Source organism: Syzygium oleosum, unplaced genomic scaffold, assembly GCF_021117445.2.
Source record: "Syzygium oleosum isolate NSW1041296 unplaced genomic scaffold, Sole_v2.1 Sole_v2.11, whole genome shotgun sequence".
Taxonomy (NCBI): Eukaryota; Viridiplantae; Streptophyta; class Magnoliopsida; order Myrtales; family Myrtaceae; genus Syzygium; species Syzygium oleosum.
Window position 1 is genome coordinate 6325207 of NW_026607495.1, and position 576716 is coordinate 6901922.

General features: G+C 40.4%; 17 protein-coding genes, 8 long non-coding RNA genes, 1 other non-coding gene and 2 pseudogenes across 80 annotated transcripts; 24 read left to right on the forward strand and 4 right to left on the reverse strand.

Moving 5' to 3' along the window:
* Positions 1 to 546: 546 nt before the first annotated feature.
* On the forward strand, positions 547 to 30046 carry LOC115667438 (disease resistance protein L6-like). Of its 4 annotated transcripts, XM_056315895.1 has the most exons (10): positions 547 to 1643; positions 3064 to 4159; positions 7057 to 7368; positions 7471 to 9677; positions 9773 to 10969; positions 11182 to 11196; positions 11295 to 11406; positions 12656 to 12807; positions 12905 to 12985; positions 29867 to 30046. In XM_056315895.1, the coding sequence occupies exons 1-4, from the start codon at positions 946 to 948 to the stop codon at positions 9583 to 9585; spliced, it is 4221 nt and encodes a 1406-aa protein (XP_056171870.1). In that variant the 5' UTR covers positions 547 to 945; the 3' UTR covers positions 9586 to 9677; positions 9773 to 10969; positions 11182 to 11196; positions 11295 to 11406; positions 12656 to 12807; positions 12905 to 12985; positions 29867 to 30046. The 4 variants fall into 4 exon arrangements, with proteins under 4 accessions (XP_056171870.1, XP_056171868.1, XP_056171869.1 ...); XM_056315893.1 differs by lacking the exon at positions 11182 to 11196 and having other exon boundaries at positions 9773 to 11067; XM_056315894.1 differs by lacking the exon at positions 11182 to 11196.
* Positions 30047 to 31580: 1534 nt separating this feature from the next.
* Positions 31581 to 50369, forward strand: LOC130139272 (anaphase-promoting complex subunit 4-like). 4 transcript variants are annotated; one of them, XM_056315941.1, is made up of 6 exons: positions 31581 to 32271; positions 33094 to 33146; positions 48054 to 48247; positions 48319 to 48471; positions 49357 to 49438; positions 50226 to 50369. In XM_056315941.1, exons 4-6 carry the CDS (start codon positions 48334 to 48336, stop codon positions 50318 to 50320), a joined length of 315 nt encoding a protein of 104 aa, XP_056171916.1. In that variant the 5' UTR covers positions 31581 to 32271; positions 33094 to 33146; positions 48054 to 48247; positions 48319 to 48333; the 3' UTR covers positions 50321 to 50369. The 4 variants fall into 4 exon arrangements, 3 of the variants coding, with proteins under 3 accessions (XP_056171916.1, XP_056171917.1, XP_056171915.1); XM_056315942.1 differs by lacking the exons at positions 31581 to 32271; positions 33094 to 33146 and adding an exon at positions 47671 to 47951; XM_056315940.1 differs by lacking the exons at positions 31581 to 32271; positions 33094 to 33146 and adding an exon at positions 47671 to 47868.
* On the forward strand, positions 33345 to 40051 carry LOC115667736 (anaphase-promoting complex subunit 4-like). 2 transcript variants are annotated; one of them, XM_056315939.1, is made up of 4 exons: positions 33345 to 33523; positions 33595 to 33747; positions 34633 to 34714; positions 39515 to 40051. In XM_056315939.1, exons 2-4 carry the CDS (start codon positions 33610 to 33612, stop codon positions 39607 to 39609), a joined length of 315 nt encoding a protein of 104 aa, XP_056171914.1. In that variant the 5' UTR covers positions 33345 to 33523; positions 33595 to 33609; the 3' UTR covers positions 39610 to 40051. The 2 variants fall into 2 exon arrangements, with proteins under 2 accessions (XP_056171914.1, XP_056171913.1); XM_056315938.1 differs by having other exon boundaries at positions 33345 to 33747.
* Positions 41237 to 43241, reverse strand: LOC130139283 (uncharacterized). The gene is made up of 3 exons (XR_008817527.1): positions 43132 to 43241; positions 42522 to 42575; positions 41237 to 41365 (listed from the first exon to the last, which is right to left on the reverse strand). It is a non-coding gene; the product is annotated as an uncharacterized LOC130139283 (long non-coding RNA).
* A 27426-nt stretch (positions 50370 to 77795) lies between the features above and the next one.
* Positions 77796 to 151020, forward strand: LOC115663992 (disease resistance protein RPV1-like). 4 transcript variants are annotated; one of them, XM_056315903.1, is made up of 7 exons: positions 77796 to 78723; positions 79584 to 80679; positions 84974 to 85285; positions 85371 to 86867; positions 148769 to 148809; positions 149697 to 149778; positions 150483 to 151020. In XM_056315903.1, exons 1-4 carry the CDS (start codon positions 78131 to 78133, stop codon positions 86778 to 86780), a joined length of 3411 nt encoding a protein of 1136 aa, XP_056171878.1. In that variant the 5' UTR covers positions 77796 to 78130; the 3' UTR covers positions 86781 to 86867; positions 148769 to 148809; positions 149697 to 149778; positions 150483 to 151020. The 4 variants fall into 4 exon arrangements, 1 of the variants encoding a protein (XP_056171878.1); XR_008817459.1 differs by lacking the exons at positions 77796 to 78723; positions 79584 to 80679; positions 84974 to 85285; positions 85371 to 86867 and adding exons at positions 147212 to 147296; positions 148154 to 148289; positions 148392 to 148585 and having other exon boundaries at positions 148657 to 148809; XR_008817457.1 differs by lacking the exons at positions 77796 to 78723; positions 79584 to 80679; positions 84974 to 85285; positions 85371 to 86867 and adding exons at positions 147212 to 147296; positions 148154 to 148289; positions 148392 to 148585.
* LOC115663991 (anaphase-promoting complex subunit 4-like) lies at positions 92249 to 107646 on the forward strand. Of its 2 annotated transcripts, none has more exons than XM_056315945.1 (3): positions 92249 to 92532; positions 97176 to 97260; positions 107210 to 107646. In XM_056315945.1, exons 1-3 carry the CDS (start codon positions 92456 to 92458, stop codon positions 107276 to 107278), a joined length of 231 nt encoding a protein of 76 aa, XP_056171920.1. In that variant the 5' UTR covers positions 92249 to 92455; the 3' UTR covers positions 107279 to 107646. The 2 variants fall into 2 exon arrangements, with proteins under 2 accessions (XP_056171920.1, XP_056171919.1); XM_056315944.1 differs by having other exon boundaries at positions 107263 to 107641.
* On the forward strand, positions 123258 to 130941 carry LOC115665991 (disease resistance protein L6-like). The gene is made up of 4 exons (XM_056315747.1): positions 123258 to 124322; positions 125210 to 126305; positions 129392 to 129703; positions 129808 to 130941. The coding sequence occupies exons 1-4, from the start codon at positions 123592 to 123594 to the stop codon at positions 130939 to 130941; spliced, it is 3273 nt and encodes a 1090-aa protein (XP_056171722.1). The 5' UTR covers positions 123258 to 123591.
* On the forward strand, positions 132435 to 172991 carry LOC115694481 (anaphase-promoting complex subunit 4-like). Its single transcript, XM_056315950.1, has 7 exons — positions 132435 to 132757; positions 134009 to 134160; positions 134259 to 134511; positions 169677 to 170348; positions 170520 to 170560; positions 171579 to 171660; positions 172473 to 172991. The coding sequence occupies exons 4-7, from the start codon at positions 170144 to 170146 to the stop codon at positions 172565 to 172567; spliced, it is 423 nt and encodes a 140-aa protein (XP_056171925.1). The 5' UTR covers positions 132435 to 132757; positions 134009 to 134160; positions 134259 to 134511; positions 169677 to 170143; the 3' UTR covers positions 172568 to 172991.
* Positions 140992 to 141277, reverse strand: LOC130139279 (uncharacterized). Its single transcript, XR_008817522.1, has 2 exons — positions 141180 to 141277; positions 140992 to 141108 (listed from the first exon to the last, which is right to left on the reverse strand). It is a non-coding gene; the product is annotated as an uncharacterized LOC130139279 (long non-coding RNA).
* On the forward strand, positions 154278 to 157051 carry LOC130139271 (anaphase-promoting complex subunit 4-like). The gene is made up of 4 exons (XM_056315936.1): positions 154278 to 154649; positions 154759 to 154877; positions 156257 to 156340; positions 156687 to 157051. The coding sequence occupies exons 1-4, from the start codon at positions 154598 to 154600 to the stop codon at positions 156867 to 156869; spliced, it is 438 nt and encodes a 145-aa protein (XP_056171911.1). The 5' UTR covers positions 154278 to 154597; the 3' UTR covers positions 156870 to 157051.
* Positions 160358 to 290067, forward strand: LOC115694486 (uncharacterized). The gene is made up of 5 exons (XM_056315928.1): positions 160358 to 160583; positions 160694 to 160819; positions 249630 to 249718; positions 289573 to 289767; positions 289905 to 290067. The coding sequence occupies exons 1-5, from the start codon at positions 160373 to 160375 to the stop codon at positions 289908 to 289910; spliced, it is 627 nt and encodes a 208-aa protein (XP_056171903.1). The 5' UTR covers positions 160358 to 160372; the 3' UTR covers positions 289911 to 290067.
* Positions 177095 to 178995, forward strand: LOC115694482 (uncharacterized). The gene is made up of 2 exons (XR_008817525.1): positions 177095 to 178318; positions 178640 to 178995. It is a non-coding gene; the product is annotated as an uncharacterized LOC115694482 (long non-coding RNA).
* On the forward strand, positions 190510 to 231652 carry LOC115694480 (disease resistance protein L6-like; annotated as a pseudogene).
* LOC115666105 (small nucleolar RNA R71) lies at positions 253557 to 253663 on the reverse strand. The gene has a single exon (XR_004003841.1). It is a non-coding gene; the product is annotated as a small nucleolar RNA R71 (small nucleolar RNA).
* A 3468-nt stretch (positions 290068 to 293535) lies between the features above and the next one.
* LOC115669231 (uncharacterized) lies at positions 293536 to 351914 on the forward strand. 6 transcript variants are annotated; one of them, XR_008817518.1, is made up of 5 exons: positions 346419 to 346885; positions 347612 to 347764; positions 348437 to 348521; positions 350964 to 351045; positions 351369 to 351914. It is a non-coding gene; the product is annotated as an uncharacterized LOC115669231 (long non-coding RNA). The 6 variants fall into 6 exon arrangements; XR_008817519.1 differs by lacking the exons at positions 346419 to 346885; positions 347612 to 347764; positions 348437 to 348521 and adding exons at positions 293536 to 293989; positions 295103 to 295194; XR_008817516.1 differs by lacking the exons at positions 346419 to 346885; positions 347612 to 347764; positions 348437 to 348521 and adding exons at positions 298115 to 298856; positions 299563 to 299654.
* On the forward strand, positions 302541 to 302916 carry LOC130139285 (uncharacterized). The gene is made up of 2 exons (XR_008817529.1): positions 302541 to 302666; positions 302763 to 302916. It is a non-coding gene; the product is annotated as an uncharacterized LOC130139285 (long non-coding RNA).
* Positions 324364 to 331934, forward strand: LOC115664648 (disease resistance protein RUN1-like). The gene is given in 6 exon segments (XM_030586547.2): positions 324364 to 325265; positions 326675 to 327767; positions 330049 to 330360; positions 330463 to 330917; positions 330919 to 331714; positions 331811 to 331934. Coding segments are annotated over 5 exon segments (3321 nt in total). The 5' UTR covers positions 324364 to 324558; the 3' UTR covers positions 331673 to 331714; positions 331811 to 331934.
* Positions 342118 to 343798, forward strand: LOC130139276 (uncharacterized). Its single transcript, XR_008817511.1, has 2 exons — positions 342118 to 342288; positions 342912 to 343798. It is a non-coding gene; the product is annotated as an uncharacterized LOC130139276 (long non-coding RNA).
* A 29261-nt stretch (positions 351915 to 381175) lies between the features above and the next one.
* On the forward strand, positions 381176 to 395682 carry LOC115663982 (disease resistance protein RUN1-like). Of its 5 annotated transcripts, XM_056315948.1 has the most exons (11): positions 381176 to 381933; positions 383347 to 384442; positions 386982 to 387368; positions 387473 to 388998; positions 389836 to 390170; positions 390269 to 391400; positions 392028 to 392102; positions 392723 to 393001; positions 393710 to 393888; positions 393996 to 394171; positions 394793 to 395682. In XM_056315948.1, exons 1-4 carry the CDS (start codon positions 381302 to 381304, stop codon positions 388610 to 388612), a joined length of 3255 nt encoding a protein of 1084 aa, XP_056171923.1. In that variant the 5' UTR covers positions 381176 to 381301; the 3' UTR covers positions 388613 to 388998; positions 389836 to 390170; positions 390269 to 391400; positions 392028 to 392102; positions 392723 to 393001; positions 393710 to 393888; positions 393996 to 394171; positions 394793 to 395682. The 5 variants fall into 5 exon arrangements, 1 of the variants encoding a protein (XP_056171923.1); XR_008817502.1 differs by lacking the exons at positions 381176 to 381933; positions 383347 to 384442; positions 386982 to 387368 and having other exon boundaries at positions 388991 to 389077; XR_008817501.1 differs by lacking the exons at positions 381176 to 381933; positions 383347 to 384442; positions 386982 to 387368 and having other exon boundaries at positions 388996 to 389134.
* Positions 395683 to 408466: 12784 nt separating this feature from the next.
* On the forward strand, positions 408467 to 419455 carry LOC130139275 (uncharacterized). Its single transcript, XM_056315946.1, has 5 exons — positions 408467 to 408547; positions 409269 to 409360; positions 416609 to 416852; positions 418739 to 418786; positions 419186 to 419455. The coding sequence occupies exons 3-5, from the start codon at positions 416684 to 416686 to the stop codon at positions 419395 to 419397; spliced, it is 429 nt and encodes a 142-aa protein (XP_056171921.1). The 5' UTR covers positions 408467 to 408547; positions 409269 to 409360; positions 416609 to 416683; the 3' UTR covers positions 419398 to 419455.
* A 6352-nt stretch (positions 419456 to 425807) lies between these two features.
* LOC115687878 (disease resistance protein L6-like) lies at positions 425808 to 434139 on the forward strand. 4 transcript variants are annotated; one of them, XM_056315898.1, is made up of 6 exons: positions 425808 to 426565; positions 427992 to 429087; positions 430871 to 431209; positions 431316 to 433233; positions 433342 to 433464; positions 433560 to 434139. In XM_056315898.1, exons 1-4 carry the CDS (start codon positions 425871 to 425873, stop codon positions 433122 to 433124), a joined length of 3939 nt encoding a protein of 1312 aa, XP_056171873.1. In that variant the 5' UTR covers positions 425808 to 425870; the 3' UTR covers positions 433125 to 433233; positions 433342 to 433464; positions 433560 to 434139. The 4 variants fall into 4 exon arrangements, with proteins under 4 accessions (XP_056171873.1, XP_056171872.1, XP_056171875.1 ...); XM_056315897.1 differs by lacking the exon at positions 433342 to 433464; XM_056315900.1 differs by lacking the exon at positions 433342 to 433464 and having other exon boundaries at positions 428994 to 429087.
* Positions 434140 to 435704: 1565 nt separating this feature from the next.
* Positions 435705 to 441019, forward strand: LOC115687897 (anaphase-promoting complex subunit 4-like; annotated as a pseudogene).
* Positions 441020 to 443902: 2883 nt separating this feature from the next.
* Positions 443903 to 474719, forward strand: LOC115687901 (anaphase-promoting complex subunit 4-like). Of its 30 annotated transcripts, none has more exons than XR_008817465.1 (8): positions 443903 to 444373; positions 444545 to 444624; positions 452385 to 453364; positions 453997 to 454087; positions 454691 to 454968; positions 455706 to 455884; positions 455992 to 456167; positions 456796 to 457694. XR_008817465.1 is itself a non-coding variant. In XM_056315933.1 (5 exons), exons 1-5 carry the CDS (start codon positions 470118 to 470120, stop codon positions 474488 to 474490), a joined length of 348 nt encoding a protein of 115 aa, XP_056171908.1. In that variant the 5' UTR covers positions 469755 to 470117; the 3' UTR covers positions 474491 to 474719. The 30 variants fall into 30 exon arrangements, 5 of the variants coding, with proteins under 5 accessions (XP_056171905.1, XP_056171904.1, XP_056171908.1 ...); XR_008817472.1 differs by having other exon boundaries at positions 443906 to 444373; positions 444545 to 444769; positions 453192 to 453364; positions 455671 to 455768; positions 455920 to 456167; XR_008817473.1 differs by having other exon boundaries at positions 443907 to 444373; positions 444545 to 444769; positions 453192 to 453364; positions 455706 to 455768; positions 455920 to 456167.
* Positions 474720 to 487818: 13099 nt separating this feature from the next.
* LOC115687924 (disease resistance protein L6-like) lies at positions 487819 to 541992 on the forward strand. 3 transcript variants are annotated; one of them, XM_056315901.1, is made up of 9 exons: positions 487819 to 488741; positions 490158 to 491253; positions 494048 to 494359; positions 494462 to 495639; positions 495775 to 495909; positions 496042 to 496209; positions 496615 to 496784; positions 502105 to 502216; positions 541807 to 541992. In XM_056315901.1, exons 1-9 carry the CDS (start codon positions 488044 to 488046, stop codon positions 541808 to 541810), a joined length of 3873 nt encoding a protein of 1290 aa, XP_056171876.1. In that variant the 5' UTR covers positions 487819 to 488043; the 3' UTR covers positions 541811 to 541992. The 3 variants fall into 3 exon arrangements, 1 of the variants encoding a protein (XP_056171876.1); XR_008817455.1 differs by lacking the exons at positions 487819 to 488741; positions 490158 to 491253; positions 494048 to 494359; ... (3 more) ...; positions 496615 to 496784; positions 541807 to 541992 and adding exons at positions 501692 to 501822; positions 503464 to 503620; XR_008817456.1 differs by lacking the exons at positions 487819 to 488741; positions 490158 to 491253; positions 494048 to 494359; ... (3 more) ...; positions 502105 to 502216; positions 541807 to 541992 and adding an exon at positions 496234 to 496344 and having other exon boundaries at positions 496615 to 496780.
* LOC130139277 (uncharacterized) lies at positions 497210 to 501812 on the reverse strand. The gene is made up of 2 exons (XR_008817514.1): positions 501676 to 501812; positions 497210 to 497265 (listed from the first exon to the last, which is right to left on the reverse strand). It is a non-coding gene; the product is annotated as an uncharacterized LOC130139277 (long non-coding RNA).
* On the forward strand, positions 532867 to 534961 carry LOC130139281 (uncharacterized). Its single transcript, XR_008817524.1, has 2 exons — positions 532867 to 534286; positions 534636 to 534961. It is a non-coding gene; the product is annotated as an uncharacterized LOC130139281 (long non-coding RNA).
* Positions 541993 to 560351: 18359 nt separating the features above from the next.
* On the forward strand, positions 560352 to 563417 carry LOC115668815 (disease resistance protein L6-like). Its single transcript, XM_056315926.1, has 2 exons — positions 560352 to 561287; positions 562176 to 563417. The coding sequence occupies exons 1-2, from the start codon at positions 560569 to 560571 to the stop codon at positions 563299 to 563301; spliced, it is 1845 nt and encodes a 614-aa protein (XP_056171901.1). The 5' UTR covers positions 560352 to 560568; the 3' UTR covers positions 563302 to 563417.
* Positions 563418 to 564624: 1207 nt separating this feature from the next.
* LOC130134633 (disease resistance protein RPV1-like) lies at positions 564625 to 568465 on the forward strand. Its single transcript, XM_056315748.1, has 3 exons — positions 564625 to 564639; positions 566237 to 566533; positions 566643 to 568465. The coding sequence occupies exons 1-3, from the start codon at positions 564625 to 564627 to the stop codon at positions 568275 to 568277; spliced, it is 1947 nt and encodes a 648-aa protein (XP_056171723.1). The 3' UTR covers positions 568278 to 568465.
* Positions 568466 to 576716: the final 8251 nt, after the last annotated feature.

The window sequence follows — 576716 nt, forward strand, 5'->3', positions numbered from 1 at the left end:
TGCATGCTTAGTGGTCCCGGTCATTGAATTACAAATTTATATTTAGCTTGGCAAGTTTCGATTATTGGTGCATGCTAACTGATTGGATTAGATCGGATTAAAAAAACTGTGGTGGATTAGATAAATCAAACGAATAAAGAAATATATATACTAAAGTAAAAAGCAAAAAAGGCATTTTGATTTAGTTATGAGATTTGAAAGAGAAATCAAGGCAGAAATAGAGCAAAAAAGAAATTCTTTTCATTGTACTCGGGTACAAAATAAATAAATAAATATATATAAAGCACGTTGATAATTTTTTATGATCCTCGAAAATTTCAGTATTGAAATGATGTTTATCGGTTCAATAATACAATATTTAACAGGCTCAAAATGAGAGGGGTAAATTCCTAAGTGGGATTAAAAGCATAAATATATTCAACAAAAATACCTTTTCTGATGGGAAATAAATTAACAAAAGAAAAAGGAAAGTTCAACGGTGCAAGCAGTGGACTAAGCGTGCCCTCTTCATTGTCCTGACGCTTTGTTTGTTTTTATCTGTTCCGAGCACTTGTGTGGAAATTATTGGGCCGGACGAATCTCTCTCTTTCTCTCTCTCTCTCTCTCTCCCCACTTTACATCTTCTCCCGCAACCCATGTGACAGTCTCGTCCCAAGTCTCTCTCCACTTTATGTGTACTGAAATTTTGACAGACCTCGTCTATTATCTTTGGATTCTCTTGTGCATTGAGATTCCAGCCGCGTGAAGGCAACGACTCTAAGCACGTGGTTGACAAGCTTGACTTAGTGGTGCGATTCTGGTTGCCAACTGGTTCCAGTATATAAATCAAACCAAAAGAGAATGGGCAACAAGAAGGCATTTCCTGTTTCCTGAGAGGCATTCTGGCTTTCTTCTCCGTCAGACTTGAAAGCGAAAATCAAGAGGCAGAACCAGAGCAAAGCCGAAATGCATCGTCCCATTTTTGGGCATTCTTTCGCCGTGCTCGTGGCACCAATCCTTCTCTCCGTGCTTGCGTTCAATTTTCTCAATAAGAAGAAAACTAGTGCACGTAGAAATGCAGAAGATGTTGATACAAGCACATCTGGTTCGATGATTGCGCCGATAGAAATAAATTCCGATGGATCCAGTTCGTCTCTGACAGAAACTAACAACAGTGCATCTAGTTCGTCGACCGCGTCAACCGGAAAATGCTACGAGGTGTTCTTGAGCTTTAGAGGCCCAGATACTCGACAAGGCTTCACCAGTCACCTCTACAAGGGGCTTGTTGATGTTGGAATCGAAGCTTTCAGAGACGATGACGAGCTGTGCCAAGGCGAGGACATCAGACCAGAGCTTTTGGCAGCCATCACAAACAGTAAAATCCTAATCCCCATTCTCTCCGAGAATTATGCTACAAGCAGTTGGTGCCTGGATGAACTGGTTCAAATAATGGAGCGCAAGAATAATAACGGGCAGATGGTGTTGCCTATATTCTACAAAGTGAAACCAGCTGATGTGGGACATCAAATCGGGAGTTTTGGAAAGGCATTTCATGAGCGTGAGAGGCGTTTACTTGAGAGGCCTTCTTTCAACCCAGCGATTTTGGAGAAATGGAAGCAAGGACTCCTTGAAGTCAGCAACTTGAAAGGATACGAAGCTGACGGGTAAAAATTCTCACCAAGACATTCTCTACTTTCTTTTAATATGTGTGGGTGTTTACTGGTTGTTATGATGCTTCGCCTGCTTCATTTTCGTTGTTTTTTTTTATATAAAAAAACTGTAAGATCTTCTTGGGAGTAAGATCCTGTGATGCATGAGTTCTATAAGTTTTTCTTTTTTCATTTTTTTTTTCATTTTTTTGCTTTAAGTTATTCTTGTTATGATCCCATTCGCTTGAAAAATAAGATAATTTGAATGAATTTTTACTATTATATTCAAAGATTTTGTAACACTGTGCCCTTTTTTTTTCATGCTTATAGTGTACGCTACGTTAATCTTCGTCACAAACTTTTAAATTACATATTTATTTGAGATTAATAGTACAACTAATTGGTGATTTTTATTTAAAGCTCATAACATCATATACCGTGCATGGTGATTGTCAAAGCCATAATTATTTATCTTCCCAAGTTACATTTATTAAATCATTAATGACGTTGATTAGTTGCTATTCCAATTATTTTTACAAAAGAAATGTTTAATTGGTTATTTATGATGATGGGAAATATAAATTGGAAAAAAGGATTATTTTATTATATGTTTGTTTAAATAATTTTCAATGCGTTTTCCTTATCTTCAACAAGTAATATCTCTCATACACCTGCATATATTGAAGCAATGTTCTTTTGTTGGGTAAAAATTATTCTTCTACTTCCGTATAAAATCAATATTAGATCAATTAAAATCACAAAACATAGATACTCAAAAGGAAATAAAGTACAACCTGTTATCATCCCTAGAGTCGATGAAAACTGATAAGAACACCAATCCAAAATGATACTAAATTCACAAGCGAGTAGAAACTTGCAAGCAGGTAGAATTGCGCAAACAAGGAGAAATCCCCTCAATTGCATTTAGGTAGTTCACAATATCACACTCTGAACAACTTTTCAGATTGGTATTACAGGACCTGAAATCCTCTTGCATCAAAAGTTATGATCTGTTTATTAAATGATGGCTGACTCTCATACTAGGTTGGCTTATTGGATTTTTGCTTATTCAAATGCTCTAAAAAATTTTCAAAGTTGCGTCAAGGTCATCCCTAGTATCTTTAATAAACAACAAGTTTAAAATTTGGTTCAAATCTATAATATATACAATATTCAAGATTCATAAGTGATACCCCAAGTTTTTTTGGCTTAATAAATTGTGTTGGAGTAATAGTGGAATGGGCAACGCCATGTGAAGCAACCACCACAATTTCCCACTTTAATTTTAGCATAAATGATAATATATGGGGGTGTGACAAAAACGATTCTTAAAGTTTTTCAATCTATCCCAGATTTATTTATTATTGTGTTCTCAATAGCTAAACAATATAAAATTAACGTTGCCACATATTGGAACTCTTGTCACATTTGACAGGTTTGAAGCAGAATTGGTGAAATCAGTTGTCCGGAAAGTGTTGAGCGAATTGAAGAAAAAGTTTGAGTTGGTTATTTCTGAGAATTTGGTTGGCATTGATAGTCATGTGAAGAAGGTTGTGGAATTTGTGGATGATAAATCTCATGCCACCCTATTTATTGGCATCCACGGAATGGGAGGCATTGGTAAGACTACTCTTGCTAAAGCCATCTACAACAAGCTCTCCAATCAATTCGAGCATCGTAGCTTCATTGCTGATATAAGGGAATCATGGGAGCGTAATGGCGCATATTACTTACAGAATCAGTTATTCTATGATATATTGAAGCGAGAAAATGAAGTTCGTAACGAGGATGAAGGGACTCAGTTCATCTCCTCCAAGTTTAAAGGTAAAAAGGTCCTTGTTCTTCTTGATGATGTGGATAATGTCCTTCAGTTGAAACGTTTGGCTGGTAATCGTGATTGGTTTTCTTCGGGAAGTAGGATCATTATTACCACCAGAAATGAGAGTATTCTTGAAGAAATTGGGGTGGACTACACCTATGAGCATATGGAAATGGATAACAATCAATCTTTGATTCTGTTTAGCAAACATGCGTTTCGAAGGGACTCTCCTCTAACGGAGTTTAAGGACCTCACTCATGAAGTTGTGTCCATCACCGGAGGACTTCCCTTATCCCTTGAGGTTTTAGGTTCATTATTGTGCGGAAAAAAGCTACCGTTCTGGAGAGGTACAATAGACAAGTTAAAAAAAGTGCCTCCTAAGGAAGTGCGACAAAAGTTAAGGATAAGTTATGAAGCATTAGACGATGAACAAAAACAAATATTTTTGGATATCGCTTGCTTTTTGATTGGCACTGACAAGAGAATTGCATCCTATATGTGGGACGCCTGTGGCTTTTTCCCTGATGTGGGAATTGAAGTATTGAGATTCACGTCATTAATAAAAATTGGAGATAATCATGATCTCCGAATGCATGATCAACTGAGAGATCTTGGTAGGGAAATAGTTCGCGAGGAAAATCAGCGGGAGCCTCAAAACCGTAGCAGGTTATGGGACTTTGAAGAAGTCCAGAAAGTGCTAAAGGAAAATAAGGTAACCGTTTCGTTCTTTTGCTCACTCAGTCCACGTTCTACTTTTAGAGTAATGTTGGTCCACTACTTAGTGCTTGCTCTAGTGAACAGAGAACCTTCTACTATTATTGCCCTCGAATGTGTTATTGACGTGATTACAAAGTAGGGAGGTTGCTCTCTCTTAGTAAGTATAGTAGTATTATCTGAGATTTTTCTTAAAGTGTATATTACGAAATAATCTCCAAGAATGAGATACTTTGAAATGTTTTGGATAATTGATAGGGGTATTCAATGTTGGTAAGATCTAGAATTTATGTCTTCGACACATGCGATAAATAGCTTGACTATGCTACTATAAACCATAACTACTTAGGATATATAAATTATTAATATCTAGATGTTAAATTAATATTATAGGACTAAGATGCCCGCATTTCTCGTGAAATTTTAGTCATTATTCCATACCGGAGAATGAAAGGGATACTTTTTTTATGTAATATTACGTTTGGAATTACATTTACCAATATTCATAGGAAAAGGATTGATTTAAGACCTACCGAATAAGATAGGAACATAAATTCCTTATATATAACATATATGTGTGTATATAACATCAAAAGTATTTTATGCAATCACCATTAGAAAGAGAAATGTTTTATTTTTTTCTGAATAAAAATTCCAAGAGATAAATACTGTAAAATTCTATTTTGTATAATTTTTTTATTTTTTGTATAATTAAGTTTGTGAGTGTATTTGCATTTGTGAAATTAATCATAATTTTTAAACTAAAAAGGTACATTTAATATAGTTATCTCAGTATTTTTGCATGACTCCATTTCGCTCTTCATCCATGATACTATCATAAAAAGAAGCCGAGCCTTTTGCATATGGGACGAAAATAACATTACCTTTCAACCTCATCCTTCTACTCATATGATAAAAATGACACATGCCATCAATTCTTCCTATTCTCGCTTTAAATCACCCCGCGTCATCCTACATAGCTCATGGTGCGAACATGCACAATGAACCACGCTAATCGTGACCACAAATGACTTCTTCTCTTTTTACAAAAAGCCAGAAATTTCGTAAGAAAGATTATAAATAAAGTTTGTTAACAAGATCATAAAATAAAGCACAACATCTTTTTTGGTGTGGGTTGACATGGCTCATTGTGTAGGTTAGCAGAGTGAGCAATGCAGGGTACCCATGGCGATTTAACGATGATAATGGATGAAATTTGTAACAGGTGTCAGCTTTGTTCTACGGTTAAATAGTTGGGCTATTTCTATTACATTTGAAATGTTATGTTATTTTTGTCGTAAATGCCGAAGGTTAGGCTTTATAGACATTTGAAAGGTTTTGCTACTTTTATCCCAAGTACAAAAAGGTTGGGCCTATTTTCAGGATTTGACCAAACTCTAGCTACCGATTTTTTAAGATGAAAAAAGTTACACATCACACAAAGAAATCTTGAAGATAGATAGGGTATATTGATATTTTGAGAGGGAAGTTTATGGGAAAATGACTAATGTGAGTAGATTACTTCTGTTGAAGATTTCTTCCTTTTTTTTTAATATAGTTACTCTTCTCTTGGATTCCTTTTAGGTATTGAGATCTGATTCCTTTCCAAATTATTATGTCAATCACCTATGAGTATCCAGGAAATCTTGTACAGCATTGTGAATTACAATAACAAAATTTTTGGTTCAGAGAAACTGATATGGAAATCCATGAACTTTCTGTTTTTCTTCTTGACTTCTTATGCATAAGTGATTTTTTTTTCTTGTGAAAGCTTACTACACATTTGGTTCTCAGGAAGAACTATTCTATTTCCAATCTATTCCAATAAAGCAATTATTCCTTCATTTTGTTCAAAAATAGATTAGAAATTACCATTCTTTCCCAATCAGGAATAGTTATTCCTGGGGGGCCAAGGAAAAGCTATTCCATGTAGGCTTGTAGCCAAGAGTAGCTTCAATTTTCACATTGCAAAAATGCTTTGCACTTTCAACAATTAATTTTTTTAATATACATCAAAGTTATTAGGGTCTGTTTATTATATTTATTATTCTTGAGTTACTCAGTTATTTATGATTATGATTATATCAGATTGTAATCTATAGTTAAACTTAAATTAATGATAAAATAATAAGCTATAGAGAATATTAATATAACTAATAATTTATTTATGATTATGAATATATCCAAATGTAATCTATTGCTTAACTAAAATTTATGATAAAATAATAATTTGTAGAGAATATTGATATAACTAATATTATTGTCATAGTTATTTATAATTAGAAAATAATTAGTTAACAATATTTCAAGTTACTATTAGTAAAATAATAAGTACGTAATATATTAATATAACTTCTATCACAATATTCAGTTCCTTGCAATTAGTTATTACTCCGTTGGAAAATAAGAGTATATGTTTTTTTTAATTAATGGTGTAAGTAGCACAATCAAGTAATATACACGAAATTAATATGAAAATTAGACAGAGAGAAAGAAATATATATTTATGTTAAAATTGATCAAATCAAAATTTTTGTTTTGCACATTGCAATTTCATCAAATTTCGCGCACTGCACGCATGTCCCAACTAGTATGGTAATGAAGCTACAGTACCGGAAAGAAGAAGATTACAACTTGTAAAGTTTTTACTCTATATGAGCCATTACATCATAATTCTTTTTAAGACCCGAATGGTAATAGCCAAATTTATAATGGAAGTTGACATCCTTCACTTTGTTGGCCTTTATAAATATTGTTTATTGGCGTAAAGAATTGATGTCTTCACGTTCCTAGTCTCTTGAACTCATTAATGCACGTCAGTAGCAATATGAACAAATAATATTTAGATTACTTTAGCTGGATATAGCATTAATGGATGTTGATTCTTGCTTATAGGGAACAGAAAAGATTGAGGCGATTATTCTGAGTAAAGGCAGCTTAGAAGGGTCCGATGAAATGGCTGAGCGAGATGGCGACATTTACACAACAAAACAAATCAAGAATATGACGAATCTAAGATTCCTTCGTATCGAAGAGGCATATATCAGTGGAGATTTTAAGGACTCAATTGAGGAGTTAAAATGGCTCCAATGGCAATGTTGTCCCGTGAATTTTGAAGTAAAAAATTTTAACTTAAAGAAATTATATGTACTCGAATTGCCGAATAGCGAGATAAATGAGAAATGGGAAGGATGGAGTTCTTTCATGGTAAGAACAAGTCTTTTTTCTTTCTTCCTTTTATGCTTTCTTTTGAATCATAATCACTCTAAACTAATCCCTTGACAATCATTATTATTTTTATTTTACCAGACGGCAAAGAGGCTCAAATATCTCGACCTCACATCTTGTCATTGCTTGGAAAATACGATCTTCCTCTCCGCTTTTAAGCATTTGGAGGTTCTGATCCTCAATTGGTGTTACGGACTGCACCAGATCGATCCTTCAATTGGAGACATGAAGGCCCTCCTTCGCTTGGATTTGATCGGGTGTTTGTCCCTTAGAAAGCTTCCAGCAGAAATAGAGTCTCTGGAGAATATAGAGATTTTGGAGATTTCTCACACCGGTGTAGAAGAATTACCCAAGGGTATTGGGAGGTTGAGAAAGCTCCGAGAGTTAGATGCTTCACGTTGCGACAATCTGAAAGGGGAATTGCCGGAGAGCATGTGCAATCTTTCTTCCCTACAACGCCTTGATGTTCTTCGCTGCTGGGGGCTCCAATCGCTGCCGGACCCTCTTCCTTCCAACTTAACAGATTTGAGCGTCACCTGTGGAAGCCGCAAATTGCCATCACTTTCCCTCCTAACCCATCTCAAGCGACTACGAGTTGGTTGCTGCGAAGTTCTGGAGTGCATCGAAGTGCTTCCATCAACACTATTGAAGAATTCAAAATGCTCCCAACCGACAGACATTGAAGAATCAGAATTACCACAATCACTAAACACTCCCTTCGAGTTGGAACTCTTGACCGTTTGGAGATGTCGATCTATTAAAACAGTGAACGTTTCGCAGTTTATCCATCTAAGGACATTAGAGGTAGCTGAGTGCGATAATCTAGTTGAAGTTCGAGGTCTTGAACTTGACAAATTGATATATTTGGAAAGCTTGACTGTCTTCGAGTGCGATTCAATTGAGAGGCTGGTCCTTCCAAAATCCATGAGCCTGAAGAAATTAAATGCTCGAGCGTGCAAGAAATTAGTAGAAATTCAAGGCCTCGATAGGTTGGAGTTTTTGGAAAGCCTGGATATCTCTAGGTGCGATTCCATTGAGAGGCTGCTCCTTCCAAAATCCAAGAGCTTGAAGAAATTAGTTGCTCGATCGTGCATAAAATTAGCCGAAATTCAAGGCCTCGATAGGTTGGAGTTTTTGCAAAGGCTCGATATCTCTAAGTGCGCTTCAATTGAAAGGCTGGACCTTCCAAAATCCAGGAGGCTGAACAAATTAGAAGCTGCTGGCTGCAAAAACTTAGCCGAAATTCAAGCCCTCGATACGTTGGAGTTTTTGGAAAGCCTGGATATCTCTGAGAGCAATTCAATTAAAAAGCTAGATCTTTCAAAATTCGGGGGGCTGAAGAAATTAGAAGTAGCTGACTGCAAAAACTTAGCCGAAATTCAAGGCCTCGATACGTTGGAGTTTTTGGAAATCCTGGATATCTCTAGGTGCACTTCAATTGAAAAGCTAGACCTTTCAAAATTCAGGGGCCTGAAGGAATTACAAGTAGTTGACTGCAAAAACTTAGCCGAAATTCAAGGCCTCGATATGTTGGAGTTTTTGGAAAGCCTGGATATTTCTGAGTGCGCCTCCATTGAAAGGCTAGACCTTCCAAAATCCGGGAGGCTGAAGATATTAAATGCTATTGACTGCATAAGCTTAGCCGAAATTCAAGGCCTCGATATGTTGAAGTTTTTGGAAAGCCTGGATATCTCTAAGTGCACCTCCATTGAAAGGCTAGACCTTCCAAAATCCAGGAGGCTGGAGATGTTAAATGCTGTTGACTGCATAAACTTAACCGAAATTCAAGGCCTCGATACGTTGAAGTTTTTGGAAAGCCTGGATATCTCTAGGTGCACTTCAATTGAAAGGCTAGACCTTCCAAAATCCGGGAGGCTGAAGATATTAAATGCTATTGACTGCATAAGCTTAGCCGAAATTCAAGGCCTCGATATGTTGAAGTTTTTGGAAAGCCTGGATATCTCTAAGTGCGCCTCCATTGAAAGGCTAGACCTTCCAAAATCCGGGAGGCTGAAGATATTAAATGTTGTTGACTGCATAATCTTAGCCGAAATTCAAGGCCTCGATACGTTGAAGTTTTTGGAAAGCCTGGATATCTCTGGAAGCAAGTCACTCAAAACAATTCCAGAGTTATATGGAATGCGGATTTATCAAAATTACGACAACGTGCCATTTCATTATCTCAGATATGGATAAAAGAATATATTTTACGAGCGAGTCCCTCAATGTGTGGTAACGAAAATACATGAAGAGGCTTTCTAAGCGCATCATTTGTCATTAGTCTGTAGGTAGGATCCTTCATCTTATGCAGAAAAATAAATATTTTCTACGTTTGATTGATTCTGGCATGCTGGAGGTACTGAATAAAAACTGATGTATGCAGGTATTTCACTTCATGCCAAAGGTCATTGTGTAGGTCGAGAAATGCTAAATGAAGGGCCCTATATGTCGGTCCTTCTAATGTGAGGTTTTAGTTTGCTCTGCACTCATCATGCAGTTCATGACAGGATGTTTCTAAGGTACCCTTACGAGTGAATTTACGGTGCAAAAGGAGCATGTTGATAGGGCATCCCTTCGTATGCATACTCTAATGGCTTGGGATAAAATTTGTCCAACCATTGTGTTCCACACATTTTATCTCACAGAACTGTCTGCATTAGCTGATTAAGGTGATCGTATTGGTCTAGAAAAGCTAAATGCAAGAACAAGCTCTTCTCCTAGTGGTGTGGTTGTGAGTGAACTAGCAAACAGGGCAGAAGCAAAAGCATCGTGAATTTTTTGGATTAATCGAGAAAATTGCAATTCGAATTTTTCTGACTATGGATCCATGTTCATTTGGTTTGAATCCAGGATATCCCTAGTCCAAGACTAATAATAGATTATCCCAAAGAATGAATCTTGATGTTTGTAGAGTTGGCATAGCCATCTGTCATATACCTGAAGTTTTGAGCCAAGCAAGACAATTTTTTTTTGGGTCGGAACCAAGCAAGACATTAACTAGAATGTCTTTTGACATAATCAACTGTACTGTGAAATAATCCCTTACATTGTGCATAAGCTCTTGTTAGTGCATTGACTTGTTGAAAATAAAAACAGAGGAAGCAATTCCATAAGTTTCCTGAGGAAACTTTTCGGTATCCTATATGCCATTTGAAATTGTCTTGCATTAATTCTAATGCATGAATAGCTCATAATGATAACGAAAAGAATCATACTATGTCCCACAAAAGCAAGCAACATGAGTTGAATTCACTATGTTAATTTGATCAAGGCTTCTGTGGTTGATGATGTTAGATGTCCCATTAATTGGATCCAAAGAGTTCAAAAAGAATATCGAGTTTGACAAACAGAGATCCGTAAACTTTGGAGTATTATTACTAGTTCGTTGATCTTAGTTGCTGAATTGATTCCATTTGTCTCACTGGCAGGATTCACTTATCATTCCATAGCATGATGTAAATGCTGAAATATCCAAGAGAGCTTTCGCAAAGCATTTCTAAAAGGAATTGAAATCATAAAAGGATCAGGAGCTCGATGTTCCAGGAACTTCACCAAGCCCTGACAATGCATCCTTGGAATGGTAATGGTTGTTAGCATGTTGTCATCCCACATTGCCCTCATTATATTTGGCAGAAGCTTTGCGGAACTGAAACTGTCAACCTCCATTCCCGTAATCAAGTCCGTCTTTCTCTCTCTCTCTCTCTCTCTCTCTCTCTCTCTCTCTCTCTCTCTCTCTCTCTCTCTCTCTCTCACCTGTTCCTCTCCTACAATTTTCTCCGCATACTCTTGGAGTCGCTGGCTTCTCAGGTTCGGCTCCCGTTCGTCGTTCTTTTGCGACCTAATGGGCGGTCGACTCGATTCTTCCGACTCAGATTTGTGAAGTTTACTCAATTTCCAATTGGCAGGTGAAGATGGCGGAGTGACATCCGGAGAAGGATTTGCTGTCGATGGTTACGGAGGACTTGAAGGTGGTGCTTCATCGCTTCAATTGGCAGAGGCTGTGGACAGTCTCTCTTGGTAATTGCTTTGACTAGAGAAAGTTCTCTTTTTTATTCAATGTGTTCGTTTCCTCAACAATGGCTTGGTGTGCCCTTTGAGTCATTGACCTTATCTCGTTTTACTTCTTTTGCTTTTCCTAAATGTGCTACGCTCCCTTTTCGCAAGAGGAACCACTGTCATTGCCAATCTAGCTTGATTTGTGTTCGATGGTGGACAAATATAGAGGTGAAGTGCTTGAAAGTCTAATTGAGAACATGATGTCGAACTAAGGAGTTGGTGTTTTACAGAAAAGCCAAGAGTGAATGAAGGTGATACAAGTGGAAATCTAGAGATGACTTAGTTGCACTAGGATTAATGCTATTGAAGTTTTAGGTGAAACTTATGTTCTAGTTTATGTAGTGGTGATTGTACTTGATATTACGATTATGTTAGGTTGTTTATGTGCACTAATATTTGTTTCAGTGGTATCTAACTTTGTTTGGCCATAAGGAAAGTAAAACTCATATTAACTCGGGATATTATCATCATCCTTAAAAAGAAATGGACAGTTAACATGGAGCAATTTCGATGCAATTTTCTTAGAAATAACTTTAAACTTTACATGATGGATGAACTTTCCTGCTGATGATTTTAAATGCTTAAGTTGACTTTTGAGAGTCATTATAAGCTGAACAAGATGATGCCTCATACTTCGAAGCCTGAATTATGTTATTCATGCTTCCAATTTCTACCCAACCTGTAAGTATCATACTATATTTCAGTAAAAACCTCTAGAAATCTATGAAGCTCAGATGTTGAAAGTTGTGAGGCAAATTTGTTGCAAAATTTTAAGCATTGTCACATGATTCACACGTCATTTTTGTTCTCAACTGTCTAAGGCCTGCTTAGTTTTAGAGAATGCCTTTAGTTTCCGTTTTCATAGAAACTGCTTTCAAAGTTTTTTGACAAAATATTTGTTTAGTGAAAATAATAAATGTTATTAGGGATGAAAATTGTGAGAATATGCTCAGGTTACATCACTTTCAAAAAACAGGCTTAGTTATTCCAAATCTCCTTGTTTGCATGTGGAATGAGAATACTAACAAGTCATCTTCAGTTTGTGATTTTGATTTTGAGAATAGTTTTCCTTTTATGCATCAACTGCTTTCGGAGTGTTACCAAACGCATTTTCTGTTCTGTTTTAATTCTTAAATTGAAATCAGAACAGACTTTTGAGAATCTTTATCTGCCGAATGCCTCCTTAGATAATCAATCTCTCTGTCTGCAGAAAAAAAGAACTTCATCAAGTTGCCCAACAGGCTTTGAACATTGAAGATTTACTTCATGTCATCCTGACATCATTATCAGTCATGGATAAGCAGTGGGCTGATGCCATCAACATATTTCATGAGAAGTTTGATGTGCTGTCAAACCTTTTAAGTGAATGGTATTGTTAATACAGAGGAGCAGATGACGTTTCGTTTTTCTTCATTTTGCTGTTTTCATTTGCTTATCTTGGTCTTGACTCTCTCCTCAGGACGAATTTTTGAGTCTTCTCGAAGGTGTCAGGACCAGTCGTGCAGTCCATCAGTTTCTTGTTAATTCGCTGGGTGAAGTGGTAGGGCTGGTTTTTTAAGCTCCACTGCTGCTATGGGACTTTGGTTTTTTTTGGTTCGTTTTTATAATCTTAGTCTGCTAGTTTGTTCAGTGACCGGGTATTAAGGGTGTATCAAAAGTTGTTTTGTGGTGCTGGAAAAGAACTTCAGCTGGTTGTCCTCAATCATCTGCTGGTGCACGTTATTATCTTTGCCTTTGGCCTTTTCCCCTAATAAATAATTAAGTTTGACGCATCTCAGAGAACAGTCATGGAGGTGATTAGATAGAGATAGGAATTTGTTACAATAAGTTATGCTTCGCACATCTTGAGACACACCATATTTTTAAGAACATCCTGCTGTTGATTCTTCATACGAACATATTATATGCAATGATATGAATTACCAACATAAGTGGCTGGAAAGGGTGAAGTAAAATCTGATTCGAGTCTGATTCAACAAGTTGGCAATCTCTCGTATGAGCGTATAATGGAAATTGTAGGTCATTAATCATTGGTTTGAACTTGAACTTGATCTAAGTTTGTGCTTTAAGAGTACTTTACATGGAGATTTGGATATAGAATGTTTATACATTCACATTATAATTAGCAAGTGTAGAGTTATATCTCAGTTTAAAAGGAAAGAGTTTATTGCCTGCTTCGATCTTAGCATACGTCCCCTCATAATTGCGAGAGTCAATTTTGTACCAAAGAATCATATTCAACTATTTTTACCTATCGATATTACTGTTAGAGCCTAGGAGAAGTTAGACCTATTTATACTACCAAATTCCACTCATTGAACTTGATGTAGTAAGTGAAACTCTTCTTTCCTGTTTTAAGTTTATTGTCAACAAGCTAAGGATGAGAATAAAAACTCAATTAACTGAAGAAAATGAACAGAAAACTAACTGGTGGTTGCTCGAATGACAGTGAATGGATCCTTCATGGATCTAATCTGTGATGCTTGACCATGGTTATGGGAGCCTCTGTTCACAATCATTTGTTTCGTGCTTAGATGTGAGAATTGATTGTTTTATTTTATTATTTTTCATCATATCTTTAGATCGCGATTTTTGATATAACACCTCTTTTTTGGCAAAATAATGCTGAGGATGTTAAGTCCTAGTATTGAAATTGGTTCACTAAGTCGCATGCCAGATAGATTCGTGTTAGGTGTTTGTGACCTCCTTACGTATTATACTCGCATTTTTCCTCTGCAAATCAGTTTTGTATACTACTCTTAGTCCCTCGTATTGCTCCGTTTTTGGTAGTGTGTTGGTAGCCCAAGATAACATGGTGCAAGCATAGGAAACTGTCCAAACCATTCTTTTCCCAGAACAGTGAAGGAGGAGATGCCGCACGGACTCTGTCTCCTTTTGCTCTGGAAACACTTGATAACCAGTTTTTACCTTATTTCTAAAGTAAGGATTTGTTCCCCGGTTGCTTTCCAAGCAGAAAGTGAAACTCTAATTGGAATCCTGACTTTCCAAATCGCTTTTTGAGGAAAATCTGTTCTACCACGAATCTCCCTATCGAGCAGCTTGCAAGACTTTACAGAAAAAATTCCATCTCTTCCGTTGTTCCACACAAAAATCATCTTTAAAAGCAACGGAAATCTTTGAATTATGCAAGACATAAAAGAAGGCAGGCAAAAGCTTCCAACTCCTAATCTTGGGCTTGGCTCACGAACACAATATCCCATATGATCATTTCGTTGTTTAAACGATAACAATCTGCTACCAAAGCTTCCTTGTTCCTTGACATTTCGCCCAAATGCTTACACATAGAACACCAATATGTGAGAATCAATTTCCATTTCTTGGGAGTGTAAGTTTTGTAGTAAATGTGCACCAAATTGGAATAAGATTCTTACAATTGAGAATCTCAGGAAACGTAATTGATTTTTAATAGAATGGTGTTGTGTGTGAATGTTGATCATCTCTTTCGTCTTTTTGACTTTGCTCCCAAGCTTTTGCATCAAATCTTCGGCTTGTCTAAGGTAAATTGGTTCTTGCCAAAACATGCCATCTAGTTTTTTAGTTGTTGGAATGCCTAATTAGGAGGATTCTAAGAAGTCCTGAAGTGCCGCACCTTTGTCTCATGTGGGGCCTTAGGAAAAAAAGCAACAAAATGTAGGGTTTGGAATTTTTGGTTGCTTCTACGTTGTACCTTTTAACCGACTTTGAGCATCATGTTCTGATTCTGTATACTCTTCTAATGCTTCATTTTTGTTTGTTTTTCTTTTGTTTTGTTCTCATATATACCGATTTACTGGAACTTTTTCTTTCAAGTAAATCCTTTATTGTCTAGAGAAAATATATTGCCATTTTATTCCCCTGCCAGATCTCTCTCCATGCATGTGGGCATTTTTGTATGTTGTGAACATGTGCTTCGGCGTGCACATGCATGCGATCATGTGCTTGCACAGGTGTGCACACTATAGGGCTGTTGTTAACTAGATTAGATTCTGTGCTTCTCCTGGGTGCAATGACTCTCATGTACGCGCTACACATTCTTGTTGATTACTACTATAGTGAGAAATGATGTTTCTAGTTATATTCTTTAAGGTTATAGACTCTCCTGTTTTCTTTTTTAATAAGTAAGTCTATTAAAGAGGCAACAAGAGCACCAAGGGGATGCCTCTTACTTACAAATTACTACCTAGAAGTTCATATTTACCTTAAAAATTAAAGAAAGACTTGGTGTCCAAATAACTGCCACCACAATGTGAAAAAAATAAGGTGGAAAGCCAAAGATCCTTTACAGCACCTATAGAACTTTCCTCATTTTTGAAAGCCTGCCTATTTGTGCCATTCCGAAGTTTCCGCCAATTGGAAATTATGAAATAACTGAGTTTTATGAAATGTGCTTGTAGTAAATTTCTCGCCCGGAACTCATCATTCCTGGGAATGCTAACCATTAGGGAAAGGCTAATAGGAGAATTAAATTCGCGCGACTAAAGGAAATTCGATCGTGAATGGATTTCGACCATTAAATCGCGGAAGTGATATTTTGAGCCACTGTTGGCCGATCCAAGGATAGTTAGGGGTCAGTTCGCCACTGTCCTAGTAGTGGATCGCGGGTGATTCCGTTGGACCACGAAACGACTTAACGAATGATTCTGAAATTATACCGAACGATCGTACCCCTTGGATCAAGTGATTGATCTTCACGATTTTAATGACAACCGAGGTCGTCACGCACCGAACGGACTTGCACGTGACTCGATTCAGTATCAGTCATGAGTCGATTTTTGCGAATTTCCCCAGCAAGCCGCCCGTTAGCTCGAGAAACGCTCGAGTTGCGTTTAATAAAATTTAATTATTGAAATTTTGCCCAAATTGGACACCGGAAAATTAGGAAGTCATGACGGAACGTTAGGACGACGTTGCACGTGACACGTGCAAATTTTTGGGGGGCTCAAATCCTTCGGAAAAACTCGATTTGGACAAGAAACGAAGAAAGTGACCAAAATACCCCAATGATTTATTAAAGGGCAAGCTTTAAGGGTAAAGGGCATTTTGGTAATTTTTCTCTCAAATTTTGATTGGACAATTTTACCCTTGGATTTTTGGGAAATTACAAGTATGCCCTTGGATATTTTGTGCAAGAATCGATCTCGGCTGTCGGATCATAAGATCGAATCGGGACCGTCGGATTAAAAATATGAGGAAAGGGTAATATGGTCATTTTCCACTTGGTCAAATAGGCACTATTTAGTCCAAGGATCATCTTTCTCTCTCTCCATTCTCTCTTTCTTTCCCCCAAATTGCCGTGAGCTTCCCCCTCCTCCACCGCGGGCTTTCCTTGGCCGTTCTTCCTCCACCGCCGGCACCGCCGCTCGCCGCCGCACGCCGGACCGCCCTCAAGCCATCGTCCACACCGCCCTCAAGCCACCACCATCCTCAAACCTCACCATCTCTCTCTTTTCCTCTCTCTCTCTCACCATGAACCACCCCCGGCCGTGCAAGACCCACGCCGCCGCCGGACCGCCGCCGCAAGCCGATCGCCGTCGCCGAGCTTCGCCGCCGTCCCCGCCGTGTCCGTTTAAGTGCCGCCGCTTTCCGTTCTAGCCGCGATAGTCTAGAACGCGGGTAAGTCGCGCTCTAAACCTAACTTAGGACTTCGGGTATCGACGGGCGATTTTTGGGCGAAATCTGTATAAAGTTAGGTGCGGAATGGGATGAATTGGGCGTGGAAATTTTGTGGTGGGCCTTAGGTTTTAATTCGGGCAATATTTATTGGAAATTCGAAAATAACAGTGGCTGTGATCTACTGTTCATGGGGCCGTGATGGGCCGATCGGGACGCAAGTTGGATTTTTAGAACCGAGAATTTATGGCGAGAAAGTGTCGTGAAGGATCAGAATTAATCCGACGCCATTTGGTTGGAGAAAATTGGCAATTTACGTGTTTTAGGCATGTTTGAATTATTCTGGATGGGGTTGATTTAATTGAGTGCTTATTTGTGTGTTTATATAGTGGACATATGTCTGTTTGGTGCACGCGTGGGCCAGATCGAATTAATTGTTGATATTGGCCATGTGAATTGTTGAGTGAGCTGCATGCGCGTGTGACTCGATGCGTGCACGGATAGCGTGTGATGGGCCGGTTGCGTGTGGTAAATGCATATCGAGTATGTACATGAGTAAGGAGAAGTTGTGGTGTGACAAGTGATTGTGGGAAAGTATGCGAAGGTGTGATAGTACAAGAATGGGATCGAGCCGAGTATCGTAAACTCGGGCAGCGATCACGTAGGTCTGTTGCATTTGGCACAGGCTGAGGCTTGAAAAAGCAAGTATGAGAATCGGTCCGAGTCACGATCAACTCGGGTGAGACCGGGATTGGACCGAGGCATCATGAGCTCGGGTTTCAATCATGTAGGCCTGTCGCATTTGGCGCGGGCTGAGTTGGGATCGGGCCTGGGGCGTGTGATGCTCAGGTCGCGATTGGGGCCTGAGGCGTGAACGGGTACGCGGGCCGAATGTGGTGAATGATCGCAGTGTGCCTGAGGCGTGTACTTCAACGCGGGTCACTAGCGAGGAATGAGAAAGAGGAAATGAGAATGGAAGGAATAGTGGGATGAGAATGGTACATGCGCGTGTTTGCATCTGATGTAATTGTGATTGAGTGCGGGTATGCGCATGATTGAGCCTGACCATATTAATTGATGTGCCTGCTTTATGATTACTTGATGTACGTGAATGTGTGTGATTGCGTAATTGTCTGGAGGTACGTGATAGCCTAGGTGGGGTTTAGGGGTGAACTTACTGAGAAGTGTTCTCACGGTTGTTTCAACCGACAATTTCAGAAATCCGATAGGAACCATGAATCCCCCACCGCAGCCACCAGAGCGTTTTGGGGTACCCGTGCACTCCGAGTTGGATGTTGCAGAGTTTCCAATGGGAGATGGAATGACCTGGATTAGGCACACTACAACCGTTTTCCTAGATATAGGTTTGCCCCTGTGGGAGGATCAGAAGTACACTGTCTAGTTTTTCCAAGATGCAGACAGGGATGAGTTCGGGCCCGTTAGAGGCTTCGATGTCCCGTTTGATTTAGTAGGGGATTGGGACACGACGGCCGTACCCCCGATAGATAGAGATTTGACTAGTGTGGATACTAGTTTAGCTTAGTCGGGTTTGCATTCAGCGGCCGCAGCTCAGGCATCTTCAGAGGCTGAGCATGAACCCGAGCCCGAAGCATCGCAAGCTGAAGACGATCCAATGGACATTGATCTAGAACCGAACCCCGAAGAAGAACCAGAGGAAGTGGAGGCCGAGGTAGAACCCGAAGTGGAACCCGAGGACGAACCTGGCGAGTCTGAAGAGCCTGTAGGAGATCCGGAGTATATACTCCCGTTTAATCAGTATATGGATCCCAATTTCGTGCCTGAGTATAATTTCTTCGATTTTTTGGCTGAGGAGTATCAAAACGCAGCTCCAGCTGAGTCGGGCGACATCAATCACCCGATTGTGATCGAAGCAGAGTCAGAGCCCTCAGAGGAGCAGACTACTCAAGAGAGTTCGGAGTTGGGAGATGAGGAGTCAGATTCAGAATGGACGCCTAGCAAGGGGCGTTAGGGGTTAGTTCATGGGTTCATAGTAGGTTTTTGGAAAGTAACATTTTTGGGGATAGAAAGCCAGGTCATTGATCTTTTTGGTATATCGATGGTTTGTAGCACGGTGTGCAAGTGTATGCGATGGTGGTAAAATGTGGCGGTTGTAAATTGTGAATATCCTATAAGTTGATAATGGAAAGAAAAATGTATATTCTCCCCAGTTTTATTTGTCAGGGATTAATTGTTAGTATCCGCTGTGGTTGTAAATCTCTTATGGCGATTTGAGGTCGGCGACATTCCTGGGATGTCGCATAAATCGACTAGTGGCGGACGTCGAGTGCCCGTTGGGGTTCGGGGCATGACATCCCCGTTTGAATTGGTATCAGAGCAAGGTCAGCTCGATCTAAAATTGGTCGAAAGTTGGAGTGATAAGGAGCAGAGATTTGTGGGGTAGAATTGGGAAGACTATAGTGAGCTTTACGTGCCTCCAGATTGTTTGTTGTGACTGATTGAGTGGATTGTTTGCTGTGATAATTGTTTGTCTGCTAAGTGAATTATTGTGTTAATTCACTGCCTAGAACTAGACTGATCTAGTTGGCTTAGATTACTAATTCCTGAGTGGAATTATAGCAGATAGGAGAGTGGTAGAGTTGTGTCGATGAGCAGCGAAGGAAGAGGAGTAGGAAGAGTCCCAAGAAGGGGCGCTGGTAGAGGATCCAGGGGTAGAGGACGCGCTTGAGCTAGAGCCGTAGAGGATCTTGGAATGGGTGCTGGAGTGATGAAAAATTTAGGAGTTGATGCTGAAGTAGCAGCAAACCCCGGAATAGAAGTTAGACCTGTTGTGGACCCGAGAATGGAAGCTGTAATGAGAACGTTGGAACGGATTGGTGATATAATAGAACGGCAGACTCAGGAGCGAGCTGCTCCGATTGCCCAAGCTGCCGAGGCTGTTGCTGTTGCTGATAATAACGAGAACCAAGGTCAGGGGCAAGTGGTTGCTAATAGACCTATGCACCAGTTGGTAGAGCAGTTTATTAAGTTGAAACCACCTAAGTTTTCTGGGAAAGGTGATCCGGAGGCTGCACCTCGATGGGTAGAGGAGCTTGAGAAAGCTTTTGAGGTTTTGGAATGTAACGATCATGAGAAGGTGACCTTAGCAGTATATCAACTGCAGGATAATGCTAACGATTGGTGGAAAGCCACTAGGGATAGGATTTTTTCTGAAGGTACTGCCAAAACTTGGGCTGTTTTTACCGAGAGTTTTTATGAGAAATACTTTCCAGCTAGTGCTAGAGAAAGAAAACTCGCGGAATTTATGAGACTCCGCCAGGGCCAGATGACAGTAGATCAGTATGAGGCGGAATTCGCGAGATTATCTAAGTTCGTGCCGAGAATGGTGGAACATCCTGAGGATAAGGCGCGGAGATTTTTGGATGGATTGAGAGCTGACATCCGTAGCCAGTTGTTACTAGTAAATCTGGGAACGTATGAGCAGATATTTGATAGGGCCCAGATTCTAGAGCGAGATCAGATGGATAGGGCCGTCGCTTCTGGATCGAGGTTTACCCCAGGTAAGGATAATCGTAATCCTGGGAAGAGGCCGATGATAGATAGTAGACGTTTCACTCCTTCTGTTAGGAGAAATATTGGGAAGCCGGCCCGAAATCTGAATGGACCGTGTAGGATTTGTGGAGGTCGACATGGGAATGGACCTTGTCCAACCCGGGGTGGAGCTTGTTTTGGATATGGGGGATTCGGTCACCACATAAGGAATTGCCCCAATCCCAGGCAGTACCAGCCGTCTGCGTTGCCGCCACCTCGGAACGCGAATCAAACTGAAGTGGCCTAGACAGCAAATCAGAATAGGCCACCGGCACAAGGACGAGTATATGCCATGGCCAGACGAGAGGCTGAGAACGCACCAGGGGTTGTCACAGGTACGATTTCTCTATGCAACCATGCTGCGTATGCTTTATTTGATCCTGGAGCGTCGCATTCCTTTATATCGAAACAGTTTGTGGAGTTGGTTGGAATAGAACCGCAATTGCTTGATGTTGTGCTATGTGTGACAACTCCTTTAAACGATAAGATGTTGATATCTCTGGGTTGTCCAAACTGTAAGATTGTGATTGGGAATAGGGAGGAATTGATTGATTTGGTAGTTCTAGATATGTATGATTTTGACGTGATAGTAGGGATGGATTGGTTGTCTAAGCAGAGGGCTGTAATGGATTGCAATAGCAGGGTGATCCAATTTAATCCTGTTGGACATCCGGAATTTAAATTTGTAGGAAATCGAGGAGGACCCTCGATTCCGTTGATATCCTCGGGGGAAATGGCAAAATTGTTGAATGAAGGATGTCAAGGATTTCTAGCTGCAGTAATGGATTCGACGGCTGAAGAGCCCAGACTTGAGGATATAGCGGTAGTGTGTGAATATCCCGATGTGTTTCCTCAAGAATTACCGGGATTACCACCGGAAAGGAAAGTAGAGTTTGTAATCGAGTTAGCACCTGAAACTGAGCCAATCTCGAAGGCACCTTATAGAATGTCGCTATCGGAGTTAAAGGAATTAAAGGTGCAGATGCAAGAGTTGTTAGATAAGGGGTTTATTCGTCCCAGTGCGTCTCTGTGGGGAGCGCCAGTTTTATTTGTAAGGAAGAAAGATGGGTCATTGAGGTTGTGTATAGACTACAGGCAGCTGAATCAAGTGACAGTTAAAAATAAGTATCCTTTGCCAAGGATTGACGATTTGTTTGATCAGTTACAAAGGGTTCGGTATTCTCAAAAATTGATCTGAGAACAGGATACCATCAGTTGCGAATTAGAAAGGAGAATGTACCGAAGACGGCATTTAGGACAAGGTATGGACATTATGAATTCACTGTAATGCCGTTTGGATTGACGAACGCCCCTGCTGCCTTTATGGACCTGATGAACCGGGTGTTCAAAGAATTCTTAGACTAGTTTGTGATCGTTTTTATAGACGATATATTGGTGTATTCAAAAAGTCCCGAGGAACATGAATTTCATTTGAATCGAGTGTTACAGACGTTAAGGGAGAACGCACTATATGCTAAGTTTAGCAAGTGCGAGTTTTGGCTCAATCGAGTAGCGTTTTTGGGCATGTGATTTCCGGAGAAGGAATCTTAGTGGATCCATCGAAGATTGAAGCTGTGATGAAGTGGGCTAGACCAACGACGGTAACTGAAGTCAGGAGTTTTCTGGGTTTAGCGGGATACTATCGTCGCTTTGTAGAAGGATTTTCAGCAATAGCAATGCCGTTGACGCATTTGTTGAAAAAGGAAACGAGGTTTGAGTGGACTGAAAAATGTGAGAGGAGTTTCCAGGAATTGAATCATAGATTGACAACGGCACCGGTGTTGACAATTCCGTCAGGACCCGGAGGGTATGAGATATATAGCGACGCGTCGTTGAAAGGGTTAGGGTGTGTTCTCATGCAACATGGGCGAGTAGTAGCTTATGCTTCAAGGCAGTTAAGGCCGCATGAGTTGAACTATCCGACGCATGACTTGGAATTGGCCGCAGCTGTGTTCGCCCTGAAGATTTGGCGACTTTATTTATGCGGAGAGAAGTTTCAGATTTATACAGACCATCAGAGTCTCAAGTATTTGTTTTCCCAAAAAGGAGTTAAACATGAGGCAGCGACGTTGGATGGAATTGTTAAAAGATTATGATTGTGATATTCTATATCACCCTGGAAAAGCAAATCGAGTAACGGATGCGTTGAGCCGGAAATCAAGCATCGCGCATTTAATGGTCTAGGAGTGAATCTTGTTGGAGAATGTGCGAGATTCCGAGTTCAAGTTGGAAGTAAGTCGAGTCTCGAGCCTGTTAGCGACGTTAAGGATTGAGCCGGAGATCCAGGCTACTGAAAAATGTGAGAGGAGTTTCCAAGAATTGAATCATAGATTGACAACGGCACCGGTGTTGACGATTTCGTCAGGACCCAGAGGGTATGAGATATATAGCGACGCGTCGTTGAAAGGGTTAGGGTGTGTTCTCATGCAACATGGGCGAGTAGTAGCTTATGCTTCAAGGCAGTTAAGGCCGCATGAGTTGAACTATCCGACGCATGACTTGGAATTGGCCGCAGCTGTGTTCGCCCTGAAGATTTGGCGACTTTATTTATGCGGAGAGAAGTTTCAGATTTATACAGATCATCAGAGCCTCAAGTATTTGTTTTCCCAAAAAGGAATTAAACATGAGGCAGTGACGTTGGAAGGAATTGTTAAAAGATTATGATTGTGATATTCTATATCACCCTGGAAAAGTAAACCGAGTAACGGATGCGTTGAGCCGGAAATCAAGCATCGCGCATTTAATGGTCAAGGAGTGAATCCTGTTGGAGAATGTGCGAGATTCCGAGTTCAAGTTGGAAGTAAGTCGAGTCTCGAGCCTGTTAGCGACGTTAAGGATTGAGCCGGAGATCCAGGCTAAAGTTAAAGCTTTGCAGTCTACGGACCCAGAGATACAGAAGGTTATTGAGATGGACGTTATTAAGAGGAAGCCGGATTTTTAGGTATCTGAGGACGGTGTATTGAAATTTCGTGGGAGGTTATGCGTGCCAGACGATGCGGGAGTTAAGGAAGAAATTTTGTTAGAAGCGCATTGTAGTCAGTACGGTATCCACCCAGGCAGTACTAAAATGTACAGGAATTTGAGACAATTTTATTGGTGGAATGGTATGAGGTCGGATATAACTAAGCACGTGGCTAAGTGCTTGACGTGTCAGCAGGTGAAAACGCAACATTGCAAGCCTGGAGGATTGCTGCGATCTTTGGAAATCTCAGAGTGGAAATGGGAACATATAACTATGGATTTTTTGTCGGGATTGCAGAGAAGTCAAAGAGGCCATGACACTATTTGGGTGATTGTCGACAGACTAATCAAGTCGGCACACTTTTTGGCAGTGCGAGAGGATTTTGCGTTAGAACAGTATGCGGAGTTGTATGTGCAGCAGATAGTTCGCCTTCATGGGGTACCAGTGTCTATAACTTCGGATCGTGATCCTAGGTTTACCGCCAAACATGTCGCAGGTGCATAATGTGTTCCACGTATCGATGTTGAGGAAGTACGAACCGGACCCGACGCACGTGTTGAATTACGAAGAAATGATGCAACATCAGTACCCCCAATTGTTTGAGCAACAGTAAGGAATTGTAAATTCTTAGTAGTGGTAAGATTGTAAATTTCGAGGACGAAATTTTACAAGAGGGGAAGATTGTGACATTCCGAAATTTCCGCCAATTGGAAATTATGAAATAACTGAGTTTTATGAAATGTGCTTGTAGTAAATTTCTCGCCCGGAACTGATCATTCCTAGGAATGCTAACCATTAGGGAAAGGCTAATAGGAGAATTAAATTCGCGCGACTAAAGGAAATTCGATCGTAAATGGATTTCGACCATTAAATCGCGGAAGTGATATTTTGAGCCACTGTTGGCCGATCCAAGGATAGTTAGGGGTCAGTTCGCCACTGTCCTAGCAGTGGATCGGGGGTCATTCCGTTGGACCACGAAACGACTTGACGAATGATTCTGAAATTATACCGAACGATCGTACCCCTCAGATCAAGTGATTGATCTTCGCGATTTTAATGACAACCGAGGTCGTCACGCACCGAACGGACTTGCACGTGACTCGATTCAGTATCAGTCATGAGTCGATTTTTGCGAATTTCCCCAGCAAGCCGCCCGTTAGCTCGAGAAACGCTCGAGTTGCGTTTAATAAAATTTAATTATTGAAATTTTGCCCAAATTGGACACCGGAAAATTAGGAAGTCATGACGGAACGTTAGGACGACGTTGCACGTGACACGTGAGAATTTTTGGTGCGCTCAAATCCTTCGGAAAAACTCGATTTGGACAAGAAACGGAGAAAGTGACCAAAATACCCCAAGGATTTATTAAAGGGCAAGCTTTAAGGGTAAAGGGCATTTTGGTAATTTTGCCCTCAAATTTTGATTGGACAATTTTACCCTTGGATTTTTGGGAAATTACAAGTATGCCCTTGGATATTTTTGTGCAAGAATCGATCTCGACCGTCGGATCAAGATAAGATCGAATCGGGACCGTCGGATTAAAAATATGAGGAAAGGGTAATATGGTCATTTTCCACTTGGTCAAATGGGCACTATTTAGTCCAAGGCTCATCTTTCTCGGGATAAGTACAGCGCAAGTGCCATAACTTTTGTAAGGAGGACACTTAAGTGCCATAACTTTTTTTTTTTGGCTCACTTGAGTGCCATAACTTTCAAAAAAATGATCACTCAAGTGCCACTTTCGAGCTGATCGTGAGGGCCCGAAACCGCGGCTTTTCCGGTCGAACGGTGACCTTCCCGGCGAGGCGAGCACCACCAGCTTGAAGAAGGGGTGTCGGTGAATCATTCCATGGTCTCCGTTCGTCTCGAAATTTCCGTTTTAGCCTCCGTTGACGAAGGTAAAAATGCTTCGTAGTCACACAAATTGGCTCGATAAATATGTGACTACGAAGCATTTTTACCTTCGTCAACGAAGGCTAAAACGGAAATTTTGAGACGAACGGAGGCCATAGAATGATTCACCGACACCCCCTCTTCGATCTGGTGGTGCTCGCCTTGCCGGAAAGATCACCGTTTGGCTGGAAAAGCCGCGGTTTCGGGCACTCACGACCAACCCCTCTGACAAGCTGGTCGTGAAGGCCCGAAACCGCGGCTTTTCCGATCGAACGGTGACCTTCCCGGCGAGGCGAGCACCACCAGCTTGAAGAGGGGGTGTCGGTGAATCATTCCATGGCCTCCGTTCGTCTCGAAATTTCCATTTTAGCCTCCGTTGACGAAGATAAAAATGCTTCGTAGTCACACAAATCGGCTTGATAAATTGTGTGACTACGAAGCATTTTTACCTTCGTCAACGGAGACTAAAACGGAAATTTCGAGACGAACGGAGGCCATGGAATGATTCACCGACACCCCCTCTTCAAGCTGGTGGTGCTCGCTTCGCCGGGAAGGTCACCGTTCAACCGGAAAAGCCGCGGTTTAGAGCCCTCACGATCAGCTCGAAAGTGGCACTTGAGTGATCATTTTTTTGAAAGTTATGGCACTCAAGTGAGCCAAAAAAAAGTTATGGCACTTAAGTGTCCTCCGTACAAAAGTTATGGCACTTGTGCTGTACTTACCCCCATCTTTCTCTCTCTCCATTCTCTCCTTCTTTCCCCCAAATTGCCGTGAGCTTCCCCCTCCTCCACCGTGGGCTTTCCTTGGCCGTTCTTCCTCCACCGCTGGCACCGCCGCTCGCCGCCGAACGCCGGACCACCATCAAGCCGCCGTCCACGCCGCCCTCAAGCCACCACCATCCTCAAACCTCACCATCTCTCTCTTTTCCTCTCTCTCTCACCATGAACCACCCCCGGCCGTGCAAGACCCACGCCGCCGCCGGACCGCCGCCGCAAGCCGATCGCCGTCGCCGAGCTTCGCCGCCGTCCCCGCCGTGTCCGTTTAAGTGCCGTCGCTTTCCGTTCTAGCCGCGATAGTCTAGAACGCGGGTAAGTCGCGCTCTAAACCTAACTTAGGACTTCGGGTATCGACGGGCGATTTTTGGGCGAAATCTGTATAAAGTTAGGTGCGGAATGGGATGAATTGGGCGTGGAAATTTTGTGGCGGGCCTTAGGTTTTAATTCGGGCAATATTTATTGGAAATTCGAAAATAACAGTGGCTGTGATCTACTGTTCATGGGGCCGTGATGGGCCGATCAGGACGCAAGTTGGATTTTTAGAACCGAGAATTTATGGCGAGAAAGTGTTGTGAAGGATCAGAATTAATCCGACGCCATTTGGTTGGAGAAAATTGGCAATTTACGTGTTTTAGGCATGTTTGAATTATTCTGCATGGGGTTGATTTAATTGAGTGCTTATTTGTGTGTTTATATAGTGGACATATGTCTGTTTGGTGCACGCGTGGGCCAGATCGAATTAATTATTGATATTGGCCATGTGAATTGTTGAGTGAGCTTTGTCTGCGTGTGACTCGATGCGTGCACGGATAGCGTATGATGGGCCAGTTGCGTGTGGTAAATGCATATCGAGTATGTGCATGAGTAAGGAGAAGTTGTGGTGTGACAAGTGATTGTGGGAAAGTATGCGAAGGTGTGATAGTACGAGAATGGGATCGAGCCGAGTATCGTAAACTCGGGCAGCGATCACGTAGGTCTGTTGCATTTGGCACAGGCTGAGGCTTGAAAAAGCAAGTATGAGAATCGGTCCGAGGCACGATCAGCTCGGGTGAGACCGGGATTGGACCGAGGCATCATGAGCTCGGGTTCCAATCATGTAGGCCTGTAGCATTTGGCGCGGGCTGAGTTGGGATCGGGCCTGGGGCGTGTGATGCTGAGGTCGCGATTGGGGCCTGAGGCGTGAACTGGTACGCGGGCCGGATGTGGTGAATGATCGCAGTGTGCCTGAGGCATGTACTCCAACGCAGGTCACTGGCGAGGAATGAGAAAGAGGAAATGAGAATGGAAGGAACAGTGGGATGAGAATGGTACATGCGCGTGTTTGCATCTGATGTAATTGTGATTGAGTGCGGGTGTGCGCATGATTGAGCCTGACCATATTAATTGATGTGCCTGCTTTGTGATTACTTGATGTACGTGAATGTGTGTGATTGCGTAATTGTCTGGAGGTACGTGATAGCCTAGGTGGGGTTTAGGGGTGAACTTACTGAGAAGTGTTCTCACGGTTGTTTCAACCGACAATTTCAGAACCCCGACAGGAACCATGAATCCCCCACCGCAGCCACCAGAGCGTTTTGGGGTACCCGTGCACTCCGAGTTGGACGTTGCAGAGTTTCCAATGGGAGATGGAATGACCTGGATTAGGCACACTACTACCGTTTTCGTAGATATAGGTTTGCCCCTGTGGGAGGAACAGAAGTACACTGCCTGATTTTTCCGAGATGCAGACGGGGATGAGTTCGGGCCCGTTAGGGGCTTCGATGTCCCGTTTGATTTAGTAGGGGATTGGGACCCGACGGCCGTACCCCCGATAGATGGAGAGTTGACTAGTGTGGATACTAGTTTAGCTTAGTTGGGTTTGCATTCAGCGGCCGCAGCTCAGGGATCTTCAGAGGCTGAGCATGAACCCGAGCCCGAAGCGTCGCAAGCTGAAGACGATCCAATGGACATTGATCTAGAACCGATCCCCGAAGAAGAACCAGAGGAAGCAGAGGCTGAGGTAGAACCCGAAGTGGAGCCCGAAGTGGAACCCGAGGACGAACCTGGCGAGTCTGAAGAGCCTGTAGGAGATCCGGAGTATATACTCCCGTTTAATCAGTATATGGATCCCAATTTCATGCCTGAGTATAATTTCTTCGATTTTCTGGCTGAGGAGTATCAGAACGCAGCTCCAGCTGAGTCGGGCGACATCAATCACCCGATTGTGATCGAAGCAGAGTCAGAGCCCTCAGAGGAGCAGACTACTCAAGAGAGTTCGGAGTCGGGAGATGAGGAGTCAGACTCAGAATGGACGCCTAGCAAGGGGCGTTAGGGGTTAGTTCAAGGGTTCCTAGTAGGTTTTTGGAAAGTAACATTTTTGGGAATAGAAAGCCAGGTCATCGATCTTTTTGGTATATCGATGGTTTGTAACACGGTGTGCAAGTGTATGCGATGGTGGTAAAATGTGGCGGTTGTAAATTGTGAATATCCTATAAGTTGATAATGGAAAGAAAAATGTATATTCTCCCCAGTTTTATTTGTCAAGGATTAATTGTTAGTATCCGCCGTGGTTGTAAATCTCTGATGGCGATTTGAGGTCGGCGACATTCCTGGGATGTCGCATAAATCGACTAGTGGCGGACGTCGTGTGCCCGTTGGGGTTCGAGGCATGACACTATTTCTTTCTTACCATGGCTTACTCTTTTTAACTCCATGGTACTGCTGATCGATGCTTTTGGGCTCCTTTCTCCTTTTGTCTATTCAAAATGTGCATTCACGACAGTGTAGAACTTTGTGGAACAATTGCCAAGAGATAAAAAGATTAAGCTATGAAATAAAGATGTGGTTTACTATTTAAACGTCATAATACTCCGCCTCTCTTGTATGCTAGGACTTCGCCTTAGATTGAAGTGTAAAATTTGATAATCGGGGAGGTAAATAGGTAACAGGGACAGTTTTGAATGGAGTACCTCCTACTCTAGTTCCATGTGGAATTTTATGGGACTAGTGCTAAGTGATCAAAAAGCGTAAGTTGTTGGGTAGAGATGTGGTTCGATATTTGAATGTAGTAAAGAAATTACCCTTCCCACCAGAAGGGCTAGGGCTTTGTCTCCTTGAAAACACTGGCAAGTCCTGTCAATATTGTGCTTATAGCCCACAATTATCACATAAATGGCCTCTCTCTCTCTCTCTCTCTCTCTCTCTCTCTCTCTCTCTCTCTCTCTCTCTCTCTCTCTCTCTCTCTCTCTCTCTCTCTCTCTTACAGCGACTTTGGGGCAGGACTCGATAATTTCACATGAACATTCCTAACTTCTATCCTCCTTGCATGAATTGGATAGCAGACTAGGCTCCATTTCTTTAATGAATTTTCCAGTATAACTTTATTTGTCAGAGACTCTAGAGTACGTTGTTTAGTTCGAACACAGCTTGCAGAAGATGAAGATGGCTTGTAATGACCATTTACTATGTAAAACATTTTCTTTCGTAAACTTTTAACTTCGATGGTTCCAGCATGTAACTTATGTGTTCAATGTTATTTTTATCCGTCATGAGTATGTGTCAATTTCCTTAATAAGAGATGATATTTGACTTATGGGGTTAAGTAATTGAAGTATTGTTATTTACTTAGTAGCCTGCTGTAGAAATTATTGGCTTTAGAATGAGTGAGCTCAAGGGTCTTTCAAGATGGCGTTCTCATTATCTAGGTATTGGTTTGGATGAGACACTGGTGGATAATGCAGTAGAAAAGGCTGGAATGCTGCTTGTACAGGTTGAGGGATTCATGAGGGTGCTCTCATCTGTTGTGCAGCCGGTATGCCTGTTAAAATCTTTCTTATGATTTCTCTACCTTTCTTGATATCTTCTATTGGTGACTATTGTGATATCTTGCCTGTCTCTCATCATGTATGGTATCATGTCTTTAGTGACACTAAATTCCTAAATTTTAGACATGGAGTTGAACTATTTGTGGATAAGACACGATATTGGGTGCTCAGAATAACAAATAAATGTAAGTCAAATAGCATTTAATTAGTTGAAAAATGTGCTTCTTATCGACATTGTAAACGAGTCATTGTTAGACGGTGGCCCTTTACACATGACTTAAATCTGTTCAACAAGGTCCCTTTAGTTCTTGTTAAGTTCGTTACGGAATACTCGCCTTTTCACATGACTTGAACCTCTTCAACAAAGGTCCATTTAGTACATGTTAAGGTTATTACGGAATACTGACAATAACACGTTGTTTTGTTGATATTGTCATGCTTTTGAAAGAGCAAATAAGAGAAATTGCATGAATTTTTTGTATCTTTGCTTCCTATACCTCGCTCAACTTGGGGTTTGTTTGTACCTTTTCAATTCTCACATGCTACCCTAAAGAAGTGCAATCTTACTTGTTTCAAAATGAAAATAATTATTGTGCGACTGCTCAGATCTAGAGCAGGATCAGAATATTGGTAGGATCCTATGGAATTCTCGAGCCTACGGCATGCTTGTGGAATTTGCCCTAGGGGTGGAAAGCATTTTGTATTGGTTAATCATGTGCATGTTGCTGAAGCTTTTCCAAATTTCTTCAGTTGGCTTCTGAAACGTACAAAGCGACTGATGTCAAAGCCAAGTGATCAACTATTAACATACAATAGGTTTGTCTAACTTTTGTCAATCAGGGTCCTTCTTTGTGGTGAATTCCTATATACTCTTGTGAATTTCAACAGTGAACTTGTTGTCATGTTCTTGAAGGTTCTATATGATCAAGATAATGTTATGCCGCTTCTAGATCTATCTGAGGCTGATGAAGAAATTGACATTGATCCGTGAGTGATTTTCTCTTACTTGTTCTAGTTCCTAATTATATGTCCTTTAAAATATGGCACCTGGAACCCCAAAATCTTTAGTTGTTAGTTGTTTATACCCGATGGACATACCAAGTGGAATTTTTGGCATCATCAATTATAGAAAGCTTCCAGTAGAAATTCCATGTGTACTTATATCTTGAAAGTTAAACTTTTTCCTGTCATTTCAGTTCACATATACTTTTCCTTGGGCTGAGTTGTGACATGTCATTATTGTTGATAGAATGGCTAACCATTAAATTATAAATTTTCTCTTGTGAATTATCTGTGAGTTTTGCTCCTCCTTGGCTTTCTTAATGAATTTCATTCAGCTAATAAGAAAAGGTTTGCCTGGCCCTAGTTATAGAATCATATGTATCATCCAAAGACATCAAGCGAGACAGGATTCATAATTGGACATAGGATGACCTTATGATTCTACAGGTGGTGGGTCATCCCTTCGTCCTTTCTACCTGAAATTTGGTGAGGCAATGGCTTGGATACTGCGAGGTGTGATCATCTTAGTATTGCCTTCATGTACTCTAGCGGCTAATTTTGTTGGCCTTTGCTAGGTTGTGCAATCCATTTATATAGAATTAGAATATTAGGGTGTAATGCAATTTGGTCATGCGTTAAATGACAGATTGATATTGTGTCAAGCCTAGTATTATTTTCATGTGCTTCAGCGGCTGACTCATGCTTTAAGGCAATGTGACCAAATTAGTCGCCAAAACTGAGGATATGAATTAACGGACACCCGCCAAAGCCCTAAAGCTAGGATCTTTCCTGCAATAATACCTACAGGTTCTCCCAATTCTGTTTCATGACTGGAACAGGAAATACTTAAGAGCACTGCTCTTCCACTAGATGAAGTTGACTCGAGTTAGGGTGGTTTGCTGGGCTACAACTGTGGTTATTGTTGGTCCAGCACTATTTTAAGTAACCACATGATAAGAAGGATTGAAATTGACGGGTTGATTGTCGTTTCTCATTGGATTAGAAGGTCTCACATTCCAAAAGATCAAATGCAATTCCTTGCGCTTTTCTGCCTTGACATTTCTTGTCAGGTTAGTAAGATGTCTTACCCTCATTATTGTCTCGGAGAAAAAATGCAGAGAGTCAGAGAATTACTGCAGTTTGGAGGATTTGGGGACACCGAATATTTGCAGAGGACACTTGCAAAGAAATTTCAACAGATGGAACGCAGGTATTAGCAAAACAATTAGAAAGCTGAAATGTAATAGAATCTTTTTAGTGTATAGAAGTTCTTACTTGAATGTGTTGTTTATTGCTCTTTCATCATAAATTCTTCACATTAATGCTAATCTACTTTTCCATTCATAAATGTTCTTAAACATGCTACCTCAGTGGTAAAAATATGAACTATGTGATAAATCATTGCTGTTATCTGTTGTTTGAAGTGATTGCTTTTTCCCCCCTTCAAGTCTGGTCCTCATTGCTGATATGTGTACCAAATGTGAAATTCTGGACCTCTTTGTATGCATAACAGGAGTTTGAGTATGATTACCTGCGCTCAAAATTGGTTTCTGTAAACGTTGCAATCCTTTAGAAAAAGCCTTGTGCTTTTGGTTTTACTCAACTCATCAATTATTTGAGGTGAAATATTCATTTCTCGTTTGGCTGATTCAGGACTTCTGTTAATGGGGTTTGTCTGTAGATATTTCTATCCATATGCCTATTACCATAAAGTTGTACCTATATTTTTCATATCGTTGCCTGAGTGGCCAAAACCTCGAGACTATAATGAGAGAAGAGAGAAAGAAAAGGAAACCTTTGGGGTTTAGGGGTTGTCTTCTGGAGGTTGTCCTCAACAATGGTTTTTCACTTACCCTCTGTCCAATAATCTAGTTTTTCGTATTTGATCTCAGGTTTGATTACTTGACAATGTACATGGAAGCTTTAGTTGGGTGATCTTATCGGATTGGGCTCTTTGTTGAGCTTATGATCCTTGTGTATGGAAATACTGTATCTCATGTTTCCTGATTCGAATCTAATTTGATCATCACAGTTTCAAGGAAGTTGCCCAGATGCCTTTCTCTTCTATTTCAAAAAAGATACTTTGTGAGAATTCATTGCCACTATTCGCTCTTACGTCAGTTTCAGCATCCACCAGAGACATTCCCAATTCACTGTCCTTCTATGGGGTATATACCTTTAATCTGAAAATACAAATACTATCCGAGAGATCCACATGTGCGAGTACAACTACTTTTTCATGCTAATCATTTCTCGTATGGCTCTGCGAGATGACTCGAATTTGCTTGAGATCATATTTCCTTCCAAATACCTGACGAGTCTTTTTTAGATGTAACAAATTGTATAGCTATAGTGTGAGGACTTACCAATGATTTAAGCAATGTGAAGCGGGGAAGACCTTTGGAAGGATCTTGTTGTGCATCCCTCCTGGTCACTGTTGTGTGGATTTGGCTCTATATAAGGTAAAAGCTTGGAATATCATATTTTAAAGCCCAAATTTGCAAATGTGGCTAATATATTCTTTTGGAAACAGGAACATCAAATTGTTATGTTGCTAAATAAGATGAATGATACTCGCGAAAACTTGGGAGATACCGGGATGACGATCTTGCGGGCTAGTGACCTTGCATTTGTGCATATTGCGGGAACCGCTTGTGCAAATAACTGGGAGTTGTACCAATTGAAGGTAACTCGTGGATCCGGAGCTTGCATATTGATTTCTTACTGATAATATCCTGAGTTCTATTCCGATCATGTCAATTCACTATTTAAGACATTGATCACAAAAGGAAAAAACTAGCATATTGTGCTTTTCTGTCGACTCCTGTTCTTTTCAGAGTTTTAAGAAGTGGCTCTGATTGGACTGGGAACCAGACCTGTCAAGTCTGGTTTCCCAGCAGAAATGGTATTGGTCAAGAACTGGCGGTATTGACCCTGTTCAACCGGTAACCAGGTGTGCCTGTCAACTGGTACCTGGCAAATCTGTCAACTAGTCTGGACTAGTTCTTCTTTCTTCAATTTGTGGTGGATAATGACATCAAGCGTGTGTAATCTGTTTAGATTCTACGGTGCCTGCTGACTCACTGGGCTTCTTTTGTTCTGAATGTGTGTTATCTAATATATGCAGAGTATTCTATCAGATGACTTCACATGCAATCGGTTCAATCGGTCAAACCGGTAGAGCACGGTTCTACCTGTTTGACCGGTTGAACCACTGATCCCGTTTTAAAAACGTTTGTTCTTTTATTGTTCCTATTTATTATTTATCTGCTCTCCTCATCAGCATGTATACCAGCAGCTTAGTTTTTCCTCCTATGTGCATAATGCATATACATGCGAATGCATGCTTGCGATTTCAAAGGATGTTTTACTTTCTGCCTTACCGTAACTGCAAAAGTTCCAACATATCTTGACAGCTGGAGCCTTGTACTTTGTGTAGGTTAAGAAATGTGCATTTGATGGCCATAATGGGTTAGTAGTGCCATTTTTGCTTCTATTTTGTGAGGACATTTTTGCTTGGTTATATTATTCTCACTTTTGAAACACTAACCCGGTGAAACTACACATCTAGGACCCTATCTTGCGCCTGGAGATGGAGAATGAGAAGCTTCGCAGCATTCCCCATACTGTAGTTCCTCCCTTGTCAGTTAGTGGTAAGAACATTTTGACACTGTCATACTATCGAGCTAAGGATCAATTCATTGCGATGCCATCAATTGTGTAGCTCTGAAAAATTTTTCTTTGAGCTTCTTACCATGTCCATTTGCAGTTTTGGATGTCTGGAAACTTATTGTTACCCATACTCTTTCCTTTGTGCATCAATGTTTGATAAACTTGCCAGTGTCAGTAACAAATTTATCTAGTTGGCTGGGTGGTGGAACTGAATTAATCCTATCCATGCTCCTTGCTACATTTCCACTTAGAACCTACTCTTAAGTTAAAATGTGACTGGCATAGGTACATTGTGCCTCCTTAATGGACCACTTCATGTTTGTTCCTACAGATTGAAGTTGTGCAAAAGTATGCTCCAAAGAAGAACATTTTTTCAGTCTAAGAGGTAAAATACTGAAGTATTAGTTTTTCCCCTAAATTTTAAATCAATTGAGAGGACAAAGTGCGGAAAGGATGAATCTATAGTCGCCAGACAAATACAAAAAGAAAAATCATCCTATTATGGTAGTTGCATTGCAGTCTGAGTTACCGACTAAGAACCACTGTGTACTGTAACAGCCCGAATTTTGATGTAATTCCGGGATCAATAAAATTGACAATATTTCGCATTTCATTTTTGTAAGTCTCGCCCGGAGCTGATCACTCTTGGGATACTAACCAATGGGGTATGGCTAACTAGGAAACGGCGCGTGGACTAGGGACTCGATAGTGAACGGGACACCGATCTCGAGATATGATGAGGGAATATTTTGGGCCAACATGGGCCGATCTTAGGAAAGGTGATGGATTTGGTTTGGCCAAGGCCAACGATGTACAATCGGATCGCAGGTGATTCTGCAAGACCGAAAGTGCACGTGACCAACCAGTCCTGAACCTGAACCGAACGATCGCGACCTCTGGAACTAGTGATGATTTCTCATTCTCTCAATGATCGAGACCGTTGTAAGTCGAATAACCCTAGGTCGATACGCGTAGATCCTAAACAGCCGCCCATTAGTGAGAGACCCTGAAATTGAAAGTTTAGCGAGTTTTGTTCACGGAATTGGGCCCGGATTTCGATGCCGATTTTCGAAGGCTTAAGAGACTATTTTTGGGAATCTGACGTCGTATTACGTTGGCCACACACGTTTGGAGTTAGTACGAGTAAAAAGTGGAATTTCGGTCCGAGAGTGAAAAATTACGGTTTTGCCCCTGTGGGCACCGAGGCTGGATTCGGAGGCCGTTTGAGGTTATTTTTCACGGCCAAGATCATTTTGGGGTGGCCACGCACATTTAGAGTGGTTTTGGCCAAAAATTGGAATTTCGACAAAAATTGGAAAAATAATATTATTTTATTCCCGAAACTTCGCAGTCGATTTTCGAGGGCTTAGAAAGTGAATTTCACGAATCCGATGCCATATTATGTTGGCCACGCACATATGGAACACGTATGTGCGAAAATTGGAATTTCGCCCCGGGACCGGAAAAATGACGATTTTGCCCCTGGGCTATTTTCGGGTCCGAATTTTTTGGGATATTTTTGGGATAATTACCAGAGGTTATCAGCTGCATTATTGGCACCAAAGACTTAATTGCCCCTCAATTATTTAAGCCTATCTCTTTAGAACCGTTAGATTAGGGGCGTTTTGGTCAAAACCGCCGGATCGGCGACACTTGGCGCCCCTAGTCTACAATGTTTGACCAGAATTAAACCCTCTCTCTCTCTCTCCTCAGCTCCCCCATTCGGCAGAACCACCCAGAACAGCCCCCACCAGCTTTTTCTCTTCCATTTTCTCTCTTTTTCTCTCTTGTTTGGCCTTGCCGGAGCAAGCCGACGGCCACCGGAGCGCCGCCGCCGGTCGCCGTGCCTCGCCGTCGACCACCTCAGCCCCCAGCCTGAGCCTCGCCTCCGTCCGACCCCTTTCCCTCTCTCTTTCCCTCTCTTTTTCTCTCTTTTTCTCTACCGGGTTAGCACCGCCGCCGCGTCGGAGCCTCGCCGGAGCTTCGCCGGAGCTCGGATTGCCGTTCCGTCGCCACCCGGCCCGTCCGGCCCACGGCAGACGACGCCGACCGTACCCGTCCGTACAGTGTCCGTACGGACGGTACTGTAGCGCCCCCGTACGGTCGCCGTCCGTACGGCCGTCGCGCCGGCCACCGGTACCTCGCCGGCCACCGTCCTCCGACGTCCGTACGGTTCCGTACAGGTCCGTACGGTTCCGTACGCCCACCGTCCGTAAACCGCCGGCCGCCGTCCGTACCGTCCACCGGGAATTCCGCCGCCGGTTTCACTGTTCACCAGTAATCGGCCGCCGTTCCTCGTCGTCGTGATCTTGGATTAAGTGAGTAAAATTCCTAAATCCGGATTAGGACTGTTAGTGCGTTTTTCTGGACTGGTTTAGGTATTATCGGTGCATTTTGGACTGGCTTAGGTAGTATCATTGTATATTTCAGACTGGGATGAGGACTGATTGGTAGAAATTATTATTGGGAAAATTTAGTGGATTAATGAGAAATTATTGGGGAGGATAATGGGGTTTAATGACCAATTTAGGAGCTCGTTAGTGAAATTGCCGGGTATGCCCGGGTTGACTGATTGTACGTCAATTGTGCTTAATTGTGGTTGATTTCGTACTGCTATGTCGTATGTGGTGTGGCTGATTTTATGGAGTGCGATTGGCCATTGTTTGGTTTACAATGAATTACTTATTTGTGAATCGCACGTTAGGCCACACGGTATTAATTGGGCCAATTAAGCACGTGTTGTGACATTGGGTGTCTGAATTATATTGGTGCTCGTGGTGCATTGCATTGCATAACATGGACACGCATTGCGTATGTCAAGAGTGAGGCATGTGATGAAATTGTGCGAGAATGCGTGTCTGCCATGAGCATGTGATCACCTAAAATACCCTGAAGCGTTATACGCTGGGTTCAGATAATAATGAGTTGTGTGATCACCTAAGGACCTTCGGGTCGATACCGTCCTCATGCACTTTGAAGCAGGACGATGCCCGGTACGTCCGGAAGGCGACCATCCTCATGCACTTTGAAGCAGGCTCTGGTTCGCAAGGAGAACAGTGTTGCGCCTCATGCACTTTGAAGCAGGCTAGAGACACTGAGCCAGATCGGTTGCTGTGCCTCATGCACTTTGAACCAGGCTAGACGCACCGGGCCGTGAAAAATTGATGACTCGAGTCGTAATAAATAATAAATTGGGCGATTGCCAGTGTGCCAGTGTGGGCCAGTGGGCCGGGAAATACACGTGACATGTCGACGACATTTGCATGCATGAACATTCATGGACTGGCATGCGAGTGTGTGAGACTCGGTGCATGAGCATGCGATTGGCGTACGTGTGATAATGTGTGCCACGTACGTGCCGTGACTATTATATATTGAACTGCCTAACCTGCAGGGTCAGAGAATTATTTGATTGTGTTGCATTATGGTTTCAAATATTTATTTTCCGGTCAGGAGATTGCATGCTAGCCTAGCCTAGGTTTAAGGGTTGAACTCACTGAGATTCGTCTCACGGTTGTGTAAACCGAAACATTTCAGACCCCCAGCCGTAAGGATGCCGAACCCGCCACTTTTTGGAATACCTGTACAGATACACCAGTATACCAGTACATACCCCGCAGGAAATGGGGAATCCTATGTAAGATATAGATCCGTGGTGTTTGTAAACGTGGGAGAGTACTTTCATCAGACCCAGGAGTACATAGCCTGGTGCTTGCGAGATGCAGACGGAAACCTAGGGCAACCCCTGAGGACGTTTGATGCGCCAATCGGTCACAATGGATTGATGGAACCCATATATGCGAATGGCGAAGTGATCAATCCTCAGGATGTTCACGATATAGATGGCGTTGACGAGCCTATGGATGAGGAGCCACAGGAGCCACAGGTGATAGCTGATGATCAGGACCCAGATGCCGAAGAGGAGCCGGAACCCGAACCGATGGAACAAGACTCAAGCGAAGATGGAGAAGTCGCTGAGGTAGGATCTGATGAAGAGCTGGGAGTAGACGACGAGTTAGGTCTCTACCTAGATCCAGAGTTGGAACCGGACTCCGAAGATGAGCGAGCCCAAGCCGGAGATATGGATTCTGAACCGTCCGAGTCTTCAGAGAATCCTTCAGAGGAACCGTCGGACGAAACTTCTGGATCTTCCGACCATGAGTGGGAACCCTAGGTATCCGGAGCCATAGCTAGTAGTGAGGGCTGGTAATTTTTTGACTGTAGCCCTCTCTTTGAGTTAGTCTGACCTCCCTAGCCACTTCCCTTTTTGACCCCGTGGCTTGCAGATCGTATAGGTGGGGACTTATATCTTTTCCTGATTATGTATAGATGTTTGTAAAGAAGTTTTCTATAGCAATGTAAAGTGCAAGTATGTTCCCTCGTTGGTTGCTTGTTGGTTATCCTTGGCTCGTATTTTATAATTGTCAGGGTTGTTTTTAATTGCTTCCGCTTGTGCTTGTTCTCTGTTTGGCGTTGGGTCGGCGACGCTTCCTGGGACGTCGCACTGCAATCGACCAAGGTAGGGATGTTAACGCTTCGTAGGGTACGGGGCGTGACATGTACAATTTCATGATGATAGATCAAGATACTGTATTCATAGTTTACATGCATGCCAAAGCCTCTTTAGGCACGCAAGGTTTGCTTCCCGCCTGTGTTTTAGCATAATGCATGTGTTGTACTTTTACTTTTACCCAGCAAAGGTATCTAAACATCACGTTAGCTATGGCCATATATTCAAGGAACACCAGACTGAAATCAAGTTGATGTTTTTTTGGCAACAGCAAGTAGAGGTGTGGCTTGTGTTTTAGCTGCAAGAATGCAGGCCCTGGTCTACATACTGGACAAGGATGAAGATGAAATTTCTGATTCAGAATGACGGTTTGTTCAAGAATTTGTGGTGGTTATGCCTGTGTCGTTCCAGTGGGTGAACCTCTTAAGCCTTGAAGGTGCAGACATCAGTGTGAGAAGCAATGCATGTGGGCTTTCTTACCGAAGCGCTTCCACTCCACCCTTCTTGGAGAGTCTTAATTTATGCCTGCCATGTGCCTTTTCTGCTAGGCAGGCATTTGTCAAAGAGGAAGATGGAGTAAAAGGTAACTATTTATCTATCGAGTTAGATAGAATTGACCGAAAGATGCTGAGTCATGGCTTCTATCCGGTGGTAACTGTCTTCGTGGTATTGTTGCAAGCTGTGAGACCTACTCGATAGTGCCAAGCTTTTGCTTCATCTGTATATGTTTATTATTTTCATTTGTAAGAGAACCAAATGTTTGGTTTGGATTATTATACTTTGGGTTGAATGGTAAATGGTTCACGCAGTGTACTCGACTAACGAACTTTTTATTTGAATGTTGAAATCTCTCACCCGAGATTTCACGTGTCATTGTTAAGTGATGCATCCCATCCGATGCACAAAATACATTCTTGTGTGGCACATGACTAACCAGATATATATATGGTTTCAAGGTGGTAGTAAAGAATATATGCTATATTCCAATCTTAGAGATTTGGAATCCTCAAATAAATGATTGGTTTAAGATATTGATATTATGTCTACAATATCGTTAATGGATTTCACATTCTCAGTAAAGAGTATCATGTAGTCTTTTTAACTTAATGATGTATAAACATTCAGGAATCTATACTTACCAAAAAAAAAACATTCAGGAATCTAAAATTGTTTAATTGCATTATTCTTTCTCTTGGAATTATTGCCAATCTCGAGGAGAAAGAATGTGTGAATGTAACATGTGCATATGTGACAATTCTCTTCTTATTTTTATTATTTATCGTGATGATAGCTTTTTGTGAACTTTAGCTGAATGTACTCTAAAATTAAATCCTCCTTTTTTCATCACCCTCTCAATTCTTCACGTCTTAAATGAATTTACTGGGTATTTCAACATGAGCAAGCCCTCTTATCATCGTAGCCCCATGAATTTGTACAAGGATTCGAACTTGTGATCCAACGTATGGTCGCCACTCGCATTTAAAATGCACGGGAAAATTGCAGGTTGTCCCTCTAGCGGGTGACACGTGTCCCTGACCTCGTCGTCTCCCTTCCCCTGGCACGACACCCCATTCGTGGACAGCGTCTTGATCGTCTGTACGCGTCGCCTAGTGTCAGGAAGTTCTTCATCGACATTGAATTTCTCGACTATTGGACGCCTATTCTCAGCCCGTGGCTTCATTTTGCTGTCCATCGCCATCCCTGAGGATCTTTCTGTTAATGTGGATACGAGGCCGTGCGAGTGCAGTTCCACTGCTCCTTTACGGATGCTCTTCGTTGGTAAATCTGCATTTAAGGCCCTGTAGATGCTCATGTAGTGGGAGTATCACTCGGAGTAATCTTAAGTCCCTGTCCATCTGCTGCTCGGAGGTCACTGATGAGGTGATGCATGAGACCTTGAAGGGTGTTGGAAGAATGCCGCGGTTTGAAGCAAAACATCATGCTTTGTTGGAGAACTTTGAGGGAAATTGTGATCGCTTTTTGCGCTTGGTATGTGTCACACCCCGAAATCTACCAGGATGGGGGATGACACGGCCGTCCTTCCACCTGAAGGACGCAACCTCAAATCACCCAAAAGTCCCCATGACATCACTCTCGCTCTATTGGCTGCTAAATAAAGAACCTGAAAGATTGGGAAAAGAGGAGGGTGAGCAACGACAGCTCAGTAAGCAGTGCGTATCTCTTCTAAACAGATCGAGCAACTACTATGCATATATAAAAATATCGAAAACTCATAATTCAAACCCACGATATCATATACATATCATATCAAATATGAGTTATTTTTCCTTTTCACAAAACTCGATACAAACTAGAAAACACTCATTTAAATCAATAATATCAAAGCAAAAACCAATGGTCTATTCCATTGGTCAATCTCATCAAAAAACACACGCCAGTGGTCCATTTCATCGGCCAATCTCAAATCACACATCAATGATCTATTCCATTAATGAATCTCATCATAAAAGGCCTCGTTCGGGGTAGAGGCGTAACCGCACTGCCATCCCTCAACCCGACCCGATATTATCCTTTTTGAGCTGCAGCCGCACTGCCATCGCTCTCAAGGATTTGCCCCGGCATAGGAGAAAACACATCGATGGTCTATCCATCGACCAATCTATTGCTCGATATCAAACCATGATCACGTATCTCGCCACGTGATAAGGCGACCAAGATTCCCCCCTTGGCAAGGTCTCCACCTACTATAAGCCGGTGGCTCGGCCCATAAGAATATCCTAGACTAGTATGCGCATACCCACAAACCCCTCAATGGGCTCACAGCGATATTGAGTACCAACACACATCCTCAAATAATCCACAATACCAAATCCAGAAATCATTTCATAACCCATATCATAAATCACAATATGGTTCCGAAACCATTTCATAATCCAATTTATAATCAATCTCAGAAAATGGTTTCGCAAACCAAAACGTATAATCTTTCTTCGTCAAACAGAACACATTTCACAAATCAAGTATATGATATTTCACAACTCAACTCAACTCAACCACCAGAAATCCTTTTTGTAAAGTGTTTCTCAAATCATTCGAAAACTCATTTCATAAATCAATTCACAAAGGGGTACACATATATCCTTTAATAATACATTTCATACAACCGTTCTCAAATCTCTCTCAAATACAAAATGGCAGTAATTACTCGATCCAGATTTTTATGCACTAAACATGTTTATTAACTCATACGATACTCAAATACTTATCACTTTCAAAGCATGAATTTATAAACCCAAAGAAGAGATAGCACCACTCACCTGGAATGCCCCAAAACCAATAACGCGGCTAAACGCCCCGATAATCTCGTAATCCTATCAATTGAACGATAATCGACATCAAAACCAAGTAAAATACTACAATAATCACTAAACAGCTAAACGACGTTTAAACGCTGACAAGACAATTCAAAAACGCCCACAAATTGCTCATCCAAAACCATTATCCAAATCGTCCGCAACGCGGAACTTGAGCGCGAAACTTGATTGCACCATAACTTTCTCCACCGAACTCCGATCCTAGCAAACTTATAGTCAAAAGAAAGCCCGTTCCGAGTATTACAAAAGCCCCAACTTGGCCGTCCCAAAATCGAGCCGAAAACCGACTAAAATCGGCCTAAAGCCCACTGGTCGCGCACTATTCACCATGTGCGGCCAACTTCAAAAATTCATATTGGGCAAACCGTAAGTCCAAATCAAGATCCGTAAAATCCCACGGCTCCACAACACCACAAACTATCAATTCTATAAAAATACGCAACTCTACGACCCAAAAATCAGACTTCGTCGCTTGAATCTCTTATAATTCTTAATTTCAAGCCCTAAATCCGAAACTACTCCGATGGAACAAACGAGGGACATGAGTTCTTACCGAGCGTTGCGATACGAAGTCGGATCGGCTAGGCGAGGTTCGCGCGGCGCAAAACCCTCCTTTTCTTCTGCTTCTTCTTCTTCTTCTCTTCCTCTCTTTCTTTCTTTTCCGTTTCTGCTTTCTCATCTCGGCCTCCTTTTTAATTTGGCCGAAGTCCACTGTAGCTTCTGTTGACTTGTTGACTTTTTTTTTTTCACGAAAGCCCACACTCTTTGCTGAAGCTTCCATGGTTCTCCTTTTGCTTCCTCCACTATTCTCTTCTTTATTTTATTTTATTTTGACTTAGTCAAAACCCATATTTTACAGTATGCACTTGATGAGGGTTTCCCATTGGAGCGTTCGAGTCCTCTTTTGCTGCCGTTGCATTTGAGTGGGTCGTTTGGTATGATGAGGCAGCTGGTAATTGAAGCCTTATCCTTGATTAAAGCTGAGTCGAAATACTCTCTTTTTTTTTTTTTTGAGACGTGAGGATTTTGGAATGCAAATTGATTGTTCTGTTCGAAATTGGTTCGAGTCTTGCAGAGGTATTGCAGCCTGGTTGAGGGACTGCCTCAGAGGCCTCAGAATGCAACCGAGCTTTTGATTGGTAATTGGTGCTTTCAGGCGAGCAAATTGTTTTTTATTTCAAATTTAGCCCATTTGTAGTTTGAGGAAGTTCATCCTAAATTTTATTTCACCGGAATCTGGTTTACATTGTTTGCAAATCTGGTTTACATTGTGCCTTCAGAATAACTTACCAAAAGACCAAAGAAAAAGCAGCTGGTGTAGGGTCAGTCCATATCCGGCTCAGTAGGCATGGACACGGAGAGCGTTCGCCGCTCGACTAGGGAATAATTCCGTATGTTCGAGTTCGATAATAAATCATCACAAATTGGAAAATAAGAAAAAAATGGAGTGTGGTAAGGGGGTGGATTTCGGGTGGTGATGGCAAACGACATGGTCGAGTATTTTTATCCGGCTGAGTGTTTGGAGCTTGGGTGGTGACAGCAAATGGCTTGGTCGAGTTCGAGCTTTGGCCCGTCGTCTCGACATTTAAGCATGCGTGAATGTTCACTCTTGTAAGATGCCGATTTTGAATAATTCGTTAGCATATGTTTTTTTTTTAATTCAAAAGTAAATGAGGATGATCACATTGCTTTTTTTCCAAATTACATTTCAATAACTAATCCACCACCACATGAGCAGCAATGTGATGTCCCATGAGTCTGACGTGGCGGGCCTTTACGATGTTTGACAAGCGGAGGAGGAGGGCTTTGTTAGGGTGCGCAACTGGATTACCGTTGAACATATGGACCCGAATTAAACGATATCGTTTATTAGACAAACCTGAACATCATGCTGTATGACATTATTTGTAGATTGACACGAATTAAGGCTCCTTTTGTTCCGCGAAGAATGAATGACTTGGAAAATATATTTATAAAAGTGATTGCTTGTATTGCTTGAAATAATTGATCAATGAAATACGTCTCATCATCGATAATAATTTATGTCTAGATATTTTCATGCATGATGAAAATTTCTTGTGTTCTCATATATTTTGCAACCGTACGAGCGATTATTTTTTCAAAAATATTTTTCAAATTGTTCGCTTTCTGCGAAGGATTTCAGTTGGCAATTCAATACATATCACTACTTTGGAAGTGATTTCAGCTTTATCTTTTCAACTTATAGATAAAGGTGTAGCAATTTGATCCGTCGCAGAACTCATGTGATTTCAACACACAAGTGTACATATGCGGGCTATATGCAATCCGAAGATCGACACACAAATGGATGGACCACTCGATCCGCGCTCAACTTATAGATTTTCCTCTTTTCATTTTTAATCAGCAACGACGCATGTTAGCTTACAAAAGCGCATCGTTTTTGTCTATAGCAGAATCCACCGGATCAAAATTCTCGTTCGCAGCAAAAAAAAAAGTTTGTAAAAAGCAAATAGGATTTCGTAAAAGAAATGCCTAAACACTTGTTAAGCGACCATACGAATAAACTTCACGATTATCAAATGCGCTTCTTTTCTCATTCATTTTTTCATCTTCTTTTTCTTTTTCGCGCTACCGTGCTGGTCTGTTAGGAGTTTTTTTTTTCTTTTTTTCTTTTGAGAATTTTTGCGATTGTATTTCTGAATAATTTTGGAGAGCAATTATCAAACGTTCATATCAGGTATAAGCAATGCAAAAAAAAAAATGAATGAAGATAAGATAGACGATGACGTATTGGCAGCAGAACACATCCCATCTCGTCAATCTTCATTTGGCTTAGCAAAAAGGAGACAAGGGTAAAAAGAAACTTCTTGATCTCCATCGTCCTCGTAACGAATTTCAAGGAACAAACTATTAGGTACTCTCCGAAGATTACTGACCATAGATTGGAGCTTTCTTCCATTGGAATAACGAAGATTATAACAAAGTCCGGTGCTTTCGGAACCGATCGGCAGACGATCACGCACGTTCCAAAAGAATTCACGACCCATTTGGTACGGGGAAACGGAAGGTGCGAAGTTAGAAACGAAACGGAGAAATGAACGAAACGGAAAGAGGAATAGAGTCAGCGTTTGCCTTTCCGCATTTGGTGGTGATTATAAGAATTAACCTATTGTTAATTCAAAAGATTCATATTCCAATGTGAAACGAAACATGTCCTTACTTCTTAAGAGAAGATAACGGTACACTTGTTGGGAGCTCGAGAAAGCTGTGCGCTTTTTCACGAGAGATGGTGGCTGCGGTTTCCGGCTGCTTGGCGGAGCTTTCTAGCCATGGAGACCAACGAAGAAGGGTCGCCGGCGAGTGCTTCCGTTTCAGGTTCAAGTTCGACAAACCCCGCTTTCTTCCTGATGGGCGGGTCGATTCGATTGTCTTCCGATTCGGTTTTGGTGAGGCTGTTGCTCGATTTCTTCCGGTTGGCGGCGGGCGGTTGAAGATGGCGTGAGCGGAATCCGGCGAAGGATTTGATGGCCACGGTCGCACGGAGGACTCAGAAGGAAGGTGCGGGGGTGCTTCCTCGCTTCGATTGGCAAGAGGCTGAGGACCATCTCTCCTGGTAATTTGTGGGTGTCTTCAGCGATGGCTTGGTGCGTGCCCCTTTGAGTCACTGGCCTTATCTCCTTTTGCTTTTCCTAAATGTGTTACGCTCCTTTTCCCCAAATAAACCACTTCAATTGCCAATCTAGCTCAAATTGCGTTTGATGGAGAGTTGGTGAATATTGAGAGGTAAAGTGCTCGAAAGTCTGATTGAGAACACGACGTCGAACTAAGAAGTTGGTGTTTGACACACAAATGAAGAGTGAATGATATGGAAATGAGAGTGAAAATTTGGATATGACATAGTTGCAAGTAACGAATCCCAAGCTGATATTAGTTGAATGAAGGGATGTTTATTTACAGGCGCGATAGATTCTTATCAACTTCTAGACAAGATTGGTGCCTTAGGAGATTTCCATAACCTTACTGACAGTCATCTAGACCAACCGCAAGTGTACCATACTCCTGTATTGCCATCTTGTTGCTCTTTTCGGTACAGCAGTTAAAGTGTCCATGAAGATATAGAACTCAAATCGGAGGGGATGTCATTTATGATGGATAGACTAGCTATGTCAGATGCAGAAATGCTTGCTGCCCACGTGGAGTTGGCTGGTTTAACCCCTGCAGAGTACCATCACAATGTCGTCAGGCATCTATATAGTTTTCCTTCAATTTCTATTGGTGACTTTCATGATGTAATATTACATCTGGCTCCTCTTCTTGTACTGATTGAGCGTTCCTACGGGGAGAGATTTAGTACAGGCTGGAAAGTTTCTCACATTTTGTATTGCTAAAATGTAGAATCTAGTCTGGAAAGTTTCTCACATTATGTATTACTTGAAGTTAAATTTATCTTCTTCTGTTTACAGAGGGGCATTTCGTCACATCATTTTGATAAATCAAGTTCGTTGTTGGGAACTTAACTTACTTGTGTGAATAGGATATAACCCTTTTATCTCCTCCTTCCATTCTCATTTCTCCCTCAAATCAAACGTCATGGCTATCACGCTTTGCCCCTCCGATCGTCTCTCTCATGCTTTCACGACATAAAGATGAGTGCGGTCTCGAGTTCTCTGGCTTCAGTGAGAAATCCCTGAGCACAGCTCTCATCAAGAAAAGATCTCCTTTGATTTCGTCCGTCCATTTGATGTGTTTTCGTAGCTCAGGATCTGCTTGCTGTTTTACACTGATTGTTCACTTTGATTCGTGTTTGATCCTAGAAAAGCTGAATAGACAATGTTTTTGGTGGACCGTGAGATGAAGAGAAAGCAAATGCCTGTAAATCAGTGTTACTAACTCTTGTACCAGTGTGCGTGGGTCTCTACTGTTGCATTAAGTAGCCTGCAATGAGTTTATCAAGCTCGAGACTTGTGATTCACTGCAGATCATACTGAAGAACTCAAGTGTTTGTGGCCATCTGCCTTATAATCCCTTGAGACAAATGAGGCACTTTTAATCTCTTAGTAGCTTTATTATGCCATGTGAGTTCAGTGAAACATCATAGCTTATGTTTGATCTCAGGTTTGATTACTTGACAATGTACATGGAAGCTTTAGTTGGGTGATCTTATCGGATTGGGCTCTTTGTTTAGCTTATGATCCTTGTGTATGGAAATACTGTATCTCATGTTTCCTGATTCGAATCTAATTTGATCATCACAGTTTCAAGGAAGTTGCCCAGATTCCTTTCTCTTCTATTTCAAAAAAGATACTTTGTAAGAATTCATTGCCACTATTCCCTCTTACATCAGTTTCAGCATCCACCAGATACATTCCCAATTCACTGTCCTTCTATGGGGTATATACCCTTAATCTGAAAATACAAATATTATCCAGAGATCCACATGTGCAGAGTACAACTACTTTTTCATGCTAATCATTTCTCTGTATGGCTCTGCAGGATGACTCTGAATTTGCTTCAGATCATATTTCCTTCCAAATACCTGACGAGTCTTTTTTAGATGTAACAAATTGTATAGCAATAGTGTGAGGACTTACCAATGATTTAAGCAATGTGAAGCGGGGAAGACCTTTGGAAGGATCTTGTTGTGCATCCGTCCTGGTCACTGTTGTGTGGATTTGGCTCTATATAAGGTAAAAGCTCGGAATATCATATTTTAAAGCCCAAATTTGCAAATGTGACTAATATATTCTTTTGGAAACAGGAACATCAAATTGTTATGTTGCTAAATAAGATGAATGATACTCGCGAAAACTTGGGAGATACCAGGATGACGATCTTGCTGGCCAGTGACCTTGCATCTGTGCATATTGCAGGAACTGCTTGTGCAAATAACTGGGAGTTGTACCAATTGAAGGTAACTCGTGGATCCGGAGCTTGCATATTGATTTCTTACTCATAATATCCGGAGTTCTATTCCGATCATGTCAATTCACTATTTAAGACATTGATCACAAAAGGAAAAAACTAGCATCTTGTGCTTTTCTTCGACTCCTGTTCTTTTCAGAGTTTTAAGAAGTGGCTCTGGTTGGACTGGGAACCAGACCTGTCAAGTCTGGTTTCCCAGCAGAAATGGTATTGGTCAAGAACTGGTGGTATTGACCCGGTTCAACCGGTAACCAGGTGTACCTGTCAACTGGTACCCGGCAAATCTGTCAACTAGGTCTGGACCAGTTTTTCTTTCTTCAATTTGTGGTGGATAATGACATCAAGCGTGTGTAATCTGTTTAGATGCTACGGTGTCTGCCGACTCACTGGGCTTCTTTTGTTCTGAGTGTGTGTTATCTAATATATGCAGAGTATTCTATCAGATGACATCACATGCAATCGGTTCAATCAGTCAAACCGGTAGAGCACGGTTCTAACTGTTTGACCGGTTGAACCACTGGTCCCGTTTTAAAAACGTTTGTTCTTTTATTGTTCCTATTTATTATTTATCTGCTCTCCTCATCAGCATGTGTACCAGCAGCTTAGTTTTTCCTCCTTTGTGCATAATGCATATACATGCCAATGCATGCTTGCGATTTCAAAGGATGTTTTACTTTCTGCCTTACCGTAACTGCAAAAGTTCCAACATATCTTGACAGCTGGAGCCTTGTACTTTGTGTAGGTTAAGAAATGTGCATTTGATGGCCATAATGGGTTAGTAGTGCCATTTTTGCTTCTATTTTGTGAGGACATTTTTGCTTGGTTATATTATTCTCACTTTTGAAACACTAACCCGGTGAAACTACACATCTAGGACCCTATCTTGCGCCTGGAGATGGAGAATGAGAAGCTTCGCAGCATTCCCCATACTGTAGTTCCTCTCTTGTCAGTTAGTGGTAAGAACATTTTGACACTGTCATACTATCGAGCTAAGGATCAATTCATTGCGATGCCATCAATTGTGTAGCTCTGAATAATTTTTCTTTGAGCTTCTTACCATGTCCATTTGCAGTTTTGGATGTCTGGAAACTTATTGTTACCCATGCTCTTTCCTTTGTGCATCAATGTTTGATAAACTTGCCAGTGTCAGTAACAAATTTATCTAGTTGGCGGGGTGGTGGAACTGAATTAATCCTGTCCATGCTCCTTGCTACATTTCCACTTAGAACCTACTCTTAAGTTTAAATGTGACTGGCATAGGTACACTGTGCCTCCTTAATGGACCACTTCATGTTTGTTCCTACAGATTGAAGTTGTGCAAAAGTATGCTCCAAAGAAGAACATTTTTTCAGTCTAAGAGGTAAAATACTGAAGTATTAGTTTTTCCCCTAAATTTTAAATCAATTGAGAGGACAAAGTGCGGAAAGGATGAATCTATAGTCGCCAGACAAATACAAAAAGAAAAATCATCCTATTATGGTAGTTGCATTGCAGTCTGAGTTACCGACTGAGAACCACTGTGTACAATTTCATGATGATAGATCAAGATACTGTATTCATAGTTTACATGCATGCCATAGCCTCTTTAGGCACGCAAGGTTTGCTTCCCGCCTGTGTTTTAGCATAATGCATGTGTTGTACTTTTACTTTTACCCAGCAAAGGTATCTAAACATCACGTTAGCTATGACCATATATTCAAGGAACACCAGACTGAAATCAAGTTGATGTTTTTTTGGCAACAGCAAGTAGAGGTGTGGCTTGTGTTTTAGCTGCAAGAATGCAGGCCCTGGTCTACATACTGGACGAGGATGAAGATGAAATTTCTGATTCAGAATGACGGTTTGTTCAAGAATTTGTGGTGGTTATGCCCGTGTCATTCCAGTGGGTGAACCTCACGCTTTCACGACATAAAGATGAGTGCGGTCTTGAGTTCTCTGGCTTCAGTGAGAAATCCTTGAGCACAGCTCTCATCAAGAAATGATCTCCTTTGATTTCGTCCGTCCATTTGATGTGTTTTCGTAGCTCAGGATCTGCTTGCTGTTTTACACTGATTGTTCACTTTGATTCGTGTTTGATCCTAGAACAGCTGAATAGACAATGTTTTTGGTGAACCGCGAGATGAAGAGAAAGCAAATGCCTGTAAATCAGTGTTACTAACTCTTGTACCAGTGTGGGTGGGTCTCTACTGTTGCATTAAGTAGCCTGCAATGAGTTTAGCAAGCTCGAGACTCGTGATTCACTGCAGATCATACTGAAAAACTTGAGTGTTTGCAGCCGTCTGCCTTCTAATCCCTTGAGACAAATGAGGCACTTTTAAACTCTCAGTAGCTTTATTATGCCATGTGAGTTCAGTCAAACATCATAGCTTATGCTTTCCATGTCCATGATAAATGGTTGATTAGCGAATGATGCCGCTACATGTAAATGGCATTTTATGAATAGCTTTGGGAACAGTGAGAAGACTTCTATTGAGGGGAGGGATGAAATTAAGAGGCATAATTGATCTCTGTTGTACTTCTTTTCAGCTGATATCTTAGCTGGAGAATTAGGTATGTTCAGTTTATCATAACTGGGGTGGTTGATGTCCATGATGATTATTGTTCATAGTAACTATGGTTTTATCGTGTAAAATGTCTAAGCTCAGCAAGTTTCAAACAAAGGACTAAGTTTTGCTATCCATTTACAGGTCAAGTGGGACTCAGTGTTTGCGAATGTAGACGAAGAGGAACATTGCCGTCAGAAGTTGTTTGTGGGTTTGGCTCAATATCTAAAGAGGGTTGAGATTGTTGGATTAGATACTAATTGTCTAGAACCAAAATTTGTGCTTTCCCGGTAAAGTTTTTCTAGATGATGCACTCATGTTGGAAAAGTTGGTCCTTCAAGTTAAAGAAATAAAAGGCATGAGTCAAAAGAAAAGCTAGTGAATCCTGACAAATTGCTTGAACTCTCCCCCTGCAACTTCCATGCCTCCCAAGAGCTTCTAAGAATGCCGAATTGATTTTAGGAGACATTCAGCATAACAAGCAGAAAGACAAGTAGAAACAAGAAGGTGTTATTGCATGCAGCATCGAGACAAAATCTGAAAGATGATTGTTTCTTTCCTTATTTTAGGATGTCTAAAGAGGGACATGGAAGTGAAAATCAGTTGGTCTGAGAATTGGTTGAGACTGTTCGCAGACAAAATTGACTTGCTATACATCTTGGAGGGAATTATCATTTTAGCAGCGAGAATGCAAAAGCATGGGCGGAAGTTCTTTCATTTGGTTCCAAACAGATTTTATCGTGCATGTTCGGTTTTACTTTTATATTTTATTCTCTTGAACTTGAGAGTCAAATTGAATTTTCACAAAAGTTCAAAAACCTCAAATTTTTGAAACATCTATATATCTTGGCATTTAAAGTCGCTTCAAGTTTCTTCCTAGTTCATTCCAAATTACGCTACAACTTTTGTTCTGGTATATAAATTCAAATGGTGCTAATTGACTGGCTTATCTTGGTGATAAGATTTGTGCTACTATTCTCGCGGTATTCATTGTAACTCTTATTTAGAACATTATTTCCAACGAACAAGAAATTATTCGTCCATGCAATGTTTTCAATCAAGGGTGCTTTCCCTTTTACTAGCTTTATTACTATCAAGCAGATGCAACCTTTTTTTCAGGGAAAATAACATATTTCAATCAACTCGGGGGGTGGAATACAAAAAACTGTAAAGCTTGCATGTACAGCTCACGGATTTTGACAGAGGATCATCTAGTAAGCAAATCCTGCTGGCCCAACTGTACTAGTGAACACTTTGATTCGGAATCTCATGATCCATCTTCCTCTTACAGGCAGTTGCTATTATTTTGGATGAACCTGTGAATATCTACTAAAATGAGTCTCGAAGGTTCATATTCATCAGCTAATAGAAGAGCGAGGAAAAGCATAGGGCAACTAGAGAGGGCAAATGTCATCCTCCCCAGTGTGATGGGTCATAGTGGAAGGAGGTGTGCCATATCAAATTGTATCCTGTGTTGTGCAGAGGATAGTCATGCGACCTGTTTCATGAGACTACTGTATAGATCGTGTATGTTCAACAAGGAGATTGAACCAGAAATTTTGTAGTGCAAATTGTAGGAAATGATTTCATTGCAGCTTATTTCGAGAGCATTTCGTTTTTTTTAAGTGATTCTTGGGAAAGTAAAGAGAAGGAATCTGAAAATTATCATCTTACTTGGTCAACGAGGTTAGTTGAGTATCTTATGGTTCCGAAGTTTATCTCTTAAGATGGACTTTCTCATAAAAAAAATCATTAAATATTGCGCGAGCTACAGCCGAGTCATTATATTCACGTGCTAGAGACAGTCTGGCAAATCAGAAAAGACAATATCACCAACTATCCAAAAGCCAACAAGCAACAACGCCACTAGCCAATACTAACGGCCAGAAACTTCAAAAACTCCAGAATTACACAGAACAAATCAACGATCATATCAACAAGCTTACAGCAAATTGCACACCATCAAATGCATATACTCCATTTAGAGCAAAGCTGCAGATGAAGATCAATCTAATCTTCCTCGCTACACTGAAGGCTTTCAAACCGATGCTTAACCTGATATTTAATTAAGTAAAGCACCATGTCAGGAGAAAACTGCCAATCGAGAGTGCAGGGTATCATTGCTTGCCTTCCAAAAGAAGTAGGCAGAAGTATTTCAGACGAATTTAAGCAAAATATTCTGAAGATCTTGCCCTTTCCAGCAAGTTTAATCCAGGCCACGGACATTGCAAAAGCCCTAGTCTAGACTTCATAAGAAAATTTACTTTGAGGGCCAAGATGTTTGTCGAGGGAAAAGTGCCAAAAAAGTCCTAACCCTTTTGTATTAATGCCAATTTAGTCCTAAACCTTTTTTTGGTGCCAATTCAGTCCTAAACCTTTTGCATTGGTGCCAAATTAGTCCTAAACCTTTTTTTGGTGCCAATTAAGTCCTAAAACTTTTAAATTGGTGCCAATTCAGTCCTAAACCTTTTATTTTTGTGCCAATTTAGTCCTTCCGATCAATTTTGATCGGAATTTGCTGATGTGGAGGCCTGCCGGCCGACGGCCGGTCACCGGCGCCGACGTGGATAAATTTTATAATATTTTAATATTTTTTTTGAATTTTTATTTTTTCCTTTTTTTTTCTTTATTTTCCACTTTTTTTTTTGGTCCCCCCTTCTTGCTTTGGCCGGTTGCCGGACCCGCGACCGGCCAGAGGCCAGAGGCCGACGAGCTCGACCTCACTAGCCACTGGCGAGGGCGAGCCTCACCTTGGTCGGGCGAGGCTCGCCGGCGGCGAGGGCAAGCCTCGCCATGGTCGGGCGAGGCCCGACCTCGCCGAATCTGGCGAGGCTCGACCTCGCCAGATCCGGAAAGGTCAGGCCTCGCCCGACCATGGCGAGGTTCGCCCTCTCTGCGGCCTCCGGCGAGGGCTCGAGCCTCGCCATGGTCGGGCGAGGCCCAACCTCGCCGGATCCGGCGAGGTCGAGCCTCGGCTGACCAAGGCAAGGCTCGCCCTCGCCGGGCGAGGCCACCGCCCTTGCCAGTGGCTGGCGAGGTTGGGCCTCGCCCGACCATGGCGAGGCTCGCCCTCGCCGGGCGAGGCCACCGCCCTTGCCAGTGGCCGGCGAGGTCGAGCTTGCCAGCCACTGGCCTCTGGTCGGTCGCCGAACCGGCGACCGACCAGAGGAAGGAGGAGGGGGACCAAAAAAAAAAGTGGAAAAAAAAGAAAAAAAAAGGAAAAAAATAAAAATTCAAAAAAAATATTAAAATATTATTAAACTTGTCCACGCTGCAATACGGATCACGGCCAAAGCCTCCATCGCGCAAGAAATTCGGCCAAAATTGATCTAAGGGACTAAATTGGCACAAAAATAAAAGGTTTAGGATCGAATTGGCACCAATTTAAAAGTTTTAGGACTTAATTGGCACCAAAAAAAGGTTTAGGACTAAATTGGCACCAATGCAAAAGGTTTAGGACTGAATTGGCACCAAAAAAAGGTTTAGGACTAAATTGGCACTAATGCAAAAGGTTTAGGACTTTTTTGACACTTTTCCCTATTTGTCGAACTTTTGGGCAATAAGCTGTAAAAAAAAAACAAGTGTGAAAAAATGTACAACATAAATACAAACTTAAAGCAGCACTGAATAGCATGCATATAAGGAATTATCAACACGATAAACTTAAAAGCATAAAGTCATGGCATTGCTTTTTGGTTACCAAACAATATTGTGTCATATTGATTTGGCTTTGGGTTAATTAAGAAAATGCGAAATCAATAAATTTGTTCGACCAAGAAAAAAATCAATAAATTTGATTAAATGATTCATTGGTAACTTGACAATCAAGTAGTGAGAAGAGTGGTGAGCCTAGTCGCTCATTCAAAATAAGAAATGGACAAAAACTTGGTAGAGAAGAGCGGTGGCCTCAAGTTACACAAGGACTGGTGGGACCCGGCCACCGGAAGAGGGGGTAGAAATAAAATTCTTATATGCTATCTAATTACAAATCACCCTTGGACGATTAAAACAAATGAAGCTCCTCGACTTACTCTTCCCTCTTTTTATACCGTCCTAATTCCCTGAAAACCCTCAAATTGAAGGTTCAATCTTAATTTTATCCCGAACCTTTTTTTTTCTCAAAAGATCCTCATCTTTAGCCCCAATGCTAAATTTGCCCCTCATATTTATGGCTAAAAAAAATTCCAACTTTATATCCAATCTCAACTCTACCCCGAACATTTTTTTTGTTTAAAAAAATCACTATCTAGTCTCAAATCTACCCCCATGAACCCTCCGTCCAAAAACTGTAATTAGTTGTTTAACGTGGCATTTCTATGTCAATAAAAAATCAACATCAAGTGACGTGGAAAATTATCTCCAAAACTAATCTTTTTTTTTTCAGAATATTAGGAAAACTAGAGATGATTCATGATAATTTTTGGATGGAGAGCTAGCGAGGGTGAATGTAAGACTGGACCTAAAATTAAGGGGTTGTTTTAGACAAAAAGAATTTTGGGCAAATTTACGATTGGACCAAAAAGTTATGTGCTTTTTTTTTCAAGACAAAAAAATTCGAAACAAAATTGGGATTAGACCTAAAATTGAATTTTTTTTTAGAGAATTAGGCCTTTTATATTGATAGATATCGTGTTTGGCTAAGGTCACTGAACCTTCTCATTAAGAAAGTAATATCAATCTTTAGGCCTAATTTCCCTGGAAAATTGAACATATTCCCAGACAAGCATCGCCTTGACTCGAGGGCGAGGTCAAGAAGAATAATTTAATCAAAGATAAACGTACCAATATTACTTGTCCAGCTTGATCTGGAAGATGCTCTCCATTGTTTAGATCAAAATGAATGAGAGCACATCTCATCTTTTGATATCTCGAGACTTGCAATCCCATTTTTATTATTGATCAGTTAATTAATTACTACTTAAGCAAGATGTAGTTTATTCACTTTTGATTTGAGGAATTTAACTATCCCCTCTCTTACTAACCGTCACACGAAGAGTGAACAAGACCGCTTTTGGGAATATTTTTTACACCAATACTGTGTGCTATAATTACTCTATCTTATCATGTGTCAATGTTTTGAACATTTTATGAGAAGATGCTCATAAAATATATACAAGGAATCAGTCCATCTAGATCAGTTCGCTTATTCAGCTCGCTGGCATAAAAGGGCAAGCAAATATGTGCTCGAATTGGATTTGGATTATCCAAGGAAATGAATTCAATTTGTCCAAGGGTCAAAAACATTTGATCAATTTAACGAATATGTTTTTGACAGGATTTGTCACTAAAATAAACTATGGGGATTAAAATCGAACATTTACAAGAATGCGATGATCAAAAGGGTACTTTCTTAGAAGGTTTTGTGCACGTAGGCACCGTATAATCTCGTACACTCTCTCTTTCTGACTTTTACTCTAGAGTTTTCTTATACGGTGGGCCCTTCCCTCTCGAAGGCCCACAGAAGTTTTGGGTAGAGATCGTGCAAATTATTCGATGGACGATCTAACTTCATAAGACAACAACCACAATGTCATCGAAATTATCATTTTTTTTATAACTATTATTTTTCTAACTGGGTTCCAGCTACATATAAATGGATAGTAAACTTTGGATTTATGCGACTTTTATTATTAGGAGTCGGTGAAATTTTCTCTTATTTTAGGGGGAGATTTTCCGAAGGATGTCTTGGGTGGAATATGTGAAAGGGGATGGATTCCTATGCACGCTAAATCATATGTCATCAGTGACGTCTTCTCTTGACTCGCGCGGCCATTTATTCTTGGCCTTTTTTTTATTAGTTTTTAAGTGTTGATTTTTGAAAAAATTCAGATTGAAGATTGAAAACAGTAAACTCTCCTTATTTGACTATTAAGCGTGCTACGTTTATTTGTTAAGCAATTGAACCACCCCGCTCAGAAAATTGATTACTGAACCAACTAATAAGTATCGTATATGATGTATTAATGGACGAACTTAATGTACGTAATGAATAGTTTTCGCATCGCTAAATCTCTTGTAAGACCTACTTAAAATCAATCACTTTCAATGATTCAGATTCAACTTAGTATGTATACACATATTACATTCATATAATAAATTTTCGCCGAATACGGTCATTATGAGTGATCGGCCCCTGTTTTCGGCTTATGTTCGGTCTCTATTGCTACTTCCATTAGGCATTATATATTTTAAGAAGTGTCAAAGAATGCTAATTAACAAGATTCTTTAGTATTTTTTTTAAAGTGTGTTTAAGAAATTCCGGCCCAAAAAAAGGTGCGTAAAGAGATAAATAAAAAAAGAGCAAATTGACTTTTAGAGGTGGACAAGTGGCGGGCGATAACTATGAGCCTCCATCCCACGTGGGTCCCATCACCACCGCCCATTCCCCCTCTGAGAGATGCTGACACTGTCCTTTGTATTGCGGCACAGCTGGGCTGCCGGCTGGCACCGTTTGTCCGATTGCGCGCCCAAGAGGTGGTCCCACGCGCTTTCCTGTGACCTGGACCGTGGGTTAGGGTGAGCTTATTGTGAATAGATGTGAATTAATTTATTAATCGAACATAAATTTAGAAAAAGTAGGTATTTATTCGCATTTTTTTTTGTCTTTTTGGCCCAAGTTGGTGTCCATAAATTCACATTGAAGCTTCCCGAAAAACAGGGCACTCATTCTATATTCCAATAAAATAAATCAATTATTAGATGAGATTGATTATTCAAAATTGTTTTCCTGTTTTGCACCCTTAGCTGTAAAGAAAAGCAGACTACTTCTAAGATCCTCGATAAATAAGTTGAGTCGATCATAACTAGTACGCATCTTTGATAGAATCGGAAAATGGAGGATTGTATAGGATACTTTGACTATTCGATGATCATTTTAATTACCGCGAATTACGATTTTATGCATTTACACTTGCAGATTGAGATGATATACTAATGACAACATGACTTTTTTTTGGGTATTTCGGTAAAGATTTGAAGTTGGAATATTTTCAGTAGGTTTGCTTGATTGAAAATAGTTGAGGCCTGAAAACTGATTCTAATAAGCATAAGGTATGAGCATTTTCTATTTTATAGTGTTGTTGTAAATAATTGCAGTGTGAATATATGACGATGTTCCCGAATTAGTAATTATTGCAAAGCCGGATTTCTAAGAACGAGGGCATGTAATCATATTATATCATATATGTCATTAATGATTTTCCAATTTTTTTCCGCAAATTATTGATGGGAATTTTCTATTGGGGAGTAAGTATTTGAAATTAGTTTAAAATAACGCATAAGCGTGTTGGGTTTCGATCGTTCACATTGGTGGTAGCAAGTAGCCAGTTGCTTATTTTTTCTTTTTCTGTAATTTGTTGAGAAATAGTTTGACCAAAAATTAAAATTTGTGAGAAATGGCAATTTTTAGTAATTAATAACTTTTTTTCCCCACAAATTTATTAATTAATAACAAAACAGGATTTATGTGCGGTTTGACTTAGTAAGAGGGTAGTGCACCAACCTTGGGTGGGGTCCTTTTCTAACAGCGACGACAAGGAGCACGACGCCATGGGTCTCACCCCATGGAATTAAAACCTTCCTTCATGGGACGCTGTTTTGCGAACATTTATTGAGTTATAATGTATATCTCGAAAGCCGATATAAGTTGTTGGACTGTGAAAGGGTCGTAACTGCAAAGGTGTTGGAGGCCTAATCACTAATCAACAATCTAAGTATTTCACTACAACAATGGGCAGAGGCCTCGAGTGGACATAATCTTAAGTCAAGTAAGTGATGGCATTTTTCTTGTACTTGGATACGAGGTGTCGTAATTTCGATGGCTAAACCCAAACAAAGGAGGAAAATCATAGCGATCTGTTAATTATAAAAGCATTTTTTTTACATAGATTAAATTTGTTGTGTGATTTTGACATCATGGGGAGCGACAAATCGAGGCCCCGCGCATCCGTCCCTCACGAAGTCGCCGGGGATTTCGAGGAGGGTGGCTCGTCGGCCATCAAGAATGGCCGTGGGCATGGGATTTGGGTTCTGCAGGCATGTGAGGGAAGAAGTGATGACAAGGGGGAAGAAAGATCAGGGATTTGGAGCGAGGAAGGTAAGAAATGTACAAAGGTCGAGGAAGGATCTAGAGATAGAGTTGTCGCGGAGCTAAATAAGTCTTACCTGGAAAGAAATTAAACAAGAGGAAAGACAAAAACACTTTGATGTTTCTCAGAGTGGTCTCCACCTTAAAAGACGTGTAGCAAGGGCCATAAAAATATCTACCCACCGACGGATTCTTATTCAACATTGGCTGCTCTTTGATGGGTCCAAGAAATAATAAAATATATTAGTGTTCAATGATGCATTTCTTGTCCGGATGCATTGCAAGTCGCTGTCCACGTCCTTATTATATATATTTAGAGAATCGTCCCACCAGACCTGCCCACTGTATTCATTTACTAGCATGGCAGTGGGCCCCATCTATTCTCTCTTCTTCCCTGAGCTTTTGAGCCGACGATGGAAGCTCAATTTCAATCAAAACAGAAGAATGCTTAAAAAATCCGCGACGGGATTCTTAGACTCCGGATTAGTAAACAAAAGCCTTATGGAGTATAGTCGAAGCTAAAGCTATTTGGAAAACAAATCTCATCTTTTATTAATCTCCATTCAAATACGGAATAAGCGATCATTGATAATGCAATATTTCAGTAATGAAATGAAGTTTACCGATTTGATACAACAATATTTGATAGAGGGAGAGGGGTAAATTCTTAAACGGGATCAAGAGCTTAAATATACTCAACAAAAATAACTTTTCTGATGGAAAATAAATTAACAAAAGAAGAGGAAAGTTCAAAGGTGCAAGCGGGTTTTCTCTCTCTCTCTTGTCCAAGTCTCTCTCTCCACTTTTCATCTTCCACTTGTCCACGGAGACAAATACAGCAATTGTCTTTTATTTTTGGTTTTATTTTCTTTTTCATCGAAACTTGCTCACGTGTTTTCTTCTTCTTCCTGAGCAGGATCGCCTTGGATTCTCCTTGGGCATTGAAACTTCCACCACATGAAGCCAACGACCATAAACTCCATGGTTGTTGGTCCTAGTCAATGAATTACTAATTTATATCTGGCTTGGCAAGTTTCAATTATTGGTGCGTGCCTACTAATATAATATATATATTAAAACAAAAGCAAAAGTAAAAAAGCATTTTGATTTATATATGAGATTTGAAGAAGAAATTATGGCAAAATCAGAGTGAAAAAAGAAATTCTTCTCACTGTGCTTGGGTACAAAATGTGTGTGTATATATATATAGCTTGTTGGTAATTTTTTATGATCTTCCACATTAATAACATAATTCTTTAGAATAAGTGATAGTTAATAATACAACATTTCAGTATTGAAATAAAATTTATTGGTTTGACAGTACAATATCTAACGGGCTCAAAGTGAGAGGGGTACGTTCCTAAGTGGGATTGAGAGCTTAAATATATTTAATGAAAAATACATTTTTTGATGGAAAATAAATTAGCAACAGAAAAAGGAAAGTTGAACGGTGCAAGCAGTGGACTAAGTTCAACGAAGACTGGTCCCAGGTCTCTCCACTTTCATCTTCCCAACAAATCCACCGTTTTATGTCTATTATCTTGGGTTTCATTTCTTTTCGTTACTTCTTCCCGAACAGGTATTGCCTTGGATTCTCTTGTGCATTGAGATTTCAGCCACGTGAAGGCAACGACTCTAAGCACGTGGTTGACAAGCTTGACTTATTGGTGCGAATCTTGTTGCCAACTAGCCCCATTATGTAACTCAAGCCACAAGAGAATGGGCAACTAGAAGGCATTTCCAAAAGTCTGACCTGGAAAAGAAATTAAACAAGACGAAAGACAAAAATATTGAGCATTGATTTTTTCCAAAGTGGTCTCCACCTTAAACGACGCGTAGTAAGGACTATAGAAATATCTATCCACTATCACGCCCCATACACTACGAAGCGCTAACATCCCTACCTTGGTCGATTGCAGTGCGACGTCCCAGGAAATGTCGCCGACCCAACGCCCAACAGAGAACAAGCACAAGCAGAAGCAATTAAATAAATAACCCTGACAATTATAAAATACGAGCCAAGAATAGCCAAGCAATAAACACGATCACAGCAGAAAATAGGTACATACTTATATTACTATAGAAAACCTTTTTACAATACCCATCAAACAACAAAAGCGAGCAGTACAAACAGTTAACAGCCACTGGGTCAAAAGGGTAAGTGGCTAGGGTGCTCTTAGGGATCCCAGTCAGGATCTGAGGATTCCGAGGATTCATCCGACTGCTCCTCTGACTCCATATCTACTGCTCTGTCTCCACAGGGGTGCATGCTCAACGACCGCTGAATGCGATGCGGTATCCCAGAAAGAGGTGGTGACCTCGACATTCTACGGTTGGGGGTCTGAAATGTTTCGGTTTACACAACCGTGAGACAAATCTAAGTGAGTTCAACCCCTAAACCTAGGCTAGGCTAGCATGCAATCTCCTGACCGGAAAATAAATATGTGAAACCATAGTGCAACAACAATCAAATAATCCTACGACCCTGCAGGTTAGGCAGTTCAATATATAATAATCACGACACGTACGTGGCACATATTATCACACGTACGCCAATCACATGCTCATGCACCGAGGCTCACACACTCGCATGCCAGTCCATGCATGTTCATGCATGCAAATGTCGTCGACATGTCACGTGTATTTCCGCCCACCGGCCCACACTCGCACACCGGCAATCGCCCAATTTATTATTTATTACGACTCGAGTCATCAATTTTTCACGGCCTGGTGCGTCTAGCCCGCTTCAAAGTGCATGAGGCGCAAGAACCGATCTCGGCCCAGGTGTCTCTAGCCTCGCTTCAAAGTGCATGAGGCGTAACACTGTTCTCCTTGCGAACCAGAGCCTGCTTCAAAGTGCATGAGGATGGTCACCTTCCGGACGTACTGGGCATTGTCCTGCTTTAAAGTGCATGAGGACGGTATCGACTCGAAGGTCATGACCCAAAGGTCCTTAGGTGATCACACAACTCATTATTATCTGAACCCAGCGTATAACGCTTCAGGGTATTTTAGGTGATCACATGCTCATGGCAGACACGTATTCTCGCACAATTTCATCACATGTCTCACTCTTGGCATACGCAATGCGTGCGCATGTTATGCAATGCAATGCACCACGAGCACCAATATAATTCAGACACCCAATGTCACAACACGTGCTTAATTGGCCCAATTAATACCGTGTGGCCTAACGTGCGATTCACAAATCAGTAAATTATTGTAAACCAAACAATGGCCAATCGCACTCCATAAAATCAGCCATACCACATACGACATAGCAGTACGAAATCAACTACAATTAAGCACAATTGACGTACAATCAGTCAACCCGGACATACCCGGTAATTTTCCAACGGGCTTCTAAATTGATCATTTAATCCAATTAATCTCCCCAAATAATTCTCATTAATCCACTAAATTTCCCAATGATAATTTCTACCAATCCGTCCTCAACCCAGTCTGAAATACACACTGATACTATCTAAGCCAGTCCAAATTATACCGATAATACCTAAACCAGTCCAGAAAAACGCACTAACAGTCCTAATCCGGGTTTAGGAATTTTACTCACTTAATTTCTGGACCACGGCGACGGGGAACGGCGGCCGATCATTGATGAACAGTGAAATCGGCGGGCGAATTCCCGGGGCGCGTACTGTTCATGGTGGTACGGACTTGTACGAACGGGCGGAAAACGGTGGCCGGCGAAGTGGCGGTGACGGCACGGCGGCGTACGGACGCTACAGCACCCGACCGTACGGACACCGTACGGACAGTGACGGTCGCGTCGTACGGTGAGGCTGGACGGTTGGGTGGCGACGGAACGGCGATCCGAGCTCCGGCGAAGCTCCGGCGAGACAAAACCAAGAGGGAAAATGGAGAAAAAGAGAGGAAAAATGGGAGAGAAGTTGCTGGTAAGGGACTGCTGGGGGTGTTCTGCCGTGAGTGAGGGTGAGAGGAGAGAGAGAGAGTCTTATCTGGTCAAACATGGCAGCCAAGGGGCGCCACGTGTCGCCGATCCGCGCGATTTGACAAAAACGCCCCTAATCTAACGGTTCTAAAGAGATAGGCTTAAATAATTGAGGGGCAATTAGGTCTTTGGTGCCAATAATGCAGCTGATAACCACTGTTACTTATCCCAAAAATTTCCCAAAAATTCGGACCCGAAAACGGTTCAGGGGCAAAACCGTCATTTTTCCGGTCCCGGGGGGAAATTCCAATTTTCGCACATACGTGTTCCATATGTGCGTGGCCAACATAATATGGCATCGGATTCGCGAAATTCACTTTCTAAGCCCTCGAAAATCGACTGCGAAGTTTCGGGAATAAAATAATATTATTTTTTCAATTTTTGTCGAAATTCCAATTTTTGGCCAAAACCACTCTAAATGTGCGTGACCACCCTAAAATGACCTTGGCCGAGAAAAATAACCTCAAACGGCCTTCGAATCCAGCCTCGGTGCCCACAGGGGCAAAACCGTAATTTTTTATCCCCGGACTGAAATTCCATTTTTTACTCGTACTAACTCCAAACGTGTGTGGCCAGCGTAATATGACGTCAGATTCCCAAAAATAGTCTCTTAAGCCTTCGAAAATCGACATCGAAATCCGGCCAAATTTCGTGATCAAAACTCGTTGGAGTTTCAATTTCAGGGTCTCTGGCTAACGGGCGGCTGTTTAGGACATACGCGTATCGACCTAGGGTTATTCGAATTACGACGGTCCCGATCATTGAGAGAATGAGAAATTATCATTAGTTGCAAAGGTCACGATCGTTCGGTTCAGGTTCAGGACTGGTTGGCCATGTGCACTTTCGGTCTTGCAGAATCACCTGCGATCCGATTGTACATCATTGGCCTTGGCCAAACCAAATCCATCACCTTTCCTAAGATCGGCCCACGTTGGCCCAAAATATTCACTCATCGTATCTCGAGATCGGTGTCCCGTTCACTGTCGAGTCCCTGGTCCACGTACCGTTTCCTAGTTAGCCATACCCCATTGGTTAGTATCCCGAGAGTGATCAGCTCTGGGCGAGACTTACTAAAATGAAATGCGAAATATTGTCAATTTTATTGATCCCGGAATTACGTTGAAATTCGAGCTGTTACAATTCTTCCCCCCTTACAAAAATTTCGTCCTCGAAATTTGCAATCTATCGTTATTTACTCAAATAACTGGGGGTGTTGACGTCTCATAGCTTCTTCGCTTTCCCACGTGGCACCTTCTGTTCCATGGTGCTCCCATACAACTTTGACCATTGGGATCGTTTTATTCCTTAGCACACGTTCTTTCTGATCTTCGATCCTGACTGGTCTTTCCACGTACGATACCCTGTCGTCTACGTCTATCTCCTCATATCTTAGTACGTGAGTCGGATCTGGTTCATACTTTCTCAACATCGACACGTGGAAGACATTGTGCACTTGGGATAGGTTAGGCGGTAAAGCAAGTCGGTAAGCCATATCTCCAATCTTTTCCAAAATCTCAAATGGTCCGACATACCTAGGACTCAGTTTTCCCTTCTTGCCGAATCGGGATAATCCCTTCATTGGCGACACCCTGAGAAACACATGATCTCCCACTTGAAATTCCAAGGGTCGTCGTCTTCGATCGGCATAACTTTTCTGGCGACTCTGCGCTGTCCTTAGTCTGTCCCGAATGATTTCTACAGCTTCCACCGACTGCTGTACTAACTCTGGGCCTGTGATACTTCGCTCACCTACTTCATCCTAGCACAGGGGCGTCCTACACGTCCTACCATATAAGGCTTCGAACGGTGCCATCTGGATACTCTGCTGATAGCTGTTATTATAGGCAAATTCTACTAAATGCAGTTGTTCCTCCCATTTGCCCTGAAAATCCACTACACAAGCTCTTAGCATGTCTTCTAAGGTCTGAATTGTCCTTTCAGACTAACCATCTGTCTGAGGATGGTAGGCCGTACTGAATTGCAATTTGGTGCCTAAGGCCTCTTGCAGACTTTTCCAAAAATTTGCTGTGAACCTCGGATCTCGATCCGACGTGATCGTCACCGGTACCCCATGAAGACGTACTATTTGCTTTACATACAATTCGGCATATCTTTCCAGCTCAAAGTCCTTCTGCACTGCCAGGAAGTGCGCTGACTTAGTTAAGCGATCCACTATGACCCATATTGAATCATGCCCTCTCTGGCTTCGTGGCAAACCCGTCACGAAATCCATCGTGATGTGCTCCCATTTCCACTCGGGGATCTCTAACGGTCTTAATAAGCCACCTAGCTTGCAATGCTGAGCTTTTACTTGCTGGCATGTCAAACACTTAGCCACATGCTTGGCCACATCCGCCTTCATTCCATTCCACCAATAATGTTGCCGCAAATTCTGATACATTTTCGTGCTGCCCGGATGGATACTATAGTTGCTCCTATGAGCTTCTAACAAAATCTCTTCTTTGAGCTCTGCGTCATCAAGCACACACATTCTTCGCCGGAACTTCAAGATTCCATTTTCACTCACTTGGAAATCTGACTTCCTCTTAGCGGTATCCAATCCGACAATCTTTTGGAACTCCTGGTCCGTAGACTGCAGTTCCTTGATCCTAGTTTGAATCTCCGGCTCAATTCGCAATGCAGCTAACAGACTGGACATCTGGCTCACTTCGAACTTGAACTCTGAATCTCTGAGCCTTTCCAATAATGTCCACTCCTTGACCATTAGGTGCGCCATACTAGACTTGCGACTTAAGGCATCTGCAACTCGATTCGCCTTACCAGGGTGATACAAAATGTCGCAATCATAGTCCTTTAAAAGTTCCATCCATCGGCGCTGCCTCATATTCAACTCTTTCTGCGAAAATAGGTACTTGAGGCTTTGATGGTCGGTATAAATCTGGAATTTCTCTCCGCACAAATAGTGTCTCCAGATTTTGAGCGCAAAAACGATTGCAGCTAATTCCAAATCATGCGTCGGGTAATTCATCTCATGTGGTCTCAACTGACGCGATGCATACGCAACTACTTTTCCATGCTGCATCAGGACACAACCGAGTCCTCTTAGTGACGCATCGCTATAAACCTCAAATCCTCCTGGTCCAGATGGAATGGTCAACACGGGAGCTGTTGTCAATTTATGCTTCAACTCTTTAAAACTCCTCTCACATTTATCATCCCACACGAACTTAGATTCCTTCTTTAGCAATCGCGTCAATGGCATGGCTATCGACGAGAATCCTTCTACAAAACGCCGATAATAACCGGCCAATCCTAAGAAACTTCGGATCTCAGTTACCGAGGTCGGTCTAGGCCACTTCATTACCGCCTCGATCTTAGCTGGGTCTACCGAAATTCCATCACCAGAAACTATGTGTCCAAGAAATCCTACTCGGCTAAGCCAAAACTCACATTTACTGAACTTGGCATACAACGCGTGTTCCCTTAAGGTCCGTAGCACTACAGCTAAGTGCACCTCATGCTCCTCAGGGTTCTTAGAGTATACCAGAATATCATCGATAAAAACTATCACGAACTGATCTAAGAATTCTTTGAACACCCGATTCATTAAATCCATGGAAGCAGCTGGGGCGTTCGTTAGTCCAAAGGGCATAACCAAAAACTCATAATGCCCGTATCTGGTCCTAAAAGCAGTCTTAGGGATATCCTCATTTCTGATCCTCAACTGATGATACCCGGTCCTCAAATCTATCTTAGAAAACACTGAGGCTCCTTGTAACTGGTCAAACAAATCATCAATCCTCGGCAGTGGATACTTATTCTTCACTGTCACTTGGTTCAACTGCCGGTAGTCTATGCACAGTCTCAGAGTCCCATCCTTCTTTCTTACAAACAGGACTGGCGCTCCCCATGGAGACGCACTAGGGCGTATGAAACCCTTGTCCAATAATTTCTGTATCTGCACCTTCAATTCCTTCAATTCGGATAACGACATCCGATATGGGGCTTTAGAAATCGGCTTAGTTCCCGGTGCCAACTCGATCACAAATTTCACTTCTCACTCGGGCGGTAAACTGGGTAATTCCTGAGGAAACACCTCGGGAAAATCGCATACTACGGGTATATCCTCCAACTTAAGTTCCGCCTTTGTCGGATCCACAACATTTACTAAATATCCTTCACATCCATCATCCAACAACTTGCTCACCTCAAGTGAGGAAATCCAAGGGATCGAGGTTCTTCCTCGATTTCCCTGAAATACAAAACTAGGACATCCATCCGGATTAAATTGGATCGTCCTATCGCTGCAATCCAATATAGCTTTCTGTCGGACTAACCAGTCCATTCCAATGATCACATCAAAATCGAACATGGCCAATACTGCCAAGTCGATACTCTCTTCCTTACTCCCAATAACTATCTTACAGCTAGGGCATCCAAAAGAAACTAACACCCTATCATTCATAGGTGTCGACACGCAAAGCACATGCTCTAACAATACTGGTTTCAGACCAACCAACTTAATAAACTGCTCTGAAATGAAAGAGTGGGTCGCCCGCGGATCAAACAATGCATAAGCGGCATGATCACATAAGGAAATCGTACCTGTGACCACGCCCGGCGTGTTCTCAGCTTCTCTGCGCGCCATGGCATCGACCCTTCCCTGAGCTGGTGGTCGTCCTTGATTAGCCGGCGGGGGAAGTATGGCTTGATTTCCAATTCGTGGCGGCGGTAATCTAGGTGGTCCTGAGGGCTGCATCTGCGGGCAACTGCGAATTTGATGCTCTATACTCTCGCACTTAAAACATGCTCCGAACCTGCCCGACTGATTACTTGGTTTTCCAATATTCCGCCTGGCGGGTGGGACAAACTTCTTGTTCCCAGTTACAGGTTTCTTTCCCAAACGGCGGTTGTCTCTGATCTGGGCAAACCGCGATCCCGATGCGGCTGTCCTATCCACCTGGTCCCGCTCAAGAGCCTGAGCTCTATCATAAATGTCCTCATAAGTTCTCAGGTTGGACGGTATTAACAGGGTACGAATGTTAGGTCTCAATCCTTCTCGAAATTTTCGCGCCTTATCCTCGGGATGTTCCACCATCCTCGGCGCAAACTTAGACAATCTAGCGAATTCCGCCTCATACTGATCGACAGTCATCTGACCCTGGCGGAGTTGCACAAATTCTGATGTCTTCCTTTCCCTGGCACTATCCGAGAAGTATTTCCCATAAAAATTTTCAGTAAACACGGCCCAAGTCTAGGCGACACCTTCCGGAAATACTCTTCCCTTGGTGGCCTTTCACCAATCACTCGCATTGTCCTGCAACTGATAAACGGCTAGGGTCACTTTCTCCTGCTCGGTGCACCCCAACACCTCAAACGCCTTTTCCAGTTCCTCTACCCACTTCGGTGCAGCCTCGGGGTCACCTTTTCTCGTAAACTTAGGAGGTTTCAATTTCATAAATTGCTCCACTAGATGGGGCATCAGTCTAACCTCTGCTGGTTGGGCTTGCCCTGGATTGGCCTGATTCCTTTCATTACCAGCTATCGGGGCGGCCTCAGCTGCCTGAGCATAAGCTGCGGCCCTTTCCTGAGCCTGCAATCCCATAACACGCCATATCTCCCGAAGGGTTTTCATTACCTCATCAAATCTGGGATCTCTAGCCTCACGAACTCCCTCGCTAGCCTGGGCTTGGGGCTCATTTCCCCTTCTCCTACTTGGAGCTTGAATAATGTCCTCTAGTCGGCGGTCTCGGGCCTCTTGGCCTTCCGAACTAGGCTGACCCTGGGGTTCCTTACCCTTTCTTTTACTCATCTTGCTACCCCGCTATACAACTACCTGCTATAATTCCATCAAGGAATTAAAGACTTAAACCAATCTATCCCAGTCTAAGTCCTAGGCAGGTATCAAAACAACAATTAAACAACCAGCATGCGTCCTAACAAGAGCCAATCAACACATCACCCAAGGAGTTCGCGTACTCACCTCAGGTCCTACCGCACCTGCATTGTAAGGGTCACACCGAACAATCCAAACACAATCAATGCACAATGGTCAGGAGATGCATGTAGCACACGAGGTCACCCTACTGGCTACCCATGGTCTCATCGCTCCTTATCACTCCAAACTTCGACAAAAAGGAATCGAGCTGACCTTGCTCTGATACCAAATCAAACGGGGATGTCACGCCCCGTACCCTACGAAGCGCTAACATCCCTACCTTGGTCGATTGCAGTGCGACGTCCTAGGAAACGTCGCCGACCCAACCCCCAACAGAGAACAAGCACAAGCGGAAGCAATTAAATAAATAACCCTGACAATTATAAAATACGAGCCAAGGATAGCCAAGCAATAAAAACGATCACAGCAGAAAATAGGTACATACTTACATTACTATAGAAAACCTTTTTACAATACCCATCAAACAACAAAAGCGAGCAATACAAACAGTCAACAGCCACTGGGTCAAAAGGGTAAGTGGCTAGGGTGCTCTTAGGGATCCAAGTCAGGATCTGAGGATTCATCCGACTGCTCCTCTGACTCCATATCTACTACTCTGTCTCCACAGGGGTGCATGCTCAACGACCGCTGAATGCGATGCGGTATCCCAGAAAGAGGTGGTGACCTCGGCATTCTACGGTTGGGGGTCTGAAATGTTTCGGTTTACACAACCGTGAGACAAATCTCAGTGAGTTCAACTCCTAAACCTAGGCTAGGCTAGCATGCAATCTCCTGACCGGAAAATAAATATGTGAAACCATAGTGCAACAACAATCAAATAATCCTCCGACCCTGCAGGTTAGGCAGTTCAATATATAATAATCACGGCACGTACGCCAATCACATGCTCATGCACCGAGGCTCACACACTCGCATGCCATTCCATGCATGTTCATGCATGCAAATGTCGTCGACATGTCACGTGTATTTCCCGGCCCACTGGCCCACACTGGCACACTGGCAATCGCCCAATTTATTATTTATTACGACTCGAGTCATCAATTTTCAACGGCCCGGTGCGTCTAGCCTGCTTCAAAGTGCATGAGGCGCAGCAACCGATCTGGCCCAGTGTCTCTAGCCTACTTCAAAGTGCATGAGACGCAACACTGTTCTCCTTGCGAACCAGAGCCTGCTTCAAAGTGCATGAGAATGGTCGCCTTTCGAACGTACCGGGCATCGTCCTGCTTCAAAGTGCATGAGGACGGATTCGACCCGAAGGTCATGACCCAAAGGTCCTTAGGTGATCACACAACTCATTATTATCTGAACCCAGCGTATAACGCTTCAGGGTATTTTAGGTGATCACATGCTCAAGGCAGACACACATTCTCGCACAATTTCATCACATGCCTCACTCTTGGCATACGCAATGCGTGCGCATGTTATGCAATGCAATGCAATGCACCATGAGCACCAATATAATTCAGACACCCAATGTCACAACACGTGCTTAATTGGCCCAATTAATACCGTGTGGCCTAACGTGCGATTCACAAATCAGTAAATCATTGTAAACCAAACAATGGCCAATCGCACTCCATAAAATTGGCCACACCACATACGACATAGCAGTACGAAATCAACCACAATTAAGCACAATTGACGTACAATCAGTCAACCCGGACATACCCGGTAATTTTCCAACGGGCTTCTAAATTGATCATTTAATCCAATTAATCTCCCCAAATAATTCTCATTAATCAACTAAATTTCCCAATGTTAATTTCTACCAATCCGTCCTCAACCCAGTCTGAAATACACACTGATACTATCTAAGCCAGTCCAAATTGTACCGATAATACCTAAACCAGTCCAGAAAAATACACTAACAGTCCTAATCTAGGTTTAGGAATTTTACTCACTTAATTTCTGGACCATGGCGACGGGGAACGGCGGCCGATCACTGATGAACAGTGAAACCGCGCGGCGGAATTCCCGGCGCACGTATTGTTCACGGCGTACTGTTCACGGCGGTACGGACGGCGCAAAACGGTGGCCGGCGAAGTGGCGGTGACGGCACGGCGGGCCGTACGGACGGTGGCGTACGGACGCTACAGCACCCCGACCGTACGGACACCGTACGGACGGTGACGGTCGGCGTCGTACGGTGAGGCTGGACGGTTGGGTGGTGACGGAACGGCGATTCGAGCTCCGGCGAAGCTCTGGCGAGACAAAACCAAGAGGGAAAATGGAGAAAAAGAGAGGAAAAATGGGAGAGAAGTTGCTGGTGAGGGGCTGCTGGGGGTGTTCTGCCGTGAGTGAGGGTGAGAGGAGAGAGAGAGAGTCTTATCTGGTCAAACATGGCAGCCAAGGGGCGCCACGTGTCGCCGATCCGCGCGATTTGACAAAAACGCCCATAATCTAACGGTTCTAAAGAGATAGGCTTAAATAATTGAGGGGCAATTAGGTCTTTGGTGCCAATAATGCAGCTGATAACCACTGTTACTTATCCCAAAAATTCGGACCCGAAAACGGCCCAGGGGCAAAACCGTCATTTTTCCAATCCCGGGGCGAAATTCCAATTTTCGCACATACGTGTTCCATATGTGCGTGGCCAACATAATATGGCGTCGGATTCGCGAAATTCACTTTCTAAGCCCTCGAAAATCGACTGCGAAGTTTCGGGAATAAAATAATATTATTTTTCCAATTTTTGTCGAAATTCCAATTTTTGGCCAAAACCACTCTAAATGTGCGTGACCACCCCAAAATGACCTTGGCCGCGAAAAATAACCTCAAACGGCCTCCGAATCCAGCCTCGGTGCCCACAGGGGCAAAACCATAATTTTTCTTCCCCAGACTGAAATTCCACTTTTTACTCGTACTAACTCCAAACGTGTGTGGCCAGCGTAATATGACGTCAGATTCCCAAAAATAGTCTCTTAAGCCTTCGAAAATCGACATCGAAATCCGGCCAAATTTCGTGATCAAAACTCGCTGGAGTTTCAATTTCAAGGTCTCTGGCTAACGGGCGGCTGTTTAGGACATACGCGTATCGACCTAGGGTTATTCGAATTACGACGGTCCCGATCATTAAGAGAATGAGAAATTATCATTAGTTGCAAAGGTCACGATCGTTCGGTTCAAGTTCAGGACTGGTTGGCCACGTGCACTTTCGGTCTTGCAGAATCACCTGCGATCCGATTGTACATCATTGGCCTTGGCCAAACCAAATCCATCACCTTTCCTAAGATCGGCTCACGTTGGCCCAAAATATTCACTCATCGTATCTCGAGATCGGTGTCCCGTTCACTGTCGAGTCCCTGGTCCACGTACCGTTTCCTAGTTAGCCATACCCCATTGGTTAGTATCCCGAGAGTGATCAGCTCTGGGCGAGACTTACTAAAATGAAATGCAAAATATTGTCAATTTTATTGATCTCGGAATTACGTCGAAATTCGGGCTGTTACATCCACTGTAGTGATTCTTATTCAACATTGGCTGCTCGTTGGTTAGTCCAAGAAATAGCGGGCTACAGAAATGCACGGGCACTTTGACCAAAAAAATAAAAAAGAAATGCACGAGCACTCTTTCTTTTCTTTTTTTTACACTCCACAATTTCACATATTGACAATTTAGTTTAGATTGTTGATATACAAATGGCATTGATAATTCTTTTAGCTTGCATTGTTACAAGTGGATATCATAATAAAGCTTCTTTCTATTGTAAAACGAAGTAATTCATGCATTGAATTTTTAACATTTCACTTAATTCTTGATGCAAATCTTTTGACTAGAGTTGATTCAATATCTGAAGAGCATGGTTTTATTGAGTAACTAAATAAAAAGAATGCATTAAATAATATCTAAATGAATGGACTCACTATTGAACATACAAATTGCTTCGCATCTTGCACCAACCAAGTTGAATAACAATATTAACAAGTTTAAATATATTTTGAATGGAAAGTACGACCTAAAGATTGCTACCCCTCGTTATTTAATAGGAATAGATTTATATTAAATGAAGTGTTGCGTGGGAATAATACGCTTAGGTACATATTGGGTGATAAGTAAAACCTATTTAGCATTTGTATTAACATAGTTATCCCTTGTTATTTTAGAGGAACCACATGCATTTATGTTTAAGTATTATATAAAATTAAATTTAATCTAAATGAACTGACCAAGCAAAAATATTTGCCGGAAACAATTGAAAATTTTTATTTAATAATTTGGCTTTGGGTTGCTTAGGAAATTGTGAAATCACTGATTTTGATTAAGTGCTTAATTGGTAATTTGACAATTAAGCATAAAGAAGAGTAGTGGGCCCGGCCACTCATTCGAAACAAGAAATGAACAAAAGAACTTTTTCACCGCATAGGATTTGCTTGATTCACTGCCTTTCGTCTTTTGTTGCCCTGATCTAGCAAGATTTTATTTTTCCTCCTCAGCGCTCACACCCTGCACTTCCTTGTTGTCCTTCCTTACCCAGTTATCAATAGGTTCATATTAATCATCATCATCATCATAAACACCTAATTTTCACCTAAGGTTTGACCAAGATTGACCGGTTTTCATCTATCTTGGAGAGTATGCTCCTCTCAAATCCAAGGATGTTTAGCTTGAGAAATACTACGTTTGACCCCTTTTTCTTGTGTCACTTTTTTTTGGAGGGATGGGACATTTTGATACATGCTGCCTTGTGCACTTTAGAAATGTTCAAGATAAAATTAAATTCCATATCTCTACATCAATATTGATATATTTGGCTCCATCTTTTTATCAATTGGCAAATGGCTAACTTGGATATATTTTCATTAATTTATATAATTATGGAATAATTAAGCTGGTCGTCTATTGGTTTTTGTGCCTAGTGCTTAACGCTGTGGCGGACTTGAGCCAATATGTTTTTCCCAAGGCGTGTTGACCTAGAATAAAAGTAGTTTTCCAAGTAATTACGTGGTGCACGCTTATGTTGACTTGGAATTCTTCTTGCCCCAAGACAAAGAAAAATATTGGGCGGTGGATGGGGCCACGTATGTGTGAGAGATACAAGGTGATGAATTTTTCGTATTAATTATTACAATATTTTGTATTGAAAAAAAAATTAATCTCTTAAATATTTTATTCATCGTATGAATTATTTTGCAAATCAGCACTTGTCAATTGTAATTTCTTCTTCCAACTAATTTCATTTTTTTGACAAACCGGGTGTATTATAGAGTTGAGCACTCCTAAATAGTAGCTTCAATGTTTTTTGTTTTTAATGGAGATGCATTAACTACGAGGAGCACTCCTAAATAGATTCATATTAATCACCATCATATATACCTAATTCGTATAAAGGCTTGATCACTACGTAGTTGCTCTTTCAAAGGAATAGGTCCTGATCCTAGGACCGAAGACGAGATGCTATGATCATCGCTGATATCAATGCATCCATCACTCCCGAACTCGCAGGTGATTTTGAGGAGGGTGGCTCGTCGGCTGCCAAGAATGACCACGGGCATGGTTTAGCGTTCTGCAGGCAGGTGAGTGAAAGGGTGACAACAAGGGGATGATCAAGGATTTGGAGCGGGAAAGATAAGAAATGTGCAAAGGTCAAGGAAGGAACTAGAAAGACTTGTCGTGGAGTTGAAAAGTCTGACATAAAAAAGAAATTAAACAAGAGGAAAGACAAAAATACGGAGCAGTGATGTTTTTCAAAGTGATCTTCACCTTAAAAATCGTGTAGTAAGGGCCATAGAAATATTTACCCTCTTATCAGTCCTTCTGCAACATTGGCTGCTCTCAAATAATAAAATTTATCAGTGGTCGATGATGCATCAGCAGCATGTTTCTTGTCATGCATTGCAAGTCGCTGTCCATGTCCCATCATATATATTTAGTGAATCGTCCCCCTATATCTGCCCATTGTATTCATTTACTGGCACGGTAGTGGGTTCCATCTATTTTCTCTTCTTCCCCGAGCTTTTGAGCTGACGATGGAAGCTCAATTTCAATTAAAACAGAAGAATGCTTCAAAAATCTGCGACGGGACTCTTAGGCTCCGGATTAGTAAACAAAAGCCTTACGAAGTATAGTCAAAGCTAAAGCTATTGAAAAACAAATCTCATCTTTCATTAACCTTCATTCAAATATAAGATAAGCGATTGTTGATAATGTAACTGAAATGAAGTTTACCGGTTTGATACAATAATATTTGACAGAGTGAGAAGGAGTAAATTCTTAAGTGACATCAAGAGCTTAAATATACTCAACAAAAATAACTTTTCTGATGGAAAATAAATTAAAAAAAGAAGAAGAAAGTTCAACGGTGCAAGCGGTGGACTAAAGCGTGCCCAACATCACTGTGTATGTTTCTCTCTCTCGTCCAAGTCTCTCTCTCTCCACTTTTCATCTTCCACTTGTCCACGGAGACCAATACAGCAATTGTCTTTCATTTTTGGTTTTATTTTCTTTTTCATTGCTTCTGCATCGAAACTTGCTCACATGTTTTCTACTTCCTGAGCAAGATCGCCTTGGATTCTCCCGCGCATTGAAACTTCCACCAGATGAAGGCAGCGACAATAAATGCATGCTTAGTGGTCTCGGTCAATGAATTACAAATTTATATCTAGCTTGGTAAATTTTAATTATTGGTGCATGCTAACTGATTGGATTAAATTGGATTAAAAAAAACCGTTTGGATTAGATAAATCAAACCAATAAGAAATATATATAATAAAGTAAAAGCAAAAATGCATTTTTGATTTAGTTATGAGATTTGAAGGAGAAATCAAGGCAGAAATAGAGCAAAAAAGAAATTCTTTTCATTGTACTCGGGTACAAAATAAATAAATAAATAAATATAGTGCATGTTGATAATTTTTTATAATCCTCGAAAATTTCAGTATTGAAATGAAGTTTATCGGTTCAATAATACAATATTTAATAGGCTCAAAGTGAGAAGGGTAAATTTTTAAGTAGAATTAAGAGCATAAATATATTCAACAAAAATACCTTTTCTGATGGAAAATAAATTAACAAAAGAAAAAGGAAAGTTCAACGGTGCAAGCAGTGGACTAAGCGTGCCCTCTTCATTGTCCTACGCTTTGTTTGTTTTTATCTGTTCTGAGCACTTGTGTGGAAATTATTGGACCGGACGAATCTCTGTCTCTCTTTCTCTCTCTCTCTCCGCACTTTACATCTTCTCCTGCAACCCATGTGACAGTCTCGTCCCAAGTCTCTCTCCACTTTTATGTGTACTGAAATTTTGACAGACCTCGTCTATTATCTTTGGATTCTCCTGTGCATTGAGATTCCAGCCGCGTGAAGGCAACGACTCTAAGCCCGTCGTAGCTTGACAAGGTTGAATTATTGGTGCGATTCTGGTTTGCCTACTGGCTCCATTATGTAACTCAAGCTTGAATTATTGGTGTGCTTGTCAATTGTAATTTCTTCTTCCAACTAATTTCATTTTTTGACAAATCAGGTATATTATAGAGTTGAGCACTCCTAAATAGTAGCTTCAATGTGATTTTTATTTTTAATGGAGATGCATTAACTACGAGGAGCACTCCTAAATAGGTTCCTATTAATGACCACCATATACACCTAATTCGTATTAAGGCTTGACCACTACTTAGTAGCTCTTTCAGAGAAATAGGTCCTGATCCCATGACCGAAGACGAGATTCTATGATCATCGCTGATATCAATGCATCCGTCACTCCCTCGCAGGTGATTTTGAGGAGGGTGGCTCGTCGGCCACCAAGAATGACCACAGGCGTGGGGTTTGGGTTCTGCAGGCATGTGAGGGAAGAAGCGACAACAAGGGGAAGAAAGATCAGGGATTTGGAGCGAGGAAGATAAGAAATGTGCAAAGGTCAAGGAAGGAACTAGAGAGAGAGTTGTCGTCAGAATTGAAAAGTCCGACCTGGAAAAGAAATTAACAAGAGGAAAGACAAAAATATTGAGCATTGATGTTTTTCAAAGTGGTCTCCACCTTAAAAGGCATGTAGTAAGAGCTATAGAAATCAGGATATGAAGCCGCTAGGGTTTTCCTGTTAATTGTCCGAAGGCTTTATATATATGGCAGATTTTAGGATAAGCGATAGTTAATAATACAACGTCTTAGTAGTGAAATGAAGTTTAGAGATTTGATGCGACGACATTTAACATGCTCAAAGTGAGAGGGCTAAATTCCTATATGGGATCAAGGGCATAAAATTTATTCAACAAAATAACTTTTCTTATGGAAAATAAATTAATGAAAAAAGGAAAGTTCAACGGTGCAGCAACCATCCCGAGGCTTTGAATGTATTTATCAATTATGACCACTTGTCCACGGATACCAATACCAGCAATTGTTTTTTATTATTTGGTTTTATGTTTTTTTTCATTGCTTCTGCATCGAAACTTGCTCACATGTTTTCTTCTTCCTGGGCGGGGTCGTCTTAGATTCTTCTGTGCATTGAAACTTCCACCGCATGAAGCCAACGACCATAAACGCATGGTTAGTGGTCCTGGTCCAGGAATTACTTATCTAGCTTGCCAAGTTTGAATTATTGGTGCGTGCCTTAAATCAAACCCATAAATAAATAAATATAAATAATGAAGTAACAGCAAAAGCGAAAAGGCATTTTGATTTATTTCTGAGATTTGATGAGGAAATTAAGGTAGAAACAGAGTAAAAAGGAAATTCTTCTCATTATGCTCGAGTACAAAATGAATATATATATATATATGGTATGTTGATAATTTTTTATGATCCTCGACATGCGTTAACAATCTCAAAGTGAGATGGGCTAAATTTCTAAGTGGGATCAAGAGCTTAAATATATTCAACAAAAATACTTTTTCTAATGGAAAATAAATTAACATAAGAAAAAGGAAAGTTCAACGGTGCAAGCAGTGGACTGAGTTCAACTGAGACTCGCCTTGGATTCTCTTGTGCAATGAGATTTCCGCCACGTGAAGGCCACGGGGTTGACGAGCTTGACTTGTTGGTGCGATTGTGGCTGCCGACTGGTTCCCTTATATAAATCAACTATAAGAGGATGGGCAACAAGAAGGCATTTCCTGTTTCCCGAGAGGCATTCTGGCTTTTTTCTCCGTCAGACTTGAATGCCAAAATCAAGGGCAGAGTAAGAGCAAAGCCAAAATGCATAGTCCCTTTAAGAAGATGAAAACTAGTGCGTGTGGAAATGCAGAAGACGTTGATGCTGGCGCAGCTGGTTCGATGGCCACGCCAATAGAAACTAACAACAGTGCATCTAGTTCATTGACTGCGTCGACTGGAAACAGCTACGAGGTGTTCTTGAGCTTCAGAGGCATAGATACTCGGAAAGGCTTCACCGATCACCTCTACCACGGGCTCCTCAATGCCGGAATTGATGTTTTTAGAGACAATGACGAGCTCCCCCAAGGCGAGAATATCAGACCAGAGCTTTTGGCAGCCATCACGAATAGTAAAATCCTGATCCCCATTCTCTCCGTGAATTATGGTACAAGCAGTTGGTGCCTAGATGAGCTGATTCAAATAATGAAGTGCAAGAATAATAATGGGCACATAGTGTTGCCTATATTTTATAAAGTGAAACCAGCTGACGTGGGACATCAAATCGGGAGTTTTGGAGATGCATTTCATGGGCGTGAGGAGCGTTTGCTCGAGAGGCATTTCGACCCAACGATTTTAGAGAAATGGAAGCAAGCACTCCTTGAAGTCAGCGCCTTGAAAGGATACGAAACCGATGGGTAAAACATTCTCTACTTTTTTTTAATATGTTTGGGTGTTTACTGGTTGTTCTTATTCTCACCTGCTTCATTTTCGTTCTTTCTTTTATATAAAAAAAAAGTAAGATTTTGCTAGCAGTAAGATCCTGCGATGCATGCATTCTATAAGTTATTCTTTTTTTAGTTTTTGCTTTAATGATATCGACCAATCTAATTATAGATTTTATTGATATGATCCCATTCACTTGACTAAGAAGAATTTTTGAATGAATTTTTACTCTTATATCCAAAGATTTTGTAACATTGGGCCATTTCTTTTATCATGTTTATAGTGTACGTTACATTATGTAAAAGTTCACAAATAAGGAGAAACTCCCTCAGTTGTATTCAGGTAGTTCACTACATATCACTTCAAACAATTCCCTCAATTTCTCTTGCATCAGAAGTAATGTCATATTTATTGAACGATGGTTGGACCCTGGTACATGCTGGCTTATTGGACTTCTTATTCAAACGCTCTAGAAAAATTTCAAAGTCACATCCTATCATCCACGTCATCCTTGATAGCTTTAACTAACAAGAAGTTTAAATTTTGATTCAAATTTATAACATCTTCATTTCAAAATTCGTTAGTGATATCCTCAAGTTTCTTCCGGCTCGAAAATTATGTCAAAGTAATAATGGATTAGGGCACGCCATGCAGAGCAGCCACCAACATTTCTCGCTTTAGTCTTAGCATGTAAGATAATACATGGAGTTGTGACCAAAGCAATTTTTTAAGTTTTTTAATTTATCCCCAAATTTGTTTATTATTGTGTTCTCAGTAGATAAATAACATGAAATGGCTATTGCCACATGTTTGAACTTGTCACATTTGATAGGTATGAAGGAGAATTGGTGAAATCGATCGTCCAAAAAGTGTTGAGCAAGCTAAAGAAAGAGTTTGCGTTGGTTATTCCTGAAAATTTGGTCGGAACCGATGGTCATGTGAAGGAGGTTATGAAATTTGTAGATAATAATTCTAGTGCTACCCTATTTATTGGAATCCATGGAATGGGAGGCATTGGTAAGACAACTCTTGCTAAAACCATCTACAACAAGCTCTCCGATCAGTTTAAGTATCGTAGCTTCATTGCAGATATTAGGGAATCATGTCAGCGTAATGGACTTGAGTACTTGCAGAATCAACTAATCTCTGACATATTGAACCAAAAGAATCAAATTTCTAATAAGGATGACGGGACTAAGTTCATCTCATCTAAGTTCAAAGATAAGAAAGTTCTTGTTCTTCTTGATGATATGGATGATGTTGATCAGCTGAAGGCTTTGGCTGGAAATCATAATTGGTTTTCTTCCGGAAGTAGGATCCTTATAACCACTAGAAAAATTAGTGTTCTTGACAATGAACGGGTGGACTTCAAATATGAACATGAGGTAATGGATGAGAAGCATTCTATGATTTTGTTTAGTAGACATGCATTTCGAAGGAATTCTCCTCCAAGTGAATTTGAGGACCTTGCTCATGGTGTTGTAACTACCACTGGAGGCCTTCCCTTATCTCTTGAGGTTTTAGGTTCATTTTTGTGCGGAAAAAAGCCAGCATTATGGAGAGGTACAATAGACAAGTTAAAAAAAGTCCCTCATAAGAAAGTGCGAGAAAAGTTAAGGATAAGTTATGAAGAATTAGATTATGGACAAAAACAAATATTTTTGGATATTGCTTGTTGTTTTATTGGCACTGACAAACGAATCGCATCCTATATGTGGGATGCCTGTGGCTTTTACCCAGAAGAGGGAATTGAAGTATTGATATTCATGTCATTAATAAAAATTGGAGATCATCATAAGTTTATAATGCATGACCAACTGAGAGATCTTGGGAGGGAAATAGTTCGCGAGGAAAACCAACAGCAGCCTCATTACCGTAGCAGATTGTGGGATTCCAAGGAAGTCCTGAAAGTGCTAAACGAAAATAAGGTATTGTTTGTCCTCTACTTGTTGCTTGCTCTAGCGAACAGAGAACTTATACTATGATTGCCCTCGAATGTTTCATTGACATGATTAGAAAGTAGGGAAGTTTCTCTCTCTTAACAAGTATTGTAGTGTTATCTGAGACTTTTCTTAAATTGCATATTATGAAAAGATCTTGAACTTCAATAATTGCTTCATTTGCATCTTCGACACAGACATTACATAACTTGACTATGCTACTATAAACCATAAGTACTCAGGATATATAAATCATAGAATTATAATCTCTTGATGTTAAAATTAATATAATACGACTCACGATGCCCGCATTTCTCATGAAATTTTAGTATTTATTCCATAATGGAGAATGGAAGGGATACTTATTTTATGTTATATTATGTTAGGAATTCCATTTACCAATATTCATAGCTAGGACAAGGACTGATTTAAAACTTACCGAATAAGATAGGAACATAAATCCCTTATACATAATATAAATGCGCGTCTATATATATATAATATCAAGCGTATTTTATGCAACGACTATTCACTACAAAAAAAACTGGATTTTGCCACGAAAATTTACGACGAAAAAATTTTCGTCGCAAATTTGCAACAAATTTTCCAACGAAAAGTAAAATTCGTCGGAAATTAGCGACGAAAAATTTTTCGTCGCAAAATTCGTTGGAAATTTCCAACGAAAAATTTTTCGTCGCAAAATTCGTTGGAAATTAGCGACGAAAAATTTTTCGTTGGAAATTTCCAACGAATTTTGCGACGAAAATTTTTTTGTTGGAAATTTCCAACGAATTTTGCGACAAATTCAAAAAAACCCGGTATTGTTCAGCATTTTTTTAATTCGTGGGAAAATTCGTTGGGAATTTCCAATGAATTTTACAACGAAAATTGTACACACTGAAATAATTGCCCGGAAAATTGAAATTCGTGGGAAAATTTGTTGGAAATTTCCCATGAATTTTGCAACGAATTTGAAAGATGCCACATGTACTAATTTTGTCGCAAAATTCGTTGGAAATTTCCAACGAATTTTCCCACGAATTTAAAAAATGCCGAATAATACCGGGTTTTTTTGAATTCGTCGCAAAATTCGTTGTAAATTTCCAACGAAAAATTTTTCGTCGCAAAATTCGTTGGATATTAGCGACGAAAAATTTTTCGTTGGAAATTTCCAACGAATTCAAAAAAATTAGCAACGGCGAGCGTTCTAGGCGAGCTCGAGCTCGCCCATATCTAGCCAAGTTCTGGGCAACCTTGAGCTCGCCGGCCATGGCGAGCTCGGCCCTCGCCATGGCCGGCGAGGCCCAGCCTCATTGCCGGCGAGCTCGAGGTTGCCCAGATTTGGGCAAGCTAGAGCTCGCCCGCCATGGCGAAGCCCAGCCTCGTCGCCGGCGAGGGCCGAGCTCGCCGGCCATGGCGAGCTCGGCCCTCGCCGGCGACGAGTCCGGGCCTTGTCGGCCATGGCGAGGGCCGAGCTCACCATGGCCGGCCGAGCTCAAGTTCGCAAAGATCCGGGTGACCTCGAGCTCGCCGGCGGCGAGTCTGGCCCTCTCCCGCACGATTTTTGTCACGATGAAACTAATTATGCCACGATTTTTTGAAAAAAAAAAATTTTGCCACATTTTTGCAACGAATAATTAGGGACGAATTTTGCGACGAAAAAATTTCGTCAGAAATTACCAACGAAATTTATATTTTTTGTCTGAAAAATTTGCGACGACGAATTTTTGTTCGACGGAAATTTCATTGGATTTCCAAATTTTTTGTTGGAAAAAGGTTGTTTTTTGTAGTGTTTCCAACGAATTTAGCCACGAATTTTCCAACGAAAAAAATTTCGTCGCAAACTTCCAACGAAAATTGAAATTTTTCGTTGGAAAAATTTGCAATGAAGAATTACCAACGAATTTTTTTTCGTTGGAAATTCGTTTTCCAACGAATTTTTCCGAATTTTGCGTTGGAAATTTCGTTGGAAAAAAGATGTTCTTTTGTAGTGATTTAAAAGAGAAATGTTTTAATTTTTCTTCATAAAAAGTCCAAGAGATAAATATTCAAATTCTATTTTGTATAATTAAGTATGTGATTGTATTGCATTTGTGAAGTTAATCATAATTTTGACTCCACTACTTTTAATCCATCATTTGGGCTGACTCAAGTTGTTGCTCAAAAGACTAGCACTTATTTACGATCTCAACGGGCGACCCATGTATAATCTCATGATCCAATTCATATATCAACAAATTCAAAGCCAATGTCTATTTATTACGTCTTTCGTACTACATGATTAAATAAACTAAACTAACCAAAAGAAAAATGAATATGCTGTACATTTTATATACAAGTAAAATGGTATATCTAAATTTTACAACTAAAACGGTACATTTTTATATAATTATTTTAGTATTTTTGCATAACTCCATTTCGCTCTTCATCCACGGTACTATCTTACAAAGAAGCCCAGCCTTTTGCATATGGGATGAAAATAACATTACCTTTCAAACTCATCTTGTTACTCATGGGACAAAAATGACACCCGCCATCAATTCTTCCTACTCTCACTTTGAATTGCCCCACATCATCCTACATAGCTCATTGTGCGAACATAAACAATGAACCACCTTAATCATGACCACAAATGACTTCTTCTTTTTTTACAAAAAGCCGGAAATTTTGTAAGAAAGATCATAAACAAAGTTTGTTAACAGGATTATAAAATAAAACACTACGTCTTTTTTGGTGTGGGTTAACATGGCTCATTGTATCCATTAGGACCGTGACCAATGTAAGGGTATCACGGCGATTTAACCATGATAATGGATGAAATTTGTAATAGGTGTTGGTTTTGTTTTACAGTTAAATAGTTGAGCTATTTTTATTATGTTTGAAAGGTTTGTTATTTTTGTCGCGGATGCCGAAGGTTAGGCTTTATAGACTTTTGAAAGGTTTTGCTACTTTTATCCCAAGTACAAAAAGGTCGGGCTTATTTCCGGGATTTGGCCAAACTCTAGCTATCGATTTTTGAAGGTGAAAAAAGTTACAAATCACACAAAGAAATCTTGAAGATAGATAGGGTATATTGATATTTTGAGAGGGAAGTTTATGGGGGAATGACTAATGTGAGTAGATTACTTCCGTTGAAGATTTCTTCCTTTTTTTTTCTTTTTAAGTTACTCTTCTCTTGGATTCCTTTTAGGTGTTGAGATCTAATTCCTTTCCAAATTATTATGTCAATCACCTATGAGTATCCAGGAAATTTTGTACAGCATTGTGAATTACAATAACAAAATTTTTTGTTCGGAGAAACTTATATGGAAATCCATGAACTTTCTGTTTTTCTTCTTGATTTCTTATGCCTAAGTGATTTTTTTTTTCTTGTGAAAGCTTACTACACATTTGGTTCTTAGGAAGAACTATTCTATTTCCAATCTATTCCAATAAAGCAATTAGTCCTTCATTTTGTTCAAAAATAGATTAGAAACTACTAATTTTTCCCAATCAGAAATAGTTATTCCTGGGGGGCCAAGGAAAAGCTATTCCATGTAGGCTTGTAGCCAAGAGGAGCTTCAATTTTCACATTGCAAAAATGCTTTGCACTTTCAACAATTAATTATTTTGATATACATCAAAGTTGTTGGGGTCTGTTTATTATATTTATTATACTTGAGTTACTCAATTATTTATGATTATGATTATATCAGATTGTAATCTATAGTTAAACTTAAATTAATGATAAAATAATAAGCTATAGAGAGTATTAATATAACTAATAAGTTGTTTATGATTATGAATATATCAAAATGTAATCTATTGCTTAACTAAAATTTATGATAAAATAATAATTTGTAGAGAATATTAATATAACTAATATTATTGTCATAGTTATTTATATATATTTATATTAGAATTGATCAAATCAAAATTTTGGTTTTGCACATTGCAATTTGATCAAATTTCGCGCATTGCACGCATGTCCCAACTAGTATGGTAATGAAGCTACGGCACCGGAAAGAAGAAGATTACAACTTGTAAAGTTTTTACTCTATATGAGGCATTACGTCATAATTCTTTTTAAGACCCCGAATGCTAATGGCCGAATTTATAATGGAAGTTGACATCCTTCGCTTTGTTGGCCCTTATAAATATTGTTTATTGGCGTAAAGAATTGATGTCTTCACATTCCTAGTCTCTTGAACTCATTAATGCACGCCAGTAGCAATATGAACAAATAATATTTAGATTACTTTAGCTGGATATAGCATTAATGGACGCTGATTCTTGCTTATAGGGAACAGAAAAGATTGAGGCGATTATTTTGAGTAAAGGCAGCTTAGAAGGCTCCAACAAAATGGCTGAGCGAGATGGCGACATTTACACAGCAAAACAATTCAAGAATTTGACGAATCTAAAATTCCTTCACATGGAGGGGGCACAACTTAATGGAGATTTTAAAGACTCAATGGAGGAATTAAAATGGCTTCGATGGCAAAAATGTCCCATGAATTTTGAAGTAAAAAATTTTCTTGTAACGGAATTAGCTGTACTCGAATTGCAAGACACCAAGATAAATGAGAAATGGGAAGGATGGAGTTTTTTCAAGGTAAGAATAAGTCTTTTTTTTTCTTCCTTTTATGCTTTCTTTTGAATTAATCCCTTGACAATCATTATTATTTTTATTTTACCAGATGGCAGAGGGGCTCAAATATCTCAGCCTCACGGGTTGTGAATTCTTGCAAAATACGATCTTCCTCTCCGCTTTTAAGCATTTGGAGGTTCTCATCCTCAGTCAGTGTGACGGACTGCACCAGATCGATCCTTCAATTGGAGACATGAAGGCGCTCCTTCGCTTGGATTTGAAGGAGTGTCGGTTCCTTAGAAAGCTTCCAGCAGAAATAGAGTCTCTGGAGAATCTAGAGATTCTGGATATTTCTGGAACCGGCATAGAAGAATTACCCAAGGGTATTGGGAGGTTGAGAAAGCTCCGAGAGTTATGCGCTCCTTGTTGCAAAGATCTGAAAGGGGAATTGCCGGAGACCATGAGCAATCTTTCTTCCCTACAACGTCTTGATGTTCTTTACTGCGACCAGCTCCAATCGTTGCCGGACGACCTTCCTTCCAGCTTAACAGATTTGGGCGTCACCTGTGGAAGCCGCAAATTGCCCTCACTTTCCCACCTAACCCATCTCAAGCGACTACAAGTTGGTTGTTGCGAAGTTCTGGAGTGCATCAAAGTGCTTCCATCAACACTATCGAAGAATTCAGAATGCTCCCAACCGACAGACATTGAAGAATCAGAATTACCACAATCCCTAAACACTCCCTTCGACTTGGAAATCTTAAAAGTTTGGGTATGTCGATCTATTAAAACAGTGGACGTTTCACAGTTTATCCATCTAAGGACATTAGAGGTCTATGATTGCGAGAATCTAGTTGAAGTTCGAGGTCTTGAACTTGACAAATTGATATATTTGGAAAACTTGTCTGTCGCAAAGTGCAGTTCAATTGAGAGGCTAGACCTTCCAAAATCCGGGAGTTTGAAGAGATTAGATGCTAGATGGTGCAATAAATTAGCCGAAATTCAAGGCCTCGATAGGTTGGAGTTTTTGGAAAGCCTAGATATCTCTTACTGCTTTTCCATTGAGAGGCTGCTCCTTCCAAAATCCAAGAGCCTGAAGAAATTAAATGCTCCATTGTGCACGAAATTAGCCGAAATTCAAGGCCTTGATAGGTTGGAGCTTTTGGAAAGCCTGGATATCTCGATGTGCCTTTCCATTGAGAGGCTGCTCCTTCCAAAATCAGGGAGTTTGAAGAGATTATATGCTGGACGGTGTTGGAAATTAGCCGAAATTCAAGGCCTCGATAGGTTGGAGTTTTTGGAAAGCCTGGTTGTCTCTAAGAACGTTTCAATTAAAAGGCTAGACCTTCCAAAATCCGGGAGGCTGAAGATATTAGATGCTTATGCATGCAAAAACTTAGCCGAAATTCAAGGCCTCGATAGGTTGGAGTTTTTGGAAGAACTGAGGATCGGTGGATGCGGGTCACTCAAAACAATTCCAGAATTATTTGGAGTGCGGATTTATCGAAATTACGAGTGAAAGTCAATTGGATATCCATTTCGGTCAACCGTGTGAGTAATATACTGGAAATGGTCCATATTTTCTAACTAAGGGTACATAAAGCAGGTAAGTTACCTTTGCTCTTTTGAGATCTACCACCCAATTTTCATTTGTATTTCCTGGTTGACAGTGTCATGATTGTATCCTTACTTGGATTCAAGGTATTCGGGGGAGATGTTCATGGAAGTCAATGTGTGCTTTGGCAATATGATTCTGCTTATCATGCCAGCAACGAAAATAGAAGAAAAGGCTTTCTAAGCACATCATTTGTCATTAGTCTTCGGGTAGGATCCTTCATCCTATGCAGAAAAATAAAGATTCTCAACGTTTGATTGATTCTGGAATGTTGGAGGTACTGAATAAAAACTGATGTATACAGGTATCTGATAGCATGCCAAAGGTTATCGTATAGGCCGAGAAATGCTAAATGAAGGACCCTATATGGCAGTCCTTCTAATGTGAGGTTTTAGTTTGCTTTGCACTCATCATGCAGTTCGTGACTGCATGTTTCTAAGGTACCCTTACGAGTGAATTTACGGTGCAAAAGGAGCATGTTGACAGGGCATCCCTTAGTATGCATACGCTACTGACTTGGGATAAAATTTGTCCAACCATTATGTTCCACACATTTTACGCTTGCATTGTCTCTGAATCAAATCCGCCTGCAAACTGCATACGGACAGAAATGAAACAAACACCATTCTTCCAAAGAAAGCATCTTGATGTTTGTAGAGTTGGTAAAGCCATCTGTCATATACCTGAACTTTTGAGCCAAGCAAGAAATTAACTAGAATGTCTTTTGACAGAATCAACTGTACTGTGAAATAATCCATTATATTGTGCATAAGCTCTTGTTAGTGCATTTACATGCTAAAAATAAAAAAAAGGAAGCAATTCCATAAGTTTCCTCAGGAAATGTTTCGGTGTCCTATATGCCATTTGAAAACTGTCTTGCATCAATTCTAATGCATGAATAGCACATAATGATGAGAAAAGGATCATACCATGCCCCACAAAAGCAAGCAACTTGTGTTGAATTCACTATTCTAATTTGATCAAGGCTTCTGTGGTTGCTAATGGCAGATGCCCCATTAGTTGGATCCAGAGAGTTCAAAAAGGATATCGAGTTTGACAAACATAGATCCGTAAACTTCAGAGTATTATTAGTAGTTTGGTGATCTTAGTTGCTGGACTGATTTCATCTGACTCACTGGCAGAATTCGGTTATCATTCCATTGCTTGATGTAAATGCTGAAATATCCAAGAGAGCTTTCCCAAGGCTTTTCAAAAAGGAATCAAAATCATCAAAGGTTCTGGAGCTCGATGTTCCAGGAACTTGTCCAAACCCTGACAATACATCCTTGGAATGGTAAAGGTTGTCAGCATATTGTCATCCCACGTTGCCCGTATTATATCTGACAGAAGCTTTTCGGAGCTGAAACTGTCAGCCTCCACTCCTGTAATCAAGTCAGTTTGTCTGTCTCTCTTATTTTCTCTCCAACCTGTTCCTCTTCTACAATATTCTCTGCATACTCTCGGACTCGCTGGCTTCTCAGGTTAAGCTCCCATTCGACGTGCTTTTGCGACCTAATGGGCGGTTGACTTGACTGTTCGGCCTCTGTTTTATGATATTTATTTGATTTCTAATTGGCAGGTGAAGATGGCGGAGTGGAATCCGGAGAAGGATTTGCTGGCCATAGTCACGGAGGATGAGAAGGTGGTGCTTCATCGCTTCAATTGGCAGAAGCCGTGGACAATTTGAGAAAGTTCTCTTTTTTTCTATTGAGTGTGTTCTTGTCTTCAACGATGGCTTATTGTGCCCTCTAAGTCATTGGCCTTATCTTGTTTTACTTCTTTCGCTTTTCCTAAATGTGTTGCGCTTCCTTCTGGTCCAAATTGCATTCGATGGAGAATTGGTCAAACATAGAGGTAAAGTGCTCGAATGTCTGAACGAGAAGACCACGTTGAACTTAAGGAATTGGTGTTTTACACAAAAATGAAGAGTGAATGATGGTGATACAAGATGAAATTTAGAGATGAATTAGTTGCAAGTAAATAATTCCAAGCTGATATCTGTTGAATGGAGGGACTTTTATTTATAGCAGCGATACATTCCTGTCAACTTCTAGACAAGGTTGGTGCCTTAGGGGATTTTTTTCTATATCTTAACCAATGGTCATTTAGACCAACCGGAAGGGTACCATACTCCTGTTTTGCCAACTTGTTGCCCTTTTCGGTGGACTAGTTAAAGTGTCCATGAAAAATAAAGAACTCGACTTGGAGGGGATGTCATTTATGCTAGATAGTCTAGCTCTGTCAGATGCTGAAATGCTAGATGCCAACATGGAGTTGGCAGGTTTAGCCCATGCAGAATACCATCTCAATGTCGTCAGGCATCTATACAGTTTTCCTTCGATTTCTGTTGGTGACTCACGATGTAATATTACTTCCGGCTCCTCTTCTTGTACTAATTGAGCGTTCCCTACAAGCAGAGATTTAGTATAGTCTGGAAAGTTTCTCACGTTTTGTATTGCTAAAATGTAGAGTCTAGTCTTGAAAGTTTCTCACATTTTGTATTACTTGAAAATTTATCTTCTTCTGATTACAGAGGGCATTTCGTCACATCATTATGCTAGCGTCCTGATGGCAAAGTTGTTGTCTTGGGACTAGAAGACGGTACGTTTTTACTGCATGATGTTGAAGTAAGTTTTCTATGTTATTACTTTAACATTACCATCACTACTTCTCAACTAGAAATTCTTCCTGCAACAATCCTTTATTATCAGAATGTGTTCTTCTCTGATCTCTGTCGGGAAAGATTCTGAATTGCTCAAAAGCTGCACGATGCATGCGAACAGCAAACTTGCTCAACGAACATTTAGCTGCTAATAGAGATGGCAATCCATGTTTGTGGTTCATGTCTGCCAATGTCAAATTAAGTGGACTGATCGATAGGGCAATCTGAGTAGGATATGCTTAACAAATCTTATTAGAGTCCAATAGCCGGCGAGCTACAACGACCCTCGCCGGCCATAGTGATCAAATGCAAATGTTGATCAAGGTCGCTGTAAAGAGCCTTGTGAAAGTCATGATTACTATTGCTTGGAGAAGCCGTAAAGAGCCTTTTCTGATTTATAGTGGTTTAGGTCTTACGATATTATAAAGTCCTCTTACTTTCCCCATAATGAATAACGTCTTACAAGTTGTGTCTTTTGACTTTTTTCATTTACTCAATTCTGTGGACAGTGGTTTTTGTGATTGCTTCATGTTTATAGCTTATTTTAATCTGGTGTTTATTAACTGACTGTTTTTGCTTATACAGGTGACCGATATATATGGAAACTACCTTTCTACTGAAGAAGCTAATGGATCTAAATTGATCAAATAAAGGAGCTTTGCAAGTTATGTTAGATTTAAAGTTTGTTTATGATATTCTTTCTGGAGGTGATTCCACTACAGATGAGGAGTTGTCTAGAAGTTCAAAGCCGAAGTATTCGTTTAGGCAAAAGGATCAAAGACAGAAAAAGTCTGCCATCAGAATGTGAGTGATTTACAATTAAAATTGACTGGATGGACTGAATTGGTATAAATGCAAAATGTTTTATAACTCAATTGGCAAAAAAAAAGTTGATAGGCACAATTGTAATAAGTTTATGACCTTTTTGATAATTTTTTTTTTTTTTCATATATTCATATATCATGTCTTGATATGCTTTTTGTGGTGGGAAACATTATGGAAATTTAAGTGCATCATCATGAAAAAGACGACAAAACCACGTCATGTTTTTTAGAATGTCAATCTATCGATGTTTAAGTTTTTAGACATGACTAGTACCTGATTTGGTTAACAATTCTGTTTAGACTTAACAAAAATTCCATAATTTTGACGTATGGATCTTGAATATGTCTGCCCCTTGCCGCAGGCAGCTTTTGGCTCTAATTAGGTGACAAATACCAAAGAGCAACGCATATGGAGAGACGGAATAAGTTTTTGAGGCATTGGTGACACGAAAAAAAAAAGGCTCGGGATATTGGTGTCATACTAAACAAAATTAAGCTTGGTGGTGGAATTTTCTAAATCCACATAAGCTCTATTTACCTTCAGTTGTCCGCACAAGTCATCACATTGGATTTTTTAATGGCAAATTTGGACGGACCTGTGACAAAAGGCATTGGCATCAATGTGGACATGGGTGAAGATTTTTGGTGGTATTTCTCTGTTTGATAAACTTACTGGTGTCGGACACTAATTCCTCGACAAACCCATTTTGCAATTTGTACATTGAAGCCTGCCAAGCTTTTCCTCGACATCGACACTTACGGACACACAGAGTTAGAACTGTTTGGGTTGTCCTTAAGGGTTCAAGGAACGATTTTCACGAGTACATAATTTAGTTGATTATAGATCATGCGCAGGTGAATAGACACGTGGACAAGAAGTTAATTTGGATGATCGAGTTCCCTTCCGATTCATTTTAATGCAAGAGTATTGAATTGTCCATTTCCAATTCCGTCAACCGATAGACTACACGTATAGACCTCACGTGTGCTGATGAAGTCCAGAAAGTAGACATTATTTGGATAAAAGTCATCCCTGAATATGCATTGCTACGAATCAACAACTTAAGAGGGCTTCTTATGCAGTAAGGGTTCATTCGATCAGATATGACCTGGGGTACAAAGTCCGGCTTCAAACACCGAGAGAGCATATCGGCATAGAGCTCGTACCGAGCAGTCATTCCGAACCCCCACTTGTTTATCAGCTGCCTACAGAGGTTGAGATCCATGTGGGAGACCAACAATCCATCTATGCGACAAGATAGTTATGGCATGCACAAAGTGTCTGGAGCTGAAAAGTGACTGGATCCATAGAAGTGCCTGAAATCCGTGTGCTGTAGCTTACCGTCGCATGATGCGATCATGTTCGGAAAATGTTTGCGTTCCTACCTACTTGATTGATCTAGCCAAATAATGATCGGCAATGGCAGCATTTTCGGGCCCGTGAATTGATTTTACAATGAACACGGTAAAGTTAACCGAAGCAATAATTTGGTATGTTGATTTGAATTTGCAATTGTTCGATAAGCTCCACCTATTTGCAACAAGACATTATTTTTTTGTTTTTTGCTTTTGGTCGAAGCAATAAGAATTTAAGTGGTTTATTTTTTTCAATGTTTCCATTGTTTTCCATTTGGGCGAAAAAAAGTCATGCTAACCTTGGTGCCTATTCGAATAATTCATGAGGCATATTTCTTTCTGTTCAAATGGTAAATGAGGATCAATTATCACATTGGTTTCTTTACAAATTCACATTTCAACAACTAATCCACCACCGCATTCGTATCAACGTGATGTTTGATAAGTCTGGGCATTGTTTGACAAGGCTATTATATAGTTATAAAGTCCGGCCCGGCCCGGCCCATTTCGCCCGGATGCTTCTGTACACTCCCTCGCGGTTTGCTCCAGTAGGCAGAGCTTTCTAGCAATGGGAGACCGACGAAGAAGGGTCGCCGGCGCGTGCTTCTGTTTGAGCTTCAAGGTCGATTCGATTGTCTTCCGATTCGGTTTGGTGAGGCTGTTGCTCGATTTCTTCCGATGGGCATTAGGTGAAGATGGTGTGAGTTGAGTGGAATCCGGAGAAGGATTTGCTGGCGATGGTCACACGGAGGACTCGAAGGTGGGTGGTGCTTCATCGCTTCGATTGGCAAGAGGCTGTGGACAACCTCTCCTGGTAATTGCTTCGATTCGAGAAAGTTCTGTTTCTTTCTTTGTTCAGTGTGTTCGTTTCTTCAACGATGGCTTGGTGTGCCCTATGAGTCATTGCCCTTATCTCGTTCTACTTCTTTGTATTTAATTCGATGGAGAATTGGACGAATATAGAGGTATAAAGTGCTTGGAAGTCTAAATGATAAGGTGAACGTCGAACTAAGGAGTTTGGTCGTTCTACCCAGAAACGAAGGGTGAATGATGGTGGTGCGAATGGAAAATCTAGAGAACGAAGGAGTTGTTACCCTTTTCGGTACACCAGTTAATGTGTTCATGAAAATAAAGGACATGAATTGGAGGGGATGTCATTTATGCTAGATAGATTAGATATGTCAGATGCAGAAATGCTTAATGCCCCACTTGGAGTTGGCAGGTTTAGCCCCTGCAGAAGACCATCTAAATGTCATGAGGCATCTAAAAAGATCTTCTTAGATTTATGATGGTGACTCTCTCGATGTAATTTTACTGCTGGCTGCTCTTCTTTTACTGATTGTGCGTGCCCTACACGGAGAGATTTAGTGGATACTGAAATATAGACTATAGGCAGAAATTTTCTCACATTTTGTATTGCTTGAAGTTTAGTTAATCTTCTTCGCATTGCAGAGGGGCATTTCGCCACATCATTTTGATTAATCAAGGTCGCTGGTGGGAGTTTAACTTTTGAATAGGATATATCTCGAGCTATGCTGCGTACTTGTATGACAATCTGGTTGAGAGGGAAGGAGGGAGGAATTGGAGAAAGCAAAGGGACTAAGAGGGTAAGGGGAGCTGCATCCAAGTATGTTAAGATCCTATATGACTTAATCTTTCGGTAATTCAAATTAGTAAGATCTTAGGATTAGATGCCTAGCCTTGGTAATTCTTGCCGTCTATTCTCACTGGAAAACTTTAGAGAGGAGATTTTTTCTCCAGAAACACTTGAATGCTTCGTTCGTCATATTTTCTTCTCGATATGGAGAACGTTTTGAGTGCACTATAGTACTTGAGCCAATCCTGAATGATTTCTGTTAAGATGTGACATTCCGAAATTTCCGCTAATTGAAAATTATGAAATAACTGAATTTTATGAAATGTGCTCGTAGTAAATTTCTCGCCCGGAACTAATCACTCCTGGGAATGCTAACCATTAGGGAAAGGCTAATAAGGGAATTAAATTCGCGCCACTAAAGGAAATTCGATCGTGAATGGATTTCGACCATTAAATCACGAAAGTGATATTTTGAGCCACTGTTGGTCGATCCAAGGATAGTTAGGGGTCAGTTCGCCATTGTCCTAGTAGTGGATCGCGGGTGATTCCGTTGGACCACGAAACGACTTGACGAATGATTCTGAAATTATACCGAACGATCGTAAACCTCGGATCAAGTGATTGATTTTCGCGAATTTAATGACAACTGAGGTCGTCACGCACCGAACGGACTTGCACGTGACTCGATTTTGTATCAGTCATGAGTCGATTTCACGAATTTCCCCAGCAAGCCGCCCGTTAGCTCGAGAAACGCTCGAGTTGCGTTTAATAAAATTTAATTATTGAAATTTTACCCAAATTGGACACCGAAAAATTAGGAAGTCACGACGGAACATTAGGACGACGTTGCACGTGACACGTGTGAATTTTTGGTGCCCCCGAATCCTTCAGAAAAATTCGATTTGGACAAAAAACGGAGAAAGTGACCAAAATACCCCTATAAGTTAAATAAAGGGTTAGTTTTGTTAGACATGGGCATTTTGGTCATTTTAGGCCCTAAGTTGGATTTGACATAATTACCCTTGGATATTTTTAAGTAAGATTCGACCTGGGCCATTGATTTTAAGATAGGATCGAATCTCGACCGTTGGATCAAAAAGATTAGAAAATGATATTTTGGTAATTTGTCAAAAAGTGGTCAAAATTGATTTTTTTAAACCTTTGACCCTCTCTCTCCTCTCTCTCCCCCTCCCATTCGGACCCCCTTTTTTTACTTTTGCCGTGAACACCCCCTCCCCACCTTATACTCTCTCTCTCTCTCTCTCTCCCTTTGCCATCGCCGCCGCGCCGGACCGCCGATCGCTGGTCACGCCCGCAAGCCACCACCGTCCGCTCTCCGAACCGCACCACGTTGCCCCCCCCCAAGCCGCCGTTTTCTCTCTCTCCCTCTCGGTCTTTCTCTCTTGGCTGTGAGCCCCCAATCGCCGCCCAAGCCGCGTCGTCGCCACCCAAGCCGATCGCCGCCACCCGGGAGCCGTACACCGTCGCCGCCGTTCCCGATTAAGGAACGCCGCTTTCCGTTCTAGCCGTTTTAGCCTAGAACGCGGTAAGTCATACTCTAATCCCGATTTAAGATTTTGGGTATCGCCGAACAATTTGATTTGGGTGAAATTGGACTTGTGCAGGTGCGAAATGTTGGGGCTTTAGACCAGGAATGTATGGCGGGCCTTAAGGAATTAATTTGGAATTTTTGGAGGGCGATTTGAGGGAATTTTAAGCTAAGAATCACTGTTCACGAGCTGTGATTCACTGTTCACGAGCTGTGATTCACTGTTCATGAGGCTGTGATGCTCGGTTCGGGACGCAAGTTGGATTTTTAGAACCGGTATTTAATGGCGAGAAAGTCCCATGAAGGGTCGGAATTAATCCGACGCCACTAGAACGCGGGTAAATCGTGCTCTAAACCCAAATTAGGACATAGGGTATCGACAGGCGATTTTGGGCGAAATCTGTATAAAGTTAGGTGCGGAATTGTATGAATTGGTAGTGGAAATTTTATGGCGGGCCTTAGAATTTAATTCGTGCATTAATTATTGGAAATTAGAAAATAATAGTGGCTGTGATTTACTGTTCATGGGGCCGTGATGGGCCGATCGGGACGCAAGTTGGATTTTTAGAACCAAGAAATTATGATGAAAAAGTCCCGTGAAGGACCGAAATCGATTTGAGGCCATTTGCTCAGAGAAAAATAATGATTTATGTGTTATACGTGCATTTGAATTACAATTAGGTTATGGTGGTGAAATTAAATGTGCGATTGCGCAATTGGTTGATTTAATTATGTTTGTTGGGTGCACGTTTGGGTCAGATTGATTTAATTGATAAAATTGGCCATGTCAAATGTTTGATGAGCATGGATTGCGTGTATTTGTTGTGTGCGTGGGCCACGTGTGACTGGCTATTTATGTGGCAAGTGATTGTTGAATGTGTGAAAGAACGAGAAATAGTGCGTGACATGACACATGCGTGATTGAGAGAATCATGCCATCCTGAGGCGTGTACTTCAACACGGGGCGATGCTCGGTATTACCGAAAGACTGCCAACCTGAGGCGTGTACTTCAACGCGGGTTGCGCAGTAGGTGGTAGATGTTGAGCCTGAGGTGTGTACGTTTACGCGGGCAAGAAACATGGCCTGAGGCGTGTACGGGTACGCGGGCATGAAGTGTTGTGAAAAGTGGTCGCAGTGTACTTGAGGCGTGTACTTCAACGCGGGTCACTGGCGAGTGATGTGGAGAGTGATTAATGGTCGCAGTGTATCTGGGGCGTGTACGTTTACGCGGGTCACTGGCGAGGAATGTGGAAAGTGATGATGAGAACGAAAGGAACGCACGACGTGGGAAATTGTATATGCGTGTGATTGTGTGTGATATGCATGTTGTTTGAAGATTTGACGCGTGTGAATGTGCTTTGTAATTGTCTGGAGGTACGTGATAGCCTAGGTTGGGTTTAGGGGTGAACTTACTGAGAAGTGTTCTCATGGTTATTTCAACCAAAAATTTCAGAATCCCGACAGGATCCATGAATCTTCTGCCACCGCCACCAGAACCTTTTGGAGTCCTCAGTGGATGGGACGGTATAAGGGGACTCAGACTCAGAGGACAAGGAATCAGACTCAGAATGGGTTTTTGGTGAGCACCATTTTTGGAGTAGTAGTAAACCCAGGTCTTCATCCTTGGAGTATCGGTTTTTGAGAAAGGCAGTGTGCATATACATGTATGGGACAGTTTATTAATGTAAATATTATGATATAAGAAGGAAATGAAAAAGATATGTTCATTCTCCCAATTCTTCCCAGTTTTATTTGTTCGGGTATTTCATGGTTTCCGTTTGCAAAATGAAATCTCTGATGTTTATTTGAGGTCGGCGACATTCCTGGGACATCGCGAAAATAAATCGACCAGTGGAGGATGTCGCGAGCTCGATAGGGTTCGGAGCGTGACATAAGATCTTAAGTTACACTTGTAATCCTCGCCTGAAGTAAGCTTTTGTGCATCCACTCTACCTTGAAGTTCCTTAGTTGAACAACAAGATCTGTTTTTTGAATCAGATATTGGATTGGAGCCTGCCAATAAGATATAGATTCCCCCGCTTTAGATTACCTACTAACCCAAAGAAATCCCATATCAAGTGACCGATATCCTTCTCAATTATTTTGTATAGTTACGACGTTTTGCCTTACTTCACAAATTTTGATTAACATTTTGTCGGTTAATGTGCGTGCTCTATCTTTCCTCTTCTTTTGTTAATTTTATTGAGAACAAATTATTCGCTCTGTGTGTGTTCTTTTTTGTTTATAATGAGTTTACTTTCTTTGCACACATCAATACTGGCTCTTCTTAATCATTCTAATCTACTCCAGTGTAACATCATTATGCTGGCGTCCTGATGGCAAGGTTGTTGTCTTGGGACTTGAAGACGATACAGTTTTACTGCATGATTTCGAAGTAAGTTTTCTATGTTGTTACTTGAATGTTACCATCATTACTTCTCAACTAGAAATTCCTACTGGAACAGTCCTTTTTTCATCTCAACGAGTTCTTCTCTGATCTCTCTTGGGAAAGATTCTGAATTACTCAAAATCTGCATGATGCAATGCAAACAGTAAACTTGCTCAGTGAACATTTAGCTGCTAATAGAGATGGCATTCCATTTTTATTGGTCACGTCTGTCAATGTCAAGTTAACAATGGATTGCTAGATAGGTTAATCTGAGCAGGATAAGATTAACAAAAAAATTTATTAGAAAACTCTATTCAAACATGACCCTTTTGTTAAATAGGTCAACAAATTACAAAAGATGAATAACCCGTTTGACTACTTAGATTGAATTGAATGGGTCATTCGAATCCTAACATGACCGACACAGCATCTGTACAATATGCATATTGTCATCAATGTCAAATAATTTGAAAAGTAACTAGTCGTAAGCTTACAAAATCCTAGGTTTACATGAAATGTTACATTTATATGGTGTGATCAAATTGTAATTTGTAACCATTATGGAAACAAAATTCATGTATGATTTACTATTAGAGAATTTACTGAACTAAATATAAACAGGTCATGATAGTTCAGGTTGTTAATCAAGTTGGCACTATTGTTTAGTTAGATAGATTACACGAGTCAATTTGCGTTTTGCGGTTTGAACTTTGAACCCGAAACAATATTCGTTTATTAATTGTGTTTCTATTAAGTAGGTAGCCACAATTTTGATATGACATGATAACCACTTAGGGTCACCCTTAGTTGTCACATGGAAATATGAGTCATGAGTCAAAAAATTAAATCTATGGATTGTGGATCGTGAATTCCATCCATTGGAATCATAAAATCTGATATAATGTTTGAGATTGGTATACCATAACAGATGTAAATTAATTGTAAAGTATGGTCTTATTTGTAACAGTCTGAATTTTCGATCATTTTCCCGGGATTTAAGAAATGAATATTTTGGCCAATGCACTTATAGTGAGATCTCACCCGGGACCCGCGCATTCTCGGGATGCTAACCTTAGGGGTAAGGCCAGTACGGGATTGAGTTCGCACGGCCAAAGAACTCGACCTGGGTTCGATCTTCGACCATATGGATTGACGAGGGAATGTTTTGAGCCAACCGAGACCGGTCTATTTGATTGATCGTGTCCAAAGGCACTAGTGACAGACCCTCGCAATTATATGACAATCGAGGTCGCCTTGGTTCGAGCAAACTTAAACGTGATTTGACTTAGTGTCGATCACAGGTCGAGAGCGCATAATCCCAATGAGCCACCCGTTAGCCAGAGATAAGCTAAAGTCGCGATTGCTCAATTTTAGTCATTTCTTGGAATTCGGGCCCGGGAATCGAGAATTTTGAAGGTGACAATTTTGAGCGGCCGATGACGTTTTTGGCTTGGCCAACCTTGGGGCCACCCATTTCTACAAAACAAAAAAGATTTTGGTTCGGGGCCAAAAAAAATTACGGTTTTGCCCCCATGGGCACCGAGGCTGGATTCTGAGGCCGTTTGAGTTTATTTTTCGCGGCCAAGGTCATTTTGGGGTGGCCACGCACATTTAGAGTGGTTTTGGCCAAAAATTGGAATTTCGACAAAAATTAGAAAAATAATATTATTTTATTCCCGGAACTATGCAGTCAATTTTCGAGGGCTTGCGCAATGAATTTCGCGATTCCGACACCATATTAGGTTGGCCACGCATATATGGAACGCGTATGTGTGAAAATTGGAATTTCGCCCCGGGACCGGAAAAAAAACGATTTTGCCCCTGGGCCCATTTCAGTTCCGAATTTTGGGAAATTATTTGGGATTATTATTATTGGCTTTTGAGCTGCATTATTGGGCCTTGGACACTTTTACACCTCAATTATTGGATTTGGACAAACCTAGACCGTCGGATCAAGGGTAAAATGGTCAAAGTGCGTAGGATCGCGACACGTGGCACTTGGGGCTGTCATATTTGACCAGCTGACTTCCACTCTCTCTCCTCCTCCCCATTCTGGCCAGAATACCCCACGATCAGCCCCCCTCCAACAGCTCTTTCTCTCTCTTTCTCCCTTTTTCTCTCTTGGTTTGGCCTCGCCGGAGCTTGCCGGAGCTCGCCGGAGCCACGCCGGCCGCCGTCGTCGCTGCTGCTGCCTTGTCCAGCCACCACCCACCAGTAGCACTGCCCCGTCTTGTCTCTCTCTCCCTCTTTTTCCCCCGTTCAGCGAAAGGAAAGCCAAGAACCGCCGCTTGGAGGCCGACCGCCGCCGCACCGGAGCTCGAACAGCCGAGCCGCTGCCGCCATGACGTCCAGCCTCGCCGCACGTCACCGCACATCTCTGTCCGTACGGTGTCCATACGGGGTGTCCGTACGTCGGCGTCCGTATGCCGGCGACGCCGCCGCCGCCGCCGCCGCCGCCTCCGCCGCCGCTGCTGTTCTGTTCCGCGCCGTTCTAGCCCCGTTTTGTCTCGCTTTTTAGGTAAGTGTTTTCCCCAAATGTCATTTAGGACCTCGGGTATTTCTAGACTCGTTTAGGGTTCGGTTTAAGTGATTTTAGGGACTGTTTGTGGCTGTTCCGTGGCTGTCTTCGGGACTAAGTTAGGGGCTGAATGTTTGGAGGTTGGGGGCTGATTGGGTGACGAAATTCGAGGTTTAGGAATGCTGAGTTAGGGCTGTGATGTCGAGGATTGATCGGGAATTAAATGGGTCATTAATTGGAAATGTATCGGCTTGATTGGGTTTATCGGATTAATTGTGTAGTTTGCTATCGTTGGCTGGTTCTAGTTTGTGCTTGGGCCGAATGTGATGGGGTGCTATGCCGTGTGTGTGGCCGTGAGGTGTGGTGGCGTGGACATGTGAATGTGCATTGAGTTCGTGTGCCAAGTGTGGGTGATTATGTGGTGTTCGTGCGACGAGAATGCGTGTTTGTGAAGTGTATGTGAGATGTGAATTTGGTGCGTGGCTATGTATGTGTGAGGCGTGTATGTTTGGCCATGCGAGTGCTAGTTGTGTGTAAGTGTGGTTTGAGCGGAACGAGGATATGGAAATGTGAATTGGTTGGAAAGGTCCATCCTGAGGCGTGTTCGTTTACGCGGGACGATGCCGTCCCTGACGAGGTGACGATGCCCGGCCTGACGAGGTGTCGATGCCTGACATGGTCAGAAGACCGTTGGCCTGATGCGTTTTACACGGGCGCGGTAGAAGGAAAGTGTGTGTAGGACTCCGTCCTGAGGCATGTATGTTTACGCGGGACGGTGCCGTCCCTGACGAGGTGACGATGCCCGGCCCGATGGGGTGACGATGCCTGACGAGGTTAGAAGACCGTTGGCCTGATGCGTTTTACGCGGGCGCGGTAGTGGTGGAAAGGTTGAGAATGAGCAAGAATTGGCGGGACGAGTGAAATTAAAAAAGTGACGTGTGGTGTGAGTTCGTGTGCGAGTGTGTTTGTATCGCGTGATGTGATGTTTAATTATGGGATAAAAACTGCTAGGCACGGTATGGGACGTGCCCAAGTGGGTTTTATTTTATAATTGAGACACGTGCGCGTCTGTGATTCATTGCTGCAATATGTTGGCTGTGTTATTGTCTAACGTGCAGGGGCGTGTATGTTGGATTCCATGTAGGGTCGTTGTAACAGTCTGAATTTTCGATCTTTTTCCCGGGATTCATGAAATGAACATTTTGGCCAATGCACTTATAGTGAGATCTCACCCGGGACCCGCGCATTCTCGGGATGCTAACCTTAGGGGTAAGGCCAGTACGGGATTGAGTTCGCACGGCCAAAGAACTCGACCTGGGTTCGATCTTCGACCATATGGATTGACGAAGGAATGTTTTGAGCCAACCGAGACCGGTCTATTTGATTGATCGTGTCCAAAGGGCACTAGTGACAGACCCTCACAATTATATGACAATCGAGGTCGCCTTGGTTCGAGCAAACTTAAACGTGATTTGACTTAGTGTCGATCACGGGTCGAGAGCGCATAATCCCAATGAGCCACCTGTTAGCTAGAGATAAGCTAAAGTCGCGATTGCTCAATTTTAGTCATTTCTTGGAATTCGGGCCCGGGAATCGAGAATTTTGAAGGTGACAATTTTGAGTGGCCGATGACGTTTTTGGCTTGGTAAACCTTGGGGCCACCCATTTCTGCAAAAAAATGGATTTCGGTTCAGGACCGGGAAAATTACGATTTTGCCCCTCTAGACCCCGATATCGATTCTGAGGCCGTTTGAGGTTATTTTTCGAGGCCAATGCCATTTTGGGGTGGCCACGGACATTTAAAGTGGTTTTGATCAAAAATTGGAATTTCGACGAAAATTGGAAAAATAATATTATTTTATTTCCGGAACTTTGCAGTCAATTTTCGAGGGCTTACGCGATGAATTTCGCGATTCCAACACCACATTATGTTGGCCACGCACATATGGAACACGTATGTGCGAAAATTGGAATTTCGCCCCGGGACCGGAAAATTACCATTTTGCCCCTGGACCCGGTATTGGGAATTCCGAATTTTGGACAATTTTGGGCAATAATTGAGGACTAAAATAAGTGAAAAAGAAATTGGAATTATTGATTTACCGCATTGCCCTTGCATTATTGGATTGGAACAAACGAGGACCGTCGGATCAAGGGCAAAATGGGAAATCGCGTAGGATCGCGACACGTGTCCCCCACCAGCCCACTTTTTTGACTGGTCTGATCTCTCTCTCTCTCCTCACCTCTCATTTTGGCCAGAACCTCCCACGTCCAGCCCCCACTTCCATTTTCTCCCTCTTTCTCTCTCAAAATTCTCTCTTTCTCATTCTCTTCATCTTTGTTTCCTCCCATCACCGTGGCTGCCGCCGCCGCTGCTGTTCCGGTCCGTTCCAGCCTCTGTCCAGCCCAGTTTGTCTCGCCTTTTAGGGTAAGTGTCTCCCCCAAAAACTACCTAGGACCTCAGGTATTGTTAGACTAGTTTAGGGCTCGGTTTAGACGATTTAGCGGCTGTTTTGGGACTGTGATGAGGGCTGAGTATTTGGTGGTTGTGGACTGATTTGGAGACTGAAAATAGGAGGTTTGGGAGGTTCGGATAGGACCGTGATGATACGGAATGATCACGGTTTGAATTCGTGTGATTTGGTGTGATTTTCGGATTTGTGACTATTGTACCTGTCCGGTTTGCTATTTTTATGGAGAATTTTGGGGGCAGAATTTGAAAAAGTTTTCTTCATGAAAGTTGTTCCCAACATCTTGAAATATAACATATTTTAATTTGGGAATTTTTGGAAATCATTTGATGCCATTCGGAAGTCCATCTTTGGACCGAAATAAAACTGCCCGATTTACTGTTCACCAGACCTTCGGGTCTGTTCGAATTTTTATAAATTTTTCCAGACCCATTTTGAAAATACTTCCTTCACAAAATTTGTTGGGGAAATTCGTGGCTATAACATATAAAAATTTCAAAGCTTTTCAAGGTGATTTGGGTATTGAAATAAATATATTTTGAGGACAAAACGGTCTGTTGGAGCGAGTTGATTTTCGTCTGACTTCAAGTGACCAAAAGAGGTGTTTCCAGTTGGAACTGAGTTTCGAGTTCTTCACAAAAAATGTTCAGCAAGATGTTTTACGCAACGTGTCCAAATTTTAGAATATTTTGAGTTCATTTACTATTTATTTTGATGGGATTTCGGTCACTGTTTAGGGTTCGGTTTAGGGGTTTATGTGGCTGTTTTGGGGGCTGAGATGAAGTCTGGTATTTGGTTGTCGTGGGCTGATTTGGGGACTGATTTGGTGAAGAATTGGTGAGGATTTGTAGGCTCGATGATGGCTATGATGTGTGGAGCGATTGCAGTTAATTGGTATAATTGATTGGAATTACTGTGACTGTTTAGAGACCGAATTAGAGGCTGGATATTTGTTGGTTACGGACTGATTTGGCAATGAAAAATTGAGGTTTAGTAGATTTGGATAGGGCAGTGATATTGTGGATCGATCGGGATTCATTTGTGTGATTGAGTGGGATTGTTATGGCTTGATTGTGCTTAATTGATCAATTATGTTGTTTGTGATTTGTTGGCTGGATCGGGATTATGTGTTGGGCTGAATATGGCGTGGTTGTGTCCCGTGTGTATGTGGCCGTGAGGTGTGGTAGTGTGAATGCGCATTGAATTCGTGTGTTAAATGTGTATGGTCGTGTGGTGTATTCGTATGACGAGAACGTGTGTTTATGAAGTGTATGTGAGATGTGAATTGGTGCGTGGCTATGTATGTGTGTGAAGTGTGTATGTGTGGCCGTGTGTAAGGGAGGCCGTGTGTGACCGTGTGTAAGTGTGGTTTGAGTGGAACGAGGATATGGAAATGTGGTTTGGTTGGAAAGGTCCGTCTTGAGGCGTGTACGTTACGCGGGACGATGCCGTCCCTGACGAGGTGATGATGCCCGGCCTGACGAGGTATCGATGCTTGACGTGGTCAGAAGACCGTTGGGCTGATGCGTTTTACGCGGGCACGGTAGAAGGAAAGTGTGTGTAGGATTCCGTCTTGAGGCGTGTTCGTTTACATGGGACAATGACGTCCCTGACGAGGTGACAATGCCCTGCCCGACGGGATAACGATGCTTGATGAGGTCAGAAGACCATTGGCTTGATGCGTTTTACGCGGGCGCGGTAGTGGTGGAAAGGTTGAGATTGAGCAAGAATTGGCGGGACGATTGAAATTAAGAAAGTGATGTGTGGTGTGAGTTGGGGTGCGAGTGTGTTTGTATCGCATGGTGTGATGCTCGATTATGGGGTAAAAACTGTTAGGCATGGTATGGGACGTGCCCAAGTGGATTTTGCTCTATAATCGGGGCACGCGCGCAGCTGTGATGTATTTCTGTGGCATATTGGCTGTGTGGTTGACTAACGTGCAGGGACGTGCATGATGGATTCCAGATATGGTCGCGTGTGATTGTTAGTTTGGTTGATAGATTGTGTGTTATGCGTGTTTTCGTCTGGCGGTACGTGAGTGCCTACGTGGGGTTTGGGGTTGTACACTTATTGAGATTCGTCTTACGGTTGTATAACCACCACTTTCAGACCCCCAGCCTTAGACCCAGGAGGCCCGCCTTCTCTTTTTGGAGTTTTGAGGAGTCGCCCAGGGAGCCTAGTGGAATTGCAGGCGATGCCTGGGAGGTCTTCTGGAGGATCGAACCAAGCGAAGTGGGAGCATGAAGGAAGGAGGTGACCCTTAGGTTTTTCCCTAGGCCATTTTAGGGGTTGTTTGATTTGGGTTATCCGATAGTGAAGTTAAGATAACCAAACCCTGAACTTTTGTTAAAATGGTGGTGGAGGATGTTCGTTTGTATTTATGTTTGTAATTCGATATTTGTATATTTGATGTTGTATGAATATGTGGTTGCTGGATTGTTTTGTTGTTCTACCCCGTTATCGTCATTATTTGTCCGGGGTTTTGTTATTCGCTTCCGCATGTGGCTCTGATGTTTGGGTTGGGTCGGCGACGTTCCTGGGACGTTGCAACAATTCGACCGGAGCAGGGGATGTCGTGAGCTCGTTGGGGTTCGGGGCGTGACAGTCGTGTGTGGTTGTTAGTTTGATTGATGGTCGCGTGTTATTCGTGTTTTCGTCTGGCGGTACGTGAGTTCCTACGCGGGGTTTGGGGTTGTACACTTATTGAGATTCGTCTCACGGTTGTATAACCACCACTTTCAGACCCCCAGCCTTAGACCCAGGAGGCTCGCCTCCTCTTTTTGGAGTTCTGAGGAGTTGCTTAGGGAGCCCAGTGCAGTTGTAGGCAATGCCTAAGAGGTCTTCCGGAGGATCGAACCAAGCGAAGTGGGAACATGAAGGAAGGAGGCGACCCTTAGGTTTTTCCCTAGGCCATTTTAGGGGTTGTTTGACTTGGGTTATCTGATGGTGAAGTTAAGATAACCAAACCCCTGAACTTTTGTTAAAACGGTGGTTTGGGGCTTTTATATGATGTTTATCTGTATTTATGCCTGTAATATGATGTTTGTATATTTGGTGCTGTATGAATATGTTGTTGTTTGACTATTATGGAGTTCTACTTCGTTGTCGTCATGTATTATGTCCGGGGTTTTTATATCCGCTTCCGCATGTGGCTTTGATGTTTGGGTTGGGTCGGCGACGTTCCTGGGACGTCGCAACAATTCGACCTGAGCAGGGGATGTCGCGAGCTCGTTGGGGTTCGGGGCGTGACATTATTTGTATTGTTAGGTAATAAATAATTATAAAGATACTTGAAATTTGACTAATGTTATTATTTCCAGACATGAGATATTGCTACAAATTATTTTTCTTTTATCAAATAAGTACCCATTTGACTGCAAGGACACAAAGATCGTGTACTAAGTATTGTAATTGGATTCCCATTCATAGAATTTAGTATTAGACAATTAGATCATCCACTAAGCCTGATGCAGCCAACAAAATCATGCAAGATGACTACCAAGTTTTGGTGAAGATTGACTTTGAAACTCAAACAAGGATCAGGATTCTTCTCGAAGTTTAATCACTAAAATTTAAAACCCAGGATTTGAGTATTGTTAGGATTATACGAAGTTTCCCTAATTTTTTTTTTGAAGTTTGAGTAGTAGGATCTTACATATACTCCAATTTTATTTCTTGTTTATAGGTTTCCTATTTCAACAAGGAGTAGAACTTCTAGAGAATCTAATAATATAGTTGTAATTTTTACTTTTCAATAGAGTTGATAATTTATTGAACTAGGCAAGTGTTTGCTTTGCATATTGTGTGATGCAATTCCTCTTTGGTGCAATGCTTAAGAAACCCTAGGTGTGATGGTTAGGCAGTTTTGCATGTGATGCCTAAATAAATGTAACGACCTGGTCTGACGAAAGGCAGGGAGTGATCACCGAAGCCAGAGAGGGCTCAGACAAGGAGCGGCTCCCGGCAGATTTCGCGGATGGCGAGGGGATTGCATTGCTCTTGTCCCACATTGCTTAAGGAGTGAGATTTTAGTGAGTTTATAAGGCTTGGCCCCTAGCCCTTGTGTAACGCGTTTTAAAACCATGAGGACTTAGTGTCCAAAGCGGACAATATTACACAAGGAGTGGCGCAGCGGAAGTGTGGTGGGGCTGAGGTCCTTAAAATAAATATTCTTTATTGTGGGACTCATTGTCCTGCATCAAAGCCATGAAATGTTTTGGACACTACATTGTTTGATGCATAAGTTCAATTATGAATCAAGGAAATTGATTGACTCATATCTAATCGGTGAAATCAGCAGTGAATTACTTTAATCACATACCATACAAAATTAATACACTCATTCAATAGATTTTATATACTTTAGGAGTTATCTGATTGATGTGTGCAATTGCATTCTCATGTAGGACAAATAATTTTCACCTCGCTGCTAATGTTGTCATCAATGATTGAAACTATTTCAATTGTCAACAACAAATTACGGCATAGTGTTTTCTGGGGTCCAGCTCATTGTGAGAGTCTATGGTCTAAGTGGATGGTGTCATATAGAAGCATCATCTGTGACATGCTCATTTTCATCAAAATTAATAGCTTCTGTCAATTATCAGTAAAATATGTTCAGTTTAGTCAAATTAGGAAGGTAATTATTTAGGTGACTCTTAAATGATATGATTTGGATCTGCCTCAATTATTCTTGTGGGTGGAAAAGTTTGTAAATAACTGGTTATGTTTTTATTAAGCTATAGCTGCTTGGTCATGAGTAAATTGGCTGAGAACTTGACTGAGGCTGCTGGAATTCTTTTTCTTTGAGATTTCTACCGGTTTATAATCAATCGTCCACTTCTGGATTATATTTTGCTGAGAAGAGAGTTTGTTTGTACATAATGAATGTTATCTTACCCAAGTAGCTATCTTTATGGAACTATGGATATGCGGTGTGCTGCTTTTGATATACTAGTGCTTGCAGCTGTTATGCACACTGTGGTATAATCAATCTAACAGGGTATATATATTAAGCAGAATGGAAAACTGTTAAGAAGCTTGGAGTCCCATATGGTAGCTGTGGTGTCTCAACTGGGAGGAGGATGCCTAATTGAATAGAGTATGCATCTTTCAACTTAAAATTTGATATGACTTCATGATCTTTATTACCAATAGCAGATATTTTATGGCTCACGCCTTTCATAATGCTTCGTTTCCAGTTAAGTAGTTATGTTAGTCTAGTTTTCTTAAATACTTCTTTTCAAACTTGGAATCTTATGTCACAGTCCAACAGCTTTAGTATGGGTTTATGGAAGATTTTTGGAAAGCGTTTGTTTGGTGTCATCTGTAACTTGTTGATTTGTTTGGCTCCTGAGCTTTAATCTCATATTTTTTCATCTTTTAATTTTCCAACTGGAAAGTAATTATTCATTTGTTTTATAGAACGCTTATGGTAACTTTTTGGCTTTTGAAGATCGCACTACTTGATTCTTCCCTCCAGCTCCAAAGTTCCTCGCATGCCTAGACGAGTACCTAGAGAGACGATGGTCAAGATTCATTTGTAGAGCCCTCAAATTCTTCAAAGCAATGTTTCAATATCCTTTGCAGTGGAGATAAAGATTGTGTTTTGTGCTTCAGTATATTTGGTGTCTTTCTAATCAGAAATATTGTAAGCGTCCTGTCTGTTCAAATCAAATATTTGGCAGTATGGTCTATCAGATTGAGTCGATGAGTCATTTCTCTGTTCTTGCTTCTCATTCAGCAGTTTTTCTTAATAAATGGATTTGATGGTAGACTGGTAGTAAATCAATATTGCCCAGGAAGTAATGGGCTGGTTAAGTAAACAATTATACTAGGTGATGTTATGCTTGTAAAAGTGCTAGACGTTTATGCCAATTCCCAGGCTAGATTTCACTTCTGTTGGTCACTTCCGAGATGACACCCTTCCAATTTTGATATAGAACAATTATATGAAGCTTTATGTTGTTTGGCCTGAGGTTAGCCAGACCTTACATGCTTTCTGCTCTACTCCATACCATTGGGTTTCTGCTCTGTTCTAGGAAGATTGAGAGAGCTTATGAAGATCTTCCCCTTTCGAGCAAGTTTAGTCAAACTTTCGTGCAATATGATATCGTAAAAGCAAGTGTGAAAGAATGTACAAAGTAAATGCAAACTTAAAGAAACTATTACAGAACTAAATAGCACACATATAATGAATTATCAATACTATAAAATTAAAAACGTAAAGTCATGGCATCGCCTTTTGGTGACCAAACAATTTTGTGTTGAATTCGATAAGATGGTGTATTTTGTTAGCAGATGTCAACTTATTGTGTCAAACTAATGATTGACAATTGTATATATCGATAGGTTGAATATATTAGTATCGCAACAATTAACGTGGTAAATATACCTAGTACTCTCCTAGTGGTAGATATGCATAGGCTGATATATTACAGTCATGTTTGATGCCTTTTAGGGTAGATGCATTTAAGGCAAAATACTCTTAACTTAACGAGCTAAAGTTGATTTGCTTTAGAGAATAATGCAGTTAAGCTCTTGAATTTAAAGTGATAAATTAGCACTCAAAGTATTGTAATTTAATACTATACAAAAAAGTGCTCGTGAAGCACTCCTTTATTTTTTTTTACAATCCACAATTTCAAGTATTGACATTTTAGTTTGGATCGTTGGTATATAAATAGCATTGATAATTCTTTTAGCTTGCAATGTTACAAGTGGATATAAGAATAAGCTTCTTACTATTGTAAAATGAAGTAATCGATACATTGAATTTTTAACATTTAACTCAATTCTTAATACAAATATTTTGACTGGAGTTGAGTCAATGTCTGAAGAGCTTTGTTTTGTTGAGTAACTAAATAAACAAATGCATTAAATGGTATCTAAATGGATGGACTCCATATGAAACATACAAATTGCTTCACATCTTGCACCAACCAAGTTGGATAACAATATTAATATGCTTAGGTATATTTTGGGTGGTAAGTAAAACCTATTTAACATATTTAGAGAATTAGGCCTTTTATATGGATGGGTATCGAGTTTGGCTAAAGTCACCGAACCTTCTCATTAAAAAAGTAATATCAATCTTTAGGCCTAATTTCCCTGGAAAATTGAACATATTTCCAGACAAGCATCGCATTGACTCGAGGGCGAGGGGCGAGGTCGAGAAGAATAATTTAATCAAAGATAAACGTACCAATATTACTTGTCCAGCTTGATCCGAAAGATGCTCTCCATTGTTTAGATTTGTTTGTGGGAGTCTCTATAGCTCAAAATGAATGAGAGTGCATCTCATCTTTCGATATCTCGAGACTTGCAATCACATTTTTATTACCGATCAGTTAATTAATTAGTACTAGAGCAAGATGTGGTTTATCCACTTTTGATTTGAGGAATTTAACTATCCCCTTTCTTGCTAACCATCACACGAAGAGTGAACAAGACCGCTTTAGGAAATATTTTTTTACATCAATATTTTGTGCTATAGTTACTCTAATTTATTATGTATCAATGTAATGAACATTGTCTAAGAAGATGCTTACAAAATATATACGAGGAATCAGTCCACCTAGATCAATTCAATTATTCAGCTCACTAGCAAAAAGGGGCACCCAAATATGTGCTCGATTTAGATTTGGATTATCCAGGGTAATGAATTCAATTTGCTAAAGGGCCAAAAACATTTGAACAATTTTTTTTATCAACATTTGATCAATTTAACAAATATCTTTTGGACAGGATTTGTCATTAAACAAACTATAAGGATTAAAATCAAACATTTACAAGAATGCGATGATCGAAAGGGTACTTTCTTAGATGGTTTTGTGCATGTAGGCACCATATAAGCTTGTGCACTCTCTTTCTGACGTTTACTCGAAAGTTTTCTTATACGGTGGGCGCTTCCTCTTGGAGGCCCACAGCAATTTGGGTAGAGATCGTACAAATTATTCAATGGACGGTCCAACTTCAAAAGACAACAACTAGAAGGTCGTCGAAATTGTCATTTTTTAAAATTATTTTTCAAACTGGGTTCCAGCTAGATAAATGGCTGGTAAACTTTGGGTGTATGTGACTTTTATTATCAGGAGTCGGTGGAAGATGTGATGGGGATGGATTCAAATACATGCTAAATCATACGTCATCAGTGACGTCTTCTCTTGAATCGCACTACCATCTGTTCTCGGCCTTTTTTGTATTATTTTAAAAGTGTCGATTTTCGAGAAAAATCAGATTGAAGATTGAAAATAGTAAACTCTCCTTATTTGAATATTAAGCGTGCTACATGTATTTATTAACAAAACCCAATCTGACTGATATGGTTTTGCCATTTTCGTTTGGATCAAATATGTTTTTGTCATTGGCTCATGTACGTTAGCACCTAGAGCATGTGAATATTGCTTGTTAGTTTTTTTTTTCATTAATAGAAAGTGGCCTGACATTATTTTAATGAAGGGGTAGGAATTCTCTAGAAAGACATTAAAAGATTTCCTAGACATTGATAAAACAAATCAATAGCAGCTGTTTGAACTAACCCCTAAAAAACGATTTTTTTCGGCAGCCGACAAATTAGACAAGGACTTTGTTTACGCCAATCCCTGACGAATGAGCTGTAAGAAAGGCAACCCTTTTTACATTATTCTAAAGTCAATTTGCCAACTTGTATAATATAGTTTTCTACTTATTTTTGTCTGTATTTACGCTTCGCATCGAGGCATCTTCAAGCGGAATCTTCTTTCCTCCAGTAGAAACACATCGTACGTACCGCAATTGAAAGGAGTAGCTATTATTCGACCAAAAAAAATAGGAGTAGCTATTACTGAACTCCATATCAACAAAGTGTCCTGCAGACATTTATTAACTAGAACTCAGCTTTGTTCAAGCATGCACCAGAGAGTGTTCTGTGTTGGTAATCCAAATTCCATAGCGATAAGGACATAGGAAAAAAAAATGGAAGCCATAAATGAATCGCAGAAAACTGAATTTCATGGAGCCACAGTTCGTCGTCATCATCACTTGGATCCAAATTCTAATATTCTGCTCTTTTTGGGGGTGGGAAACGACGTGCAAATTTCTTTTTGGATCGTTCACAGAACATGCTGAAAGATAGCAGAAACCCATGATTGCTAATTAAAAGACACGACACACATACACACTCTCTCTAACAGAGAGAGAGAGAGAGAGAGAGAGAGAGAGAGAGAGAGAGAGAGAGAGAGAGAGAGAGAGAGAGAGAGAGAGAGAGAGAGAGGAGACAATAGGAATGAGGCATATAGAGAGTGCTTGAGAAACCATGCAGCCAGCTTGGGGAGCTATGCGACCGACAGGTGCAGCGAGTTCACATCGGATGATGCCTCACCGGGCAGCCTCCAATGCGCGGCGTGTGGCTGCCACTGCAATTTCCACGGGAAAGTGACCTACGCCACCGCCCACGCCAACAGCAGGGGGCTGATGATGTGCTGGTCGGGTGGTGGGACAATGTCGAATTGGCCGGATAGACTCAATTGGCAAAACGTAAAAATGTCAAGAACTCAATTGGTACAATTAAAAAATTTAGCACTAAATTGGTAAAAATGCAATGGGTTTATGACTTTTTTGGTAATAATCCCACAGTAAATTCATATAGGCTTATATACCACATTCGTGTTTGATGCCTCCTAGATTAGATGCATTTTAGGCATAGTTCTCTAACTTACGAGCTAGAGTTGATTAGCTTTAGAGAATAATGCAATAAGCTCTTGAATTTAAAGTGATAATTTAGCACTCATGAAGTAGTGTAAATTAATACTATAAAAAATAGTGCACGTGAAAAAGGGCACACAAATGTGTGCTTGATTTGGATCTGCATTATCCAAGGAATTGAATTCAATATGTCAAAGGGTAAAAACATTTGATCAATTCAACAAATATATCTTTGACAGGATTTGTCACTAAAATGAATTATAAGGATTCAAATCGAACACTTACAAGAATGCGATGGTCGAAAGGGTACTTTCTTAGAAGGTTTTGTGCATGTAGGCGGCACCGCATAAGCTTGTACACTTTCTTTCTGACGTTTACTCCAAAGTTTTCTTATACAGTGGGCGCTTCCTCTCGAAGGCCCACAGCAATTTTGGTAGAGATCGTGCAAATTTTTAGATGGACGGTCTAACTTCAGAAGACAACAACTACGAGGTTGTGGAAATTGTCGTTTTTTTAATCATTTTTCAAATTGGGTTCCAGCTAGATATGAATGGCTGATAAACTTTGGATTTATGCGAGTTTTATTATAAGGAGTCGGTGAAATTTTGGCTCTTATTTTAAGGGGAGATTTTTCAAAGGGTGTTTTCGGTGGAAGAGTGATGGGGATGGATTCCTATGCCCGTAAATCATTCGTCATCAGTGACGACTTCTCTTGATTCACGCTGCCATTTGTTCTTGGCCTCTTTTCTATTAGTTTTTAAGTGTTCATTTTTTAAAAAAATCAGATTGAAGATTGAAAATACTAAACTCTCCTTATTTGAATATAAAGCGTGCTACATATATTTGTTAAGCAATTGACTATAAAATTGAACCACCCCGATCGGAAAAATGATTATTGAACTGATTGATAAGTATCTTATATGATGTATTAATCGACGAACTTATTATACATATTGAATAGTTTTTGCACCGCTAGATCCCTCGTAAGGCCTACGTAAAATCCATCACTTTCAATGATTCATATTCAACTTAGTATGTATACACATATTGCATTTGTATAATAAATTTTCATCGAACATGCTCGTTATGAGTGGTCGGCCCCTGTTTTCGACTTACGCTCGGTCTCTATTGTTGCTCTTTCCATTAGGCATTATTTTTAAGAAGCGTCAAAGAATGCTAATTAACTAGATTCTTTAGTATTTTTTTTTAAAGCATGTTTAAGAAATTCCGACCCAAAAAAGGGTGCGTTAAAAAAATAAATAAAAAAGGAGCAAATTTGACTTTTCAACGGTCGAGAAGTGGCGGGCGATAATTACGAGCCTTTATGCCACGTGGGCCCCATCACCACCGCCCATCCCCTCTCTCTCGTTCCCTTTCGTCGCAAGTGATCCAGTGGGTCGCAGCGCATCACAGAGACGATGAGATGGAGGCTCCTAATGCCGACACGTGTCGTTGTACAGCGGCACAGCTGGGCTGCCGGCTGGCACCGTTGGTCCGGTTGTGTGCGCAAGAGGTCCCACACGCTATCCTGTGAACTGGACCGTGGGTGGGTTAGGGTGGGCTCATAGTGAATAGATCTGAATTAATTTATTAATCGAACATAATTTAGAAAAGTAGGTGTTTATTCGCATTACTTTTTTGTCCTTTTGTCCCAAGTAGGTGTACAATAAATTCACATTGAAGCTTCCCGAAAAAAGGGCACTCATTATATATTCCAATAAAATAAATCAATTATTAGATGGGATTGATTATTAAAAATTGTTTTCCTGTTTTTGCACCCTTTGCTGTAAAGAAAAGCAGACTAATTCTAAGATCCTCGATAAATAAGTTGAGTTGGTCATAACTAGTATGCATCTTTGATAGAATCGGAAAACGGAGGATTGTATAAGATACTTTGACTATTCGATGATCATTTTAATTACCGTGAATTACGATTTTATGCATTTGCACTTGCAGATTGAGATGATATATATATTAATGACAACATGACTTTTTTTTGGGTATTTCGGTAAAGATTTGAAGTTGGAATATTTTCAGTAGGTTTGCTTGATTGAAAATAGTTGAGGCCTGAAAACTGATTCTAATAAGCATAGGATATAAGCATTTTCTATTTTATAGTGTTGTTGTAAATAATTGCAGTGTGAGTATACGACAATGTTCCCGAATTAGTAATTATTGCAAAGCTGGATTTCTAAGAACGAGGGCATGTAATCATATTATATCATATATGTCATTAATGATTTTCCAATTCTTTACTGCAAATTATTGATGGGAATTTTCGTTTAGGGAGTAAGTATTTGAAATTAGTTTAAAATAACGCACAAGCGCATTGGGTTTCGATCGTTTGCATTGGTGGCAACAAGTAGCCAGTTGCTTGTCTTTTCTTTTTCTGTAATTTGTTGAGAAATAGTCTGACCAAAAATTAAAATTTGTGAGAAATGGCAATTTTTAGTAATTAATAAGTTTCTTTTCCCCACAAATTTATTAATTGATAACGAAACAGGATTTATGTGCGGTTTGACTCGCAAAAGGGTAGTGCACCAACCTTGAGTGGGGTCCTTTTTTGACAGCGAGGACAAGGAGCACGACGCCGTGGGTCTCACCCCATGGAATTAAAACCTTCCTTCATGGGATGCTGTTTTGCGAACATTTATTGAGTTATAATGTATATCTTGAAAGCCGATATAAGTTGTTGGACTGCGAAAGGGCTGTAACTGCGAAGGTGTTGGAGGCCTAATCACTAATCAACAATCTAAGTATTTCACTGCAACCATGGGTAGAGGCCTCGAGTGGACATAATCTTAAGTCAAGTAATTGATGGCATTTTTCTTGTACTGGGATACGAGTTGTCGTAATTTCGATGGCTAAGCCCAAATAAAGGAGGAAAATCATAGCGATTTGTTAATTATAACATCATTTTTTTCACATGGATTAAATTTGTTGTGTGATTTTGACATCATGGGGAGCGACAAATCGAGGCCCCGCGCATCCGTCCCTCACGAACTCGCAGGTGATTTCGAGGAGAGTGATTAGTCGGCCGCCGAGAATGACCGTGGGCATGGGTTTTAGGGTTCTGCAGGCATGCAAGGGAAGAAGCGACAACAAGGGGGAAGAAAGATCAGGGATTGGGAGTGAGGAAGATAAGAAATGCGCAAAGGTCAAGGAAGGAAATCGAAAGAGTTGTCATGGAGTTAAAAAAAGTCTTACTTGGAAAAGAAATTAAACAAGAGGAATGACAAAAACGCTTCAATGTTTTTTAAAGTGGTCTCTACCTTAAAAGACGTGTAGCAAGGGTGTCACGCCCCGAACCCCCGTCGAGCCCGCGACATACCGCCTCCGGTCGAATAGTTGCGACGTCCCAGGTTATCGCCGACCTCAACTAAACATCAGAGATTTAACCGCATAAACGGAAACCATAAACACCCTGACAAATTAAACTGGGGAGAATTGGGAGAATATACATTTCCATTTCTTGTTCAACTTGTTCCACCATATATACAATAAAGCAAACCTCTGTCTACCCGTGCACACTTTACTGAAACTACCAAAATCAAAAAGAGTCAATGACCTGACGTTCAACCTAAAAAATGGTTCTTATCCAAGGCAAGCTTTCCCACTTCTACTAACACGGTCGTCGTGTGTCTTATCCAGGTCATCCCATCACCCATCAGAAACTCAGCTACCTCATACTCCGTATGCACTGATACTCCAAAACGTTCTGGTGGTTGTGGCGAATTATTCACGGCTCAGGTCGAGGTTCTGAAATGTTTGGTCGAAAACAACCGTGAGACACTTCTCAGTAAGTACACCCGTAAACCCAACCTAGGCTATCACGTACCTCCAGACAATCTAGCAAGCACACACACATTCACGTACGTCAAGTAATCACAAAGCAGACACATCAATTAATATAGTCAGGCTCAATCACAATCACACCGTATGCAAACATGCGCATGAAACATTTTCCTTCCCTTAATCCTTCCATTTTCATTTCCTCTTTCACATTCCTCGCCAGTGACCCGCGTTGAAATACACGCCTCAGGCACACTGCGATTATTCCTTTTCCACAACATTCGCCAGTGACCCGCGTTGAAGTACACGCCTTAGGCACACTGCGATTATTCCCTTTTCCATAACATTCGCCAGTGACCCGCGTTGAAGTACACGCCTCAGGCACACTGCGATTATTCCTTTTCCACGACACTTTCGGGCCCGCGTAAACGTATACGCCTCAGGCCATGTTTCTTGCCCGCGTAAACGTACACGCCTCAGGCTCAACATCTGCCACCTACTGCACAACCCGCGTAGAAGTTCACGCCTCATGCTGGCAATCTTCCGGTAATACTGGGCATCGTTCCGCGTTACAATACACACCTCAGGACAGCACAATTTTCCACAATTTCTCATGCCATGCCACACACCATTTCTTTATTACTCATGCACAAGCTCAACACGCATTTACCACAATCAATTGGCCCATTACACGCGGCCCGCACACGCATTATTTTACACACAAATCATGCTCACTCAGCATTGGACATGGCAATATCAATAATTAATTTAATCTACCTCACGTGTGCACCCAACAAGCATGTACAATCACTCAATTGCACAGCAACATACTCAATTTAATCACCACTATTTATTAAAAAAATCAAATATACATCCAACACGATAATTCCCATTTTTCTCCAATCAAATGGCGTCGGATTAATTCCGATCCTTCACGGGACTTTCTCGCCATTAAATACTAGTCCTAAAAATCCAACTTGCGTCCTGAACAAATCATCACAGCCCCGTGAACAGTAATTCGCAGCTTATAAACAGTGATTCGCAGCTTATGAACAGTGATTCGCAGCTTGTGAACAGTAATTCGCAGCTTGTGAACACACATATAACCATCACAATCGCGAGTAATTTCAGTCACAAGGACCCTCACAATTCAGCCACGACATCACGCAACAATCCGACACATATACACCACAAATCAAACCATAAACACATTATTCCGAACCACAAATTCCAGCATGTATACTTCTCATAGGCAGCCCTTATTTACTCTCTAAATAACCCCCAAACCGTCATAATTCCAGCCATAATTTCACCCAAGGTGAACTCGATAAATTCGTCCATGAAACAAACTCCAAAATTTGCCAAACACTAGTCTGTTAATACCGAAATCATTATTTTTCTTCCACCAAACGACGTCAAAATCGATTTCGGTCCTTCACGAGACTTTTTCACCATAATTTCTTGGTTCTAAAAATCCAACGTGCGTCCCGATCGGTCCATCACAGCCCCATAAACAGTAGCCCACAGCCCACTGTTATTCTGAATTTTCCAATAAAAGATTTCCGGTTTCAATTCTAAGGCCTGCCACCTAATCCCACTTCTAAATCATGCCATTCTGCACCTAATCTATTCCCGGTTTCACCAAAAATTGCTCGTCGATACCCGAAGTCCTAAGTTGGGTTTAGATTGCGACTTACTCGCATTCTAGACTATCGCGGCTAGAACGGAGAGCGGCGGCACTTAATCGGGAACGGTGGCGACGGTGTATGGCTCCCAGCGGGCGGCGATCGGCTTGGGCAGCGACGATGCGGCTTCCTTTGGCCGTGACCCAAGGCCACGCAAGAGAGAGGGAGAGGAAAAGAGAGAGAAACGGTGGCTGGTGGTGGCGGTTTGGAGCTGGTACGGCGGCTAGGCGGCGGCTAGAGGGCGGTCCAGCGTGCGGCGACGAGCAGCGGAGCCGACGATGGTTGATCCGGCGTGGAGGAAGGAGGCCAAAGGGTTTCACGGTGGAGGAGGGGTGTGTTCGGTGAAGATGAAGAAGAATGGAGAGGGAGAAATGACATCTAGACTTAAATAGTGAATGTTTGACCAAAGGTGGAAATGACCAAATTACCCTTTTCTCACAACTTTAATCCAACGGTCCCGATTCAATCTTATCTTGATCCGACGGCCGAGATCAATTCTTGCACAAAAATATCCAAGGGCATACTTGTAATTTCCCAAAAATCCAAGGGTAAAATTGTCCAATCAAAATTTTAGGGCAAAATTACCAAAATGCCCTTTTCCCTTAAAGCTTGCCCTTTAATAAATCCTAGGGGTATTTTGGTCACTTTCTCCGTTTCTTGCTCAAATCGAATTTTTCCGAAGGATTTAAGCGCACCAAAAATTCACATGTGTCCCCTGCAATGTCGTCCTAACGTTCCGTCGTGACTTCCTAATTTTTCGGTGTCCAATTTGAGCAAAAATTCCATAATTAAATTCTATTAAACGCAACTCGAGCGTTTCTCGAGCTAACGGGCGGCTTGCTGGGAAAATTCGCAGAATCGACTCATGACTGATACTGAATCGAGTCACGTGCAAGTCCGTTTGGTGCGTGACGACCTCGGTTGTCATTAAAATCGCGAAGATCAATCACTTGATCCGAGGGGTACGATCGTTCGGTATAATTTCAGAATCATTCGTCAAGTCGTTTCGTGATCCAACGGAATCACCCGCGATCCACTACTAGGACAGTGGCGAACTGACCCCTAATTATCTTTGGATCGGCCAACAGTGGCTCAAAATATCACTTACGCGATTTAATGGTTGAAATCCATTCACGATCGAATTTCCTTTAATCGTGCGAATTTAATTCCCCTATTAGCCTTTCCCTAATGGTTAGCATTCCCAGGAATGATCAGTTCCGGGCAAGAATTTACAGTGAGCATATCTTATAAAACTCAATTATTCAATAAATTTCAATTGGCGAAAATTTCGGAATGTCACAAGGGCCATAGAAATATCTACCCATCGACGGATTCTTATTCAACATTGGCTGCTCTTTGGTGGGTCCAAGAAATAATAAAATATATCAGTGGTCGATGATGCATCAACATGTTTTTTGTCCGGATGCATTGCAACTCGCTGTCCATGTCCTTATTATATATATTTAGAGAATCGTCCCACCAGACCTGCCCATTGTACTCATTTGCTAACATGGCAATGGGCCCCACTATCCTCTCTTCTTCCCCAAGCTTTTGAGCCTATGATGGAAGCTCAATTTCAATTAAAACAGAAGAACGCTTCAAAAATCCGCGACGAGATTCTTAGACTCCGGATTAGTAAACAAAAGCCTTATGGAGTATAGTCGAAGCTAAAGCTATTTGGAAAACAAATCTCATCTTTTATTAATCTCCATTCAAATATAGAATAAGCAATCGTTGATAATGCAACATTTCAGTAATGAAATGAAGTTTACCGATTTGATACAACAATATTTGACAGAGCGAGAGGGGTAAATTCTTAAACGGGATCAAGAGCTTAAATATACTCAACAAAAATAACTTTTCTGATGGAAAATAAATTAACAAAAGAAGAGGAAAGTTCAAAGGTGCAAGCGGGTTTTCTCTCTCTCTCTCTCTTGTCCAAGTCTCTCTCTCCACTTTTCATCTTCCACTTGTCCGCGGAGACCAATACAGCAATTGTCTTTTATTTTTGGTTTTATTTTCTTTTCATCGAAACTTGCTCGCGGGTTTTCCTCTTCTTCCTGAGCAGGATCGCCTCGGATTCTCCTTGGGCATTGAAACTTTCCACCACATGAAGCCAACGACCATAAACGCCATGGTTATTGGTCCCGGTCAATGAATTACTAATTTATATCTGGCTTGGCAAGTTTCAATTATTGGTGCGTGCCAACTGGTTGGATTGAATGAGTCAAATCAATAAAGAAATATAATATATATAATAGAACAAAAGCAAAAGCAAAAAAGCAATTTGATTTATTTATGAGATTTGAAGAAGAAATTATGGCAAAATCAGAGCGAAAAAAGAAATTCTTCTCACTGTGCTTGGGTACAAAATGTGTGTGTATATATATATAGCTTGTTGGTAATTTTTTATGATCTTCCACATTAATAACATAATTCTTTAGAATAAGTGATAGTTAATAATACAACATTTCAGCATTGAAATAAAGTTTATTGGTTTGACAGTACAATATCTAACAGGCTCAAAGTAAGAGGGGTATGTTCCTAAGTGGGATTGAAAGCTTAAATATATTTAACGAAAAATACATTTTTTGAAGTAAACAAAAGCCTTATGGAGTATAGTCAAAACTAAAGCTATTGGAAAACAAACCTCATCTTTCATCGATCTCCATTCAAATACAGGATAAGCAATCGTTGATATTGCAACATTTCAGTATTAAAATGAAGTTTACTGATTTGACAGAGCGAGAGGGGATAAATTCCTAAGTGGCATCAGGAGCTTAAGTATACTCAACAAAAATAACTTTTCTGATGAAAATAAAGGGAAAAAACCACCAAAAACCCCAAACTTTGCCATCTGTGACACATTTATCCCAAACTTTTTTTTGTGACACCAAAAACCCCAAACTTTACTATTTGTGACACATTTACCCCAATATACTGTAGCCTAGGGTATTTTAGTCTTTTTCTATTTTTTTCTATTTTTTTTTCTTTTTTCCGGCAAGGCTGCCCTCGCCGGCGTTGGGCGAGGGCAGCCCTTGCCTGGCCGGCGTCGGACGAAGTACCCTCGCCCCGCCCAGGCGAGGGCTGCCCTCGCCGGCGTCGGACGAAGTACCCTCGCCCCGCCGAGCGAGGGTCGCCTGCCGGCGTTGGCGAGGGCAACCTCGCTCGCCCGCCTGTGCGAGGTGAAGGCGTCTTCGCCCGGGCGGGCGAGGGTCGCCGCCGGGCGTCGGGCGAGGGCTTCCTCTCCCCGCCCAGGCGAGGGCGGCCTCGCGATCCGGCGAGGGCGACCCTCGCTCGGACGCGGCGAGGGTCGCCTCGCCGGACCCCGCTCGACGCCGACGAGGGTCGCCTTCGCCTGGGTGAGCGAGGGCAGCCCTCGTCGATGCCCTCGCCCGGCGTCGGCGAGGGCAGCCTTGCCGGAAAAAGGAAAAAAAAACAAAAAAAAAATAGAAAAAGGGAAAAAGACTAAAATACCCTAGGCTACAGTATATTGGGGTAAATGTGTCACAAATAGCAAAGTTTGGGGTTTTTGGTGTCACCAAAAAAAGTTTGGGGTAAATGTGTCACCGATGGTAAAATTTGGGGTTTTTGGTGGTTTTTTCTCGAAAATAAATTAATAAAAGAAAAGGAAAGTTCAACGGTGCAAGAGGTGGACTAAGGCGTGCCCAACATCGCTGTGTATGTCTCTCTCTCTCTCTCTTGTCCAAATCTCTCTCTCCACTTTTCATCTTCCACTTGTCCACGGAGACCAATACAGCAATTGTCTTTTATTTTTGGTTTTATTTTCTTTTTCATCGAAACTTGCTCACATGTTTTCTTCTTCTTCCTGAGCAGGATCGCCTCAGATTCTCCTTGGGCATTGAAACTTCCACCACATGAAGCCAACGACCATAAACGCCATGGTTAGTGGTCCCGGTCAATGAATTACTAATTTATATCTGGCTAGGTAAGTTTCAATTATTGGTGTGTGCGCCAACTAGATGGTTTAGATGAGTCAAACCAATAAAGAAATATGTATATAATAAAGAAAAAGCAAAAAGGCAGTTTGATTTGTTTATGAGATTTGAAGGACAAATTAAAGCAGAACCAGAACTAAAAAGAAATCTTCTCATTGTGCTCGGTTACAAAATGAATATATATATAGCATTTTGAAAATTTTTTACGATCCTCGACACGCGTAAATAACATAATTTTATAAAATAAGTGATCGTTGATAATACAACATTTCCGTATTATAATTTCCACCACATAATCCCGTACATGGGAGCTTGTACTCTTCCAAATTATAATTTTGTCCAAACACAATAATAAATTTATCTTAAAACATGCTTGGGCATGATCATTTCATGATATTAAAAAAAAGTAAACTCAAAATTATTGATTTCAAAATATACATATATATATAAACTCAACATATTTGAAATTAAGTACTTTATTTTTAAAATTATAGTAATCTGAAAGATGAGTTGATTATTGGTACTATGTAGGTGAGGAAATAGCTTGATGAACTTTGTGGAATTAGAATTCTTAAGTTTCTGTGGTTGAAAAAGCTTTATTTAAGTTATAAACATTAGAAATTTACACAAATATAAAACCGAAAACTTGAGAATTTTTTGTGTTCTTTTGAAATATTCATTATACTCTTACCTAATGTTCTGATCTTAATGAGTGAGATAAGATAAAACTATTATCCAATACGATAAAGATATCTATGCGCGTCTTTTCTAGTTCCTTAATTTTCTAGGACGAAAGGAAAAAGGTTACGATGGGCCTGCATTCGTGCCAAAAGTATTATTTTTCACTGAAAAAATAAGATTTAGGTAGTGGGCCCCATCTATTTTTTCTTCTTCCGAGAGCTTTCTTTTGGGCTGATGAAGGAAGCTCAATATCAATTAAAATGGAAGAATGCTTCAAAAATATGCAGCGGGGCTTTTGGACTTTGGATTAGTAAACAAAAGCCTTATTGAAAATAATTGACGCTAAAACAATTGGAAAACAAATTTCATCTTTCATTGGTCTCCATTCAAGATATTTGATTATTTCTCAAGAGACTTCAGTATGATTTCAGAAATATGCTCAACTAATTAATTTAAAGCTTTTGTCCGAATACTTTAGGATAAGCGATCATTGATAAAATAACAGTTTAATAATGAAATAAAATTTATCTGTTTGATACGACAAAACAAATCAAGATATTGCCATGACCACTTGTCTACGACACCATAACTGCAATTGTCTTTTATTTTTGGTTTTATTTTTTTCATTGCTTTGCATCGAAACTTGCTCACATGTTTTCTTCTTTCTGGGTAGGATTGCCTTCAATTCTCATGTGCATTGAAACTTCCACCACATGAAGGCAACAACTATAAATGAATTGTTAGTGGTCCTGGTCAGTGAATTATTAATTTATTTTTAGCTTGACAAGTTTGAATTATTGGTGCATTCCTACTGGTTGGATAAGATACATCAAACAAATAAATATATATAATAAAGCAAAAGCAAAAAGGCATTTTGATTTATTTATGATATTTGAAGGACAAATTAAGACAGAACCAGAGCCAAAAAGAAATCTTCTCATTGTGCTCGGGTACAAAATGAATATATATATATATATATAGCATTTTGAAATTTTTTTATGATTCTCGACACACGTAAAAAATATAATTTTTTAGAATAAGTGATCATTAATAATACGATATTTCCGTATTAAAATGAAGTTTATCAGTTTAACTGTACAATATTTAAAAGGCTCAAAGTGAGAAGGGTAAATTCCCAAGTGGGATTAAGAGCTTAAATATATTCAACATAAATTAACAAAAGCAAAAGGACAGCAAGCAGTGGACTAAGCGTGCCCTCTTCGCCGTCTTGAACGCTTTGATGCTTTTATCTGTTCCGAGCAACTTGTCTGGAAAAATATTAGACCCGACGAATCTCCGTCTCTCTCTCCCCACCATTCATCTTCTCCCGCAAATCCATGTCACAGTCTCGTCCCAAGTCGTTCTCCCTCTCCACTTTTCATCTTCCCCCAACAAATCCATCGCTTTATGTGTACTGAAATTTTAACAGACCCCAATAGGATGGGCAATGAGAAGGCATTTCCCGTTTCCTGAGAGGCAGGCATTCTGGTTTTTTCTCCGTCAGATTTGAGAGCGAAAATCAAGGGCAGAGTCGGAGCAAAGACGAAATGCATCTTCTCATTTTTGGGCATTCTTTCGCCGAGCTCGTGGCACTGATCCTTCTCCCCGGGCTTGCGTTCTATTTTCTCAATAAGAAGAAAGCTAGTGCGCGTGGAAATGCGCGAGATGCTGATGCTGGCGCATCTGATTCGTTGATTGCGCTGACGGAAACTAATTCCGGTGGATCTAGTTCATTTCCGACAGAAACGAATAACGGTGTATCTAGTTCGTCTCCGACAGAAACTAGCAACGGTACATCTAGTTCGTTGACTGCGTCGACTGGGAATTGCTATGAGGTGTTTTTGAGTTTCAGAGGTCCAGATACTCGAAAAGGCTTCACCGATCACCTCTATATTGGGCTCGTTGATGCTGGAATTCGTACTTTCAGAGACGATAACGAGCTCCGCCAAGGCGAGGAGATCGGCCCAGATCTTTTGGCAGCCATCAAGAACAGTAAGATCCTGATCCCCATTCTCTCGGTGAATTATGGATCGAGCAAATGGTGCCTAGATGAACTGGTTCAAATAATGGAGTGCAAGAATAATAATGGGCAGATAGTGTTGCCTATATTCTACGAAGTGAAACCAGCTGATGTGAGATATCAAATCGGGAGATTCGGAGATGCATTTCATAAACGTGAGAAGCGTTCGCTTGAGAAGAGTTTCCACCCAACGATTTTGGAGAAATGGAAGAAAGCACTCCTTGAAGTCAGCAACTTGAAAGGATACCAAGCCGATGGGTAAAAGTTTTCATCCAAACAGTCTCTACTTTCTTATAATATGTATGGGTGTTTACTGGTTGTTCTGATTCTCACCTGCTTCATTTTCGTTCTTTTATATATATATTAAAAAATAGTAAGATCCTGTGTCACGCATGAGTTCTATAAGTTATTCTTCTTTTTTTTTAGTTTTTTGCTTTACTGATATTGACCAATCTATTTATAGATTTTATTGTTATGATCTTATTCACTTGAATAATAAAATTTTTTGAATGAATTTTTACTCTTATATCCAAAGATTTGAAACATTGTGCCATTTTTTTTTTCATGTTTATAGTGTACGTCACATTATGTAGAATTGCTCAAATAAGGACAAATTCCATCAATTATATTAAAGTAGTTCACTATATAGCACTTCGAACAACTTTCCAGATTGATATTACAGGACACGAATTTCTCTTGCATCAGAAGTTATGTCATATTTATTGAAAGATCGTTGGACTCTCTTAAAGGGCTGGCTTATTGGACTTCTTATTCAAAAACTCTAGAAAGTTTTTAAAGTTACATCCTGTCATCCACGTCATCCTTGATAGCTTTAACAAACAAGAAGTTTAAATTTTGATTCAAATTTATAACATATTCAATTCAAAATTCATTAGTGATATCCTCAAGTTTCTTCTGGCTCAATAAATTATGTCAAAGTAATAATGGATTAGGGCATGCCGTGCGGAGCAACCACCCACATTTCCCACTTTAGTCTTAGCATATAAGATAATACACGAAGGTGTGACCAAAGCAATTGTTTAAGTTTTTCAATTTATCCCCAAATTTGTTTATTATCGTGTTCTCATTGGATAAATAACATAAAATGACTGTTGCCACATGTTTGAACTTGTAACATTTTATAGGTATGAAGGAGAATTGGTGAAATTGGTCGTCCAAAAAGTGTTGAGGGAGCTGAAGAAAGAGTTTGCGTTGGTTATTCCTGAAAATTTGGTCGGAATTGATGGTCATATGGGGGAGGTTATGAAATTTGTAGATAATAATTCTAGTGCTACCCTATTTATTGGAATCCACGGAATGGGAGGCATTGGTAAGACGACTCTTGCTAAAACCATCTACAACAAGCTCTCCGATCAGTTTAAGTATTGTAGCTTCATTGCAGATATTAGGGAATCATGTCAGCGTAATGGACTTGAGTACTTGCAGAATCAACTAATCACTGATATATTGAACCAAAATAATCAAATTTCTAATAAGGATTATGGGATTAACTTCATCTCATCCAGGTTCAAAGATAAGAAAGTCCTTATTCTTCTTGATGATGTGGATGATGTTGATCAGTTGAAGGCTTTGGTTGGAAACCATAATTGGTTTTCTTATGGAAGTAGGATCCTTATAACCACTAGAAAAGTTAGTGTTCTTGACAATGAAGGGGTGGACTTCAAATATGAACATAAGGTAATGGATGAGAATCATTCTATGGTACTGTTTAGTAGACATGCATTTCGAAGTAATTCTCCTCCAAGTGAATTCAAGGACCTCGCTCATGATGTTATAACTACCACCGGAGGGCTTCCCTTATCTCTTGAGGTTTTAGGTTCATCTTTGTGCGGAAAAAAGCCAGCATTCTGGAGAGGTACAATAGACAAGTCAAAAAAAGTCCCCCATCAGAAAGTGCGAGAAAGGTTAAGGATAAGTTATGAAGAATTAGATTATGGACAAAAACAAATATTTTTGGATATTGCTTGTTTTTTCATTGGCGATGACAGAGAAATCACATCCTATATGTGGGACGCCTGTGGCTTTTACCCGGAAGAGGGAATTGAAGTATTGATATTCATGTCATTAATAAAACTTGGAGATCATCATAAGTTCATAATGCATGACCAACTGAGAGATCTTGGAAGGGAAATAGTTCGCGAGGAAAACCAAAATGAGCCTCAATATCGTAGCAGGTTGTGGGATTCCAAGGAAGTCCTGAAAGTGCTGGAGGAAAATAAGGTTACCATTTCTTTCCTTTTGCTCACTTAGTCCATGTTCTACTGTTAGAATAATGCTGGTCCTCTACTTGCTGCTTGCTCTAGTGAACAGAGAACTTATGCTATGATTGCCCTCGAATGTTTCATTGACATGATTAGAAAGTAGGGAAGTTGCTCTCTCTTAATAACTATTGTAGTGTCATCTAAGATTTCTCTTAAGTGCATATTGTGAAAAGATCTTGAACTTCTATAATTGCTTCATTTACATCTTCGACACACGCATTAAATAACATGACTATGCTACTATAAACCATAAGTACTCAGGATATATAAATCATAGAATTATAATCTCTAGATGTTAAAATTAATATAATAGGACTAACGATGCCCGCATTTCTCATGAAATTTTAGTCAATATAGAATAATGGAGAATGGAAGGGATACTTATTTTATGTTATATTATGTTATGAATTCCATTTACCAATATTAATAGGACAATTGATTTAAAACTTACCAAATAAGATAGGAACATAAATTCCTTATACATAATATATATGTGTGGGTATATGTATGTATATATATAACATCAAGCGTATTTTATGCAACGACCATTAAAAAGAGAAATGTTTTAATTTTTCTTCATGAAAAGTCCAAGAAATAAATACTCAAATTCTATTTTGTATAATTATGTGATTGTATTTGCATTTGTGAAATTAATCATAATTTTGACTCCACTACTTTTAATCCATCATTTGGGTTGATTCAAGTTGTTGCTCAAAAGACTAGCACTTATTTGCGATCTCAACAGGTGACCCATGTATAATCTCATGAGCCAATTCATATATTAACAACTTCAAAGCCAATGTCTATTTATTACATGTCATCACACTACATGATTAAATAAACTAAATTAACCAAAAGAAAAACGAATAAGCTGTACATTTTATATACAAGTAAAATGGTATAGCTAAATTTTACAACTAAAAAGGTAAATTTTTTTACAATTATTTCAATATTTTTGCATGACTCCATTTCGCTCTTCATCCATGGTACTATCTTAAAAAAAGCCCAGCCTTTTGCATATGGACGAAAATAACATTACCTTTCAAATTCATCTTGTTACTCATGGGACAAAAATGACACCCGCCAGCAATTCTTCCTACTCTCACTTTGAATTGCCCCGCGTCATCCTACATAGCTCATTGTGTGAACAAGCACAATGAACCACGTTAATCATGACCACAAATGACTTCTTCTTTTTTTACAAAAATCCGGAAATTTTGTAAGAAAGATTATAAACAAAGTTTGTTAACAAGATTGTAAAATAAAACATGATGTCTTTTTTGGTGTGGGTTGACATGGCTCATTGTATGCGTTAGCATAGTGACCAATGTAAGAGTGTCATGGTGATTTGACAATGGTAATGGATGAAATTTATAACAAGTGTCGGTTTTGTTCTGAGGTTAAACAGTTGGGCTATTTTATTACGTTTGAAAGGTTATGTTATTTTAGTCGCGGATGCCGAAGGTTAGGCTTTATAGACGTTTGAAAGGTTTTGCTACTTTTGTCCCAAGTACAAAGGGTTGGGCTTATTTCCGGGATTTGGCCAAACTTTAGCTATCAATTTTTGAAATTGAAAAAAGTTACACACCACACAAAGAAATCTTGAAGATAGATAGGGATCTTGATATTTTGAGTGGGAAGTTTATGGAGGAAATCACTAATGTGAGTAGGTTACTTCTGTTGAAGATTTCTTCCTTCTTTTTTTATAGTTACTCTTCTCTTGGATTCCTTTTAGGTGTTGAGATCTAATTCCTTCCCAAATTATTATGTTGTTTACCTATGAGTATCCATGAAATCTTGTACTACATTGTGAAGTACAACAACAAAATTTTCTGGTTCGGAGAAAGTGACATGTGAAAATCCATGAACTTTCTGTATTACTTCTTGACTTCTTCCGCATAATTAATTTTTTTTTTTGTGAAAGCGTACTACACATTTGGTTTTCAGGAATAACTTCTATTTCCAATCTATTCTGATGAAGCGATCATTCCTTCATTTGGTTCAAAAATAGATTTGAAATTACTATTCTCTCACAATCAGGAATAGTTGTTCCTGGGGGGCCAAGGAAAAGCTATTCCATCTAGGTTTGTAGCCAAGAATAGCTTCAATTTTCACATTTCAAAAATGCTTTGCACTTTCAACAATTAATTTTTTTGATTATATTTATCATACTTGAGCAACAATTATTATATTTATCATACTTGAGCAACTCAGTTGCTGATGATTATGATTATATCAAATTGTAATCTATAGTTAAACTACATTTTATAATAAAATAATAATTTGTAGAGAATATTAATATAACTAATAAGTTATTTATGATAATGAATGTATCAAATGTAATCTATTGTTTAACTAAAATTTATGATAAAATAATAATTTGTAGAGAATATTAATATAACTAATATTATTATCATAGTTATTTATAATTATAAAATAATTAGTTAACAATATTTCAAGTTACTATTAGTAAAATAATAAGTACATAATATATTAATATAACTTCTATCACAATATTCAGTTCCTTGCAATTAGTTATTACTCTGTTGGAAAATAAGAGTATATATTTTTTTAATTAATGGCGTGAGTAGCACAATCAAGTAATATTCACGAAATTAATATGAAAATTAGACAAAGAGAAAGAAATATATATTTGAATTAGAATTGATCAAATCAAGATTTTGGTTTTGCACATTGCAATTTGATCAAATTTCGCGCACTGCACGCATGTCCCAACTAGTATGGTAATGAAGCTACAGTACCAGAAAGAAGAAGATTACAACTTGTAAAGTTTTTACTCTATATGAGCCATTACGTCATAATTCTTTTTAAGACCCGAATGCTAATGGCCAAATTTATAGTGGAAGTTGACATCCTTCACTTTGTTGGCCTTTATAAATATTGTTTATTGGCGTAAAGAATTGATGTCTTCACATTCCTAGTCTCTTGAACTCATTAATGCACTTCAGTAGCAATATGAACAAATAATATTTAGATTACTTTTAACGGGATATAGCATTAATGGACGTCGATTCTTGCTTATAGGGAACAGACAAGATTGAGGCGATTATTCTGAGTAAAGGCAGCTTAGAAGGCTCCGACAAAATGGCTAAGCGAGATGGCAACATTTACGCAGCAAAACAATTCAAGAATTTGACAAATCTAAGATTCCTTCATATCGAAGAGGCACATATCAGTGGAGATTTTAAGGACTCAATTAAGGAGTTAAAATGGCTCCAATGTCGATATTGTTTCACGAATTTTGAAATAAAAAATTTTCATGTAACGAAATTAGCTGTGCTCGAATTGCAACACTGCGGGATGAATGAGAAATGGAAAGGATGGAGTGTTTTCATGGTAAGAACGGGTCTTCTTTTTTTTTCTTCTTTTTATGCTTTTTTTTTAATCATAATCACTCTAGACTGATCCCTTGACAAACATTATTATTTTTATTTTACTAGATGGCAGAGAGGCTCAAGTATCTCAGCTTCACGGATTGTAGATTCTTGCAAAATACGATCTTCCTCTCCGCTTTTAAGCATTTGGAGGTTTTCATCCTCCGAGGTTGTTCGGGACTGAAGCAGATCGATCCTTCAATTGGAGACATGAAGGCCCTCCTTTGTTTGGATTTGAAGGGGTGTGGGTCCCTTAGAAAGCTTCCAACAGAAATAGAGTCTCTGGAGAATCTAGAGATTCTGGATATTTCTGGAACCAGTATAGAAGAATTACCCAAGGGTATTGGGAGGCTGAGAAAGCTTCGAGAGTTAAGCGCTTCGCGTTGCTTGAGTCTGAAAGGGGAATTGCCGGAGAGAATGTGCAATCTTTCTTCCCTACAACGCCTTGAGGTTCTCTACTGCTACAAGCTCCAATCGTTGCCGAACGACCTTCCTTCCAGCTTAACAGATTTGACCGTCACCTGTGGAAGCTGCAAATTGCCCTCACTTTCCCACCTAACCCATCTCAAGCGACTAGAAGTTGCTGGCTGCAAAGTTCTGGAGTGCATCGAAGTGCTTCCATCAACACTATCGAAGAATTCAGAATGCTCTCAACCGACAGACATTGAAGAATCAGAATTACCACAATCCCTAAACACTCCCTTCGAGTTGGAAATCTTGCACGTTTGGAGCTGTCGATCTCTTAAAACAGTAGACGTTTCACAGTTTATCCATCTAAGGACATTAAAGGTCGGTGGTTGCGAGAATCTAGTTGAAGTTCGAGGTCTTAAACTTGACAAATTTATATATTTGGAAAGCTTGACTGTCTCAATGTGCGATTCAATTGAGAGGCTGCTCCTTCCAAAATCCAAGAGCCTGAAGAAATTAGTTGCTCGAAGGTGCAAGAAATTAGCCGAAATTCAAGGCCTCGATAGGTTGGAGTTTTTGGAAATCCTGGATGTCTCTAGCAGCGATTCAATTAAAAGGCTAGACATTCCAAAATCCGGGAGGCTGAAGATATTAGACGCTGATGCATGCAAAAACTTAGCCGAAATTCAGGGCCTCGATAGGTTGGAGTTTTTGGAAGAATTGAGGATCGGTGGATGTGAGTCACTCAAAACAATTCCAGAATTATCTGGAGTGCGGATTTATCGAAATTAAGAGCAAAAGGCAATTGGATATCCATTTCGGTGAGCCGTGTGAGTAATACACTGGAAATGGTCCACATTTTCTAACTAAGGGTACATAAAGTAGGTATGTTACCTTTGCTTTTTTGAGATCTACCGCCCAATTTTCATTTGTATTTCCTGGTTGATAGTGTCATGATTGTATCCTTACTTGGATTCAAGGTATTCGAGGGAGATGTTCATGGAAGTCAATGTGTGCTTTGGCAATATGATTCTGCTTATCATGCCAGCAACAGAAATAGAAGAAAAGGCTTTCTAAGTGCATCATTTGTGATTAGTCTTCGGGTAGGATCCTTCATCCTATGCAGAAAAATAAAGATTCTCGACGTTTGATTGATTCTGGAATGTTGGAGGTACTGAATAAAAACTGATGTATACAGGTATCTGATAGCATGCCAAAGGTTATCGTATAGGCCGAGAAATGCTAAATGAAGGACCCTATATGGCGGTCCTTCTAATGTGAGGTTTTAGTTTGCTCTGCACTCATCATGCAGTTCGTGACTGCATGTTTCTAAGGTACCCTTACGAGTGAATTTACGGTGCAAAAGGAGCATGTTGACAGGGCATCCGTTAGTATGCATACGCTACTGACTTGGGATAAAATTTGTCCAACCATTATGTTCCACCCATTTTACGCTTGCATTGTCTCTGAATCAAATCTGCCTGCAAACTGCATAAGGACAGAAATGAAACAGACATCATTCTTCCAAAGAATGCATCTTGATGTTTATAGAGTTGGTAAAACCATCTGTCATATGCCTGAACTTTTGAGCCAAGCAAGACATTAACTAGAATGTCTTTTGACATAATCAACTGTACTGTGAAATAATCCCTTACATTGTGCATAAGCTCTTGTTAATGCATTGACTAGTTGAAAATAAAAACAGAGGAAGCAATTCCATAAGTTTCCTGACGAAACTTTTCGGTATCCTACATGCCATTTGAAACTGTGTTGCATTAATTCTAATGCATGAATAGCACATAATGATGAGGAAAAGAATCATATACCATGTCCCACAAAAAGCAAGCAACATGAGTTGAATTCACTATGTTAATTTGATCAAGACTTCTGTGGTTGATGATGTTAGATGTCCCATTAGTTGGATCCAAAGAGTTCAAAAAGAATATCGAGTTTGACAAACAGAGATCCGTAAACTTCGGAGTATTATTACTAGTTCGTTGATCTTAGTTGCTGAATTGATTCCATCTGTCTCACTGGCAAGATTCACTTATCATTCCATAGCATGATGTAAATGCTGAAATATCCAAGAGAGCTTTTGCAAGGCATTTCTAAAAGGAATTGAAATCATAAAAGGATCAGGAGCTCGATGTTCCAGGAACTTCACCAAACCCTGACAATGCATCCTTGGAGTGGTAATGGTTGTTAGCATGTTGTGATCCCACCCTCATTATATTTGGCAGAAGCTTTGCGGAGCTGTCAACCTCCATTCCCATAATCAAGTCTGTCTTTCTGTCTGTCTGTCTCTCTGTCTCTCTGTCTCTCTCTCTCTTATTTTCTCTCCCACCTGTTCCTCTCCTACAATTTTCTCCGCATACTCTTGGAGTCGCTGGCTTCTCAGGTTCGGCTCCCGTTCGTCGTTCTTTTGCGACCTAATGGGCGGTCGACTCGATTCTTCCGATTCAGATTTGTGAAGTTTACTCGATTTCCAATTGGCAGGTGAAGATGGCGGAGTGACATCCGGAGAAGGATTTGCTGGCGATGGTTACAGAGGACTTGAAGGTGGTGCTTCATCGCTTCAATTGGCAGAGGCTGTGGACAGTCTCTCTTGGTAATTGCTTTGACTAGAGAAAGTTCTCTTTTTTATTCAATGTGTTCGTTTCCTCAACGATGGCTTGGTGTGCCCTTTGAGTCATTGACCTTATCTCGTTTTACTTCTTTCGCTTTTCCTAAATATGCTGCGCTCCCTTTTCGCAAGAGGAACCACTGTAATTGCCAATCTAGCTTGATTTGCGTTCGATGGCGGACAAATATAGAGGTGAATTGCTTGAAAGTCTAATTGAGAACATGATGTCGAACTAAGGAGTTGGTGTTTTACAGAAAAACCAAGAGTGAATGAAGGTGATACAAGTGGAAATCTAGAGATGACTTAGTTGCACTAGGATTAATGCTGTTGAAGTTTTAGGTGAAACTTCTGTTCTAGTTTATGTAGTGGTGATTGTACTTGATATTACGATTATGTTAGGTTGTTTATGTGCACTAATATTTGTTTCAGTGGTATCTAACTTTGTTTGGCCATAAGGAAAGTAAAACTCATATTAACTCGGGATATTATCATCATCCTTAAAAAGAAATGGACAGTTAACATGGAGCAATTTTGATGCAATTTTCTTAAAAATAGCTTTAAACTTTACATGATGGAAGAACTTTCCTGCTGATGATTTTAAATGCTTAAGTTGACTTTTGAGACTCATTATAAGCTGAACATGATGATGCCTCATACTTCGAAGCCTGAATTATGTTATTCATGCTTCAGATTTCTACCCAACCTGTAAGTATCATACTATATTTCAGTAAAAACCTCTAGAAATCTATGAAGCTCAGATGTTGAAAGTTGTGAGGCAAATTTGTTGCAAAATTTTAAGCATTGTCACGTGATTCGCACGTCATTTTTGTTCTCAACTGTCTAAGGCCTGCTTAGTTTTAGAGAACGCGTTTAGTTTCCGTTTTCATAGAAACTGCTTTCAAAGTATTTTGACAAAATATTTGTTTAGTGAAAATAATATATGTTATTAGGGATGAAAATTGTGAGAATATGCTCAGGTTACATCACTTTCAAAAAACAGGCTCAGTTATTCCAAATCTCCTTGTTTGCATGTGGGATGAGAATACTAACAAGTCATCTTCAGTTTGTGATTTTGATATTGAGAATAGTTTTCCTTTTATGCATCAACTGCTTTCCGAGTATTACCAAACGCATTTTCTGTTCTGTTTTAATTCTTAAATCGAAATCAGAACAGACTTTTGAGAATCTTTATCAGCTGAGTGCCTCCTTAGATAATCAATCTCTTTTTGTCTGCAGAAGAAAAGAACTTCATCAAGTTGCTCAATAGGCTTTGAACATTGAAGATTTACTTCATGTCATCCTGACATCATTATCAGTCATGGATAAGCAGTGGGCTGATGCCATCAACATATTACATGAGAAGTTTGATTTGCTGTCAAACCTTATTAGTGAGTGGTATTGTTAATACAGAGCGGCAGATGACATTTCGTTTTTCTTCATTTTACCGTTTTCGTTTGCTTATCTAGGTCTTGACTCTTCTCCTCAGGAGGAATTTTTGAGTCTTCTCGGAGGTGCTGGGACCAGTCTTGCAGTCCATCAGTTTCTTGTTAATTCACTGGGTGAAGTGGTATGGCCGGTTTTTTAAGCTCCACTGCTGCTATGGGACTTTGGTTTTTTTTGGGTTGGTTTTTATAATCTTAGTCTGCTAGTTTGTTCAGTGATAGGGTATTAAGGGTGTATCAAAAGTTGTTTGTGGTGCTGGAAAAGAACTACAGCCGGTTGTCCTCAATCATCTGCTGGTGCACGTTATTATCTTTGCCTTTGGCCTTTTCCCCTAATTAATAATTAAGTTTGACGCATCTCAGAGAACAGTCATGGAGGTGATTAGATAGAGATAGGAATTTGTTACAATAAGTTATGCTTCGCACATCTTGAGACATGCCATATTTTTAAGAACATCCTGCTGTTGATTCTTCATACGAACATATTATATGCAATGATATGAATTACCAACATAAGTGGCTGGAAAGGGTGAAGTAAAATCTGATTTGAGTCTGATTCAACAAGTTGGCAATCTCTCCTATAAGTGTATAATGGAAATTGTAGGTCATTAATCATTGGTTTGAACTTGATCTAAGTTTGGGCTTTAAGAGTACCGTACATGGAGATTTGGATATAGAATGTTTATACATTCACATTATAATTAGCAGGTGTAGAGATATATCTCAGTTTAAAAGGAAAGAGTTTATTGCCTGCTTCGATCTTAGCATACGTCCCCTCATAATTGCGAGAGTCAATTTTGTACCAAAGAATCATATTCAACTATTTTTACCTACCGATATTACTGTTGAGCCTAGGAGAAGTTAGACTTATTTATACTACCAAATTCCACTCATTGAACTCAATGTAGTAAGTGAAACTCTTCTTTCCTGTTTTAAGTTTATTGTCAACAAGCTAAGGATGAGAATGAAAACTCAATTAACCGAAGAAAATGAACAGAAAACTAACTGGTGGTTGCTCGGATGACAGTGAATCGATCCTACATGGATCTAATCTGTGATGCTTGACCATGGTTATGGGAGCCTCTGTTCACAATCATTTGTTTCGTGCTTAGATGTGAGAATTGATTGTTTTATTTTATTATTTTTCATCATATCTTTACATCACGACTTTTGATATAACACCTCTTTTTTGGCAAAATAATGCTGAGGATGTTAAGTTCTAGTATTGAAATTGGTTTACTAAGTCGCATGCCAGATAGATTCGTGTTAGGTGTTTGTGACCTCCTTACGTATTAAACTCGCATTTACCTCTTCAAATCAGTTTTGTATACTACTCTTAGTCCCTTGTATTGCTCTGTTTTTGGTAGTGTGTTGGTAGCCCAAGATAACATGGTGCAAGCATAGGAAACTGTCCAAACCATTCTTTTCCAAGAACAGTGAAGGAGGAGATGCCGCACGGACTCTGTCTCCTTTTGCTCTGGAAACACCTGATAACCAGTTTTTACCTTATTTCTAAAGTAAGGATTTGTTCCCTGGTTGCTTTCCAAGCAGAAAGCGAAACTCTAATTGGAATCCTCACTTTCCAAATCGCTTTTTGAGGAAAATCTGTTCTACCACGAATCTCCCTATTGAGCAGCTTGTAAGACTTTACAGAAAAAATTCCATCTCTTCCGTTGTTCCACACAAAAATCATCTATAAAAGCAACAGAAATCTTTGAATTATGCACGACATAAAAGAAGGCAGGCAAAAGCTTCCAACTCCTAATCTTGGGCTTGGCTCACGAACACAATATCCCATATGATCATTTTGTTGTTTAAACGATAACAATCTGCTACCAAAGCTTCCTTGTTCCTTGACATTTCACCCAAATGCTTACACATAGAACACCAATCTGTGAGAATCAATTTCCATTTCTCGGGAGTGTAAGTTTTGTAATAAATGTGCACCAAACTAGAATAAGATTCTTACAATTGAGAATCTCAGGAAACGTAATTGATTTTTCATAGAATGGTGTTGTGTGTGAAAGCATTTGGGGGAAAATGTTGATCATCTCTTTCTTCTTTTTGACTTCGCTCCCAAGCTTTTGCATCAAATCTTCGGCTTGTCTAAGGTAAATTGGTTCTTGCCAAAACATGCCATCCAGTTTTTTAGTTGTTGGAATGCCTAATTAGGAGGATTCTAAGAAGTCCTAAAGTGCCGCACCTTTGTCTCATGTGGGGCCTTAGGAAAAAAAGCAACAAAATGTAGGGTTTGGAATCTTTGGTTGCTTCTACGTTGTACCTTTTAACCGACTTTGAGCATCATGTTCTGATTCTGTATACTCTTCTAATGCTTCATTTTTGTTTGTTTTTCTTTTGTTTTGTTTTGATATATACCGATGTACTGGAACTTTTTCTTTCAACAAAATCCTTTATTGTCTAGAGAAAATATATTGCCAGTTTATTCCCCTGCCAGATCTCTCTCCATGCATGTGGGCATTTTTGTATGTTGTGAACATGTGCTTCGGCGTGCACATGCATGCGATCATGTGCTTGCACAGGTGTGCACACATATACATGCACACTATAGGGCTGTTGTTAATTAGATTAGATTCTGCGCTTCTCCTGGGTACAATGACTCTCATGTACGCGCTACACATTCTTGTTGATTACTACTATAGTGAGAAGTGATGTTTCTAGTTATATTCTTTAAGGTTATAGACTCTCCTGTTTTCTTTTTTGATAAGTAAGTCTATTAAAGAGGCAACAAGAGCACCAGGGGGATGCCTCTTACTTACAAATTACTACCTATAAGTTCATATTTACCTTAAAAATTAAAGAAAGACTTGGTGTCCAAATAACTGCCACCACAATGTGAAAAAAATAAGGTGGAAAGCCAAAGATCCTTTACAGCACCTATAGAACTTTGCTCATTTTTGAAAGCCTGCCTATTTCTTTCTTACCAGGGCTTATGAACTCTTTTTAACTACATGGTACTGCCGATCGATGCTTTTGGGCTCCTTTCTCCTTTTGTCGATTCAAAATGTGCATTCACAACGGTGTAGAACTTTGTGGAACAATTGCCAAGAGATAAAAAGATTTAAGCTATGAAATAAAGATGTGGTTTACTATTTAAACGTCATAATACTCCGCCTCTCTTGTACGCTAGGACTTCGCCTTCGATTGAAGTGTAAAATTTGATAATTGGGGAGGTAAATAGGTAACAGGGACAGTTTTGAATGGAGTACCTCCTACTCTAGTTCCATGTGGAATTTTATGGGACTAGTTGTCACGCCCCGTAACCCACGAAGCGTGAGCATCTCACCTTCGGTCGATAAATTGCGACGTCCCAGGAAGCGTCGCCGACCCATGCCCATACAGACATCAAGCACAAGCGGAAGTATAAAATAAACAAACCCAGACAATTACAATATGAGCCAAGGATAGCCATCCAATAAACAACGATCAACGCAGAAAATATGTACATACTTATATTACTATTTTAAAACTCTTTTTACAGTGTTCACGACAACCAAAAAGGAAACACCAACAGCTGGGAATAACCCAAACAGCCACTTCTCCGTTCTGCTCCATCCCCACCGGGGCGCATGCTCGACGACTGCTGAATAAAAGGCGGTATTCCCAAAAAGAGGTGGTGACCTCGGCATCCTACTGCTGGGGGTCTGAAAAGTTTCAGTTTACACAACCGTGAGACGAATCTCAGTGAGTTCAACCCCTAAACCTAGGCTAGGCTAGCATGCAATCTCCTGACTGGAAACAATTATTCAAATCACAATACCACAATAGTCAAACAATTATCTGACCCTGCAAATTAGGCAGATCCACATATAATAGTCACGGCACATGCGTGGCATGCATAATCACACGTATGTCAATCACATGCTCACACACCGAGTCTCACACACTTGCATGCCAATCAATGCATGCTTATGCATGCAAGTGTCATTGACATGTCATGCACATTTCTTTAGCACACTTGCCCACACTGGCACACTTGCCCAAATTAATTATTATTACGACTCGAGTCATCAATTTTTCATGGCCCGGTGCGTCTAGCCTGCTTCAAAGTGCATGAGGCACAGCAACCGATCTGGCCCAGTGTCTCTAGCCTGCTTCAAAGTGCATGAGGCGCATCACTGTTCTCCTTGCGAACCAGAGCCTACTTCAAAGTGCATGAGGATGGTCGCCTTCCGGACGTACCGGGCATCGTCCTGCTTCAAAGTGCATGAGGACGGTATCGACCCGAAGGTCCTTAGGTGATCACACAGCTCATTATTATCTGAACCCAGCGTATAACGCTTCAGGGTATTTTAGGTGATCACATGCTCGTGGCAGACACGCATTCTCGCACAATTTCATCACATGCCTCACTCTTGGCATACGCAATGCGTGTCCATGTTATGCAATGCAATGAACCACGAGCACCAATATAATTCAGACACCCAATGTCACAACACGTGCTTAATTGGCCCAATTAATACCGTGTGGCCTAACGTACGATTCACAAGTTAGTAATTCATTGCAAACCAAACAATGGCCAATCACACTCCACAAAATTAGCCACACCACATACGACATAACAGTACAAAATCAACCACAATTAAGCACAATTGACGTACAATCAGTCAACCCGGGCATACCCGGCAATTTCACCGACGAACTCCTAAATTGGTCATTAAACCCCATTATCCTCCCCAACGATTCTCATTAATCCACTAAATTTTTCCGATAATAATTTCTACCAATCAATTCTCAACCCAGTCTCAATTACACACTACTATTATCTAAGCCAGTCCAAAATGCACCAATAATACCAAAACCAGTCCAGGAAAAACGCACTATCAGTCCTAATCCGGGTTTAGGAATTTTACTCACCAAAACAAGGGTCACGACAACGGGGAACGGCGGCCGATCACTGATGAACAGTGAAACCGGCGGCGGAATTCCCGGCGGACGGCGGCGCGGTGTACGGACGGGGGGGAACAGTACCACCCCCGTACGGACACTTGTACGGACGGATGGGAACGGTGGCCGGCGAGGTGCCGGTCACGGCGGCGACGGCCGTACGGTCTGGATGAACAGTGACCGTACGGACGTGAACAGTGACCGTACGGTCGCTGTACGGACGGGCTGAACGGCGACGTATGGACGTGCTGGAGGCCTGGGTGTCGACGGAACGGCGATCGGAGCTCCGGCGAAGCTCCGGCGGTACTGTTTGTAAAACAGAAAAATGAGAAAAAGAGGGAAAAAGGAGAGAGATAGAGCTGTTTTTGGAGTATAACCGGGGCTGATGGTGGCTGCTCTTGGGTGAAAATAGCTGCTGGTGGTGCTGGCTCGATGGGGGCAGCTCCGGCTGGTACTGTTCCGGCGTGAACAGTACCAGAACTTGCAGAACCGTACACGCCAGAACCAGAAACGGAAGAAAAGGGAGAAGAATTTGGGGGAAATGGGGAAGCTCTCGGCAGAACAGAAAAATGAGAGAGAGAGAGAGAGAGAGAAGACTATCTGGTCAAATGGGTCAAAGACGGTCTTAGTGGAGTCCAAGTGTCATTATCTGAGCCCATTTGACAATTTTACCCTTGATCCAATGGACTAGATTTGATCAAATCCAATAATTTAGGGGTAAAATGGTCTTTTGTCCCCAACCATGGTTGACCAGACCTGGTTTAACCTTAACTCACCTTGGTTAATCCCAAAATTAAATCCAATTTTCGGAATTAATAAAAGATGGCCTAGGGGCATTTTCGTAATTTTCCGATCCCGAACCGAAATTCCAATTTTCGCACATACGCGTTCCATATATGCGTGGCCAACTTAATATGACGTCGAAATCGCGAAATTCATCGCGCAAGCCCTCGAAAACCCACGTCAAAGTTTCGGAAATAAAATAATATTATTTTTTCAATTTTCGTCGAAATTCCAATTTTTGGCCAAAACGACTCCTGGTATGCGTGGCCACTCAAAAATGGCGTCGGCCACGAAAAATAACCTCAAATGGCCTCCGAATCCAGCCTCGGTGCCCACAGGGGCAAAATCGTAATTTTTTCACCCCTGATCCGAAATTCCACTTTTTCCTCATACTAACTCCAAACGTGTGTGGCCAGCGTAATACGACGTCAGATTCCCAAAAATAGTCTCTTAAGCCTTTGAAAATCGATACCGAAATCCGAGCCCAATTCCGTGAACAAAACCCGCTAAACTTTCAATTTCAGAGTCTCTCACTAACGGGTGGCTGTTTAGAGGTTACGCGTATTGACCTAAGGCTATTCGTATCGTGATGGTCTGGATCAATGAGAGAATGAGAAATTATCATTAGTTCCAGAGGTCACAATCATTAGGTTCAAGTTCCGGACTGGTTGACCACGTGCACTTTTGGTCTTGCAGAATCACCTGCGTCCCAATTGTACATCGTTGGCCTTGGCCAAACCCAATCCATTACTCTTTCCTAAGATCGGCCCACATTGGCCCAAAATATTTCCTCAACGTCTCTCGTGATCGGTATCCCTTTCGCGATAGGTTCCCCGGTCCACGTACCATCTTCTAGTTAGTCATACCCTATTGGTTAGTATCTCGAGAGTGATCAGCTCTGGGTGAGACTTACTAAAATGAAATGCGAAATAATATCAGTTTCATTGATCCCGGAAATTACATCGAAATTCGGGCTGTTACACTAGTGCTAAGTGATCAAAAAGCATAAGTTGTTGGATAGAGATGTGGTTCTATATTTGAATGTAGTAAAGAAATTACCCTTCCCACCAGAAGGGCTAGGGCTTTGTCTCCTTGAAAACACTGGCAATTCCTGTCAATATTGTGCTTATGCCCACAATTATCACATAAATGGCCTCTCTCTCTCTCTCTCTCTCTCTCTCTCTCTCTCTCTCTCTCTCTCTCTCTCTCTCTCTCTCTCTCTCTCTCTCTCTCTCTCTCTCTCTCTCTCTCTCTCTCTCTCTCTCTCTTACAGCGACTTTTGGGGCAGGACTTGATAATTTCACATGAACATTCCTAACTTCTATCCTTCTTGCATGAATTGGATAGCAGACTAGGCTCCATTTCTTGAATGAATTTTCCAGTATAACTTTATTTGTCAGAGACTCTAGAGTACGTTGTTTAGTTCAAACACAGTTTGCAGAAGATGAAGATGGCTTGTAATGACCATTTACTATGTAAAACATTTTCTTTCGTAAACTTTTAACTTCGATGGTTCCAGCATGTAACTTATGTGTTCAATGCTATTTTTATCCCTTACAAGTGTGTGTCAATTTCCTTAATAAGAGATGATATTTGACTTATGGGGTTAAGTAATTGTAGTATTGTTATTTACTTAGTAGCCTGTTGTAGAAATTATTGGCTTTAGAATGGGTGAGCTCAAGGGTCTTTCAAGATGGCATTTTCATTATCTAAGTATTGGTTTGGATGAGACACTGGTGGATAATGAAGTAGAAAAGGCTGGAATGCTGCTTGTACAGGTTGAGGGATTCATGAGGGTGCTCTCATCTGTTGTGCAGCCGGTATGCCTGTTAAAATCTTTCTTATGATTTATCTACCTTTCTTGATATCTTCTATTGGCGACTATTGTCATATCTTGCCCGTCTCTCATCACGTATGGTATCATGTCTTTAGTGACACTAAATTCCTAAATTTTAGACATGAAGTTGAACTATTCGTGGATAAGACACGATATTGGGTGCTTAGAATAACATATAAACGTAAGTCAAATAGCATTTAATTAGTTGAAAAACGTGCTTCTTATCGACATTGTAAAGGAGTCATTGTTAGACTGTGGGCCTTTACACATGACTTAAATCTGTTCAACAAGGTCCCTTATCGACATTGTAAAGGAGTCATTGTTAGACGGTAGGCCTTTACACATGACTTAAATCTGTTCAACAAGGTCCCTTTAGTTCCTGTTAAGGTCGTTACGGAATACTCGCCTTTTCACATGACTTGAACCTCTTCAACAAAGGTCCATTTAGTACATGTTAAGGTTATTACGGAATACCGACAATAACACATTGTTGTTTTGTTGATATTGTCATGCTTTTGAGAGAGCAAATAAGAGAAATTGCATGAATTTTTTGTATCTTTGCTTCCTATACCTCGCACAACTTGGGGTTTGTTTGTACCTTTTCAATTCTCACATGCTACCCTAAAGAAGTGCAATCTTACTTGTTTCAAAATGAAAATAATTATTGTGCGACTGCTCAGATCTAGAGCAGGATCAAAATACTGGTAGGATCCTATGGAATTCTCGAGCCTATGGCATGCTTGTGGAATTTGCCTTAGGGGTCGAAAGCATTTTGTATTGGTTAATAATGTGCATTTTGCTGAAGCTTTTGCAAATTTCTTCAGTTGGCTTCTGAAACGTACAAAGTGACTGATGTCAGAGCCAAGTGATCAACTATTAACATACAATAGGTTTGTCTAACTTTTGTCAATCTGGGTCCTTCCTTGTGGTGAATTCCTATATACTCTTGTGAATTTCGACAGTGAACTTGTTGTCGTGTTCTTGAAGGTTCTATATGATCAAGATCCTGTTATGCAGCTTCTAGATCTATTTGAGGCTGATGAAGAAATTGACATTGATCCGTGAGTGATTTTCTCTTACTTGTTCTAGTTCCTAATTATATGTCCTTTAAAATATGGCACCTGGAACCCCAAAATCTTTAGTTGTTAGTTGTTTATACCCGATGGACATACCAAGTGGAATTTTTGGCATCATCATTTATAGAAAGCTTCCAATAGAAATTCCATGTGTACTTATATCTTGAAAGTTAAACATTTTTCTGTCATTTCAGTTCACATATACTTTTCCTTGGGCTGAGTTGTGACATGTCATTATTGTTGATAGAATGGCTAACCATTAAATTATAAATTTTTTCTCTTGTGAATTATCTGTGAGTTTTGCTCCTCCTTGGCTTTCTTAATGAATTTCATTCGGCTAATAAGAAAAGGTTCGCCTAGCCCTAGTTATAGAATCATATGTATCATCCGGAGACATCAAGCGAGACAGGATTCATAATTAGACATAAGATGACCTTATGATTCTACAGGTGGTGGGTCATCTCTTCGTCCTTTGTACCTGAAATTTGGTGAGGCAATGGCTTGGATACTGCGAGGTGTGATCATCTTAGTATTGCCTTCATGTACTCTAGCGGCTAATTTTGTTGGCCTTTGCTAGGTTGTGCAATCCATTTATATAGAATTAGAATATTAGGGTGTAATTGTAACAGCCCGAATTTCGATGTAATTCCGGGATCAATAAAACTGATATTAATTCGCATTTCATTTTAGTAAGTCTCGCCCAGAGCTGATCACTCTCGGGATACTAACCAATGAGGTATGACTAACTAGGAAACGGTACGTGGACCGGGGACCCTATCGTGAAACGGATACCGATCACAAGAGACGCTGAGGGAATATTTTGGGCCAATGTGGACCGATCGTAGGAAAGGGTAATGGATTGGGTTTGGCCAAGGCCTACGATGTACAATAGGGACGCGGGTGATTCTGCAAGACCGAAAGTACACGTGGTCAATCAGTCCTGAACTTGAACCGAACGATCGTGACCTCTGGAACTAGTGATAATTTCTTATTCTCTCAATGATCGAGCCCATTACGATATGGATAGCCCTAGGTCGATACGCATGACCTCTAAACAGCCGTCCGTTAGTGAGAGACCTTGAAATTGAAAGTTTAGCGAGCTTTGTTCACGGAATTGGGTCCGAATTTCGATGTTGATTTTCGAAGGCTTAAGAGACTATTTTTGGGAATTTGACGTCATATTACGTTGGTCATACACGTTTGGAGTTAGTACGAGTAAAAATTGGAATTTTGATCCGGGGGTGAAAAATTACGATTTTGCCCCTTGGGACGCCAGCATTGCTTTTCGAGGCCAAATGAGGTTATTTTTCGAGGCCGACACCATTTTTGGGTGGCCACGCATACCAGGAGTCGTTATGGCCAAAAATTGGAATTTCGACAGAAATTTGAAAAATAATATTATTTTATTCCCGAAACTTTGCAGTCGATTTTCGAGGGCTTGCGCGATGAATTTCGCGATTCCGACGCCACATTATGTTGGCCATGCACATATGGAACACGTATGTGCGAAAATTGGAATTTCACCCCGGGACCAGAAAAATGACGGTTTTGCCCCTGGGCTAATTTTTGGTCCGAATTTTTGAAATAATTTTGGGATAATTACCAGAGGTTATCAGCTCAATTATTGAGGGCCAAGGACCATTTTACCCTTCACTTTTTGGATAGGATCGAATTAGAACCGTTAGATTATGGGCGTTTTGGTCAAATGGCTCGGATCAGCGACGCGTGGCGCAAGGGGCTGCTATTTCTTGACCTGGTCAGACTAGTTTCTCTCTCCTCTTCATTTCTCTCGGCCAGAACAGCCCCCAGCCAGCAGCTCCCTCTCCATTTCTCTCTTTTTCTCTCTCGGCAAGCTTTGCCGGAGCTCGCTGCCGGCCGCCGGAGCGCCGTCGACGGCCACCGTGCCTCGCCGTCGACCATCTCTGTCCCCAGCCTCAGTCTCAGCCACACCCGACCCCTTTCTCTCTCTATTTCTCTCTCTTTCTCCCTCTTTTTCTATCTTTCCATCCGGCAAATAGGGCCGCCGGAGCTTTGCCGAAGCTCGAATCGCCGTTCCGTCGCCACCCAACCGTCCAGCACGCCGTACGACGCCGACCGTACCTGTCCGTACAGTGTCCGTACGGTCGGTACTGTTCCGCGCCCCCGTACGGTCACTGTTCACGCGTCCGTACGCCGTCGCCGGGAATTTCGCCGCCGGTTTCACTGTTCACCAGTGATCGGCCGCCATTCCTCGACGTCGTGACCTTGGATTAGGTGAGTAAAATTCCTAAACCCGGATTAGGACTAATAGTGCATTTTTCTGGACTGGTTTAGGTATTATCGGCACATTTGGGACTGACTTAGATAGTATCAGTGTGTAACTCAGATTGGGTTAAGGACTGATTGGTAGAAATTATTATCGGGAAAAATTTATTGGATTAATGAGAATTATTTGGGGAGATTAATTGAATTAAATGACCAATTTAGGAGCCCATTGGAAAATTACCGGGTATGTCCGGGTTGACTGGTTGTACGTAATTTGTGCTTAATTGTGATTGATTTCATACTACCATGTCGCATGTCGTGTGGCTGAATTATGTGGAGTGCGATTGGCCAATGTTTAGTTTGAAATTAATTACTGATTTGTGAATCGCACGTTAGGCCACGCGGTATTAATTGGGCCAATTAAGCACATGTTGTGACATTGGGTGTCTGAATTATGTTGGTGCTCGTGGTGCATTGCATTGCATAACATGGACACGCATCGCGTATGCCAAGAGTGAGGCATGTGATGAAATTGTGCGAGAATGCGTGTCTGCCATGAGCATGTGATCACCTAAAATACCCTGAAGCGTTATACGCTGGGCTCAGATAATAATTAGTTGTGTGATCACCTAAGGACCTTTGGGTCATGACCTTCGGGTCGATACCGTCCTCATGCACTTTGAAGCAGGACGATGCCCGATACGTCCGGAAGGCGACCATCCTCATGCACTTTGAAGCAGGCTCTGGTTCGTAAGGAGAACAGTGTTGCGCCTCATGCACTTTGAAGCAGGCTAGAGACACTGGGCCAGATCGGTTGCTGCGCCTCATGCACTTTGAAGCAGGCTAGACGCACCGGGCCCTGAATATTGTTGACTCGAGTCGTAATAAATAATAAATTGGGCGATTGCCAATGTGCCAGTGTGGGCCAGTGGGCCAGGAAATGAACGTGACATGTCGACGACATTTGCATGCATGAACATGCGTGGACTGGCATGCGAGTGTGTGAGACTCGGTGCATGAGCATGTGATTGGCGTACGTGTGACTAGGTGCGCCACATATGTGCCGTGATTATTATATATTGAACTGTCTAACCTACAGGGTCAGAGAGCTATTCGATTGTTGTTGTGTTATTGTTTTAAGTATTTGTTTCCGGTCAGGAGATTGCATGCTAGTCTAGCCTAGGTTTAGGGGTTGAACTTACTGAGATTCGTCTCACGGTTGTGTAAACCGAAACTTTTCAAACCCCCAGCAGTAGAATGCCGAGGTCATCACCTCTTTTTGGAATACCGCATTTTATCCAGCGGTCATCGAGCATACACCCCGGTGGGGACGGAGCAGAACGGAAAAGTGGCTATTTGGTTATTCCCAACTGTTGGTGTTTCCTTTTTGGTTGTAGTGAACACTGTAAAAAGAGTTTTAAAATAGTAATATAAGTATGTACATATTTTCTGCGTTGATCGTTGTTTATTACTTGGCTATCCTTGGCTCGTATTTTATATTAGTCAGGGTTTGTTATGTATTGCTTCCGCATGTGTTTGATCTATGCCTATTCTGAACGTGGGTCAGCGACGCTTCCTGGGACGTCGCATCATAATCGACCTAAGGTGGGATGCTCGCGCTTCGTAGGGTTCGGGGCGTGACAGTAATGCAATTTGGTCATGCGTTAATTGACAGATTGATATTGTGTCAAGCCTAGTATTATTTTCATGTGCTTAAGCGGCTGACTCATGCTTTAAGGCAATGTAACCAAATAAGTCGCCAAAACTGAGGATATGAATTAACGGACACCCACCAAAGCCCTATGGCTAGGATCTTTCCCGCAATAATACCTACAGGTTCTCCCAATTCTGTTCCATGACTGGAACAGGAAATACTTAAGGGCACTGCTCTTCCACTAGATGAAGTTGGCTCGAGTTAGGGTGGTTTGCTGGGCTACAATTGTGGTTATTGTTGGTCCAGCACTATTTTAAGTAACCACATGATAAGAAGGATTGAAATTGACGGGTCGATTGTCGTTTCTCATTGGATTAGAAGGTCTTACATTCCAAAAGATTAAATGCAATTCCTTGCGCTTTTCTGCCTTGACATTTCTTGTCAGGTTAGTGAGATGTCTTACCCTCATTATTGTCTCGAAGAAAAAATGCAGAGAGTCAGAATTACTGCAGTTTGGAGGATTGGGGGACACCGAATATTTGCGGAGGACACTTGCAAAGGAATTTCAACAGATGGAACGCAGGTATTAGCAAAAGAATTAGAAAGCTGAAATGTAATAGAATCTTTTTAGTGTATAGAAGTTCTTACTTGAATATGTTATTTTTTTTGTTTTGGGTAAGGGCTTGAATATGTTGTTTATTGCTCTTTCATCGTAAATTCTTCACATTAATGCTAATCTACTTTTCCATTCATAAATGTTCTTAAACATGCTACCTCAGTGGTAAAAATATGAACTATGTGATAAATCATTGCTGTTATCTGTTGTTTGAAGTGATTGCTTTTTCCCCCCTTCAAGTCTGGTCCTCATTGCTGATATGTGTACCAAATGTGAAATTCTGGACCTCTTTGTATGCATAACAGGAGTTTGAGTATGATTACCCGCACTCAAAATTGGTTTCTGTAAACATTGCAATCCTTTAAAAAAAGCCTTGTGCTTTTGGTTTTAATCAACTCATCAATTATTTGAGCTGAAATATTCATTTCTCGTTTGGCTGATTCAGGACTTCTGCTAATGGGGTTTGTCTGTAGATATTTCTATCGATATGCCTATTACCATAAAGTTGTACCTATATTTTTCATATCCTTGCCTGAGTGGCCAAAACCTTGAGACTATAATGAGAGATGGAGAGAAAGAAAAGGAAACCTTGGGGTTTAGGGGTTGTCTTCTGGAGGTTGTCCTCAACAATGGTTTTTCACTTACCCTCTGTCCAATAATCTAGTTTTTTGTATTTGATCTCAGGTTTGATTACTTGACAATGTACATGGAAGCTTTAGTTGGGTGATCTTATCGGATTGGGCTCTTTGTTTAGCTTATGATTGTTGTGTATGGAAATATTGTATCTCATGTTTCCTGATTCGAATCTAATTTGATCATCACAGTTTCAAGGAAGTTGCCCAGATGCCTTTCTCTTCTATTTCAAAAAAGATACTTAGTAAGAATTCATTGCCACTATTCCCTCTTACGTCAGTTTCAGGATCCACCAGATACATTCCCAATTCACTGTCCTTCTATGGGGTATATACCTTTAATCTGAAAATACAAATATTATCCAGAGATCCACATGTGCAGAGTACAACTACTTTTTCATGCTAATCATTTCTTTGTGTGGCTCTGCAGGATGACTCTGAATTTGCTTCAGATCATATTTCCTTCCAAATACCTGACGAGTCTTTTTTAGATGTAACAAATTGTATAGCAATAGTGTGAGGACTTACCAATGATTTAAGCAATGTGAAGCGGGGAAGACCTTTGGAAGGATCTTGTTGTGCATCCCTCCTGGTCACTGTTGTGTGGATTTGGCTCTATATAAGGTAAAAGCTTGGAATATCATATTTTATAGCCCAAATTTGCAAATGTGGCTAATATATTCTTTTGGAAACAGGAACATCATAATGTTATGTTGCTAAATTAGATGAACGATACTCGTGAAAAGTTGGGAGATACCGAGATGACGATCTTGCGGGCCAGTGACCTTGCATTTGTGCATATTGCAGGAACCGCTTGTGCAAATAACTGGGAGTTGTACCAATTGACGGTAACTCGTGGATCCGGAGCTTGCATATTGATTTCTTACTCATAATATCCTGAGTTCTATTCCGATCATGTCAATTCACTATTTAAGACATTGATCACTAAAGGAAAAAACTAGCATATTGTGCTTTTCTGTCGACTCCTGTTCTTTTCGGAGTTTTAAGAAGTGGCTCTGGTTGGACTGGGAACCAGACCTGTCAAGTCTGGTTTCCCAGCAGAAATGGTATTGGTCAAGAACTGGTGGTATAGACCCTGTTCAACCGGTAACCAGGTGTACCTGTCAACTGGTACCTGGCAAATCTGTCAACTCGTCTGGACCAGTTCTTCTTTCTTCAATTTGTGGTGGATAATGACATCAAGCGTGTCTAATCTGTTTAGATGCTACGGTGTCTGCCGACTCACTGGGCTTCTTTTGTTCTGAATGTGTGTTATCTAATATATGCAGAGTATTCTATCAGATGACATCACATGCAATCGGTTCAATCGGTCAAACCTGTAGAGCACGGTTCTACCTGTTTGACCAGTTGAACCACTGGTCCGGTTTTAAAAACGTTTGTTCTTTTATTGTTCCTATTTATTATTTATCTGCTCTCCTCATCAGCATGTGTACCAGCAGCTTAGTTTTTCCTCCTATGTGCATAATGCATATACATGCCAATGCATGCTTGCGATTTCAAAGGATGTTTTACTTTCTGCCTTACCGTAACTGCAAAAGTTCCAACATACTTTGACAGTTGGAGCCTTGTACTTGTATCTACGTTAAGAAATGTGCATTTGATGGCCATAATGAGTTAGTAGTGCCATTTTCGCTTCTATTTTGTGAGGACATTTTTGCTTGGTTATATTATTCTCACTTTTGAAACACTAACCCCGGTGGAACTACACATCTAGGACCCTATCTTGCGCCTGGAGATGGAGAATGAGAAGCTTCGCAGCATTCCCCATACTGTAGTTCCTCCCTTGTCAGTTAGTGGTAAGAACATTTTGACACTGTCATACTATCGAGCTAAGGATCAATTCATTGCAATGCCATCAATTGTGTAGTTCTGAAAAATTTTTCTTTGAGCTTCTTACCATGTCCATTTGCAGTTTTGGATGTCTGGAAACTTATTGTTACCCATACTCTTTCGTTTGTGCATCAATGTTTGATAAACTTGCCAGTGTCAGTAACAAATTTATCTAGTTGGGCGTACATTGTGCCTCCTTAATGGACCACTTCATGTTTGTTCCTACGGATTGAAGTTGTGCAAAAGTATGCTCCAAAGAAGAACATTTTTTCAGTCTAAGAGGTAAAATACTGAAGTATTAGTTTTTCCCCTAAATTTTAAATCAATTGAGAGGACAAAGTGCGGAAAGGATGAATCCATAGTCGCCAGACAAATACAAAAAGAAAAATCATCCTCTTATGGTAGTTGCATTGCAGTCTGAGTTACCGACTGAGAACCACTGTGTACAATTTCATGATGATAGATCAAGATACTGTAGAGTATTCATAGTTTACATGCATGCCATAGCCTCTTTAGGCACGCAAGGTTTGCTTCCCGCCTGTGTTTTAGCATAATTCATGTGTTGTACTTTTACTTTTACCCAGCAAAGGTATCTAAACATCACGTTAGCTATGGCCATATATTCAAGGAACACCAGACTGAAATCAAGTTGATGTTTCTTTGGCAACAGCAAGTAGAGGTGTGGCTTGTGTTTTAGCTGCAAGAATGCAGGCCCTGGTCTACATACTGGACGAGGATGAAGATGAAATTTCTGATTCAGAATGACGGTTTGTTCAAGAATTTGTGGTGGTTATGCCCGTGTCGTTCCAGTGGGTGAACCTCTTAAGCCTTGAAGCTGCAGACATCAGTGTGAGAAGCAATGCATGTGGGCTTTCTTACCGAAGCGCTTCCACTCCACCCTTCTTGGAGAGTCTTAATTTATACCTGCCATGTGCCTTTTCTGCTAGGCAGGCATTTGTCGAAGAGGAAGATGGAGTAAAAGGTAACTATTTATCTATCGAGTTAGATAGAATTGACCGAAAGATGCTGAGTCATGCCTTCTGTCCGGTGGTAACTGTCTTCGTGGTATTGCTGCAAGCTCTGAGACCTACTCGATAGTGCCAAGCTTTTGCTTCATCTGTATATGTTTATTATTTTCATTTGTAAGAGAACCAAATGTTTGGTTTGGATTATTTATACTTTGGGTTGAATGGTAAATGGTTCACACAGTGTACTCGACTAACAAACTTTTCATTTGAATGTTGAAATCTCTCACCCGAGATTGACTCACTCCTTCACGTGTCATTGTTAAGTGATGCATCCCATCCGATGTGCAAAATTCATTCATGTGTGGAACATGACTAGCCAAATATATATATGGTTTCGATGTAGTAGTAAAGAATATATGCTATATTCCAATCTCAGAGATGTGGAATCCTGACATAAATGGTTGATTTAGGATCTTGACATTGTGTCTACAATATCGTTAATGGATTTCACTTCCTTAATAAAGAGTATCATGTAGTCTTTTTAACTTAATGATGTATAAACATTTGGGAATCTGAAATTGTTTCATTGCATTATTCTTTCTCTTGGAATTATTGCCAATCTCGAGGAGAAAGAATGTGTGAATGTAACATGTGCATATGTGACACTTCTCTTCTTATGTTTATTATTTATCGTGATGATAGCTTTTTGTGAACTTTAGCTGAATTTACTCTAAAATTAAATCCTCCTTTATTCATCGCCCTCTCAAATCTTCACGTCTGCAATGAATTTACTCGGTATTTCAACATGAGCAAGCCCTCTCATCATCGTAGCCTCATGAATCCTTACGAGGATTCGAACTTGTGATCCAACAACGTATGGTCGTCGCTCGCATTTAAAATGCGCGGGAAAATTGCAAGTTGTGTCTCCAGTGGGTGACACGTGTCCCTGACCTCGTCTTCTCCCTTCCCCTGGCACGACACCCCGTTCGTGGACAGCGTCTTGATCCTCTGTACGCGTCGCCTAGTGTCAGGAAGTTTCCGCATCGACATTGAATTCCTCGACTATTGGATGCCTATTCTCAGCCCGTGGCTTCATTTTGCTGTCCACCGCCTTCCCTGAGGATCTTTCTGTCAACGTGGATACGAGGCCGTGTGAGCGCAGTTCCACTGCCCCTTCACGGATGCTCTTCGTTGGTGAATCTGCATTTGAGGCCCTTTAGCTTCTCGTGTAGTGGGAGTATCGCTCGGAGTAATCTTAAGTCCTTGTCCATCTGCTGCTCGGAGGTCACCGATGAGGTGATGCATGAGACCTTGAAGGGTGTTGGAAGAATGCCGCGGTTTGAAGCAAAACATCAAGCTTTATTGGAGAACTTTGAGGGAAATTGTGATCGCTTTCTGCGTTTGGTATGCACTTGATGAGGGTTTCCCATTGGAGCTTTTGAGTCCTCTTTTGCTGCCGTTGCATTTGAGAGGGTCGTTTGGTATGATGAGGCAGCTGGTAATTGAAGCCTCATCCTTGATTAAAGCTGAGTCGAAGTACTCTTCTTTTTTTTTCTTTTTTAGACGTGAGGATTTTGGAAGGCAAATTGATTGATCCATTCGAAATTGGTTCGAGTCTTGCAGAAGGTATTGCAGCCTGGTTGAGGGACTGCCTCAGAGGCCTCAGAATGCAACCAAGCTTTTGATTGGTAATTGGTGAAATCATCCTAAATTTTATTACACCGGAATCTGGCTTACATTGTTTGCGACTCTGCCCGATGTCGACCGGTGCAAATGTATATTGTGCCTTCAGAATAACTTACCAAAAGACCAAAGAAAAAGCAGCTGGTGTAGGGTCAGTCCATATCCGGTTCAGTAGGCATGGACAAGGAGAGCGTTCGCCGCTCGACTAGGGAATAATTCCGTACGTTCGAGTTCAATAATAAATCATCAGAAATTGGAAAATAAGAAAAAAATGGTGTGCGGTAAGGGGGTGGATTTCGGGTGGTGATGGCAAACGACATGGTCGCGTATTTTTATCCGGCTGAGTGTTTGGAGCTTGGGTGGTGACAGCAAATGGCTTGGTCGAGTTCGAGCTTTGGCCCGTCGTCTCGACATTTAAGCATGCGTGATTGTTCACTCTGGTAAGATGCCCATTTTGAATAATTCGTTTGCATATGTTTTTTTTTAATTCAAAAGTAAATGAGGATGATCACATTGCTTTTTTTCCAAATTACATTTCAATAACTAATCCACCACCACATTAGCATCAATGCGATGTCTCATGAGTCTGACGTGGCGGGCCTTTACGATGTTTGACAAGCGGAGGAGGAGGGCTTTGTTAGGGTGCGCAACGAGATTACCGTTGAACATATGGACTCGAATTAAACGATATCGTTTATTAGACAAACTTGAACATCATGCCGTATGGCATTATTTGTAGATTGACGCGAATTAAGGCTCTTTTTGTTCCGCGAAGAATTAATGATTTGGAAAATATATTTATAAAAGTGATTGCTTGTATTGCTTAAAATAATTGATCAATGAAATACGTCTCATCATCGACAATAATTTATGTCTAGACATTTTCATGCATGATGAGAATTTCTTGCGTTCTCATACATTTTGCAACCGCACGAGCGATTATTTTTTCAACAATATTTTTCAAATTGTTCGCTTTTTGCGAAGGATTTCAGTTGGCAATTCAATACAGATCACTACTCTGGAAGTGATTTCAGCTTTATCTTTTCAACTGATAGATAAAGGTGTAGCAATTTGATCCGTCGCAGAACTCGTGTGATTTCAACACACAAGTGTGCATGCGGGCTATATGCAGTCCGAAGATCGACACACGAATGGATGGACCACTTGATCCACGTTCAACTTATAGATTTTCCTCTTTTCATTTTTAATCAGCAACGACGCATGTTAGCGTACAAAAGCGCATCGTTTTTGTCTATAGCATAATCCACCGGATCAAAATTCTCGTTCGCAACAAAAAAAAAGTTTGTAAAAAGCAAATAGGATTTCGTAAAAGAAATGCCTAAACACTTGTTAAGCAACCGTACGAATAAGCTTCACGATTTTCAAATGCGCTGCATTTCTCATTTTTTCATCTTCTTTTTCTTTTCCGCGTTACCGTGCTGGTCTGTTTGGAGTTTTTTTTTTCTTTTTTTTCTTTTGAGAATTTTTGCCATCGTATTTCTGAATAATTTTGGAGAGCAATTATCAAAAGTTCATATCAGGTATAAGCAATGCAAAAAAATAAATGAATGAAGATAAGATAGACGATGACGTATTGGCAGCACAAAACATCCCATCTCGTCAATCTTCATTTGGCTTAGCATAAAGGAGACAAGGGTAAAAAGAAACTTCTTGATCTCCATCGTCCTCGTAACAAATTTCAAGGAACAAACTATTAGGTACTTTCCGAAGATTATTGACCATCGATCGGAACTTTCTTCCATTGGAATAACGAAGATTATAACAAAGTCCGGTGCTTTCGAAACTGATCGGCAGACGATCAAGCACGTTCCAAAAGAATTCACGACCCATTTGGTACGGGGAAACGGAAGGTACGAAAGTTCGAAACGAAACGGAGAAATGAACGAAACGGGAAGAGGAATAGGGTCAGCGTTTGCCTTTCCGCATTTGGTGGTGATTATAAGAATTAACCTATTATTAATTCAAAAGATTCATATTCCAATGTGAAACGAAACATGTCCTTACTTCTTAAGAGAAGATAACAGTACATTTGTTGGGAGCTTGAGAAAGCTGTGCGCTTTTTCACGAGAGATGGTGGCTGCGGTTTCCGGCTGCTTGACGGAGCTTTCTAGCGATGGAGACCGACGAAGAAGGGTCGACGGCGAGTGCTTCCGTTTCAGGTTCAGGTTCGACAAAACCCGCTCTCTTCCTGATGGGCGGGCCGATTCGATTGTCTTCCGATTCGGTTTTGGTGAGGCTGTTGCTCGATTTCTTCCGGTTGGCGGGCGGGTGAAGATGTCGTGAGTGGAACCCGGAGAAGGATTTGCTGGCCATGGTCTCACGGAGGGACTCCACGGAAGGTGGGGGGTGCTTCGTCGTTTCGATTGGCAAGAGGCTGTGGACAATCTCTCCTGGTAATTTGTGGGTGTCTTCAGCGATGGCTTGGTGCGTGCCCCTTTGAGTCATTGGCCTTATCTCCTTTTGCTTTTCCTAAATGTGTTACGCTCCTTTTCCCCAAATTAATCACTTCAATTGCCAATCTAGCTCAAATTGCGTCTGATGGAGAGTTGGTGAACATAGAGAGGTAAAGTGCTTGAAAGTCTGATTGAGAACAGGACGTCGAACTGAGAAGTTGGTGTTTTACACACAAATGAAGAGTGAATGATATGGAAATGAGAGTGAAAATTTGGATGTGACATAGTTGCAAGTAACGAATCCCAAGCTGATATTAGTTGAATGAAGGGATGTTTATTTACAGGCGCGATGGATTCCTATCAACTTCTAGACGAGATTGGTGCCTTAGGAGATTTCCATAACCTTACTGACAGTCATCTGGACCAACCGCAAGTGTACCCTACTCCTGTATTGCCATCTTGTTGCTCGTTTTGGTACACCAGTTAAAGTGTCCATGAAGATATAGAACTCAAATCGGAGGTGATGTCATTTATGATGGATAGACTAGCTATGTCAGATGCAGAAATGCTTGCTGCCCACATGGAGTTGGCTGGTTTAACCCCTGCAGAATACCATCACAATGTCGTCAGGCATCTATATAGTTTTCCTTCGATTTCTGTTGGTGACTCACAATGTAATATTATTTCTGGTTTAATAACCCCTGCAGAATACCATCTCAATGTCGTCGGACTTGAATCTGATTGATGTGCTCAATTGCATTCTCCTGTAGGACAAATAATTGTCACCTTGTTGCAGATGTTGTCACCGATGATCTAAAATGTTTCAAATGCCAATGACGAATTAAAGTAGTGTTTACTGGTGTTGAGCTCATTGTGAGGATCTACGGTCTAAGTGGATGGTGTCATATAGAAGCAGTCATCCATGACATGCTCATTTTCATCAAATTAATAGTTTCTTTCTATTATTAAAAGTTACATATGTCCAGTTCAGTCAAATTAGGAAGGTAATAATTTGGGTGACTCCTAAATGAGAGAATTTGTATGTGCCTCAATTATGCTTTTGGGGGAAAAGTTCGTAGATAACCGGTTATGTCATTAAGCTATAGCTGTTTGGTCATGGGTACAATTGCTCAGAACTTGGTTGATGCTGCTGCAATAAAGTTTCTTTGCGATTTCTACAAATTTACTAATCATTGTCCACTTCATGGATTAAGTTTTGCTCTAAAGAGCTTATTTTTACATGTGAAAGTTATCTTACCAATCTAGCTGTCGTTATGGAACCGTGGATATGTGGTGTGCTGCTTTTTATATGCCAGTGCTTGCAGCAGTTATATATACTGTGGTATATTTATTTTTAACACGGTATAAATATTAAGCAGAATGGAAAACTGTTAAGAAGCTTGAATTCCCATGCGGCAGCTGTGGTGTGTCTCAATTGGGAGGAGGATGCCCAAGTGAATAGAGTATGCATCTTTCAAGTTGAAAAAGTTAATATAACTTCTCAATCTTGATTCTTAACAGACAATATTTTATTGTTCATACCTTTCATGTTATATCTAATGCTTTGTTTGCAGTTAAGTAGTTATGTTAGTCTGGTTTACTTAAATATTTCTTTTTTCAAAATTAGAATCTTATTTCACGGTCCAACAGCTTCAATATGGGTCTATGGAAGGTTTTTTGAAAAAGTTACGTTTGGTGTCAGCCGTGAGTTGTTGATTTGCTGATTGTTGACTCCTTAACTTTAATCTCTCCTAATATTTTTTCTTCTTTTTTTCCCAATTGGAAAGATAATTATCCATTTTTTCATAGGACACTTCTGGCAACTCTTTGGCATTTGAAGATCGCACTACTCGTTACTTCCCTCCAGCTCCAAGAGTTCCTCGCATGCCTGGACTAGTACCCAGAGAAACTGATTTAACTGACGATGGTCAAGATTCATTTGTAGAGCTCTCAAATTCTTCAAAGCAATGTTTCAATATCCTTTGCAGTTGAGATTGTTGGGGTTTTGTTGTAAGCCTCCTGTATGTTCAGATCAAATATATAGCAGTATAGTCTATCGGATTCAGTCAATGAGTACTTCTTTCCTTTCTTGCTTCCATACAGCAGTCTTTCTTAATAAATGGATCTAATGGCAGAAATCAGTATTGCCTGGAAGTAATGGACTGGTTAAGTAAACAACTATACTGGGTGAAGTTAATTCTTGTCAAAGTTCTAGATTTCACTTTCTATTGGTCGTTTCAGAGATGACACCTCCAACTTCGATGCAGCACAATTATCTGTAGCTTTTGTTGTTTGCCCTGAGTGCTCCTTCTACCTATACTGCAGTTGAAGCACCTAAAGGAGAATTTGGTGTCTTTCTAGGTTAACCTGCTGTCCAGACTTTATGCTTTTGTTTTGGACTCGAGTCTCTGCTGTGTTTTAGGAGATTGAGAGAGCCTTTACAACCATCGGTTGGGGAAAGTGTTCTGTGAGCGTGTATACCTGTGGGTGTGCAACCATTAGAAGATTTAAAATATTATGGACACCTTTTTTTTTGTTGGTTGGATATTTGTCCACTTTCAAAATATTATGGACACCTCCAGTTTTTCAATACGGAGGACGAATCCATCTGTTCCACCCGAATTAAGAAAATTCGCCTCCTTAAAATCCGAACCTTCCAACTTTTGCAAGGGCGCCCTCTCCACATAGCTCCACCATGACTTCTCCTAACACGTCTTTGACTTATTTTAATCTTTAAGCTCATGAGATGTCATACTTGCTCATGCATATGGTTTTCGCTGAAGAATTATCTTAGAGAAGTTAGTTACGGATATATATATTTTCGGATGAGCTAGGATAAAGATTTTCAAGCGCGAGATCTGGCTCGAATCATCCATTGATCAGGTCTACAAAGCATTCCAAGATAAGCAAGCCCCGTCATCGTAGCCTCATAGATGTATTAGAAGTCCAAAAAAATCAGTACGTACATTCGAGCTCGCGATCCACTGCATAGCCGCCGCTCTGCATTTAAAAGGCGCGGGAAAATGGTCGTCCCTCCATCGAGCGACACGTGTCGCACCACCGGAAGCCAAAGCTCCAGTCGAGCGAAAAGAATCCTAAAACTGGAGGCTCTCCTTCCCGTTCAATCGTCGAACCCACATGGCGAAGAAGCGATCGCAGACCTCATCGTCACCGTCCTCTCATCAGTGCAAAACCCTAGGCGACGATGCTGATCACATCAGCATCTTGCCTGACTCGGTGATCCACCACATCTTCTCCTTCCTCGACGTCACACACATTGCCTGAACCTGCGTCTTGTCGACACGGTGGCAATCCGTCTGGACCGCCGCCCCGGACCTCATCTTCTTCTTCCCCTGGCACGACTCCCCGTTCGTGGACAGCCTCTTGATCCTCTACGCGTCGCCTAAGGTGAGGAAGTTCCACATCGACATCGATTTTCTCGACTATTGCGAGCCTGAGCTCAGTCCCCTGGCTATGTTGGTGAACCTGCATTTGAGGCTCCTTAGCTTCCCATTTAGTAGGAGTGTCGCTTGGAGTAATCTCAAGCCCCTGTCTATTTGCGGCTCGGAGATCACAGATAAGGTGACGCACGAAATTTTGAAGGGCAGTCCTGTTCTTGAGTGCATTAGGTTGGAGGAATGCCGCGGTTTGAAGCAAAACGTCGAGCTATGTTCGAGCAGTTTGAGGGAAATTGTGGTCGATCGCTGCTTTTGGTATGCACTCGATGAGGGTTTCCCATTGAAGATTTCGAGTCCTCTTCTGCTGTCGTTGCATTTGAGAGGGTCGTTTGGTATGATGAGGCAGCTGGTAATTGAAGCCACATCCTCGATTGAAGCTGAGTTGAACTTTTTTGTGAGACGTGAGGATTTTGGAAGGCGAACTGATTGTTCTGTTCAAAATTGGTTCGAGTCTTACAGAGGGTATTGCAGCCTGGTCGAGGGACATTGACATTAGGCGAGAGAATCCGCGAGCTGAGAGAGGCAAACTAAGAGACGAGAACAAGAGAGGGAGGCAAGAGTTGAGACTCGCGATGGCTTCAAGCTAGAGGGAGGGAGGCGGCTCTGCGTGACTGTGTGAGACTAAGTGTGAGAGGTGAGAGGTGCGAGACTAAGCGAGAGCCAAGAGGTATAAGAGGCGTGAATTGGAAAATTAGGATTTTGATTCAAAGCGAATGCTAAATTACACATACTACCCCCAATCATCTTTTAAGGAGTTATTCCCATATATTCCTTCTCGCCAATTTTCTCTAAAAATCGCTGCTGTGAGGACTCAGTCCCACATGACACACTGTCACGTCAGTGATTTTCTATGAAAATTGGCTGTAAGGATTATATTGGAATTATGCACAAAGGTTTATGACTAAATCGATAAAATTGAAAAGTAAATAACTAAATGACATCTGTGCAATAAGTTTAGGACTAATTGAACAATTTTCCCGCAAAATTGATGTTAGAAGGGACTTCCGTGAACAAGGCTGTTTTCCACAACTATTAAAGTTGTGTCATGTTGTGATAGATCTGCAAGGGGAAGAAAGACGAGAGCCCCAAGATGGGATGATAGAGAACAAATGATTAAGTACATTTTTCAAATAACTAGCTCTTGCTAAATATTGAAAGTTAGGTTCTTGAACATTTTCTTACTCCCTATCAAGTCATGTAATTTGCATGTTCGGAAGCACTCTATCAGTCTGCTGACATCGCAGTGCTTACATGGCAAAAATTTGCCAGGTGGTGCTAATTTACATGCCACGTCAGCAAAAAAAATAACACTAATTCGAAAAAAAAAGGAGGGAAGGAGGGAGAGTGAGCTTGGTAAAATATGTGGAACCCGTTTCATCCTCACACTTTAGGGTTTCTACCAAGACCCATCCAGCTCGCGAGGATGTGGTTGCCCCTGGGGATGCAGTAGCCGGCCACGACGACATCCGACAAGGTGATGTGCGGGACCTTAATGTAGTTGAGCCAGAGGATATCGGACTCTTCTTGGACTAACCTCTCTTTTCCCACGACTCTAATCTATTTCTTCTTCAGCTTTCTTAAGAGTTTGGGCTGATTTATCATCTCCGCCATTGCCCATTCCACTGCGTTTGATGGATTGTCCACCGTGGCCATCATAATCTCCTACACACGTCAAGATGTACGATAAATGTTATGCATCGTTAGTTAGCTTTGAAAATCTAATTTATAACCACAATATGCAACTAAAATTATAGGTAAGTACGTACTGAATATAGGAAAATCTTTCTTAAAGGAGATTTTGGATAAATTTAACAGCATTAACATTAGAACGCCTAGATATCATCAACTCCATGCGTTACAAGTAATTTTATATGTACTCTCAGCGGGCCGTGAACATGTTTCTTGCAAGATGCCAATTTAGATAAACTCCTCGACCTGCTTTCCTTATTCAAAGTGAACGAGGATGACATGATTGACATCACATTGCCTTTTCCAAATTACATTTCAATAATTAATCCACTGCTTCTCGTAGCCTACATGGGCCCGAAGTGGGGGCACTTTGGGCGTTGTTGGACAAGGCCATATAGTTATAAAGTCCGGCCCGGCCCATTTCCTCCGGACGCTTCTGTACACTCCCTCGCGGTTTGCTCCAGCAGGCGGAGCTTTCTAGCAATGGATACCGACGAAGAAGGGTCGCCGGCGCGCGCTTCCGTTTCAGTTCCCGTTCGACAAGCAGCTGGCTTCTCAGGTTCGGCTTCCCTGTTCGGGCGTTATTTTCGCGACCTAATGGGTGGCCGATTTGATTGTTCCGACTCGGTTTAGTGTGGTTTTTGCTAGGTTTTATCCGATTGGCGGCAGGTGAAGATGGCGTGAGTGGAATCTGGAGAAGGATTTGCTGGCCATGGTCACACGGAGGACTCAGAAAGAAGGTGGGGGGTGCTTCCTCGCTTCAATTTGCAAGAGGCTGTGGAGGATCTTTCCTGGGTATTGCTTCGATTCGAGAAAGTTATCTTCTTCTTTTCTTATTTCCTTTGAGTCATTGGCCTTATCTCGTTTTGCTTCTTTCGCTTTTCCTAAATGTCCTACGGTTCCTTTTCCCGGGAGGAACCAACTGTAATTGCCAATCTTAGCTCGAATTGCGTTCGATGGAGAATTGGACGAATACAGAGGTATAAAGCGCTTGGAAGTCTAAATGAGAAGGTGAACGTCGAACTAAGGAATTGGTTTCTTTACACAGAAACCAAGAGTGAATGATCGTGATGCGGGTGGAAATCTAGAGAACTGAGGAGTAGTTACCCTTTTCGGTACACCAGTTGAAGTGTCCATGAAAATAAAGAACATGAATGGGAGGGGATGTCATTTATGCTAGATAGATTAGATATGTCAGATGCAGAAATGCTTGATGCCCCACTTGGAGTTGGCAGGTTTAACCCCTGCAGAATACCATCTAAATGTCATCAGGCATCTAAAAAGACCTTCTTAGATTTCTGATGGTGACTCTCACAAATGTAATTTTACTGCTGGCTCCTGTTCTTTTACTGATTGGGCATTCTTTTACTGACTGACCGTGCCCTACAAGGAGAGATTCAGTGGATACCGAAATAGAGTATAGGCGGAAAGTTTCTCACATTTTGCACTACTTGAAGTTTAATTTATCTTCTCATTACATAGGGGCATTTCGTCACGTCATTTTGATTAATCAAGTTTGCTGGCGGGAGTTTAACTTCTGAATAGGATATATCTCAAGCTATGCTGCGTACTTGTCTGACAGTCTGGTCGAGAGGAACGGAGGGAGTAATTGGAGAAAGCAAAGAGCATAGGAGGGTAAGGGGAGCTGCATCCAATTATGTTAAGATCCTATATGACTTAATCTTTTGGTAATTCAAATTTGTAAGAGCTTAGGATTAGGATGCCTAGCCTTGGTAGTTCGTGCTGTCTATTCTCACTGGAAAAATTTAGAGAGGAGATTTTTTCTCCAGAAACATCTGAATGCTTTGCTTGTCATATTGTCTTCTGGATATGAAAAACATGTTGTCGAGTGCACTATAGTACTTGAACCAATCCTTGAATGGTTTCTGTTGAGATCCTAAGTTGTAGATACTTGTACACTCGTGATCCTTGCCTGAAGTTTGCTTTCATGGATCCACCCCACTTTGAGGTTCCAAAGCTGAACAACAAGATTCATTTTTGGATTGAGACAATGGATTGGAGGCTGCCAAAAAGATAAAGATTCCCTGGCTTTAGATGACCTACTACCCCAAAGAAACACCATATCAAGCCACCGATATCCCTCTCAGTTATATTGTACTGTTACGAATTTTGATTATCATTTTCTTGGTTTATGTGTGTTCTCTATCTTTCCTCTTCGTCTATTAATTTTTTTGTTGTTGTTGTTTATGAACTCACTTTTCTTTGCACGTTTCATTGTATGTTGAAGACGGTACGGTTTTACTGCATGATGTTGAAGTAAGTTTTCTATGTTATTACTTTAACATTACCGTCACTACTTCTCAACTAGAAATTCTTCCTGCAACAATCCCTTGTCATCAAAATGTGTTCTTCTCTGATCTCTCTTGGGAAAGATTCTGAATTGCTCAAAAGCTGCGTGATGCATGCAAACAGCAAGCTTGCTCAACGAACATTTAGCTGCTAATAGAGATGGCAATCCATGTTTATGGTTCATGTCTGCCAATGTCAAATTAAGTGGACTGCTCGATAGGGCAATCTGAGTAGGATAAGCTTAACAAATCTTATTAGAGTCCAATAGCAGGCAAGCTCCGACGACCCTCGCCGGCCACAGTGATCAAATGCAAATGTTGATCAAGGCCGCTGTAAGGAGCCCTGCGAAAGTCATGATTACTATTGCCTTGTGAAACTGTAAAGAGCCTTTTAGGTCTTACAATATTATAAAGTGCTCTTACTTTCCCCATAATGAATAACGTCTTACAAGTTGTGTCTTCTGACTTTTATCATTTACTCAATTCTGTGGACAGTGGTTTTTGTGATTGCTTCATGTTTATAGCTTATTTTAATCTGGTGTTTATTAACTAACTGTTTTTGCTTATACAGGTGACTGATATATATGGAAACTACCTTTCTACTGAAGAAGCTAATGGATCTAAAGCGATCAAATAAGGGAGCTTTGCAAGTTATGTTAGATTTAAAGTTTGCATGTGATATTCTTTCTGGAGGTGATTCCACTATGGATGAGGAGTTGTCTAGAAGTTAGAGCCAAAGTATTCGTTTAGGCAAAAGGATCAAAGACAGAAAAAGTCTGCCATCAGAACATGTATAGATGGATTGGTACATTGTCTTTCACAGAGATTGGATCCCATAGACTGGCTCATGTAAGTTACTGGATTTTTTTTTGCAGTATATATTCTACAAGCAGACGGTACTCCAAGATGTTTTTACAAAATCCGATCTCGCTCCTCACGAATATTTGCATCCGACAGTTTTATACCTTGATTCTGTTTTTCATTTAAATTTGTTTCAAAGAGTATATTTCAAGCTAAGATATGAAGATTTTATATAATCCGTGCTTAGATTAGAGGGTAAATGACAATAGTAGGAATAGAAAGAATTTTCTTTCATGATCAAGCGGTTGCCCTTTTGTTAAACCTGGGTAGAAGTTATTGCATGTGAGATTATTCTGATATCTGAACAGCTCTTTCACACGTAATTGATGCTTAGATGATGATGCTCAAATTTGTGCAATTAGTTGTAGTTTTGTTTGATGTGTAGACATATTGTCCAGTGATGATTGTGTACTAAATGCTTTTATTGGAAAAGGTGGAAAGGGAGGAACATGAGAGGCGAGGGAAGAAGGTGGGACACATTAAAATTCCCTAGGATTATCAGTGATGACTTCAAATGAATTCACCGAAAATAGTTACAATCTTTACCTTCTTTTGGAAGTCTACTTACTATGTTAAAATGTAAGAAGAAATAGCTAATTGACACCCTTGGACCATCTATCTGGTATTAGCTGAGTTATGTTTACGTCCCAATAGATAGTTTTGTGATTATAACTCTTCATTTTGTTGCAGTTACCTAATAGTGTTTTCTTGTTCATTCATCAAAGGTTAGAGCCATACCTGTGGGAGAATGGGAGACAGTCATATTTACGGCATGCTGTCCTCGTCAGGTACTTTGTACAACTTAATCGGTTGTATGTGGATACAGTACAGAAACTGCCCTGGAATGCGGAATCAAATATTACGAGATGCTCCACAGTTCCCCGGTTTAAATACTTCCAATCAGGTTAAATATACCTTTCCATATGTTTGTGTTTGCAGGATAAATATTTGAGCTTTTGTAACCAGATTATCTCAAGAAAAGCGTCTCTTGTTATTGAATTATGTCTGCAGTGTACCTGCATTGTCTTCAAGGAGGACATCTAAAGCAACTACTGGTATTTCTATAGAAGCTTTTTCATCGAAGAGTTGGAAATCTTATAGTAATGGAGAAATTTCTCGAATAAATGATTTGGACGACAGATCGTCTTCTAGAGTTGCAAGCTCCATTGTTGAAGTCTTTTATGCAGGTGAGTGTGCTTTCTTTCTTTTGCTTCTCTTTCTTTTCCTTGTTATATATTATTTTATCATGTCCCTGGCTAGTCATCTACCTGCTTTATAGAGCTGTGTCGTGAACATCTGTGTTGGAGATGATATGTCTAACTTTCTAAGCTCTATTTGGACTTAATCTTTCAGCTTTGATATTTTCTTATTTGGAGAAACTCATAATTTTAAATTTGATTATATCTTTGGTTGTCGGGGTGTTTATTGGGGGTTTTCTGTTTCATTGCATGCATTACTGTTTGAGTTAACCAAGTCATTTGTGACATGGAATGTAATAAGTACCAATAGTCTGGGACACAGTGCAAGAAAACTCAGTGGTGTGACTGTCTGAAAGTGGTGATAGAAGTTTATAACTTTGGCCTTCCTTTTTCGTTTTTTGAGCTTGTTTGCATAGTTGTGCACCAAGATAGTGCCATGTACTTCATGTTGTTTTGGTACATCGGGAGTAGACATTGGCTTTTCGCCGAACATTGTAATTGTGAGAAGATTTTAGTTTCAGAGATGTCAGATATTTGGCTAGGTGTTTTCGAAAGAAAGTCTTTTTCCATGTTCTATGACATGCATCTGCTATTATTTTCTCTCACAATTGGCCAAGTTGGCGGCAGATTTGGAGAGAACACATTGAAACTGGGATCCATCCTGACTGATGGTCAAGTGGGCATATTCAAGGACAGTTCAGCTGCCGCATTATCGACATTCAGTGATGTTTTACCTATGCAGGCCGTGGGTCTTATTTCATCCTTCACCGCAACCCGACAGATGCTTGAATGAGAATGCCTTACACTATGCCAATTGATATTTACATCGGAAGCCACGACAGGTAAAACATGAGGCTTTTTCACACTTTGGCTTCCGGCTTTTTTAAGTTTCATCTGGGATTCTGGGGTACTCCTGGATTAGTGGTGCAGCCCAAAAGCTGTATTTATAGGACAACGGAATGAAAAAGAGAATACCTTTTGGATTGAGAGTGAGAGGGGCAAGAGCCGGTGTTGGTGAAACTGAGATCGAGAAAGGCTTCGTATTTGTTGTAGCGTGCCTGAAGGAATAAGTGAGCTGGTTCAGCATTTTTTATTACATACCTTTATTAGGCGTACACATTTGCAAAACATAAAATGGATGTTATACTGTCATAGGAGATGGCGACAGTGTCGAGGGAAGTTCGTTTCGTAAAAAGAAGACTTCCAAGTGAGGCATATGCTTGGACAGAAAGCTATGAGATGCTCCATCAATCACGTGCAGATCACTTGTTCTTATCATTCAAATTTTATATCCCATGCATTGTTTCGATTCCGTAGACAAAATTAAGTTACAACAATGTATAATTTTGGCTTCCTGGATGGCTGGATCTTTTTCCTCACTACCTTGTGCTCTTTTTTCTTTTTATGAAGCTTAATGCATTTTCACTACATTGTAATAGCTTTGATGTAACGTCTCTTGAACTCAACCTAAGCCATCCGTTGCTGTAAATTCAGTAGACTCCCTTCCCATTGAATCATCACTCTCTCTCTCTCTCTCTCTACTGATTTTGTTAGCTGGGGCTTTAGTTGTGAAAATAGCCCTGCGTTCTTGGGTGCGCCTATTTCAAATGACTTTCAACACCTACTGGTGGTATCATCCCCTAAGATCAGAAAGCGTTCGAACCAGCACGGGCGTGGATGGCGAGTTTCAAGAAGACAGGTGAGTCCTAAGGAGGGGCGACATGGTTCGGCCAAAGACGCACGATTAGGATGCTGCTGTTTGATAAGTCTTCCTTTGCCAGCTCTCGGTCCTGTTCCCATTCAAAGAACACTTTCGATATCAGCTTGATTCTTTGATTTCAGCTTACTATGACAATGAGTTATTCCGCAAGGCGTGTGCCATTTATCAATGTAAAGGGATGGAAATGAAACTATCCTGAGAGAGAGTTCGGACGATTTGTGAGTCAAAAGAGGGAGAATTACGTGTCGAAAAGAGAGAACACATGATATTACTCCATGTGGGGTTTTGGCTTTCTCTTTTTGACATTTAGTTTTAACTTGAAGTTGTGGGATTGAAATTAGACTTTTACTTATTCATAAGAATTTTAAGTTACCTTAATTTTCTCATCATTATTTGAAATTCGAAATAAAGTAAAACATTGATATTGGCGTGGATATATAGAGAGGGCATTCCCTTTTTAAGCTTAAGCCGGATCAAACAAGTCCTTTTAGCGTTTTTTTTGTAAGAGTTAATACCATTCAAAACTCTAAATTATACTCATCATGACATCGATATCTCTAACTTTTAATTACATCACCAGCGATCCTAAACAATGCTTAAGGTGATACAAATACTCCAAATTTTTTGTATTTTTTAACTGTCACCAAAACCTCCCAAACTTGTATCAGTGTTTAGGGTACCGGCAACACACACACAAAAAATGTTGAGTGTTGACATCATAGTGAGAAAAATTTAGGATTTTTTGTGGTAAACAGAGAATATTTTTGTCACATTGGTACAAGTATGGGCCCTATAGGGAGTTTTGGCGACAAAAAAAAAAGTTGGGATATTAAGGTTATTGGGCCTAGTTTAGTGTTTTTTTTTTGTAGTATTTTCCCTTTTAATAAACAAAGATTAGGAGTTTACTCATATTCCACTGCTTATTTTGCAATTATAGCTATAATTATGCATAGGAAAGAAGAAAGGCACCGATATAGCTCTTGGTAATTTTGAAGTATAATTTGATTTCTCGGTGAAGACAAAGAAGATATGTAAAGAGACGTCAAAAAGATAATATTCTCCTGTCAACAAAATTCGTTCAAATTGTCACTATCGTCCACTCCAACCTCCAAAAGAATGTCACTCGAAACTTCCTCTTCAACATGTTCAAGCACGCACAATCTAGTGAACGAAGTCTACAACCACACCGGCAAGAAATACAATTATTCTTTCAAGCCTTCATTTATAAAGCCTTTTTTCGAACGGCATACATGGGAATAACAACCACGAATTGCGGAACATCAATTACGAATTCCTTCGGTCTCCGGCTAAAAGTGAATTCTCATTAAGAAAAAACTGAGGGCTGCATACCATTTGCGGACATGCTAAGTGCCGAGTCATTTCAATTGTCTCAACAAATATTTTCATGGACGGTCGACCCATGTCGATTTAACAACATGTTCGAGTATTTCTATCCGGCCGAGTGTTTGGAGCTTGGGTGGTGATGGTGAATGGCTTGGTCTAGTTCGAGCTTGGCCCGTCGTCTCGACATTTAAGCGGCGCGTGAATGCTTACTCTCCTAAGATGTCGATTTGAGTAATTCATTAGCATTATTTCTTTTTTTTTTTTTAAAAGTAACCAATTCATCACAGTCGCATCAATGTGATGTCATGTGATTAATAAGAAAACAATGACGTGTCATTCAAATTGTCAAAGACAATTCTAAAAGTTCCATTAAGTAAAACAGAATTGTCCATAAAAGTCCACGTATTTATACTATAATAGATAGATTCGCTAATAATGAGCGTAGATTAACACAAAATTTTCAAGTTTCGGAGATAAAGCAGACGAAGCATTCATTACTTGGAATGACCACAATGCCCGTGATAAGCAAGCCATTTCTTTTCTTCAAAAGAGCGAATGATACATCAAACTTTTAATTCGGCTTTGAAATTGACAAAAGGGACCAAAAAACAAAAGAAAGAAGAAGAAGTAGAAGAAATAGCAACAGTTGAATTTCCCTTGTTTTTTCAACAAATGGACATATAAAATAATCTCGAAAAGTCGCTTACAAACTTTCAATCAAAATAAAATAAAAAAAAGGTAAAAGTCACCAAAAAATCATAAATATGCCTCGTTCGACACATTTACCCCAAATTTCTTTTTATGACATCAAAAATCCTGAATTTATACCTGTATGATATATTTATCCCACAAATTTAATGTCACAAGAAAAAGTTTGGATTTTATGACGTCGCAAAAGAAAAGTTTAGGGTAAATGTATCACTCATGTATAAGTTTGAGGTTTTTTGATATGACATGAGAAAATTTGAGATAAATGTGTCACATCGATACAAGTTTAAGGTAAATACGTCACGGTGGGCAAAGTTTATGATTTTTTTTTTTGTGGTTTTTTCCCAAAAAAAAAATTGTAAGAAATCGATTAGATTAGATTAGATTAGATCACAGAGTGGTCTTTTCCAGCTCTATTCCTTCACGAGCTCTCTCCCTCCCTCCCACTCTCGGGTTCGCATTTGCCACCGACGCTGCTTCCCGTACGCTCCCTCGCGATTCGTTCCAGCTGAGCTGGTTGGCTTGCGGTTCTCGGCTGCTCCCCCGGAGCTCTCTAGCCATGGGAGACCGACGAAGAGGGGGCCGCCGGCGCGCGCGCTTCCGTTCCGGCTTCGAGCTCGACAAACCGCGCTTGGGCTTCTCGGGTTCGGTTCCCCTCCTGATGGGGCGGGCCGATTCGATTGTGTTCGGACTCGGTTTTGGGTGAGGCTGTTGCTCGATTTCTTCCGATTTGGCGGGCGGGCGCGTGAAGATGGCGTGAGCGGAATCCGGCGAAGGATTTGGTGGCCATGGTCACACGGAGGACTCAGAGGGAAGGTGGGGGGTGCTTCCTCGCTTCAATTTGCAAGAGGCTGTGGAGGATCTCTCCTGGGTATTGCTTCGATTCGAGAAAAGTTCTTTTTACACGGAAACGAATTTCTAAATGTGCTACGCTTTCCCTTTTCCTGAGAGGAACCGCTGTGATTGCCGATGCGTTCGATGGAGAGTTGGACGAATACAGAGGTATGAAGTGCTTGGAAGTCTAAATGAGAAGGTGAACGTCGAACTGAGGAGTTGGTCTTTTCACACAGAAACGAAGAGTGAATGATGGTGATGCGAGTGGAAAATCTAGAGAACTAAGGAGTTGTTACCCTTTTCGGTACATCAGTCAAAGCGTCCATGAAATTAAAGAACATGAATCGGAGGGGATGTCATTTTTGCTAGATAGGTTAGATATGTCAGATGCAGAAATGCTTGATGCCCACTTGGAGTTCTCAGCTTTAGCCCCTGCAGAATACCATCTAAATGTTCATCAGGCATCTGAAAAGATCTTCTTAGATTTCTGATGGTGACTCTCTCGATGTAATTTTACTGCTGGCTCCTCTTCTTTTACTGATTGAGCATTCTTTTACTGACTGAGTGTACCCTACAAACAAGGAGAGATTTAGTGGATACTGAAATATAGACTATAGGTGGAAAGTTTCTCACATTTTCTATTGCTTGAAGTTTAATTAATCTTTGTCGCATTGCAGAGGGGCATTTCGTCACATCATTTTGATTAATCAAGTTCGCTGTTGGGAGTTGAACTTTTGAATAGGATATATCTCGAGCTATGCTGCGTACTTGTATGACAATCTGGTCGAGAGGGATGGAGGGAGGAATTGGAGAAAGCAAAGGGACTAGGAGGGTAAGGGGAGCTGCATCCAAGTATGTTAAGATCCTATATGACTTAATCTTTTGGTAATTCAAATTAGTAAGAGCTTAGGATTAGATGCCTAGCCTTGGTAAATTGATGCCTTTCTCTTCTATTTCAAAAAAGTTACTTTGTAAGAATTTATTGCCACTATTCCCTCTTACGTCAGTTTCAGCATCCACCAGATACATTCCCAATTCACTGTCCTTCTATGGGGTATATACCTTTAATCTGAAATTACAAATATTATCCAGAGATCCACATGTGCAGAGTACAACTGCTGTTTCATGCTAATCATTTCTCTGTATGGCTATGCAGGATGACTCTGAATTTGCTTCAGATTATATTTCCTTCCAAATACCTGACGAGTCTTTTTTAGATGTGACAGATTGTATAGCGGTAGTGAGGGGACTTACGAATGATTCAAGCAATGTGAAGCAGGGAAGACCAATGGAAGGATCTTGTTGTGCATCCCTCCTGGTCACTGTTGTGTGGATTTGGCTCTATACAAGGTAAAAGCTTGGTATATCATATTTTAAAGCCCAAATTTGCAAATGTGGCTAATATATTCTGTTGGAAACAGGAATGTCAAATTGTTATGTTGCTAAATAAGATGAATGATACTCGTGAAAACTTGGGAGATGCCGGGATGAAGATCTTGCAGGCCAGTGACCTTCCATATGAACCACTTGTGCAAATAACTGGGAGTTGTACCAATTGAAGGTAACTTGTGGATCCGGAGCTTGAATATTGATTTCTTACTCATGATATTCTGAGTTCTATTCCGATCATGTCAATTCATTATTTAAGACATTGATGGTAAAAGGAAAAAACTAGCAGATTGTGCTTTTCTGTCGACTCCTGTTCTTTTCAGAGTTTTAAGAAGTGGCTCTGGTTGGACCGTGAACCAGACCTGTCCAGTTTGGTTTCCCGGCAGAAATAGTATTGGTCAAGAACTGGTGGTATTGACCCTGTTCAACCAGTAACCAGGTGTACCTGTCAACTAGTACCCAGCAAATCTGTCAACTAGTCCGGACCAGTTCTGGGCCTTAAAAAAAATTTGAAGGAGTAGTGTTGGAGTTGGGTTGGGGTTTGGAACTCCAACCACTTGTAATTAACAAGCGTGCCAACCATTTGCTCCGGTGTCTTCTTTCTTCAATTTGTGGTGGATAATTTATTTATTGACCATATTGGCCTAACCTATTAGAAAATTGAACAGGATGCTATTAAGATGACATCAAGCGTGTGTAATCTATTAAGACGCTACGGTGTCTGCCGACTCACTGGGCTTCTTGTGTTCTGAACGTGTGTAATCTAATATGTGCAGAGTATTCTATCAGATGACATCACATGCAATAGGTTCAAGCGGTCGAACTGGTAGAGAATGGTTCTACCAGTTTGACTGGTTGAACCACTGGTCCGGTTTTAAAAACGTTTGTTCTTTTATTGTTCCTATTTATTATTTATCTGCTCTTCTCATCAGCACGAGTAGCAGCAGTTTAGTTTTTCCTCCTATGTGCATAGTGCATATACATGCCATTACATGCTTGGGATTTCAAAGGATGTTTTACTTTCTTTCTTACTGTAACTGCAAAAGTTCCAACATATCTTGACAGCTGGAGCCTTATATGTAGGTTAAGAAATGTGCATTTGATGACCCTAATGGGTTAGTGGTGCCCATTTTGCTTGGTTATATTATTCTCACTTTTGAAACACTAGCCCAGTGAAACTACACATCTAGGACCCTATCTTACACCTGGAGATGGAGAATGAGAAGCTTCGCAGCATTCCCCATACTGCAGTTCCTTCATTGTCAGTTAGTGGTTATAACATTTTGAAAATGTCATACTATCGAGCGAAGGATCAATTCATTGCTATGCCATCAATTGTATAGTTCTGAAGATTCTTTCTTTGAGCTTCTTACCATGTCCATTTGCAGTTTTGGATGTCTGGAAACTTATCGGTGCCCATACTCTTTCCTTTGTGTATCAATGTTTGATAAACTTGCCAGTGTCAGTAACAAATTTATCTAGTTGGCTGGGTGGCGGAAGTGAATTAATCCTGTCCATTCTCCTTACTACATTTCCACTTAGAACCTACTCTTAAGTGTAAATGTGACTGGCATAGGTACATTGTGCCTCTTTAATGGACCACTTCATGTTTGGTCCTGCAGATTGAAGAAGTGCAAAAGTATGCTCCAAAGAAGAATATTTTCAGTCGAAGAAGTAAAATACTGAAGTATTAGGTTTCCCCCTAAATTTTAAATCAATTGAGAGGACAAAGTCCGAAAAGGGTGAATCTATAGTTGCCAGACAAATACAAAAAGAATAATCATCCTCTTATGGTAGGTGCATTGCAGTCTGAGTTACTGACTGAGAACCGCTATGTACAAGTTCATGATGATAGACACTATCATGGTATCTAGTATAGCAAGATACTGTAGAGCATTCATAGTTTACATGCATGCCATAGCCTCTTTAGGCACACAAGGTTTGCTTCCCGCCTGTGTTTTAGCATAATGCATGTGTTGTACTTTTACTTTTACCTGACAAAGGTATCTAAACATCACGTGAGCTATGGCCATATATTCAAGGAACACCGGACTGAAATCAAGTTGATGTTTTTTTGGCAACAGCAAGTAGAGGTGTGGCTTATGTTTTAGCTGCCAGAAAGCGGGCCCTGGTCTACGTACTAGACGAGGATGAAGATGAAATCTCTTATTCAGAATGACCGTCTGTTCAAGAATTTGTGGTGGTTATGCTCGTGTTGTTCCTGTGGGTGGACCTCTAATACTTGAAGCTGCAGACATCAGTGTGAGAAGCAATGCATGTGGGCTTTCTGACTGAAGCTCTTCGACTCCACCTTTCTTGGATAGTCTTAATTTATACTTGCCATGTGCCTTTTCTGCTAGGCAGGCATTTGTTGAAGAGAAAGATGGAGTAAAAGGTAACGATTTATCTATTGAGTTAGATAGAATTGACCGAAAGATGCTGGGTCATGGCTTCTATCTGGCGGTAGCTGTCTTCGTGGTATTGCTGCAAGCTGTGAGACCTACTCGTTAGTGCCAAGCTTTTGCTTCATCTGTAAATGTTTATTATTTTCATTTGTAAGAGAACCAAATGTTTGGTTTGGATTATTTATACTTTGTGTTGAATGGTTCACGTAGTGTATTCGACTAATGAACTTTTCATTTGAATGTTGAAATCTCTCACCCGAGATTGACTTGCTCCTCCACGTGTCTTTGTTAAGTGATGCATCCCATCCGATGTACAAAATACATTCTTGTGTGGAACATGACTAGCTAGATATATATATATATATATATCTATGGTTTCAAGGTGGCAATAAAGAACATATGCTATATTCCAATCTCAGAGATTTGGAATCCTCAAATAAATGGTAGGTTTAAGATCTTGAGATTATGTCTACAATATCATTAATGGATTTGGCATCCTCAATAAAGAGTATCATGTAGTCTTTTTAACTTAATGATGTATAAACATTCAGGAATCTAATTTTTCCTCCATTGTTGTTGAGCTTTATATATCCTTCACAAGCTCTCTCTCTCTATCGGTTCGCATTTCCTTCCAATGCTTCCATGCGCCCCCTGGCGATTTGTTGAAGCGGAGCTGGTGGCTGCGGTTTCCGGCTTGCTTGGCGGAGCTCTCTAGCAATGGGAGACCGACGAAGGTGGGCTGCCGTCGTGTGCGCTTCCGTTTCAGCTTCAAGTTCGACAAGCCCCGCTTTTGGCTTCTCAGGTTCAGCTCCCGTTCGATTCGGTTTTGGTGAGGCTGTTGCTCGATTTCTTCCGGTTGGTGGTTGAAGATGGCGTGAGTGGAATCCGGCGAAGGATTTGCTGGCGATGGTCATGAAGGTGGGGTGCTTCGTCACTTCGATTGGCAAGAGGCTGTGGACAATCTCTCCTGGTAATTGCTTCGACTCGAAAAAGTTCTCTTTTTTACTCTTTTTTTATTCAGTGTGTTGGCTTCTTAACGATGGCTTGGTGTGTGCCCTTTGAGTCATTGGCCTTATCTCGTTCTACTTCTGTAGCTTTTCCTATATGTGCTGCGCTTCCTTTTTCGCCATAGGAACCACTGCCATTGCCAATCTAGTTCGAATTGCCTTTGATGGATAATTTATTTACAGGCGCGATAGATTCTTATCGACTTCTCAACCAGGTTGTTGCCTTGGAAGATTTTTTCCATAACCTAGCCGACAGTCATCTACACCGACCGTAAGTGTACCCTACTCCTGTATGGCGATCTTGTTGCCCTTCTTCGTACACCAGTTAAAGTGTCCATGACCATAATTAACATGAATTGGAGGGGATGCCATTTATGCTAGATAGACTAGCTATTTCAGATGCGGAAATGCTCAATGCCCACTTGGAGTTCGCAGGTTTAGCCCCTACAGAATACCATCTAAATGTTCCTCAGGCATCTAAAAAGATCTTCTTAGATTTCTGAAGGTGACTCTCACAAATGTAATTTACTGCTGGATTCTCTTCTTTTACTGATTGAGCATTCTTTTACTGAATGAACGTGCCCTACAAGGAGAGATTTAGTGGATACTGAAATATAGACTATAGGCAGAAAATTTCTCACATTTTGTATTGCTTGAAGTTTTATTTATCTTCTTCTCACTACACAAGGGCATTTCGTCACATCATTTTGATTAATCAAGTTCGCTGGTGGGAGTTTAACTTTTGAATAGGATATATCTCGAGCTATGCTGCGTACTTGTATGACAATCTGGTCGAGAGGGACGGAGGGAGGAATTAGAGGAACTAAAGAGACTAGGAGGGTAAGGGGAGCTGCATCCAAGTAAGTTAAGATCCTATATGACTTTTGGTAATTTAAATTTGTAAGAGCTTAGGATTAGATGCCTAGCCTTTGGTAGTTCTTGCTGTCTATTCTCACTGGAAAAATTTAGAGAGGAGATTTTTTCTCCAGAAACATCTGAATGCTTTGCTCGTCATATTGTTTTCTAGATACGGAGAACGTTTTGAGTGCACTATAGTACTTGAGCCAATCCTTGAATGGTTTCTGTTAAGATCCTAAGTCGTAAATACTAATACACTTATAATCCTCGCCTGAAGTAAGCTTTCGTGCATCCACTCCACCTTGAGGTTCCATAGTTGAACAACAAGATTTGTCTTTTGATTCAGATATTGGATTGGAGCCTGCCAACAAGATATAGATGCCTCGCTTTAGATGACCTGCTAGCCCAAAGAAATCCCATATCAAGTGACCGATATCCCTATCAGTTGTTTTGTACAGTTATGATGTTTTGCCTCACTTCACAAATTTTGATTAACATTTTCTCGGTTAATGTGTGCTCTATCTTTCCTCTTCTTCTGTTAATTTAATGGGAACAAATTATTCATTCTTCTCTCTTTCTCTCTGTGTTCATTTTTGTTTATAATGAACTCAATTTCTTTGCACATTTCAATGTGTCTTCAATACTGGCTCTTTTTAATCATTCTGATCTACTCCAGGTAAATGTATAACATCATTATGCTGGCGTCGTAATGGCAAGATTATCTTGGGACTTGAAGACGATACGGTTTTACTGCATGATGTCGAAGTAAGTTTTCTATGTTGTTACTTGAACGTTACCCTCATCACTTCTCAACTAGAAATTCCTCCTGCAACAGTCTTTTATCATCAGAACGTGTTCTTCTCTAATCTCTCTTGGGAAAGATTCTGAATTGCTCAAAATCTGCATGATGCAATGCAAACTGCAAACTTGCTCGGCAAACATTCAGCTGCTAATGGAGATGGCAATCCATTTTTATTGGTCATGTCTGTCAATGTCAAGTTAACAATGGATTGCTAGATAGGTCAATCTGAGCAGGATAAGCTTAACAAAAATTTTATTAGAACACTCTATTCGAACATGACCCATTTGTTAAATAGTTCAACAAATTTCAAGAGATGAATAACCCGTTTAACTAATTAGATTGAATGGGTCATTCCCATCCTAACCCGACTGATACGGCATATGTACAATATGCATATCTTCATCAATGTCAAATAAGTTTGAAAAGAAACTAGTCGTAAGCTGACAAAATCCTAGGTTTACATGAAATTTTATATTTATATGGTATGATCAAATTGTAGTTTGTAACCACTATGCAAACAAAAGTCATGTATGATTTCTTATCTGAGAACTTACTGAACTAAATGTAAACAGGTCAAGATAGGTCAGTTTGTTAATCAAGTTGGCACTATTGTTTAGTTAGGTAGATCACATGAGTCAATTTGTGTATTGCGGTTTGAGCTTTGAACCCAGAACAATATTCGTTTATTTATTGTGTTAGTTAGGTAGCCACAATTTTGATACGACATGATAACCACTTAGGGTCACCTTTGGTTGTCACATGGAAATATGAGTCATTAATCAAAAAAATAAATCTATGGATTGTGGATCGTGAATTTCATCCAATGGAATCATAAAACTGTTATAATGATTGAGATTGGTATTCCATGACAGATGTAAATTAATTGTAAAGTATGGTGTTATTCTTATTGTTAGGTAATAATTAATGATAAAGATACTTCAAATTCGACTGATGTTATGATTACAAGACATGAGATATTGCTACAAATTATTTATCTTTTGTCAAATAAGTGCCCATTTGACTGCAAGGACACAAAGATCTTGTACATAGTATTGTAATTGGATTCCCATTCATAGAATTTAGTATAAGACGATCAAACCATCCACTAAGCCTGATGCAGCCGACTAAATAATGCAAGATGACTACCAAGTTTTTGGGGAAGATTGACTTTGAAACTCAAATAAGGATCAAGATTCTTCTTGAAGTTTAATCACTTAGGCTGCGTTTGGTCGTCCGGATTTCTAAACAGGATAGGACTGGATAGGATAGGATAAGAAATCCTGGGATTTCTTCATATCCTATCCACTATTTGGTGGACTACGGATTTAAAGTCAGATATTCATGGGTCCGGAGGAGTCGGTGAAGGAAAAAAAGCCGAGAATTTTTTTTGGTGAAAGCGCACAAGGTGTGGGGATGAAGATGACGGCGAGTGGAGCGTAGGGTTTCTAGAAAAATAGGCATTAGAAATCTTATCCGGGTCTATCCTACCCCCCCTCTTGGATTTTTTTATCCGGTCTATATCCGACCTTATCCTATCCTGGACTACCACCAAACATAGGATAGGATAAAACATATCCTATCCTGGCTTTTATCCGGTCGACCAAACGCAGCCTAAAATTATCAACTAGGATTTGAGTATTATTAGGATTTTATGAAGTTTTTTTTTTTTTTAAAGGTTGAGTGGTAGGATCTTACGTTACTCCAATTATGTTTCTTGTTTAGAGGTTTCCTATTTCAACTAGGAGAAGAACTTTTAGAGAGTCTACAAATATAGTTGTAATTTTTACTTTTCAAAGTTGATAATTTATTGAACTTGGCAAGTTCTTGCTTTGCAGATTGTGTGATGCAATTCCTCTTTGGTGTGATGTTTAAGAAACTCTAGGCGTGATGCCTAGGCAGTTTTGCGTGTGATGCGTAAAAATTCATTCTTTATGGTGGGACTCATTGTCCTCCATCAAAGCCATAAAATGTTTTTGACACTACATTGTTGATGCATGAGTTAAATTATGAATCAAGGAAATTGATACTCATATTTAATCGGTGAATCAGCAGTGAATTACTTTAATCACATATCATACAGAATGAATATACTCATTCAATAGATTTATATACTTTAGGACTTGAATCTGATCGATGTGCTCAATTGCATTCTTGTGTAGAACAAAAAAATTTCACCTCGCTACTAATGTTGTCATCAATGATTGAAACTATTTCAAATGACAACTACAAATTACAGGATAGTGTTTACTGGGGTCCGGCTCATTGTGAGAATCTATGGTCTAAGTGGATGGTGTCTTGTAGAAGCATTCATCTGTGACTTGCTCATTTTCATCAAGATTAATAGCTTCTTTTCGATTATTAGTAAAATATGTTCAGTTCAGTCAAATTAGGAAGGTAATAATTTAGGTGACTCTTAAAAGATAGATTGTATGTGCCTCAATTATGCTTGTGGGTGGAAAAGTTTGTAAATATCGGGTTATGTTTTTATTAAGCTATAGCTGCTTGGTCATGAGTAGAATGGCTGAGAACTTGGCTGAGGCTGCTGCAATTCTGTTTCTTTGACATTTCTACCAGTTTATTATTAATCGTCCACTTCATGGATTGCATTTTGCTGAGAGGAGAATATGTTTGTGCATAATGAATGTTCTCTTAGCAAAGTAGCTGTCTTTATGGAACTATGGATATGCGGTGTGCTGCTTTGGATATGCTGGCGCTTGCAGTAGTTATGCACACTGTGGTATAATCATTTCTAACATGGTATAAATATTAAGCAGAATGGAAAACTGTTAAGAAGCTTGAAGTCCCATATGGCAGCTGTGGTATGTCTCAACTGGGAGGAGGATGCCCAAGTGAATAGAGTTTTCATCTTTCAACTTAAAAGTTGATATGACTTGGTGATCTTTATTACCAATAGCGGATATCTTATGGCTCACACCTTTCATAATGCTTTGTTTGCAGTTAAGTAGTTATTTTAGTCTGGTTTTCTAAAATACTTCTTTTTCAAAATTAGAATCTTATTACACAGTCCAACAGCTTAGTATAGGTATATGGACGATTTTTTGAAAGCAGATGTTTGGTGTCATCTACTTGTTGATTTGTTTGGCTCCTTAGCTTTAATCTCATAGTTTTTTCATCTTTTTATTTTCCAACTGGAAAGTAATTATTCATTTGTTTTATAGAACGCTTCTGGTAACTCTTTGGCATTTGAAGATCGCACTACTCAATTCTTCCCTTCAGCTCCAAGAGTTCCTTGCATGCCTGGACTAGTACCCGGAGATGCTGGTTTGACTTACGATGGTCAAGATTCATTTGTAGAGCTCTCAAATTCTTCAAAGCACAATATCCTTTGCAGTGGAGATAAAGATGGGGTTTTGTGCTTCAGTATATTTGGTGTCTTTCTAATTGGAAATATTGTAAGGGTCATGTCTGTTCAAATCAAATATTTAGCAGTATGGTCTATCAGATTCAGTCGATGAGTCCTTTCCCTGTTCTTGCTTCTCATTCAGCAGTTTTTCTTAATAAATGGATTTGATGGCAGACTGGCAGTAAATAAGTATTGCCTGGAAAGTAATGGGCTGGTTGAGTAAACAACTATACTAGGTGAAGTTATGCTTGTAAAAGTTCTAGATGTTTATGCCATTTCCCAGGCTAGATTCACTTCTGTTGGTCATTTCAGAGATGACACCTCCAACTTCGATGCTAAACAATTATCTTAAGCTTTTGGTTGTTTGGCCTGAGTTTAGCTTGCCTTACATACTTTCTGCTCTACTCCAGACTATTGGGTTTCTGCTCTATTCTTGGAAGATTGAGAGAGCTTATGAAGATCTTCCCCTTTCCAGCAAGTTTAATTCAGGCCAAGGACATTGCAGATGCCTTGGTCTAGACTTCATAAGAAAATTTACTTGGAGGGCCACGATGTTTGTCAAACTTTCGTGCAATATGATGTCGTAAAGCCAAGTGTGAAAAAATGTACAACCTAAATACAAACTTAAAGCAACTTTTACAGAACTAAATAGCATGCATAAAATGAATTATCGAATATTATAAACTTAAAAACATGAAGTCATTGCATTGCCTTTTACTTACCAAACAATTATGTGTTGAGTTCGATAAGATAGTGATTTTTGTTTTCAGTTGTCAACTTTATTGCGTCAAACTAATGAAATGATCAACGATTGTATATATTGATAAGTATCGCAACAGTTAGAGTGGTAAACATGTATAGGCTAATATATTACATTCATGTTTGATGCCTTTTAGCTTAGATGCATTTTAGGCAAAGCGCTCTTTTTTCTTTTTTGTTTTACACTCAACAATTTCAAGTATTGACATTTTAGTTTACATTGTTGGTATATAAATAGCATTGATAATTATTTTGGCTTGCATTGTTACAAGTAGATCTCAGATTAAGCTTCTTTCTTTTGTAAAATGAAGTAATCAATGCATCGGATTTTTAACATTTCACTCAATTTTTAATACAAATCTTTTGACTGAAATTGATTCAATGTTTAAAGAGCATTGCTTTATTGAGTGACTAAATAAAAAAAAATGCATTCAATGGTATCAAAAATGGATGGACTCACTATTGAACATACAAATTGCTTCACATCTTGCACCAACCAAGTTGGATAACAATATTAATATGCTTAGATATATTTTAGTGGTAAGTGAAACCTATTTAGCATATTTATAAAGATAGCTACCCCTCGTTATTTAATAGTAATAGATCTATATTAAATGAATTGTTGGATGAGAATAATATGAATAATATGCTTATGTATATTTTGGGTGGTAAGTAAAACCCATTTAACATTTTTATTATCATAGCTACCCCTTGTTATTAAGAGGAACCGCATGCATTTATGTTTAAGTATTATATAAAGTTAAATTTAATCTAAATGAACAAAGACTCCATTCAATAATATAAATATCTGAATTAACCCATGTGACAAATTATAGGTGCTTAATGAAGATTGCAATCAATAAACTAAACCAAGCAAAATCATTTATCGGAAAAAAACTGAAAATTTTGATTTATTAATTTGGACTTGGGTTGATTAAGAAATTGTGAAATCATTAAATTTGATTAAATGATTAACTAGTAACTTCACAATTAAGTAGATAGGAGAGTGGTGGGCCTAGTCACTCATTCAAAATAAGAAATGAACACAAACTTGGTAGAGAAGAGCAAGCAAGGACTAGTGGGACCCAGTCACCGAGCACGAGGCAGAAAGAAAATTATATGCTATGTAATTACAAATCTAACCTTGGATGATTAAAACGAGTGAACCTCCGTGACCTTCTCTTCTGTTTTTTATACTGTCCTAATTCCTTAAAAATCCTCGAATTTTAGGTTCAGTCTCAATTTTATCCAATTTTTCATGTCTAAAAAACTCTCAATTTTAGACCCAATGTTAAACCGCCCCCAAAATTTAATGTGTAATCCCAAATCTGCTCTGAACAACAACAAGAATCTTGAGAATGATGTCAAAAGAGAGCAATTTCCACCTTGATAGGGGGCAATCTCGGCATTTAGAGATCGGATTTCACGGCCAAAAAAGACAAGAAAATCTGGGCATAAAAAAAGGCAAAGGATTCTCGGCCAAGTCGGGTGGAGAATTTTTTCAACATATAATTATTGCCAAAGAGAGCTCGAAAAAGAAAACGATGGAGCTTTTCTTCATGGCCAAGAAAGAGAAATAAAGAGAGAGTCAATGGTCGGCAAAAGAGAGAGAACTTTAATAAAGAAAAACTGAGAAGTGGTTGGCAAAAGAAAGGAAAGAAAAAGAAGAACAGAGGTGAAAAAGAAAAATGAAAAGACAGAGAGAAAGAGAAAGAGAGAGAATTGTCGGGGCACGCGTGAGGAGGCGACAGAGAGCAAAAAGAAGCAATTTCACCGTAACTTTGTTTAATCTACCCTCGAAGTATCTATATTTCCTCCAAGTTCACTTTTCCTTCTGCACTTTAATTTCCAAGAACTTTACTCCTCGCAGTTAAATTTCTCCATCATTTCATTTCAAAACCAAAAACAAAATCAAGTTCAGCACTGCTTTCAAGTTGAACAACTTTTGTTCAAGTTAGAACCAAAGTGAGAAAAACCATTTTATCTTTAAAGAAGAGGACGTGCAAAGGTGACCAGCTGTGGAAACTTTGCAAAAGTCACGATTAGTGACGGATTATTTTCACGGGCGACGTCCTAGGTACGCGTAAAGTCCTCTTTTTCTTTTCCTTTCCTTTTTTTTCTTCTTTCCATTTCTTCCTCTTCTTTACCCTTTCTTTTCCTTTCTCTCCTGATGCGTGCTCTCCCTCTTCCCTTTATATCTCTTCTTTTTCTTTTTCTTTTTTTAAAGCCCACTTTTTGACCGAGTCAAGAAGAAGGGCAAAATATTAGAGCAACCGCTAAACTAAACCAAGAAAAGACATTTTCCGGAAAAATTGTAAATTTTGATTTATTAATTTGGCTTTGGGTTGATTAAGAAATTGTGAAATAAATAAATAAATTTGACTAATTTAAATCAATAAGTTGACATCCAAAAATATTAATTGGTAACTTGACAATTAAGTAGAGAGAAGAGTGGTGGACTCAGCCAACTCATTCGAAATAAGAAATGGACAAAAACTTGGTAGAGAAAAGCGGTACCCTCAAGTTAAGCAAGGACTGGTAAGCTCCTCAACTTTCGCTTCCCTCTTTTTATATAGGCCTAACGTCCTAAAAACCCTCAAATTTTAAGTCAAGTTTTGATTCTATCCCAAACTTTTTTATCTAAAAAAACTCTCAACTTTGGATCATGTTCTAAATCTGCCCCCAATTGTTTTGTCTAAAAAAAATTTCAAATTTTATGTCCAGTCCCAATTCTACCTTTAACATTTTTTATCTAAAAAATCACTAACCAATCTCAAAGTAAGAGGGGTTAAACGATTGAAAAGCTGCTTTCACTTGTTTTGCAACATAAACGATTGCTGACAATACAACATCTCAGTAGTGAAATGAAGTTTATCGATTTGATGCGACGATATTTAACATGCTCAAAGTAAGAGGGCTAAATTCCTAAGTGGGATCAAGGGCTTAAAATTAATTCAACAAAATGCCTTTTCTGATGGAAAATAAATTATAGAAAAAAGGGAAGTTCAATGGTGCAGTAACCGTCCCGACGCTTTGCATGTATTTATCAATTATGACCACTTGTTCACGGATACCAATACAGCAATTGTTTTTTATTATTTGGTTTCATTTTTTTTTTCATTGCTTCTGCATCGAAACTTGCTCACATGTCTTCTTCTTCCAGGAAGGGATCCCCTTGGATTCTTCTGTGCATTGAAACTTCCACCACATGAAGCCAACGACCATAAACGCATGGTTAGTGGTCCGGTCAACCAATTACTTATCTAGCTTGGCAAGTTTGAATTATTGGCGCATGCCTTAAATCAAACCAATAAATATATATAATGAAGTAAAAGCAAAAGCGAAACGGCTTTTTGATTTATTTATGAGATTTGAAAGAGAAATTAAGGTAGAAACAGAGCAAAAAAGAAATTGTTTTCGTTATGCTCAAGTACAAAATGAATATATATACGATATGTTGATAATTTTTTATGATTCTCGACATGCGTTAATATTTAACAGTCTCAAAGTGAGAGGGGTTAAATTCCTTAGTGGGATCAAGAGCTTAAATATATTCAACAAAAATATATTTTTTGATGGAAAATAAATTAACAAAAGAAAAAGGAAAGTTCAACGGTGCAAGGAGTCGACTAAGTTCAAGGAAGACTCGTCCCGTCTCTCTCTCTCCACTTTTCATCTTCCCAACAAATCTACCGTTTTATTACACCTTCCTGGACAGGCATCGCCTTGGATTCTATCGTGCAATGAGATTTCCGCCACGTGAAGGTCACGTGGTTGACGAGCTTGACTTATGGAAAATTAATCTAAAAAAAGAAAAGGAAAGTTCAACAGTGCAATCGGTGGACTCATCGTACCCTCTTCACTGCCCTGACGCTTTGGATGTATTTTATCTGTTCTGAGCACTTATCTGGAAAATATTGGACCGGACGAATCTCTTTCTCTCTTTCTCTCTCTCTCTCCCCCCGATTTTCATCTTCCACTTGTCTAACGGAGACCAATACAGCAATTGTCTTTTATTTTTGGTTTTAATTTTTTATTTCATTGCTTCTGCATCGAAACTTACTCACCTGTTTTCCTCTTCGAGGGAGGGATCGCCTTGGATTCTCCTGTGCATTGAAACTTCCTCCGCATGAAGGCAGTGACACTAAATGCATGGTTAGAGGTCCAGGTCAATGAATTGCTAATTTATGTCTAGCTTGGCAAGTTTCAATTATTGGTGCGTGCCAACTTGTTCAATTAGATAAATTAAACCAATTAAGCATATATATTATAAATATATAATAAAGCTAAAGCAAAAGCAAAAAGGCATTTTGATTTATTTATGAGATTTGAGGGATAAATTAAGGCAGAACCAGAGCAAAAAAGAAATTCTTCTCAGTGTGCTTGGGTACAAATTGTGTATATACATATATAGCAAATTGATTGATGGTGACTCTATTTTAAAGAAACTTTAGAGTTATTCTCATAACTTTTAAAACTTTTGTCCCACTATGTAATGGCTCTTTCAGTGGAATAGGCTCCAATCTCGGGAGCGAAGACGAGATGCTATGATCATCGCTGTTGTCCATGCATCCATCTCTCAGGAACTCACAGGTGATTCTGAGGAGGGTGGCTCATCAGCCGCCGAGAATGACCACAAGTATGGGGTTAGGGTTCTGCAGGCAAGTGAGTGAAGCAGTGACAACAAGGGGAAGATCAAGGATTTGGAGCGATGAATAAATGTGCAAGGGTCAAGGAAGGAACTAGAAAGAGTGGTCTTGGAGTTAAAAGGTCTACCTAGAAAAAGAATTAAACAAGAGGAAGGACAAAAATATTGGGCATTGATGTGTTCAAAGTGATCTCCACCTTAAAAGACGTGTAGTAAGAAATTACAATGATGGATGTATCAGCACGTGCTTTTACTGACTCCTCTGCAACCCCTTGAATAAATAACAGTGATCGATGATGCATTAGCATGTCAATATGTTTCTCAGAGCGGACATAAAATTATAATCTAATGTTTCTTGTCCAGATGCGTTGCAAGTCGTTGTCCATGTCCTATTATACATTTAGAGAATCATCCCACTATATCTGCCCATTGTATTTATTTACTAGCAAAATAAAGGCAAATGTGTGCAAAAAAAATTACATTCTAAAAGAAAAGAGACAAGACTTATGATATGCTATTGGAATTATTTTAATTAGCAAAAGAATTAGAAATGCGTGTCACCGAAAATTGTTCCGGTCTTTTCTCCATTATAGACTATATTTACTATGGGTCTAATTTAATTCTATTGGCTACTCTTTGGTTTATCCAAGAAATAATAAAGAGGGAGAAGTGCACTAGAAGTCTTATAAGTACAATTTAGGAAGCATCCTGCAGGCAAGGAGTTGGGATACCAATGGCGCGTTTGGTAACGTTTCTGTTTCTGGGAACAATTTCTTTTCAGAAATAGTTTTTTCTATTTCTATTTCCAGGATGAGTTTTTGAGTAAAAGAATGTGTTTGGTAACTGCACAAAATTTCTATTCCTAGAATAGAAAAAGAACATAAATGCGTTTGGTAAAATCAAAAAAATTTCTATTCCCAATTTTTTGCATTCAAATCTATATCTTTTATTTAACTATAAGTACAAGTTATAAGTGAAAAAAATCAATAAGCATGGTTTATTGGTTTGTCTAATCCTTTTTAGGGGTTTAAAACCCCTTTTAATCCCTAAACTAAGGAATATTCAAAAATATAACTTGCGCACCTGAAAAAATTTAAATTTCACTCAAAGTGGGTGGCTACAAGAATTCTAAGCCATTTTGTGAATTTTTTTTTATTTTTTTGCTGTAAAATTTATTAAAATTTTTTACTTTCCCTAAATCTGTTTCTTTTTATTTTCCAGAAACTTTTTTATGAATTTTTTTTTTCAATTTCGGAAATTTGCAAATTTTTATGGGTTTTCTAAGTTTTTCTTATTTTTATGGATTTTCTGAGAATTTTTTTGATTTTTTATGAATTTTTGGAATTTTTTAATTTTCTAATTTTTTAAGGGATTTTTCTGAAATTTTTCTAATTTTTATGAATTTTCGGAATTTTTTAATTTATTCTAAGCCATTTTGTGAATTTTTTATTTTTGATTTTTTTGGGGAAAAGTTTATTAAAACTTTTTACTTTTCCAAAATCTGTCTCTTTTTATTTTCTAGAAACTTTTTTATGGATTTTTTTAATTTTTTCAGTTTCAGAATTTTGCAAATTTTTATGGGTTTTTTTTGAGTTTTCCTGATTTTTATGGATTTTCTGAGAATTTTTCTGATTTTTATGAATTTTTGGAATTTTTGGAATTTTTTAATTTTTTTATGAATTTTTTTTTATTATTCCCGCCGGGAATGGACCGGACCGGTGCTTTGAGACGGTCTACAGACGACGGAGGATGGAGGAGGAGCTGAGGCCGCGGCTTGAGGACCGGACCTTTCTATTTCTTTTTTTGTTTCTGGGAACAAAGAAGTAGAAAAAATCTACTTCTTATTTCTGTTCCAAATCTATTTCTTGGCCATTTTTCTATTCCAGGAAATAGAAAAATAAAATGCGTTACCAAACAGATTTTTGTTCTTTTTTTGTTCTAGGGAACAGAAGAACAAAAAAATAGAGAAGTAGAAACGTTACCAAACGCACCCCAAGCTGCTAGGGTTTTCCTCTTAACTTTCTTTGAATTTATAATATTTCCTACTACAAAGAAAATTATGGATCCCTTATTTACTCACATAGTCAATCAAGTTAATGTAGATATTGCAGGAAGATATCCATATTGTGGATTTTAGGAATAAATTCAATAGATCAATTTAGAGTTTCTGCCCAAAGGCTTTATATATATAGTAAATTTTAGGATAAGCGATCGTTTTTTTTTGGTCAAAAAAAGCGATTGTTAATAATGCAACATTTCAGTAGTGAAATGAAGTTTATTGGTTTAATACGATAATATTTAACAGGCTCCAAGTGAGAGGGGCAATTTCTTAAGTAGAAACATGTGACATCCTGAAAATTGGTCCATTTGGAATTTATTAAATACTGAGTTTTATGAATGTACTCGTAGTTAGTTTTCGCCCGGAACTGATCATTCCTGGGATACTAACCATTAGAGAAAGGCTAATTAGGGAAATTAAATTCGTGCGACTAAAGAAAATTCGATCGTGAATTGATTTTCGATCATGAAATCGTCGAGGTGATATTTTGAGCCACTGTTGGCCGATCCAAGGATAGTCAGGGGTCAGTTCGCCAAGGTCATAGTAGTGGATCGCGGGTGATTCCGTCGGACCACGAAATGAATTAACGAACGATCCTGAGCCTAAACCAAACGATCGTGCCCCTCGGATCTAGTAATTGATCCTCACGATTTAAATGACAACCGAAGTTGTCACGAACCGAATGAACTTGCACGTGACTTGAATTAGTGTCAGTCACGGGTCACATATACGAATTTTCCCAACAAGCCGCCAGTTAGTTTGAGAAACGCTCGAGTTGCGTTTAATAAAATCTGATTATTTAATTGAGCCCAAATTGGACACCGGAAAATTAGGAAGTCACAACAGGACGTTAGGACGACGTTACGGATGGAACGTGCAATTTTGGATTGTCCCGATTCCTTCAGAAAAATTCGATTTCGATGAGAAATGAGGAAAGTGACCATTTTACCCCTAAGAGTTTGTAAAGGGCATGTTTTATGGAAGAAGGGCATTTTGGTCATTTTGCCCTAACTTTTTAGATTGGACAATTTTGCCCTTGGCATTTTATGAAATTCCCAAACTGCCCTTGGATATTTTGGGTAAGGTTCAATCTCGGCCGTCGGTTTTAAGATAAGATCGAATCTGGACCGTTGATTAAAAAGATTAGACTAGGGCAAGATGGTAATTTGCCAATTTTGGTCAAAAGTGCACTATTTAGTCCAAGAACACTCTCTCTCTCCTCACTCTCTCTCCCCCAAAACTCTCGGCCATCTCTCCCTCTCCTCCTCTCACCGTCGACCGCCCCCCCTCTCGCCCGTACGCCGCGCCGCCTCCGTCCGGCCACCGCCCACCGTGCCGCACAGTCCCACACCGCCGTACCGCACCACCATCACCACTCCACGCCGTCCGTCTCTCTCTCTCTCTTCCTCACCGACCGAACCAGCCGCCCCCTTGCCGTACGCCGATCACCGCCGCTCACCACCGCCGCGCTAAGCCGCTCCGCCGTTCGCCACCGTTCCTGTTTGAGTGCCGCCGCTTTTCGTTCTAGCCGTGTTAGTCTAGAACTCGGTAAGTCGCGCCCTAAACCCAATTTAGTACATCGGGTATCGACGGATAATTTTTCGGGTGAAATCGGGTTTGTTTGAGTGCGGTATTTGTACGATTTAGGAGCGGAATTATGTGGCGGGCCTTAGGAACTAAATTGGGAATTTTTGGAGGAAATTTGGAGGTCAAAAGTGGGCTGTGATTGGCTGGTTTAGGTGCTGGGATGTTTGGTTCGGTACGCAAATTGGATAATTAGAACCAGCGACTAATGGTGAGAAAGTGTCGTGAAGAACCGGGAGTGAGAGATGGTGATTTTGAGGGCGAAAAAGGCTGATTAATGGCTGTGATGTGTGGTTCTATGTGCTGTGGGGTGCTGTTTGTTGTGTGGTTAGTACCGTTAGGTTCGGCTCGAGATTTTGTGAAAATGTCGTGAAGAGCCGGAACTGATTTGACGTAGTTTGGATCTAGAAAAAATGCCAATTTGTATGTTGATTGTGTGTTTGTGATGTGGCTGAATTATGATGGTGAAATTGGGTGCACTGGTGTGCCATTGATTGATTTAAATGTGCTGGATTATGTGCACGCTGGGGCCCAATTAAATAAATTATCAATTGGCCGTATTGAATGCTGATTGAGCATGAGGTTGTGTGTGTGTTGATGCGTGCGCGGGCCACGTTTGATTGGCTAATTTAATTGGCAAGCGAATGTTGAGCACGTGAATGAGCACGAGATTGTGTGTATGGTGTGGCATGTGGGTATGCGAAAATCCCTGAGGCGTGTACTTCAACGCGGGGAATTGTGCCGTCCTGAGGCATGTACTTCAACGCGGGTTGTGCAGTAGGTGGTAGGTATTGAGCCTGAGGCGTGTACTACAACGCGGGCAAGATACATGGCCTGAGGCGTGTACTATAACGCGGGCCCTGAAGTGTTGTTATGAGTTGGTCGCAGTGGACCTGAGGCGTGTACTTCAACGCGGGTCACTGGAGAGAATTGTGGAAAAGATGTGATGGAATCGGAACGTATGCGTGAAATGAATTGTGAGCATGCATGTGATTGCACATGGCATGATTGTGACTAACGTACAGGTTGCACGCAGGATAGGCCGGGTAAGAATGATTAACGTGCCTGTTATGTGATGATATGATGTGTGTGATTGTGTTTTGCGTGATTGTCTGGAGGTACGTGATAGCCTAGATAGGGTTTAGGTTGTGACTTATTGAGAAGTGTCTCATGGTTGTTTCAACCAAACCATTTCAGATCACCCGCCCGAGCTTTGAATCTTTCACCACTACCGTCGCAGCGTTTTGGGATCCCGATGCACACCGAGCATTCAGGAGTAGAATATACCTTGGCTGCTAATCCCTTTTGTGGTCGAGGACGCGATCCGTAGAAGCCAGTTGGTGTGCGTGTATTATAAGTTTGATATTAAATTAGGGAGTGCTTGATGTGAATATTGTATAGTTGGAATCAGAAATGATTATGTGCATTCTCCCTTTTCTCCCCAGCTTTATTTGTCCGGGATATCATTGGGGTTTCCGCTGTTGATTTTAATCTCGGAAGTTTTAAGTGAGGTCGGCGATATCCTGGGATGTCGCATAAATCGACCATTGGAGGATGTCACGAGCTCGATGGGGTTCGGGGCGTGACAAAACAAGTGCTTAAAATATATTAAAAAATACCTTTTTTGATGGACAATAAATTAAAAAAAAGAAAAGGAAAGTTCAATGCTTTGTAAGTATTATCAATTATGACTACTTGTCTATGGATACCAATACAGCAGTTGTCTTTTATTTTTTTTCCGTTGCTTCTGCGTTGAAACTTGCTCCCATGTTTTGTTCTTCTTCCTAGGCAGGATCGCTTTCGATTCTCTTGTGCATTGAAACTTCCACCACATGAAGGCAACGACTATAAACATATGATTAGTGGTCCCGGTCAATGAATTACTAATTTATATCTAGCTTGGTAAGTTTTGAATTATTGGTGCGTGCCTACTGGTTTGATTAGATAAATCTAGCCAATGAAGAACTATGTATATATAATAAAGTAAAAGCAAAAGCAAAAAGGAATTTTGATTTATTTATGAGATTTGTAGGATAAATTAAGGTATAACCAGAGCAAAAAAGAAATTCTTCTCATCGTGCTTGGGTACAAAATATATATATTGATATATATAAAATTATCAATTATATATTGATAATTTTTTTTGATCCTCGACAAGCGTTAATAACATAATTTTTAGCATAACTAATCGTCAATAATACAATTTTTCACTATTGAAATGAAGTTTATCGGTTTGATTGTACAATATTTAACAGGCTCAAAGTAAGAGGGGTACATTCCTAAATAAGACCAAGAGCTTAAATATATTTAACAAAAAATACCTTTTCTGATGGAAAATAAATTCACAAAAGCAAAAGGAAAGTTGAACGGTGCAAGGAGTGGACTTAGTTCAACGAAGACTTATCCCAAGTCTGTCACTCATCACTTTTCATCTTCCCAACAGATCCACCCTTTAATGCGTATTGAAATTTTAACAGACCTTGTCTATTATTATCTTTGGATTCTCTTGTGCATTGAGATTTCAGCCGCGTGAAGGCAACGACTCAAAGTACGTGGTTGACAAGCTTGACTTATTGGTGCGATTCTGGTTGCCAACTGGTTCCATTATATAAGTCAAGTCACAGGAGAATGGGCAACAAGAAGGCATTTTCTGGTTTCCTGAGGGGCATTCTGGCTTTCTTCTCCGTCAGACTTGAAAGCGAAAATCGAGAGGCAGAGCCAGAGCAAAGACGAAATGCATCGTCCCTTTAAGAAGAAGAAAACTAGTGCGCGTGGAAATGCAGAAGATGTTGATACTGACGCATCTGGTTCGACTACTACGCCGACAAAAACTAATTCTGATGGATCTAGTTCGTCTCCAATAGAAACTAACAACAGTGCATCTAGTTCGTTGACCGCGTCGACCGGAAGCTACTACGAGGTGTTCTTGAGTTTCAGAGGTCCAGATACTCGACATGGCTTCACCGATCACCTCTACAATGGGCTCCTCGATGCCGGAATTGATGCTTTTAGAGACGATGATGAGCTTTGCCAAGGCGAGAACATCAAACCAAAGCTTATGGCAGCCATCACAACTAGTAAGATCCTGATCCCCATTCTCTCCGTGACTTATGGTACAAGCAGTTGGTGCTTAGATGAACTGGTTCAAATAATGGAGCGCAAGAATAATAACGGGCAGATAGTGTTGCCTATATTCTATAAAGTGAAGCCATCTGACGTGAGACATCAAATCGGGAGTTTTGGAGACGCATTTCATGAGCGTGAGAGGCGTTTGCGGGAGAGGCCTTTCGACCCAAAGATTTTGGAGAAATGGAAGAAAGCACTCGACGAAGTCAGCACCTTGAAAGGCTACGAAGCCGATGGGTAAAATTTTTCACCAAAACATTCTCTACTTTCTTTTAATATGTGTGTGGGTATTTACTACTTGTTCTGATTCTCACCCGCTTCATTTTCGTTCTTTTATATATATAAAAGATCTTTTAAACAGTAAGATCTTGTTGGCAGTAAGATCCTGCGATGCACGAGTTCTATAAGTTATTCTTCTTTTTTAGGTTTTTGCTTTAATGATATTGATCAATTGAATTATAGATTTTCTTGTTATGATCCCATTCGCCTGAATAATAAGATTTTATGAATGAATATTTACTCTTATATCCAAAGATTTTGTAACATTATGCCATTTTTATATCATGTTTATAATGTACACTACATTAATCTTCGTCACAAACTTTTCTAATTATTTATTTATTTGAGATTAATAGTACAACTTATTGGTGATTTTTATTTAGAGCTCATAACATCATATACCGTGCATGGTGATTGTCAAAGCCATAATTATTTATCTTCCCAAGTTACATAAATTAAATCATTAATGTCGTTAATTAGTTGCTATCAAAATTATTTTTTCAAAAGAAATGTTATATTGGTTATATATGATGATGACAAATATAAAAAAGGAAAGAAAGGATTATTTTTACTATATATATTTTTAAATAATTTTAAATGCATTTTCCTATCTTCAACAAGTAATTTCTATCTCATACACCTGCATATATTGAAGCAATGTTCTTATTTTGGGTAAAAATTATTCTTCTACTACCCTATAAAATCAATATTAGATCAATTAAAATCATAGAACATAGTTACTCAAAAGGAAATTAAAGAACAACCTGTTATCATCCCTAGAGGCAATGAAAACTGATAAGAACACCAATCTATAATGATACTAAATTCACAACATGAGTAGAAACTTGCAAGCGTGTGGAATTGCGCAAACAAGGAGAAATCCCCTCAATTGCATCTAGGTTGTTCACATTATCACAATCTGAACGACTTTTTGGTTTGGTATTTACAGGAGCTGAAATCCTCTTTGTATCAAAAGTTATGACCTGTTCATTGATTGATTGCTGACTCTTATACTGGGTTGGCTTATTGGAATTTTGCTTATTTAAACGCTTTAGACAGTATTTAAAGTCACGTCCACGTCATCCCTAATATCTTTAACAAACAACAAGTTTAAAATTTGGTTCAAATCCATAACATATACAATATTCAAGATTCATAAGCGTACCCCCAAGTTCCTTCCGGCTTAATAAATTATCTCAGAGTAATAGTGGAATGGAGCATGCCAAGTGAAACAACCACAAGCATTTCTCAACTTTAGTTTTAACATATACAATAATAAATGAAGGTGTGACAAAAACAATTCTTAATTTTTTTCAATTTATCCCCGGATTTGTTTATTACTGCGTTCTCAATAGACAAACAATATAAAATTATTGTTTCCACATATTTGAACTCTTGTCACATTTGACAGGTCTGAAGCAAAGTTGGTGAAATTGGTTGTCCAAAAAGTGTTGAGTGAACTGAAGAAAAAATTTGAATTGGTTACTTCTAAAAATTTGGTCGGAATTGATAGTCGTGTGAAGAACGTTATGGAACTTATGGATAATAATTCTCATGCCCCCCTATTTGTTGGCATCCATGGAATGGGAGGGATTGGTAAAACTACTCTTGCTAAAATCATCTACAACAAGCTCTCCAATCAATTTGAGCATTGTAGCTTCATTGATGATATAAGGGAATCATGGAAGCGTAATGGTGCACATTACTTACAGAGTAAGTTAATCAATGATATATTGAAGCAAGGAATTAAAGTTGATAATGAGGATGAAGGGATTAATTTCATCTCCTCCAAGTTTAAAGGTGAAAAGGTCCTTGTTCTTCTTGATGATGTGGATAATGTCCGTCAGGTGAAGTGTTTGGCTGGTGATCATGATTGGTTTTCTTCAGGAAGTAGGATCATTATTACCACCAGAAACAAGAGGATTCTTGAAGATGTTGGGGTGGACCACAACTATGACCTTAGGGAATTGGATTACAATCAATCTTTGATTCTGTTTAGCAAACATGCATTTCAAAGGGACTTTCCTCCAAGTGAATTTGAGGGCCTCACTCGTGAAGTTGTATCCACCACCGGAGGACTTCCCTTATCCCTTGAGGTTTTAGGTTCATTATTGTGCGGAAAAGAGTCAAAAGTATGGAGAGATATGGCAAAGAAGTTAAAAAAGGTCCCTCGCATAGAAGTGCAAGAAAAGTTAAGGATAAGTTACGAAGCATTAGAGTATGAACAAAAACAAATTTTTTTGGATATCGCTTGCTTTCTCATTGGCACTGATAGGAGAATCGCATTCTACATGTGGGATGCTTGTGACTTTTTTCCAGGGGAGAATATTGAAGTATTGAGATTTATGTCATTAATAAAAATTGGAGATAATCATGAGCTCCGAATGCATGACCAATTGAGAGATCTTGGTAGGACAATCGTTCGCGAGGAAAACCAGCAACAACCTTGGAACCGTAGCAGGTTATGGGACTCCAAGGAAGCCTTGGAAGTGCTAAAGAGAAAGAAGGTAACTGTTTCTCTTCTTTTGTTCCCTTAGTCCATGTTCTATTGTTAGAGTAATGTTGGACCTCTACTTAATGCTTGCTCTAGTGAACATAGAACCTTCTGATATTAGTGTCCTCGTTCGTATTTTATGCAATGACCATTAAAAAAAAGAAATGTTTTACCTTTTCTACACAAAAGGTCGAAGAGATAGTACTTTAAAATTCTATTTTGTATAATTAAGGATGTGATTGTATTTGCATTTGTGAAATTAATCATAATTACGACTCTACTACTTTTAATCCATCATTTGGTTTGACTCTAGTGGTTGCTCAAAAGACTTGCACTTATTTACGGTCTCAAGTGCGACCTAGGTATAATCACAAGAGCCAATTCATATATTAACAAATTCAAAGCCAATGTCTAATTATTATGTCTTTCTTACTCCATGATAAAATAAACTAAACTAACCAAAAGAAAAATGACTATGCTGTATATTTCATATGCAAATATAATGGTATTACCTAAATTTTACAACTAAAAAGGTGCATTTTTATATAATTATTTCAGTATTTTTCCGTGATTCCATTTCACTCTTTATCCATGGCCCTATCATAAGTTGAAATCAGAGTGGTTTTGCTAAAAGTGATATAAGTTCTTCTTTTCAGTTTATTCCAACATTGAATGAAAATATCCGAAGTTATTTTCATATATATTATCTAAAATACAAGCAGCTAGAACAACCACAATATGCACCGCTTCCAATTGAAAAACAAATGCCAAATGTCCTTTATTTTGAAAAAAGTACTGCTACCCCTTGTTGGTCCCAAGGGACGGAGGAGGCTAGGTTAGCCACTCACAACTCGGATCCTCTTCCTTTTACAATCATGCAGAATCTTCATAAGGACCCTCCAGCGTAGGCTCGATTGAAATGCCACTTGAGATCCACCAGGGAAATAGAGAATTTTCTCCACATCCTTCTTCTCAAGTGTTGCACCTGAAAAGTACATTGTAGAAAGATCGCTTATACAAAACGTCCTATAACATGACAAAGCAATGTAAGAGGTCACGCAATACTCTCCTTTAGCACTAGCACGACTTACAAAATAAACAAAAAATGAAACACATTTAAAGCATAATTGAAACAGACTCATAACTCACTCATTGGATATTAATGAGTACACAGCCAAATAAAAAAAGTACAACTTTTCTCAATTGGGAGAAAGATAACGCAAGTTGAAAAAAATCCTAAAAAGAAGCCCAGCATTATGAATGTGGGATGAAAGTAACATTACCTTTCAAACTCATCCTTTTTCTCATGGGACAAAAATGACACCCACTATTGATTCCGCCTATTCTCACTTTAAATCACCTCAGGTCATTCTACATAGCTCATTATGCGGACATGCACAATGAACCATGTTAATCATGACCGCAATTTTTTTTTTCCTTTACAAAAAGCCAGGAATTTTGTAAAAAAGATTATAAACAAAGTGTGTTAACTATTCTATATCCAATCTATTCCGATGAAGCAATTATTCCTTCATTTGGTTCAAAAATAGATTAGAAATTACTATTCTCTCAAAATCAGGAATAGTTATTCCTGGGGAGCCAAGGAAAAGTTATTCCATGTTGCCAAGAATAGCTTCAATTTTCACATTTCTAAAAATGCTTTGCACTTTCCACAATTAATTTTTTTAATATATATCAAAGTTATTACTTGTTATGGTCTGTTTAAACTTGAGTAACTCAGTTATTTATGATTATGATTATATAAAATTGTAATCTATAGTTAAACTAAAATTTATGATAAAGTAATAAGTTATAGAGAATATTAATATAACTAATAAGTTATTTATGATTATGAATATATCAAATTGTAATCTATGGCTAAAGTAAAATTTATGATAAAATAATAAGTTGTAGAGAATATTAACATAACTAATATTATTGTCTAAGTTATTTATAATTAGAAAATAATTAATTAACAATATTTCAAGTTACTATTAGTAAAATAATAAGAAAATAATATATTAATAACTACTATCACAATAATCAGTTTCTTGTAATTAGTTATTGCTCCAATGGAAAATAAGAGTATATGTTATTTTTTTAGTAATCACGTAAGTAGCACAATCGAGTAATATACATGAAATTAATATGAAATTTACAGAGAGAAAAAAATATATTCTGTGCATTGCACGCATGTCTTAACTAGTATGGTAATGAAGCTACATTACCGGAAAGAACAAGGTTACAGGTTGTAAAGTTTTTACTCTAAATGAGTCATTACCTCATAATTCTTTTGAAGATCCGAATGCATATGGCCAAATTTCAAAATGGAAGTTGACCTCCTTCACTTCGTTAGCCTTTACAAATATTGCTTATTGGCATAAAAAGAAAATCATATCTTCACATTGCTAGTCTCTTGAACAAATTAATGCACGACAATAGCAATATGAACAAATGATATTAGATTGCTTTAGTTGGATTAGTATTAATGAATATTGATTCTTGCTTATAGGGAACGGACAAGATTGAGGCGATTGATTTGAGTAAAGGCAACTCAGAAGGCTCCGGCAAAATAGTCGAGCGAGGTGGCGACATTTACATGGAAGAACAATTCAAGAATTTGACGAGTCTAAGATTCCTTCACATGGAGGGGGCACATCTCAGTGGAGATTTTAAGAACTCAATTGAGGAGTTAAGATGGCTTCGATGGCCATATTGTTGCGTGAATTTTGAAGTAAACAATTTTCACGTAAAGGAATTAGCAGTACTCGAATTGTCATACAGCAAGATAAATGATAAATGGGGAGGATGGAGTTCTTTCATGGTAAGAACAAGTTTTTTTTTATTTTTTCCATTTATGCTTTCTTTTGAATTATAATCATTCTAGACTTATCCCTTTGACAATCATTATTATTTTTAATTTACCAGATGGCAGAGAATCTCAAATATCTCGACCTCAAATCTTGTGAATCCTTGGAAAATACGATCTTCCTCTCAGTTTTTAAGCATTTGGAGGTTCTCATCCTCAATTATTGTCGGAGACTGAAGCAGATCGACTCTTCAATTGGAGACCTAAAGGCCCTCCTTCGCTTGGAGTTGCGCTGGTGTGGGAGCCTCAGGAAGCTTCCAGCGGAAATAGAGTCTCTGGAAAATCTAGAGATTCTGGAGATTTCTTACACCGGTATAGAAGAATTACCCAAGGGTATTGGGAGGCTGAGAAAGCTCCAAGTGTTACGTGCTTCGGATTGCAGCAAACTGAAAGGGGAAATGCCGGAAAGCATGTGCAATCTTTCTTCCCTACAATGCCTTGAATTTCTTCTCTGCCACCGGCTCCAATCGCTACCGGACCACCTTCCTTCCAGCTTAACAGATTTGGGCATCACCTGTCAAAGTCGCAAATTGCCCTCACTCTCCCACCTAACCCATCTCAAGGTACTACGAGTTTGGCGCTGCAAATCTCTTGAGTGCATCCAGGAGCTTCCGTCAACACTAGTAAAGAATTCAGAATGCTCCCAACCGACGGACGTTGAAGAATCAAAATTACCGCAATCCCTAAACACCCCCTTCAAGTTGGAATTCTTGGATGTCTCTAGCTGTGGATCTATTGAAACACTGGACGTTTCACAGTTTATCCATCTAAGGACATTATCCATCGAAGATTGCGAGAATCTTCTTGAAGTTCGAGGTCTTGACAAATTGATATATTTGGAAAGCTTGACTTTGACAGTCAGCGGTTCAATTGAGAGGCTGCTCCTTCCAAAATCCAAGAGCCTGAAGACATTAAATGCTCGATCATGCAACAAATTAGCCGAAATTCAAGGCCTCGATAGGTTGGAGTTTTTGGAAAGCTTGGCTATCTCTTGGTGCACTTCAATTGAAAGGCTAGACCTTCCAAAATCTGAGAGGCTAAAGATATTACAAGTTAACGGCTGCAAAAACTTAACCGAAATTCAAGGCCTCGATAGGTTGGAGTTTTTGGAAAGCCTGGATATCTCTTGGTCCACTTCCATTGAAAGGCTAAACCTTCCAAAATCCGGGAGGTTGAAGATATTAGAAGCTAAAGGCTGCACAAACTTAGCTGAAATTCAAGGTCTGGACAGGTTGGAGTTTTTGGAAAGGCTGGATATCTATGGGTGCACTTCAATTGAAAGGCTAGACCTTCCAAAATCCGGGAGGTTGAAGAAATTAAAAGTGGGCTGCGAAAACTATGGGTGCACTTAGTTTTTGAAAGAACTGAGGATCAGTGAATGCAAGTCACTCAAAACAATTCCAAAGTTATCTGGAACACGGATTTATCAAAATTACGAGGAATCAGACGATACGGACGACTCAAATGAGTCAATAGAATGGAAATGATCCACATTTTCTAATGAAGGTACATAAAGCGGGCAAGTTAGCTTTGCTCTTTTGAGATCTACCGCCCAATTTTCACGTGTATTTCCTGCTTGCAATATCTTTCAAGATTTATGATCTTGTCATTTGTTCTCTCTTGGTTGACAGTGTCATGATTGTTTTCTTACTTGAATTCAAGGAATCCGGGTCAGATGTTCATAAAAGTTAATGTGTGCTTTAGCAAAATGATTTTGCTTATCACGCCGGTAACGGAAATTGAAGAGAAGGCTTTCTAAGCGCATCATTTGTCATCAGTCTTCGAGTAAGATCCTTCATCCTATGCAGGAAAAAAAGAAGATTCTCGACGTTTGATTGATTCTGGAATGCTAGAAGTACCGAATAAAAACTGATGTATACAGGTATATGATAGAATGCCTAAAGGTCATTGTATAGGTCGAGAAATGCTAAATGAAGGACCCTATATGGTGATCCTTCTAATGTGAGGTTTGGTTTGCTATGCGCTCACCATGCTGTTCATGACTGCATGTTTCTAAGGTACACTTAAGAGTGAATTGACGGTGCAAAAGGAGCATGTTGATAGGGCATCCCTCAGTATGCATATGCTACTGACTTGGGATAAAATTTGTTCAACCATTGTGTTCCACACATGTTATCTCACAGAACTGTCTGCATTAGCTGATTAAGGTAATTGTATATGTCAATAAATGCTTAATGCAAGAACGAGCTCTTCTCCTAGTGGTGTGGTTGTGAGTGAACTAGCAGATTGTCACGCCCCAAACTCTATCGAGCTCGCGACATCCGCCTCTGGTCGAATTAGGCGACACCCCAGGAATTATCGCCGACCCCAAATACAATCATCAGAGATTTAATGCACGGCGGAAACCACAATCACACCCGGACATTTAAAACTGGGGAAAACGTCAGGGAGAATATACATTAACATTTTCATTAACAACCTTATACAACATTCACAGTACTTACAACCACCGTAATTTACAGCCACCATAAACCCTTGCACACCGTATTACAAACTACCGATATACAAAAAGATCGGTAACCTGACATCCAGACCTCCAAAAATGGTACTTTCTTAAAATCTACTCTGAACCCCCAACTCTAATCTCTACGCCCCTTACTCGGCGTCCATTCAGAATCTGACTCATCATCACCGGAGTCTGAACTCCCTTGATCCGATTGCTCCTCCGAGGACTTCGGCTCCGCCTCAATCACAATCGGATGATTAATGTCACCCGACTCAGCTGGAATAGCGTTCTGGTACTCCTCAGCTAGAAAATCAAAGAAATTAATCTCAGGCACGTGATTGGGATCCATGTATTTCTCAAACGGGAGTATATACTCCGAGTCTCCTACAGGCTCTTCCGACTCCACAGACTCGTCATCAGGCTCTACCTCGGGCTCCACTTCTTCTGGTTCCTCCTCCTCTGGTTCCTCTTCAGGGATTGGCTCTAAGTCTATGTCCATCGGGTCATCCTCAGCTTGCGATGCTTCAGGCTCAGGTTCATGCTCAGCCTCTGAAGATCCTTGTGCGGCGGGTGCTGAATGCATCCCAGATTGCGCTAAACTAACCTCTGTACTGGTCAGCTCTCCATCAATCGGGGTACGGCAGTCGGGTCCCAATCCCCAACAAGATCAAACGGAACATCGAATCCTCTAACGGGCCCGAACTCAGCCCCGTCCGCATCCCGGAAGAACCAGGCAGTATAAACGTGGGTCTCCCAAAGAGGTAATCGTACTTCTACGAAAACAGTCGTGGTATGCTTGATCCAGGTCATTCCATCCCCCATAGGAAATTCTGTAACTTCATTCTCGGTGTGCACTGGTACTCCAAAACGTTCTGGTGGCGGTGGCGGTGGGTTCATGGCTCAGGTCGGGGTTCTGAAAATGTTGGTTGAAACAACCATGAGAACACTTCTCAGCAAGTTCACCCCTAAACCCCACCTAGGCTATCACGTACCTCCAGACAATCACCCAAACACACAATCACATACATACCATTATCACATAGCAGGCACATCAGTACAATCACAAGCATGCACAATTCTCATGTCATGCACTCATTCCGTTCTCATCATATCTCATCCACATTCCTCGCCAGTGACCCGCGTTAAAGTACACGCCTCAGGTACACTGCGACCTCTTTCCACAACACTTCCGGGCCCGCGTAAACGTACACGCCTTAGGCCATGTTTCTTGCCCGCATAAATGTACACGCCTCAGGCTCAACACCTACCACCTACTGCACAAACCGCGTTGAAGTACACGCCTCAGGCTAGCAGTCTTCCGGTAATACCGGGCATCGTCTCGCGTAAACGTACACGCCTCAAGACGGCACAATTTCCACGAATTCATGTCATACCACATCCACTTTCTTACTCAGGCATATGCTCAACAAGCAATTACCACACACAACTGGCCAATCACACGTGGCCCGTGCACGCATCAATTACACACAACCCATGCTTACTCAGCATTTGACATGGCCAATTTTAATAATTAAATCAGTCTGGCCCACACGTGCACCCAACAGGCATATTTCAATCGGGCAATTACACAACCATGCACTCAATTTCATCACAAAATTTCAGTCACAGTTCAAACACACCATAAATGCACAAATCGCCATTTTTCTCCAACCAAATGGCATCAAATCGATTTCGGTCCTTCACGAGACTTTCTCGCCATTAAATGTTGGTTCTAAAAATCCAAATTGCGTCCCGATCGGCCCATCACAGCCCCATGAACAGTAGTCCACAACTCACTGTTGTCCTCCAATTTCCAATAAAAATTGTCCGAATTAAATCCTAAGGCCCGCCACATAATTCCACTCCTAAATCATGCAATTCCGCACTTAACTTATACCCGATTTCACCCAAAAATTGCCCGTCGATACCCGAAGTCCTAAGTTGGGTTTAGAGCGCGACTTACCCGTGTTCTAGACTATCGCTGCTAGAACGGAAAGCGGCGGCACTTAATCGGGAACGGCGGCGACGGCGTACGACTCCCGGCGAGCGGCGATTGGGTTGGGCGGCGACGGCGCGGCTTGGGTGTGACCGGCAAGGCTCACGGCCACACGGGGAGGAGAAGAGAGAGAGAGAGAGAGCGTGAGGGTGGTGATGGTGGTGCACGGCGGCGTTCTGGGCGGCGGCGGCACACGGTGGGCGGTGAGCGGCGGTCCGATGACGGGAGGGCGGCCGGCGTGAGGGAGAGAGAGAGAGAGAGATCGGAAGGGGGGGCTGCTCACGGTGGGGGGAAAGAACCGAATGGGAGAGGGGGAGAAGAGAGAGAGAGAGGATAAGGTTGGACCATTTGACCAAAAGTGGAAAATGACGATCTCGCCCCCGTCTAATCTTTTCAATCGATGGTCCAGATTCGATCTTATCTTGAAACCGACGGCCCAGATCGAATCTTGCCAAAAATATCCAAGGGCAATCTCGTAATTTCTCAAAAAGTCCAAGGGCAAAATTGTCTTTTCCAAATTTTAGGGCAAAATTACCAAAATGCCCTTGCCCTTTAAAACTAACCCTTTAATAATTTCCAAGGGTAAAATGGTCACTTTCTCCGTTTCTCGTCGAAATCGAATTTTTCTGAAAAATCCGAAGAATTCCAGAGTTGTACGTTCCAATTACAACGTCGTCCAAAGGCCCTGCCGTGACTTTCCGAATTTTCTGACGCTCGGTTTGGTCTCTACTCAATATTTCAATTATATATTCATAACGTAACTCGAGTGTTTCTCAGACTAATGGGTGGCTTTTGGGAAATTCGCCTCTACGACCCGTGACTGATACTAAATCGAGTCACGTACAATTTATTCAGACCGTAATGACTTCGGTTGTCATTAAAATCGCGAGGATCAATTGCTAGTCCGAGGGGCACGATCGTTTGGTATAAGTTCAGGATCATTCGTCAAGTCATTTCGCGGTCCAGCGGAATCACCCGCTATCCACTACTATGACGGTGGCGAGCTGACCCCTAACTATCCTTGGATCGGCCAACAGTGGCTCAAAATATCACCTCGACGATTTTATGGTCGAAAGTCCATTCACGATTGAATTATCTTTAGTCGTACGAATTTTAAATCCCTAATTAGCCTTTCCCTACTGGTTAGTATCCCAGGAATAATCAGTTCCGGGTGAGAACTAGCTACGAGCACATTAATAAAATAATTCATTTCATAAATCCCAAATGAGCGAAATCTCGGAATGTCACACAGATAGGGAAGAAGCAAAAGCATCGTGAATTATTTGGATCAATCGAGAAAATTGCAATTCATTTTTTTCTGACTGTGGATCCATGTTCATTTGGTTTGAATCCAGGATATCCCTAGTCCAAGGCTAATCATAGATTATCCCAAAGAATGAATCTTGATGTTTGTAGAGTTGGTAAAGCCATCTGTCATATACCAGAACTTTTGAGCCAAGCAAGGCAATTATTTTTTTTGGTCGGAACCAAGCAAGACATTAACTAGAATGTCTTCTGACATAATCAACTGTACTATGAAATAATCCCTTATATTGTGCATAAGCTCTTGTTAGTGCATTTACTTGCTAAAAATAAAAACAGAGGAAGCAATTCCATAAGTTTCCTGAGGATACTATTCGGTATCCTATATGCCATTTGAAAACTGTCTTACATTAATTCTCATGCATGAATAGCACACAATGATAAGGAAAATAATCATACTATGTCCCACAAAAACAAGCAACTTGAGTTGAATTCACTATGCTAATTTGATCAAGGCTTCTGTGGTTTATGATGTTAGATGCCCCATTAGTTGGATCCAATGAGGTCAAAAACAATATCAAGTTTGACAAATAGAGATCCATAAACTTTGGAGTGTTATTAGTAGTTCATTGATCTTAGTTGCTGGATTGATTTCATCTGACTCACTGGCAGGATTCGATTATCATTCCACTGCTTGATTTAAATGCTGAAATATCCAAGATAGCTTTCGCAAGGCATTTCTAAAAGGAATCAAAATCATCAAAGGATCAGGAGCTCGATGTTCCAGGAACTTCTCTAAACCCTAACAATGAATCCTTGGAATGGTAAAGGTTGTTAGCACATTGTCATCCTACATTGCCCTGAATATATTTGACAAAAGCTTTGCAAAGCTGAAATTGTCAGCCTCTACTCCTGTAATCAAGTCTGTATGTATGTCTCTCTCTCTTATTTTCTCTCCCACATGTTCCTCTTCTACAATTTTCTCCGCATACTCTCAGAGTCGCTGGCTTCTCAGGTTCGGCTCCCGTTCGGCGTTCTTTTGCGACCTAATGGGAGGTCAACTCGATTGGTCCGACTCGATTTTGTGAAGTTTACTCGATTTCCGATTGGTAGGTGAAGATGGCCGAGTGAAATCCAGAGAAGGATTTGCTGGCGATGGTTGCGAAGGACTCGAAGGTGGTGCTTCATCGCTTCAATTGGCAAAGACTGTGGACTGTCTCTCCTGGTGATTGCTTTGACTAGACAAAGTTCTCTTTTTCATTCTGTGACATTCCGAATTTCGACCCATTTTTTGGGATTTATAAAACGTGTATTTCGTCGATGCGCTTATAATTAAATCTCTCCCAGAACTGATCACTCTTGGGTTATTTTTTTGAATTTGAGATTTTGCTAAAATCGCATTCGATCGAATTTGGCCGTTATTTAGAGCCCAAACTTTGGTATCGAATTTCTCGGAGTTTCGTGACGAATTTAATTGGACGGTGTCGATATTATTGTGGCCAGCGTCGATATTGCCCGAAATTGGTGAAAAGTGAAATTTGGATCGGGTGTAGATTTTTGACTAGTAGACCTCCCTCTTAGTGTATTTTAGTTAGTGTTTTTAGCTTTTTCCTAATTTATAAATTAGGGTTTTTCGTGGATCGTCGGATCGACTTCGAGTTTGAACGTGGGCCATTGGATTGTACTCGATTTAGTTGACTTTCTCTCTCTCTCTCTCTCTCTCTCTCTCTCTCTCTCTCTCTCTCCCCCCCTCCCCCCGCGGCGCACGTCCCCTCCCCCCCTCTGCCCCATGCACACGTCCCCCCTCTCTCTCTCTCTCCTCCTTTTCTTTTCTTTCTTCTTCTTCTTCTTCTTTCTTCTTTCTTCTTCTTCTTCTTCCTCCTTACCCTTCTCTATTACTCCTGCTCCCCTTCTGCTCGACCACCGCGCACCCAGCCGTTGCTCGCCGGCCGTCCGCCTTGCGCCGCCCGCCGCCGCACGTCTCGCCACCCAGCCACCACTCGCCGTTGCCGTCAGCTCACCCAGCAGCTCGCCGCCGCAAGTCTCGTCGCCCAGGTCGCTGCTCGACTGCTCACTCATCTTGCAGCCGCCCCACCACCGCTCGTCGTCGTGCCTCCCAGCTCGCCGCCCAGCTTGCTCACCAGCGAGCTGGGCCGCACGCCTGCTCGCTCGTCGTCGCCATCGCCGCTCGCCGACCGCCTGGCCAGCTGGCCGTCGCCGTCGGCCGCTCGCCCATCTCGTCGACCAGTCAGTCGGGCCGTTCGCCCAGCTCGTTCACCCGTCGCCACCGCCGTCACCCGTTGCCGTGGCCGAGATCGCCTGGCCGCTACCCCGAGCCATGGCCGAGCCGTCCCAGCCGTGCCCAGCCGCTCGCCCGCGCGCCTGGCCGCTCGCCTGGCTGTGGCCGAGGGCTATGCCGAGCCTGGCCAGCTAACTTGCCCGTTGCGCCCGTGCCGCACCAAGCCCGCCGCTATTCCACTGGGCTATTTTGGCCCCTTGCCAATTTTCCTTGGGCCAAAACCTAGGTAAGTGACCTCCTAATCCCTACTTAATACTTTGGGTATTATTAGACTTGTTTAGGGGTTGATGAGTGTTGGTTTAGTGACTAAGCTAGGTATGGATTAGTTATTTGAATGTAATTGATTTATGGATTATGTGGTGGTGATTTTTGTGGCTAAATTAGTGATTGATTGAGATAAGTTCAATGACCGGGTTGTCGTGGCGTTTGTGGGGGAAATTGATGTTTGAATGTGGCCGACTTGAAGGTCGGGTTGGTGGGTTAATGTGGTGATCATAACTTGAATTTGAATAGTATGACGTGTTAGATTGGTATTGGCGAATTGTGTTGTGGCGTATGTGCATGAGGAATGTCCTGAGGCGTGGTTACGCGGGACTAAGCCCTGATTGATCGGAGGGCTGCCAACCTGAGGCGTGGTTACGCGAGTGTGGCTAGAAATGCAAGAAATGACCTGATGCGTGGTTACGCAAGTCGAGAGAAATGTCCTAAGGCGTGGTTACGCGGGACTAAGCCCGGATTGATCGGAGGGCTGCCAACCTGAGGCGTGGTTACGCGGGTGTGGCTAGAAAGGCATGAAATCACCTGAGGCGTGGTTACGCGGGTCGAGAGAAATGTCCTGAGGCGTGGTTACGCAGGACTAAGCCCGGATTGATCGAAGGGCTAGACCTAAGGCATGTTGACGCGGGTCATGGTTAGTTGGTTGGACACGCATGCGAAATGTGTTTGGTTGAATTGGGTGAATGTACGTGGTTGTGGCGCTCGAGTGTTTATGTTATGTTCTTGAGCTATTATTGCATTATTGTGATTTGACTAATGCGCGGAGTTGGCGTGTGATTTGAGGCGAGGTAAGTGTGCATGAGAATTCTATTATGTCGATTGCTAGATTGCTTGTTGGGACTCGTCTAGGGACGCATTGGCTTAGGTGGAGTTTAGGTTATCTACTTATTGAGATTTATTCTCATTGCTGTAACGCAAACCATTTCAGATCCTCGACCCCGACTTTGATCATGCCGCCACCTCGGCGTTTTGGGGTCTCTATGCATACGGTGCATGAGGAGACCGAGTATCCAGTAGGTCCACATCAGACTTATATTAGGCACCTCACTACGGTCTGGGTAGATGTAGGCCTAGTCGACCTGCAGCGTCACACTTACTTGGCCTGGTTTTACCGTGATGGGTTGGGGTTAGTTGGCCCAATCCGGGGTTTTGAGGGACAGCAGCACGGCAACGAGGATGCCGTGGATTGGGAGCCCGGGGACGTGTATGCTCCTGATGGTGAGATTATGGACTCCGAAGATCCCCCGGAGAACCCTGGTCCCGAACTCGAGCCCGTACCAGAACCCGTAGTGCCTGCGGATCTCGAGCTCGAAAAGGAATTTGAGGAGTCCGAACCTGAAGAAGAACCCGAGCCTGTGCCAGGGCCCATGGAGTCCGAGCTCGAGGAGGAGTCGGGTAATGAGGAGGAGCCGATCGAGATCAACTCTAACACGGAGTCGGAGTCTTCAGGGTCTGATTCAAATTGGGCACCGTAGGAGTGTTTGGGTACCGGGCTTAGAAGCTTTTGGTAGAGCGCCTTTTGTGTAACCAACTAGTCTACCTTACCACCTGTCCCTCTTTGATGATAATGGTGGATGTTAACCCTAGGGGCCTAATGTCTGATTGTCTGGCCGAATGTTGTAGATGACTGTTTTCCCATTTCTATGAAATTATTGCATTATTGTTTTATGCTGTTATTATCCCTCTGTCATTGTCTATTGTCTGGGTTGTTATATTTCGCTTCCGCTTGCATATTCATGTGGATATTTCGTTTGGGTTGGCGACGCGTCATGGGACGTCACGTTCGATACGACCGTCGTAGGGGTGTCGCGAGCCCGTTAGGGTCCGGGGCGTGACACATTTAATGTGTTGGTTTCCTCAACGATGGCTTGGTGTTCCCTTTGAGTAATTTACATTATCTCGTTTTACTTCTTTGGCTTTTCCTAAATGTGCTACCGTCACTTTTCACGAGAGGAACCACTGTAATTGCCAATCTAGCTCATTTTGCGTTTGATGGACAAATATAGAGGTGAAGTGCTTGAAAGTCTAATGGAGAACATGACGTAGAATTAAGGAGTTGGTGTTTTACAGAAAAACCAAGAGTGAATGAAGGTGATACAAGTGGAAATCTTGAGATGACTTAGTTGCACTAGGATTAATGTTGTTGAAGTTTTAGGTGAAACTTCTGTTCTAGGTTATGGAGTCGTGATTGTACTTGATATTACAATTATATTAGGTTGTTTGTGTGCACTAATATTTGTTTCAATGATATCTATCTTTGTTTGGTCATAAGGAATGGAAAACTCATGTTAACTCAGGATATTATCATCATCCTTAAAAAGAAATGGATAGTTAACATACAGCAATTTCGAGGCAATTTTCTTAGAAATAACTTTAAACTTTATAGCATGATGAAGAACTTTCCTGCTGATAATTTTAAATGCTTAAGTTGACTTTTGAGAGTCATTATAAGCTTAACAACATGATGCCTCGTACTTCGAAGCCTAAATTATTTTATTCATGCTTCAGATTTCTACCCAACCTGTAAGTATCATACTATCTTTCAGTAAATACCTCTAGAAATCTATGAAGTTCAGATGTTGAAAGTTGCGAGGCAAATTTGTTGCAAAATTTTAAACATTGTCATATGATTCACACGTCATTTTTGTTCTCAACTGTCTAAGGCCTGCTTAGTTGCAGAAAACACCTTTAGTTTACATTTCCATGGAAACTGTTTTCAATGTTTTTTGACAAAATATTCGTTAAGTGAAAATAATATGTCATTGGGGATGTAAATTGTGAGATTATGCTCAGGTTACGTCACATTCAAAAAACAGGCTTAGTTATTCCAAATCTCCATATTTGTGTGACATCCTGAAAATTGATCCATTTGGGAATTATAAAATACTGAGTTTTATGAATGTACTCGTAGTTAGTTCTTGCCCGGAACTGATCATTCCTGGGATACTAACCATTAGGGAAAGGCTAATTAGGGAATTAAATTCGTGCGACTAAAGAAAATTCGATCGTGAATTGATTTTCGACCATGAAATCGTCGAGGTGATATTTTGAGCCACTGTTGGCCGATCCAAGGATAGTCAAGGGTCAGTTCGCCACTGTCATAGTAGTGGATCGCGGGTGATTCCGCTGGACCGCGAAATGACTTGACGAATGATCCTGAACTTATACCAAACGATCGTGCCCCTCGGATCTAGTAATTGATCCTCGCGAGTTTACTGACAACCGAAATCGTCACGAACCGAATGAACTTGCACGTGATTTGAGTTACTGTCAGTTACGGGTCGAATATACGAATTTTCCCAGCAAGCCGCCAGCTAGTTTGAGAAACGCTTGAGTTGCGTTTAATAAAATCTGATTAATTGAATTGAGCCTAATTTGGACACCGGAAAATTAGGAAGTCACAACGGGACGTTAGGACGACGTTGCGGTTGGAACGTGTAATTTTGGATTATCCCGATTCCTTTGGAAAAAAATTCGAATTCGACAAGAAAATGAGGAAGTGACCGTTTTGCCCCTAAGGGTTTATAAAGGGCTTGCTTTATGGTAGAAGGGCATTTTGGTCATTTTGCCCTAACTTTTTGGATTGGACAATTTTCCCCTTGGATATTTTTGGTAAGATTCGATCTCGGCCGTCGGTTTCAAGATAAGATCGAATCTGGGCCGTCGATTTCGTTTGTGAGAGAGGGGCAAGATTGTAAATTGCCATTTTGGTCCAAGTTTCACTATTTGAGTCAAGACACCCCTTCTCTCTCTCTCTCTTCATTCTCCCTCTTCTCTCTCCGGCCAGCCCCCTCCCCACTGTGAGCTTTCTCTCTCTCCCTCCCTCACCGCCGATTCCCCTTCGCCCGTACGCCGGCGCCGCCGCTCGCCGCCTGCTGTGCCGCCGTCCCACGCCGCCGTACTGCACCACCATCACCACCTCTCGCCGTTCGTCTCTCTCTTCTTTCCCGTGACCGTGACCCACGGCAAGGGAGGCCGCGCCACCGCCGTGCGCCGTTCGCGCCGCCGCCAAGTCGTGCCGCCGTTCGCCGCCGTCCCCGCCAATCGCCACCGCTTCCCGCTCTAGCCGAGATAGTCTAGAGTGTCGGCAAGTTGCGCCCTAAACCCGACTTAGGATATTGGGAATCAACGGCTAGTTTTGATTGGAAACCGGGTTTATTTGGGTGCGGGATTGTGTGGATTAGGAGTAAAATCAATTGGCGGGCCTAGGATTGATTTCGGGAAAATTTTATTGGAAATTTTGAGGACAATAGTGGGCTGTGGATGACTGTTCAGTGGGCTGTGATGGGCCGATTGGGACGTAAATTGGATTTTTAGAACCGGCAATTAATTGTGAGAAAGTGCCGTGAAGGGCCGGAATTGATTTGACGCCGTTTGGTCGGAGAAAAATGGCAGATTGTGTGTTTAATGTGTGTTGGAACGGCGACTGAGTTGTGGTGATAAAATTTAGTGCATGGTTGTGTAATGACATGATTGTACTATGCTTGTCGGGTGCACGCTTGGGCCAGATTGATTTAATTATTAAAATTGGCCATGTCAAATGCTGAGTGAGCACTATTTTGTGTGTGAATTGATGCGTCCACGGGCCACGTGTGATTGGCCAGTTGAATGTGGTAAATGCTTATTGAGCATGTGCATGAGTAAGAAAGAAATGTGGTACGACATGTGATCGTGAAAATTGTGCCGTCCTGAGGCGTGTACTTCAACGCGAGACGATGCCCGGTACTATCGGAAGACTGCCAGCCTGAGGCGTGTACTTCAACGCGGGCAAGAAACATGGCCTGAGGCGTGTACGTTAACGCGGGCCCTGAAGTGTTGTGATAAGAGGTCGCAGTGTACCTGAAGCGTGTACTGCAACGCGGGTCACTGGCGAGAGATGGGGAAAGGATATGATGAGAATGAAATGAATGCATGAAATTAGAATCGTACCTGCATGTGATTGCACGTATATGATTGTGTTTGCGTTTGTGTAATTGTCTGGAGGTACATGATAGCCTAGGTGGGGTATAGGGGTGTACTTACTGAGATGTAGTCTCATGGTTGTTTCAACCAATATTTTTCAGAACCCCGACCTGAGCCATGAATCCTCCGCCACCGCCACCAGAGCGTTTTGGGGTGCCAGTGCACACCGAGAATGAGGTTGCAGAATTTCCTTTGGGTGATGGAATGACCTGGATTAAGCATACTACGACTGTTTTTGTAGAAGTAGGACTACCTCTTTGGGAATCCCATGTTTATACCGCCTGGTTCTTTCGGGACGTAGCAGGGGATGAGTTCGGGCCCGTTAGGGGTTTTGATGTTCCGTTTGACATGGTTGGAGACTGGGACCCATCTGCCATACCCCCTATAGATGGAGAGTTGACCAGTGCGGAGACTAGTTTAGCTCAGTCTGGATTGCATCCAGCGCCCGCTGCATAGGGATCTTCAGGGGCTGAGCATGAACCCGAGCCCGAAGTATCGCAAGCTGAAGATGATCCAATGGACATAGATTTAGAACCGATCCCGGAGGAAGAACTAGAGGAAGTGGAGCCCGAAGTAGAACCCGAGGACGAACCTGAGGAGCCCGAGGAGCAACCGGAGTATGTACTCCCATATGAGCAGTATATGGATCCCAATTTCGTGCCTGAGTACAATTTCTTTGATTTTCTAGCCGAGGAGGATCAAAATGAAGTTCCAGCTGAGTCGGGTGACATTAATCACCCGATCGAGATTGAGGCAGAGCCAGAGTCCTCGGAGGAGCAGTCGGTGCAAGGCAGCTCATATTCAGTTAATGAGGAGTCAGACTCGAAGTGGACGCCGAGTAAGGGTCGTAGGGGTTAGTGTAGGGGTGGAAAGGTTAAGCTTTTAGCGAGTACCATTTTTGAGTATAGGATGCCAGGTCATCGGACCTTTTTGAAAATCGATGGTTGTATAGTTCGGTGTGCATATGTATAAAGGTGGTTTGTAAATTGTGAATATTATGGTGTAGGTTTGAATGAAGAAAAGTATATGTATTTTCTACCTGTTTTTCCCCAGTTTCATTTTGTCCGGGTGATTTGTGGTTCCGCTGTGGAATTAAATCTCTGACGATTTTAAGTGAGGTCGGCGATACCCTGGGATGTCGCATAAATTGACCAGTGGAGGATGTCGCGAGCTCGATAGGGTTCGGGGCGTGACATCCACGTTTGAATTGGTATCAGAGCAAGGTCAGCTCGATCTAAAACTGGTCGAAGTTTGGTGTAATAAGGAGCAGAGATTCTGGGGTAGTATTTAGGGAGACCCTAGTGAGTTGTAGGGCGGAACGAGCTACACGTGCCTCCAGTTTGTTTGCTGTGATTGTTTGAGTAAGTTAATTGTTGTGTGGTAATTGAAATGCAGGTGTGTCTGGACCTGAGGTAAGTGTTTAGACTCTTATGATTGTGATCTCGTGATTGATAGTGAGGGATTGCTTGCTGAGTGAACTCTTGTGTTAATTCACTGTTTATAATCGAATTAATCTGGTGGGCCTAGATTGCTAATTCTTGAGTGGAATTATAGCAGGTAGGAGAGTGGTAGAATTGTGACGATGAGCAGCGAAGGAAGAGGTGTAGGAAGAGTCCCAAGAAGGGGCGCGGGTAGAGGAACAAGGGGTAGAGGTCATGCTCGAGCTAGAGCCGTAGATGACCTTGGAATGGGTGCAGGAGCTATAGAAAATCTTGAGGTTGATGCTGGAGCTGCAGTGGACCCCCGAGTCGATGTTAGACCTGCAGAGGACCCTAGAATGGAAGCGGTCATGAGGACCCTAGAACAGATTGGTAATATACTAGGACAGCAGACTCAGGAACGAGCTGCTACGATTGCCCAAGCTGCCGAGGCCGCTGCTGTTGTTAATAATAATGGGAATCAAGGGCAGGGGCAAATGAATGTGAATAGGCCAATGCACCAACTGGTAGAGCAGTTTATGAAGCTAAAACCGCCTAGGTTTTCTGGGAAAGGTGACCCTGAGGCTGTACCTCGATGGGTAGAGGAGCTTGAGAAAGCTTTTGAAGTATTAGAGTGCACTGATAATGAAAAAGTAACCTTGGCAGTATACTAGTTGCAGGATAACGCGAATGATTGGTGGAAGACCACCAGGGATAGAATATTTCCGGAAGGTACTGCCCGAAATTGGGTTGCTTTTACTGAAAGTTTCTATGAGAAGTATTTCTCGGCTAGCGCCAGGGAAAGGAAGTTAGCCGAATTTATGAGACTCCGCCAGGGCCAGATGACGGTAGATCAGTATGAGGCGGAATTTGCGAGATTATCTAAGTTTGCGCTGAGAATGGTTGAACATCCAGATGACAAGGCGCGGAGATTTCGGGACGGATTGAAGGCTGATATTCGCAGCCAGTTGTTACTAGTAAATCTGAGGACGTACGAGGAGATATTTGACCGGGCTCAAGTCCTTGAGCGTGATCAGGTGGATAGGGCCGCAGCTTCTGGGTCGAGGTTTACCCCAGGTAGGGATAATCGAAATCCTGGGAAGAGGCCGATGTTGGATAATAGACGTTTTACTCCTTCCATTAGGAGAAATATTGGGAAGCCAGCCCGGAATCAGAATGGTCCCTGTAGGATATGTGGAGGTAGGCACGGAAATGGACCTTGTCCAACCCAGGGCGGAGCATGTTTTGGGTGTAGAGGTTTTGGTCACCACATAAGGAATTGCCCCAATCCCAGACAGAATAGGCCGCCCGCATTGCCGCCACCTCGTAATGGGAATCAGGCTGGACCGGCCCAGACAGCAAATCAGAATAGGCCTCAAGCACAAGGACGAGTGTATGCTATGGCCAGACGAGAGGCTGAGAACGCACCAGGGGTTGTCACAGGTACGATTTCTCTGTGCAACCATGCTTCGTATGCTTTATTTGACCCTGGGGCGTCACATTCTTTCATATCGAAACAGTTTGTTGAGTTGATTGGATTGGAACCGCAATTGCTTGATGTTGTGTTATGCGTGACGACTCCCTTGAATGATAAAATGTTGGTTTCGTTGGGTTGTCCAAACTGTAAGATTGTAATTGGGAATAGGGAGGAAATGATTGATTTAGCAGTTCTAGACATGTTCGACTTTGATGTGATAGTGGGTATGGATTGGCTATCTAAGCAGAGGGTCGTAATGGATTGCAATAGCAGGGTGATCCAATTTAATCCAGTTGGACATCCGAAATTCAAATTTGTGGGAAGTCGGGGAGGGCCCTCAATTCCATGGATTTCGTCGTTGGAAATGACAAAGCTGTTGAGTGAAGGGTGTCAAGGATTTTTAGCTGCAGTAGTTGATTTAACGGCTGAGGAGCCGAGGCTTGAGGATATAGCTGTGGTGTGCGAGTATCCCGATGTGTTTCCTCAGGAATTGTCGGGATTACCGCCGGAAAGAGAAGTCGAGTTTGTAATAGAGTTGGCACCTGGAACTGAACCAATTTCGAAGGCACCTTATAGAATGTCGCTGTCCGAATTAAAGGAATTAAAGGTGCAGATGCAAGAATTGCTAGATAAGGGATTTATTCGTCCGAGTGCGTCTCCGTGGGGCGCGCCAGTTTTATTTGTGAGAAAGAAAGATGGATCATTGATGTTGTGTATAGATTACAGGCAGCTGAATCAGGTGACGATTAAAAATAAATATCCCTTGCCGAGGATTGATGATCTATTTGATCAGTTACAAGGGGCTTCGGTATTCTCTAAAATTGATCTGAGAACGGGATACCATCAGTTGAGGATTAGGAAGGAGGATATACCGAAGATGGCATTTAGGACGAGATATGGACATTATGAATTTACGGTAATGCCGTTTGGATTTATGAACGCCCCTGCTGCCTTTATGGATATGATGAATCGGGTGTTTAAGGAATTCTTAGATCAGTTTGTGATCGTGTTTATAGACGATATATTGGTGTACTCGAAGAGTCCAGAGGATCATGAATTCCATTTGAGTAAAGTTTTACAGACTTTGAGAGAGAACGCGCTGTATGCTAAGTTTAGCAAATGTGAATTCTGGCTCAATCGGGTAGCGTTTCTCGGGCATGTGATTTCTAGGGAAGGAATTTCAGTGGACCCATTGAAAATTGAGGTAGTAATTAAATGGTCTAGACCGACGACGGTAACAGAAGTTCGAAGTTTTCTGGGTTTAGCTGGATACTACCGTCGTTTCGTGGAAGGATTTTCGGCGATAGCAACGCCGTTGAAGCATTTGTTGAAAAAGGAAACGAAATTTGAATGGACTGATAAATATGAAAGGAGTTTTCAGGAGTTGAAGCATAGATTAACAACGGCCCCGGTGTTGACTATTCCATCAGGACGCAGAGGGTATGAGATATATAGTGACGCGTCGTTAAAAGGATTGGGGTGTGTACTCATGCAAAATGGACACGTAGTGGCGTATGCATCAAGACAGTTAAGACCTCATGAGTTGAATTATCCGACACATGACTTAGAATTGGCCGCAATTGTATTCGCCTTGAAGATTTGGCGACATTATTTGTGCGGATAGAAATTTCAGATATATACCGATCATCAGAGTCTCAAATATTTGTTTTCGCAAAAGGAATTAAACATGAGATAGCATCGGTGGATGGAGTTACTGAAAGATTACGATTGTGATATATTGTATCATCCCGGAAAGGCTAACCGGGTGGCTGATGCCTTGAGTCGGAAGTCGAGCATCGCCCATTTGATGGTCAAGGAATGGACATTATTAGAAAAAAGTGCGAGACTCGGAGTTTAGATTTGAAGTAAGTCAAGTATCGAGCTTGCTGGCTACGCTTAGAATTGAACCGGAAATTCAGGCAAAAATTAAGGTATTGCAGTCTACGGACCCAGAGTTTCAAAGAATTTTAGAGATGGAGGAGGCCAGAAGAAAACCAGATTTCCAGGTATCCGAAGATGGGATATTGAGGTTTCGAGGACGATTATGCGTGCCTGACGATGCGGAGTTGAGGGAAGAAATTTTATCAGAAGCACATCATAGCAGTTATAGTATCCACCCAGGCAGTACTAAGATGTATCGAAATTTGAGGCAATATTACTGGTGGAATGGTATGAAGGCGGATATTGCTAAACACTTAGCTAAGTGCCTGACGTGCCAGCAGGTAAAGGCACAGCATTGTAAGCATGGAGGATTATTACGACCCTTGGAAATCTCAGAATGGAAATGGGAACATATAACTATGGATTTTGTGACGGGATTACCGAGGAGCCAAAGAGGCCACGATAATATTTGGGTGATTGTCGACAGATTGACCAAGTCGGCACACTTTTTGGCTGTACGAAAAGATTTCGCATTAGAACGGTATGCTGAGTTGTATATGCAGCAGATAGTTCGTCTGCATGGGGTACCAGTGTCGATAACCTCAGATCGTGATCCTAGATTTACTGCCAGTTTTTGGAAAAGTTTGCAGACGGCATTAGGATCCAAGTTACAGTTTAGTACAGCTTACCATCCTCAGACAGATGGCCAGTCTGAACGGACGATTCAGACTCTAGAGGATATACTCCGGACATGTGTGCTGGATTTTCAGGGTAAGTGGGAAGAGCAACTACCCTTAGTAGAGTTTGCTTATAGTAATAGTTTCCAGCAGAGCATCGGAATGGTGCCCTTTGAAGGGCTATATGGCAGGGCCTGTAGGACGCCCGTGTGCTGGGACGATGTCACGCCCCGTACTCTACCGGAACGCAACATCCCGTCGACGGTCGATTATGGTGCAACGCTCCCAGGAAGCATTGCCGACCCAACGCCCAATCAGAGATCAAACACATACGGAAGCAACGTATATAAATAAATATATACACCCATACAATAAATCGCATGAGACTAAGGATAGCCAAGCAATAAACAACGATCAACGCAGAAAATATGTACATACTTATATCACTATTTTAAAACTCTTTTTACAATGCTGCCAACAATTCAAATAAAACACCAACTCCTAGGAATAACCAAACAGCCACTTCTCCGATCTGCTCCGTCTCCACAGGGGTGCACGCTCAACGACCGCTGGATGAAATGCAGCATCCCAAAAAAGTGGTGGTGTCCTCGGCATCCTACGGCTGGGGGTCTGAAAATGTTTCGGTTTACACAACCGTGAGACGAATCTCAGCGAGTATGACCCCCTAAACCTAGGCTAGGCTAACATGCAATCTCCTGACCGACAGCACAAAGAAACATAACCAACCAATTTATAAATAAACTCCGACCTAGGCCCTCTGACCCAGATCTCTTACCTGTCTGACCCTGCAGGTTAGACAGTTCAATATGTAATAATCACGGGACATACGTGGTACACATTATCACACGTACGCCAATCCTATGGTCACACACCGAGTCTCACACACTCGCATGCCAATCAATGCATGTTTATGCATGCAAATGTCATTGACATGTCATGCACATTTCTTTGGCCCACTGGCCCACACTGGCACACTTGCCCAAATTAATTATTATTACGACTCGAGTCATCAATTTTTTTCACGGCCCGGTGCGTCTAGCCTGCTTCAAAGTGCATGAGGCGCAGCAACCGATCTGGCCCAGTGTCTCTAGCCTACTTCAAAGTGCATGAGGCGCAACACTGATCTCCTTGCGAACCAGAGCCTGCTTCAAAGTGCATGAGGATGGTCGCCTTCCGGACGTACCGGGCATCGTCCTGCTTCAAAGTGCATGAGGACGGTATCGACCCGAAGGTCCGTAGGTGATCACACAACTCATTATTATCTGAACCCAGCGTATAATGCTTCAGGGTATTTTAGGTGATCACATGCTCATGGCAGGCACGCATTCTCGCACAATTCATCACACGCCTCGTTCCCGGCATTCACTATGCGTGCCATGAAATACAAAACAATGCAACATGAGCATCAGCACAATTCAAGCATTCAATTAATTTCATGCCGCAACAATCGTTCATTGGCCAATTAATACCATGCGGCTCAATTCCACAATGTGCAATTCAATAATCCAATCAAGCCATCATATGGCCAATCACACTCCGCACAAGTCGGCCACGCAGTCACGCGACATGGCATTACTCAATTTCCCAACAATTGGGTACAGAAATCAACCAGTCAATCAACCCGGGCATACCCAGCAGTCCAATCACATAATCCCCGATTAATCTGTGCTAGTCCAATAATTATTTCTAATAATCCCACTAAATTCCTTAGACTTAATTTCCAACGGTCGATCCTCAATCCAGTCCGGACTACACCGATAATACCTAAGCCAACATGCCGAACACAATCATTCACCAAATCAACGAATTCAACGCATCCTTGGCACATTCAATATATTTTCACTTTGGTTCAACGAATCCCACGTTCATTCGCACGTTCATTCCAAGGTAGTTCAATGCGTTAAAGGCCCGCCCTGGGCAAATCCATCTCAATAGTTGTTCTCACCACTTCGGGGTCATTCAATAGGATTTATACACGTCCTAATCATCCCCTAAAAATGCCTAAATTCTTGTCATTAGTCCATTATTCTTAGAATATTCAACTTGGGCACAAATTAGGCATTTTCGGTACTGAATGAACAGTACCAAGAAAAATTAACATTTAGGCACTAAACCACCTTTAAACCATCTCATTAAGGCCTAATCACCTACTCCAAACATCCAACCACCAAATACATATAATAAAGCCTCAAATGAGCTTAATTAACACTTGAATTGTCTAATTTCAAGCCTTGAATCATTGAATTCAATTAGTGCAAAACTTAGACAAATATGCACAATTTCGGTACTTTGTGAACAGTACCAGAACAGGGGCTGTTTTGAACACTAATCCACACTTAAATAACCTCATTAAGCCCTAATGACCTATCATAATCATCCTACACCCAAATAAACATCATTAGGTCCTAAATGAGCTTAATTAACCCCTAATTACCCCCTAAGGACACAATTAGACTAATTAAGGATTTGGGGTTTATACTCGCCTATTAACGACTCGGGACAACGGGAACGGGCGGTCGATCACCGACGAACGGTAAGGATCGACGGCGGCGTTCCGATGCAAGCCGGCGGTCCGCGGCGACGACGGAAACGGCGATTTGCTGCTGTTTGCTTCCGTTCGAGTGCTGGAAATGGGCCGAGGGTGGCTGTTCTTGGGCGGAAAGGGCTGGCCGGTGTTGCTTGGCTCGGCGGGGACAGGCTTCACCGGTAATTGTTCCTAGGCAGTGAACACGACTGGGCCGGTTTGAAGCGAACGTGAACTGCAGAACGAGAAAATGGGAAAGAAGAAGGAAATTCTCGGGGGATTTGGCCGAATGGTCTGCTGGAGAGAGAGTGATCTGGTCAAATAAGGGTCAACAATTGATTTAGTGGGTTCCAAGTGTCATTATCTTAGGCTATTGGGACAATTTTGCCCTTGATCCAAGGGCTATCCTTCCTTCTCATCCAATAATTTAGGGGTAAAATGGTCATTGATCCTTAACCCAAGCTGACCAGACCTGGTTTAGCCCTAACTCACCTTGGTTAGTCCCCTAATTAAATCCAAAATTCGGAATTACCAAAAATGGGTCCAAGGGCATTTTGGTAATTTTTCGGTCCCGGGTCAAAATTCCAATTTTCGCACACCCGCGTTCCATATGTGCGTGGCCAACATAATATGGCGTCGGAATCGCAAAATTCACTTTTTAAGTCCTCGAAAACTGACTGCAAAGTTTCGGGAATAAAATAATATTATTTTTCCAATTTTTGTCGATATTCCACTTTTTAGCCAAAACCACTCTAAATGTGCATGGCCACCCCAAAATAACATTGGCCGCGAAAAATAACCTCAAACGGCCTCCGAATCCGGCCTCGGTGCCTACAGGGGCAAAACCGTAATTTCTCACCCCCGGACCGAAATTCCAATTTTCACTCGTACTAACCCCAAACGTGTGTGGCCAGCGTAATATGACGTCAAATTCCCAAAAATAGTCTCTTAAGCTTTCGAAAATCGACCTCGAAATCCGGGCTCAATTCCGTGAACAAAACTCGCTAAACTTTCAATTTCAGGGTCTCTCACTAACGGGCGGCTGTTTAGGAGTTACGCGTATCGACCTAGGGCTATCCATATCGTAATGGTCTCGATCATTGAGAGAATGAGAAATTATCATTAGTTCCAGAGGTTACGATCGCTCGGTTCAAGTTCAAGACTAGTTGGCCACGTGTACTTTCGGTCTTGCAGAATCACCTGCAATCCGATGGTACATCGTTGGCCTTGGCCAAACCAGATCCGTTACCTTTCCTAAGATCGGTCCATACTGGTTCATAATATTCTCTCGTCATTTCTCGAGATCGGTGCCCAATTCACGATCGGGTCCCTGGTCCACGTACCATTTTCCTAGTTAGCCATACCACATTGGTTAGTATCCCGAGAGTGATCAGCTCTGGGCGAGACTTACTAAAATGAAATGCGAAATATGGTCAATTTATTGATCCCGGAATTACATCGAAATTCAGGCTGTTACAATTCTTCCCCCCTTACAAAAATTTCGTCCTCGAAATTTGTAATATACGCTTACTCCTCAAACAAGTGGGGGTGTTGACGTCTCATAGCTTCTTCGCTTTCCTAAGTGGCACCTTCTGTTCCGTGGTGTTCTCAGACAGCTTTGACCACTGGGACTGTCTTATTATGTGACCCATGGTCCTTTCTGTCCTTAAGCTACACTAGCCTATCCACGTACGATGCTTCGTCGTCTACGTCTGTCTTCTCTTAACGTGGGTCATATTTGATTCATAATTTCTCCACATCGACTTGTGGAATACGTCATATACTTAGGACAGATTAGGCGGCGAGGTAAATCGATAGGTCAGATTTCCAATCTTTTCCAGCATATCAAACAATCCGACATACTTTGGCTCAACCTTTCTTTCTTTCCATATTAGGGCAATCTTTTCATAGGGAACACTTTGACTCACATTTGGTCCCCAATCTCAATACTCTAAAAGTCGTCGTCTCTGATCGTGTAAATTTTTCTGATGACTCTACTTATCTGTCCGACTCAAAGTCCCTTTCTTATTGCCAAAAAGTGCACAAACCTAATCGGTCTATCAGTTGTCGTCCCAATGGATCATGTCCTTTCTGACTTCTTAGTAATTCCTCTACAACATCCTTTGGGACAGGTTCCCATTTTGACATTGGAAATTTTCCGACGGTCACATTAGCCTTCCCGGCTTATAGTGCTGCGCCATCTCTCATAGGCACGTCAAACACTTGATCATGAGCTTGGCCACATTTATTCTTATACTATTCCACCAGTAATGTTGCTACAAGTTTTGACACACCCTGGGTACTACTTGGGTGGACACTATACTTACTGTGGAAATTTCCACTCAAGATTTCCTCCTCAAGTTTTGCCTCATCGGGTACACACACTCACCTTTAGAACCTCAAAAATTTCTATCCCCGAATACATGAAAATTCGACTTCCGCTTATCGGCATCCACCTCAATGACTCTTCGTATCTTGTGATCCACATAATGCCATTCCTTGTTCTGGGCCTAGATTTCCAAACTAATCCTCAAAGCGGACAACAGATTCAACATTTGGCTTACCTCAAATTTAACTTCCGAGTCCCTGAGCCTTCCTAACAAGGTTCATTCCTTGATCACCCCATAAGCCTCAATCGACTCACGACTTAATGCATCTATTACTCGTCTAGCCATTCCATGGCGACACCGATCATTGCAATCAATTCTCCGTCGTGCATCAGATAAATCATCTCGTACGGCCTCAACTGGCACGACGCGTAATTTGTTACTCTATCGTGTTGCCTCAACACACATCTATATCTTCTTAGTGAAGCGTCACTATAGACCTCGAATCCTCCCGGTCCAGGTTGAATATTCAATACCGGGACAATCATCAGCCTACACTTCAACTCTTGGGAACTCCATTCACAGTGATCATTCCATTCAAACGGATTTCCTTCTCACTCAGTCGTGCCCATAACACGGCTATCAACGAGAATCTTCCACAAAACGTCGATAATCGTCAGTCAAATTTATAACACTGTCAACCTCTATTATTGGCATCAATCTTGGCCACTTAGTCCTCTCCTCAACCTTAGTCGGGTTCACTGTAATTCCATTTCCCCTAGATTACATGTCCAGGGAACGTTATTCTATTGAGCCAAAATTCGCACTTGCCATACTTGGCATGGAGTATATGTTCTCTCAAGATTCGCAACACCTCAGTCAGACTTGCTTCTTGTTCCCAGGCTCCTCGAGTCTCCCAATACATTGTCAACGAAAATCGTTACGAACTAATCCCATAATTCTTGGAACATTCGGTTCATTAGGCCCACGAAACAATGAGGCATCCCTTAGACCAATGGGCATTACTATGAATACGTAGTGCCCATACCTCGCCCATTAGCGACCGTAATTATATCCCCTTGTCATATCCTTAACGAAAAATTTCCAGTCCGTAACACGATCTTAGGAACATTCTCGTTTTGAATTCTTTGCCGGTGACATCCGTCCATAATTCAACCTCAGAGGACACTAAAGTTTATTGCAATTGATCGAACAGGCTATTGATCCTCGGTAATGGTTACTAATTCCTTTTTGTTACCTGGTTCTATTGCCGGTAATTTACGTACCATCTCAAAGTCCTGTCCTTTTTCCTCATACCAAATACAGGAACTCCCCATAGAGATACACTAGGGCGAATAAAATTTTTGTCACCGAGTTCTTACATCTGAACTTTCAATTCCTTTGATTTCCGGCAAGGACACTCAATACAATGCTCTCGAAATTAGTTCAACTCCCGGCCAAATTTGTCACGATTCCACTTCTCGTTCTAGTGGCAACCCTAAAATTTCTAAGAAAAGACCTCGGAAAGTTATCCGGCTTTAGTTTCATCACGATCAAGTCAACCACGCCCACTAAGCGTCCTTTACAATCTTCATTTGACATCTAATCACCTCAAGCAAGGGCATCCAAGGAATCGAGATTCCTCCTTGACTTTCCTGAAATCCAAACCTAGAATGTCCATTCGGACTAAACTGGATTACCCTATTGTCTGAATTCATTACAGCTTTCTGCCTTACAAATCACTCCGTATCAATCTCCACGACAAAATCGTACATGGCCAATACTACCAAGTCAACACTCCTTTCTCTACTATCAATTACTATCTCACAGTTAGGACACCTCAATGACACCATCACCTTATCATATGAGGAATCGTCACACCAAACGTGACTCAAGTACAACAGACTCAATACCGTCCAGTTTAACTAGTTGTTCCGACTCCCACTTTCGATGCAAGCCTCAGGACGGCTCATTCAACGGTTCGGCTTTCTGATATCCTTCCTAACCGATGGGATGAACAGTCTGTTTCCATGCCATTTACTTCTTCCTAAAGCGACGATTATCCTTATTCTTAGCATACCATGATCCAGAAGTGGTTGCCCCTTCTCACTAATCTCGCTCTATCACGTGAGCTCATTCAAGCAATTTCACATCATTCCCGATGTTCAATGAAAGCATTAGGTTTCGGAGATCCGACTTCAGTCCGTCTTGGAATTTCCGAACCTTGTCCTGTGGATTTCCAACCAACCAAGCGGACTCCTTTCCATATCGTTCCACCGTCATCTGCCCCCAAGTGAAGTCATATAAACTCCGTCAGTTCCCTTTTTGGGCAGTCTCCGGGAAATATTCTCCCATAGGAACTCTTAACAATCATGGCCCAAATCTAAGTTGTACTCATTGGGGATGTCTTATCCCTGGTGGAAGGCCATCTACAGCTGGCATGATTCTGAAACGGATACACCGCCAACTTTAATTTCTTCATCTCGGTGCACCCCAATGTTTCAAAGGCTTTCTCAACTTTCGCTATCAATCCCGGTGCAACCTTGGGGTCACCCTTACTATTGAACTTAAGAAAGTTTCACTCGAGAGATTATTCCACCAGTTGATGCACTCGCCTATTAGCCACTATGTGAGCTTAACCCTACTGGCATTATTTCCAATCACAGCAGTAATCGCTGCAGCCCCAACAGCCTAGGCAATAATGGCGCTCCCTTCCTGAGCTTGCCTGCCCACACATTCCCCCTTTCTAATAGGATCTGAGTCACAACCTCGAATCTTAGGTCTCAGCCTCATGGTCTACAGCACTCGACTGCTACCGAGTCTCCTTACTCATCACACTGCCATTCTTGATGCCTTACTATACAGCTACCTGCTATAACCCCCTAAAGGATTAGAGACTTACACCAATCTATCACAGTCTAAGTCCTAGGCAGGTATCAAACAACAATCAACACTCAGCATACGGCCTAACATTTATCCAACACATCACCCAAGGGGTTTGCATACTCACCTCAGGTCCTGCCGCACCTGCACTGCAAGGGTCACACCGAACAATCCAAACGCAATCAATGCACAATGGTCAGGAGATGCATGTAGCACACGAGGTCACCCTATTGGCTACCCATGGTTTCATCGCTCCTTATCACTCCAGACCTCGACCAAATTGGACCGAGCTGACCTTGCTCTGATACCAATTCAAGAAGGGGATTGTCACGCCCCGTACTCTACCGGAACGCAACATCCCGTCGACGGTCGATTATGGTGCAACGCTCCCAGGAAGCATTGCCGACCCAACGCCCAATCAGAGATCAAACACATACGGAAGCAACGTATATAAATAAATATATACACCCATACAATAAATCGCATGAGACTAAGGATAGCCAAGCAACGATCAACGCAGAAAATATGTACATACTTATATCACTATTTTAAAACTCTTTTTACAGTGCTCCCAACAACTCAAATAAAACACCAACTCCTAGGAATAACCAAACAGCCACTTCTCCGATCTGCTCCGTCTCCACAGGGGTGCACGCTCAACGACCGCTGGATGAAATGCAGCATCCCAAAAAGTGGTGGTGTCCTCGGCATCCTACGGCTGGGGGTCTGAAAATGTTTCGGTTTACACAACCGTGAGACGAATCTCAGCGAGTATGACCCCCTAAACCTAGGCTAGGCTAACATGCAATCTCCTGACCGACAGCACAAAACAACATAACCAACCAATTTATAAATAAACTCCGACCTAGGCCCTCTGACCCAGATCTCTTACCTGTCTGACCCTGCAGGTTAGACAGTTCAATATGTAATAATCACGGGACATACGTGGTACACATTATCACACGTACGCCAATCCCATGGTCACACACCGAGTCTCACACACTCGCATGCCAATCAATGCATGTTTATGCATGCAAATGTCATTGACATGTCATGCACATTTCTTTGGCCCACTGGGCCACACTGGCACACTTGCCCAAATTAATTATTATTACGACTCGAGTCATCAATTTTTTTCACGGCCCGGTGCGTCTAGCCTGCTTCAAAGTGCATGAGGCGCAGCAACCGATCTGGCCCAGTGTCTCTAGCCTGCTTCAAAGTGCATGAGGCGCAACACTGATCTCCTTGCGAACCAGAGCCTGCTTCAAAGTGCATGTGGATGGTCGCCTTCCGGACGTACCGGGCATCGTCCTGCTTCAAAGTGAATGAGGACGGTATCGACCCGAAGGTCCGTAGGTGATCACACAACTCATTATTATCTGAACCCAGCGTATAACGCTTCAGGGTATTTTAGGTGATCACATGCTCATGGCAGGCACGCATTCTCGCACAATTCATCACACGCCTCGTTCCCGGCATTCACTATGCGTGCCATGAAATGCAAAACAATGCAACATGAGCATCAGCACAATTCAAGCATTCAATTAATTTCATGCCGCAACAATCGTTCACTGGCCAATTAATACCATGCGGCTCAATTCCACAATGTGCAATTCAATAATCCAATCAAGCCATCATATGGCCAATCACACTCCGCACAAGTCGGCCACGCAGTCACGCGACATGGCATTACTCAATTTCCCAACAATTGGGTACAGAAATCAACCAGTCAATCAACCCGGGCATACCCAGCAGTCCAATCACATAATCCCCGATTAATCTGTGCTAGTCCAATAATTATTTCTAATAATGCCACTAAATTCCTTAGACTTAATTTCCAACGATCGATCCTCAATCCAGTCCGGACTACACCGATAATACCTAAGCCAACATGCCGAACACAATCATTCACCAAATCAACGAATTCAACGCATCCTTGGCACATTCAATATATTTTCACTTTGGTTCAACGAATCCCACGTTCATTCGCACGTTCATTCCAAGGTAGTTCAATGCGTTAAAGGCCCGCCCTGGGCAAATCCATCTCAATAGTTGTTCTCACCACTTCGGGGTCATTCAATAGGATTTATACACGTCCTAATCATCCCCTAAAAATGCCTAAATTCTTGTCATTAGTCCATTATTCTTAGAATATTCAACTTGGGCACAAATTAGGCATTTTCGGTACTGAATGAACAGTACCAAGAAAAATTAACATTTAGGCACTAAACCACCTTTAAACCATCTCATTAAGGCCTAATCACCTACTCCAAACATCCAACCACCAAATACATATAATAAAGCCTCAAATGAGCTTAATTAACACTTGAATTGTCTAATTTCAAGCCTTGAATCATTGAATTCAATTAGTGCAAAACTTAGACAAATATGCACAATTTCGGTACTTTGTGAACAGTACCAGAACAGGGGCTGTTTTGAACACTAATCCACACTTAAATAACCTCATTAAGCCCTAATGACCTATCATAATCATCCTACACCCAAATAAACATCATTAGGTCCTAAATGAGCTTAATTAACCCCTAATTACCCCCTAAGGACACAATTAGACTAATTAAGGGTTTGGGGTTTATACTCGCCTATTAACGACTCGGGACGACGGGAACGGGCGGTCGATCACCGACGAACGGTAAGGATCGACGGCGGCGTTCCGATGCAAGCCGGCGGTCCGCGGCGACGACGGAAACGGCGATTTGCTGCTGTTTGCTTCCGTTCAGTGCTGGAAATGGGCTGAGGGTGGCTGTTCTTGGGCGGAAAGGGCTGCTGGTGTTGCTGGCTCGGCGGGGACAGCTCCGCTGGTCTTGTTCGGCGTGAACAGTACCCGGTTTGAGCGAACGTGAAGCTGAGAACGAGAAAATGGGAAAGAAGAAGGAAATTCTCGGGGGATTTGGCCGAATGGTCTGCTGGAGAGAGAGTGATCTGGTCAAATAAGGGTCAACAATTGATTTAGTGGGTTCCAAGTGTCATTATCTTAGGCTATTGGACAATTTTGCCCTTGATCCAAGGGCTATCCTTCCTTCTCATCCAATAATTTAGGGGTAAAATGGTCATTGATCCTTAACCCAAGCTGACCAGACCTGGTTTAGCCCTAACTCACCTTGGTTAGTCCCCTAATTAAATCCAAAATTCGGAATTACCAAAAATGGGTCCAAGGGCATTTTGGCAATTTTTCGGTCCCGGGTCAAAATTCCAATTTTCGCACACCCGCGTTCCATATGTGCGTGGCCAACATAATATGGCGTCGGAATCGCAAAATTCACTTTTTAAGTCCTCGAAAACTGACTGCAAAGTTTCGGGAATAAAATAATATTATTTTTCTAATTTTTGTCGATATTCCACTTTTTAGCCAAAACCACTCTAAATGTGCGTGGCCACCCCAAAATGACATTGGCCGCGAAAAATAACCTCAAACGGCCTCCGAATCCGGCCTCGGTGCCTACAGGGGCAAAACCGTAATTTCTCACCCCCGGACCGAAATTCCAATTTTCACTCGTACTAACCCCAAACGTGTGTGGCCAGCGTAATATGACGTCAAATTCCCAAAAATAGTCTCTTAAGCTTTCGAAAATCGACCTCGAAATCCGGGCTCAATTCCGTGAACAAAACTCGCTAAACTTTCAATTTCAGGGTCTCTCACTAACGGGCGGCTGTTTAGGAGTTACGCGTATCGACCTAGGGCTATCCATATCGTAATGGTCTCGATCATTGAGAGAATGAGAAATTATCATTAGTTCCAGAGGTCACGATCGCTCGGTTCAAGTTCAAGACTGGTTGGCCACGTGTACTTTCGGTCTTGCAGAATCACCTGCGATCCGATGGTACATCGTTGGCCTTGGCCAAACCAGATCCGTTACCTTTCCTAAGATCGGTCCATACTGGTTCATAATATTCTCTCGTCATTTCTCGAGATCGGTGCCCAATTCACGATCGGGTCCCTGGTCCACGTACCATTTTCCTAGTTAGCCATACCCCATTGGTTAGTATCCCGAGAGTGATCAGCTCTGGGCGAGACTTACTAAAATGAAATGCGAAATATGGTCAATTTATTGATCCCGGAATTACATCGAAATTCAGGCTGTTACAGACGAGGTAGGAGAAAGGACTATAACCGGGCCAGAGCTAGTCGAACAATCGATTGAGGCGGTTAAGATTATTCGCGAAAGGCTGAAGATAGCGCAGGGCCGTCAAAAGAATTATGCAGACAGGAGGCGAAGACCTTTGGAGTTCCAGGTTGGGGATCATGTATTTCTTAAGGTATCGCCCATGAGAGGACTATCCAGGTTCGGTAAGAAAGAGAAGCTGAGTCCGAGGTACGTGGGACCTTTTGAGATTTTAGAAAGGATCGGGGACTTAGCATATCGTCTTGCACTTCCGCCGAATTTATCACAAGTGCATAATGTGTTCCACGTATCGATGTTGAGGAAATACGAACCGGACCCGACTCATGTGCTGAATTATGAGGAGATAGCAGTTGACGATAAGGTGTCTTATGTCGAGAGACCAGTAAGGATTGAAGATCGGAAAGAGCGGGTTCTCAGGAACAAGACAATCCCGATGGTCAAGGTTATTTGGGAACACCACGGGACAGAAGGCGCGACATGGGAAAGTGAAGAGATGATGCAATGTCAGCACCCCCAGTTATTTGAGTAGTAGTAGGATTTGAAATTTCAGGTAGTGGTGAGATTTGTAAATTTCGAGGACGAAATTTTTGTAAGGGGGGAAGAGTTGTGACATCCTGAAAATTGATCCATTTGAGAATTATAAAATATTGAGTTTTATGAATATGAATGTACTCATAGTTAGTTCTCGCCCGGAACTGATCATTCCTGGGATACTAACCATTGGGGAAAGGCTAATTAGGGAATTAAATTCGTGCGACTAAAGAAAATTCGATCGTGAATTGATTTTCGATCATGAAATCGTCGAGGTGATATTTTGAGCCACTGTTGGCCGATCCAAGGATAGTCAAGGGTCAGTTTGCCACTGTCATAGTAGTGGATCGCGGGTGATTCCGCTGGACCGCGAAATGACTTGACGAATGATCCTGAACCTATACCAAACGATCGTGCCCCTCGGATCTAGTAATTGATCCTCGCGATTTTAATGACAACCGAAATCGTCATGACCCGAATGAACTTGCACGTGACTTGAGTTAGTGTCAGTCACGGGTCGAATATACGAATTTTCCCAGCAAGCCGTCCGTTAGTTTGAGAAACGCTCGAGTTGCGTTTAATAAAATCTGATTAATTGAATTGAGCCCAATTTGGACATCGGAAAATTAGGAAGTCACAACGGGACGTTAGGACAACGTTGCGATTGGAACGTGCAATTTTGGATTGTCCCGATTCCTTCGGAAAAAAATTCGAATTCGACAAGAAAATGAGGAAGTGACCGTTTTGCCCCTAAGGGTTTATAAAGGGCATGCTTTATGGTAGAAGGGCATTTTGGTCATTTTGCCCTAACTTTTTGGATTGGACAATTTTCCCCTTGGATATTTTTGGTAAGATTCGATCTCGGCCATCGGTTTCAAGATAAGATCGAATCTGGGCCGTCGATTTCGTTTGTGAGAGAGGGGCAAGATTGTAAATTGCCATTTTGGTCCAAGTTTCACTATTTGAGTCAAGACACCCCCTCTCTCTCTCTTCATTCTCCCTCTTCTCTCTCCGGCCAGCCCCCTCCCCACCGTGAGCTTTCTCTCTCTCCCTCCCTCACCGCCGATTCCCCTTTGCCCGTACGCCGGCGCCGCCGCTCGCCACCCGCCGTGCCGCCGTCCCACGCCGCCGTACCGCACCACCACACCACCTCTCGCCGTCCATCTCTCTATCTTCTTTCCCATGACCGTGACCCACGGCAAGGGAGGCCGCGCCACCGCCGTGCGCCGTTCGCGCCACCGCCAAGCCGTGCCGCCGTTCGCCGCCGTCCCCGCCAGTCGCCACCGCTTCTCGCTCTAGCTGAGATAGTCTAGAGTGTCGGCAAGTTGCGCCCTAAACCCGACTTAGGATATTGGGTATCAACGGCTAGTTTTGATTGGAAACCGGATTTATTTGGGTGCGGGATTGTGTGAATTAGGAGTAAAATCAATTGGCGGGCCTAGGATTGAATTCGGGAAAATTTTATTGGAAATTTTGAGGACAATAGTGGGCTGTGGATGACTGTTCAGTGGGCTGTGATGGGCCGATCGGGACGTAAATTGGATTTTTAGAACCGGCAATTAATTGTGAGAAAGTGCCGTGAAGGGCCGGAATTGATTTGACGCCGTTTGGTCAGAGAAAAATGGCAGATTGTGTGTTTAATGTGTGTTGGAACGGCGACTAAGTTGTGGTGACAAAATTTAGTGCATGGTTGTGTAATGACATGATTGTACTATGCTTGTCGAGTGCACGCTTGGGCCAGATTGATTTAATTATTAAAATTGGCCATGTCAAATGCTGAGTGAGCACTATTTTGTGTGTGAATTGATGCGTCCACGGGCCACGTGTGATTGGCCAGTTGAATGTGGTAAATGCTTGTTGAGCATGTGCATGAGTAAGAAAGAAATGTGGTATGACATGTGATCGTGAAAATTGTGCCGTCCTGAGGCGTGTACTTCAACGCGGGACGATGCCCGGTACTATCGGAAAACTGCCAGCCTGAGGCGTGTACTTCAACGCGGGTTGCGCAGTAGGTGGTAGATGTTGAGCCTGAGGCGTGTACTTCAACGCGGGCAAGAAATATGGCCTGAGGCGTGTACGTTAACGCGGGCCCTGAAGTGTTGTGGTAAGAGGTCGCTGTGTACCTGAGGCGTGTACTTCAACGCGGGTCACTGGCGAGAGATGGGGAAAGGATATGATGAGAATGAAACGAATGCATGAAATTAGAATCGTACCTGCATGTGATTGCACGTATATGATTGTGTTTGCGTTTGTGTAATTGTCTGGAGGTACATGATAGCCTAGGTGGGGTATAGGGGTGTACTTACTGAGATGTAGTCTCATGGTTGTTTCAACCAATATTTTTCAGAACCCCGACCTGAGCCATGAATCCTCCGCCACCGCCACCAGAGCGTTTTGGGGTGCCAGTGCACACCGAGAATGAGGTTGCAGAATTTCCTTTGGGTGATGGAATGACCTGGATTAAGCATACTACGACTGTTTTTGTAGAAGTAGGACTACCTCTTTGGGAATCCCATGTTTATACCGCCTGGTTCTTTCGGGACGTAGCAGGGGATGAGTTCAGGCCCGTTAGGGGTTTTGATGATCCGTTTGACTTGGTTGGAGACTGGGACCCATCTGCCATACCCTCTATAGATGTAGAGTTGACCAGTACGGAGACTAATTTAGCTCAGTCTGGATTGCATCCAGTGCCCGCTGCACAGGGATCTTCAAGGGCTGAGCATGAACCCGAGCCCGAAGCATCGCAAGCTGAAGATGATCTAATGGACATAGATTTAGAACCGATCCCCGAGGAAGAATTAGAGGAAGTGGAGCCCGAAGTAGAACCCGAGGACGAACCTGAGGAGCCCGAGGAGCAACCGGAGTATGTACTCCCGTATGAGCAGTATATGGATCCCAATTTCGTGCCTGAGTACAATTTCTTTGATTTTCTAGCCGAGGAGGATCAGAATGAAGTTCCAGCTAAGTCGGGTGACATTAATCACCCGATTGAGATTGAGGCAGAGCCAGAGTCCTCGGAGGAGCAGTCGGTGCAAGGCAGCTCAGATTCAGTTAATGAGGAGTCAGACTCGGAGTGGACGCCGAGTAAGGGTGGAAAGGTTAAGCTTTTAGCGAGTACCATTTTTGAGTGTAGGATGCCAGGTCATCGGACCTTTTTGAAAATCGATGGTTGTATAGTTCGGTGTGCATATGTATAAAGGCGGTTTGTAAATTGTGAATATTATGGTGTAGGTTTGAATGAAGAAAAGTATATGTATTTTCTCCCTGTTTTTCCCCAGTTTCATATTGTCCGGGTGATTTGTGGTTCCGCTGTGGAATTAAATCTCTGACGATTTTAAGTGAGGTCGGCGATACCCTGGGATGTCTCATAAATTGACCAGTGGAGGATGTCGCGAGCTCGATGGGGTTCGGGGCGTGACAATTTGCATGTGGAATGAGAATACTAAAAAGTCATCTTCAGTTTGTAATTTTGATTTCGAGAATAGTTTTTTTTTATGCATCAACTGCTTTCGGAGTGTTACCAAACGCATTTTCTGTTCTATTTTAATTCTCAAATTGAAAACAGAACAAACTTTTGAGAATCTTTATCAGCCAAATGCATCCTTAGATTATCAATCTCTTTCTGTCTGCAGCAAAAATGAACTTCATCAAGTTGCTCAACAGGCTTTGAACATTGAAGATTTACTTCGTGTCATCTGGACATCATTATCAGTCATGCATAAGCAGTGGGCTGATGCCATCAACATATTTCATGAGAAGTTTGATTTGCTGTCAAACCTTATTAGTGACCATGGCAAGTGGTACTGTTAATACAGAGCGGTAGATGGCATTTCATTTTTCTTCATTTAACTGCTTTCGTTTGCTTGTCTAGGTCTTGACCCTTCTCCTCAGGAGGAATTTTCGAGTCTTCTCGGTGGTTCTAGGACCAGTCTTGCAGTCCATCAATTTCTTTTTAATTCTCTGGGTGAGGTGGTATGGCCGTTTTTTTAAGCTCCGATGCTGCTATTGTACTTTGGTTTTTTTTGGTTGGTTTTTATAATCTTAGTCAGCTAGTTTGTTTAGTGATAGGGTATGAAACGTGTATTTGTTTGTGGTGCTGGAAAAGAACTTCAGCTGGTTGTCCTCGATCATCAGCAGGTGCACGTTATTATATTGGCATTTGGCCTTTTTCCCTAATAAATAATTAAGTTTTACGCATCTCAGAGAACAGTCTTGGAGGTGATTAGATAGAGATAGGAATTTGTTACAGTTCGCACATCTTCAGACACGCCATATTTTTCTGGACATCCTGATGTTGATTCTTCATATGAACATATCATATGCAATGATATGAATTACCAACATTAAGTGGCTGGAAAGGGTGAAATAAAATCTGATTTGAGTCTGATTCAACAAGTTGGCAATCTCTCTTGTAAGCGTATAATGGAAATTGTAGGTCATTAATCATTGGTTTGAACTTTAACATGATCTAAGTTTGAGCTTTAAGAGCACTGTACATGGAGATTTGGATATAGAATGTTTATACATTCACATTATAATTAGCAGGTATAGAGACATGTTCTCAGTTTAAAAGGAAAGAGTTTATCGCCCGCTTCAAATTTAGCATATATCCCCTCATAATTGCAAGAGTCAATTTTTGTACCAAAGAATCATATTCAACTTTTTGTACCTACCAATATTACTGTTAGAGCCTAGGGAAAGTTCGACTTATTTATACTACCAAATTCCACTCATTGAACTTGATGTTGTAAGTGAAACTCTTCTTTCCTATGTTAAGTTTACTGTCAACAAGCTAAGGATGAGAATGAAAACTCAGTTATCTGATGAGCAGAAAACTAACTGGTGGGTGCTCGGATGACAGCGAATGGATCCTACATGGATCTAATCGGTGATGCTTAACCATGATTATGGGAGCCTCTGTTCACAATCATTTGTTTCGTGCTTAGATGTGAGAATTGATTATTTTATGTTATTATTTTTTATCATATCTTTAGATCACAATTTTAAATATAACACCTCTTTCTTGGTAGAATAATACTGAGGATGTTAAGTCCTAGTATTGAAATTGGTTTACTAAGTCGCACGCCAGAAAGATTCGTGTTATGTGTTTATGACCTACTTACGCATTATACTCGCATTTTTCCTCTTCAAATCAGTTTTGTATACTACTCTTAGTCCTTAGTATTGCTCCGTTTTTGGTAGTGTGTTGGTAGTTCTTTGGATCCAAAGTTTCTCTTGAACTTTTTAGATCTTGACTTTCAGTAGTAGCGGTACCCTTTTGTCACAATGATCTTATTCACAAAAGGAATTACAACTGTGAGTTAATAGAGTGATTTTGCCCTCAATAAATGCATGGTATTTGGATGATGGTTATGCTGATTATCACAAAATCATAGGTGAAATGTTGATGTTGGTACTTGAAACTATATGATTAGATAACAAGTGTTGGAATAAAGGGTAATTGGAATTACTTAAAATCCTTAGAAAAGTGTAAGTTTCTTTTTATAGATTATATAGTTCGCCTGTAGGGCACCAAGGGGGTGCAACCCATATACAAAAGGAGCCCAAAAAACTAAAGCCATATACAAACAACTCCCAAAACCAAAAGGGAGCTCAAATCCCAGATAAATCATCGACTAATCAACCAAGGCATTTACATCCATATGCAAGTTTGCACTATACCAAAAGTGTATGACTTTAAGCCAAATTTCCATCAAATAGAATGGAAGATTTCTCTCCATCAGAAGCTCTCTTGTTCCGCTCCTTCCAAATCTGCCAAAAGACATAGGGGAATTGAGTTAATCCTACTTGTTGTGCTGTAAACGAATGCCCCGCCATGCCCAAAGTTCTTGCTCGATAAAACCTCTGATAGCCCAAGATAACATGGTGCAGACATAGGAAACTGTACAAACCATTCTTGTCCAAGGACAGTGAAGGAGGAGATGCCGCATGGACTCTGCCTCCTTTGCTGAGGAACAACTTGTTAACCAGCATTTTGCCATATTTCTAAAGTAAGGATTTGTTCCCAGGTTGGTTCCTAAGCAGAAAAAGAAACTCTAATTGGAATCCTCACTTTCCAAATCGCTTTTTGACGAAAATCTGTTCTACGACGACTCTCCATATTGAGCAGCTTGTAGTAAGACTTTACAGAAAAGATTCCTTCTCTTCCGTTGTTCCACACAAAAGCATCCTTAAAAGCAACAGAAATCTTTGAATAATGCAAGACATAAAAGAAGGCAGGCAAAAGCTTCGAACTGCTAATCTTGGGTTTGGCTCAGGAACTCAATATCCCATATGATCATTTCGTTGTTTAAATGATAACAATCTGCTACCAAAGCTTCCTTGTTCCTTGACATTTCATCCAAATGCTTACACATACAACAACAATATGTGAGAAGCAATTTCCATAAATTGGGAGTGTAAGTTTTGTAGTAAATGTGCACCAAATTGGAATAAGATTCTTACAATTGAGAATCTCAGGAACGGAATTTGATTTTTCATAGAATGGTGTTGTGTGTGAAAGCATTTGGGGAAAAATGTTGATCTTCTCTTTCTTCTTTCTGACTTCACTCCCAAGCTTTTGCATCAAATCTTCGGCTTGTCTAAGGTGGTTTGGTTCTTGCCAAAACATGCCATCCAATTTTTAGTTGTTGGAATGCCGAATTAGGAGGATCAATTTCTAAGAAGTCCTGAAGCGCCACACCTTTGTCTCATGTAGGGCCTTAGGAAAGAAAGCAACAAAATGTAGGGTTTGGAATCTTTGGTTGCTTCTACATTGTACCTTTAAACGGCTTTGAGCATCATGTTCTGATTCTGTATACTCTTCTAATGTTTCATTTTTGTTTGTTTTACTTTCGTTTTGTTCTCTTATATACTGATGTACTGGAACTTCTTCTTTCAACAAAACCTTTTATTATCTAGAGAAAATATATTGCTAGTTTATTCCCCTGCCAGATCTCTCTCCATGCATGTGGGCATTTTTGTGTGCTGTGAACATATGCTTCGGCATGCGCATGCATGCGATCATGTGCTTGCACAGGTGCGCACACATGTACATGCACACTATAGGGCTGTTGTTAATTAGATCAAATTCTGTGCTTCTCCTGGGTACAATGACTCCCATGTACGCGCTACACATTCTTGTTGATTACTACTATAGTGAGAAATGATGTTTCTAGTTATATTCTTTAAGGTTATAGACTCTCCTGCTTTCTTTTTTGATAAGTAAGTCTATTAAAGAGCAACAAGAGCACCAAGGGGATGCCTTTTATTTACAAATTACCACCTATTAGTTCATATTTACCTTCAAAATTAGAGAAAGACTTAGCCACAATGTGAAAAAAATAAGGTGGAAAGTCAAAAATCCTTCACAGCACCTATAGAATTTTCCTCATTTTTAAAAGCCTGCCTATTTCTTTCTTACCAAGGCTTATGAACTCTCTTTAACTCCATGGTACCGCTGATCAATGCTTTCGCGCTCCTTTCTCCTTTTGTCTATTCAAAATGTGCATTCACGACGGTGTAGAATTTTGTGGAACAATTGCCAAGAGATGAAAAGATTAAGCTATGAAATAAAGATGTGGTTTACTATTTAAACGTTATAATACTCCGCCTCTCTCGTAGGCTGGGACTTCGCCTTAGATTGAAGTGTAAACATTTGATAATTGGGGAGGTAAATAGATAACAGGGAGAGTTTTTGGATTGAGTACCTCCTACTCTAGTTCCATGTGGAATTTTTGTGACTAGTGCTAAGTGGTCAAAAAGCCTAATCTGTTGGATAGAGATGTGGTTTGATATTTGAATGTTGTAAAGAAATTACCCTTCCCCAAGCTAACAGCAAAAGGGCTAGGTCTTTGTCTCCTTGAAAACACTAGCAATTCCTGTCAATATTGTGCTTATAGCCCGCAGTTATCACATAAATGCCCCTCTCTCTCTCTCTCTCTCTCTCTCTCTCTCTCTCTCTCTCTCTCTCTCTCTCTCTCTCTCTCTCTCTCTCTCTCTCAGCGACTTTGGGGCAGGACTTGATAATTTCACATGAACATTCCAAACTTCTATCCTGCTTGCATGAGTTGGACAGCAGACTAGGTTCCATTTCTTTAATGAATTTTCCAGTATAATTTTTATTTGTCAGAGACTCTAGAGTATGTTGTTTAGTTCAAACAAGTTTGCAGAAGATGAAGATGGCTTGTAATGACCATTTACTATGTAAAACATTTTCTTTCATAAACTTTTAACTTCGATGGTTCTAGCATGTAACATACGTGTTCAATGCTATTTTTATCCCTCGTGAGTTTGTGTCAATTTCCTTAATAAGAGATGATATTTGACTCATGGGGTTAAGTAACTGAAGTATTGTTATTTACTTAGCAGCATGCTGTACAAATAATTGGCTTTAGAATGACTGAGCTCAGGGGTCTTTCAAGATGGCATTCTCGTTATCTAGGTATTGGTTTGGATGAGACATTGGTGGATAATGCAGTAGAAAAGGCTGGAATGCTGCTTGTATAGGTTGAGCAATTCATAAAGGTGCTCTCATCTGTTGTGCAGCCAGTATGCCTCTTAAAATCTTTCTCATGATTTCTCTACCTTTCTTGATATCTTTTGCTCGCAACTATTGTAATATATTGCCTGTCTTTCATCATGTATGGTATCATGTCTTTAGTGACACTAAATTCCTAAATTTTAGACATGAAGTTGAACTATTTGTGGATAAGACACAATATTGGGTGCTCAGAATAACATATAAATATAAGTCAAATAGCATTTAATTATTTGAAAAATGAGCTTGTTATCAACATTGTAAAGGAGTCATTGTTAGACGATGGGCCTTTACACATAACTTAAATTTGTTCAACAAAGGTCCATTTAATACCTTTTAAAGTCGTTACAGAATACTCACCTTTACACATGACTTGAACCTATTCAACAAAGGTCCATTTAGTACCTGTTAAGGTCATTAAGGAAAACTGACAATAACACATTGTTGTTTTGTTGATATCGTCATGCTTTTGAAGGAGCAAAAAGAGAAATTGCATGAATTTTTTGTATCTTTGCTTGCCATACCTCACACAACTTGGGGTTTGTTTGTACCTTTTCTGTCACGCCCCGAACCCCATCGAGTATGCGACATCCCTCTTCGGTCGAATTAGTGCGACGTCCCAGGAAACGTCGCCGACCCAAACGAACCCATCAGAGCTTAATCGCGGCGGAAACATCAAACACCCAAACAATAATTCACTTAGGGTACTAGGGAAAATAAATTGCCAAACCACAAAATCACCAACTATACTTCGATTTAAGCATAATATCTATTTACAACATAAACTTATGCCACAACCGCCAATTTACAAACCACAAAGCAAAATATGCACAATGAACTACTAAACTGCAAACCACCGATATTACAGAAAGATCAGTAGCCTGGGTAAGCACTACACCAAAACGGGACACTTCCAAAGTCTTCCTCAGCTCCAAACTAATCCCTACGCCCTCTAGATGGCGTCCACTCTGACTCACTCTCTTCGGAATCCTCATCCGAATCCTCATCAGGCACATGCTTATCCGACGACTCCGATTCGGCCTCAATCTCGATCGGGCTATCCCACAACATCATGATCAGAGTGCATAACAGCCCCAAAACGCTGCGACAGCGGCGGAAGGTTCATGGCTCGGGCGGGTGCTCTGAAATGGTTTGGTTGAAACAACCATGAGACACTTCTCAATAAGTTCACAACCTAAACCTTACATAGGCTACCACGTATTCCAGACAAGTCCAGACACCGAATCAAGCAACACACAAACAACGTCCACACAATCGTACTCACCTGATTCTCAAATACACGCAACCTGCACGTTAGTCTTACAATAGCACTATTCCACTCACATGCATGTTCTAATGACATTTCATGCATTTGTTCCCGTTTCATCACATCTTTTCCACAACTCTTGCCAGTGACCCGCGTTACAGTACACGCCTCAGGCCATGTCTCTTGCCCGCGTTACCATACACTCCTAAGGCTCAACATCTACCATCTACGGCATAAACAATCGTCTCATTTTCACAACACTCCTTAGCCCGCGTTATAGTACACGCCTCAGGCTATGTCTCTTGCCCGCGTTACAGTGCACGCCTCAGGCTCAACATCTACCACCTACTGCGCAACCCGCGTTGAAGTACACGCCTCAGGCTGGCAGTCTTCCGGTAATACCGGGCATCGTCCCGCGTTGAAGTACACGCCTCAGGACGGCACAATTCCCACAATCGTACATGCCACACCACATTCACTCTCTTATTCATGCACATGCTCAACAATCATTTGCCACACTCAATTGGCCAATCACACGTGGCCCATGCACACATCAATTCACACACAATTCATGCTCACTAAGCATTTGACATGGCCAATTTAGCAATTAATTCAGTCTGGCCCAAGCGTGCACATAACAAAGCACATTTCAATCCATCAAATCACGGTTCAATAAACACACAAGGCCACTCATGGGCCCACAAACACAGCCACGTTCATAGACATAAATTCGACATTTCCAAGCATGTTAAACATCACAATCCAGCCATACTACCACACACCAAACCGACACCATTTGTCCTTAAATCGAGCCCTAAGCTCGCCAATTCCCTCCCACAACATCCGACACTCTATTCAGTCTCACTCCAGCCTCGAAGCATCCTCATTTCATCCTCAAATCAACTCATCTAACACATATTCAAGCATAAATTCTGGTCACGAGGCAGCAACTATTCAACCCCGTCACCCCCGCCATTCCGCTCATAAAAACGAACATTCAAAGAATCGGGGTAAAATTGGGCAGTTTACACAGTGACCGAAATCCCATTCAAATAAATAGTAAACGAACTCTAAAAATTCTGAAATTTGGATATGTTGCGTAAAACATCTTGATAAACATTTTCTGTGAAAAACTCAAAACCCAGTTCCAACTGTAAACACCTTTTTTTGTCACTTGAAATCAGACGAAATGCAACCCGTCTGGTCAGGCCATCTGACCATAAAAATGCATCTCATCCAGTACCCAAATCACTTTGGAAAGCCTTGAAAGTTTTATATGTCATAGTCACAAATGTTCCCAACAAGTTTTGTGAAGGAAGTATTTCGAAAATGGGTCTGGAAAAATTTATAAAAATTCGAACAGACCCGCAGGTCGGAGGAATAGTGTTTCCAGCACACTAATTTCGGTCCAAAGATGGACTTCCGAATGGCCTCCAATGATTTCCAAAAATTCTCAAATTAAATTATGTCATACTTAAAGATGTTAGGAGAAACTTTTATGAAGAAAACTTCCTCAAATTCAGCCCACACAATTCTCCAAAAAAATAGCAAACCGGACGGGTACAATAACCGCGAATCCGAGAATCACACCAAACCTCCCGGATTCGAACCCCAATTGATTTCTACCAAATTTCAACCGCCAAAACTCATTCCGAGACGTCTAATCCAACACGCAACAGCCACTAACAGCCACGATCAGCCACCAACAACCACGATCAACACCCTAATCAACCCCTAAACTACCCTAAACCGCGTCTAAACGAGTCCGATAATATCCGATGTCCTAGGCAAGGTTTAGATTGCGACTTACCGAGTTCTAGACTAACGCGGCTAGAACGAAAAGCGGTGGCGAAAGGTGGGGACGGCGGCGAACGGCGACGCAGCTTGGCGGCTTGGGCGGACGGCGAGCGGCGGCGGCCTTCCTTGGCCGACCAGCTCACGGCCAAGAGAGAGAATCGGGAGGGAGAGAGGATGGCGTGAGGGTCGGGGGCGGCTCGGTGACATGGTACGGCGGCGGTCCGGGCGGTGACCGGCGGGCGTACGGACGGCGGTGATGGTGGTCCGGGCGAGAGAGAGAGAGAACGGAGGGGAGGCTCCCGGTGGGGGAGGGGGAATCGTGAGAGAGGAGAGAGAAAATGAGGAGAGAGAGAAGGTGGGGTCTTGACTAAATAGTGAAACTTGGACCAAAATGGCAAATTACAATCTTCCCCCCCTCTAACAATCCAAATCGACGGCCCAGATTTGATTTTATCTTAAAACCAACGGCCGAGATCGAATCTTGCCCAAAATATCCAAGGGCAATCTTGGAATTTCTCAAAAAGTTTAAGGGCAAAAGTACCTTATCCAAATTTTAGGGCAAAATGACCAAAACGCCCTTGCCTCATAAAACTAACCCTTTAGAAAGCCTTAGGGGCAAAACGGTCACTTCTTTCATTTCTCATCGAAATCGAATTTTTCTGAAGGATTCGGGACAATCCAAAATTACACGTTCCAACTGCAACGTCGTCTTAACGCCCCGTTGTGACTTCCTAATTTTTCCGGTGTCTGCTTTGGGCTTAAACGAATAATTTAAATTTTATTAAACGCAACTCGAGCGTTTCTCAAACTAACGGGCGGCTCATTGGGGAAATTCGCATATTCGACCCGTGACTGATAATAAATCGAGTCACGTGCAAGTTCGTTTGGTTCATGACGATTTCGGTTGTCATTTAAATCGCGAGGATCAATCGCTAGATCCGAGGGGTACGATCGTTCAGTATAGGTTCAGGATCATTCGTCAATTCATTTCGTGGTCCGGCGGAATCACCCGCGATCCACTACTATGACAGTGGCGAACTGACCCCTAACTATCCTTGGATTGGCCAACAGTGGCTCAAAATGTCACCTCGGCGATTTTATGGTCGAAAATCAATTCACGATCGAATTTTCTCTTAGTCGCACGAATTTAAATCCCTGATTAGCCTTTCCCCAAAAGTTAGCGTCCTAGGAATGATCATTTCCGGGCGAGAACTAACTACGAGTACATTTATAAAATCAAATATTTCACAAATCCCAAATGGACAATTTTCAGGATGTCACATTTTCAATTCTCACATGCTACCCTGAAGAAGTGCAATCTTACTTGTTTCAAAATGAAAATAATTATAGTGTGACCGCTCAGATCTAGAGCAATATCAGAATATTGGTAGGATCCTATGGAATCCTCGAGCCTGTGGCATGCTTGTGGAATTTGCCTTAGGGGTCGAAAGCATTTTGTATTAATTAATAAATGTGCATGTTGTTGAAGCTTTTGCTTTTGTCTCTCTTTCAGTTTGCAAATTTCTTTAGCTGGCTTCTGAAACGTACAAAGCGACTGATGTCAGAGCCAAGTGATCAACTTTTAACATACAATAGGTTTGTCTAACTTTTGTCAATCAGGGTCCTTCCTTATGATGAATTTCTATATACTCTTGTGAATTTCGACAGTGAACTTGTCGTGTTCTTGAAGTTTGTATATGATCAAGATCCTGTTATGCAGCTTCTGGGTCTATCTGAGGCTGATGAAGAAATTGACATTGATCCGTGAGTGATTTTCTCTAACTTGTTCTAGTTCCTAATTATATGTCCTTTACAATATGGCACCTGGAACCGCAGAATCTTTAGTTGTTAGTTGTTTATACCTGATGGAGGTACCAAGTGGAATGTTTGGCATCACCATGTATACAAAGCTTCCAGTAGAAATTCCTTGTGTACTTATATCTTGAAAGTTAAAAATTTTTCCTATCATTTCAGTTCACATATACTTTTACTTGGGCTGAGTTGTGACATGTCATTATTGTTGATAAAATGGCTAACCATTGACTTATTAATTTTTTCTCTTGTGAATTATCTGTGAGCTTTTCTCCTCCTTGGTTTTCTTAATGAATTTCACAGCTAATAAGAAAAGGTTCGCCTGGCCCTAGTTATAGAATCAAATGTATCATCCGGAGACATGAAGCGAGACTGGATTCATAATTGGACATAGGATGACCTTATAATTCCAAGGGTGGTGGGTCATCTCTTCATCCTTTGTACCTGAAATTTGGTGAGGCAATGGCTTGGATACTGCGAGGTGTGGTCAGCTTAGTATTGCCTTCATGTACTCTAGCAGCTAATTTGTTGGCCTTTGCTAGGTTGTGCAATCCATTTATATAGCATAGAATTAGAATATTAGGGTGTGGGTGTATTGCAAATTGGTCGTGCTTTAAATGTCAGAATGATATGCTGTCAAGCCTAGTATTATTTTCGTGTGCTTTAGCAGCTGACTCATGGTTTAAGGCAATGTGACCAAATTAGTTGCCAAAACTGACAATAGGAATTAACGGACACCCACCAAAGCACTAAAGCTAGGATCTTTCCCGCAATAATACCTACAGGTTCTCCCAATTCTGTTCCATGACTGGAACAGGTAATACTTAAGAGCACTTCCACAAGATGAGGTTGACTCTGAGTTAGGGTGGTTTGCTGGCCTTCATCTGTGGTTATTGTTGGTCCAGCACTATTTTAAGTAACCACATGGTAACCAGGGTTGAAATTGACGGGTTGATTGTCGTTTCTCATTGGATTGGAAGGTCTCACATTCCAGAAGATCAAATGCAGTTCCTTGCGCTTTTTGCCCTTGATATATCTTGTCAGGTTAGTAAGATGTCTTACCCTCATTATTGTCTCGAAGAAACAATGCAGAGAGTTAGAGAATTATTGCAGTTTGGAGGATTTGGGGACACCGAATATTTGCGGAGGACACTAGTGAAGAATTTCAACAGATGGAATGTAGGTATTTGCAAAAGAATTAGAAAGCTGAAATGTAATAGAATCTTGTTCGTGTATAGAAGTTCTTACTTGAATGTGTTGCTTATTGCTCTTTCATCGTAAATTCTTCACATTAATGCTAATCTACTTTTTCCCTTCATAAATGTTCTTAAACATGCTACCTCAGTGGTCAAAATATGAACTATGTGATAAATCATTGTTGTTATCTGATGTTTGAAGTGATTGCGTTTTCCCCCCTTCAAGTTTGGTCCTCATTACTGATATGTGTACCAAATGTGAAATTCTGGATCTCTTTGTATGAATAACAGATGTTTGAGTATGTTTACCCGGGCTCAAAATTGGTTTCTATAAACATTGCAATCCTTTAAGAAAAAAGCTTGTGTTTTTAGTTTTACCCAACTCGTCAATTATTTGAGCTGAAATATTCATTTCTCGTTTGGCTGATTCAGGACTTCTGTTAATGGGGTTTGTCTGTAGATATTTCTATCCATATGCCTATTACCAAAAAGTTGTACCTATAATTTTCATTTCCTTGCCTGAGGGACGAGAATCTAGAGACTATAATGAGAGAAGGAGAGAAAGAAAACGAAACCATTGGGGATCAGGGGTTGTCTTCTGGAGGTTGTCCTCAACAATGGTTTTACCCTCTGTCTAATAATCTAGTCTTTCATATTTGTTCTCAGGTTTGATTACTTGACAATGTTCAAAAGAATGAGCCAGGCACGTGAGGTTCTGCAGCGGGCGGAATTCCTCTGCATCCCAGATATGAGGAATAGCTGGAGCAAACATGGCCGGCACATTTATTGGTAACAAGACTTAGTGATCCATCTAAAGTGGGGATGAAGATGAGCATAGACACAAATGACGTTCGCCGCTTGACTGGAGAATGATTCCGTACGTTCAAGTTCCATATGCAATCATCACAAATTGGAAAATAAAAATGGCGCGCAGGAAGGGGGTGGATTTCGGGCGGTGATGCGGCCGAGTGTTTTGGAGCTTGGGTGGTGAGGGCAAATGGCTTGATTGCGTTCAAGCTTGGCCCATCGTCTCGGCATTTAAGCGTGCATGAATGTTAGCTCTTGTGAGATGCCGATTTGAATAATTTGTTAGCATATGTTTTTTTTAATTCAAAAGTAAATGAGGATGATCACATTGCTTTTTTTCCAAATTACATTTCAATAACTAAATCCACCACCACATTAGCATCAATGTGATGTCCCGTGAGTCTGACGTGGCAGGCCTTTATGATGTTTGACAAGCGAAGGAGGAGGATTTTGTTAGGGTGCGCAACGAGGTTACCATTGAACATATGGACCCGAATTAAACGATATCGTTTTTTAGACAAACCTGAACATCATGCCCTATGACATTATTTGCAAATTGACGTGAATTGAGGCTAATTTTTTTCAGCGAAAAATGAATGATTTGGAAAATATCTTTCTAAAAGTGATCGCTTATATTGCTTGAAATGATCGATCGATAAAATACGTCTCATTATCGATAATAATTTATGTCTAGATATTTTCGTACACGACAAGAATTTCTTTTGTTCGTTCATTTTTTGTAACCGCACGAGCGATTATTTTTTGAAAAATATTCTCCAAATCGTAAAGGATTTCGACTGGCAATTCAATACAGATCACTATTATGTAATTGATTTTGGCTTTATCTTTTCGATAAGAAATTGAGAGTGATAGACACGTATCACACTCGCCGGTAGATAAAAGCACAGCGATTTGATTCGTCGCGAACCTCATATGATCTCAACACACAAGCGTACACGCGGGCCATATGCAGTCCGAAGATCGACATACGAATGGGCAGACCACTCGATCCACGCTCAACTTATAGATTTTCCTCTTTTCTTATTAATCAACAACGACGCACGTTAGCGTGCAAAAGCGCAATCCTTTTTGTCTATGGCAGAATTCACCTGATCAAAATTCTCGTTCGCAACAAAAAAAAACAAGTTTGTAAAAAGCAAATAGGATTTGGTAAAAGAAATGCCTAAACACTTGTTTTTAAGCAACTATATGAAGAGAAATTTACGATTTTCAAATTTGCTACTTTTCTCATTCATCTTTTCATCTTCTTTTTCTTTTTCGTGTTACTGTGTTGTTCTGTTTGGAGTTTTTTCTTTTCTTTTTTTCTTTTGAGAATTTTTGCAATTTTATTTCTGGATAATTTGTAGAGCAATTATCAAAAGTTCAAATCAATCGGGTATAAGCAATGCAAAAAATGAATGAACATAAGATAGACGATGACGTATTCGCGGTGCAACACATCCCATCTTATCAATCTTCAATTTGCTTCGCAAAAATGGAGACAAGGGTTAAAAAGAAACTCCTCGATTTCCATCGTGGTTCTCGTAACGAATTTCCAAGAACAAAACTATTAGGTACTCCCCGAAGATTACCGATGACCATCGATCCGACTAATCTTTGCCGTACCAAGCGTTATGAGCTTTCTTCCGTTGGAATAATGAAGATCGTAACAAAAAGGCCGGTGCTTTTCGGAACCGGTCGGCAGACCATCATGCTGCTTGTTTCGAAAGAGTTCACGACCCCACATTCGGTACGAGAAACGGAACGGGAGAAACGAAACGAGACGAGACGGGAAGAGGAATAGAGCCGAACGCAGCGTTTCTCCCTTTTTCGCGTCTGGGCGTGATTATTATAAGAATTAACCTATTAATAATTCGAAAGGTTCATATTCCAACGTGGAACGAGACGTGTCCTTAAAAAGAAGTAGGAGCTCTCTAGCAATGGAAAACCGACGAAGGGGGGTCGCAGGCGTTTGCTTTTCCGTTTCGGCTTCGAGTTCGACAAGCCCCGCTTGGCTTCTCAGGTTCGGCTCTGCTTACGTTCGGGCGTTCTTTTTGCGACCCCCTAATGGGCGGGTCGGTTCGATTGTGTTCCGACTCGGTTTGGTGAGGTTTTGGCTCGATTTCTTCCGGTTGGCAGCAGGTGAAGATGGCGTGAGTGGAATTCCGTAGAAGGGTTTGCTGGCGATGGTCACACGGAGGACTCAAAGGAAGGTGGGTGCTTCATCGCTTCGATTGGCAAGAGGCTGTGGACAATCTCTCCTGGGTATTGCTTCGATTCGAGAAAGTTTTCTCTTTTTTTTTTTTTTAATTCAGTGTGTCAAGCCCCGAACCCCATCGAGCTCGCGACATCCCTCTCTAAGGTCCCATTAGTGCGACGTCCCAGGAAACGTCGCTGACCTCACGATTCCATCAGAGATCGATCACGGCGGAAACCAATGAAATAAACCCGGACAATAAAATTGGAGAACACCAGGAAGAAATAAATCACCAAACCACTAAACATAAATCTATACCTCGATATATAAATATACAACATCCAATTCTTTATAACCAAACACTTCCAACACCCATCAGATTCACCTCAACTGATAGTACACACCCGAACGGATTTCCTGATTACACCATCAACTATTCACATCAAGCACTCCCTAATTTAATATCAAACTTATAATACACGCACACCAACTGGCTTCTACGGATCGCGTCCTCGACCTCAAAAGGGATTAGCAGCCAAGGTATATTCTACTTTTGAATGCTCGGTGTGCGTCGGGATCCCAAAATGCTGCGGCGGTAGCGGCGGAAGGTTCAAGGCTCGGGCGGGTGCTCTGAAATGATTTGGTTGAAACAACCATGAGACACTTCTCAATAAGTCACAACCTAAACCCTACCTAGGCTACCACGTGTTCCAGACAAGTTCAGATACAAAATCAATCAATACACACAACCACAGCCACACAGTCACACTTACCTGGACTCTTGGCATACTCAGCCTGCACGTTAGTTCGTAATCACAACATTCAAACTCGCACGCATTTCACACTTCACGCACCACAAACCCCACACCTTTCCATGCCAAAAACACGCATCGATCACGCACTATCGCATCAATTTCATTTACTTTCCTCGTCTTGCCCCACTAGCTCAATCACTTTCTCGGCCCGCGTAAACACGCCTCAGGCCCCACACGATCTCGCCCCGAGCATCACACGACTCGGTCCGATCCCATTCACACGTTCTTTCCTCAGCCCGCACCAAATGCGACAGGCCTACGTGATCGAAACCCGAGCTTATTATGCCTCGGTCCGATCTCGGTTTCACCCGAGCTGATCGTGCCTCGGACCGATTTCATTCTCACTTTCTTTCCTCAACCCGCGCCAAATGCGACAGGTCTACGTGATCGAAACCCGAGCTTATAATGCCTCGGCCCGATCCCAGTCTCATGCTCACACACATTCGCATTAAATTCCGTGCACACAATTGCACCCAATACATCACGACACACAGTCATATCACAAACACGCGATCAACACACAAACTGACATTTTTCTACACCCAAACGTTATCAAATCAATTCAGGCCCTTCACGGCATTTTCACGAAATCTCGAGCCGGACCTAACGGTACCAACCACGCAACAAACAGCACCCCACAGCGCATAAAACAACACATCACAGCCATCAATCAGCCTTTTTCGCCCTCAAAATCACCATATCTCACTCCCGGCTCTTCTCGACACTTTCACGAAATTCCGAGCCGGACCTAACGGTACAAACCATACGCCAAACAGGATATCACAGCACATAGAACAGCACAACACAGCCATCAATCTGCCATTTTCACACTCAAAGTCACAATATTTCACTCCCGGCTCTTCACGGCACTTTCGTAAAATTCCGAGCCGGATCTAACGGTACCATCCACGTACCCAACAGCACCCTACAGCCCTTCAAACAGACCATCAGAGCCGTCTCCCAGCCTCTAAAATTTCTCCAAAAATTCCCGAAATCAATCCTACGGCCCGCTATTCCATTCAGCCCCTAATTTCTATCAAACCGCGTCTAAACGGGTCCAAATTTACCCGATAAACTAGGCGAGGTTTAGATCGCGACTTACCCGACTCTAGACTCACGCGGCTAGAGTGAAACGGGTGCAATCGACGGCGATCTTGCGGCGGCTTGCGGCGGCGGCGACGTATAGCTCACGGCGGACGGGTGATCGGCGAACGGCGGACGGCGGTGGCTTGGACGTGGCCGGCTCATGGCCGTGAGAGAGAGACCGAGAGGGAGAGGGGGACACGGCGGCGTGGCACGGCGTGGGGGCTCAGCGGACGGGCGATGCGGCAGCGACGGGCGGCGTGGCGCGGCGGCGCGGGAGAGAGAGATGGCCGGAGAGGGTGGGTTCGGTGGGGGAGGTGTGGCCGAAGGAGGGGAGGAAGAGAATGAGGAGAGAGAGAGAGAGGTCTTGCCTTTTTCTTCAAGTTTTGACCCAATTTTGGTAAATGACCAAAATGCCCTTCTCTCTACTTTTCATCCGACGGCCTAGATTCGATCTTATCTTGAAATCGACAGCCCAGATCGAATCTTATCCAAAATATCCAAGGGCAATCTTGGAATTTCTCAAAAAGTCCAAGGGCAAAAGTGTCTTTTCTAAATTTTGGGGCAAAATTACCAAAATGCCCTTGCCCAATATACTAGCCCTTTATAAATCCTTAGGGGTAAAACGGTCACTTTCCTCATTTCTTGCCAAAATCGAATTTTTATGAAGGATTCGGGAAAATCCAAAACTGTACGTTTATAAAACCAAGCATTTCATAAATCCTAAATGGACAATTTTCGGGATGTCACACAGTGTGTTTGTTCCTCATGTTAATTCTTTCGCTTTTCCTAAATGTGCCACGCTTCCTTTTCCCGAGAGGAACCAACTGTAATTGCCGATCTAGCTCGAATTGCGGTCAATGGAGAATTGGACGAATAATAGAGGTATAAAGTGCGTGCAAGTCTAAATGAGAAGGTGAACGTCGAACTAAGGAGTTGGTCTTTTCACACAGCAACGAAGAGTGAATGATGGTGATGCGAGTGGAAAATCTAGAGACGACTTACTTGCAAGTAAAAGAATTCCAAGCTGGTATTAGTTGAATTGAGGGATTTTATTTACAGGCACAATTGATTTCTATCAACTTCTCAACCAGGTTGTTGCCATTTATGCTAGATAGATTAGCTATGTCAGATGCAGAAAAGCTTGATGCCCCACTTGGAGTTCGCAGGTTTAGCCCCTCCAGAATACCATCTAAATGTTCATCAGGCATCTAAAAAGATCTTCTTAGATTTCTGATGGTGACTCTCACAAATGTAATTTTACTGCTGGCTCCTCTTCTTTTACTGATCGAGCATTCTTTTACTAACTGTGTGTGCCCTACAAACAAGGAGAGATTTAGTGGATACTGAAATATAGACTCTAGGCAGAAAATTTCTCACATTTTGTATTGCTTGAAGTTTGATTAATCTTCTTTCATTACAGAGGGGCATTTCGTCATATCATATTGATTAATCAAGTTCGCTGGTAGGAGTTGAACTTGTGAATAGGATATATCTCATGCTGTGCTGCGTACTTGTATGACAATCTGGTCGAGAGGGACGGAGGTAGGAATTGGAGAAAGCAAAGAGACTTGGAGGGTAGGGGGAGTTGCATCCAAGTATGTTAAGTTCCTCTATGACTTAATCTTTTGGTAATTCAAATTCGTAAGAGCATAGGATTAGATGCCTGGCCTTGGTAATTCTTGCTGTCTATTCTCACTGGAAAAATTTAGAGAGGAGATTTTTTCTCTAGAAACATCTGACTGCTTTGCTCGTCATATTGTTTTCTAGATATGGAGAACGTTTTGAGTGCCCTATAGTACTTGAGCCAATCCTTGAATGGTTTTTGTTAAGATCCTAAGTCATAAATACTAGTACACTTGTAATCCTCGCCTGAAGTAAGCTTTCGTGCATCCACTCCACATTGAGGCTCCATAGTTGAACAACAAGATTTGTCTTTTGATTCAGATATTGGATTGGAGCCTGCCAACAGGATATAGATTCCTCGCTTTAGATGACCTATTAGCCCAAAGAAATCCCATATCAAGTGACCGATATCCCTCTCGGTTATTTTGTACAGTTATGACGTTTTGCCTCACTTCACAAATTTTGATTAACATTTTCTCTGTTAATGTGTGCTCTATCTTTCCTCTTCTTCTGTGAATTTAATGGGAACAAATTATTCATTCTCTCTCTCTCTCTCTCTCTCTCTCTCTCTCTCTCTCTCTCTCTCTCTCTCTCTCTCTCTCTCTCTCTGTGTTCATTTTTGTTTATAATGAACTCCCTTTCTTTGCACATTTCAATGTGTGTCTTCAATACTGGCTCTTCTTAATCATTCTAATCTACTCCAGGTAAATGTATAACATCATTATGCTGGCATCCTGATGGCAAGGTTGTCTTGGGACTTGAAGATGGTACAGGTTTACTGCATGATGTCGAAGTAAGTTCTCTATGTTGTTACTTGAATGTCACCCTCATTACTTCTCAACTAAAAATTCCTCCTGCAACAGTCCTTTATCATCAGAACGTGTTCTTCTCTAATCTCTCTTGGGAAGATTCTGAATTGCTTACAATCTGCATGATGCAATGCAAACTGCAAACTTGCTCGGCGAACATTCAGCTGCTAATGGAGATGGCAATCCATTTTTACTGGTCATGTCTGTCAATGTCAAGTTAACAATGGATTGCTGGATAGGTCAATCTGAGCAGGATAAGCTTAACAAAAATTTTATTAGAAAACTCTATTCGAACATGACCCATTTGTTAAATAGGTCAACAAATTACAAGAGATGAATAACCCTTTAACTAATTCAGATTGAATGGGTCATTCCAATCCTAACCCGACTGACATGGCATATGTACAATATGCATATCTTCATCGATGTCAAGTAAGTTTGAAAAGAAACTAGTCGTAAGCTGACAAAATCCTAGGTTTACATGAAATTTTATATTTATATGGTATGATCAAATTGTAATTTGTAACCACAATGCAAACAAAAGTCATGTATGATTTCTTATCTGAGAACTTACTGAACTAAATATAAACAGTCAAGATAGGTTAGGTTGTTAATCAAGTTGGCACTATTGTTTAGTTAGATAGATTACACGAGTCAATTTGTTTTTCACGGTTTGAGCTTTGAACCTGGAACGATATTCATTTATTTATTGTGTTAGGTAGGTAGCCACAATTTTGAATGACATGATAACCACTTAGGGGTCACCCTTAGTTGTCACACGGCAATATGAGTCATTTAATCAAAAAAATAAATCTATGGATTGTGGATCATGAATTTCATCCAATGGAATCATAAAATCTGATATAATGATTGAGATTGGTATTCCATGACAGATGTAAATTAATTGTAAAGTATGGTGTTATTCTTATTGTTAGGTAATAACTAATGATAAAGATACTTCAAATTCGACTGATGTTATTATTACAAGACGTGGGATATTGCTACAAATTATTTATCTTTTGTCAAATAAGTACCCGTTTGACTGCAAGGACACAAAGATCTTGTACATAGTATTGTAATTGGATTCCCATTCATAGATAGTATAAGACAATCAAACCACCCACTAAGCCTGATGCAGCCGACTAAATAATGCAAGATGACTACCAAGTTTTTGGGGAAGGTTGACTTTGAAACTCAAATAAGGATCAAGATTCTTCTTGAAGTTTAATCACTAAAATTATCAACTAGGATTTGAGTATTATTAGGATTTTATGAAGTTTCCTTTTCTTTTCTTTTTCTTGTTTATTAAGTTTGAGTAGTAGGATCTTATGTATACTCCAATTATGTTTCTTGTTTAGAGGTTTCCTGTTTCAACTAGGAGAAGAACTTTTAGAGAGTCTCCAAATATAGTTGTAATTTTTACTTTTCAAAGTTGATAATTTATTGAACTTGGCAAGTTTTTGCTTTGCAGATAGTGTGATGCAATTTGTCACACCCCGAATCCCTCGGCACGCACATCCCTACCTTGGTTGATAAATTGCGACGTCTCAGGAAGCGTCGCCGACCCATGATCAAACAGAGATCAAGCACAAGCGGAAGCATTAAATAAGCAAACCTAGACAACTTCAATAGGAACCAAGGATAGCCATACGTTAAACACCGTCGCAGAAAATAATTACACATTTATATTACTATTTAAAGCCATTTGTACAATATTTACAAGTACAAACAAAAAAAAAACCCAAACAATAACATACTTGGTCAAAAAAGGTGGTAAGCAGGCTAAAACTAGGGAAAAATGAGCTATGGCACAAAATAAGGTCAAAAGTATGCCCTCACAAAAAGCTAAAAAATAGGCTCACTTTTAGCTAAGGCCACACTACTCTAGGCCAATAAATAATGGAAGACTCGGTGGAATCATCACCTCCTCGGAGGTGTCCTCATGATAACTCTATAAAAATAGAGTTATTTTATCTACTCTAGGCAATAAATAATGCAATATTTGTTAGAATATATTTGGATTTCCTTTTATTTACTTAATTTTTCCTTGCTTATGCAGAATATTGAGATATGGAGAAAATAAGGAAAATATGGCAAAAAGAAGGAAAGGAATATGCAACCCAGACAAGAGTTAGAAGGTGGATATCACATTGGGAATTCTGCGATTTATTCCCTAATTTTATACGAAAAAGAAGCAATTGCCTTGTGAGAGGAGTCTTGGATGTTATCATATAAATATGATAACTTGGGGGAACATGGAGTTTTTTTTTTAGATCGTTTTTTGTTTTCAGTGTTCTGAGAGTTTTTCAAGTATTTTGAAGAGAAGACAAAAGTGGTGACAGAATTCTTGTTCTTTGATTCAAGATGTTTGGTTTAATTTATATTTTCGTTTTTTCTTCTATTATGTTCTAATTTTCTTTGTTAGAGCTGCGATGTAGCCTAACCATGATGATATGAATTTCATGCTTTTTATGCTTTGCAACTAATTTCATTCATGTGAGTTATATATTATTGTGCTTAATGCGTTTAGGTGATTGGCCACCACTTGAATGATTCGATGTGCATGTTTGAGACTGAGAAGTAATAATATGCAATTGCTCCTTATAATATATAACCATGCATTAAATGTGGATAGAAATATACCATGTTATTTGTGTAGCTTTCGGTGATAAGGTGGTCCAAAAGATTCATTGTAAACCGGGAATATTCACAGATTTTAATGCGCTTATGTTTATTTAAATTCACATAGAAATATAGTGAATTGATAAACTGAGTAGGTTTGCTATACCTAGAGATAGGATAGTAAATAGACTAGGGAATTCCGCTATCACATGTTTGATATTGTTCTTGTATGCATAATGATCCGAAATTCATATCTAGTGGTTATGGTGAAATCGGATGCTCTAACATATTTTACCTGATTGATTATCTGCCTTTAGTTTATAAAATTTCGTTTTTTAAAAATTGTCAATTTTTATTTGTTCTCAATTAATAGTTTGATCAGTTAGATAAATTTTAGAATTAGTCCATTTTTAATATTTAATTGGTTTATTATCATCAATCTCTGTGGGACGATACTCTTCTCATCATTATATTACTTGTTCAACACGTTCGTTGACACGTGCAGAATTTTACGAACAAGTTTTTGGCGCCGTTGCCGGGGATTGATTTGATAATTATCAATTAATATTAATACCGAGCAATTCTTGGTTTAGTCTAACATTATTTTTTTTATTTTTTTTATTTTAATTTTATTAGTTTGATTTTACAGAAAAAAAAAGAAGAAAGAGGAATTCGACTCTGTACAAGAATTGGGTGGAATATTGCATGACTCGAAGCCAACAGGGAGAACTTGAGAAGTTTGATCCTGAAATTGAGCGCACTTTTCTAAGGCGACGACGAGAGCAAAACAACAACACCATGGCTGAAAACCAACAGGGAGAAGAAAATCCAAGGAGGACTTTGAAAGATTATGCTGCACCTACGGTCCAAGGATCAACATCAAAGATTAGGAGGCCAACCATACAAGCTAACAATTTCGAAATTAAGCCTTCCCTAATTCAGATGCTTCAAAACGCAGTCCAATTCAGTGGATTGCCGAATGATGATCCTAATATCCATTTAGATGCTTTTCTTGAAATTTGTGACACTATAAAATATAATGGCGTTACTGATGATGCCATTAGATTGAGATTATTCCCTTTTTCCTTGCGTGATAAAGCTAAGACGTGGTTAACTTCTCTTCCTGCAGGATCTATCACGACTTGGAATGACATGGCTCAAAAATTCCTTAGTAAGTACTTTCCTCCTGCTAAGTCTGCCAAGATGCGTAACGATATTACTTCTTTTGTACAGATGGATGGTGAATCTCTGTACGAAGCTTGGGAGAGGTTTAAAGAACTACTAAGGCGTTGTCCGCATCATGGCCTACCAGTTTGGATGCAAGTGCATACATTCTATAATGGAGTGATGCCGAATTTGAGGTCTACCATTGATGCCGCAGCTGGAGGGACGTTGAACAATAAATCGCCTGAGGAAGCCTTTGATCTTTTGGAGGAGATGGCGGCTAATAGCTACCAATGGCCGATTGAGAGGCTATCTGCTAGAAAGTCGAGTGGAATTCATGAAGTCGGTGTCAATACTACCATTGCCGCAGAGTTTGCTGCTTTAAACAAAAAGATCGACTCAGTGTTGAAGATTCAAGGCCCGACTTGTGAATTTTGCAATGGAAGCCATGCTAGTACCGAATGTCAGGTAGGTAATCCGTTCACACATCCTCCTGAAAATACTAACTTTGTTGGAAATTTTAGCAGGCCTCCCCAGAACAATCCATATTCAAACACCTATAATCCTGGATGGCGAAACCACCCGAATTTCTCCTGGAGCAACCAAAATCAGCAAGGGCCGAGACCACCACCACCATCATTTAGGCCGCCTGAGGAGAAACAACACAATCACCTTGAGGAGATGGTTACTAAGCTAGCTCAAACAACTCAAGACTTCATTAAAAGTGCTGATGTGAGGTTCCAAAATCAGGAGGCATCCATTCGAAATCTGGAGAAGCAGGTTGGCCAGTTAGCTAACCATTTGTCTGAAAGACCGTATGGTACCCTTCCGAGCAACACTGAGAAGAATCCAGTTGAGAATGCAAAAGCAATCACCTTGAGGAGTGGAAAAGAAGTTAGCAGAAATTTGTCTAATGAAGCAGCAAGAAAGAAGAAAGAAATCGAACCACCCGGAGCCGAAACACCCGAAATTGAACCCTCCAAAGCTGATCCACCTCGAAGCAAGTTATTTCCGGATAATCCAAAGCCATATGTGCCACCAGTTCCATACCCGGAAAGACTTCAGCAACACAAAATAGATAAGCAGTTTTCTAAATTCCTTGATGTTTTTAAGAAATTGCACATTAATATTCCTTTTGCAGATGCCTTAGCCCAGATGCCTAGTTATGCGAAATTTTTGAAGGAAATTTTGGCAAACAAACGGAAATTGGAAGATTATGAGACTGTGAAGCTTAATGAGGAATGTTCAGCTATTTTGCAGAATAAGTTACCACCAAAGTTGAAAGATCCAGGGAGTTTTACTATTCCTTATACTATTGGTAATTCTTATTTTGATAAGGCATTGTGTGATTTAGGTGCAAGTATTAATCTAATGCCTTATTCTGTTTTTAGGAAATTAGGTTTGGGGGAAGCAAAAGCTACCACCGTATCTCTTCAGTTAGCCGATCGATCGATCAAATACCCAAAAGGCATAGTGGAGGATGTTCTAGTTAAGGTTGACAAGTTTATTTTTCCTGCAGATTTCATTGTCTTAGAGATGGAGGAGGATTTCGAGGTCCCGATCATCCTAGGCCGACCTTTTCTAGCAACAGGGAGAGCTCTAATTGATGTGCAACAAGGAAAATTAATTCTTAGAGTTCAAGATGACCGAGTCACCTTTGATGTGTTCAAAGCCATGAAATATCCTGCTGAGCCGAATGAATGTTTGAGAGTCGATGCAGTTGATAGGCTTGTGGAATCAATTTTTAGTAAAGCCACAATTGAAGACTCGTTGGAGGCATGCTTGGTTTGGCCAAGCAAAGAAGAAGCCAAAGCTATAGAGGTCGAGCAGTACACGAAATTTTTGGAAGCAAATCCACCTCTTCCGAGATTTAGACCACCGAAATTCGAAGAATTGGGATCGAATTTGAAGAAACCGAAACCCTCTATTGAAGAACCACCAATTCTAGAACTCAAATCTTTACCATCTCATCTTAAATATGCTTTTCTTGATGGAGTGTCCTCTCTTCCAGTAATTATTTCTTCTTCTTTAACAGGTGTGATGGAGGAAAAGTTACTCCGAGTCCTGAGAGATCATAAAGGAGCAATAGGATGGACCATTGCAGATATTAAAGGAATAAGCCCCTCGATATGCATGCATAAAATATTGATGGAAGAGCAATTCAAACCGATCATCCAACCCCAAAGGAGGCTCAATCCAAAAATGCAGGAGGTGGTGAAGGCTGAGGTAATTAAGCTACTTGATGCAGGGATCATCTATCCTATCTCTGACAGTGCTTGGGTAAGTCATGTGCAAGTTGTTCCAAAAAAAGGAGGTATGACTGTTCAACCTAATGATGATAATGAATTGATTCCTACTAGAACAGTTACTGGATGGCGTGTTTGCATGGATTATAGAAAATTGAATGATGCCACCCGTAAAGATCACTTTCCTTTGCCTTTTATTGATCAATTATTGGAGAGACTTGCAGGGCATGAGTTTTACTGCTTTTTAGATGGATATTCTGGTTATAATCAAATCCCTATTGCACCTGAGGATCAAGAAAAAACTACTTTTACTTGTCCCTATGGCACTTTTGCCTATAGGAGGATGCCTTTTGGTCTTTGTAATGCGCCTGCTACTTTTCAAAGATGCATTATGGCTATTTTTTCTGACATGATGGAAAAATATATTGAGATATTTATGGATGATTTTTCTGTTTTTGGCTCATCTTTTGATTCATGCTTGAATAATTTAGCTTTGGTGTTACAAAGATGTGAGGAGACTAACCTTGTCTTGAATTGGGAGAAGTGTCACTTTATGGTGCAGGAAGGGATTGTGCTAGGCCATAAGATCTCTATAAGAGGAATTGAGGTGGACCGAGCTAAGATTGAAGTTATTTCAAAGCGCCGCCTCCTACCTCGTGTGAAGCTTGTTCGAGGATTTTTGGGACATGCAGGATTTTATAGGCGTTTCATTAAAGATTTTTCTAAGATTGCTAGACCCCTTTCTAAATTGTTGGAAAAAGATTCTAAATTTGACTTCTCTGATGATTGTTTGCAGGCATTCAACACATTGAAGGAGAAGTTAATTTCGGCCCCTATCATGACTGCGCCTACTTGGGATTTGCCTTTCGAGTTGATGTGTGATGCTAGTGACTCGGCTGTTGGAGCCGTACTTGGACAAAGAAAGGATGGAATTTTTCGAACCATATACTATGCAAGCCGCACCCTGTCTGGAGCTCAATTGAATTATGCCACAACTGAAAAGGAGCTTTTGGCGGTAGTGTTTGCTTTTGATAAATTTCGCTCTTATTTGATTGGTTCCAAAGTCATTGTTTATACTGACCACTCTGCTCTTAAGTATTTGCTTGAAAAGAAAGATTCAAAGCCTAGGTTGATTAGGTGGATCTTACTGCTGCAAGAGTTTGACTTGGAAATCAAAGACAAGAAAGGGAAAGAAAACTTAGTGGCCGACCATCTCTCTAGATTACCGAATGCCCCTGTGGAAGAAAGACCAATCCTAGATGAATTTCCTGATGAGGCACTTTTCTCTGTCAAAACCGAAACCCCTTGGTATGCTGATTATGTTAATTTCTTGGTAAGTAAGGTTCTCCCTTCTGAATTGACTTATCAACAAAGGAAGAAATTCTTTTCTGATGTTAAACACTATTTTTGGGAGGATCCTTTCTTGTTTAAGGTATGTGCTGATCAAGTTATTAGGCGATGTGTTCCCAATGAAGAAATACCTAACATTCTTTTTCATTGCCATGATGGACAGGCAGGTGGTCACTTCGGTGCCTCCAAGACTGCAGCTAAGGTTTTACAATCTGGATTTTATTGGCCCACACTTTTTAAAGATGCTTACTCCTTTGTAGCTTCATGTGACCGGTGTCAGAGAACTGGAAATATTTCTAGAAAAAATGAGATGCCTTTAAACAACATTATTGTGTGTGAATTATTTGATGTTTGGGGTATTGATTTCATGGGACCCTTTACATCTTCTTATGGTAATTTATACATATTAGTGGCTGTGGAGTATGTGTCTAAGTGGGTAGAAGCTGTAGCATTGCCAAAAAATGATGCTAAGGCTGTTGTCAAATTCTTGAAGAAAAATATTTTTACGCGATTTGGCACTCCTAGGGCAATCATAAGTGATAGGGGGACACACTTTTGCAACAAACAGTTTGAAGCACTTTTGAGTAAGTATGGAGTCACACATAAGGTTGCAACCCCTTATCATCCTCAGACTAGTGGTCAAGTAGAGGTTTCAAATAGGGAAATCAAGAGAATTTTAGAAAAAACAGTGAATGCCTCTAGGAAAGATTGGTCAATGAAACTTGATGATGCACTTTGGGCCTATAGGACAGCATTCAAAACCCCAATTGGGATGTCTCCTTTTAGGCTAGTGTTTGGGAAGGCTTGTCATCTACCGGTGGAATTAGAGCACAAAGCATATTGGGCATTGAAATTTCTGAATTTTGACATGCGATGCGCAGTGAAAGAAGATTGTTGCAACTAAATGAATTGGAGGAATTTCGCAATGAGGCCTATGAAAATGCTAAGATGTACAAGGAGCGTACCAAAAGATGGCATGATAAACACATATTCAGAAGAGAGTTCGAAATTGGCCAAAAAGTTTTACTTTATAACTCTCGTCTTAAACTTTTTCCAAGAAAGTTACGTTCTCGATGGTCTGGTCCTTATACAGTCACACAGGTATTTCCATACGGAGCAGTTGAAGTTGCACATGACACCGAAGGCACATTTAAGGTGAACGGTCAACGTTTGAAGCCCTACTTCGAAGGTGGTTACAACAAGCAGAAGACCACTATTGAACTTCATCCTCCAGAATAACGACATCTGAGATAGTTTGGCTGAAAACTATAAAGCAAGCGCTTCTTGGGAGGCAACCCAAGCATTTTTATTATGTTTCTTCATTAATTTTTACGTTCATTTTTTTTCAAAAAAAAAAACATGATTAATTTTTTTTATCCAGGTTAATTTTTTTTTTTGAAGGATCGCCTTTTTGGAGTTTAGTCATCAAGACCATCCATGGACACATCCGACAGCAAGGGGAGTTTTCTTGTTCCTATTTTTCTTTTGTTTCTTTTGTATTTCACATCGAGGACAATGCTTCATTCAAGTTTGGGGGGAGACAAAATTTTTGCTCAAAATTTTTTTTGCTAAATCTGAATTTTTTTTTTTTTTGCATTCCTTGTTGTGAATTTTTGCGATTCTTAGGAAAATTTAAATTTTGTTCAAACTTGCGAATGATAAGTGAGTTAATTTTGATTCTGATGATGTCGATCCACTTACTGAGCACTAGAAGTCCTTAATTTTTGAGTAGTGTGTACATCTAGAGAACATTCATGTGAAGTATGTGCTTTTCTTAGATCTCACCCAAATCTTAGAATTTGTTTGATTTTCTCTTGAGGCGAAATCCTAGGCTACATCTAACTAAGAAAATGATTTAGGCAATTTTTGGATCGATTGAGCCTTTCAAGCCAACCCTGTTTATTTATCCATAGTCACCCCCGTTGAGCCTTAATTATTATCCAATCTTTTATTGGCACCCGCATTTTTTTAGCTTACCTTTTGCCAAATTATATCATTGTCCCACGCCACATGAACATGTTAATTTTTTAGGATAAAAGTTTATTTGGGAGGAAGGGTGGAGCATGGAAATAATTTGATTGCTATGGTTGTTTGAAAAAAAAAAAAGAAAAAAAAATTGCTTTTATGGTTCCCTATCCAACTTTCAATTGAGTGAGCCTTTCGGATACTCAATGGGTTGGGAATGTTCACGTTATATTAGGAGGGACTTAGGGAGGAACTCCACCATAAAGCAATGAAAAAAAAAAGAGAGAAAAAAAAATGAAAAAAAAAATGAAAAAAAAAAGAGAAAGCATGATGATACGTGGTGGCAGAAAGATTATTTTGAAGATGTGAAATTGAGGATAGTGGCATATGCTCCAATTAGATCCTAGAAATCAATGTGTTCATGGGTGATTTGAGCTTAAATTTACCATTATCTCACCGTTAGCCCAGCCTTACATTACAACCTGAGGAAAGTCCTATTGATTTTTGGTTGGATGATTAGCTTACATTAGTGGAGAGAGGAATGAAAAGCAAACCTATGAGATTTGGTTATAATTATAAAGAGTTTTTGAGAGGTTGCATACCAATGTGAACTTATCTGGATTGCATATAATTCGAAAAGATGAGGACTCACACACACACTTGGATCACATAGTTAGAATTGGTTTTAACTTATGAATCTATTTCAATGTTTGGATGAAATTTTTGTTTGTCTTTGAATTGTGATTTCGAGCAATTATGGAAGGAAGTCATGGAGGGGGTTGTTAGCTTAAGTATGTCTTATATCTTGCTTTTGCTCGAGGACTAGCAAAATGTTAAGTTTGGGGGTTTGATAACTCTATAAAAATAGAGTTATTTTATCTACTCTAGGCAATAAATAATGCAATATTTGTTAGAATATATTTAGATTTCCTTTTATTTACTTAATTTTTCCTTGCTTATGCAGAATATTGAGATATGGAGAAAATAAGGAAAATATGGCAAAAAGAAGGAAAGGAATATGCAACCCAGACAAGAGTTAGAAGGTGGATATCACATTGGGAATTCTGCGATTTATTCCCTAATTTTATACGAAAAAGAAGCAATTGCCTTGTGAGAGGAGTCTTAGATGTTATCATATAAATATGATAACTTGGGGGAACATGGAGTTTTTTTTTTAGATCGTTTTTTGTTTTCAGTGTTCTGAGAGTTTTTCAAGTATTTTGAAGAGAAGACAAAAGTGGTGACAGAATTCTTGTTCTTTGATTCAAGATGTTTGGTTTAATTTATATTTTCGTTTTTTCTTCTATTATGTTCTAATTTTCTTTGTTAGAGCTGCGATGTAGCCTAACCATGATAATATGAATTTCATGCTTTTTATGCTTTGCAACTAATTTCATTCATGTGAGTTATATATTATTGTGCTTAATGCGTTTAGGTGATTGGCCACCACTTGAATGATTCGATGTGCATGTTTGAGACTGAGAAGTAATAATATGCAATTGCTCCTTATAATATATAACCATGCATTAAATGTGGATAGAAATATACCATGTTATTTGTGTAGCTTTCGGTGATAAGGTGGTCCAAAAGATTCATTGTAAACCGGGAATATTCACAGATTTTAATGCGCTTATGTTTATTTAAATTCACATAGAAATATAGTGAATTGATAAACTGAGTAGGTTTGCTATACCTAGAGATAGGATAGTAAATAGACTAGGGAATTCCGTTATCACATGTTTGATATTGTTCTTGTATGCATAATGATCCGAAATTCATATCTAGTGGTTATGGTGAAATCAGATGCTCTAACATATTTTACCTGATTGATTATCTGCCTTTAGTTTATAAAATTTCGTTTTTTAAAAATTGTCAATTTTTATTTGTTCTCAATTATATTTTGATCAGTTAGATAAATTTTAGAATTAGTCCATTTTTAATATTTAATTGGTTTATTATCATCAATCTCTGTGGGACGATACTCTTCTCATCATTATATTACTTGTTCAACACGTTCGTTGACACGTGCAGAATTTTACGAACACCTCACTAGACCCTGACTCCTCCGAATCCATGGCCTGCGCTCGCTCGTCCTCGGAGTCCAGCTCCAACTCCGGGTCCAGGTAAATCTTGAACCCCTCCTCGTCTGATCCTAGCTCTGCAACCTCTCCGTCCTCCTCTACGTCCTGCTCCATGGCCTCGGGTTCATCATCCTCCTCCTCGTCCATAGGCTCGGGGTCCTCCACTAGTACCTCGGGCTCCTCATCATCTCTTCCTCCTGCCTCATCCACTCGGGCGTGACCTCAGGGTCTATCACCTCACCAGCAGCTATAATTGGTTGCACCAACCCAGTATCATCGATCGGGATATCAAAGGTCCTGAGGGGCTCTCCCTCATTCCCATTGGCATCCCGGTGACACCATGCCACGTACTCCTGCTTCTGGTAAAAATACTCGCCTATATTCACAATCAGTTCTGATCGATACCTCACAAAAGCCTCCCCATTTCCTGAGGGGTAGGTACTAGTATACTGTCGGATCTGCAGAGGGATCCAAAAAAGAGGCGGTGGTCTCTCCATCCTTACGGCCGGGGGTCTGAAAAGTTTCGGTTTACACAACCGTGAGACGAATCTCAGTGAGTTCAACCCCTAAACCTAGGCTAGGCTAGCATGCAATCTCCTGACTGGAAGTAAACATTCAAATCACAATACAACAACAATCTAACCAATCTCTGACCCTGCAGGTTAGACAGTTCAATATATATAACAATCACGGCACATATGTGGCACACATTATCACATGTACGCCAATCACATGCTCATGCATCGAGTCTCACACACTCGCGTGCCAGTCCATGCATGTTCATGTATGCAAATGTCGTCAACATGTCACATGCATTTCCCGGCCCACTGGCCCACACTGGCACACTGGCAATCGCCCAATTTATTATTTATTATGACTCGAGTCAACAACATTCATGGGCCGGTGCGTCTAGCCTGCTTCAAAGTGTATGAGGCGCAGCAACCGATCTGGCCCAGTGTCTCTAGCCTGCTTCAAAGTGCATGAGGCGCAACACTGATCTCCTTACAAACCAGAGCCTGCTTCAAAGTGCATGAGGATGGTCGTCTTCCGGACGTACCCGGCATCGTCTTGCTTCAAAGTGCATGAGGACAGTATCGACCCGAAGGTCATGACCCGAAGGTCATGACCCGAAGGTCCTTAGGTGATCACACAACCAATTATTGTCTGAACCCAGCGTAAAACGCTTCAGGGTATTTTAGGTGATCACATGCTCATGGCAGGCACGCATTCTCGCACAATTTCATCACATGCCTCACTCTTGGCATACACAATGCGTGTCCATGTTATGCAATGCAATGCACCACGAGCGCCAATATAATTCAAACACTCAATATCACAACACGTGCTCAATTGACTCAATTAATACCGTGTGGCCTAACGTGCGAATCACAAATCAACAATTAATTTCAAACCAATCATTGGCCAATCGCACTCCACATAATTCAGCCACACGACATGCGACATGGCAGTACGAAGTCAATCACAATTAAGCACAAATTACGTACAATCAGTCAACCCGGACATACCCGGCAATTTCACCGACCAGTTCCTAAATTGACCATTCCACCCTATTAATCTCCCCAATTAAATTCTCATTGGTCCACTACATTTTTCCCGATAATAATTTCTATCAATCGGCACACTAATTTTTCTTTGCCAGTACCAGCATTCCTAATCCAGTCCAGAAAAATACACTATCAGTCCTAATCCGGGTTTAGAAATTTTACTCACTTAATTTCTGGACCACGGCGACGAGTAACGGCGGCCGATCACTGATGAACAGTGAAACCGGCGGCGGCGTTCCCGGCGAATGGTACGGACGGGGGCTGGTGGTGTACGGACAGGGCGACGTACGGACCTGTACGGACGGGGCGGAGGATGGTGGCCGGCGAGGTGGCGGTACGGACGGCGGACCGTACGGCGCTACAGTACCTACCGTACGGGGGGAACTGTATGGACAGGTACCGTCGGCGTCGTACAGCGCGGCTAGACGGCCGGGTGGCGACGGAACGGCGATCCGAGCTTCGGCGAAGCTCCGGCGGCCCTATTTGCCGGACGGGAAAGAGAGAAAAAGAGGAAGAAAGAGAGAGAAATAGAGAGAGAGAAAGGGTCGGCCAGGGGCAAGGCTGAGGCTGGGGGCTGTGGTGGTCGACGGCGGGGCACGGCGGTCGGCGGCGGTGCTCCGGTAACCGGCGGCTTGCTCCGGCAAGGCCAAACCAAGAGAGAAAATGAGAGAAAAATGGGAGAGGGAGTGACCAACGTGAGAGAGAGAGCTGTTCTGGCCAGATGAGGGTGAGAGGAGAGAGAGTGAGAGTCTTATCTTGGTCAAATACTAAGGGCTAGGTGCCAAGTGTCAAGATCTAGCCTAAAATGACCATTTTACCCCTCATCCAAGGGCTAATATTGAATCTTATCCAATAATTCAAGGGCATTTTGGTCCTTTGCTGCCATAATTAGGATAAGTCCAATTTTAATTAATTTCCTTAATTATCCCCCAAAATTCGGAACCAAAAATAGCCCAGGGGCAAAACCGTCATTTTTCCGGTCCCGGGGCGAAGTTCCATTTTTCGCCCGTACCAACCCTCCATGTGCGTGGCCAACATAATGCGGTGTCGGAATTGCGAAATTCATCGCGCAAGCCCTCGAAAATCCACGCCAAAGTTTCGGGAATAAAATAATATTATTTTTCCAATTTTTGTCGAAATTCCAATTTTTGGCCATAACGACTCCTGGTATGCGTGGCCACCCAAAAATGGTGTCGGCCTCGAAAAATAACCTCATTTGGCCTTGAAAAGCAACGCTGGCGTCCCCAGGGGCAAAATCGTAATTTTTCATCCCCGGACCGAAATTCCAATTTTTACTCGTACTAACTCCAAACGTGTGTGGCCAGCGTGATATGACGTCAGATTCCCAAAAATAGTCTCTTAAGCCTTCGAAAATCGACATCGAAATCCGGCCCCAATTCCGTGAACAAAACTCGCTAAACTTTCAATTTCAGGGTCTCTTACTAACGGGCGGCTGTTTAGGGATTACGCGTATCGACCTAGGGCTATCCGTATCGTAATGGTCTCGATCATTGAGAGAATGAGAAATTATCACTAGTTCCAGAGGTCACGAACGTTCGGTTCAAGTTCAGGACTTGTTGGCCACGTGTACTTTCGGTCTTGCAGAATCACCTGCGTCCCTATTGTACATCGTAGACCTTGGCCAAACCCAATCCATTACCCTTTCCTACGATCGGCCCACGTTGGCCCAAAATATTCCCTCAGCGTCTCTCGTGATCGGTGTCCGTTTCACGATAGGGTCCCCGGTCCACGTACTGTTTCTTAATTAGCCATACTCTATTGGTTAGTATCCCGAGAGTGATCAGCTCTGGGCGAGACTTACTAAAATGAAATGCGAATTAATATCAGTTTTATGGATCCCGGAATTACATCGAAATTCGGGCCGTTACAATTCTTCCCCCCTTACAAAAATTTCGTCCTCGAAATTTGCAATCTATCCTTATCTACTCAAATAACTAGGGGTGTTGACGTCTCATAGTTTCTTCGCTTTCCCACGTGGCATCTTCTGTTCCATGGTGCTCCCAGACAACTTTGACCATCGGGATCATCTTGTTCCTCAGCACGCACTCTTTTCTATCCTCGATCCTGACTGGTCTCTCCACGTACGACACTTTATCGGCCACTTCTATCTCCTCATACCTTAAGACATGAGTCGGGTCTGGTTCATACTTTCTTAACATCGACACGTGGAAAACACTGTGCACTTGGGACAAATTGGGCGGCAAGGCAAGTCGGTAAGCCATATCTCCAATCTTTTCCAAAATCTCAAATGGCCCGACATACCTAGGACTCAGTTTTCCCTTCTTGCAGAATCTAGATAATCCCTTCATAGGCGACACCTTAAGAAACACGTGATCTCCAACCTGAAACTCTAAAGGTCGTCGTCTTCGATCGGCATAACTTTTCTGGCGACTTTGCGCCATTCTGAGTCTGTCTCGAATGACCTCAACTGCCTCAATGGTTTGCTGTATCAACTCTGGACCCGTGATACTCCGTTCACCCACTTCATTCCAACACACTGGCGTCCTGCACACCCTACCATATAAGGCCTCAAACGGTGCCATCTGAATGCTCTGCTGATAGCTATTATTATAGGCAAACTCCACCAAGTGTAACTGCTCCTCCCATTTGCCTTGGAAATCTATTACACAAGCTCTCAAAGATATCCTCCAGGGTTTGAATGGTCCTTTCGGGACCGGCCATCCGTCGAGGATGGTATGTCGATCGAACTGTAACTTCGTTCCTAAGGCCGTTTGCAAACTTTTCCAAAAGTTGGCCGTAAATCTCGGATCACGGTCCGAAGTGATCGTTACTGGTACTCCATGCAACCTCACGATCTGCCTCACATACAAGTCTGCGTATCTATCCAACTCAAAGTCCTTTCGCACAGCCAGAAAGTGCGCTGATTTAGTCAGTCTATCCACTATTACCCAGATTGAATCATGTCCTTTCTGGCTTCTTGGCAGTCCTGTCACGAAATCCATTGTAATATGTTCCCATTTCCACTCTGGGATTTCTAATGGTCTCAATAATCCTCCAGGCTTACAATGCTGTGCCTTCACTTGTTGACACGTCAAACACTTAGCTACATGCCTAGCCACATCTACTTTCATCCCATTCCACCAATGGTGTTGTCTCAAATTCTGGTACATCTTCGTACTCCCCGGGTGGATACTGTAATTGCTCCTATGAGCTTCCGATAAGATTTCTTCCTTAAGTTTTATATCATCCGGCACACATAATCGCCCTCTAAACTTTAGAACTCCATCCTCGGACACTTGAAAGTCCGGTTTCCTCTTAGCTGCATCCATCTCAATAATCTTTTGGATTTCTTGGTCCGTAGACTGTAGTTCCTTAATCTTGACCTGAATTTCTGGCTCAATCCTCAAGGCGGCCAGCAAATTCGATACTCGACTCATCTCGAACTTAAACTCGGAATCCCTGAGTCTTTCCAACAAGGTCCACTCCTTGATCATTAGATGCGCCAAACTAGACTTTCGACTTAAAGCATCTGCCACTCGATTGGCTTTCCCAGGGTGATACAGAATGTCGCAATCATAATCCTTTAGAAGCTCCATCCATCGGTGCTGCCTCATGTTCAACTCTTTTTGCGAAAATAGGTACTTGAGGCTTTGATGATCAGTATAAATCTGGAATTTCTTTCCACACAAGTAGTGCCTCCAGATCTTAAGTGCAAACACGATAGCAGCTAATTCCAAATCATGCGTCGGGTAATTCATCTCATGCGGCCTCAACTGACGCGACGCATATGCCACCACTTTTCCATGCTACATCAGCACACAGCCTAATCCTCTTAGCGAAGCATCACTATAAATCTCGAATCCTCCTGGGCCCGACAGAATGGTCAATACAGGGGCAGTCGTTAACCAGTGTTTCAATTCCTGAAAACTCCTTTCACACTTGTCATCCCATTCAAACTTCACCTCCTTCTTAAACAGCCTTGTCATTGGCGTGGCTATCGATGAAAATCCTTCTACGAATCGCCTGTAATAGCCAGCCAATCCGAGAAAACTTCGAATCTCCGTTACTGATGTCGGTCTAGGCCACTTGGTAACTGCTTCAATCTTAGCTGGGTCTACAGAGATTCCATCCCCAGAAACGATATGTCCAAGGAATCCCACTCTGTTGAGCCAAAACTCACACTTACTGAACTTGGCATACAATGCATGCTCTCTCAAGGTCCGTAGCACTTCAGTCAAGTGTACCTCATGTTCCTCGGGGCTCTTAGAGTATACTAGTATATCATCAATAAAAACTATCACAAACTGATCCAGAAATTCCTTGAACACTCGATTCATCAAGTCCATGAAAGCGGCTGGGGCATTCGTTAATCCGAAGGGCATAACCATAAACTCATAATGCCCGTATCTAGTTCTGAAAGCAGTCTTAGGAATGTCCTCATTTCTGATCCTTAGCTGATGGTACCCGGTCCTCAAATCTATTTTGGAAAACACTGAGGCTCCTTGCAACTGATCAAACAGATCATCAATCCTTGGCAGTGGGTACTTATTCTTTACTGTCACTTGGTTCAGCTGCCGGTAATCTATACACAATCTCAGAGTTCCATCTTTCTTCTTGACAAACAGGACCGGCGCTCCCCATGGAGATGCACTAGGGTGAATAAAGCCTTTGTCCAGTAGTTCCTGTATCTGGACCTTTAACTCTTTCAATTCTGATAAAGACATCCTATACGGCGCTTTCGAAATCGGTTCCGTCCCTAGCGCCAATTCAATCACAAACTCCACTTCTCGCTCAGGCGGCAAACTCGGCAATTCCTGAGGAAACACCTCGGGAAAATTGCTTACTACGGGTATATCTTCCAACTTAGGTTCCACAACTGTTGGATCCACAACATTCACCAAATATCCTTCACACCCTTCATCCAACAGCTTACTCACCTCAAGCGAAGAAATCCAAGGAATCGAGGTTCCTCCTCGGTTTCCCTGAAATACAAAACTAGGGCGTCCTTCCGGATTAAATTGGATCGTCCTATCGCTGCAATCCACTATAGCTTTCTGTCGGACTAACCAGTCCATCCCAATAATCACATCAAAATCGAACATGGCTAATACTACCAAGTCGATACTCTCTTCCTTACCCCCAATGATTATCTTACAGTTAGGGCATCCAAAAGAAACTAACAACCTATCATTTATGGGTGTCGACACGCAAAGCATATTCTCAAGCAGCACTGATTTAACACCAACTAACTCAATAAACTGCTCTGAAACAAACGAATGGGTTGCCCCCGGATCAAACAATGCATACGCGGCATGATCACACAAGGAAATCGTACCTGTGACCACGCCTGGCGCATTCTCAGCTTCCTTGCGCGCCATTGCATAAATCCTTCCTTGAGCTGGCGGTCGTCCCTGATTAGCCGGTGGGGGAGGTCCGCCTTGATTTCCAGCTCGTGGTGGCGGTACTCTGGACGGTCCCGATGGTTGCATCTGCGGGCAAGTACAAATCTGATGCTCCATACTCCCGCACTTAAAACACGCCCCATATCTACCCAACTGGGGACTCGGTTTCCCAATGTTCCGTCTGGCTGGCAGGACAAATCGCCTATTTCCAGTCATAGGCCTCTTTCCCAAACGGCGATTATCCCTATTTTGGCTGCCCTCTCCTGCTGATCTCGTTCCATGATCTGACCTCGCCTATGCATTTCCCCATAGTCTTTAATATCGTGGGACAAAATCAGACTTCGAAGATCCGGCTTCAATCCATCCCGGAATCTTCGCGCTCTATCCCTCGGATTCTCCACCATGGTCGGTGCAAACTTAGCTAATCTTGCAAATTCGGCCTCGTACTGATCCACAGTCATTTGTCCCTGGCGTAAGCGCATAAATTCCATCAACTTCTTTTCTTGCGCATTTTCCGGGAAATATTTTTCATAAAAGTTTTCCACAAACACAGCCTAAGTCGGGGCCGTTCCTACCGGAAACACTCTACCTTCCACGGCATTCCACCAATCATTTGCACCCTCTTGTAGCTGGTAAATCGCCAATGTCACTTTCTCCTCCTCGGTGCACCCCAAAACCTTGAAGGTTTTCTCCAGTTCTTCTACCCACCTTGGTGCAGTCTCAGGGTCACCGCGACCATGAAATTTAGGCGGCTTCAATTTCATAAACTGTTCTACTAACTGGGGCATCTGCCTAACCCCGGCTGGCTGAGCCTGTCCCATATTGGCTTGATTTTCATTTACCGCAGCAGCGGCTACAGTCTCAGCGGCCTGGGCGGCTACATTATCTCGCCCTTGAGCTTGCCTATCCAACACATTCCCGAGTCTTTCTAATACCCGTAGAACTCCTTCCATACGTGGATCTTCCACCGGTCTAACATCAACTCGAGGGTCTACTGTAGCTCCCACATTAACCCCAAGGTTCTCTACTGCTCTATCTCGAGCACGACCTCCACCTCTGGTTCCTCTTCCTGCACCCCTTCTGGGAACTCTTCCTATACCTCTCCCATCGCTACTCATCTTGGCTACTCGGTTCTACAACTACCTGCTATAATTCCACGAAGAAATTAAAGACTTAAACCAATCTATCCCAGTCTAAGTCCTAGACAGGTATCAAACAACAATTAAGCAATCAGCATGCGGCTTAATAAAAACTAGCCAACTCATCACCCAAGGGATTCGCATACTCACCTCGGGTCCTGCCGCACCTGCACTTACGGGTCACACAATCACAATTCAAACACAATCACAAACTGTCAGGAGATACATGTAGCACACGAGGTCACCCTACTAGCTACCCAGGGTCCCATCGCTCCTTATCACTCTAGACTTCGACCCAATTGGACCGAGCTGACCTTGTTCTGATACCAAATCAAACGGGGATTGTCACGCCCCGAATCCCTCGGCACGCACATCCCTACCTTGGTCGATAAATTGCGACGTCCCAGGAAGCGTCGCCGACCCACGATCAAACAGAGATCAAGCACAAGCGGAAGCATTAAATAAGCAAACCCAGACAACTGCAATAGGAACCAAGGATAGCCATACGTTAAACACCGTCGCAGAAAATAATTACACATTTATATTACTATTTAAAGCCATTTGTACAATATTTACAAGTACAAACAAAAAGGTACACACGAACAGTAGCCACTTGGTCAAAAAGTGGTAAGCGGCTAGGGAGGTCAGGCTAAGACTAGGGAAGATGGCTACAGTCCAAAAAGTAACGGCCCTCACTACTAGCTAAGGACACTGGACGACCCTATGGCTCCCAGTCAGGATCAGACGACTCGGTGGGATCGTCGGACAACTCCTCGGAGGCGTCCTCACTAGACCCTGACTCCTCCGAATCCATGGCCTGCGCTCGCTCGTCCTCGGAGTCCAGCTCCAACTCCGGGTCCAGGTAAATCTCGAACCCCTCCTCGTCTGATCCCAGCTCTGCAACCTCTCCGTCCTCCTCTACGTCCTGCTCCATGGCCTCGGGTTCATCATCTTCCTCCTCGTCCATAGGCTCGGGGTCCTCCACTAGTACCTCGGGCTCCTCATCCATCTCTTCCTCCTGCCTCATCCACTCGGGCGTGACCTCAGGGTCTATCACCTCACCAGCAGCTATAATTGGTTGCACCAACCCAGTATCATCGATCGGGATATCAAAGGTCCTGAGGGGCTCTCCCTCATTCCCATTGGCATCCCGGTGACACCATGCCACGTACTCCTACTTCTGGTAAAAATACTCGCCTATATTCACAATCAGTTCTGATCGATACCTCACAAAAGCCTCCCCATTTCCTGAGGGGTAGGTACTAGTATACTGTCGGATCTGCAAAGGGATCCAAAAAAGAGGCGGTGGTCTCTCCATCCTTACGGCCGGGGGTCTGAAAAGTTTTGATTTACACAACCGTGAGACGAATCTCAATGAGTTCAACCCCTAAACCTAGGCTAGGCTAGCATGCAATCTCCTGACTGGAAGTAAACATTCAACTCACAATACAACAACAATCTAACCAATCTCTGACTCTGCAGGTTAGACAGTTCAATATATATAACAATCACGGCACATACGTGGCACACATTATCACATGTACGCCAATCACATGCTCATGCATCGAGTCTCACACACTCGCGTGCCAGTCCACGCATGTTCATGTATGCAAATGTCGTCGACATGTCACATGCATTTCCTGGCCCACTGGCCCACACTGGCACACTGGCAATCGCCCAATTTATTATTTATTACGACTCGAGTCAACAACATTCATGGCCCTGTGCGTCTAGCCTGCTTCAAAGTGCATGAGGCGCAGCAACCGATCTGGCCCAGTGTCTCTAGCCTGCTTCAAAGTGCATGAGGATGGTCGTCTTCCGGACGTACCGGGCATCGTCCTGCTTCAAAGTGCATGAGGACAGTATCGACCCGAAGGTCATGACCCGAAGGTCCTTAGGTGATCACACAACCAATTATTGTCTGAACCCAGCGTAAAACGCTTCAGAGTTTTTTAGGTGATCACATGCTCATGGCAGGCACGCATTCTCACACAATTTCATCACATGCCTCACTCTTGGCATACACAATGCGTGTCCATGTTATGCAATGCAATGCACCACGAGCGCCAATATAATTCAAACACTCAATATCACAACACGTGCTCAATTGACCCAATTAATACCGTGTGGCCTAACGTGCGAATCACAAATCAACAATTAATTTCAAACCAATCATTGGCCAATCGCACTCCACATAATTCAGCCACACGACATGCGACATGGCAGTACGAAGTCAATCACAATTAAGCACAAATTACATACAATCAGTCAACCCAGACATACCCGGCAATTTCACCGACCAGTTCCTAAATTGACCATTCCACCCTATTAATCTCCCCAATTAAATTCTCATTGGTCCACTACATTTTTCCCGATAATAATTTCTATCAATCGGTACACTAATTTTTCTCTGCCAGTACCAGCATTCCTAATCCAGTCCAGAATAATGCACTATCAGTCCTAATCCGGGTTTAGGAATTTTACTCACTTAATTTCTGGACCACGGCGACGAGGAACAGCGGCCGATCACTAATGAACAGTGAAATCGGCGACGGCGTTCCCGGCGAACGGTACGGACGGGGGCCGGCGGTGTACGGACGGGGCGACGTACGGACCTGTACGGAACTATACGGATGGGGCGGAGGACGGTGGCCGGTGAGGTGGCGGTGGCCGGCGCGACGGCCGTACGGACGGCGGACCGTACGGCGCTACAGTACCTACCGTATGGGGGCACTATACGGACAGGTATCGTCGGCGTCGTACAGCGCGGCTAGACGGCCGGGTGGCGACGGAACGGCTATCCGAACTCCGTCGAAGCTCCGGCGGCCCTATTTGCCGGACGGGAAAGAGAGAAAAAGAGGAAGAAAGAGAGAGAAATAGAGAGAGAGAAAGGGTCGGCCAGGGGCAAGGCTGAGGCTGGGGGCTGTGGTGGTCGACGGCGGGGCACGGCGGTCGGCGGCGGTGCTCCGGTGACCGGCGGCTTGCTCCGGCAAGGCCAAACCAAGAGAGAAAATGAGAGAAAAATGGGAGAGGGAGTGATCAACGTGAGAGAGAGAGCTGTTCTGGCCAGATGAGGGTGAGAGGATAGAGAGTGAGAGTCTTATCTTGGTCAAATACTAGGGGCTAGGTGCCAAGTGTCAAGATCTAACCTAAAATGACCATTTTACCCCTCATCCAAGGGCTAATATTGAATCTTATCCAATAATTCAAGGGCATTTTGGTCCTTTGCTGCCATAATTAGGATAAGTCCAATTTTAATTAATTTCCTTAATTATCCCCCAAAATTCGGAACCAAAAATAGCTCAGGGGTAAAACCGTCATTTTTCCGGTCCCGGGGCGAAGTTCCATTTTTCGCCCGTACCAACCCTCCATGTGCGTGGCCAACATAATGCGGTGTCGGAATCGTGAAATTCATCGTGCAAGCCCTCGAAAATCCACGCCAAAGTTTCGGGAATAAAATAATATTATTTTTCCAATTTTTGTCGAAATTCCAATTTTTGGCCATAACTACTCCTGGTATGCGTGGCCACCTAAAAATGGCGTCGGCCTCGAAAAATAACCTCATTTGGCCTTGAAAAGCAACGCTGGCGTCCCGAGGGGCAAAATCGTAATTTTTCATCCCCGGACCGAAATTCCAATTTTTACTCGTACTAATTCCAAATGTGTGTGGCCAGCGTGATATGACGTCAGATTCCCAAAAATAGTCTCTTAAGCCTTCGAAAATTGACATCGAAATCCGGCCCCAATTCCGTGAACAAAACTCGCTAAACTTTCAATTTCAGGGTCTCTTACTAACGGGCGGCTGTTTAGGGATTACGCGTATCGACCTAGGGCTATCCGTATCGTAATGGTCTCGATCATTGAGAGAATGAGAAAGTATCACTAGTTCCAGATGTCACGATCGTTCGGTTCAAGTTCAGGACTGGTTTGCCACGTGTACTTTCGGTCTTGCAGAATCACCTGCATCCCTATTGTACATCGTAGGCCTTGGCCAAACCCAATCCATTACCCTTTCCTACAATCGACCCACGTTGGCCCAAAATATTCCCTCAGCGTCTCTCGTGATCGGTGTCCGTTTCACGATAGGGTCTGTCACGCCCCGTACCCCACGGCACGCAACATCCCTACCTCGGTCGACAAACTGCGACGTCCCAGGAAACGTCGCCGACCCAACGCCCACAGAGATCAAGCACAAGCGGAAGAAATAAACAAACCCTGACAATAATAAAATACGAGCCAAGGATAGCCAAGCAATAAACAACGTTCAACGCAGAAAATATGTACATACTTATATTACTATTTTAAAACTCTTTTTACAGCGTTCACTACAACCAAAAAGGAAACACCAACAGCTGGGAATAACCAAACAGCCACTTCTCATTTCTGCTCCGTCTCCACCGGGGTGCATGCTTGACGACCGCTGGATAAAATGCGGTATCCCAAAAAGAGGTGATGTCCTCGGCATCCTACTGCTGGGGGTCTGAAAAGTTTCGGTTTACACAACCGTGAGACGAATCTCAGCGAGTTCAACCCCTAAACCTAGGTTAGGCTAGCATGCAATCTCCTGACCGGAAACAAATACTTAGAAATCATAACACAACAACAATCAATGATTCTCTGACCCTGTAGGTTAGACAATTCAATATATATATAACAATCACGGCACATACGTGGCACACATTATCACACGTACGCTAATCACATGCTCATGCACCGATTCTCACACTTTCGCATGCCAGTCCATGCATGTTCATGCATGCAAATGTCGTGGACATGTCACGTGCATTTTTCGGCCCACTGGCCCACACTGGCACACTGGCAATCGCCCAATTTATTATTCATTACGACTCGAGTCGACAATATTCACGGCCCGGTGCGTCTAGCCGCTTCAAAGTGCATGAGGCGCAAGAACCGATCTCGGCCCGGTGTCTCTAGCACGCTTCAAAGTGCATGAGGCGCAACACGATCTCCTTACGAACCGAGCCGCTTCAAAGTGCATGAGGATGGTCGTCTTCCGGACGTACCGGGCATCGTCCTGCTTCAAAGTGCATGAGGACGGCATCGACCCGAAGGTCACGACCCGAAGGCCCTTAGGTGATCACACAACCCATTATTATCTGAACCCGCGTAACACGCATCAGGGTATTTTAGGTGATTACATGCTCATGACAGGCACGCAGTCTCACACAATTTCATCACAAGCCTCATTCTCAGCATTCATAATGCGTGCCATGAAATGCAACATGAGCATCCAAATAACATAGGCACAGGCACACAGTTCAATCAGAGTCATTCCACAGTGCCTAATTCACAAGCCACGTGCTTACTTGGCCTATTAATACCGTGCGGCCCAATTCCAAATACACAATTCAAGCCATCAATTGGCCAATCACACTCCGCACGATTCAGCCACACAAGCACGCAATATGGCATTTCACAATTTAATTGATCACCAATCAATCAACAGCCAATCATTCTGGGTAATCCCGGCGATTCAGCTAATAATTCTTGCTGTCCATTATAATCCGGTACATTCCTCAAAAACATGGACAGCCGCTATTTCCTCAATCCGGGCCCAATAATTGTCCATACCAATCCCACTAAATTCCTCGGATTTTATTTCCACTAATCAGTCCTCAATCCAGTCTGAAATACACACTGATACTATCTAAGTCAGTCCAAAATGTACCGATAATACCTAAATCAGTCCAGAAAAATGCACTAACAGTCCTAATCCAGGTTTAGGAATTTTACTCACTTAATCCGAGGTCACGACGACGGGGAACGGCGGCCGATCACTGGTGAACAGTGAAACCGGCGGTGGAAATCCCGGCGACGGCGTGAACAGCGACCCGTACGGACGGGATGACATAGCAACTTCCGTAACGGACTGCTACAGTAATTTCCGTACGGACACTGTACGGACAGGTACGGCCGGCGTCGTGCGGCGAGGCTGGACAGCTGGGTGGTGACGGAACAGCGATCCGAGCTCCGGCGAAGCTCCGGCGGCCCTTTTTGCCGGACGGGAAAGAGAAAAAGAGGGAGAAAGAGAGAGAAAGGGAGAGAGAAAGGGTCGGCTAGGGCAAGGCTGAGGCTGAGGGGCCTGAGGTGGTCCACGGCGGGGCACGGTGGTCGGCGGCGGTTCTCCGGTGGCCGGCGACGAGCTCCGGCGAGCCAAACAAGAGAGAAAAATGGGGGAGAAAACTGAAGAGGGGCTGCTAGGGATGTTCTGGCCGTGAGTGAGGGTGAGAGGAGAGAGAGAGAGTCTTATCTGGTCAAACATGGCAGCCTAGGGGCGACACGTGTCGCAAATCCGACGGTTTTGACCAAAATACCCCTAATCTAACGGTTCTAATTTAATCTTATCCAAAAATGAGGGGCAAAAGGGTCAATAGGGCCAATAATTGAGCTGATAACCCTCCATAAATATCCTGAAATTTTCCCAAAATAATTCGGAACTGAAAATGGCCCAGGGGCAAAACCGTCATTTTTCCGGTCCCGGGGCGAAATTCCAATTTTCGCACATACGTGTTCCATATGTGCGTGGCCAACATAATATGGCTTCGGAATCGCGAAAACAGCCCTTTAAGCCCTTGAAAATCGACTGCAAAGTTTTCGGGAATAAAATAATATTATTTTTCCAATTTTTGTCGAAATTCCAATTTTTGGCCAAAACCACTCTAAATGTGCGTGGCCACCCCAAAATGACCTTGGCCGCGAAAAATAACCTCAAACGGCCTCCGAATCCAGCCTCAGTGCCCACAGGGGCAAAACCGTAATTTTTCATCCCCGGACCGAAATTCCACTTTTTAACCATACCAACTAAAAATATGCGTGGCCAGCATAATATGACGTCAGATTCCCAAAAATAGTCTCTTAAGCCATCGAAAATCAACATCGAAATCCGGGCCCAATTTCGTGATCAAAACTCGCTCAATTTTCAATTTCAGGGTCTCTCACTAACGGGCGGCTGTTTAGAGGTTACGCGTATCGACCTAGGATTATCCAAGTCATGACGGTCCTGATCATTGAGAGAATGAGAAATTATCACTAGTCCCAGAGGTCACGATCGTCCGGTTTAAGTTCAGGACTGGTTGGCCACGTGCACTCTCGGTCATGCAGAATCACCTGCGAATCCGATTGTACATCGTTGGCCTTGGCCAAACCAAATCCGTTACCTTTCCTAAGATCGATCCACATTGGTTCATAATATTCTCTCATTATTTCTCGTGATCGGTGTTCGCTTCGCGATCGGATCCTTGGTCCACGTACCGCTTTCTAATTAGCCATACCCTATTGGTTAGTATCCCGAGAGTGATCAGCTCTGGGTGAGACTTACTAAAATGAAATGCGAAATATTGACAATTTTATTGATCCCGGAATTACATCAAAATTCGGGCTGTTACAACTCTTCCCCCGTTACAAAAATTTCGTCCTCGAAATTTGTAATCTATCCTTATCTACTCAAATAACTGGGGGTGTTGACGTCGCATCGCTTCTTCGCTTTCCCACGTGGCACCTTCTGTTCCGTGGTGCTCCCAGACAACTTTGACCATTGGGATCGTCTTGTTTCTCAGCACACGCTCTTTTCTATCCTCGATCCTGACTAGTCTTTCCACGTACGATACTTTATCGTCCACGTCTATCTCCTCATATCTTAAAACGTGAGTCGGATCTGGTTCATACTTTCTTAACATCGACACGTGGAAAACACTGTGTACCTGGGACAAATTGGGCGGCAAGGCAAGTCGGTAAGCCATATCTCCAATCTTTTCCAAAATCTCAAATGGCCTGACATACCTAGGACTCAGTTTTCCCTTCTTGCCGAATCTAGATAATCCCTTCATAGGCGACACCTTAAGAAACACGTGATCTCCAACCTGAAACTCTAAAGGTCGTTGTCTTCGATCGGCATAACTTTTCTGGCGACTTTACGCCGTTCTGAGTCTGTCTCGAATGACCTCAACTGCCTCAACGGTTTGTTGTATCAACTCTGGACCCGTGGTACTCCGTTCACCCACTTCATTCCAACACACTGGCGTCCTACACGCCCTACCATATAAGGCCTCAAACGGTGCCGTCTGAATACTTTGCTGATAGCTGTTATTGTAGGCAAATTCCACTAAATGCAACTGCTCTTCCCATTTGCCCTAAAATCAATTACACAGGCTCTCAACATATCCTCTAGGGTCTGAATTGTCCTTTCTGACTGACCATCCGTCTAAGGATGATAAGCAGTACTAAATTGCAGCTTCGTTCCTAAGGCCAATTGCAAGCTTTTCCAAAAATTCGCTGTAAATCTTGGGTCACGATCCGATGTGATCGTCACTGGCACACCATGCAGACATACTATCTGTCGTACACATAATTCTGCATACCTTTCCAACTTAAAGTCCTTTCGCACTGCCAGGAAGTGCGCTGACTTAGTCAATCGATCCACTATCACCCATATCGAATCATGCCCTCTCTGGCTTCGTGGCAAACCCGTCACGAAATCCATCGTGATATGTTCCCATTTCCATTCAGGAATCTTTAACAGTCTTAATAAGCCACCTGGCTTGCAGTGCTGTGCCTTCACTGGTTGGCACGTCAAACACTTGGCCATATGCTTGGCCATATTTACTTTCACCCCATTTTTCCGGCAGTGCCACCACAAATCCTAGTACATTTCGTACTGCCTGTATGAACATCATAATTACTCTCATGGGTCTCAATATGATTTCTTTCTTACTCCCTACGTCGTTGGACACACCTTTGTGCTACTCAGGTGAACCTTATGCTTACTGCGGAAATTTCCATTCAATTTTTTTTTTCCTCGAGTTTCGCCTCATCAGGTACACACAATCATTCCTAGAACCTCAAGATTTCTATCCCCGAATATAGGGAAATCCGACTTCCGCTTATCGGTATCCATCTCAACGACTTTTTTGAATCTCGTGATCCACATAATGCCATTCCTTGTTCTGGGCCTAGATTTCCAACTAATCCTCAAGGCAGTCAACAGATTCCACATCCAGTTCACCTCAAATTTAACTTCCAAGCCCCTGAGCCTTCCCAACGAGGTTCATTCCTTGATCACCCCATACGTCCCAATCGACTCACGACTTAGCGTATCTATTACTCATCCAGTCTTTCCATGGCGATACAGGGTGTTGCAGTCAATTTTTCGACATGCGTCGGGTAATTCTTTTCACGTGGCCTCAACTGGCACGACACATAATTTGCTACTCTACCGTGTTGCATCAACACACACCCAAGTCTTCTTAATAAAGCGTCACTATAGACCTCGAATCCTCTCGGTTCAGGTTGAATATTCAATACCGGGGCAATTATCAGCCTACGCTTCAGCTCTTGGGAACTCCATTCACAGTAATCATTCCATTCAAACGGATTTCCTTCCCAATCAGTCGTGCCCGTAGCACGGCTATCGACGAGAATCTTCCACAAAACGTCGATAATCGTCAGCCAAATCTAAGACACTGCTAACCTCCGTTATTGGCATCAGTCTTGGCCACTTAGTCATCACCTCGACCTTAGTTGGGTTCACTGTAATTCTATTTCCCTTACATTATATGTCTAAGGAACGTTATTCTATTGAGCCAAAATTCGTACTTGCCATACTTGGCGTGGAGTACGTGTTCTCTCAAGGTTCGCAACTCCTCAGTCAGACTTGCTTCTTGCTTCCAGGCTCCTCGAGTCTCCCAATACATCGTCAACGAAAACCGTTACGAACTAATCCCATAATTCTTGGAACACTCAGTTCATTAGGTCCATAAAAGCGCGAGGCATCCCTTAGACCAATGGGCGTTACTATGAATGCATAATGCCCATACCTCGTCCATTAGCGATCGTAATTACATCCTCTTTTTCACATCCTTAACGGAAAATTTCCAGTCCGTAACACAATCTTAGGAACATTCTCGTTATGAATTCTTTGCCGATGACATCCGTCCATAATTCAACCTCAAAGGACACTAAAGTTCCTTGCAATTGATCGAACAGGCTATCGATCCTCGGTAATGGGTACTCATTCCTTTTTGTCACCTGGTTCAATTGCCGGTAATTTACGTACCATCTCAAAGTCCTGTCCTTTTTCCTCATACCAAATACAGGAGCTCCCCATAGAAATATACTAGGGCGAATAAAATTTTTGTCCATGAGTTCTTACATCTGAACTTTCAATTCTTTTGATTTTCAGCAAGGACACTCAATACAACGCCCTCGAAATCAGTTCAACTCCTGGGCAAATCTACCATGATTCCACTTCTCGTTCTAGTGGTAATCCCAAAATTTCTAAGGAAAGACCTCGAAAGGTTACACACCTCGTTAATTTTTCCGACTTTAGTTCCGTCACGATCGGGTTAATCACGCCCACTAAGCGTCCTTCTCAACCTTCATCTGACATCTAATCACCTCAAGCAATGGCATCCAAGGCATCGATATTCCTCCTCGACTTTCCTGAAATCCAAACCTAGGACGTCCATTCAGACAAAACTGGATTACCCTATTGTCAGAATTCATTACAGCTTTCTGCCTTACAAATCACTCCGTATCAATTTCCACGAGAAAATCGTACATGACCAATACTGCCAAGTCGACACTCCTTTCTCTACTATCAATTACTGTCTCACAGTTAAGACACCTCAATGACACCATCACCTTATCATTCGAGGAATCGTCACACCAAACGTGACTCAAGCACAACAGACTCAATCCCATCAAGTTTAACTAGTTGTTCCGACTCCCACTTTCGATGCAAGCCTCAAAACGGCTCGTTTGACGGTTCGGCTTTATGATATCCTTCCTAACCAATGGGACGAATCACCTGTTTCCCCGCCATTAGCCTCTTCCCGAAGCGGCGATTATCCTTAATTTGAGCAAACCACTGTCCAGAAGTAGTTGCACTTTCCAACTGATCTCGCTCTATTACTTGAGCTCATTCATACACTTCCCCATCATTCCTGATTTTCCGAACCTTGTCCTGTGGATTCTCAACCAGCCAAGCAGACTCCATTTCATATCATTCCACAGTCATCTGCCCTCGGTGAAGTCACATAAACTCCATCAGTTCCCTTTTCTTGGCACTCTCCGGGAAATATTTTCCCATAGGAACTCTTAACAATCATGGCTCAAATTTGGGCTATACTCATTGGGGATATCTTATCCCCGGTGGAAGGCCATCTATAAGCGGCATGATTACAGAATCGATACACCGCCAAATTTACTTTCTCAATCTCGGTGCACTCCGATGTTTCAAAGGCTTTCTCAAATTCTGCTATCAATCTCGGTGTAGCCTCGGGGTCACCCTTACCATTGAACTTAAGAGAGTTCAACTCGAAAAATTATTCCACCACTCAGTGCACTTGTCTATTGGCCACTACTTGCACTTGGCCTAACTGGCATCATTCCCATTCATAGCAGTAATCACTGCAACTTCAGCAGCCTGGGCAATAACAGCGGCCCCTTTCCCGAGCTTGCAATCCCATGACACGCCCTATCTCCCGTAGGGTATTCATCACATCGTCAAACCTTGGGTCTCTAGCCTCACGAACTCCCTCGCTAGCCTGGGCTTGGGGCTCCTTCCCCCTTCTCGTACTTGGAGCTTGAATAATGTCCTCTAGTCGACGGTCTCGGGCCTCCTAGCCTCCTGAACTAGGCTGACCCTGGGTTTCTTACCCTTTCTTCTATTCATTCTCACCACTCAGCTACCCCACTACCTGCTATAATTCCATTAAGGAATTAAAGACTTGAACCAATCTATCACAGTCTAAGTCCTAGGCAGGTATCAAACAACAATCAACACTCAGCATGCGGCCTAACATTTATCCAACACGTCACCCAAGGGATTTGCATACTCACCTCGGGTCCCGCCGCACTGTCTTGCAAGGGTCACACTGGTAAACACACAATCAATACACAACTGTCAGGAGATGCATGTAGCACACGAGGTCACCCTACTGGCTACCCAGGTCTCATCGCTCCTTATCACTCCAGGCTTCGACCTAATTGGACCGAGCTGACCTTGCTCTGATACCAATTCAAGCGGGGATGTCACGCCCCGTACCCCACGGCACGCAACATCCCTACCTCGGTCGACAAACTGTGACGTCCCAGGAAACGTCGCCGACCCAACGCCCACAGAGATCAAGCACAAGCGGAAGAAATAAACAAACCCTGACAATAATAAAATACGAGCCAAGGATAGCCAAGCAATAAACAACGATCAACGCAGAAAATATGTACATACTTATATTACTATTTTAAAACTCTTTTTACGCGTTCACTACAACCAAAAAGGAAACACCAACAGTGGGAATAACCAAACAGCCACTTCTCATTTCTGCTCCGTCTCCACCGGGTGCATGCTTGACGACCATTGGATAAATTGCGGTATCCCAAAAAGAGGTGATGTCCTCGGCATCCTACGGCTGGGGGTCTGAAAAGTTTCGGTTTACACAACCGTGAGACGAATCTCAGCGAGTTCAACCCCTAAACCTAGGTTAGGCTAGCATGCAATCTCCTGACCGGAAACAAATACTTAGAAATCATAACACAACAACAATCAATGATTCTCTGACCCTGCAGGTTAGACAATTCAATATATATATAACAATCACGGCACATACGTGGCACACATTATCACACGTACGCCAATCACATGCTCATGCACCGATTCTCACACTTTCGCATGCCAGTCCATGCATGTTCATGCATGCAAATGTCGTGGACATGTCACGTGCATTTTCCGGCCCACTAGCCCACACTGGCACACTGGCAATCGCCCAATTTATTATTCATTACGACTCGAGTCGACAATATTCACGGCCCGGTGCGTCTAGCACGCTTCAAAGTGCATGAGGCGCGAGCAACCGATCTCGGCCCGGTGTCTCTAGCTCGCTTCAAAGTGCATGAGGCGCAACACCGATCTCCTTACGAACCAGAGCCTGCTTCAAAGTGCATGAGGATGGTCGTCTTCCGGACGTACCGGGCATCGTCCTGCTTCAAAGTGCATGAGGACGGCATGTCACGCCCCGAACCCCATCGAGCTCGCGACATCCCCTGCTCCGGTCGAAATGATGCGACGTCCCAGGAACGTCGCCGACCCAACCCAAACATCAGAGCCACATGCGGAAGCGAATAATAAAACCCCGGACAAATAATGACGACAACGGGGTAGAACAACAGAACAGACAAACAATAACATATTTATACAGCACCAAATATACAAACATTGTATTACAAACATATACAGCAAATCAGCATCCGAAGTCACCGTCATAACGAAATATCAGGGTCTGGTTATCTTAACTTCACTACTGGTCAAACTAGTCTTAACAACTCTTATAATACCCTAGGAAAAACCTAGGGCTCATCCTCCTTTCTTCATGCTCCTACTTCGCCTGGTTCGATCCTCCGGAAGACTTCTTAGGCATCGCCTGCAACTTCACTGGGCAACCTGGACGGCTCCTCAAAACTCCAAAAAGAGGAGGCGGGCCTCCTGGGTCTAAGGCTGGGGGTCTGAAAGTGGCGGTTATACAACCGTGAGACGAATCTCAATAAGTGTACAACCCCAAACCCCACGTAGGCACTCACGTACCGCCAGACGAAAACACCCATAACACACAACGATCGGCCAAACTAACAATCACATGCGACCCTACCTGGAATCCATCACGCACGTTCCTGCACGTTAGATAATAACACAGCCAACACATCACAGCAAGGAATCACAGACGCGCGCGTGCCTCAATTATAAGACAGAAACCACTTGGGCACGTCCCATACCTTGCCTAGCAGTTTCTACCCCATAATTAAGCATCACATCGCGCGATACAAACACACTCGCACGCTACTCACACCATGCGTCACTTTCCACAATCCTCTCGCTTGTCTTGCCAAATCCCACTCATTTTCAACCTTTCCACCACTACCGCGCCCGCGTAAAACGCATCAGGCCAACGGTCTTCTGACCTCGTCAGGCATCGTCACCCCGTCGGGCCGGGCATCGTCACCTCGTCAGGGACGGCATCGTCCCACGTAAACGTACACGCCTCAGGACGGAATCCTACACACACTTTCCTTCTACCGCGCCCGCGTAAAACGCATCAGGCCAACGGTCTTCTGACCACGTCAGGCATCGACACCTCGTCAGGCCGGGCATCGTCACCTCGTCAGGGACGGCATCGTCCCGCGTAAACGTACACGCCTCAGGACGGACCCTTTCCAACCAATCTCACATTTCCATATCCTCGTTCCACTCAAACCACACTTACACACAACCAGCACACGCACGGCCAAACATACACGCCTCACACATACATAGCCACGCACCAAATTCACATCTCACGTACACTTTACAAACACGCATTCTCATCACACGAACACCACATGAACACCCACACTCGGCACACGAACTCAATGCACATTCACATGTCCACGCCACCACACCTAACGGCCACACACACGGCATAGCACCACATCACATTCGGCCCAAGCACAAACTAGAACAAGCCAATGACAGCAAACTACACAATTAATCCGATAAACCCAATCAAGCCAATACATTTCCAATTAATCACCCATTTAATTCCCGATCGATCCTCGACATCACAGCCCTAACTCAGCATTCCTAAATCTCGAATTTCGTCGCCCAATCAGCCCACAACCTCCAAACATTCAACCCCTAACTTAGTCCCGAAAACAACCACGAAACAGCCACAAACAGTCCCTAAAATCACTTAAACCGAACTTCAAACGAGTCTAGAAATACCCGAGGTCCTAAATGACATTTGGGGAAAACACTTACCCAAAAAAGGCGAGACAGAACGGGGCTGGAACGGGCCGGGACAGCGGCAGCAGCGTCGCCGGCGATGTAAGGACGGCGTGAACAGTGTGCCCCGTACGGACGCGGTGGAAACAGTACCACTCCGTACGGACACCTGTACGGACAGTGAGACGGTGGCCGGCGAGGTGCCGGTGGCATGCCGCGGCGTCCGACGGTCCGGCGTGAGCAGTGATCCGTACGGACGGTGAACAGTACCCGTACGGGGACACTTGTACGGATTTGTGGCTTGGACGGCGACGTACTGGCGAGGCCGGACGGTGGTGTCGATGGACGCGATCGGAGCTCCGGCGAAGCTCAGGTACTGTTCTTGTTCGAACGGGAAGAGAGAAAAGAGAGAAACAAGGCTGTTTTGGACAAAAACCAGGGTCATGTGGTGGCGAACAGGCGAGAGGAGGTCCAAGGGTCTTTGTGGCGACGGGCGAGTGGGCGGCCAGCGGCTCGGGCAGTGACTGTTCCGGCGTGAACAGTACCAGTTTGAGCATAAACGTAATCTGCAGAACCAGAAACGTGAAGAAGAAGAGGAAAAAAAAATGGGAAAATGGCCGAATGGGTCTGCACGAGAGAGAGAGAGAGAAGACTATCTAGTCAAATGGGTCAAAGATAGCTTAGTGGAGTCCAAGTGTCTCAATCTAGGCCAATTGGACAATTTTGCCCTTGATCCAATGGCTTTCTTTCCTTCTCATCCAATAATTTAGGGGTAGAATGGTCATTTGCTCTTAACCATGGTTGACCAGACCTGAGTTAAGCCTAACTCACCTTGGTTAATCCCAAAATTAATCCAAATTTCGGAATTAATTAAAAATGGCCTAGGGGTATTTTCGTAATTTTCCGATCCCGAACCGAAATTCCAATTTTCGCACATACGTGTTCCATATGTGCGTGGCCAACATAATATGGCATCGGAATTGCGAAATTCATCGCGCAAGCCCTCGAAAATCCACGTCAAAGTCTCGGGAATAAAATAAAAAATAATTTTCCAATTTTTGTCGAAATTCCAATTTTTGGCCAAAACCACTCTGAATGTGCGTGGCCACCCCAAAATGACCTTGGCCGCGAAAAATAACCTCAAACGGCCTCAAAATCCAACATCGGTGTCCACAGGGGCAAAATCGTAATTTTTCCGATCCCGAACCGAAATCCATTTTTTTGCAGAAATGGTTGGCCCCAAGGTTGGCCAAGCCAAAAACGTCATCGGCCGTCCAAAATTGTCACTTTCAAAATTCTCGATTCCCGGGCCCGAATTCCAAGAAATGACTAAAATCGAGCAATCGCAACTTTAGCTTATCTCTGGCTAACGGGTGGCTCTCTGGAATTACGCGCTCTCGACCCGTGACCGACACTAAGTCAAATCACGTTTAAGTTTACTCCACCCGGGACGACCTCGGTTGTCATATAATTGCGAGGGTCTGTCGCTAGTTCCCTTCGGACACGATCAATCAAGTAGACCGGTCTCGGTTGGCTCAAAACATTCCCTCGTCAATCCATATGGTCGAAGATCGAACCTAGGTCGAGTTCTTTGGTCGTGCGAACTCAATCCCGTAACGGCCCTACCCCTAAGGTTAGCATCCCGTGAATGCGCATTTCCGGGTGAGATCTCACTATAAGTGCATTGGTCAAATTCATTTCCTAAATCCCGGGAAAAGGATCGAAAATTCAGACTGTTACACGGCATCGACTCGAAGGTCACGACCCGAAGGCCCTTAGGTGATCACACAACCCATTATTATCTGAACCCCGCGTAACACGCATCAGGGTATTTTAGGTGATCACATGCTCATGAGAGGCACGCAGTCTCACACAATTTCATCACAAGCCTCATTCTCAGCATTCATAATGCGTGCCATGAAATGCAACATGAGCATCCACATAACATAGGCACGAGGCACACGGTTCAATCGAGTCATTCCACGGTGCCTAATTCACAAGCCACGTGCTTACTTGGCCTATTAATACCGTGCGGCCCAATTCCAAATACACAATTCAAGCCATCAATTGGCCAATCACACTCCGCACGATTCAGCCACACAAGCACGCAATATGGCATTTCACAATTTAATTGATCACCAATCAATCAACAGCCAATCATTCTGGGTAATCCCGGCGATTCAGCTAATAATTCTTGCTGTCCATTATAATCCGGTACATTCCTCAAAAACATGGACAGCCGCTATTTCCTCAATCCGGGCCCAATAATTGTCCATACCAATCCCACTAAATTCCTCGGATTTTATTTCCACTAATCAGTCCTCAATCCAGTCTGAAATACACACTGATACTATCTAAGTCAGTCCAAAATGTACCGATAATACCTAAATCAGTCCAGAAAAACGCACTAACAGTCCTAATCCGGGTTTAGGAATTTTACTCACTTAATCCGAGGTCACGACGACGGGGAACGGCGGCCGATCACTGGTGAACAGTGAAACCGGCGGCGGAATTCCCGGCGACGGCGTGAACAGCGACCCGTACGGACGGGATGACACAGCAACTTCCGTACGGACTACTACAGTAATTTCCGTACGGACAGGTACGGCCGGCGTCGTACGGCGAGGCTGGACAGCTGGGTGGTGACGGAACAGCGATCCGAGCTCCGGCGGCCCTTTTTGCCGGACGGGAAAGAGAAAAAGAAGGAGAAAGAGAGAGAAAGGGAGAGATAAAGGGTCGGCCAGGGCAAGGCTGAGGCTGAGGGGCCTGAGGTGGTCCACGGCGGGGCACGGTGGTCGGCGGCGGTTCTCCGGTGGCCGGCGACGAGCTCCGGCGAGCCAAACAAGAGAGGAAAAGAGAGAAAAATGGGGGAGAAAACTGAAGAGGGGCTGCTGGGGATGTTCTGGCTGTGAGTGAGGGTGAGAGGAGAGAGAGAGAGTCTTATCTGGTCAAACATGGCAGCCTAGGGGCGACACGTGTCGCAAATCCGACGGTTTTGACCAAAATACCCCTAATCTAACGGTTCTAATTTAATCTTATCCAAAAATGAGGGGCAAAAGGGTCAATAGGGCCAATAATTGAGCTGATAACCCTCCATAAATATCCTGAAATTTTCCCAAAATAATTCGGAACTTAAAATGGCCCAAGGGCAAAACCGTCATTTTTCCGGTCCCGGGGCGAAATTCCAATTTTCATACATACGTGTTCCATATGTGCATGGCCAACATAATATGGCGTCGGAATCGCGAAAACAGCCCTTTAAGCCCTTGAAAATCGACTGCAAAGTTTCGGGAATAAAATAATATTATTTTTCCAATTTTTGTCGAAATTCCAATTTTTGGCCAAAACCATTCTAAATGTGCGTGGCCACCGCAAAATGACCTTGGCCGCGAAAAATAATCTCAAAAGGCCTCCGAATCCAGCCTTGGTGCCCACAGGGGCAAAACCGTAATTTTTCATCCCTGGACCGAAATTCCACTTTTTAACCATACCAACTCAAAACATGCGTGGCCAGCATAATATGACGTCAGATTCCCAAAAATAGTCTCTTAAGCCATCGAAAATCAACATCGAAATCCGGGCCTAATTTAGTGATCAAAACTCGCTCAATTTCCAATTTCAGGGTCTCTCACTAACGGGCGGCTGTTTAGAGGTTACGCGTATCGACCTAGGATTATCCAAGTCATGACGGTCCTGATCATTGAGAGAATGAGAAATTATCACTAGTCCCAGAGGTCACGATCGTCCGGTTTAAGTTCAGGACTGGTTGGCCACGTGCACTCTCGGTCATGCAGAATCACCTGCGAATCCGATTGTACATCGTTGGCCTTGGCCAAACCAAATCCGTTACCTTTCCTAAGATCAATCCACATTGGTTCATAATATTCTCTCATTATTTCTCGTGATCGGTGTTCGCTTCGCGATCGGATCCTTGGTCCACGTACCGCTTTCTAATTAGCCATACCCTATTGGTTAGTATCCCGAGAGTGATCAGCTCTGGGTGAGACTTACTAAAATGAAATGCGAAATATTGACAATTTTATTGATCCCGGAATTATATCGAAATTCGGGCTGTTACAGGGTCCCCGGTCCACGTACTGTTTCTTAATTAGCCATACCCTATTGGTTAGTATCCCGAGAGTGATCAGCTCTGGGCAAGACTTACTAAAATGAAATGCGAATTAATATCAGTTTTATTTATCCCGGAATTACATCGAAATTCGGGCTGTTACACAATTCCTCTTTGGTGTGATGTTTAAGAAACTCTAGGCGTGATGCTTAGGCAGTTTTGTGTGTGATGCCTAAAAATTCATTCTTTATGGTGGGACTCATTGTCCTACATCAAAGCCATAAAATGTTTTTGGCACTACATTGTTGATGCATGAGTTAAATTATGAATCAAGGAAATTGATTGACTCATATTTAATCGGTGAATCAGTGGTGAATTACTTTAATCATATATCATACAGATTGAATATACTCATTAAATAGATTTATATACTTTGGGACTTGAATCTGATTGATGTGCGCAATTGCATTCTTGTGTAGGACAAAAAAATTTCACCTCGCTGCTAATGTTGTCATCAATGATTGAAACTATTTCGAATGACAACTAAAACTTACAGGATAGTGTTTACTGGGGTCCAGCTCATTGTGAGAATCTTTGGTCTAAGTGGATGGTGTCTTATAGAAGCATTCATTTGTGACTTGCTCATTTTCATCAAGATTAATAGCTTCTTTCAATTATTAGTAAAATATGTCTAGTTCAGTCAAATTAGGAAGGTAATAATTTAGGTGACTTTTAAAAGAGAGGATTTGTATGTGCCTCGATTATGCTTGTGGGTGGAAAAGTTTGTAAATATCTGGTTATGTTTTTATTAAGCTATAGCTGCCTGGTCATGAGTAGAATGGCTGAGAACTTGGCTGAGGCTGCTGCAATTCCGTTTCTTTGAGATTTCTACCAGTTTATTATTAATAGTCCACTTCATGGATTACATTTTGCTGAGAAGTGAAATTGTTTGTGCATGATGAATGCTCTCTTACCAAAGTAGCTGTCTTTATGGAACTATGGATATGCGGTGTGCTGCTTTTGATATGCTGGTGCTTGCAGCAGTTATGCACACTGTGGTATAATCATTTCTAACATGGTATAAATATTAAGCAGAATGGAAAACTGTTAAGAAGCTCGAAGTCCCATATGGCAGCTGTGGTGTGTCTCAACTAGTAGGAGTTTCATCTTTCAACTTAAAAGTTGATATGACTTTGTGATCTTTATTACCAATAGCGGATATCTTATGGCTCACACCTGTCATAATGCTTTGTTTGCAGTTAAGTAGTTATTTTAGTCTGGTTTTCTTAAATACTTCTTTTTCAAACTTAGAATCTTATTACACAGTCCAACAGCTTAATATGGGTAAATGGAAGAATTTTTGAAAGCGTATGTTTGGTGTCATCTGTAACTTGTTGATTTGTTTGGCTCCTTAGCTTTATATAATATTTTTTTTCATCTTTTTATTTTCCAACTGGAAATTAATTATTCATTTGTTTTATAGAATGCTTCTGGATGCTCTTTGGCATTTGAAGATCGCACTACTCGATTCTTCCTTCTGGCTCCAAGAGTTCCTATCATGCTTGGACTAGTACCCGGAGATGCTACTTTAACTGACGATGTTCAAGATTCATTTGTAAAGCTCTCAAATTCTTCAAAGCAATGTTTCCATATCCTTTGCAATGGAGATAAAGATGGGGTTTTGTGCTCCAGTATATTTTTTTTTTTGGTAACCCGGGAACCCCCGCACGGCCGACAGCCGAGGAGGTAAACCCGGGGTGACGCTAGCGCAGGACCCACCACCACGACGTCACGCTTAAGAATCCCTAACGCCAGCGCTAGTGCTCCAGTATATTTGGTGTCTTTCTGATCGGAAAATATTGTAAGCGTCCTCTCTATTCAAATTAAATATTTAGCAGTATGGTTTATCAGATTTAGCCGATAAGTCCTTGTTCTTGCTTCTCATTCTGCAGTTTTTTTTAATAAATGGATTTGATGGCAGACTGGCAGTAAATCAGTATTGCCCGGAAAGTAATGGGCTGGTTGAGTAAACTACTATACTAGGTGAAGTTATGCTTGTAAAAGTTCTAGATGTTTATGCCATTTCCTAGGTTAGATTTCACTTATGTTGGTCACTTCAGAGATGACACCTCCAACTTCAATACAGAACAAATATCTGAAGCTTTTTGTTGTTTGGCCTGAGGTTGGCCTGCCGCACATACTTGCTGCTCTACTTCGGAGGATTGGGTTTCTGCTCTGTTCTAGGAAGATTGAGAGAGCCTATGAAGATCTTCCCCTTTCCAGCAAGTTTAATCCAGGCCAAGGACATTGCAAAAGCCCTAGTCTAGACTTCATAAGTAAATTTATTTGGGGGGCCAAGATGTTTGTCAAACTTTCGTGCGATATGATGTCGTAAAAACGAGTGTGAAAAAATGTACAATGCAAATACAAACTTAAAGCAACATTTACAGAACTAAATAGCATGGATATAATGAATTATCAATATGACAAACTTAAAAAAGTAAAGACAGGCGTTGCTTTTTGTTTACCAAGCAATATTGTATCGAGTTCGATAAAATTGTGTTTATTGTAATCAGGGGTCAACTTTATTGCGTCAAACTAATGATCGACAACTGTATTTATTGATAGGCTGAATATGTTAGTATCGCAACAGTTAACATGGTAAATATACCTAATACTTTCCTATTAGAGTGGTAAATATGTATAGATGGATACATTGTATTCATGCTTGATGCCTTTTAGGTTAGATGCAATTTAGGCAAAGTACTCTAACTTACGAGCTAGAGTTGACTAGCTTTAGAGAATAATGCGGTTAAGCTCTTGAATTTAATGAGATAATTTAGCACTTATAAAGTATTGTAAATTAATACTATGAAAAAGAGTGCTCATGCCACACTCCACAATTTCAAGTATTGACATTTAGTTTGGACTGTTGGTATATAAATAGTATTGACAATTCTTTTAGCTTGCATTGTCACAAGTTAATGTCAAAATAAAGCTACTTTCTATTGTAGAATGGATAAATTAATATATTGGATTTTTAATATTTCAATCAATTCTTAATAAAAATCTTTGGACTGGAGTTGATTCAAAGTCTGAAGAGCATTGTTTTATTGAGTAAATAAATAAATAAATAAAAATGCATTACATTGTGGCGTACTTGAGCCAGTATGTTTTTCCCAAGGCGTGTTGACTTAGAATAAAAAGAGTTTTCCAAGTAATTACGTGGTGAGCGTGCTTATGTTGACTTTGGATTCTTCTTGTCCCAAGACAGAAAAATATTGGGCGGTGGATGGGGCTACGTACGTGAGAGAGATAAAAGGTGATGAATTTTTTGTATTAATTATTACTATTTTGTGTTGAAAAAGAAACTAATCTCTTAAATATTTTATTCATCCTACGAATTATTTAGTTTTCAAAAACAAATTCCCGATAATTGGTCTCGTTCCTTGTCATTAACAGGAGCAGTCCTCGTGGAGTTGATGATCGCATTTGATAACCAATTAAATTTTAGGGAGATTCATGTACTCTTTTAATGCCCTTTTCTTGTCATATTATTTCTCCCACTATGTGCAAGGGATTTGCCTAACTGGAAAATAGATTTTGTTCAATTTGATTACGAGAGCTCGATTTGATAACCGATGCATAAGAAAGGTGGCCCACTGCGGTTGCGAGTAAACCCAACACTTTGGCAACCTGGCCCGTTCCGAAATCACATACGTTTCTTCATCACGAACGAGCAAGGACAACAAGTTCAGTCCGGCATGTAGCCCGATCCGGCCTGGCTCGGCCAGCCCATCAATCAAATGAGTCCGCCACCACTCCTGTAATCATGTCTTCCCTCTCTCTTCCTCATTCTCTCTCCCGCCTGTTCCTCTTCCTGCAATTTTCTCTGCATAGTTTCGGACTCCAGTGGACTTCCTTACTCCCTCGCTCTTCCATTCTTGGTCTCGCTCTTCAGCACTATCCTTCCCTAACTATCCTCGAGCCTTCCTCTGGGTTTTTCGAGCTCTATCCTTCCCAAGCTCTCTTTCTGCTCGCACTTTCCATCAACGCTTCCGTACACTCCTCGCGATTTGTCCCAGCGTTGGTGCCGCGTTTTTCGGCTGCTCGATGAGCTTTTTAGCTGTGGAGATTGACGAAGGACCGCGGCGCATGCTTCCGTTTCAGCTTCCGTTCGATAAACCGCTGGCTTCTCAGGTTCGGCTCCCGGTGTTCTTTTGCCACCTAATGGGCTGTCGACTCAATTGTTCCGACTCGGTTTTGTGAAGTTTGCCCAATCTGAAAGGTCTGATGTCGGCAGTACAGTCCTATCTTTGAAAGATATTCGCTGGCTTCCGAAGATGCTCAGGCAATAAAAGTCAGCTTCAAGGTTCTGCATAGTTCATCGCGAGTTAAAAAATATAGCTTACATTTTGGTAAAAAAAAATTCAAATGGTGCTTATTTGACAGGCTTCTCCTGGTGATGATATTTGCGGTACCAATTCTCCTGACATTCTTTGTAATCCTCTTATCTTTCATGAGAGCGCTTCTAATTTCAACTAGCAAGAAGAATCACCGCGAGGCTTCGGCTATTCCAACCTTCGTACGGTGGAAAATGCCATGTTACTCGCGATGACAACAAACGAGGAGCAAGAATTTTTAACAGCGGATCGTTAGCTTCAAGTGGCCAACACCCGTCAATGACGAGCTCTTTCAAGTTTCTCGATTAAATGTTGATGCGTCCCCTCCCATTGGGCGCAACTTTCAATCGTCGAGTATTCAAGAACAGGGCTACCCGTCAGAATCCTCCCGATGACGTCATCGCTCACCTCGACTTGGCCGATGGACAAAAGACTTGGGCGAAGTCCGGCCTATCCCTGACCGTGTAGCTTTGATACCACTTATTGAGTACGGAAGCATGGCTCTAATACCAATTGATAGGTGCGAAAGCGAGGTGCTAGTAATACGATGAAATTGTAACAGAAAACTCAAAACACGCATATACCGGTACAAACATAACACTCACAAAAAATGATTGCCTCACACCCCTAATATACACTATGAGTAGCGAAAGACCGCACCTCACTATTACAATTGAACTTCTCACGCCACTACAAAACGCTCGGAGCAAATTAGCTCATACAAAGACACACTCTCTAAGGTTCCGTTCGTATCGCGAAAAATCAATAATTTAGAAAAGATTTTCCTAATTTCGATCATTTATATATCTTAGGAAAAGAGGTAACGGGAAATATTCTCATTATCAATAAAAAAAATATTTTGGAACCAATTAATGTTAATGATGAAAGTGTTTAGGAAAATATTTTCTAAATTATTTTGATCAGTAGTCCGTCGGGCCGGGGACCCGGGCCTCGAAGGGGTAGTTTTGGCCCGATTCGGCCTTGGTCGGGTCCGCCCATTAATCAAAACTCTGTCTATCTATTCCTTATTTTGTTGCCCGCCTATTCGTTCCTCGTTTCTGCAATTTTTTCCTATGCAAATTCTGGAAGACTCCACTGGGACTTCCTTCACTAGCTCTATTCTTCACTAGCCGTGGACGCTTCTGTACACTCCCTCGCGGTTCGCTCCAGCAGCTGGTTGGCTCCTGCATTGTCGGCTGCCCCGGAGCTTTTTCGAGCTGATGGAGACCGACGAAGAAGGGTCGCGGCGTGCGCTTCTCAGGTTCGGCTCCCGTTTGGGCGTTCCTGTCGCGACCTCCTAATGGGCGTGGCCGATTTGATTGTTCCGATTCCGTTTTGTGAGGTTGTGGCTCGATTTTGCGGTTGGCAGGTGAAGATGGCGTGAATTGAGTGGAATTCCGGAGAAGGATTTGCTGGCCATGGTCGCACGGAGGGACTCACGGGAAGGCGGGGTGCTTCGTCGCTTCATTTGGCAGAGGCTGTGGACAATCTCTCCCGGTGATTGCTTCGAATCGAGAAAAGTTCTCTTTTTTTCTTTGTTCCGTGTGTTCGTTTCTTCAACGATGGCTTCCTGTGCCCTCTGACTCATTGGCCTTATCTCGTTTTACTTCTTTCGCTTTTATCCTATATGTGCTACTTTTGGTTTAAATTGCATTCGATGGAGAACTGGACGAACATAGAGGTAAAGTGCTTGAATGTCTAAATGAGAAGACCACGTTGGACTTAAGGAATTGGTGTTTTACCGACAAAAATGAAGAGTGAATGATGGGAATACAAGTTCTCTGGTGGGAGTCTTAACTTTTGAATAGGATATATCTCGAGCTCTGCTGCGTACTTGTATGACAATCTGGTCGGGAGGGACGGAGGGAGGAATTGGAGAAAGCAAAGTGACTAGGAGGGTAAGGGGAGCTGCATCCAAGTATGTTAAGATCCTATATGACTTCATCTTTTGGTAATTCAAATTAGTAAGAGCTTAGGATTAGATGCCCAGCCTTGGTAGTTCTTGCTGTCTTATTCTCACTGGAAAACTTTAGAGTGGAGATTTTTTTTCCAGAAACATCTGAATGCTTCGCTCGTCATATTGTCTTCTGGATATGGAGAACGTTTTGAGTGCACTATAGTACTTGTGCCAATCCTTGAATGGTTTCTCTTAAGATCCTAGGTTGTAAATACTAGTACACTTGTAATCCTCGCCTGAAGTAAGCTTTCGTGCATCCACTCCACCTTGAGGTTCCATAGTTGAACAACAAGATTTGTTTTTTTGATTCAGATATTGGATTGGAGACTGCCAACAAGATATAGATTCCCTTGCTTTAGATGACCTACTAGCCCAAAGAAATCCCATATCAAGTGACCGATATCCCTCTAAGTTATTTTGTACAGTTATGACGTTTTGTCTCACTTCACAAATTTTGATTGACACTTTGTCAGTTAATGTCTGCCCTCTATCTTTTCTCTTCTTCTGTTAATTTTATAGGGAACAAATTATTCATTCTCTCTCTCTCTCTCTCTCTCTCTGTTCTTTTTTGTTTATAATAGATTCACTTTCTTTGCACATTTCATTTTGTGTCGTCAATACTGGCTTCTCTTAATCATTCTAATTTGCTTCAGGTAAATGTATAACATCATTATGCTGGTGTCCTGATGGCAAGGTTACTGTCTTGGGACTTGAAGACGGTACAGTTTTACCGCATGATGTCGAAGTAAGTTCTCTATGTTGCTACTTGAACGTTACCCCCTCATTACTTCTCAACTAGAAATTCCTCCTGCTACAGTCCTTTATCATCAGAACGTGTTCTTCTCTAATCTCTCTTGGGAAAGATTCTGAATTGCTCAAAATCTGCATGATGCAATGCAAACAGCAAACTTGCTCAGCGAACATTCAGCTGCTAGGAAATCGATTTTTATTGGTCATGTCTGTCCATGTCAAATTAACAATGGATTGCTAGATAGGTCAATCTGAGCAGGATAAGATTAACAAAAAATTTTATTAGAAAACTCTATTCGAACGTGACCCATTTGTTAAATAGGTCAACAAATTACAAGAGATGAATAACCCGTTTAAGTAATTAGATCAAATTGAATGGGTCATTCCAATCCTAACATGGCCGACACGGCATGTGTACAATATGCATATCTCCATCAATGTCAAATAAGTTTGAAAAGAAACTACCCATAAGCTTACAAAAATCCTAGGTTTACATGAAATGTTATATTTATATGGTGTCATCAAATTGTAATTTGTAACCACTATGGAAACAAAATTCATGTATGATTTATTATTAGAGAACTTACTGAACTAAATATAAAAAGGTCATGATAGGACAAGTTGATCAAGTTGGCACTTTTGTTTAGTTAGATAGATTACATTATTCAATTTGTGTTTTTTGGTTTGAACTTTGAACCCGGAAAAATATTCGTTTATTAATTGTGTTAACTGTTAAGTAGGTAGCCACAATTTTGATACGACATGATAAACACTTAGGGTTACCCTTAGTTAGCTCATGGAAATACGAGTCGTGAATCAAAAAATTAAGTCTATGGATTGTGGATCATGAATTTCATCCAATGGAATCATAAAATCTGATATAATGTTTGAGATTGGTATTCCATGACAGATGTAAACTAATTGTTAGGTAATAACTAAGATGAAAATACTTTAAATTTGACTAATGTTATTATTTCCAGACTGAGATTTTGGTAGAAATTACTTTTCTTTTGTCAAATAAGTACCCATTTGACTGCAAGGACACAAATATTATCTACATAGTATTGTAATTGGATTCCCTTTCATAGAGTTTAGTATAAGACAATCAAACCATCCACTAAACCTGATGCAGCCAACAAAATCATGCAAGATGACTACCAAGTTTTTGGTGAAGATTGACTTTGAAACTCAAACAAAGGATTAGGATTCTTCTTGAAGTTTAATCACTAAAATTATCAACTAGGATTTGAGTATTATTAGGATTTTATGAAGTTTCCTTTTTCTTTTAAAGTTTGAGTAGTAGGATCTTATGTATACTCCAATTATGTTTCTTGTTTAGAGGTTTCCTATTTCAACTAGGAGTAGAACTTTTAGAGAGTACAAATATAGTTTGAATATTTACTTTGCATTAGAGTTGATAATTTATTGAACTTGGCAAGTGTTTGCTTTGCAGATTGTGTGATGCAATTCCTCTTTGGTGTGATGCTTAAGAAACTCTAGGTGTGATGCTTAGGCAGTTTTGCTTGTGATGCCTAAATATTTGTTCTTTATTGTGGGACTCATCTCCTACATCGAACAGTGAATCACTTTAATCACATATCACACAGAATTAATATACTCATTCAATAGATTTATATATTTTAGGAGTTGAATCTGGTTGATGTGCTCAATTGCATTCTTGTGTAGGACAAAATATTGACGTCACTGCTAGTGTTGTCATCAATGATTGTAACTATTTCAGTTGTCAACAACAAATTACAGCATAGTGTTTACTGGGGTCCAGCTCATTGTGAGAATCTATGGTCAAGTGGATGGCATCATATAGAAGCATTCATCTGAGACATGCTCATTTTCATCAAAATTGATAGCTTCTCTCAATTATTAGTAAAATATGTTCAGTTCAGTCAAATTAGGAAGTAATTATTTAGGTGAGACTTAAATGATAGGATTTGTATGTGCATCAATTATGCTTGTGGGTGGAAAAGTTTTTAAATAACTGGTTATGTTTTATTAAGCTATAGTTGCTTCGTCATGAGTAGAATGCCCGAGGCTGCTGCAATTCTGTTTCTTTGAGATTTCTACCAGTTTATTGCTAATCGTCCACTTCATGGATTACATTTTACTGAGAAGAGAGATTGCTTGTACATAATTAATGTTATCTTACCAAAGTAGCTGTCTTTGTGGAACTATGTATATGAGGGTGCTGCTTTTAATATGCTAGTGCTTGCAGTAGTTATGCACACTGTGGTATAATCATTTTTAACATGGTATAAATATTAAGCAGAATGGAAAACTGTTTAGAAGCTTAAAGTCCCATGTGGCAACTGGGGTGTGTCTCAACTGGGAGGAGGATGCCCAAGTGAATAGAGTATGAATCTTTCAACTTAAAAGTTGATACAACTTTGTGATCTTTATAACCAATAGCGAGTATTTTATGGCTCACACCTGTCATAATGCTTCATTTGCAGTTAAGGAGTTCTTTTTCTTAAAAACTTCTTTTTCAAACTTAGATTCTTATTTCATAGTCCAACAGCTTTAGTATGGGTTTATGGAAAAAAATTTGAAAGCGTTGGTGTCATCTGAAACTTGTTGATTTGTTTGGCTCCTTAGCTTTAATCTCATATTTTTTCATCGTTTTATTTTTGAACCAGAAGGTAATTATTCATTTGTTTTATAGAACGCTTCTGGTAACTCTTTGGCGTTGAAGATCGCACTATTCGATATTTCCCTCCAGCTCCAAAAGTTCCTCGCATGCTTGGACTAGTACCCAGAGGTGCTGGTTTAACTGATGATGGTCCAGATTCATTTGTTGAGCTCTCATATTCTTCAAAGCAATGTTCTATATCCTTTGTAGTGGAGATAAAGATGTTGTCAAGAAAGTTCTTTTTACTTCTTTCGCTTTTCCTAAATGTGCTTCGCTTCCTTTTTCGCCATAGGAGCATCTATAATTGCCGATCTAGCTCGAATTGCGTTCGATGGAGAATTGGATGAATATAGAGGTATGAAGCGCTTGGAAGTCTAAATGAGAAGGTGACATCGAATTGAGGAGTTGGTCTTTTTACACAGAAACGAAGAGTGAATGATGGTGATGCGAATGGAGATCTAGAGAACTAAGGAGTTGTTACCCTTTTCGGTACACCAGTCAAAGCGTCCATGAAATTAAAGAACATGAATTGGAGGGGACGTCCTCTATGCTTGATAGGTTTGATATGTCAGATGCAGAAATGCTTGATGCACACTTGGAGTTTGCAGGTTTAGCCCCTGCAGAATACCATCTAAATGTTCATCAGGCATCTAAAAGGATCTTCTTAGATTTCTGATGGTGACTCTCACAATGTAATTTTACTGCTGGCTCCTCTTCTTTTACTGATTGAGCATTCTTTTACTGACTGAGTGTGCCCTACAAGGAGAGATTTAGTGGATACTGAAATATAGACTATAGGCGGAAAGTTTCTCACATTTTGTATTGCTTGAAGTTTAATTAATCTTCTTCTCATTACAGAAGGGCATTTCGTCACATCATTCTGATTAATCAAGTTCGCTGGTGGGAGTTGAACTTTTGAATAGGATATATCTTGAGCTATGCTGTGTACTTGTACGACAATCTGGTCGAGAGGGACGGAGGGAGCAATTGTAGAAAGCAAAGAGACTAGGAGGGTAAGGGGAGCTGTATCCAAGTATTTTAAGATCCTATATGACTTCATCTTTTGGTAATTCGAATTTGTAAGAGCTTAGGATTAGATGCCTAGCCTTGCTAGTTCTTGCTATCAATTCTCACTGGAAAAATTTAGAGAGGATATTTTTTCTCCAGAAACATCTGAATGTTTCCCTCGTCATATTGTCTTCTGGATATTGAGAATGTTTTGAGTGCAATATAGTACTTGAGCCAATCCTTGAATGGTTCTGTTAAGACTAAGTTGTAAATACTAGTACACTTGTAATCCTCGCCTGAAGTAAGCTTTACGTGCATCCAATCCACCTTGAGGTTCCATGGTTGATCAACAATTTTATTTTTTTTTTATTCAGTTATTGGATTGGAGCCTGCCAACAAGATATAGATTCCCTCGCTTTAGGACCTACTAGCCCAAAGAAATCCTCTATCAAGTGACCGATATCCCTCTCCGTTATTTTGTACAGTTAATACGTTTTGCCTCACTTCAAAAAATTTGATTAACATTTTGTTGGTTAATGTGTGTGTACTATTTCTCCTCTTCTTCTGCTAATTTTATTGGGAACAGATTATTCATTCTCTCTCTCTCTCTCTCTCTCTGTTCTTTTTTGTTTATAATGAACTCACTTTCTTTGCACCTTTCAATGTGTGTCATCAATACTAGCTCTTCTTAATCATTCTAATCTACTCCAGGTAAATGTATAACATCATTATGTTGGCGTCCTGATGACAAGGTTGTTGTCTTGGGACTTGAAGACTAAACGATTTTACTGCATGATGTCGAAGTAAGTTTTCTATGTTGTTACTTGAATGTTACCCTCAGTACTTCTCAACTAGAAATTCCTCCTGCAACAGTCCTTTATCATCAGAATGTGTTCTTCTCTGATCTCTTGTGGGAAAGATTCTGAATTGCTCAAAATCTGCATGATGCAATGCAAACAGCAGACTTGCTCAGCGAACAATCAGATGCTAATGGAGATGGCAATCCAATTTCATTGGTCATGTCTGTCAATGTCAAGTTAACAATGGATTGCTAGATACGTCAATCTGAGCAGGATAAGATTAACAAAAATTGATGTTTGAACATGACCCTTTTGTTAAAAAGGTCAACAAATTACAAGAGATGAATAACCCGTTTAACTAATTAGATTGAATTGAATGGGTCATTCCAATCCTAACATGACCGACATGGCATAGGTACAATATGCATATTGTCATCAATGTCAAATAAGTTTGAAAAGAAACTAGTCGTAAGCTTACAAAATCGTAGGTTTATATGAAATGTTATATTTATATGGTGTCATCAAATTGTAACCACTATGGAAACAAAATTCATGGATGATTATTATTAGAGAACTTAATGAAATAAATATAAACAGGTCGTGATAGGTCAGCTTGTTAATCGAGTTGGCACTATTGTTTAGATAGATAGATTACAGTTTCCCGGTCTGAGCTTTGCACTCGGAACAATATTCGTTTATCAATTGTGTTAACTATTAAGTAGGTAGCCACAATTTTGATATGACATGATAACCACTTAGGGTCACCCTTAGTTGTCACATGGAAATATGAGTCATGAAACAAAAAATTAAATCTATGGATTGTGGTTCGTGAATTTCATCTAATGGAATCATAAAATCTGATATAATGTTTGAGATTGGTATTGCATGACAGATGTAAATTAATTGTAAAGTATGGTGTTATTTTTATTGTTAGGTAAGAACTAATGATAAAGATACTTCAAAGTCGACTAATGTTATTATTTCCAGACATGAGATATTGCTACAAATTATTTTTCTTTTGTCAAATATGTACCCATTTGGCTGCAAGGACACAAAGATCGTGTACATAGTATTGTAATTGGATTCCCATTCATAGAATTTAGTATAAGACAATCAAACCATCCACTAAGCCTGACGCAACCAACAAAATCATGCAAGATGACTGCCAAGTTTTTGCTGAAGATTGACTTTGAAGCTCAAACAAGGATCAGGATTCTTCTTGAAGTTAAAACACTAAAATTATCAACTTGGATTTGAGTAGTATTAGGATTTTACGAAGTTTCCTTTTTTTTTTTTTAAGCTTGAGTAGTAGGATCTTACATATACTCCAATTATGTTTCTTGTTTAGAGGTTTCCTATTTCCACTAGGAGTAGAACTTTTAGAGAGTCTACAAATATAGTTGTAATTTTTACTTTTCATAGAGTTGATATTGAAATTGGCAAGTGTTTGCTTTGCAGATTGTGTGATGCAATTCATCTTTGGTGTGATGCTTAGGCAGTTTTGCATGTGATGCCTAAATATTTATTCTTTATTGTGGGACTCGTAGTCCTACATCAAAGCCATGAAATGTTTTTGATGTTACATTGTTTGATGCATAAGTTCAATTATGAATCAAGGAAATTGATTGACTCATATCTAATCGGTGAAATCAGCGGTGAATTACTTTAATCTCATATCATACAGAATTAATATACTCATTCAATAGATTTATATACTTTAAGACTTGAATCTGATTGATGTGCTCAGTTGCATTCTTGTGTAGGACAAAATTTCACCTCGCTGCTAATGCTTTCATCAATGATTGAAACTTTTTCAATTGTCGACGACAAATTACAACATAGTGTTTACTGGGGTCCAACTCGTTGTGAGAATCTATGGTCTAAGTGGATGGTTTCATATAGAAGCATTCATCTGTGACACGCTCATTTTCATCGAAATTAATAGCTTCTTTCAATTATTAGTAAAATATGTTGAGTTCAGTCAAATTAGGAAGGTAATTATTTAGGTGACTCTTAAATGATATGATTTGTATCTGCCTCAATTATTCTTGTGGGTGGAAAAGTTTGTAAATAACTAGTTATGTTTTTATTAAGCTTTAGCTGCTTGGTCATGAGTAGAATGGCTGAGAACTTGGCTGAGGCTGCTGCAATTCTGTTTCTTTGAGATTTCTACCAATTTATTATTAATACTTCATGGATTACATTTTGCTGAGAAGAGAGTTTGTTTGTACATAATGAATGTTATCTTTCCAAAGTAGCTGTCTTTATATCCATAGTATGGATATGCAGTGTGCTGCTTTTGATATGCTAGTGCTTGCAGCAGTTATGCACATTGTGGTATAATCATTCTAACTTGGGTATAAATATTAAGCAGAATGGAAAACTGTTAATAAGCTTGAAGTCCCATATGGCAGCTGTGGTGTGTCTCAACTGGGAGGAGGATGTCTAACTGAATAGAGTATGCATCTTTCAACTTAAAATATGATATGACTTCGTGATCTTTATTACCAATAGCGGATATTTTATGGCTCACACCTTTCATAATGCTTCGTTTGCAGTTAAGTAGTTATTTTAGTCTAGTTTTCTTAAATGCTTATTTTCCAAACTTGGAATCTTATTTCACAGTCCAACAGCTTTAGTATGGGTTTATGGAAGAGAAAGCGTATGTTTGGTGTCGTCCGTAACTTGTTGATTTGTTTGGTTCCTTAGCTTTAATCTCATTTTTTTCGTCTTTTTATTTTCCAACTGGAAAGTAATTATTCATTTGTTTTATAGAACGCTTCTGGTAACTCTTTGGCATTTGAAGATCGCACTACTCGATTCTTCCCTCCAGCTCCAAGAGTTCCTCGCATGCCTGGACTAGTACCTGGAGATGCTGGTTTAACTGATGTTGGTCAAGATTCATTTGTAGAGCTCTCAAATTCTTCAAATCAATGTTTCAATATCCTTTGCAGTGGAGATAAAGATGGGGTTTTGTGCTTCAGTATATTTGGTGTCTTTCCAATCGGAAATATTGTAAGTGTCCTATCTGTTTAAATTAAATATTTAGCAGTATGGCCTATCAGATTCAGTCGATGAGTCCTTTCCTTGTTTTTGCTTCTCATGCAGCAGTTTTTCTTGATCAATGGATTTGATGGCAGACTGGCAGTTAATCAGTAAACAACTATTGCCTGGAAAGTAATGGGCTGGTTAAGTAAACAACTATACTAGGTGAAGTTATGCTTGTAAAAGTTCTAGATGTTTATGCCATTTCCAAAGCTTGATTCACTTATGTTGGTCACTTCCGAGATGACACCCTTCCAACTTCGATACAGAACAATTATATGAAGCTTTCTGTTGTTTGGCTTGAGGTTAGCCAGCCTTGGAGACTATAAAAACAGTGCTCGTGAAATGCACGAGCGCTCCTTTTTTTTGCCTTGACATTTTAGTTGGATTGTTGGTATATAAATAGCATTGATAATTCTTTTAGCTTGCATTGTTACAAGTGGATATAAGAATAATTTCCTTTTTATTGTAAAATGAAGTAATTAATGCATTGGATTTTTAACATTTCACTCAATTCTTAATACAAATTTTTTTACTGGAGTTGATTTAATATTTGAAGAGCTTTGTTTTATTGAGTAACTAAATAAAAAAAATTGCATTGAATGTTATGTAAATGGATGGACTCACTATTGGGCATTCAACTTGCTTTACATCTTGCACCAACCAAGCTGAATAACAATATTAATATGCTTAGATATATTCTGAGTGGTAAGTGTAACCATATGTTAAAAGATAGCAACCCCTCGTTATTTAATAGGATTTGATCTATATTAAATGAATTGTTGGATGAGAATAATACGCTTAGGTACATTTTGGGTGGTAAGTAAAACCTATTTAGCATTTTTATTAACATGGCTACCCCTTGTTAAGGGCCTAATGCCCAAAAAAACCCTAAATTTTAGCTTTTGTTCCAATTATATCCAAAACTTTTTTTTGTCTCATAAAAAACCCCAAACTTTTACTTTTGTCCCAAATCTACCACCGATAACTTTTCCATCCAATATTACCGTTAATAATTATTTTAATATTATTTTTTCGAATTTTTTCATTTTTTCTTTTCTTTCCTTTTTCTTTCCTTTTTTTTTTCCCTTCACCTTCAACCTCTGGCCGATCGCCGGTCCGGCAACTGGCCAGAGGCAGGGGCCGGCGAGGCTCGACCTCGCCGGTGTTGGGCGAGGCTCGACCTCGCCCGACCCTGGCAAGGCTCGGCCTCGCCCAACGCCGGCGAGGTCAAGCCTCACCGGCGGTCGGCAGGGTCGAGCACTCGCCAGATCTGGCGAGGCTCGAACTCGCCGGCAACTAGCGAGGGCGAACCCTTGCCGGCCTCGTCCTCGCCACGGCTAATGAGGATGAGGCCAGCAGGGGCTCGCCCTCGCTAGCCACGGCGAGGACGAACCTCGCCAGGGGCGGGCGAGGCTCGACCTTGCCGGCGTCGAACCTCGCCCGGGGCGGGTGAGGCCGACCTCACCCAACGCCGGCAAGGTCGAGCCTCGCCTGCCCTTGGCGAGGTTCGTCCTCGTTGTGGCTGGCAAGGGCTCGGCCCCGTTGGCCGCTGGCGAGGCCGACCTCGCCCAACACCGGCGAGGCTCGACCTCACCGACCCCCGCCTTTGGCCGGTCGCTGGACCGGCGACCGGCCAAAGGTTGAAGGTGAAGGGAAAAAAAAAAAAAGAAAGGAAAAAAATAAAAAATAAAAAATAAAAAAATTCGAAAAAATAAAAAATAATATTAAAATAATTATTAACGGTAGTATTGGACGGAAAATTTAATGGTGGTAGATTTGGGAGAAAAGTAAAAGTTTGGGGTTTTTTATGAGACAAAAAAATGTTTAGGATATAATTGGGACAAAGGCTAAAGTTTGGGGTTTTTTTGGATATTAGGCCGTTATTTAAGAGGAAACGCGTGCATTTATGTTTAAGTATTATATAAAGTTAAATTTAATCTAAATGAACAGAGACTGCATGTATCAACTCTATTCAATAATATAAATATTTGAATTTACACATGACAAACTATAGATGTTTATGGAATTTTGCAATCGCTAAACTAAACCAAGCAAAAACATTTGTCGGAAACAATTGAAAATTTTTATTTATTAATTTGGCTTTGGGTTGCTTAGCAAATTGTGAAATCAATGGATTTGTTTAAATGATTAATTGGTAACTTGACAATGAAGTAGAGAGGAGAGTAATGGGCCCGGCCACTCCTTCGAAATAAGTAATGGACAAAAAACTTTATCACCATGTAGGATTCGCTTGGATTTACTGCCTCTCATCTTTCGCCCTGATCTAGCATGATTTTGTTTTTCCTCCTTAGCTCTCACACCCTGCACTTCCTTCTTGTCCTTACTTGTCATCAACACCTAATTTTTCACTTAAGGTTTGACCAAGATCAACCGGAAAATTACTACATAATTTATTCATCTATCTTGGAGAGTGTGTTCCTCTCAAATCCAAGGATGTTCAGTTTGAGCAATACGACGTCTATGACCCCTTTTTTTCGCGTGTGTTAGTTTTTTTTTTTTTGGAGGGATGAGACATTTTGATACATGCTGCCTTACACACTTTAGAAATGTTCAAGATAAAATTGAATTCTGTATCTCTACATCAATATTGATATATTCGGCTCAATCTTTTTTATCAATTGGCAAATGGCTAACTTAGATATGTTCTCATCAATTTATATAAATATGTAATAATGAAGCTGTTCGTCTATTGATTTTTGTGCCTAGTGCTTAACGTTGTGGCTTGAGCCGATATGTTTTTCCCGAGGCGTGTTGACTTACAATAAAAAGAGTCTTCCAAGTAATTACGTGGTGCGCGCACTTATGTGGACTTTGGATGCTTCTTGTCCCAAGACAGAGAAAAATATTGGGCAGTGGATGAGGCCACATACGTGAGAGAGACAAGGTGATGAATTTTTCCTATTAATTATTACTATTTTGTGTTGAAAAAGAAACTAATCTCTTAAATAGTTTATTCATCCTACGAATTATTTTGCAAATTAGTGTTTGTCAATTTTAATTTCTTCTTCCAACTAATTTCATTTTCTGACAAACCGGGTATATTATAGAGTTGAGCACTCCTAAATAGTAGCTTCAACGTGATTTTTATTTTTAATGGAGATGCATTAACTACGAGAAGCACTCCTAAATAGGTTCATATTAATAACCACCATATACACCTAATTCGTATTAAGGCTTGACCACTACGTAGTAGCTCTTTCAGAGAAATGGGTCCCGATCCCATGACTGAAGACGAGATTCTATGATCATCGCTGATATCAATGCATCCGTCACTCCCTCGTGGGTGATTTTGAGGAGGGTGGCTCGTCGGCCGCCAAGAATGACCACAGGCATGGGGTTTGGGTTTTGCAGGCATGTGAGGGAAGAAGCGACAACAAGGGGAAGAAAGATCAGGGATTTGGAGCGAGGAAGATAAAAAAATGTGCAAAGGTCAAGGAAGGAACTAGAGAGAGAGTTGTCGTCGGAATTGAAAAGTCCGACCTGGAAAAGAAATTAACAAGAGGAAAGACAAAAATATTGAGCATTGATGTTTTTCAAGGTGGTCTTCACCTTAAAAGGCGTGTATTAAGAGCTATAGAAATATCTACCCTCTGACTGATTCTTATTCAACATTCGCAGCTCTTGGGTTAGTCCAAGAAACAATAAAGGAAGAAGCGCACCAAAAATTCTAAAACTACAATTTAGGAAGCACGGCACGGCCTGCAGGCCCTTGATTGCTTCCCCTAAGGATCAGGATATGAAGCCGCTAGGGTTTTCCTGTTAATTCTCCGAAGGCTTTATATATATGGCAGATTTTAGGATAAACGATCATTAATAATACAACATCTTAGTAGTGAAATGAAGTTTAGCGATTTGATGTGACGACATTTAACAGGCTCAAAGTGAGAGGGTTAAATTCCTATATGGGATCAAGGGCATAAAATTTATTCAACAAAATAACTTTTCTGATGGAAAATAAATTAATAAAAAAAGGAAAGTTCAACGGTACAGCAACCATCCTGAGGCTTTGAATGTATTTATCAATTATGACCACTTGTCCACGGATACCAATACCAGCAATTGTTTTTTATTATTTGGTTTTATGTTTTTTTTCATTGCTCATATGTTTTCTTCTTCCTAGGCGGGGTCGTCTTGGATTCTTCTGTGCGTTGAAACTTCCACCGCATGAAGCCAACGACCATAAACGCATGGTTAGTGGTCCCAGTCCAGGAATTACTTATCTAGCTTGGCAAGTTTGAATTATTGGTACGTGCCTTATATCAAACCTATAAATAAATAAATATAAATAATGAAGTAAAAGCAAAAGTGAAAAGGTATTTTGATTTATTTCTGATATTTGAAGGAGAAATTAAAGCAGAAACGGAGTAAAAAAGAAATTCTTCTTTTTATGCTCAAGTACAAAATGAACATATATATATAGATATATATATATTATAGAGATGGTATGTTGATAATTTTTTATGATCCTCGACATGCATTGATATTTAATAGGCTTAATGTGAGAGGGGTTAAATTCTTAAGTGGGATCAAGAGCTTAAATATATTCAATAAAAATAATTTTTCTGATGGAAAATGAATTAACAAAAGCAAAAGGACAGGTTGAACGGTGCAAGCAGTGGGACTAAGTTCGAGGAACACTCGTCCCAAGTCTCTCTCTCTCTCCACTTTCCATCTTCCCAACAAATCTACCGTTTTATTACTTCTTACTAGAGAGGTATCGCCTGGGATTCTCTTGTGCAATGAGATTTCCGCCACGTGGCGGAAATCTCAATTTTTTCGTCAAAAAAATTCTTAAATTTTATGTCCAATCTCACATGTGCTCAGAATTACTGACAAGAACTCTGTGGACAAGGTCAAGAGAGAGCAGTTTCCATCTTCACATGAGAGCAATTTCGGCATTTAGGGACCGGAATTCACGGCCAAAGAAGACAAGAAAATCTGGGCATAAAAAAAGCAGAGGATTCTCGGCACATAATCATTGCCAAAGAGAGCTCGAAAAAGAAAAGGATGGAGCTTTTTCTTTACAGCCAAGAAAGAGAAATACAGAGAGAGAGAGAGAGAGAGAGGGGGGGGGGGGGGGTTGTGGTCGGCGAAAGAGAGAAGACTTTAATAAAGAAAAAGCGAGAAGTGGTCGGCAGAAGAGAAGAAAGAAAAAGAAGAACAGGGGAGGCAATTCTAGTGGAGGAGGTGCAAAGAAAAAGTGAAGAGACAGAGAATTGTCGGGGCACGCGTGAGAAAGCGACAGAAAGTAAAAAGATGCAATTTTAAAATAAGTTTGCTTGATCTAGCCTCGAAACATTTATATTTTCTCCAAGTTCACTTTTCCTTAGCACTTTTAATTTCCAAGAATTTTACTCCTCGCGGTTAAATTCCTCCATCGTTTCAATTTCAAACCCAAAAACGAAATCAAGTTCAGCACTGTTTTGAAGTTGAACAACTTTGGTTCAAATTAAAATCAGAGTGAGAAAAATCATTTTGTCTTTAAAGAAAAGGGCATGCCAAGGTGACCACCGCAGGAGACTTTGCAAAAGTCACGATTCACACTGACGGATTATTCTCACGGGCAAGGTCCTCATGATACTTACTCGCAAAGCCATCTTTCTCTTTTCCTTTCCTTTTATTTTTTTCTTCTATTCCTTTCTTCCTCTTCTTTTCCCTTTCTTTTCCTTTCTCTCCCGGTTCGTGCTCTCCCTTTTCCCTTTATATCTCTTTTTTTTTCTTTTTTTAAAGCCCACTTTTTGACCAAGTCAAGAAGAAGGGCAAAATACTAGAGCAACCGCTAAACTAAACCAAGAAAAAACATTTGCCGGAAAAATTGTAAATTTTGATTTCTTAATTTGGCTTTGGGTTGATTAAGAAATTGTGAAATCAATTAATTTGAGTAAATGATTAATTGATAATTTCACAGTTAAGTAGAGAGAAGAGTGGTGAGCACAGCCACCCACTCGAAATAAGAAAGGGACAAAAACTTGATAGATAAGAGCAGTAGCCTCAAGTTAAGCAAGGACTGGTGAGACCTAGCCACTAGGCACGAGGGCAAAAAGAAAATTATATGCTATCTAATTACAAATCTGCCCCTAGATGATTAAAACAGGCGAAGCTCCTTAACTTTCACTTCGCTCTTTTTATACAATCCTAATGCCCCAAAAAATCCTCAAATTTTAAGTCCAGCTATAATTCTACTCTCGAAGCATCTACATTTCATCCAAATTCACTTTTCCTTTGCACTTTAATTTCCAAGAAATTTACTCCTCACGGTTAAATTTCTCCATCATTTCAATTTCAAACCAAAAAAACGAAATCAAGTTCAGCACTGTTTCGAAGTTGAACAACTTTTGTTCAAAGTTAGAACCAGAGTGCGACCGGAACTCACGGCCAAAGAAAACAAGAAAATCTGGGCATAAAAGAAGGCAGAGGATTCTCGACGAAGTGGGGCGGGAGATATTTCACCATATAACCATTGCCAAAGAGAGCTCGAAAAAAGAAAAGGATGGAGCTTTTCTTCATGGCCAAGAAAGAGAAATACAGAGAGAAAGGGTTATGGTCGGCAAAAAAGCGAAAACTTTAATAAAGAAAAAAAGAAAAAACTGAGAAGTGATCGGGCAAAAAGAAAAGGAAGAAAAAGAAGAACAGAGGAGGCAGCTTCTTGGGGAGGAGTTGAAAAGAAAAAAAATGAAAAGACAGGAAGAGAGAGAATTGTCGGGGCACGAGTGAGGAAGCGACAAAAAGCAAAAAGATGCAATTTCACCGTAAGTTTGTTTAATCTACACTCAAAGTAATTACATTTCATCCAAATTCACTCTTCCTTTGCACTTTAATTTTCAAGAATTTTACTCCTCACGGTTAAATTTCTCCATCATTTCATTTTTAAACCGAAAAACGAAATCAAGTTTAGCACTGTTTTGAAGTTGAACAACTTTTGTTCAAGGTTAGAACCAGAGTGAGAAAATCCATTTTATCTTTAAAGAAATGGTTAATACCATTGAAAATCCCAAACTGATTCACATGTGACAAATTTATTCAAAACTCATTTTTTGGCCACAAAAAACTCAAAATTTGTATATATATGACAAATTTACCCCGAGCTAATTTTTTGACCACGAAAAATCCCAAACTGATACACCCGTGGCAAATTTATCCAAACTAACTTTTTTACCACCAAAAACCCAAAATTGGTATACTTGTGATAAATTTACCCTATATTAAATTGGATTAATACCACAAAAAATCACAAATTGGTAAACTTGTGACAAACGGAGGGGTAAAACCCCAAATTGGTGCATCCATCAACTGTCACATGTCATCCAACTCAGTAATTTGACAGTAAAATTTTACGGAAACTAACGGAGGGTAAATTTATCACATGTGTATCAGTTTGGGGTTTTTGGTAGTCAAAAAATTAATTCGAGATAAATTTATCGTAGGTATATCAGTTTGGGATTTTTTCTGGTAAAAAAATTAATTTTGAGTAAATTTATCATGAGTGTATCAGTTTGAGATTTTTGATAATTAAAAATTAAGTTTGGGATAAATCTGTCACATATATACCGATTTAAGATTTTTTGTGATATTAACCCTTAAAGAAATGGGTGTGCAAAGATGACCCGCATCGGAGACTTTGCAAAAGTCACGATTGACAGTGACGGATTAGTCTCACAGGCGAGGTCCTCTTGACGAATACACACAAAGTCCTCTCTCTCTTCTCCTTTCCTTTGTTTCTTCAATCCCTTTCTTCCTCTTCTTTTCCCTTTCTTTTCCTTTCTCTCCTGGTGCGTGCTCTCCTTTTTCCCTTTATATCTCTTTTTTTCTCTTTATTTCTTTAAAGCCTACTTTTTGACCAAGTCAAGAAGGAGGGCAAAATATTAGAGCGAGCGCTAAACTAAACCAAGAAAAAACATTTGCCGATAAAACTTGTAAATTTTGATTTATTAATTTGGCTTTGGGTTAATTAAAAATTTGTGAAATCAATAAATAAATTTGACTGAATGAAATCAGTAAGTTGACATCTAAAAAAAATTAATTGGTAACTTGACAATTAAGTAGAGAGAAGAGTGGTAGACTCAGCCAACTCATTCGAAATAAGAAATGGACAAAAACTTGGTAGAGAAGAGCGGTAGCCTCGAGTTAAGCAAGGAATGGTGGGACCTAGCCACCAGGCAAGGGGGCAGAAAGAAAATTATTTGCTATCTAATTACAAATCTGCCCCCTGGATGATTAAAATAGGTGAAGCTCAACTTTCTCTTCTCTCTTTTTATACGGGCCTAATGTAACAGTCTGAATTTTCGATCCTTTTCCCGGGATTTATAAAATGAATATTTTGACCAATGTACTTATAGTGAGATCCCACCCGGAACAGCGCATTCACGGGATGCTAACCTTAGGGGTAAGGCCATTACGGGATTGAGTTCGCACGACCAAAGAACTCGACCTTGGTTCGGCCTTCGACCATAAGGATTGTCGAGGGAATGTTTTGGGCCAACAGAGAGCGATCTATTTGATTGATCGTGTCCGAAGGGAACTAGCGACAGACCCTCGCAATTACATGACAATCGAGGTCGCCTTGGTTCGAGCAATCTTAAACGTGATTTGACCGAGTGTCGGTCACGGGTTGAGAGCGCGTAATCCCAAAGAGCCACCCGTTAGCAAGAGATAAACTAAAGTCGTGATTGTTCGATTCTAGTCATTTCTTGGAATTCGGGCCCGGGAATCGAGAATTTTGAAAGTGACAATTTTGAGCGGCCGATGACGTTTTTGGCTTGGCCAACCTTAGGGCCACCCATTTCTGCAAAAAAATGGATTTCGGTTCGGGACCGGAAAAATGACCATTTTGTCTCTAGGCTTAATTTGAGGTATTCCGAATTTTGGTTGATTTTGGGGATTATTTGAGGATTAAATTAAGGCTTGTGTCATCCAAATAATTCAGCCAAGCGATTGACAATTATACCCCTCCATTTTTGGATAAGATTAAATCCAAGCCTTTGGATCAAGGGCATTTTGGTCAAAGCAATGGAGATGGTGACACATGGAATCCACTCACTAATATTTGACCCCTTTGACCTCTCTCTCTCTTCACATTTTTCTTTCTCATGAAGCAAAGTCCCTCTCTCTCATTTTCCTCTCCATTTCCTGCCGGTCATCCCCTCCTCCATCCGGGCGTGATCACCGATCGCCGGGTACGCCGCCGCCGCGCCGCCGTTCGTTGCCTGGCCGCCGGCGACGCTGCTGCTGCTGCTGGTGGGCCGGCTGTTCCAGCCCCTTGTCCAGCCCGTTTGTCCACCTTTTTAAAGTAAGTGACTTCCCCAAACTCTCCCTAGGACCTCGGGTATTGTAGGGCGTGTTTAGGGCTCGGTTTAGGTGATTTGTGTGGTTGTTTTGGGACTTGGAGTGAGGCTGGATGTTCGGTAGTCGTGGACTGAATTGAGGGGTGGAAATATGAGATTTGGGAGGTTCGGATAGAGCCATGATGATATGGAACGATTACGGTTTGAATTCGTGAGATTTGGTGTGATTCTCGGATTCGTGACTACTGTACCCGTCCGGATTGCTATTTTTGTAGAGGATTTTTTGGGCCGAAATTGAGGAATTTTAATTCATGAAAGTTGCTCCCAACATCTTGAAGTATAACATATTTTAAATTTAGAATTTTTAGAGGCCATTTGGGTCGTACGAAAACCCATTTTCAGACCGTATTGAAATCGCCCGGAACACTGTTCATCCCGACCTTCTTGTCTTGCCGAATTTTTATAAAATTTTCCAGATTTATTTTCAATAAACTTCCTTCACAAAAGTTGTTGGAGACTTTCTTTTCTATAACATATAAAAATTTCAAATCTTTTCAAGGTGATTTGGGTGTTGAAAGAAAAGTATTTTGAGGACAAAATAATCTGTTAGAGTGAACTGATTTTGGCCTGATTTCGAGGAACAAAAAGGCATGGTTGTAGATTGAACCGGATTTTGGTGTTCTTCATAAGAAATGTTTATTAAGATGTTTTTTATGGTATATCCAAAATTTAGAATTTTTGGAGTTCGTATATGCGATTGTATGGTTTGTGATTGTTGGTTGATTCTGGATTGTGTCTTGGGCTGAATGTGGCGTGATTGTGTGCCGAGAGTGTGTGGCCGTGAGGCGTGATGGTGTGATTGCGCATTGAGTTCGCGTGCCAAGCATGGGTGATCGTGTGGTGTTCATGTGGCGAGAATGTGTATTTGTGAAGTGTATGTGAAGTGTGCGATTGTGTGTGGCCGTGTGGTATGTGTGGTATGAGTGGAACGAAGGTACAGGATTGTAGGATTGGTTGGAAAGGTTCCGTCCTGAGGCGTGTTCGTTTACGCGGGACGATGCCGTCCTTGACGAGGTGACGATGCCCGGCCCGACGGGGTGACGATGCCTGACAAGGTTAGAAGACCGTTGGCACGATGCATTTTACGCGGGCGCGGTAGAAGGAAAGTTGAGTGTAGGATTTGTTGACACCTAAATTTCGGCGCATCATTTAGTGGTTAATTGCATAGAAAATTAGGGATTAAATTTTAACCTCTGAACAAAAATATTACAAATCGCATAGCATAAAGTTTAGGTTCATATAGATTAACTGCATTTCGCATCAGATCGGCGGTGGTAAGCGAGCTTAAAATTCATCACGTAAATCGAGCTCGGGCACCGAACGAGATTCGGCTCACTCGGAAAGCATGGGCCGAAAATCACACGCAAAAGGGCTTGGTTGTCTTAATTTGAGCTTAAATTAGCCCATTATGCTTAATTAAAGAAAAGCCCAAATTAATTCAGCCCATTTAGAATTAAATTAAAGCCTAAACTTAAGCTCATTGGGACTAGAAAGCCCAGCTAATTGACCTAGGTTTACACTATAAATATATGTTTATGTCTCATAATCTGGAGGGGGAGGCTCTCATAATTTTTCAGATTGGATTTTTAGAGAGACATACGAGAGAATTTTGAGAAAAGTGAGAGAGAGAGAGAGAGAAGGAGACCGCCCGCTGCGCCGCACCACCGCTGCGCCGCGCCACCGCCCGCCGCACTACGCCGTAGCCGCTCCGCCTCGCCCACCGCACGCCGCCACGGCACCGCCCGCCTGCGAAGCCTCCGTCCTCTCCCGCCGCGCGCTGTTGCCCCCGCCGCGCGCGCTGCCTCTCCCGCCGCGCTACCGTCTCCCGCCGTGTGCCACCGCCGCACGCACGCTCCGCTCGCGCGCTCGCCGCACACTCACCGCCGCTGCGGTGCCACCGTCGCTCGGGACGTCCTCTCGCTCCCGCCCGCCAGTGTCGCTGCCGTCGCATACACGCCGCCGGAGAGCTGCTCCGCACCGCCTGCTCGCCAGCCGGAGCCGCTCGCATCGCCGTTAGCCCACCGCTCGTGCCGTTGCCGCTGTTCGTTGCACAGCCCGCCGGAGAGTCGCCCATCCCCGCCTGTTGGCCGCTGCCCGGAGACGCCCGCCGTGCTGCCGTTCCCGTCGTGTCACCGTCGCTAGCCGCCACTATTCCCAACATCACGCTGCCGCTCCCGACGCGCTGCCGCTCCCGACGCACTGCCGATCCGCAATCCCGATCCGCTATAGATTCAAATTAGGAAAGAAATCTGCAAATCAGGTAATTATCATATCCCGATTTGATTCGAATATTTGATTGCCTAATTTGTGCTTATTGATATCTAATTTTGCATATTTGGATAATAAGCATTATTCCAATTAGGATTTTATTTCCTTTTTTTGAAATCTTGGATATCTATTACTTTTCAAATTTGGATAGAATTTAGAATTTTCAAAATCTTTTGAATATATCCAAGATATTTAAGATATCTAAATTTTTTTCAAGATGTGATCGATTAGGAAAATTTCCTAATCCGCAACCGCACACGTGGAAATAAATCTATCTATCAGGCTTTAGATAGAGTTATTTCCATAGCGGGTATTTCGAATATTAGGATCGATCTGTTAGGCTTTAGATCGAAACTTAATTCGAAAGATTTAGCGGTTATATATTTTTTTTACTTGATTTTAATTTCGAATTTTGATAAAAAAAAATGCCAAAAATATTACTCTAGAATAGGTTAATTTCTTTAGTTTAAAATTGCATGTTTAGATAATTGGCATTTTTAATTCCGAATTTCATTAAAGAAAAAAAATACAAAAAAATAATATGCCCGTCATTAGAAATAGGTCACGTCGTCGCATGACATATAGTTTGCATGTTAGGTTGCATTAATCGCATGTCAATTTTTTGCACGCCATTACATATAGGTTTTTTTTTTTTTTATAACCCAGGAACCCCCCGCACGGCCGACGCCATTACATATAGGTTAGCTTTCATTTAAATAAATAAAAAAAATCAAAAAAGAAAATTTCTGCACCTTTGAACTCTAAGTCAGGATTTATCAAAATTGTCAAATTAAGTATTTTTCTTGAAATTGGTACCGAAAGGGCGTTAGGGAATCTAGCGTAACCAAGTCCCCGAATCCATAATTTCTGGTTCGCAGAAATAAAATAGTACTCCCGCTATTTTATTTAGGTCTCTAATCAACCTACCTTAAATGATTAGTGGCGACTCCCATTGAAAATATTTGCATGCTCATAATTGGACCTAAGTTGCGAATTGGTAGAGTTTGGGAGAACTCGAGCTAGGTTAGTTAATTTAATTGATCTAGTAATCCATTAGCCTAAAAATCGAAAAACCCGATTTTTTTAGGTCGCGACAGGATTCCGTCCTGAGGCGTGTTCGTTTACGCGGGACGATGCCGTCCCTGACAAGGTGACGATGCCCGGCCCGACGGGGTGATGATGCCTGACGAGGTCAGAAGACCGTTGGCCTGATGCGTTTTACGCGGGCGCGGTAGTGGTGGAAAGGTTGAGAATGAGTTGGACTTGGCAAGACGTGTGAGGATTGTGAAAGTTGATGCATGGCGTGAGTTCGTGTGCGAGTGTGGTTTGTATCGCGTATTGTAGTGCTCGATTATGGGGTAAAATCTGCTAGGCATGGTATGGGACGTGCCCAAGTAGGTTTTGCCTTATAATCGAGGCACGCACGCGACTGTGATTCATTGTTGCGGCATGTTGGTTGTATTATTATCTAACTTGCAGGGACGTGCATGATGGGTTCCAGGTAGGGTCGTGTGTGATTGTTAGTATGGGTGATTGTCGTGTGTTTTGCGTGTTCCGTCTGGCGGTACGTGAGAGTCTATGTGGGGTTTGGGGTTGTACACTTATTGAGATTCGTCTCACGGTTGTATAACCACCACTTTCAGACCCCCAATCTTAAACCCGAGAGGTCCGTCTCCTCTTTTTGGAGTTTGAAGAGCCGCCCATGGTGTTCAGTGGAGCTGCAAGTGATCCTCCGGAGCAGAAGCCAGAAGATTTAGGAGCGGATGGGAAGAGGGCGACCAGTAGTTTTCCCCTAGGGTATTTTTGGGGGTTGCGTAGAATAGGTCGACCTATAGTGAAGTTAAGTTGACCAAGCCGCCTTATCCTTTTTGTTATATTGGTGGTTTCGAATGCTGGCTTGAATAGTACGTTTGTAATATGATATTTTGTATGCTAGGTGTAATGGCTTTGTATATAAATGAACGTTGTTGTGATTTGACTGTCTTGTTGATCTACCCCATCGTCGTCTTTTTAGTCAGGGGTTTTATATTCGCTTCCGCATGTGTTTCTGATGTTTGGGTTGGGTCGGCGATGTTCCTGAGACATCGCAATAATTTGACCGGGGGAGGATGTCGCGAGCTCGATGGGGTTCGGGGCGTGACATCCCCGTTTTGAATTGGTATCAGAGCAAGGTTAGCTCGATATCGGTAAGGTCGAGACCTGGAGTGATAAGGAGTGACGACTTCGGGGTAGTCAGTTAGGGAGCCCTTTGTAGATTGTGTGTTTATGTTGGTTATGCATGTCTTGTGAATACGCGCCAGTGATTGCTGAGTAGTTTACTATGGTTGTGATATTGATTGAGACGAAGGTGCGGTAGGACTTGAGGTGAGTACGAGAACCTTGTCGATTGTTTGGTGATGTTGGCTTGAGGTTATGTGATGGGTTTAATAATTGGGTGTTGGGTGTCGAGTAGTGGTTGTTGAGTTTTGTGCTTAGGGCTTGGATTAGTATAGTTGGCCTAGAACCCTAATACCCGTATGGAATTATAGCAGGTAGGAGAGTGGTAGGAAGTTGAGATTATGAGCAGTGAAGGAAGAGGTGTGGGAAAAGGATCAAGAGGTGGAGGTCGTGCTCGAGCTAGAGCAGTAGAGGACCTCGGTATAGGTGCTAGAGTGGTAGAAAACCCTGGAGCTGCAGTGGACCCCAGAGTTGATGTTAGACCGGTGGAAGATCCACGTATGGAAGGAGTCCTCAGAGTATTAGAGAGGATTGGGAATATGTTAGACAGGCAAGCTCAAGAACGAGAGAATGCGATCGCCCCAGCTGCTGAGGCTGCAGCTACTGTGATTAATGAGAATGCTGGTAATGGAATTGGGAACCGACAGATGCATCAGATAGTAGAACAATTTCTGAAACTGAAACCACCCAAGTTTGAAGGAGTAGGAGATCCGGAGGCTGCATCTAAATGGGTTGAGGAGTTGGAAAAGGCTTTCGCGTTATTGGGATGTATGGAAGCCGAGAAAGTAACGCTGGCAGTGTACCAGCTACAGGGTAATGCGAACGACTGGTGGAAAGCTACGCAAGGCCGATTGTTCCCTGCAGGTGTGGATCAGAATTGGACGGCCTTCGTTCAGGCTTTTAATGATAAGTATTTCTCAGTGAGCGCACGAGAAAGAAAGATGACAGCTTTTCTTAGACTGCAACAGAACCAAATGACCGTGGATCAATATGAGGCAGAATTTGCCAAGCTGTCTAAGTTCGTGCCGAGAATGGTAGAACATCTTGAGGATAAGGCGCGAAGGTTTCGGGATGGATTGAGGGCTGACATTCGCAGCCAAATGTTATTGGTAAATTTGAGGACCTATGAAGAATTGTATGAGAGGGCTCAGATTATTGAATAGGATATGACGGATAGAGCTGCTGCGTCTGGGTCACGGTATACCTCAGCCGGGGACGATTGTCAGCAAGGGAAAAGGCCGATGATGGAAAACCGACGTTTTGTCCCTCCGGCAAGAAGGAATATTGGGAAATCGGCACATCCATCTAATTCAGCTTGTAGACGCTGTGGGAGACATCATGGGAGTGGTCCCTGCCCAAGTGTGACTGGGGCATGCTTTGGGTGTGGTGGAATGGGACATCACATAAGGAATTGCCCGAATCTTCAGGTTCGACCACCCCCATCATCGCAGACACCTCGGATTGGGAATCCGACTAGTGCAGCCCCGCCGGCTAATTCGAACAGACCGCCGGCACAAGGACGAATGTACGCCCTGACGCGGAAGGGAATTGAGAATATGCCAGGCGAAAGTACAGGTATAGTTTCTCTGTATAATTATGTGGCATTTGTTTTATTGATTTGGGGGCGCCGCACTCGTTTGTGTCTGCTTGACTTGTTATATTGGCTAGATTGGAAATCGTTTTATTAAAAGTGCAAGTGTGTGTGGCTATACCATTGTGGAATAAGATATGAGTGTCGCTAGGATGCTTAGGCTATAAAATGGTGATTAGTGGTGTAGAAAGCTGGATAGATTTGGTTGTTTAACTATGTATGGTTTTGATATGATTGCGGGCATGGATTGGTTAGTCAAATAGAATGCTGTAGTGGATTGTCTGTGGATCTGACGAATATTGAGACAGTTACTAAGTGTCCGATGATGGAATTTGGAAGTTTTGTGGATGACGTGTGTGCCCAGGGATTTGGAGCTTAAGAAGAGATTTAATCGGAAGTTCATAGGAGCAGTTATAGTATTCATCCGGGAGCACGAAAATATGCCAGAAATTCTGGTAGCATTGTTGGTGGGATGAAGTGGGAGAAAGGAAGAAAGAAACGTCATCACCCCCATTCGTTGGATGATTGAGTATTGTTGCAAATTTCGAGGACGAAATTTTTATTAGGGGGAAGAATTGTAACGGTCCGAATTTTAGATCCTTTTCCCGGGATTTATAAAATGAATATTTTGACCAATGCACTTATAGTGAGATCTCACCCGGTACAGCGCATTCACGGGATGCTAACCTTAGGGGTAAGGCCATTACGGGATTGAGTTCGCACGACCAAAAAACTCGACCTTGGTTCGGCCTTCGACCATAAGGATTGTCGAGAGAATGTTTTGGGCCAACAGAGAGCGATCTATTTGATTGATCGTGTCCGAAGGGAACTAGCGACAGACCCTCGCAATTACATGACAATCGAGGTCGCCTTGGTTCGAGCAAACTTAAACGTGATTTGACTTAGTGTCGGTCACGGGTCGAGAGCGCGTAATCCCAAAGAGCCATCCGTTAGCAAGAGATAAACTAAAGTCGCGATTGTTCGATTCTAGTCATTTCTTGGAATTCGGGCCCGGGAATCGAGAATTTTGAAAGTGACAATTTTGAGCGGTCGATAACGTTTTTGGCTTGGCCAACCTTGGGGCCACCCATTTTTGCAAAAAAATGGATTTCGGTTCGGGACCGGAAAAATGACCATTTTGCCCCTAGGCTTAATTTGGGGTATTCCGAATTTTGGTTGATTTTGGGGATTATTTGAGGATTAAATTAAGGCTTGTGTCATCCAAATAATTCAGCCAAGCGATTGACAATTATACCCCTCCATTTTTGGATAAGATTAAATCCAAGCCTTTGGATCAAGGGCATTTTGGTCAAAGCAATGGAGATGGTGACACATGGAATCCACTCACTAGTATTTGACCCCTTTGACCTCTCTCTCTCTTCACATTTTTCTTTCTCACGAAGCAAAGTCCCTCTCTCTCATTTTCCTCTCCATTTCCCGCCGGTCATCCCCTCCTCCGTCCGGGCGTGATCGCCGATTGCCGGGTACACCGCCGCCGCGCCGCCATTCGTTGCCTGGCCGCCGGCGACACTGCTGCTGCTGGGCCGGCTGTTCCAGCCTCTTGTCCAGCCCGTTTGTCCACCTTTTCAAAGTAAGTGACTTCCCCAGACTCTCCCTAGGACCTCGGGTATTGTAGGGCATGTTTAGGGCTCGGTTTAGGTGATTTGTGTGGTTGTTTTGGGACTTGGAGTGAGGCTGGATGTTCGGTAGTCGTGGACTGAATTGAGGGGTGGAAATATGAGATTTGGGAGGTTCGGATAGGGCCGTGATGATATGGAACGATTACGGTTTGAATTCGTGAGATTTGGTGTGATTCTCGGATTCGTGACTACTGCACCTGTACGGTTTGCTATTTTTGTAGAGAATTTTGTGGGCCGAAATTGAGGAAGTTTTCTTCATGAAAGTTTCTCCCAACATCTTGAAGTATAACATATTTTAAATTTAGAATTTTTGGAGGCCATTGGGGTCGTACGAAAAATTTTCAGACCGTATTGAAACCGCCCGGAACACTGTTCATCCCGACCTTCTTGTCTTGCCGAATTTTTATAAAATTTTCCTGATTTGTTTTCAATAAACTTCCTTCACAAAAGTTGTTGGAGACTTTCTTTTCTATAACATATAAAAATTTCAAAGCTTTTCAAGGTGATTTGGGTGTTGAAAGAAAAGTATTTTGAGGACAAAATAGTCTGTTAGAGCGAACTGATTTTGGCCTGATTTCGAGGAACAAAAAGGCATGGTTGCAGATTGAACCGGATTTTGGTGTTCTTCATAAGAAATGTTTATCAAGATGTTTTTTATGGTATATCCAAAATTTAGAATTTTTGGAGTTCGTATATGCGATTGTATGATTTGTGATTGTTGGTTGATTCTGGATTGTGTCTTGGGCTGAATGTGGCGTGATTGTGTGCCGAGAGTGTGTGGCCGTGAGGCGTGATGGTGTGATTGCGCATTGAGTTCGCGTGCCAAGCATGGGTGATCGTGTGGTGTTCATGTGGCGAGAATGTGTATTTGTGAAGTGTATGTGAAGTGTGCGATTGTGTGTGGCCGTGTGGTATGTGTGGTATGAGTGGAACGAAGGTACGGGAATGTAGGATTAGTTGGAAAGGTTCCGTCCTGAGGCGTGTTCGTTTACGCGGGACGATGCCGTCCCTGACGAGGTGACGATGCCCGGCTCGATGGGGTGACGATGCCTGACGAGGTCAGAAGACCGTTGGCCTGATGCGTTTTACGCGGGCGCGGTAGAAGGAAAGTTGAGTGTAGGATTCCGTTCTGAGGCGTGTTCGTTTACGCGGGACGATGCCGTTCCTGTCGAGGTGACGATGCCCGGCCTGACGGGGTGACGATGCCTGACGAGGTCAGAAGACCGTTGGCCTGATGCGTTTTACGCGGGCGCGGTAGTGGTGGAAAGGTTGAGAATGAGTTGGACTTGGCAAGACGTGTGAGGATTGTGAAAGTTGATGCATGGCGTGAGTTCGTGTGCGAGTGTGGTTTGTATCGCGTATTGTAGTGCTCGATTATGGGGTAAAATCTGCTAGGCATGGTATGGACGTGCCCAAGTAGGTTTTGCCTTATAATCGAGGCACGCGCGCGACTGTGACTCATTGTTGTGGCATGTTGGATGTATTATTATCTAACTTGCAGGGACGTGCATGATGGGTTCCAGGTAGGGTCGTGTGTGATTGTTAGTATGGGTGATTGTCGTATGTTTTGCGTGTTCCGTCTGGCGATACGTGAGAGTCTATGTGGGGTTTGGGGTTGTACACTTATTGAGATTCGTCTCACGGTTGTATAACCACCACTTTCAGACCCCAACCTTAAACCCGGGAGGTCCGCCTCCTCTTTTTGGAGTTTGAAGAGCCGCCCATGGTGTTCAGTGGAGCTGCAGGTGATCCTCCGGAGCAGAAGCCAGAAGATTTAGGAGCGGATGGGAAGAGGGCGACCAGTAGTTTTCCCCTAGGGTATTTTTGGGGGTTGCGTAGAATAGGTCGACCTATAGTGAAGTTAAGTTGACCAAGCCGCCTGATCCTTTTTGTTATATTGGTGGTTTCGAATGCTGGCTTGAATAGTACGTTTGTAATATGATATTTGTATGCTGGGTGTAATGGCTTTGTATATAAATGAACGTTGTTGTGATTTGACTGTCTTATTGATCTACCCCATCGTCGTCCTTTTAGTCGGGGGTTTTATATTCGTTTCCACATGTGTTTCTGATGTTTGGGTTGGGTCGGCGATGTTCCTGGGACGTCGCAATAATTCGACCGGGGCGGGATGTCGCGAGCTCGATGGGGTTCGGGGCGTGACACCTAATGGCCTAAAAATCCTTAAATTTTAAGTCCAATTTTAATTTTACCCCCAACTTTTGTTATTTAAAAAAACCCTCAACTTTGGATCCGGTCCTAAATCTGCCCCCAATTTTTTTGTCTAAAAAAAATCCCAAACTTTATTCCAGTCCCAAATCTAGTCGAACATTTTTATCTAAAAAAATCACTAACCAATCTCAAATTTGCCCCGTTTACACTACATTAAAAAACTTTGTTAGTTGTTTGACATGGCATTTCTATCTCAGTAAAAAAATCCATATCAGCAAAGTGACGTGAAAAATTATATCCAAAACGAAATCATGTTTAATCATAAAATTAGGAATCAGTCCACCTAGATCAGTTCACTTATTCAATTCACTAGCAAAAAAGGGCACACAAATATGTGCTTGATTTGGATTATCTAAGAAAATGAATTTAATTTGTTAAAGGGTCAAAAACATTTAATCAATCTAATGAATATGTTTTTGACTAGTTTTGTCACTAAAATAATTTTTAAGGATTAAAATCAAACATTCACAAGAATATGATGATAAAAAATTTACCTTCTTAGAAGGTTTGTGCATGTAGGCACCATGTAAGCTTGTACATGGGAGCTAGTACTCTTCTAGACTATCATTTTGTCCAAACACAGTAATAAATTCATCTTAAAACAAGCATGGGCATGATCGTTTCATAATATTAAAAAAAAGTAAATTCAAAATTATTGATTTCGAAATATATATAAAAACTCAACATATTTGAAATTAAGTACTTTATTTTTAAAATTATAGTAATCCAAAAGATTAGGCGATTATTGGTACTATGTAGGTAAGAAAATAGCTTTGTGAACTTTGTGGAGTTAGAATTCTTAAGTTTCTATGGTTGAAAAAGCTTTATTTAAGTTCTAAACATTATCTATTTATACAAATATAAAACTAAAAACTTGAGAATTTCTTGTGTTCTCTCGAAATATTCACTATACCCTTACCTAATGTTATGATCTAAATGAGTGAGATGAGGTAAAACTGTCATCCAATGATAACAAAGATACCTACGCTCGTCTTTTCTAGTTCCTTAATGTTGTAGGTCGAAGGGAAAAAGGTTCTAATGGTGCATGCCAAACGTGTCATTTTTCACTTAAAAAATAAGATTTAGGTAGCGGGCCCCATCTAATTTCTCTTCTTCCCCGATCTTTTGAGCTGATGAAGGAAGGTCAATTTCAATTAAAATGAAAGAATACTTAAAAAATATGCAGCATGACTTTTGGACTTCAGATTAGTAAACAAAACCCTTATTGAGTATAATCAAAACTAAAGCTATTGGAAAACAAATTTCATCTTTCACTAATCTCCACTCAAGAAATCTGATACTTCTCAAGAGACTTCAGTATTGTGATTTCAGGAATAACTTCAACAGATGAATTGAAAGTTTCTGTCTGAATGTTATATATATAGTAAATTTTAGGATAAGAGATCGTTAATAATGAATATTTCAGTAGTAAAATGAAGTTTATCGGTTTGATACGATAATATTTAACGGGCTCAAAGTGAGGGGGGAAAATTCCTAAGTGGGATCGAGTACTTAAATATATTCAACAAAAGATGGAAGCTAAATTAAGAAAAGAAAAGGAAAGTTCAACGGTGCAACAACTGTCGTGACGCTTTGTATGTATTTATCAATTGTGACCACTTGTCCACGGATAACATAACAACAATACAGCAATTGTCTTTTATTTTTGGTATTATTTTTTTTCATTGCTTCTGCATCGAAACTTGCTCACATGTTTTCTTCTTCCTACGCATTGAAACTTCCACCACATGAAGGCAACGACTATAAATGCATGGCTAGTGGTCCCGGTCAATAAATTACTAATTTATGTCTAGCTTGGCAAGCTTCAATTATTGGTGCGTGCCAACCGGTTGTATTAGATAAGTCCAACCAATAAAGAAATATATATAATAAAGTAAAAGCAAAAGGAAAAAGGCATTTTGATTTATTTATGAAATTTGAAGGAGAAATTATGGCAGAACCAGAGCAAAAAGAAATTTTTCTCATTTTGCTCGGGTACAAAATGAATATATATATATAGTATTTTGGTAATTTTTTATGATCCTCGACATGCGTTAATAACATAATTTTTTAGAATAAGTGATCGTTAATGATACAACATTTCAGTATTGAAATAAAGTTTATCGGCTTGACTGTACAATATTTAAAAGGCTCAAAGTGAGAGGGATAAATTCCTAAGTGGGATCAAGAGCTTAAATATATTCAACAAAAACACCTTCTCTGATGGAAAATAAATTAACAAAAGCAAAAGGAAAGTTGAACGTTGCAAGCAGTAGACTAAGTTCAACGAAGACTCATCCCAAGTCTCTCTCCACTTTTCATCTTCCCAACAAATCCACCGTTTTATGTCTATTATCTTTGGTTTCATTTCGTTTCATTACTTCTTCCCGAACAAGTATCGCCTTGGATTCTCTTGTGCATTGAGATTTCAGCCGCGTTAAGGCAACGACTCTAAGCACGTGGTTGACAAGCTTGACTTATTGGTGCGATTCTGGTCGCCAACTGGTCCCATTATGTAAATCAAACCACGAGAGAATGGGCAACAAGAAGGCATGTCCTATTTCCTGAGAGGCATTCTGGCCTTCTTCTTTGTCAGACTTGAAAGCGCAAACTACGGGCAGCATCAGAGCAAAGACGAAATGCATCGTCCCTTTAAGAAGAAGAAAACTAGTGCGTGCGGAAATGCAGAAGATGTTGATACTGGCTCATCTGGTTCGATGACTGCATCGACAGAAATTAATTCCGGTGGATCTAGTTCGTCTCCGACAGAAACTAACAACAGTGCATCTAGTTCGTTGACTGGAAACTTCTACGAAGTGTTCTTGAGCTTCAGAGGCTCAGATACTCGAAAAGGCTTCACCGATCACCTCTACAACGGGCTCCTCGATGCCGGAATTCATGCTTTTAGAGACAATGACAAGCTCCACCAAGGTGAGAAGATCAAACCAGAGCTTTGGGCAGCCATCACAAACAGTAAGATCCTGATCCCCATTATCTCCGTCAATTATGGTGCAAGCAGTTGGTGCCTGGATGAACTAGTTCAAATAATGGAGTGCAAGAATAATAACGGGCAGATAGTCTTGCCGATATTCTATAAAGTGAAACCAGCTGAAGTGGGACATCAAATTGGGAGTTTCGGAGACGCATTTCATGAGCGCGAGAGGCGTTTGCGCAAGAGGTGTTTCGACCCAACGATTTTGGAGAAATGGAAGAAAGCACTCGATGAAGTCAGCACATTGAAAGGATATGAAGCAGATGGGTAAAGTTTTTAACCAAACATTCTCTTGTTTCTTTTAATATGTGTGGGTATTTACTAGTTGTTCAGATTCTCACCTGCTTCATTTTCGTTCTTTATATATAAAGATCTTGTTGACACTAAGATCCTGCAATGCATGAGTTCTATAAGTTATTCTTTTTTTAGTTTTTTGCTTTATTGATATTGACCAATCTAATTATAGATTTTATTGTTATGATCCCATACACTTGAATAATAATATTTTTTTAATGAATTTTTACTCTTATATCGAAAGATTTTGTAACATTGGGCCATTTTTTCATGTTTATAGTGTATATTGCATTAATGGTACAAACTTTTCTATTTACATATTTATTTGAGATTAATGGTACAACTTATTGGTGATTTTTATTCAGAGCTCATAACGTCATATACCGTGCATGGTGATTGTCCAAGCCATAATTCTTTATCTTCCCAAGTTACATTTATTAAATCATTAATATCGTTGATTCGTTGCTATTAAAATTATTTTACAAAATAAATGTTTCGTTGGTTATATATGATGATTGTAAATATAAAAAGGAAAACAGGATTATTTTTATTTTATGTTTATTTAAATAATTATCAATGCATTTCCTATCTTTAACAAGTAATTTCTATCTCATACACCTACATATATTGAAGCAATGTGCTTATTTTGGGTAAAAATTATTCTACTTCCCTATAAAATCGATATTAGATCAATTGAAATCATAGAACATAGATACTCAAAAGGAAAATGAAGTACAACCTGTTGTCATATCCTTGGGGGCAATGAAACAGATAAGAACACCGATATAGAATGATACTAAATTCACAACACAAGTAGAAACTTGCAAGCGTGTAGAATTGCACAAACAAGGAGAAATCACCTCAATTGCATTCAGGTAGTTCACAATATCACACTCTTTACAACTTTTCGGATTCGTATTATAGGGTCTGAAATCCTCTTGCATCAAAAGTTATGACATGTTTATTGATCGATGGTTGACTCTCATACTAGGTTGGTTTATTGGATTTTTGCTCATTCAAATGCTCTAGAAAATTTCCAAAGTCACGTCGACGTCGTCCTTAATATCGTTAACAAACAACAAGTTCAAAATTTGGTTCAAATCCATAATATATACAATATTCAAGATTTATAAGCAATACCCTCAAATTTCTTCTGGCTTAATAAATTGTGTCAGAGTAATAGTGGAATGGGGCACGCCCTGCGAAGCAACCATAGGCATTTCCCACTTTAGTCTTAGCATATAAATAATATATGGAGGTGTGACAAAAACAATTCTTAAAGATTTTCTATTTATCCCAAGATTTATTTATTACGGTGTTCTCAATAGATAAACAATATAAAATTATTGTAGTCACATATTTGAACTCGTCACATTTGACAGGTATGAAGCAAAGTTGGTGAAATCGATTGTCCGAAAAGTGTTGAGCGAATTGAAGAAAAAATTTGAGCTGGTTATTTCTGAAAATTTGGTCGGAATTGATAGTCATGCGAAGGAGGTTATGGAATTTATGGATAAGAAATCTCATGCCACCATATTTGTTGGCATCCACGGAATGGGAGGCATTGGTGAGACTACTCTTGCTAAAGCCATCTACAACAAGCTCTCCAATCAATTTGAGCATCGTAGCTTCATTGCTGATATAAGGGAATCGTGGAAGCGTGGCGTTCATTACTTACAGAATCAGTTAATCTATGATATATTGAAGCTAGAAAATGAAGTTCGTAATGAGGATGAAGGGACTATGTTCATCTCCTCCAAGTTTAAAGGTAAAAAGGTCCTCGTTCTTCTTGATGATGTGGATAATGTCGTTCAGTTGAAGCGTTTGGCTGGTAATCGTGATTGGTTTTTTTCGGGAAGTAGGATCATTATTACCACTAGAAACAAGAGGATTCTTGAAGAAGCTGGGGTGGACTACGACTATGGCCATAAGGAAATGGATGACAATCAATCTTTGATTCTATTTAGCAAACATGCGTTTCGAAGGGACTCTCCTCCAAGGGAATTTGAGGACCTCACTCATGAGGTTGTATCCATCACCGGTGGGCTTCCCTTATCCCTTGAGGTTTTTGGTTCATTATTTTGTGGAAAAGAGTCAACGCAATGGAGAGAAACGATAAAGAAGTTAAAAAAAGTCCCTCATATGGAAGTGCAAGAAAAATTAAGAATAAGTTATGAAGCATTAGACTGTCAACAAAAACAAATATTTTTGGATATTGCTTGCTTTTTCATTGGCACTGACAAGAGAATCGCATTTTACATGTGGGACGCCTGTGACCTTTTCCCAGGGGAGGGAATTGAAATATTGAGATTCATGTCATTAATAAAAGTTGGAGATCATCATGAGCTCAAAATGCATGACCAATTGAGAGATCTTGGTAGAGAAATAGTTCGAAAGGAAAACGAGCGGCAACCTTGGTACCGTAGCAGGTTATGGGACACCAAGGAAGCTGTGAAAGTGCTAAAGGAAAATAAGGTAACCATTTTGTGTCTTTTGCTCACTTAGTCCATGTTCTCTAATAAAATTTTATTAAATAGTAAACTATACTAATATACCTAAAATATGTAATAAATATAAATATTAAATGTATTTATTTATATATATGAAACTTATATCATTAGATAGAAAGAAATTTAAATATATAAATAAAAATAAGAATAAATAAAAACGAAATTATTGTTATTTTTGTTATTTTGAATTTTATATTAAAATTTAAATATTATTTATATTCAAATATTATTTAATTGTATTAATTTAACAAGTTTGTTATTCGAGAAAAATAAATTTTATATCATGGATATTATAAATCCTATTTACCTTTATCCAACCTCCCACATGGGATAACTTTATCTGGTTTATATCCATCATATATCCGATTTTATCCTGTTTTGGGCAGGCATCAAATACGAGAAATGATAAAATTTATCCTATTTTGAATTTCATCTCGACTACCAAACGTAGTCTTAGAGTTATGTTGGTCCTCTTAGTGCTTGCTCTAGTGAACGGAGAACCTTCTACTATTATTGCCCTCGAATGTTTAATTGACGAGATTAGAAAGTTAGGTGGTTGCTCTCTCTTAGTAAGTATTGTAGTGTTATCTGAGATTTTTTCTAAAGTGTATATTATGAAATTATCTCCAAGAATGAGATATTTTCAAATTTTTTAGATGCTTGATAGTGATATTCTATATTGGAAAGATCTTGAATTTCTATAATTGCTTCATTTATGTCTTTGACACACGCAATAAATAACTTGACTATGCTGCTATAAACCATAAGCACTCAGGATATATAAGTCAAAGAATTATAAAATCTAAATGTTAAATTAATATAATAGGACTAATGATGCCTACATTTCTCATGAAATTTTAGTCATTATTTCATAATGGAGAATGGAAGAGATACTTATTTTATGTAATATTATGTTAGGAATTCCATTTACCAATATTCATAGGACAAGGACTGATTTAAAACATAGCGAATAAGATAGGAACATAAATTCCTTATGTGTGTGTACGTATATAACATCAAGCGTATTTTATGCCATTAAAAAGATAAATGTTTTACTTTTTCTTCATAAAAAGTCAAAGAGATAAATAGTCAAATTCTATTTTGTATAATTAAGTATGCGATTGTATTTGTGAAATTAATTATAATTTTTACTCTACTACTTTTAATCCATCATTTGGTTTGACTCAAGTTGATGCTAAAAAGACTGACACTTATTTGCAATCCTAACGGGCGACCCATGTATAATCTCAAGAGCCAATTCATATATTAACAAATTCAAAGCCAATGTCTATTTGTTATGTCTTTCGTACTAAATGATTAATAAACTAAACTAACCAAAAGAAAAACGAATATACATGAAATATTGTACAACATTGTGAAGTACAATAACAAAATTTTCTGGTTTGGAGAAATTGACTTGTGGAAATTCATGAACTTTCAGTATTACTTCTTGCCTTCTTATGCATAAGTGATTTTTTTTTTGTTAAAGCATGCTACACATTTGGTTCTTAGGAATAACTATTCTATTTCCAATCTATTCTGATGAAGCAATTATTCCTTCATTTTGTTCAAAAAATAGAATAGAAATTACTATTCTCTCACAATCACGAATATTTATTCCTGGGGGGCCAAGGAAAAGCTATTCCATGTAGGCTTGTAGCCAAGAATAGCTTCAATTTTCACCTTTCAAAAATGCTTTGCACTTTGAAAAATTAATCCTTTTAATATACATTAAAGTTTTTAGGGTCTATTTATCATATTTATTATACTTTGAATAACTAAGTTATTTATGATTATGAATATATCAAGTTGTAATCTATAGTTAAACTAAAATTTATGATAAAATAACAAGTTGTAGAGAATATGAATATAACCAATATTATTGTCTTAGTTATTTATAATTAGAAAATAATAATTTAAAAATATTTCAAGTTACTATTAGTAAAATAATAACTACATAATACATTAATATAACTACCATCACAATTTTCAGTTTCTTGTAATTAGTTATTACTCTAATGGAAAACAAGAGTATATGTTATTTCTTTATTAATCATGTAAGTAGCTCAGTTGAGTAATATACACGAAATTAATATGAAATTTATAGAGAGAAAAATATATATTTCTATTAAATACTGTTTATTGGCGTTAGAAGAAAATCATATCTTCACATTGCTAGCAATATAAACAGAAGATATTCGATTACTTTAGTTGGATTTAGTATAAATGAAGGTTCTTGCTAATAGGGAACGGACAAGACTGAGGCGGTTGATCTTAGTAAAGGCAGCTCAGAAGGCTCCGACAAAACAACCGAGCGAGATGGCGACATTTACACAGAAGAACAATTCAAAAAATTGACGAGTCTAAGATTCCTTCACATGGATGGGGCACAACTTAGTGGAGATTTTAAAGACTCAATGGAGGGGTTAAAATGGCTTCGATGGCAAAAATGTCCCATGAATTTTGAAGTAAAAAATTTTCATGTAACGGAATTAGTTGTGCTCGAATTGCGAAACTGCGAGATAAATGAGAAATGGGAAGGATGGAGTTCTTTCATGGTAAGAACAAGTCTCTTTTTTTTCTTCCTTTTATGCTTTCTTTTGAATCATAGTCAATCTAGACTAATCCCTTTACAAACATTATTATTTTTATTTTACCAGATGGCAGAGAGACTCAAATATCTCAGCCTTACGGATTGTGGATTCTTGCAAAATACGATCTTCCTCTCCGCTTTTAAGCATTTGGAGGTTCTCATCCTCAGTCATTGTTTGAGAGTGGAGCAGATCCATCCTTCAATTGGAGACATGAAGGACCTCCTTCGCTTGGATTTGAAGGGGTGTTGGTTCCTTAGAAAGCTTCCAGCAGAAATAGAGTCTCTGGAGAATCTAGAGATTTTGGAGATTTCTGAAACCGGTATAGAAAAATTACCCAAGGGTATTAGGAGGTTGAGAAAGCTTCGAGAGTTACGCGCTTTCGATTGCTTCAGACTGAAAGGGGAATTGCCGGAGAGCATGTGCAATCTTTCTTCCCTACAACGCCTTGATTTTCTTCGCTGCGAACAGCTCCAATCGTTGCCGGACAACCTTCCTTCCAACTTAATGATTTGAGCGTCACCGTGGAAGCCGCAAATTGCCCTCACTTTCCCACCTAACCCATCTCAAGCGACTACGAGTTTGGTTCTGCAGATTTCTCGAGTGCATCGAAGTGCTTCCATCAACACTATCGAAGAATTCAAAATGCTCCCAACCGACAGACATTGAAGAATCAGAATTACCACAATCCCTAAACACTCCCTTCGAGTTGGAATTCTTGGACGTTTGGTTCTGTCGATCTATTAAAACAGTGGACGTTTCACAGTTTATCCATCTAAGGACATTATACGTCGTTGATTGCGAGAATCTAGTTGAAGTTCGAGGTCTTGAACTTGACAAATTGATATATTTGGAAAGCTTGACTATCTATCGGTGCGGTTCAATTGAGAGGCTGCTCCTTCCAAAATCCAAGAGCCTGAAGAAATTATATGCTAAAGCGTGCAAGAAATTAGCCGAAATTCAAGGCCTCGATAGGTTGGAGTTTTTGGAAAGCCTGGATGTCTCTGCGAGCGTTTCAATTAAAAGGCTAGACCTTCCAAAATCCGGGAGGCTGAAGATATTAAACGCTCAAGGCTGCAAAAACTTAGCCGAAATTCAAGGCCTCGATACGTTGGAGGTTTTGGAAGAACTGAGAATCGGTGGATGCGAGTCGCTCCAAACAATTCCAGAATTATCTGGTGTGCGGATTGATCGAAATTTCGAGGAATCAGACGAGGAATCAGACGAGAAATTAGACGAGGAATCAGACGATACGTACGACGAGGATGAGTCAATATAATGGAAATGATCCACATTTTCTAACGAAGGGTACATAAAGCAGGTAAGTTACCTTTGCTCTTTTGAGATCTACCGCCCAATTTGCATTTTGTATTTCCTGGTTGACAGTGTCATGATTGTATCCTTACTTGGATTCAAGGTATTCGGGGGAGATGTTCATGGAAGTCAATGTGTGCTTTGGCAATATGATTCTGCTTATCATGCCAGCAATGGAAATAGAAGAAAAGGCTTTCTAAGCGCATCATTTGTCATTAGTCTTTCGGGGAGGATCCGTCATCCTATGCGAGAAAAATAAAGATTCTCGACGTTTGATTGATTACGGAATGTTGGAGGTGCGAATAAAAACCGATGTATACGGGTATTTCATAGCATGCCAAAGTTTATCGTTTAGGCCGAGAAATGCTAAATGAAGGACCCTATATGGCGGTCCTTCTAATGTGAGGTTTTAGTTTGCTTTCACTCATCATGCGATTCGGATCGCATGTTTCTAAGGTACCCTTACCGAGTGAATTTACGGTGGAAAAGGAGCGTGTTGACAGGGCATCCCTTAGTATGCGTATGCTACTGACTTGGGGTAAAATCCGCACATTTGTGTCCTACACATTTTACGCTTGCATTGTCTCTGAATCAAATCCGCCTACAAACTGTATAAGGAGAGAAATGAAGCAAACATCATTCTTCCAAATAATGCATCTTGATGTTTGCGAGTTGGTAAAGCCATCGTCATATGCCCGAACTTTTGAGCCAAGCAAGAAATTAACTAGAATGTCTTTTGACATAATCAACCTGCTCGTGAAATAATCCCTTATATTGTGCATAAGCTCTTGTTAGTGCATTTACATGCTGAAAATAAAAACAGACGAAGCAATTCCATAAGTTTCCTTAGGAGATGTTGCGGTATCCTGTATGCCATTTGAAAACTGTCTTGCATCAATTCTAATGCATGAATAGCACATAATGATGAGAAAAGGATCATACTATGTCCCACAAAAGCAAGCAACTTGTGTTGAATTCACTATTCTAATTTGATCAAGGCTTCGTGGTTGCCGATGTTAGATGCCCCATTAGTTGGATCCAAAGAGTTCAAAAAGGATATCGAGTTTGACAAACACGGATCCGTAAACTTGAGTATTATTAGTAGTTTGGTGATCTTAGTTCTTGGGTCGATTTCATCCGACTCATTGGCGAATTCGGTTATCATTCCACCGCTTGATGTAAATGCCGAAATATCCAAGAGAGCTTTCGCAAGGCATTTCTAAAAGGAATCGAAATCATCAAAGGATCTTGAGCTCGATGTTCCAGGAACTTGTCCAAACCCCGACAATGCATCCTTGGAATGGTAAAGGTTGTCGGCATGTTGTCATCCCAGGTTGCCGTATTATATTTGATGAAGCTTTTCGGAGATGAAACCGTCGCCTCCACTCCCGTAATCAAGTCTGTTTGTCTCTCTTATTTTCTCTCCAACCTGTTCCTCTTCTCGCAATATTCTCTCGCATACTCTCGGACTCGCGGCTTCTCGGGTTCAGCTCCCATTCGACGTGCTTTTGTGACCTAATGGGCGGTTGACTTGACTGTTCGGCCTCTGTTTTATGATATTTACTTGATTTCTGATTGGCAGGTGAAGATGGCGGAGTGGAATCCGGAGAAGGATTTGCTGGCCATAGTCACGGAGGATGAGAAGGTGGTGCTTCATTGCTTCAATTGGCGAGGGTGGACAATTCGAGAAAGTTCTCTTTTTTCTATTTGAGTGTGTTCTTGTCTTCAACGATGGCTTATTGTACCCTTTGAGTCATTGGCCGTATTTCGTTTTAGTTCTTTCGCTTTTCCTAAATGTCTGTGCTTCCTTTCGGTCCAAATTGCATTCAATGGAGAATTGGACGAACATAGAGGTAAAGTGCTCGAATGTATGAACAAGAAGACCACGTTGAACTTAAGGAATTGGTGTTTTACACAAAAATGAAGAGTGAATGACGGTGATACAAGATGAAATTTAGAGATGACTTAGTTGCATGTAAATAATTCCAAGCGATATCCGTTGAATGGAGGGACTTTTATTTATAGCAGCGATACATTCCTGTTAACTTCTAGACAAGGTTGGTGCCTTAGGGGATTTTTTTCCATATCTTAACCGATGGTCATTTAGACCAACCGGAAGTGTACCATACTCCTGTTTTGCCATCTTGTTGCCCTTTTTGGTGGACCAGTTAAAGTGTCCATGAAAAATAAAGAACTCGACTTGGAGGGGATGTCATTTATGCTAGATAGTCTAGCTATGTCGATCTTGAAATGCTAGATGCCAACATGGAGTTGGCGAGGTTTAGCCCATGCAGTACCATCTCAATGTCGTCGGGCATCTATGTAGTTTTCCTTCGATTTACGTTGGTGACTCACGATGTAATATTACTTCGGCTCCTCTTCTTGTCTTGATTGAGCGTTCCCTACAAGGAGAGATTTAGTATAGTCGGAAAGTTTCTCACATTTTGTATTGCTAAAATGTAGAGTCTAGTCTGGAAAGTTTCTCACATTTTGTATTACTTGAAGTTAAATTTATCTTCTTCTGATTAAAGGGGCATTTCGTCACATCATTTTGACTAATCAAGTTCGTTGTTGGGAATTTAACTTACTTGTGAATAGGATATATCTCAAGCTATGCTGCATATTTGTACACAATCTGGTCAGGGATGGAGGGAGGAGTTGGAGAAAGTGAAGAGACTAGGAGGGTAGGGGGAGCTGCATCTCAGTATGTTAAGTTCTTACATGACATTATCTTTTGGTAATTCAAATTCGTAAGATCTTATGATTAGATGCCTAGCCTTGGTAATTTTTGTTATCTATTCTCACTGGAAAAATTTAGAGGAGTTATTTTTTCTCCAGAAACATCTTGTAATTTGGTAAAAGAGATCTACTTTATTATTGAGATAAACCAAGTATATATAGGCTTAGGGTTAAGCCTTGATACAAAGACCTAAATACCCTTTCCTAAAATAAACCCAACTTGCTAATTATCTAATAATAAAACTAACACTCCCCCTCAAGTTGGGGCATACATATCAAAAAGACCTAACTTGCTGCAAATATATGAAACTCGTCCACGCCGTAGAGGTTTCGTGAAAATGTCTGCTAATTGCTCCTCAGACCGTGTATGTACCAGCTGTATATCACCACAATTCACCTTTTTCCGAACAAAGTGACAATCAATCTCTATATGCTTAGTTCGCTCATGAAACACTGGATTACTAGCAATATGAATGGCAGATTGATTGTCACAATGGAGAGTAGACGATCCTGCCATATGTAATCCAATCTCCGGTCAACAACATACGAATCCACTGAAGCTCACTTGTAACGTTAGCCATAGCACGATATTCTCGCTTCGCACTAGATCGAGAAACAACCGATTGTTTCTTACTCTTCCACGACACAAGATTACCTCCAAGGAATACACAGTACCCTGATATAGACCGGCGATCTACAGGACAACCAGCCCAATCTGCATCAGAGTATCCTGTCACCTCCAAAGAGTCTGGCTCAGAATAACCAGCTACATTAAGATGACCCCGATTATGGAATACAAGCCCTTGACCTGGGGCTCCCTTCAAATATCGTATAATATGTAAGACAGCTTGCCAGTGAGTAGTACGAGGAGAGCTCATGAACTGACTCACCACACTAACAGCAAATGAGATATCTGGACGAGTAATGGTAAGATAATTCAACTTGCCTACCAACCGACGATATTTTTCTGGATCATGAAGAAGCTCCCCGTGTTCGTTATCAAGCTTCACCCCAGGGTCCATAGGTGTATCACCAGGCTTAGCATCGTGCAAGCCCACCTCCTTAAGAATATCAATGGCGTACTTTCTCTGAGAAAGAGCAATACTATCACCAGTATATGCAACTTCGATACCGAGAAAATATCGAAGTAGACCTAAGTCTTTAGTATTAAACTCCTTTTGTAGAAATTGCTTGAGTCGTTTTATGCCTTCAACATCACTCCCAGTAACAATGATATCATCAACATAAACAACCAGAATAACATACCCCTTCAAAGATGACATACTAAATACGGAATGATCCACATTGCATCGATGCATACCAAAACTGGTAACAGCATCACTAAAACGACCGAACCAAGCACGAGGAGACTGCTTTAGTCCATATAAAGCTTTACGCAATCGGCATACCTTCTCCCCCTGAGCAACAAACCCGGGTGGTTGCTCCATATAGACCTCTTCTTGAAGATCCCCATGAAGGAACGCATTTTTAACATCAAGCTGATGAAGAGTCCACTTAAAACGAGCAGCCAAAGAAATAATGACACGAACAGAAGGAATTTTAGCCACCGGAGAAAAAGTCTCGTCATAGTCAATGCCATAATTTTGAGTATAGCCCTTCGCAACAAGACGCGCCTTTAAGCGCTCAACAGAACCATCAGGATGATATTTAACAACAAATACCCACCGACAACCTACCAATTGCTTGTCAGGAGGTAAAGAGACAAGTTCCCAAGTCTTGTTGTGTTGTAGTGCAGCCATTTCTTCCTCCATAGCACGAGCCCAACCTGGATGAGCTAAAGCTTCCTGCACACTATTGGGCACAGACACAGATGCGAGAGACGACACAAATGATGACATTTGAGGAGATAAATTATGATAAGACACAAAATGAGCAAGAGGATACCGAGATCGAGTACGGTGTGCAACGGGAGAGTCAACTGGAGGTGATGGAAGAGGATCGAAGCGGGGCGGAGATAGTGGTGAGGCGTCCGCCGATGGAGAGTCATGATTCCAAGCACGGCGAGGACCACGTGTATAGACTGTAGTGGCTGAGATGAACTTGGATTTGATGGAACAAAAGTAGAAGAGACATATGGTGATTCTCTGGAGATATAGGTAGGGAACTAACAATGTTTGAGAAGGTGAGGAAGACGGTGCGGGACAAGAAACATTACCAAAAAATGTCCGATCCTCGAAGAAGGTAACATCAGCAGAGACGTACTCTCGACGAGAAGTAGGATTATAACAAACATAACCCTTTTGGGTACGAGAGTAACCAACGAAGGACACATTTTTCAGCACGGGGAGATAATTTGTCTAGGCCAGGAGACAACTGATGGACAAAACAGACACAACCAAAAATACGAGGACGAATAGACCATAAAGGTTGATTAGGATGAAGAAGAGTAAAAGGAACAGCTCCCTTTAACACAGAAGATGGAAGACGATTAATAAGATGACATCTTGTACGAATAGCATAGCTCCAGTAAGATTTAGGTACATGTGTATGAAGAAGAAGACACCGGGCAACATCGAGTAAATGACGATTCTTACGTTCAGCAACTCCATTTTGTTGTGGAGTGTGAGCGCAAGAACTCTGATGTAAAATACCACGAGATTCAAGGAAAGGAAGAAAGGTGGAAGAAGAAAAATACTCACGAGCATTATCTCGTACGTAAGCATTTAACAGGATATCCATATCGAGTAGTAACTTCATTGTAAAATTGACGAAAGGAGTGAAATACCTCGCACGATCTTTTATTAAATATAACCAAGTGGTACGAGTACAATCATCAGTGAAAGTGACAAAATAACGAAAACCAAATGAAGACTCTCGACTAGGACCCCAAACATCAGAATGGACTAACTCAAATGGTTGAGAAGCACGACTCAAAACACGGGGTGGAAAAGACACACGATGATGCTTTCCCAACTGACACGTTTCACAATCAAACTTAAGACTCGATCTAGACACAAAAGGAAAATGACAAAGTGTATCGTTGACGGATGACCCAGGACGACAATGCAACCGATAAGAGTCATCCACAGCCTTCTTCCGAATAGTAGCAGATGGAAGAACAATCACGGGGTCTAGAAGATACAATCCACCAGCCTCACGCCCACCACCTATCCGGCGTCCAGTCTTCCGATCCTGGAGGACACATGAAGATGGAGAAAAGGTGATATTGCAATCAAGATCACGAGTAATGGAACTGACAGATAACAAACTATAAGGGAATCGAGGAATATGGTAAACAAAAGGCAAAGATATGGAGGAATTCAATGACACACAACCTGTACCAGCTACTTGAGATTTTGAACCATCTACTAAGGTGACTGAAGTGGAAGGAGTAGAAGAAGATGAAGTAAGAAGACGCGAATCACCAGTCATATGATGAGTGGCACCTGAATCAATAATCCAAGGACTAAGTGTATCTGTAGTGGCTAAGAGACAAGTACCATCATTATGTTGTGCCAAAGTAGCAACGGGAGCGAAGAACCACCGGGTTGTCGCGCTCTAATCAGCTCATCATATTTCGCACGAGTCAAGCGACAGACTTTGTTCGGAAGCGATCCAGGATGAAGAAGACCGAGGCTCAATATCAATGGAAGCCCGTAAACCCCGCAACTCAGGATGGAGATCATAACAATAGTTAATAGTGTGTCCAGCCAACTGACAATGAGTACAAAAACGACCTCCACGACCTCCTCTAGCACTAGCAGTACTACCACCTCGAGGAACACCTCGACCCGGAATAGTGCGGCCACGACCATGATTAAAGTTACTTGTACTCCAATTGCCACGACCACGAACTCCTTGATTACCACGAGCCACCATAGCACTATTATCTGACATAGTTGAAGCTTTCGAATCAGGAGTGTACCGAGCAGCTCGAGAATATACTTCCTCTATGGAAGGAAGGGTGCCCAGAGAATGTCTATTTGTCTTAGGGCACCGTGATCCGGACCAAGACCTCGAAGAAAGAGGACCACCAGCATGTCCGCTTCTCTCTCGCTGCATCCGAGTAAGCTGTTGTGGTGGTGGAAGATGAGACCGGAGTCGCCGAGACAAAGAAGTAAAACGAGCATAGTATTCCGCCAATCCAGGAAGGACCAATTTTAGCCTCAAATAATGCCTCCCACATATCACATACTCGACTCATATTATTCTGTCCAGAATAAAGTAAAGTGCATTTGGACCACACCTCACGAGCTGTCATACAATTCATAAAAAGAGGACGAATAGAATCGGTCATACTTCCCCCACGAGTACGCAACGCAGCGTCGGTGACCCTCCATTCTTCTAAATTAGCTGAATCCTCGGGTGGTGGTTCATGGAGCCACCTAGATTGGCGATTAGCATAAATAAAAGTAGAAAGGGCCATTGACCAACTCGGGTAATTCGTGCCATCCAACTTTACTAATGTGGTGTGTAAACCACTCATACCAAAGGAACTAGTAGCAATAGTCGGGGTAGTCACCCCTGAACGAACATTCGAAGTTACTGAATCAGTAGACATATCCACCAATTAAAAAGAGAACACTGTAATCTATCAGATTGTCACCAAATCCACTAAAAAAAAATGTGAACACCACCAACAGACAACTATCAATCACACTACAAGTCACCACACCAACTTCCACTACCACATCAACCAGATCCGCTCACCACATCAACCACCACTACACTTTAATTAAAAACAATGTCTTCACATCGACGGTGCAAGACAGCGAGAGAAACACGAGCAAAAAATCCCATAACCAAGACGGATCGGAGAGAAGCAACGGAACATGACCAAAAATTTCTTCACATCTGTTGCCTCTCTCTGCGAATCACATCACTGGAAGAGGCGCTGAGTCGCGCTCTGGAGGCGCGTTGAGTCGCGCGCGGGGGGGCGCGAGGTCGCGCCGAGGAGCGCGCGAGGTCGCGCTGAGTCGCGCGAGCTACGACGCGTGAGACGTGTGGGTTCTTCGCTGGCCGTGAACAGTAGGCTAGGGTTAGGGCTTAATTTAGGATTAGGATTAGGGTTTTATTGTGGCTCTGATACCATGTAATTTGGTAAAAGAGATCTACTTTATTATTGAGATAAACCAAGTATATATAGGCTTAGGGTTAAGCCTTGATACAAAGACCTAAATACCCTTTCCTAAAATAAACCCAACTTGCTAATTATCTAATAATAAAACTAACACATCTGAATGCTTCAAACGTCATATTGTCTTCTGGATACGAAAAACATGTTGTTGAGAGCACTATAGTGCTTGAACCAATCCTTGAATGGTTTCTGTTGAGATCCTATGTTGTAGATACTTGTACACTCGTGATCTTTGCCTTGAGTTTGCTTTCATGGATCCACACCACTTTGAGGTTCCAAAGCTGAACAAGAAGATTCGTTTTTGGATTGAGACAATGGATTGGAGGCTGCCAAAAAGATATAGATTCCCTAGCTTTAGATGACTTACTCCCCCAAAGAAACACCATATCAAGCCACCGATATCCCTCTCAATTATATTGTACTGTTACGAATTTGATTATCATTTTGTTGGTTTATGTGTGTTCTCTATCTTTCCTCTTCGTCTATTAATTTTTTTGTTGTTGTTGTTTATGAACTCACTTTTCTTTGCATGTTTCATTGTATGTCGTCAATACTGTATTCTCTTAACTACTCTTATGTACTCCAGGTAAATGTATAACATCATTATGCTAGCGTCCTGATGGCAAAGTTGTTGTCTTGGGACTAGAAGACGGTACGGTTTTACTGCATGATGTTGAAGTAAATTTTCTATGTTATTATTTTAACATTACCATCACTACTTCTCAACTAGAAATTCTTCCTGCAACAATCCTTTGTTATCGAATGTGTTCTTCTCTCGATCTCTCTCGGGAAAGATTCTGAATTGCTCAAAAGTTGCATGATGCATGCGAACTGACAAGCTTGCTCAAGGAACATTTAGCTGCTAATAGAGATGGCAATCCATGTTTATGGTTCATGTCTGCCAATGTCAAATTAAGTGGACTGCTCGATAGGGCAATCTGAGTAGGATAAGCTTAACAAATCTTATTAGAGTCCAATAGCCAGCGAGCTACGACGACCCTCGCCGGCCACAGTGATCAAATGCAAATGTTGATCAAGGTCACTGTAAAGAGCCTTGTGAAATTCATGATTACTATTGCCTTGAGAAGCTGTAAAGAGCCTTTTCTGATTTATAGTGGTTTAGGTCTTACGATATTATAAAGTCCTCTTACTTTCCCCATAATGAATAACGACTTACAAGTTGTGTCTTTTGACTTTTTTCATTTACTCAAATCTGTGGACAGTGGTTTTTGTGATTGCTTCATGTTTATAACTTATTTTAATCTGGTGTTTATTAACTGACTGTTTTTGCTTATACAGGTGACTGATATATATGGAAACTACCTTTCTACTGAAGAAGCTAATGGATCTAAAGTGATCAAATAAAGGAGCTTTGCAAGTTATGTTAGATTTAAAGTTTGTATATGATATTCTTTCTGTAGGTGATTCCACTACGGATGAGGAGTTGTCTAGAAGTTCAAAGCCAAAGTATTCGTTTAGGCAAAAGGATCAAAGACAGAAAAAGTCTGCCATCAGAACATGTATGGATGGATTGGTACATTGTCTTTCACAGAGATTGGGTCCCATAGACTGGCTCACGTAAGTTACTGGATTTGTTTTTTGCATTACATATTCTATAAGCACACGGTACTCCAAGATGTTTCTACAAAATCCAATCTCGCTTCTCACAAATATTGGCATCTGATAGTTTAAAACCTTGATTCTTTTTTTCATTTAAATTTGTTTCAAAGAGTGGCTTTTAAGCTAAGAGATGAAGATTTTATATGATCCGTGCTTAGATTAGAGGGTAAATGACAATAGTAGGAATAGAAAGAATTCGTTCATGGTCAAGCGGTTGCCTTTTGTTAAAACTGGGTAGAAGTTATTGCATGTGAGATTATTCTGATATCTGAACTGCTCTTTCACATGTAAATGATGCTTAGATGATGATGCTCAATTTTGTGCAATTAGTTGTAGTTTTGTTTGATTGTGTACTAAATGCTCTTTTTGGAAAAGGTGGAAAAGGACGAACATGAGAGGCGAGGGAAGAAGGTGGAAACATTAAAATTCCCTAGGATTATCAGTGATGACTTCAAATGAATTCACCGAAAATAGTTACAATCTTTACCTTCTTTTGGTGGTCTACTTACTATGTTAAAATGTAAGAAGAAATAGCTAATTGACACCCTTGGACCATCTATCTGGTATTAGCTGAGTTATGTTTACATCCCAATAGATAGTTTTGTGATTATAACTCTTCATTTTGTTGCAGTTACCTAATAGTGTTTTCTTGTTCATTCATCAAAGGTTAGAGCCATATCGTGGGAGAATGAGAGACAGTCATATTTACGGCATCTTTGTCCTCTTCGGGTTCTTTGTGCAACTTAATCGGTTGTATGTGGATACGGTGCAGAAACGCCTCGAATGCGGAATCAAATATTACGAGATGCTCCACAGTTCCCGGTTTAAATACTTCCAATCGGTTAAATATACCTTTCCATGTGTTTGTGCTTACGGGATAAATATTTGAGCTTTTGTGACCAGATTATCTCAAGAAAAGCGTCTCTTGTTATTGAATTCATGCTGCGGTGTACCCGCATTGTCTTCAAGGAACACATCTAAAGCAACTACTGGTGTTTCTATAGAACATTTTTCATTGAAGAGTCGGAAATCTTATAGTAATGGAGAAATTTCTCGAACAAATGATTTGGATGACGGATCATCTTCTAGAGTTGCAAACTCCATTGTTGAAGTCTTTTATGCAGGTGAGTGTGCTTTCTTTCTTTTGGTTCTTTTTCTTTGCCTTGTTATATATTATTTTATCATGTCCCTGGCTAGTCATCTACCTGCTTTATAGAGTTGTGTCGTGAACATCTGTGTTGGAGATGATACATCTAACTTTCTAAGCTCTGTTTGGACTTAATCTTTTAGCCTTGATATTTTCTTATTTGGAGACGCTCATAATTTTAAATTTGATTATATCTTTGGTTGTCGGGGTGTTTATTGGGGGTTTTCTGTTTCATTGCATGCATTACTTGTTTAAGTTAAGCTGAGTCATTTGTGACATGGAATGTAATAAGTACCAATAGTCTGGGACACGGTGCAAGAAAACTCGGTGGTGCAAGCTGTCGAAAGTGGTGATAAAAGTTTATAACTTTGGCCTTCCTTTTTTGAGCTTGTTTGCGTAGTTGTGCACCGAGATAGTACCATGTACTTCATGTTGTTTGCGTACATTGGGAGTAGACATTGGCTTTTTGCTGAACATTGTAATTGTGAGAAGATTTTAGTTTCAGAGATGTCAGATATTTGGCTAGGTCTTTTGGAAAGAAAGTCTTTTTCCATGTTCTATGACATACATCTGATATTATTTTCTCCCACAATTGGCCAGGTTAGCAGCAGATTTGGAGAGAACACATTGAAACTGGGATCCATCCTGACTGATGGTCAAAGTGGGCATATTCAAGGACAGTTCAGCCGCTGCCTTATCGGCATTCAGTGATGTTTTACCTGTGCAGGCCCTTGTTTCATCCTTCACTGCAACCCAACAGATGCTTGAATGAGAATTATTTACACTATGCCAGTTGATATTTACATCGGAAGCCATGACAGGTAAAACGTGAGGCTTTTTCACACTTTGGCTTCCGGGTTTTTTAAGTTTCACCTGAGATTCTGGGGTACTTCCGGATTAGTGGTGTGGCCCAAAAGCTGTATTTATAGGACAACAGAATGAAAAAGAGAATACCTTTTGGATTGAGAGTGAGGGGCAAGAGCTGGTGTTGGTTAAGCAAGATCGAGAAAGGCTTCGTATTTGTTGCGGTTTGCTAAAGGAATAAGTGAGCTGGTTCAGCATTTTTTATTACATACCTTTATTAGCTGTAGACATTTGCAAAGCATAAAATGGATGTTATACTATCATAGGAGATGGCGGCAGTGTCGAGGGAAGTTCGTTTCGTAAAAAGAAGACTTCCAAGTGAGGCGTATGCTTGGACAGAAAGCTATGAGACGCCCCCATCATGTGCCGATCACTTGATCCTATCATTCAAATTTTGTATCCCATGCATTATTTCAATTCCGTAGACGAGATTATGTTACAACAATGTATAATTTTGGCTTCCTGGATGACTGGATCTTTTTCCTTACTACCTTGTGCTCTTTTTTCATTTTGTGTAGCTTAATGCATTTTCATTACATTGTAAAAGCTTTGATGTAACGTATCTTGAACTCAACCTAAGCCATCCATTGCTTTAAATTCAGTAGACTGGACTTCCTATTGAATCATCTCTCTCTCTCTCTCTCTCTCTCTCTCTCTCTCTCTCTCTCTCTCTCTCTCTCTCTCTCTCTCTCTCTCGCCCTACTGATTTTGTTAGCCGGGGCTTTAGTTGTGAAACCAGCTCTATGTTCCTGGGTGTGGCTATTTCAAATGACTTTCTACACCTACTGGTGGCATCATCCCCTAATATCGGAAAGCGTTCGAACCAGCACGGGTGTGGATGACGAGTTTCAAGAAGATAGGTAAGTCCTAAGGAGGGGGGCATGGTTCGGCCAAAGACGCAGGATTAGGATGCCGTTGTTTGACAAGTCATCCTTTGCTAGCTCTCAGGGTGTTTGGTTCAGTATTTTGACAGAGGAAATGCAAAGGCCTTTAGTCTAAAGGGTTTTAGAGAAATGCAAATTGTGTTTGGTAAAAAATATTTTGTAAAGCAACTTTGGGTGGAGTAGTGTTTGGTAAAAAAAAATTTGCAAAGGGCTTTGGTTGCAATTTTTCTATTTTTTAATTAAAAGGAATTCAAATCCTTCAACGGCTCTAGCAAAGGGCTCAGGTTGCCAAGCGAGCCAAATCTAGCGCTGACGGCCGTTAGCCGAGGTCGCAAGACCTTGTGCGGCGACCCCCCACGACAATCGTGTGACCCAAGTGAGGGCCGCATGGGGTTGCGTGACCCCGGTGAGGGCCGCTTGGGTCGCAAGATCGCAAGCGACAACGAGGTCCCTCACCTCTAGCTGGTCGCCCAGGTCCTAGGACTAGAAGAAGAAACGAAAGAAAAAAAAAAAGAAAAAAAAGAGAAAAATAAATAAATAAATCGAAAAAATATTAAAATATTATTTAAAATTATCGACGTCAGTTTTGGCTATGCCACGTAGGATGGCAAACATCCATGTGAGTGATTTACAATTAAAATTGGCTAGATGGACTGAATTGACATAAATGCAAAATGTTTTATAACTCAATTAGCAAAAAAAAAAGTTTTGAACTTAATAGGCACAATTATAATAAGTTTATGACTTTTTTGATAATTTTTTTTATTTTTTTTTCATATATTCATATATCATGTCTTGATATGCTTTCTGCGGTTGGAAACATTATGGGAATTTAATTAAGTGCATCATCATGAAAAAGATGACAAAACCACGTCGTGTTTTTAAGAATGTCAATTTATCGATGTTTAAGTTTTCAGACATGACTAGTACCTGATTTGGTTAACAATTCTGTTTAGACTTAACAAAAATTCCATAATTTTGACGTATGGATCTTAAATATGTCTGCCCCTTGCCGTAGGCAGCTTTTGGCTCTAATTAGGTGACAAATACCAAAGAGCAACGCGCATGGAGAGACGGAATATGTTTGAGGCATTGGTGACATGAAAAAAAAAAGGCTTGGGATATTGGTTTCATACTAAACAAAATTAAGCTTGGTGGTGGAATTTTCTACATCCACATAAGCTCCATTTACCTTCAGTTGTCCGCACAAGTCATCACATCGGATTTTTTAATGGCAAATTTGGACGGACCTATGACAAAAGGCATTGGCATCAATGTGGACATGGGTGAAGATTTTTGGTGGTATTTCTCTGTTTGATAAACTTACAGGTGTCGGACACTAATTCCTCGACAAACCCATTTTGCAATTTGTACATTGAAGCCTGCCAAGCTTTTCCTCGACATCGACACTTAACGGACACACAGAGTTAGAACTGTTTGGGTTGTCCTTAAGGGTTCAAGGAACGATTTTCACGAGTACATAATTTAGTTGATTATAGATCATGCGCAGGTGAATAGACACGTGGACAAGAAGTTAATTTGGATGATCGAGTTCCCTTCCGATTCATTTTAATGCAAGAGTATTGAATTGTCCATTTCCAATTCCGTCAACCGATAGACTACACGTATAGACCTCACGTGTGCTGATGAAGTCCAGAAAGTAGACATTATTTGGATAAAGTCATCCCTGAATATGCATTGCTGCGAATCAACAACTTAAGAGGACTTCTTATGCAGTAAGGGATCATCCGATTAGATAGGACCTGCGGTACAAAGTCCGGCTTCAAACACCGAGAGAGCATATCGGCGTAGAGCTCGTACCGAGCAGTCATTCCGAACCCCCGCTTGTCTATTAGCTGCCTGCAGAGGTTGAGATCCATGTGGGAGACCGACAATCCATCTATGCGACAAGATAGTTATGGCATGCACGAAGTGTCTGGAGCTGAAAAGCGACTGGATCCATAGAAGTGCCTGAAATCTGTGTGCCGTAGCTTACCGTCGCATGATGCGATCGCGTCCCGAAAATGTTTGCGTTCCTACCTAGTTGATCGATCCAGCCAAATAACGATCTGCAATGGCAGCATTTTTGGGCCCGTGAATTGATTTTACAACGAACACGGTAAAGTTAACCGAGGCAATAATTTGGTACGTTCATTTGAATTTGCAATTGTTCGATAAGCTCCACCTATCTGCAACAAGACATTTTTTTTTTGTTTTTTGCTTTTGGTCTAAGCAATAAGAATTTAAGTCATTTATTTTTTCAATGTTTCAATTGTTTTCCATTTGGGCGAAAAAAAGTCATGCTAACCTTGGTGCCGATTCGAATAATTCACGAGGCATATTTCTTTCTGTTCAAATGGTAAATGAGGATCAATTATCACATTGGTTTTTTTACAAATTCACATTTCAACAACTAATCCGCCACCGCATTCACATCAATGTGATGTCCGATGAGTCTGGGCGTTGTTTGACAAGGCTATAATATAGTTATGAAGTCCGGCCCGGCCCGGCCCATTTCGCCCGGACGCTTCTGTGCACTCCCTCGCGGTTTGCTCCAGCAGGCGGAGCTTTCTTGCAATGGGAGACCGACGAAGAAGGGTTGCCGGCGCGTGCTTCCGTTTCAGCTTCAAGGTCGATTCGATTGTCTTCCGATTCGGTTTGGTGAGGCTGTCGCTCGATTTCTTCCGATGGGCGGTAGGTGAAGATGGCGTGAGTTGAGTGGAATCCGGAGAAGGATTTGATGGCGATGGTCACACTGAGGGACTCGGAGGTGGGTGGTGCTTCGTCGCTTCAATTGGCAAGAGGCTGTGGACAATCTCTCTCCTGGTAATTGCTTCGATTCGAGAAAGTTCTGTTTCTTTCTTTGTTCAGTGTGTTCGTTTCTTCAACGATGGCTTGGTGTGCCCTGTGAGTCATTGCCCTTATCTCGTTCTACTTCTTTCGCTTTTCCTAAATGTGCCGCGCTTCCTTTTTCGCCATAGGAACCACTGTAATTCCCAATCTAGCTCTAATTGCATTCGATGGAGAATTGGACGAATATAGAGGTATAAAGTGCTTGGAAGTCTAACTGAGAAGGTGAACGTCGAACTAAGGAGTTTGGTCGTTCTACCCAGAAACGAAGGGTGAATGATGGTGGTGCGAGTGGAAAATCTAGAGAACGAAGGAGTTGTTACCCTTTTCGGTACACCAGTTAATGTGTACATGAAAATAAAGAACATGAATTGGAGGGGATGTCATTTATGCTAGATAGATTAGGTATGTCAGATGCAGAAATGCTTGATGCCCCACTTGGAGTTCTCAGGTTTAGCCCCTGCAGAAGACCATCTAAATGTCATGAGGCATCTAAAAAGATCTGCTTAGATTTATGATGGTGACTCTCCCGATGTAATTTTACTGCTGGCTCCTCTTCTTTTACTGATTGAGCATTCTTTTACTGACTGTGCGTGCCCTACACGGAGAGATTTAGTGGATACTGAAATATAGACTATAGGTAGAAATTTTCTCACATTTTGTATTGCTTGAAGTTTAGTTAATCTTCTTCGCATTGCAGAGGGGCATTTCGCCACATCATTTTGATTAATCAAGGTCGCTGGTGGGAGTCTAACTTTTGAATAGGATATATCTCGAGCTGTGCTGTGTACTTGTATGACAATCTGGTTGAGAGGGAAGGAGGGAGGAATTGGAGAAAGCAAAGGGACTAGGAGGGTAAGGGGAGCTGCGTCCAAGTATGTTAAGATCCTATATGACTTAATCTTTCGGTAATTCAAATTAGTAAGATCTTAGGATTAGATGCCCAGCCTTGGTAATTCTTGCCGTCTATTCTCACTGGAAAACTTTAGTGAGGAGATTTTTTCTTCAGAAACACCTGAATGCTTCGTTCGTCATATTGTCTTCTGGATATGGAGAACGTTTTGAGTGCACTATAGTACTTGAGCCAATCCTGAATGATTTCTGTTAAGATCTTAAGTCACACTTGTAATCCTCGCCTGAAGTAAGCTTTTGTGCATCCACTCTACCTTGAAGTTCCTTAGTTGAACAACAAGATCTGTTTTTTGAATCAGATATTGGATTGGAGCCTGCCCATAAGATATAGATTCCCACGCTTTAGATTACCTACTAACCCAAAGAAATCCCATATCAAGTGACCGATATCCTTCTCAATTATTTTGTACAGTTTTGACGTTTTGCCTTACTTCACAAATTTTGATTAACATTTTGTCGGTTAATGTGTGTGCTCTATCTTTCCTCTTCTTCTGTTAATTTTATTGGGAACAAATTATTCACTCTGTGTGTGTGTGTTCTTTTTTGTTTATAATGAGCTTACTTTCTTTGCACACATCAATACTGGCTCTTCTTAATCATTCTAATCTACTCCAGTGTAACATCATTATGCTGGCGTCCTGATGGCAAGGTTGTTGTCTTCGGACTTGAAGAAGGTACAGTTTTACTGCATGATTTCGAAGTAAGTTTTCTATGTTGTTACTTGAACGTTACCCTCATTACTTCTCAACTAGAAATTCCTACTGGAACAGTCCTTTTTTCATCACAACGTGTTCTTCTCTGATCTCTCTTGGGAAAGATTCTGAATTACTCAAAATCTGCATGATGCAATGCAAACAGCAAACTTGCTCAGTGAACATTTAGCTGCTAATAGAGATGGCATTCCATTTTTATTGGTCACGTCTGTCAATGTCAAGTTAACAATGGATTGCTAGATAGGTTAATCTGAGCAGGATAAGATTAACAAAAAATTTTATTAGAAAACTCTATTCAAACATGACCCTTTTGTTAAATAGGTCAACAAATTACAAAAGATGAATAACCCATATAACTAATTAGATTGAGTTGAATGGGTCATTCCAATCCTAACATGACCGACACAACATCTGTACAATATGCATATCGTCATCAATGTCAAATAATTTGAAAAGAAACTAGTTGTAAGCTTACAAAATCCTAGGTTTACATGAAATGTTACATTTATATGGTGTGATCAAATTGTAATTTGTAACCACTATGGAAACAAAATTCATGTATGATTTACTATTAGAGAATTTACTGAACTAAATATAAACAGGTCATGATAGTTCAGGTTGTTAATCAAGTTGGCACTATTGTTTAGTTAGATAGATTACACGAGTCAATTTGTGTTTTGCGGTTTGAACTTTGAACCCGGAACAATATTCGTTTATTAATTGTGTTTTCTATTAAGTAGGTAGCCACAATTTTGATATGACATGATAACCACTTAGGGTCACCCTTAGTTGTCACATGGAAATATGAGTCATGAATCAAAAAATTAAATCTATGGATTGTGGATCGTGAATTTCATCCATTGGAATCATAAAATCTGATATAATGTTTGAGATTGGTATACCATAATAGATGTAAATTAATTGTAAAGTATGGTCTTATTTTTATTGTTAGGTAATAACTAATGATAAAGATACTTCAAATTCGACTAATGTTATTATTTCCAGACATGAGATATTACTACAAATTATTTTTCTTTTATCAAATAAGTACCCATTTGACTGCAAGGACACAAAGATCGTGTACTAAGTATTGTAATTGGGTTCCCATTCATAGAATTTAGTATTAGACAATTAGATCATCCACTAAGCCTGATGCAGCCAACAAAATCATGCAAGATGACTACCAAGTTTTTGGTGAAGATTGACTTTGAAACTCAAACAAGGATCAGGATTCTTCTCGAAGTTTAATCACTAAAATTTAAAACCCAGGATTTGAGTATTGTTAGGATTATACGAAGTTTCCCTAATTTTTTTTTTTTGAAGTTTGAGTAGTAGGATCTTATATATACTCCAATTTTATTTCTTGTCTATAGGTTTCCTATTTCAACTAGGAGTAGAACTTCTAGAGAATCTAATAATATAGTTGTAATTTTTACTTTTCAATAGAGTTGATAATTTATTGAACTAGGCAAGTGTTTGCTTTGCATATTGTGTGATGCAATTCCTCTTTGGTGCGATGCTTAAGAAACCCTAGGTGTGATGGTTAGGTAGTTTTGCATGTGATGCCTAAATAAATATTCTTTATTGTGGGACTCATTGTCCTGCATCAAAGCCATGAAATGTTTTGGACACTACATTGTTTGATGCATAAGTTCAATTATGAATCAAGGAAATTGATTGACTCATATCTAATCGGTGAAATCAGCAGTGAATTACTTTAATCACATATCATACAAAATTAATACACTCATTCAATAGATTTTATATACTTTAGGAGTTATCTGATTGATGTGTGCAATTGCATTCTCATGTAGGACAAATAATTTTCACCTCGCTGCTAATGTTGTCATCAATGATTGAAACTATTTCAATTGTCAACGACAAATTACGGCATAGTGTTTTCTGGGGTCCAGCTCATTGTGAGAGTCTATGGTCTAAGTGGATGGTGTCATATAGAAGCATTCATCTGTGACATACTCATTTTCATCAAAATTAATAGTTTCTGTCAATTATCAGTAAAATATGTTTAGTTTAGTCAAATTAGGAAGGTAATTATTTAGGTGACTCTTAAATGATATGATTTGTATCTGCCTCAATTATTCTTGTGGGTGGAAAAGTTTGTAAATAACTGGTTATGTTTTTATTAAGCTATAGCTGCTTGGTCATGAGTAGAATGGTTGAGAACTTGGCTGAGGCTGCTGCAATTCTGTTCCTTTGAGATTTCTACCAGTTTATAATCAATCGTCCACTTCATGGATTATATTTTGCTGAGAAGAGAGTTTGTTTGTACATAATGAATGTTATATTACCCAAGTAGCTGTCTTTATGGAACTATGGATATGCGGTGTGCTGCTTTTGATATGCTAGTGCTTGCAGCTGTTATGCACACTGTGGTATAATCATTCTAACAGGGTATAAATATTAAGCAGAATGGAAAACTGTTAAGAAGCTTGAAGTCCCATATGGCAGCTGTGGTGTCTCAACTGGGAGGAGGATACCTAACTGAATAGAGTATGCATCTTTCAACTTAAAATTTGATTTGACTTCGTGATCTTTATTACCAATAGCAGATATTTTATGGCTCACGCCTTTCATAATGCTTCGTTTCCAGTTAAGTAGTTATTTTAGTCTAGTTTTCTTAAATACTTCTTTTCAAACTTGGAATCTTATGTCACGGTCCAATAGCTTTAGTATGGGTTTATGGAAGATTTTTGGAAAGCGTTTGTTTGGTGTCATTTGTAACTGATTGATTTGTTTGGCTCCTTAGCTTTAATCTCATATTTTTTCATCTTTTTATTTTCCAACTGGAAAGTAATTATTCATTTGTTTTATAGAACACTTCTGGTAACTTTTTGGCTTTTGAAGATCGCACTACTCGATTCTTCCCTCCAGCTCCAAAAGTTCCTCACATGCCTGGACTAGTACCCGGAGATGCTGGTTTAACAGACGATGGTCAAGATTCATTTGTAGAGCTCTCAAATTCTTCAGAGCAATGTTTCAATATCCTTTGCAGTGGAGATAAAGATGGGGTTTTGTGCTTCAGTATATTTGGTGTCTTTCTAATCAGAAATATTGTAAGCGTCCTGTCTGTTCAAATCAAATAGTTGGCAGTATGATCTATTAGATTGAGTCGATGAGTCATTTCCCTGTTCTTGCTTCTCATTCAGCAGTTTTTCTTAATAAATGGATTTGATGGCAGACTGGCAGTAAATCAGTATTGCCCAGGAAGTAATGGGCTGGTTAAGTAAACAATTATACTAGGTGATGTTATGCTTGTAAAAGTTCTAGACGTTTATGCCAATTCCCAGGCCAGATTTCACTTCTGTTGGTCACTTCCGAGATGACACCCTTCCAATTTCGATATAGAACAATTATCTGAAGCTTTCTGTTGTTTGGCCTGAGGTTAGCCAGGCCTTACGTACTTTCTGCTCTACTCCATACTATTGGGTTTCTGCTCTGTTCTAGGAAGATTGAGAGAGCTTATGAAGATCTTCCCCTTTCCAGCAAGTTAGTCAAACTTTCGTGCAATATGATATTGTAAAAGCAAGTGTGAAAAAATGTACAAAGTAAATGCAAACTTAAAGAAACTATTACAGAACTAAATAGCACGCATATAATGAATTATCAATACTATAAATTTAAAAACGTAAAGTCATGGCATCACCTTTTGGTGACCAAACAATTTTGTGTTGAATTCGATAAGATGGTGTATTTTGTTATCAGATGTCAACTTATTGTGTCAAACTAATGATTGACAATTGTATATATCGATAGGTTGAATATGCTAGTATCGCAATAGTTAACGTGGTAAATATACCTAGTACTCTCCTAGTGGTAGATATGCATAGGCTGATATATTTATTACATTCATGTTTGATGCCTTTTAGGGTAGATGCATTTAAGGCAAAATACTCTTAACTTACGAGCTAAAGTTGATTTGCTTTAGAGAAGAAAATAGTTAAGCTCTTGAATTTAAAGTGATAAATTAGCACTCAAAGTATTGTAATTTAATACTATACAAAAGAGTGCTCGTGAAGCACTCCTTTTTTTTTTTACAATCCACAATTTCAAGTATTGACATTTTAGTTTGGATTGTTGGTATATAAATAGCATTGATAATTCTTTTAGCTTGCAATGTTACAAGGGGATATAAGAATAAGCTTCTTACTACTGTAAAATGAAGTAATTGATACATTCAATTTTTAACATTTTACTCAATTCTTAATACAAATATTTTGACTGGAGTTGAGTCAATGTCTGAAGAGCTTTGTTTTATTGAGTAACTAAATAAAAAAAATGCATTAAATGGTATCTAAATGGATGGACTCCCTATGGAACATACAAATTGCTTCACATCTTGCACCAACCAAGTTGGATAACAATATTAATATGCTTAGATATATTTTGGGTGGTAAGTAAAACCTATTTAACATATTTAGAGAATTAGGCCTTTTATATGGATAGGTATTGTGTTTGGCTAAAGTCACCGAACCTTCTCATTAAAAAAGTAATATCAATCTTTAGGCCTAATTTCCCTGGAAAATTGAACATATTTCCAGACAAGCATCGCATTGACTCGAGGGCGAGGGGCGAGGTCAAGAAGAATAATTTAATCAAAGATAAACGTACCAATATTACTTGTCCAGCTTGATCCGAAAGATGCTCTCCATTGTTTAGATTTGTTTGTGGGAGTCTCTATAGCTCAAAATGAATGAGAGTGCATCTCATCTTTCGATATCTCGAGACTTGCAATCACATTTTTATTACCGATCAGTTAATTAATTAGTACTAGAGCAAGATGTGGTTTATCCACTTTTGATTTGAGGAATTTAACTATCCCCTTTCTTACTAACCATCACACGAAGAGTGAACAAGACCGCTTTAGGAAATATTTTTTTACATCAATATTTTGTGCTATAGTTGCTCTAATTTATCATGTATCAATGTAATGAACATTGTCTAAGAAGATGCTCACAAAATATATACAAGGAATCAGTCCACCTAGATCAGTTCGATTATTCAGTTCACTAGCAAAAAAGGGCACCTAAATATGTGCTCGATTTAGATTTGGATTATCCAGGGTAATGAATTCAATTTGCTAAAGGGTCAAAAACATTTGAACAATTTTTTTTATCAACATTTTTTTATCAACATTTGATCAATTTAACAAATATCTTTTTGACAGGATTTGTCATTAAACAAACTATAAGGATTAAAATCAAACATTTACAAGAATGCGATGATCGAAAGGGTACTTTCTTAGAAAGTTTTGTGCATGTAGGCACCATATAAGCTTGTGCACTTTCTCTTTCTGACGTTTACTCGAAAATTTTCTTATACGGTGGGCGCTTCCTCTTGGAGACCCACAGCAGTTTGGGTAGAGATCGTACAAATTATTCAATGGATGGTCCAACTTCAAAAGACAACAACTAGAAGGTCGTCGAAATTGTCATTTTTTAAAATTATTTTTCAAACTGGGTTCCAGCTAGATAAATGGCTGGTAAACTTTGGGTGTATGCGACTTTTATTATCAGGAGTCGGTGGAAGATGTGATGGGGATGGATTCAAATGCACGCTAAATCATACGTCATCAGTGACGTCTTCTCTTGAATTGCACTGCCATCTGTTCTCGGCCTTTTTTGTATTATTTTATAAGTGTCGATGTTCGAGAAAAATCAGATTGAAGATTGAAAATAGTAAACTCTCCTTATTTGAATATTAAGCGTGCTACATATATTTATTAACAAAACCCAATCTAACTGATATGGTTTTGTCATTTTCGTTTGGATCGAATATGTTTTTGTCATTGGCTCATGTACGTTAGCACCTAGAGCATGTGAATATTGCTCGTTAGTTTTTTTTTTTTTCATTAATAGAAAGTGGCCTGACATTATTTTAATGAAGGGGTAGGAATTCTCTAGAAAGACATTAAAAGATTTCCTAGACATTGCTAAAACAAATCAATAGCAGCTGTTTGAACTAACCCCTAAAAAACAATTTTTTTCGGCAGCCGACAAATTAGACAAGAACTTCGTTTATGCCAATCCCTGTCGAATGAGCTATGAGAAAGGCATCCCTTTTTACATTATTCTAAAGTCAATTTGCCAACTTGTATAATATAGTTTTCTACTTATTTTTGTCTGTATTTACGGTTCGCATCGAGGCATCTTCAAGCGGCATCTTCTTTCCTCCAGTAGAAATACATCGTACGTACCGCAATTGAAAGGAGTAGCTATTATTCGACCAAAAAACAGGAGTAGCTTTTACTGAACTCCATATCAACAAAGTGTCCTGCAGACATTTATTAACTAGAACTCAACTTTGTTCAAGCATGCACCAGAGAGTGTTCTGTGTTGGTAATCCAAATTCCATAGCGATAGGGACATAGGAAAAAAAAATGGAAGCCATAAATGAATAGCAGAAAACTGAATTTCATGGAGCCACAGTTCGTCGTCATCATCACATGGATCCAAATTCTAATATTCTGCTCTTTTTGGGGGTGGGAAACGACGTGCAAATTTCTTTTTGGATCGTTCACAGAGCATGCTGAAAGATAGCAGAAACCCATGATTGCTAATTAAAAGACAACACACATACACACTCTCTCTAACATAGAGAGAGAGAGAGAGAGAGAGAGAGAGAGAGAGAGAGAGAGAGAGAGAGAGAGAGAGGAGATAATAGGAATGAGGCATATAGAGAGTGCTTGAGAAACCATGCAGCCAGCTTGGGGAGCTATGCGACCGACAAGTGCAGCGAGTTCACATCGGATGATGCCTCACCGGGCAGCCTCCAATGCACGGTGTGACATTCCGAATTTCGGAACATAGTTGGGATTTATAAAACGTGTAATTCGTCAGTGCGCTTATAATAAAATCTCGCCCGGAACTGATCATTCCTGGGTTATTTTCTTTAAACTAGAGATTTCGCTAGAATCGCACTCGATCGAATTTGGCCGTTATTTATAGCCCAAACTTTTGTGTTTAATTTCTCGAAGTTTCGTCACAAATTTAATTGGACGGTGTCGATATTATTGTGGCCAGCGTCGATATTGCCCGGAATTATCGAAAAGTGAAATTTGGACCGGGTGCGGATTTTGACCAGTATACCACCCTCTAGATTTATTTTATTTAGTGTCTTTTTAGCCTTTTCTTTAATTGAAAATCTGGAATTTTCGTGATCCTAGGATCTTGGCTTGCTCACCAAGATCAAATGTGAGCCCTAGGATGAGTCAAAAGAATGTTTGACTCTCTCTCTCTCTCTCTCTCTCTCTCTCTCTCTCTCTCTCTCTCTCTCTCTCTCTCTCTCACGATCGTCCTCTCCGCGCACGTTCCCCCTGCCCCCTCTCTCTCCTCCTTTTCTTCTTTTCTTCTTCTCTGGTTTTTCTTCTTCCGCCCCCGACTGTGACTGCTTCTGCGGTTCCCCTTCTTCTTCTTTGCAAAGCCCGACCGCCCGAGCTCGTCCCTAGCCGGCCGCTCGCTGCGCCCAACCGTCGCCGGCAGTCCGCCTAGCACCGCCGCCCCGCCCGGCCGCCGCCCGCCCGTTCTTTGTCGCGAGCCCGGCTCGCCGAGCCGAACTCGTCATCGCTCGGCTCACCGCCGCGTCGCCGGGACCAGCACGCCGCCGTGCCGCCCGTTGCCGCCGGCCGCGCCCCCTCATCCCCTGGCCCCCCCTCTCTCGCCACCCCCTCCCTTCCCCTCGTTTTCTTCTCCCCGACGCCCTCCCCGTTTTGGCTCACCCCGGCCCCGCCGCTCGTCGAGCCGCCGCGCGCCGGCCGGCCCGGCCGCCCGCCGCCACCACCCGGCCTCGGCCACCACCCCGCGCCCACCCGCAGCCGCCGTGCCCGCCTCGGGTCCACCCAACGCCGCCCAGCTCGGGCCGTGGTCGGATCGTCCTTGTCGTGGCCGAGCCTCCGCCGCCTTTCTCCGGCCCGGCCAATGGCCCGGCCCTACTACCGGCCACTTAGCCCGGCCCGCCAAGTCGCTTAGGCCATGGCCGAGCCGTCCCTAGCCGATGCCGGGGGCCGCTCGTCGCCCTGGTCGCTTCCCGGCCAGTAGCCCTGCCCCCGGCCGTTACCCGCGTCGCAGGCCGCTCGCCCATCCAGCCGGCCCGTCGCCCAGGCACGTCGCTGGTTCAGCTTACCCGTGCGCCCCAGGCACGCCATTCGGCCACCGCGCCCGTGCGCCAGGCGCACCGTTCGGCCGCCGTGCCCGTGTTGGCCGGTCAGTGCGCCCGTTTGGCCCGCACCCGTGCCTAGCTCAACACTGTTCACCCGGGCCATTTTAGGCCCAAGCCGATTTTCTCCGGGCCAAAACCTAGTAAGTGACTTCCTAATCCCTATTTAGTACAATGGGTATTTTTAGACTTGTTTAGGATGTGATTAGTACTGGTTTAGGGGCTAAAGGCGGATTATGGGCAATATTTGAATGTGATTAATTGTTAGATTAAATTGGGATGATTGTGGGGCTTAAATTGTGGCTGATTTATATGGGTATGATGATCGGATTGTCGTGGCGCTTGTGGGTGAAATGGACGTTTGATTGGGCCGGCTTGAGTGTTGGATTGGCGGGTTAGGAAGTGAATTGGTGATTGGCATGTGAACTGTATGACGTGTGAGAATGACAAATTGAATTGTGTGGCTTGTGTGCCTGTGAGAACGGACTTGAGACGTGTTGACGGTGGTCCGTGAAAGGAAAGTTTGACCTGGAACGTGCTGACAGCGGTCATTGGAAAATTGATTGAATTGTGTGGCATGTGTACCTGTAAGAACAGACTTGAGACGTGTTGACGGTGGTCCGTAGAATGAAAGTTAACGGACTTGAGACGTGTTGACGGTGGTCCGTGGAAGGAAAGTTCGACCTGAGGCGTGTTTACGCGGGTTATTGGAAAGAAAGAAATGTCCTGAGGCGTGGTTACGCGGGACTGAGCCCGGATTGATCGGAGGGCTAACCTGAGGCGTGTTTACGCGGGTCGTGAGAAAGTGCGAGATGTCCAGTGAGGGACAGAGCTCGGATTGATCTGAGGCTGAGCCTAAGGTGCATTGGCACGGGCTGTGAGAATGGACCTGAGGCGCAGTGGCACGAGTTGTGAGATGGTTGGTTGGGCACGTATGCGAAATGTGATTGGTTGGATTGGCTTAAAGTACGTGTGGATGTTCGATTGGATTGATTGATGGTACGTGTGGATGTTTGGTTGGATTGGTTGGGTGCGAGTGTAGATGGCACTCGAATGATTGTGTTATATTATCGGGATATTATTTCATTATCATGATTTGACTAATGTGCAGTGTGGGCATGTGATTGGATGGCGAGGTAAGTCCATTGACGTGAATTATATATATGTTATCGGTTAGATTGCATGTTAAAACTTGTCTGGGTACGCATTGGCATACGTGGGGTTTAGGGTGTTGCTTATTGAGACTCGTTCTCACGGTTATTATATAACCATTTTAAGATCCGCGACCGTAATCGATTCGGAGATGCCGCCAGAGTATCACATGGATTGATCAAATTACCCTGTCTTTTGAATGCCTTTTTTTAGAGGAGATAAGCTTGTTAACCACCGCCCCCTTTTGAAAATTGTGGTTTGAAATTGGTAGCCCGGGTTATCGTTTTGTAATAGTGACCGCTTTATGATGTTATGCAATTATTGTTTCGTGTTATCCTTTGGTCATCATGTTAGTTGTCTGGGTTGTTTTATTTCGCTTCCGCTTGTGTATATTGGTGGGTGATTCGTTTGGGGCCGGCGACGCGTCCTGAGACGTCGCGATCAATACGACCGTTGAAGGGGTGTCCCAAGCCCATTGGGGTTCGGGGTGTGACATCCCGGTTGAATTGGTATCAGAGCAAGGTCAGCTCGATCCAAGTTGGTCGAAGCCTGGAGTGATAAGGAGCGATGACTTTGGGGTAGTTAGTTAGGGAGACTCGTGTGCCATGCGTACCCCAGACTGCGTGATTGTGGTTGTTGAGTAATCTTATGCATTAATGTGTGAGGTACAGGTGCGTCAGCACTTGAGGTAAGTGCACGAACTTTTTTGGTTGTGATTGGGTGTTGTTTGTGATTGGCTGCCTGCTTAATGAATTATTGTTGTGATTCACTGCCTAGGGCTTTAGACTGGTATAGTTGGCCTAGGCTTTTAATTCCCGAGGGGAATTATAGCAGGTAAGTGAGTGGTGTGACCCTGTGAGTTTGAGCAGTCGAGGTCGAGGTCGAGGTCGTGTAGGTCCGTAAGCTGGAGTTGCAGAGGATTCCAGAGTGGATGGAATTCTGAGGGCACTCGAAGAAGTTGGAATTTTAATGGGAATGATGGGAACCAAGGTTAAGGGTAAGTTAATGCAGTCAGATAGATGCAATAACTGGTTGAGTAATTTTTGAAATAAAAACCTCCGAAGTTCGATGGGAAAAGTGACCCCGAGGCTACATCACTTTGGATATAAGAGTTGGAAAAAGGCTTTGAAGTATTGGGGTGCTTTGGTCGAGGCTTTCAATGGGAAGTACTTTTCGGAGAGTGCGCGAGAACAGAAAAAGACAGAGTTTCTTTGGCTTCGCTAAAATCGGATGTTAGTAGATCAATACGAGGTCAAGTTTGTAAGGTTGTCTAAGTACGCACCAAGGATGGTCAAGGACCATGTGGATAGGACAAGGAGGTTCCGGGATGGATTGAAATCGGAACTCCGCGGTCAGTTAGTACTCTTGAGTCTTAAGGGATTACAATGAGCTGTATGAGAGGGTTCGATGGTTGAAATGGATATGAGTGAAAGGGGCTGCCGCTTCTGGATCGTGGTACGCGCCGGTTAGGAACAATAGGAACTTTGGAAAGAGGCCTATGACAGAGAATAGGAGACTTGTCCCTCCAGTAAGTAAGAACCTCGGAAACCGAACCACTGCTCCAACTCTGCATGTCGGTCTTGTGGAAGGAGGCATGGGAATGGCCCTTGCCCAGGTGGACTTGGAGCGTGCTTTGGAGGTGGCCAGTAAGGCCATCAAGTGAGAAATTGCCAAATCGACAGGTTAGGTCACTGATGCAATCGCAACGACCGCAGGTAGGACGTTAAGCGGAAGCTGCCCCGCATATTAATCGGAATCGGCTAAGGACGTAAGGAAAAGTGTATGTTGTAACTGAGAAGGAAGTGGGGGATGTGCCTTGAAAGTCTAGATGCGTTATGAGATGATATTGGGTGCAATAGGAGATGATTTTGAAGTTATCGCTTAAGTGGTCATGTAAGACTTATAATCAATTTTATGGTGAATAGGCACAATCGGTTTAAGGATTTATGGATTACTGATGATATTCTTGGACGGGTTTGGAAGGATGAGTGTTGCTTAGAAATTTCAGATTTTGTAAAGAACCGATGTGATTTTTTTTTGGGAGACTGTTGGATTGAAATTGGATGGATTGAGTATTGTCTTTGAGGTATGGGAAGATAATTATTTTGTGGTTGACTAGTTGGTTGAGGAACCAAGGCTAAAGGACATAGCCGAGGTGTGTAATCTTTCCGATGTCTTTCCTTAGGAATTGCTGGGATTGCCACCTGATAGTGAAGTGGAGTTTGTGATTGATATGAATCTGTGCGGAAGATGATCGTTCTACGAAGATCTGTGAGTTACGAATTGCTAACCTCGACCCCCAATCGAACCTGTGATTGGTAATCTCGGTATGAATGCGACCTGTTGAAGAACCTGTGTCAACCAATCCACGTTATAACGCCACGAACAAGAGAATTCGCGATCTTGCTCGATAAGTTGAATTCGATTGCCACAAGGGAGCCTTGATAAGATCTAGTTCTCAAAAGAACTCAAGAAGAAAACTTCTTTATATAAAATTCTATCTCCACTTAGAAATCTATAAGCAACCTTATATAGGGTGCTAACCCTAATCCTAATCCTACTAGGATTAAAATTACAAAAATAACCTTAATTACTAAAAATTCGTCCAAAAATGGAAAAATGCCTAAAAGTTCATCTAAACGACTCCAAATCGCTAAAAAACGTCATCAATCACTACTAAAGTAGTGAGTATTGATTAGCGGCCCGTTTCCAAGCGTCCATCCAAATTTGAACTAATTCGGAGTTCGTCAATTCTAAGCTCCTTCGGAATTCGCTGGACCAAGAGTAATCATGTTATGCCAAGGAGCTTCAGAATATTCAAGTTTCAAATCCAGATTGTCTCCATTCCAAATATCTTGAACCATGATGCCAACAGCTTGTTTGAATTCCTTCGCTCTCGCTCGAGTGAACGGGCCTAGCGGATAGAACAACGGGTCCCTAGCACCTCCTCCTCGATAGGGTTCGATGTCCACATCATTCCCTCCCCCGTGCAAAGGGTTTGCCCTCAAATCAGCGTCTGCATAAAAAAGAGTCAAATCAGAAACATTAAAAGTAGCACTAATACCATACTCACCTGGAAGGTCAAGCTTGTAAGCATTATCGTTGACTCTCTCCAACACCATAAATGGTCCATCCCCTCGCGGTAGCAATTTAGGGTGTCGCTATTTGGGGAAACGCTCTGTGCGCATATGAACCCAAACCCAATCGCTGGGCTCAAACACTACTTTCTTGCGCCCTTTGTTGGCTTGCTTTGCATACTGCTCTGTCTTAAGCTCAATATTCAGCCGCGTCTTCTCATGCAAAGTCTTCACAAATTCAGCTTTCTTAGCACCATAAAAATCCACACACTCAGCAACAGGCAAAGGGGTTAAATCTAACGGAGTTAAGGGATTAAAACCATAGACAACCTCAAACGGTGTGAATTTAGTAGCAGAATGCACGCTCCTATTATAAGCAAACTCAACATGCGGTAAACAATCTTCCCAAGACTTAATGTTCTTTTTAATGATAGCACGCAGCAATGTCCCTAAAATCCTATTAACTACTTCAGTTTGACCATCAGTTTGTGGATGACAAGTAGTAGAGAATAAAAGTTGTGTACCTAACTTCTTCCACAATGTCTTCCAAAAGTAGCTTAGAAATTTAGTATCTCGATCAGAAACAATGGACCTAGGCATGCCATGCAAACGCACAACCTCACGAAAGAACAATTCAGCAACATTCGATGCATCATCAGATTTATGACAAGGTATAAAATGAGTCATCTTTGAAAATCGATCAACAACCACAAAAATAGAATCCTTACCATGCTTAGACCTAGGCAATCCTAACACAAAATCCATAGAGATATCAACCCAAGGATGCGTCGGGATAGGCAAAGGTGTATACAAATCATGTGGTTTAATCGTAGACTTAGCCTGCTTACATGCGATATATCTCTCGCAAACTCGTGTGACATCTCGTTTCATGTGTGGCCAAAAAAAATGTTCATGTAGCACTTCATAAGTCTTATTGATTCCAAAATGCCCCATTAAACCACCACTATGTGCCTCTCGCACTAACAACTCGCGCAAAGAGCATCTAGGCAAACACAACTTATGTTCACGAAAGAGATATCCATCATGCCTATAAAACTTTTCAAACGCAGCATGCTCACAAGCTTCAAATACTCTTCCAAAATCATCATCGTCAGCGTATAAACCTTTGATATGCTCGAAACCTAGACACTTTGCTCCTAGAGTAGTTAGAATTGCGTACCTTGGAGAAAGTGCATCGACTACCACATTTTCCTTACCTTTTTTTTACTTGATTACATATGAAAAAGTCTCAATGAACTCCATCCATTTGGCATGTCTTTTGTTCAACTTTTGCTGCCCCCTCAAGTACTTTAAGGTCTCATGGTCGGTGTAGATCACAAACTCCTTTGGCCACAAGTAATGTTGCCAAGTCTCCAAAGCTCGCACCAAAGCATACATCTCCTTATCGTAAGTCGGATAATTCAATGTCGCTCCGCTTAACTTCTCGCTAAAATACGCTATGGGACGTCCTCCTTGCATCAACACAGCTCCAATTCTTGTACCAGAAGCATCGCATTCTATCTCAAAAGTAGTACTGAAATTCGGTAAAGATAACAAAGGAGCATTAGTCAGCTTATCCTTTAACAGATTGAATGCTCTCTCTTGCTCTTCTCCCCATGTGAAACCCACGTGCTTCTTGATAATCTCGGTTAAAGGTGCGGCGATGGTGCTAAAATCTTTTACAAATCTACGATAGAAACTGGCTAAACCTTGAAAGCTGCGCACCTCTCCTACTATCTTAGGTGTCGATCATTCACGGATTGCTTTCACCTTTTCTTCATCAACCTGTATTCCATCAGCACCAACAACAAAGCCTAGAAATACTAATTTGTCAGTTACAAAACAGTACTTCTTTAGGTTAGCATATAATTGCTCAGCCCTTAAAACCTGCAAAACAGCTCGCACATGCTCAATATGGTCATCAAGGCTTCGACTGTATATCAAGATATCATCAAAATAGACAACTACAAATCGACCAATAAAAGCACGCAGAACATGATTCATAAGTCGCATGAAAGTACTAGGTGCATTAGTTAAACCGAATGGCATGACTAACCACTCATACAACCCGTACTTGGTCTTAAATGCAGTTTTCCATTCATCCCCCTCTTTCATCCTAATTTGATGATAACCGCTTTTCAGATCAATTTTAGTAAATATGCAAGCTCCATGCAATTCATCCAACATGTCATCTAGCCTAGGAATAGGATGTCGATACTTTACCGTTATGTTATTGATTGCTCGTCAATCAACACACATTCGCCAAGACCCATCTTTCTTTGGCACCAACAAAACAGGAACAACACACAGGCTAAGAGACTCTCTCACATATCCTTGCTTTAGTAATTCGCTAACTTGCTGCTGAAGTTCCTTTGTCTCTTCAGGATTGCTTCGATATGCGGGTCAGTTAGGCAATGGTGCACCAGGAATCAAATCGATTTGATGCTCTATGCCTCGAATCGGTGGTAAACTTCCGAGAATTTCATCAGGAAAGACATCTTCAAATTCCTGCAATAAAGACACGACAGAACTTGGCAAATTCGGGTCAAGTTCGTTAGTAGTAAACAGTGCCTCCTTGTACAAAAGTACAAGTATCGGTCGGTCTAGAATCAAAGCTCTCCTCACTTCGCTTGATTTTGCATAGAAATTCTTTTCTCTCTTTTCTTTTCTCTCGGTTTTTACCACTCTACTCTTATTTCCCTCTCCTTTTACTTGCGTCTCAAAGTTTCTACGAAGGCCCTCAGTTTTATCACTTTTTCTCTCTCTCTCAACCTCACGTTGTAGTTTCAATTGATCTTCATACACCTCAGTAGGTGTCATTGGCACCAATGTGTATGTCTTCTGATTCATCACCAATGAATATCGGTTAGTGTACCCGTCATGATGTACCTTTCGATCATACTGCCATGGCCTACCAAGCAAAAGATGCCCTGCTTGCATAGGTATAACATCACACATCACCTCATCCTTATATCGCCCTATCTCAAATGGAACTCGGACTTGCTTCGATACTTTTACTTCACCACTATCATTTAACCACTGCAATCTATATGGTCTTGGATGCTTTGTAGTCTTCAATCCCAACTTCTCCACCATGGTACAACTTGCTACATTTGTACAATTACCTCCATCAACAATCAAGCTACAAATCTTACCATTCACCAAGCATCTTGTATGGAACAAGTTATCGCGTTGCTGGTGATGCTCCTCCTCTTTGACTTGAATACTAAGAGAACGCCTAACCACCATCAATTCACCCTTTGCTTGCATCTCAACATCACTGCAATCCTCCAATGGTGGTATGTCATCATCCTCTTCCTCCCTCTCACTTTCTGATTCAACATCATTATGTCCAGTCATGATCATCACCCTCCTATTAGGGCACTGATTTTCCATATGACCCCTGCCCAAACACTTGAAACATTTAATATCACGAGTCTTAGTGTTAGGGTTTTCAGTTTTACCTGAAGCCGGATTCGAACCAACTTTGCCATCCTTCTCCTTCTCCTTCAAAGTTTCAGCCTTGATATTGTTTCCCTTCCAATTCGGCTTCTCGTCTCTCTTCTAATTAGACTTCCAATTCGAGCTTGAACCTCCACCACTCTTGTAATTTCGATCCAACTTCAATTGCCGCTCAACTTTGATGGCTTTGTCCACTAATTCCTCCAATTCAACATAGTGTTGCAGCTCTACCACCCTTACTATATCTCGGCTCAAACCACACAAAAATCGTGACATTGTGGCCTCACGGTCTTCCACCACATTAGCGCGGATCATAGCAATCTCCATCTCTTTATGGTATTCTTCCACACTCATATTGCCTTGTGTGAGATTTTGCAGCTTATGGAACAAGTCTCTGTGGTAATGACTAGGTATAAAGCGCCTCCTCATCACTGCTTTCATCTCATCCCACGTTTCTATTGGTCTTTCACCATTGCGTCTCCTGCTAGTCACAAGTTGATCCCACCAAATTATAGCATAATCAGTGAATTCAACAGCTGCAATTTTTACCTTTTTGAGCTCCGAATATCTTTGGTAATCAAATACCATCTCCATCCGTTTCTCCCATTCTAGATACGCATCAGGATCATTCTTTCCTTGAAAAGATGGAATCTTCATCTTGATGTTGCCAAGCTCATCATCTTCTCGACGTCTAAATCCCCGGCGTCCGTTTCTCCTCTCAAACCTGCCATCTCGATCATCTTTTGTATCGGACACATATGCATAATCAAATTGCCGCTGCCATCTAGGTTGTGCCCTAGGCTCTTCTCGCTGATTTTGTGGCCTCCCTCGTGGTGGCTCTCGGTCATCTTCAAGTTTCGTCTCACATCTTGCAACTCGGTTGCTAAGTGCTTCAATTTGTAAACTCAATTGCTGGATGCCTGCTAGAATCGCATCATCCCTTGGATGAGTGCGATCCTCCCTTTGATTCACACTTCCCTGGCCTGAGCCTGACATTTTTTTTTAAACCTGCAAGAAAATGTTAGAGATAAAAGAAATCTCACTAGTCACTCCCTCGCGTTTTTCGCTCAAAGTGTTTGTCACTCCTCTCGTGTTTAACTCAATTTCGGCTTTTCTTCCCTCAATTAAACTCACACACTCTTGCCTTTTTCCTCTCGTTTCCTTCTAACAAGCTCTTTTTTTCAGACTTGAATCCAGTCTCACAAGCTCCTCACAACAATCGATAAACCACCAAGCAAGATCAAATTCAGCAATATACCGCTCAACTCAGCAATTCAGCAAATTTTCGCTAGATTCGGATTCAGATTCAATTTCTGCTACTGAAATTTTTTTTTTCTATTCGGTCCAACTATCAATGATAAAAAAATGAGTCGTCCTCTTGATTTTTTTTTTTCGAAACCTTTTTTCTTTGGCTTTTTTTTTTGCCGAAACTTTTTTTTTTGCCGAATTTTTTTTTTGGTTTTTTTTTTTACGAACTCAAGTACAATATAAAAAAAACAACTAGGACCGAAAACCCTAAATCAAAATTGAAATCACAGCAAGAACAAATTCAGAACCCTAATTCGATTAATAACGAAACCCTAATTCTATAAACCCTAGTTTCTATAAACCCTAGATTGATGAATGAAAAGCAGTAAAAGTAGGATAACTAGACCTTGTAGAACCAGCTCTGATACCAGATGATATGAATCTGTGCGGAAGATGATCGTTCTACGAAGATCTGTGAGTTACGAATTGCTGACCTCGACCCCCAATCGAACCTGTGATTCGTAATCTCGGTATGAATGCAACCTGTTGACGAACCTGTGTCAACCAATCCACGCTATAACGCCACGAACAAGAGAATTCGCGATCTTGCTCGATAAGTTGAATTCGATCGCCACAAGGGAGCCTTGATAAGATCTAGTCCTCAAGAGAACTCAAGAAGAAAACTTCTTTATATAAAATTCTGTCTCCACTTAGAAATCTATAAGCAACCTTATATAGGGTGTTAACCCTAATCCTAATCCTACTAGGATTAAAATTACAAAAATAACCTTAATTACTAAAAATTCGTCCAAAAATGGAAAAATGCCTAAAAGTTCATCTAAACGACTCCAAATTGCTAAAAAACGTCATCAATCACTACTAAAGTAGTGCGTATTGATCAGCGGCCCGTTTCCAAGTGTCCATCCAAATTTGAGCTAATTCGGAGTTCATCAATTCTAAGCTCCTTCAGAATTCGCTGAACCAAGAGTAGTCATGTTGTACCAAGGAGCTTCAGAATCTTCAAGTTTCGAATCCAGATTGTCTCCATTCCAAATATCTTGAACCATGATGCCGACAGCTTGTTTGAATTCTTTCGCTCTAGCTCGAGTGATCGGGCCTAGCGGATAGACAACGGGTCACTAGCACCTCCTCCTCGATAGGGTTCGATGTCCACATCAGTGATTGAGTTGGCCCTAAGGACGGAACCAATTTCGAAAGCGCCCTATAGGATGTCGTTGTCAGAATTGAAGGAATTGAAGGTTCAAATGCAGGAGTTATTGGATAAAGGTTTTATTCGTCCGAGTGCGTCTCCATGGGGAGCGTCAGTGTTGTTCGTGAGGAAAAAGGATGGGTCCTTGAGGTTGTGCATCGACTACAGACAGCTGAACCAGGTGACCGTTAAGAATAAGTACCCGTTGCCAAGGATTGATGACATGTTTGATCAGTTACAAGGGGCGTCAGTGTTTTCTAAGATCGATTTGAGGACTGGCTATCACCAATTGAGGATCAAGAAGGAGTACGTGCCGAAGTCGGCATTTAGGACGAGGTATGGACACTATGAGTTTACGGCGATGCCGTTCGGACTGACAAACGCCCCTGCAGCCTTTAAGGATTTAATGAATCGGGTATTCAAGGAATTTCTGGATCAGTTTGTGATCGTGTTCATAGACGATATTCTAGTGTATTCGAAGAGTTCCACTGAGCATGAGGTACATTTGGAAAAGGTTCTATGGACCTTAAGGGAACATGCACTCTATGCTATGTTCAGTAAATGCGAATTCTGGCCTCATCGAGTGGCGTTTATTAGGACATGTGATATTCGGGGAAGGAATTACGGTGGACCCGACAAAGATTGAAGCCATCACGAATTGGCCGAGGCCGACAACAGTAACCGAGATTCGGAGCTTCCTGGGTCTAGCAGGTTCTTATAGACGCTTCGTGGAAAGGTTTTCGGCATTAGCAACGCCGTTGACACGGTTATTAAAGAAGGAGACGAGGTTTGAATGGACGGATAAGTGCGAAAGGAGCTTCCAAGAATTAAAACAGAGGTTGATCACTGCGCCAGTGTTGACGATCCCGTCAGGTCCGGGAGGATATAAGATTTACAGTGACACGTCGTTAAGAGGATTGGGATGCATGCTAATGCAACACGGAAGAGTAGTGGCATACGCATCGCGGCAATTGAGGCCACATGAGCAGAATTATCCGACACATGACTTGGAGTTGGCCGCGATTATTTTCGCTCTTAAGATTTGGAGACACTACCTGTGTGGGGAGAAGTTTCAGATTTATACGGACCATCAGAGTCTAAGGTACTTGTTTTCTCAAAAGGAATTGAACATGAGATAGTGTCGTTGGATGGAACTCCATAAGGGCTATGACTGCGGTATTCTGTATCACCCCGGAAAGGCTAATAAGGTAGCAGATGCACTGAGTTGGAAATCAAGCATCGCGCATATGATGGTCAAGGAATAGACCCTATTGGAAGGAGTTTGGGATTCGGGGTTTAAGATTGAAGCGGGTCATGTCTGGAGTCTGCTTACCGCATTGAGAATTGAACCAGAAATCCAGACCAAGATTAAGGCTTTACAATCGATGGACCCGGAGATTCAGAAGATTCTGAAAATGGATGTCACAAAAAGGAAGTCGAACTTACAGGTATTCGAGGATGGGATTCTGAAGTCCTGTGGACGGTTATGTGTACCCGGTGATGCAGAACTGAAAGAGGAGATTTTGTCAGAAGCTCACCGTAATAATTATAGTATTCACCCGGGTAGTACGAAGATGTATCATAACTTGCGACAACATTATTGGTGGAATGGCATGAAAGTGGATGTAGCCAAGCACGTGGCCAAGTCTTTATCATGTCAGCAAGTGAAGGCACAACATTATAAGCGGGGTGGAATGTTGCAGCCGTTGGAAATCCCCGAGTGGAACTGGGAGCATATCACGATGGATTTGGTAATGGAATTACCAAGGAGTCAAAGGGGTCGTGATTCAATTTGGGTGGTAGTCGACCGATTGACAAGTCAGCACATTTTCTGCCGGTACGAAGGGACTTTGCCTTGGAAAGGTATGCCGAGATATACGTGCGACAAATAGTCCGTCTTCACAGAGTGCCAGTGACGATTACTTCTGACCGTGACCCTAAGTTTACTGCCGCTTTTTTGGAAAAGTCTTCATACGGCATTAGGAACAAAGTTACAATTTAGCACGGCCTATCATCCCCAAACGGATGGCCAGTTTGAAAGGACAATTCAGACTTTGGAAGATATGCTACTGGCGTGTGTATTGGATTTTAAAGGTAGCTGGGAGGAACAGTTGCATTTGGTTGAATTTGCCTACAACAATAGCTACCAACAGAGTATCAGAATGGTACCATTTGAAGCGTTGTATGGCAGAACTTGCCGAATGCCGGTTTGCTGGGATGAAGTTGGTGAGAGGAGCATCACGGGTCCCGAATTGGTTCAGCAATCAGTCGAAACGGTCAAGGTGATTCGGGACAGGCTTAAGACCGCTCAGAGCCGCCAAAAGAATTATGCGGACCGGAGACGTAGGCCTTTGGAGTTTCAAGTGGGGGACCACGTTTCCTCAAAGTGTCGCCGATGAGAGGATTGTCACGGTTCGGCAAGAAAGGAAAGTTGAGCCCAAGGTACGTGGGTCCGTTCGAAGTCTTAGAGAGAATCGGTACCTTGGCTTATCGTCTCGCGCTACCGCCGAATTTATCTCAAGTGCACAATGTGTTCCACATGTCTATGCTAAGGAAGTATGAACCGGACCCGACCCACGTGCTAAATTATGAAGAAATAGACGTGGACGACAGAGTGTCGTACGTGGAAGAGCCAGTAAGGATCGAGGACAGAATGGAACGAGTGTTGCGGAACAAGACAGTTCCGATGGTCAAGGTTGTAACAGTCTGAATTTTCGATCCTTTTCCCGGGATTTAAGAAATGAATGTTTTGGCCAATGCACTTATAGTGAGATCTCACCCGGGACCCGCGCATTCTCGGGATGCTAACCTTAGGGGTAGGGCTATTACGGGATTGACTTCGCACGACCAAAGAACTCGACCTGAGTTCGATCTTCGACCATATGGATTGACGAGGGAATGTTTTGAGCCAACCGAGACCGGTCTACTTGATTGATCGTGTCCGAAGAGAACTAGTGACAGACCCTCGCAATTATATGACAATCGAGGTCGTCTCGGGTGGAGTAAACTTAAACGTGATTTGACTTAGTGTCGGTCACGGGTCGAGAGCGCATAATCCCAATGAGTCACCCGTTAGCCAGAGATAAGCTAAAGTTGCAATTGTCCAATTTTAGTCATTTCTTGGAATTCGGGCCCGGGAATCGAGAATTTTAAAAGTGACAATTTTGAGCGGCCGATGACGTTTTTGGCCTGGCCAACCTTGGGGCCACCCATTTCTGCAAAAAAATGGATTTCGATCCGGGACCCGGAAAATGACGATTTTGCCCCTCTAGTCACCGATGGCGATTCTGAAGTCGTTTGAGGTTATTTTTTTAGGCTAGTGTCATTTTGGGGTGGCCACGCATACCAGGAGTCGTTTTGGCCAAAAATTGAAAGTTCCACAAAAATTGGAAAAATAATATTATTTTATTCCCGAAACTTTGACGTGGATTTTCGAGGGCTTGCGCGATGAATTTCGTGATTTCGACGCCATATTATGTTGGCCACGCACATATGGAACGCGTATGTGCGAAAATTGAAATTTCGGTTCGGGATCGGAAAATTACGAAAATGCCCTTAGGCCATTTTTCACTAATTCCGAAATTTAGTTAATTTTTGGGGGTTAACCAAGATTAGTTAGGCTTAACTCAGGTCTGGTCAACCATGGTTAAGGACAAATGACCATTTCACCCTTGGATTAATGGATTAGATCAAATCTTAGCCCTTGGATCAAGGGCAAAATTGTCCAATAGCCCTAGATCTTGACACTTGGACTCCACTTAGACCAAACTTTGACCCATTTGACCAGATAGTCTTCTCTCTCTCTCATTTTTTTGTTCTGCCGAGAGCTTCCCCATTTCCCCCAAATTCTTCTCCCTTTTCTTCCGTTTTCGGTTCCGGCGTGTACGGCTCGCTTAGTTCCGTACTGTCTCACGCCGGAACAGACTCCGGCTGCTCGCCATGAGCCAACATCACCAGCAACCATTTCCACCTCTGTGCAGCCACCACAGGCCTCGGTTTCAGTCCAGAAACAGCCCTCTCTCTCTCTTTTTTTCTCTTCCCGTTACAGTAAACATGACCACGCCGAGCTTCGCCGGAACTCCGATCGCTGGTCCGTCGACACCCGGCCCGTCAAGCACGTCCATACATCGCCGCCCAGCATCGTCCGTACAGCGTCCCCCGTACGGCACTGTTCACCATCCATACGGATCACTGTTCACGCCGGGCCGTACGGACGCCGCGGCTGTCACCGGCACCTCGCCGGCCACCGTCCCAGCCCTGTCCATACGAAAGTACTGTTTCACGCATCATGCGTCGCCGCGTGCCTGCTCCGCTAGCTCTGCTTGTCCGACCCGTTGCGGCCAGTTCGCCTCGCCTTTTTGGGTAAGTGTCTTCCCCAAAAACTACCTAGGAGCTCGGGTATTTCTAGGCTCGTTTAGGACCCGGTTTAGGCGATTTTGTGATTGTTTTTGTGGCTATTTCGGGACTTAATCGAGGGCTGGAAATTGGTTTGTCGTGGACTAATTTGGCAATGAAATTTCGAGGTTTAGGAGGCTAAGTTAAGGCTGTGATGTTGCGGATTGATCGGGATGAAATTGGGTGCAGAAAATACTGTTTGCTGGCTGTGATATGCCGTGTGATGTGCTGTGAGTGGCTGTTCGATACGCGGCTAGTACCATTAGGACCGGCTCGTAATTTTATGAAAGTGCCGTGAAGAGCCGGGAGTGAGATATGGTGATTTTGAGGGCGAAAAAGACTGATTGATGGCTGTGATGTGTGGTTTTAGGTGCTGTGGGGTGCTGTTTGTCGTGTGGTTGGTACTGTTAGGTCCGGCCCGAGATTTTGTGAAATTGTCGTGAAGGGCCTGAACTGATTTGATAACGTTTGGGTGTGGAGAAATGCCAGTTTGTGTGTTGATCGTGTGTGTTGTGATATGACTGTGTGGTTGTGGCTGATTTGGGATTGTGCTTGGGCTGATTGTGGACTGGCCATGTGTCGCGTGTGTGTGGCCGTGAAATGTGGTGGTGTGGTAGTGCATTCGCGTATTGTATTCGCGTGCCAACAATGTGTGATTGGGTGTTCGTGCGGTGTTTGTGTGACGAGGTTGTGTAAATGTGAAATGTGTGTGAAGTGTGTATGTTTGGCAGTGTGTTTGTGTGGTGGCATGGCAAGTGTGGTTTGAGTGGAACGAGGGTACGGAAATGTAGGATTGGTTGGAAAGGTCCGTCCTGAGGCGTGTACGTTTACGCGGGACGATGCCGTCCCTGACGAGGTGACGATGCCCGGCCTGACGAGGTGTCGATGCCTGACGTGGTCAGAAGACCGTTGGCCTGATGCGTTTTACGCGGGCGCGGTAAAAGGAAAGAGTGTGTAGGATTCCGTCCTGAGGCGTGTACGTTTACGCGGGATGATGCCGTCCCTGACGAGGTGACGATGCCCGGCCCGACGGGGTGACGATGCCTGACAAGGTCAGAAGACCGTTGGCCTGATGCGTTTTACGCGGGCGCGGTAGTGGTGGAAAGGTTGAAAATGAGTGGGATTTGGCAAGACAAGCGAGAGGATTGTGGAAAGTGACGCATGGTGTGAGCAGCGTGCGAGTGTGTTTGTATCGCGTGATGTGATGCTTAATTATGGGGTAGAAACTGCTAGGCACGGTATGGGACGTGCCCAAGTGGTTTCTGTCTTATAATTAAGGCACGCGCGCGTCTGTGATTCCTTGCTGTGATGTGTTGGCTGTGTTATTGTCTAACGTGCAGGAACGTGCGTGATGGATTCCAAGTAGGGTCGCATGTGATTGTTAGTTTGGTCGATCGTTGTGTGTTATGTGTGTTTTCGTCTGGCGGTACGTGAGTGCCTACGTGGGGTTTGGGGTTGTACACTTATTGAGATTCGTCTCACGGTTGTATAACCGCCACTTTCAAACCCCGGCCCTAAACCCGGAAGTGCGCCTTTTCTTTTTGGAAGTCCGGGAGCGCTTATTGGTGTCCAGTGGAGCTGCAGTGAGTTCCGGAGATTCAAGCCGAAATTCCGAGCGGAATGAAGAGGGCGACCCTTAGGTTTTTCCCTAGGGTGTTTTAGGGGTTATATAACTTGGGTTATCCGATAGTGAAGTTAAGATAACCAAACCCCTGAACTTTTGTTTAAACGGTGACTGAGGATGTTAGTCTGTATTTACGTCTGTAATATGATGTTTGTATATTTGGTGTTGTATGAATATGTGGTCGCTGAATTGTTCTGTTGTTCTACCCCGTTGTCGTCATTAATTGTCCGGGGTTTTGTTATTCGCTTCCGCATGTGGCTCTGATGTTTGGGTTGGATCGGCGACGTTCCTGGGACGTCGCATCATTTCGACCGGAGCAGGGGATGACGGGATCTCGTTGGGGTTCGGGGCGTGACAAAGGTAATTTGGGAGCACCATGGAACCGAAGGTGCGACGTGGGAAAGCGAAGAGTTAATGCGACACCAATACCCCATTTGTTTGAATAGTTGGGTTGGATTGTAAATTTCGAGGACGAAATTTTTGTAAGGGGGGAAGAGTTGTGACATTCCGAATTTCGGCCCATAGTTGGGATTTATAAAACGTGTAATTCGACAGTGCGCTTATAATAAAATCTCGCCCGGAACTGATCACTCCTGGGTTATTTTCTTTAAATTAGAGATTTCGCTAGAATCGCACTCGATCGAATTTGGCTGTTATTTAGAGCCCAAAATTTGGTGTCGAATTTCTCGGAGTTTCGTGACGAATTTAATTGGACGGTGTCGATATTATTGTGGCCAGCGTCGATATTACCCGGAATTATCGAAAAGTGAAATTTGGACCGAGTGCGGATTTTGACCAGTATACCTCCCTCTAGATTTATTATATTTAGTGTCTTTTTAGCATTTTCTTTAATTGGAAATCTGGAATTTTCGTGACCCTAGGATCTTGGCTTGCTCACCAAGATCAAATGTGAGCCCTAGAATGAGTCAAAAGAATGTTTGACTCTCTCTCTCTCTCTCTCTCTCTCTCTCTCTCTCTCTCTCTCTCTCATGATCGTCCTCTCCGCGCACATTCCCCCTGCCCCCTCTCTCTCCTCCTTTTCTTCTTTTCTTCTTCTCTGGTTTTTCTTCTTCCACCCCCGACTGTGACTGCTTCTGCGGTTCCGCTTCTTCTTCTTTGCCCAGCCCGACTGCCCGAGCTCGTCCCCAGCCGACTGCTCGCCGCGCCCGACCGTCGCCGGCAGTCCACTTGGCACCGCCGCCGCCCGCTCGTCGCCGCCACGAGCCCAGCTCGCCGAGCCGAGCTCGTCACCGCTCAGCTCACCGCCGCGTCGCCGTGCCAGCTTGCCGAGACCAGCACGCCGCCGTGTCGCCCCGTCGCCGCCGGCTCGCGCCCCCTCAGCCCCCAGCTCCCCCTCTCTCTCGCCACCACCTCCCTTCCCCTGTTTTTCTTCTCCCCCGACGCCCTCCCCTATTTCGGCTCACCCCGGCTCCGCTGCTCGTCGAGCCGCCGCTGCTCCGCATGCCACCACCCAGCTCTCAGCCACCCTGCCAGCCACCTACAGCCGCCATGCCCGCCTGGTCCGCCCAACGCCGCCCCAGCTCAGCCATGGCCGGACTGTCCCGGTCGTGGCCAAGCCTCCGCCGCCCAGCTCGCCGCCCAGCTAGCCCAGCCCGCGGCCAAGTCGCCTAGGCCGTGGCCGAGCCGTCCCTAGCCGGGCCGACCCGGCCGCTCGTCGCGGCCGCTTCCCGATCGTGGCCCGGCCCGCCCTTGCCGTTGCTCGCGTTGCCGGCCGCTCGCCCATCCAGCCGGCCCGTCGCCCATGCAAGTCGCCCGTTCAGCTCGCCCGTGCGCCCCAGGTACGCCGTTCGGCCACTGCGCCCGTGCGCCAGGCGCACCGTTCGGCCGCCATGCCCGTGTTGGCAAGTCAGTGCGCCCGTTTGGCCCGCGTCCGTGCCTAGCCCAGCACTATTCACCCGGGCCATTTTAGGCCCAAGCCGATTTTCTCCGGGCCAAAACCTAGTAAGTGACTTCCTAATCCCTATTTATTACAATGAGTATTTTTAGACTTGTTTAGGATGTGATTAGTACTGGTTTAGGGGCTAAACGCGGATTATGGGCAATATTTGAATGTGATTAATTGTTAGATTAAATTGGGATGATTGTGGGGCTTAAATTGTGGCTGATTTATATGGGTATGATGATCGGATTGTCGTGGCGCTTGTGGGTGAAATGGACGTTTGATTGGGCCGGCTTGAGTGTTGGATTGGCGGGTTAGGAAGTGAATTGGTGATTTGCATGTGAACTGTACGACATGTGAGAATGACAAATTGAATTGTGTGGCTTGTGTGCCTGTGAGAACGAACTTGAGACGTGTTGACGGTGGTCCGTGAAAGGAAAGTTTGACCTGAGACGTGTTGACGGCGGTCATTGGAAAATTGATTGAATTGTGTGGAATGTGTACCTGTAAGAACGGACTTGAGACGTGTTGACGGTGGTCCGTAGAATGAAAGTTAACGGACTTGAGACGTGTTGACGGTGGTCCGTGGAAGGAAAGTTCGACCTGAGGCGTGTTTACGTGGGTCATTGGAAAGAAAGAAATGTCCTGAGGCGTGGTTACGCAGGACTGAGTCCGGATTGATCGGAGGGCTGACCTGAGGCGTGTTTACGCGGGTCGTGAGAAAGTGCGAGATGTCCAGTGAGGGATAGAGCCTGGATTGATCTGAGGGCTGAGCCTAAGGTGCATTGGCACGGGCCGTGAGAATGGACCTGAGGCGTAGTGGCGCGGGTTGTGAGATGGTTGGTTGGACACGTGTGTGAAATGTGATTGGTTGGATTGGCTTAAAGTACGTGTGGATGTTCGATTGGATTGATTGATGGTACGTGTGGATGTTTGGTTGGATTGGTTGGGTGCGAGTATGGATGGCACTCGAATGATTGTGTTATATTATCGGGATATTATTTCATTATCATGATTTGACTAATGTGCAGTGTGGGCATGTGATTGGATGGCGAGGTAAGTCCATTGACGTGAATTATATATATGTTATCGGTTAGATTGCATGTTAAAACTTGTCTGGGTACGCATTGGCCCACGTGGGGTTTAGGGTGTTGCTTATTGAGACTCGTTCTCACGGTTATTCTATAACCATTTTAAGATCCGCGACCGTGATCGATTCGGAGATGCCGCCAGAGTACCACATGGATTAATCAAATTACCCTGTCTTTTGAATACCTTTTTGTAGAGGAGATAAGATTGTTAACCACCGCCCCCTTTTGAAAATTGTGGTTTGAAATTGGTAGCCTGGGTTATCGTTTTGTAATAGTGACCGCTTTATGATGTTATGCAATTATTGTTCGTGCTATCCTTTGGTCATCATGTTAGTTGTCTTGGTTGTTTTATTTCGCTTCGGCTTGTGTATATTGGTGGGTGATTCGTTTGGGGTCGGCGACGCGTCCTGGGACGTCGCGATCAATACGACCGTTGAAGGGGTATCGCGAGCCCGTTGGGGTTCAAGGCGTGACACACGGTGTGTGGCTGCCACTGCAACTTCCATCGGAAAGTGACCTACGCCACCGCCCACGCCAACAGCAGGAGGCTGATGGTGTACTGGTCGGGCAGTGGGATAATGTCGAGTTGGCTAGATAGACTCAATTGGTAAAACGTAAAAAGGTCAAGAACTCAATTGGTACAATTAAAAAGTTTAGCACTGAATTGGTAAAAATACAATAGGTTTATGACTTTTTTGGTAATAATCCCACGGTAAATTCATATAGGCTTATATACCACATTCGTGTTTGATGCCTCCTAGATTAGATGCATTTTAGGCATAGTTCTCTAACTTACGAGCTAGAGTTGATCAGCTTTATAGAATAATGCAGTAAGCTCTTGAATTTAAAGTGATAATTTAGCACTTATGAAGTAGTGTAAATTAATACTATAAAAAATAGTGCACGTGAAAAAGGGCACACAAATGTGTGCTTGATTTGGATCTGGATTATCCAAGGAATTGAATTCAATATGTCAAAGGGTAAAAACATTTCATCAATTTAACAAATATATCTTTGACAGGATTTGTCACTAAAATGAATTATAAGGATTAAAATCGAACACTTACAAGAATGCGATGGTCAAAAGGGTACTTTCTTAAAAGGTTTTGTGCACGTAGGCGGCACCGCATAAGCTTGTACACTTTCTTTCTGACGTTTACTCCAAAGTTTTCTTATGCAGTGGGCGATTCCTCTCGGAGGCCCACAGCAATTTTGGTAGAGATCGTGCAAATTTTTAGATGGACGGTCTAACCTCAGAAAACAACAACTACGAGGTCGTGGAAATTGTCATTTTTTTTAATTATTATTCAAATTGGGTTCCAACTAGATATAAATAGCTGATAAACTTTGGATTTATGCGAGTTTTATTATAAGGAGTGAAATTTTGGCTCTTATTTTAAGGGGAGATTTTTCAAATAGTGTTTTCGGTGGAAGAGTGACAGGGATGGATTCCTATGCTCATAAATCATTCGTCATCAGTGACGTCTTCTCTTGACTCGGACTGCCATTTATTCTTGGCCTTTTTCCTATTAGTTTTTAAGTGTTCATTTTTGAAAAAAATCAGATTGAAGATTGAAAATACTAAACTCTCCTTATTTGAACATTATGCGTGCTACATATTTTTGTTAAGCAATTGACTATGAAATTGAACCACCCCGGTCGGAAAAATGATTATTGAACCGACTGATAAGTATCGTATATGATGTATTAATCGACAAACTTATTGTACGCACTGAATAGTTTCCGCACCGCTAGATCTCTCATAAGGCCTATGTAAACTCCATCACTTTCAATGATTTATATTCAACTTAGTATGTATGCACATATTACATTCATATAATAATTTTTTGCCGAATATGCTCGTTATGGGTGGTCGGCCCTTGTTTTCGGATTACGCTCGATCTCTATCGCTGCTCTTTCCATTAGGCATTATATATTTTAAGAAGTGTCAAAGAATGCTAATTAACAAGATTCTTTAGTATTTTTTTTTAAGTGTGTTTAAGAAATTCCGACCCAAAAAAAGGCACGTTAAAAAAATAAATAAAAAAAGAGTAAATTTGACTTTTCAACCGTGGAGAAGTGGCAGGCGATAATTACGAGCCTTTATGCCACATGGGCCCCATCACCACCGCCCATCCCCCCTCTCTCTCTCTCTCGTCGCAAATGATCCACTGGGTCGCAGCGCATCACAGAGACGACAAGATGGAGGCTCCTAATGCTGACACGTGTCGTTGTATAGTGGTACAGCTGGGCTGCCGGCTGGCACCGTTGTCCAGTTACGTGCGCAAGAGGTCCCACACGCCATCCTGTGAACTGGACCGTGGGTGGGTTAGGGTGGGCTCATAGTGAATAGATCTGAATTAATTTATTAATCGAACATAAATTTAGAAAAGCAGGTATTTATTCGCATTGTTTTTGTCTTTTTGGCCCGAGTAGGTATACCATAAATTCACATTGAAGCTTCCTGAAAAAAGGGCACTCATTATATATTCCAATTAAATAAGTCATTATTAGATGGGATTGATCATTAAAAACTGTTTTCCTGTTTTTGCGCCCTTTGCCATAAAGAAAAGAGACTAATTTTGAGATCCTCGGTGAATAAGTTGAGTTGGTCATATCTAGTATGCATCTTTGATAGACGGAGGATTTTATAAGATATTTGATTATTCGACAATCATTTTAATTACCGCGAATTACGATTTTATGCATCTGCAATTACAGATTGAGATAATACATTGATGACAGCATGACTTTTCTTTGGATATTTCGATGAAGATTTAAAGTCGGGATATTTTCAGTAGGTTTGCTTGATTGAAAATAGTTGAGGCACGAAAACTGATTCTAATAGGCATGGGATATAAGCATTTTCTATTTTATAGTGTTATTGTAAATAATTGTGGTGTGAATATACGACGATGTTACCGAATTAGTAATTTCTTAGAACGAGGGCATGTAATCATATTACATCATTTATGTTATTAATGATTTTCCAGGGATGAAGCCGTGGGTCCCACCGCACAGAATTAAAACCCTTCTTCATGCAATGCCGTTTTCCGAACATCGAACACATGATATATTAGGGAAAGTGACTTCACCAGAGAAAAGCACACTTGCAATAGTGAGACTAGGTCTGGTCGATGTGGTTTTATTGAGTTATAATGTATATCTTGAAAGCCGATATAAGTTGTTACACTGTGAAAGCATTGTAACTCCGAAGGTGTTGTAGCTGTAAGTCGAATGTCGAACGACTTGTAAAGGCAGCAAAACCCCTTTTCACTACCGAAGTTGCTTGTTTAGAAAAAAAAAAAACGTATCGTTAAAGGGTGTCCACGTGTCATGTAGACATGATATTCATCAACCCATGATTAGTATAATGATGTAATTTCTTCTTTTTTTCGATTTTTCGCCTTTTGAATCCATGATGACCTCTTCTTCTTTTTTTACTTTTTAGCGTTATATGATATAATTGCCCTGTGACCATTGAACAGAACGCTTCAAAGGTTAGTAGGAGGCCCAATCATTAATCAACAATCTATGTATTTCACGGCGTCTGTGGGCGGAGGCCTCCAGCGGACATTACCTTAAGTCAAGTAATCGATGACATTTTTCTTGTGCCAGGATACGAGTTGTTGTAATTTCGACGGCTAAGCCCAAACAAAGGAGGAAAATCATAGCGATTTGTTAATTATAAAAGCATTTTTTTTTACATAGATTGAATTTGAAGTGTAATTTTGACATCATGGGGAGTGACAAATCGAGGCCCCGCGCATCCATCACTCACAAACTCGCAGGTGATTTTGAGGAGGGTGGCTCGTCGACCACCGAGAATGACCGTGGGCATGGGTTTTAGGGTTCTGCAGGCATGTGAGGGCAGAAGCGACGACAAGGGGGAAGAAAGATCAGGGATTTGGAGCGAGGAAGATAAGAAATGTGCAATGGTCAAGGAAGGAACTAGAGAGAGTTGTCGTTGGAGTCGAAAAGTTAAAAAATAAGGGCTATAGAAATATCTATTGAGCATTGATATTTTTCAAAGTGATTTCCACCTTAAACTACGTGTAGTAAGGGCTATAGAACTACCTACCCTCTGACCGATTATTTTTCAACATTGGCTGCTCTTTGGTTCGTCCAAGAAAAAATAAAGGGAGAAGCACACAGAAAATTCTAATATTGCAATTTAGGAAGCACCGTGGAGCCTTTAGGGCCCTTCCTGTTATTTCTTCCCCTAAGGAGTCAGGATATCAAGCCGGATCTTCCTATAAATTGTTCGAAGGCTTTATATATATGGCAAATTTTAGGATAAGCGATCGCTGATAATGCAACATATCAATAGTGAAATGAAGTTTATTGGTTTCAAATGACAATATTTAATAGGCTCAAAGTGAGAGGGCTAAATTCTTAAGTGAGATCGAGGGTTTAAAATTTATTCAACAAAACACCTTTTTTGATAGAAAATAAATTTTAAAAAAAAAAGAAAGTTTAACGGTGTAGCAACTGTCCTGACGCTTTGAATGTATTTATCAATTATGACCACTTGTCCACGGATACCAATACCAGCAATTGTTTTTTATTATTTGGTTTTATGTTTTTTTTCATTGCTTCTGCATCGAAACTTGCTCACATGTTTTCTTCTTCCTAGGCGGGGTCGTCTTGGATTCTTATGTGCATTGAAACTTCCACCGCATGAAGCCAACGACCATAAACGCATGGTTAGTGGTCCCAGTCCAGGAATTACTTATCTAGCTTGGCAAGTTTCAATTATTGGTGCGCGCCTTAAATTAAATATATAATGAAGTAAAAGCAAAAGCGAAAGCGAAAAGGCATTTTGATTTATTTCTAATATTTGAAGGAGAAATTAAGGCGGAAACAGAGTAAAAAAGAAATTCTTTTCATTATGCTCAAGTACAAAATGAAAAAAAAAATATATTATAGAGATGGCATGTTGATAATTTTTTATGATCCTCGACCTGCGTTAATATTTAATAGGCTTAAAGTGAGAGGGTTAAATTCCTAAGTGGGATCAAGAGCTTAAATATATTCAATAAAAATAACTTTTCTGATGGAAAATGAATTAACAAAAGCAAAAGGAAAGTTGACCGGTGCAAGCAGTGGGACTAAGTTCAAGGAAGACTCGTCCCAAGTCTCTCTCTCTCTCCACTTTCCATCTTCCCAACAAATCTACCGTTTTATTACTTCTTACTGGAGAGGTATCGCCTGGGATTCTCTTGTGCAATGAGATTTCCGCCACGTGAAGGCCACGTGGTTGACGAGCTTGACTTGTTGGTCTGACCGTGGTTGCGAACTGGTTCCATTGTATAAATCAAATCCCAAGAGGATGGGCAACAAGAAGGCATTTCTTGTTTCCTGAGAGGCGTTCTAGTTTTTTTCTCCGTCAGACTTGAAGGCGCAAATCAAGGGCAGAGTCGGAGCAAAGCCGAAATGCATCGTCCCATTGAGAAGAGGAAAACTAGTGCGGGCAGAAATGCAGAAGATGTTGATACTGACGCATCTGGTTCGATGACCGCGCCAGCAGAAACTAATTCCAGTGGATCTAGTTCGTCTCCGACAGAAACTAACAATGGTGCATCTAGTTCGTTGACTGCGTCGACTGGAAATTGCTACGAGGTGTTCTTGAGCTTCAGAGGCCCAGATACTCGAAAAGGCTTCATCGATCACCTCTATAATGGGCTCTGCAATGCCGGAATTCATGCTTTCAGAGACGATGACGAGCTCCCCCAAGGCGAGAACATCAGACCAGAGCTTTTGACAGCCATCACGAACAGTAAAATCCTAATCCCCATTCTCTCCGTGAATTATGGTACAAGTAGTTGGTGCCTAAATGAACTGGTTCAAATAATGGAGTGCAAGAATAATAACGGGCACATAGTGTTGCCTATATTCTACAAAGTGAAACCAGCTGACGTGGGATATCAAATCGGGAGTTTTGGAAACGCATTTTATGAGCGTCAGAGGCGTTTGCTCGAGAGGTCTTCTTTCGACCCAACGATTTCGGAGAAATGGAAGCAAGCTCTCACCGAAGTTAGCACCTTGAAAGGATACGAAGCCGAGGGGTAATATTTTTCACCGAGACATTCTCTACTTTCTATTAATTTGTGTTGGTGTTTATTGATTGTTCTGATTCTTGCCTGCTTCATTTTCGTTATATATATATAAACATTAAGATCTTGCTAGCATTAAGATCTTGCAATACATGAGTTCTACAAGTTATTTTTTTAGTTTTTTGCATTAATGATATTGACCAATCTAATTGAAGATTTTATTGCTACGATCCCATACTCTTGAATGATAAGATTTTTTGAATGAATTTTTAATCTTCTATCCAAAGATTTTGTAACATTGTGACATTTTTTTTATGTTTATAGTGTACGCTACATTAATCTTCATCGCAGACTTTTTTAATTAATATTTCTTTGAGATTAATAGTACAACTCATTGGTGATTTTATTTAAAGCTCACAACATCATATACCGTGCATGGTGATTGTCAAAGCCATAATTCTTTATCTTCCCAAGTTACATTTATTAAATCATTAATATCGTTGATTAGTTGCTATTTATTTTACAAAAGAAATGTTTCATTGGTTATATATGATGATTGTTTATATAAAAAAGGAAAAAATATTATTTTTATTATACGTTTGTTTAAATAATTTTCAATGCATTTCATATCTTCAACAAGTAATTTCTATCACATACACCTGCATATATTGAAGCAATGCTCTTATTTTGGGTAAAAATTATTCTTCTACTTCCCTATAAAATCGATGTTAGATCAATTGAAATCATAGAACATAGATACTCAAAAGGAAAATAAAGTACAACCTGATATCATCCCTAGAGGCAATGAAAACAAATAAGAACACCCGTCTAGAATGGTACTAAATTCACAACACGAGGGGAACTTGCAAGCGTGGAGAATTGTGCAAACCAGGAGAAATCCCCTAATTTGCATTAAGGTAGCTCACTATATCACACTCTGTACGACTTTTCGAATTCGCATTGTTGGGCCTGAAATCCTCGTGCATCAAAAGTTATGACCTGTTTATTGATTGATGGTTGACTTTCATACTGGGCTGGCTTACTGGGTTTTTGCTTATTCAAATGTTGTAGAAAATTTTCAAAGTCCATGTTATCCCTAAATATCGTTAACAAACAACAAGTTTAAAATTTGGTTCAAATCCATAATGTATATACAGTATTCAAGATTCATAAGCAATGCCCTGAAGTTTCTTTTGGCTTAAGAAATTTTGTCAAAGTAATAGTGGAATGGTGCCCGCCATGCGAAGCAACCACCGACATTTCCCACTCTAGTTTTAGCATATAAGATAATACATGGAGGTGTGACAAAAACGATTCTTAAAGTTATTCTGTTTATCCCCAGATTTATTTATTACCGTGTTCTCAATACATAAAGAATATAAAATTATTGTTGCCACATATTTGAACTATTGTCCCATTTGACAGGTATGAAGGAGAGTTGGTGAAATTGATTGTTCGAAAAGTGTTGAGTGAACTGAAGAAGAAGTTTGAGTTGGTTATTTCTGAGAATTTGGTCGGAATTAATAGTCATGTGAAGGAGATTATGGAATTTGTGGATAATAAATCTCATGCCACCCTGTTTGTTGGCATCCACGGAATGGGAGGCATTGGTAAGACTACTCTTGCTAAAACCATCTACAATAAGCTCTCGAATCAATTTGAGCATCGTAGCTTCATTGCTGATGTAAGGGAATCATGGCAGCGTAATGGTGCACATTACTTACAAAATCAGTTAATCTATGATATTTTGAAGAAAGAAAATGCGGTTCGTAATGAGGATGAAGGGATTAATTTCATCTCCTCCAAGTTTAAAAATAAAAAGGTCCTCGTTCTTCTTGATGATGTCGATGATGTCACTCAGGTGAACCGTTTGGTTGGTAATCATGATTGGTTTTCTTTAGAAAGTAAGATCATTATTACCACCAGAAATGAGAAGATTCTTAGAGCAGCTAAGGTGGACTACACCCATGAGCATAAGGAAATGGATGACGAACAATCTTTGATTTTGTTTAGCAGACATGCGTTTCGAATGGACTCACCTCCAAAGGAATTTGAGGACCTCACTCATGAAGTTGTATCCATCACAAATGGACTTCCCTTATCCATTGAGGTTTTAGGTTCATTATTGTGCGGAGAAAAGCAAGCATTCTGGAGAGGTACAATAGACAAGTTAAAAAAAGTGCCTCCCAAGGAAGTGCGAGCAAAGTTAATGATAAGTTACGAAGCATTAGACTATGAACAAAAACAAATATTTTTGGATATCGCTTGCTTTTGTATTGGCACTGACAAGAGAATCGCATCCTACATGTGGGAAGCCTGTCGCTTTTTCCCTGATGAGGGAATTGAAGTATTGAGATTCACGTCATTAATAAAAATTGGAGATAATCATGATCTCCGAATGCATGACCAACTGAGAGATCTTGGTAGGGAAATAGTTCGAGAGGAAAATCAGCGGGAGCCTCAAAACCGTAGCAGGTTATGGGACTTTGAGGAAGTCCAGAAAGTGCTAGAGGAAAATAAGGTAACCATTTCGTTCTTTTGCTCACTTAGTCCACGTTCTACTTTTAGAGTAATGTTGGTCCACTACTTAGCGCTTGCTCTAGTGAACAAAGAACCTTCTACTATTATTGCCCTCGAATGTGTTATTGACGTGATCATAAAGTAGGGAGGTTGCTCTCTCTTAGTAAGTATAGTAGTATTATCTGAGATTTTTCTTAAAGTGTATATTACGAAATTATCTCCAAGAATGAGATACTTTGAAATGTTTTAGATAATTGATAGGGGTATTCAATGTTGGTAAGATCTAGAATTTACGTCTTCGACACATGCGATAAATAACTTGACTATGCTACTATAAATCGTAATTACTTAAGATATATAAATCATTAATATCTAGATGTTAAATTAATATTATAGGACTAAGATGCCTGCATTTCTCGTGAAATTTTAGTCATTATTCCATAACGGAGAACGAAAGGGATACTTATTTTATGTAATATTACGTTTGGAATTCCATTTACCAATATTCATAGGAAAAGGATTGATTTAAGACTCACCGAATAAGATAGGAGCAAAAATTCCATATATATAACATATATGTGTGTATATAACATCAAGCGTATTTTATGCAATCACCATTAGAAATAGAAATGTTTTATTTTTTTCTGAATAAAAAATCCAAGAGATAAATACTGTAAAATTCTATTTTGTATAATTTTTTTTTATTTTTTTATTTTTTGTATAATTAAGTTTGTGAGTGTGTTTGCATTTGTGAAATTAATCATAATTTTTAAACTAAAAAGGTACATTTAATATAGTTATTTTAGTATTTTTGCATGACTCCATTTCGCTCTTCATCCATGATACTATCATAAAAAGAAGCCTAGCCTTTTGCATATGGGACGAAAATAACATTACCTTTCAACCTCATCCTTTTACTCATATGATGAAAATGACACCTGCCATCAATTCTTCCTATTCTCGCTTTAAATCACCCCGCGTCATCCTACATAGCTCATGGTGCGAACATGCACAATGAACCACGCTAATCGTGACCACAAATGACTTCTCTTTTTACAGAAATCCATAAATTTCGTAAGAAAGATTATAAACAAAGTTTGTTAACAAGATTATAAAATAAAGCACAACATCTTTTTTGGTGTGGGTTGACATGGCTCAATGTATACGTTAGCACGGTGAGCAATCTAGGATACCCATGGTGATTTAACGATGATAGTGGATGAAATTTATAACAGGTGGCAGCTTTGTTCTACGGTTAAATAGTTGGGCTATTTTTATCCTGTTCGAAAGGTTATTTTATTTTTGTTGTAGATGCCGATGGTTAGGCTTTGTTGACGTTTTAAAGGTTTTTCTGCTTTTATCCCAAGTACAAAAGGTTGGGCTTATTTTCAGGATTTGGCCAAACTCTATTTATCGATTTTTGAAGGTGAAAAAAGTTGCGCACCACACATAAAATTCTTGAAGATAGATAGGGTATCATGATATTTTGAGAGGGAAGTTTATGGGAGAATGACTAATGTGAGTAGATTTCTTTTGTTGAAGATTTCTTCCTTTTTTTTTTTTTTATATAGTTACTCTTCTCTTAGATTCCTTTTAGGTGTTGAGATCTGATTCCTTTCCAAATTATAATTTCAATCACCTATGAGTATCCATGAAATCTTGTACAGCATTATGAATTACAATAACAAAATTTTTGGTTCGGAGAAACTGATGTGGAAATCCATGAACTTTCTATTTTACTACGTGAATTCTTATGCATAAGTGATTTTTTTTTTCTTGTGAAAGCTTACTACACATTTGGTTCTCAGGAAGAAATATTCTATTTCCAATCTATTCCAATAAAGCAATTATTCCTTAATTTTGTTCAAAAATAGATTAGAAATTACTATTCTTTCCCAATCAGGAATAGTTATTCCGGGGGACCAAGGAAAAGCTATTCCATGTAGGCTTGTAGCCAAGAGTAGCTTCAATTTTCACATTGCAAAAATGCTTTGCACTTTCAACAATTAATTTTTTTTAATATACATCAAAGTTATTAGGGTCTGTTTATTACATTTATTATACTTGAGTTACTCATTTATTTATGATTATGATTATATCAAATTGTAATCTATAGTTAAACTAAAATTTATGATAAAATAATAAGTTGTAGAGAATATTAATATAACCAATATTATTGTCTTAGTTATTTATAATTAGAAAATAATTAATTAACAATATTTCAAGTTACTATCAGTAAAATAATAACTACATAATATATTAATATTACTACTATCACAATTTTCAGTTTCTTGTAATTAGTTATTACTCTAATGGAAAATAAGAGTATATGTTATTTCTTTATTAATCATGTAAGTAGCTCAGTTGAGTAATATACACGAAATTAATATGAAATTTATAGAGAGAAAAATATATATTTCTATTAAATACTGTTTATTGGCGTAAAAAGAAAATCATATCTTCACATTGCTAGCAATATGAACAAAAGATATTCGATTACTTTAGTTGGATTTAGTATTAATGAAGGTTCTTGCTAATAGGGAACGGACAAGATTGAGGCGGTTGATCTTAGTAAAGGCAACTCAGAAGGCTCCGACAAAACAACCGAGCGAGATGGCGACATTTATACAGAAGAACAATTCAAAAAATTGACGAGTCTAAGATTCCTTCACATGGATGGGGCACAATTTAGTGGAGATTTTAAAGACTCAATGGAGGGGTTAAAATGGCTTCGATGGCAAAATTGTCCCATGAATTTTAAAGTAAAAAATTTTCCTGTAAAAGAATTAGCTGTACTCGAATTGTCATACAGCGAGATAAATAAGAAACGGAAAGGGTGGAGTTCTTTCATGGCAAGAACAAGTCGTTTTTATTTTTTCCATGTATGCAAGATAAATAAGAAATGGAAAGGGCGGAGTTCTTTCGTGGTAAGAACAAGTCTTTTTTTATTTTTTCCATGTATGCTTTCTTTTGAATCATAATCACTCGAGATTAACCCCCTTGAAAGTCATTATTTTTTTTATTTTACCAGACGGCGGAGAAGCTCAAATATCTCAGCCTCACGGATTGTGAATTCTTGCAAAATACGATCTTCCTCTCCGCTTTTAAGCATTTGGAGGTTCTCATCATCGAAAATTGTTGGAGACTGAAGCAGATCGATCCTTCAATTGGAGACATGAAGGCCCTCCTTCGCTTGGATTTGAAGCGGTGTTGGTCCCTTAGAAAGCTTCCAGCAGAAGTAGAGTCTCTGGAGAATCTAGAGATTCTGGATATTTCTGGAACCCGCATAGAAGAATTACCCAAGGGTATTGGGAGGTTGAGAAAGCTCCGAGAGTTACGCGCTTCACATTGCAGAAATCTGAAAGGGGAATTGCCGGAGAGCATGTGCAATCTTTCTTCCCTACAACGCCTTGATTTTCTTCTCTGCAGAAAGCTCCAATCACTGCCGGACGACCTTCCTTCCAGCTTAACAGATTTGAGCGTCACCTGTGGAAGCCACAAATTGCCCTCACTTTCCCACCCAACCCATCTCAAGCGACTAGAAGTTTATTCATGTGGATCTCTCGAGTACATCGAAGTGCTTCCATCAACACTATCGAAGAATTCAGAATGCTCCCAACCGACAGACATTGAAGAATCAGAATTACCACAATCCCTAAACACTCCCTCCGAGTTGGAAATCTTGAAGGTTTGGCACTGTCGATCTATTAAAACAGTGGACGTTTCACAGTTTATCCATCTAAGGACATTATACATCTATGATTGCAAGAATCTAGTTGAAGTTCGAGGTCTTGACAAATTGATATATTTGGAAAGCTTGACTGTCTCAGTGTGCGGTTCAATTGAGAGGCTGCTCCTTCCAAAATCCAAGAGCCTGAAGAAATTAGATGTTCGATGGTGCACGAAATTACCCGAAATTCAAGGCCTCGATAGGTTAGAGTTTTTGGAAAGCCTGAATGTCTCTGAGAGCCATTCAATTGAAAGGCTAGACCTTCCAAAATCCGGGAGGCTGAAGATATTAGACGCTGATGAATGCAAAAACTTAGCTGAAATTCAAGGCCTCGATAGGTTGGAGTTTTTGGAAGAACTGAGGATCGGTGGATGCGAGTCACTCAAAACAATTCCAGAATTATCTGGAGTGCGGATTTATCGAAATTACGAGCGAAAATAACCATTTCGGTCAGCCGTGTGAGTAATATACTGGAAATGGTCCATATTTTCTAACTAAGGGTACATAAAGTAGGTAAGTTACCTTTGCTCTTTTGAGATCTACCGCCCAATTTTCATTTGTATTTCCTGGTTGACAGTGTCATGATTGTATCCTTACTTGGATTCAAGGTATTCAGGGGAGATGTTCATGGAAGTCAATGTGTGCTTTGGCAATATGATTCTGCTTATCATGCCAGCAATGGAAATAGAAGAAAAGGCTTTCTAAGCGCATCATTTGTCATTAGTCTTTCGGGGAGGATCCGTCATCCTATGCAGAAAAATAAAGATTCTCGACGTTTGATTGATTCTGGAATGTTGGAGGTACTGAATAAAAACCGATGTATACAGGTATTTCATAGCATGCCAAAGGTTATCGTTTAGGCCGAGAAATGCTAAATGAAGGACCCTATATGGCGGTCCTTCTAATGTGAGGTTTTAGTTTGCTTTGCACTCATCATGCAGTTCGTGACTGCATGTTTCTAAGGTACCCTTACTGAGTGAATTTACGGTGGAAAAGGAGCGTGTTGACAGGGCATCCCTTAGTATGCGTATGCTACTGACTTGGGGTAAAATCCGCACATTTGTGTCCTACACATTTTACGCTTGCATTGTCTCTGAATCAAATCCGCCTACAAACTATATAAGGACAGAAATGAAACAAACATCATTCTTCCAAATAATGCATCTTGATGTTTGCAGAGTTGGTAAAGCCATCTGTCATATGCCTGAACTTTTGAGCCAAGCAAGAAATTAACTAGAATGTCTTTTGACATAATCAACTGTTCTGTGAAATAATCCCTTATATTGTGCATAAGCTCTTGTTAGTGCATTTACATGCTGAAAATAAAAACAGAGGAAGCAATTCCATAAGTTTCCTTAGGAGATGTTGCGGTATCCTATATGCCATTTGAAAACTGTCTTGCATCAATTCTAATGCATGAATAGCACATAATGATGAGAAAAGGATCATACTATGTCCCACAAAAGCAAGCAACTTGTGTTGAATTCACTATTCTAATTTGATCAAGGCTTCTGTGGTTGCTGATGTTAGATGCCCCATTAGTTGGATCCAAAGAGTTCAAAAAGGATATCGAGTTTGACAAACTCAGATCCGTAAACTTCAGAGTATTATTAGTAGTTTGGTGATCTTAGTTGCTGGACTGATTTCATCTGACTCATTGGCAGAATTCGGTTATCATTCCACTGCTTGATGTAAATGCTGAAATATCCAAGAGAGCTTTCGCAAGGCATTTCTAAAAGGAATCGAAATCATCAAAGGATCTTGAGCTCGATGTTCCAGGAACTTGTCCAAACCCTGACAATGCATCCTTGGAATGGTAAAGGTTGTCAGCATGTTGTCATCCCAGGTTGCCCGTATTATATTTGACAGAAGCTTTTCGGAGATGAAACTGTCAGCCTCCACTCCTGTAATCAAGTCTGTTTGTCTCTCTTATTTTCTCTCCAACCTGTTCCTCTTCTGCAATATTCTCTGCATACTCTCGGACTCGCTGGCTTCTCAGGTTCAGCTCCCATTCGACGTGCTTTTGTGACCTAATGGGCGGTTGACTTGACTGTTCGGCCTCTGTTTTATGATATTTACTTGATTTCTGATTGGCAGGTGAAGATGGCGGAGTGGAATCCGGAGAAGGATTTGCTGGCCATAGTCACGGAGGATGAGAAGGTGGTGCTTCATTGCTTCAATTGGCAGAGGCTGTGGACAATTCGAGAAAGTTCTCTTTTTTTCTATTTGAGTGTGTTCTTGTCTTCAACGATGGCTTATTGTACCCTTTGAGTCATTGGCCTTATTTCGTTTTAGTTCTTTCGCTTTTCCTAAATGTGCTGTGCTTCCTTCTGGTCCAAATTGCATTCAATGGAGAATTGGACGAACATAGAGGTAAAGTGCTCGAATGTATGAACAAGAAGACCACGTTGAACTTAAGGAATTGGTGTTTTACACAAAAATGAAGAGTGAATGACGGTGATACAAGATGAAATTTAGAGATGACTTAGTTGCATGTAAATAATTCCAAGCTGATATCTGTTGAATGGAGGGACTTTTATTTATAGCAGCGATACATTCCTGTTAACTTCTAGACAAGGTTGGTGCCTTAGGGGATTTTTTTCCATATCTTAACCGATGGTCATTTAGACCAACCGGAAGTGTACCATACTCCTGTTTTGCCATCTTGTTGCCCTTTTTGGTGGACCAGTTAAAGTGTCCATGAAAAATAAAGAACTCGACTTGGAGGGGATGTCATTTATGCTAGATAGTCTAGCTATGTCAGATGCTGAAATGCTAGATGCCAACATGGAGTTGGCAGGTTTAGCCCATGCAGAGTACCATCTCAATGTCGTCAGGCATCTATGTAGTTTTCCTTCGATTTCTGTTGGTGACTCACGATGTAATATTACTTCTGGCTCCTCTTCTTGTGCTGATTGAGCGTTCCCTACAAGGAGAGATTTAGTATAGTCTGGAAAGTTTCTCACATTTTGTATTGCTAAAATATAGAGTCTAGTCTGGAAAGTTACTCACATTTTGTATTACTTGAAGTTAAATTTATCTTCTTCTGATTAAAGGGGCATTTCGTCACATCATTTTGACTAATCAAGTTCGTTGTTGGGAATTTAACTTACTTGTGAATAGGATATATCTCAAGCTATGCTGCATATTTGTACACAATCTGGTCAGGGATGGAGGGAGGAGTTGGAGAAAGTGAAGAGACTAGGAGGGTAGGGGGAGCTGCATCTCAGTATGTTAAGTTCTTACATGACATTATCTTTTGGTAATTCAAATTCGTAAGAGCTTATGATTAGATGCCTAGCCTTGGTAATTTTTGTTATCTATTCTCACTGGAAAAATTTAGAGGAGTTTTTTTTTCTCCAGAAACTTCTGAATGCTTCAAACGTCATATTGTCTTCTGGATACGAAAAACATGTTGTTGAGAGCACTATAGTGCTTGAACCAATCCTTGAATGGTTTCTGTTGAGATCCTATGTTGTAGATACTTGTACACTCGTGATCTTTGCCTTGAGTTTGCTTTCATGGATCCACACCACTTTGAGGTTCCAAAGCTGAACAAGAAGATTCGTTTTTGGATTGAGACAATGGATTGGAGGCTGCCAAAAAGATATAGATTCCCTAGCTTTAGATGACTTACTCCCCCAAAGAAACACCATATCAAGCCACCGATATCCCTCTCAATTATATTGTACTGTTACGAATTTGATTATCATTTTCTTGGTTTATGTGTGTTCTCTATCTTTCCTCTTCGTCTACTAATTTTTTTGTTGTTGTTGTTTATGAACTCACTTTTCTTTGCATGTTTCATTGTATGTCGTCAATACTGTATTCTCTTAACTACTCTTATGTACTCCAGGTAAATGTATAACATCATTATGCTAGCGTCCTGATGGGACTAGAAGACGGTACGGTTTTACTGCATGATGTTGAAGTAAATTTTCTATGTTATTATTTTAACATTACCATCACTACTTCTCAACTAGAAATTCTTCCTGCAACAATCCTTTGTTATCAGAATGTGTTCTTCTCTGATCTCTCTCGGGAAAGATTCTGAATTGCTCAAAAGCTGCATGATGCATGCGAACAGCAAGCTTGCTCAAGGAACATTTAGCTGCTAATAGAGATGGCAATCCATGTTTATGGTTCATGTCTGCCAATGTCAAATTAAGTGGACTGCTCGATAGGGCAATCTGAGTAGGATAAGCTTAACAAATCTTATTAGAGTCCAATAGCCTGCGAGCTACGACGACCCTTGCCGGCCACAGTGATCAAATGCAAATGTTGATCAAGGTCACTGTAAAGAGCCTTGTGAAATTCATGATTACTATTGCCTTGAGAAGCTGTAAAGAGCCTTTTCTGATTTATAGTGGTTTAGGTCTTACGATATTATAAAGTCCTCTTACTTTCCCCATAATGAATAACGACTTACAAGTTGTGTCTTTTGACTTTTTTCATTTACTCAATTCTGTGGACAGTGGTTTTTGTGATTGCTTCATGTTTATAACTTATTTTAATCTGGTGTTTATTAACTGACTGTTTTTGCTTATACAGGTGACTGATATATATGGAAACTACCTTTCTACTGAAGAAGCTAATGGATCTAAAGTGATCAAATAAAGGAGCTTTGCAAGTTATGTTAGATTTAAAGTTTGTATATGATATTCTTTCTGTAGGTGATTCCACTACGGATGAGGAGTTGTCTAGAAGTTCAAAGCCAAAGTATTCGTTTAGGCAAAAGGATCAAAGACAGAAAAAGTCTGCCATCAGAACATGTATGGATGGATTGGTACATTGTCTTTCACAGAGATTGGGTCCCATAGACTGGCTCACGTAAGTTACTGGATTTGTTTTTTGCATTACATATTCTATAAGCACACGGTACTCCAAGATGTTTCTACAAAATCCAATCTCGCTTCTCACAAATATTGGCATCCGACAGTTTAAAACCTTGATTCTTTTTTTCATTTAAATTTGTTTCAAAGAGTGGCTTTTAAGCTAAGAGATGAAGATTTTATATGATCCGTGCTTAGATTAGAGGGTAAATGACAATAGTAGGAATAGAAAGAATTCGTTCATGGTCAAGCGGTTGCCCTTTTGTTAAACCTGGGTAGAAGTTATTGCATGTGAGATTATTCTGATATCTGAACTGCTCTTTCACATGTAAATGATGCTTAGATGATGATGCTCGATTTTGTGCAATTAGTTGTAGTTTTGTTTGATTGTGTACTAAATGCTCTTTTTGGAAAAGGTGAAAAGGACGAACATGAGAGGTGAGGGAAGAAGGTGGAAACATTAAAATTCCCTAGGATTATCAGTGATGACTTCAAATGAATTCACCGAAAATAGTTACAATCTTTACCTTCTTTTGGTGGTCTACTTACTATGTTAAAATGTAAGAAGAAATAACTAATTGACACCCTTGGACCATCTATCTGGTATTAGCTGAGTTATGTTTACATCCCAATAGATAGTTTTGTGATTATAACTCTTCATTTTGTTGCAGTTACCTAATAGTGTTTTCTTGTTCATTCATCAAAGGTTAGAGCCATATCTGTGGGAGAATGAGAGACAGTCATATTTACGGCATGCTGTCCTCTTCAGGTTCTTTGTGCAACTTAATCGGTTGTATGTGGATACAGTGCAGAAACTGCCCTCGAATGCAGAATCAAATATTACGAGATGCTCCACAGTTCCCCAGTTTAAATACTTCCAATCAGGTTAAATATACCTTTCCATGTGTTTGTGCTTACAGGATAAATATTTGAGCTTTTGTGACCAGATTATCTCAAGAAAAGCGTCTCTTGTTATTGAATTCTGTCTGCAGTGTACCTGCATTGTCTTCAAGGAAGACATCTAAAGCAACTACTGGTGTTTCTATAGAACATTTTTCATTGAAGAGTCGGAAATCTTATAGTAATGGAGAAATTTCTCGAACAAATGATTTGGATGACGGATCATCTTCTAGAGTTGCAAACTCCATTGTTGAAGTCGTTTATGCAGGTGAGTGTGCTTTCTTTCTTTTGGTTCTTTTTCTTTGCCTTGTTATATATTATTTTATCATGTCCCTGGCTAGTCATCTACCTGCTTTATAGAGTTGTGTCGTGAACATCTGTGTTGGAGATGATACATCTAACTTTCTAAGCTCTGTTTGGACTTAATCTTTTAGCCTTGATATTTTCTTATTTGGAGACGCTCATAATTTTAAATTTGATTATATCTTTGGTTGTCAGGGTGTTTATTGGGGGTTTTCTGTTTCATTGCATGCATTACTGTTTAAGTTAACTGAGTCATTTGTGACATGGAATGTAATAAGTACCAATAGTCTGGGACACGGTGCAAGAAAACTCGGTGGTGCAACTGTCTGAAAGTGGTGATAAAAGTTTATAACTTTGGCCTTCCTTTTTTGAGCTTGTTTGTGTAGTTGTGCACCGAGATAGTACCATGTACTTCATGTTGTTTGCGTACATTGGGAGTAGACATTGGCTTTTTGCTGAACATTGTAATTGTGAGAAGATTTTAGTTTCAGAGATGTCAGATATTTGGCTAGGTGTTTTGGAAAGAAAGTCTTTTTCCATGTTCTATGACATACATCTGATATTATTTTCTCCCACAATTGGCCAGGTTAGCAGCAGATTTGGAGAGAACACATTGAAACTGGGATCCATCCTGACTGATGGTCAAAGTGGGCATATTCAAGGACAGTTCAGCCGCCGCCTTATCGGCATTCAGTGATGTTTTACCTGTGCAGGCCCTTGTTTCATCCTTCACTGCAACCCAACAGATGCTTGAATGAGAATTATTTACACTATGCCAATTGATATTTACATCGGAAGCCATGACAGGTAAAACGTGAGGCTTTTTCACACTTTGGCTTCCGGCTTTTTTAAGTTTCACCCGAGATTCTGGGGTACTTCCGGATTAGTGGTGTGGCCCAAAAGCTGTATTTATAGGACAACAGAATGAAAAAGAGAATACCTTTTGGATTGAGAGTGAGGGGCAAGAGCTGGTGTTGGTTAAGCAAGATCGAGAAAGGCTTCGTATTTGTTGCGGTTTGCTAAAGGAATAAGTGAGCTGGTTCAGCATTTTTTATTACATACCTTTATTAGCTGTAGACATTTGCAAAGCATAAAATGGATGTTATACTATCATAGGAGATGGCGGCAGTGTCGAGGGAAGTTCGTTTCGTAAAAAGAAGACTTCCAAGTGAGGCGTATGCTTGGACAGAAAGCTATGAGACGCCCCCATCATCTGCCAATCACTTGATCCTATCATTCAAATTTTGTATCCCATGCATTATTTCAATTCCGTAGACAAGATTATGTTACAACAATGTATAATTTTGGCTTCCTGGATGGCTGGATCTTTTTCCTTACTACCTTGTGCTCTTTTTTCATTTTGTGTAGCTTAATGCATTTTCATTACATTGTAAAAGCTTTGATGTAACGTATCTTGAACTCAACCTAAGCCATCCATTGCTTTGAATTCAGTAGACTGGACTTCCTATTGAATCATCTCTCTCTCTCTCTCTCTCTCTCTCTCTCTCTCTCTCTCTCTCTCTCTCTCTCTCTCTCTCTCGCCCTACTGATTTTGTTAGCCGGGGCTTTAGTTGTGAAACCAGCTCTATGTTCCTGGGTGTGGCTATTTCAAATGACTTTCTACACCTACTGGTGGCATCATCCCCTAATATCGGAAAGCGTTCGAACCAGCACGGGTGTGGATGACGAGTTTCAAGAAGATAGGTAAGTCCTAAGGAGGGGGGGCATGGTTCGGCCAAAGACGCAGGATTAGGATGCCGTTGTTTGACAAGTCATCCTTTGCTAGCTCTCAGGGTGTTTGGTTCAGTATTTTGACAGAGGAAATGCAAAGGCCTTTAGTCTAAAGGGTTTTAGAGAAATTCAAATTGTGTTTGGTAAAAAATATTTTGTAAAGCAACTTTGGGTGGAGTAGTGTTTGGTAAAAAAAAATTTGCAAAGGGCTTTGGTTGCAATTTTTCTATTTTTTAATTAAAAGGAATTCAAATCCTTCAACGGCTCTAGCAAAGGGCTCAGGTTGCCAAGCGAGCCAAATCTAGCGCTGACGGCCATTAGCCGAGGTCGCACGACCTTGTGCGGCGACCCCCCGCGACAATCGTGTGACCCAAGTGAGGGCCGCATGGGGTTGCGTGACCCCGGTGAGGGCCGCTTGGGTCGCAAGATCGCAAGCGACAACGAGGTCCCTCACCTCTAGCTGGTCGCCCAGGTCCTAGGACTAGCTAGAAGAAGAAACGAAAGAAAAAAAAAAAGAGAAAAATAAATAAATAAATCGAAAAAATATTAAAATATTATTTAAAATTATCGACGTCAGTTTTGGCTATGCCACGTAGGATGGCAAACATCCATGTGAGTGATTTACAATTAAAATTGGCTGGATGGATTGAATTGACATAAATGCAAAATGTTTTATAACTCAATTAGCAAAAAAAAAGTTTTGAACTTAATAGGCACAATTATAATAAGTTTATGACTTTTTTGATTATTTTATTTTATTTTTTTTCATATATTCATATATCATGTCTTGATATGCTTTCTGCGGTTGGAAACATTATGGGAATTTAATTAAGCGCATCATCATGAAAAAGATGACAAAACCAGGTCGCGTTTTTAAGAATGTCAATTTATCGATGTTTAAGTTTTCAGACATGACTAGTACCTGATTTGGTTAACAATTCTGTTTAGACTTAACAAAAATTCCATAATTTTGACGTATGGATCTTAAATATGTCTGCCCCTTGCCGTAGGCAGCTTTTGGCTCTAATTAGGTGACAAATACCAAAGAGCAACGCGCATGGAGAGACGGAATATGTTTGAGGCATTGGTGACATGAAAAAAAAAAGGCTTGGGATATTGGTTTCATACTAAACAAAATTAAGCTTGGTGGTGGAATTTTCTACATCCACATAAGCTCCATTTACCTTCAGTTGTCCGCACAAGTCATCACATCGGATTTTTTAATGGCAAATTTGGACGGACCTATGACAAAAGGCATTGGCATCAATGTGGACATGGGTGAAGATTTTTGGTGGTATTTCTCTGTTTGATAAACTTACAGGTGTCAGACACTAATTCCTTGACAAACCCATTTTGCAATTTGTACATTGAAGCCTGCCAAGCTTTTCCTCAACATCGACACTTACGGACACACAAAGTTAGAACTGTTTGGGTTGTCCTTAAGAGTTCAAGGAACGATTTTTACGAGTACATAATTTAGTTGATTATAGATCATGCGCAGGTGAATAGACATGTGGATAAGAAGTTAATTTGAATGATCGAGTTCCCTTCAAATTCATTTTAATGCAAGAGTACCGAATTGTCCATTTCCAATTCCGTCAACTGATAGGCTACACGTATAGACCTCACATGTGCTGATGAAATCCAGAAAGTAGACATTAATTGGATAAAGTCATCCTTGAATATGCATTGCTGCGAATCAACAACTTAAGAGGACTTCCCGTTAGGAGCCATATCTGTGATGGCGTGCACGAAGCGTTCGGAGCTGAAAAGCGACTAGATCCTTGGAAGAGCCCGAAATCTGTGCACCGCGACTTCCCGTCACCTGATGCGAACGCGTCTGGAAAATTTTTCCATTCCTACCCGGTTGATCGATCCAGCCAAATAACGATCGGCAATGGCAGCATTTTCGGGCCCGTGAATTGATTTTACAATGAACACGGTAAAGTTAACCGAGGCAATAATTTGGTATGTTCATTTGAATTTGCAATTGTTCAATAAGCTCCACTTATTTGCAACAAGACATTTTTTTTTTCGTTTTTTGCTTTTGGTCTAAGCAATGAGAATTTAAGTGGTTTGTTTTTTCAATGTTTCAATTGTTTTCCATTTGGGCGAAATATAGTTATAAAGTCCGGCACGGCCCGGCCCATTTCGCCCGGACGCTTCTGTACACTCCCTCGCGGTTTGCTCCATCAGGCGGAGCTCTCTAGCAATGGGGGACCGACGAAGAAGGGTCGGCGGCGCGTGCTTCCGTTTCAGCTTCAAGGTCGATTCGATTGTCTTCCGATTCGGTTTGGTGAGGCTGTTGCTCGATTTCTTCCGATCGGCGGTAGGTAAAGATGGCGCGAGTTGAGTGGAATCCGGAGAAGGATTTGCTGGCCATGGTCACACGGAGGATGAGAAGGAAGGTGGGGTGCTTCATCGCTTCAATTGGCAGAGGCTGTGGCCAATCTCTCCTGGTAATTGCTTCGATTCGAGAAAGTTCTGTTTCTTTCTTTGTTCAGTTTGTTGTTGTGCCCTCTGAGTGATTGGCCTTATCTCGTCTTACTCCTTTCGCTTTTCCTAAATGTGCTACTTTTGATTCAAATTGCATTCGATGGAGGGTTGGACGAACACAGAGGTAAAGTGCTCGAATGTCTAAACGAGAAGACCACGTTGAACTTAAGGAATTGGTGTTTTACACAAAAATGAAGAGTGAATGATGGTCATACAAGTGGAAATTTAGAGATGACTTAGTTGTAAGTAAAGAATTCCAAGCTGATATCAGTTAAATGGAGGGACTTTTATTTATAGCAGCGATACATTCCTGTCAACTTCTAGACAAGGTTGGTGCCTTAGGGGATTTTTTCCATAACTTAAACCAACGGTCATCTAGACCAACCGGAAGTGTACCCTACTCCTGTATTGTCATCTTGTTGCCCTTTTCTGTACACCAGTTAAAGTGTCCATCAATATAAAGAACTCGAATTCGAGGGGATGTCATTTATGGTTGATAGTCTAGCCATGTCAGATGATGAAATGCTAGATGCCGACATGGAGTTGGCAGGTTTAGCCCCTGCAGAATACCATCTCAATGTCGTCAGGCATCTATATAGTTTTCCTTCGATTTCTGTTGGTGACTCTCACGATGTAATATTATTTCTGGCTCCTCTTCTTGTACTGATTGAGCGTTCCCTACAAGGAGAGATTTAGTATAGGCTGGAAAGTTTCTCACATTTTGTATTGCTAAAATGTAGGGTCTAGTCTGGAAAGTTTCTCACATCTTGTATTACTTGAAGTTAACATTTATCTTCTTCTGATTACAGAGGGCCATTTCGTCACATCATTTTGATTAATCAAGTCCGTTGTTGGGAATTTAACTTACTTGTGAATAGGATATATCTCAAGCTATGCTGCATATTTGTATACAATCTGGTCAGGGATGGAGGGAGGAGTTGGAGAAAGTGAAGAGACTAGGAGGGTAGGGAAAGCTGCATCCAAGTATGCTAAGTTCTTACATGACATTATCTTTTGGTAATTCAAATTCGTAAGAGCTTATGATTAGATGCCTAGCCTTGGTAATTTTTGTTATCTATTCTCACTGGAAAAATTTAGAGGAGGTATTTTTTCACCAGAAATATCTGAATGCTTCAAACGTCATATTGTCTTCTATAAATGAAAAACATGTTGTTGAGTGCACTATAGTACTTGAACCAATCCTTGAATGGTTTCTGTTGAGATCCTAAGTTGTAGATACTTGTGATCCTTGCCTGAAGTTTGCTTTCATGGATCCACACCACTTTGAGGTTCCAAAGCTGAACAACAAGATTCATTTTTGGATTGAGACAATGGATTGGAGGCTGCCGAAAAGATATAGATTCCCTGGCTTTAAATGACCTACTACCCCAAAGAAACACCATATCAAGCCACCGATATCCCTCTTAGTTATATTGTATTGTTACGGATTTTGATTATCATTTTCTTGGTTTATGTGTGTTCTCTATCTTTCCTCTTCGTCTATTAATTTTGTTGTTGTTGTTGTTTATGAACTCACTTTTCTTTGCACGTTTCATTGTATGTTGTCAATACTGGATTCTCTTAGCTACTCTAATGTACTCCAGGTAAATGTATAACATCATTATGCTAGCGTCCTGATGGCAAAGTTGTTGTCTTGGGACTAGAAGACGGTACGGTTTTGCTGCCTGATGTTGAAGTAAGTTTTCTATGTTATTGCTTTAACATTACGGTCACTACTTCTCAACTAGAAATTCTTCCTGCAACAATCCCTTATCATCAGAATGTGTTCTTCTCTGATCTCTCTTGGGAAAGATTCTGAATTGCTCAAAAGCTGCATGATGCATGGAAACAGCAAGCTTGCTCAACGAACATTTAGCTGCTAATAGAGATGGCAATCCATGTTTATGGTTCATGTCTGCCAATGCCAAATTAAGTGGACTGCTCGATAGGGCAATCTGAGTAGGATAAGCTTAACAAATCTTATTAGAGTCCAATAGCCGGCGAGCTCCTACGACCCTCGCTGGCCACAGTGGTCAAATGCAAATGTTGATCAAGGTTGCTGTAAAGAGCCTTGTGAAAGTCATGATTACTATTGCCTTGTGAAGCTGTAAAGAGCCTTTTCTGATTTATAGTGGTTTAGGTCTTACGATATTATAAAGTGCTCTTACTTTCCCCATAAGGAATAACGTCTTACAAGTTGTGTCTTTTGAAATTTTATCATTTACTCAATTCTGTGGACAGTGGTTTTTGTGATTGCTTCATGTTTATAGCTTATTTTAATCTGGTGTTTATTAACTGACTGTTTTTGCTTATACAGGTGACTGATATATATATGGAATCCACCTTTCTACTGAAGAAGCTAATGGATCTTAAATGATCAAATAAAGGATCATTGCAAGTTATGTTAGATTTAAAGTTTGTATGTGATATTCTTTCCGGAGATGATTCCACTATGGATGAGGAGTTGTCTAGAAATTCAGAGCCAAAGTATTCGTTTAGGCAAAAGGATCGAAGACAGAAAAAGTCTGCCATCAGAACATGTATAGATGGATTGGTACATTGTCTTCCATAGAGATTGGATCCCATACACTATCTCACGTAAGTTACTGGGTTTGTTTTTGCAGTATATATTCTACAAGCAGACGGTACTCCAAGATGTTTTTACAAAATCCAATCTCGCTCCTCACGAATATTTGCATCCAACAGTTTTATACCTTGATTCTGTTTTTCATTTAAATTTGTTTCAAAGAGTATCTTTTAAGCTAAGAGATGAAGATTTTATATGATCTTTTTGGAGGAGCACCATTTTTGGGTACTAACGGGTCCAGGTCATCGACTTACGGTGTGTTGGGTTATTGTAAGGCGGTGGGCATGTTTATGTTGGATGTTTTTGTTAGGATGTAAATATTATGGTATAAGTTTGGCAATGAGAAATAGATATATATATTCTCCCTATTCTACCCAGTTTTATTTGTCAGGGTGTTTATGGTTTCCGCTGGGCAATTTTATAAACTCTAAGTTTGGAATGAGGTCGGCGACTAACCTAGGACGTCGCACTAATCGACCAGGTAAGGGTGTTGCGAGCTCGAATAGGGTTCTGGGCGTGACATCTTTCATGGTCAAGCGGTTGCCCTTTTGTTAAACCTGGGTAGAAGTTATTGCATGTGAGATTATTCTAATATCTGAACTGCTCTTTCACATGTAAATGATGCTTAGATGATGATGCTCAATTTTGTGCAATTAGTTGAAGTTTTGTTTGATTGTGTACTAAATGCTTTTTTTGGAAAAGGTGGAAAAGGGCGAACATGAGAGGCGAGGGAAGAAGGTGGGACACATTAAAATTCCCTAGGATTATCAGTGATGACTTCAAATGAATTCACCGAAAATAGTTACAATCTTTACCTTCTTTTGGTGGTCTACTTACTATGTTAAAATGTAAGAAGAAATAGCTAATTGACACCCTTGGACCATCTATCTGGTATTAGCTGAGTTATGTTTACATCTCAATAGATAGTTTTGTGATTATAACTCTTCATTTTGTTGCAGTTACCTAATAGTGTTTTCTTGTTCATTCATCAAAGGTTAGAGCCATATCTATGGGAGAATGAGAGAGTCATATTTACGGCATGCTGTCCTCTTCCGGTTCTTTGTGCAACTTAATCGGTTGTATGTGGATACAGTGCAGAAACTGCCCTCGAATGCAGAATCAAATATTACGAGATGCTCCACAGTTCCCCGGTTTAAATGCTTCCAATCAGGTTAAATATACCTTTCCATGTGTTTGTGTTTGCAGGATAAATATTTGAGCTTTTGTGGCCAGATTATCTCAAGAAAAACGTCTCTTGTTATTGAATTATGTCTGCAGTGTACCTGCATTGTCTTCAAGGAGGACATCTAAAGCAACTACTGGTGTTTCTATAGAAGGTTTTTCATCGAAGAGTTGGAAATCTTATAGTAATGGAGAAATTTCTCGAATAAATGATTTGGATGACAGATCGTCTTCTGGAGTTGCAAGCTCCATTGTTGAAGTCTTTTATGCAGGTGAATGTGCTTACTTTCTTTTGCTTCTTTTTCTTTGCCTTGTTATATATTATTTTATCATGTCCCTAGCTAATCATCTACCTGCTTTGTAGAGCTGTGTCGTGAACATCTGTGTTGGAGATGATATGTCTGACTTTCTAAGCTCTATTTGGACTTAATCTTTCAGCTTTGATATTTTCTTATTTGGAGAAACTCATAATTTTAAATTTGATTATATCTTTGGTTGTCGGGGTGTTTATTGGGGGTTTTCTGTTTCATTGCATGCATTACTGTTTGAGTTAACCAAGTCATTTGTGACATGAAATGTAATAAGTACCAATAGTCTGGGACACAGTGCAAGAAAACTCAGTGGTGTAACTATCTGAAAGTGGTGATGGAAGTTTATAACTTTGGCCTTCCTTTTTTGAGCTTGTTTGCATAGTTGTGCACAGAGATTGTGCCATGTACTTCATGTTGTTTTGGTACATTGGGAGTAGACATTGGCTTTTCACCGAACATTGTAATTGTGAGAAGATTTTAGTTTCAGAGATGTCAGATATTTGGCTAGGTCTTTTGGAAAGAAAGTTTTTTTCCATGTTCTATGGCATGCATCTGCTATTATTTTCTCTCACAATTGGCCAGGTTGGCAGCAGATTTGGAGAGAACACATTGAAACTGGGATCCATCCTGACTAATGGTCAAGTGGGCATATTCAAGGACAGTTCAGCCGCCGCCTTATCGACATTCAGTGATGTTTTACCTGTGCAGGCCGCGGGTCTTATTTGATCCTTCACCGCAACCCGACAGATGCTTGAATAAGAATGCCTTACACTATGCCAATCGATATTTACATCGTAAGCCACGACTGGTAAAACATGAGGCTTTTTCACACTTTGGCTTCCGGGTTTTTTAAGTTTCACCTGAGATTCTGGGGTACTCCCAGATTAGTAGTGCGGTCCAAAAGCTGTATTTATAGGACAACGGAATGAAAAAGAGAATACCTTTTGGATTGAGAGTGAGAGGGGCAAGAGCTGGTGTGGGTGAAACTGAGATCGAGAGAGGCTTTGTATTTGTTGTAGCGTGCCTGAAGGAATAAGTGAGCTGGTTCAGCATTTTTTGTTACGTACCTTTATTAGGCGTAGACATTTGCAAAGCATAAAATGGATGTTAGACTATCATAGGAGATGGCGACAGTGTCCAGGGAATTTCGTTTCTAAAAAAGAAGACTTCCAAGTGAGGCATATGCTTGGACAGAAAGCTATGAGACGCCCCATCAATCACGTGCAGATCACTTGTTCTTATCATTCAAATTTTATATCCCATGCATTATTTCGATTCCGTAGACAAAATTAAGTTACAACAATGTATAATTTTGGCTTCCTGGATGGCTGGATCTTTTTCCTCACTACCTTGTGCTCTTTTTTTCTTTTTGTGAAGCTTAATGCATTTTCACTACATTGTAATAGCTTTGATGTAACGTCTCTTGAACTCAACCTAAGCCATCCGTTGCTGTAAATTCAGTAGACTGGACTTCCCATTAAATCATCACACACACACACTCTCTCTCTCTCTCTCTCTCTCTCTCTCTCTACTGATTTTGTTAGCCGGGGCTTTAGTTGTGAAAATAGCCCTGCGTTCCTGGGTGCGCCTATTTCAAATGACTTTCAACACCTACTGGTGGTATCGTCCCCTAAGATCGGAAAGCGTTCGAACCAGCACGGGCGTGGATGGCGAGTTTCAAGAAGACAGGTGAGTCCTAAGGAAGGGGGCATGGTTCGGCCAGAGAAGCAAGACTAGTATGCCGCTGTTTGATGAGTCTTCTTTTGCCAGCTCGGTCCTGTTCCCATTCAAAGAACTCTTTCGATATCGGCTCGATTATATGATTTCGGCTTACTACGACAATGAGTTATTCCGCAAGGCATGTGCCATCTATAAATGTAATGGGATGGAAATGAAACTATACCAAGAGAGAATTCAGACGATTTGTGAGTCAAAAGTGAGAGGATTACGTGAATCGCAAAAGAGAGAGCGCATAATATTACTGCTTGTGGGGTCGTGGCTTTCTCTTTTTGACATTTAGTTTTAACTTGAAGTTGTGGGATCGAAATTAGACTTCTACTTATAGATAATGAATTTTAAGTTACCTTAATTTTCTCATCGTTATTTGAAATTCGAAATAAAGTAAAACATTGATATTGGCGTGGATATATAGAGAGGGCATTTCCTTTTTAAGCTTAAGCTGGATCAAACAAGTCCTTTTAGCGTCTTTTTAGTAAGAGTTAATACCATTCAAAACTCTAAATTATACCCACCATGACATCGATATCCCAAACTTTTAATTACATCACCAGCGATACTAAACAATGCTTAAGGTGATACAAATACTCCAAAATTTTTGTATTTTTTAACTGTCACCAAAACCTCCCAAACTTGTATCAGTGTTTAGGGTACCATTAACACAAAAAAAAAGTTGAGTGTTGACGTCATAGTGAGAAAAAATTAGGATTTTTTGTGGTAAACAGAGAATATTTTTGTCACATTGGTACAAGTATGAGCCCTATAGGGAGTTTTGGCGACAAAAAAAAAGTTGAGATATTAAGGTTATTGGGCCTAGTTTAGTGTTTTTTTTTGTAGTTTTTTCCCTTTTAATAAATAAAGATTAGGAGTTTACTCGTATTCCACTACTTATTTTGCAATTATAGCTATAATTATGCATAGGAAAGAAGAAAGGCACCGATATAGCTCTTGGTAATTTTGAAGTATGATTTGATTTCTCAGTGAAGATAGAGAAGATATGTAAAGAGACGTCAAAAAGATAATATTCTCCTGTCAACAAAATTCGTTCAAATTGTCACTATCGTCCACTCCAACCTCCAAAAGAATGTCACTCGAAACTTCCTCTTCAACATGTTCAAGCACGCACAATCTAGTGAACGAAGTCTACAACCACACCGGCAAGAAATACAATTATTCTTTCAAGCCTTCTTTTGTAAAGCCTTTTTTCGAAAGGCATACATGGGAATAACAACCATGAATTGCGGAACATCAATTACGAATTCCTTCGGTCTACAACTAAAAGTGAATTCTCATTAAGAAAAAACTGAGGGCTGCGTACCATTTGCGGACATGCTAAGTGCCGAGTCATTTCAATTGTCTCTACAAATATTTTCATGGGCGGTCGACCCATGTCAATTTAACAACATGTTCGAATATTTCTATTCGGCCGAGTGTTTGGAGCTTGGGTGGTGATGGCGAATGGCTTGGTCGAGTTCGAGCTTGGCCTGTCGTCTCGACATTTAAGCAGCGCGCGAATGCTTGCTCTCCTAAGATGTCGATTTGAGTAATTCATTAGCATTTTTTCTTTTTTTTTCAAAAGTAACTAATTCATCACATTCGCATCAATGTAATGTCTCGTGATTAATAAGAAAACAATGACGTGTCATTCAAATTGTCAAAGACAATTCTAAAAGTTCCATTAAGTAAGACAGAACTGTCCATAAAAGTCCACGTATTTATACTATAATAGATGGATTCACTAATAATGAGCGTGGATTAACATAAAATTTTCAAGTTTTGGAAATAAAGCACACGAAGCATTCATTACTTAGACTGACCACAATGCCGGTGATAAGCAAGTCATTTCTTTTCTTTCAAAAGAGCGAATGATACATCAAACTTTTAATTCGGCTTTGAAATTGACAAAAGGGACAAAAAAACAAAAGAAAGAAGAAGAAGAAGAAGAAGAAGAAATAGCCACAGTTGAATTTCCCATATTTTTTCAACAAATGGACATATAAAATAATCTTGAAAAGTCGCCTACAAACTTTCAATCAAAATAAAAAAAAAATAAAAAGGTTAAAGTCACCAAAAACCATAAGTATGCCTCATTCAATACATTTATCCCAAATTTCTTCTTATGACATCAAAAATTCCAAATATATACTCATGTGCTAGATTTACCCCATAAATTTAGTGTAAGTTTGGGTTTTATGGCATCGCAAAAGAAAATTTTAGGGTAAATGTATCACTTAAGTATAAATTTGGGACTTTTTAATGTGATAGAAGAAAGTTTGGGATAAATGTGTCACATCGATATAAGTTTAGAAAAAATATGTCACGATCGACAAAGTTTAGGTTTTTTTTTTGTGGTTTTTTCCCCCAAAAAAAAGTAAGAATTCGATTGCATTAGATTAGATTAGAGAGTAGTTTTTTCCAGCTCTAATCCTTCACGAGCTCTCTCTCCCTCCTTCCCTCCCACTCTCGGGTTCGCATTTGCCACCGACGCTGCTTCCTGTACGCTCCCTCGTGATTCGTTCGCAGGTGAGCTGGTTGGCTTGCGGTTCTCGGCTGCTCCCCCGGAGCTCTCTGGCGATGGGAGACCGACGAAGGTGGGGCCGCCGGCGCGCGCGCTTCCGTTTCGGCTTCGAGCTCGACAAACCCCGCTTGGGCTTCTCGGGTTCGGCTCCCCTCCTGATGGGGCGGGGCCCATTCGATTGTGTTCCGACTCGGTTTTGGGTGAGGCTGTTGCTCGATTTCTTCCGATTTGGCGGGCGGGCGCGTGAAGATGGCGTGAGTGGAATCCGGCGAAGGATTTGGTGGCCATGGTCACGCGGAGGACTCAGAAGGAAGGTGGGGGGGTGCTTCCTCGCTTCAATTTGCAAGAGGCTGTGGACGATCTCTCCTGGTATTGATTTTTTTTACACGGGAACGAATTTCCAAATGTGCTACGCTTTCCCTTTTTGCAAGAGCCTTATTGCTTCGAACGCAGCGTTTCCCCCTTTTTCGCGTCTGGGCGTGATTATTATAAGAAGAATTAACCTATTAATAATTCGAAAGGTTCATATTCCAACGTGGAACGAAACGTGTCCTTAGAAGAAGTAGGAGCTCTCTAGCAATGGGAGACCGACGAAGGAGGGTCGGCGGCGTGTGCTTTTCCGTTTCGGCTTCGAGCTCGACAAATCCCCGCTTGGCTTCTCAGGTTCGGCTCTGCTCCCGTTCGGGCGTTCTTTTCGCGACCTCCTAATGGGCTGGTCGATTCGATTGTTTTCCGATTCGGTTTTGTGAGGTTGTTGCTCGATTTCTTCCGGTTTGCGGCAGGTGAAGATGGCGTGAGTGGAATTCCGGAGAAGGGTTTGCTGGCGATGGTCACACGGAGGACTCGAAGGAAGGTGGGTGCTTCGTCGCTTCATTTGGCAAGAAGCTGTGGACAACCTCTCCTGGGTATTGCTTCGATTCGAGAAAAGTTCTCTCTTTTTTTTTTTTAATTCAGTGTGTTCGTTCCTCATGTTAATTCTTTCGCTTTTCCTAAATGTGCTACGCTTCCTTTTCCCGAGAGGAACCAAAATGTAATTGCCAATCTAGCTTGAATTGCGGTCGATGGAGAATTGGACGAATAATAGAGGTATAAAGTGCGTGCAAGTCTAAATGAGAAGGGGACCGTCGAACTAAGGAGTTGGTCTTTTCACACAGCAACGAAGAGTGAATGATGGTGATGCGAGTGAAAATCTAGAGACGACTTAGTTGCAAGTAAAAGAATTCCAAGCTGGTGTTAGTTGAATTGAGGGATTTTATTTACAGGCGCAATTGATTTCTATCAACTTCTCAACCAGGTTGTTGCCATTTATGCTAGATAGATTAGCTATGTCAGATGCAGAAATGCTTGATGCCCCACTCGGAGTTCGCAGGTTTAGCCCCTGCAGAATACCATCTAAATGTTCATCAGGCATCTAGAAAGATCTTCTTAGATTTCTGATGGTGACTCTCACAAATGTAATTTTACTGCTGGCTCCTCTTCTTTTACTGATCGAGCATTCTTTTACTGACTGTGCGTGCCCTACAAACAAGGAGAGATTTAGTGGATACTGAAATATAGACTGTAGGCAGAAAGTTTCTCACATTTTGTATTGCTTGAAGTTTAATTAATCTTCTTTTCATTACAGAGGGGCATTTTGTCATATCATATTGATTAGTCAAGTTCCCTGGTGGGAGTTTAACTTTTGAATAGGATATATCTCGAGCTATGCTGCGTACTTGCATGACAATCTGGTCGAGAGGGACGGAGGGAGGAATTGGAGAAAGCAAAGAGACTTGGAGGGTAGGGGGAGCTGCATCCAAGTATGTTAAGTTCCTAAATGACTTCATCTTTTGGTAATACAAATTCGTAAGAGCTTAGGATTAGATGCCCAGCCTTGGTAGTTCTTGCTGTCTATTCTCACTGGAAAAATTTAGAGAGGAGATTTTTTCTCCAGAAACATCTAAATGCTTCGCTCGTCATATTGTCTTCTGGATACGGAGAACGTTGTGAATGCACCATAGTACTCGTGCCAATCCTTCAATGGTTTCTCTTAAGATCCTAAGTTGTAAATACTATTACACTTGTAATCCTCGCCTGAAGTAAGCTTTCGTGCATCCACTCCACCTTGAGGTTCCATAGTTGAACAACAAGATTTGTTTTTTTGATTCAGATATTGGATTGGAGGCTGCCAACAAGATATACATTCCCTTGCTTTAGATGACCTACTAGCCCAAAGAAATCCCATATCAAGTGACTGATGTCCCTCTCAGTTATTTTGCATAGTTATGACGTTTTGTCTCACTTCACAAATTTTGATTAACACTTTGTCGGTTAATGTCTGCCCTCTATCTTTTCTCTTCTTCTGTTGATTTTATTGGGAACAAATTATTCATTCTCTCTCTCTCTCTCTCTCGCTCTCTCTATCTCTGTTCTTTTTTGTTTATAATAGATTCACTTTCTTTGCACATTTCAATTTGTGTCGTCAATACTGACTTCTCTTAATCATTCTAATCTGCTTCAGGTAAATGTATAACATCATTATGCTGGTGTCCCAATGGCAAGGTTACTGTCTTGGGACTTGAAGACGGTACAGTTTTACTGCATGATGTCGAAGTAAGTTCTCTATGTTGTTACTTGAACGTTACCCCCTCATTACTTCTCAACTAGAAATTCCTCCTGCTACAGTCCTTTATCATCAGAACGTGTTCTCTAATCTCTCTTGGGAAAGATTCTGAATTGCTCAAAATCTGCATGATGCAATGCAAACAGCAAACTTGCTCAGCGAACATTCAGCTGCTAGGCAATCAATTTTTATTGGTCATGTCTGTCCATGTCAAATTAACAATGGATTGCTAGATAGGTCAATCTGAGCAGGATAAGATTGACAAAAAATTTATTAGAAAACTCTATTCGAACATGACCCATTTGTTAAATAGGTCAACAAATTACAAGAGATGAATAACCCGTTTAAGTAATTAGATCAAATTGAACGGGTCATTCCAATCCTAACATGACCGACACGGCATATGTACAATATGCATATCTCCATCAATGTCAAATAAGTTTGAAAAGAAACTACCCATAAGCTTACAAAAATCCTAGGTTTACATGAAATGTTATATTTATATGGTGTCATCAAATTGTAATTTGTAACCACTATGGAAACAAAATTCATGTATGATTTATTATTAGAGAACTTACTGAACTAAATATAAAAAGGTCGTGATAGGACAAGTTGTTAATCAAGTTGGCACTATTGTTTAGTTAGATAGATTACATGAGTCAATTTGTATTTCATGGTTTGAACTCTGAACCCGAAAAAATATTCGTTTATTAATTGTGTTAACTGTTAAGTAGGTAGCCACAATTTTGATATGACATGATAAACACTTAGTGTCACCCTTAGTTAGCTCATGGAAATACGAGTCATGAATCAAAAAATTAAGTCTATGGATTGTGGATCATGAATTTCATCCAATGGAATCATAAAATCTCATATAATGTTTGAGATTGGTATTCCATGACGGATGTAAACTAATTGTTAGGTAATAACTAAGATGAAAATACTTTAAATTTGACTAATGTTATTATTTCCAGACTGAGATTTTGCTAGAAATTACTTTTCTTTTGTCAAATAAGTATCCATTGGGCTGCAAGGACACAAATATCATCTACATAGTATTGTAATTGGATTCCCTTTCATAGAATTTAGTATAAGATAATCAAACCATCCACTAAACCTGATGCAGCCAACAAAATCATGCAAGATGACTATCAATTTTTTGGTGAAGATTGACTTTGAAACTCAAAAAAGGATCAGAATTCTTCTTGAAGTTTAATCACTAAAATTATCAACTAGGATTTGAGTATTATTAGGATTTTATGAAGTTTCCTTTTTCTTTTAGAGTTTGAGTAGTAGGATCTTATGTATACTCCAATTATGTTTCTTGTTTAGAGGTTTCCTATTTCAACTAGGAGTAGAACTTTTAGAGAGTACAAATATAGTTTGAATATTTACTTTCATTAGAGTTGATAATTTATTGAACTTGGCAAGTGTTTGCTTTGCAGATTGTGTGATGCAATTCCTCTTTAGTGTGATGCTTAAAAAACTCTAGGTGTGATGCTTAGGCAGTTTTGCTTGTGATGCCTAAATATTTGTTCTTTATTGTGGGACTCATCGCCTACATCGAACAGTGAATCACTTTAATGACATATCATACAGAATTAATATACTCATTAAATAGATTTATATATTTTAGGAGTTGAATCTGGTTGATGTGCTCAATTGCATTCTTGTGTAGGACAAAATATTGACGTTGCTTCTAGTGTTGTCATCAATGATTGTAACTATTTCAGTTGTCAACAACAAATTACAGCATAGTGTTTACTGGGGTCCAGCTCATTGTGAGAATCTATGGTCAAGTGGATGGCATCATATAGAAGCATTCATCTGAGACATGCTCATTTTCATCAAAATTGATAGCTTCTCTCAATTATTAGTAAAATATGTTCAGTTCAGTCAAATTAGGAAGTAATTATTTAGGTGAGACTTAAATGATAGGATTTGTATGTGCCTCAATTATGCTTGTGGGTGGAAAAGTTTTTAAATAACTGGTTATGTTTTATTAAGCTACAGTTGCTTGGTCATGAGTAGAATGCCTGAGGCTGCTGCAATTCTGTTTCTTTGAGATTTCTACCAGTTTATTGCTAATCGTCCACTTCATGGATTACATTTTACTGAGAAGAGAGATTGCTTGTACATAATTAATGTTATCTTACGAAAGTAGCTGTCTTTGTGGAACTATGGATATGAGGGTGCTGCTTTTAATATGCTAGTGCTTGCAGTAGTTATGCACACTGTGGTATAATCATTTTTAACATGGTATAAATATTACGCAGAATGGAAACTGTTTAGAAGCTTAAAGTCCCACGTGGCAGCTGTGGTGTGTCTCAACTGGGAGGAGGATGCCCAAGTGAATAGTGTATGAATCTTTCAACTTAAAAGTTGATACCACTTTGTGATCTTTATAACCAATAGCGAGTATTTTATGGCTCACACCTGTCATAATGCTTCATTTGCAGTTAAGTAGTTCTTTTAGTCTTGTTTTCTTAAAAACTTCTTTTTCAAACTTAGATTCTTATTTCATAGTCCAACAGCTTTAGTATGGGTGTATGGAAATTTTTTTGAAAGCATATGTTTGGTGTCATCTGCAACTTGTTGATTTGTTTGGCTCCTTAGCTTTAATCTCATATTTTTTCATCGTTTTATTTTCGAATTGGATGGTAATTATTCATTTGTTTTATAGAACGCTTCTGGCAACTCTTTGGCATTTGAAGATCACACTATTCGATATTTCCCTCCAGCTCCAAGAGTTCCTCGCACGCCTGGACTAGTGCCCAGAGGTGCTGGTTTAACTGATGATGGTCCAGATTCATTTGTTGAGCTCTGAAATTCTTCAAAGCAATGTTCTATATCCTTTGTAGTGGAGATAAAGATGTTGTCGAGAAAGTTCTTTTTACTTCTTTTGCTTTTCCTAAATGTGTTCCGCTTCCTTTTTCGCCATAGAAACCACTGTAATTGCTGATCTAGCTTGAATTGCGTTTGATGGAGAATTGGACGAATATAGAGGTATGAAGCGCTTGGGAGTCTAAATGAAAAGGTGACATCGAACTGAGGAGTTGGTCTTTTTACACAGAAACGAAGATGCGAGTGGAGATCTAGAGAACTAAGGAGTTGTTACCCTTTTCGGTACACCATTCAAAGCGTCCATGAAATTAAAGAACATGAATTGGAGGGGACGTCATTTATGCTAGATAGGTTTGATATGTCAGATGCAGAAATGCTTGATGCCCACTTGGAGTTCGCAGGTTTAGTCCCTGCAGAACGCCATCTAAATGTTCATCAGGCATCTAAAAGGATCTTCTTAGATTTCTGATGGTGACTCTCACAATGTAATTTTATTGCTGGCTCCGCTTCTTTTACTGACTGTGTGCCCTACAAGGAGAGATTTAGTGGATACTGAAATATAGACTATAGGCGGAAAGTTTCTCACATTTTGCATTGGTTGAAGTTTAATTAATCTTCTTCTCATTACAGAAGGGCATTTCATCACATCATTTTGATTAATCAAGTTCGCTGGCGGGAGTTGAACTTTTGAGTAGGATATATCTTGAGCTATGCTGTGTACTTGTACAACAATCTGGTCGAGAGGGACAGAGGGAGGAATTGGAGAAAGCAAAGAGACTAGGAGGGTAAGGGGAGCTGTATCCAAGTATTTTAAGATCCTATATGACTTCATCTTTTGGTAATACGAATTCGTAAGAGCTTAGGATTAGATGCCTAGCCTTGCTAGTTCTTGCTATCAATTCTCACTGGAAAAATTTAGGGAGGATATTTTTTCTCCAGAAACATCTGAATGCTTCCCTCGTCATATTGTCTTCTGGATATTGAGAACATTATGAGTGCAATATAGTACTTGAGCCAATCCTTGAATGGTTCTGTTAAGACTAAGTTTTAAATACTAGTACAGTTGTAGTCCTCGCCTGAAGTAAGCTTTTCGTGCATCCAATCCACACTTGAGGTTCCACGGTTGAACAAAAAAAATTTTTTGATTCAGTTATTGGATTGGAGCCTGCCAACAAGATATAGATTCCCTCGCTTTGGATGACCTACTAGCCCAAAGAAATCCTCTATCAAGTGACCGATATCCCTCTCAGTTATTTTGTACAGTTATGACGTTTTGCCTCACTTCAAAAAATTTGATTAGCATTTTGTTGGTTAATGTATGTGCTCTATTTCTCCTCTTCTTCTGTTAATTTTTTGGGAAGAGATTATTCATTCTCTCTCTCTCTCTCTCTCTCTCTCTCTCTCTCTCTCTCTCTCTCTCTCTCTCTCTCTCTCTCTGTGTTCTTTTTTGTTTATAATGAACTCACTTTCTTTGCACCTTTCAATGTGTGTCATCAATGCTAGCTCTTCTTAATCATTCTCATCTACTCCAGGTAAATGTATAACATCATTATGTTGGCATCCTGATGACAAGGTTGTTGTCTTGGGACTTGAAGACTGAACAATTTCACTGCATGATGTCGAAGTAAGTTTTCTATGTTGTTACTTGAATGTTACCCTCATTACTTCTCAACTAGAAATTCCTCCTGCAACAGTCCTTTATCATCAGAACGTGTTCTTCTCTGATCTCTTGTGGGAAAGATTCTGAATTGCTCAAAATCTGCATGATGCAATGCAAACAGCAAACTTGCTCAGCGAACATTCAGATGCTAATGGAGATGGCAATCCAATTTTATTGGTCATGTCTGTCAATGTCAAGTTAACAATGGATTGCTAGATACATCAATCTGAGCAGGATAAGATTAACAAAAATTTATGTTCGAACATGACCCTTTTGTTAAAAAGGTCAACAAATTACAAGAGATTAATAACCCGTTTAACTAATTAGATTGAATTGAATGGGTCATTCCAATCCTAACATGACCAACATGGCATATGTACAATATGCATATTGTCATCAATGTCAAATAAGTTTGAAAAGAAACTAGTTGTAAGCTTACAAAATCCTAGGTTTACATGAAAAGTTATATTTATATGGTGTGATCAAATTGTAACCACTATGGAAACAAAATTCATGTATGATTATTATTAGAGAACTTAATGAAATAAATATAAGCAGGTCGTGATAGGTCAGCTTGTTAATCAAGTTGGCACTATTGTTTAGATAGATAGATTACAGTTTCGCGGTCTGAACTTTGAACTTGGAACAATATTCGTTTATCAATTGTGTTAACTGTTAAGTAGGTAGCCACAATTTTGATATGACATGATAACCATTTAGGGTTACCCTTAGTTGTCACATGGAAATATGAGTCAAGAAACAAAAAATTAAATCTATGGATTGTGGATCATGAATTTCATCTAATGGAATCATGAAATCTGATATAATGTTTGAGATTGGTATTGCATGACAGATGTAAATTAATTGTAAAGTATGGTGTTATTTTTATTGGTAGGTTATAACTAATGATAAAGATACTTCAAAGTCGACTAATGTTATTATTTCCAGACATGAGATATTGATACAAATTATTTTTCTTTTGTCAAATATGTACCCATTTGACTGCGAGGACACAAAGATCGTGTACATAGTATTGTAATTGGATTCCCATTCATAGAATTTAGTATAAGACAATCAAACCATCCACTAAGCCTGATGCAACCAACAAAATCATGCAAGATGACTACCAAGTTTTTGCTGAAGATTGACTTTGAAGCTCAAACAAGGATCAGGATTCTTCTTGAAGTTAAATCACTAAAATTATCAACTTGGATTTGAGTAGTATTAGGATTTTACGAAGTTTCCTTTTTTTTTTTAGGCTCGAGTAGTAGGATCTTACATATACTCCAATTATGTTTCTTGTTTAGAGGTTTCCTATTTCCACTAGGAGTAGAACTTTTAGAGAGTCTACAAATATAGTTGTAATTTTTACTTTTCATAGAGTTGATATTGAAATTGGCAAGTGTTTGCTTTGCAGATTGTGTGATGCAATTCATCTTTGGTGTGATGCTTAGGCAGTTTTACATGTGCTGCCTAAATATTTATTCTTTATTGTGGGACTCATAGTCCTACATCAAAGCCATGAAATGTTTTTGATGTTACAGTGTTTGATGCATAAGTTCAATTATGAATCAAGGAAATTGATTGACTCATATCTAATTGGTGAAATCAGCGGTGAATTACTTTAATCTCATATCATACAGAATTAATATACTCATTCAATAGATTTATATACTTTAGGACTTGAATCTGATTGATGTGCTCAGTTGCATTCTTGTGTGGGACAAAATTTCACCTCGCTGCTAATGCTTTCATCAATGATTGAAACTTTTTCAATTGTCAACGACAAATTGCAGCATAGTGTTTACTGGGGTCCAGCTCGTTGTGAGAATCTATGGTCTAAGTGGATGGTTTCATATAGAAGCATTCATCTGTAACATGCTCATTTTCATCAAAATTAATAGCTTCTTTCAATTATTAGTAAAATATGTTCAGTTCAGTCAAATTAGGAAGGTAATTATTTAGGCGACTCCTAAAATGATATGATTTGTATCTGCCTTAATTATTCTTGTGGGTGGAAAAGTTTGTAAATAACTAGTTATGTTTTTATTAAGCTTTAGCTGCTTGGTCATGAGTAGAATGGCTGAGAACTTGGCTGAGGCTGCTGCAATTCTGTTTCTTTGAGATTTCTACCAATTTATTATTAATACTTCATGGATTACATTTTGCTGAGAGGAGAGTTTGTTTGTACATAATGAATGTTATCTTACCAAAGTAGCTGTCTTTATGGAACTATGGATATGCAGTGTGCTGCTTTTGATATGCTAGTGCTCGCAGCAGTTATGCATATTGTGGTATAATCATTCTAACTTGGGTATAAATATTAAGCAGAATGGAAAACTGTTAATAAGCTTGAAGTCCCATATGGCAGCTGTGGTGTGTCTCAACTGGGAGGAGGATGCCTAACTGAATAGAGTATGCATCTTTCAACTTAAAATATGATATGACTTCATGATCTTTATTACCAATAGCGGATATTTTATGGCTCACACCTTTCATAATGCTTCGTTTGCAGTTAAGTAGTTAGTTTAGTCTAGTTTTCTTAAATACTTATTTTCCAAACTTGGAATCTTATTTCACAGTCCAACAGCTTTAGTATGGGTTTATGGAAGAGAAAGTGTATGTTTGGTGTCATCCGTAACTTGTTGATTTGTTTGGCTCCTTAGCTTTAATCTCATATTTTTTTCATCTTTTTATTTTCCAACTGGAAAGTAATTATTCATTTGTTTTATAGAACGCTTCTGGTAACTCTTTGGCATTTGAAGATCGCACTACTCGATTCTTCCCTCCAGCTCCAAGAGTTCCTCGCATGCCTGGACTAGTACCTAGAGATGCTGGTTTAACTGACGTTGGTCAAGATTCATTTGTAGAGCTCTCAAATTCTTCAAATCAATGTTTCAATATCCTTTGCAGTGGAGATAAAGATGGGGTTTTGTGCTTCAGTATATTTGGTGTCTTTCCAATCGGAAATATTGTAAGTGTCTTATCTGTTTAAATTAAATATTTGGCAGTATGGCCTATCAGATTCAGTTGATGAGTCCTTTCCTTGTTCTTGCTTCTCATGCAGCGGTTTTTCTTAATCAATGGATTTGACTGCAGACTGGCAGTTAATCAGTATCACTTGGAAAGTAATGGGCTGGTTAAGTAAACAACTATACTAGGTGAAGTTATGCTTGTAAAAGTTCTAGATGTTTATGCCATTTCCAAAGCTTGATTTCACTTCTGTTGGTCACTTCCGAGATGACACCCATCCAACTTTGATACAGAACAATTATCTGAAGCTTTTTGTTGTTTGGCTCGAGGTTAGCCTGCCTTAGAGACTATAAAAAGAGTGCTCGTGAAATGCACGTGCGCTCCTTTTTTTTGCTTTTTACACTCCACAATTCAATTATTGACATTTTAGTTTGGATTGTTGGTATATAAATAGCATTGATAATTCTTTTAGCTTGCATTGTTACAAGTGGATATCAGAATAAGTTCCTTTTTATTGTAAAATGAAGTAATTAATGCACTGGATTTTTAACATTTCACTCAATTCTTAATACAAATTTTTTTGCTGGAGTTTATTCAACTTCTGAAGAGCTTTGTTTTATTGAGTAACTAAATAAAAAAAAATGCATTGAATGTTATGTAAATGGATGGACTCACTATTGGGCATACAACTTGCTTCACATCTTGCACCAACCAAGCTGAATAACAATATTAATATGCTTAGATTTATTTTGAGTGGTAAATGTAACCGTATGTTAAAAGATAGCAACCCCTCGTTATTTAATAGGAGTTGATCTATATTAAATGAATTGTTGGATGAGAATAATATGCTTAGGTATTTTGGTTGGTAAGTAAAACCTATTTAGCATTTTTATTAACATGGCTACTCCTTGTTATTTAAGAGGAAACGCGTGCATTTATGTTTAAATATTATATAAAGTTAAATTTAATCTAAATGAACCGTGACTGCATGTATTAACTTCATTCAATAATATAACTATTTGAATTTACACATATGACAAACTATAGGTGTTTATGGAAGTTTGCAATAGCTAAACTAAACCAAGCAAAAACATTTGCCGGAAACAATTGAAAATTTTTATTTATTAATTTGGCTTTGGGTTGCTTAGGAAATTGTGAAATCAATGAATTTGTTTAAATGATTAATTGGTAAATTGACAATGAAGTAGAGAGAAGAGTAATGGGCCCAGCCACTCATTCAAAATAAGTAATGGACAAAAAACTTATCACCCCATTGGATTCGCTTGGATTTACTGTCTCTCATCTTTCGCCCTGATCTAGCATGATTTTGTTTTTCCTCCTTAGCTCTCACACCCTGCACTTTCTTGTTGTCCTTTGTCATAAACACCTAATTTTTCACTTAAGGTTTGACCAAGATCAACCGGAAAATTACTACATAATTTTTTCATCTATCTTGGAGAGTGTGTTCCTCTCGAATCCAAGGATGTTTAGCTTGAGCAATACGACGTCTGACCCCTTTTTTTTCGTGCGTGTTAGTTTTTTTTTTTTTTGAGGGATGAGACATTTTGATACATGCTGCCTTACACACTTTAGAAATGTTCAAGATAAAATTGAATTCTGTATCTCTACATCAATTTTGATATATTCGACTTAATCTTTTTTATCAATTGGCAAATGGCTAACTTAGATATGTTTTCATCAATTTATATAAATATGCAATAATGAAGCTGTTCGCCTATTGATTTTTGTGCCTAGTGCTTAACGTTTTGGCGGATATGGGCTGATATGTTTTTCCCGAGGCGTGTTGACTTAGAATAAAAAGAGTCTTCCAAGTAATTACGTGGTGCGCGCACTTATGTTGACTGTGGATGCTTCTTGTCCCAATACAGAGAAAAATATTGGGCAGTGGATGAGGCCACATACGTGAGAGAGATACAAGGTGATGAATTTTTCCTATTAATTATTACTATTTTGTGTTGAAAAAGAAACTAATCTCTTAAATATTTTATTCATCCTACGAATTATTTTGCAAATTAGTGTTTGTCAATTTTAATTTCTTCTTCCAACTAATTTCATTTTCTGACAAACCGGGTATATTATAGAGTTGAGCTTTCCTAAATAGTAGATTTAGCATGATTTTTATTTTTAACGGAGATGCATTAACTACGAGGAGCACTTCTAAATAGGTACATATTAATCACCACCATATACACCAAATACGTATTAAGGCTTGACCACTACGTAGTCGCTCTTTCAGAGGAATAGGCCTTGATCTCCAGACCAAAGACGAGATGGATCATCACTGATATCGATGCATCCGTCACTCCCGAACTCGCAGGTGATTTTGAGGAGGGCAGCTCATTGGCCGCCGAGAATGACCACCAGCGTGGGGTTTGGGTTCTGCAGGCATGTGAGGGAAGAAGCGACAACAAGGGGAAGAAAGATCAGGTACTTGGAGCGAGGAAGATAAGAAATGTGCATAGGTCAAGAAAGGAACTAGAGAGAGAGTTGTCGTTGGAGTTGAAAAGTCTGACTTGGAAAAGAAATTAAACAAGAGGAAAGATAAAAATATTGAGCATTGATGGTCTCCGCCTTAAAAGATGTGTGGTAAGGGCTATAGAAATATTTACCCTCTGACTGATTCTTATTCAACATTGGTTGCTCTTTGGCTAGTCCAAGAAATGCTATAGAAACGCACGAGCACTTTGACCAAAAAATAAAAAATAAATGCACGAGCACTCTTTCTTTCTTTTTTTGACACTCCACAATTCGCGTATTGACATTTTAGTTTAGATTGTGGGTATACAAATTGCATTGATAATTCTTTTAGCTTGCATTGTTACAAGTGGATATCATAATAAAGCTTCGTTCTATTGTAAAATGAAGTAATTCATGCATTGATTTTTTAACATTTCACTCAATTCCTGATGCAAATCTTTTGATTGGAGTTGATTCAATATCTGAAGAGCATTTGTTTTATTGGGTAACTAAATTAAAAGAATGTAATAAATAATATCTAAATGGATGGACTCAATATTGAACGTACAAATTGCTTCACGTCTTGCACCAACCAAGTTGATAACAATATTAATAAGTTTAAATATATTTTGAGCAGAAAGTACAACCTAGTTAACATATTTATAAAAGATAGCTACCCCTCATTATTCAATAGGATTATATTTATATTAAATGAAGTTTTGGATGAGAATAATACGCTTAGGTACATTTTGGGTGGTAAGTAAAACCTATTTAGCATTTTTATTAACATAGCTACCCCTTGTTATTTAAGAGGAACCGCATGCATTTATGTTTAAGTATTATATCAAATTAAATTTAATATAAATGAACTGACATTGCACGTATCGGCTCCATTCAATAATATAAATATCTGAATTAACACATATGACAAACTATATGTGTTTATGGAAGTTTGCAATCGCTAAACTAAACCAAGCAAAAACATTTGCTGGAACTATTGAAAATTTTGATTTATTAATTTGGCTTTGGGGTTGGTTTGCTTGATTCACCGGTGTTGATTTATTTATCACCACGTAGGATTTGCTTGATTCACTGCCTTTCATCTTTCGCCCTGATCTAGCAAGATTTTGTTTTTCCTCCTCAGCTCTCATACCCAACACTTCCATGTTCTCCTTCCTTATCCAGTTATCATTAGGTTCATATTAATCATCATCATAAACACCTAACTTTTCACCCGAGGTTTGACCAAGATCGACCGGAAAATTACCATGTAATATTTTCATCTATCTCGGAGATTATGTTCCTCTCAAATCCAAGGATGTTCAGCTTGAGCAATACGACGTTCAACCCCTTTTTTTGTGTATTAGTTTTTTTCTTTTCTTTTTTTGAGGGTTGAGACATTTGGATACATGCTGCCTTATGCACTTTTGAAATTTTCAAGATAAAATTAAATTCTGTATCTCTACATCAATATTGATATATTCGGCTCCATCTTTTTATCAATTGGCAAATGGCTAACTTTCGATATGTTTTTATTAAGTGCCTAGTACTTAACGCTGTGGCAGACTTTTTTTTTTTTTGGGTCAAAGCTGTGGCGGACTTGAGCCAATATGTTTTTCCCAAGGCATGTTGACTTAGAATAAAAGTAGTTTTCCAAGTAATTACGTGGTGCGCGCTTATGTTGACTTGGAATTCTTCTTGCCCCAAGACAAAGAAAATTATTGGGCGGTGGATGGGGCCACGTATGTGAGAGAGATTCAAGGTCATGAATTTTTTTTTTTTTTGGTAAGGAAGGTGATGAATTTTTGTATTAATTATTACAATATTTTGTGTTGAAAAAGAAACTAATCTCTTAAATATTTTATTCATCCTACGAATTATTTTGCAAATCAGTGCTTGTCAATTGTAATTTCTTCTTCCAACTAATTTCATTTTTTGACAAACCAGGTATATTATAGAGTTGAGCATTCCTAAATAGTAGCTTCAACATGATTTTTATTATTAATGGAGATGCATTAACTATGAGGAGCACTCCTATATAGGTTCATATTAATCACCACCATATAAACTTAATTCGCATTAAGGCTTGACCACTACATAGTTGCTCTTTCAGAGAAATAGGTCCTGATTCCAGGACCGAAGACGAGATTCTATGATCATTGTTGATATCAATGCATCCATCACTCCCGAACTTGCAGGTGATTTTGAGGAGGGTGGCTAGTCGGCCGCCAAGAATGACCACAAGGGTGGGGTTTGGGTTCTGCAAGCATGTGAGGGAAGAAGCGACAACAAGGAGGAAGAAAGATCAGGGATTTGGAGCGAGGAAGATAAGAAATGTGCAAAGGTCAAGGAAGGAAATACAGAGAGTTGTCGTTGGAGTCAAAAAGTCAAAAATAAAGGCTATAGAAATACCTATTGAGCATTGGTGTTTTTTCGAAAAGTCGAAAAGTTAAACAAGAGGAAAGACAAAAATATTGAGCATTGATGCTTTTCAAAGTGATTTCCACCTTAAACGACGTGTAGTAAGGGCTATAGAAATATCTACCCTCTGACCGATTATTTTTCAACATTGGCTGCTCATTGGTTCGTCCAAGAAAAAATAAAGGGAGAAGCACACCGAAAATTCTAATATTGCAATTTAGGAAGCATCGTGGAGCCTATAGGGCCCTTTCTGTTAATTGTTCGAAGGCTCTATATATGACAGATTTTAGGATAAGCGATCGCTAATAATGCAACATCTCAATAGTGAAATGAAGTTTATCGGTTTGATACGGCAATATTTAATAGTCTCAAAGTGAGAGGGCTAAATTCCTAAGTGAGATCAAGGGTTTAAAATTTATTCAACAAAACACCTTTTCTGATGAAAAATAAATTTAAAAAAAAAGGAAAGTTCAACGTTGCAGCAACCATCCTGAGGCTTTGAATGTATTTATCAATTATGATCACTTGTCCACAGATACCAATACCAGCAATTGTTTTTTATTATTTGGTTTTATTTTTTTTTCATTGCTTCTGCATCAAAACTTGCTCACATGTTTTCTTCTTCCTGGGCGGGGTCGTCTTGGATTCTTCTGTGCATTGAAACTTCCACCGCATGAAGCCAACGACCATGAACGCATGGTTAGTGGTCCCGGTCCAGGATTTACTTATCTAGTTTGGCAAGTTTGAATTATTGGTACGTGCCTTAAATCAAACCTATAAATAAATAAATATAAATAATGAAGTAAAAGCAAAAGCGAAAAGGTATTTTGATTTATTTCTGATATTTGAAGGAGAAATTAAGGTAGAAACGGAGTAAAAAAGAAATTCTTCTCACTATGCTCAAGTACAAAATGAACATATATATATATATATATATATATATTATACAGATGGTATGTTGATAATTTTTTATGATCCTCGACATGCGTTAATATTTAATAGGCTTAAAGTGAGAGGGGTTAAATCCCTAAGTGGGATTAAGAGCTTAAATATATTCAACAAAAATGACTTTTCTGATGGAAAATGAATTAACAAAAGCAAAAGGAAAGTTTGAACGGTGCAAGCAGTGGGACTAAGTTCAAGGACGACTCGTCCCAAGTCTCTCTCTCTCTCTCCACTTTCCATCTTCCCAACAAATCTACCGTTTTTATTACTTCTTACTGGAGAGGTATCGCCTGGGATTCTCTTGTGCAATTAGATTTCCGCCACGTGAAGGCCACGTGGTGGAAATCTCAATTTTTTCGTCAAAAAAATTCTTAAATTTTATGTCCAATCTCACATGTGATCCGAATTGCTGACAAGAACTTTGAGGACGAGGTCAAGAGAGAGCAGTTTCCATCTTCACATGAGAGCAATTTCGGCATTTAGGGACCGGAATTCACGGCCAAAGAAGACAAGAAAATCAGGGCATAAAAAAAGCAGAGGATTCTCGGCATATAACCATTGCCAAAGAAAGCTCGAAAAAGAAAAGGATGGAGCTTTTCTTTACAGCCAAGAAAGAGAAATACAGAGAGAGAGAGAGGGGGTTGTGGTCGGCAAAAGAGAGAAAACTTTAATAAAGAAAAAGCGAGAAGTGGTCGGCAGAAGAGAAGAAAGAAAAAGAAGAACAGAGGAGGCAATTCTAGTGGAGGAGGTGAAAAGAAAAAGTGAAGAGAGAGAGAATCGTCGGGGCACGCGTGAGGAAGCGACATAGAATAAAAAGATGCAATTTTAAAATAAGTTTGTTTAATCTACTGTCGAATCATTTATATTTTCTCCAAGTTTACTTTTCCTTAGCACTTTTAATTTCCAAGAATTTTACTCCTTGCGGTTAAATTCCTCCATCGTTTCAATTTCAAACCCAAAAACGAAATCAAGTTCGGCACTGTTTTGAAGTTGAATAACTTTTGTTCAAGTTAAAATCAGAGTGAGAAAAATCATTTTATCTTTAAAGAAAAGGGCATGCAAAGGTGACCACCGTTGGAGACTTCCTCTTCTTTTCCCTTTCTTTTCCTTTCTCTCCTGGTGCATGCTCTCCCTTTTCCCTTTATATCTCTTCTTTTTCTTTTTCTTTTTATTTTTTTAAAGCCCACTTTTTGACCAAGTCAAGAAGAAGGGCAAAATGTTAGAGCAATTGCTAAACTAAACCAAGAAAAAACAATTGCCGAAAAAATTGTAAATTTTGATTTATTAATTTGGCTCAGGGTTAAATAAGAAATTGTGAAATAAATAAATAAATTTGACTAAATGAAATCAATAAGTTAACATCTAAAAAAAATTAATTGGTAATTCGATAATTAAGTAGAGAGACGAGTGGTGGACTCAACCAACTCATTTGAGGAGGGTGGCTCGTCGGCTGCCAAGAATGACCACAGGCGTGGGGTTTGGGTTCTGCAGGCATGTGAGGGAAGAAGCGCCGACAAGGGGAAGAAAGATCAGGGATTTGGAGCGAGGAAGATAAGAAATGTGCAAAGGTCAAGAAAGGAATCAGAAAGAGTTGTCGTGGAAAAGAAATTAAACAAGAGAAAAGACAAAAATATTGGACAGACAAACATATTGAGCTTTGATGCATTCAAAGTAGTCTCCACCTCAAAAGACGTGCAATAAGGGCTATAGAAATATCTACCCTCTTACGGTTTCTTATTCAACATTGGCCGCCGTTTCATTATTCCAAGAAATACTAAAATATATCGGTGGTCTATCTATCAGCATGTTTCTGCATTGCAAGTCACTGTCCATGTCCTATCATATATATTTAGAAAAAAAAAATACATGTCACCGGAAGTTATGTCGATTTGTTTATTATGGGTCTAATTTAATGCTCCGGGGTGCTTTTCGGTTTGTCCTAGAAATAATAGAGGGAGAAGTGCACTGAAGATTTTAGGAAGAAGCATCGCAAGGCCTGTAGGGCCCTCGGCTCAGGATATCAAGCTGCTAGGGTTATCCTCTTAACTTTCTTTGGATTTATAATCGTCCGAAGGCTTTATGTATTTGGTAGATTTTAGGATAAGTGATAATTAATAATACAACATTTTAGTAGTGAAATGAAGTTTATTGATTTGATACATTAATACTTAACTGGCTCAAAGTGAGAGAGGTAAATTTTTAAGTGGGATCAGGAGCTTAAATATATTCAATAAAAATGACTTTTCTGATCAAAAATAAATTAACAAAAGAAAAGGAAAGTTCAACAGTGTAGTGGTTGTCCTGACATTACGACCACTTGTTTTTTTATTTTTGGTTTTATTTTTTTTTCATTGCTTCTGCATCGAAACTTGCTCACATGAATTCTTCTTCTTCCTGGGCAGAATCGCCTTGGATTCTCCTGTGCATTGAAACTTCCACCACGTGAAGGCATCGACTATAAATACATGGTTAGTGGTCCCGGTCAACGAATTACTATTTTATGTCTAGCTTGGCAAATTCTAATTATTGGTGCGCGCCAACCGGTTGGATTAGATAAGTCCAACCAATAAAGAAATATAAATATAATAAAGCAAAAGAAAAAAGGTATTTTGATTTATTTACGAGATTTGAAGGAGATTTTATGGCAGAGCAAAAAAGAAATTCTTCTCATTGTGCTTGGGTAAAAACTGAATATATATATATATATATAGCATGTTAATAATTTTTTTTATCATCCTCAACACGCGTTAACAACATAATTTTTTAGAATAAGTGATCGTTAATAATACGATATTTCGGTATTGAAATGAAGTTTATCGGTTTGACTGGATAATATTTAATAAGCTCAAAGTGAGAGGGGTATATTTCTAAGTGAGACCAAGAGCTTAAATATATTTAACAAAAAATACCTTTTCTGACGGAAAATAAATTAACAAAAGCAAAAGGAAAATTGAACGGTGCAAGCAGTGGACTAAGTTCAACGAAAACTCGTCCCAAGTCTCTCTCTCTCCACTTTTTATCTTGGGATTCTCTTGTGCATTGAGATTTCAGCCACGCGAAGGCAACGGCTCTAAGCACGTGGTTGACACGCTTGACGAAATCAAGGGCAGAGTCATTCTGGTTTTTTCTCCGTCAGATTTGAGAGCGAAAATCAAGGGCAGAGTCAGAGCAAAGACGAAATGCATCGTCTCATTTTTGGGCATTCTTTCGCCGAGCTCGTGGCACTGATCCTTCTCCCCGGGCTTGCATTCTATTTTCTCAATAAGAAGAAAACTAGTGCGAGAAGAAATGCAGAAGATGTTGATACTGGCGCATCCGGTTCGATGACTGTGCCAACAAAAACTAATTCTGGTGGATCTAGTTTGTCTCCGACCAAAACTGATAACGATGCATCTAGTTCGTTGACCGCGTTGACTGAAAGCCGCTACGAGGTGTTCTTGAGTTTTAGAGGCTCAGATACTCGACATGGCTTCACCGATCACCTCTACCATGGGCTCCTCAAAGCCGGAATTGTTGCTTTCAGAGACGATGACGAGCTCTACCAAGGCGAGAACATCGGACCAAAGCTAATGGCAGCCATCACGACCAGTAAGATCCTGATCCCCATTCTCTCCGAGACTTATGGTACAAGCAGTTGGTGCCTGGATGAACTGGTTCAAATAATGGAGCGCAAGAAAAATAATGGGCAGATAGTGTTTCCTATATTCTATAAAGTGAAACCAGCTGACGTGAAATATCAAAGCGGGAGTTTTGGAGAGGCATTTCATAAGCGTGAGACGCGTTTGCTTAAGAGGTCTTTCGACCAAACGATTTTGGACAAATGGAAGCAAGCACTCCTTGAAGTCAGCAACTTGAAAGGATACGAAGCCAATTGGTAAAATTTCTCACCAAGACATTCTCTACTTTCTTTTAATATGTTTGGGTGCTTACTGGTTGTTCTGATCCTCACCTGCTTCATTTTCGTTATATATATATATATATATATAACCAGAAAGATCTATTGGCAGTAAGATCCTGCAATACACGAGTTCTATAAATTATTGTTTATTTTAGTTTTTTGCTTTAATGATATTGACCAATCTAATTATAGATTTTATTGTTGTGTTCCCATTCACTTGAATAAAAATATTTTTTGAATGAATTTTTACACTTATATCCAAAGATTTGGTAACATTGTGCCATTTTTTTTCTTGTTTATGTTGTGGGTTGCATTAATCTTCGTCTCAAACTTTTCTAATTAAATATTTATTTGAGATTAATAGTACAACTTATCGGTGATTAGAGCTCATAACATCATATACCATCACAATGATTGTCAAAGCCATAATTCTTTATCTTCCCAAAGTTACATTTATTAAATCATTAATGTCGTTGATTAGTTGCTATTAAAATTATTTTTACAAAAGAAATGTTTCATTGGTTATATATGACGATGGTAAATATAAAAAAGAAAAAAATATTATTTTTAATATATGTTTGTTTAAATTTTTTCAACGCATTTCCTGTCTTCGACAAGCAATTTCTATCTCATGCACCTGCACATATTGAATCAATGTTCTTATTTTGGGTAAAAATTATTCTTCAGCTTCCCTATAAACACAATAGTAGATCAATTAAAATCATAGAACATAGATTCAAAAGAAAAATAAGGTATTATATGTTATCATCCCTAGAGGCAATGAAAATTGATAAGAACACCAATCTAGAATGATACTAAAATTCACAACACGAGTAGAAACTTGCAAGCGTGAAGAATTGCACAAAAAAGAAGAAATCCCTTCAATTGCATTCAGGTAGTTCACAATATCATACTCTGAACAGCTTTTTGGATTGGTACTATAGGCCCAAAATCATCTTGCATCAAACGATATGGCTTGTTTATTGATTGATGGCCGGCTCTCATTCTGGGCTGGCTTATTGGGTTGGCTTATTCAAATGCTCTGCAAAATTTTCAAAAGTCACATCTACGTCATCCCTAATATCTTTAATAAACAACAAGTTTAAAATTTGGTTCAAATCCATAGCATATACAGTGTTCAAGATTCACAAGTGATACCCTCAAGTTTATTCTAGCTTAATAAATTATGTCAGAGTAATAGTGGAATGGGGCACGCCACGTGAAACAACCACAAGCATTTCTCAACTTTAGTCTTAGCATATTAGATACTATGAAGGTGTGACAAAAACGATTCTTAAATTTTTTAAATTTATCCCCGAATTTTTTTATTACTGCGCTCTCAATAGACAAACAATATAAAATTATTGTTTCCACATATTTGAACTCTTGTCACATTTGACAGGTCTGAAGCAGAGTTGGTGAAATTGGTTGTCCAAAAAGTGTTGAGTGAACTGAAGAAAAAGTTTGAATTGGTTACTTCTAAGAATTTGGTAGGAATAGGTAGTCATGTGGAGAACATTATGGAACTTATGGATAATAATTCTCATGCCCCCCTGTTTGTTGGCATCCATGGAATGGGAGGCATTGGTAAAACTACTCTTGCTAAAGCCATCTACAACAAGCTCTCCAATCAATTTGAGCATCATAGCTTCATTGCTGATATAAGGGAATCATGGAAGCATTATGGCACACATTACTTACAGAGTAAGTTAATCAATGATATATCGAAGCATGAAATTAAAGTTGATAATGAGGATGAAGGGACTAACTTCATCTCCTTCATGTTTAAAGCTAAAAAGGTTCTCGTTCTTCTTGATGACGTGGATAATGTCAATCAGGTGAAGTGTTTGGCTGGTAATCATGAGTGGTTTTCTTTGGGAAGTAGAATCATTATTACCACCAGAGACAAGAGGATTCTTGAATTAGCTGGGGTGGACCACAACTATGAACTTATGGAATTGGATGACAATCAATCTTTGATTCTGTTTAGCCAACATGCGTTTCGAATGGACTTTCCTCCAAGTAAATTTGAGGGCCTCACTCGTGAAGTTGTATCCACCACCGGAGGACTTCCCTTATCCCTTGAGGTTTTAGGTTCATTATTGTACGGAAAAGAGTCAAAAGTATGGAGAGATATGATAAAGAAGTTAAAAAAGGTCCCTCGCATAGAAGTGCAAGAAAAGTTAAGGATAAGTTACGAAGCATTAGAATATGAACAAAAACAAATTTTTTTGGATATCGCTTGCTTTCTCATTGGCGCTGATAGGAGAATCGTGTTCTACATGTGGGATGCTTGTGACTTTTTTCCAGGGGAGAATATTGAAGTATTGAGATTTATGTCATTAATAAAAATTGGAGATAATCATGAGCTCCAAATGCATGACCAATTAAGAGATCTTGGTAGGACAATCGTTCGCGAGGAAAACCAGCAACAACCTTGGAACCGTAGCAGGTTATGGGACTCCAAGGAAGTCTTGGAAGTGCTAAAGGGATATAAGGTAACCGTTTCTCTTCTTTTGTTCCCTTAGTCCATGTTCTATTGTTAGAGTAATGTTGGTCCTCTACTTAGTGCTTGCTCTAGTGAACATAGAACCTTCTAATATTAGTATCCTCGTTCGTATTTTATGCAATGACCATTAAAAAGAGAAATGTTTTACTTTTTCTACATAAAAGGTCGAAGAGATGAGTACTTTAAAATTCTATTTTGTATAATTAAGGATGTGATTGTATTTGCATTTGTGAAATTAATCATAATTACGACTCTATTGCTTTTAATCCATCATTTGGTTTGACTCTAGTGGTTGCTCAAAAGACTTGTACTTATTTACGGTTTCAAGTGCGACCTAGGTATAATCGTAAGAGCCAATTCATATATTAACAAATTCAAAGCCAATGTCTAATTATTATGTCTGTCTTACTGCATGATAAAATAAGCTAAACTAACCAAAAGAAAAATGACTATGCTGTACATTTCATATGCAAATATAATGGTATTACCTAAATTTTACAACTAAAAAGGTACATTTTTATATAATTATTTCAGTATTTTTCCGTGATTCCATTTCACTCTTTATCCATGGCACTATCATAAGGTGAAATCAGAGTGGTTTTGCTAAAAGTGATATAAGTTCTTCTTTTTAGTTTGCTACGCATTTGGTTTTCAGGAATAACTAATCTATTTCCAATCTATTCTGATAAAGCAATTATTCCTTCATTTTGTTCAAAAATAGATTCGAAATTACTATTCTCTCACAATCAGGAATAGTTGTTCCTGGGGAGACCAAGGAAAAGCTATTCCATGTAGGCGTGTGGCCAAGAATAGCTTCAATTTTCACATTTAAAAAATGCTTCACTTTCAACAATTAATTTTTTTGATTATATTTATCATACTTGAGCAACTGAGTTGTTGATGATTATGATTATATCAAATTGTAATCTATGGTTAAACTAAGTGTTATAATAAAATAATAATTTGTAGAGAATATTAATCTAACTAATAAATTATTTATGATTATGAATATATCAAATGTAATCCATTGTTTAACTAAAATTTATGACAAAATAATAATTTGTGGAGAATATTAATATAACTAATATTATTGTCATTGTTATTTATAATTAGAAAATAATTAGTTAACAATATTTCAAGTTACTATTAGTAAAATAATAAGTGCGTAATATATTAATATAACTACTATCACAATATTCAGTTTCTTGCAATTAGTTATTACTCAGATGGAAAATAAGAGTATATGTTTTTTTTTTATTAATGGCGTGAGTAGCACAATCGCGTAATATACATGAAATTAGTATGAAATTACAGAGATAGAGAAAAATATATATTTATATTAGAATTGATCAAATCAAAATTTTGGTTTTGCACATTGCAATTTGATCAAATTTCGCGCACTGCACGCATGTCCCAACTAGTATGATAATGAAGCTACAGTACCGGATGCACGCATGTCCCAACTAGTATGATAATGAAGCTACAGTACCGGAAAGAAGAAGATTACAACTTGTAAAGTTTTTACTCTATATGAGCCATTACGTCATAATTCTTTTTAAGACCCGAATGCTAATGGCCAAATTTATAATGGAAGTTGACATCCTTCACTTTGTTGGCCTTTTATAAATATTGTTTATTGGCGTAAAGAATTGATGTCTTCACATTCCTAGTCTCTTGAACTCATTAATGCACGTCAGTAGCAATATGCACAAATAATATTTAGATTACTTTAGCTGGATATAGCATTAATGGACGTTGATTCTTGCTTATAGGGAACAGACAAGATTGAGGCGATTATTCTGAGTAAAGGCAGCTTAGAAGGCTTCTACAAAATGGCTGAGCGAGATGGCGACATTTGCACAGCAAAACGATTCAAGAATTTGACGAATCTAAGATTTCTTCATATCGAAGGGCCACGTATATTCTTTAGTATCAAAGGGGCACGTATCAATGAAGATTTTAAGGACTCAATGGAGAAGTTAATATTGCTCCAATGGAAAAATTGTCCCATAAATTTTGAAGTAAACAATTTTCACTTAAAGAAATTAGCTGTACTCGAATTGCCGGATAGCAAGATAAATGATAAATGGGAAGGATGGAAATCTTTCATGGTATAAACAAGTCTTTCTTTTTTTTTTCTTCTTTTTATGCTTTCTTTTGAATCATAATCTCTCTAGACTAATTCCTTGACAATCATTATTATTTTTATTTTACCAGATGGCAAAGAAGCTCAAATATCTCGACCTCACGGATTGTCACTGCTTGAGAAATACGATCTTCCTCTCAGCTTTTAAGCATTTGGAGGTTCTCATCCTCAAAAAATGTCGGGGACTGGAGCAGATCGATCCTTCAATTGGAGACATGAAGGCCCTCCTTCGCTTGGATTTGAAGCGGTGTGAGTCCCTTGGAAAGCTTCCAGCAGAAATAGAGTCTCTGGAGAATCTGGAGATTCTGAAGATTTCTCACACCGGTATAAAAGAATTACCCAAGGGTATTGGGAGGCTGAGAAAGCTCCGAGAGTTACGCGCTTCAGCTTGCAGACTGAAAGGGGAATTGCCGGAGAGCATGTGCAATCTTTCTTCTCTACAACGCCTTGATTTTGTTTACTGCAAACAGCTCCAATCGTTGCCGGACAACCTTCCTTCCAGCTTAACAGATTTGAGCGTCACCTGTGGAAGCCGCAAATTGCCCTCACTTTCCCACCTAACCCATCTCAAGCGACTACGAGTTTGGTTCTGCAGTTTTCTCGAGTGCATCGAAGTGCTTCCATCAACACTATCGAAGAATTCAGAATGCTCCCAACCGACAGACATTGAAGAATCAGAATTACCACAATCCCTAAACACTCCCTTCGAGTTGGAATTCTTGATCGTTGGGGACTGTGGATTTATTAAAACAGTGGACGTTTCACAGTTTATCCATCTAAGGGAATTATACGTCATTAATTGCAAGAATCTAGTTGAAGTTCGAGGTCTTGAACTTGACAAATTGATATATTTGGAAAGCTTGACTGTCTCGAGGTGCGGTTCAATTAAGAGGCTGCTCCTTCCAAAATCCAAGAGCCTGAAGAAATTAGATGCTTCAAGGTGCAAGAAATTAGCCGAAATTCAAGGCCTCGATAGGTTGGAGTTTTTGGAAAGCCTGGATATCACTGAGTGCGCCTCCATTGAAAAGCTAGACCTTTCAAAATCCGGGAGGCTGAAGAAATTAGATGCTGGAGAGTGCAACAAATTAGCCGAAATTCAAGGCCTCGATACGTTGGAGTTTTTGGAAAGCCTGAATATCTCTAGGTGCGCCTCCATTGAAAAGCTAGACCTTCCAAAATCCGGGAGGCTGAAGAGATTAGATGCTAGAATGTGCGAGAAATTAGCCGAAATTCAAGGCCTCGATACATTGGAGTTTTTGGAAAGCTTGAATATCATTGGGTGCACCTCCATTGAAAAGCTAGACCTTCCAAAATCCGGGAGGCTGGAGGTATTATATGCCTATGGCTGCGAAAACTTAGCCGAAATTCAAGGCCTCGATACGTTGGAGTTTTTGAAAATCCTGTTTATCTCTGAGTGCGCCTCCATTAAAAGGCTAGACCTTCCAAAATCCGGGAGGCTGAATATATTAAATGCCGTTGAATGCATAAACTTAGCCGAAATTCAAGGCCTCGATACGTTGGAGTTTTTGGAAAGCCTGGATATCTCTAGGTGCGCCTCCATTGAAAAGCTAGACCTTCCAAAATCCTGGAGGCTGAAGGAATTATATGCCTATGGCTGCGAAAACTTAGCCGAAATTCAAGGCCTCGATACGTTGGAGTTTTTGGAAAGCCTGTATATCTCTGAGTGCGCCTCCATTAAAAGGCTAGACCTTCCAAAATCCGGGAGGCTGAAGATATTAAATGCCGTTGAATGCATAAACTTAGCCGAAATTCAAGGCCTCGATACGTTGGAGTTTTTGGAAAGCCTGGATATCTCCGGAAGCAAGTCACTCAAAACAATTCCAGAGTTACCTAGAACGCGGATTTATCAAAATTACTAGAACAAGTGGCCCACATTTTCTAGCGAATATGGATCAGAGTATACGGATGACTCGGATGAGTAATATAGTGGCAATGATCCACATTTTCTTGCGAAGGTACATAAAGCAGGTAAGTTACCGCCCAAATTTCATTTGTATTTCCTACTTGCAATATCTTTCAAGATTTACGATCTTGTCATTTGACGTTGTCATGATTGTATCCTTACTTGGATTCAAGGAATCCAGGAGAGATGTTCATGGAAGTTAATGTGTGCTTTGGCAAAATGATTTTGCTTATCATGCCAATAACGGAAATAGACGAAAAGGCTTTCTAAGCGCATCATTTGTCATTAGTCTTTGGGTAGGATCCTTCATCCTATGCAGAAAAATAAAGATTCTCGACATTTGATTGATTCTGGAATGCTGGAGGTACTGAATAAAAACTGATGTATGCAGGTATTTCATAGCATGCCAAAGGTCATTGTGTAGGTCGAGAAATGCTATATGAAGGACCCTATATGGCGGTCCTTCTAATGTGAGGTTTTAGTTTGCTCTCCACTCATCATGCAGTTCATGACTGGATGTTTCTAAGGCACCCTTACGAGTGAATTTACGGTGCAAAAGGAGCATCTTGATAGGGCATCCCTTCGTATGCATACGCTAATGACTTGGGATAAAATTTGTCCAACCATTGTGTTCCACACATTTTATCTCACAGAACTGTCTGCATTAGCTGATTAAGGTGATCGTATTGGTCTAGAAAAGCTAAATGCAAGAACAAGCTCTTCTCCTAGTGGTGTGGTTGTGAGTGAACTAGCAAACAGGGCAGAAGCAAAAGCATCGTGAATTATTTGGATCAATTGAGAAAATTACAATTCGAATTTTTCTGACTATGGATCCATGTTCATTTGGTTTGAATCCAGGATATCCCTAGTCCAAGGCTAATAATAGATTATCCCAAAGAATGAATCTTGATGTTTGTAGAGTTGGTATAGCCATCTGTCATATACCTGAACTTTTGAGCCAAGCAAGACAATTTGTTTTTTGGTTGGAACCAAGCAAGACATTAACTAGAATGTCTTTTGACATAATCAACCGTACTATGAAATAATCCGTTATATTGTGCATAAGCTCTTGTTAGTGCATTTACTTGTTGAAAATAAAAACAGAGGAAGCAATTCCATAAGTTTCCTGAGGAAACTTTTCGGTATCCTATATGCCATTTTAAACTGTCTTGCATTAATTCTAATGCATGAATAGCACATAATGATAACGAAAAGAATCATACTATGTCCCACAAAAGCAAGCAACTTGAGTTGAATTCACTATGTTAATTTGATCAAAGGCTTCTGTGGTTGATGATGATGAAGATGGCTTGTAATGACCATTTACTGTCTAAAACATTTTTTTTTGTAAACTTTTAGCTTTGATGGTACCACCATGCGACTTATGTGTTCAATGCTATTTTTATCCCTCATGAGTATGTGTCAGTTTCCTTAATAAGAGATGATATTTGACTTATGGGGTTAAGTAATTGAAGTATTGTTATTTACTTAGCAGCCTGCTGTAGACATTATTGGCTTTCGAATGGGTGAGCTCACGAGTCTTTCAAGATGGCGTTCTCGTTATCTAGGTATTGGTTTCGATGAGACATTTGTGGATTATGCAGTAGAAAAGGCTGGAATGCTGCATGTACAGGTTGAGTGATTCATAAGGGTGCTCTCATCTGTTGCGCAGCCGGTATGCCTGTTAAAATCTTTCGTATGATTTCTCTACCTTTCTTGATATTTTATGTTTGCAACTATTGTAATATCTTGCCTGTCTCTCATCATGTGTGGTATCATATCTTTACTGACACTAAATTCCTAAATTTTAGACGTGAAGTTGAACTATTTGTGGATAAGACACGATATTGGGTGCTCAGAATAACATATAAATGTAAGTCAAATAGCATTTAATTATTTGAAAAATGAGCTTGTTATCGATACTGTAAAAGAGTCATTGTTAGATGGGGGGCCTTTACACATGACTTAAACCTGTTCAATAAAGGTCCATTTAGTACCTGTTAAGGTCGTTATGGAATACTTGCCTTTACACATGACTTGAACTTGTTGAACAAAGGTCCATTTAGTACCTATTAAGGTCATTACGGAATACTGACAATAACACATTGTTATTTTGTTAATATTGTCATGCTTTTGAAGGAGCAAAAAAGAGAAATTGCATGAATTTTTTGTATCTTTGCTTCCCATGCCTCGCACAACTTAAGGTTTGTTTGTACATTTTCAATTCTCACATGCTACCCTGAAGAAATGCAATCTTACTTGTTTCAAAATGAAAATAATTGTAGTGTAAACACTCAGATCTAGAGCAAGGTCAGAATATTGGTAGGATCCTATGGAATTCTCGAGCCTGTGGCAAGCTTGTGGTATTTGCCTTAGGGGTCAAAAGCATTTTGTATTGGTTAATAGTGTGCATGCTGCTGAAGCTTTTGCTTTCGTCTCTCTTTCAGTTTGCAAATTTCTTCAGCTGGCTTCTGAAACGTATAAAGCGACTGATGTCAGAGCCAAGTGATCAACTTTTAGCATACAATAGGTTTGTCTAACTTTTGTCAATCAGGGTCCTTCCTTATGGTGAATTCCTATATACTCTTGTGAATTTCGACAGTGAACTTGTTGTTGTGTTCTTGAAGTTTCTATATGATCAAGGTCCTGTTATGCAGCTTCTGGATCTATCTGTGGCTGATGAAGAAATTGACATTAATTCGTGAGTGATTTTCTCTAACTTGTTCTAGTTCCTAAGTATACATCCTTTACAATATGGTACCTGGAACCCCAGAATCTTTAGTTGTTGGCTGTTCATACCTAATGGAGGTACCGAGTGGAATGTTTGGCATCACCATGTATAAAAAGCTTCCAGTAGAAATTCCTTGTGTAGTGTGTATTTATATCTTGCAAGTTAAAACTATTTCCAGTCATTTCAGTTCACATGTACTTTTACTTGGGCTGAGTTGTGACATGTCGTTATTGTTGATAAAATGCTAACCATTGAATTATAAATTTTTTCTCTTGTGAATTATCTGTGAGTTTTGCTCCGCCTTGGTTTCTTAATGAATTTCATTCAGCGAATAAGAAAAGGTTTGCCTAGCCCTAGTTATAGAATCATATGTATCATCGGGAGACATGAAGTGAGACTGAATTCATAATTGGACATAAGATGACCTTATAATTCCAAGGGTGGTGGGTCATCTTTTCATCCTTTGTACCTGAAATTTGGTGAGACAATGGCTTGGATACTGCGAGGTGTGGTCAGCTTAGTATTGCCTTCATGTACTGTAGCGGCTAATTTTGTTGGCCTTTGCAAGGTTGTGCAATCCATTTATATAGCATAGAATTAGAATATAGGCTGTAATGCAAATTGGTCAACTTTAAATGTCGGGATGATACATTGTCAAGCCTAGTATTATTTTCATGTGCTTTAGCAGCTGACTCATGCTTTAAGGCAATGTGACCAAATTAGTTGCCAAAACTGAGGATATGAATTAACGGACACCCGCCAAAGCCCTAAAGCTAGGATCTTTCCCGCAATAATACCTACAGGTTCTCCCAATTCTGTTTCATGACTGGAACAGGAAATACTTAAGAGCACTGCTCTTCCACTAGATGAAGTTGACTCGAGTTAGGGTGGTTTGCTGGGCTACAACTGTGGTTATTGTTGGTCCAGCACTATTTTAAGTAACCACGTGATAAGAAGGATTGAAATTGACGGGTTGATTGTCGTTTCTCATTGGATTAGAAGGTCTCACATTCCAAAAGATCAAATGCAATTCCTTGCACTTTTCTGCCGTGATATATCTTGTCAGGTTAGTAAGATGTCTTACCCTCATTATTGTCTCAGAGAAACAATGCAGAGAGTCAGAGAATTACTGCAGTTTGGATGATTTTGGGCACCGGATATTTGCAAAGGACACTTGCGAAGGAATTTCAACAGCTGGAATGCAGGTATTAGCAAAAGAATTAGAAAGCTGAAATGTAATAGAATCTTGTTCGTGTATAGAAGTTCTTACTTGAATGTCTTGCTTATTGCTCTTTCATCGTATGTTCTTCACATTAATGCTAATCTACTTTTTCCATTCATAATTGTTCTTACCCATGCCTCAGTGGTAACTATGTGATAAATCATTATTGTTATCTATTGTTTGAAGTGACTGCTTTTTCCCTCCTTCAAGTCTGGTCCTCATTGCCAATATGTGTACCAAATGTGAAATTATGGACCTCTTTGTATGCATAATAGGAATTTGAGTATGATTACCTGGGCTCAAAATTGGTTTCTATAAACATTGCAATCCTTTAAAAAAAAAAGCTTGTGCTTTTGGTTTTACCCAACTCATCAATAATTTGAGCTGAAATAGTCATTTCTCGTTTGGCTGATTCAGGACTTCTGTTAATGGGGTTTGTCTGTGGATATTTCTATACATATGCCTCTTACCATCGAGTTGTACCTATATTTCTTTGCCTGAGTGACCAGAACCTTGAGACTGTAATGAGAGAAGGAGAGAAAGAAAAGGAAACCATTGGGTGTTAGGGGTTGTCTTCTGGAGGTTGTCCTCAACAATGGTTTTTCACTTACCCTCTGTCTAATAATCTAGTTTTTCGTATTTAATCTCAGGTTTGATTACTTGACAATGTACATGGAAGCTTTAGTTGGGTGATCTTATCAGATTGGGCTCTCTGTTTAGCTTATGATCCGTGTGTATGGAAATACTGCATCTCATGTTTCCTGATTCGAATCTAATTTTATCATCACAGTTTCAAGGAAGCTTCCCAGATGCCTTTCTCTTCTATTTCAAAAAAGATACTTTGTAAGAATTCATTGCCACTATTCCCTCTTCCGTCAGTTTCATCATCCACCAGATACGTTCCCAATTCACTGTCCTTCTATGGGGTATATACCTTTAATCTGAAAATACAAATATTATCTAGAGATCCACATGTGCAGAGTACAACTACTTTTTCATGCTAATCACTTCTCTGTATGGCTCTGCAGGATGACTCTGAATTTGCTTCGGATCATATTTCCTTCCAAATACCTGACAAGTCTTTTTTTGACGTAACAAATTGTATATCAGTAGTGTGAGGACTTACCAATGATTTAAGCAATGTGAAGCAGGGAAGACCTTTGGAAGGATCTTGTTGTGCATCCCTCCTGGTCACTGTTGTGTAGATTTGCCTCTATATAAGGTAAAAGCTTGGAATATCATATTTTAAAGCCCAAATTTGCAAATGTGGCTAAGATATTCTTTTGGAAACAGGAACATCAAATTGTTATGTTGCTAAATAAGATGAATGATACTCGTGAAAACTTGGGAGATACCGTGATGACAATCTTGCGGGCAGTGACCTCGCATTTGTGCATATTGCAGGAACCGCTTGCGCAAATAACTGGGAGTTGTACCAATTGAAGGTAACTCGTGGATCCGGAGCTTGCATATTGATTTCTTACTCATAATATCCCGAGTTCTATTCCGATCATGTCAATTCACTATTTAAGACATTGATCACAAGAGGAAAAAACTAGCATATTGTGCTGTTCTGTCGACTCCTGTTCTTTTCAGAGTTTAAGAAGTGGCTCTGGTTGGACCGGGAACCAGACCTGTCAAGTCTGGTTTCCCAGCAGAAATGGTATTGGTCAAGAACTGGTGCTATTGACCCTGTTCAACCGGTAACCAGGTGTACCTGTCAACTGGTACCCAGCAAATCTGTCAACTAGTCTGGACCAGTTCTTCTTTCTTCAATTTGTGGTGGATAATTTATTTATTGACCGTATTGGCCTAATATACTAGAAAATTGAACAGGATGCTATTAAGTTGACATCAAGCGTGTGTAATCTGTTTAGATGCTACGGTGTCTGCCGACTTACTGGGCTTCTTTTGTTCTGAATGTGTGCTATCTAATATATGCAGAGTATTCTATCAGATGACATCACATGCAATCGGTTCAATCGGTCAAACCGGTAGAGCACGGTTCTACCTGTTTGACTGGCTGAACCACTGGTCCGGTTTTAAAAACGTTTGTTCTTTTTTTTTTTTTTGGTAAGGAAAACGTTTGTTCTTTTATTGTTCCTATTTATTATTTTTCTGCTCTCCTCATCAGCATGAGTACCAGCAGCTTAGTTTTTCCTCCTATGTGCATAATGCATATACATGCCAATGCATGCTTGCGATTTCAAAACGATGTTTTACTTTCTGCCTTACCGTAGCTGCAAAAGTTCCAACATATCTTGACAGCTGGAGCCTTGTACTTTGTGTAGGTTAAGAAATGTGTATTTGATGGCCATAATGGGTTAGTAGTGCCCTTTTTGCTTCTAGTTTGTGAGGACATTTTTGCTTGGTTATATTATTCTCACTTTTGAAACAGTAACCCAGTGAAACTACACATCTAGGACCCTATCTTGCACCTGGAGATGGAGAATGAGAAGCTTCGCGGCATTCCCCATACTGTAGTTCCTCCCTTGTCAGTTAGTGGTAAGAACATTTTGACACTGTCATACTATCGAGCTAAGGATCAATTCATTGCCATGCCATCAATTGTGTAGTTCTGAAATTTTTTTCTTTGAGCTTCTTACCATGTCCATTTGCAGTTTTGGATGTCTGGAAACTTATTGTTGCCCATGCTCTTTCCTTTGTGCATCAATGTTTGATAAACTTGCCAGTGTCAGTAACAAATTTATCTAGTTGGCTGGGTGGTGGAACTGAATTAATCCTGTCTATGCTCCTTACTACATTTCCACTTAGAACCTACTCTTAAGTTTAAATGTGACTGGCATAGGTACATTGTGCCTCCTTAAGGGACCACTTCATGTTTGTTCCTACAGATTGAAGTTGTACAAAAGTATGCTCCAAAGAAGAACATTTTTTCAGTCTAAGAGGTAAAATACTGAAGTACTAGTTTTTCCCCCAAATTTTAAATCAATTGAGAGAAAAAAGTGCGGAAAGGATGAATCTATAGTCGCCAGACAAATACAAAAAGAAAAATAATCCTCTTATGGTAGTTGCATTGCAGTCTGAGTTACTGACTGAGAACCACTGTGTACAATTTCATGATGATAGATCAAGATAGTGTAGAGTATTCATAGTTTACATGCATGCCGTAGCCTCTTTAGGCACACAAGGTTTGCTTCCCGCCTGTGTTTTAGCATAATGCATGTGTTGTACTTTTTCTTTTACCCAGCAAAGGTATCTAAACATCACGTTAGCTATGGCCATATATTCAAGGAACAACAGACTGAAATCAAGTTGATGTTTTTTTGGCAACAGCAAGTAAAGGTGTGGCTTGTGTTTTAGCTGCAAGAATGCAGGCCCTGGTCTACATACTGGACGAGGATGAAGATGAAATTTCTGATTCAGAATGACGGTTTGTTCAAGAATTTGTGGTGGTTATGCCCGTGTCGTTCCAGTGGGTGAACCTCTTAAGACTTGAAGCTGCAGACATCAGTGTGAGAAGCAATGCATGTGGGCTTTCTGACTGAAGCGCTTCCACTCCACCCTTCTTGGAGAGTCTTAATTTATACCTGCCATGTGCCTTTTCTGCTAGGCAGACATTTGTCGAAGAGGAAGATGGAGTACAAGGTAACTATTTATCTATCGAGTTAGATAGAATTGACCGAAAGATGCTGAGTCATGGCTTCTATCCGGTGGAAACTGTCTTCGTGGTATTGCTGCAAGCTCTGAGACCTACTCGATAGTGCCCAGCTTTTGCTCCATCTGTATATGTTTATTGTTTTCATTTGTAAGAGAACCAAATGTTTGGTTTGGATTATTTATACTTTGGGTTGAATGGTAAATGATTCACGCAGTGTACTCGACTAACAAACTTTTCATTTGAATGTTGAAATCTCTCACCCGAGATTGACTCGCTCCTTCACGTGTCATTGTCAAGTGATGCATCCCATCCTATGTGCATAATACATTCTTGTGTGGAACATGACTAGCCAAATATATATATGATTTCAATGTGGTAGTAAAGAATATATGCTATATTCTAATCTCAGAGATTTGGAATCCTCAAATAAATGGTTGGTTTAAGATCTTGAGATTATGTCTACAATATCGTTAATGGATTTGCAATCCTCAATAAAGAGTATCATGTAGTCTTTTTAACTTAACGATGTATAAACATTCAAGAATCTAAAATTGCTTCATTGCGTTACTCTTTCTCTTCAAATTATTGCCAATCTCGAGGAGAAAGAATGTGTGAATGTAACATGTGCATATGTGACACTTCTCTTCTTATTTTTATTATTTATCGTGATGATAGCTTTTTGTGAACTTTAGCTGAATTTACTCTAAAATTAAATCCTCCTTTATTCATTGCCCTCTCAAATCTTCACGTCTTCAATGAATTTACTCGGTATTTCAACATGGTATTTCAACATGAGCAAGCCCTCTTATCATCGTCGCCTCATGAATACGTACGAGGATTCGAACTTGTGATCCAACAACGTAAGGTTGCCACTCGCTTTCAAAATGCGCGGGAAAATTGCAGGTTGTCTCTCCAGCGAGTGACACGTGTCCATGACCTCGTCTTCTCCCTTCCCTTGGCACGACACCCCGTTCGTGGACAGCGTCTTGATCCTCTGTACGCATCGCCTAGTGTCTGGAAGTTCTGCATCGACATTGAATTTCTCGACTATTGGATGCCTATTCTCAGTCCGTGGCTTCATTTTGCTGTCCACCGCCTTCCCTGAGGATCTTTCTGTCAACGTGGATACGAGGCCGTGCGAGCGCGGTTCCGCTGCTCCTTTACGGATGCTCTTCGTTGGTAAATCTGCATTTAAGGCCCTTTAGCTTCTCGTGTAGTGGGAGTATCGCTCGGAGTAATCTTAAGTCCCTGTCCATCTGCTGCTCGAAGGTCACCGATGAGGTGATGCACGAGACCTTGAAGGGTGTTGGAAGAATGCCGCGGTTTGAAGCAAAACATCAAGCTTTGTTGGAGAACTTTGAGGGAAATTGTGATCGCTTTCTGCGTTTGGTATGCACTTGATGAGGGTTTCCCATTGGAGATTTCGAGTCCTCTTTTTGCTGTCGTTGCATTTGAGTGGGTCGTTTGGTATGATGAGGCAGCTGGTAATTGAAGCCTCATCCTTGATTAAAGCTGAGTCGAACTACTCTTTTTCTTTTTTTTTTGAGACGTGAGGATTTTGGAAGGCAAATTGATTGTTCTGTTCGAAATTGGTTCGAGGCTTGCAGAGGGTATTGCAGCCTGGTTGAGGGACTGCGCCAGAGGCCTCAGAATGCAACCAAGCTTTTGATTGGTAATTGGTGCTTTCAGGCGAGCAAATTGTTTTTTATTTCAAATTTAGCCCATTCGTAGTTTGAGGAAGTTCATCCTAAATTTTATTACACCGGAATCTGGTTTACATTGTTTGCGACTCTGCCCGATGTCGACCGGTGCAAATGTACATTGTGCCTCAGAATAACTTACCAAAAGACCAAAGAAAAAGCAGCTGGTGTAGGGTCAGTCCATATCCGGCTCAGTAGGCATGGACACGGAGAGCGTTCGCCGCTCGACTAGGGAATAATTCCGCACGTTCGAGTTCGATAATAAATCATCACAAATTGGAAAATAAGAAAAAAAAAATGGCATGCGGTAAGGGGGTGGATTTCGGGTGGTGATGGCAAACGACATGGTCGAGTATTTTTATTCGGCTGAGTGTTTCGAGCTTGGGTGGTGACAGCAAATGGCTCGGTCGAGTTTGAGCTTTGGCCCGTCGTCTCGACATTTAAGCATGCGTGAATGTTTACTCTTGTAAGATGCCGATTTTGAATAATTCGTTAGCATATGTTTTTTTTTAATTCAAAAGTAAATGAGGATGATCACATTGCTTTTTTTCCAAATTACATTTCAATAACTAATCCACCACCACATGAGCAGCAATGTGATGTCCCATGAGTCTGACGTGGCGGGCCTTTACGATGTTTGACAAGCGGAGGAGGAGGGCTTTGTTAGGGTGCGCAACTGGATTACCGTTGAACATATGGACCCGAATTAAACGATATCGTTTATTAGACAAACCTGAACATCATGCCGTATGACATTATTTGTAGATTGACACGAATTAAGGCTCCTTTTGTTCCGCGAAGAATGAATGACTTGGAAAATATATTTATAAAGGTGATTGCTTGTATTGCTTGAAATAATTGATCAATGAAATACGTCTCATCATCGATAATAATTTATGTCTAGATATTTTCATGCATGATGAGAATTTCTTGTGTTCTCATATATTTTGCAACCGTACGAGCGATTATTTTTTCAAAAATATTTTCCAAATTGTTCGCTTTCTGAGAAGGATTTCAGTTGGCAATTCAATACATATCACTACTTTGGAAGTGATTTCAGCTTTATCTTTTCAACTGATAGATAAAGATATAGCAATTTGATCCGTCGCACAACTCGTGTGATTTCAACACACAAGTGTACATATGCGGGCTATATGCAATCCGAAGATCGACACACGAATGGCTAGACCACTCGATCCGCGCTCAACTTATAGATTTTCCTCTTTTCATTTTTAATCAGCAACGACGCATGTTAGCGTACAAAAGTGCATTGTTTTTGTCTATAGCAGAATCCACCGGATCAAAATTCTCGTTCGCAACAAAAAAGAAGTTTGTAAAAACTAAAAAGCAAATAGGAAAATCAAGGGTAAAAAGAAACTTCCTGATCACCATCGTCCTCGTAACGAATTTCAAGGAACAAACTATTGGGTACTTTCCGAAGATTACTAACCATCGATCGGAACTTTCTTCCATTGGAATAACGAAGATTATAACAAAGTCCGGTGCTTTCGGAACCGATCGGCAGACGATCACGCACGTTCCAAAAGAATTCACGATCCATTTTGGTACGGGGAAACGGAAGGTACGAAGTTAGAAACGAAACGGAGAAATGAACGAAATGGAAAGAGGAATAGAGTCAGCGTTCGCCTTTCCGCATTTGGTGGTGATTATAAGATTTAACCTATTATTAATTCAAAAGATTCATATTCCAATGCGAAACGAAACATGTCCTTACTTCTTAAGAGAAGATAACAGTACACTTGTTGGGAGCTTGAGAAAGCTGTGCGCTTTTTCACGAGAGATGGTGGCTGCTGTTTCCGGCTGCTTGGCGGAGCTTTCTAGCGATGGAGACCGACGAAGAAGGGTCGCCGGCGTGTGCTTCCGTTTCAGCTTCAAGTTCGACAAACCCCGCTTTCTTCCTGATGGCCGGGTCGATTCGATTGTGTTCCAACTCGGTTTTGGTGAGGTTTTTGCTCGATTTCTTCCGGTTGGCGGCGGGCGGGTGAAGATGGCGTGAGCGGAATCCGGCGAAGGATTTGATGGCCACGGTCGCACGGAGGACTCAGAAGGAAGGTGGGGGTGCTTCCGTTTCAGCTTCAAGGTCGATTCGATTGTTTTCCGATTCGGTTTTGGTGAGGCTGTTGCTCGATTTCTTCCGGTTGGCGGGCGGGTGAAGATGTCGTGAGTGGAATCCGGAGAAGGATTTGCTGGCCATGGTCTCACGGAGGGACTCCAAGGAAGGTGGGGGGTGCGTCGTCGCTTCGATTGGCAGGAGGCTGTGGACCATCTCTCCCGGTAATTTGTGGGTGTCTTCAGCGATGGCTTGGTGCGTGCCCCTTTGAGTCATTGGCCTTATCTCCTTTTGCTTTTCCTAAATGTGTTACGCTCCTTTTCCCCAAATAAACCACTTCAATTGCCAATCTAGCTCAAATTGCGTTTGATGGAGAGTTGGTGAATATAGAGAGGTACAGTGCTCGAAAGTTTGATTGAGAACACGACGTTGAACTGAGAAGTTGGTGTTTTACACACAAATGAAGAGTGAATGATATGGAAATGAGAGTGAAAATTTGGATATGACATAGTTGCAATTAACGAATCCCAAGCTGATATTAATTGAATGAAGGGATGTTTATTTACAGGCGCGATAGATTCCTATCAACTTCTAGACGAGATTGGTGCCTTAGGAGATTTCCATAACCTTACTGGTAGTCATCTGGACCAACCGCAAGTGTACCATACTCCTGTATTGCCATCTTGTTGCCCTTTTCGGTACACCAGTTAAATTGTCCATGAAGATATAGAACTCAAATTGGAGGGGATGTCATTTATGATGGATAGACTAGCTATGTCAGATGCAGAAATGGTTGCTGCCCACATGGAGTGGGCTGGTTTGACCCCTGCAGAATACCATCACAATGTCGTCAGGCATCTATATAGTTTTCCTTCGATTTCTGTTGGTGACTCTCACGATGTAATATTATTTCTGGTTTGATAACCCCTGCAGAATGCCATCTCAATGTCATCAGACTTGAATTTGATTGATGTGCTCAATTTCATTCTCATGTAGGACAAATAATTGTCACCTTGTTGCAGATGTTGTCATCGATGATCTAAAATGTTTCAAATGTCAATGACGACTTAAAGTAGTGTTTACTGGTGTTGAGCTCATTGTGAGGATCTACGGTCTAAGTGGATGGTGTCATATAGAAGCAGTCATCCATGACATGCTCATTTTCATCAAATTAATAGTTTCTTTCCATTATTAAAAGTTACATATGTCCAATTGTCCAGTTCAGTCAAATTAGGAAGGTAATAATTTGGGTGACTCCTAAATGAGAGAATTTGTATGTGCCTCAATTATGCTTGTGGGGGAAAAGTTCGTAGATAACCGGTTATGTCATTAAGCTATAAATGTTTGGTCAGTGGTACAATTGCTCAGAACTTGGTTGATGCTGCTGCAATAAAGTTTCTTTGCGATTTCTACAAATTTACTAATTGTTGTCCACTTCATGGATTAAGTTTTGCTCTAAAGAGCTTATTTTTACATGTGAAAGTTATCTGACCAATCTAGCTGTCGTTATGGAACCGTGGATATGTGGTGTGCTGCTTTTTATATGCCAGTGCTTGCAGCAGTTATACATACTGTGGTATATTTATTTTTAACACGGTATAAATATTAAGCAGAATGGAAAACTGTTAAGAAGCTTGTAGTCCCATGCGGCAGCTGTGGTGTGTCTCAATTGGGAGGAGGATGCCCAAGTGAATAGAGTATGCATCTTTCAAGTTGAAAAAGTTAATATAACTTCTCGATCTTGATTCTTAACAGACAATATTTTATTGTTCATACCTTTCATGTTATATCTAATGCTTTGTTTGCAGTTAAGTAGTTATGTTAGTCTGGTTTACTTAAATATTTCTTTTTTCAAAATTAGAATCTTATTTCACGGTCCAACAGCTTCAATATGGGTATATGGAAGGTTTTTTTGAAAAAGTTATGTTTGGTGTCAGCCGTGAGTTGTTGATTTGCTGATTGTTGACTCCTGAACTTTAATCTCTTGTTATGTTTTTTCTTCTTTTTTTTCCAATTGGAAAGATAATTATTCATTTTTTCATAGGACACTTCTGGCAACTCTTTGGCATTTGAAGATCGCACTACTCGTTATTTCCCTCCAGCTCCAAGAGTTCCTCGCATGCCTGGACTAGTACCCAGAGAAACTGATTTAACTGACGATGGTCAGATTCATTTGTAGAGCTCTCAAATTCTTCAAAGCAATTTTTCAATATCCTTTGCAGTTGAGAGAGTTGGGGTTTTGTTGTAAGCCTCCTGTATGTTCAGATCAAATATATAGCAGTATAGTCTATCAGATTCAGTCAATGAGTACTTCTTTCCTTTCTTGCTTCCATACAGCAGTCTTTCTTAATAAATGGATCTAATGGCAGAAATCAGTATTGCCTGGAAGTAATGGGCTGGTTAAGTAAACAACTATACTGGGTGAAGTTAATTCTTGTCAAAGTTCTAGATTTCACTTTCTATTGGTCACTTCAGAGATTACACCTCCAACTTTCATGCAGCACAATTATCCGTAGCTTTTGTTGTTTGCCCTGAGTGCTCCTTCTACCTATACTGCAGTTGAAGCACCTAAAGGAGAATTTGGTGTCTTTCTGGGTTAACCTGCTGTCCAGACTTTCTGCTTTTGTTTTAGACTCGAGTTTCTGCCGTGTTTTAGGAGATTGAGAGAGCCTATAAAACCATCGGTTGGGGAAAGTGTTCTGTGAGCGTGTATGCATGTGGGTGTGCAACTATTAGAAGATTTAAAATTTTGATTTATCCACTTCTTTTATTTGTTTTGGTTGGATATTTGTCCACTTTCAAAATATTATGAACAGCTCCAGTTTTTCAATACGGAGGACGAATCAATCTGTTCCACCCGAATTAAGAAAATTCGCCTCCTTAAAATCCGAACCTTCTAACTTTTGCAAGGACCATGACTTCTCCTAACACGTCTTTGACTTATTTTAATCTTTAAGCTCATGAGATGTCATACTTGCTCATGAACAGGGAAAATGGTCGTCCCTCCATCGAGCGACACGTGTTGCACGACCGGAAGCCAAAACTCCAGTCGAGCGTAAAGAATCCTAAAACTGGAGGCTCTCCTTCCCATGCAATCGTCGACCCCACATGGCGAAGAAGCGATCGCAGACCTCATCGTCACCCTCCTCTCATCAGTGCAAAACCCTAGGCGACGATGCTGATCACATCAGCATCTTGCCTGACTCGGTGATCCACCACATCTTCTCCTTCCTCGACGTCACACACATTGCCTGAACCTGCGTCTTGTCGACACGGTGGCAATCCGTCTGGACCGCCGCCCCGGACCTCATCTTCTTCTTCCCCTGGCACGACTCCCCGTTCGTGGACAGCCTCTTGATCCTCTACGCGTCGCCTAAGGTGAGGAAGTTCCACATCGACATCGATTTTCTCGACTATTGCGAGCCTGAGCTCAGTCCCCTGGCTATGTTGGTGAACCTGCATTTGAGGCTCCTTAGCTTCCCATTTAGTAGGAGTGTCGCTTGGAGTAATCTCAAGCCCCTGTCTATTTGCGGCTCGGAGATCACAGATAAGGTGACGCACGAAATTTTGAAGGGCAGTCCTGTTCTTGAGTGCATTAGGTTGGAGGAATGCCGCGGTTTGAAGCAAAACGTCGAGCTATGTTCGAGCAGTTTGAGGGAAATTGTGGTCGATCGCTGCATTTGGTATGCACTCGATGAGGGTTTCCCATTGAAGATTTCGAGTCCTCTTCTGCTGTCGTTGCATTTGAGAGGGTCGTTTGGTATGATGAGGCAGCTGGTAATTGAAGCCACATCCTCGATTGAAGCTGAGTTGAACTTTTTTGTGAGACGTGAGGATTTTGGAAGGCGAACTGATTGTTCTATTCAAAATTGGTTCGTGTCTTACAGAGGGTATTGCAGCCTGGTTGATGGGTATTGACATTAGGCGAGAGAGTCCGTGAGCTGAGAGACGAGAGCAAGAAAGGGAGGCAAGAGTTGAGACTTGAGATGGCTTCAAGCTAGAGGGAGGGAGGCGGCTCCGCGTGACTGTGTGAGACTAAGGTGCTGCATGAAAACCATTCTGGTTCTGTCAAGAACTGGTTTTTTGTTCCCAGAATCAGTTTTGGACCAGAAACCCGTTTGGTAACGCAATTTCATTTTTCTATTTCCGGGACAAGTTTGCTTCCAAAACTGATTCTGAAACCAGAAATGAGAACAAAAAAAAAGTTGGTTTTTCATTTCTGGAACAAAAGTGAGAACCATTTCTGAGGAATTCATTTTCTTCAACACACATATTCATATGGAAGTCACGATCTTTGAGGTGAGAAAAAAAAAGCAAAAAATCAAAAATTTCAAAACTTAACAGAATGGTTTAGAATCTGTGGCTACCCACTTTCAGTGAAATTTAAATTTTTTTAGGTACCGAAAAAAATAAATATAAATAAATAAAAATAAAAAATTTCAAAATTTCACAAAATGGCTTAGAAAACCTATGGCCACCCACTTTGAGCAAAATTTAATTTTTTTAGTTGCCAAAAAAATTCTAAAATTTAAAAACTTCACAGAATATCTTAGAATACCCGCCACCGATTTGAGCGAAATTTTATTTTTTTAGGTGCCGAAAAAAATAAAAAAAAGCAAAAAATCAAAAATTTCAAAACTTCACAGAATGGCTTAGAATACTTGTGGCCATCCACTTTGAGTGAAATTTAAATTTTTTTAGGTGCCGAAAAAAATAAAAAAAATAAAAAATTTCAAAACTTCACAGAATAAATTAAAATATCGTGGCCACCCACTTTGAAGTGAAATTTAAATTTTTTATATGCCAAAAAAAATAAAAATAAGCAAAAAAGTAAAAATTTCAAAACTTTACAGAATGGCTTAAAATTCCTATGGCCACCCACTTTGAGCGAAATTTTATTTTTTTAGGTGCCGAAAAAAATATATAAAAAGAAAAAAAGAAAAAATTTCAAAACTTCACAAAATGGCTTAGAATACCTATGGCTATCCACTTTAAGCGAAATTTAAATTTTTTTAGGTGCCGAAAAAAATAAAAAACTTCACATAATTGCTTAGAATACTTGTGGCCACTCACTTTGAGTGAAATTTAATTTTTTTTAGGTGTCGAAAAAAAATAAAAATAAGCAAAAAAGAAAAATTTTCAAAACTTCATCAGAGTGGCTTAGAATACATGTGGCCATCCACTTTGAGTGAAATTTAATTTTCTTTAGGAACCAAAAAAAATAAAAAATACCATTTGGGCATCTAAAAAAAATTAAATTTTACTCAAAGTGGGTGGCTAGAGGTATTGTAAGTCATTCTGTGAAGTTTTGAAATTTTTGATTTTTTATGTTTTTTTTCACCTAAAAAAATTTAAATTTCACTCAAAGTGGATGGCCACATGTATTCTAAGTCATTTTGTGAAGTTTTGAAATTTTTGATTTTTTACTTTTTTTTCACCTCCAAAAATTAAAATTTCACTCAAAGTGGGTGGCCACAGGTATTCTAAGACATTATGTAAAGTTTTGAAATTTTTGAGTTTTCGAATTTTTTTGGGCACCTTAAAAAATTTAAATTTCACTCAAAGTGGGTGGCCACATGTATTCTAAACTATTCTGTGAAGTTTTGAAATTTTTGATTTTTTGATTTTTTTTGGGCACCTAAAAAATTTAAATTTCACTAAAAGTGGGTGGCCACAGGTATTCTAAGAAATTCTGTGAAGTTTTGAAATTTTTGATTTCTTGATTTTTTTTGAAAAAATTCAACAAATTTCCTATTTTCCCGAAATCTAAATTTTTTTATTTTCTCGACATTTTGATGATTTTTTCTGGAATTTTTCAATTTTTTGGGATTTTCTGAATTTTTTTAAAGATTTTTATGAATTTTTCGGATTTTTTATTATTTTTATTCCATTTTAAAAAAAATGGATTTTTGTTCCTGGAAATAGAATTTTCTGTTGTTTATCAAACAGGTTTTTATTTCAGGAAATAGAAATTTTGTGCTGTTATCAAACGGGTTTCTGTTCCAGAAATAGAAATTTTTTGTTGTTATCAAACGGATTTCTTTTCTCAGAAACTCATCCAGGAACCAGAAATAGAAAAATCTATTTCTGGTTCAGGAACTCATTCCGGAACAGAATGGTTATCATTCGCTACCTAAGTGTGAGAAGTGAGAGGTGTGAGACTAAGTGAGAGTCGAGAGGTATAAGGGGCGTGAATTGGAAAATTAGGGTTTTGACTCAAAACGAATGCTAAATTACACATACTACCCCCAATCATCTTTTAAGGAGTTATTCCCATATATTCCTTCTCACCAATTTTCTCTAAAAATCGCTGCTGTGAGAACTCAGTCTCACATGGCACACTGTCACGTCAGTGATTTTCGACGAAAATTAGTTACAATGATTACATTAGAATTATGCACAAAGGTTTATGACTAAATTGGCAAAATTAAAAAGTAAAGAACTAAATGACATCTCTGCAATAAGTTTGGGACTAATTGAACAATTTTCCCACAAAATTGATGTTAGAAGGGACTTCCGCGAACAAGGCTGGTTTTCCACAACTATTAAAGTTGTGTCATGTTGTGATAGATCTGCAAGGGGAAGAAACACGAGGGCACCAGGATGGGATGATAGAGAACAAATGATTAAGTACATTTTTTAAATAACTAGCTCTTGCTAAATATTGAAAGTTAGGTTCTTGAACATTTTCTTACTCCCTATCAAGTCATGTAATTTGCATGTTCGGAAGCACTCTATCAGTCTGCTGACATCGCAATGCTTACATGGCAAAAATTTGCCAGGTGGTGCTAATTTACATGCCACGTCAGCAAAAAAATAACACTAATTCGAAAAAAAAAAAAAAAGAGGGAAGGAGGGAGAGTGAGCTTGGTAAAATATGTGGAACCCTCATTTTATGTGTGTTTCATCCTCACACTTTAGGGTTTCTACCAAGACCCATCCAGCTCGCAAGGATGTGGTTGCCCCTGGGGATGCAGTAGCCGGCCACGACGGCATCCGATAGGGTGATGTGCGGGACATCAAAGAGCACGATCCGGTGGAGCTTGAAGGGCTCCCTTGCGCATACCTTAATGTAGTTGAGCCAGAGGATATCAGACTCTTCTTTTTCCCACGACTCTAATACATTTCTTCTTCAGCTTTCTTAAGAGTTTGGGCTGATTTATCATCTCCGCCATTGCCCATTCCACTGCGTTTGATGGATTGTCCCCCGTGGCCATCATAATCTCCTACACACGTCAAGATGTACAATAAATGTTATGCATCGTTAGTCAGCTTTGAAAATCTAATTTATAACCACAATATGCAATTAAAATTATAGGTAAGTATGTACTGAATATAGGAAAATCTTTCTTAAAGAAGCTTTTGGATAAATTTAACAGCATTAACATTAGAATACCTAGATATCGACTCCATGCGTTACTAAGTTATTTTATATGTACTCTCAGCGGGCCGTGAACATGTTTCTTGCAAGATGCCAATTTAGATAAACTCCTCGACCTGCTTTCCTTATTCAAAGTGAATGAGGATGACATGATTGACATCACATCGCCTTTTCCAAAATACATTTCAATAATTAATACACCGCTTCTTGCAGCCTACATGGGCCCGAAGGGGGGGCACTTTGGGCGTTGTTGGACAAGGCCATATAGTTATAAGTCCGGCCCGGCCCATTTCCTCCGGACGCTTCTGTACACTCCCTCGCGGTTTGCTCCAGCAGGCGGAGCTTTCTAGCAATGGAGGACCGACGAAGAAGGGTCGCCGGCGCGTGCTTCCGTTTCAGCTTCAAGGTCGATTCGATTGTCTTCCGATTCGGTTTGGTGAGGCTGTCGCTCGATTTCTTCCGATGGGCGTTAGGTGAAGATGGCGCGAGTTGAGTGGAATCCGGAGAAGGATTTGCTGGCCATGGTCACACGGAGGACTCGAAGGAAGGTGGGGTGCTTCATCGCTTCAATTGGCAGAGGCTGCGGACTATCTCTCCTAGTAATTGCTTCGATTCGAGAAAGTTGTCTTCTTCTTTTTTATTTCCTTCGAGTCATTGGCCTTATCTCGTTTTGCTTCTTTCGCTTTTTCTAAATGTCCTACAGTTCCTTTTCCCGGGAGGAACCAACTGTAATTTCCAATCTTAGCTCGAATTGCGTTCGATAGAGAATTGGACGAATACAGAGGTATATAGTGCTTGGAAGTCTAAATGAGAAGGTGAACGTCGAACTAAGGAATTGGTTTCTTTACACAGAAACCAAGAGTGAATGATGGTGAATTGGTGATGCGGGTGGAAATCTAGAGAACTGAGGAGTTGTTACCCTTTTCGGTACACCAGTTGAAGTGCCCATGAAAATAAAGAACATGAATGGGAGGGGATGTCATTTATGCTAGATAGATTAGATATGTCAGATGCAGAAATGCTTGATGCCCACTCGGAGTTGGCAGGTTTCAACCCCTGCAGAATACCATCTAAATGTTCATCAGGCATCTAAACAGACCTTCTTAGATTTCTGATGGTGACTCTCTCAACGTAATTTTACTGCTGGCTCCTCTTCTTTTACTGATTGGGCATTCTTTTACTGACTGACCGTGCCCTACAAGGAGAGATTCAGTGGATACTGAAATATAGAGTATAGGCGGAAAGTTTCTCACATTTTGTACTACTTGAAGTTTAATTTATCTTCTCATTACATAGGGGCATTTTGTCACATCATTTTGATTAATCAAGTTTGCTGGCGGGAGTTTAACTTCTAAATAGGATATATCCCAAGCTATGCTGCGTACTTGTCTGACAGTCTGGTCGAGAGGAGCGGAGGGAGTAATTGGAGAAAGCAAAGAGACTAGGAGGGTAAGGGGAGCTGCATCCAAGTATGTTAAGTTCCTATATGACTTAATCTTTTGGTAATTCAAATTTGTAAGAGCTTAGGATTAGGATGCCTAGCCTTGGTAGTTCTTGCTGTCTATTCTCACTGGAAAAATTTAGAGAGGAGATTTTTTCTCCAGAAACATCTGAATGCTTTGCTTGTCATATTGTCTTCTGGATATGAAAAACATGTTGTCGAGTGCACTATAGTACTTGGACCAATCCTTGAATGGTTTCTGTTGAGATCCTAAGTTGTAGATACTTGTACACTCGTGATCCTTGCCTGAAGTTTGCTTTCATGGATCCACACCACTTTGAGGTTCCAAAGCTGAACAACAAGATTCGTTTTTGGATTGAGACAATGGATTGGAGGCTGCCAAAAAGATAAAGATTCCTTGGCTTTAGATGACCTACTACCCCAAAGAAACACCATATCAAGCCACCGATATCCCTCTCAGTTATATTGTCCTGTTACTAATTTTAATTATCATTTTCTTGGTTTATGTGTGTTCTCCATCTTTCCTCTTCGTCTATTAATTTTTTTGTTGTTGTTGTTGTTTATGAACTCACTTTTCTTTGCACGTTTCATTGTATGTCGTCAATACTGAATTCTCCTAACTACTCTAATGTACTCCAGGTAATGTATAACATCATTATGCTGGCGTCCTGATGGCAAAGTTGTTGTCTTGGGACTAGAAGACGGTACGGTTTTACTGCATGATGTTGAAGTAAGTTTTCTATGTTATTACTTTAACATTACCGTCACTACTTCTCAACTAGAAATTCTTCCTGCAACAATCCCTTGTCATCAGAATGTGTTCTTCTGTGATCTCTCTTGGGAAAGATTCTGAATTGCTCAAAAGCTGCGTGATGCATGCAAACAACAAGCTTGCTCAACGAACATTTAGCTGCTAATAGAGATGGCAATCCATCTTTATGGTTCATGTCTGCCGATGTCAAATTAAGTGGACTGCTCGATAGGGCAATCTGAGTAGGATAAGCTTAACAAATCTTATTAGAGTCCAATAGTGGGCAAGCTCCGACGACCCTCGCTGGCCACAGTGATCAAATGCAAATGTTGATCAAGGCCGCTGTAAGGAGCCCTGTGAAAGTCATGATTACTATTGCCTTGTGAAGCTGTAAAGAGCATTTTAGGTCTTACGATATTATAAAGTGCTCTTACTTTCCCCATAATGAATAACGTCTTACAAGTTGTGTCTTCTGACTTTTATCATTTACTCAATTCTGTGGAAAGTGGTTTTTGTGATTGCTTCATGTTTATAGCTTATTTTAATCTGGTGTTTATTAACTGACTGTTTTTGCTTATACAGGTGACTGATATATATGGAAACTACCTTTCTACTGAAGAAGCTAATGGATCTAAAGCTATCAAATAAAGGAGCTTTGCAAGTTATGTTAGATTTAAAGTTTGTATGTGGTATTCTTTCTGGAGGTGATTCCACTATGGATGAGGAGTTGTCTAGAAGATAGGGCCAAAGTATTCATTTAGGCAAAAGGATCAAAGACAGAAAATGTCTGCCATCAGAACATGTATAGATGGATTGGTACATTGTCTTTCACAGAGATTGGATCCCATGGACTGGCTCATGTAAGTTATTGGATTTGTTTTTGCAGTATATATTCTACAAGCAGACGGTACTCCAAGATGTTTTTACAAAATCCGATCTTGCTCCTCACGAATATTTGCATCCGACAGTTTTATACCTTGATTCTGTTTTTCATTTAAATTTGTTTCAAAGAGTATCTTTCAAGCTAAGATATGAAGATTTTATATAATCCGTGCTTAGATTAGAGGGTAAATGACAATAGTAGGAATGGAAAGAATTTTCTTTCATGGTCAAGTGGTTGCCCTTTTGTTAAACCTGGGTAGAAGTTATTGCATGTGAGATTATTCTGATATCTGAACAGCTCTTTCACACGTAAATGATGCTTAGACAATGATGCTCGAATTTGTGCAATTAGTTGTAGTTTTGTTTGATGTGTAGACATATTGTCCAGTGATGATTGTGTACTAAATGCTTTTATTGGAAAAGGTGGAAAAGGAGGAACATGAGCGGCGAGGGAAGAAGGTGGGACACATTAAAATTCCCTAGGATTATCAGTGATGACTTCAAATGAATTCACCGAAAATAGTTACAATCTTTACCTTCTTTTGGAAGTCTACTTACTATGTTAAAATGTTAGAAGAAATAGCTAATTGACACCCTTGGACCATCTATCTGGTATTAGCTGAGTTATGTTTACGTCCCAATAGATAGTTTTGTGATTATAACTCTTCATTTTGTTGCAGTTACCTAATAGTGTTTTCTTGTTCATTCATCAAAGGTTAGAGCCATACCTGTGGGAGAATGGGAGACAGTCATATTTACGGCATGCTGTCCTCGTCAGGTACTTTGTACAACTTAATCGGTTGTATGTGGATACAGTGCAGAAACTGCCCTGGAATGCGGAATCAAATATTACGAGATGCTCCACAGTTCCCCGGTTTAAATACTTCCAATCAGGTTAAATATACCTTTCCATATGTTTGTGTTTGCAGGATAAATATTTGAGCTTTTGTGACCAGATTATCTCAAGAAAAGCGTCTCTTGTTATTGAATTATGTCTGCAGTGTACCTGCATTGTCTTCAAGGACGACATCTAAAGCAACTACTGGTATTTCTATAGAAGGTTTTTCATCGAAGAGTTGGAAATCTTATAGTAATGGAGAAATTTCTCGAATAAATGATTTGGACGACAGATTGTCTTCTGGAGTTGCAAGCTGCATTGTTGAAGTCTTTTATGCAGGTGAGTGTGCTTTCTTTCTTTTGCTTCTCTTTCTTTTCCTTGTTATATATTATTTTATCATGTCCTTGGCTAGTCATCTACCTGCTTTATAGAGCTGTGTCGTGAACATCTGTGTTGGAGATGATATGTCTAACTTTCTAAGCTCTATTTGGACTTAATCTTTCAGCTTTGATATTTTCTTATTTGGAGAAACTCATAATTTTAAATTTGATTATATCTTTGGTTGTCAGGGTGTTTATTGGGGGTTTTCTGTTTCATTGCATGCATTACTGTTTGAGTTAACCAAGTCATTTGTGACATGGAATGTAATAAGTACCAATAGTCTGGGACACAGTGCAAGAAAACTCAGTGGTGTAACTGTCTGAAAGTGGTGATAGAAGTTTATAACTTTGGCCTTCCTTTTTCCTTTTTTGAGCTTGTTTGCATAGTTGTGCACCAAGATAGTGCCATGTACTTCATGTTGTTTTGGTGCATTGGGAGTAGACATTGGCTTTTCGCCAAACATTGTAATTGTGAGAAGATTTTAGTTTCAGAGATGTCAGATATTTGGCTAGGTGTTTTCGAAAGAAAGTTTTTTTCCATGTTCTATGACAAGCATCTGCTATTATTTTCTCTCCCAATTGGCCAGGTTGGCAGCAGATTTGGAGAGAACACATTGAAACTGGGATCCATCCTGACTGATGGTCAAGTGGGCATATTCAAGGACAGTTCAGCTGCCGCATTATCGACATTCAGTGATGTTTTACCTGTGCAGGCCGCAGGTCTTATTTCATCCTTCACCGCAACCCGACAGATGCTTGAATGAGAATGCTTACACTATACCAATTGATATTTACATCGGAAGCCAAGACAGGTAAAACATGAGGCTTTTTCACACTTTGGCTTCCGGCTTTTTTAAGTTTCATATGGGATTCTGGGGTACTTCTGGATTAGTGGCGCAGCCCAAAAGCTGTATTTATAGGACAACGGAATGAAAAAGAGAATACCTTTTGGATTGAGAGTGAGAGGGGCAAGAGCTGGTGTTGGTGAAACTGAGATCGAGAAAGGCTTCGTATTTGTTGTAGCGTGCCTGAAGGAATAAGTGAGCTGGTTCAGCATTTTTTATTACGTACCTTTATTAGGCGTAGACATTTGCAAAACATAAAATGGATGTTATACTATCATAGGAGATGGCGACAGTGTCGAGGGAAGTTCGTTTCGTAAAAAGAAGACTTCCAAGTGAGGCATATGCTTGGACAGAAAGCTATGAGACGCCCCATCAATCACGTGCAGATCACTTGTTCTTATCATTCAAATTTTATATCCCATGCATTATTTAAATTCCGTAGACAAAATTAAGTTACAACAATGTATAATTTTGGCTTCCTGGATGGCTGGATCTTTTTCCTCACTACCTTGTGCTCTTTTTTTCTTTTTATGAAGCTTAATGCATTTTCACTACATTGTAATAGCTTTGATGTAACGTCTCTTGAACTCAACCTAAGCCATCCGTTGCTGTAAATTCAGTAGACTGGACTTCCCATTGAATCATCACTCTCTCTCTCTCTACTGATTTTGTTAGCCAGGGCTTTAGTTGTGAAAATAGCCCTGCGTACCTGGGTGCGCCTATTTCAAATGACTTTCAACACCTACTGGTGGTATCATCCCCTAAGATCAGAAAGCGTTCGAGCCAGCACGGGCGTGGATGGCGAGTTTCGAGGAGACAGGTGAGTCCTAAGGAGGGGGTACACGGTTCGGCCAAAGATGCAGGATTAGGATGCTGCTGTTTGATAAGTCTTCCTTTGCCAGATCTCGGTCCTGTTCCCATTCAAAGAACACTTTCGATATTGGCTTGATTATGTGATTTCAGCTTACTATGACAATGAGTTATTCCGCAAGGCGTGTGCCATCTATCAATGTAAAGGGATGGAAATGAAACTATCCTGAGAGAGAATTCGGACGATTTGTGAGTCAAAAGAGGGAGAATTACGTGTCGAAAAGAGAGAGAACACATGATATTACTGCTTGTGGGATTGTGGCTTTCTCTTTTTGACATTTAGTTTTAACTAAAAGTTGTGGGATCGAAATTAGACTTCTACTTGATCATAATGAATTTTAAGTTACCTTAACTTTCTCATCGTTATTTGAAATTCAAAATAAAGTAAAACATTTATATCGGCGCGGATATATAGAGAGGTCATTTCCTTTTTAAGCTTAAGCTGGATCAAACATGTCCTTTTAGCGTTTTTTTAATAAGAGGTAATACCATTCAAAACTCTAAATTATTTCCACCATGACATTGATACCTCAAACTTTTAATTACATCACCAGCGATCCTATACAATACTTAAGGTGATGCAAATACTCCAAATTTTTTGTATTTTTTAACTGTCACCAAAACCTCCCAAACTTGTATCAGTGTTTAGGGTACTGGCAACACACACAAAAAAAAAAGTTGAGTGTTGACGTCATAGTGAGAAAAATTTAGGATTTTTTGTGGTAAACAGAGAATATTTTTGTCACATTGGTACAAGTATGGGCCCTATAGGGAGTTTTGGCGACAAAAAAATAGTTGGGATATTAAGGTTATTGGGCCTAGTTTAGTGTTTTTTTTGTAGTATTTTCGCTTTTAATAAATAAAAATTAGGAGTTTACTCATATTCCACTGCTTATTTTGCAATTATAACTATAATTATGCATAGGAAAGAAGAAAGGCACCGATATAGCTGTTGGTAATTTTGAAATATGATTTGATTTTTCAGTGAAGATAGAGAAGATATATAAAAAGACGTCAAAAGGATAATATTCTCCTATCAACAAATTTCGTTCAAATTGTCACTATCATCCACTCTAACCTCCAAAAGAATGTCGCTCGAAACTTCCTCTTCAACATGTTCAAGGACGCACAATCTAGTGAACGAAGTCTACAACCCCATCGGCAAGAAATACAATTACTCTTTCAAGCCTTCAATTATAAAGCCTTTTTTCGAAGGCATACATAGGAATAGCAACCATGAATTGCCGAACATCAGTTACGAATTCCTTCCGTCTCCGGTTAAAAGTGAATCCTCATTAAGAAAAAACTAAGGGCTGCATACCATTCGCGGACATGCTAAGTGCCGAGTCATTTCAATTGTCTCAACAAATATCTTCATGGGCGGTTGACCCATGTCGATTTAACAACATGTTCAAGTATTTCTATCGGGCCGAGTGTTTGGAGCTTGGGTGGTGATGGCGAATGGCTTGGTCAAGTTCGAGCTTGGCCCGTCGTCTCGACATTTGAGCAGTGTGTGAATGCTTGCTCTCTTAATATGCCGATTTGAATAATTCATTAGCATTATTTCTTTTTTTTTCAAAAGTAACTGATTCACCACATTCGCGTTAATGCGTTGTCCGTGATTAATAAAAAAACAATGACGTGTCATTTAAATTGTCGAAGACAATTCTAAATGTTCCATTAAGTATGACAGAATTGTCCATAAAAGTCCACGTATTTGTGCTATAATAGATAGATTAACTAATTATGAGCATAGATTAACATAAAGTTTTCAAGTTTCGGAAATAAAGCACACGAAGCATTCATTACTTGGAATGACCACAATGCCCGTGATAAGCAAGCCATTTCTTTTCTTTCAAAAGAGCGAATGATACATCAAACTTTTAATTCGGCTTTGAAATTGACAAAAGGGCCAAAAAAACAAAAGAAAGAAGAAGAAGTAGAAGAAATAGCAACAGTTGAATTTCCCATGTTTTTTCAACAAATGGACATAAAATAATCTTGTAAAGTCCCCTACAAACTTTCAATCAAAATAAAATAAAAAAAGATAAAAGTCACCAAAAAATCATAAGTACGCCTCGTTCGACACATTTACCTCAAATTTCTTTTTCTGACATCAAAAACCTCAAATTTATATCAGTGTGATATATTTATTCTACAAATTTAATGTCACAAGAAAAAAGTTTGGTCTTATGGCGTCGTAAAAGAAAAGTTTAGAATAAATATATCACTCATGTATAAGTTTGAAGGTTTTTGGTATGACAGGAAAAAGTTTGGGGCATATATATCACATTGATATAAGTTTAGAATAAAAATGTTACGGTGGGTAAAGTTTAGGTTTTTTTTTTGTGGTTTTTTCCCCAAAAAAAAATGTAAGAATTCGATTGGATTAGATTAGATCAGAGAGTGGTCTTTTCCAGCTCTAATCCTTCACGAGCTCTCTCTCTCCCTCCTTCCCTCCCACTCTCGGGTTCGCATTTGCCACCGACGCTGCTTCCCGTACGCTCCCTCGCGATTCGTTCGCAGGTGAGCTGGTTGGGTTGCGGTTCTCGGCTGCTCCCCCGGAGCTCTCTAGCGATGGGAGACCGACGAAGAGTGGGCCGCCGGCATGCGCGCCTCCGTTCCGGCTTCGAGCTCGACAAACCTCGCTTGGGGGCTTCTCGGGTTCGGCTCCCTCCTGATGGGGCGGGCCCGATTCGATTGTGTTCCGACTCGGTTTTGGGTGAGGCTGTTGCTCGATTTCTTCCGATTTGGCGGGCGGGCGGGTGAAGATGGCGTGAGTGGAATCCGGCGAAGGATTTGCTGGCCATTGTCACACGGAGGACTCAGAAGGAAGGTGGGGGGTGCTTCCTCGCTTCAATTTGCAAGAGGCTGTGGAGGATCTCTCCTGGGTATTGCTTCGATTCGAGAAAGTTCTTTTTTACACGGGAACGAATTTCCAAAGGTGCTACGCTTCCCTTTTTGCAAGAGCCTTATTGCTTCGAACGCAGCGTTTCTCCCTTTTTCGCGTCTGGGCGTGATTATTATAAGAATTAACCTATTAATGATTCGAAAGGTTCATATTCCAACGTGGAACGAAACGTGTCCTTAGAAGAAGTGGGAGCTCTCTAGCGATGGGAGACCGACGAAGGAGGATCGGCGGCGTGTGCTTTTCCGTTTCGGCTTCGAGCTCGACAAGCCCCGCTTGGCTTCTCAGGTTCGGCTCTGCTCCCGTTCGGGCGTTCTTTTTGCGACCTCCTAATGGGCTGGTCGATTCGATTGTTTTCCGATTCGATTTTGTGAGGTCGTTGTTCGATTTCTTCCGGTTGGCGGCAGGTGAAGATGGCGTGAGTGGAATTCCGGAGAAGGGTTTGCTGGCGATGGTCAAACGGAGGACTCGAAGGAAGGTGGGTGCTTCGTCGCTTCATTTGGCAAGAGGCTGTGGACAATCTCTCCTGAGTCCTCGGTATTGCTTCGATTCGAGAAAGTTCTCTCTCTTTTTTTTTTTAGTTTTAATTCAGTGTGTTCGTTCCTCATGTTGATTCTTTCGCTTTTCCTAAATGTGCCACGCTTCCTTTTCCCGAGAGGAACCAAAATGTAATTGCCAATCTAGCTCGAATTGCGGTCGATGGAGAATTGGACGAATAATAGAGGTATAAAGTGCGTGCAAGTCTAAATGAGAAGGTGACATCGAACTAAGGAGTTGGTCTTTTACACAGAAACGAAGAGTGAATGATGGTGATGCGAGTGGAAATCTAGAGACGGCTTAGTTGCAAGTAAAAGAATTCCAAGCTGGTATTAGTTGAATGGAGGGATTTTATTTATAGGCGCAATTGATTTCTATCAACTTCTCAACCAGGTTGTTGCCATTTATGCTAGATAGGTTAGCTATGTCAGATGCAGAAATGCTTGATGCCCCACTTGGAGTTGGCAGGTTTAGCCCCTGCAGAATACCATCTAAATGTTCATCAGGCATCTAAAAAGATCTTCTTAGATTTCTGATGGTGACTCTCGCAAATGTAATTTTACTGCTGGCTCCTCTTCTTTTACTGATCGAGCATTCTTTTACTGACTGTGCGTGCCCTACAAACAAGGAGAGATTTAGTGGATACTGAAATATAGACTGTAGGCGGAAAGTTTCTCACGTTTTGTATTGCTTGAAGTTTGATTAATCTTCTTTTCATTACAGAGGGGCATTTCATCACATCATTTTGATTAATCAAGTTCGCTGGTGGGAGTTTAACTTGTGAATAGGATACATCTCATGCTGTGCTGCGTACTTGTATGACAATCAGGTCGAGAGGGACGGAGGGAGGAATTGGAGAAAGCAAAGAGACTTGGAGGGTAGGGGGAGCTGCATCCAAGTATGTTAAGTTCCTATACGACTTAATCTTTTGGTAATTCAAATTCGTAAGAGCTTAGGATTAGATGCTTGGCCTTGATAGTTGTTGCTGTCTATTCTCACTGGAAAAATTTAGAGAGGAGATTTTTTCTCCAGAAACATCTGAATGCTTTGCTCGTCATATTGTTCTCTGGATATGGAGAACATTTTGAGTGCACTATAGTACTTGAGCCAATCCTTGAATGGTTTTTGTTAAGATCCTAAGTCGTAAATACTAGTACACTTGTAATCCTTGCCTGAAGTAAGCTTTCGTGCATCCACTCCACATTGAGGCTCCATAGTTGAACAAAAAGATTTGTCTTTTGATTCAGATATTGGATTGGAGCCTGCCAACAGGATGTAGATTCCTCGCTTTAGATGACCTATTAGCCCAAAGAAATCCCATATCAAGTGACCGATATCCCTCTCAGTTATTTTGTATAGTTATGACGTTTTGCCTCACTTCACAAATTTTGATTAACATTTTCTCTGTTAATGTGTGCTCTATCTTTCCTCTTCTTCTGTTAATTTAATGGGAACAAATTATTCATTCTCTCTCTCTTTCTCTCTCTCTCTCTCTCTCTCTCTCTCTCTCTCTCTCTCTCTCTCTCTCTCTCTCTCTCTCTCTTTTGTTCATTTTTGTTTATAATGAACTCCCTTTCTTTGCACATTTCAATGTGTGTCTTCAATACTGCATGATGTTGGTGTCTTCTTAATCATTCTAATCTACTCCAGGTAAATGTATAACATCATTATGCTGGTGTCCTAATGGCAAGGTTGTCTTGGGACTTGAAGACGGTACGGTTTTACTCCATGATGTTGAAGTAAGTTTTCTATGTTATTACTTGAACATTACCCTCATTACTTCTCAACTAGAAATTCCTCCTGCAACAGTCTGTTATCATCAGAACGTGTTCTTCTCTAATCTCTCTTGAGAAGATTCTGAATTGCTCAAAATCTGCATGATGCAATGCAAACTGCAAACTTGGTCGGCGAACATTCAGCTGCTAATGGAGATGGCAATCCATTTTTATTGGTCATGTCTGTCAATGTCAAGTTAACAATCGATTGCTGGATAGGTCAATCTGAGCAGGATAAGCTTAACAAAAATTTTATTAGAAAACTCTATTCGAACATGACCCATTTGTTAAATAGGTCAACAAATTACAAGAGATGAATAACCTGTTTAACTAATTAGATTGAATAGGTCATTCCAATCCTAACTCAACTGACATGGCATATGTACAATATGCATATCTTCATCAATGTCAAGTAAGTTTGAAAATAAACTAGTCGTAAGCTGACAAAATCCTAGGTTTACATGAAATTTTATATTTATATGGTATGATCAAATTGTAATTTGTAACCACTATGCAAGCAAAAGTCATGTCTGATTTCTTATCTGAGAACTTACTGAACTAAATATAAAGAGTCAAGATAGGTCAGGTTGTTAATCAAGTTGGCACTATTGTTTAGTTAGATAGATTACACGAGTCAATTTGTGTTTTGCGGTTTGAGCTTTGAACCCGGAACAATATTCATTTATTTATTGTGTTAGGTAGGTAGCCACAATTTTGAATGACATGATAACCACTTAGGGTCACCCTTAGTTGTCACATGGAAATATGAGTCATTAATCTAAAAAATAAATCTATGGATTGTGGGTCGTGAATTTCATCCAATGGAATCATAAAATCTGATATAATGATTGAGATTGGTGTTCCATGACAGATGTAAATCAATTGTAGAGTATGGTGTTATTCTTAATGTTAGGTAATAACTAATGATAAAGATACTTCAAATTCGACTGATGTTATGATTACAAGACATGAGATATTGCTACAAATTATTTATCTTTTGTCAAATAAGTACCCATTTGACTGCAAGGACACAAAGATCTTGTACATAGTATTGTAATTGGATTCCCATTCATAGATAGTATAAGACAATCAAACCACCCACTAAGCCTGATGCAGCCGACTAAATAATGCAAGATGACTACCAAGTTTTTGGGGAAGATTGACTTTGAAACTCGAATAAGGATCAAGATTCTTCTTGAAGTTTAATCACTAAAATTATCAACTAGGATTTGAGTATTATTAGGATTTTATGAAGTTTCCTTTTCTTTTCTTTTTGCTGTTTATTAAGTTTGAGTAGTAGGATCTTATGTATACTCCAATTATGTTTCTTGTTTAGAGGTTTTCTATTTCAACTAGGAGAAGAACTTTTAGAGAGTCTCCAAATATAGTTGTAATTTTTACTTTTCAAAGTTGATAATTTATTGAACTTGGCAAGTTTTTGCTTTGCAGATAGTGTGATGCAATTCCTCTTTGGTGTGATGTTTAAGAAACTCTAGGCATGATGCTTATGCAGTTTTGCGTGTGATGCCTAAAAATTCATTCTTTGTGGTGGGACTCATTGTCCTACATCAAAGCCATAAAATGTTTTTGGCACTACATTGTTGATGGATGAGTTAAATTATGAATCAAGGAAATTGATTGACTCATATTTAATCGGTGAATCAGTGGTGAATTACTTTAATCACATATCATACAGATTGAATATACTCATTAAATAGATTTATATACTTTAGGACTTGAATCTGATTGATGTGCTCAATTGCATTCTTGTGTAGGACAAAAAAATTTCACCTCGCTGCTAATGTTGTCATCAATGATTGAAACTATTTTGAATGACAACTAAAAATTACAGGATAGTGTTTACGGGGGTCCAGCTCATTGTGAGAATCTATGGTCTAAGTGGATGGTTTCTTATAGAAGCATTCATCTGTGACTTGCTCATTTTCATCAAGATTAATAGCTTCTTTCAATTATTAGTAAAATATGTTCAGTTCAGTCAAATTAGGAAGGTAATAATTTAGGTGACTTTTAAAAGAGAGGATTTGTATGTGCCTCGATTATGCTTGTGGGTGGAAAAGTTTGTAAGTATCTGGTTATGTTTTTATTAAGCTATAGCTGCCTGGCCATGAGTAGAATGGCTGAGAACTTGGCTGAGGCTGCTGCAATTCTGTTTCTTTGAGATTTCTACCAGTTTATTATTAATAGTCCACTTCATGGATTACATTTTACTGAGAAGTGAAATTGTTTGTGCATGATGAATGCTCTCTTACCAAAGTAGCTGTCTTTATGGAACTATGGATATGCGGTGTGCTGCTTTTGATATGCTGGTGCTTGCAGCAGTTATGCACACTGTGGTATAATCATTTCTGACATGGTATAAATATTACGCAGAATGGAAAACTGTTAAGAAGCTTGAAGTCCCATATGGCAGTTGTGGTGTGTCAAATAGTAGGAGTTTCATCTTTCAACTTAAAAGTTGATACGACTTTGTGATCTTTATTACCAATAGCGGATATCTTATGGCTCACACCTGTCATAATGCTTTGTTTGCAGTTAAGTAGTTATTTTAGTCTGGTTTTCTCAAATACTTCTTTTTCAAACTTAGAATCTTATTACACAGTCCAATAGCTTAGTATGGGTAAATGGAAGAATTTTTGAAAGCGTATGTTTGGTGTCATCTATAACTCGTTGATTTGTTTGGCTCCTTAGCTTTAATATAATATTTTTTTCATCTGTTTTTTTTCCAACTGGAAATTAATTATTCATTTGTTTTATAGAATGCTTCTGGATACTCTTTGGCATTTGAAGATCGCACTACTCGATTCTTCCCTCTGGCTCCAAGAGTTCCTATCATGCTTGGACTAGCACCCGGAGATGCTAGTTTAACTGACGATGTTCAAGATTCATTTGTAAAGCTCTCAAATTCTTCAAAGCAATGTTTCCATATCCTTTGCAATGGAGATAAAGATGGGGTTTTGTGCTTCAGTATATTTGGTGTCTTTCTGATTGGAAAATATTGTAAGCGTCCTCTCTATTCAAATTAAATATTTAGCAGTATGGTCTATCAGATTTAGTCGATGAGTCCTTTCCTTGTTCTTGCTTCTCTTTCTGCAGTTTTTTTTAATAAATGGATTTGATGGCATACTGGCAGTAAATCAGTATTGCCTGAAAGTAATGGGCTAGTTGAGTAAACTACTATACTAGGTGAAGTTATGCTTGTGAAAGTTCTAGATGTTTATGCCATCTCCTAGGCTAGATTTCACTTCTGTTGGTCACTTCAGAGATGACACCTCCGACTTCGATACAGAACAAATATCTGAAGCTTTTTGTTGTTTGGCCTGAGGTTGGCCTGCCACACATACTGGCTGCTCTACTCTCGAGGATTGGATTTCTGCTCTGTTCTAGGAAGATTGAGAGAGCCTATGAAGATCTTCCCCTTTCCAGCAAGTTTAATCCAGGCCAAGGACATTGCAGAAGCCCTAGTCTAGACTAGACTTCATAAGTAAATTTATTTGGAGGGCCAAGATGTTTGTCAAACTTTCGTTCGATATGATGTCGTAAAAACAAGTGTGAAAAAATGTACAATGCAAATACAAACTTAAAGCAACATTTACATAACTAAATAGCATGCATATAATGAATTATCAATATGACAAACTTAAAAACGTAAAGACATGGCGTTGCTTTTGGTTTACCAAACAATATTGTATCGAGATCAATAAAATTGTGTTTATTGTAATCAGAGGTCAACTTTATTGCGTCAAACTAATGATCGACAACTGTATTTATTGATATGCTGAATGTGTTAGTATCGCAACAGTTAACATGGTAAATATACCTAATACTTTCCTATTAGAGTGGTAAATATGTATAGGCGGATACATTATATTCATGTTTGTTGCCTTTTAGGTTAGATGCAATTGAGGCAAAGTACGCTAACTTATGAGCTAGAGTTGATTAGCTTTAGAGAATAATGCAGTTAAGCTCTTGAATTTAATGAGATAATTTAGCACTTATAAAGTATTGTAAATTAATACTATGAAAAAGAGTGCTCATGCCACACTCCACAATTTCAAGTATTGACATTTAGTTTGGACTGTTGGTATATAAATAGCATTGACAATTCTTTTAGCTTGCATTGTCACAAGTTGATGTCAGAATAAAGCTACTTTCTATTGTAGAATGAAGTAATTAATATATTGGATTTTTAATATTTCAATCAATTCATAATACAAATCTTTGGACTGGAGTTATGTCTGAAGAGCATTGTTTTATTGAGTAAATAAATAAATAAATAAAAACGCATTACATTGTGGCGTACTTGAGCCAGTATGATTTCCCCAAGGCTTGTTGACTTAGAATAAAAAGAGTTTTCCAAGTAATTACGTGGTGAGCGCGCTTATGTTGACTTTGGATTCTTCTTGTCCCAAGACAGAAAAATATCGGGCGGTGGATGGGGCTACGTATGTGAGAGAGATACAAGGTGATGAATTTTTTGTATTAATTATTACTATTTTGTGTTGAAAAGGAAACTAATCTCTTAAATATTTTATTCATCCTACGAATTATTTAGTTTTCAAAAAAAAATTCCCGATAATTGGTCTCGTTCCTTGTCATTAACAGGAGCAATCCTCGTGGAGTCAATGATCGCATTTGATAACCAATTAAATTTTAGGGAGATTCATGTACTCTTTTAATGCCCTTTTCTTGTCATATTATTTCTCCCACTCTGTGCAAGGGATTTGCCTAACTGGAAAATAGATTGTGTTCAATTTGATTACGAGAGCTTGATTCGATAACCGATGCATGAGCAAGGTGGCCCACTGCCGTTGCAAGTAAACCCAACACTTTGGCAACCTGGCTCGTTCCGAAATCACATACGTTTCTTCATGATGAACGAGCCCCGACAACAAGTTCAGTCCGGCATGTAGCCCGATCCGGCCTAGCTCGGCCCGCCCATCAATCAAATGAGTCCGCCACCACTCCTGTAATCATGTCTTCTCTCTCTCTTCCGCATTTTCTCTCCCGCCTGTTCCTCTTCTTGCAATTTTCTCTGCATAGTTTCAGACTCCAGTGGACTTCCTTACTCCCTCGCTCTTCCATTCTTGGTCTCGCTCTTCAGCACTATCCTTCCCTAACTAGCCTCGAACCTTCCTCTGGGTTTTTCGAGCTCTATCCTTCCCAAGCTCTCTTTCAGCTCGCATTTTCCATCGGCGCGTCTGTACGCTCCTCGCGATTTGTTCCCGCGCTGGTGCCGCGTTTTTCGGCTGCTCGCAGAGCTCTTTAGCTATGGAGATTGACGAAGGACCGCGGCGCGTGCTTCCATTTCAGCTTCCGTTCGATAAACCGCTGGCTTCTCAGGTTCGGCTCCTGGTGTTCTCTTGCCACGTAATGGGCTGTCGACTCAATTGTTCCGACTTGGTTTTGTGAAGTTTGCCTCAATCTGAAAGGTTTGATGTTGGCAGTACAGTCCTATTTTTTAAAGATATTCTCTGGCTTCCGAAGATGCTCAGGCAATAAAAGTCAGCTTCAAGGTTCTGCATAGTTCATCGCAAGTTAAAAAATATAGCTTACATTTTGGTAAAAAAAAATTCAAATGGTGCTTATTTGACAGGCTTCTCCTGGTGATGATATTTGCGGTACCAATTCTCCTGACATTCTTTGTAATCCTCTTATCTTTCATGAGAGCGCTTCTAATTTCAACTGGCAAGAAGAATCACCGCGAGGCTTCGGCTATTCCAACCTTCGTACGGTGGAAAACGCCGTGTCACTTGCAATGACAACAAACGAGGAGCGAGAATCTTAACGGCGGATCGTATAGCTTCAAGTGGCCAACACCCGTCATTGACGAGCTCTTTCAAGTTTCTCGATTAAATGTTGATGCGTCCCCTCCCGTTGCACCCAACTTTCGATCGTCGAGTACTCGAGAACATGGCTGCCTGTCAGAATCCTCCTGATGACGTCATCGCTTGCCTTGACCTGGCATATGGACAAAGACTTGGGCGAAGTCCGGCCAATCCCTGACCGTCTAGCTTTGATACCACGTATTGAGTACTGAAGCATGGCTCTAATACCAATTGATGGGTGCGAAAGCGAGGTGCTAGTAATACGATGAAATTGTAACAGACAACTCGAAACACACATATACTGGTACAAACATAATACTCACAAAAAATTATTGTCTCACACCCCTAATATACACTATGACTAGCGAAAGACCGCACCTCACTATTACAATTGAATTTCTCACGCCACTACAAAACACTCGGAGCAAACTAGCTCATACAAAGACACTCTCTAAGGCTCCGTTCGTGTCGTGAAAAATCAATAATTTAGAGAAGATTTCCCTAATTTCGATCATTTATATATCTTAGGAAAAGAGGTAACGGGAAATATTCTCATTATCAATAAAAAAAATGTTTTGGCACGAATTAATGTTAATGATGAAAGTGTTTAGGAAAATATTTTCTAAATTATTCTGATCAGTAGTCTGTCGGGCCGGGGACCCGGGCCTCAAAGGGGCAGTTTTGGCCCGATCCGGCCTGGGTCGGGTCCGCCCATTAATCAAAACTCTGTCTATCTATTCCTTATTTTGTCTCCCGCCTATTCGTTCCTCGTTTCTGCAATTTTTTTCCTCTGCAAATTCTCGAAGACTCCACTGGGACTTCCTTCACTAGCTCTATTCTTCACTAGCCGCCGACGCTTCTGTACGCTCCCTCGCGGTTCGCTCCAGCAGCTGGTTGGCTCCTGCATTTTCCGCTGCCTCCGGAGCTTTTTCGAGCTGATGGAGACCGACGAAGGGTCGCGGCGTGCGCTTCTCAGGTTCGGCTCCCGTTTGGGCGTTCCTGTCGCGACCTCCTAATGGGCGTGGCCGATTCGATTGTTCCGATTCCGTTTTGTGAGGTTGTGGCTCGATTCTGCGGTTGGCAGGTGAAGATGGCGTGAGTGGAATTCCGGAGAAGGATTTGCTGGCCATGGTCTCACGGAGGGACTCACGGGAAGGTGGGGTGCTTCGTCGCTTCATTTGGCAGAGGCTGTGGACAATCTCTCCCGGTAATTGCTTCCAATCGAGAAAAGTTCTCTTTTTTTCTTTGTTCAGTGTGTTCGTTTCTTCAACGATGGCTTCCTGTGCCCTCCGACTCATTGGCCTTATCTCGTTTTGCTTCTTTCGCTTTTATCCTATATGTGCTACTTTTGGTTTAAATTGCATTCGATGGAGAACTGGACGAACATAGAGGTAAAGTGCTTGAATGTCTAAATGAGAAGATCACGTTGGACTTAAGGAATTGGTGTTTTACCCACAAAAATGAAGAGTGAATGATGGTAATACAAGTTCTCTGGTGGGAGTCTTAACTTTTGAATAGGATATATCTCGAGCTCTGCTGCGTACTTGTGTGACAGTCTGGTCGAGAGGGACGGAGGGAGGAATTGGAGAAAGCAAAGAGACTAGGAGGGTAAGGGGAGCTGCATCCAAGTATGTTAAGATCCTAAATGACTTCATCTTTTGGTAATTCAAATTAGTAAGAGCTTAGGATTAGATGCCCAGCCTTGGTAGTTCTTGCTGTCTTATTCTCACTGGAAAACTTTAGAGTGGAGATTTTTTTTCCAGAAGCATCTGAATGCTTCGCTCGTCATATTGTCTTCTGGATATGGAGAACGTTTTGAGTGCACTATAGTACTCGTGCCAATCCTTGAATGGTTTCTCTTAAGATCCTAAGTTGTAAATACTAGTACACTTGTAATCCTCGCCTGAAGTAAGCTTTCGTGCATCCACTCCACCTTGAGGTTCCATAGTTGAACAACAAGATTTGTTTTTTTGATTCAGATATTGGATTGGAGACTGCCGACAAGATATAGATTCCCTTGCTTTAGATGACCTGCTAGCCCAAAGAAATCCCATATCAAGTGACTGATATCCCTCTAAGTTATTTTGTACAGTTATGACGTTTTGTCTCACTTCACAAATTTTGATTAACACTTTGTCAGTTAATGTCTGCCCTCTATCTTTTCTCTTCTTCTGTTAATTTTATTGGGAACAAATTATTCATTCTCTCTCTCTCTCTCTCTGTTCTTTTTTGTTTATAATAGATTCACTTTCTTTGCACATTTCAATTTGTGTCGTCAATACTGGCTTCTCTTAATCATTCTAATCTGCTTCAGGTAAATGTATAACATCATTATGCTGGTGTCCTGATGGCAAGGTTACTGTCTTGGGACTTGAAGACGGTACAGTTTTACTGCATGATGTCGAAGTAAGTTCTCTATGTTGTTACTTGAACGTTACCCCCTCATTACTTCTCAACTAGAAATTCCTCCTGCTACAGTCCTTTATCATCAGAACGTGTTCTTCTCTAATCTCTCTTGGGAAAGATTCTGAATTGCTCAAAATCTGCATGATGCAATGCAAACAGCAAACTTGCTCAGCGAACATTCAGCTGCTAGGAAATCGATTTTTATTGGTCATGTCTGTCCATGTCAAATTAACAATGGATTGCTAGATAGGTCAATCTGAGCAGGATAAGATTAACAAAAAATTTTATTAGAAAACTCTATTCGAACATGACCCATTTGTTAAATAGGTCAACAAATTACAAGAGATGAATAACCCGTTTAAGTAATTAGATCAAATTGAATGGGTCATTGCAATCCTAACATGGCCGACACGGCATGTGTACAATATGCATATCTCCATCAATGTCAAATAAGTTTGAAAAGAAACTACCCATAAGCTTACAAAAATCCTAGGTTTACATGAAATGTTATATTTATATGGTGTCATCAAATTGTAATTTGTAACCACTATGGAAACAAAATTCATGTATGATTTATTATTAGAGAACTTACTGAACTAAATATAAAAAGGTCATGATAGGACAAGTTAATCAAGTTGGCACTTTTGTTTAGTTAGATAGATTACATTATTCAATTTGTGTTTCGTGGTTTGAACTTTGAACCCAGAAAAATATTCGTTTATTAATTGTGTTAACTGTTAAGTAGGTAGCCACAATTTTGATACGACATGATAAACACTTAGGGTCACCCTTAGTTAGCTCATGGAAATACGAGTCATGAATCAAAAAATTAAGTCTATGCATTGTGGATCATGAATTTCATCCAATGGAATCATAAAAATCTGATATAATGTTTGAGATTGGTATTCCATGACAGATGTAAACTAATTGTTAGGTAATAACTAAGATGAAAATACTTTAAATTTGACTAATGTTATTATTTCCAGACTGAGATTTTGGTAGAAATTACTTTTCTTTTGTCAAATAAGTACCCATTTGACTGCAAGGACACAAATATTGTCTACATAGTATTGTAATTGGATTCCCTTTCATAGAATTTAGTATAAGACAATCAAACCATCCACTAAACCTGATGCAGCCAACAAAATCATGCAAGATGACTACCAAGTTTTTGGTGAAGATTGACTTTGAAACTCAAACAAAGGATCAGGATTCTTCTTGAAGTTTAATCACTAAAATTATCAACTAGGATTTGAGTATTATTAGGATTTTATGAAGTTTCCTTTTTCTTTTAGAGTTTGAGTAGTAGGATCTTATGTATACTCCAATTATGTTTCTTGTTTAGAGGTTTCCTATTTCAACTAGGAGTAGAACTTTTAGAGAGTACAAATATAGTTTGAATATTTACTTTGCATTAGAGTTGATAATTTATTGAACTTGACAAGTGTTTGCTTTGCAGATTGTGTGATGCAATTCCTCTTTGGTGTGATGCTTAAGAAACTCTAGGTGTGATGCTTAGGCAGTTTTGCTTGTGATGCCTAAATATTTGTTCTTTATTGTGGGACTCATCTCCTACATCGAACAGTGAATCACTTTAATCACATATCACACAGAATTAATATACTCATTCAATAGATTTATATATTTTAGGAGTTGAATCTGGTTGATGTGCTCAATTGCATTCTTGTGTAGGACAAAATATTGATGTCGCTGCTAGTGTTGTCATCAATGATTGTAACTATTTCAGTTGTCAACAACGAATTACAGCATAGTGTTTACTGGGATCCAGCTCATTGTGAGAATCTATGGTCAAGTGGATGGCATCATATAGAAGCATTCATCTGAGACATGCTCATTTTCATCAAAATTGATAGCTTCTCTCAATTATTAGTAAAATATGTTCAGTTCAGTCAAATTAGGAAGTAATTATTTAGGTGAGACTTAAATGATAGGATTTGTATGTGCATCAATTATGCTTGTGGGTGGAAAAGTTTTTAAATAACTGGTTATGTTTTATTAAGCTATAGTTGCTTGGTCATGAGTAGAATGCCCGAGGCTGCTGCAATTCTGTTTCTTTGAGATTTCTACCAGTTTATCGCTAATCGTCCACTTCATGGATTACATTTTACTGAGAAGAGAGATTGCTTGTACATAATTAATGTTATCTTACCAAAGTAGCTGTCTTTGTGGAACTATGTATATGAGGGTGCTGCTTTTAATATGCTAGTGCTTGCAGTAGTTATGCACACTATGGTATAATCATTTTTAACATGGTATAAATATTAAGCAGAATGGAAAACTGTTTAGAAGCTTAAAGTCCCATGTGGCAACTGGGGTGTGTCTCAACTGGGAGGAGGATGCCCAAGTGAATAGAGTATGAATCTTTCAACTTAAAAGTCGATACAACTTTGTGATCTTTATAACCAATAGCGAGTATTTTATGGCTCACACCTGTCATAATGCTTCATTTGCAGTCAAGGAGTTCTTTTTCTTAAAAACTTCTTTTTCAAACTTAGATTCTTATTTCATAGTCCAACAGCTTTAGTATGGGTTTATGGAAAAAATTTTGAAAGTGTATGCTTGGTGTCATCTGCAACTTGTTGATTTGTTTGGCTCCTTAGCTTTAATCTCATATTTTTTCATCGTTTTATTTTCGAATCAGAAGGTAATTATTCATTTGTTTTATAGAACGCTTCTGGTAACTCTTTGGCGTTTGAAGATCGCACTATTCGATATTTCCCTCCAGCTCCAAGAGTTCCTCGCATGCTTGGACTAGTACCCAGAGGTGCTGGTTTAACTGATGATGGTCCAGATTCATTTGTTGAGCTCTCAAATTCTTCAAAGCAATGTTCTATATCCTTTGTAGTGGAGATAAAGATGTTGTCGAGAAAGTTCTTTTTACTTCTTTCGCTTTTCCTAAATGTGCTTCGCTTCCTTTTTCGCCATAGGAGCATCTGTAATTGCCGATCTAGCTCGAATTGCGTTCGATGGAGAATTGGACGAATATAGAGGTATGAAGCGCTTGGAAGTCTAAATGAGAAGGTGACATCGAATTGAGGAGTTGGTCTTTTTACACAGAAACGAAGAGTGAATGATGGTGATGCGAGTGGAGATCTAGAGAACTAAGGAGTTGTTACCCTTTTCGGTACACCAGTCAAAGCGTCCATGAAATTAAAGAACATGAATTGGAGGGGACGTCCTTTATGCTTGATAGGTTTGATATGTCAGATGCAGAAATGCTTGATGCACACTTGGGAGTTCGCAGGTTTAGCCCCTGCAGAATACCATCTAAATGTTCATCAGGCATCTAAAAGGATCTTCTTAGATTTCGATGGTGACTCTCACAATGTAATTTTACTGCTGGCTCCTCTTCTTTTACCGATTGAGCATTCTTTTACCGGCGAGCGTGCCCTACAAGGAGAGATTTAGTGGATCTTGAAATATAGACTATAGGCGGAAAGTTTCTCACATTTTGTATTGCTTGAAGTTTAATTAATCTTCTTCTCATTACAGAAGGGCATTTCGTCACATCATTTTGATTAATCAAGTTCGCTGGTGGGAGTTGAACTTTTGAATAGGATATATCTCGAGCTATGCTGTGTACTTGTACGACAATCTGGTCGAGAGGGACGGAGGGAGCAATTGTAGAAAGCAAAGAGACTAGGAGGGTAAGGGGAGCTGTATCCAAGTATTTTAAGATCCTATATGACTTCATCTTTTGGTAATTCGAATTTGTAAGAGCTTAGGATTAGATGCCTAGCCTTGCTAGTTCTTGCTATCAATTCTCACTGGAAAAATTTAGAGAGGATATTTTTTCTCCAGAAACATCTGAATGCTTCCCTCGTCATATTGTCTTCTGGATATTGAGAATGTTTTGAGTGCAATTTAGTACTTGAGCCAATCCTTGAATGGTTCTGTTAAGACTAAGTTGTAAATACTAGTACACTTGTAATCCTCGCCTGAAGTAAGCTTTACGTGCATCCAATCCACCTTGAGGTTCCATGGTTGGGCAACAATTTTTTTTTTTTGATTCAGTTATTGGATTGGAGCCTGCCAACAAGATATAGATTCCCTCGCTTTAGGACCTTCTAGCCCAAAGAAATCCTCTATCAAGTGACCGATATCCCTCTCCGTTATTTTGTACAGTTAATACGTTTTGCCTCACTTCAAAAAATTTGATTAACATTTTGTTGGTTAATGTGTGTGCACTATTTCTCTTCTTCTGCTAATTTTATTGGGAACAGATTATTCATTCTCTCTCTCTCTCTCTCTCTCTCTCTCTCTCTCTCTGTGTGTTCTTTTTTGTTTATAATGAACTCACTCTCTTTGCACCTTTCAATGTGTGTCATCAATACTAGCTCTTCTTAATCATTCTAATCTACTCCAGGTAAATGTATAACATCATTATGTTGGCGTCCTGATGACAAGGTTGTTGTCTTGGGACTTGAAGACTAAACGATTTTACTGCATGATGTCGAAGTAAGTTTTCTATGTTGTTACTTGAATGTTACCCTCAGTACTTCTCAACTAGAAATTCCTCCTGCAACAGTCCTTTATCATCAGAATGTGTTCTTCTCTGATCTCTTGTGGGAAAGATTCTGAATTGCTCAAAATCTGCATGATGCAATGCAAACAGCAGACTTGCTCAGCGAACATTCAGATGCTAATGGAGATGGCAATCCAATTTCATTGGTCATGTCTGTCAATGTCAAGTTAACAATGGATTGCTAGATACGTCAATCTGAGCAGGATAAGATTAACAAAAATTGATGTTTGAACATGACCCTTTTGTTAAAAAGGTCAACAAATTACAAGAGATGAATAACCCGTTTAACTAATTAGATTGAATTGAATGGGTCATTCCAATCCTAACATGACCGACATGGCATATGTACAATATGCATATTGTCATCAATGTCAAATAAGTTTGAAAAGAAACTAGTCGTAAGCTTACAAAATCCTAGGTTTACATGAAATGTTATATTTATATGGTGTCATCAAATTGTAACCACTATGGAAACAAAATTCATGGATGATTATTATTAGAGAACTTAATAAAATAAATATAAACAGGTCGTGATAGGTCAGCTTGTTAATCGAGTTGGCACTATTGTTTAGATAGATAGATTACAGTTTCGCGGTCTGAGCTTTGCACTCGGAACAATATTCGTTTATCAATTGTGTTAACTATTAAGTAGGTAGCCACAATTTTGATATGACATGATAACCACTTAGGGTCACCCTTAGTTGTCACATGGAAATATGAGTCATGAAACAAAAAATTAAATCTATGGATTGTGGATAGTGAATTTCATCTAATGGAATCATAAAATCTGATATAATGTTTGAGATTGGTATTGCATGACAGATGTAAATTAATTGTAAAGTATGGTGTTATTTTTATTGTTAGGTAAGAACTAATGATAAAGATACTTCAAAGTCGACTAATGTTATTATTTCCAGACATGAGATATTGCTACAAATTATTTTTCTTTTGTCAAATATGTACCCATTTGGCTGCAAGGACACAAAGATCGTGTACATAGTATTGTAATTGGATTCCCATTCATAGAATTTAGTATAAGACAATCAAACCATGCACTAAGCCTGACGCAACCAACAAAATCATGCAAGATGACTACCAAGTTTTGGCTGAAGATTGACTTTGAAGCTCAAACAAGGATCAGGATTCTTCTTGAAGTTAAAACACTAAAATTATCAACTTGGATTTGAGTAGTATTAGGATTTTACGAAGTTTCCATTTTTTGTTTTTTAAGCTTGAGTAGTAGGATCTTACATATACTCCAATTATGTTTCTTGTTTAGAGGTTTCCTATTTCCACTAGGAGTAGAACTTTTAGAGAGTCTACAAATATAGTTGTAATTTTTACTTTTCATAGAGTTGATATTGAAATTGGCAAGTGTTTGCTTTGCAGATTGTGTGATGCAATTCATCTTTGGTGTGATGCTTAGGCAGTTTTGCATGTGATGCCTAAATAGTTATTCTTTATTGTGGGACTCATAGTCCTACATCAAAGCCATGAAATGTTTTTGATGTTACATTGTTTGATGCATAAGTTCAATTATGAATCAAGGAAATTGATTGACTCATATCTAATCGGTGAAATCAGCGGTGAATTACTTTAATCTCATATCATACAGAATTAATATACTCATTCAATAGATTTATATACTTTAAGACTTGAATCTGATTGATGTGCTCAGTTGCATTCTTGTGTAGGACAAAATTTCACCTCGCTGCTAATGCTTTCATCAATGATTGAAACTTTTTCAATTGTCAACGACAAATTACAGCATAGTGTTTACTGGGGTCCAACTCGTTGTGAGAATCTATGGTCTAAGTGGATGGTTTCATATAGAAGCATTCATCTGTGACACGCTCATTTTCATCAAAATTAATAGCTTCTTTCAATTATTAGTAAAATATGTTCAGTTAAGTCAAATTAGGAAGGTAATTATTTAGGTGACTTTTAAAAGAGAGGATTTGTATGTGCCTCGATTATGCTTGTGGGTGGAAAAGTTTGTAAGTATCTGGTTATGTTTTTATTAAGCTATAGCTGCCTGGCTAAACTAAACCAAGCAAAAACATTTGTCGGAAACAATTGAAAATTTTTATTTATTAATTTGGCTTTGGGTTGCTTAGCAAATTGTGAAATCAATGGATTTGTTTAAATGATTAATTGGTAACTTGACAATGAAGTAGAGAGGAGAGTAATGGGCCCGGCCACTCCTTCGAAATAAGTAATGGACAAAAAACTTTATCACCATGTAGGATTCGCTTGGATTTACTGCCTCTCATCTTTCGCCCTGATCTAGCATGATTTTGTTTTTCCTCCTTAGCTCTCACACCCTGCACTTCCTTCTTGTCCTTACTTGTCATCAACACCTAATTTTTCACTTAAGGTTTGACCAAGATCAACCGGAAAATTACTACATAATTTATTCATCTATCTTGGAGAGTGTGTTCCTCTCAAATCCAAGGATGTTCAGTTTGAGCAATACGACGTCTATGACCCCTTTTTTTCGCGTGTGTTAGTTTTTTTTTTTTTTGGAGGGATGAGACATTTTGATACATGCTGCCTTACACACTTTAGAAATGTTCAAGATAAAATTGAATTCTGTATCTCTACATCAATATTGATATATTCGGCTCAATCTTTTTTATCAATTGGCAAATGGCTAACTTAGATATGTTCTCATCAATTTATATAAATATGTAATAATGAAGCTGTTCGTCTATTGATTTTTGTGCCTAGTGCTTAACGTTGTGGCTTGAGCCGATATGTTTTTCCCGAGGCGTGTTGACTTACAATAAAAAGAGTCTTCCAAGTAATTACGTGGTGCGCGCACTTATGTGGACTTTGGATGCTTCTTGTCCCAAGACAGAGAAAAATATTGGGCAGTGGATGAGGCCACATACGTGAGAGAGACAAGGTGACGAATTTTTCCTATTAATTATTACTATTTTGTGTTGAAAAAGAAACTAATCTCTTAAATAGTTTATTCATCCTACGAATTATTTTGCAAATTAGTGTTTGTCAATTTTAATTTCTTCTTCCAACTAATTTCATTTTCTGACAAACCGGGTATATTATAGAGTTGAGCACTCCTAAATAGTAGCTTCAACGTGATTTTTATTTTTAATGGAGATGCATTAACTACGAGAAGCACTCCTAAATAGGTTCATATTAATAACCACCATATACACCTAATTCGTATTAAGGCTTGACCACTACGTAGTAGCTCTTTCAGAGAAATGGGTCCCGATCCCATGACTGAAGACGAGATTCTATGATCATCGCTGATATCAATGCATCCGTCACTCCCTCGTGGGTGATTTTGAGGAGGGTGGCTCGTCGGCCGCCAAGAATGACCACAGGCATGGGGTTTGGGTTTTGCAGGCATGTGAGGGAAGAAGCGACAACAAGGGGAAGAAAGATCAGGGATTTGGAGCGAGGAAGATAAAAAAATGTGCAAAGGTCAAGGAAGGAACTAGAGAGAGAGTTGTCGTCGGAATTGAAAAGTCCGACCTGGAAAAGAAATTAACAAGAGGAAAGACAAAAATATTGAGCATTGATGTTTTTCAAGGTGGTCTTCACCTTAAAAGGCGTGTATTAAGAGCTATAGAAATATCTACCCTCTGACTGATTCTTATTCAACATTCGCAGCTCTTGGGTTAGTCCAAGAAACAATAAAGGAAGAAGCGCACCAAAAATTCTAAAACTACAATTTAGGAAGCACGGCACGGCCTGCAGGCCCTTGATTGCTTCCCCTAAGGATCAGGATATGAAGCCGCTAGGGTTTTCCTGTTAATTCTCCGAAGGCTTTATATATATGGCAGATTTTAGGATAAACGATCATTAATAATACAACATCTTAGTAGTGAAATGAAGTTTAGCGATTTGATGTGACGACATTTAACAGGCTCAAAGTGAGAGGGTTAAATTCCTATATGGGATCAAGGGCATAAAATTTATTCAACAAAATAACTTTTCTGATGGAAAATAAATTAATAAAAAAAGGAAAGTTCAACGGTACAGCAACCATCCTGAGGCTTTGAATGTATTTATCAATTATGACCACTTGTCCACGGATACCAATACCAGCAATTGTTTTTTATTATTTGGTTTTATGTTTTTTTTCATTGCTCATATGTTTTCTTCTTCCTAGGCGGGGTCGTCTTGGATTCTTCTGTGCGTTGAAACTTCCACCGCATGAAGCCAACGACCATAAACGCATGGTTAGTGGTCCCAGTCCAGGAATTACTTATCTAGCTTGGCAAGTTTGAATTATTGGTACGTGCCTTATATCAAACCTATAAATAAATAAATATAAATAATGAAGTAAAAGCAAAAGTGAAAAGGTATTTTGATTTATTTCTGATATTTGAAGGAGAAATTAAAGCAGAAACGGAGTAAAAAAGAAATTCTTCTTTTTATGCTCAAGTACAAAATGAACATATATATATAGATATATATATATTATAGAGATGGTATGTTGATAATTTTTTATGATCCTCGACATGCATTGATATTTAATAGGCTTAATGTGAGAGGGGTTAAATTCTTAAGTGGGATCAAGAGCTTAAATATATTCAATAAAAATAATTTTTCTGATGGAAAATGAATTAACAAAAGCAAAAGGACAGGTTGAACGGTGCAAGCAGTGGGACTAAGTTCGAGGAACACTCGTCCCAAGTCTCTCTCTCTCTCCACTTTCCATCTTCCCAACAAATCTACCGTTTTATTACTTCTTACTAGAGAGGTATCGCCTGGGATTCTCTTGTGCAATGAGATTTCCGCCACGTGGCGGAAATCTCAATTTTTTCGTCAAAAAAATTCTTAAATTTTATGTCCAATCTCACATGTGCTCAGAATTACTGACAAGAACTCTGTGGACAAGGTCAAGAGAGAGCAGTTTCCATCTTCACATGAGAGCAATTTCGGCATTTAGGGACCGGAATTCACGGCCAAAGAAGACAAGAAAATCTGGGCATAAAAAAAGCAGAGGATTCTCGGCACATAATCATTGCCAAAGAGAGCTCGAAAAAGAAAAGGATGGAGCTTTTTCTTTACAGCCAAGAAAGAGAAATACAGAGAGAGAGAGAGAGAGAGAGGGGGGGGGGGGGGGGTTGTGGTCGGCGAAAGAGAGAAGACTTTAATAAAGAAAAAGCGAGAAGTGGTAGGCAGAAGAGCAGAAAGAAAAAGAAGAACAGAGGAGGCAATTCTAGTGGAGGAGGTGAAAAGAAAAAGTGAGAAGAGAGGGAGAATTGTCGGGGCCCGCGTGAGTAAGCGACAGAGAGCAAAAAGATGCAATTTTAAAATAAATTTGCTCAATCTACTCTCGAAGCATTTATATTTCCTCCAAGTTTACTTTTCCTTAGCACTTTTAATTTCCAAAAATTTTACTCCTCGCGGTTAAATTCCTCCATCGTTTCAATTTCAAACCCAAAAACGAAATCAAGTTCAGCACTGTTTTGAAGTTGAACAACTTTTGCTCAAGTTAAAATCAGAGTGAGAAAAATCATTTTATCTTTAAAGAAAAGGGTATGCAAAGGTGACTGCCGCTGGAGACTTTGCAAAAGTCACGATTGACACTGACGGATTATTCTCACGGGCAAGGGCCTCTTGATGCGAACTCGCAAAGCTCTATTTCTCTTCTCCTTTCCTTTTATTTTTTTCTTCTATTCCTTTCTTCCTCTTCTTTTCCCTTTCTTTTCCTTTCTCTCCTGGTTCGTGCTCTTCCCTTTTCCCTTTATATCTCTTCTTTTTTTTTTTTCTTTTTTTAAAGCCCACTTTTTGACCAAGTCAAGAAGGAGGGCAAAATACTAGAGCAACCGCTAAACTAAACCAAGAAAAAACATTTGCCGGAAAAATTGTAAATTTTGATTTCTTAATTTGGCTTTGGGTTGATTAAGAAATTGTGAAATCAATTAATTTGAGTAAATGATTAATTGATAATTTCACAGTTAAGTAGAGAGAAGAGTGGTGAGCACAGCCACCCACTCGAAATAAGAAAGGGACAAAAACTTGATAGATAAGAGTGGTAGCCTCATGTTAAGCAAGGACTGGTGGGACCCAGCCAGTAGGCACGAAGTAGAAGGAAAATTATATGCTATCTAATTACAAATCTGCCCCTGGATGATTAAAACAAGTGAAGCTCCTCAACTTTCACTTCCCTCTTTGTTCATAGTCCTAATGCCCCAAAAAGCCCTCTAATTTTAAGTCCAGTTATAATTTTATCCCGAATTTGTTATCTAAAAAAAATCCTCAATATTAGATTCAGTCCTAAATATGTCCCAATTTTTTTGTCTAAAAAAATTATAAACTTTATGTTTAGTCCCAAATCTACCCCGAATATTTTTTATCTAAAAAAATCACTAACTAATCTCAAATCTACCCCAGTAAACCTTATATTCAAAAACATTGTTTGTTGTTTAATGTGGCATTTCTATGTCAGTAAAAAAATCCACATCAACAACGTGACATGGAATATTATATCCAAAACGTAATCGTGTTTAATCAGAAAATTATGAATCGGTCCACCTAGATGAGTTCGCTTATTCAATTCACTAGCAAAAAAAGGGCACACAAATATGTGCTTGATTTGGATTATCTAAAATGAATTTAATTTGTTAAAGGGTCAAAAACATATAATCATTCTAACGAATATATTTTTGACTAGTTTTGTCAATAAAATAGTTTATAAGGATTAAAATCGAACATTCACAAGAATATGATAATCAAAAGTTTACTTTCTTAAAAGGTTTGTGCATGTAGGCACCATATAAGCTCGTACATGGGAGCTTGTACTCTTTTAGATTATCATTTTGTCCAAACACAGTAATAAATTAATCTTAAAACAGGCATGGGCATGATCGTCTCATAATATAAAAAAAAGTAAATTCAAAATTATTGATTTCGAAAAATATATATATACTCGGCATGTTTGAAATTAAGTACTTTATTTTTAAAATAATAGTAATCCAAAAGATTAGGTGATTATTGGTACTATGTAGGTAAGAAAATAGCTTTATGAACTTTGTGGAATTAGAATTCTTATGTTTCTATGGTTGAAAAAGCTTTATTTAAGTTCTAAAGATTATCTATTTATACAAATATAAAGCTGAAAACTTGAGAATTTCTTGTGCTCTCTCGAAGTTTTCACTATACTCTTACCTAATATTATGATCTTAATGAGTGAGATGAGGTAAAGCTGTTATCTAATGTGACAAAGATGCCTAAGTGCGTCTTTTCTTGTTCCTTAATGATCTAGGACGAAGGGAAAAAGGTTCTGTTGGTGGGCCTGCATTCGTGCCAAAAGTATGATTTTCACTAGAAGGAATAAGATTTAGGTGGTGGGCCCCATCTATTTTCTCTTATACCCGTAGCTTTTGAGCCGACGAAGGAAGCTCAAGTTCAATTAAAATGGAAGAATACTTCAAAAATATGCGGTGGGGCTTTTGGACTTTGGATTAGTAAAGAAAAGCCTTATGGAGTATAATCAAAGCTACAGCTTTTGGAAAACAAATTTCATCTTTCATTGATCTCCATTCAAGATATTCGATACTTCTCAAGAGACTTGAGTATTGTGATTTTAGGAATAAGTTCAACAAATTAATTTAGAATTTTAATTTGAAATATATATAAATAGTAGATTTTAGGATAAGCAACTTTTGATAGTGCAATAATTTAGTAGTGAAATGAAGTTTATTGGCTTGATACGATAATATTCAACAGGCTCAAAGCGTGGGGTAAATATCTAAATGAGATCAAGAGGTTAAATATATTCAACAAAAACACTTTTTTCTGATGGAAAATAAATTTAAAAAAAAAGAGAGAAATAAGAAAGTTCAATGGTGCAACCACTGTGGTGACGCTTTTGTATGTATTTTATCAAATTATGACCACTTGTCCACGGATACCAAATACAGCAATTGTCTTTTTCATTGCTTCTGCATGGAAACTTGCTCACATGTTTTGTTCTTCTTCCTAGGTAGGATCCCCTTGGATTCTCTTGTGCATTGAAACTTCCACCACATGAAGGCAACGACTATAAACACATGGTCAGTGGTCCCGGTCAATAAATTACTAATTTATGTCTAGCTTGGCAAGTTTCAATTATTGGTTGGATTATACAAGTTAAATCAGTAAAGAAACTTAGATATATATAATAAGGATTAATATCACTAAAAACCCAAAACTAGTATATCTGTAATAAATTTACCCAAAACTAATTTTTTTATTACAAAAAACCCCAAACTTATACACACGTGATAAATTTACCCAACGTTAATTTCTGTTAAATTTTACTATCAAATTGCTAAGTTAAATGACACATGGCAGTTGATGGATGTATCAGTTTGGGGTTTTACTCTCCGTTTGTCATAAGTATACTAGTTTGTGATTTTTTTTTTGTATTAATCCAATGTAACAAAGGGTAAATTTGTCACAAATGGTTAAAAAATTAGTTTTGGGATAACTTTATCACATGTGTACTAGTTTGAGGTTTTTCTTGGTATTAACCCATATAATAAAGCAAAAGCAAATAGGCAATTTGATTTATTTATGAGATTTGAAGGATAAATTAAGGCACAAGCATAGCAAAAAAGAAATTCTCCTCATTGTGCTCGGCGACAAAATATATACATAGCATGTTGATTTGAAGGCGGGACGAGCGGTGGGCGATAATTTAGGAGCCTTTGCGGGGTCCGAGGGGATGAAGGTCTTTATGCCACGTGGGTCCCATCACCACCCACCCTCTCTCTCGTTGCAAGCACAAAGACGGACGACGGGATGGAGGCTCCTGATGCTGACACGTGTCGTTGTATAGCGGCAGAGCTAGCACCGTTGTCTGGTTGGCGTGCGCAAGAGGCCCCGCGCGCTATTCGTGACCTGGGCAGTGGGTTAGGGTGGGTTCATAGTGAATAGATCTGAATTAATTTATTAATCGAACATAAATTTAGAAAAGTAGGTATTTATTCGCATTTTTTTTGTCTTTTTGGCCCGAGTAGGTGTACCATAAATTCACATTGAAGCTTCCCGAAAAAAGGGCACTCATTCTATATTCCAATTAAATAAATCATTTTTAGATGGGATTGATCATTAAAAACTGTTTTCCTGTTTTTGCGCCCTTTGCCATAAAGAAAAGAGACTAATTTTGAGATCCTCGATAAGTAAGTTGAGTCGGTCATACCTGGTATGCATCTTTGATAGACGGAGGATTTTATAAGATATTTGATTATTCGATGATCATTTTAATTACTGCGAATTACGATTTTATGCATATGCAATTACAGATTGAGATAATATATTGATGACAGCATGACTTTTCTTTGGATATTTCGGCGAAGATTTAAAGTCGGAATATTTTCAGTAGGTTTGCTTGATTGAAAATAGTTGAGGCACGAAAACTGATTCTAATAGACATAGGATATAAGCATTTTCTATTTTATATTGTTATTGTAAATAATTGTGGTGTGAATATACGGCGATGTTCCCGAATTAGTAATTTCTCAGAACAAGGGCATGTAATAATATTAAATCATATATGTTATTAATGATTTTCCAATTCTTTTCCGAAAATTGTTGATGGAAAGTTTGGTCTGTGGGAGGAAGCCGTGGGTCCCACTGCAAGGAATTAAAACCCTCCTTCATGCGATGCCGTTTTCTGAACATCGAACCCATGATATATTAGGGAAAGTGACTTCACCGGAGAAAAGTACACTTGCAATAGTGAGTGAGACTAGGTCTGGTCGATGTGGTTTTATTGAGTTATAATGTATATCTTGAAAGCCGATATAAGTTGTTGTTACACCGTGAAAGCATCGTAACTCCGAAGGTGTTGTAGCTGTAAGTCGAATGTCGAGCGACTCGTAAAGGCAGCAAAACCCCTTTTCACTACCGAAGTGGCTTATTGGAAAAAAAAAACCGTATAATTAAAAGGTGTCCACATGTCATGTAAACATGATATTCATTGACCCATGATTAGTATAATGATGTAATTACTTCTTTTTTTCGATTTTTCGCCTTTTGATTTTATAATTATGATGACCTCTTCTTATTTTTTTTTAAATTTTTTAGTGCTATATGATATAATTGCCCTTTGACCATTGAACAGAAATCTTCAAAGGTTAGTAGGAGGCCCAATCATTAATCAACAATCTACGTATTTCACGGCGTCCGTGGGCGGAGGCCTCAAGCGGACATTATCTTAAGTCAAGTAATCGATGACATTTTTCTTGTACCAGGATATGAGTTGTCGTAATTTGGATGGCTAAACCCAAACAAAGGAGGAGAATCATAGCGATTTGTTAATTATAAAAGCATTTTTTTTTACATAGATTGAATTTGAAGTGTAATTTTGACATCATGGGGAGTGACAAATCGAGGCCCCGCGCATTCGTCACTCACGAACTCGCAGGTGATTTTGAGGAGGGTGGCTTGTCGGCCATCGAGAATGATCGTGGGCATGGGTTTTAGGGTTCTGCAGGCATGTGAGGGAAGAAGCGACAACAAAGGGGAAGAAAGATCAAGGATTTGGAGCGAGGAAGATAAGAAATGTGCAAAGGTCAAGGAAGGAAATAGAGAGAGCTGTCGTTGGAGTCGAAAAGTCAAAATTAAGGGCTATAGAAATATCTATTGAGCATTGATGTTTTTTCGAAAAGTTGAAAAGTTAAACAAGAGGAAAGACAAAAATATTGAGCATTGATGTTTTTCAAAGTGGTCTCCACCTTAAACGACGTGTAATAAGAGCTATAGAAGTATCTACCCTCTGATTGATTATTTTTCAACATTGGCTGCTCTTTGGATAGTCCAAGAAAAAGTAAAGGGAGAATCGCACCGAAAATTCTAATATTGCAATTTAGGAAGCACCGTGGAGCCTATAGGGCCCTTCCTGTTATTTCTTCTCCTAAGGAGTTAGGATATCAAGCCGCTAGGATCTTCCTGTTAATTGTCCGAAGGCTCTATATATATGGCATATTTTAGGATAAGCGATCTTTGATAATACAATATCTCAGTAGTGAAGTGAAGTTTATCGGTTTGATGCGATAATATTTAACAGGTTCAAAGTGAGAGGGCTAAATTCTTAAGTGAGATTGAGGGTTTAAAATTTATTCAACAAAATACCCTTTCTGATGGAAAATAAATTTAAAAAAAAAACAGGGAAAGTTCAAAGGTGCAGCAACCGTCCTGACGCTTTGTATATGTTTATCAATTATGACCACTTGTCCACGGATACCAATACCAGCAATTGTTTTTTATTATTTGGTTTTTTTTCATTGCTTCTACATCGAAACTTGCTCACGTGTTTTCTTCTTCCTGGGTCAATTCCTCTGTGCATTGAAACTTCCACCACATGAAGCCAACGACCATAAAAGCATGGTTAGTGGTCCCGGTCCATGAATTACTCATCTAGCTTGGCAAGTTTGAATTATTGGTGCATGTCTTAAATCAAACCAATAAATATATATAATAAAGTAAAAGAAAAAGTAAAAAGGCATTTTGATTTATTTCTGAGATTTGAAGGAGAAATTAAAGCGGAAATAGAGCAAAAAAGAAATTCTTCTCATTATGCTCGAGTACAAAATGAATATATATATGGTGTGTTGATAATTTTTTATGATCCTTGACATGCGTTAATATTTAACAGTCTCAAAGTGAGGGGTTAAATTCCTAAGCGGGATCAAGAGTTTAAAGATATTCAACAAAAATATATTTTCTGATGGAAAATAAATTAACAAAAGAAAAACGAAAGTTCAACGGTGCAAGCGGTGGACTAAGTTCAAGGAAGACTCGTCCCAAGTCTCTCTCTCGACTTTTCATCTTCCCAACAAATCCACCGTTTTATGTGTATTGAAATTTTAACAGACCTTGTCGATTATTATTTTCTCTGGATTCTCTTGTGCATTGAGATTTCAGCCACGTGAAGGCAACGACTCTAAGCACGTGGCTGACAAGCTTGACTTATTGGTGCGATTCTGGCTGCCAACTGGTTCCATTATAAGCATCAAACCACAAGAGAATGGGCAACAAGAAGCCATTTCCTGTTTCCTGAGAGCCATTCTGGCTTTCTCTTCCGTCAGACTTGAAAGCGCAAATTAAGGGCAGAGTCAGAGCAAAGCCGAAATGCATCGTCCCATTTTTGGGCATTCTTTCGTCGTGCTCGTGGCACCGGTCCTTCTTGCCGTGCTCGCATTCAATTTTCTCAATAAGAAGAAAACTAGTACGCGAAGAAATGAAGAAGATGTTGATGCTGGCGCATCCAGTTCGATGACTGTGCCGACAGAAATTAATTCCGGTGGATCTAGTTCGTCTCCGACAGAAACTGATAATGATGCATCTAGTTCGTTGACAGCGTTGACCGGAAGCTGCTACGAGGTGTTTTTAAGTTTCAGAGGCCCAGATACTCGATATAGCTTCACTGATCACCTCTACAATGGGCTCCACGATGCCGGAATTCATGCTTTCAGAGACGATGACGAGCTCAGCCAAGGCGAAAACATTAGGCCAAAGCTTATGGCAGCCATCACGACCAGTAAGATCCTGATCCCCATTCTCTCTGTGACTTATGGTACAAGCAATTGGTGCCTGGATGAACTGGTTCAAATAATGAAGCGCAAGAATAATAACGGGCAGATGGTGTTGCCTATATTCTACAAAGTGAAACCAGCTGATGTGGGACATCAAATCGGGAGTTTTGGAAAGGCATTTCATGAGCGTAAGAGGCGTTTGCTTAAGAGGTCTTCTTTCGACCTAACGATTTTGGAGAAATGGAAGCAAGCACTCCTTGAAGTCAGCAACTTGAAAGGCTACGAAGCCAATGGGTAAAATTTCTCACCAAGACATTCTCCACTTTCTTTTAATATGTGCGGGTATTTACTAGTCGTTCTGATTCTCACCCGCTTCATTTTCGTTCTTATATATATAAAAGATCTTTTAAATAGTAAGATCTTGTTGGCAGTAAGATCCTACAATGCATGAGTTTTACAAGTTATTCTTTTTTTTTAGGTTTTTGCTTTAATGATATTAACCAATTGAATTATAGATTTTCTTGTTATGATCCCATTCGCCTGAATAATAAGATTTTATGAATGAATATTTACTCTTATATCCAAAGATTTTGTAACATTGTGACATTTTTTTTCATGTTTTTAGTGTACGCTACATTAATCTTCGTCACAGACTTTTTTAATTAATATTTCTTTGAGATTAATAGTACAGCTCATTGGTGATTTTATTTAAAGCTCACAACATCATATACCGTGCATGGTGATTGTCAAAGCCATAATTCTTTATCTTCCCAAGTTAAATTTATTAAATCATTAATATCGTTAATTAGTTGCTATTTATTTTACAAAAGAAATGTTTCATTGGTTATATATGATGATTGTATATATAAAAAAGGAAAAAAATATTATTTTATTATACGTTTGTTTAAATAATTTTCAATGCATTTCTATCTTCAACAAGTAATTTCTATCACATACACCTGCATATATTGAAGCAATGCTCTTATTTTGGGTAAAAATTATTCTTCTACTTCCCTATAAAGTCGATGTTAGATCAATTGAAATCATAGAACATAGATACTCAAAAGGAAAATAAAGTACAACCTGTTATCATTCCTAGAGGCAATGAAAACAAATAAGAACACCCGTCTAGAATGGTACTAAATTCACAACATGAGGGGAACTTGCGAGCGTGGAGAATTGTGCAAACAAGGAGAAATCCCATAATTTGCATTAAGGTAGCTCACTATATCACACTCTGTACGACTTTTCGAATTCGCATTGTTGGGCCTAAAATCCTCGTGCATCAAAAGTTATGACTTGTTTATTGATTGATGGCTGACGTTCATAGTGGGCTAGCTTACTGGGTTTTTGCTTATTCAAATGCTGTAGAAAATTTTCAAAGTCCATGTTATCCCTAAATATCGTTAACAAACAACAAGTTTAAAATTTGGTTCAAATCCATAATGTATATACAGTATTCAAGATTCATATTTCTTTTGGCTTAAGAAATTATGTCAAAGTAATAGTGGAATGGGGCCCGCCATGTGAAGCAACCACCGACATTTCCCACTCTAGTTTTAGCATATAAGATAATACATGGAGGTGTGACAAAAACGATTCTTAAAGTTATTATATTTATCCCCAAATTTATTTATTACCATGTTCTCAATAGATAAACAATATAAAATTATTGTTGCCACATATTTGAACTCTTGTCCCATTTGACAGGTATGAAGGAGACTTGGTGAAATCGATTGTCCGAAAAGTGTTGAGGGAACTGAAGAAGAAGTTTGAGTTGGTTATTTCTGAGAATTTGGTCGGAATTGATAGTCATGTGAAGGAGATTACGGAATTTGTGGATAATAAATCTCATGCCACCCTATTTGTTGGCATCCATGGAATGGGAGGCATTGGTAAGACTACTCTTGCTAAAACCATCTACAATAAGCTCTCCAATCAATTTGAGCATCGTAGCTTCATTGCTGATGTAAGGGAATCATGGAAGCATAATGATGCACATTACCTACAGAATAAGTTAATCTATGATATTTTGAAGCAAAAAGATGCAGTTGATAATGAGGATGAAGGGACTTGGTTCATCTCCTCCAAGTTTAAAGATAAAAAGGTCCTCATTCTTCTTGATGATGTGGATAATGTCCTTCAGTTGAAATGTTTGGCTGGTAATCGTGATTGGTTTTCTTCAGGAAGTAAGATCATTGTTACCACCAGAAACGAGAGGATTCTTAAAGAAGTTGGGGTGGACTACGCCCATGACCATAAGGAATTGGATAACAATCAATCTTTGATTCTGTTTAGCAAACATGCGTTCCGAAGGGAGTCTCCTCCGAGGGACTTTGAGGTCCTCACTCATGAAGTTGTATCCATCTCCGGAGGGCTTCCCTTATCACTTGAGGTTTTAGGTTCATTATTGTGCGGAGAAAAGCAAGCATTCTGGAGAGGTAAACTAGACAAGTTAAAAAAAGCGCCACCTGAGAAAGTGCTAGAAAAGTTAATGATAAGTTATCAAGCATTAGAAGATAATCAACAACAAATATTTTTGGATATCGCTTGCTTTTTCATTGGCACTGACAAGAGAATCGCATCCTACATGTGGGAAGCTTGCAGCTTTTACCCTGAGGAGGGAATTGAAGTATTGAGATTCATGTCATTAATAAAAATTGGAGATGATCATGATCTCCGAATGCATGATCAATTGAGAGATCTTGGTAGGGAAATAGTTCGCAAAGAAAACCGACGGGAGCCTCATAACCGTAGCAGGTTATGGGAGTATGAGGAAGTCCAGAAAGTGCTAAAGGAAAATAAGGTAACCGTTTCTTTCTTTTGCCCACTTAGTCCATGTTCCGCTGTTAACAGTCATGTTGGTCCACTAGTTAGTGCTTGCTCTAGTGAACAGAGAACCTTCTACTATTATTGCCCTCGAATGTTTTATTGAAGTGATTATAAAGTAGGGAGGTTGCTCTCTCTTAGTAAATATAGTAGTATTATCTGAGATTTTTCTTAAAGTGTATATTACGAAATTATCTCCAAGAATGAGATACTTTGAAATGTTTTAGATAATTGATAGGGGTATTCAATGTTGGCAAGATCTTGAATTTACATCTTCGACACATGCAATAAATAACTTGACTATGCTACTAGAAACCATAACTACTTAGGATATATAAATCATTAATATCTAGATGTTAAAATTACTATTATAGGACTAAGATGCCTGCATTTCTCGTGAAATTTTAGTCATTATTCCATAACGGAGAATAACTTACCGAACAAGATAGGAACATAAATTCCTTATATATAACATATATGTGTGTATATAACATCAAGCGTATTTTATGCAATCACCATTAGAAAGAGAAATGTTTTATTTTTTCTGAATAAAAAGTCCAAGAGATAAATACTTTAAAATTCTATTTTGTATAATTTTTTTGTATAATTAAGTTTGTGAGTGTATTTGCATTTGTGAAATTAACCATAATTTTTAAACTAAAAAGGTACATTTAATATAATTATTTCATTATTTTTGCATGACTCCATTTCGCTCCTCATCCATGATACTATCATAAAACGAAGCCCAGCCTTTTGCATATGAGACGAAAATAACATTAACTTTCGACCTCATCCTTTTACTCATGTGACAAAAATGACACCTACCATCAATTCTTCCTATTCTCGCTTTAAATCACCCCACGTCATCCTACATAGCTCATGGTGCGAACATGCACAATGAACCACGCTAATCGTGACCACAAATGACTTCTTCTCATTTGACAAAAAGCCAGAAATTTTGTAAGAAAGATTATAAATAAAGTTTGTTAACAAGATCATAAAATAAAGCACAACATCTTTTTTGGTGTGGGTTGACATGGCTCATTGTGTACGTTAGCAAAGTGAGCAATGTAGGATACCCATGGCGATTTAACGATGATAATGGATGAAATTTGTAATAGGTGTCGGCTTTGTTCTACAGTTAAATAGTTGGGCTATTTGTATTACGTTTGAAATGTTATGTTATTTCTGTCGTAAATGCCGAAGGCTAGGCTTTATAGACGTTTGAAAGGTTTTGCTACTTTTATCCCAAGTACAAAAAGGTTGGGCCTATTTTCGGGATTTGACCAAAATCTAGCTATCGATTTTTTAAGGTGAAAAAAGTTGCACATCACACAAAGAAATCTTGAAGATAGATAGGGCATATTGATATTTTGAGAGGGAAGTTTATGGGAAAATGACTAACGTGAGTAGATTACTTATGTTAAAGATTTCTTCCTTTTTTTTTATATAGTTATTCTTCTCTTGGATTCCTTTTAGGTGTTGAGATCTGATTCCTTTCCAAATTATTATGTCAATCACCTATGAGTATCCATGAAATCTTGTACAGCATTGTGAATTACAATAACAAAATTTTTAGTTCGGAGAAACTGATATGAAAAGCCATGAACTTTCTGTTTTATTTCTTGACTTCTTATGCATAAGTAATTTTTTTTTCTTGTGAAAGCTTACTACACATTTGGTTCTCAGGAAGAACTATTCTATTTCCAATCTATTCCAATAAAGCAATTATTCCTTCATTTTTTTCCAAAATAGATTAGAAATTACTATTCTTTCCCAATCAGGAATAGTTATTCCTGGGGGGGCCAAGGAAAAGCTATTCCATGTAGGCTTGTAGCCAAGAGTAGCTTCAATTTTCACATTGCAACAACGCTTTGCACTTTCAACAATTAATTGTTTAATATACATCAAAGTTATTAGGGTTTGTTTATTATATTTATTATACTTGAGTTACTCAGTTAATTATGATTATGATTATATCAGATTGTAATCTATAGTTAAACTTAAATTAATGATAAAATAATAAGCTGTAGAGAATATTAATATAACTAATAAGTTATTTATGATTATGAATATATCAAAATGTAATCTATTGCTTAACTAAAATTTATGATAAAATAATAATTTGTAGAGAATATTAATATAACTAATATTATTGTCTTAGTTATTTATAATTAGAAAATAATTAATTAACAATATTTCAAGTAGCTATTAATAAAATAATAAGTACATAATATATTAATATAACTACTATCACAATATTCAGTTTCTCGTAATTAGTTATTACTCCAATTGAAAATCAGAGTATATGTTATTTTTTTTATTAATCGCATAAGTAGCACAATCAAGTACGAAATTAATATGAAATTTACAGAGAGAAAAAAAATTTATTTCTACAAAAATTGATCAATTCAACTTTTCTTTTTGCACGTTGCAATTTGATAAATTCTGTGCATTGCACGCATGTCTTAATTAGTATGGCAATGAAGCTACAGTACTGGAAAGAAAAGATTACAAGTTGTAAAGTTTTGACTCTGTATGAGCCATTACATCATAATTCTTTTTAATATCCGCCAAATTTCAAAATGGAAATCGACTTCCTTCACTTTGTTAGCCTTTATAAATACTCTTTATTGGCTTTAAAAGAAAATCATATGTTCACACTACTGGTCTCTAGAACACATTAATGCACGTCAATAGCAATATGAACAAATAGTATTAGATTACTTTACTTGGTTTTAGTACTAATGAATGTTGATTCTTGCTTATAGGGAACGGACAAGATTGAGGCGATTGATCTGAGCGAAGGCAACTCAGAAGGCTTCGGCAAAATAGCCGAGCGAGATGGTGACATTTACACAGCAAAGCAATTCAAAAAATTGATGAGTCTAAGATTCCTTCACATGAAAGGGGCACATCTCAGTGGAGATTTTAAGGACTTAATTGAGGAGTTAAGATGGCTTCGATGGCCAGATTGTCCCGTGAATTTTGAAGTAAAAAATTTTCCCGTAAAAGAATTAGCCGTACTCGAATTGCAAAAAAGCAAGATAAATGAGAAATGGGAGGGATGGAGTTCTTTCATGGTAAGAACAAGTCATTTGTTTTTCTTCCTTTTATGCTTTCTTTTGAATCATAATCACTTTAGACTAATCCCTTGACAATCATTATTATTTTTATTTTACCAGATGGCAAAGAAGCTCAAATATCTCGACCTGAGGTCTTGTGATTGCTTGGAAAATACGATCTTCCTCTCAGCTTTTAAACATTTGGAGGTTCTCATCCTCAATCATTGTCGGAGACTGAAGTGGATCGATCCTTCAATTGGAGACATGAAGGCCCTCCTTCGCTTGGACTTGGTTGGGTGTAGGAGCCTCATGGAGCTTCCAGCAGAATTAGGGTCTCTGCAGAATCTAGAGATTCTAGATATTTCTCTCACCCCTATAGAAGAATTACCCAAGGGTATTGGGAGGCTGAGAAAGCTCCGAGAGTTACGTGCTGCAAATTGCTACAATCTGAAAGGGGAAATGCCGGAAAGCATGTTCAATCTTTCTTCCCTACAACGCCTTGATTTTATTTTCAGCGAACAGCTCCAATCGTTGCCGGACGACCTTCCTTCCAGCTTAACAAATTTGACCATCACCTGTGGAAGCCACAAATTGCCCTCACTTTCCCACCTAACCCATCTCAAGAAACTACAAGTTTGGGGCTGCGAAGTTCTTGAGTGCATCCAGGTGCTTCCGTCAACACTAGTAGAGAATTCAGAATGCTCCCAACCGACAGACATTGAAGAATCAAAATTACCACAATCCCTAAACACTCCCTTCAAGTTGGAAGTCTTGGACGTTAGGAGCTGTCGATCTATTAAAATAGTGAACGTTTCACAGTTTATCCATCTAAGGACATTATACGTCGTTGATTGCGAGAATCTAGTTGAAGTTCGAGGTCTTGAACTTGACAAATTGATATATTTGGAACGCTTGACTGTCTCAAGTTGCAATTCAATTGAGAGGCTGCTACTTCCAAAATCCAAGAACCTAAAGAAATTAGATGCTAGATGGTGCAAGAAATTAGCCGAAATTCAAGGCCTCGATAGGTTGGAGTTTTTGGAAAGCCTGTATATCCTGGGGTGCAATTCAATTGAGAGGCTGCTCCTTCCAAAATCCAAGAGCCTGAAGAAATTAGATGTTAGATATTGCGGGAAATTAGCCGAAATTCAAGGCCTCGATAGGTTGGAGTTTTTGGAAAGCCTGGATATCTCTTGGTGCGATTCCATTGAGAGGCTGCTCCTTCCAAAATCCAAGAGCTTGAAGAAATTAGATGCTCGAGAGTGTGAGAAATTAGCCGAAATTCAAGGCCTCGATAGGTTGGAGTTTTTGAAAAGCCTGTTTATCTGTGAGTGTGATTCAATTGAACGGCTAGACCTTTCAAAATCTAGGAGGCTGAAGAAATTAGAATTTGCTGACTGCGAAAACTTAGCCGAAATTCAAGGCCTTGATAGGTTGGAGTTTTTGGAAAGCCTGTATATCTCTGAGTGCGCCTCCATTGAAAAGCTAGACCTTCCAAAATCCGGGAGGCTGAAGGAATTAGATACTGGAATGTGCAAGAAATTAGCCGAAATTCAAGGCCTCGATACGTTGGAGTTTTTGGAAAGCCTGGATATCTCTAAGTGCACCTCCATTGAAAGGCTAGACCTTCCAAAATCCGGGAAGCTGAAGATATTAAATGCTGCCAACGTAAACTTAGCCAAAATTCAAGGCCTGGATAGGTTAGAGTTTTTGGAAAGCCTGGATATCTCTAAGTGCGCCTCCATTGAAAGGCTAGACCTTCCAAAATCCGGGAGGCTGAAGATATTAAATGCGGTTGACTGCATAAACTTAGCCGAAATTCAAGGCCTCGATAGGTTGGAGTTTTTGGAAAGCCTGTATATCTCTAAGTGCGCCTCCATTGAAAAGCTAGACCTTCCAAAATCCGGGAGGCTGAAGGAATTAGATACTAGAATGTGCAAGAAATTAGCCGAAATTCAAGGCCTCGATACGTTGGAGTTTTTGGAAAGCCTGGATATCTCTAAGTGCACCTCCATTGAAAGGCTAGACCTTCCAAAATCCGGGAAGCTGAAGATATTAAATGCTGCCGACAACGTAAACTTAGCCAAAATTCAAGGCCTGGATAGGTTAGAGTTTTTGGAAAGCCTGGATATCTCTAAGTGCGCCTCCATTGAAAGGCTAGACCTTCCAAAATCCGGGAGGCTGAAGATATTAAATGCAGCTGACTGCATAAACTTAGCCGAAATTCAAGGCCTCGATACGTTGAAGTTTTTGGAAAGCCTGGATATTTCCAGAATCAAGTCACTCAAAACAATTCCAGAGTTACCTGGAACGCGGATTTATCAAAATTACGAGAACAAGCAGCCTACATTTTCTAGCAAAGATGGATCAGAGTATACAGACGACTCGGATGAGGAATATAGTGGCAATGATCCACATTTTCTAGCGAAGGTATATAAAGCAGGTAAGTTACCGCCCAAATTTCATTTGTATTTCCTACTTGCAATATCTTTCAAGATTTACAATCTTGTCATTTGTTATTTCCTAGTTGACAGTGTCATCATTGTATCCTTTCTTGGATTCAAGGAATCCGGGGGAGATGTCCATGGAAGTTAATGTGTGCTTTGGCAAAATGATTTTGCTTATCATGCCGGTAACAGAAATAGAGGAAAAGGCTTTCTAAGCGCATCATTTGTCATTAGTCTTCGAGTAGGATCCTTCATCCTATGCAGAAAAATAAAGATTCTCGACATTTGATTGATTCTGGAATGCTGGAGGTACTGAATAAAAACTGATGTATGCAGGTATTTCATAGCATGCCAAAGGTCATTGTGTAGGTCGAGAAATGCTAAATGAAGGAACCTATATGGCGGTCCTTCTAATGCAAGGTTTTAGTTTGCTCTGCACTCATCATGCAGTTCGTGACTGGATGTTTCTAAGGTACCCTTACGAGTGAATTTACAGTGCAAAAGGAGCATCTAGATAGGGCATCTCTTCATATGCATACGCTAATGACTTGGGATAAAATTTGTCCAACCATTGTGTTCCACACATTTTATCTCACAGAACTGTCTGCATTAGCTGATTAAGGTAATCGTATTGGTCTAGAAAAGCTAAATGCAAGAACAAGCTCTTCTCCTATTGGTGTGGTTGTGAGTGAACTAGCAAACAGGGCAGAAGCAAAAGCATTGTGAATTATTTGGATCAATCGAGAAAATTGCAATTCGAATTTTTCTGACTATGGATCCATGTTCATTTGGTTTGAATCCAGGATATCCCTAGTCCAAGGCTAATAATAGATTATCCCAAAGAAAGAATCTTGATGTTTATAGAGTTGGTACAGCCATCTGTCATATACCTGAACTTTTGAGCCAAGCAAGACACTTTTTTTTTTGGTCGGAACCAAGCAAGACATTAACTAGAATGTCTTTTGACATAATCAATTGTACTGTGAAATAATCCCTTATATTGTGCATAAGTTCTTGTTAGTGCATTTGCTTGTTGAAAATAAAAACAGAGGAAGCAATTCCATAAGTTTCCTGAGGAAACTTTTCAGTATCCTATATGCCATTTGAAACTGTCTTGCATTAATTCTAATGCATGAATAGCACATAATGATAACGAAAAGAATCATACTATGTCCCACAAAAGCAAGCAACTTGAGTTGAATTCACTATGTTAATTTGATCAAGGCTTCCGTGGTTGATGATGTTCGATGTCCCATTAGTTGGATCGAAAGAGTTCAAAAAGAATATTGAGTTTGACAAACAGAGATCTGTAAACTTCGGAGTATTATTACTAGTTCGTTGATCTTAGTTGCTGAATTGATTCCATCTGACTCACTGGCAGGATTCAGTTATTGTGACATTCCGAAATTTCCACCAATTGAAATTCATTAAATAATTGAATTTTATCAGATGTGCTCCTAGTAAATTTCTCGTCCGGAACTGATCATTCCTGGGAATGCTAACCGTTAGGGAAAGGCTAATAGAGGAATTAAATTTGCGCGACTAAAGAAAATTCAATCGTGAATAGATTTCGACCATTAAATCGCGCAGGTGATATTTTGAGCCACTGTTGGCCGATCCAAGGATAGTTAGGGGTCAGTTCGCCACTATCCTAGTAGTGGATCGTGGGTGATTCCGTGGGACCACGAAACGACGTGACGAATGATCCCGAAATTATACCGAACGATTGTACCCCTCGGATGAAGTGATTGATCTTCGCGATTTTAATGACAATCGAGGTCGTCACGCACCGAATGGACTTGCACGTGACTCGATTTCGTATCGGTCATGAGTCGATTCAGCGAATTTCCCCAGCAAGCCGCTCGTTAGCTTGAGAAATGCTCGAGTTGCGTTTAATAGAATTTAAATATTGAATTTTTACTCAAATTGGACACCGAAAAATTAGGAAGTCACGCCGGAACGTTAGGACGATGTTGCATGTGACACGTGCGAATTTTTGGTGTGCTCAATTCCTTCGGAAAAATTTGATTTGAGCAAGAAACGGAGAATTGGATCATTTTACCCTTGAGAATTACAAAAGGGTTAGTTTTGAGGACAAGGGGTAATTTAGTCATTTTTGCCTTAGATATTTTTGGTCCAATTCACTATTTGAGTCAAGAAGACTCTCTCTTTCTTCACTCCCCCCCATCGTGGACTCCCTCTCCCTCTCTTGGTTTCTTTTCCTTTTGGCCGTGAGCCAAGCCGCCGGCACCGCCGATCGCCGCCGGTCAAGCCGCCACCGAGCCACCGCCGTCCCCGCCTCACGCCACCCTCACGCCGATCACCCCTCCCGCCGTCCCTCTCTCTCTCTTGGCCGTGAGGCCCTCGGCCACGCCCAAGCCCCGCCGTCGCCACCCAAGCCGATCGCCGCCACCTGGAAGCCGCACGTCGTCACCGCCGTCCCTGATTAAGTGCCGCCGCTTTCCGTTCTAGCCGAGAAAGTCTAGAACGCGGGTAAATTGCGCCTAAACCTAATTTAGGACTTCGGGTATCGACGGTCAATTTTGGACAAAATCAGTGTGAAATTAGGTGCGGAATTACATGGATAGTGAGTGGAAATTTTATGGCGGGCCTTATGAATTAATTCGGATAATATTTATTGGAAATTCAGAAAATGGGGGCTGCGAAACACTGTTCACTGGCTGTGGATTACTGTTCACGGGGTTGTGATGGTCCGATTGGGACGCAAGTTGAATTTTTGGAACCTAGAAATTATGGCGAGAAAGTCCCGTGAAGGCTCGGAATTAATCCGACGCCATTTGGTTGGAGAAAAATGGGAATTATCGTGTTGGATGTATATTTAAATTATTAGTAAATTGTGGTAATTAAGTTGAGTATACTGTTGTGCAATTAAGTGACTGAATATGCTTGTTTGGTGCACACGTGAGCTAAATTGAATTATTTATTGACATTGGTCGTGTAAATTGATGAGTGAGCATGTTTTGTGTGTGAAATGATGTATGCACAGACCTCGTGTGTTGGGCCAGTTGCGTGTGGTAAACGCGTGTTGAGCATGGACTTGAGTAGAAGGGAAATTGCGGTGTGGCAAGTGATTGTGAAAAGTATGTGGAAGGGTGAAAGTGCGAGGTTGGGATCGGGCCGAGTATCATAAACTCGGGCAGCGATCACGTAGGTCTGATGCATTTGACACATACTGAGGCTTGAAAAAGCAAATATGAGAATCGGTCCGAGGCACGATCAGCTCGGGTGAGACCGGGATTGGACCGAGGCATCTTAAACTCGGGTTTCAATCATGTAGGCCTATCGCATTTGGCGCGGGCTGAGTTGGGATCGGGCCTGGGGCGCGTGATGCTCAGGTTGCGATCGGGGCCTGAGGCGTGAACGAGTACGCGGACCGAAAGTGTGGTGATGAATGATCGCAGTGTGCCTGAGGCGTGTACTTCAACGCGGGCCACTGGCGAGGAATGAGAAAGAGGAAATGAGAATGGAAGGAATAGTGGAATGGAAATTGGTACATGTGTGTGTTGCATACGGCGTGATTGTGATTGAGTACAGGTGTACGCATGTTTGAGTCTGACTATATTATTTGAGGCGCTTGCGACGTGATGACTTGATGTGTACGAATGCACGTGTGTCTGTGTGATTGTCTGGAGGTACGTGATAGCCTAGGTTGGGTTTAGGGGTGAGCTTACTGAGAAGTGTCTCACGGTTGTTTCAACCGACAATTTCAGAATCCTGACCGGAGCCATGAACCCACCGCCGCAGCCACCAGAGCGTTTTGGGGTACCCGTACACTTCGAGCTGGATGTTGTAGAGTTTCCAATGGAGGATAATTTTACCTGGATTAGACACACAACCACAGTGTTCGTAGAAGTAGGCTTACCGCTTTACGAGGAGCATAGATATACCGCTTGGTTTTTCGGGATCAAGACGGGGCTGAGTTCAGACCCGTTAGAGGTTTTGATGTCCCATTTGACTTAGTAGGGGACTGGGATCCGACAGCTGTTCCTCCGATAAATGGTGAGCTGACGAGTACAGAGGTTAGTGTAGCACAATCAGGGTTGCACCCAGCAACTGCTGCTCAGGGATCGTCAGAGGCCAAGCACGAACCCGGGCCTGAGGCATCGCAAGCTGAGAACGATCCTATGGACATAGATCTAGAACCGATCCCAAAGGAAGAACCGGAGGAAGCGGAGGACGAGGCTGAACCTGAAGTGGAGCCTGAAGCGGAATCTAAGGATGAACCTGATGACCTTGAGGAGCCCGATGAGGAGGCTGGTTACGCACAACCGTATGCGCAGTACATGGATCCCAATTACGTGCCTGAATTTAATTTCTTCGACTTTCTGGCTGAGGAATATCAGAATGCGACTCCAGCCGAGTCGGGTGATATCAATCATCCGATTGAGATTGAGGCGGAGTCGAAAGCCTTTGAAGAGCAGACGGATCCAGAGAGTTCTGATTCGGTTGGAGAGTAGTCGGACTCGAAATGGACGCCAAGTAAAGGGGCGTAAGGGCTAGTCTAGGGGTGAGCAATAGAATGTGGATGAGTACCATTTTTGGATAGAAAGTCAGGTCGCCAATTGTTTTTTTTGTGTTATCGACAGTGGGTATCGGGGTGCAAGAGTATGCGATGGTGGTATGGTGGGGTGGATTGTAAATTGTAAATTGTAAGTTATAAGCTTTGAATATTTTATAAGTTGGAATGAAGTAGTTGTATATTCTCCCTGATTGTTCTTCCTAGTTTTTAATTGTCCGGGTTTATTTGTTGATATCCGCTGTGGTAATAAATCTCTAATGGCGTTTTGAGGTCAACAACATTCCTGGGACGTCGCTTGAATCGACCAGAGGCGGATGTCACGTGCCCGTTAGGGTTCGGGGCGTGACAGTTATCATTCCACAGCATGATGTAAATGCTGAAATATCCAAGAGAGCTTTCGCAAGGCATTTGTAAAAGGAATCGAAATCATAAAAGGATCAGGAGCTCGATGTTCCAGGAACTTCTCCAAACCCTGACAATGCATCCTTGGAATGGTAATGGTTGTTAGCATGTTGTCATCCCACATTGCCCTCATTATATTTGGCAGAAGCTTTGCGGAGCTGAAACTGTCAACCTCCACTACTGTAATCAAGTCTGTCTTTCTGTCTCTCTCTCTCTCTTATTTTCTCTCCCACTTGTTCCTCTCCTACAATTTTCTCCGCATGCTCTTGGAGTCGCTCGCTTCTCAGGTTCGTCGTTCTTTTGCGACCTAACGGGCGGTCGACTCGATTCGTCCCACTTGGTTTTGTGAAGTTTACTCGATTTCCGATTGGCAGGTGAAGATGGCGGAGTGAAATCTGGAGAAGGATTTGCTGACGTTGGTTACGAAGGACTTGAAGGTGGTGCTTCATCGTTTCAATTGGCAGAGGCTGTGGACAGTCTCTCTTGGTAATTGCTTTGACTAGAGAAAGCTCTCTTTTTTATTCAATGTGTTCGTTCCTCAACGATGGCTTGGTGTGCCCTTTGAGTCATTGACCTTATCTCGTTTTACTTCTTTTGCTTTTCCTAAATGTGCTGCGCTCCCTTTTCGCAAGAGGAACCACTGTAATTGCCAATCTAGCTCGATTTGCGTTCGATGGTGGGCAAATATAGAGGGGAAGTGCTTGAAAGTCTAATTGAGAACATGATGTCGAACTAAGGAGTTGGTGTTTTACAGAAAACCCAAGAGTGAATGAAGGTGATACAAGCGGAAATCTAGAGATGACTTAGTTGCACTAGGATAAATGCTGTTGAAGTTTTAGGTGAAACTTCTGTTCTAGTTTATGTAGTGGTGACTGTACTTGATATTACGATTATATTAGGTTCTTTTTTTGCACTAATATTTGTTTCAGTGGTATCTAACTTTGTTTGTCATAAGGAAAGTAAAACTCATATTAACTCAGGATATTATCATCATCCTTAACAAGAAATGGATAGTTAACATAGAGCAATTTTGATGCAATTTTCTTAGAAATAATTTTAAACTTTACACGATGGAAGATCTTTCCTGCTGATGATTTTAAATGCTTAAGTTGACTTTTGAGAGTCATTGTAAGCTGAACAACATGATGCCTCGTACTTCGAAGCCTGAATTATTTTATTCATGCTTCAGATTTCTACCCAACCTGTAAGTATCATACTATATTTCAATAAAAACCTCTAGAAATCTATGAAGCTCAGATGTTGAAAGTTGTGAGGCAAATTTGTTGCAAAATTTTAAGCATTGTCACATGATTCACACTTCATTTTTGTTCTCAACTGTCTAAGGCTTGCTTAGTTTTAGAGAACACCTTTAGTTTCCGTTTTCATCGAAACTGTTTTCAATGTTTTTTGACAAAATATTTGTTTAGTGAAAATAATATGTCATAAGGGATGAAAATTGTGAGAATATGCTCAGGTTACATCACATTCAAAAAACAGGCTTAGTTATTCCAAATCTCCTTGTTTGCATGTGGAATGAGAATACTAACAAGTCATCTTCAGTTTGTGATTTTGATTTTGAGAATAGTTTTCCTTTTATGCATCAACTGCTTTTGGAGTGTTACCAAACGCAATTTTTGTTCTGTTCTAATTCTTAAATTGAAATCAGAACAGACTTTTGAGAATCTTTATCAGCCGAATGCCTCCTTAGATAATCAATCTCTTTTTGTCTGCAGAAAAAAAGAACTTCATCAAGTTGCTCAACAGGCTTTGAACATTGAAGATTTACTTCATGTCATCCTGACATTATTATCAGTCATGGATAAGCAGTGGGCTGATGCCATCAACATATTTCATGAGAAGTTTGATGTGCTGTCAAACCTTTTAAGTGAGTGGTATTGTTAATACAGAGCATCAGATGACATTTCGTTTTTCTTCATTTTACTGTTTTCATTTGCTTATCTAGGTCTTGACTCTTCTCCTCAGGAGGAATTTTTGAGTCTTCTCAGAGGTGTCAGGACCAGTCTTGCATTCCATCAGTTTCTTGTTAATTCGGTGGGTGAAGTGGTGGGGCTGGTTTTTTAAGCTCCACTGCTGCTATGGGACTTTGGTTTTTTTTCGTTCGTTTTTATGATCTTGGTCTGCTAGTTTGTTCAGTGACAGCGTATTAAGGGTGTATCAAAAGTTGTTTGTGGTGCCGGAAAAGAACTTCAGCTGGTTGTCCTCAATCATCTGCTGGTACACGTTATTATCTTTGCCTTTGGCCTTTTCCCCTAATAAATAAATAATTAAGTTTGACGCATCTCAGAGAACAGTCATGGAGGTGATTAGATAGAGATAGGAATTTGTTACAATAAGTTATGCTTCGCACATCTTGAGACACCATATTTTTAAGAACATCCTGCTGTTGATTCTTCATACGAACATATTATGTGCAATGATATGAATTACCAACATAAGTGGCTGGAAAGGGTGAAGTAAAATCTGATTTGAGTCTAATTCAACAAGTTGGCAATCTCTCGTATGAGCGTATAATGGAAATTTTAGGTCATTAATCATTGGTTTGAACTTGAACTTGATCTAAGTTTGTGCTTTAAGAGTACTGTACATGGAGATTTGGATATAGAATGTTTATACATTCACATTATAATTGGCAAGTGTAGAGTTATATCTCAGTTTAAAAGGAAAGAGTTTATTGCCTGCTTCGATCTTAGCATACGTCCCCTCATAATTGCGATAGTCAATTTTGTACCAAAGAATCATATTCAACTATTTTTACCTACCGATATTACTATTAGAGCCTAGGAGAAGTTAGACCTATTTATACTACCAAATTCCACTCATTGAACTCGATGTAGTAAGTGAAACTCTTCTTTCCTGTTTTAAGTTTATTGTCAACAAGCTAAGGATGAGAATGAAAAGTCAATTAACCGAAGAAAATGAACAGAAAACTAACCGGTGGTTGCTTGGGTAACAGCGAATGGATCCTACATGGATCTTATCTGTGATGCTTGACCTTGGTTATGGGAGTCTCTATTCACAATCATTTGTTTCGTGCTTAGATGTGAGAATTGATTGTTATATTTTATTATTTTTCATCATATCTTTAGATCACGATTTTTGATATAACACCTCTTTTTTGGCAGAATAATGCTGAGGATGTTAAGTTCCGGTATTGAAATTGGTTTACTAAGTCGCATGCCAGATAGATTCGTGTTAGGTGTTTGTGACCTCCTTACGTATTATACTCGCATTTTACCTCTTCAAATCAGTTTTGTATACTACTCTTAGTCCCTCGTATTGCTCCGTTTTTTGTAGTGTGTTGGTAGCCCAAGATAACATGGTGCAAGCATAGGAAACTGTCCAAACCATTCTTTTCCAAGAACAGGAGGAGATGCCGCACGGACTCTACCTCCTTTTGCTCTGGAAACACCTGATAACCAGTTTTTGCCTTATTTCTAAAGTAAGGATTTGTTTCCAGGTTGCTTCCCAAGCAGAAAGAGAAACTCTAATTGGAGTCCTCACTTTCCAAATCGCTTTTTGAGGAAAATCTGTTCTACCAAGAATCTCCCTATCAAGCAGATTGTAAAGTCTTACAGAAAAAATTCCATCTCTTCCGTTGTTCCACACAAAAAGATTCTTTAAAAGCAACAGAAATCTTTGAATTATGCAAGACATAAAAGAAGGCAGGCAAAAGCTTCGAACTCCTAATCTTGGGCTTGGCTTACGAACACAATATCCCATATGATCATTTCGTTGTTTAAACGATAACAATATGCTGCCAAAGCTTCCTTGTTCCTTGACATTTCGCCCAAATGCTTACACATAGAACACCAATATGTGAGAATCAATTTCCATTTCTTGGGAGTGTAAGTTTTGTAGTAAATGTGCACCAAATTGGAATAAGATTCTTACAATTGAGAATCTCAGGAAACGTAATTGATTTTTCATAGAATGGTGTTGTGTGTGAAAGCATTTGGGGGAAAATGTTGATCATCTCTTTCTTCTTTTTGACTTCGCTCCCAAGCTTTCGCATCAAATCTTCAGCTTGTCTAAGGTAAATTGGTTCTTGCCAAAACATGCCATCCAGTTTTTTAGTTGTTGGAATGCCTAATTAGGAGGATTCTAAGAAGTCCAGAAGTGCCGCACCTTTGTCTCATGTGGGGCCTTAGGAAAAAAGCAACAAAATGTAGGGTTTGGAATCTTTGGTTGCTTCTACGTTGTACCTTTTAACCGACTTTGAGCATCATGTTCTGATTCTGTATACTCTTCTAATGCTTCATTTTGTTTGTTTTTCTTTTGTTTTGTTCTCATATATACCGATGTACTGGAACTTTTTCTTTCAACAAAATCCTTTATTGTCTTGAGAAAATATATTGCCAGTTTATTCCCCTGCCAGATCTCTCTCCATGCATGTGGGCATTTTTGTATGTTGTGAACATGTGCTTCGGCGTGTACATGCATGCGATCATGTGCTTGCACAGGTGTGCACACATATACATGCACACTATAGGGCTGTTGTTAATTAGATTAGATTCTGTGCTTCTCCTGGGTACAATGACTTTCATGTACGCGCTACACATTCTTGTTTTTTTTTGGTAAGGCGCTACACATTCTTGTTGATTACTACTATGGTGAGAAATGATGTTTCTAGTTATATTCTTTAAGGTTATAGATTCTCCTGTTTTCTTTTTTGATAAGTAAGTCTATTAAAGAGGCAACAAGAGCACCAAGGGGATGCCTCTTACTTACAAATTACTACCTATAAGTTCATATTTACCTTAAAAATTAAAGAAAGACTTGGTGTCCAAATAACTGCCACCACAATGTGAAAAAAATAAGGTGGAAGCCAAAAATCCTTTGCAGCACCTATAGAACTTTCCTCATTTTTGAAAGCTTGCCTATTTCTTTCTTACCAGGGCTTATGAACTTTTTTTAACTCCATGGTACTGCCAATCGAGGCTATTGGGCTCCTTTCTCCTTTTGTCTATTCAAAATGTGCATTCACGACGGTGTAGAACTTTGTGGAACAATTGCCAAGAGATAAAAAGACTAAGCAATGAAATAAAGATGTGGTTTACTATTTGTCACGCCCCGAGCTCCCGTTCGAGCCCACGACATCCCGCTTCTGGTCGATCAGTTGCGACGTCCCGGGTTGTTGCCGACCTCATCTAAACATCAGAGATTTAATTGCGCACACGAAAACCATAAAACACCCGGACAAAAATTTTAACTGGGGAAACATTGGGAGAATATATACATTTCCATTACTCGATCAAACTTGTACCACCATATTTACAAAATACAAACCTTAGTTTACCAGTGCACACATTACTAACCCTTCAAGAGTAAAAACAAAAACCGATGACCTGCCATCCAACCCGTAACAACCTTTAACATCCCTTGCTTGGCGTCCACTCAAAATCTAACTCCACCTCATCCCGTCTCCCATTTGAAACTCAGCTGTCTCATACTCTATATGCACTGGAACTCCAAAACGTATTGGGGGTGGTGGCGGTGGAGGATTCATGTGTCCTGTCGGGATTCTGAAATTGTTGGTTGAAACAACCGTAAAAATACTTTTCAGTAAGTTCACCCCTAAACCTAACCTAGGCTATCACGTACCTCCAGACAATCACATAGACACACTTGCATTCATACACATCAAACTATTACATTTCAAGCACATCAAATAATATAGTCAAACCCAAACATGCGCACACCAGTACTCAATCACAATCACATCGTATGCAAACACGTGCATGTATCGTTCTCATCTCACTATTCCTTCCATTCTCATTTTCACTTTCACATCCACTCGCCAGTGACCCGCGTTGAAGTACACACCTCAGGCACACTGCGATCATTCATTTTCCACTTTCACTCGCCAGTGACCCGCGTTGAAGTACATGCCTCAGGCACACTGCGATCATTCCTTTTCCACAACACTTTCATGCCCGCATAAACGTACACGCCTCAGGCCATGTTTCTTGCCCGCGTAAACGTACACGCCTCAGGCTCAACATCTACCACCTACTGCACAACCCGCGTAGAAGTTCACGCCTTAGGCTGGCAGTCTTCCGGTAATACCGGGCATCGTCCCGCGTAAATGTACACGCCTCAGGACGGCACAACTTTCCACAATCTTTCATGCCATGCCACACACCATTCCTTTCTTACTCATGCACACACTCAGCACGCTTTTACCACGATCAATTGGCCCAGTACACGCGGCCCGCACACGCATTATTTAACTCATAATTCATACTCACTAAGCATAGGACATGGCAATATCAATAATTAATTTAATCTAACTCACGTGTACACCCCACAAGCATATATAATTACTCAATTGCACAACAACATACTCAATTCAATCACTAGTATTTATTTATAATTAAATATGCATCCAACACGTAAATTCCCATTTTTCTCCGACTAAATGGCGTCAGATTAATTCCGATCCTTCACGGGACTTTCTCGCCATAATTTCTAGGTTCCAAAAATTCAACTTGCGTCCCAATCGGACCATCCCAGCCCCGTGAACAGTAATCCACAGCTTATGAACAGTGATTCGCAGTATATGAACAGTAATTCGCAGCCCCCATTTTTCTGAATTTCGAATAAATATTACCCGAATTAATTCCTAAGGCCCGCCATAAAATTTCCACTCCCCATTCACGTAATTCCGCACCTAATTCCATACTGATTTTGTCCGAAAATTACCCGTCGATACCCGAAGTCCTAAATTAGGTTTAGGCACGACTTACCCGTGTTCTAGACTTTCTCGGCTAGAACGGAAAGCGGCGGCACTTAATCGGACACGGCGGGGACGGCGGCAATGCTCGGCAACGGCAATCGGCTTGCGGCGGCGGTCCGGCTCTTCATTTGGGGCTCACGGCCACTTGAGAAAGAGAGGGAAAGGGAGAGAAATATGGCGTGAGGTTGATGATGGTGGTGTACGGCGGCGTGGACAGTGGCTTGAGGGTGGTCCGGTGTGGTGGTGGTGAGCGGCGGCGCCGGCGGAGGAGAGAAACGGCCAAGGAAGAACTCACGGCCAAGAAGAAAAAAAAAATAAAAGGGGAAAGGCTGATCACGGCAAGAAGGAAGGAGAAGAATGGGGGAGGGAGACCAAATTGGACTTAAATAGTGCCAAAGACCCAAGTGTAAAATGACCATATTACCCTTGTGTCACAATTTTAATCCAACGGCCCAGATTCGATCTTATCTTGATCCGACGGCTGAGATCGATTCTTGCACAAAAATATCCAAGGGCATACTTGTAATTTCCAAAATACCCAAGGGTAAAATTGTCCAATCAAAATTTTGGGGCAAAATTACCAAAATGCCCTTTACCCTTAAAACATACCATTTTATAACTTTTAGGGGTATTTTGGTCACTTTCTTCGTTTCTTGTCCAAATTGAGTATTTCCGAAGGATCTAAGCGCACCAAAAATTCACACGTGTCACGTGCAACGTCGTCCTAACATTTCGGCGTGACTTCCTAATTTTCGTGTCCAATTTGGGCAAAAATTCAATAATTAAATTCTATTAAACGCAACTCGAGCATTTCTCGAGCTAACGGGCGGCTTACCGGGGAAATTCGCAGAATCAACTCATGACTGATACTGAATCGAGTCACGTGCAAATCCGTTCGGTACGTGATGGTCTCGGTTGTCATAAAAATCGCGAAAATCAATCACTTGATCCGAGGGGTACGATCGTTCGGTATAATTTCATAATCATTCGTCAAATCGTTTCGTGGTCCAACGGAATCACCCACGATCCACTACTAGGACAGTGGCGAACCGACCCCTAACTATCCTTGGATCGGCCAACAGTGGCTCAAAGTATCACTTACGCGATTTAATGGTCGAAATCCATTCACGATCGAATTTTCTTTAGTCGCGCGAATTTAATTCCCCTATTAGCCTTTCCCTAATGGTTAGCATTCCCAGGAATGATCAGTTCCGGGCGAGAATTTACTGCGAGCACATTTCATAAAACTCAGTTATTTCATAATATCCAATTGGCGGAAATTTCAGAATGTCACACTATTTAAACGTCATAATACTCCACCTCTCTTGTAGGCTGGGATTTCGCCTTAGATTGAAGTGTAAAATTTGATAACTGGGGAGGTAAATAGGTAACAGGGACAGTTTTGAATGGAGTACCTCCTACTCTAGTTCCATATGGAATTTTATGGGACTAGTGCTAAGTGATAAAAAAACGTAAGTTGTTGGATAGAGATGTGGTTCGATATTTGAATGTAGTAAAGAAATTACCCTTCCCACCATAAGGGCTAGGGTTGTAACAGCCCGAATTTCGATGTAATTTCGAGATCAATAAATTGACAATATTTCGCAATTCATTTTAGTAAGTCTCGCCTAGAGCTGATCACTCTCGGGATACTAACCAATGGGGTATGGCTAACTAGGAAAATGGTACATGGACCAGGGACCCGATCGTGAATTGGGCACCGATCTCGAGAAATGACAAGAGAATATTATGAACCAGTATGGACCAATCTTAGGAAAGGTAAGAGATCTGGTTTGGCCAAGGCCAACAATGTACCATCGGATCGCAGGTGATTCTGCAAGACCGAAAGTACACGTGGCCAACCAGTCTTCAACTTGAACCGAGCGATCGTGACCTCTGGAACTAATGATAATTTCTCATTCTCTCAATGATCGAGACCATTACGAGGATAGCCCTAGGTCGATACGCGTAACTCCTAAACAGCCGCCCGTTAGTGAGAGACCCTAAAATTGAAAGTTTAGCGAGTTTTGTTCACGGAATTGGGCCCGGATTTCGATGTCGATTTTCGAAGCTTAAGAGACTATTTTTGGGAATCTGACGTCATATTACGCTGGCCACACACATTTGGAGTTAGTACAAGTAAAAATTGGAATTTCGGTCTGGGGGTGAAAAATTACGATTTTGCCCATGTGGGTGCCAGTGTTGGATTTTGAGGCCGTTTGAGGTTATTTTCCGAGGCCGATGCCATTTTTGGGTGGCCACGCATACCGGGAGTCGTTTTGGCCGAAAATTGAAATTTCGACAAAAATTGGAAAATAATATTATTTTATTCCCGAAACTTCGCAGTCGATTTTGGAGGGCTTAGAAAGTGAATTTCGCGAATCCGACGCCATATTATGTTGGCCACGTACGTATGGAACGCGTATGTGTGAAAATTGAAATTTCGCCCCGGGACCGGAAAAATGACGGTTTTGCCCCTGGGCTATTTTCGTGTCCGAATTTTTTTGGAAAATTTTTGGGATAATTAAGTGTGCTTATCAGCTGCATTATTGGCCTCATTGACCCTTTTACCCCTCCCTTTTTGGATAAGATTTAATGGTGGCCCTTGGATGAGGGGTAAAATGGTCATTTTTGCTAAGATCTTGACACTTGGCACCCCTAGCCCTATAATTTGACCAAGTTGGACTGGTTTTCTCTCTCCTCACTCACCCTCACGCCAGAACAGCTGCCTCTCCAGCAGTTTTCTCTCTTTTTCCCTCACTTTCTCTCCATTTTCTCTCATTTTCCCTCATTTTCTCTCTCGCCGGAGCTTCGCCGGAGCACACCGCCGGCCATCGTGCCCCGCCGTGGACCACCTCAGCCCCCTCAGCCTCAGCCTTGCCCTGGCCGACTCTTCCTCTCTCCCTTTCCCTCTCTTTTTCTCTCTTTTTTCTCTCCCGGAATAGCCTCGTCGCCGCGCCGGAGCTTCGCCGGAGCTCCGATCGCCATTCCGTCGACACCCGGCCGTCCAGCCCACTCATACGTTGCTGCCCAGCATAGTCCATACAGTGTCCGTACGGTACTGTTCACGCGTCCATACAGTCACTGTTCACCGCTGCCGTACGGGCCGTCACCGGCACCTCGCCGGCCACCGTTCCCCGCCTGTCCGTACAGTGCCCACACAATTTTATTGTTCACGCCGTCCGTACGCCGTCCGCTGCCGTCCGTACGCCGTCTGCCGCCGTCCGTACGCCGTCCGCCGGGAATTCCGCCACCGGTTTCACTGTTCACCAGTGATCGGCCGCCGTTCCCCGACGTCGTGACCTTGGATTAGGTGAGTAAAATTCCTAAACCCAGATTAGGACTGATAGTGCATTTTTTCTGGACTGGTTTAGGTATTATCGGTGCATTTTGGACTGGCTTAGGTAGTAGCAGTGTATATTTTAGACTGGGTTGAGAACCGATTAGTAGGAATTATTATCGAAAAAATTTAGTGGATTAATGAGAGTTATTTGGGGAGGTTAATTGGATTAAACGACCAATTTTAGGAGCCCATTGGAAATTATCGGGTGTGTCCGAGTCGACTGACTGTATGTAATTCGTGCTTGATTGTGATTGATTGCATACTACCATGTCGCATGTTGTGTGGCTAATTTTTGTGGAGTGCGATTGGACACTGTTGGTTTGAAATTAATTATGGAATTGTGAATCGCACGTTGGGCCACACTGTATTAATTGGGCCAATTGAGCACGTGTTGTGATATGGAGTGTTTGAATTTAATTGGCGCTCATGGTGCATTGCATTGCATAACATGGACACGCATTGTGTATGCCGAGAGTGAGGCATGTGATGAACTTGTGAGAGAATGCGTGTCTGCCATGAGTTGTGTGATCACCTAAAATACCCCGAAGCGTCATACGCTGGGTTCAGATAATAATGAGTTGCGTGATCGCCTAAGGACCTTCGGGTCGTGACCTTCGGGTCGTGACCTTCGGGTCGATACCGTCCTCATGCACTTTGAAGCAGGACGATGCCCGGTACGTCCGGAAGGCGACCATCCTCATGCACTTTGAAGCAGGCTCTGGTTCGCAAGGAGAACAGTGTTGCGCCTCATGCACTTTGAAGCAGGCTAGAGACACTGGGCCAGATCGGTTGCTGCGCCTCATGCACTTTGAAGCAGGCTAGACGCACCGGGCCGTGAAAAATTGATGACTCGAGTCATAATAATAATAAATTGGGCAGTTTGCCAGTGTGCTAGTGTGGGCCAGTGGGCCAGGAATTGCACGTGTCATGTCAACGACATTTGCATGCATGAACATGCATGGACTAGCATGCGAGAGTGTGAGAATCGGTGCATAAGCATGTGATTGGCATACGTGTGATTATGAGTGCCACGAATGTGCCGTGACTATTATATGTGATCTGTCTAACCTGTAGGGTCAGAAAATGATTTGATTATCGTTGTATTGTGATTTAAATATTTGTTTCCTGTCAGGAGATTGCATGCTAGCCTAGCCTAGGTTTGGGGGTTTAACTCACTGAGATTCGTCTCACGATTGTGTAAATCGAAACATTTCAGACCCCCGGCCGTGAGGATGGAGAGACCACCGCCTCTTTTTGGGATCCCTCTGCAGATCCGGCAGTATACTGCTACCTACTCCTCAGGAAATGGGGAGGCTTTTGTGAGGTATCGATCTGAAGTAGTTGTGAATATAGGCGAGTACTTTTACTAGAAACAAGAGTACGTGGCATGGTGCCACAGGGATGCCAATGGAAATGAGGGAGAGCCCCTCAAGACCTTTGATGTCCCGATCGATGATACTGGGTTGATGCAGCCAATTATAGCTGCTGGTGAGGTGATATACCCTGAGGCCACGCCCAAATGGATGAGGCAGGAGGAAGAGATGGATGACGAGCCCAGTGTACTAGAGGAGGACCCTGAGCCTATGGAAGAGGAGAAAAATGACGAACCCGAGGCCATGGAGCAGGACGTAGGAGAGGATGGAGAGATTGCAGAGTTGGGATCAGACGAGGAAGAGTTTGAGATTTACCTGGACCCGGAGTTGGAGCCGGACTCAGCTCAGGCCATGGATTCAGAGGAGTCAGGGTCTAGTGAGGACGCCTCCGAGGAGTTGTCAGACGATTCCACCAAGCCGTCCGATCCTGACTGGGAGCCGTAGAGCCGTCCAGTGTCCTTAACTAATAGTGAGGGCCGCTACTTTTTGGACTGTAACCCTCCCCCTGAGTGTTAGCCTGACCAAGCCACTTATCCCTTTTTGACCAAGTGGCTACTGATCTTGTGTGTGCCCTTTTGTTTGTACTTGTAAATATTGTACAAAGGGTTTTTTAATAGTAATATAAATGTGTAAATATTTTCTATAATGGTGTTTGATGTATGGCTATCCTTGGCTCATATTGTAATTGTCTGGGTTTATTTATTTTGTACTTCCGCTTGTGCTTGATCTCTGTATGGGCGTGGGTCGGCGACGCTTCCTGGGACGTCGCAGCCAAAATCGACCATGGCGGGATGTTGCGTGCCGTGGGGTATGGGGCATGACAAGGGCTTTGTCTCCTTGAAAACACTGGCAATTCCTGTTGATAGTGTGCTTATAGCCCACAATTATCACATAAATGGCCTCTCTCTCTCTCTCTCTCTCTCTCTCTCTCTCTCTCTCTCTCTCTCTCTCTCTCTCTCTCTCTCTCTCTCTCAGCGACTTTGGGGCAGGACTTGATAATTTCACGTGAACATTCCTAACTTCTATCCTGCTTGCATGAATTGGATAGCAGACTAGGCTCCATTTCTTTAATGAATTTTCCAGTATAACTTTATTTGTCAGAGACTCTAGCGTACGTTGTTTAGTTCAAACACAGTTTGCAGAAGATGAAGATGGCTAGTAATGACCATTTACTATGTGTAACATTTTCTTTCGTAAACTTTTAACTTCGATGGTTCTAGCATGTAACTTATGTGTTCAATGCTATTTTTATCTCTCATGAGTGTGTGTCAATTTCCTTAATAAGAGATGATATTTGACTTATGGGGTTAAGTAATTGAAGTATTGTTATTTTCTTAGTAGCCTGCTGTAGAAATTATTGGCTTTAGAATGGGTAAGCTCAAGGGTCTTTCAAGATGTCGTTCTCATTATCTAGGTATTGGTTTGGATGAGACACTGGTGGATAATGCAGTAGAAAAGGCTGGAATGCTGCTTGTACAAGTTGAGGGATTCATGAGGGTGCTCTCATCTGTTGTGCAGCCGGTATGCCTGTTAAAATCTTTTTATGATATCTCTACCTTTCTTGATATCTTCTATTGGCGACTATTGTGATATCTTGCCTGTCTCTCATCATGTATGGTATCATGTCTTTAGTGACACTAAATTCCTAAATTTTAGACATGAAATTGAACTATTTGTGGATAAGACACGATATTGGGTGCTCAGAATAACATATAAATGTTAGTCAAATAGCATTTAATTATTTGAAAAATGTGCTTCTTATTGACTTTGTAAAGGAGTCATTGTTAGACAGTGGGCCATTACACATGGCTTAAATCTGTTCAACAAGGTCTCTTTAGTTCCTGTTAAGGTCGTTATGGAATACTCGCCTTTTCACATGACTTGAACCTGTTCAACAGAGGTCCATTTAGTACCTGTTAAGGTCATTACGGAATACTGACAATAACACATTGTTTTGTTGATATTGTCATGCCTTTGAAAGAGCAAATAAGAGAAATTGAATGAATTTTTTGTATCTTTGCTTCCTATACCTCGCACAACTTGGGGTTTGTTTGTACCTTTTCAATTCTCACATGCTACCCTGAAGAAGTGCAATCTTACTTGTTTCAAAATGAAAATAATTATTGTGCGACTGCTCAGATCTAGAGTAGGATCAGAATATTGGTAGGATCCTATGGAATTCTTGAGCCTGTGGCATGCTTGTGGAATTTGCCTTAGGGGTCGAAAGCATTTTGTATTGGTTAATAATGTGCATGTTGCTGAAGCTTTTGCAAATTTCTTCGGTTGGCTTCTGAAACGTACAAAGCGACTGATGTCAAAGCCAAGCGATCAACTTTTAACATACAATAGGTTTGTCTAACTTTTGTCAATCAGGGTCCTTCCTTGTGGTGAATTCCTATAAACTCTTGTGAATTTCGAAAGTGAACTTGTTGTGTTCTTGAAGTTTCTATATGATCAAGATCCTGTTATGCCGCTTCTAGATCTGTCTGAGGCTGATGAAGAAATTGACATTGATCCGTGAGTGATTTTCTCTTACTCGTTCTAGTTCCTAATTATATGTCCTTTAAAGTATGGCACCTGGAACCCCAAAATCTTTAGTTGTTAGTTGTTTATACCCGATGGACGTACCAAGTGGAATGTTTGGCATCACCATTTATAGAAAGCTTCCAGTAGAAATTCCTTGTGTACTTATATCTTGAAAGTTAAACTTTTTGCTGTCATTTCGGTTCACATATACTTTTCCTTGGGCTGAGTTGTGACATGTCATTATTGTTGATAGAATGGCTAACCATTGAATTTTAAATTTTTTCTCCTGTGAATTATCTTTGAGTTTTGCTGCTCCTTGGCTTTCTTAATGAATTTCATTCAGCTAATAAGAAAAGGTTCGCCTAGCCCTAGTTATAGAATCATATGTATCATCCGAAGACATCAAGCGAGACTGGATTCATAATTGGACATAAGATGACCGTGTGATTCTACAGGTGGTGGGTCATCTCTTTGTCCTTTGTACCTGAAATTTGGTGAGGCAATGGCTTGGATACTGCAAGGTGTGATCATCTTAGTATTGCCTTCATGTACTCTAGCGGCTAATTTTGTTGGCCTTTGCTAGGTTGTGCAATCCAATTATATAGCATAGAATTAGAATATTAGGGTGTAATGCAATTTGGTCATGCGTTAAATGACAGATTGATATTGTGTCAAGCCTAGTATTATTTTCATGTGCTTAAGCGGCTGACTCATGCTTTAAGGCAGTGTGACCAAATTATCTGCCAAAACTGAGGATATGAATTAACGGACACCTGCCAAAGCCTTAAAGCTAGGATCTTTCCTGCAATAATACCTACAGGTTCTCCCAATTCTGTTCCATGACTGGAACAAGAAATACTTAAGAGCACTGCTCTTCCACTAGATGATGTTGGCTCGAGTTAGGGTGGTTTGCTGGGCTACAACTGTGGTTATTGTTGGTCCAGCACTATTTTAAGTAACCACATGATAACAAGGATTGAAATTGACGAGTTGATTGTCGTTTCTCATTGGATTAGAAGGTCTCACATTCCCAAAGATCAAATGCAATTCCTTGCGCTTTTCTGCCTTGACATTTCTTGTCAGGTTAGTAAGATGTCTTACCCTCATTATTGTCTCGGAGAAAAAATGCAAAGAGTCAGAGAATTACTGCAGTTTGGAGGATTTGGGGACACCGAATATTTGCGGAGGACACTTGCAAAGGAATTGCAACAGATGGAACACAGGTATTAGCAAAAGAATTAGAAAGCTGAAATGTAATAGAATCTTTTTAGTGTATAGAAGTTCTTACTTGAATGTGTTGTTTATTGCTCTTTCATCATAAATTCTTCACATTAATGCTAATCTACTTTTTCCATTCATAAATGTTCTTAAACATGCTACCTCAGTGGTAAAAATATGAACTATGTGATAAATCATTGCTGTTATCTGTTGTTTGAAGTGATTGCTTTTTCCCCCCTTCAAGGTTGGTCCTCATTGCTGATATTTGTACCAAATGTGAAATTCTGGACCTCTTTGTATGCATAACAGGAGTTTGAATATGATTACCCGGGCTCAAAATTGGCTTCTGTAAACATTGCAATCCTTTAAAAAAAGCCTTGTGCTTTTGGTTTTACTCAACTCATCAATTATTTGAGCTGAAATATTCATTTCTCATTTGGCTGATTCAGGACTTCTGTTAATGTGGTTTGTCTGTAGATATTTCTATCCATATGCCTATTACCATAAAGTTGTACCTATATTTTTCATATCCATGCTTGAGTGGCCAGAACCTTGAGACTATAATGAGAGAAGGAGAGAAAGAAAAGGAAACCTTTGGGGTTTAGGGGTTGTCTTCTGGAGGTTGTCCTCAACAATGGTTTTTCACTTACCCTCTGTCTAATAATCTGGTTTTTCGTATTTGATCTCAGGTTTAATTACTTGACAATGTACATGGAAGCTTTAGTTGGGTGATCTTATCGGATTGGGCTCTCTGTTTAGCTTATGATCCTTGTGTATGGAAATACTGTATCTCATGTTTCCTGATTCGAATCTAATTTGATCATCACAGTTTCAAGGAAGCTGCCCAGATGCCTTTCTCTTCTATTTCAAAAAAGATACTTTGTAAGAATTCATTGCCACTATTCCCTCTTACGTCAGTTTCAGCATCCACTAGCTACATTCCCAATTCACTGTCCTTCTATGGGGTATATACCTTTAATCTGAAAATACAAATATTATCCAGAGATCCACATGTGCAGAGTACAACTACTTTTTCATGCTAATCATTTCTCTGTATGGCTCTGCAGGATGACTCTGAATTTGCTTCAGACCATATTTCCTTCCAAATACCTGACGAGTCTTTTTTAGATGTAACAAATTGTATAGCAATAGTGTGAGGACTTACCAATGATTTAAGTAATGTGAAGCGGGGAAGACCTTTGGAAGGATCTTGTTGTGCATCCCTCCTGGTCACTGTTGTGTGGATTTGGCTCTATATAAGGTAAAAGCTTGGAATATCATATTTTAAAGCCCAAATTTGCAAATGTGGCTAATATATTCTTTTGGAAACAGGAACATCAAATTGTTATGTTGCTAAATAAGATGAATGATACTCATGAAAACTTGGGAGATACCGGGATGACGATCTTGCGGGCCAATGACCTTGCATTTGTGCATATTGCAGGATCCGCTTGTGCAAATAACTGGGAGTTGTACCAATTGAAGGTAACTCGTGGATCTGGAGCTTGCATATTGATTTCTTACTCATAATATCCTGAGTTCTATTGCGATGATGTCAATTCACTATTTAAGACATTGATCACAATAGGAAAAAACTAGCATATTGTGCTTTCTGTCGTCTCCTGTTCTTTTCAGATTTTTAAGAAGTGGCTCTGGTTGGACCGGGAACCAGACCTGTCAAGTCTGGTTTCCCAGCAGAAATGGTATTGGTCAAGAACTGGTGGTATTGACCCTGTTCAACCGGTAACCAGGTGTACCTGTCAACTGGTACCCAGCAAATCTGTCAACTAGTCTGGACCAGTTCTTCTTTCTTCAATTTGTGGTGGATAATGACATCAAGCGTGTGTAATCTGTTTAGATGCTATGGTGTCTGCCGACTCACTGGGCTTCTTTTGTTCTGAATGTGTTATGTAATATATGCAGAGTATTCTATCAGATGACATCACATGCAATCAGTTCAATTGGTCAAACCGGTAGAGCACGGTTCTACCTGTTTGACCGGTTGAACCACTGGTCCGGTTTTAAAAACGTTTGTTCTTTTATTGTTCCTATTTATTATTTATCTGCTCTCCTCATCAGCATGTGTACCAGCAGCTTAGTTTTTCCTCCTTTGTGCATAATGCATATACATGCCAATGCATGCTTGCGATTTCAAAGGATGTTTTACTTTCTGCCTTACCGTAACTGCAAAAGTTCCAACATATCTTGAAAGCTGGAGCCTTGTACTTTGTGTAGGTTAAGAAATGTGCATTTGATGGCCATAATGGGTTAGTAGTGCCATTTTTGCTTCTATTTTGTGAGGACATTTTTGCTTGGTTATATTATTCTCACTTTTGAAACACTAACCCGGTGAAACTACACATCTAGGACCCTATCTTGCGCCTGGAGATGGAGAATGAGAAGCTTCGCAGCATTCCCCATACTGTAGTTCCTCTCTTGTCAGTTAGTGGTAAGAACATTTTGACACTGTCATACTATCGAGCTAAGGATCAATTCATTGCGATGCCATCAATTGTGTAGCTCTGAATAATTTTTCTTTGAGCTTCTTACCATGTCCATTTGCAGTTTTGGATGTCTGGAAACTTATTGTTACCCATGCTCTTTCCTTTGTGCATCAATGTTTGATAAACTTGCCAGTGTCAGTAACAAATTTATCTAGTTGGCTGGGTGGTGGAACTGAATTAATCCTGTCCATGCTCCTTGCTACATTTCCACTTAGAACCTACTCTTAAGTTTAAATGTGACTGGCATAGGTACATTGTGCCTCCTTAATGGACCACTTCATGTTTGTTCCTACAGATTGAAGTTGTGCAAAAGTATGCTCCAAAGAAGAACATTTTTTCAGTCTAAGAGGTAAAATACTGAAGTATTAGTTTTTCCCCTAAATTTTAAATCAATTGAGAGGACAAAGTGCGGAAAGGATGAATCTATAGTCGCCAGACAAATACAAAAAGAAAAATCATCCTATTATGGTAGTTGCATTGCAGTCTGAGTTACCGACTGAGAACCACTGTGTACAATTTCATGATGATAGATCAAGATACTGTAGAGTATTCATAGTTTACATGCATGCCATAGCCTCTTTAGGCACGCAAGGTTTGCTTCCCGCCTGTGTTTTAGCATAATGCATGTGTTGTACTTTTACTTTTACCCAGCAAAGGTATCTAAACATCACGTTAGCCATGGCCATATATTCAAGGAACACCAGACTGAAATCAAGTTGATGTTTTTTTGGCAACAGCAAGTAGAGGTGTGGCTTGTGTTTTAGCTGCAAGAATGCAGGCCCTGGTCTACATACTGGACGAGGATGAAGATGAAATTTCTGATTCAGAATGACGGTTTGTTCAAGAATTTGTGGTGGTTGTGCTCGTGTCGTTCCAGTGGGTGAACCTCTTAAGACTTAAAGCTGCAGACATCAATGTGAGAAGCAATGCATGTGGGCTTTCTTACTGAAGCGCTTCCACTCCACCCTTCTTGGAGAGTCTTAATTTATACCTGCCATGATCCTTTTCTGCTAGGAAGGCATTTGTCGAAGAGGAAGATGGAGTAAAAGGTAACTATTTATCTATCGAGTTAGATAGAATTGACCGAAAGATGCTGAGTCATGGCTTCTATCTGGTGGTAACTGTCTTCATGGTATTGCTGCAAGCTCTGAGACCTACTCGATAGTGCCAAGCTTTTGCTTCATCTGTATATGTTTCTTATTTTCATTTGTAAGAGAACCGAATGTTTGGTTTGGATTATTTATACTTCGGGTTGAGTGGTAAATGGTTCACGCAGTGTACTCGACTAACGAACTTTTCATTTGAATGTTGAAATCTCTCACCCGAGATTGACTCGCTCCTTCACGTGTCATTGTTAAGTAATGCAGCCCATCCGATGTACAAAATACATTCTTGTGTGGAACATGACTAGCCAGATATATATATATATATATATATATATATATATATATATATATATATGTACGGTTTCAAGGTGGTAGTAAAGAATATATGATATATTCCAATCTCGCAGATTTCGAATCCTCAAATAAATGATTGGTTTAAGATCTTGAGATTATGTCTACAATATCGTTAATGGATGTGGCATCCTCAATAAAGAGTATCATGTAGTCTTTTTAACTTAATGATGTATAAACATTCAGGAATCTAAAATTGTTTAATTGCATTATTCTTTCTCTTGGAATTATTGCCAATCTCGAGGAGAAAGAATGTGAATGTAACATGTGCATATGTGACACTTCTCTTCTTATGTTTGTTATTTATCGTGATGATAGCTTTTTGTGAACTTTAGCTGAATTTACTCCAAAATTAAATCCTCCTTTATTCATCGCCCTCTTAAATCTTCACGTCCTCAATGAATTTACTGGGTATTTCAACATGAGCAAGCCCTCTTATCATCGTAGCCGCATGAATTCGTACGAGTATTCGGACTTGTGATCCAACGTATGGTCGCCACTCGCATTCAAAATTCGCGGGAAAATTGCAGGTTGTCTCTCCAGCGAGTGAAACGTGTCCCTGACCTCGTGTTCTCCCTTCCCCTGGCACGACACCCCGTTCGTGGACAGTGTCTTGATCCTCTCCATGCGTCGCCTAATGTCAGGAAATTTTCGCATCGACATTGAATTCCTCGACTATTGGATGCCTATTCTCAGCCCGTGGCTTCATTTTGCTGTCCACCGCCTTCCCTGAGGGTCTTTCTGTCGATGTGGATACGAGGCCGTGCGATCGCGGTTCCACTGCTCCTTTGCGGATGCCCTTCGTTGGTAAATCTGCATTTAAGGCCCTGTAGCCTCTCGTATAGTGGGAGTATCACTCGGAGTAATCTGAAGTCCCTGTCCATCTGCTGCTCGGAGGTCACTGATGAGGTGATGCACGAGACCTTGAAGGGTGTCAGAAGAATGCCGTGGTTTGAAGCAAAACATCAAACTTTGTTGGAGAACTATAAGAGAAATTGTGGTCAGTTTCTGCATTTGGTATGCACTTGATGAGGGTTTACCATTGGACATTTCGAGACCTCTTTTGCTGCTGTTGCATTTGAGTGGGTCGTTTGGTATGATGAGGCAGCTGGTAATTTGTCACGCCCCGAGCTCCCGTCGAGCCCGCGACATCCCGCCTCCGGTCGATCAGTTGCGACGTCCCAGGTTGTCGCCGACCTCATCTAAACATCAGAGATTTAATTGCGCACACGGAAACCATAAAACACCCGAACAAAAATTTAACTGGGGAAACATTGGGAGAATATATACATTTTCATTACTCGGTCAAACTTGTACCACCATATTTACAAAATACAAACCTTAGTTTACCAGTGCACACATTACGAACCCTTCAAGAGTAAGAACAAAAACCGATGACCTACCATCCAACCCGTAACAACCTTTAACACCCCTTGCTTGGCGTCCACTCAGAATCTAACTCCACATCATCCCGTCTCCCATTTGAAACTCAGTTGTCTCATACTCTATATGCACTGGAACTCCAAAACGTACTGGGGGTGGTGGTGATGGAGGATTCATGACTCAGGTTTGGGTTCTGAAATATTTGGTTGAAAACAACCGTGAGACACTTCTCATTAAGTACACCCCTAAACCCAACCTAGGCTATCATGTACCTCCAGACAATTCCGCAAAACACTCAAACACACACATCACATAATCACATAGCAGGCACTTTAATACAATCACAAGCATGCAAAATTTTCATGTCATGCACTCTTTCCATTCTCATCCTGTTCCATCCACATTCCTCGCCAGTGACCCACGTACACATACACGCCTTAGGTACACTGCGATCGTTCATCACCACACTTCCGGCCCGCGTACTCGTTCACGCCTCAGGCCCCAATCGCAACTTGAGCATCACGCGCCTCAGGCCCGATCCCAACTCAGCCCGCGCCAAATGCGACAGGCCTACATGATTGAAACCCGAGCTGAAGATGCCTCGGTCAAATCCCGGTCTCACCCGAGCTGATCGTGCCTCGGACCGACTCTCGTATTTGCTTTTTCAAGCCTCAGTCTGTGCCAAATGCATCAGACCTACGTGATCGTTGCCTGAGTTTATGATACTCGGCCCGATCCCAACCTCGCACTTTCACCCTTTCACATACTTTTCACAATCCCTTGCCACACCGCAATTTCCCTTCTACTCAAGTCCATGCTCAACACACGTTTACCACACGCAACTGGCCCAACATACGAGGTCCGTGCACACATCATTTCACACACAAAACATGCTCACTCAACAATTTACACGACCAATGTCAATAAATAATTCAATTTAGCTCACGTGTGCACCAAACAAGCATATTCAGTCACTTAATTGCACAACAGTATACTCAACTTAATTACCACAATTTACTAATAATTTAAATATACATCCAACACGATAATTTCCATTTTTCTCCACCCAAATGGCGTCGGATTAATTCCGATCCTTCACGGGACTTTCTCGCCATAATTTCTAGGTTCCAAAAATTCAACTTGCGTCTTGATCGGACCATCACAGCCCCGTGAACAGTAATCCACAGCTTGTGAACAGTGATTCGCAGCATATGAACAGTAATTCGCAGCCCCCATTTTTCTGAATTTCCAATAAATATTACCCGAATTAATTCCTAAGGCCCGCCATAAAATTTCCACTCCCTATTCATACAATTCCGCACCTAATTCCATACTGATTTTGTCCGAAAATTACCCGTCGATACCCGAAATCCTAAATTAGGTTTAGACGCGACTTACCCGCGTTGGCTAACTCAGCATATCACATGGTCAATTGAACAATCATTTCAATTGAACCCAAACGTGCACGAATCAAACATATTTACTCCAGCCCATAGCACAAATGCACACACAATTCTACCACCACAACTCAATTATAATTAAAACACACGTAAAACACATAAATTTCTATTTTTCTCCCACCAAACGACGCCAAATTGATTCCGATCCTTCATGGGACTTTCTCGCCATTAAATACCAGTTCTAAAAATCCAACTTGCATCCCGAACCGAGCATCACAGCTTCGTAAACAGTGAATCACAGCTTCGTGAACAGTGAATCACAGCTCGTGAACAGTAATTCTTAGCTTAAAATTCCCTCAAATCGTCCTCCAAAAATTCCAAATTAATTCCTTAAGGCCCGCCATACATTCCCGGTCTAAAGCCCCAACATGTCGCACCCGCACAAGTCCAATTTCACCCAAAATCAAATTGTTCGGCGATACCCAAAATCCTAAATCGGGATTAGAGTATGACTTACCGCGTTCTAGCCTAAAACGGCTAGAACGGAAAGCAGCGGCACTCTATGGCGACGGCGTACGACTCACGGCGGCCTCCGGCTTGGGCGGCGGCGGTCCGGCGGCGGCGTGGGGCTTGCTCGGCCGTGGGTCTTAGCTCACGGTGGAGAGAGAAAAAGAGAGAGGGGGTGAGAGACGGTGGCTTCAAGGGCTGGTGGTGGTGCGGTACGGCGGCTTGAGGGCGGTCCGGGTGGTGGTGGCGAGCGGCGGTGTCGGCGGTGGAGGGAGGAACGGCCAAATGGAGCTCACGGCAAGGAAAAAAAAAGAGAACCAAATGGGGGAGGGAGTCTTCACGATGGAGAGGGGAGAAAGAAGAGAGAGAAAAGTGTCTTGGACTAAATAGTGTATTTTGACCAATGGTGGAAATGACCATAATACCCTTGTCTCACAAATCTAATCCAACGGTTCCGATTCGATCTTATCTTGATCCGACGGCCGAGATCGATTCTTGCACAAAAATATCCAAGAGTATTCTTGAAATTTCCAAAATATCCAAGGGCAAAATTATCAAAATGCCCTTTACCCTTAAAGCTTGCCCTTTTATAAATCCTAGGGGTATTTTGGTCACTTTCTCCGTTTCTTGTCCAAATCGAATTTTTCCGAAGGAATTGAGCGCACCAAAAATTCACACGTGTCACGTGCAACGTCGTCCTAACGTTCCGGCGTGACTTCCTAATTTTCCGGTGTCCAATTTGGGCAAAAATTCCATAATTAAATTCTATTAAACGCAACTCGAGCGTTTCTCGAGCTAACGGGCTGCTTGCTAGGGAAATTCGCAGAATCGACTCATGACTGATACTGAATCGAGTCACGTGCAAGTCCGTTCGGTGCGTGACTATCTCGGTTGTCATAAAAATCGCGAAGATCAATCACTTGATCCGAGGGGTACGATCGTTCGGTATAATTTCGGAATCATTCGTCAAGTCGTTTCGTGGTCCAGCGGAATCACCCGCGATCCACTACTAGGACAGTGGCGAACTGATCCCTAGCTATCCTTGGATCGGCCAACAGTGGCTCAAAATATCACTTACGCGATTTAATGGTCGAAATCCATTCATGATCGAATTTCCTTTAGCCGCGCAAATTTAATTCCCCCTAACAGCCTTTCCCTAATGGTTAGCATTCCCAGGAATGATCAGTTCCGGGCGAGAATTTACCGCGAGCACATCTCATAAAACTCAATTATTCAATAAATTCCAATCGGTGGAAATTTCGGAATGTCACATAATTGAAGCCCTCATTCTTGATTAAAGCTGAGTTGAACTACTTTTTTTTTAGACGTGAGGATTTTGGAAGGCAAATTGATTGTTCTGCTCGAAATTGGTTCGAGGCATGCAGAGGGTATTGCAGCCTGGTTGAGGGACTGCTTCAGAGGCCACAGAATGCAACCAAGCTTTTGATAGGTAATTGGTGCCTTCAGGCGAGCAAATTGTTTTTTTTATTGCAGATTTAGCCCATTCGGATTTGAGGAAGTTCGTCCTAAATTTTATTACACCGGAATCTGGTTTACATTGTCTGCTGCTCCGCCCGATGTCGACCGGAGCAAATGAATATTGTGCCTTCAGAATAACTACCGAAAGACCAAAGAAAAAGCAGCTGGTGTAGGGCCAGTCTATATCCTACTCAGGAGCGCAAAATCATGATTCCAACATATCATAGCAAATTGTTAATTAAAATAGAATGAATAAATAAACTCTGTTATTTGAACACCCGAAAGCTCTCGCATCACTCAGTCCGTCATTTAGGTGGAATACGAAATAGTTCTCGAACATAAACTTGCTGGGTTTTTTGTAAACTGTATTTGGAAAGAAGAGTAAATTATCTTATTCTTATACGTTGCCGCTTCATTGTTGGATGTGCTTAGGTTCTATCACTTGCGACAGAGGTTGAAGGTGTGCCATTTTCTTCAATAGATTTAGGACAAATCGACAAAAAGTTACGATATAACTTTCATTTTGGCTAAAAACTTCAAAATGATGCTTATTTGACCGGCTAATCTTTGAGATGAAACGCGCTTAAATCCGAGCAAGGGAGCGCCGTGTGAAGGACTAGTAAGACTAACAAGAACGAGGATTCAGCATCCTTCACAACCCCTCTCTATCGGCCCGGTCGACCTTTTCCTCCATTGGTGTTGAGCTTTATATATCCTTCACAAGCTACTCTTTCTATCGGTTCGCATTTCCTTCCGACGCTTCTGTACGCTCCCTGGCGATTTGTTCAAGCAGAGCTGGTGGCTGCGGTTTTTGGCTTGCTATGCTTGGCGGAGCATTCTAGGCTCTAGCAATGGGAGACCGACGAAGGGGGGCTGCCGGCGTGTGCGCTTCCGTTTCAGCTTCAAGTTCCACAAACGCCGCGCTTTTGGCTTCTCAGGTTCGGCTCTGCTCCCGTTCGATTCGGTTTTGGGTGAGGCTGTTGCTCGATTTCTTCCGGTTGGCGGGCGGGTGAAGATGGCGTGAGTGGAATCCGGCGATGGATTTGCTGGCCTTGGTCACGAAGGTGGGTGCTTCGTCGCTTCGATTGGCAGAGGATGTGGACAATCTCTCCTGGTAATTGCTTCGACTCGAGAAAGTTCTCTTTTTTTTTTTATTCAGTGTGTCGGCTTCTCAACGATGGCTTGGTGTGTGCCCTTTGAGTCATTGGCCTTATCTCGTTCTACTTCTGTAGCTTTTCCTGTATGTGCTACGCTTCCTTTTCCATAACCTAGCCGACAGTCATCTACATCGACGTACAGTGTACCATACTCCTGTATGGCCATCTTGTTGCCCTTCTTCGTACACCAGTTAAAGTGTCCATGACATAATTAACATGAATAGGAGGGGATGCCATTTATGCTAGATAGACTAGCTATGTCAGATGCAGAAATGCTTGATGCCCACTTGGAGTTCGCAAGTTTAGCCCCTGCAGAATACCATCTAAATGTTCATCAGGCATCTAAAAAGATCTTAGATTTCTGATGGTGACTCTCACATTGAAATTTTACTGCTGGCTCCGATTCTTTTACTGATTGAGCATTCTTTTAATGAATGAGCATGCCCTACAAGGAGAGATTTAGTGGATATTGAAATATAGATTATAGGCGGAAAGTTTCTCACATTTTGTATTACTTGAAGTTTAATTTATCTTCTTTTCATTACAGAGGGGCATTTTGTCACATCATTTTGATTAATCAAGTTCGCTGGTGGGAGTTTGACTTTTGAATAGGATATAAATCGAGCTATGCTGCGTACTTGTATGACAATCTGGTCGGGAGGGACAGAGGGAGGAATTGGAGAGAGCAAAGAGACTAGGAGGGTAAGGGGAGTTGCATCCAAGTATGTTAAGTTCCTATATGAATCTGTTGCTAATTCAAATTCGTAAGAGCTTAGGATTAGATGCCTAGCCTTGGTAGTCCTTGCTGTCTATTCTCACTGGAAAAATTTATAGAGGAGATTTTTTTCTCCAGAAACATCTGAATGCTTCGCTCGTCATATTGTCTTCTAGATATGGAGAATGTCTTGAGTGCAATATAGTACTTGAGCCAATCCTGAATGGTGTCTGATAAGATCTTAAGTTACACTTGTAATCCTCGCCTGAAGTAAGCTTTCATGTGTGACATTCCAAAATTTCCGCCAATTGGAAATTATGAAATAACTGAGTTTTATGAAATGTGCTCGCAGTAAGTTCTCGCCTGGAACTGATCATTCCTGGGAATGCTAACCATTAGGGAAAGGCTATTAGGAGGAATTAAATTCGCGCGGCCAAAGGAAATTTGATCGTGAATGGATTTCGACCATTAAATCGCGTAAGTGATATTTTGAGCCACCGTTGGCCGATCCAAGGATAGTTAAGGGTCAGTTCGCCACTGTCCTAATAGTGGATCACGGGTGATTCCGTAGGACCACGAAACAACGTGACGAATAATTCCGAAACTATACCGAACGATCGTACCCCTCGGATCAAGTGATTGATCTTCGCGATTTTAATGACAACCGAGGTCGTCACGCACCGAACGGACTTGCACGTGACTCGATTCAGTATCAGTCATGAGTCGATTCCACAAATTTCCCCAGCAAGCCGCCCGTTAGCTCGAGAAACACTCGAGTTGCGTTTAATAGAATTTAATTATGAAATTTTTGCCCAAATTGGACACCGGAAAATTAGGAAATCACGTCGGAACATTAGGACGACGTTGCACGTGACACGTGTGAATTTTTGGTGCGCCCGAATCCTTCAGAAAAATTCAATTTCGGCAAGAAAATGAGAAAGTGACCAAAATACCCCTATAAGTTAATAAAGGGTTAGTTTTGTTGGACAAGGGCATTTTGGTCATTTTAGGCCCTAAGTTGGATTTGACATAATTACCCTTGGATATTTTTAAGTAAGATTCGATCTGGGCCATTGATTTTAAGATTAGATCGAATCTCGACCGTTGGATAAAAAAGATTAGAGGAGGGTATTTTGGTAATTTGTCAAAAAGTGGTCAAAATTAATTTTTTTAAGCCTTTGACTCTCTCTCTCTCTCTCTCCCTCTCTCTCTCTCTCTCTCTCTCTCTCTCTCTCTCTCTCTCTCTCTCTCTCTCTCTCTCTCGCCGGACGCCTCGCCGGACGGATCGCCATCGCCGCCGCGCCACGCCGCCGTCCGTACGCCCGCCGGTCACCACCCCACGCCGCTCGCCGCCATCTCTCTCTCTTTCTCTCATCCCCTCTCTTGGCCGTGAGCCTTGCCGGTCATGCCCAAGCCCCGCCGTTGACACCCAAGCCGATTGCCGCCACCCGGGAGCCGCACGTCGTCGCCGCCGTCCCCGATTAAGTACCGCCGCTTTCCGTTCTAGCCGAGGAAGTCTAGAACGCGGGTAAGTCGCGCCTAAACCTAATTTAGGACTTCGGGTATCGACGGGTAATTTCGGACAAAATCAATATGAAATTAGGTGCGGAATTACATGGATAGGGAGTGGAAATTTTATGGCGGACCTTAAGAATTAATTCGGGTAATATTTATTGGAAATTCAGAAAAATGGGGGCTGTGAATTACTGTTCATATGCTGCGAATCATTATTCACTAACTGTGGATTACTGTTCATGGGGCTGTGATGGTCCGATTGGGACGCAAGTTGAATTTTTGGAACCTAGAAATTATGGCGAGAAAGTCCCGTGAAGGATCGGAATTAATCCGACGCCATTTGGTTGGAGAAAAATGGGAATTTACGTGTTGGATGCACATTTATTTATAAATAAATATTATTGATTGAATTGAGTAGGTTGTTGTGCAATTGAGCGATTGTATATGCCTGTTGGGTGTACACGTGAGTTAGATTAAATTAATTATTGATATTGCCATGTCCTATGCTGAGTGAGCATGAATTATGAGTTAAATAATGCGTGTGTGGGCCGCGTGTAATTGGCCAATTGATCGTAGTAAATGCGTGCTAAGTGTGTGCGTGAGTAAGAAAGGAATGGTGTGTGGCATGGCATGAAAGCTTGTGGAAAGTTGTGCCGTCCTGAGGCGTGTACTGTAACGCGGGACGATGCCCGGTATTACCGGAAGACTGCCAGCCTGAGGCGTGAACTTCTACGCGGGTTGTGCAGTAGGTGGCAGATGTTGAGCCTGAGGCGTGTACGTTTACGCGGGCAAGAAACATGGCCTGAGGCGTGTACGTTTACGCGGACCTAGAAGTGTTGTGGAAAAAGGTCGCAGTGTACCTTAGGCGTGTACGTGTACATGGGTCATTGGCCAGGAATGTGGATGGAACAGGATGAGAATGGAAAGAGTATCATGTAGTCTTTTTAACTTAATGATGTATAAACATTCAAGAATCTAAAATTGCTTCATTGCGTTATTCTTTCTCTTCAAATTATTGCCAATCTCGAGGAGAAAGAATGTGTGAATGTAACATGTGCATATGTGACACTTCTCTTCTTATTTTTATTATTTATCGTGATGATAGCTTTTTGTGAACTTTAGCTGAATTTACTCTAAAATTAAATCCTCCTTTATTCATTGCCCTCTCAAATCTTCACGTCTTCAATGAATTTACTCGGTATTTCAACATGGTATTTCAACATGAGCAAGCCCTCTTATCATCGTCGCCCGCCTCATGAATACGTATGAGGATTCAAACTTGTGATCCAACAACGTAAGGTTGCCACTCGCTTTCAAAATGCGTGGGAAAATTGCAGGTTGTCTCTCCAGCGAGTGACACATGTCGCTGACCTCGTCTTCTCCCTTCCCCTGGCACGACACCCCGTTCGTGGACAGCGTCTTGATCCTCTGTACGCGTCGCCTAGTGTCAGGAAGTTCTCAATCGACCTTGAATTTCTCGCCTATTGGATGCCTATTCTCAGCCCGTGGCTTCATTTTGCTGTCCACCGCCATCCCTGAGGATCTTTCTGTCAACGTGGATACGAGGCCGTGCAAGCGCGGTTCCACTGCTCCTTCACGGATGCTCTTCCTTGGTGAATCTGCATTTAAGGCCCTGTAGCTTCTCGTGTAGTGGGAGTATCGCTCAGAGTAATCTTAAGTCGCTGTCCATCAGCTGCTCGGGGGTCACCGATGAGGTGATGCATGAAACCTTGAAGGGTGTTAGAAGAATGCCTCGGTTTGAAGCAAAACATTAAGCTTTGTTGGAGAACTTTGAGGGAAATTGTAATCACTTTCTGCGTTTGGTTTGCACTTGATGAAGGTTTCCCATTGGAGCTTTCGAGTCCTCTTTTGCTGCCGTTGCAGTTGAGTGGGTCGTTTGGTATGATGAGGCAGCAGGTAATTGAAGCCTCAACCTTGATTAAAGCTGAGTCGAACTACTCTTTTTTTTCTTTTTGGAGACGTGCGGATTTTGGAAAGCAAATTGAATGTTCTGTCCGAAATTGGTTCGAGTCTTGCAGAGGTATTGCAGCCTGGTTAAGGGACTGCCTCAGAGGCCTCAGAATGCAACCAAGCTTTTGATTGGTAATTGGTGCCTTCAGGCGAGCAAATTGTCTTTTATTTCAAATTCAGCCCATTTGTAGTATGAGGAAGTTCATCCTAAATTTTATTACACCGGAATCTTGTTTACATTGTTTGCGACTCTGCCCGTTGTCGACCGGTGCAAATGCATATTGTGCCTTCAGAATAACTTACCAGAAGACCAAAGAAAAGGCAGCTGGTGTAGGGTCGGTCCATATCCGGCTCAGTAGGCATGGACACGGAGAGCGTTTGCCGCTCGACTAGGGAATAATTCCGTACGATAATAAATCATCACAAATTGGAAAATAAGAAAAAAAAATGGCGTGCGGTAAGGGGGTGGATTTTGGGTGGTGGTGGCAAACGACATGGTCGAGTATTTTTATCCGGCTGACTGTTTGGAGCTTGGGTGGTGACAGCAAATGGTTTGGTCAAGTTCGAGCTTCGGCCTGTCGTCTCGACATTTAAGCATGCGTGAATGTTCACTCTTGTAAGATGCCAATTTTGAATAATTCGTTAGCATATGTTTTTTTAATTCAAAAGTAAATGAGGATGATCACATTGCTTTTTTTCCAAATTACATTTCAATAACTAATCCACCATCACATTAGCATCAATGTGATGTCCCATGAGTCTGACGTGGCAGGCCTTTAAGCGACCATACGAATAAACTTCACGATTATCAAATGCGCTTCTTTTCTCGTTCATTTTTTCATCTTCTTTTTCTTTTTCGCGTGACCATGCTGGTCTGTTTGAAGTTTTTTTTTACTTTTTTTCCTTTTGAGAATTTTTGCCATTGTATTTCTGAATAATTTTGGAGAGCAATTATCAAAAGTTCATATCAGGTATAAGCAATGCAAAAAAAAAATGAATGAAGACAAGATAGACGATGACGTATTGGCAGCACAACACATCCCATCTCGTCAATCTTCATTTGGCTTAGCATAAAGGAGACAAGGGTAAAAAGAAACTTCTTGATCTCCATCATCCTCGTAACGAATTTCAAGGAACAAACTATTAGGTACTTTCCAAAGATTATTGACCATCGATCGGAACTTTCTTCCATTGGAATAACGAAGATTATAACAAAGTCCGGTGCTTTCGAAACTGATCGGCAGACGATCAAGCACGTTCCAAAAGAATTCACGACCCATTTGGTACGGGGAAACGGAAGGTACGAAAGTTCGAAACGAAACGGAGAAATGAACGAAACGGGAAGAGGAATAGGGTCAGCGTTTGCCTTTCCGCATTTGGTGGTGATTATAAGAATTAACCTATTATTAATTCAAAAGATTCATATTCCAATGTGAAACGAAACATGTCCTTACTTCTTAAGAGAAGATAACAGTACATTTGTTGGGAGCTTGAGAAAGCTGTGCGCTTTTTCACGAGAGATGGTGGCTGCGGTTTCCGTCTGCTTGGCGGAGCTCTCTAGCGATGGAGACCGACGAAGAAGGGTCGCCGGCGAGTGCTTCCGTTTCAGGTTCAGGTTCGACAAAACCCGCTCTCTTCCTGATGGGCGGGTCGATTCGATTGTTTTCCGATTCGGTTGTTGCTGAGGCTGTTGCTCAATTTCTTCCGGTTGGCGGGCGGGTGAAGATGTCGTGAGTGGAACTCGGAGAAGGATTTGCTGGCCATGGTCGCACGAAGGGACTCCAAGGAAGGTGGGGGTGCTTCGTCGCTTCGATTGGCAAGAGGCTGGTGTGCCCCTTTGAGTCATTGGCTTTATCTCCTTCTGCTTTTCCTAGATGTGTTACGCTCCTTCTCCCCAAATAAACCATTTCAATTGCCAATCTAGCTCAAATTGCGTTTGATGGAGAGTTGGTGAATATTGAGAGGTAAAGTGCTCGAAAGTCTGATTGAGAACACGACGTCGAACTGAGAAGTTGGTGTTTTACACACAAATGAAGAGTGAATGAAATGGTAATGAGAGTGAAAATTTGGATATGACATAGTTGTAAGTAACGAATCCCAAGTTGATATTAGTTGAATGAAGGGATGTTTATTTACAGGCGCGATAGATTCCTATCAACTTCTAGACGAGATTGGTGCCTTAGGAGATTCCCATAACCTTACTGGCAGTCATCTGGACCAACCGCAAGTGTACCCTACTCCTGTATTGCCATCTTGTTGCTTTTTTTGGTACACCAGTTAAAGTGTCCATGAAGATATAGAACTCAAATCGGAGGGGATGTCATTTATGATGGATAGACTAGCTATGTTAGATGCAGAAATGCTTGCTACCCACATGGAGTTGGTTGGTTTAACCCCTGCAGAATACCATCACAATGTCATCAGGCATCTATATAGTTTTCCTTCGATTTCTGTTGGTGACTCTCACGACGTAATATTATTTCTGGTTTAATAAGCCCTGCAGAATACCATTTCAATGTCGTCGGACTTGAATCTGATTGATGTGCTCAATTGCATTCTCATGTAGGACAAATAATTGTCACCTTGTTGCAGATGTTGTCATCGATGATCTAAAATGTTTTGAATGTCAATGACGAATTAAAGTAGTGTTTACTGGTGTTGAGCTCATTGTGAGGATCTATAGTCTAAGTGGATGGTGTCATATAGAAGCAGTCATCCATGACATGCTCATTTTCATCAAATTAATAGTTTCTTTCAAAGTTCCATATGTCCAGTTCAGTCAAATTAGGAAGGTAATAATTTGGGTGACTCCTAAATGAGAGAATTTGTATGTGCCTCAATTATGCTTGTGGGGGAAAAGTTCGTAGATAACCGGTTATGTCATTAAGCTATAGCTGTTTGGTCATGGGTACAATTGCTCAGAACTTGGTTGATGCTGCTGCAATAAAGTTTCTTTGCGATTTCTACAAATTTACTAATCATTGTCCACTTCATGGATTAAGTTTTGCTCTGAGGAGCTTATTTTTACACGTGAAAGTTATCTCACCAATCTAGCTGTCGTTATGGAACCATGGATATGCAGTGTGCTGCTTTTTATATGCCAGTGCTTGCAGCAGTTATACATACTGTGGTACATTTATTTTTAACACGGTATAAATATTAAGCAGAATGGAAAACTGTTAAGAAGCTTGAAGTCCCATGCAGCAGCTGTGGTGTGTCTCAATTGGGAGGAGGATGCCCAAGTGAATAGTGTATGCATCTTTCAAGTTGAAAAAGTTAATATAACTTCTCGATCTTGATTCTTAACAGACAATATTTTATTGTTCATACCTTTCATGTTGTATCTAATGCTTTGTTTGCGGTTAAGTAGTTATGTTAGTCTGGTTTACTTAAATATTTCTTTTTTCAAAATTAGAATCTTATTTCACGGTCCAACAGCTTCAATATGAGTCTATGGAAGGTTTTTTTGAAAAGTTATGTTTGGTGTCAGCTGTGAGTTGTTGATTTGCTGATTGTTGACTCCTTAACTTTAATCTCTTGTTATATTTTTTCATCTTCTTTTTTTTCCAATTGGAAATATAATTATCCATTTTTTCATAGGACACTTCTGGCAACTCTTTGGCATTTGAAGATCACACTACTCGTTACTTCCCTCCAGCTCCAAGAGTTCCTCGCATGCCTGGACTAGTACCCAGAGAAACTGATTTAACTGACGATGGTCAAGATTCATTTGTAGAGCTCTCAAATTCTTCAAAGCAACGTTTCAATATCCTTTGCAGTTGAGATAGATGGGGTTTTGTGCTTCAATATATTTGGTGTCTTTCCAATCGGAAATGTTGTAAGCCTCCTGTACGTTCAGATCAAATATATAGCAGTATAGTCTATCGGATTCAGTCAATGAGTACTTCTTTCCTTTCTTGCTTCCATACAGCAGTCTTTCTTAATAAATGGATCTAATGGCAGAGATCAGTATTGCCCGGAAGTAATGGGCTGGTTAAGTAAACAACTATACTAGGTGAAGTTAATTCTTGTCAAAGTTCTAGATTTCACTTTCTATTGGTCACTTCAGAGATGACACCTCCAACTTCGATGCCGCACAATTATCCGTAGCTTTTGTTGTTTGCCCTGAGTGCTCCTTCTCCCTATACTGCAGTTGAAGCACCTAAAGGAGAATTTGGTGTCTCTCGGGGTTAGCCTGCTGTACAGACTTTCTGCTTTTGTTTTAGACTCTTGAGTTTCTGCTGTGTTTTAGGAGATTGAGAGAGCCTATACAACCATCGGTTGGGGAAAGTGTTCTGTGAGCGTGTATGCCTGTGTGTAGATAGTTCTCTCTGTGGGTGTGCAACTATTAGAAGATTTAGAATTTTAGGTACTCTGAACCTTCCTGCATGTTCGGGTTTTGTACTGTTTCAACATGAAAATAAAACGAACATGATGAACTTCACAACAGACATTTGATTAGTCTAGAAAACAAGTGCAGGAGAATTGTTCTAATCATTACCATTTAGGTTCCTATCGGTTGTCTCTTTAGTTACATGGAACAAGTCCTTATAGTTATAATTCCTTGTTAAAACTCTCCCAAATGAACTTCCTAGGGCCCACTACCTATCACCAGATCTAACTATTGTTTCCTAATGGGAGGTTTTTCAGATCTATATACAAGTTTGTGAATTGTCAATGTTGATTTGATCAAAACGTTTTTACTTGGTGAACTACCTATAGTCAATTTCAAAATCCTATGTCCTTTCCCTAGAACAGGTAATTTGCACTTTAAGATGAGATATTTTAGATGGAAAATAAAAGATGATTGATAGGAAATCACTTGTTCTGAAAATTGATGTAGCTCGTATGGTTCAATGTAGAGATAGCACACTTCCCCTCTCCACTAGTTATTCTAGTTTTGAAGCTTCTTTAACTCTGTTTCCACTTCATATAGTTGCTTGGTTATATCGAGTTCGCTATTTTCAGTTTGATAATCAGTCACTTATTGCTTCTTGCTGTGTGATTGCTGTAATGCAAGGGAATATGCGCCAGTATATACATGAATGTGATATTCCTACGATGACCAGGGACAGAAACACCGTTTGCCGACTCCTGAATGCTTCCGTCGGGAAGGTACGCTAACTACCATAGTTGCCTCTCAAGAGCCTCCATGTTCCTTCAACTAATGCGTTAATGATAGTTGGCCTTTTTGCCTCTGCTGGGACTAATTTTAATTTCCTTCCTAATTAGTCTTCCAATATAGTTCAACTTTATGGTATGGTAGATTGTCTTGTCTTTAGTTTTTCCCATGTATCAGGAAAAGAAAAATACAAATAAACCTTAAGAGACACTTTTTGACCCTTAGTTGCCCATTCGATTACAATATCAAAAGCATTCAAGTATACTCAGAAGGATTTCATCTTCTAATTGGGGATAACAGAAGTATCATGATAGAAAAGTTATTCACCTATGAGGAAAACTTTTAATGTTCCAACTGATTAGCATTTTCCCTCCTAATTTATACAATTATTTCCAGACTCATGCACCGTGCGGGTTAATGTTTAGTTTGAGATATTACAGTGGACTCACTCGATTAGGTCAATTTATTTTACTTATTAGTAAAATTAATTTATTTATTAGTACTAGTGAAAATTGTGAAAAAAAAATTAATTTATTAAGAAAAATGAATAAATGTTCGAATGATTCGGTCTATTTAAGAAAAACGGGCTTAGATAATTATGTGATAAGCAAGATTTAGATATGAACCGTAAATACTTAAAAATTTAGGGAGTCACCTTGTTTGTTATGGTGACTATATTTGAACTATGATTTATTTTTTTAGCAATTTTTCAATTGAAATCCTACCAATATGAAAAATTGCCATAAGAAAAATTAAAATGGAAACGAAATTGATACCACTTTTTAATTTGGTTGGATTTGATTTATCCACTTCTCTTTTCTTTTTTTGGTCGGATATTTATCCACTTTCAAAATATTATGGCACCTCTAGTTTTTCAATATGGAAGATGAATCAATCTGTTCCGCCCGAATTAAGAAACTTCACCTACTTGAAATCTGAACCTTCCAACTTTTGCAAGGGCACCCTCACCACGTAGCTCCATCGCGACGCCTCCTAACACATCTTTGACTTATTTTAATCTTTAAGCTCATGAGATGTCATACTTGATCATGAATATGATTTTCGCTAAAGAATTATCTTAGGGAAGTTAGTTACGAATAATTTTGTCGACTCTTGCAGACTTAATTGGGCGCAGGCTCGGGTAAACAATTTCTTTCTTGGGCTCAAGCTCACTCGCGTGATGCCACTTGAGCTTATCCAGACCCGATTGTTCAATGAAATAAATGGAGATTTTCAAATTTTTTCGACGAGTTTGGATAAAGAATTTCAAGCGCGAGATCTGGCTCGAATCGTCCATTGATCAGGTCCACAAAGCATTCCAAGATAAGCAAGCCCCGTCATCGTAGCCTCGTACATGTATTAGAGGTCCCCAAAAATGTACGTAGATTCAAACTTGTGATCCACCGTATAGCCGCCGCTCTGCATTTAAAAGGCGTGGGAAAATGGTTGTCCCTCCATCGAGCGACACGTGTCGCACTACCGGAAGCCAAAGGTTTTTTTTATGATCGAAACCGGAAGCCAAAGTTCAGGCGAGCAAAAGAGCCCTAAAACTGGAGGCTCTCCTTCCCGTTCCTCCGTTCAATCGTCGACCCCACATGGCGAAGAAGCAATTGCAGACTTCATCGTCGCCCTCCTCTCGTCGATGCGAAACCCTAGGCGACGATGCTGATCACATCAGCACCTTGCCTGACTCGGTGATCCGCCACATCTTCTCCTTCCTCGACGTCGCACACATTGCCTGAACCTGCGTCTTGTCGAAGCGGTGGCGATCCGTCTGGGCCGCCGCCCCGGACCTCATCTTCTTCTTCCCCTGGCACGACGCCGCGTTCGTGGACAGCCTCTTGATCCTCTACGCATCGCCTAAGGTGAGGAAGTTCCACATCGACATCAATTTTCTCTCGACTATTTTGCGCCTGAGCTCAGTCCCCTGGATTCGTTGGTGAACCTGCATTTGAGACTCTTTAGCTTCCCATTTAGTAGGAGTGTCTCTTGGACTAATCTCGAGTCCCTGTCTATTTGCGGCTCGGAGATCACAGATGTGGTGATGCACGAAATCTTGAAGGGCAGTCCTGTTCTTGAGTGTATTAGGTTGGAGGAACGCTGCGGTTTGAAGCAAAACGTCAAGCTATGTTCGAGAAGTTCGAGGGAAATTGTGGTCGATCGCTGCTTTTGGTATGCACTCGATGAGGGTTTCCCATTGGAGATTTCTGAGTCCTTTTTTGCTGTCGTTGCATTTGAGAGGGTCGTTTGGTATGACGAAGAAGCTGGTAATTGAAGCCACATCCTCGATTGAAGCTGAGTTGAACTTTTTTGTGAGACGTGAGGATTTTGGAAGGCGAACTGATTGTTCTGTTCAAAATTGGTTCGTGTCTTACAGAGGGTATTGCAGAATGGTTGAGGGACATTGACATTAGGCCAGAGAGTCCGCGAGCTGAGAGAGGCAAACTAAGAGACGAGAGCAAGAGAGGGAGGCAAGAGTTGAGACTCGAGATGGCTTCGAGCAAGAGGGAGGCGAGAATGAGGTGTCGAGGCAAGAGGGACTGAAGGAGGCGGCTCCGCGTGACTGCGTGAGACTAGGAGTAAGAAGTGAGAGGTGTGAGACTATGCGAGAGCTGAGAGGGATGAGCAGCGAGAATGGAAAATTAGAGTTTGGACTCAAAGCGCATGCGAAATTACGCATACTACCCCCAATCATCTTTTAAGGAGTTAATCAAGTAATGTCCGCCTCCTCTCCTGTAGTCAAATCTCTCTCTCTCTCTCTTTCCTCATTTTCTCTCCCGCCTGTTCGTTCCTCATTTCTGCAAATTTCTCTCTCTGCGAATTCTCTCAAAGGCTCCACTGGGACTGTAAAACACCAATGCCTATTTACTCTCTTTCTGCTTAGGGGTTTTCGAGCTCTATCCTTCACTAGCTCTCCCTCTCCCTCTCAGTTCGCACTTGCCACCGGCGCTTCCGTACGCTCCCTCGCGGTTCGCTCCAGCAGCTGGTTGGCCGCTGCGTTTGCGGCAGCTCCCGGAGCTTCTTGAGCTAATGGAGACCGACGGAGGAGCGTCGCGGGCGTGCGCTTCCATTTCAGCTCCAGTTCGACAAGTCGCTGGCTTCTCAGGCTCGGCTCCCGTTCAGGCATTCTTTTTGCAACCTCCTGATGGGTGGCCGATTACATTGTTCCGACTCGGTTTGGTGAGGTTTTTGCTCGATTTGCGATTGGCAGGTGAAGATGGCGTGAGTGGAATCGGGAGAAGGATTTGCTGGCCATGGTCACGGAGGACTCCAAGGAAGCTGGGTGCTTCATCGCTTCAATTGGCAAGAGGCTGCGGACAATCTTTCTCCTGGTAATTGCTTCGAATCGAGAAAGTTCTCTTTTTTACTATTGAGCGTGTTCTTGTCTTCAACGATGGCTTGTTGTGCCCTCTGAGTCATTGGCCTTATCTCGTTTTACTACTTTCGCATTTCCTAGAGGTAAAGTGCTCGAATGTCTAAACGAGAAGACAACGTTGAACTTAAGGAATTGGTGTTTTACACGAAAAAGAAGAGTGAATGATGGTGATACGAGTGGAAATTTAGAGATGACTTAGTTGCAAGCAAAGAATTCCAAGCTGATATCAGTTGAATGGAGGGACTTTTATTTACAGCAGCGACACACTCCTGTCAACTTCTAGACAAGGTTGGTGCCTCAGAAGATTTTTTCCATAACTTAACCGACGGTCATCTAGACCAACCGGAAGTGTCCCATGCTCCTGTTTTGCCATCTTGTCACCCTTTTTGGTACGCCAGTTAAAGTGTCCATGAAAATAGAGAACTCGAATTGGAGGGGACGTCATTTATGCTAGAGATGCAGAAATGCTAGATGCCAACATGGAATTGGCAGGTTTAGCCCCTGCAGAATACCATCTCAATGTCATCAGGCATCTATATAGTTTTCCTTAGATTTCTGTGGGTGACTCTCACAATGTAATATTTCTTCTGGCTCCTCTCTTTGTACTGATTGAGCGTTCCCTACAAGGAGAGATTTAGTATAGGCTGGAAAGTTTCTCACATTTTGTATTGCTAAAATGTAGAGTCTAGTCTGGAGAGTTTCTCACATTTTGTATTACTTGAAGTTAACATTTATCTTCTTTTGATTACAGAGGGACATTTCGTCACATCATTTTGATTAATCAAGTTCATTGTTGGAAATTTAAATTACTTGTGAATAGGATATATCTCAAGCTATGCTGCATATTTGTATACAATCTGGTCAAGGATGGAGGGAGGAGTTGGAGAAGGTGAAGAGATTAGGAGGGTAGGGGGAGCTGCATCCAAGTATGTTAAGTTCTTACATGACATTATCTTTTGGTAATTCAAATTCGTAAGAGCTTATGATTAGATGCCTAGCCTTGGTAATTTTTGTTATGTATTTTCACTGGAAAAATTTAGAGGAGGTATTTTTTCTCCAGAAACATCTGAATGCTTCAAACGTCATATTGTCTTCTGGATATGAAAAACATGTTGTCGAGTGCACTATAGAACTTGAACCAATCCTTGAATGGTTTCTGTTGAGATCCTAAGTTGTAGATACTCGTACACTCGTGATCCTCGCCTGAAGTTTGCTTTCATGGATCCACAACACTTTGAGGTTCCATAGCTGAACAACAAGATTCGTTTTTGGATTGAGACAATGGATTGGAGGCTGCCAAAAAGATATAGATTCCCTGTCTTTAGATGACCTACTACCCCAAAGAAATACCATATCAAGCCACCGATATCCCTCTCAGTTATATTGTACCGTTACGAATTTTGATTATCATTTTCTCGATTTATGTGTGTTCTCTATCTTTCCTCTTCATCTATTAATTTTTTTGTTGTTGTTGTTTATGAACTCACTTTTCTTTGCACGTTTCATTGTATGTCGTCAAGACTGGATTCTCCTAACTACTCTAATGTACTCCAGGTAAATGTATAACATCATTATGCTAGCGTCCTGATGGCAAAGTTGTTGTCTTGGGACTAGAAGATGGTACGGTTTTACTGCATGATGTAGAAGTTAGTTTTCTATGTTATTACTTTAGCATTACCCTCACAACTTCTCAACTAGAAATTCTTCCTGCAACAATCCCTTATCATCAGAATGTGTTCTTCTCTGATCTCTCTTGGGAAAGATTCTGAATTGCTCAAAAGCTGCATGATGCATGAAACATCAAGCTTGCTCAACAAACATTTAGCTGCTAATAGAGATGGCAATCCATGTTTATGGGTCATGTCTGCCAATGTCAAATTAAGTGGACTGCTCGATAGGTCAATCTGAGTAGGATAAGCTTAACAAATCTTATTGGAGTACAATAGCCGGCGAGCTCCGACGACCCTTGCTGGCCACAGTGATCAAATGCAAATATTGATCAAGGTCGCTGTAAAGAGCATTGTGAAAGTCATGATTACTATTGCCTTGTGAAGCTGTAAAGAGCCTTTTCTGATTTATAGTGGTTTAGGTCTTACGATATCATAAAGTCCTCTTACTTTCCCCATAATGAATAACTTCTTACAAGTTGTGTCTTTTGACTTTTATCATTTACTCAATTCTGTGGACCGTCCTAATGTGGTTATTGTGATTGCTTCATGTTTATAGCTTATTTTAATCTGGTGTTTATTAACTGACTGTTTTTGCTTATACAGGTGACTGATATATATGGAAACTACCTTTCTACTGAAGAAGCTAATGGATCTAAAGTGATCAAATAAAGGAGCTTTGCAAGTTATGTTAGATTTAAAGTTTGTATATGATATTCTTTCTGGAGGTGATTCCACTATGGATGAGGAATTGTCTAGAAGTTCAAAGCCTAAGTATTCGTTTAGGCAAAAGGATCAAAGACAGAAAAAGTCTGCCATCAGAACATGTAGATTGGTACATTGTCTTTCACAGAGATTGGATCCCATAGACTGGCTCACGTAAGTTACTGGATTTGTTTTTGCATTATATATTCTACAAGCAGACGGTACTCCAAGATGTTTTTACGAAATCCAATCTCGCTCCTAACGAATATTTGTATCCAACAGTTTTATACCTTGATTCTTTTTTTCATTTAAATTTGTTTCAAAGAGTATCTTTTAAGCTAAGAGATGAAGATTTTGTATGATCCGTGCTTAGATTAGAGGGTAAATGACAATAGTAGGAATAGAAAGAATTTTCTTTCATGGTCAAGCGGTTGCCCTTTTGTTAAACCTGGGTAGAAGTTATTGCATGTGAGCTTATTCTGATATCTGAACAGCTCTTTCACGCGTAAATGATGCTTAGATGATGATGCTCAATTTTGTGCAATTAGTAGTAGTTTTGTTTGATGTGTAGACATGTTGTCCAGAGATGATTGTGTACTAAATGGTTATTTTGGAAAAGGTGGAAAAGGAGGAACACGAGCGGCGAGGGAAGAAGGTGGGACACAATAAAATTCCCTAGGATTATCAGTGATGACTTCAAATGAATTCACCGAAAATAGTTGCAATCTTTACCTTCTTTTGGAGGTCTACTTACTATGTTAAAATGTAAGAAGAAATAGCTAATTGACACCCTTGGACCATCTATCTGGTATTATCTGAGTTATATTTACATCCCAATAGATAGTTTTGTGATTATAACTCTTCATTTTGTTGCAGTTACCTAATAGTGTTTTCTTGTTCATTCATCAAAGGTTAGAGCCATATCTGTGGGAGAATGAGAGAGTCATATTTATGGCATGCTGTCCTCTTCAGGTTCTTTGTACAACTTAATCCGTTGTATGTGGATACAGTGCAGAAACTGCCCTCGAATGCAGAATCAAATATTACGAGATGCTCCACAGTTCCCCGGTTTAAATAATTCCAATCAGGTTAAATATACCTTTCCATGTGTTTGTGTTTACAGGATAAATATTTGAGCTTTTGAGACCAGATTATCTCAAGAAAAGCGTCTATTGTTATTGAATTCTGTCTGCAGCGTACCTGCATTGTCTTCAATGAGGACATCTAAAGCAACTACAAAGATGAGGAGACAATGCAATGAGAAACGGGGACCCCAAAGATTACGGCTTGAGATTATCGCAGAGGAGGCGATCGAGCAACTCGTAACCACAAACCGAGCCGTGGCAGAGGACTGTAGCCTCCACTTTAGCTTGTCAAAAAAAAGAAAAAAGAACGGTGCGTGGGAAGGGGTTGGATTTTGGGTGGTGATGGCAACCAACATGGTCGAGTATTTTTATCCGGCCAAGTGTTTGGAGCTTGGGTGGTGATGGCGAATGGCTTGATCGAGTTAGAGCTTGGCCCGTCGTCTCAACATCTAAGTAGCGCGCGAATACTTGCTCTCTTAAGATGCCGATTTGAATAATTCATTAGCATTATTTCTATTTTTTTCAAAAGTAACTAATTCACCACATTCGCATCAATGTGATGTCTCGTGATTAATAATAAAACAATGACGTGTCATTCAAATTATCAAAGACAATTCTAAAAGTTCCATTAAGTAAGATAGAATTGTCCATAAAAGTCCACGTATTTATACTATAATAGATTGATTCACTACTAATGAGCATAGATTAACATAAAATTTTCAAGTTTTGGAAATAAAGCACGCAAAGCATTCATTACTTAGACTGACCACAATGGCCGTGATAAGCAAGTCATTTCTTTTCTTTCGAAAGAGCGAATGATACATCAAACTTTTAATTCGGTTTTGAAATTGACAAAAGGGGAAAAATACAAAAGAAAGAAGAAGTAGAAGAAATAGCAACAGTTGAATTTCCCATGTGTTTTCAACAAATGGACATATAATAATCTTGAAAAGTCGCCTACAAACTTTCAATCAAAATAAAATAAAATAAAAAGGTAAAAGTCACCAAAAATCATAAGCATGCCTCGTTCGACACATTTACCCCAAATTTCTTTTTATGACATTAAAAACCCTGAACTTATATCCGTGTGCTATATTTACCCCATAAATTTAGTGTCACGGGAAAAAGTTTGGGTTTTATGGCTTTGCAAAAGAAAGTTTGGGGTAAGCATATCATTTAGGTATAAGTTTGGAGTTTTTTCGTGTGACAGAAGAAAGTTTGGGGTAAATGTGTCACACCGATACAAATTTAGGATAAATATGTCGCAGTGGGCAAGATTTAGGTGTTTTTTTGTGGTTTTTTCCCCAAAAAAAATGTAAGAATACGATTGGATTAGATTAGATTAGAGAGTTGGTTTTTTCCAGCTCTAATCCTTCACGAGCTCGCTCCCTCCCTCCCTCTCTCTCGGGTTCGCATTTGTTCGATTTCTTCCGATTTGGCGGGGGGCGGGTGAAGATGGTGTGAGCGGAATCCGGCGAAGGATTTGATGGCCATGGTCACGCGGAGGACTAAGAAGGAAGGTGGGGGGTGCTTCCTCGCTTCAATTTGCAAGAGGCTGTGGATGATCTCTCTTGGGTATTGCTTCGTTTCGAGAAAGTTCTTTTTACACGGAAACGAATTTCTAAATGTGCTACGCTTCCCCTTTTCCCGAGAGGAACCGCTGTGATTGCCAATCTTGTTCGAATTGCGTTCGATGGAGAATTGGACGAATATAGAGGCATGAAGTGCTTGGAAAGTCTAAATGAGAAGGTGAAGTTGAACTAAGGAGTTGGGTCTTTTACACAAAAACGAAGAGCGAATGATAGTGATGCGAGTGGAAAATCTAGAGAACTGAGGAATCGTTACCCTTTTCGGTACACCAGTTAAAGTGTCCATGAAAATAAAGAACATGAATTGGAGGGGATGTCATTTATGCTGGATAGATTAGCTATGTCAGATGCAGAAATGCTCAATGCCCCACTTGGAGTTTGCAGGTTTAGCCCCTGCAGAATACCATCTAAATGCCATCAGGCATCTAAAAAGATCTTCTTAGATCTCTGATGGTGACTCTCTCGATGTAATTTTACTGCTGGCTCCTCTTCTTTTACTGATTGAGCATTCTTTTACTGACTGAGCGTACCCTACAAACAAGGAGAGATTTAGCGGATACTGAAATATGGACTATAGGCAAAAAGTTTCTCACATTTTTGTATTGCTTGAAGTTTAATTAATCTTCGTCACATTGCAGAGGGGCATTTTGTCACATCATTTTTCCTCCAGAAACATCTGAATGCTTCGCCCGTCATATTGTCTTCTAGATATGGAGAATATTTTGGGTGCAATATAGTACTTGAGCCAATCCTGAATGGTGTCCGTTAAGATCTTAAGTTACACTTTTAATCCTTGCCTGAAGTAAGCTTTCATGCATCCAATCCACCTTGGGGTCCATAGTTGAACAACAATTTTTTTTTGATTAAGTTATTGGATTGGAGCCTGCCAACAAGATATAGATTCCCTCGCTTTAGATGACCTACTAGCCCAAAGAAATCCTCTATCAAGTGACCGATATCCCTCTCAATTATTTTGTACATTTATGACGTTTTGCCTCACTTCACAAATTTTGATTAACATTTTGTTGGTTGATGTGTGTGCTCTCTCTTTCCTCTTCTTCTGTTAATTTTATTGGGAACAGATTATTCATTCTCTCTCTTCTCTCTCTCTGTTCTTTTTTGTTTATTATGAACTCACTTTCTTTGCACATTTCAATGTGTGTTGTCAATACTAACTCTGTTTAATCATTCTAATCTACTCCATGTAAATGTATAACATCATTATGCTGGCGTGCTGCTGGCAAGGTTGTTGTCTTGGGACTTGAAGATGGTACAATTTTACTGCATGATGTCGAAGTAAGTTTTCTATGTTGTTACTTGAATGTTACCCTCATTACTTGTCAACTGGAAATTCCTCCTGCAACAGTCCTTTATCGTCAGAACGTATTCTTCTCTAATCTCTTGTGGGAAAGATTCTGAATTGCTCAAAATCTGCATGATGCAATGCAAACAGTAAACTTGCTCAGAGAACATTCAGATACTAATAGAGATGGCAATCCATTTTTATTGGTCATGTCTGTCAATGTCCAGTTAACAATGGATTGCTAGATATGTCAATCTGAGCAGGATAAGATTGACAAACAATTTTATGAGAAAACTCTATTGGAACGTGACCCTTTTGTTAAAAAGGTCAACAAATTACAAGAGATGAATAACCCGTTCAAGTAATTAGATTGAATTGAATGGGTCATTCCAATCCTAACATGACCGACATGGCATATGTACAATATGCATATTGTCATCAATGTCAAATAAGTTTGAGAAGAAACTAGTCGTAAGCTTACAAAATCCTAGGTTTACATGAAATGTTATATTTATATGGTGTGATCAAATTGTAATTTGTAACCACTATGGAAACAAAATTCATGTATGATTATTATTAGAGAACTTAATGAACTAAATATAAACAGGTCGTGATAGGTCATGTCACGCCCCGAACCCTACGAGCGCGCGATCATCCCTTCGTGGTCGTAATGTACGCGACATCCCAGGACTTGTCGCCGACCCAATCGAAACACTAACGAGTAACGCATGCGGAAGCAACCTCGAACTCTCCGTACAACATATAAACAACGGGATAGTAGAGAGACAAAGAATACACATCAACAAGACACTTTTATAAGCATAACATCGATTACAACACATACATTTGCAAGCCTTCTACGAGGCTACTATCTACGAACCATACACAATAACATGGATCGGGTGGTTGGTAAGCTTAACTCCTCTACAAAAAGGTGCACTCAAAAGACGGGGTAACTCGACCTATCCTCAATCCCCGTAGTATCCTGGCAGGGTCTCCGGATCAATCACGGTCGCGGGTCTGAAATGGTTTGGTTATACAACCATGAAAACACTTCTCAATAAGCAACTACCTAAGCCTCGCTTAGGCCAAAGCGTACTTCCGAACAATTCTAAACATGCGATTCAAACAATTGACGTGTCATAAACAATCACAGGCGCCTTTACCTCGCCTTGGCGCATACACAAGCCCTGCACGTTATAATATCACCATAACATGGCCAATTGCCCATCAAGCACGCGCAAAGCAATTCATGGCATAATCAAGCATAACATGGTTAATAATCCAGACGTGCTCATCAATTAACTCAGGCAAAGCATTCCCCAATGCAAATCGCACTCATTAAGTCCAGATTATTAACGACCCCTCGGGCCACCGAACTCCTGCCGGTCTTCTGGAGTAACCAGGCATCGTCCCGCTACTTCGGCGGCGGCAACGTCCGGAACCCCCGCCCAGACGGCATTCCACAAAGGAGCATCAATCTGGCCTCTACTGCAATCGGCAACGTCTAGAACCCCCGCCTAGACGGCATCCGAACTCCCGCCGGGCATCATCTAGAACTCCCGCCTAGACGGAATGTGTCGTGACCATGCACACACCTCAACAATCATTACCAATTCTTATCTTTGTAAATTAGCCCAATGTCAACTAAATCCACCAAAATGTCATGGTAACACCGATCAGTTCCCGAGAGAGAGAAAAACTGAGGATGCACAGAATCGGGGCCAAACTGGGCAGTAACATAGTCACCGAATTTCCTTTAAAATAAATAGTAAATCAACTCCAAAAATTCTGAAATTGGTATATGTAGCATAAAACATCTTGATAAACATTTTCCGTGAAGAACTCGAAACCCAGTTCCTACTGTAAACACCTCTTTTTGTCACTTGAAGTCAGACAAAATTCAACCCGTCCGGTCAGGCCGCCTGACCATCAAAATGTATCTCATCCAGTATCCAAATCACTTTGGAAAGCCTTAAAATTTTTATATGTCATAGACACGAATGTTATTAACAATTTTTGTGAAGGAAGTTTCTTGAAAAGAGGTCTGGAAAAATTTATATAAAATCGGAGAGACCAGATGGTCGGATGAACAGTAAATCCGGCAGACTGAATTGGGTCCAAAAATGGACTTACGAATGGAACTAAACGATCTCCAAAAATTCCATATTTAATATATGTCAAACTTCAAGATGTTATGAACAACTTTCATGAAGAACACTTACTCAAATTCGGCCCACACAAGTCACAGTAAAAATAGTAAAATCCAGCGACGCAGCAGCAACCTTACCGGAAATTAACCAACAAGCACCACCAAGCAAACCAAGCACAACCAGCCACTAAACCAACTATCCACAGCCCTTGAACCATCCCTAACATGTCCATTAGTCACCCCTTAGCCTAGTCAAGGGTTAGGAAGCCACTTACTCTTAGCCTAAGCAAGAAAGCCAAGCAACGGGAGCAATAGAGAGCCTCGGCACGGCAACGGCTACTCCGGCGAAGCAATGGCGAGGGCGGACGGCTGATGGCAGCTCAGGTGGTCGTTGATGGTGTGAGGGTGATCGTGGGTGGTGGTGATGGCGAGAGGGAAAAGGGGCTGGTCTGGCGGTGAGCAGCAGCAAGAAACCGAAGCAGTGAAGCAGGAACAAAGCAGCAAGCCACAAAGCAGAAGAAGAAGGGGAAGAATAAGCAATGATGAGGGCTGGTGGGGAGTCGTGGGGCTGGTCAGCAACGGCATGGGAAGGTCAGGGAGTCAGCAATTGGGGCAGCAGTCAGCAAGCAGAAGGCAGCAGCAGACACAAGCAGAGGAAGAAGCAGCACGGCAGCAGAAGCAACAGAAATGAATAAGTCAGCAGTAGCAAGCCAGAAACAGAAGCAGCAAGTGAGGTTCATCATGGGCAGCAGCAGCAAAGGCGTGGGCAGCAGCGGGTCAGCAGAGGAAGTCAGCAAGGAGGAGAGGTCAACAAGTCAGCAGAAGAAGGGGTGTCAGCGGCAGCAAGCAGAAGCAACGTGAGGCAGAGGAGTCAACAACGTGGGGCAGCTTGGGAGTCAGCAAAGCAGAAGGAAAGCAGAAGCACGTGAGCAACGCAGAAGCAGAAATAGAAACGTGGGGATGCTCGGCGGGGAAGGAGGAGGAGAGAGAGAGGAGAGAGAGAGATTTTCAACATTATTCATCCAAATATTTTGTCCGTAATTTTCCTTTTTCCGCAATTCCGATCAACCCGATAATTGGCCACACTTTAACGAGACGACGTCCAATAAATTAGTTGTGGAAATCTTGAAACTTCGACACCCAATTCGGAGTCTAATTAATGACCAATTTCAATCGAATGCGACTTTAGTGTATCTCGAACTAACGGGCGGCTTTTAGGAATTACGCGTATTGACTCGTGGCCGATTCGATATCGAGCCACATCTAAGTTTACTCAAGCCATGGCGACCTCGGTTGTCATGTAATTGCGAGAGTCAATCATTAGTTCCGAATGACGCGATCGTTCGGATTAGGTTTAGGATCGTTCGAAATTTATACAATGGCCAAGCGGAATCACCCGCGATCCAATTGAACGACATTTGCGAATCGTTCCATAACCATCCTTGGATCGGCCTTTAACGGTCCAAAATATTCCCTCGCCAATCCTTATGGTCGAAGTGTCAATCCATGGCTAAGTTCTTAGGTCCACGTACTCGCTTCCTGGCTAGCCCTTCCCTAACGGTTAGTCTACTCGAGAGTGATCAATTCCAAGCGAGATTTCACTGAAAGCGCATTGAAGAAATATTTATTTCATAAATCCCGAGAATGGATCGAAATTCAAAATGTCACAGGTCAGGTTGTTAATCAAGTTGGCACTATTGTTTAGATAGATGAATTACATGAGTCAATTTGTGTTTCATGGTTTGAACTTTGAACCCGGAACAATATTCACTTATTAATTGTGGTAATTGTTAAGTAGGTAGCCACAATTTTGATATGACATGATAACCACTTAGGGTCACCTTAGTTGTCACATGGAAATATGAGTCATGAATCAAAAAATTAAATCTATGGATTGTGGATCGTGAATTTCATCTAATGGAATCATAAAATCTGATATAATGTTTGAGATTAGTATTGTATGACAGATGTAAATTAATTGTAAAGTATGGTGTTATTTTTATTGTTAGGGGATTACTAATGATAAAGACACTTCCAAGTCGACTCATGTTATTATTTCCAGACATGAGATATTGCTACAAATTATTTTTCTTTTGTCAAATAAGTACCCATTTGACTGCAAGGACACGAAGATCGTGTACAAAGTATTGTAATTGGTTCGCATTGATAGAATTTAGTATAAAACAATCAAACCATCCACTAAGCCTGATGCAGCCAACAAAATCAGGTAACATGACTACCAAGTTTTTGGTGAAGATTGACTTTGAAACTCAAACAAGGATCAGAATTCTTCTTGAAGTTTAATCACTAAAATTATCAACTAGGATTTATGTATTATTAGGATTTTACGAAGCTTCCTCTTTTTTTTTTTTAAGCTTGAGTAGTAGGATCTTACGTATACTCCAATTATGTTTCTTGTTTAGAGGTTTCCTATTTCCACTAGGAGTAGAACTTTCAGAGAGTCTACAAACATAGTTGTAAATTTTACTTTTCAATAGAATTGATAATTCATTGAACTTGGCAAGTGTTAGCTTTGCAGATTGTGTGATGCAATTCATCTTTGGTGTGATGCTTAAGAAACTTTAGGTGTGATGCTAAGGCAGTTTCGCGTGTGATGTCTAAATATTTATTCTTTATTGTGGGACTCATAGTTCTACATCAAAGCCATGAAATGTTTTTGACATTACATTGTTTGATGCATGAGTTAAATTATGAATCAAGGAAATTGATTGACTCATATATAATAGGTGAAATCAGCGGTGAATTACTTTAATAACATATCATACGGAATTGATATACTCGTTCAATAGATTTATATACTTTAGAACTTGAATCTGATTGATGTGCTCAATTGCATTCTTGTGTAGGACAAAATTTCACCTCGCTGCTAATGTTGTCATCAATGATTGAAACTTTTTCAATTGTCAACGACAAATTACAGCATAGTGTTTACTGTCCAGCTTGTTGTGAGAATCTATGGTCTTAAGTGGATGGTGTCATATAGAAGCATTCATATGTGACAAGCTCATTTTCGTCAAAATTAATAGCATTTTTCAATAATTAGTAAAATATGGTCAGTTCAATCAAATTAGGAAGGTAATTATTTAGGTGACTCTTAAATGATATGATTTGTATCTGCCTCAATTATTTTTGTGGGTGGAAAATTTTGTAAATAATTGGTTATGTTTTTATTAAGCTATAGCTGCTTGGTCATGAGTAGAATGGCTGAGAACTTGGCTGAGGCTGCTGCAAGTCTGTTTCTTTGAGATTTCTACCAGTTTATTATTAATCGTCCACTTCATGGATTACATTTTGCTGGGAAGAGAGTTTGTTTGTACATAATGAATGTTATCTTACCAAAGTAGCTGTCTTCATGGAACTATGGATATGCAGTGTGCTGCTTTTGATATGCTAGTACTTGCAGCAGTTATGCACACTGTGGTATAATCATTCTAACAGGGTATAAATATTAAGTAGAATGGAAAACTGTTAAGAAACTTGAAACCCCATATGGAAGCCGTGGTGTGTCTCAACTGGGAGGAGGATGCCCAAGTGAATAGAGTATGCATCTTTCAACTTAGAAGTTGATACAACTTCGTCATCTTTATTACCAACAGTGGATATCTTATGGCTCACACTTTTCATAAAGCTTTGTTTGCAGTTGAGTAGTTATTTTAGTCTCGTATTCTTAAATACTTCTTTTTCAAACATAGAATCTTATTTCACAGTCCAGCAGCTTTAGTATGGTTTATGGAAGATTTTTTGAAAGCAAATGTTTAGTGTCATCTATAACTTGTTGATTTGTTTGGCTCCTTAGCTTTAATCTCATTTTTTTTCTTTTTTTATTTTCCAACTGGAAAGCAATTGTTCATTTGTTTTATAGAACACTTATGGTAACTCTTTGGCTTTTAAAGATTGCATTATTCGATATTTCCCTCCAGCTCTAGGAGTTCCTCGCATGCCTGGACTAGTACTCGGAGATGCTGGTTTAATTAACGATGGTCAAGATTCATTTGTAGAGCTCTCATTATCTTCAAAGCAATGTATCAATATCCTTCGCAGTGGAAATAAGGATGGGGTTTTGTGCTTCAGTATATGTGGTGTGTTTACAATCGAAAATATTGTAAGCATCTTGTCTGTTCAAATCAAATATTTAGCAGTATGGTCTATCAGATTTTGTCGATAACTACTTCATTTCTTCTTCTTGCTTCTCATCCAATAGTTTTTCTTAATAAATGGATTTGAGGGCAGACTGGCACTAAATCAGTATGCCTAAAGTAATGGGCTAGTTAAGTAAACAACTATACTAGGTGAAGTTATGCTTGTAAAAGTTCTAGATGTTTATGCCATTTCCTAGGCTAGATTTCACTTTTGTTGGTCACTTTCGAGATGACGGCTCCAACTTCAATACTGAACAATTATTTGAAGCTTTTTATTGTTTTGCGTGAGGTTAGCCTGCCTTACATACTTTCTACTCTACTTTAGACTATTGGGTTTCTACTTTGTTCTAGGAAGATTGAGAGAGCCTATGAAGATCTTCCCCTCCCCAGCAAGTTTAATCCAGGCCAAGGTCATTGCAGAAGCCTTAGTCTAGACTTCATAAGAAAATTTACTTGGAGGGCCAAGATGTTTGTCAAACTTTCTTGCAATATGATGTCGTAAAAACAATTGTGAAAAAATGTACAATGTAAATACAAACTTAAAGCAACATTTACAGAACTAAATAGCATGCATATAATGAATTATCAATATGACAAACTTAAAAATGTAAAGTCATGGCATTGCTTTTTGATTACTAAACAATATTGTGTTGAATTCGATAAAATTGTGTTTTTGGTCATCAGAGGTCAACTTTATTGCGTGAACCTAATGATCAACAATTGTATATATTGATAGGTTGAATATGTTAGTATCATAACGGTGGTAAAATATACCTGGTACTTTCCTATTAGCATGGTAAATATGTATAGGCTGATATATTACACTCATGTTTGATGCCTTCTAGGTTCGATGCATTTTAGGCAAAGTATTCTAACTTACGAGCTAGAGTTGATTAGCTTTAGAGAATATTGCAGTTAAGCCCTCGAATTTAATGTGACAATTTTGCACTTATAAAGTATTGAAAAATAATACTATAAAAACGAGTGCTCGTGAAATGCACAAGCACTCTATTTTTTTTTACACTCCATAATTTCAAGTATTGACATTTTAGTTTGGAGTGTTGGTATATAAATAGCATTGATAATTCTTTTAGCTTGCATTTGTGGATATCAAAATAAAGCTTCTTTGTATTGTAAAATGAAGTAATTAATGCATTGGATTTTTAACATTTCACTCAATTCTTGATACGAATCTTTTGACTTATTCAATGTCTGAAGAGCATTGCTTTATTGAGTGACAAAATAAAAATAAATACATTAAATGGTATATCAAATGAATTGTTGGATGAGAATAATATACTTAGTAGACCTGTTAAACGGGTGGGTCGGGTCGGGTTTGGGTCGAGTCATAAATGGTCCGATCCAAATTGACTCATTAACCCGTTTATGACCCATTTATTCATAGTGTAAATATCCCGACCCATACCTGACCCGATCCATACCCAACCCATACCCGACTTGATCCATATTGCTAAAACACTTTTATATTTAACCTACTCTAGGAATACTTGTTTCTTATGATTTTTTTAAAATTATACTACTAAAACATTTTATGCAATACAAAGCTAGTGAAAATTTTTTATAATTTTTTTAAAAATTGAGGTTCTGTTTGTTTTACGAAAAATGCGACATTTCTAGAAAATATTTTTCATAAAGTCATTATCTAAGAAAATAAAAAAATTTCTGACGTTTAGCTGAAACTTGAAAATAAACTAGAAAATATTTTTCGATATTTCGTATATAAAATCTGATTTGATTTTACTTTGTGCATTCATTTTAATAATATTAATTTTTTTTATTTTTAAATCGATTTTTAATTATTTTTATTTTTTTCTTTTTCCTTTATTTTTGGCCGATCGTCCGCCGCTGTGGCCGGCGACCGACCACAGACAAGGACGAGCTCGCCGGAGGCCAGCGAAGCTTGTTCTCGCTGATCTGGCAAGGCCGAGGCTCCAGACTCACCGAGGCTGGCGAGCTCGAGCTTTGCCGGCCTTGGGCGAGATGGACTCGAGGCCGGCAAGCTCCAGCCTCACCACAGGTATCAAGCGAGCCTCGAGGTCGCCGGAATCGGGCGAGCTCGAGGCTCGCCAGATCGGCGAGGCTCGAGCTTCGCCCGAGGCCGGTGAGCTCGAGCTTTGCCGGCCTCCGGCGAGGTCGTCCCGCCCCGGTGGCCGGTCGCCGTGACAAACCACCGGCCGAAATTAAAAAAAAAGAAAAAGAAAGAAGAGAAAAGAAAAAAAGAAAAAGAGAAAAAATAAAAATAATTAAATTTCGATTTTTTTAAACATTTTTGTAAAGAGGGAGAGAGTGTGTGGATGGGTCTAGGGGGTGGGTTGGACATGGGTTCCAAACTTAACCCATTTAGACCCATTTATCTTTAAGCTTTAAAATTTAAAACCCATTTAAGGTTGACTCTTTAAAATTAAAGTGACCCATTTATTTTTAAATGGGTCATATATGGGTTTAAGACCCATTTTGACACCTCTAATACTTAGGTGTATTTTGAGTGTTCAGTAAAACCTATCTAACATTTTTATTAACATAGCTACCCCTCCTTATTTAAGAGGAACCGCATGCATTTATGTTTAAGTATTATATAAAGTTATATTTAATCCAATTGAACTAAAACTGCACCTATCAGCTCCATTCGATGATATAAATATTTGAATTAACGCACATTACAAATTATAGGTGTTTAAGGAAAATTGCAATCGCTAAACTAAACCAAGCAGAAATATTGGCTGGAAAAATTTGAAAAATTTGGTTTATTAATTTGGTTTGGGTTGATTAAGAAATTGTGAAATCAATAAATTTGAATAAATGATTAAATGGTAACTTGACAATTAAGCAGAGAGAAGAGTGATTGGGCCAGCCACTTATTCAAAATAAGAAACGAATAAAAACTTGGTAGAGAAGAGCGGTGGCCTCAAGTTGAGCAAAGACCGGTGGGACCCGGCCACCGAGAGAGGGGGCAGAAAGAAAATTATATGCTATCTAATTACAAATTTGCCCCTGGATGATTAAAACGGGTGACGCTCCTCTACTTTTTTTCTTCCCTCTTTTGATACTGTCCCAATTTCCTAAAAATCCTCAAATTTTAAGTTAAGTCTTAATTTTATTCTGAACTTATTTTTTATCTCAAAAAACCCTCACTTTAAGTCTTAGACCCAATGCTAAATCTATCCCCAATTTTTATGTCTAAAAAGCATTTTCAAGTTTTATGTTCAGTTCAAAATGTGTTTCAAATAACAACAAGAACTTTGAGAATGAGGTCAAGAAAGAGCAGTTTCCATCTTGACAAAGGGGCAATCTCGGCATTGAGAGACCGGAATTCACGGCCAAAGAAGACAAGAAAATCTGGGCAAAGAAAAAAGCAGATGAGAAAGCAGGGGATTCTCGGCCAAGTGGGGTGGGGATTTTTCAGCATCCAATCATTGCCAAAGAGAGCTCGAAAAAAGAAAAGGATGAAGCTTTTCTTCACGGCTAAGAAAGAGAAATACAGGGAGAGGGTCATGGTCGGCAAAAGAGAGAAAACTTTAATATAAAAAAAAAACTGACAAGTGGTCCCGCAAAAGAAAAGAAAGAAAAAGAAGAATAGAGGAGGCAGACTCTCGTGGAGAAGGTGAAAAGAAAAAAATGAAGAGAGAGAGAGAGTCTTCCAAGTTCCCCTTTCCTTTGCACTTTAATTTCCAAGAATTTTTCGATCAAAAAAATTTTCCAAAAATTTTACTGCTCACGGTTAAATTTCTCCATCATTTCATTTCAAAGCCAAAACCGAAATCAAGTTCACCATTAAATCGAGCAACTTTTGTTCGAGTTAGAACCAAAGCGACAAAAAACCATTGTATCTTTAAAGTGTAAACGTGACCAACGTTGGAGACTTCGCAAAAGTCACGATTGACAATGACGGATGATTCTCACTGGCCACCCTCTTAGGAGGAAACTCACTTTCCAACAAAATGACTCTCACATGTTAACAAATTGCTGACCAAAGAAGATTTGGATCCAGTCTTAAATATGTCTCGAACATTTTTTTATCTAAACAAATCACTAACCAATCTTAAATTTGCCTCCATTAATTCAATGTTAAAAAACATTGTTAGTTGAATGACGTGACAATTCTATGTCAGTAAAAAAATTTATTTCAGCAAAGTGATGTGGAAAATTATATCCAAAACAAAATAGTGTTTGTTTAGAAAATTAGGAATCGATCCACCTAGATTAGTTCGCTTATTCAATTCACTAGAAAAAAAATGGCACACAAATATGTGCTTGATTTGGATTATCTAAGGAAATGAATTTAATTTGTTAAACGATCAAAAAACATTTGATCAATCTAACAAATAAGCTTTTGACCGGTTTTGTCACTAAAATAATTTATAAGGATTAAAATCGAACATTCACAAGAATATGATGATCAAAAGTTTACTTTCTTATCTTATAAGGTTTGTGCATGTAGGCACCACATAAGCCTGTACACGGGAGCTTGTACTCTTCCAGATTATAATTTTGTCCAAACACAGTAATAAATTTATCTTAAAACATGCTTGGGCATGATCATTTCATAATATTAAGGGTTAATATCACGAAAAACCCTAAACTGGTACACCTGTGACAATTTTACTCCAAATTATTTTTTTGACCACAAAAAACCCCAAACTAGTACAATTGTGACAAATTTACTCCGAACTATTTTTTTGACCACCAAAAACCCCAAATTGGTACACTTGTGATAATTTTACCCCGAACTATTTCTTTGACCACCAAAAACCCCACACTGGTACACTTGTGATAATTTTACCCCCGAACTAATTTTTTGACCACTAAAAACTCCAAACTGGTACATTTGTGACAAATTTACCCTCTGTTAGTGTCCGTTAAATTATATTAATATCACAAAAAATCACAAATTGGTAAACTTGTGACAAACAGAGGGGTGAAACCCAAAATCGGTACACATGTCAATTACCACGTGTCATTAAACTTAGCAATTTGACAATAAAATTTAACAGAAACTAACAGAGGGTAAATTTGTTACAGGTGTACTAGTTTAGGATTTTTGGTGGCTAAAAAATTAGTTCGGGAGTAAAATTGTCACATGTATACCAGTGTGGGGTTTTTGATGGTCAAAAAAATAGTCCGAGGTAAAATTGTCACAGGTGTAACAGTTTAGGATTTTTTGTGGTCAAAAAAATAGTTTGGGGTAAATTTGTCACAGGTGTACCAGTTTGGGGTTTTTCGTGGTATTAACCCTAATATTAAAACAAAGTAAACTCAAAATTATTGATTTCAAAAAATATATAGAAACTCAACATATTTGAAATTAAGTATTTTTATTTTTTAAAGGATTAATACCACAAAAAACTCCAAATTGATACGCGTGTGACAATTTTACCTTGTTTTGAAAAAGTAACCACAAAAAACCCCCAAACTGGTACACCTATAACAATTTTACCCCACCGGCCACTTTTGGCCGGCCGGCGATGACGTGGACGTCGGCCCGCTAACGTAGTAATATTTTAATATTTTATAATTTCAATTTTTTTTTAATTTTTTTGACTTTTTTCTCTCTTTCTTTTTTTTTTCCTATCTTCTTCGCGACCAACCAGAGCAGCGGCCTCGCCGGCCATGGCGAGGGCGAGCCTCGCCATTGCCGTCGCGGGTGAGGTCGGCCGAGCAGCGGCCTCGCCATGGCCGCTGCTTGCCTCGCCGTCGCACAAATCTAGGCGAGTTCCAGCTGCCCCTCGTCGATGCGGTCGTCGCCAAGCCACTCCATGATGGACCCGTCTTCGTGAAAACGATGAAGCAACAACGCCCATTGGAGCGGCTTCGTGATGGAACCGTCTTCTTCGTCTTTCAGGTTCTTGGGGGGTGTTCAGATTTCGTTGCTGATCATGACCTTGTAGTTGTTCTGCAGCGTGGAGTTCTTGCAGTGAGCGATCGCGCCCTGGATCGCTCTCTGCAGTTCCTCCATTGACGAGGCCTCCGAGCTGTTGCCGCCGCCGCCTCCTCCTCCTGCTGTCCGGACTCCTCCGACGCCGCTGAACCCGCTCCGACAGAGCACGCTGGAGTGGCTTGGCGACGACCGCATCAACGAGGGGCAGCTGGACCTCACACAGATCTGTGCGACGGCGATGGCCGCACCTCGCCCAGATCTGGGGGAGGCCGAGCGGCCTCGCCATGGCCGCTCGGCTGCTCGACCTCACCGTCGCGGGTGAGGCCGCTGCTCGGCCACTCGAACTCGCCGTCGCGGGCGAGGTCGGCAATGGCGAGGCCGCTGCTCAGCCGAGCTCGCCGTCGCCATGGCCGGCGAGTCCGCTGCTCTAGTCGGTCGCCGGAAAGATAGGAAAAAAAAAAGAAAGAGAGAAAAAAAAGTCAAAAAAATTCAAAAAAATCGAAAATAATTAAAAAATATTAAAATATTACCACGTCAGCCGGCTGGCGTCGGCCGGCGTCCACGTCATCACCGGCTGACCAAAAGTGGCCGGTGGGATAAAATTATCATAGCTGTACCAGTTTGAAGTTTTTTGTCATCACTTTTTCAAAACGAGATAAAAATTTCACGCACATACCAGTTTGAGGTTTTTGGTTATATTAACTCTTTTTTAAATTATAGTAATCCGAAAGATGAGGTGATTATTGATTTTATGTAGGTGAGGTAATAGCTTGGTGAACTTTGTTGAATTAGAATTCTTAAGTTTCTATGGTTGAAAAAGCTTTATTTAAGTTCTAAACATTATCAATTTATACAAATATAAAACCGAAAACTTGAGGATTTCTTGTGTTCTTTCGAAATATTCACTATACCCTTACCTAATGTTATGATCTTAATGAGTGAAATGAGATAAAACTATTATCCAATGCGATAAAGATATCTATGCGCGTCTTTTCTAGTTTCTTAATTTTCTAGGATGAAAGGAAAAAGGTTATGGTGGGCCTGCATTCGTGCCAAAAGCATTATTTTTCACTGAAAAAAATAAGATTTAGGTGGTGGGCCCCCATCTATTTTCTCTTCTTTCCGAGAGCTTTCTTTTGGGCTGATGAAGGAAGCTCAATATCAATTAAAATGGAAGAATACTTCAAAAATATGCGGCGGGGCTTTTGGACTTTGAATTAGTAAACAAAAGCCTTATTGAAAATAATTGAAGCGAAAACAATAGGAAAACAAATTTCATCTTTCATTGGTCTCCATTCAAGATATTTGATTATTTCACAAGAAACTTCAGTATAATTTCAGAAATTTGTTAAACAAATTAATTTAGAGCTTTTGTCCAACGACTTTAGGATAAACGATCATTGATAATACAATAATTTGATAGTGAAATGAAATTTATCTGTTTGATGCGACAATACAAATCAAGATATTGCCATGACCAGTTGTCTACGATACCATAACTGCAATTGTCTTTTATTTTTGGTTTTATTTTTTTTCATTGCTTTGCATCGAAACTTGCTCACATGTTTTCTTCTTCCTGGGTAGGATCGCCTTGCATTCTCCTGTGCGTTGAAACTTCCACCACATAAAGGCAACGGCTATAAATGCCTGGTCAGTGGTCCGGGTCAAAGAATTATTAATTTGTATCTAACTTGACATGTTTGAATTATTGGTGCATTCCTACTGGGTGGATCAGATACTTCAAATAAATAAATAAATGTATAATAAAGCAAAAGCAAAAGCAAAAAGGCATTTTGATTTTTTTATGATATTTAAAGGATAAATTAAGGCAGAATCAGAGCCAAAAAGATATCTTCTCATTGTACTCGGATACAAAATAAATAAATATATATATAGCATGTTGAAATTTTTTTATGATTCTCGACACGCGTAAAAACATAATTTTTTAGAATAAGTAATTGTTAATAGTACAACATTTTATTATAAAAATGAAGTTTCTTGGTTGCATGGTATAATATTTAAAAGGCTCAAAGAGAGAATGTTAAATTTCTAAGTGGGATTTAGAGTTTAAATATATTCAACAAAAACAAACTCGAAAAGGACAGTTCCATGGTGCAATCAGTGGACCAAGCGTGCCCTCTTTCCTGTCGTGACGCTTTGATGTTTTTATCTGTTCCGAGCACCTGTCTGGAAAATATGTGACCCGACGAATCTCCCCCCCTCTCTCTCTTTCTCTCTCTCCCCACCATTATCTTCTCCCGCAAATCCATGTCACAGTCTCGTCCCAAGTCGTTCTCCCTCTCCACTTTTCATCTTCCCCCAACAAATCCATCGCTTTATGTGTACTGAAATTTTAACAGACCCCAATAGGATGGGCAATGAGAAGGCATTTCCCGTTTCCTGAGAGGCAGGCATTCTGGTTTTTTCTCCGTCAGATTTGAGAGCGAAAATCAAGGGCAGAGTCGGAGCAAAGACGAAATGCATCTTCTCATTTTTGGGCATTCTTTCGCCGAGCTCGTGGCACTGATCCTTCTCCCTGGGCTTGCGTTCTATTTTCTCAATAAGAAGAAAGCTAATGCGCGAGATGCTGATGCTGGCGCATCTGATTCGTTGATTGCGCTGACGGAAACTAATTCTGGTGGATCTAGTTCATCTCCGACAGAAACGAATAACGGTGTATCTAATTCGTCTCCGACAGAAACTAGCAACGGTACATCTAGTTCGTTGACTGCGTCAACTGGGAATTGCTATGAGGTGTTTTTGAGTTTCAGAGGTCCAGATACTCGAAAAGGCTTCACCGATCACCTCTATATTGGGCTCGTTGATGCTGGAATTCGTACTTTTAGAGACGATAACGAGCTCCGCCAAGGCGAGGAGATCGGCCCAGATCTTTTGGCAGCCATCAAGAACAGTAAGATCCTGATCCCCATTCTCTCGGTGAATTATGGATCGAGCAAATGGTGCCTAGATGAACTGGTTCAAATAATGGAGTGCAAGAATAATAATGGGCAGATAGTGTTGCCTATATTCTACAAAGTGAAACCAGCAGACGTGGGACATCAAATCGGGAGTTTCGGAGATGCATTTCATGAGCGTGAAAAGCGTTCGCTTGAGAGGAGTTTCGACCCAACAATTTTGGAGAAATGGAAGAAAGCACTCCTTGCGGTCAGCACCTTGAAAGGATACGAAGCCGATGGGTAAAAGTTTTCATCAAATCATTCTCTACTTTCTTATAATATGTATGGGTGTTTACTGGTTGTTCTGATTCTCACCTGCTTCATTTTCATTCTTTTATATATATTAAAAAACAGTAAGATCCTGTCACGCATGAGTTCTACAAGTTATTCTTTTTTTATTTTTAGTTTTTTGCTTTGATGATAATGACCAATCTATTTATAGATTTTATTGTTATGATCTCATTCGCTTGAATAATAAAATTTTTTGAATGAATTTTTACTCTTATATCCAAAGATTTGAAACATTGTGCCATTTTTTTTTTCATGTTTATAGTGTACGTCACATTATGTAGAATTGCACAAATAAGGACAAATTCCCTCAATTGTATTAAGGTAGTTCACTATATAGCACTTCGAACAACTTTCTAGATTGATATTATGGGACACGAATTTCTCTTGCATCAGAAGTTATATATGTCATATTTATTGAAAGATCGTTGGACTCTCTTACAGGGCTGGCTTATTGGACTTCTTATTCAAAAACTCTAGAAAGTTTTTAAAGTTACATCCTGTCATCCACGTCATCTTAGATAGCTTTAACAAACAACAAGTTTAAATTTTGATTCAAATGTATAACATATTCAATTCAAAATTCATTTGTGATATCCTCAAATTTCTTCCGGCTCAATAAATTATGTCAAAGTAATAATGGATTAGGGCATGCCATGCGAAGAAACCACCAACATTTCCTGCTTTAGTCTTAGCATATAAGATAATACATGGAGGTGTGACCAAAGCAATTTTTTTAATTTTTCAATTTGTCCCCAAATTTGTTTATTATTGTGTTCTCATTAGATAAATAACATAAAATGACTGTTGCCACATATTTGAACTCGTAACATTTGATAGGTATGAAGGAGAATTGGTGAAATTGGTCGTCCAAAAAGTGTTGAGGGAGCTGAAGAAAGAGTTTGCGTTGGTTATTCCTGAAAATTTGGTCGGAATTGATGGTCATGTGGAGGAGGTTATGAAATTTGTAGATAATAATTCTAGTGCTACCCTATTTATCGGAATCCACGGAATGGGAGGAATTGGTAAGACGACTCTTGCTAAAACCATCTACAACAAGCTCTCCAATCAGTTTAAGTATCGTAGCTTCATTGTAGATATTAGGGAATCATGTCAGCGTAATGGACTTGAGTACTTGCAGAATCAACTAATCTCTGATATATTGAACCAAAAGAACTTATACTATAATAAGGATGATGGGACTAAGTTCATCTCATCAAAGTTCAAAGATAAGAAAATCCTTATTCTTCTTGATGATGTGGATGATGTTAATCAGTTGAAGGCTTTGGTTGGAAACCATGATTGGTTTTCTTCTGGAAGTAGAATCCTCATAACCACTAGAAAAGTTAGTGTTCTTGACAATGAAGGGGTGGACTTCAAATATGAACATGAGGTAATGGATGAGAATCATTCTATGGTCATGTTTAGTAGACATGCATTTCGAAGTAATTCTCCTCCAAGTGAATTTGAGGACCTCGCTCATGATGTTATAACTACCACCGGAGGGCTTCCCTTATCTCTTGAGGTTTTAGGTTCATCTTTGTGCGGAAAAAAGCCAGCATTCTGGAGAGGTACAATAGACAAGTTAAAAAAATTCCCTCATCAGAAAGTGCGAGAAAAGTTAAGGATAAGTTATGAAGAATTAGATTATGGACAAAAACAAATATTTTTGGATATTGCTTGTTTTTTCATTGGCACTAACAGAATAATCACATCCTATATGTGGGACGCCTGTGGCTTTTTTCCAGAAGAGGGAATTGAAGTATTGAGATTCATGTCATTAATAAAAATTGGAGATCATCATGAGTTCATAATGCATGACCAACTGAGAGATCTTGGAAGGGAAATAGTACGCGAGGAAAACCAAGAGGAGCCTCAGTACCGTAGCAGGTTGTGGGACTCCAAGGAAATCCAGAAAGTGCTAAAGGAAAATAAGGCAACCATTTCGTTCCTTTTGCTCACTTAGTCCATGTTCTACTGTTAGAGTAATGCTGGTCCTCTACTTGCTGCTTGCTCTAGTGAACAGAGAACTTATGCTATAATTGCCCTCGAATGTTTCATTGACTTGATTAGAAAGTAGGGAAGTTGCTCTCTCTTAATAAGTATTGTTGTGTTACGTGAGATTTTTCTTTAAGTGCATATTATGAAAAGATCTTGAACTTTTAGTTGCTTCATGTACATCTTCAACACACGCATTAAATAACTTGACTATGCTACTATAAACCATAAGTACTCAGGATATATAAATCATAGAATTATAATCTCTAGATGTTAAAATTAATATAATAGGACTAGCGATGCCCGCATTTCTCATCAAATTTTAGTCATTATTCCATAATGGAGAATGGAAGGGATACTTATTTTATGTTATATTATGTTAGGAATTCCATTTACCAATATTGATTTAAAACTTACCGAATAAGATAGGAACAGAAATTCCTGATACATAATATATATGTGTGGGTATATGTATGTATATTTATAACATAAAGCGTATTTTATGCAACAACCATTAAAAAGAGAAATGTTTTAATTTTTCTTCATAAAAAGTCCAAGAGATAAATACTCAAATTCTATTTTGTATAATTAAGTATGTGATTGTATTTGCATTTGTGAAATTAATCATAATTTTGATTCCACTACTTTTAATCCATCATTTGGGTTGACTCAAGTTGTTGCACAAAAGACTAGCACTTATTTGCGATCTCAATGGGCAACCCATGTATAATCTCATGAGCCAATTCATATATTAACAAATTCAAAGCCAATGTCTATTTATTACGTCTTTTTGTACTACATGATTAAATAAACTAAACTAACCAAAAGAAAAACGAATATGATGTACATTTTATATACAAGTAAAATGGTATAGCCAAATTTTACAACTAAAAAGGTACATTTTTATATAATTATTTCAGTATTTTTGCATGTCTCAATTTCACTCTTCATCCATGGTACTATCTTAACAAGAAGCCCAGCCTTTTGCATATGGACAAAAATAGCATTACCTTTCTAACTCATCTTGTTACTCATGGGACAAAAATGACACCCGCCAGCAATTCTTCCTACTCTCACTTTGAATTGCCCCGCGTCATCCTACATAGCTTATTGTGTGAACGTGCACAAAGAACCACGTTAATCATGACCACAAATGACTTCTTCTTTTTTTACAAAAATCTGGAAATTTTGTAAGAAAGATCATAAACAAAGTTTGTTAACAAGATTATAAAATAAAACATGGTGTCTTTTTTGGTGTGGGTTGACATGGCTCATTGTATGCGTTAGCACAATGACCAATGTAAGGGTATGATGGCGATTTAACGATGATAATGGATGAAATTTATAACAAGTGTCGGTTTTGTTCTACGGTTAAATAGTTGGGCTATTTTATTGTGTTTGAAAGGTTATATTATTTTTTTCTTGGATGCTGAAGGTTAGGCTTTTTAGACGTTTGAAAGGTTTTGCTACTTTTGTCCCAAGTACAAAAGGTTGGCCTATTTCCGGGATTTGGCCAAACTTTAGCTATTGATTTTTGAAATTGAAAAAGTTACACACCACACAAAGAAATCTTGAAGATAGATAGGGTATCTTGATATTTTGAGTGGGAAGTTTATGAGGGAAATCACTAATGTGAGTAGATTACTTCTGTTGAAGATTTCTTCCTTCCTTTTTATAGTTACTCTTCTCTTGTATTCCTTTTAGGTGTTGAAATCTAATTCCTTCCCAAATTATTATGTGGTTCACCTATCAATATCCATGAAAATCTTCCTTCTTTACTTCTTGCGCATAATTGATTTTTTTTTTTTTGTGAAAGCTTGCTACACATTTGGTTATCAAGAATAACTATTTTATTTCCAATCTATTCTGATGAAGCAATTATTCCTTCATTTTGTAAACATACAGATTAGAAATTACTATTCTCTCACAATAAGAAATAGTTATTCCTGGGGGGCCAAGGAAAAGCTATTCCATGTAGGCTTGTAGACAAGAATAGCTTCAATTTTCACATTTCAAAAATGCTTTGCACTTTTAACAATTTAAATATTTCTAATCTACATCAAAGTTATTAGGGTCGGTTTATAATATTTATTATACTTGAGTAACTCAGTTATTTATGATTATGATTATATTAAATTCTAATCTATAGTTAAACTAAAATGTATGATAAAATAATAATTTGTAGAGATTATTAATATAACTAATAAGTTATTTTTAATTATGAATATATCAAATTGTAATCTATAGTTAAAATAAAATCTATGATAAAATAATAAGTAGTAGAGAATATCAATATAACTAATATTATTGTCTTCTTTATTTATAATTAATTAACAATATATCAAGTTACTATTAGTAAAATAATAAGTACATAGTATATTAATGTAACTACTATCACAATATTCGGTTTCTTGTAATTAGTTATTACTCCAATGGAAAATAAGAGTATATATTATTTTTTTATTAATCACGTTAGTAGCACAATTGAGTAATATACATGAAATTAATATGAAACTTACAGAGATAAAAAATTATATTTTTGATTTTGCACATTACAATTTGATTAAATTCTGTGCATTGCACGCATGTCTTAACTAGTATGGTAATGAAGCTACATTACCGGAAAGAAGAAGATTACAAGTTGAGGTTTTTACTCTATAGGAGTCATTACCTCATAATTCTTTTGAAGATCCGAATGTGTATGGCCAAATTTCAAAATGCAGGTTGACCTCCTTCACTTCATTAGCCTTAACGAATACTGTTTATTGGCGTAAAAAGAAAATCATATCTTCACATTGCTAGTCTATTGAACTAATTATTGCGCGTCAATAGCAATATGAACAAATGATATTCGATTACTTTAGTTGGATATAGTATTAATGAATATTTATTCTTGCTTATAGGGAACGGATAAGATTGGGGCGATTAATTTGAATGACTTCGGCAAAACAGCTGAGCCAAATGGCGACATTTATGCAGAAATACAATTCAAGAATTTAACGAGTCTAAGATTCCTTCATGTGGTGTGGGCACAGCTCAGTGGAAATTTTAAGGATTCAATGGAGAGGTTAAGATGGCTTCGATGGCAATATTGTCCTATGAATTTTGAAGTAAAAAATTTTCGCATAAATGAATTAGCTGTACTCGAATTGTCAGGAGCCGTGATAAATGAGAAATGGGAAGGATGGAGTTCTTTCATGGTAAAAACAAGTCTTTTTTTCTTTTATTTTTTTCATTTATGCTTTCTTTTGAATTATAATCACTCTAGACTAATCCTTTTGACAACCATTATTATTTTTATTTTACCAGCTGGCAGAGAAGCTCAAATATCTTGACCTCTCGTTTTGTGAATTCTTGGAAAATACGATCTTCCTCTCCGCTTTTAAGCATTTGGAGGTTCTCATCCTCTCTTTTTGTCCGAGACTGCAGCAGATCGACTCTTCAATTGGAGACGTGAAGGCCCTCCTTCGCTTGGATTTGAACATGTGTGGGTCCCTTAGGGAGCTTCCAGCAGAAATAGAGTCTCTGGAGAATCTAGAGATTCTCGACATATCTGCAACCGATATAGGACAATTACCCAAGGGTATTGGGGGGCTGAGAAAGCTTCGAGAGTTACGCGCTTTGGATTGCGGAAATCTGAAAGGGGAAATGCCGGAAAGCATGGGGTCTTTGGAGAATCTAGAGATTCTAGATATTTCTAGGAGTGGTATAGAAGAATTACCCAAGGGTATATGGAGGCTGAGAAAGCTCCAAGAGTTACATGCTTTATGTTGCTACAATCCGAAAAGGGAATCATCGGAAAGCATACGCAATCTGTCTTCCCTACGCTGCCTTGATATTTCTGACTGCCATAAGCTCCAATCGCTGCCGGATCTTCCTTCCAGCTTAACATATTTGGGCGTCACTTGTCAAAGTCGCAAATTGCCTTCACTTTCCCACCTAACCCATCTCAAGGAACTAGACGTTTGGGGCTGCAAATTTCTCGAGTGCATCCAGGTGCTTCCGTCAACACTAGTAGAGAACTCGGAATGCTCCCAACCGAGGGATGTTGAAGAATCAGAATTACCACAATCCCTAAACACCCCCTTCAAGTTGGAACATTTGGGAGTCAATGCGTGTCGATCTATTAAAACGCTGGACGTTTCACAGTTTATCCATCTAAGGACATTATATGCCAGTCAATGCGATAGTCTTCTTGAAGTTCGAGGTCTTGACAAATCGATATATTTGGAAAGCTTGATTGTCCCGTGGTGCGGTTCAATTGAGAGGTTGTTCCTTCCAAAATCCAAGAGCCTGAAGAAATTAGATGCTGGATGGTGCATGAAATTAGCCGAAATCCAAGGCCTCGATAGGTTGGAATTTTTGGAAAGCCTGGATATCTCTTGGTGCACTTCCATTGAAAGGCTAGACCTTCCCAAATCCGGGAGGCTGAAGATATTAAAAGCTTATTGCTGCGAAAACTTAGCCGAAATTCAAGGCCTCGATAGGTTGGAGTTTTTGGAAAGCTTGGATATCTCTTGGTGCGATTCCATTAAAAGGCTAGACCTTCCAAAATCCGGGAGGCTGAAGATATTTAAAGCTGATGGCTGCAAAAACTTAGCCGAAATTCAAGGCCTCGATAGGTTGGAGTTTTTGGAAAGCCTTGATATCTCTTGGTGCACTTCCATTGAAAGGCTAGACCTTCCAAAATCAGGGAGGCTGAAGATATTAAAAGCTGATGACTGCAAAAACTTAGCCGAAATTCAAGGTCTCGATAGGTTGGAGTTTTTGGAAGAACTGAGGATCTTTAGATGCAAGTCACTCAAAACAATTCCAGAGTTACTGAGGATCTTTGAATGCAAGTCACTCAAAACAATTCCAGAGTTATCTGGAACGCAAATTTATCAAGATTACGAGGAATCAGACGATACGGACAACTCGTATGAGTCAATACAATGGAAATGATCCCCATTTTCTAACGAAGGTACATAAAGCAGGTAAGTTACCTTTGCTCTTTTGAGATCTACGGCCCAATTTTTGTTTGTATTTCCTGCTTGCAATATCTTTCAAGATTTATGATCTTGTCATTTGTTATTTCCTGGTTGACAGTGTCATGATTGTATCCTTACTTGGATTCAAGGTATCCGGGGGAGATGTTCTGTGACAACCCGGTCCGACGAGGGCGGGGAGTGGTCGCCGCGGTCCGAGGACCTGGACAAGGAGCGGCTTCTGACAAGCTTCTAGGATGGCAAATGGGGTACGTCTCCTGTCCCACATCGCTTGAGGGGAGGAGTCCTGGGCAACTTATAAAGGCTTAGGAAGCCTTAACTTGTGAGAGGCCTTTTTTGGGGTAGTATGGACTGCCCTCGGAGGAACAAAACCGTGAGGACTTAGTGTTCAAAGCGGACAATATCTTGCGAGTGGGATCCAGGTCATTACATGTTCATGGAAGTTAATGTGTGCTTTGGCAATATGATTCTGCTTATCATGCCATTAACGGAAATAGATGAAAAGGCTTTCTAAGCGCATCATTTGTCATTAGTCTTCGAGTAATATCCTTCATCCTATGGAGAAAAATAAAGATTCTTAGCATTTGATTGATTCTGGAATGCTGGAAGTACCGAATAAAAACTGATGTGTACATGTATTTGATAGCATGTCAAAGGTCATTTTATAGGTTGAGAAATGCTAAATGAAGGACCCTATATGGCGGTCCTTCTAATGTGAGGTTTTAGTTTGCTCTACGCTCACCATGTAGTTCATGACTGGATGTTTCCAAGGTACACTTAAGAGTGAATTTACCGAGCAAAAGGAGCATGTTGACAGGGCATCCCTTAGTATGCATACGCTACTAACTTGGGATAAATTTATCCAACCATTGTGTTTCACACGTTTTACGCTTGCATTGTCCCTGAATCAAATCCCGCCTGCAAACTGCATAAGGACAGAAATGAAACAGACATCATTCTTCCAAATAATGCATCTTGATGTTTGTAGAGTTGGTAAAACCATCTGTCATGTACCTGAACTTTTGATCCAAGCAAGACATTAACTAGAATGTCTTTTGACATAATCGACTGTACTGTGAAATAAACCCTTATATTGTGCATAAGCTCTTGTTAGTACATTTACTTGCTGAAAATAAAAAGAGGAAGCAATTCCATAATCAGGAAACTTTTTTGAAAACTGTCTTGCATTGATTCTAATGCATGAATAGCACATAATTTTAAGGAAAAGAATCATACTATGTCCCACAAAAGCAAGCAACTTGAGTTGAATTCACTATGCTAATTTGATCAAGGCTTCTGTGGTTGATGATGTTAGATCCCCATTAGTTGGATCCAAAGAGTTCAAAAGGAATATCGAGTTTGACAAACAGAGATCCATGAACTTCGGAGTATTATTAGTAGTTCATTGATGTTAGGTGCTGGATTGATTTCATTTGACTCACTGGTAGCATTCGGTTATCATTCCACTAGTTGAAGTAAATGGCGAAATATACAAGAGAGCTTTTGCAAGGCACTTCTAAAAGGAATCGAAATCATCAAAGGATCAGAAGCTTGATGTTTCTTGAACTTCTCCGAACCATGACAATGCGTCCTTGGAATGGTAAAAGGTTGTTTGCATGTGTTCATCCCACGTTGCCTTGATTATATTTGACAGAAGCTTTGCAGAGCTGAAACTGTCCGCCTCCACTCCTGTAATCAAGTCTGTCTCTCTCTCTCTCGCTCTTCCATCTTCGTCTCTGCTCTTCAACTGCCTCTGTTCCCTAACTAGCCTCGAGCTATCCTCTGGGTTTTCGGCTCCTTCACAAGTTCTCTTTCAGCTCGCATCCTCACGATTTGTTCCAGCACTGGTGCTGCGTTTTCAGCTGCTTGCGGAGCTTTTTAGCTATGGAGACCGATGAAGGACCGGAGCGCGTGCTTCCATTTCAGCTTAAGTTCGATAAACCGCTGGCTTCTCAGGTTCGGCTCCCGGCGTTCTTTTGCGACCTAGTGGGCGGTCGACTCAATTGTTCCCACTCGGTTTTGTGAAGTTTTCTCGATTTCCTATTGGCAGGTGAAGATGGCGGAGTGGAATCCGGAGAAGGATTTGCTGGCGATGGTCTCGGAGGACTCAAAGGTGGTGCTTCATCGCTTCAATTGGCAGAGGCTATGGACAATCTCTCCTGGTAATTGCTTCAACTAGAGAAAGTTCTCTTTTTAATTCAGCGTGTTCGTTTCTTCAACGATGCTTGGTGTGCCCTTTGAATCATTGACCTTATCTCGTTTCACTTATTTCGCTTTTCCTAAATGTGCTACGCTTACTTTTCCCAAGAGGAACCACTGTAATTGCCAATCTAGCTCGAGTTGCGTTCAATGGAGAATTGGACAAATATAGAGGTGAAGTGCTTGAAAGTCCAAATGAGAACATGATGTCGAACTAAGGAGTTGGTGTTTTACAGAAACAGAGTGAATGAAGGTGATACAAGTGGAAATCTAGAGATGACTTAGTTGCAAATAAAGAATTCCAAGCTGATATCAGTTGAATGGGGGGACTTTTAGTTATAGGCACGATACATTCCTCTCAACTTTTAGACATGGTTGGTGCCTTAGGGGATTTTTCCCTAACTTAACCGACATTCATCTAGACCAACTGGAAGTGTACCATACTGCTGTATTGCCATCTTGTTTCCCTTCTGGGTACACCAGTTAAAGTGTCCATGAAAATAAGGAATATGAATTGGAGGGATGTCATTCATGCTAGATAGACTAGCAATGTCAGATGCAGAAATGCTTGATACCCACATGGAGTTGGTAGGTTTAGGCCCTGCAGAATACCATCTCAATGCTGTCAGGCATCCATATAGTTTTCCTTAGATTTCTATTGCTGACTCTCACAATGTAATGCTACTTCTGGCTCCTCTTCTTCCTCTTTTTTACTGATTGAGGGTTCCCTACTAGGAGTTGGTAGGTTTAGGCTGGAAAGTTTCTCACATTTGGTACTACTTGAAGTTAATTTATCTTCTTCTGATTACAGAGGGCATTTCGTCACATCATTTTGACAAATCAAGTTCGCTGGTGGGAGTGTAACTTACTAGTTAATAGGATATGTCAAGCTACGCTACATACTTGTATGACAATCTGGTCGAGAGGGATGGAGTTAGGAATTAGAGAAAGTGCAGAGAATAGGAGTGTTGAGGGAGCTGAATCCAAGTATGTTAAGTTCTTATATGACTTTATCTCTTGGTAATTCAAATTCGTAAGAGCTTAGGATTAGATGCCTAGCCTTGGCAGTTCTTGCTATCTATTCTCACTGGAAAAATTTAGAGAGGAGGCCTTCTTTCTTCAGAAACATCTAAATGCTTCGCGCATCATATTGTCTTCTCGATTTGGAGAGCATGTTGTTGAGTGCACTATAGTACTCGAGCCAACCCTTGAATGGTTTCTGTTGAGATCCTAAGTTGTAGACACTAGTACAGTTGTGATCCTTGCCTGAAGTAAGCTTTCATGGATCCACTCCACCTCGAGGTTCCAAAGCGGAACAACAAGATTCGTTTTTGGATTGAGATAATGGATTGGAGGCTGGCAAAACGATATAGATTCCCGTTGCTTTAGATGACCTACTAGCCCAAAGAAATCCCATATTAAGTGACCAATATCCCTCTTAGTTATGTTGTATTGTTATGACGCTTTTGCTACCCTTCACAAATTTTGATTAACATGTCTTGGTTATGTGCGTTCTCTATCTTCCCTCTTCTTCTATTTTTATTGTGAAGAAATTATTCATTCTCTCTCTCTCTCTCTCTCTCTCTCTCTCTCTCTCTCTCTCTCTCTCTCTCTCTCTCTCTCTCTCTCTCTCTCTCTCTCTCTCTCTCTCTCTCTCTCTCTCTCTCTCTCTCTCTCTGTTGTTTTTTATGAACCCACTTTTCTTTGCACATTCATTTTTTGTAGTCAATACTCCTTTCTCTTAATTATTCTAATCTACTTCAGGCAAATGTATAACATCATTATGCTGGCGTCCTGATGGCAAGGTTGCTGTCTTGGACTTGAAGATGGTACAATTTCACTGCATGACGTAGAAGTACGTTTTCCATGCTATTGCTGTAATGTTGCCCTCATTACTTCTCAACAGAAATTCCTCCCGCAAGAATCCTTTATCATCAGAATGTGTTCTTCTCTGATCTCTCTTGGGAAATATTCTGAATTGCTCAAAAGCTGCATGATGCAATGCAAACAGCAAGCTTTCTGAATGAACATTTAGCTGCTAATAGAGATGGCAATCCACGTTTACTGGTCATGTTTGCCAATGCCAAGTTGATATGGATAGGTAGATCTGAGCTGGATAAGCTTAACAAATCTTATTAGATCATTGAACGTGGCCCATTCAACAAATGAGAACAGATGAATAGCCTGTTTGACTAATTAGATAGAATGGGTCATTCTAATCCAAACATGACTGACACAGCATAAATAACTAATACAATATGTACAATGTGCATATCTTCGTCAATGTTAAAGCCTTAAGCTTACTAAGTCCTTGGTTAACATAAAATCTTGTATTTGTATGGTGTAATTGCGAAAACACAATTTATGTATGAAATTGTGATAAAACTTACTGAACTAAATATAAATAGGTTGAGATAGGCCAGGTTGCTAATCAAGTTGGGATGATTGTTTAGTTAGATAGATTACATGAGTCAATTTGTGTTATGTGGTTCGATCTTTGACCCCAAAAATCCGCTTATTAATTGTGTTAATTGTTAAGTAGGTTGCCACAACCTTGACATGATATGACTACCACTCAGGTTCACCCATAGTTGTCACGTGAAAATATCTAAATCTATGGATTGTGAATCATGAATTAAATCTAATGAAATCAGGAAGTTTGATATAGTGTTTATGATTGGTATTCCATGACAAATGTAAATTGATTGTGAAGTATGATTTTCTTTTCTTTTAATATTAGGTAGTTCCATAATCAATGATAAAGATATTTCAAATTAAGCTCATTTTATGATTTTTAGACATTAGATATTATACAGATTATTTTGCTTTGTCAAAGTACCGCATTTAACTGCAAGAACACAAAGATTGTGTACATACTATTGTTTTCGGGTTAGTAATGTAATTGGATTCTAATTTGTAGAAATTAGTGTAAGACAATCAAAATATCCACTAGGCCTGATGCAGCCAACAAAATCATGCAAGATGATATTTGTTCAAATATTGACCTTTCTACCAAGGTTTTGGTAAAGACAGACTTTGCAACTCAAATAAGAGTTCTAGAAGGATCAAGATTCTTCTTGAAATTTAATCTATAAAATTATCAACTAGCATGTGCGTATTATATGGATTTACCTAAGTTTTCTTCTTTAAGTTTGGGTAGTAGCATATTATGTATAATCCAATTATGTATCTTGTTAAGAGGTTTCCTATTTTAATTGGGAGTAGAAATTTTAGACAGTCTATAAATTTAATTTTAATTTTTACTTTTCAATTATGTTGATACATTATGGAAATTTGCAATTGTTTGCTTTGGGATTGTGTGATGCAATTTTTCTCTCAGGTGTGATGCTTAGGGACTTTTTGGGTTTGATGCCTAAAAATTTATTCTTTCTTGTGGGACTCGTCGTCCTACATCAAAGCCATGAAATTCTTTTGATGCTGCATTGTTTGATGCATGAATTATAGTCAATTATTAATCAAGGAAATAGATTGACTCATATTTAATCGGTGAAATCAGTATGAATTGTTTGATTCACATGTCATACATTATTAATAGATTCATTAGATATATACACTTTAGGACATGAATCTAATTGATGTGCTCAATCGCATTCTCATGTAGGATAGAAAATTGTCACTTTGCTGCGGATGTTGTCATTGATGCTTGAAAATGCTTCAAATGTCAACGACAAATTTCAGCATAGCGTTTACAGAGGTCGAGCTCATTGTGAGGATCTACGCTCTAAACAGATGGCGTCAGTAGAAGCAGTCATCTATGACATGCTCATTTTCATCAAATTAATAGTTTGTTTTGATTATTGAAATTCAAATATGTTCAGTTCAGTCAAATTGAAAAGGTTATGGCTTGGGTGACTCCTAAATGATAGAATTTGTACGTGCCTTAACTATGCTGGTGGGTGGAAAAGTTCGTAGATAACTGGTTTTGTCATTAAGCTATAGTTGTTTGGTCATTAGTACAATGACTGCGAATTTGGTTGATGCTGCTGCAATTCTGTTTCTTTGAGACTTCTACAAATTTATTAACTATCATCCACTTCATGGACTACATTTTTCTCGGAAGAGAGTTTTTTTTTTTTTTTGGTAAGGATTCTTGGAAGAGAGTTTGTTTTTACATAATACATAATGACTGTTATCTTACCAATCTAGCTTTCTTTACTTTACTATGGATATGTGGTGTGCTGCTTTTTATATGCCAGTGCCTGCAGCAGTTATACATGCTGTGGTAAAATAGTTTCTAACATGGTATATATATTGAGCAATATGGAAAACTGTTAAGAAGCTTGAAGTCCCATGTGGCAGCTGTGGTGTGTTTCAACTGGGGGAAGATGCCCAAGTGAACAGTATGCATCTTTCAACTTAATGATACAACTTCTTGATCTCGATTCTTAACAGACAATCTTTTATTCTTCTTATCTTACATGTTATTTCTATTTCTTTGTTTACAGTTAAGTTTCAAACTGAGAATCTTACTTCACAGTCCAACAGCTTTAATATTTTCTGCCTTGATATATCTTGTCAGGTTAGTAAGATGTCTTACCCTCATTTTGTCTCAGCAAAACAATGCAGAGAGTCAGAGAATTACTGTGGTTTGGAGGATTTGGGGAAACCAAATATTCGCGAAGGACACTTGCGAAGAATTCAACAGATGGAACGCAGGTATTAGCAAAAGAATTATAAAGCTGAAATGTAATAGAATCTTGTTCGTGTATAGAAGTTCTTACTTGAATGTGTTTTTTGTTGCTCTTTCATTGTAAATTCTTCACAGTAATGATATATCTACTTTTTCCATTCATAAATGTTCTTACACATGCTACCTCATTGGGAAAAATATGAACGATGGGATAAATCATTGTTGTTACCTGTTGTTTGAAGTGATTGCTTTTTCCCCCTTTAAGTCTGATCCTCATTGCTAATATGTGTTCCAAATGTGCAATGCTGGATCTTTTTGTATCCATAACAGGAGTTTGAGTATGATTACCGAGCTCAAAATTATTTTCTGTAAACATTGCAATCCTTTAATTAAAAGCTTGTGCTTTTGGTTTTACCCAACTCATCAATTGTTTGAGCTAAAATATTCATTTCTTGTTTGGCTAATTCAGGACTAATGTTAATGGGGTTTGGTTGTAGATATTTTTATTCATATGCCTATTACCATAAAGTTGTACCTACATTCCCAATTCACTGTCCTTCTATGGGGTATATGCCTTTTATCCGAAACTACATATATTACCCAAAGATCCACATGTGCAGAGTAGAACAACTTTTTTAATGCTAATCATTTCTCTATATGGCTCTGCATGATGACTCTGAATTTGCTTTGATATGATTTCTCGATCTTGATTCTTAATAGACAATATTTTATTCTTCATAACTTACATGTTATTTCTAATGCTTTGTTTGCAATTAAGTTTCAAACTTAGAATCTTATTTCACAGTCCAACAGCTTTTATATGGGTTTATGGAAGATTTTCGAAATCATCAAAGGATCAGGAGCTCGATGTTTCTTGAACTTCTCCAAACTCTGACAGTGCATCCTTGGAATGGTAAAGGATGTTTGCATATTGTCATCCCACATTGCTTTCATTATATTTAACAGAAGCTTTGCAGAGCTGAAACTGTCCGTTAATATAAAATGGTTTATGGAATACTGAAAGTCTAGCCAACTCGTTTGATATAATGGCCGATGAATCGGACGGTTGTATTTTAAGTCGGTATCATAGCTGACACCTGTATGGAGGTCTATTGGACTCTTTATTCAAAGGGAGCTGTTTGTGATTCAGGTGTGGATCTTCATGCTATGGTGGAAGCAATTCGATGCTTGCCTGCTAAAGTTTGTGGGGTTAATAAAGAACTCAGAGTTTCTTACTATGGGAAGCTGCTATCAAAGTTGGCTTGGAACGGGTGTATTTTTTGCGTTCGAAGTTCTCAGGATCAAAGTTTTGCGGGGCCCAGATCTTACTGTTGTTGATTTTGCTATTAGAATGATGGAGGTTTGTTGGCTGGGTCCACCTCTTGGTGGGGTTCAGTAAACAAAACATAAAAGAAATAGAAAAAGGTCAAAAAGAAAAAGGAAAAGAGGGGGCTGTTCCTGGAGTGAATAGCGGAGAGAAAGAGCATTCCCCAAGAAGAACGCACGAGAAGAAGAAAAAGGGGCAGCCACTTTCCGATCCAAATT

Excerpts from the sequence above, each read along its gene's own strand:
- LOC115667438 (XM_056315893.1), top strand. The coding sequence starts at position 946 with ATGCATCGTCCCATTTTTGGGCATTCTTTCGCCGTGCTCGTGGCACCA. Across the intron at positions 4,160-7,056 it reads AAGTGCTAAAGGAAAATAAG|GGAACAGAAAAGATTGAGGC; the intron begins GTAACCGTTTCG and ends TCTTGCTTATAG. Across the intron at positions 7,369-7,470 it reads AAGGATGGAGTTCTTTCATG|ACGGCAAAGAGGCTCAAATA; the intron begins GTAAGAACAAGT and ends TTATTTTACCAG.
- LOC115667736 (XM_056315938.1), top strand. The coding sequence starts at position 33,610 with ATGTTGCTAAATAAGATGAATGATACTCGCGAAAACTTGGGAGATACC. Across the intron at positions 33,748-34,632 it reads GGGAGTTGTACCAATTGAAG|GACCCTATCTTGCGCCTGGA; the intron begins GTAACTCGTGGA and ends CTACACATCTAG. Across the intron at positions 34,715-39,514 it reads TCCTCCCTTGTCAGTTAGTG|CAAGTAGAGGTGTGGCTTGT; the intron begins GTAAGAACATTT and ends TTTTGGCAACAG.
- LOC130139272 (XM_056315941.1), top strand. The coding sequence starts at position 48,334 with ATGTTGCTAAATAAGATGAATGATACTCGCGAAAACTTGGGAGATACC. Across the intron at positions 48,472-49,356 it reads GGGAGTTGTACCAATTGAAG|GACCCTATCTTGCGCCTGGA; the intron begins GTAACTCGTGGA and ends CTACACATCTAG. Across the intron at positions 49,439-50,225 it reads TCCTCTCTTGTCAGTTAGTG|CAAGTAGAGGTGTGGCTTGT; the intron begins GTAAGAACATTT and ends TTTTGGCAACAG.
- LOC115663992 (XM_056315903.1), top strand. The coding sequence starts at position 78,131 with ATGCATAGTCCCTTTAAGAAGATGAAAACTAGTGCGTGTGGAAATGCA. Across the intron at positions 80,680-84,973 it reads AAGTGCTAAACGAAAATAAG|GGAACAGAAAAGATTGAGGC; the intron begins GTATTGTTTGTC and ends TCTTGCTTATAG. Across the intron at positions 85,286-85,370 it reads AAGGATGGAGTTTTTTCAAG|ATGGCAGAGGGGCTCAAATA; the intron begins GTAAGAATAAGT and ends TTATTTTACCAG.
- LOC115663991 (XM_056315944.1), top strand. The coding sequence starts at position 92,456 with ATGGTCACACGGAGGACTCGAAGGTGGGTGGTGCTTCATCGCTTCGAT. Across the intron at positions 92,533-97,175 it reads GCTGTGGACAACCTCTCCTG|TGTAACATCATTATGCTGGC; the intron begins GTAATTGCTTCG and ends AATCTACTCCAG. Across the intron at positions 97,261-107,262 it reads TTTTACTGCATGATTTCGAA|AATGGAAAACTGTTAAGAAG; the intron begins GTAAGTTTTCTA and ends TATATTAAGCAG.
- LOC115665991 (XM_056315747.1), top strand. The coding sequence starts at position 123,592 with ATGCATCTTCTCATTTTTGGGCATTCTTTCGCCGAGCTCGTGGCACTG. Across the intron at positions 126,306-129,391 it reads AAGTGCTGGAGGAAAATAAG|GGAACAGACAAGATTGAGGC; the intron begins GTTACCATTTCT and ends TCTTGCTTATAG. Across the intron at positions 129,704-129,807 it reads AAGGATGGAGTGTTTTCATG|ATGGCAGAGAGGCTCAAGTA; the intron begins GTAAGAACGGGT and ends TTATTTTACTAG.
- LOC130139271 (XM_056315936.1), top strand. The coding sequence starts at position 154,598 with ATGGAGACCGACGAAGAAGGGTCGACGGCGAGTGCTTCCGTTTCAGGT. Across the intron at positions 154,878-156,256 it reads GCTGTGGACAATCTCTCCTG|AATGGAAAACTGTTAAGAAG; the intron begins GTAATTTGTGGG and ends AATATTAAGCAG. Across the intron at positions 156,341-156,686 it reads AGGATGCCCAAGTGAATAGA|GACACTTCTGGCAACTCTTT; the intron begins GTATGCATCTTT and ends ATTTTTTCATAG.
- LOC115694486 (XM_056315928.1), top strand. The coding sequence starts at position 160,373 with ATGGGCCCGAAGTGGGGGCACTTTGGGCGTTGTTGGACAAGGCCATAT. Across the intron at positions 160,584-160,693 it reads ACAAGCAGCTGGCTTCTCAG|GTGAAGATGGCGTGAGTGGA; the intron begins GTTCGGCTTCCC and ends GATTGGCGGCAG. Across the intron at positions 249,719-289,572 it reads GTTTACTGCATGATGTCGAA|AATGCTTCTGGATGCTCTTT; the intron begins GTAAGTTCTCTA and ends TTTGTTTTATAG.
- LOC115694481 (XM_056315950.1), top strand. The coding sequence starts at position 170,144 with ATGGCTATGCAGGATGACTCTGAATTTGCTTCAGATTATATTTCCTTC. Across the intron at positions 170,349-170,519 it reads GTGGATTTGGCTCTATACAA|GAACCACTTGTGCAAATAAC; the intron begins GGTAAAAGCTTG and ends GACCTTCCATAT. Across the intron at positions 170,561-171,578 it reads GGGAGTTGTACCAATTGAAG|GACCCTATCTTACACCTGGA; the intron begins GTAACTTGTGGA and ends CTACACATCTAG.
- LOC115663982 (XM_056315948.1), top strand. The coding sequence starts at position 381,302 with ATGCATCGTCCCATTGAGAAGAGGAAAACTAGTGCGGGCAGAAATGCA. Across the intron at positions 381,934-383,346 it reads AAAGGATACGAAGCCGAGGG|GTATGAAGGAGAGTTGGTGA; the intron begins GTAATATTTTTC and ends CCCATTTGACAG. Across the intron at positions 384,443-386,981 it reads AAGTGCTAGAGGAAAATAAG|GGAACGGACAAGATTGAGGC; the intron begins GTAACCATTTCG and ends TCTTGCTAATAG.
- LOC130139275 (XM_056315946.1), top strand. The coding sequence starts at position 416,684 with ATGCCTGGACTAGTACCTAGAGATGCTGGTTTAACTGACGTTGGTCAA. Across the intron at positions 416,853-418,738 it reads TCCAATCGGAAATATTGTAA|AAAAATATTGGGCAGTGGAT; the intron begins GTGTCTTATCTG and ends CCCAATACAGAG. Across the intron at positions 418,787-419,185 it reads ATACGTGAGAGAGATACAAG|GTGATTTTGAGGAGGGCAGC; the intron begins GTGATGAATTTT and ends CCGAACTCGCAG.
- LOC115687878 (XM_056315898.1), top strand. The coding sequence starts at position 425,871 with ATGCATCGTCTCATTTTTGGGCATTCTTTCGCCGAGCTCGTGGCACTG. Across the intron at positions 426,566-427,991 it reads AAAGGATACGAAGCCAATTG|GTCTGAAGCAGAGTTGGTGA; the intron begins GTAAAATTTCTC and ends CACATTTGACAG. Across the intron at positions 431,210-431,315 it reads AAGGATGGAAATCTTTCATG|ATGGCAAAGAAGCTCAAATA; the intron begins GTATAAACAAGT and ends TTATTTTACCAG.
- LOC115687901 (XM_056315929.1), top strand. The coding sequence starts at position 460,532 with ATGCGCGCCTCCGTTCCGGCTTCGAGCTCGACAAACCTCGCTTGGGGG. Across the intron at positions 460,815-463,018 it reads CTGTGGAGGATCTCTCCTGG|GTAAATGTATAACATCATTA; the intron begins GTATTGCTTCGA and ends AATCTACTCCAG. Across the intron at positions 463,108-465,920 it reads TTTTACTCCATGATGTTGAA|AATGCTTCTGGATACTCTTT; the intron begins GTAAGTTTTCTA and ends TTTGTTTTATAG.
- LOC115687924 (XM_056315901.1), top strand. The coding sequence starts at position 488,044 with ATGCATCGTCCCATTTTTGGGCATTCTTTCGTCGTGCTCGTGGCACCG. Across the intron at positions 495,910-496,041 it reads GAAATTCAAGGCCTCGATAC|GTTAGAGTTTTTGGAAAGCC; the intron begins GTTGGAGTTTTT and ends AGGCCTGGATAG. Across the intron at positions 496,210-496,614 it reads GAAAGCCTGTATATCTCTAA|AATCAAGTCACTCAAAACAA; the intron begins GTGCGCCTCCAT and ends GGATATTTCCAG.
- LOC115668815 (XM_056315926.1), top strand. The coding sequence starts at position 560,569 with ATGCATCTTCTCATTTTTGGGCATTCTTTCGCCGAGCTCGTGGCACTG. Across the intron at positions 561,288-562,175 it reads AAAGGATACGAAGCCGATGG|GTATGAAGGAGAATTGGTGA; the intron begins GTAAAAGTTTTC and ends AACATTTGATAG.
- LOC130134633 (XM_056315748.1), top strand. Across the intron at positions 566,534-566,642 it reads AAGGATGGAGTTCTTTCATG|CTGGCAGAGAAGCTCAAATA; the intron begins GTAAAAACAAGT and ends TTATTTTACCAG.